This window comes from Schistocerca piceifrons, chromosome 1, assembly GCF_021461385.2.
Source record: "Schistocerca piceifrons isolate TAMUIC-IGC-003096 chromosome 1, iqSchPice1.1, whole genome shotgun sequence".
Taxonomy (NCBI): Eukaryota; Metazoa; Arthropoda; class Insecta; order Orthoptera; family Acrididae; genus Schistocerca; species Schistocerca piceifrons.
The window spans coordinates 182,028,511-182,605,226 of record NC_060138.1 but is presented as its reverse complement, the minus strand read 5'-3'; the positions used below and the strand labels follow the sequence as shown (position 1 = coordinate 182,605,226).

At 42.8% G+C, this 576,716-nt stretch overlaps 1 protein-coding gene, 1 non-coding gene and 2 pseudogenes across 2 annotated transcripts; 1 reads left to right on the top strand and 3 right to left on the bottom strand.

The window, feature by feature from the left end:
- Window positions 1–26,030: 26,030 nt before the first annotated feature.
- Window positions 26,031–26,148, bottom strand: LOC124720927 (annotated as a pseudogene).
- Window positions 26,149–165,482: 139,334 nt separating this feature from the next.
- Window positions 165,483–165,600, top strand: LOC124722618 (annotated as a pseudogene).
- A 3,213-nt stretch (window positions 165,601–168,813) lies between these two features.
- On the bottom strand, window positions 168,814–512,437 carry LOC124798119 (protein-tyrosine sulfotransferase-like). The gene is made up of 7 exons (XM_047261416.1): window positions 512,405–512,437; window positions 312,054–312,189; window positions 262,482–262,612; window positions 219,474–219,582; window positions 214,031–214,225; window positions 204,105–204,358; window positions 168,814–169,114 (listed from the first exon to the last, which is right to left on the bottom strand). The coding sequence occupies exons 2-7, from the start codon at window positions 312,165–312,167 to the stop codon at window positions 168,814–168,816; spliced, it is 1,104 nt and encodes a 367-aa protein (XP_047117372.1). The 5' UTR covers window positions 312,168–312,189; window positions 512,405–512,437.
- Trnas-gga lies at window positions 382,492–382,575 on the bottom strand. The gene is given in 2 exon segments: window positions 382,492–382,526; window positions 382,536–382,575. It is a non-coding gene; the product is annotated as a tRNA-Ser (tRNA).
- Window positions 512,438–576,716: the final 64,279 nt, after the last annotated feature.

Below are 576,716 nucleotides of genomic sequence, written 5' to 3'. Positions count from 1 at the left end.
TTTGAAGAGGTTTCTACAGGACGTCCGTGAATTTACTCCACAAATAATATGTATTGCACACTTTTGGACTCTGAAAATTTCAGTTCGACTTGAAGAGTTGCCCCAAAATATTATACCATATGACATTATGGAATGAAAGTAGGCAAAGTATGCAAGCTTTGTCGCCTATGTCAGCTAACACTCGAATTGCAAATACAGATTTGTTAAGGCGTTCCTGCATTTCTGTGATGTACTCCTCCCAACTGAATTTATTATCAAGTTGTAATCCCAGAAATTTAAGACTGTCAGCCTCTTCTATCTGCTCTTCTTCATACTTTATGCATATGCTGGGTGGAAACCTCTTACAGGTTCTGAATTGCATATAGTGAGCCTTTCGAAGTTTAATGTCAGTGAGTTGGCTTTAAACCATTTATTAATATCCATGAAAATATCATTAGCAGATCTTTCTAGAACTACACTCGACATGCTATTTATTACAATACTTGTGTCATCTGCAAACAAAACGAATTCTGTTTCTCGCAGTGTAACTGATGAGAGATCATTAATGTACACAAGAAAAAGCAATGGCCCTAAGATGGATTCTTGTGGGACACCACATGTAATTTCTTACCATTCTGATGGTGACTGATGAGTTAATTCACTAGTCCCTTGCACTGACACCCTTTGTTTCCTGTTAGCGAGGTATGACTAGAACCATTTTGCAACACTGCCCGTGACACCGTAAAAGGATGTTGTGGTCCACACAATCAAATGCCTTTGACAAATCACAGAAAATACCTGCTGCTCAAGTGGAAAATACAGGTAGTACAGCATCTGAAAATCACAAGCAACCACAACTGCCGTGTATCAAATGTAGTTAACATATCGAAATAGTTTTTGACATGGTGTAACCTCCCCACAGATAAATAATATTTATAATAACCTCCCAACAGTAAAAAATATAATTATAACATTGACATTTAGCGTAACCTCCCAATAAATAAATTCTGTAACCTACCAATAATTAAATGTGACTAACCTCTCAATAAAATTGTGACTCACTTATAACTGACTCTGAATTTAAACTGGTACATTTTGGACGTCAGCAGTGCTGCGTCATGGCCCCGAAAATTCATTCTGAATAAATTGAAAAACCTTACCTCAATGAAGTTGCCGGATAACGCACATATATCTGCTCTTATAATACATTTTTCTGGCACAGCCCAGTGCAATGCCGGCCGATAGATTTGTCATGTATAAAAAGAAACAATTGATTTTTCTTTACAATAATCGGGATGACCATGGATTGGAGAAATTGGTGAATTCTTTAAATTGAGATGAATGATTGTCAAAAGTTAATTTTTATAAGAAAGATTATTATTAAGAGATTTCTTTTTAAAAGCATTTACGTGGGACTTGATATTACAAATAGTACATATGCGCGAGGCTTCTTTTACCTTATACTACAACGCTCAGGCACCACCATCGCTCCACACGACTGGTCCAGCCAGCACGATACACCAGACTGCTCGTTACTACTTACTGCTATTGCTACAGACACTGCTCTTACTGCATACAACACTGCTCTCTGGTCTGAGATTCTCTTATAGCTTACATATCGCAGGCAGCGCGTGAGCAATCCATCAAAATTACATCTGCTCGAGTGCGCTAGCGACAAATTCCTTAGTCTTACATAACCCTCCACTGGGGGGGGGGGGGGGGGGGGCAAAAATTTGTTACCGGTGGTCAGTCTATTGGACTTTCCATGAGCAACAACTTTTTTATAATCTATTTAGTTAACTAAGTCTACAGTCACAGAGCATATATACACTATTGATAAGTGCAGAACATATTAAGAAATGAAATAGAGTGCACACGCACTGAGTTCAGAACATATTAAGAAATGATAAAATGGATACGCAATGAGTACAAAATATATTAACAAATGACATAAAGTGCACATGCGCTGTATAAGTCTTTAGCATTTTTTACAAGAACTGAATACATTAAGAAATGAGATAAAGTGCACACGCACTGTATATGTCTTTATCATTTTCAAGAACTAGGAAAGGGATGGGAAGGATAGCATCATGGCTGTAGCACAATCGGTTGCATGTAGCTGCACTGAAAGTCCATGTCTTTCAGCAGAAGCACAAGACCAAGTGAGACAATCTGATCTTCTCTTCCCTGAAGTATTTATCGTTGTATCCAGGACAGCAAAGTGTTGTATTAATATTGCATGTTATCATTTTGCTAGTACATTAGGTACACCAAACATTAGGACCATAATAACATCTCCATCGTTCAAGGAGCTGGACAGCTTGATATGTCAACACCACATTCTTGTAGAATCCATACTCTTACATCAATGTAGAATTAGTGCAAAAACTAAATATAGTGCTCCATGATCATGAGGATGGACAGGACATACGGATATTGCAGTAGTTGCTGGTAATTAGGGCAGAAGGTGAAGGATATTGTTATGCTAGTCGTCATTCAGAATTACACTAGTGTATCAACAGATTTGAATAATTATTGGCACTCATTGGCTAGTTACTAAACATTTATGTACTATGTATGGAGTATTACAGAACATTATTCATAAGTCATCTCATTACAGTAATCATTGGCGTAGCATTTATGCATAAGTCATCTCATTACAGTAATTATTGGCATAGCATTTATGGAATGTAACAGAACATTATTAATAAGTCATCTCATTGCAGTAATTATTGGCATAGCATTTATGCATAAGTCATCTCATTACAGCAATCATTGGCATTCATTGGCCAGTTACAAAGCATATTTATGCATTATTCAGAAGTCATCATTCAAAACAAGAGTTAATTATTGGCATCAAGCTGCTAGTGTTTATCTATGATATCATGTAAGTGACATAAGACGTGTTTAAAATGTAAGACTTGCAAGTATTACTCAAGGTCTGTAGTCCAATAAAACATAGATATAATGGATTCAATACATCAGCGAAATTTGGATTATATTTATGACTAGAAATATATCTTAAACTGGTAGCATTATTTAGCTGTATACTGGCAATAGTTGGGACTGGTAATAATTATTTTTGGTGCTAGTAATGCATTGGGTTGGGATCGATAGTCAGTTGCTGGGGCATGAAAATATTTGCTTTTGACTTATTGCTGGAAATAAGGATTAATAACGTCATTCATCATGAGTCAGCTGTAGCAAGGTTATGAAACAAGTAGAGTATATGTGATCACATTCATAAATGATAGACACAACTGGGTAAAAAAATACAAGTATTAGAACAGGTTTAATAACTAACTCCTTATAGCATATTAATATCATGAAAAGCTTCTCCTGGAAAAAAATACAAAGACCTGAAAGAAAAAAAAACTATATTATGCGGAAAAGTAGTAAACTTCGAATTAACATGTAATGAAACGTGTACTCAATATGTATGTACTCTAGCTGTCTTCCTCAAAACATTCAGTCATTATACTATGAGACTTAAGACATACTGTCAAAAGGAAATGCAAAAAATACATAAATAACTACATAGCATTTCTTAACTAATAGAAAATATATAAACTTCTTCATTATCATCATCTGCAAAGAAAAACTTCATTATTCATATTACCATAACTTCATCATTATCATCATCTGCAAAAAAAAAAAAAAAAAAAACATTATTCATATTACCATATTCTTCATACAACTATTCATCAGCATTTATTATCATCTGTAAAAAAATAGACACTTCATTATTCATATCACCATTTACTTCATACAACTATTCATAGTATAGAGTTTCTTACTTCTACCATATTTCATCACTAAAATTAACATGTGTAGTTCTATCTGACAGCTTGCATCAAGCGCCTCATATTCTGAAAGAAAAATAATTAGTTAAGACTGCTATCATACGATGTGTATAGTATATTCTTGTTAATGCTTGTTAATTCTGATCCATTTACTCTTCATGACAAGGTATTGCATTTTCTTTCATTCATTCCGATGGTGAAATATCCATTTCATAATAAATCACTGTGGTTTGTTTCATTTATTTCTTTTACATGGTATTGTTTTATGAAAGTGATGAATAAGGAGTAATATCTTGCATTTAAATCATATACCCATTAAATAACTTGTTTCTAGTGATATAACTAAGCATACAGCATAGCATGACAGAAATTAGGTCAAAACCATAGACAATTTTCAAGTGGAAAAATGTACACACAATATCATAATGTGGTAGCAAAAAATTTTAAATAGTCAAGATATTGAGATATCATAAGGCAAAAATGTCAAAGTCAACTTGTTTGTACATCTTAAAGATTTCATAGTGCATACAGAGAAAAATTCTACTTTCTATAGGAAAATCATACATACACAAAAAAATGGAAAATGTGTACAGTCTGATATATAACGACAGGAAAAGCGACGTGTTAACCTTACCTTGCCAGGCACTTGCCAAGAAAATTATGATGATCATCAGTAAGTGGTTATATAAATATCTCGAAATGGCATTAGTGTGATAAATCATAAAGTATGCTCATTCAATAAAGGGTTTAATATTGGAAATATGGTGATTGACCTTGCTTTTTCTGTTCTCAAAGTTTCGACATGTACTACATTGGGATGAGGGAATGCTGCGAATTCATTATGGACCTGCGTGTAGAAGCTCAAATTTACTGCATCTACTCTTCCCTCTGTTGGATAAATAATGTGTGCGTACTAATGGCGAGTAGAATGTGAAAGTCACGACGTGTACAAACCTATTTCTGCTGTCTTCTTCGGCACTCTGCGGCACGTTTGATGTTGTTGAGCGCAATGTCAATTATTTCATGGTGGCGTAGTTGACGAGATGTAGGAAAAGATACTAATTCTTTAGTTTTGTTAGGTGGTTCAACATTTTTCAGTATAACAGTCGGAGATAGCATAGTAGATTCATTTGGTATGGAGTTAATTACATCTTGGAATGAGGGTATGTGTGTATCCCAATCAATATATCGTTTATGGCAGTATATACATAGTTTACCAATTTCTTTCATCACTCGTTCACAAGGGTTCGAAGAAGCATGATACCTGGATATATAGATCGGAGAAATGTTTCTAGCTCGCAACATACGTGTCCATATCGCAGATCGAAATTGTGATCCATTGTCGGAAATTACTTTCAATATATGCCCTACATGAAATAGAAAATGTTTTACTAATGCTTTCGAAACAGATTTAGCAGTAGCTTTGCGTAACAGAGTGAAGGTATCAAATTTCGAAGTGAGTTCAACAGCGACAAAGATCTAACAAAAACCTCTATTAGATCTGGGAATAGGACTAAAAATATCAACAGCGGCCATGTGTCTCAATTTAAGGGTACAGTGGGATGTAACGGAGGAATATGTGAAGTCGTGTCTGATTTAGCTTTCTGGCAGATTTTACATGACGCTGAAACTCGTTTAATACGTTTCTCCATGTCGGCAAAATAACAGTTCTGCCTCAGTATAAGAAAACATTTCCTGATTCCATAATGTGCGTAACTTAAATGAGTATACCAAATTAATTTGTTAACAAGTTCGTCAGGAATACATAACAACCGGTTGTTGCTGTCAGGGTGAGAGCGGCGAAACAGAATGTTCTTGCATACAGTATAATGGTTTCTAAAGGAAACGTTATTCCTATCTCGCGAAAGATGTTTAATTTCTTTCCATACGTTGTCTTTGCTCTGCTCTTGTGCCATGTCTCGCAATGACGACGAAACGAAATTTTCAAATGCTACATGTAGAATACACATGACGCTAGAATTTGCTTGGCAGAAGTTGGTTGTGATGTCTTGCTGATTGTTGCTGAGAGAACGTGATAATGCGTCTGCTACAATATTTTGTGTACCGGGAATGTGAACAATATCGTAAAACTAAATTCCTGTAAATAAAGTTTCCATCTGCTTAACCAGTCATGTGTAAATTTAGCGGAAAGTAAAAACTGTATAGCTCTATGATCTGTATAAACGGTAGTATGTCTTCCATAAAGAAAATGCCTAAATCTGGTAAATGCCTATACAACACATAATGTTTCAAGTTCTGTAACAGAATAATTGCGTTCAGCAGGTGACAGAATGCGACTTGCAAAGGCGATGTTTTTAATTACTTTAGTACCGTCTTCTTCAATTTCCTGCAAAATGTGTACGCCTAAAGCGGTGTTAGAACTGTCGGTGGCAATGGAAAAATTTCTAGTAGGATCTGGGCGTGAGAAAAGTGGTGCATTCAACAAAGCTTATTTCAGATTAACAAATTCAGACTGTGCTTGGCTATCCCAGAACCAAACAGCGTTTTTACCATCGGTTGGCATAATCTAGGGGTGTCTAAAGCAGAGTAATGAATAAATTTACGGAAAAAGTTAATTAATCCCAAAAAGTGCGTAGTTCTTTTAGTCGTTGGGACACTAATGTCACGGGAAGCTTGAAGTTTTTCCGGGTCAGGCGCAATGCTTTCTACTAAAATTACTTGTCCAAGAAATTTTGTAGAAGCCTTGCCAAAGTGTGATTTGCTAAGATTAACTGTGAGTCCTTCTGCACGAAAAGTTTGCAACAGTTGTTCAAGAATCAAATTGTGTTCAGATCAGTTAGCTTCTGCAATAAGGATATCGTCTACATATATTGTGACTGTCTTTAAGGTCTAGCGGAAGTATACTATTCAAACAGCGAGTAAATGCTGCTGAAGAAATTGTTAGACCGAACGGTAATTTGCAAAATTGATAACAATCACCAAAACAGAGAAATGCTGTGTACTTTCTGCAGTTCGGATGGAGCTGAATTTACCAAAATCCCGATTTCAAATCGAATGTGAAATAAATAGCAGTGCCATGAAATTTCTGTAAAAGTTCTTCTAGTGTCTGTGGGCGATCTGTTTCATTAATAATAATGTCGCCGAGATGACGCGAATCAAGTACGAGGCGAGGTGAACCATCCTTTTTCTTAACAATATGGAGGGGGTTTATGTACGGACTAACTGCCGGTTCAATAATTTGTTGGTCAAGCATAGCTTGTAATTCTTCCTTAACTTGTTCTCTGTGGATATACGGAATAGGATAATGTTTGGCTTTAAATGTGTCATGCTGTTTAACTTGAAATTCATACATAAAACCGGACATAGTACCAGGCATGTTATCAAAAACTGGAGCTAGCTGTAAAAGAATTTTGCGTAGTTGAGTACGTTCGTCATCTGTGTTTGCGTTGCTCTGTTTTACTTTATCAGAAATCATTTCCATAACGTCATAGTCGGCTTCGTCTGGTGTACTGTAGTTGTGAACATACGTATCTGAACAACTAGGAATGACAGTCTATGTTACGCGATGTAGAAATGACCTCTGTTCGATTAATTGTCCGTTCATCTGCAGATAAAGCGTGCTGAAATTCTAATGCTAGTTGTACCTTTTCATCCCTTAACATCAAATAGGAATTTTCAAAGTCAATAATTGCGTCGTGTTGTACCAAAAAATTCGTACCTAAAATAACGTCTGTTGTCAATAAGGGAACAATCCAAAAATTTGAGTGGATCGTATAACCTGCAATGCAAAATGATAAGTGTGTCTATAATTTTACATCTACTCCTTTACCAGATACTGCTCGTCTTACTTTAGTTCTGCCTAATGGTAACGTAGGATAAGCATTCTCTTTGTTACATTCGTTGAAAGTTTCTTCATTTATAACTGACATAGGTGATCCAGAAGCGATTACTGCTGAAAATGTGGATGATCCAATCTTTACTTCAATGACAGGGTGGGAAATGGTTTTTTGAATAACTGGTTTTTCATGCAAAAGTGTGTCTCAGATGTCGTCAAAAGTAATAACATTTTCGTGAACAAGAGACTGTGTGTCAAAAGTATTGCTTACGTTGCTGGAAGATGCAACCTGTACTGTATCTAGTCAAATTCTTTCTGATGTGCTGTTATTTGCGGGAGGATGCTGTGGCATTTCGACTATTTGTACTATTCTGTTATTTCGTCCTGACGTATTAGGTTCGGGATGACACTAGGTTCGGGATGACATCGACTGTCTGGTTCATTCATAGTAATCTGTTGTTGCGCATGATTCTGCTGCTGGTAAGACCGACTGTTACGCTGAAAACTGTGCTCATTAGTTTTACGTCTGTCATGATAGCCATTGCTATACGGCGCGTTGCGATAGGATTCTAAGTCACGTACTCTCTGTAAATTACTTAAATTGTACTGGCTGTGTGAGTGTGAGAAATGTTCGGATTGTGGCGTATGCTCTGTCGTGTTAGAGACTGCAACATTTTTCATCTCTGTCACTCTAAAACGTTCGTCAATTTGGTTGTTCTGTTCAAATTTCTTATCGACTTTCGCATCCAGAGTGCGTGAAAGTTCTGCTGACATTAATTTAAACTCGTCGTATAACTGTGCTGCGTTTTCTGAACATTGTTTAGCAACTGCACTAATTTCATCTCTAAGTGATTCTGTTGTGTCTGCGTGTGTATTACGTAATTCCTGTGCAACGGATCTAATTTCCTCACTATTATTCCTACCACAAGCCTTAATTTCCTCACGTAATTTTTCTTTAGTATCATGACATTGCACGGCAACGGCTGTAATCTGTTCACTAAGTAGTTTGTTCTGTTCATTAAGGTTGTGTTTTTCATTCGACTGTTTGAAACTTTCATTAAGTTGCTTGCTCGATTCATTAAGTTGTTTATAATTGTTTTGTTTTTCATTAAGTTGTTTGTAATGGTTGTCTAGTTTTTCATTGAGTTGTAGTAATAATGCCATAACTTGATCCAAGCCAAAATTAGCGACTATTTTCTGTGCTGTGTGATGGTGTATCTGAATGTGTCACGTTTTGTGTAACCATTTGGTCATTGTCTGATTTACAAAAAGGTTTCCTAATCGTATGTGCACTGTTGGTCACTACATCGGAATCAAACAAATCTGACGTATTTTGAGTATATTTTTCACCTTCGTTAGGAACCATTATCTGTTCACTACGAAAATTTTGCAAATCAGGCGTGTCAAACTGGACAGAGTTCATTGTAACGGAACGCACCGCGTCATCAATTGTTACATTTACAGTGGACACAATTGAATTTGTTTGCTCATCATTAGGATTAAAATCATTACTAGTGATTGTCACGCACTGATTATCTGTAATTAGAGGATTATCACTATTACACTGAGTGTAGCTAGTATTATAGGTCAAATTATTCGAGTCGGCTTTTTCACTCATTGCACATCGCGATGTACTGTTAGCAGTTTTTCGCGGCATTTTCACAAATCAAAGTTAAGCACAAAATCAAACAAAGACAAAGCAAAAAGGGAACAAATACAATTACAACAAAGAGCAATAAATTGCCGATGATCTGTGAAAGAAAGAGAGACAAGTTAGTAAATGCGTTGCGCCAGATGCAAACTCCATTTAACATTAAGTAAATAAGAGCAGATATATAACTGACTAGTTCTCAGAAATTCACAAAAATACGATCCAGGCCGGTTGTCGACAAGTGTAACCTTCTCTCAGATAAATATATTTATAATAACCTCCCAAAAGTAAAAAATATAATTATAACATTGATACTTAGCGTAACCTCCCAGTAAATAAATTCCGTAACTTACCAATAATAAAATGTGACTAACCTCTCAATAAAATTGCGACTCACTTATAACTTTCAGTAATTGACTGTGAATTTAAACTGGTATATTTTGGACGTCAGCAGCGCTGCGTCATGGCCCTGAAAATTCATTCTGAATAAATTGAAAAATCTTATCTCAATGAAGTCGCCGGATAACGCCTTTTTCTCACACAGCCCAGTGCAATGCTGGCCGATAGATTTGTCATGTATAAAAAGAAACAACTGATTTTTCTTTGCAATAATCGAGATGACCATGGATTGGAGGAATTAGTGAATTCTTTAAATTGAGATGAATGATTGTCAAAAGTTAATTTTATAAGAAAGATTATTATTAAGAGATTTCTTTTTAAAAGCATTTACATGGGACTTGATATTACAAATAGTACATATGCGCGAGGCTTCTTTTACCTTACACTACATCGCTCAGGCACCGCCATCGCTCCGCACGACCGGCCCAGCCAACACGATACACCGGACTGCTCGTTACTACTTACTGCTATTGCTACAGACACTGCTCTTACTGCAGCCAACACTGCTCTCTGGTCTGAGATTCTCTTATAGCTTACATATCGCAGGCAGCGCGTGAGCAATCCATCGAAATTGCATCTGCTCGAGTGCGCTAGTGACAAATTCCTTAGCCATGGACCTCTTACAAGGGTTCGAAGAGTATTGTCTCTTTCCAGTGCGGTGTAAGGAAGTGATATATTTTGACGTTACGCCGTGACGAGCTACGATGCGCTACACTCGACGCTATGGCCACTCGGAGTTGGGGCTCATGTTACTTTTTCATATGTTGTTTACGAAGTCAGTCGCTGTCACAGTTTAATTTAACATTGCACTAAGAATTATTTTCATTATAAAATCAGAGATAGACAATTGCAGATCCATTGGCAGAGTTAGCTATGTACACTATGTTATCAAAAGTATCCAGACGTCCCTATATCATGAGGAACTGACTGCTAGATGTCACTAGATGCGCACCCGTCATCATATAATCAGGTGGGGGACTATTGCGTTGTAAGAAGAGAACCAGTAACATCGGGAGACCTCAGTGACTTCCAAAGTGGACCAGGTAGTGTATATCACCTGAATAACATGTCCAACGGGGACATTTCAACTATCTGATGCTGCCCAACACGACTGTTAGCAATGTAATCGTGAAGTGGAAACTCGCAGGAATTATCATAGCTGAACCAAGACTAGTAAGACCTCATGTACCGATGCGCAGGGACCATCGGCCATTGCTAACGGCGGTTGTAACAAATCGCATAAAATGTATGGAAGGAATCGCTCGTGAGTTCCAAAGTGCGACCAGCAGACCAGTTAGAGCAATGACATCACGCAGAGAATTAGAAAGAATGGAATACAATAATCGAACAGCCTCTCATAACCCTCTGCAGTCAGCGCTAACCGACGCTTCAAGTGATATTAAGAACAATGCCACCGAACGCTAAATGAGTGGTAACTGATTTGGTGTGATGAATCACTCTAGGCCATGTGGCAATCTGACGAAAGGTTTGGATGTGGCAAATGCCTACCAGCATCCATAGCGTCAACAGTGAAGTATGGGAGTGTTCCTCATGGTAAGAGTGTGGTCCCCTTATTACGCTTAAAAAATGCTGAATTTGGAGGGATATGAACATTTAGTACTGCGTTGTGTACTGTGTACGGTAGTTCAGAGACGATGATGATTTGTATCAGCACATCAGTGCAAGCTGTCATAAATCAGCACCTGTGAGGCAATGGTTTGTGGACAGTATCACTCCTGAAATGGTGTGGCCTGCCCAAAGTCCCTACATGAACCCAACGGAGCACTTTTGCGATCAGTTAGACCGTCGATGCTCCATACAGCAGCGTCCAACAACTACACCTTCTCTAGTTTCAGCTCTAGACGAAGAGTAGGCTGCTGTTCCTCCAGAGACATTCAGACACATCACTGGAAGTGTCCGCAACAGATTTCAAGCCATCATAATGGTGGAGAGTGGACGCACCCCGTATTTGGATCTACCAATAGGAGTCTGGATATTTTTGGTCATATACCAAACTATATGCGTCAAAGTTTCTTGAATGCACTGACAGTTACTTTCACATTTTTTAACAAACGGCATGTGTTCCAGCTAGAGATATTTGTGAAATTGGATTTTGCTATTGATATAGCTTGAAACGTCCCCTTTTTGAACAATTATACACGACTGTGCTTAAACTGACACACAATACTTTTTTTAGCGCAACGCAATCTGACTTTCAAAAATCCCTACCAAAAAAATGGCCCTTACTAACATTAACCTATGCGTTTCACAAATCGCATACCTCACAAAAATCTTGGTTACTCCCACTACTGCAATACAACGAGCGCCCCTACTGCCAGCTAAATAAAAGATTGAAACTATGGAAGGCACTAACTACTGATAGGGATAGTTAGCAAATGAAAGATATTAATAGAGAACAAACAATGTATTTACCTTAACAGTCATAATATATATAGCGGTTCATGACAAATTACAAAACTCCGCCATCTCTCTCCCCACATCCACCACTGCTGGCGGCTCACCTCCAACTGCGCAACGCTACGCGCTGTTAACAGCCCAGCTGCCCAACACTACAATGGCGAGTATTACAACAATGCAAAGCAGCCACAGACTGCATACAGCACAGCCAGTGATTTTCATACAGAGGTGGCGTTACCAATAAAAAAACCTAAACAGCCTACTTACAAGCTAAAGCATACTGTGTGCTGAAAGTCACCAACTTCAAGACAGATTTCCTGTGGAATGATCTGAATCTGCCACAAACTTGACTGAAAGAGGAAGTGTATCAACATTAAGAAATATAGACGTAATGGCTAATTATGAGGGCTATTTTTCTGAACCTCTGATCAGTCGTGAAATGGAAACTACAGTGAAAATTCAGATTATTTTGGAAACATTTAGCTACATCTTTCATCTGCATCCAACAAAGTTGCCACAATGATTTAGATATTTGTCATGTTACCAACTTTCCAGTAGTCTCGTCATAGAAGGTAGCCAGCCACTTGAGATTTCCGCCAATTCCCTACACTAGTCAGCAGCTCACTGTCTGTGCTAAAATACTGTCCCCTTATGGCCAACGGTTGATGTTAGCAAAGAGGTGGAAGTGAGAGCAAAGTCTGGGCTGTATGGTGGGTAATCAAACACATCCCACAGAAAACGTGGCAGGAGCGTTATTGTTGCACCTGCAGTGTGTGTCCGATCATTGTCATTAAGAAGAAAATGCATATCAGTTACATTATGTCGGCTGCACGAAACCAGGTGAAACATCTTAGCACGCCCTTCACACTGGTGGGAGACAATATTGTTTTTAACATCTTTACATTCTGAAAAGTGTGATATGATGGTTGCAATCTTCCTACTTTCAATTGCAATCAAGACTTTAATAAAAATGGCAAAGAGAAGGTTAATCGGAACACTGGGAGGAGTTGTGGTCTAAATAACAATAGATTACTGACCATCTTCGATTGCGTGGTAGTCGGCTATGAGTTGCCGCTGTTGAAGACGTTCCTGAGATGACCCGAGCGGCATATGGACACAGGTTTGAGGTGAATCACCTCTAGCTGTCGCCGTCTGCGTCGATACGTGTCTCCAGATACGTAAGTAACTCCATTCAGCGCTCCACAGCATGCCCCTGTGGAGCACGCTCACCCTTCCATTCAACAGTGGGTCCCTCGGGATCTTGGAGTCTGTAGCGGCAGCGAAAGTGCACGCGTACCACCAGGGCACCAGCCCTTTCCTGACAGCTCATGGCACGAAGGCTCGTGCGTACCTGCCCCCATTCACGTATTTCGATGATGTGATGTCAACCAGCTGCCCTGCAGTCACTATGTGGGGCGGTGGTCGTGCGGTTCTAGGCGCTCCAGTCCGGAGCCGCGCTGCTGCTACGGTCGCAGGTTCGAATCCTGCCTCAGGCATGGATGTGTGTGATGTCCTTAGGTTAGTTAGGTTTAATTAGTTCTAAGTTCTAGGGGACTGATGACCACAGCAGTTGAGTCCCATAGTGCTCAGAGCCATTTGAACCACTATGTGGGTCACTGCCGCCTGGAGAGAGCTGTGTTCCCTCAGTCTAACAGGTCTGGTGGGCGACCTTAACTGCCCTGTCTGCTTGGCACCCCATATGCCCAACTGCTATAGCCGCTCCGGTGTCAGCGGCCTGCCGGCCGCTGTGGCCGAGCGGTTCTAGGCGCTTCAGTCTGGAACCGCTCGACCGCTACGGTCGCAGGTTCGAATCCTGCCTCGGGCATGGATGTGCGTGATGTCTTTAGGTTAGTTAGGTTTAAGTCGTTCTAAGTTCTAGGGGACTGATGACCACAGAAGTTAAGTCCCATAGTGCTCAGAGCCATTTGAACCATTTTGAATTTTTGAACCGCTGTCGCATGAAAATCCGTGGCTTCCCGTATTTTCGTGTCGATGCGCTTCTCCACGTGATTTGGCCGCTTTTCCACGCTTTCGACCTTCTTGTTCAAATTGATCACTGCCTCTCGTTCTTGCAATCCTATGCGTTTAATCGTTTTCGATGCTTCAGCTGCTTCTAGTCTTGCGAAACTTGCTACTGTCTTGGCGCTCTCTGCCGTATTATTAGCAGCATGTGCAATTTTTAAACCTTTAATTGCTTTGGTGTTTCCTTTACGTAGGTTTTCCTGGAGTTTATTTGCCTGACAGATATTTTTCAGGTCCGTCCTTGTCTCGTTATTGTCTCGTACTAACTCATTAATTTTCTCCTTCATTCCTCTTAGTCCATTAATCTTTTCCTCCACTCCTTTTAGTCCAGCCTCCATTCACTTTAGTCTCTCAAATTTCTTCTCCATTCCCATAAAAAATGCCGCCAGATTGAAGTCCTCTTCCTTTTCCTCAGTATAGTGATCGACCGAGTTCATACTTGATTTCTGCGGCATTGTATCCGCATCATTGCGTTCTGATACCGCCCTGTCTTCTCCGTCCGGATTTCTAATAATCACCTCTGCTTCGACATGTTGTGGTACGTTCACATTGAAACGTCCCCTTAGAAAAATTATACATGACTGTGCTTAAACTGACACAAAATATTTTTAGCGCAACGCAATCTGACTTTCAATAATCCCTACAAAAGAATGGCCCTGACTAACATCAACCTATACCTTTCACAAATCACTTACCTCACAAAAATCTTCGTTACTCGAACTACTGCAATACAGCGAGCGCCACTACTGCCAGCTAAATAAAAGATTCAAACTACTGAAGGCACTAACTACTGATAGGCATAGTTATCAAATGAAAGATTTTAATACAGAACAAAAATGTATTTACCTTAATAGTCATAATATATATAGCAGTTCATGACATCCATTCTTACAAATCTACTGTTTCTGATGGACACACCTCCGGATTATCCATTCTCAAAAATCCGCCATCTCACTTCCCCACATCCACCACTGCTGGCGGCTCACCTCCAACTGCGCAACGCTACGCGCTGGTAACATCCAGCTGCCCAACACTACAATGGCAGACAACAATGCAAACTAGCCACAGACTGCACACAGCACAGCCAGTGATTTTCATACAGAGCGCTACGTGGCGTTACCAGTAAGAAAACCTAAACAGCCTACTTACAACATCTTCTATCACACGTGATCTGACACTGTCTGTCCCCTCAAGAAAAGCCATATCGCTCTCGTCTCCCTGATTTCCTAGTTGCACAACATGGTTGTTGCTAACACCGTTCAACAGCAACGCCTCCCCATGTCCAAACTGTGCCTCTGCCGTTTCATTGTGTTCTTCCTCCATGCCGTATGCTTTATTTTCCCGCTCCCAACACAGTTAGCAACGATGGGAAACGGTCGACAAATGACACAGAAGTCACTGACACAAATGCTCTATAAATAAAACAAATAAACACATGAACAACGCAATCAAAGAACTAAGTGTCAACAACACACTAAAATGGTTCAAATGGCTCTGAGCACTATGGGACTTAACATCTATGGTCATCAGTCCCCTAGAACTTAGAACTACTTAAACCTAACTAACCTAAGGACATCACACAACACCCAGCCATCACGAGGCAGAGAAAATCCCTGACCCCGCCGGGAATCGAACCCGGGAACCCGGGCGTGGGAAGCGAGAACGCTACCGCACAACCACGAGATGCGGGCCCAACAACACACTACTGAACTATATTTTTAACTAACATAATGTGGGCCTGTTTGGCAATGACTCTAAATGATATCGTCACAGAAGTGCCGAAGTCCTGTATCCTGGCAGTTGTTCGCCAATTTCAAGCTTCCCTCTTTGAATTGCAATAAAGACTTTAATAAATGGCAAAGGTAATGTTAATCAGAACACTGGAAGGAGATTTGGTCTAAATAACAATTGATTTATTCATTCTTAACATCACATGACCAAAGATGGCTAAAGAAACGCCACACAAACATTTTTTTATGTGACAAACGTGTTCAATAATATGGAGTCTATGGTGAACAAAGTGATCAGCTGGGAATAAACACACGACAATAACCAGAACTAATCGCTTGACCTAACTTCATTCATGTGAATCCGTGGTGTGGCCCAAAAACTACGTTACTGTCAAGCATCTGTACTCTGCTACTCCATTAAAGAAAATATGGTTCCAAAGAACAGGGTGCTCACAAGAATATATTGGGGTCCTACGCTGTGGCAGCGAATACTTTACACTCCTGCTGGTCAGGGCACTACATCACGATGCGCTCGGCGACTGGAGTCATGTACGGCAGCAATCTGTTATTAATGGCATGTGCCCGAGAAATACAAGTACGTGGTCTTGCGTTCGGCTAATTCGGAACGCAGATATGAGCCTCTGGAACCACGGTGGATTGCAGTGTGCAGGTGGATCCGTTTGCTGGTCTGCCAAGCCAATTTGACTCCGTGCTACAACTATGCATGACGGAATTTGTCAAATATTTAGATGGCCGACTCAAAACAAATAAGTACACACACACATCACTTGTTGTGTGCATAATTCTGGAAGCAGTACTTCTGACAGTTGAGGTGGTGACTGGCACAGGGTGCAAGTGGCGCACTAGCAAAGGACACGTCTCAACATTTAGGTAAAGACCTGCAGTACTTTAGTAGCGAAGCGTCAGTGCAAGGGAGTTCTCTCCTCTTTCTCTCAGCTTTCCTCACCTGCTTGGTAGCCTAGCACGTTTATACCTTAGACTACTCCCACTTTAGCCCAAGACAATCACGAGTGGGAGCGCAGCACTCAAAGCTGGGAGGCCGCCCCTTGATCTGCATACACAGATTCGACCAATCAGCGATTTTAAAAATTAATTGGGAGAACAGGAAAAAAGATTCAGCTTCGCAGCCTCTTTCTCAAGTGTTTACACCTTGTCTTTTGCTAATAGCATGACCTGGATGGAACCTCAGCCCTCCATAAAAAGATCGTTATCTTCCCTGTTGTGTCCATTTCGAACTTTCCAAAGGACAGCCATAAACTCTCTAAAAGCCTGGACGTCTGGGCGCCACTGACCTGTCCCACTGAAACACACAGGCGTCTTATCGGCTTCCTGCCTAACAAGGGCCCATCCTCTGCCTTATTGCCGGTCATCAACGCTCTGCCCATAGCAGCGGCGACTCCTTGGCACTAGTCGACCTACGTGGAAGCGGCCGCCGATCGACTGGCCCCATCCAACGTGTCTGCACAATGACACCGAGTGACTGGACAGTCCGCAAATGTTTTCCGTCGAAAAAACCCTCCCCTCGGCCCTCAGCAACCGTATGCTTTTACTGCAGTCATTTAAATCAGCACCCTCTTCCTTTGAATGTAGATAAAGCTTACTGCTATTCCTTTACTAGAGCACACAAGCAAGAGCGTTAACTGCTGCCAACCATTTCATCATATGAATGAAATCATGTTGAATCCAGGTATAGCAACCAAGTTATAAAGATCAACTTCCCTAAGAAGGGTAACACCACATCAGGAGTGAGAGTACCCTGCAATCTCTTACAGTATCGATGGGCACAAAGCTTCATCAGGTTTTCACTGTGGTTTTAATTCGCGACCAGTCGAATATTGAAAAAGACATAGCCTTTTTATTTTGTAAGTGAGACTGGTAAAGTGCCTTGGCGGCACAGTAAAATCTGCGGCGTCAAATAAGGCAGAATATGAGCTGTCATGTGCATTTCACTTTACTTCTACTAATTTGGTAGTTACATTATTCTGCCTTCCATCTTACAATGGAAGCTCCCCATCGCACCCCACTCAGATTTAGTCGTAAGATGTTCCAGTGGACAGCCAATCAGAAACTCAACACAGATCAAAGATGAAAACAGGAAGAAGGCGTACTGAACTGTGAAAAAAGAAGCAAAATAGAAACAGTGATCGGTCCAAGCTCAAGATGTGCAGCATATGGTGATGGTGTTGGACTACCAAGTGGGAGATCGGCGTCTTCAAACCTCCCTCATGCTCATTCTCTTTTTACAAATTTATGAACTGTCCGTCCGGCCACTGACGTGTTTGTTCTCCTTCTGTAGTCTTGGCAATTGTCCTAATATACATTGGTTGTAGAATATGAGTCATGTGGTAAGAGTATATTACCGTCGCAAGCAAATATGATGAATAGTGAGAGCAGTCGAGATGCCGTATAGACCTCTCAAAGAAATGAAAAAACAAGTAAACGGCTGTGAACAATGTTAAAACGAAGGAATTCATTAGTCAAAACTCCCAAAACGGAACACAAGAGGCATAACACGTGGTACTTGGGTGGAACAGATAGGAGGTACGTTCGTCGGTAGGTCCCTCTGTTACACGTCGCTGTTGCAAACGGACGTCACACCAAGATACAGACAAGTTCGATTACAACGAACAGACACGTCAATGACCGGATGGACGGTTCATAACATCGTGGAAAAAAGTAGGGCGACCAGGAGATTTGAACCCGCCTCTCACCCTCCGCAGACCAACACCGTGACCACATGATCACGACGCCACTCTCGTTCAAAGTGCTCGATGTTGCATATGTTGCAGTTGGACCGTTCGCTGTTTTGCTTCTTTTTTTCACAGTTCACTACAGCTTCTTCCTGTTTTCATGCTTGATCTGTGTTCAGTTTTGGCGGGCTATCCAATGGGCCATCTTACCACTAAATCTGAGTTGAGGAGACCGCGATGGGGAGTTTTCCTTGTTAGTTGTATCTGTAAATTCCTTTGAAATATAATAAAACAATCTACCACTAATGACTCTTCCTCTCTCTCTTCCAGAAATCCAGTACAAAGTAGTGCTTACTGAACGTGGTTTGTTTAATGTTCTATTTTTGATGATGTCACTGTTTCCAATAACGTAATTGTCGAAGACGATTATGCGACTTTATTTATGTGTTCCATAGGAATCGATACTATTATTACCGTTTCTTGACGAAACGAGCGTGGGAACAAGATGCTTTGTCACACCTTGTAAGACATTATAGCGCATCTGTGCTGTCTTGGTGCTTGTCGTATCACCTCGGTGGGAACACGAGAGTGTCGCACGGATAAGCGTCGAGTCGCGCGATCTTCATCGCAACCTGTCATACCGCGTATCGTATCGCAGCAGTGGGAACCACGCCTTACATTTATCTGTTGTGAAAAGGAAACCTGTATCGGATGTTAAGTGATTTTGCGTTTTGGAAGAGAATGAGATATATGTAAGGAACAGGCCATTTTCATCTTAGAATAAGAACAAGATCAGACCGATGGAAAGAATAGTAATGATGTAAATATGGTTTAAATTATGCGCGAAATCATGGATATCAACGTTAGCCTAGAAAGTTAGTGTGACTGAGGAAGTCGAGATGAGGGGTACACTTAGCATGGAAGGTCAAGGCTCCTATAATGTCACTCCTTAAACACAACTACCAAATCAATAAATTAACTATTCAGACAATATTTATGAAACAGGTAAGAGACAATCAATACACGGCCATCTTTAAGACAATATCAAAGTATCATAGATAGCTTGCTTCTCAAGCAAGGCAGCAAATTAGTGACTTAAAGAGATGAGCCACAGTGATTTCAATACTTTAAAAGGAAAAATAAATTACGATCAGAAAGTGATTTAAAGAAATGTGGCAAAGATAATTTATTTAAAGGAGTAATAATTTGCAATATGAAAGTGATTTATGAAACTCACACCAGTTCGTTAAGAACCCAAATAACACAAGCAGCACAAGTTACAATTTAATAACATTCATTCCCAAGCAAATAAATAACCTATATATATATTTTTAAATATACATGAAACACGTTAAATGTTTACCAAACGGGCACTGACGCCAGGCTGCCCTAGGCAAAAGACGACTTAAATGAAAATGCCGGAAGCAGCAGGCCAGCCATCCAAAACAGCACCTAAGCGCCGGGGCCCAACCGGGATTCACTTCCCATTAGACGGCACTTCACAGCTTCTTTGCACCGAAGCGGAACGTGGCGCCGCTCCCACACACACAAACTCGCAGAAAACTGGAACACAAACAGACTGCAGAAGACAAGGCAAACACCAACCAAACATCAATTAATATCAGTTAGGAGATCAGTAAATAACAGCAAATCGTTCAACGAAACGAAGGCACCAAAATCAATTACACCTTCGATGGAGAGCGATGTTCGAGATGGTCTCCAGGGATGGGTGTCTCCGAGAAAACAGGCACCAAAGCAATGCGACGAACAGCGCCCGGAGCTATCAGGAAGGTCCACCACAAACTCGCGACCGCCTTACGAGGTAGATCCGCCGCGCCGCTGCTGGCCGAGTACGCGGTTTTTCCTCTTTCGTCCACGCGAGGACGTCCTTGCGCCCCGTAGCGAGTCCAACACCCAACTGCCACGAGAGCCAAAAACCCACGTGATCACAACAGGGGCAAAGATCCTAGTACAGCTGGGTAATCGATAGTGCCGCGCAAAAGAGCTGGTGTACCAGAAAAGGCGCACCACGGCTCAGTTAGCGTTACATCTATAAATCTTTTGGACGACACTTATTTTGGGCAACTGACCATCAAAGCAATGTTAACCTGTACGCAGCTCGATGTGCACAGCAGTTATGGCACAGCTACACATTAAAGAGTCCCCCTGCATCTGAATCCAGCAGTGAATTACGCGCTATTGTAGCGACAGTGCTGCAGGCTTGCCGCTGGTGTTTCCAAACCACACGGCTTTCTCCACCAAATCCCTCCTGTCGCCGCCCTCGGCCTGGGAGTACCTGGCCTAGCGTAGACCTGGTTCTACCTGTACTGCTTCTGAATTAAAAGTGTGACTTGGGCAAAAAAGAGTGTTTAAAGTGTAATTTCTGTTTCCTGTTTCCCCACTGTACTTCACAGTAGGAGAGGGTCTTGTACCTTAAGGACGATGTATCTAGGAACACATAATGTTTCCTGGTTTCGTGTTTCAAATCAAAAAATCAAATCTGTGTGAAATCTTATGGGACCCAACTGCTAAGGTCATCAGTCCCTAAGCTTACACACTACTTAAACTAAATTATCCTAAGGACATACACACACAACCATGCCCGAGGGAGAACTCGAACCTCCGCCGGGACCAGCCGCACAGTCCATGACTGCAGCGCCTGAGACCGCTCGGCTAATTCCGCGCGGATTTCGTGTTTCAATCTAGTGACCGATTATAAAATCACGTGAAGGAATGTCCACTAGAGACCACCATCAACAAATTCCGGCACTTTCTACTGTTTTTGTTGTTGTGTAACATGTGGTTGTGTCCCGTGCAGCATATGTAAATTTTTTTCTATAAATTTACGTGTTGTACAACGTATTAAAGCTATCTAAAAAATATTCTTAATTCTTCAGTTACAGAATTTTAACGGAGTGAAATTCTATACGTTTTTGAAACTGTTTATATAACGTATGGATAGATAATCCATACTTTGTCGCTCGTGAATCATACTGGATGTCGAAACGGAAGAAGGTATTCGACTACGGAACATCTGATATGTGCAAATGAACTGGATATCTTTAATGCCTTTATAATTTTACTTACCTTTGGAACTTTGTGTTGGTATTCAATAGCTTATGTTTCAAAATGTATTTGTCTTCTAATGGTTTTCGAAGAAATTTCTACTTCACTTGATTTCAGGTACAGATTGTTGATGTGCAGTAGTGTAATAATGTAAGAGGCTGACTTTTAAATACTCTATTGCAGCTCTTAAATTTCAGTTGAATATCTGCTGCTAGGTAGTCGGCTGTGCTGTTGGTCCTAGCTTGGAACATTTTCCACATTTGGTAAAACTTTATTTTTCCTTAGTAGTTCTTATAATTTCAGAAAAAAATTCATCACATCAAAAGTGAATGTTATGAGTTTACAAATGAAATAAGAAAATGTAGAAAACTTCTATCACAAGGCTGACTAGAAGCGAAAGTGTGAAAAATCTGCCAAGGAGCAGTAGTCTCCCCTACCACATCTCGACTATCGTACTGCCATGCTACTTTTCTATTACAACTATTATCCTAACGAACTAATGGTGTTGCATAGTTGATTTCAAAGTCAAGCTTTGTTCTGTAAGGTCACACAATATTCATATCCAATGTAACCTGCAATGAGTAGGGATTTAAAGTTTTCCTAGCTTTCAATGTTTGGTTGGCTTAGCCATTTTCAGCTAATTTAATAAGGGACTGTGCTGTTTAGCTTGACGAGTATTACCGTGAGCCAGTTAGTTTAAACGCACAAACTTTCGCGCGTTAGGCGCTGAGTGGTTTCCTTTTTGTGCCCGTAGCTTCGCAACGTAATATGAAATATTTTCTTCGATTCTACGTCCCACAACTTGCTGTAAATTATAATGTCGTTTTCACTATTTCTTTATATGTATGTACTCCACCCAACGAGTCGACATTGTAAGTCTACCGCGCTAGGCATCCACAGCGAATATATATTAAATGTGTTTACTCATGCACGTATATGTATGTTTATGTGAAAGCTATTCAGTTGTTCTGGAATGTCAACGTATACCGTGACAGACTTGAGCATCCACAGAAATTTATGCAACAGTGGGCAAGATTCTTCAATTTCATATTATTTCATATCAGAAATCTTGCGAAATTTCTGTTGATTATTAAAAATCACCAGCAAAAATGTCACTGACTAACACTTCTCAAAGCGAAAAAATGGGAAAGAGTTTAATAGAGCTTATTTATCTTTTGCCAACACTACTTACAAAAATTACATCTGATCATGTTAATGGATTTTACTGCATTATTTTCATGCCTTCTGTTTTTGGAGGTGACTGGCACAATTGACGGTTAGTAAAATGTTTATTAGAAATCGCAGTTTTTGAAGTTAATTGCGTAAAGTGTGACCCAGAACAGCATTTGACTAGATGAAAACGGGAAACCACGAAAACGATGAAACATTGGCCACTATGGTCGACTCTTAGCAACCTAATGATGGACCAAGATGAGTCTCATTTCATTTTCTGGAATGTCTTCTGAGGATGTGGTACCGTCTGTGCAAGAACTGACGACGTGGGCCGGAATGGATGGTTTGTCCCATAGTCATCTATTACAGGTGTCAAAGTTACGCCAATTGAGAGAGGCGAAAACCTTTGTAAAAGGCACAGACGCGCTGAGGAACGCAGGGCTGTTTGAGCAGTTGAAGCACGTAGAATATGTAACTTCCTAATTTGAAATATTTTCACACAAAAAATCACAGAAGTAAGTCTTAGTCTAAGACCGAAGAAAAAATAGCTTTTATTGGCATAGATCTTACATAACTCCAGTTTGTTTACGGCGAAGTATCTGAAGTGAGTTATACATGCAATGTGATTTCTTTGAACCAGCAAGCTTGTTCGTCGACCCGTTCTCACGTTTATGTAGCTTGCATCTTCCTGGCTGCACCTAATGGCGTAATAGTTTCAGAAACTAGATATTAGGAGCATATCTTCTCGAAACGTGTGTTTTCGAATCAAATAGATCACCAATTTTGACAACTGAAGTGTCACACTATCCGTACTGACTTTGTGATACAGTCGCCCTAATCTTAAATATCAAATGAAGCGAAGAACGAGTAACTCCGGTCGAAACAGCAGCGAGGTAAGTACACGGTCGAGTCACATTGTGACTAACACCTATGTTAATCACACGGACAGCAGGTAGCAGCACTACCAGTGTGGAGTATATAAAGCGTGTCGAGAAGATGCTGAAAACAATGCAGTCGGTGTCGTAACGCGGAAATGGAACGTTTTATTTAATGTCCAAAAGGGCATGATCATTGACATTGGGGGCAACAGTGGAAGATTTCCGAAACAGTTAAGTTTGTAAACAGTTCGCGTGCCGCCTTGGTTAAAGTATACCATGGCAAAATGGTGCTATTGAAAAGTGGTGCGGAGGCAATTTGTGTTGCACCACGAGCCATAGATGACAGGGCTGAACGATAGCTGCAGAGATGTGTATGGGCGAATAGCCGTGCAAATGTTGAGTAAGTGAAAGCTGAGCAGAGTTGAAATATAAAAAGTTTGAGCTGGTTTCGTTGTCTAGGGGCTGGGATACGTAGTTGCCGCATTACAAGCCAAATACTGCTGAGTCTCCAGTATATAATATGAATATACACATGAATCGAATGGACGAAGATTCCTATCACTCGGCAATCACGAATATTGAATGAAACATAGAAATTTATAAACGAAAGATTGCAATTAAATAAAATCTTCAGGTACTATTCTTTCAATAACATCTGCAGGTACTATTCTTTAACGACTTTAAATGATGAGTACGATAGCAGAAGTATCTTTAAGAATGCCGTTTATTACTGCAAAACACTTATTGGTATCGATGGTCCAGAAATTGAATAAAATGTAAGTTGAATAACAGGGAAACCATAGATTCCTACTTTACGTAATTAGTTATGAGCAGTACCATAGCTCGCGAGATATTCATTTCTAAACACATACTACGTCGTCACTACAGAAGCCACGGAAATCTCACAAGAGCACAAGTCGGCATCCAGAAATATTTCTATCTCCCGCGACCACGCCAAACTGCTCAACACTCTCCAAGCATTTCTTGCAACTGTCCGTCACGCCTTCCCATTCAGCACCCCCCCCCTCCCCCTCCACGTGTCCTCAGCGCTTTGCGATCCTATGCTTCTCCCCCATTTCCATCCAGTCTCTCCATTGAGTTCGGTAGTCCCTTCTCGTAGTAACGAGCGCTGTAATTCGCTAGAGCACTCCCGTCATGTCTCCAAGCCAATGCCCACTCACAGACATATTGAAACACATACGAAATACTGGAATTTACATTTAAATGATTTGAAATTAAATAAATATTCCTATGGATGGACCATAAACACGCTCTAGAACACATTATTAATACATAAACAAATCAAATAAACATATATCAAAGGAATAGAAACAAAAGTAGCCCAGTAGCCTAGTGTCTCTGTGCTTTCTAAAACACAGTAAATATTTGACCAATTTCTTCATGGATAGTATATGTCCGATATAAACAAAGACATATAGGAACAAATATATTTATAAGCATGCTGCCACCGTTTTTTTTGTGTAACTGTGGAGTACTTATGGCCCGACACGATCGATAGTAATCAGCCACTTTGACCTCCAATAACTCATGTACCATTCAAGTTACATGCCTATAATTCACACCAATTTAGGTTTCCACTAGTAGCTTTCTAAAGACACGTCGATCGACAAAATCGGATGAACCGTTTAGATTCTGGAAATTCGTTGCTGGGTGTGACTTGTATAATTTACAGTCACATACTAAACTTTAAACTAATAAAGATACTGAAAATCTGATTACATCATCAGAATCGCAGTGCAAATAATGGTAATGTGCATGTTTCTTTTTAAGGTATCATGATTCCTCTGGCTGTTATTAATTTCTACATGAACTGTGAACTGTCTGCCGTTATGGTTTCACAAAATCCACCATCTTAGGCACTCCCGGCCTACAAATCTCCTTTATCGACAGAAAGCCCATTCCTTGACACAGCTCCAACATGTAATTCCCAGCCACGCTGTGGGCCTGGACGAAGCTCTGGGGCTACCCTTCTTTCTCCGGCTAATGTTCGGCACCATGTGGTTGCTGACGAGCCCCGCCTTGCCGAGCGGCCCGTGTGGCCACGCCAGCTCCGAACTTAGAATGTTTTCAGGGCGCCACAACTCGCCCGTTACGTCACAATGGCGACAGTTAAACTTTTGAGATGAATCACGTTTTGGGATCCATCGGACACACGGGCGTTGGCGTGTACGACATGGAACAGCAGTCCGTCTTCAGGCCACAAGTGGCCCATCGGGACCATCCGACCGCCGTGTCATCCTCAGCTGAGGATGCGGATAGGGAGGGCTTGTGATCAGCACACTGCTCTCCCGGTCGTTAGGATGGTTTTCTTTGACCGGAGCCGCTACTATTCCGTCAAGTAGCTACTCAGTTGGCATTACGAGGCTGAGTGCACCCAGAAAACTGGCAACAGTGCATGGCGGCCCGGATGGTCACCCATCCAAGTGCCGGCCACGCCCGACAGCGCTTCACTTCGGTGACCTGACGGGAACCGGTGTATCAACTGCGGCAAGGCCGTTGCCACGACATGGAATACCAGAAAGCAAACAAAAAGCACCATTCTTCGGAGGGGTCCAGGCTGGAGGAGAGAGCGTAACCATATGGGGCATGTTTTCGCAGCATTCCCTGGGTGATCTCGTCATTCTGGAAGGCACAAACGATCAACACAAGATCTATCCTTGGGGACCGTATTCAGACTTTGGCAGGTGGTCACATAACACTTGACATTGTATATCAGCGGGAATTGTAGATTTGGATAAGTTCAAAATGGTTCAAATGGCTCTGAGCACTATGGGACTTAACAGCTGTGGTCATCAGTCCCCTAGAACTTAGAACGACTTAAACCTAACTAACCTAAGGACATCACACACATCCATGCCCGAGGCAGGATTCGAACCTGCGACCGTAGCAGTCGCACGGTTCCGGACTGCGCGCCTAGAACCGCGAGACCACCGCGGCCGGCTTTGGATAAGTGAACGGGTCCTCGAATTATACGCCAAACACTTAAGATAGGTCGGTTTTAAGCTACTGACGGCACCGGAGGTCGCTGCCTTCGGTTGCACACGCTGCGTGTGACTGTATCCATCCCCGCATGGTCTTAATACGCTGTTCACCGAAGTCCGCATTCGGATCTCGCAACAATCGCAGTGAGATAAAACGAACAGTGGTGATGCTCCTTCCCTTCAGACTATTTTCAAAGCTATTATCATGTGATTAGTGAGTGATGGTCATTACTGGAACAGACTCAGATCTTCAAAGTTACTTTTCTGTACGTTTTGTAAATAAAAGTTATGTTTAATTTATGGACTGAATGTTTGGAGTGTTTATAGTTTGCAAGATCACGCCGTAGCAATCACTCACACAACAAAAACGGTATGTGCCGCGTATGACATCAGTGTACGAAACAGACAGACCATCACACTGTGTATTCGGCTGACAAGCGCTGGAACTTGACATCTCTTATTTTTGCAGCACATCGTTGCCAGCAGCCAATAAGGCCCTTGGAGGAACTAAATAACGAATTTAGCGCCGGGCTGCGTACCTGAAGCCGAGCTAAAGTCGTTAGAGGCAGAATTCGGACAAACTCGGCGTTAATTACTCGCCTTAATGAGAGCCGCTCCTATTTTCGGTCCAGATGCTGAGCGCGGCGTGCCGGCAGAGCAAACACACACGCCGCCCGCCTGCCTAACCGTATCAGCTGCCGCCGTGGTTCATTAGCGGAGAGCCCTGGAACGCGGGGAAGGAGCCGCGGGAATAGGCCGAATCCATAGTGCAGCGCCGTGCAGCCGGCGCAGAGCTGACCTCGGCGCCGTGACGTGTTCGTTAATAATTCAACATTGCACAAAACGTCCACGCAATATGTTTCTTTGCTTACTCACGCCTGCAGAAACCTCGTGTTGTTTCCCAGCATGGTAAAATTTCAGAATGACTGGTCTTGTTTTTGTAGAAATCCATATGTAAAACTTGTTAGTGTGTGTAATCACGCATTGTTGCGTTGCAGGATGAAATTGCTAGCGTAGTGCCTAAATTCGACAAAAAAATATATTTCACTAGACGTCGTTGATGTCAGAAAATATTACAGTGTCATAAATTTCTTTATTTCAATATCCTACAAGTTTTAAAGAAACAACAACAAAATACAAGAAACAGAAAGTAATAAGCATTTATTCACATTTTTTTCACATAAACTAGATGTTTACGGCAGGACGTTGTAAGACGTGTATATTTCTATTGTCAGGCCACAATTTATGAAAGATGTTTATATTTTATTAATAGGATAAAGTAGGAATAATTAGTATTTGGTAGCAGGGAATGTCTGCACCAAAGTATTGTTAGCAAGAGAGACCGCACATTCATATAATTTTAAAAAGGGCAGGAGAGACAGCGTATGGATACATTTTAAGAAAAGAGCGGGAAGGACCGCGCATTGATACGTTTTGTAATGGTAGCAGGGATTGTCTGCACCAGAAAGCATTGTTGGGTGGAGAGACCGCACTTTAGCGTTCGTAGGATGTTAGTAGCAAGCGAGAAGTGAAGCGAGTCGGTAGCAGGTCTGAAGCGAGAGGTTGAGAGGAGCGGTGTGCCTGCCAGCCACCAGCTATGATTTACAAGAGATTATAAACGGATGTACAGAGACATCAACTAACTATTATCATAAGAGGAACTAATATTATTGAATTATTTTCTTTGCGAAACTCAAGACTACTGAAGGTATGTTTGCGCAATGGTAGTTGTAAGATTATTGTAGAAAGTAAGTCCCATTTGAACGTTTGTGAAATCATTTCATTACCAACAGTAAATATTTGAAGCGTTTGCAGAATATAATTAACTTTTGCCAGCAATATTGCATTTCTAATTATAATCCATCCCAGAAACCATCAACGTAAAACTTTGCAAAATTTTATTGTTGTCAAGAAAAAGTTTAACTATGAATTACGTAACTTCAGTCAAATTAATTAAAGAATAACGCCAGCTTTGCTATTAAAGAATTACGTCAGCTTTGGCAATAAATACAGCCACTTATTATGAAAGCCCACCAGCAGCTAATAGAGTATAGTAAAACAGAGTAAGTATATTCATGTCGCAGTTCGATGTAGCAGTCAGATGGCGATCCAGTAACAGTAAAAAAGATAAGGAACAGTTTTGGGTTATTGCAGATAACGACTGAGGGCCACGACGACGACACATTCTATGTTTCGTCGAAATAATCAGAAAATCACTTTTAATAAGCAGCAATTAAATTTGTATGTGATGATTGAGAAAGAGAGTAAATTTCAAAGGGAAGATTTCATTTGTTATTATTAAGCAAGAGATAGAAATCCTAAGGGAAGGTTACATAGGTTATTGTAAAAGGGAAGGATATCATTAACAAAAGAGATATAGAGGAGACGGGAAGGTTTCAGAGTCATTATTTCTAGCACAACCAGCAAAACATTTGAATAGTTCCAGAAATACGACTAATATGCCAAAAAGTAAATGTAGTAAGATTTTTTAATGGTACCTGTAACGTCCTTCGGATCTTCGGTATTGGCTAACACTCAGGGGCAGAGCAATGAGATTGTTCTTTCTTATGTATCGGTATCGACGTTACGAAAAGAACTTTGATGAACTGAACTCGCGACTTGTGCGAGGTATTTAATTCACCAAATGTCGTAATTAAATCGTTTATAATCGATGGTTTATCAGTTGCTATTTAAATATTAATGAGAAGTTCAAATTAGTTCCAGCGACACAAAATTCTCTATAGACTGGTTGTAATCTCAAATCTATAATCAGTCGTAACAGTTTCCAGAATGAGATTTTCACTCTGCAGCGGAGTGTGCGCTGATATGAAACTTCCTGGCAGATTAAAACTGTGTGCCCGACCGAGACTCGAACTCGGGACCTTTGCCTTTCGCGGGCAAGTGCTCTACCAACTGAGCTACCGAAACACGACTCACGCCCGGTACTCACAGCTTTACTTCTGCCAGTACCTCGTCTCCTACCTTCCAAACTTTACAGAAGCTCTCCTGCGAACCTTGCAGAGCTAGCACTCCTGAAAGAAAGGATATTGCGGAGACATGGCTTAGCCACAGCCTGGGGGATGTTTCCAGAATGAGATTTTCACTCTGCAGCGGAGTGTGCGCTGATATGAAACTTCCTGGCAGATTAAAACTGTGTGTCCGACCGAGACTCGAACTCGGGACCTTTGCCTTTCCCGTATCGTTATTTTTCGTCACTACCTCCCCGTGCCGGGAGTGGGTAATTTGCGCGCCTGCTGCCTTCCTTGGATGTGGTAGCCGTTTCTCAGGCTCCCTCTCCGGAATCGAACCCTGATTCCCCGTTATTAGAGCGAAAGGCAAAGGTCCCGAGTTCGAGTCTCGGTCGGGCACACAGTTTTAATCTGCCAGGAAGTTTCAGTCGTAACAGTGTTATTAATTCCTAACGTCAAGGGGTTTCTATATAAGCGTCGAGCGCTGCAGGCAAATAATATCGCAGCACGTTATCTCTATAAATAATATTGTAAAACTTGAATGATAAATGCGTGAATTGACTCGATATGTTGGTTTATTACACAATATTAGTCACATCCTAACAGAGCCGTGAGGAAGAAGCTTTCCCAGGTGTTGGGGGGTATTATAAATTATATGCTTCGTAACTATCGCCAAGTTCCATAGTCCAGTAGTTATTACGAATGAAATTGTCTATCTGTGTTCACTTCCTAAATAGTGTTAACTTCAGGTTATCTAATTAAAAGTCACTTCTGTCTAATATATGAAAGTCCTCTATCTGAATTCTAAATAACGTAATATTTGAAGTCAAAGTATCGTTTCACTGCGTCATAGTAAATCGCAATAATCAAGTCCGGAAAAAAGCGATCTAATTGCGCCTACATATACCAGCATTCTAAAATGTGCCCTGCTTCGGCTAACTCTGGTAACGTAGTGACAATGGATTGAATTATCCTTAGCCATTACTCACGAATCTCAAAGAGTACTCACACGGAGTATTCTTTGGGAATTTTAATTATAATAATTTTGCGATTTACTATGATTTTGAATTTTGAGTTTGATTTTACTGGAATCCTGTCTTTCTTTCGTATGTTAATAAATTACTAGGTATTAGATTCCTGATTTAATTACCGGTTAATTTCCAAATAATAGTGTTAACTGGAAATTTGCTTGTTCATTTTTCATGGAATTTGGAACTTATTTTGGGGAAATCTTTGGGAATTCTGGAGTTAATTTTTGATTTTCATTTCTCGTCCGAGGAAGTGACATTACATACCGAATCATCATAATGCACCACCTGATCAAATGTATCCGTACAACTACAGCGTCCGGCAGGAAGACCTCCTCTGTTTGGAGAGGCCACTGTGTGAGTTGTCGTGGGGTTACTGATGTGGGTGAGGTATCGATCGATAGTGGCGTACGTGCCATTTTCAGCAGTCGCAGTGGTTTGCGCGTTTGTTGTGGAGGAGTATATTCGCAACGGTGGCCCTGTGATGAGCATTTCGCATTCCGTTCCAACTTGGCCTACATGGTTATGTTCGTGATAGAAAAACTATTCCACTTTGGGTATCAAACATTAGAGGATCCGGTTCTCTACTGAAGAGAAAATCTTCTGGCCGACCTTGTACTGTAACAAGACCGGAAGATAGGCTCCATCCACCAATCTCCGAAGCGTTCAGCACTTAAACATGTATCTGCCCTAGGGTTGCCTCATAGGACTATCTGCGTAGAGATTCTCACATGCACCTACAGAATCATAGTTACCCAAGAAAGAAGTGAGAGACTTTGAAACTAGCAAAGCAGCGTTTGACGAAATTCTTCAGAGGACTTCCGCGACGCTGTTTCGATTTATTTCCTTGGTACTACATGTCAGACACTGTAAATAAACAATTTCCGCTACTGGCAGCTGAAAACCCTCAGGAACTTCATCAGCGGCAACTTCACAGCCATCATGACAGTTTGGTGCGCCGTTGCTGAGTTAGATGTGTGGAGTCCGTTGTTTTTCGAAGGAGATATCTTAATGGTAACGATGAACTCAGATTGCTACTGTCGCATATAGAGACCTGAGTTAAATCACTTTGTGGGTCCATGAAGAGGAAGAAGACTGGTTCAAATAAGACGAAACCCCGCCTCACACCTCCGGGCGTCCTGTAGAAGTTTTGAGAAAGTTCTTTCCTGGAGTCTTCACTCTTCGTGGGGAGACATCGCTTGGTCCCCAAGTTCACGTGATTTATTACCTTGTGGGGGCACTTAAAAGCTCAAGTGTGCAAATATCGCCCCAAACCACTGGAATCACGCAAGGAGGCAATCACCCAGGAACCGACTGCCATCCTATCGGAAATGACACGAAGAACTCTGGACTACTTACAGGAAAGGCTTCCTCAATGTGTCGACAATGGAGGACACCGTTTACCGGACGTAATTTTTAAAACCAACTAACATAAAGTGACGTAGTATTTGTTGTTCATAGATAAAACAATTTTCTCCGTATCGTTTGTTTGTAACTGCCTCTTAATATGCGGGAGATCTTGTTCTCGGACGTTAATATAGTGTGTGATCACCCTTTCTGAAGACTTGAACTCTACTGGGAGCATTTTCAACGAGGTGTCTGCACATCTGTGGAGGAATGCCAGCCCATTTATCCTCAAGAGCCGATACCAGACTAGGTAGTGAAATTAGACACTGCGGCCTGGACCGAAGTCGATGTTCTAACTTATCCCAAATGTTTTCGATTGGCCTCAGGTCGGAACTCTCGGCAGGCTAGTGCATTTCAAGAGTCACATTGTCCACAAACCGTAGCCCCACAGATGCTTTATTTATGACAGGGCCAGTGTCATGCTGATATCATCGTCTTCCTAGCTGTTCCTCCACTACACGTAGTACTCAGTGCTGTAAAATAAATTCGTATCCGGCATTTAGCGTTTTCTCGACCACACTAGGGGAACATACCCTAACCAAGAAAAACACCCCCATTCCGTAAGACGACCTCCTCCATACTCCACTGTTGGCATTACACATGATGAAACAAAGACAGGAAACTTTCACCAGGTATTCACCAACCCAAAGCCCTTCCATCGGACTACCACAGGTCCGGGGTGTAGCAGTTCGCCTCTATTGTTCAGTTTATACACCGAAGAAGCAATGCAGGAATTAGAAGAAAGGTCCAAGAGTGGGATTAAAGTTCAGGGAGAAAGGATGTTGTAGCTACAGCCAATATTGCCTATGTTCGTCTGTGAAACTGGACTCGACAAGCAACCTGAGCTGTCAGTAAACGGAATCTAACCTGCATAACACTGTCTGCGTGTTGTATAAGTGTCAGTTTCACTGTCATTTAAACCCTCAACAGATCGTTACATGAAAAACTTAAAACTGACATTTGGATAAGCTATCTGACTACGTTTTTGAACAAGAATTTACAAGTGGTACAGAATCTGACTTGTACAACGGAATTTACTAGACTAGAGAACATGACATGTTGTGGTGTGTCAGTGTATTTGTTTTTACCCTAAGTTTTACACCCACCTCTTCAGATAACTGCCTTTTTCCGTGTGGTTTACAGAAATGCGCAGCAGCATGCAGCAGCAGCACCTAAAGCTTATTGTTACTAAGAATAAATTTAATAAAAAGGAGTTTGCTTCGGTTCTGTTAACTACTAAATAACTTTTGAGAAGGGATTTCTATAAGTCTATTTAAAACTTCAGAATCATAATGAACAACTATTAATAATGGCAATGACAAATGACATACGTTCAATAATGCCTAAGTGCCAGATTAACAATTTATTTCAATTTGAAAGTTACATTAACCTTTAGTAACCACAGCATATTATTTATATGTGGAGAATAATTATTATCATTTGGAGTAAAAGGAGCCCAACACTGCAATTGCTTTTGCGCTATGCTTGCGAATTTCACCTTGAATGCCATCCTCGAGCGTAGTTAAGCCACTTAAATCTCTCCTGGCTATATAAATGAAATCAGGCCTTGAATGTGGTAAGATCTGCCATCACCGACGTGAAGGCGGCGTGAAACGTCTTCTGTCTCCGAGCTCTCGACCGACACTACTCTTCCACTCTTGCAGACAGACATCGTCTCACAACAAGTGCTTAGAATCGCACTCCTATGTTTCGCTCTCAGATTGATGCTGCCAATATCTGAGAGCTTACACAATGCAAAGAATAGCGTTAAGTTGGATATACTGTTTTATGTAACAGTGTGTTCTGACACATTCCTTACATTGCCTCCCTGTCGCTTCTTTAAGAATTTGAATGGGGCTTATGTACAAACAGGACAAATGAAGCTAAAAATTCTTAATTAAAATATTTAAACAAAATACATAACTATGTATAAGTTCTATTTATGTTAGAAGGATTGTTAATTATTGGCTCGACTATCTTGAGACCGTTTTGTGAGCCTTTCAAAATAAATAATTAGGCTTATTTTAATACATGAAAACTGTAAAGTTTAGAAATATAACTAGAGGGAATGTTCACTGCGCAGGGAGTTCTGTATTGTTTTGTACTTTGCACACTTGTAGAAACGTTAGAGGAGAAGCAACGTCGTAAACTGTGTGGGGAGGTGTGTTTAGTGTCTATATCACTAACAGCCCAATGTAGAGTGTAGTAGAATCATGTAGCGGTGTGTGCACTGTCTGTCTCCCTGACACATTTACTTGGAGAAACTACATTTTTAGTGAAACAGTGGCTTGTATTGTCATTGTCCTTTCACTGAGACAGCACTGTGTGATTGTGGCTCTCGAAGGCAAAGCTCAGCATTGCTCGCTAATTGCCACTCAAGAAGAGGTATTTATTGGATGACATCATTAGTTTCAGAATCCCTTATTATGATGGACCTCCTTGGTAGCTGCCATCACTTGGAAGTGGAATCATTGTTGCAGACATCACATATGCACCCGCATTTTGTAATTTGCTTGTGTCTTGGCAGATACCAGATACCTGGTACTCTAAGGACAGAAAATACTTACGTAACAGCTTTACAAATATTTTATTACATATTCCTGTAAACATAAGTGAAGATGCAGTTTATATGAATGAAAGTTTGGAAATTGTTTCATATGAGACACAAATATATTAACAAGAATCGAAAATTATTGTGCATACAATTCATATGTGTGGCATTATGAAAACTTTTTATTTACGAATTAAGATATCTGCTCATGAAGCTTATTAAGACAAACATATAAAATATTAAGTAATTCTGCACAGGCAGTGTTTCCTTATAATATAAACATCAAACAAAGTGAGCAGCATTACGCAGCGATATACACAGAAATGACAATTTATATTGCCTAAGAAAAGCTTTGCATATCGCAGCGTCATACACAAAATAACACGGATATTATACTGCATAACAAACATTTTGTATATACAGGGCGAGTCACCTAACATTACCGCTGGATATATTTCGTAAACCACATCAAATACTGACCAATCGATTCCACAGACCGAACGTGAGGAGACGGGCTAGTGTAATTGTTTAATACAAACCATACAAAAACGCACGGAAGTATGTTGTTTAACACAAACCTACGTTTTTTTAATGGAACCCCGTTAGTTTTGTTAGCACATCTGAACATATAAACAAATACGTAATCAGTGCCGTTTGTTGCATTGTAAAATGTTAATTATATCCGGAGATATTGTAACCTAAAGTTGACGCTTGAGTACCACTCCTCCACTGTTCGATCGTGTGTATCGGAGAGCACCGAATTACGTAGGGATCCAAAGGGAACGGTGATGGACCTCAGGTACGGAAGAGACTGGAACAGCACATTACGTCCACATGCTAACACCTTTTTATTGGTCTTTTTCACTGACGCACATGTACATTACCATGAGGGGTGAGGTACACGTTCGACGGGCGTTTCATAGGACGTGGAGGACGCACAAAATTGGCCAGCCCGTTCTCCTGATCTTACACCTCTGGACTTCTTTCTGTGGGGTACGTTAAAGGAGAATGTATACTGTGATGTGCCTACAACCCCAGAGGATATGAAACAACGTATTGTGGCAGCCTGCGGCGACATTACACCAGATGTACTGCGGCGTGTACGACATTCATTACGCCAGAGATTGCAATTGTGTGCAGCAAATTATGGCCACCACATTGAACATCTATTGGCCTGACATGTCTGGACACACTCTATTCCACTCCGTAATTGAAAACGGAAACCACGTGTGTACGTGTACCTCACCCCTCATGGACATGTACATGTGCGTCAGTGAAAAAGACCAATAAAAAAGTGTTAGCATGTGGACGTAATGTGCTGTTCCAGTCTCTTCTGTACCTAAGGTCCATCACCGTTCCCTTTGGATCCCTACGTAATTCGGTGCTCTCCGATACACACGATCGAACAGTGGAGGAGTGGTACTCAAGCGTCAACTTTAGGTTACAATATCTCCGGTTAACATTTTACAATGCAACAAACGGCACTGATTACGTATTTGCTTATATGTTCAGATGTGCTAACAAAACTAACGGGGTTCCATTTAAAAAACGTAGGTTTGTGTTAAAAACATACTTTCGTGCATTTTTTATGGTTTTTATTAACGAATTACACTGTAGAATCGATTGGTCAGTATTTGATGTGGTTTACGAAATATATCCAGCGGTAACGTTACGTGACTCACCCTATATATGACACAGCATATGCTGCTTGGGGCAGCTATATGCAACAAATCTAAAAAACGTTATTGGTCTGCACAGTGAGTCTCTGGCGCATATTAATTAAAAACCTTAACGATTATTTGTATGATCAGAAGTGCACTTTTGTTGGGGAAAGGAGGTACTATCCTACCATCACTCTAACTACCACAAAACACAAAGGCATCTATACTACACATAAACTGGATACATCTTTCTGCAGGATATGGATTGTAGTAAAGGAGATTGGTATGATTAACTTTTTCATTGTTGTATTGACTAAGGAATAATGTTCAACATATGTTCTCTCTTGTCTTTTCATCTGAAAAAAAAAATTGAGTTGTTCTTATACTAACAGTAGTATAAATGTTACAAAAAAATTCTTATTTTCACATTCATAGTTTAGGGTGCAGTGGGTGCTGGCTGGTTTATTGTCGTCATTATTGTTTCTAAAGGAAGAAATTCGTTAGTGTCTAAGCTAACAAGTTATAAGCTTTCTTCTTTCTGGAGCGGCTGCCAAGTTCAATTTCCTCTGATACCTGCAAAAAGATTATTAGTACATGAAATATTTTTCTTTTTTAACTAACCCTTTGTGGTTCACTTGCTTTCATTTTAGTACGATTTACCTCCGTCTCTGGTGCTTTCCTTCCTTGTTTCGTTTCTATTATTCTCTGAAGGCGTTTCATTAGAGGCACACATATATACGGTGAAAATCCTACAGCGCTGTATTTGTCTGTGTTTACTTGTGACTGTGAAAAACTATGAGACAAACCTGAATGTTACCTTGTTCCACGATTTTAGTTTTACCTTTCTTCATAATTTGGATTATTATCATTACCCCATTTTTTTTGGAGCTATACCCTGAACTGTGAGATTCCCCTGACACCTTAGAAATGTTCGCTTAAACTAGAATAATCGTAAAAATGGCGATTTATTAATAATGGAATAATCTAAGTGTCTTCCACAGACCTTCTTAACAAAATATTTAGTATTGTAGGCGTCTACAATAGCCCCTCAACGCATCTTACCTTCATTTACTTATTTTAATATGGAAGAATTCGTTTAAATCCTCTTGTATTACTTAACACTAATCCTTTTCTGGGAGTGGTGTCATCTTGTTGTTTTAATTGTGCTCTGCATCTGTTCCTACTGGCAGCTCATACAATTGATAAGTACTAGTTTGCGTCATGTCTCGTTGTAATCTGTGAGAATAATCATTTCATCGCGTAGTAAACGCTGGATTTGTTTCTGAAGCTACTGATACATCAGTGAATATCGTTTATTATTTAAAAGTGGAAGGACAGAGGAATTTTTTCCATAGAGGCAACAGCGACCACTTCCTTTCACAAGGTAGTAAATCTGTTGTTCTCTTAAAATGAACCTTCAGCGAGAACTGTGACGTATTTACCACCCTTCGGCTGGAGTTACACGCAAAAAAAGGTGTACTGGTAAGAGTGTCCTAAGCTGGTTGAGGAACTACTGCTAATGCCTTTGGCCTAGACCTACGTTGTGGCCAGCTGCGTCAAGCTAAAGGAAAATATAAAATGCTTCACTCTCACCTCCTTGTCTTTCGAAAGATTACTGTGGCGTCGCACAGTGGGTCAGAATCACAAAATGATGGTCAACATATAGTGAGTTGTTGAAATTGTACCAAACATTGTATGTAAGTTTTAACGAAGATTCTGATTAAGAATATGATATCAAAGAGTGAAGAAAAACCAAATGGCGGATCCAAGAATGCGGGCTCTATGTACGCCACTGTCATTTTCTTCATTTAAAAGTAATTTTTATGGAATTATCGAGGTTGCTGATAGGGACTGAGTTCAAAAATTAAAAAATATGGTGGATCCAAGATTTTGGTCAAAAAATTAACAAGTCTCTTTATTTATATTTATTTATATATTTATATAAAAGTCATTATTTATGGGTTGTTGTAGTTAATGGTTAAAAATAGAAAAATTAAAAAATGTGGAAAGCTCGAAGAGAGGACCAAATAGAGAATAGAAGGTGGTGTAAAGTATTACAAAAAATGATTTCATTGCAATTAAAATTATTTATTTTGACAATTTGTCCATTTTATTTGGACTGTTGAGCTCCGTGGCCGTGGATAATGATATTTCACTATAAAAATACAGCAACCAGCCAGTTTTTAATGCGTTTTATTTATGCCAATATGCATTTCGAGTTTGCACCCATCTTCAACTGGCAAATTACATGTATCTTCAGTGGCACAATCTCGACAGCAGTTTGGATGCTGCAGCTGGCCTGTGCAAAAGCAACGATTCCAATCATTTACTTCAATTTCGCGAGTTTAAAGTTATGCACTATCTGTTGTTCATCTTACTTACATTCTCCTCTCCCTGTTTTTTCTTGGCTTTTCTTCTTTTTTGCAACAACACAAACACTTTCTGTCACGTATTTTACACAGGCGCACTGCGTTATCCGCCATGTTGTCGACTGCCAGTTTTTGTTCACATACAAGCGGTTTGTCTATGGACAGGGTTATATTTTACGAAAGTTTTGAGGTTCTATGATAAGCTACTGTTTTCTAAACATTGACTTGGGTGATAGAAGTATTCTAAGTACGATGTATACAATTTTTTTGGCAGTATTGAAGATAATAAACTAACATAACACATTTATACAAAGCAGTAATTCATACATTTACAATATAACAAAGATAGAATTAAGATTTTTATGTTGTATATTATTATATGCATTTGTTGGGTTTATATTAGATTATGTTATTTCTTGATTGTGCTTAGTAAGTGGTTTGATAAGTAGAGTGTGGAAGTTTTTCAGAAATATTCGGTTTGGTAGCTCTGTTTGGTCGTTAAGTATGTCAGAAGGGGATGCATGTTTATGTGAATAAATTTCGATTTCTTCTAGGAGGTTCATTCTTTTTCCTTTGTTGGCTAGGTGGAGAACTTGTAGGTTATGGGATATGTCTGTTACTTGATGTTCTTCTTCTGCTACATGTTGGGCGAATGTGGATTTATTTAAGTTTTTTAAACGAAGAGCATCCATGTGTTCTCGAAACCATATGTTGAAGTTTCTCCCTGTTTGGCCTATGTATGTTTTTGGACATGAGTTGCAGTTAAGTTTGTATATTCCTGATTGATTGTACAGTTTGTTATTATTTGTAATGTTATGGATAGCTTTATCCTTTATTTTGTTATTTGTGTAGTAGCTGATTTTGATATCTGTTCCTCAGAACAGGTTTGCTGTTTTATATGACAACTTTCCTACAAATGGCAAGCTTACATATTTTTCTTTTGGCTGTGTTGTGGTATTCTTTAATGCTGTTTTGTTATTGTTTTGTTATGAACATTGAAGTGCCAAGGTGTCGCCAATCAAGTACACAAGACAGCTTTCCAACAGTCGCCCTAAAAGTGTACAATCAACTGCCTCCAGAAGTGAAATCCCTGCCACCTGAATTATTTCGGAAAAAAATTGCTCAGGGCTTGAAACAACATCCACTATATTCATTGGAAGAGTTTTTCAACAGCGGTTCTACTGAATGGACAAAATAATAAATATTGTTATGTTTTATATATAATTTTGCCTAAATTTAATCTTCTTCTTATGTTAACTACACATTTAATTTTGTGTTTTACTTAAAGTACATATTTTGCCAAAATGAAACTTTGTGTGTGTGACATTTTGCTTTATGGTATTTTCATTTGCTGCTATGAAGTTTTACTTTCCTGTTTAGTTATATTTCATTCCCACTATGTTCTATGTGTTTTTGTGCACTGCATAAATATTTTCTTTTATTTGTAATATAAATCTTGTATATGGTATTGTATAAATGTTAGTTGATAAACATTGTATTTGTGACGCAGTCTGTCCAGCCATGGCTGGTAAATGACGAAGATATAGTAAAGTAAAGTAAAGTAAAGTAAAGGTTATGTGGGGATTTGTCTTAGAGTTTAGTTCATCTATTAATTTTGGATTGTAACCATTATTGTAAGCAATTGCTTTGATGGTGTTTAGTTCTTCTATTTGGTCAGCTGGTTCTAGTGGTATTTTGTGCATTCTGTTTAGCATTGCTCTGTATGAAGCCATCTTATGTTTATCCGCGTGGCAGGATGATTTATTAAATGTGTTATCTGTGTATGTTGGTTTCCTATATACTTGAAATTTGTGTCTGTTGTTGGAGCTGGTTATGCAGAGATCCAGAAAATTTAAACCTACTTCTGTCTGGTGTTCTATAGTGAAGATGATGTTCTGATACATTTTATTCATTGCTTTTGCGAAGGTTATCAATTTCTTCTGCTGTGCCGTCAAATAAGATTATTATATCATCAACTTTGGTAAAATATAACTCTGTCCATAGATAAACCGCTTGTGTGTGAACAAAAACTGTCAGTCGACAACATGGCGGATAACACAGTGCGCCTGTGTAAAATACGTGACAGAAAGTGTTGGTGTTGTTGCAAAAAAGAAGAAGAGCCAAGAAAAAATGCATATTGGCATAAATAAAACGCATTAAAAAGTGGCTGGTTGCTGTATTTTTATAGTGAAATATCATTATCCACGGCCACGGAGCTCAACAGTCCAAATAAAATGGACAAATTGTTATTGACACTACCTAGTCAGGGACTAAGAGCTTTACATGCCTTCAGAAAGTACAAAATTAAGTTAGAAAGAACAATTCTTAGTATCAAGTTCAACAAAAAGTGTTTAAGTGCGAATGCAACTCCAAAATATGTCAAAGTGAACATCAACAGTCAAAGCAAAGCAGCGAAAATAGCTAAAGAAAGAAGTGAAATTATATGGCTCCAATCTGAAATCCGAAACCATCAGAGAAAGAAGCAGTTTTTAAACCAGCAGTTATATAGATATCATTTACAGCTAGGTAAGCAACTTACTCCCACACAATTCAACCATGTATTAGATTTTGTCAGTATAATAGCTATGAAAGAACAGCATAAAGTCAGATGTGGGCATAACAATAAGTTGAAAAATCTTATGTCACAAATTCCAAAGGTGAATGACAATGTACCTTCCACTAAGCATAAATTCTCCAAACATCTAGTAAATTCAACTAACATCATCTTCAGTGATAAAGAAGTAAGTTTGCTGAATAAAGGGCTTCAACATATCATCACCCCATCTCTGACTGAAAATAATATTAAAGAATTAATAGTAGGCACCAAAATAGCCTGTGATACTGAAAAACTAACTCAGAATGATCAGGTTGCCATAGGCCACAAAGTTAACAATTTTATCACCAAACAAATAGAGAAAGCAAATAATAATAACAGTATAAAGCACCATGACAGTACAATACTTAAAAGTGTTAACAAGAAACTAAGTGATAATAAAGCTTTAGTAGGAAAAGCAGATAAAAGCAATGCTATTGTTGTATTGTATGAAAGTGAATATGTAAGCAAAACCATTGAATTTTTCAGTAACAATAATATAGTAGAAATTCAATCTGATCCCACTCTTAAGTTACAGAATAAACTTAAAAATATGATAAAAAAAGTGTTTTCCTTTTGAATGCAAAAGATATACATGAATGCACTGTTATGAATCCTTATGCACCACGTCTACGAGCACAACCTAAGACCCATAAAGTTAACTGTCCCATACGTCCAATTGTTAATTCTCGGAGCAGCCCAACTTATAAAATCAGCAAGAAACTGAATGAGATCCTTAGCAACACATTCAAATTTGAAGAGACATACTCAGTAAAGAACAGTTATGAACTTATTAATTGTCTAAAGGAAATTCAGATTCCTGATACTGTTAGGTTTGCATCACTTGACATCACAAACCTCTACACAAACATACCGGTCAAAGAAACAATAGAAATAATTAAAAATAATTTATTTAAACATAAAAATTTGGCATTACCAGAAATATATGAATTCATTGATCTATTAACACTAGTACTATCACACAACTATTTTTCTTTTAATAACAAATTGTACCAGCAGAATGAGGGCCTGGCTATGGGTAGCTGCCTTGGCAGTTTGCTTGCAGATATTTTCATCAATAACTTAGAATGCAAATTTTTTAAAGAAAACCCCGAGATAGTAAACAAGATAATTTATTACAAAAGGTATGTTGATGATATAATAATCTTATTTGATGGCACAGCAGAAGAAATTGATAACCTTGCACAAGTAATGAATAAAATGCATCAGAACATCATCTTCACTGTAGAACACCAAACAGAAGTAGGTTTAAATTTTCTGGATCTCTGCATAAGTAGCTCCAACAACAAACACAAGTTTCAAGTATACAGGAAACCAACGTACACAGATAACACATTTAATAAATCATCCTGCCACGTGGATAAACATAAGATGGCTTCATACAGAGCAATGCTAAACAGAATGCACAAAATACCACTAGAACCAGCTGACCAAATAGAAGAACTAAACACCATCAAAGCAATTGCTTACAATAATGGTTACAATCCAAAATTAATGGATGAACTAAACTCTAGGATAAATCCCCGCATAACCAAATACAATAACAAAACAGCATTAAAGAATACCACAACACAGCCAAAAGAAAAATATGTAAGCTTGCCATTTGTAGGAAAGCTGTCATATAAAATAGCAAACCTGTTCCGAGGAACAGATATCAAAATCAGCTACTATACAAATAACAAAATAATGGACAAAGCTATCCATAACATTAAAAATAATAACAAACTGTACAATCAATCAGGAATATACAAACTTAACTGCAACTCATATCCAAAAACATACATAGGCCAAACAGGGAGAAACTTGAACATATGGTTTCGAGAACACATGGATGCTCTTCGTTTAAAAAACTTAAATAAATCCACATTCGCGCAACATGTAGCAGAAGAAGAACATCAAGTAACAGACATATCCCATAACCTACAAGCTCTCCACCTAGCCAACAAAGGAAAAAGAATGACCAAACAGAGCTACCAAACCGAATATTTCTGAAAAACTTCCACTCTCTACTTATCAGACCACTTACTAAGCACAATCAAGAAATAACATAATCTAATATAAACCCAACAAATGCATATAATAATATACAATATAAAAATCTTAATTCTATCTTTGTTATATTGTAAATGTATGAATTACTGCTTTGTATAAATGTGTTATGTTAGTTTATTATCTTCAATACTGCCAAAAAAAATTGTATACATCGTACTTAGAATACTTGTATCACCCAAGTCAATGTTTAGAAAACAGTAGCTTACCTTAGATCCTCAAAACTTTCGTAAAATATAACCCTGTCCATAGACAAACCGCTTGTAAGTGAACAAAAACTGTCAGTCGACAACATGGCGGATAACGCAGTGCGCCTGTGTGAAATACGTGACAGAAAGTGTTTGTGTTGTTGCAAAAAAAGAAGAAAAGCCAAGAAAAAACAGGGAGAAGTAAGATGAACAACTGATAGTGCGTAACTTTAATCTCGTGAAATTGAAGTAAATGGTTGGAATCGTTGCTTTTGCACTGGCCAGCTGCAGCATCCAAACTGCTGTCGAGATTGTGCCACTGAAGATACATGTAATTTGCCAGTTGAAGATGGGTGCAAACTCAAAATGCATATTGGCATAAATAAAACGCATTAAAAAGTGGCTGGTTGCTGTATTTTTATAGTGAAATATTATTTATTTTGTAAATTTTTATAAATAAAAATTACAGGGTTTCGTCTTTTAATTCTTTTTCATCTTCATCTTCTTTTTCTGCTTCAGGTGAATCGTCATCATCTTCGAATACTGTTTCCTCAACATCTGCACCTGAATCTTCATAATCTTCCGTCACAGGAGCTAAGACGGCAACGGCTTGTGACGACAAACTCTCCAGTTTCTTTGGCAAGGATTTGGCTCAAATGGCTCTGAGCACTATGGGACTTAACTGCTGTGGTCATCAGTCCCCTAGAACTAAGAACTACTTAAACCTAACTAACCTAAGGACATCACACACATCCATGCCCGAGGCAGGATTAGAACCTGCGACCGTAGCGGTCACGCGCTTCCAGACTGTAGCGCCTAGAACCGCAGGGTCACTCCGGCCGGCGGCAAGGATTTATATAAGGGAGAAATGTAGGGGTCTGTTGTTGCCAACAATCTCTTCAGCACGTCTTCCATAGTTTTAACTCTTGGAAACTTTCGAGATAAACTCCGGCGATATTGCTTTATTAACTTATTAGTTGATTCCTGAGCTTCCGCCGACAGTTGACCGATGTGTAAAATGCCCGAAGAAATAATGTCTGGACCGTGGATCAACAACCTACGGATTGCTGTTGGCATGTTTTACAATGGGTATTTTTTCACGTAGTGCCTGGCTGTTGCTAAGGCATACACTCGATACTTTTCAATGTCGATCTGACGTCCGCTCGAAATCATCTGCAAAATTATATGAAGACGGTGGATTAGGTTTTCAGAAATTCCACTTATCAGCGCTGATGTTGGAGTGTTTAAAAAAAAACCTCGAGCGGTATTTCCGTCATTCGTATTGGCAAACCCTTGTTTTGACATGTCGATTAAAATTCGAGTCTGCTGTTTCAAAGCTTTTTGAATAATGAATTTCAGTATTTCTTTTTCTCTTTATCTTCTGCTTTACGTGTTTGCCACATTTTTGTTTTCATGTGGTATGCCAAATGAATACAGCATTCAAAACATCGAATCCAGGTGTGAAGAGTTGACAGTCCATGATGCAGATAATCGGTGGTAACTTGTCTTTTCAAAACGTCGTCAATGATATTAAATTGGGCAGACGTGGCCTGGCAGAGATAGCACCGTTGCACAGAACTTGTGTTGGTGATAGCATCGCACACTTTACCATCTGCCATGGTCATGCTTAAACTGTATTTAAGGGAACCGTCTTTCCCATGAATGTTTCGAATACCTGGAGTTGTTCGATCTGTTTGTCGTAATACGCCTTCTCATTTAAAGACGTTTGCTCTGTTTCCTTTATAAATGCTAACTTGAGTGGTCTGCAAAAGAGGGCTGAAGACGTCTTCGGATTAATCCATAAGATCGTTTCTTCTTTCGTTTCTTCATTTACACCCACAAGTTTTAGTGGAACAAGCGAGGGGAAAAATAAACTTGTATCTAAAATACTCGAGTCTTAAAACTTCATTTTATATATGCATTGCTCGGAAGTTCCGTTGAAGTCCCACTTACAAAAAAAGTCATATTAGACATTTCTGAATCACTCATAAGTACAATATCGTCTCGTTTCAGCAGTAGAACACGTTGAAAGATGTGATCTAACAAAGCTTGCAAGCGCAGCTCAGCTTTTTATTCGGCAAAAGCTGCCAAAACCGCTGAGTACGGTGGATAAAGTGTGTTTAAGCCTTTTCATTTAGCCCCGTTTCTCAAATGCTTATAAGATTCTTTTGACAATTTCGAGTCTAAAAGAAGTGCTAGACCTTCATTTGCGTCATACGAGGATAGCGATGATGCAGACAATCACAAGCCTACCTTGTATTTTTTCGCCTTGGATGGACTTGAGAGTGTGACGTCTTTCACAATCTTCGCAGCGTCTGGGTGCTCCGATGATCTAAAGCTCATTTGCGCAGTGAATGATAATTCGAAAGGATTGAACTTCATACGAGTCTCTTCCGTTCTCCTTCTTTTGGACCTATCAGCCAAAGTTTCAAATTTTGTAGCAGGTCGGCCTGTGGATTTAGTCACACTTACAGGTTTCGCATTAATCGGAATATATACTACTGAATGTAACCAGCTATCGTTCTTCTTGAAAAAATAATCTTGTCGCCGAGTTGCTTCCTTACATTTGCTTCTTAGCTTTGTCAACAGAATCGAAATGGTACGCCCCATATCATCAGGAATTGTAATTGTATGTTCACTTTATTGTGTCAACGAGTTCTCCAAATGTTCTATGACCGCCTCCAAATCGTTGGACAAATACTCTTTTGCTAGTAGAAAAATATCTTTTCTCGAAAATCCGATTTTGGAATACGCTGCATCAGATGAAACTGGAACTAAAACGAATCTGTACGTTACACTTTCGGTCATTTTTCTAATTATTGTATTCTTTACAATGCTTCTACACGTCGAATATAATTTAAATTGTACAAATGCAGCTCATAATAAATTAATTATATTGTAATTTTCGAAGATGTCTCAACAATGACATTTTCCAAGTGTCATTTGAAACGTGGCTCACAGCCAGAGTTGGAACTAGTAGCAGGATTTGAAGCTTAATTTACAAAGGTAATAAATATATACTTGCAGAAACAATGCAAAAGAAAGCGGAATGTCATGGAATTCATAACTTACCTCTATTTTTTATGCGCATTTTACAATTTTCTCGTCCATTTTCCTCTAGTACGTTAATTCAAAAATAAACATGCGTAATTGATGATTTAATAGTGATATAAATGTTTTTTCATTAGTACATACCTACTGGAATACCTTCCATATTGAAAGTAGTGGCTTCACTTGCACAAAACAGCCAGCACGCTAACACTGAACTGCCGTATTTGACCTAAGATATAACCGAACAAATGAACATGTGGTCGCCTGCACAGCCGGCATTCAGTTTTCCCAGCATTGCTGCAGCCAATCTCATAATCCAAAATTCCCATCTATAAACTTTTTTCTTTTTGGTCACGTTTTCAAGATTCTGGCCCACTGTGCGTCGTCATAGTTTCTTGCCTTGAGTGGACACTTGTTGTTAACATAATGAAGGAAATACATCTTAAAACTAACACATAATACAGAAAATATACATAGAAGAGTGCACTTGAAAATACACAGTTTATTCAATTAATGGCTTTATGTGTGAAATATGATGTAGGCTTTTACTCTTGTGAGTACATAAAGTTTCCAGTGAAACCGCATTGTTGTGCACAATGCGACGAATGCGATATAGGCCATTGTACATCAGGAAAAATTTCTTATCAAGACTCTTACCTTTATTGGAGAGATGGTGACTCTTAAACAATGGCTTCTGATTGACGGCAAATTCTATTACTCTGATCCTTTGAGACAGAGATTCAATTCTTCGTTCTGCCACCTCTCTTATTTTATGGAGTGCAAGATTTACAACTTGTCTGTGCCTTAACTTACTTGTTGCCAGAAAGAGTACTATTCACATGATCCTATCCGGTGACTGTTCATTTTTGAGAACTAGAATGGGAGGCAATGACGTGGAGTCATGTGGTAGTTCGTTTATTATGTCCTGAAATATCTTAATATGGGTGTCCCATGTTCTGTGTCTACTGTGACGGTACAGTCGGCACAATTTATTGATCTCTTTCACACTACATTCCGCCGGATTAGATGCTGGCCAATACAGGGAAATAAAAACAAGTTTTATATTCTGTCGATGTAGGATGCATACCCAAGCACGTGAACGGAAATGGGTGCCATTATCGGATGTAATCTTATCAACGTGGCCTACTTCTTTTAGGAATATTTTTTAAAGAAAGCTGCAGCAACTCTCCTTGCGGTAACTTTTCTCAAGGGAGGGAGAGAAACGTATTTTGATGTCAATTCAACCGCTACAAAAATGTAGGCGTACCCATTTTCTAACCTTACGAGAGGTCCTAATGAATCAACTGCTGCTAATTGCCTCAGTTTTACAGGGATAATAAAAAACAATGGGGCTTGAAGTGACACAGTGGGTGGCTTTGCTTTCCGACAAAGCTTACATCTGTTGAGGACATTTTTAATTCTCTTCGTCATACTGTTAAAATAGCATGTTGCGTGAAGATTATGAAAGCACTTGCGTGCACCATAATGTGCATAACTAAGGTGATTGTACCAGATCAGTTTGTTCACTAGCTCATCTGGTATAAATACCACCCAAAAAGAACTGTTATCAGAGCTACGTTTAAAGAGAATATTGTTCCTGACCAGGTAATAATGCTTAATTTCTGTGTTAGCTTTGTCTTCCCACTTCTTCTTAATGTCATTCCATACTGCTCTTTCCCATTGTTCTGTAATGACAAAACTAAATTCTCAGTCATGACTTTCTGTATGTAAAGAAGGCTGAAATTATTGTCATGTTGAACTTCCTTGTTGTTTCTAGATAGTCCAGTGGGTGCACGAGACTGTGTATCTGCTTTCGAGAAATGTGGATAATGGTACTTCGAAATTCTTGAAGATACCGAGCCCATCGTCTTAGGCACTCTTGTATCGGTATTGAAGACATTAGAAATTGCAATGCACGATGATCTGTGTAGACCTTCCTGTTTTTACCATATAGAAAATAACGCGTCTGTGATGGAGTAGTTTCGTTCTGTCTTTGTCAGAAAGCTTTTTACCGATGGCTGTATTTCTTTATAGTAACACTATTTTACTCTGTCACTTGAAAGAGGTGACCCCAAAGCCCAACCCTGGAAGAGTCTGTGGACAAGCAAAAATCTTGGGTAAGTCTGGATGACTTAATATTTTAGCTTCCAGCAGAGCTTTTTTCAAGCATTGGAATTCCATTTTAGCCTTCTCATCCCATTCCCATAGTGCGTTTTTCCCTGTGAGAGCATTCAATCTGGAGTTGTGATAATTTTTAAGTTCAGAAATCTACGATAAAAATTGATTAAACCGCGGAAACTACGAACTTCCTGCTTTTCAGTGGCTGAAGAGATCAACCTTAGGCATTCCAGTTTGTCTGGATACGGTTCTATGCCTGCCGATGAAATGACATGGCCAAAAAATTTTACCTTACGTTTTCAAAATGCGGATTTCTCCGGATTTACAGTAACGCCTGCGTCAAGAAAGAGTCGCAGCAGAGAGTTTAGAATTGTATTATGCTGTTGCCACAACTTTTCTGGAATAAGAATATCACCGACATAGGCTGTAATATGGGTTTTCAAATAAGCTGGGAGAATAAACGCTGCTCTAGAAATGTTGAGCCCAAAGGGTAGCTTGAAGAATTTGGAATTCCGTGTATTGTCGGCATTCTGGATGAAGTTCAACTTTCCAAAAACTTGATCGGAGGTCAGCTGAAGACAGAACCTTAGGCATTTTGGAGCAGTTCCGCGATAATTTGAGGCCTGTCAGTTTCTAGTACTATATTGGTACTAATTTGTCCCGAATCCAAGAGAAAACAGATCACCATCTTTCTTCTTAACAATGTGTAACAGACTATTGCAGGAGCGTACTGCTGGCCCAATGATTTCGTGTTGTAACATAGTTTGAATTTCAGCTTTAATCTTTTCTCTATGGTGTCCAGGTATGGTATATGGTGTCACTCTAAATTTATGATGAGGTTTAACCTGGAACTTATAATTAAAGCATTTTATAGGGCCGGGACGATAGGTGAAGACTTCAGCATGATTATACAATATGTTTGCAAAATCTTGTTTGTCATCCTCTGGGCAGTGTTGTGCGCTTTTTACTTTGTCATGGATCATACGACTTATATCTATGACCCTATTGGAAATGGAAATGCCATGTGGCTCGGGCCTCCCGTCGGGTAGACCGTTCGCCTGGTGCAAGTCTTTCGATTTGACGCCACTTCGGCGACTTGCGTGTCGATGGGGATGAAATGATGATGATAAGAATAACACAACACCCAGTCCCTGAGTGAAGAAAACCTCCGACCCAGCCGGGAATCGAACCTGGGCCGTTAGGTATGACATGCCGTCGCACGGACCACTCAGCTACCAAGGGCAGACTATGACCCTATTTGTGTTCTGCCATGAATCATATTCTAAGATTAATTCGTCACACGTACGGATTTTCTTCTCTTAGAAAACGTAGACAATCAGCGTTGAGGCAAAATACAGTCCTCAAATTGTAGACAAACAAGTTTGCCCTGTGTTTCTAGTTCTACTTCTCCTTCGTTGAAATTTAACACTGCTTTATGTGTACTTAAAAAGTCTACTCCTAAGATCATTTGAGTGGGCAGGAGGGGCTCAATCACGAAGTTTGCTGAGAGACTATCACCTGACACTTAAGGGGCTCCGGAAAGGTTCAAAATCATGAAAAGTTCAATTTTTACTTTTTTGCGTTTTCTGAATCTGCAGACTATTGCCTTTTAATAGATATATAACTTATTCAATTCCGAAGACTACAACTATTTTTCAATTTTTTTTTGAAATGTGTTCTACATGGGCGTGACCCACTGTGGCGCTGTTAAACTGCTGTCAAATGGTGTTATTATTAACGTCCGTGTTCATCAGATACATTTTAGTCTGCCTCATGCAATAATGGAGGTGACAAAACCTATTTTCAGAGACTTAGCAGCACCTGAACTGTTGAAAAAGTGTATTCACGGAAAAACTCAAAACCCCAATGAAAGTGTAAATAGTGTTATATGGTCGAGAATCCCCAAGACTGTATTTGTTGGAATAGAAACACTTCACTTTGGTGTGTATGATGCTGTTGCGACTTTCAATGATGGCAACATTGTAAGGTGCAAGGTATTTAGAAATATGGAAATGAAGATAGGTTCTAACATGGTACGAGCGATGCTTGCTTTAGACAAGGAACGCCTTCGGGCTGCAGATAGGGCTGTAAAGAGTCTAGAAATACAAGCAAGAGTAAACAGGAGGAGGAACAAGAGGAAGCTGTAGGAGGAGTTTGCAGAGGATGAAGATAATCCATCCTATGGACCTGGAATGCACTAAAAAGTTAATCCAATCTTTGTCGCTCGATTCCCAAAACTTTTATTTTCTCATACTAATTACATGTTTTCTAAGGATCTTCCAAACATATTTGTTTCAAACTTTCAGTAAATGTTACACAGTACCTTCTGCATAATTTAACACAGCCTTTTTCCAAAAAACTGTATATTTTTGAATATATAAATAAAACATTGCAAAAAAATGTTGTGAATTTTCATTACAATTGAAAAAAAAATCATCTTTAATAACTGAACTAAAATTTTGTAAAATCCCTGTGTTACGTTGTAGCCCATATTCCAATAAATAATCTGTAAAAAGTTCAACTTCCTACCTCAAATACTTTGTGAAGAAAGATGTAATTTATAAACGTTATTTTAACATTGCAAGTATAGGGCGTTCCGGAGCCCCTTAAAATCAATGTTCGTTTGTTGCCTCACATCCATACTCTTCCCGCCAATGGCACCCTTAATTCGTGTTTTTTGCAAGGCAAGTACTGGACAGTCTGCGATTTTACAACATTGGCTCAATATGACATAACTTACAACGGAAACACGACTGCCTGAGTCTAAAACTGCTGAAAACTTCGTATCCCCTACTGAAATTGATGTAATTGGATGAACAATAGTGTTCCTATTATGTTCGTTTTCCTCTGATAGAAAATCCCTTGGATGTTATAAGTGCACTGAGTTTAGTGTAGTACTGTCATTGTCGTTTCTACTATAATGTGCTTTTGCTGCTGACTGTACTAGTAACAGAGCTATTTCACAGGATTTGTTTCGAGGAATTGGTGACCTTATTTCAACGAATTCAAGCTGGTTTTGCTGCTTTACATCATCGGTGGGTTGCCAATCTGTTGCTGACGTTTGCGGTTGTCTTCTGTGAAAACTGGGAGCAGAATTATTATGACTATTACTCCGAGTAGACATTGCCCAACCTTGATTTGCGTTGCCTTGACAATTATATAGCATATCACGTTGGTTGCCGCAGCTATCTGGTGGATGATTACCACCATTGTCAAATTATACTGATTTGCATTATTAAAATGCATGTTCTGAGGAACATTGTTTCCCTAGAAACCGTCACTTATAATAATTGTTTCTTCTATTACCTTTGTTTCTAAAATTTTTCTTAACATTAAAGTGTCCATTCTGGAAATTTCCATTGCGTCTGTATCTTTGGAAAATACCACAGTTGCCTTAAATTGTTGATCATATTGTGTTTGCTGATGGTTTGGTTTGTCGTAATTGCTGCAGTTGTTAGGACTACTGTTAAAACCTTGCATAGCTTGATAGTTCTGTGCAAACTGTGCGTTCTTTGCAAAGTGTTGCGAATAGTCATATTGGTATGCATGATTTTCGTAATTATAATGGTCATTTGAGTAGCCATTTTTAGCGTTCTGTTTTACAGAAGCTTGCATATGCTTATTGTTTCTACTTTTGTCGTTATTAGAGCCTTGCCTATTGAGGTGATTGCCATCATCATCTTCTACTTCTTGCAAAAGGCCAGTGAACTTTTCAATATCGTCTTTTTATCTACTAGCTGCAATGGCGTTTTTTTATGTAAGAGTGCAGTTTTGGTATGCAAATACCGGTAAGTTCTGCTGGACCGTGCGGATTGTGTTATTTTTTCAGCGTTAAGAATTTTTCTTTCTAAAGAATTTAATCTATCTTTTTCTTTCGCTTTGATGTGACCTTCCTGTACACGTTTCATTTTTAAATACTCTTCTATTTGAGAGAAGTGTACAGGGGCAGTGACGTCAGAGCTTGCGTCTTCATTGATGGACAAGTCTGCAACGTTTGTCGTTAGGTCGTCAGTTTTCTGAGAAATGCCCTAAAATACAATGAACTGTTCCTTCGAAAGTCTGTTTTGGTGCTAATTTCTGTGATTTTACAGGCATTTTCATCGCAGTGCTTTTGAGGTCTGTGATGAAAGTGGTGGGTATTGCTGCTTTAATGGCAGTTAACGCATCCTGTTTGTGCTTTTGGAAACCTGTCTCAATCCTTGAGACTCGTTCTGTTTGTTGAGTCTGCACAGTCTCAATGGTATTAATTTTAGATTCTGAAGTCTGCACTTTATGGAATAATTGTTCATGCAATATTTTGGTCAGTTCATTCATAACAGTTCTATTTTGTTGCGACGTCGTGATTTGAGTATTGAAGCCTTCTATCATTGTTTGTGTGTACTGTTGGTATTTTGTAAGCATGATTTGTTGGGATATTGGTGTATCTTGATGGAACTTGTTAAACGTGGATTCTAACCGGGTTTTCAATGAGTCATTCGTAACGAACTGAACATTGCTGTTATGTGAAGCCGTCTCACGTGCTGCTTGCATCTCAGAACGACTTCCGGAACCTGAATTTACGGTTTGAAAAGATTTTTCGTGATGTGTCACTGTGGTGTATACTTCACTATTTGTTAATTTGGCAGTGTTTTCTGCATTGCTGCTAAGGTCATCCGTTGTATTGTTTGACGCTTCTAATGAGGCAGTAGAAACTTGTGTCTCATTATCTGTACTCATATTTTACGCTTCAGTCTCTGAAGCCTGGGAATGTTCTGGAGAGATAATCTCGTCACTAGTGGTGTCTGCATCTGGAAGTTCACTTAGGTCCCTAATGCGATTAGCGAATCTCGCGTGGTGAGCCATCGTTAGTAACAATCTGAAAAGTTCGACAGAAAATAATGCCTTACCATCGAATCTATCTCGTTATAAAATCACTTACGAAACAGAGATAATGATTTCTACTAACACAAGATAAATTGCCTGTCACTTAGCATCAGTCATGTCACACGGAAAAAAAATGATGTTCGTAACTTTTAGTCCTCGACAATGAGCCCTGAAATATGTCACACTCAATTTTTATAATTAACATGGACAAACAATAACACACAAATACTGTTGAAAAACAAAATACATTTATAATTAGTGAGAAGGCAGCGCAGCTGTAATCATTGTGTGTGTAATGTTGATCTGACTGCGTTTTTATTTCCAATGGTGTCGTCTAGCAACAGCGTTCGCCATATGTAACGTATATGCAACCAATATGTAATGTAGCTACAGCCAATGTTGCATATGTTCCTCTTTGAAACTGGACTCGGTAAGCAACCTGAGCTATCAGCAAGCTGAATCTAACCTGTATAACACTGCGTGTTGTGTGAGCGTCAGTTTCACTGTCATTTAAGCCCTCAACAGATCGTTACATGAAAAATTTATCTGACTGCGTTTTTGAAAAGGAATTTACAAGTGATACCGAATCTGACATGTGAACGGAATTTACTGGACTAGAGTACATAACATGATGTGGTGTGTCAGTGTCTCTGTTTTGGCCTAAGTTTTACACTCACCTCTTTAGATGACTGCCTTTTTCCGTGTGGTTTTCAGCAATGCGCAGGAGCAACGGCTAAAGCTTGTTGTTACTAAGAATGAATTAAATAAAAAAGAGTCTGCTTGGGTCCTGTTAACTACTAAATAACTTTTGATAAGGGTTTCATTAAGTCTATTTAAAACTTCAGAATCATCATGAACAAGTATTAATAATGGCAATGACAAATACATGTTCAATAATGGCTGAGTGCCAGATTAACAAATTATTTCAGTCTCAAAGTTACATTAACATTTGGTAACCACAGCATATTATTTAGACGTGGAGAAGAATTATTATTATTTGGAGAATAAGGAGGCTTCTTTTATTGACAAGCAAAACATGGGGTTATTGCAAACTCGGCCTAACAATCAGGAGCCTAACACAGAATTAGCTTTTGTGGTATGCTTGCAGATTTCACCTTGAATTCCATCTTCAGGCGTAGTTTAGCCATCTAAATTTCTCCTGGATATGTAAATAAAATCAGGCCTTGAATGTAGTAAGATCTGCCATTACCTACGTGAGGGCAGCGTGACACATCTTCTGTCTCCGAGCTCTCGACCGACACTACTCTTTCACTCTCGCAGACAGACTCGTCTCACAACAATGATTAGAATCGCGCTCCTAAGTTGCGCCCTCAGATTCTTACTATCGATATCTGAGTGCTTACACAATGCAAAGAACAGCGTTAAGTTGGATATATTGTTTTATGTAATGGATAGTTCTTATACACTCCTTACAATGTCAATGACAAAATTCACTATCCTAAGTGAAAGTGAAGAAGAATTACACCATCTGCTGAATGGAATGAACAATGTTATGAAGAGAATATGGATTTAGAGTAAATCGGAGAAAGACGAAAGTAGTGAGAAGTAGCAGGAAAGAGGACAGCGAAAAGCTTAATATCAGGGTTGGTGATCACGAAGTAGATGAAATTAAGCACTTCTGCTACCTAGGCAGCAAAATAATCCATGACGTGCAGAGCAACGAGGACGTAGAAACAGACTAGCACTGACAAAACGGCATTCTTGGCCAAGAGAAGTCAGCTAGTATCGAACACAGGAGTTAATCTGAGGAAGAAATTTCTGAAAATGCATGATTGAAGCACAGCATTGCATGGTAGTGAGACATAGACTGTAGGAAAACCAGAAGAGGAGGAAATCGAAGCGTTTAAAATGTGGTGCTACAAAAGGATGGTGAAAATTGTTTGGTGAGGAAAGCAACAGATGGAAAACAACGACAAGAAGAAGGGACAGCATGATAGGACATCAGGGAATAAGTTCTGCACAGGGTAGTGGGAGACAGATACTGGAATATATCCAGCCAATAAATGAGAAAGTAGGTTGCAGGTGCTACTCAGAGATGAAAAGTTGGGCAGAGAACAACAATTCGTGGCAGGCTTCATCAAACCATCCAGGAGACCGATGAAAAAAAAAAAAAACCTCTCATGCGTTGCTTATCATTTACCATGGAAACATATGGCTTATGAACAGCTGCTCAACTATTATGTCCCTTTCTTCCGAACTGTCTGCACACAAACGTTGTGCTAGCTGGACTTCTGGTAGCACTGGAACTCGTGAGTGATTCCTTCCACTGATTTTGTGTGTATTTTTTTGTAACCACCCTTTCCAATGCTCGACGATCCTTCTCCTTCACATGTGAGATCTGCCTGCTCTTGATTTAGCGGTGGCTGGGTGTTGGTTCCCGTTTACATTGCAGAATCACATCACCGATAGTCAACTAGTGCCGCTTGAGAAGGGGCTCTGATGGATCTGTTACTCAGATGACATCCAGTGCCTAACCCACGTTCGAAGTTACTCAGCTTGCCTGACCGCTGCGTGCTGCTGCTGTATGACCTCTAATGAGAATACTCTCCGCCTCTTTTTATACTGTCGGGTTCATATTTCGTGACTTATAGTGGTCAATTCCGTGTTACATAGAGGTATCCTGATAATTTTGATCTTATGTTTATATGTTCTTCAATAAATCAACTTTCTTCTGTTATTCTTTTTCTGACGTGGTATTTTCATAGAATATGCTAGACGGTTTTTCTAAGACTGTTTCTTGCATTTTAGTTTCTCCCAGACATTGTCTGGTGAGTTTACCCCTTAGCTCGATTCACATGATCGTCAACTTCATAGTTTGTAACGTTTTAACAGTATAACTGACATTAATCATGTGATTAACCCCAGGCGTACGCCTAAATTTTTTTCGTATTGTGAGGGAGATGAAGCTGTTACTATTTGCGTATGATATTGTGGTGTGGGGAACAAGCAGTAAGGAGGTACAAAAACAAATAGACGTCCTAAGTGATAAGGTCGAGAAATATGGAGTGAAATTTAATGTGGAGATGAGCGAGACCTTGGTGGTAACCGGAGAGGATAGAGAGGGCAAAGGACCAATTCATATCAAGGGACGGGATATTGAAATAGTGCATAACTTCAAATATTAGGGAAGCGTATTAATGGGGAATGCTCGTTTGGAGACAGAAAGAAGCAAAAGAATGCAACACAGTAGTATATTTTACCAGTGTGTGAGGGGCTTGGTGTGGCTAAGGGAAGTGCCTACGAGGTGCGCGCTGGTGCTATACAAGACTTACTTTACACCCATACTAATTTACAGCTCAGAGACTTGGACTATGACTAGAAGAGAGGAGAGTAGGATACAATCCAGTGAAATGATGTTTCTGAGAAGTATGCTAGGGAAGACGAGGAGAGACAGATTGAAAAATGAATATGTTAGGAAGGAAATTGGAGTGGAGAAGTTGACTGAGCAAATTGAAAAGAATAGATTAAAATGGTTCGGGCATGTGAAGAGGATGGGAGAGGGAAGAATACCAAGAAGAATGATGGAGTTCAAGATTGAGGGCAGGAGGCCAAGAGGAAGACTGAGAACAAGATGGGTTGATACAATAAAGATGAGTTTAAGGAGGAGAAACCTGCTATGGAACCTAATTGTGGAAGAAGAATGGTGGAAAGACCGAGTACAGTGGCGAAGTACCATTGATACACCATCTCGACCAGATGTTGGGTAGATGATGATGAACACTTAGGGCACATTTTAAAGTTACAAATGTCAAAAAGCGCGGGATGACTCCTCCTTGCAGTGTGAGTCTCACCAATTGAAAATGAATGGCGCTGTGCTTGTGACTGTACAGATCAGGTGTTGTAGGTCACTTGAGATTTTTGCACCTGTTAACAGATGGGACGAACTGTTCACACATCCCAAAAGATCATTTTCTCATGCGCGTACCTGTCAGTACTCACCGGCAGCGTTAACACAAGTAGGTGCATCATATCAACAATCCTTGTTCAGTAAATACATTTGCTTATAACGCCGCTTGGAAAAATAAAGTGGTCTGTGAATACACGAAGGGCTCTTCAAATAGAGACGTTACATCCGCTGAAGAATTTCAGATATTTTTTGTGGTAATAATAGATTATTCTCTCTAAATAAGCATCCTTCTGCTGAGACTTTATCTTTTGATCTGCAACCCAGTGTACATATTGTACACAACCACTCAGCTGAGCGCAGCCTGTTAGACACACACAAGCCGCTGGTCGCCTTCGTAGCAACTTATGTCCTCATAGGACTCAGTGATATCGTCTTCCCGGTGACTGTATCGAGTGCAGACAACGGCCGACACAAGCTGGCTCTTCGCCTCCTGCCAGTCTATAGGAGCAACCTGTCATCACTTTACAAACAAACCTTAACTGCTGCCTGTGACTGAAAACGAAACACCCAGAAAGGGAGGAAAAAATGAAAGGAACCTGTTGAGAGAGTATGTGATGTTACTTCAGTGATCACAAAATTGAGTCAAATTTACTAACTTGTGAGTACGAGATGCGTTCAATGGAACATGTTTTTTTTCGGCCAACTTCGGTTGAAAAGCTGCGGAATTTGTTACGGGACATTGTGGAATATCCCCGGTTCACCTCCTATAGTTTCATGAAGTTCCAATAGATAGCGGCGCTATACGTAGCATTCAAAATGGGGACTGTAACGGCGATGCGTTCCAAGCATAAATCTGTCACTGAGTTTCTTTTGGTGGAAAACCGAAGCATCACAAATATTTATAGGCGTTTGTGCAATGTCTACGGAGATCTGGCAGTGAACAAAGCACGGTACGTCGTTGGTCGAGGTGTTTGCCACCATTGCAACAAGATCGCACAAACATGTTCGATACCCAGCTTTTCGGCCAGCCGCACACGGCTGTTACTTCCGCAATGTTGAAACGTGTGACACTTTCATTCGAGGTGATCGACGGATCGCTGTTCAGAGTGGGTAGGCTTGTTTTGGGATAGGAGACCAGACAGAGAGGTCATCGGTCTCATCGGATTATGAAAGGACGGGGAAGGAAGTTGGCCGTGCCCTTTCAAAGGAACCATCCACGCATTTGCCTGGAGCGATTTAGGCAAATCACGGCAAACCTAAATCAGGATGGCCGGACGCGGGATTGAACCGTCGTCCTCCAGAATATGTCCAGTGTGCTAGCCACTGCGCCACCTCGCTCGGTGCTCGAAGTGGACATCTCTTCTGGTAGTGCTGACACACTCGTCGACTAGTTGGATACTCAAAGGTGTGGTCAGTTGGGTTCCTTTGCTTGAGACTTCCATCTGTCTGGCACAATGAAGGATAGATTTCACGAGAAGCAATATGTGGATAATATGAAGATTATTGATGCAGCGGAACATTGGCTCTGACATGGACCATTAGAGTGGTACCTTGCAGACATACACCCCTCCCCGTATGGTGGAGTAAAGCCGTCATGTTGAACGGATATTATGTTGAAAAGTAGGATTTTGTAGCCAAGAGAGTGGAGAATAATATGGGGTTTTTCAATACTGAATAAAACCAAGAATGTGTTGCATTTCTTATTGAACGCCCCTCATACTTGGGAGAATGAACTCACCAGTTAGACGTTGCATCCCTTCTGGCGTGGGTGCATGCATTGATTAGGTTGGGGAGGGTGTCATAAAGCAGTTTTATCCTTTCCTGAGCCAAGATGGTCCCCAAACATTAATATCCTGGATACTGGCGCTGGCCACACTCACGGTCTGTTAGAGACAGTTCTGGGGACCTAACTGGCACGAGAGTACCTCCGCATGACGCAGACATTTCATACAGACATGAGACTTGTTACGGACGAGCGTTTTTCTGTTACAAATGGCTCCACGACGCCGTCGTATGAGAGATAAAACATGAGGAGGCGGGATGGTCTTGATGTATGGATGTGCTGTCAGAGTACCCACAGTTACTACCAATCGCGGCCTGAAGGCATATCCAAGGTCTTCGCACACCAAGATGAGAGTATTAAAACTGCATTGACTCTCCAGAACATTGGAAAATCGGGAACTGGCACCATATCGCCGATATACAGGGCGGGCGAGAGGTCCCCATACCCCTAATATCGAGTGCTTAAGTGGCCAGTACATCGGTATGTTCATCATGCTGTAAACACGTTTCCATACGCCATCATGTTCTTGACATATTTTTCAGTATGTCCAGGGTTATAGTGCGAAATGCATCCTCAATACCACATCGCAGTTTTTCACTTGTAGCAAAACGCCGTGCAAATACATGCGACTCAATGACCCCCCTTAATGAATTGTCAGATGTGAAGTCAGGACTTCATGGTGGCCAGATTAACTGAGATGGTGTTGCTGATGACGCACGACCTATCCACCGTCCTGGAAAGTGTTAGGAACTCGTGCATTGCAAGCTGTAGTGAAGAGGCACCCCATCTTGCTGCAACTATACACGTTCTATGAGGCCCCTTCCCTCAAGGTGATGTATTAACTATGATCGTAACATGTGTAAATAATTTGCGCCATTCACAGTCGTTACAAATAAGTACGGTCCAAGTAGATGTCGTGATGTCATCGCTGTCATATCATTACCCGAGGCACATTCATTTCTAAAATGACTGTGTAGTGACGATTCTGTTTGAACCAAATGAGAATATTTGTAGCGCTTGAGCTGCAATAAATGACACACACATTTGAAAACATAACCTTAGCAAGGTTGTGTATTTGGAAACTGAGTTAACAAAGCAAGAAATGCTAAAACGCGTTCAATCCTGTCTGTACCCGATAACTCGTCTAAGCCGTCGGCACACGGACCGTGCTGTCGAACGTCAACGTCGAGCTTGCCGAGTTTAATGTGCTACTGAGCGCTCAGGAACGATGCGACTTGTGCATACGGCGCATGGGCTCCAACGTGATGTACGCGATCGCAACACCCTCCAGCGGCAGTTGTCGGCTGTATATGGCTCGTAAATGTCGCTGTGTACGAAATGGACTGGCGTAAAATTTCTAAATTATCTCTGTTAAAACATACTTTTCTCTCTTGTCCACATGCTAGTCGGGTAGTTCTTTCTGTAGTATACATAAATATAAACTTCAATATCCGTGAAAATATTGTAAGGCAAAAAGGAACTACAGTGCCCAGTCAGTAAGGACATCGGCTTATAAAAGTTCCATTACAAGTAGTGTGATACAAATTTACAATAGTTCTCCACGCAAGATAAAAATTATTTCATCATTCTCACTTTTTAGTAAAACCCTAAGGACATTCTTCCCTGATCACTGTTCCTACTCCGTAGCAGAATCTCTACATGTGAATTAAAAAAGAAAGAAAAAGAGGCCAAATATCTTACTGCAAGTAGTACAAGGTAGATTAAGCCAACCGAACAAACTCACCCCTGAAAAAGGGCGCCCCTTGTATTTACATAACATCGAATTTTATAGTATATACTTATATTAAAGTAATATAAAAGTATCAGAACCTATTAAAAAGCGAAGATTAGAATAAAAAATTCTTAGTGGGATGCTAACCATCAATATTTCAAAATGTTGCTATAAAACTACGATGTTACTCATTGTGCTATCGCAACGGCATGTGCTGAGTAATCATATCTAGCTTATTACCATCTCCTGAAAGCTTTAATTATAGCTATATGAATAACTGAAATTTAGTTATAACGAAAATAAAATGGTCATATGGCATTTAATAGCCGGTATATCCCCTTCGGGGTTCGACCGCCGTATTGAAAGTCTTTTTAGTTGACGCCACTTCGGCGACTTGCCTGTCAATGATGATGAAAAGGATAAGGACACACAACACCCAGTCCCCTTTCGGGATGCGAACCCGGGCCCCTTTGCGTGGTAGGCGGTAACGCTACCGCTGCGCTACGGAGGCGGACTTACTTGTAATAATTGTAACAAGAACATTGCGTTTTTAATGGATCTTCAACATGCTTTTATATTCAAGTTACACTAATACCACAGACTAACACAAGAATGCCTAAATGCATGTCATACCTTCCCACCGTGAGACAGACGCAGTTCCCAGGGGAGAAACGAGAACAGAAGCCGAGAGCAGAACCGTGTTAAGCTAGAAGGCCCTACGATAAGGTACGGACACCCACGTCGCCAGCTAACCGCTAGGACCCCCCCCCCCCCCCTAGCACATGTTAAAAGCTAGAGCCCTCCAGAAGAACAGTATAGATCTTACGATAACACAAAAAGGACCACACCAGCCGCAAGTTTTAGTGTGAGACTTTTTCACGTCTCTGTTACGTTGCAAACGTAAAAAACATTGCCCCACCACGAAAAGTAACCGCCAGGACTACCCCCCCAGCCCACGTTAAAAGAAAAGTATAACGTTTCTCATTGGATAGACAGAATTTTTGTAGCCGGAGCTTAAGGTTAACATTGAGACCCTGATTGGTCAGATGAAAACACAGCCAGATTTTTTTTTTTAAACCAACTTCGGTAAATTGTAGTAACGAGAAGTTAGGAGTAGAGTTGCTTCCGAGACGGCGAGCTGGATGGAGCTGTGCCGCCCGTCGCCCCCTGACGAACACCGACAAGGTAATGAACGCACGCGATGCCGCATTTTTGAGAGCATAAGGCTTCACTGAGAACTGCAGAAGTCTCATCTGTTACATCCCCTTTTTACGTAATACTAGTGTCGATCGTCAGTTAAAGCTCATGGTATTCACATTTGCTACGTAAGTTAAAATCTGAAACGCGATGATTTTTCTGTTATATAATTATTGAGAAGCCACATCAGCCACTGTAATTTACGACAAGTTAGATAAGTAATTAAAGATATTTTTTTGAGGGTCACTGTAGACCATTTTGATAGTTTTCTCTTTTGTGAAACTTAATTTAAACCTAGATTATAGATGTGATATGGCATAGGGCATCCTTCGATCCATTGTAGAACTTGGAAACCCATTCAGGGAATATTCGTTCACATTTTTGTTGAACGCAGTTGGTTTTTACCATCCTGTATTAAAACATTTCCTTTTATCAATAGTGCAATTTATAAACAATATTCTGTGAGTAGAATAAAAATTACAACGGTAAACTTAATTGCTTTCTCGACGTTATTTTACCAGCTAACTAAAAATAGGAAAGCCTTGAACCCCTTCCACTAAATTTAGTTAGTATTAAGATTCTTTTACAGGGAGTGCAGTGGAGCTGACGCTGAAATCATTAAGTATTTGGTTATATCATCGCTAGTAACACTGAACTCCTCTGAACTCTACGTGTCATGTGTGGTCTGGCGTCTCCTTACCAGCAACAGGTCCCAGGTTCAAACTAGTCAATTCCCTAAAAGACACGCTCAGAGCGTCGTTGCGCGAAAGTGGTAGGGAGACACGACTTAGAACAGACAGACACCACGCAGAATGTTAGACTTTTACCACGAACTGACTTTCTTCTGCCCAGTTTTCTGGTGCTCAGAAACGGGAAGTACACATACATTTTTTGTACGGGCTTCAACTGGAAGCCAATATAGCGCCTCACAGCTCTGCAGCGAATGGAGATGGCGTGCATGTGACGTAGGTGGCGTTGTGCATGGTACTGGTCAACGTTTAACCGCACGTTCAGGATATCTGACATGCTAGAGATAGCTCTGCTCGTTCGGAAAGACTTCCACACCATGCCAGAAACTCAGCACGCTCAACGTTCAGACGCACCGTCCGTGTGCCGACGGATTTACGAACCCCGATCGAAAGATCTGATCTTACGGTCGTTTGTCATGTGATCTTGCATTGTATGCCGAGCTCCGAAGCGGTTTTGAGTGTCAACTTGATAGCAGATCGTTCAGTCGCTGCAGAGACTCCGGAACATGTTTCTCCTCGTGTGTTCTACCCTGCACTCACACGTCTTTTCTAACCCAGATGTGTTGACTCTAGCGGTGGAGTCTTATTACATCTTCCCTGAAGTGCTCCTATAGTCTATCGCTGTGTGCCCTGTGTGTTGTCGTTCGTGCACCCACACACTTGTCACCAAACGCTCCTCAATCGTGTAACTACGACCGCCTACATCTGCCATGGCTACAAATGAAAACTCGATTGCGATTGCGACTGCGACTACGAAAACGTGAATTCCATCGAGTGATAAGAAGTAACGTAGCTACCAACCTACATAATAGAATTAACCACTAAAGAGGGGGATACAGGGGTACGGAGGTTCTCGCCAACCCTCGCCGATGCTGGTCATCCGCGATAGTACAGAAATACGATTCGTCGCTGAACATAGCGCGACGCCACTCGTGGGCAGTCCATGTTTCCCCGTCGCGGCACCAATCCAGGTGCAGCTGTTTGTGTTAGGGCGTTGATGGCACCTACATATCGGACGGTAGTCATCGACCAACGGTGACACAAAACGTTGCACGGGGACCATTACTTGTTCTGAGATGGCAAGCACAGATGTGAAAAGGTTACGCTGTGCTGGATGATCCTCTGTTGTGGTGGTCAGACGTGATCGCCCGGAACCATGACGACGGACGTATGTGCCACCACGTTCTTATGCAGTCCAACATCGGGCCACTGTCACGTACGAATGCCCTACAAATTTGGATATTAGACGATTCGACCAGCTGGCCAAAGCGAGATCCTAAATGAGGCCCATTTCAAGGTCTATCAGATGGTGATAACGCTGTGAAGGCTGCAGATGTCACAGTTAATAAAATGTTCCGGGTTATTATGTCGTAGTCGAATAGATTTCACCTTAAAACCCAACGCGTCGTTCCCATCTGGGCAATGTTCCGATTTTTCAAGATTTTTTCTATGCGAGAAAATACGAACCCATCCGGAAGCTACAATATCACCTAAAATCGGTCAAGGATGCTCGCCAGCCGCTGGAGAAAGCAACAATTTATAGGATTCCTTTTACTTGTGGGGAGGCGTTCGTGGCTACTAGAAAAAGAACGGCGAAAAAAACGACAAGAAGAGCACAAAGGCAATTGCAGAAGAGGGGAGACTGACAGATCAGCTGTTGCAGAGAATGCTTTGCAGCCAGGAAACCACCACATCCATTTTGATAGGACTTAAGTACTGGCAGCCACAAGCGATAACATTAAAGGTTACGAAGAGACACTACAGAGATTGTAAAACACCTCAGGAATTTCAGTAGGACGGAGGAGGGCGTCAAATTGAATGACATCCGGAGTCCGGAGCTAAGGAAGATTTGTACCAGTCTTCCAGCATGGAGTGACAGCAACAGTGGACGACGGCAGTTGACAACAGCCAGTTGCGCTAGCGCATTCAAAACATGTGACGTCACGCGACTGCGCGGAAGCGGAATCTTGCTACAGTCAGTAACGAGCCAGGGTGTGAATCGGACATTCAAAGAACCTACGATTCCTCTTGAATACGTCCTGCGCAGGTGGGGATGAAACATTGGGTTTTCTGGTAAAATCCGTCCGACCAGGGCACAATAGCGCGGAACATTTTACTAATTGTGATGTGAACGCTGTTTCAGACTAGTACGCAGCATGTCCGTCTCATTCTCAATGACCACTCAACATCTTACGTTGTCTGTGCCCTTTGTACGAAACACGAGCACCACTGATAGATTCTCGTGGTCGTTCTACATCAACAGCTACATGTATACTCTGCAAATCACTTTCAAGTGCTTGTTAGAGGGTTAATCGAACCACTTTCACATTAATTCTCCATAATTCCAATCTCGTACAGCGCACGGAAGAAACGAACACCCATATCTTGGCCGAGCGGTTCTAGGCGCTACAGTTTAGAACCGCGCGACCGCTACGGTCGCAGGTTCCAATCCTGCCTCGGGCATGGATGTGTGTGATGTCCTTAGGTTAGTTAGGTTTAAGTAGTTCTAAGTTCTAGGGGACTGATGCCCTCAGAAGTTAAGTCCCATAGTGCTCAGAGCCATTTGAATCATTTCTGAACCCATATCTTTCCGTGCGATCTCTGATTTCACTTATTTTATCGTGGTGATCGTTTCTCCCTATGTAGGTCGGCGTCAACAAAATATTTTCGCATCCGGATAGAAGGTTGGTGACTGAAAATTCGTGGGCACATTCTGCCGCAACAAAATACGCCTTTGTTTTAATAATGTCCACCCCAACTCCTGTATCATTTCAGTGACACTCTCTCCCCTATTTCACGATAATACGAAAAGTGCTGCCTTTCTTTGAACTTTCTCGATGTACTCTGTCAATCCTATCTGGTAAGGATCCCACACCGCGCAGCAGTATTCTAAAAGAGGACGGACAAGCGTAGTGTAGGCAGTTTCTTTAGTAGATCTGTTGCTACATTTTCTAGGTGTCCTGTCAATAAAACGCAGTCTTTTATTAGCCTTCCCCACAAAATTTTCTATGTGTTCCTTCCAATTTAAATTGTTCGTAATTGTAATTCCTAGGTATGTAGCTGAATTTACGGCCTTTAGATTTGATTGATTTATCGTGTAACCGAAGTTTAAAGGATTACTTTCAGCTCTCAAATGGATGACCTCACACTTTTAATTATTTAGGGTCACTTTCCAATTTTCGCACCATACAGATATCTTTTCTAAATCGTTTTGCAATTTGTTTTGATCTTCTGATCACTTTACTAGTCGATAAGGATAGCGTCATCTGTAAACAACCTAAGACGGCTGCTCAGATTGACTCCTAAATCGTTTGTATACACAGAAAAGGGCCTGTAACACTACCTTCGGGAACGTCAGAAATCACTTCTGTTTTACTCCATGATTTTCCATCCGTTACTACGAACTGTGACCAATTTCACTGCAAGCCTCTTGTGTGGTACGGTGCCAAAAGCCCTCTGGAAATCTAGAAATACGGGATCAATTTGAAATCCATTGCCAATAGCACTCAACACTTCGTGTGCGTAAAGAGCTAATTGTGTTTCACAAGAACGATGTTTTCTAAATCCGTGTTGACTGTGTGTTAATAGATCTTCGAATTAATTCCGAATGTTCGAACATAATATATGTTCCAAAATACTGCTGCATATCGACGATAATGATATGTGTCTATAATTTAGTGCAATTGTCCTACTACCTTTCTTGAATATTGGTGTGACCTGTGCAACTTTCCAATATTTTGGTACGGAACTTTCGTCGAGCGAACGGTTGTATATGATTAAGTATGGAGCTGTTGTTTCAGCATACTCTAAAAAAAAAAAAAAAAACTTAACTGGTACACAGTCTGGACCGGAAGACTCGCATTTGTTAAGTGAGTTAAGTTGCTTCACTACTCAGAGGATATCTATTTCTACGTTACTCATATTGGCAGCTGTTCTTGATTCGAATTCTGGAATATTTACTTCGTCTTCTTTGGTGAAGGAATTTCAAAACACTGTGTTTAGTAACTCTGCTTTGGCAGCACCTTCGTCGATAGTATTTCCAGATCTATGGCACAGAGAAGGCGCTGATTGTGTCTTTCCGCATACTTCATATACGACCAGAATCGTTTTGGATTTCTCCCAGGTTTCGAGACAAAGTTTCGTTGTGGGAACTGTTATGAGCATCTCACACTGAAGTTTGCACCAAATTTCGAGCTTCTATTAAAGATCGCCAGTCTTGGACATTATGCCTCCGTTTAAATTTGACATGTTTCTTTCGTTGTTTCTGCAACAGTGTTCTGACCAGTTTAGTGTACCAAATGTAGGTCAGCTCCATCGTTTGTTAATTTATTTGTTATAAATCACTCAAGCCGGCCGCGGTGGTCTCGTGGTTCTAGGCGCGCAGTCCGGAACCGCGCGGGTGCTACGGTCGCACGTTCGAATCCTGCCTCGGGCATGGATGTGTGTGATGTCCTTAGGTTAGTTAGGTTTAAGTAGTTCTAAGTTCTAGGGGACTGATGACCACAGCTGTTAAGTCCCATAGTGCTCTGAGCCATAAATCACTCAACTGCCGCCGATACTATTTCTCTGAATCTAAGCCACATCTCGTCTACACTTCCATTGTTAATTTGGAAGGAGTGGAGTTGGTCTCTCAAGAAGACATCCACCCAACAGGTAAAAGTACAAGGTGGATTTGAAAAGTCCATGCAAATTCCGAGAGATGGCACCACCGGCGCGTATCGAGGCCAAGTTCTTTGGAAAGACCGCACACCAAGTTTCAGCCAAATTGGTCCATTTCTCTGTGTTTGGCATTCGTGTGAATTAAGGAAGTCAAGTTATTGTCAAAAAATGGACGAAAGAGAATTTCGTGTGGTGATAAAACATTATGAAAGGCAAAACGCAACAGGAGTCATAAGAGAAGCTTGATAAACATTACAGTGACTCTGCACCTTGAATTAGAACAGTTTATAGGTGGTTTCAAAATTTTAGGTGTGACCATATGGGCACAAGTGATGCTGAACGTTCTGGACGCCCTGTGGAGGTTACTGATTAATGTATGGCAGAATAGTTAAGTTGCATGAGATTGCTAGTGCTGTGGGCAACTGGAATGAATGGGTAAATAATATTTTGGATAAACATTTGGACATGAGAAAGCTAAGCGCAAGATGGGTTCCGCGATTGCGCACGCTTGACCAAAAACGGAATCGTTTGAAGTGTTGCAAGGATGGTTTGCACCTGTTCATGAAGGATCCGCAGGACTTTAACCGTCGTTTCGTCACTGTAGATGAAACATGGATACATTTCTATACTCCTGAGACCAAACAACAATCTAAACAATGGGTTACGAAGGGAGAATCTGCACCAAAAAATGCAAAGAACATTCCTTTGGCCGGAAAGGTTATGGTGACTGTCTTTTGGGATTCGTAAGGGATAATCCTCATCGACTATCTGGAAAAGGTTAAAAATATTATAGCTGAATATGATTCATCGTTATTGGACCATCTGAAAACCGAGCTGCAAGAAAAACGCCGGCTACTGGACCGCAAAAAAGTCCTTTTCCATCACGACAATGCACCAGCAAACACCTCCGCAGGTGTAATCGCAAAGTTAATGGAAACAGGATATCAACTCGTTTCACATCCCCCCAGTTCTCCAGACTTGGCTCCCTCGGACTACTATTTGTTCCCCAATTTGAAGAAATGGCTGGCAGGACAAAGATTTTATTCAAACAAGGAGCTGATTGCAACAACTAATAGCTATTTTGCAGACTTGGACAATTCCTATTATTCGGGAAGGGATCAACAAATTAGAACAGCGTTGGATGAAGTGTGTAAGTCAAAAAGGAGGCTATGTCGAAAAATAAAAAAGGTTTACCCCAAACATGTAAGTAGTCTTCATTTTTGTACGGACTTTTCAAACACCCCTCGTACAACCGACAGACACGGTTGTTTTCATTCGGTTGCTCCCACAGACCAGTTTGACTCAAAAGAATGTATGAATAATCCAACTGATTCGTATAACTACAAGAAAGTAAGTCGATTGTTTTCATTTGGTTGTTCCCATCACCAACTAGCACCTCCCACCGTATGTCAACTTTTCGTGCTATTACGCACCTAACCGTCTTCCGTGCTGTATCTTTCCAGCCACTGCGGGGTATATGCAGAATCTCCTTTTTTTGTTACTTCAGGTTATCGTAATCGTTTGCTATCTTTCTACCTTTAATTTCTGTCATTGTTAGGTGTCCTTTCACTTGATATAGTCTGCCGGCCAAAAATTTTTTTACTAGTCAGTAACTGTGTCAGTATATTACTGTTTTAATTTAGTGTCCTCCATTCCATGGATTCCACACGGATACGCTTATCGGCTTGTTACTCAACCAGCTTTACAGTTTTGACATTTATTCATAATGGAGTGAGGTTGAATGGAGGCGGCAGGGTGTGAGAAAGAGTCGGGCGGGAGGGGGGTTGGTTGTTTAGTTCGTTGGTGGCCCTATTTTGATCTTTCCTTAGTCATGTCTTTTGTTTTCACTCATTATACTGTGCGCCCCCGGTAGCTGAGTGGTCAGCGTGACAGAATGTCAATCCTAAGGGCCCGGGTTCGATTCCCGGCTGGTTCGGAGGTTTTCTCCGCTCAGGGACTGGGTGTTGTGTTGTCCTAATCATCATCATTTCATCCCCATTGACGCACAAGTCGCCGAAGTGGCGTCAAATCGAAGGACTTGCACCAAGCGAACGGTCTACCCGACGGGGGCCCCTCGTCGCACAACATTATTATTATTATTACTCATTGTACTTATAAATGTTTTTTTTCTCATAGTGCGCCACCGTACTATTCGCTCTGATGTCTTCTTTTATTTATTTTTACGACTTCCCGTCTTCAGGAGTTTGAGCTTTGACTAAAAACGTGGCGTCTTGGTGCGCTAATGTGATGCTGTTCTAAGTACATTTTAATTTTGATTTTTCTGCCTGTTTAAATACTTTACACTGAATTTGCAAAAATATTTAAAATTTAAAGGATTCTTATATGTATTCGAGCGTATGTATTAGATGGGATACTTTCCTTCTTATGTTGTTCATCTGAGGATGCTGTTTTAACGCAACGAAATCAGTTGTCACAGTAAAGAAATCATCAATTACAGCAATCTTGCAGTTCATTTTACTTCCACTGATTATGAAGTTTAACGGTTGTGGGTGTCCTCATTACAAAGTTCTATGCGAAATAGAGGCAATGCAGGAACAGGCCTAATAGTAAATAAGAAAATAGGAATGCAGGAGAATTACTATGAACTGCATTGTGAACATATTATAGCAATCAAGATAAACAGAAAGCCAACACCAGTGATATTAGTATGAGTGTATATCACAACCAACTCCGCAGATAGCGTAGACATTGAAAGACGGTATGATGAGATAAACGAAATTAATTATTGTAGTCGCAACATCAACTTATCGGGTTGGTTTTCTGTTTCATCTAATCACTTGTGCCTTACTTACTGCTGTGTATTTCGATCTTAAAGGGGCATGGCGAATAATACAGTTGTGGTATGCTATACGCTCTGCCGCTGCACCGTTGTAATACAGGGTGATTCAAAAAGAATACCACAACTTTAAAAATGTGTATTTAATGAAAGAAACATAATATAACCTTCTGTTATACATCATTACAAAGAGTATTTAAAAAGTTTTTTTTTCACTCAAAAACAAGTTCAGAGATGCTCAATATGGCCCCCTCCAGACACTAGAGCAATATCAACCCGATACTCCAACTCATTCCACACTCTCTGTAGCATATCAGGCGTAACAGTTTGGATAGCTGCTGTTATTTCTCGTTTCAAATCATCAATGGTGGCTGGGAGAGGTGGCCGAAACACCATATCCTTAACATACCCCCATAAGAAAAAATCGCAGGGGGTAAGATCAGGGCTTCTTGGAGGCCAGTGATGAAGTGCTCTGTCACGGGCTGCCTGGCGGCCGATCCATCGCCTCGGGTAGTTGACGTTCAGGTAGTTACGGACAGATAAGTGCCAATGTGGTGGCGCTCCATCCTGCTGAAATATGACTTGTGCTTCTTGTTCGAGCTGAGGGAACAGCCAATTCTCTAACATCTCCAGAGAGTGTGGAACGAGTTGGAGTATCGGGTTGATATTGCTCGAGTGTCTGGAGGGGGCCATATTGAACATCTCTGAACTTGTTTTTGAGTGAAAAAAAAACTTTTTAAATACTCTTTGTAATGATGTATAACAGAAGGTTATATTATGTTTCTTTCATTAAATACACATTTTTAAAGTTGTGGTATTCTTTTTGAATCACCCTGTATTACCGGGAGAGACTGCAACTCCTCAGTCTGCGCTCGTGTGTCACAGCTACCCACGAGACGTTGGGGTACGGTTGCACATCTCAGCCTTCCAGCGCGACGTGTAAAGCTACATTGTGGAGGAAACAATCACAAGCGTGTACGTACGGTTTTGATTACATTTCCTTCGCAACACGAGAAGGTAATTTTCCGTGCTGGAAGCGTACAGCAGAGAACTATTAGCAGTACGCCAGCGCCGATGCGCAGCAGAGGAATCTCTACTGGAATCTCATTACACAGCCGACAATGTGTGCGCCGAACTGAGTCGAACAGAATCCAAACACTGCGTATTTGAGATACCTGTATCCCTTGCCGTCCTGTCAGCGCTGAAATTTCCTAATCGTAAAATAATGGGTCGATAGCAGTTCCGTACCCAAGTGTCAAAATCGAATGAAGCAATTTTCATATAGGGAGTCCGATAGTCAGACGTATATTTCGAAGAAACAGAAACGCGTGAAATATGTTTAACGTTGTCACCTCTCCTCGGCAGAGAGATTTGATTTGGATCGTTACCCGATACAGTTCGTCACAATTTGTCCACCCCCCCCCCCCCTCCCTTCCCGCCAGTCTCCTCGTTTTACAGTTTCAACCAACGTGCTCAATTATTTAGTGGAAATATTCTAACCTCTTTTTCCATACAGTTATTGCCTTCTACTGCTGTCTCTAAAGCATCACGCAAGTTTTTTTCTGATGCGTTAACACAAAATGGTTCAAATGGCTCTGAGCACTATGGGACTTAACATCCGAGGTCATCAGTCCCCTAGAACTTAGAACTACTTAAACCTAACTAACCTAAGGACATCACACACATCCATTCCCGAGGCAGGATTCGAACCTGCGACCGTAGCGGTCACGCGGTTCCAGACTGCAGATAGTGTATTGGTAACTTTATCAGACTACCTAATTTTCAGCATTCTTCTGTAGCAACACATCTCAAATGCTTCGATTCTCTTCTGTTCCGTACTTCCGGTACTCAGCTAGTCTTTTAATTATTCCCCATTAAACTATCCTTTTTTCCAAAATCCCTGTTTTCTAAGGTTTAAGTTTAGTTTACAGTTCTCATGCCACATTGCACATCGTTTTGCACGTTTGCACGTTTCTCTCTCTAGCCTACTCATTTTAACGATTTCTTGACAGTAATATGAATTGTAACTTATCCAGTCCACAATTTTTATCTGTTCATTAAAGGCCACATTGAAGAAAATGATATACGCTGGACTTATGATCCTTTACTGTCCGAATACGAAAAAATATGAGTCGTACAAAACGAGCTAGTCGTTGATGGAAAAAATGCAACGTTAGAGCGTAAAATTGCATTAGTGTTTGGAGAGAGGATTGTCACATTTGTGACAGTCCCATTATAGAGTTAATCCAGGTTTCCTGAAGTCGTGTATTAGAATAGCTAATTAATCTCACAGTTTATTTACGCGCATCCCATGTTACCGGAATTGCTGCATTTTTAACGTATACATTTCAGGACAGATATGTTAATTAGAGATCCACATCGCAGATTAATTATTTACGACATGAAAGCCAGGAGTTGAGTCATATCTGGAAATTGGATTAGCGGTACGAAGTTTCGCACTCTCAGCGTTCTATTATTACGCCATATAATCACACGAAACTAATGCTGCGCAGTGCATCGGTGATTATCTCCTGATCGACGCTACGGTAGTTCGTTCGTTGCTTCCAACGCTGGACCAGCTTCTCGTTTATCGATTAATCTGTCGGTATCCAAATGTTTTTTACATTTTTCTGCGAGCAATTGGATCGCTAATACGATGAAAAATGGTTCAAATGGCTCTGAGCACTATGGGACTCAACTGCTGAGGTCATTAGTCCCCTAGAACTTAGAACTAGTTAAACCTAACTAACCTAAGGACATCACAAACACCCATGCCCGAGGCAGGATTCGAACCTGCGACCGTAGCAATACGATGAATTCAGCGTGCTTTTTCTCTATATACCGCAAAGTCTGAAGGAAAGAAATGAATGTCATGGACACACAGTGAAGTATACAAGGTGATCTTCGGAATTTCTGTATGAAATAAGAGTTTACAATCGAGCTCATCCACTGAAGTATCAGTAATGAGCACTTGTGCGAAAGCTGCAGTTGATTTTCAGTTCTTCTTTATCGAGGGGGTTTCGATATAAAGTGTCGAGCACATCCACTGAATTCAATGCACATAAAAAACGTGTCACAAAAACTTAGCTTTCCCAAGATATTAATGCAGATGGTAGTAGAGTATCGGTGCCATTTCTGGCCGAGACGAGGATATTATCTCAGGCTTACAGATAAGACTTCCTGGAACCCCCCCACCCGCCCCCCCCTCCGGCATGTGGCGATGTGGTACTTCTCGAACTTACGCGAATGAAGGTTACCCATCCACTGTACTGCTCTTAGCTAAGGTAACGATATACCACGAGGTCACGCCTCCCTGAGCCAATACAAATCAGGCTCCCAGTCGTCCACTCCTCCACCCCTTTTCATTACTACAGCCTCATCACTCTTGTTACAGATTCGATAGTGATACTAAGCACCAGCATTACCCTTCATAGAACATAGCGGCATTAAATGTGAGGTAACGCAGTTTGACAACACATTGCACGAATGAACTACAATAAAATGATGATGTCATGGCATTCACTGAAAGCGTCCCCACCGGCAATTTCTATTTGATATGATTTTACTGATCCTCCCAAAAATCTGTGCCTCCATACTAAGATATACCGGGTTGTTATAACTGAAATGCGTCTACCCACGGAGGTCCAGTGTGGGCTGTAGTCTTCGTATTGCAATGGAACCTCGTAGATATGCCAATGCATTAATGTGGAACCAATCTACGCTGGAAAAAAAACAGTTACAGTTGTGGCCACCAGGTGCGTATCTGACGCTGTGCACTGTTTGAAAGACGGCATAAGTCATAACGCGACTGAATAGTGTAACTATCAAGAAGAGAGATCGTGCGCTGCATTGAGACAGCATCGCGTACTGAAAAATATGAGGAGTAAGTGATGTCATTAAATGGTTTGGAGAAGATGATAATGAAATTCTAAAACACGGGTGAGCTTGGTGTGGCACCTGAAACGGAAAGGTGTCATATACCAGTGGAAGTTATCGACGAGATTGCTGTTTCTGAAACTGAACACGCACCATGTGCGCGGGGCAGTGCCATGTGCTAGTGCTCATGCAGTGTCATGAGAACTGTCCGTCCTATGGTTAACAGTGCAGAAAGTTCTTCAGTCCTTTTTACAGTGGCATACCTATAAGATGAATTTGCTGTTTGGTTTCTGACACAGCTCGAAGTTAATGACATGTGGTCGGGCACTATTGTGTGAAGTGACGGCACATTTTACGCTACAGTGAATTCACCATTACTTTTGGTTCGCTCTTCTTTGAAGAGAATACACCCAGAGGGCCTGTCAGCTGTACTGTGATGTCAGCACGTTATTGAGACCACTTTGTACAGCAAGTGATTCTTGCTTTGGAACAGGATCACTGCGTGCAAATCACAGTTTTCAGGCAAGGTAGAGCAAAGCCTCATTTCACTCGCCTACTTTTTTTTTCATAAGGGCCTGAGAGAAGGGTCGGGGGCAAAGAGGGCAGGGGTCGTCTTCCGAGGCCTGGGCTCAGTGTCCCGTTCGCGGCCTCCCAGCGCCAAGGAAAGGAAAGGGGTTCCATAGGATCTAGAGAACTTTATTGGATGAAATTCTCTTATGTATAAGTATACATCTATATATGTTTCCCATGTACTTATTTGGTTTTATATTATATATATCCTACTATCGCCACCAGAAGCTTCCAAGTCGTCTTCGCGTAATGAATGTAAGGGGGACTCCCTCTAAACCGTTTGCTCTGAGGATCAATCGTGTGCCGTGAATCATTTTTAAGTGTGCCTTCTAGTACTCGGAACGCCCCAATGGGCAGGATGATCCTCGAATACTGCACCTAAATAGTTTGATGGTCGTGTACGGTACCATGCATGGTGGCGGAACGCCTCATGAGTCGTTGTGAGGTGGACCCACAAGTCCAGATCGTTTTCGGGAGCGGCTTGCAAAATGTAATACAGCACCATGCCCTTCAGCCAGTTGACGGCGTTCGTTCTTGTAGTGGGAAAGTAAGCGGTATCTGGGTGTAGGAGTTCGTCTGGCGTGACAGACTCTGGCTGTCGCCGCAACAGGAGCGCCAGCACACGTTGTACAAGATCCCAGCATCTGCCTGTCACAGCACATGTCAGGCGGTGCGCATCCGAATCGACGACAGCACAGCGCGGGCACAAAGAGTCATCGGTGAGATGGATGGAATGGAGGCGCTGGCGTGTGGCTAATTTACTGTTCACCACCATATACCACAGGGAACGAGCGTACGTTGGCAGGTATGGGGTCAGGACGGCTCGCCACAACACCCTGGTCCAGCGGATGGTTGGATGTTGTTGTTCGACGATGTTACGGGGTTGCCGTGGCTGATAGATGCGGTAGTGATCTCTCGTGCTCGGCGTCCTCGTCGCCGGTAGATCCTCGGTCACGTTACTCAGTTCGACCAGAAAATCGATGATGTGGGCAAGACACGGAGCTATGTGGCCCACAGCGACCGGTGGACGAAGATCTCGCGTCGCGGCGGTCTGTAGAACTTCCCCGCCAAACTGTTGTTGGTCGCAGTCCATGCGAGCCGCATCGTCCGTAGGTACAATGCGCGCGAGTGGTTGTGGACGTGAGTCAGCCCCAGGACCGCTGCCAGTGGAGGCCTCTTTAAAGTAATGTACGCCGCCTGGAAAGTGGGGGCAACGGCGGCTGTTAGCGGGAAAATGTGTGCAAAATAATTAAGTTTGGACGCTAGGTAAGTGTTGACGTAACGCGTTCGGAGAATCATATCCATATTGCGGTATCTGTTATCACAGAGCAGCGCCCGTGTCCTTTGTAGTAGCCGGCGATATGTGGCTCTCGCAGTTCGGCGAACTGTACTGAAGAACTGCAACCCCAGTGCTTTGAAAGATCTACTTAATGCAACCTGCCACGAATATGTTATTTCCAGAGGTTTTCCAGATGTTTGGCCTACAACATCACCTGATCTGAATCGGTGTCATATTTGGCTCTGGAATGTTTAAAAGAACTCGTTTAGCAGGCACACGTTTGGCCAGTACCTGACGCGAAGGCCAGTTTACAGCAATACGTAGCTCAGATTTCACCAGAACTGCTGTGGGCAACTGTTGATCACGTCGTTTTACAGATGCAGCCTTCCGTCGTCGTCTCCAGTTCTCATATTTAACAAACTGTGTAGGTGGCACTTAATAATATAATCAACACTTTGCCTATCTCACTTGTTTGACCACTTCTGCCCCTAAGCCAGTACAGATGAAAACGTTTATATATGTCCTTCTTCCATTCACCATGCTGGATTTTCACCTGGCGGCCAGAACTAGAACCAAATTTGTCCAACGTAAATCGATTCTGCATTAACGTATTAGATTATCTAGATTATCTACGAGATTTCGCTGCCATGCGCTAATTACAGCCCACGATGGATCCCTGTGAGTAGCCGCACTATAATTATTATCGATATATAAGATTTTACTGTGCCTTATTCTCACAAATATATGCTTATGTACTACAATAAACAGTTAGCAATACATGGGACGTTAACAGATGCGGATTTGTCAATTTCTGCAACGCATTGTTTGAAAACAAATGTGCACTTGTCCAGTGCATAGTCTACGTTCTCTCTGCATTAATAACGTGTGACACTGTGATAACACGTTTTGGTACACGATCACACTGTCGTGAAACATTACCCACTGCAGGGCCAATCACTGAACAAAACTCGTCACACAATCGACACCACCAGACAGCAATCCAGGGAACCCCAAGCGTCTTCCCAGCCCTGGCAGTCAACACTGCCGGATTCAACCTACCTCAAAGTACATGATGTGGACGCCATGCCTCGTGAAAGACCTGAGGAATTACCACGCTCTGAACATTCAACCCGCCATAGGACAGGATAGGAACTGGTAGAGAAATGCACTCTGTTAAAAACGTACAATAAAAATATATATGTGTAGCAGTCTGCAGCATCCACACATACTGATGGACGTTACCACTGTTAGGTGGTCTTGGTGTGATATTTTGAAAGAATCAGTAGGCTTAAAGCTGTGTTCGAGGTATCTTAAGTCAGTAATTCGCCTCGACCTCGATCCACGTGTATTTTTTAGTGTGGGTGACTTTGGAAGCTCTTTGGATGGAAGTTTATTTTTTTCTGGGCTGATTTGGTGGGGAAATCCGAACCACTGTTGACTGCTAAAGAAACTTGGTAGAGGAAGCAATAAGAGCATAAATATTGTTATACATTTACACATAGGACATGGAGCCGGCCGGAGTGGCCGAGCGGTTCTAGGCGCTACAGTCTGGAACCGCGCGACCGCTACGGTCGCAGGTTCGAATCCTGCCTCGGGCATGGATGTGTATAATGTCCTTAGGTTAGTTAGGTTTAAGTAGTTCTAAGTTCTAGGGGAGTGATGACCACAGCAGTTAAGTCCCATAGTGCTCAGAGCCATTTGAACCATTTGAACCATAGGACATGGAAAAGAAATTTGGGTAATACGGAAAATATGTAAAAATACGAAAATTTGAAAATTATAGAAAATAGGTTTAATGAGCCAATAACGAAGCTTAATGTATATAATCGCACTGTAGCCGTTTTTCTCTTAGGTCAGTATCCACTTGTGGAGAGGTAAATTATATCCATAAAGGCAGTAAAGACTAGCTGGAGGTATAGCTCACCTGGCAAAGTGCTAGACGGTCAGCGCTGAACACAGGGTGACAGTTACTGAACTATATAAAAAAAAACGTAAATTCATTACAAACTACGGCGTACACACATTTTGTTCAACATGTAAACGTCACTATAGATATTCTGATTTAGGTTATGACATGTTCGATACGCTTACCATCATTGGCGATGATGTAGCGAAGACGAAGAGCGAAATTTGGCATGACCCACTGTCGGGACATAGATGCTGTCGATGACCTCCTGAATGGCTGCTTTCCGCTCACCCATGGTTTTAGAGTTATTGCTGTACACCTTGTTTTTAATGTAGCCCCACAAAGAGGACTCACATCTGTTCATATCCGAGAACATGGCGGCAAATCGGCCCATACCAGTGGCCTCTGAGTACCCCAGAGTCAGAATGTGGTCCCAAAAGTGCTCCTCCAGGACATCAAACACTCTCCTGCTTCGATGGGGTTGTGCCCCGTCTTACATGAACTACATCTTGTCGAAATCAGGGTCACTTTGGATAACGGGTACGAAATCATGTTCCAAACCTTCAGGTACCTTTCGTTAGTCATCGTGTCATTAAGGAAAATCGCACTGTTTATTTCGTGACTGTACAGTGCACACCATACAGTCACCATTGAAGGTGAAGAGACTTCTCGATCACGAAATGTGGTTTCTCACTCCCCCAAATGCGCCAATTTTGCTTATTGACGAACCCTCCAAATGAAAGTGGGCTTCGTCGCTAAACCGAACCATGCATGCGCAGAACCAATTCCCATCATGCCCCCCGGCCAACAGTGGAGTGTGAACGCAAACCGTTCAGAAGTCATGACGATTTTATTTCATATAGAACAGTAACTGTGACCCTGTATGATCACACCACGATATTAATACTTTTTCGAAAAAAAAATGATCGTTAAGGTTTCATGGTTTTAGAGCTAAAATGTAGGATTTATGCGGAGAGGATCTAGGTAACTTACGGATTGTCTAAGAAATTTGAGAAATGAAACAATTAACGGCACTTTGGTGGCTCACTCTAGATATCTTCACATTAGCTTGAAAATTTGTAGAAGAACTGATTTCTGCACTTTAGTGCAAACTAGGAAGACATGCAGAATGAGATTTTCACTCTGCAGCGGAGTGTGCGCTGATATGAAACTTCCTGGCAGATTAAAACTGTGTGCCGGACCGAGACTCGAACTCGGGACCTTTGCCTTTCGCGGGCAAGAGCACTTACCCGCGAAAGGCAAAGGTCCCGAGTTCGAGTCTCGGTCCGGCACACAGTTTTAATCTACCAGGGAGTTTCTTAAGAAGACATGGTTAGCTCAGACGAGACAGGTGCTAAACATGAGTGCTATACACTAGCAGGGTGTGGATATGCCTTACAAAACTGAAGATTTTAGTGGAGAATCTGTTGTTGCTAGAAGAAGCAAAGTAAGTACAGTATATGACTTAAGTCTTTAATGGAACATTTGTTAATGGCAATAGGTAGTACCATACAGCAACACTCTACCGAAAAAATCAGCTGTACACGATCTCTTGGTGGAAATTTATGTTACAGACCTCCATTTTCTGCTGGGATAATTCCCTATTGGCCTATGCTTTTAACTATATATCTACAAACCAGGACAAAATTCCTTACGTGAGTTACACGGATATTACACTAAGTGCTACATTTTAGGTGTGGAAACATTTTGTTAAAGTTTAGTAACACACAGAAATTGCATATCGAGATGGAAAAAATCAAAGTTGGTTTTGGGGGTGGTGTACTCAAAAGTCGCAACACCCTTCTGTGGTCCACTGCAGAACGTGATTGGAGGTTTGAGCCTGAAAGACGTGGTTCATTGACTTACTGTTACACGTGTGCTCTGGTAGCAGCAGCATCGAGGCTCCATAGAATCTGTGCCACAACTGGAATTGATGTGCAAGGTTACGGCTTTATCTAGAATGATTTATCCAGTGATCACATCGTAGTCATTAAACAAGTAAAAGGTGTACCTCGTCCGTAAATGGCTGGCAATAGATGCTGGAAGTCATACGAGTACTTGTGACATCCTCCAAATGATACGGGTGTTCATCACCAGTCGTATGCCTGCCGGAGAGGTTTCTTTCATGATACGGTTAATTGAGCTGAAACCCAGTTTACTTTTGATCAACAGTATTAACTGTATTGCGTTAACCGGTTTTCGGCTTACAAGGCTTCTTCAGACAGCCTGAAAATGGCCCTATCCCACTTACGGCATGAGGCAGATAAGGAGGTCATCTAGAATATATGTAGAATGAGTAAATAAATATAGTGAAGTTCGGGTGAATGTGAAGAACTTCCTGACCTACGCAAGTTATTATCGACGTTTGTTCAAATGGTTCAAATGCCTCTGAGCACTATGGGACTTAACATCTGAGGTCATCAGTCCCCTAGACCTAGAACTGCTTAAACCTAACTAACCTAAGGACATCACACACATCCATGTCCGAGGTAGGCTTCGAACCTGCGACCGTACCAGCAGCGCGGTTCCGGACTGAAGCGTCTAGAACCTCTCGACCACAGCGGCCGGCTCGACGTTTCTAGTTGCCGAATTATGACATCAATTAAAAAAGTAATGGGACCTTGTACTTTTTTCTGTGGTATTGGACATAACGTGCGTTGTACTTTGACTCATATAAAGAAAATGACAGTGCAGCAAACCATTGTCATATCAGGACAGGAGATCCAACACACGTAACCTGCACAGTACCAAATGGATGCAAACACAGTTACTCAGTTGTGGTATGGAGGTTTATCTGTGCCCCTGGAGCCTATTACACTATTCCATACTATTATAGCGATCAGGCAAATTTCTCATGAAGCTATTCAGATTTTCACAGTGTATACGATAGTCGAATAAGTGGATATGGTTTTCGGATGTAGTGATTGTCGCCCGAGCAGCAACGAGGTATGCGGAAAGCTTCCACAGTATGTCTCTGCAGATATTATAATAAAGCAGAAAAATTCAAGGAACGAGAAATTAAAGGAACAAAATCCGTCAGCGTAAAAGAACACCAGCTGAGAGAGATACTACTAAAATTTGATCAGCCGTAACACTAGCAGACGACACTAAATGGTTGTCTGTGAAAGTGGACCAGCCAAAGAAATGTTTTGTGAGTAGTACAAATTTCATCCTACACTCATTTAACTCCGTAAACAGCTATAGGCAATGACTTTCATAATCGGTGACTGGTCTTCGAACGGTACCTACAAAAACTGCAAACTTATGTAGTCTTTTTTGTGCAAGAAATGAAGTATGGTTTTCAAATCCTTGGGAGATAAATGGATTTGTGATTTCCCGTCAGAGAGGTCACAGTTCGTAGTAATTGACGGAAAGTCATCAAGTAAAACACAAGTGATTTCTGGCGTTCCCCAAGGTGTTGTTACAGGCCCTTTGCTGTTCCTCATCTATATAAACGATTTGGGAGACAATCTGAGCAGCCGACTTAGGTTGTTTGCATATGACGCTGTCGTTTATCGACTAATAAAGTCATCAGAAGATCAAAACAAACTGCAAAACGATTTAGAAATGATATCTGAATGGTACGAAAATTAGCAGATGACGCTACATAACGAAAAGTGTGAGGTCATCCACATGAGTGCTAATAGGAACTCGTTAAACTTCGGTTACGCGATAAATCAGTCTAATCCAAGAGCCGTAAATTCAACTAAATACCTACGTATTACATTTACGAACAATTTAAATTGGAAGGAGCACAGAGAAAATGTTGTGGGGAAAGCAGGACGCTTAGAAAATGTAACAGACCTACACTACGCTTGTCCGTCCTCTTTTAGAATACTGCTACGGGTGTGGGATCCTTACCAGATAGGACTGACGGAGTACGTCGAAAAAGTTCGAAGAAAGGCAGCACGTTTTGTATTATCGCGAAATATGAGAGAGAGTGTCACAGAACTGATACAGCATTTGGGTTGGACTTCATTAAAAGAAAGGCGTTTTTCGTTGCGACGGAATCTTCTCACGAAACTCCAATCACCAACTTTCTCGTCCGAATGAGAAAATAGTTTGTTGACACCGACCTGCATAGGGAGAAACGATCACCACGATAAAACAAGGGAAATCAGAGCTCGTACGGAAAGATACAGGTGTTCATTCTTTCCGCGCGCTATGCGAGATTGGAGTAATAGAGAATTGTGGAGGTGGTTCGATGAACCCTCTGCCAGGCACTTAAATGTGATTTGCAGAGTATCCATGTAGATGTAGATGTAGATAAATTTCGCGGTATACACTACAGCTCAGTCGAATATTCGCGGTGGCCGAGAGAAGCTAATGAACAATGACCTTGGTCTGTCGACGTGTGGTGCAGTTTTTCAAGAATCGCATCTTTGGTTTTTGTTGTACTGTTGAATTTTAAACATCCACAATGGTGTAAAGTCCTCAACAGATACACTTCGCGCAGTTATTGGTAGACGTCCCATTGGGCGCACGCAATCCGTGTGGTGGTAACATGACGGACCCAGAACGAAATTTTCACTCTGCAGTGGTGTGTGCGCAAGTTTCGTAACTTGCTGGGAGATTAAAACTGTGTGTCGGACCGAGACATGAACGTGCAACCTTTGCCTTTCGCGGGCGACTGCTCTACCGACTGAGCTACCCAAGCACGACTCACGACCCATTTTAACATGACAGACACAGATGTTCTGCCAGTTCCGCACAGATAACGACATAATTTGTTAAGTGAAGATTCGTCCTGGGATACTGTATGTAACAACTGCTCGACCTGTTCACGTAACTCTGTAAGAGGTGTTGCTTGACGAGTCACTTCTCGTCACATCATATCCCACACGTGGTCGACTGGAGACGAGATAGTGGTGGCCAGGAAAGTCGCTGCACCTCTTGCAGAGCACGATGAGTTTCACGGGCAGATTGTGAACGAGCATTATCCTCTTGGAACAACACATCACTTTCCTGTTGCAAGAACGGCAAAAGAACGGATGTAACACCACCCTGCACGTACCAAGCGCTGGTTAGCGTCCCCGCCAGGAACACCAAAGGTGAACGATAGTCGCGGATTATCGCACCCCAGAACATAAAGCCTGGGATGGGGCCAGTGTGTGTCTGGCGAATGCACTCTACTAGACAGCGCTCACCAGGTCTACGCCGCAAGCGCCAACGTCCATCACTTGCGTTCAGGCCGAATCCGCTTTTGTTGCTGAGGACCACAGCGACACGCCATTCCACCTTTCAAGTGATAAATAATGAAGGAAAAGATAAAAATTCTAAGAGGCCGAATGTGAACCTAATCATTCAGAACATTGATGGAATAAGACTCAGTTGCACATTTTTTCCCTGTCTATCGATTGTGGTCAAATGGTTCAAATGGCTCTGAGTACTATGGGACTTAACATCTGTGGTCATCAGTGCCCTAGAACTTAGAACTACTTAAACCTAACTAAGGACATCACACACATCCATGCCCGAGGCAGGATTCGAACCTGCGCCCGTAGCAGTCGCGCGGTTTCGGACTGAGCGCCTCGAACCGCTAGACCACCGCGGCCGGCTATCTATTGTGCTGAAATGGTCATTTGAGAATTGCTATCGTGACATATTAGCTGACTGACGGTTTCAGTTGGATAAACACTTTGTATTGCAACTTCACTTCTACGTTGACAATGCACCCTGAGGTGTCGCTAACACCTGTATATTAGTATATACTGGCGTGCTACGCCCGACCAACAGTGCCAGGCTCGCATGCATATGAAGAACAACTACTGTAATGTCTACGTGTTCAAATACCGAAGCACTCATTTACTCAGCAGCACAACTACTGAAATTTTGGAGATAATTGTACAGCTGTCATAGTCTTCTCGGACTAAATACAGATCAGTGAACATACTATCTTCTATGCAGCGTAAACCCTTCTCCATGATGATGCTGTGCTTTGAGGATGAGCAGTTGATCTTACGTGGGGCTCGTCGTCGGCGAGCAACGCAATGTACCTGAGTTGTAACTGCGACTGCGGCTGGAATTGGAACAGCCGGTTAAGCCGCAGAGAGGCTTATTCAAAGTTTCCACTCTGTTAGCGACCTCTGTGCTATTCTGGAATTTTCTAGTGGACTAGTTCCGCCTGGCGTTCAGGCTGTCCCGGTTAACCTCTAATGCTGGAGAGAAGTCTGGCTTGCAGGAGTATCGACTCGCGGTTACAACATTTTGCCATAAAACGATGACGAGTCAGAGACTTTGCGAAATACCTCTAGTACTCGAATAGAGGCGTGTATTTCATCCCAGTCCTTAAGAGCATCCTAGTACCTGTTATGGAAATGGCCCCACGGGAGGGGAAAGAATTCATTGCGCCCTGTGAGTGTTTTCTGGTATGAATCGCTAGCTAGGTGGACGCCAAACTAAGAGCAATCGCAGGCATTGACTGCAACCGTGGGATTAATCGTTCGAGAAACGTAAATCGCTGTGTTATATCTAGACTATTAGGAATATTAAAACATAAAGTTAACAAGGAAACGCCGACGACTCCCGAAGACATGAAACTTCCTATGAAATGGGCTTGTGCTGTGATACGTCCAGATGCAATTTGCAGGTGCAGCACTAACTGTCTAGGATGCGTTATAGTGTATATCAAGGGCTAAAGATCAACATTTTCCACAGATGATTAAATGGTCGTAATAATTAACACACTTACCTCTCCTGAGGAAGGCGTTTCCTTAAGTTTGGAACCGGAGTGTAGATGTCTACGGGAGCTGTTGTCCTGGCTAGGTGATAGTGCTTGTTTTGGGCGCAGTTACCTTGCTACTGTTTCAGCTTGTGTTACGCCTCTTCATAGACTTACCAGTTCCACAGATACTAGTGAATAATTCGATTAAAAAAATTCGCTGTCATAATGCGGCACTTACAAACGTTAAAAAATACTTGCGTTGGTTGGAAAATTCGAGGTCTTGTCCTGAGTGGAAAACTTCACCGCGGAATATTTAGTTGTTCTAGATCTATTTGGGATGGCCTGTCTTGGCAGCACAGCCGTGTATTTAAAGCTAGTTAAAGGGGGAGGCAAACAACGATGTATAACTACGTGACAAAGCAGAAGAAACCGTTCTGGCGCTGCAATTAGTGGTCGCCAACAAGCAACGGAACCCCCTCCCCCACCTATTCTTGTGGAGGGGGGGGGGGAGGGCACAAACATCGACGTTACTCTAGTAACGCCAAACCTTGCAACAAAGATAATGGACTGGACTGTATGGGATTAGGACACAACAAGCGACCATAACTTAATAACCTTTTCCATATGGGACAGGGAGTGCCACTGTGACATGGGGTGGGGAAAAAAATATAATTACAACGAGACTGACTGGGACGGCTTAGTGAGGGTGTGCGACATACCGATATTGCCGGAGGGTGATGAGAATATAGAGGAATACGCTGAAGAACTGGTGAAAGCAGTTACCAGGGCGATGAGGGCAGCTGTACCAACCAGGAGGAGAGCCATTGCGCCATCACCTTCACCATGGTCAGCCGAACTGGGGCAGATGCGCCAGTCTGTAAGGAGGGTGAGGAGGTATTACCAGCGAAGTGTCGTCTGGGAAGAAAATCAACGGTGGCTGCAAGCGTGCAGATAAGCCAAAGAACAGTTCCAACAGGAGCTCAGGGCAGTCAGGCTGAGGAGCTGGGACAAGTACATACAAAGCCAATTCGCTACTGACCCTTGGGGTGTCCTGTAGAGGTTAGTTTGGGAAAAAAATAAGGTCGCCTATGGTGTTATCTGCCGTTAGGGATGCGGACCGGATGACTGGGACATGGCGGGAAATTGCCGAGGTCCTCCTCCGGGTCCTGTTACCTGACGATAGGAAGGAAGACAGATGAACAACAAAGGATCAGGAGAGAAAACCAACGGGTCTACGTAAATAATTCCATGGTTTATCCCTTCTCTGAAGAGGAGGTAGGTGCCCAAATAAAGGACCATAAGAAAGGCAAGTCTCCTGGCCCAGACGGATTACAGCGGAGGTGGTACAATTCCTCACCCCTGAGCTGGTAGCACTTCTCACTAAGTTATACAATGAGAAAGTTTCCATCCGTTTGGAAAAAAGCAAATGTGGTAATAATCAAAAAAGGTCCGGATAAAGACCCTAAAGAAGCGAAATCTCACAGACCTATCTGCTTACTGGATCTGCTGGGCAAACATTTTGAGAGGCTGCTAGCAGACAGACTGACAACACACCACGTGCTGTGTGGGATGAGTGACAGACAATTCGGCTTTTGGTCAGTGCGATCAGAGTATGACGCAATCGCTCTGGCTGCGGATGTCTGTGACTCTCCCTCGCACAACTACATTGTCAGTATCATGGTGGACATCAGTGGTGCCTTTGACAACCTTTCCCTGCTTGCGGATAAACAATTGCCCAGAGCCGCTATATGGCTGTCTTAGGAGCTATTGTGAAGACAGGGAGGTCTGGCTATCACCCCCTAGCTGAAGAATTAGCAAGAAGATAACAAGGGGGTTTCCTCAGGGCTCTGTCCTGGGGCCTCTCTTCTGGGATATCACCATGAACCCCTTCTGGATGAGTTAAAGAGCAGTAACGATGTGCTAGAGGTCATAGCCTACGCAGACAACCTCCTCCTGCTGGTTGGCGGCCGTAGCCGCGAGGACTTAGAACCTAAAGTTGAAAGAGCTATATCTATTTTGACAGCATTATGCCACTAAGCCAAAATACAATTGCGCCAAGCAAGTCCACATACTTGCTACTAAGAGGACAACTTATTAGGAATCCAACTGTTAGAATTAAGGGCTCACCAGTTCTTCGGCGCCGTGAGGCCCGATATCTAGGTATAGTCGTCAACGAGAGGTGGAACTATGCATCACACATTGACACCGTAACTCAAAGATCATTAGAAACGCTAGAAAACATAATTGGTATTGGCCACAAACGCTTCCATCTCCCAAACTACCTAATTAAATTACACCATAACAGCATCCTAACCTCAATCGTGGGATACGGGTCAGGCGTCTGGGCACACAGGCTCACGAGGGTTTTGCCTGCTATGGCAGTGAAACATGCTCCTGCGCTCGGTATGGGCATAGAGAACAACTCCTGGGGGGGGGGGGGGGCACTGCTCTGTCCTCTTGATATAAAAATCAGAGAAAAGGCCGCCTGGTACTGGGTGAAGAAGAAAAGAAGGAAACGAGGGAAAAGATAGTGTAAATAATGGGAGTGTACTTCGGACATAAGCCTGGAATAAAAAGAAGAGGGGAAGAATTGTGGCCAGAGCAGTGGGGTAATGATGAAACGGGCCAAAGAACGTATGAGTTGCTGCCACACATTGAGGAGCGATTACAGCTTACATATCTTAAACCAACCAGAGGACTGCTCCACTTCATTATTGGACACGGACCCTACCCGACATACCTAGGTCGGTTCGGGAAGTGGGCTACACCAACGTGTGACTGTGGCGCCGTGCAAGGCACTCCAGACCATGTGGTGTATGAGTTCCCCCTCTTCGACGATGTTGCAGATGAACATAGACAACAAATTCCTAACCATGACACGCAGCACCTGTTCATGCATGAGAACACCTTTCACTTCCTGAGCAAACTCTCAGATGCAATAACCATTAAAGTTCTTAAAGAATTTTTAAGGAACAATCGATAATATTTAACACCTGAATTAGACTACGTGCACCTATCCTGTTACGCCGGGGCTGGACTTCACGGTTGGGATCCGCCATGTCTCGGATTGGGGTGGAGGGTGTGCACTTTTCACCGATCGTGACACGCACCGACAATGGCAGTGTAGATAAGAAATAGGTTAGTTGTAGGATAAGATAGGAAAACCCCTTAGGATAGCACCATAGTGATTAACGTCTCTGGCCAGCCCAGTGCCAGGGTTACACCCACTGGGGTTAGCTCGGTGGGCAAGGCCAACAACAACATAGGTTTGTTAAACGTTGGCACACCTGTAACGCTGCAGGCAGTGTAGATTATATATATATATATATATATATATATATATATATATATATATATATATATATATATATATATATATCAGGTGATCAAAAAGTCAGTTTAGACTTGAAAACTGAATAAATCACGGAATAATGTAGATAGAGAGGTACAAATTGACACACATGCTTGGAATGACATGGGGTTTTATTAGAACCAAAAAAATACGAACAGATGGCGCTCCATCTGATCAGAATAGCAATAATTAGCATAACAAAGTAAGACAAAGCAAAGATGATGTTCTTTACAGGAAATGCTCAATATGTCCACCATCATTCGTCAACTATAGCTGTACTCGAGGAATAATGTGAACAGCACTGTAAAGCATGTCCGGAGTTATAGTGAGGCATTGGCGTCGGTGGTTGTCTTTCAGCATCCCTAGAGATGTCGGCCGATCACGATACACTTGCGACTTCAGGCAGCCCCACGGACTGACGTCTGGGGACCTGGGAGGCCAAGCATGACGAAAGTGGCGGCTGAGCACGATATCATCACCAAACGACACGCGCAACAGATCTTTCACGGGTCTAGCAATATGGGGTGGAACGCCATCCTGCATAAACATCGTACGTTCCAGCAGGTGTTTATCAGCCAGGCTGGGGATGATGCGATTCTGTAACATATCGGCGTACCTCTCACCCGTCACGGTAGCAGTTTTGCTGTCCAGCGCAATCTGTCTGACATTTTGTGATTTTTTTTTGGTTCTAATAAAACCCCATGTCATTCCAAGCATGTGTGTCAATTTTTACCTCTCTATCTACATTATTCCATGGTTTATTAACTTTTTAAATTTATACTGACTTTTTGATCACCCTATATATATATATATATATATATATATATATATATATATATATATATATATATAGTAACAACTGTAGAGAACCACTCACAATGAACTTGCAACCAAGATATATGTACAACAGAGTAATAGTCGAACAGAAATGCCTGTAGTGGTGAAATAATAGTACGACTAGAATTATCATACCTGTAGTGTTAGCAATTAAGCTGCAGTAATTGTAGTATGATTGTAATATTAGGACCCAGTAATGTAGTAAGGTAGTCCGTTGATATGTATATTAGTAGTAAATTTTGAATAAAGAATTGAAAAATCAAAAACAACGATGCATTCGTGTGACGAATGGTTTGCCGTGTGTATTTGATGTGGCCGCCCGCACCCAGCTTCACGGACTGTGTAAGTGGCTGGTGCACATATTTCGAGTGCTCGGCTTTAAAAAAGCGCTGCTCTCTGCGCAGCGGCTGGCGCCCTGTGTGGCTGAAATACGAGGCAAGGGTGAGCGGCGGCTGAATCAGGTACTGCTGTTAATGAGGTGTACTGGAACGAGCTCTGTCTCACGACAAGTGATGAATTACAAAGCACAAAGGGCAGCCTCTGAGCCCGTACAATTTACTACGGCCGTCACTTTAAATATTAAAACGCAGTCCCTATTTCTACTCATCGTGTCACTTAAGGCTTCGCAGCTGGATGTATACAACATGCTTATGAGAAACTTTGTTCGTTCTATTAACTCTGCACAAGGACGCACCAGAACTAAAAAATTGACAAAAAAATGAAAAATTTTCGTACATGAATATCTTGACGTATTTTGCATCTGTCATGAAAGGGAAGCAGTGGTTGGGAAGGGAGTGAGACAGGGTTGTAGGCTCTCCCCGATGTTATTGAATCTGTATATTGAGCAAGCAGTAAAGGAAACAAAAGAAAAATTTGGAGTAGGAATTAAAATCTACGGAGAAGAAATAAAAACTTTGAGGTTTGCCGATGACATTGTAATTCTGTCAGAGACAACAAAGGACCTGGGAGAGCAGGTGAACGGAATGGACATGGTCTTGAAAGGACGATATAAGATGAACATCAACAAAAGCAAAACGAGAATAATGGAATGTAGTCGAATTAAATCGGGTGATGCTGCGGGAATTAGATTAGTAAATGAGATTCTTAAAGTAGTAAATGAGTATTGCTATTTGGGGAGCAAAATAACTGATGATGGTCGAAGTAGAGAGGATATGAAATGTAGACTGGCAATGGCAAGGAAAGCATTTCTGAAGAAGAGAAATTTGTTAACGTCGAGTATAGATTTAAGTGTCAGGAAGTCGTTTCTGAAAGTATTTGTATGGAGTGTAGCCATGTATGGAAGTGAAACATGGACGATAAATAGTTTAGACACGAAGAAAATAGAAGCTGTCGAAATGTGGTGCTACAGAAGAATGCTGAAGATTAGATGGGTAGATCACATAACTAATGAGGAGGTATTGAATAGAATTGGAGAGAAGACAAATCTGTGGCACAACTTGACTAGAAGAAGGGATCGGTTGGTAGGGCATATTCTGAGGCATCAAGGGATCACCAATTTAGTATTGGAGGGCAGCGTGGAGGGTAAAAATCGTAGAGGGAGACCAGGAGATGAATACACTAAACAGATTCAGAAGGATGTAGGTTGCAGTAGGTACTGGGAGATGAAGAAGCTTGACCAGGATAGAGTAGCATGGAGAGCTGCATCAAACTAGTCTCTGGACTGAAGACCACAACAACAACAACAACAATCAGTCTGAAGTACAGCGTTTCGCATGCATTCCATGTTCTGATTTCAGACGCTAGATTCGTTATACCGACATGTACTTGGAGTTTTCGTAGTGTTCCGCCCGTTGTATTGCACATGGCTGACACAAGCTCCTATAATACTGAAGTACATGTGGTTGATAAGATAATGGCATACAAACAACTACGCACGAAGAAGGAAAGGAAGAAGTTTAGAGTTTTTCACAGTTGCTGATCCAAGAAAATTGTACTAAAATATTTTGTGGTTTTACACATATCAATTTTCAGAATTCTGTGCTGTTGTATATTTCCAGACCGATCAGTGCTATACTCCACTTCCGCTGCTCAGATCTACAAGAAGAAACTAGTTCGCTTTTGAGACGAACGTGCTTTCAGAGTTAGAGTGAACGACATCGCATCTCAATCTCTAGTGATGCGGTGAGGTACATACTGCTTGTTTTTGTGCAATTGGCAGACGAAAGGCAGAAATGTCCAGAGATGTATGAACTGAAGTCTTGGTAGTGTCGATAACTGTACAACACCTAATTCATGACGCAATTCTTCAGGTGGCCTTAAATCGCCGAATCAGTCAGACTACAATGCCGGGAAAAATTATACCATTTTAGATGTTTCCAATTCACTCAATATTTTTTGTTGCAATAGATCTGTGGAGTTCACGAAATGATTTCATTTAGATATCAGTAGCACAAGCGGTTATGCGGTACCAGGTATCGACCCATGCTGAAACACCCATCTTAGTACGTGGTGTAGCCTCTGCGGCGGAGTGCAGTCGCTGACTCTGGCGTCAAGTCGATCATACAGATGGTGAATACTGTCCGCAGATACGTTGTGGTAGTGCTGCTCGACTTGTTTGCGTAGTTCTGAAAGAGTTCTTGACTGACGAGTCGATTCGCGGAGTTGTAGACACTTGTGAGAAGCGGCACATGTGAGAAACTGGAATGTGGCGACACTTGTGAGAAATCCGGGATGCTAAGGGACCGCCACAGGGTGTGTCGCAAATGCTGTGCCACTACCTGCTCGGCCACTACCTGCTCCTCACGTGGAGCGAGGTAACATTATTTCAGAATTTTTTGGGCAAGGAAGAGTAGCCTTAGTCAAATTAGAAATCGGAGCTGATTTTGCCCCCACGATATCACGTCAACCATTAGTTGCAGCACAGTTATGCGTAAGACCTTTTTCATTGGAATTTTTGTTCTGATTAATCATACATAGGGCATAATTTTCACTCAACCTCATACTTCAAAAGTGGTTGAAATGGCTCTGAGCACTATGGGACTTAACATCTGAGGTCATCAGTCCCCTAGAACTTAGAACTACTTAAACCTAACTAACCTAAGGACATCACACACATCCATGCCCGAGGCAGGATTCTAACCTGCGACCGTAGCGGTCGCGCGGTTCCAGACTGAAGCGCCTTTAACCGCGTGGCCACACTGGCCGGCCAACGTCATACTTTACAGACATTATAGAAACCGAAAATGTTTTCCATCTTTCATCCCCTCACCCAGAATTTGATATGATAGGAGTGGCAACTTTTTACCATATAATAAGAGGAGCCAACTAAAGAATTTGGTTCTCGGTAGAAACTTTTTCTTTAATTATTTCGAAATAAACCTCAATTTTTCCGTACCACGCGGGGAACTGTACTGAGGTCTAATGTGAGTCCTGCTAGCAATTAGCGTTAAGGAATGCAATTTATGTATTGAAACAAGATGTATTCATCGTCCACTCAAACAGACATTATTTCTATATTTCTCTACACAAAAATGCCGATTGTGATTGTTAGAAAAGCTATGACTTTTCAGTCTTCATTAGTGAATCTTTTACAATTTGCAAGAGATATTTAGCTGACTTTGTGTCGTTTTCAGGGAACACCATGAGGAGGTAGTCTCTCTCCGTCCCGCATTATATTTATTTACAATATTTACAGGATGATTATTTATTTAGAATTTTTACAATAGGGCTATCGGCGTGAACTTAACCCCTTTTCAATATTTACAAGTGTTGCTGTAGCTTCAGGCATTTCCCTTTTATTGTAATTTCTGTGCATAAGCCACGCAAGTAAGAAATGATTTTATACTGCCGTCAACTTGAAGTCTTGTAAGGGTCTTAGAAACTATCTCATCTGTCTTAATTGTGGACTTCCTTCTTCTTTTCCCACCTACATTTAAAACTAGTCAGTGCCCATGATATTCTGCGCCTTCTAATGGTTCTAATGACTCTGAGCTATATGGGACTTAACTTCTGAGGTCATCAGTCCCCTAGAACTTAGAACTACTTAAACCTAACTAACCTAAGGACATCTCACACAGATCCATGCCCGAGGCAGGATTCGAACCTGCGACCGTAGCGGTCGCGCGGTTCCAGACTGTAGCGCCTAGAACCGCTCGGCCACTCTGGCCGGCTGCGCCTTCTCTGACGATTTTTTTACTAAGGAGTAAAAATTTGGATGAACCTTCGAAATTAATCCTCCGATTCCATACTTCTGAAACATTGTTGGTGCGGTGACGCCTTCCCGCGCAATTCCATATATCTCTTGGCATGTCTATCATTAACCAGCCATTGTTCAACAAAATAGTCGTAAATATCCTGCAGTTTTTCATTGTCTGGCCTGCTCTCCTGAATGCATAGCTACCCATCATCTAACATGTCCAGGGGAATTTGAGCCAAAACGGAACACAATCTTATGTGGAAACGAATTTCTTCGTTTTCCTTGTAGGCAGCAACAAGGCCGCAATTCTGCCTCCACAAGCACTGATTGAAATGGTAGTTGCAGCCATTAATATTTGCATCAGGAAACGAATGTGTTACTGATTGGATGATTGCAGCTTCAAAATCGATCATGACAGCTGTAGGATTCCATCCAGGTACGCCGCTCTCAGCAGCCGTGAAAAAGCGATCGTACGTTTCTCGCTTTTTATTGGGTAGCAAGGCGTACACGGTTGGAACTGTGTTTCCTCCTCAGAACTAGAAATATCGGCATGAACAATAAATAACTGTCCAAACTGCTTGCTGGAGCTTTTGAACGTTCTATCGACAAAGAACGAATTGCAGTCTGTTAAACAGGATTTTCCCCTTTCGCTGGCGAACACCAATATCCTATCATTTGGTCCTCTGTCGTCATCTGCAAGTAAAAAGTGGCTCCCATCCTTAATTAGCAAATGATGTTCTTGCAGAAATATTCCTGCTGCATCGGTCGGATCTTGTGTAGATCCCATGCTTTTTGCCTGATGCGTTGCAGCGATCGTCTTGCACTCTTGTGTGACGGCAGTGCTGTGATGATGCAGAACTGAACTGCGGTGTGCTACCAGTTCGGTGTCCCTGTAGACCGCCCGCTACCTGTTCGGTCGGGTCTCCTCGCAAATGTCGCTTCTCACAACTGTCGCTCCTCACAAGTGTCGCAACCCCGATTCGCGTCTCATTATATTCACACGTGCCCGATTGGAGACAAGGTTGTGATAGAGCTGCCCAGAAAAGTTGCTGCACGTCTTTCAGAGCACGAGGAATATCACAGACAGTGTTTGCGAGAATTATTCTGTTGGATCGACACATCACCTTCCCGTTGCAAGAACGGCAAAAGAACTGGTTAATACCATTCTGGACGTACCGAACATTGGTTAGCGTCTCCTCCAGAAACACCAAAGGTGAATAACAGTCCCAGAGCAAAAAGCCTGGGTGGGGCCAACGTGTCTCGGTCGAATGCATTCTACTGTAAGTGGGCTGGTTCTGTGTTGGCAGCGCTGTGTAGTGCTTTGCATTGGATCTCTGACTGCGCTTTCTTTGTAAGACACTCTGTGGCTGGTCGGATTCGTTGTTGGAATTTAATCGCCGGTACTGTTGGGCAGTCCCCAGCAATAATGGGAGTACTGTTGGGCAGTTGGAGGTGAACAGCCGGCAGTGATGGATGTTAGATGTGAGAAGTTAGCATTGATGGAGGCTAGAGGTCTGAAGTATTAGCGTAGGCTACGATCTGTACAAATTCGACTTGGAGATTTAGTATTATTCATGATTATATACCTTTGTACTAGATGTCAGTAACGTTTAACTGGATATCACATTATTAAGGTAAAAAATACATTATTAGGTTTGCAACAAAATCTGTCCTTTGCTAACCACATGCATATTAGTAGTTAGTGGCTTTAGTAGTTAGAGCTGGCAGTATTGACGCTCGCTGTGTTGCAGTAGTTCGCGTAATGAAGATTTTTGTGAGGTAAGTTCTTAATGAATTATATAGGTTATTGTTAAGATTTCTTTTTAGTTAGGGCCATTCTTTTGAATTAATTATTTGAAGTTAGGTTGTATTTTTTCTTGAGCAGTCAGATTGCGTTGCACTGGAGTATTGTGGGTCAGTGTTGACATGATAAGAAAAAGTAAAGAGAAAGAGAAAGTAGGCTCAGTACGTACAGATTTACTCAGCTGTTTCAGAATCAAATAATATAGAAGTTTCATCTTCTCAGTCATTCTGCAATTTAAGCATAGACACACTCATTTAAATAAACAAGTTTCGCTACGAGACAGCACTTACGGGCTCAGCGTCGTAAGCACAAATGACCATCACTAGGGTGCTGAAGACCACGGCGACGCGCCATTCCACCTTCCAAAGATGGCCGGAGTGGCCGAACGGTTCTAGGCGCTACAGTCTGGAACCGCGCGACCGCTACGGTCGCAGGTTGGAATCCTGCCTTGGGCATGGATGTGTGTGATGTCCCTAGGTTTAAGTAGTTCTAAGTTCTAGGGGACTGATGACCTCAGAAGTTAAGTCCCATAGTGCTCAGAGCCATTTTCCACCTTCCAAGTGATCCTCTGACGGCCCTAGTGGAGCCGTGCACATCGATGCATCTTATAGTCCTAGGTGGAGATTTCAATTTACCAGATATGGACTGGGACACTCAGATGTTTAGGACGGGTGGTAGGGACTGAGGATCTAGTGACATTATACTGAGTGCACTATCCGAAAATTACCTCGAGCAATTAAACAGAGAACCGACTCGTGTAGATAACATCTTGGACCTGCTGATAACAAACAGACCCGAACTTTTCGACTCTGTAAGTGCAGAACAGGGGATCAGTGATCATAAGGCCGTTGCAGCATCCCTGAATATGGAAGTTAATAGGAATATAAAAAAAAGGGGAGGAAGGTTTATCTGTTTAGCAAGAGTAATAGAAGGCAGATTTCAGACTACCTAACAGATCAAAACGAAAATTTCTGTTCCGACACTGACAATGTTGAGTGTTTATGGAAAAATTTCAAGGCAATCGTAAAATGTGTTTTAGACAGGTACGTGCCGAGTAAAACTGTGACGGACGGGAAAAACCCACCGTGGTTCAACAACAAAGTTAGGAAACTACTGCGAAAGCAAAGAGAGCTCCACTCCAAGTTTAAACGCAGCCAAAACCTCTCAGACAAACAGAAGCTAAACGATGTCAAAGTTAGCGTAAGGAGGGCTATGCGTGAAGCGTTCAGTGAATTCGAAAGTAAAATTCTATGTACCGACTTGACAGAAAATCCTAGGAAGTTCTGGTCTTACGTTAAATCAGTAAGTGGCTCGAAACAGCATATCCAGACACTCCGGGATGATGATGGCATTGAAACAGAGGATGACACGCGTAAAGCTGAAATACTAAACACCTTTTTCCAAAGCTGTTTCACAGAGGAAGACCGCACTGCAGTTCCTTCTCTAAATCCTCGCACAAACGAAAAAATGGCTGACATCAAATTAAGTGTCCAAGGAATAGAAAAGAAACTGGAATCACTCAACAGAGGAAGGTCCACTGGACCTAACGGGATACCAATTCGATTCTACACAGAGTACGCGAAAGAACTTGTCCCCCTTCTAACAGCCGTGTACCGCAAGTCTCTAGAGGAACAGAAGGTTCCAAATGACTGGAAAAGAGCACGGGTAGTCCCAGTCTTCAAGAAGGGTCGTTGAGCAGATGCGCAAAACTATAGACCTATATCTCTGACGTCGATCTGTTGTAGAATTTTAGAACATGTTTTTTGCTCGAGTATCATGTCGTTTTTGGAAACCCAGAATCTACTCTGTAGGAATCAACATGGATTCCGGAAACAGCGATCGTGTGAGACCCAACTCACTTTATTTGCTCATGAGACCCGGAAAATATTAGATACAGGCTCCCAGGTAGATGCTATTTTCCTTGACTTCCGGAAGGCGTTCGATACAGTTCCGCACTGTCGCCTGACAAACAAAGTAAGAGCCTACGGAATATCAGACCAGCTCTGTGACTGGAATGAAGAGTTTTTAGCAAACAGAACACAGCATGTTGTTGTCAATGGAGAGACGTCTACAGACGTTAAAGTGACGTCTGGCGTGCCACAGGGGAGTGTTATGGGACCATTGCTTTTCACAATATATATAAATGACCTAGTAGATAGTGTCGGAAGTTCCATGCGGATTTTCGCGGATGATGCTGTAGTATACAGAGAAGTTGCAGCATTAGAAAATTGTAGCGAAATGCAGGAAGATCTGCAGCGGATAGGCACTTGGTGCAGGGAGTGGCAACTGACCCTTAACATAGACAAGTGTAATGTATTGCAAATACATAGAAAGAAGGATCCTTTATTGTATGATTATATGATAGCGGAACAAACACTGGTAGCAGTTACTTCTGTAAAATATCTGGGAGTATGCGTGCGGAACGATTTGAAATGGAATGATCATATAAAATTAATTGTTGGTAAGGCGGGTACCAGGTTGAGATTCATTGGGAGAGTGCTTAGAAAATGTAGTCCATCAACAAAGGAGGTGGCTTACAAAACTCTCGTTCGACCTATACTTGAGTATTGCTCATCAGCGTGGGATCCGTATCAGATAGGATTGACGGAGGAGATAGAGAAGATCCAAAGAAGAGCGACGCGTTTCGTCACAGGGTTATTTGGTAACCGTGATAGCGTTGCGGAAATGTTTAGCAAACTCAAGTGGCAGACTCTGCAAGAGAGGCGCTCTGCATCGCGGTGTAGCTAGCTCGCCAGGTTTCGAGAGGGTGCGTTTCTGGATGAGGTATCGAATATATTGCTCCCCCTACTTATACCTCCCGAGGAGATCACGAATGTAAAATTAGAGAGATTCGACCGCGCACGGAGGCTTTCAGACAGTCGTTCTCCCGCGAACCATACGCGACTGGAACAGAAAAGGGAGGTAATGACAGTGGCACGTAAAGTGCCCTCCGCCACACACCGTTGGGTGGCTTGCGGAGTATAAATGTAGATGTAGCTGTAGATACCGTGGCGTGAATGGAAGACTGGCTAGAGGTATGCATGCCTGTAGTCCGACTGCTAATAACTGGTTCGCAACAGCTCGTGTTGATAAGTCTCGGTTCAGAAGACGTCTTATCTGCGCTGTGGTAGCTCTACTATCTGCCACTGCTGCCCTTACAATACGATGATCATAGCGGGGGTCTGTGGTGCGCGGCCATCCAGAATCTCATCTGTGGTGTGAGAATGTTCACGTGACCACTGATATCAGCATCGTCTTACAGCTGATTTAGCATTCCTACTTGTGTGGCAATTCTCCGAAAGGACCATCTGGCCACAATCAGTTTGACCGCTTTCAGACTCGCTCAGTTGGCTATAGGAAGCACGAGTGCGTCCCCGTGATATGGCTGCCTGGTTGCTTACACGCTGGCGCCACACTGAGCCTTCTGGCTGGGAGCGTTTGTTTGTCTAATTTTCGTGCCATGTGGAAGTTACTTTAGTTGCTAGCTAAACCTGCAGACCATGGATTACGCCTACTTGTTAAAGTATATGTTTTATTTTAGGATTTAATGGGAATCCTTATACTGCAGTCCATTTTCCTTGACATACTACGGTTATGTCGGCAAAAGCTTTTAGCAGGTGGAGTGTCGCTTAGATACCACGTGACAATCTTTCTATCAGAACAGAAAATTATTCTTCATTGTTTGTTACCCTTCTCCACACATTTCACAAGAACATTCTCCATCCTATCTTATTGCTTTCAGGACGTACGCCTCTTTGCAGATAATCTATGTATGAGACTGACTGTGAATGCTAGTTTTTTCCGTTGTATGTTATGCATGTCATGACTTGACTTCAGTGAGTACATTTTTCATTACGGTTTCATTTTAGATGTAGGATCAGACAGGGAAAGGACCTCCACTACCGAAAAATATAGCAGACATGCACTCGGAAAAGTCTGAAAAAACATTTTTGCATAACCATTGTCTGCTGATCTGTGTTCAGAATCGTATTGCTAAGTGAAATACTGATAATTACATTTTACGTAGTGTAAATTACGGCGCTGTCAATGTTGTGCGAGTTTGTTGCTGTTATAGTTGTAAAATAACTTGCGCGAGACATGCATGTCTCAAAGTTACGGGTGAATGCTTTTCAAATGATGCATTTCTTTGATATGCTAAAGCGATGTAGAGAGTACTGATATACAATTATTATTAGTTATTTTATATATTTCATTGTACTTATTACTAAAATGCTACAAGTTAGTAGCACGTTAAAATTCAGAGTGACAGTATTTTTTGGGCGGGTGGGGCAGGGAGACAGTAGCAGATTGTGACCCTTCCCAGAACTAAACGCTCGATCGGCTGCTGGTTATCGTCCTCCCGGTAGCACAAACGGAATACAAGCTCGGATTTTCTATTGATGGGAATGGAAAGCGGCCGCCATTTTTCGAAGGAATCTTCTCGGCATTCGACTTATTGCGATTTAAGAAAATTACTGAAAACATAAAAGCTAAGGGCAGGACAATGATCTGAACCCTCGACCTCCGACTACGAGTCCACTGTCTTACCACTTCACCATTCTGCTCGGCGACGACAGACCGAAAATCCGACATCCGTAGGTTGTGGAACGACATTTCAAGTTTCTAAAGCTGTGATCTATGGATATAATTTTTTAGTAGTAATGACATACTGGTTCCCGGGTCCGAACCCAGCCACTGCTTAAGTATTGAACAAAATTCATCAGCAATGGTGACCGAAGACTTCCAGTATAACGAATTACTCTAGATCTGCCAAAGGGTTTGTCAAAGAGGGCGGAGGAGTGGACAGAGGTTCAGGGCGCTTCCTTGTCTGGTGGTTGGAAACTGTCCCTAAAGACCGGGAGAATAGTTGATGATAACGACATGAAAGTGCAGGATATAACAGAAATCACTGCGCTGAGGAAACGTAATATGTATTTACTCCACTGGGCGAGAGACTGAAATACCACCGAAAGAATAACAAATATTTTGAAGAATCAGCTTCAGCTGTGCAAATTACCTGGTTTTTAGCAGGTTTCTGCTAAATTAGTCCAGCCGTCATCAGAAGCATAATATTCCTATGACATGCGATACTACGTCGAATTAAATCCTGTATATTCTAAGTTACTTATTTGATGTTGAGCCCCAACATCAATTACACTACTCTTATTTACACTTTTGTTTTTAATTACTTTGCGATATGTTACAATACAGCATCACCGAGCTATTGCGGTCTAACTGTGTCGATGAAACAATAAATTCACGCGGCTGCGACGAATTGATATTGTGGTGAACGGCATATACCGACTGCGAAAATAGGACGTTCCGTGCTACGAACGAATCTCTATGTCTTATCGCACCAAAGATTTTGTTTTAGTGACTCTTTGTGAAGAAAATAGAGAGATCGGACGTGTGAGAAGAGGAGAGAGTTTGTATTGTTGTGAGACGCCTTTATGGTATATAGTAAATGTTCAAATAGTTTTTGCACAAAATAAAATCTAATAACTAACATCAAATATTCAAGGTGTACATATCTCCATACCGAAATTAGTTAATTATCACGGTACAGATACTACGAGACGCAGATCGTTCGAAGGTGAAGTTTAGAACGATCGTGCAAACCTACATTTTCCACGGTCAGAATTCGTTGAGAGATTATCCCCGAATTAATAAACTTTGCCGGACCGAGACTCGTAACTCGGGACCTTTGCCTTTCGCGGGCGACTGCGCTACCCACGCCGGCTGAAGTGGCCGTGCGGTTCTAGGTGCTGCAGTCTGGAACCGCGAGACCGCTACGGTCGCCGGTTCGAATCCTGCCTCGGGCATGGATGTGTGTTCTGTCCTTAGGTTAGTTAGGTTTAACTACTTCTAAGTTCTAGGGGACTAATGACCTCAGAAGTTGAGTCCCATAGTGCTCAGAGCCATTTGAACCATTTTTTTTCCTCTACCCACTGAGCTACCCAAGCACGACTCACGCCCCTTCCTCACAGCTTTACTTCTGCCAGCATCTCGTCTCCTACCTTCCAAACTTTATAGAAGCTCTCCTGCGAACCTTGCAGAACTAGCACTCCTGAAAGAAAGGCTATTGCAGAGACATGGCTTAGCCACAGCCTAGGGGATGTTTCCAGAATGAGATTTTCACTCTGCAACGGAGTGTGCGCTGATATGAAACTTCCTGGCAGATTAAAACTGTGTGCCGGACCGAGACTCGAACTCAGGACCTATGCATTTCGCGGGCAGGTGCTATAACTTGGTAAATTGTTGGACCTGGCATCCTGACTCATCAAACAACATAGCACACAGCTGTGCCAAACGATCTGCGTAGCGAGCAGAAGGTTTTAGAGATTTCAGGTGGAGCTGATAACGACGCGTAATTTCCGCTAGGTCGCCGCTGCGGAATACTTCTCCTGCTCTCCTGTGGTATTTAAAACGAAATTTTTATATTTTTCAGGTTTCCGGGAGAGTAAAGATAAAAGGAAATAAGGTTCTATGCTGGACCAACTAAAACCAGTAACTAAACCAATAATTAAAATAAACGCACACCTTTATAATAATAATAAATAAAGAATATTTTTAATTAAACAACGAATAATAATATTATATTAAACCCCAAATCAGTGCTTTGAGTCTAAGTGGTATTATGTAGGAATTAAAGGTTATAGTGATTAAAATTCTTCTGGGTATTATGCCGCGTCATTTCTATAAACTAACAACAATAATAAACTAAAACCGACGTTTCGACCGAATTTCAACGGCCTTCCACTATGCTATAACTGAGTAGTTTACTCTAGTAAGTATGTGAAGTAGTGGCATAAAGAGGCGGAGTAGTTTTCTTTTTTGTGGGTGCGCAGTTTCTGATTTGGGATGTTGAAGAGCGAAAGCAACACAATGGCGGAGTCAGGGACGCAAGGCGTGTTGGAACCTGAGACGGTGCGGATTATATTGGAAAAAGTATCTCAGTTAACAGCGGATAATATGCTTTTAAGTAATCAGTCAGCAGCCCAGAGTGAGGAGTTGTGGCCTCAAACGCCACAGCAGAAGATAGATACGGCTGCAGCAGGGTTGATTGTGCCATTTTCGAGTAGCGCGTTTGAGGATGTGCGTTCTTTCGTTGAGACTCTATAAACGTCGGTTGTGACAAACGGTTGGACCGATTGCACATGCCTAAGTTGCGGCTAGTGGGAAAAGCTACTACGTATGTGAGGTGTTCTGAGGACTTGAGAAAGGCGACGGAGTTTGAAGAGCTGAAGGATATATAAGAAAGACAGTGGCGCACCCTACTTTCAGGAGAGGTTGAATACGATGGTAAAGAGGCAAGTGAAAACGGTGGAGAAATTAGTAGATAGCATAAGAGAGATGAACAGGCACATTTACGAATTGGGGAAAAGTGATGAGGCAATGAAGTTATGGTATAAGAGGTCGAACAGAGAGCACTGGATTTCTCTTTGAGGAGGTTGCCGGCGAATACATCGAGAAAGGTGTTTGGAGGGACGCCGAGGGCACAGCCTCATCAAGTACTGACACAGATTAGCGCCAGTGCGCTGGTTTCGATGGAGGTACGCGGCGAGAGTTACTCGAGCGCCGCTGAGCTATTCAAAGTGAGCAGACAGACTTAGCAATGGGGGAATATGATAAGAGGACCGTGTTTTCGACTAGGATAAGATCTAAGTGTAGTGGTAAGGGACATGGGGAGAAGCAGTGTCTCCGGCCACCAGGGAATAGCGGTCGAGGTGGTAGCTAGCAATACAGCAGATGGGGGGGGGGGGGGGGGGGGATGGGCGTGGGGTAAAGTTAAGCAGTCGTTAAATGGCAGAGGGAGCCCAAGGTCAACCCAAAGGAGCTGCCGTTTAATTTCAACGCTACAAGTATGTATGTAGAGGTGGAATGTTCAGTGGTAGAATTTATAGGAGCCAGGAAATACAAGTTTTTGTTGGACACAGCGGCACATATGTCTGTGGCTAGCAAGAACCTAGTAGGTCAAAAGGAGTTTAACCCACCATGTTATAGATCACGTGGAATACAGGATGGGGCGGTCAAACCATTGGGGTCAGTGCACGTGGATTGTCGAATGGGGAAGGTCAATGCGGGGAGGTTGTACCGCTTTTGATCGAAGGCTATGGCTTGTTCCTAGATACGGATTTCTTGTTTCAGCATCATTCCAAAATTGACCTTGAACAGCGACCTGTAGAGGGGATTGTTATGGAATGTTATTTCAGCTAGTGGAAACCATTGCCAAAGCAGAACTGTTGCGAAAGGCGTTCAACGTAATGAACAAACCCACTGAAACGCATACATTTGCATTAAAGTTCAATTCGCATGATTGTATGTCTAGTGGCACCGGGAGGTCACTATGGTTGAATGTGAAGTCTACGGAGTGTGTTATCGAACCATTAGAAAAAAATAACGTCGTGTGTCCATTAGGTTGTTTTGCGAAACGTAGTATTTTTCGTGTACAGGAAGGGAACGGCGGGTGAGTAGTAGCCGTGAATGTGCATAATTATAGAGTCATGAAAGTGGATCTGAGGAAAGGCATGGTGATAGAGATCATATTTCGAGGTATAGAGAGACGGTAGCCATGTCGAATCAGCAGGCGACGACGGAACAATTGGATTCTGAAGTTTGGTGCACCCGAAACTATTATTACCGATCAGGGAATTTATTTACGTTAGATATATTGAAGGAACTTTGTCGGTAGCTGAACTTAAAGAAGCTAAGGACGAGTGTGCTGCATCCTCAAGCAAACGGGAGAACGGAACTTGTGCACAGAATGATTGGTAAGATGTTGGGTTTGTATGCAAACATATCATCAGCATTGGGACGAATATCTGGAGTGTATCATCTGCACTTACAACTCGAAATTCCATGCGAATGCCGGGTTGCCTCCATAGGACATACTATAGGGATGGAAAATGCCATCTCCATTTGACCTGGTAAAGGTGGGAGATGGAAGAGATGAGGAATCAGTGCACGAGTCCGCGAGAGCGGTTTGGAAGATATGGAAACGTGTACGAAAGGTAAATACAAGAGGTTTGGGGAAACAGGGGGAGGCGGTGAGACGAACAATGGATGCTGTTCATACCGAATACGCCGAAAGGGAAGACCAAGAAATTCATCACTAGGTACAAATTGCCATATGAGGTAACAGAAACCACCTTACCTATTAACCTTAAACTTCAGTTACCCATCAGAACGACAATTGTGTACATTGCCTGTATGCGGCTGGTTAAGGGTTGCGCAGATGTAATTCTGGATACTTCACAACGAAAAAGAGGGAAGAAGAAAATGGTAGAGTGAAGGGTGAAACAAAAAGACATGACTGGGCCAGAACATGAGGTGCCACATGCGTTGCAATCTAGGAAGTAATAGTAAGTATGTGTAATTTTTCTATTAGTTAGTGGCGAATGACCATTCCATTATGTTGTAATTTAGTTATGATGTTTGATTTTGTGTTTACTGTAGAGGCTGACAGTATCAGCAGTATTTTGGAAAGGGAGGAAGGGGGGTGATGATGATGCGTGCCCTCAGGTTACCGAAAACGGGAATCTTGGCGGTGGTGCATCTCGCCATCCTCATCTGGTCGGACGCCTTGCAGATCCAACACTTGGACGGAGAAGTACTATACTCGAGGCAGGAGGATGAGCTGGTGACGAGTCACCAGTGGACTTTAACGGTCGTATTGAACGCGTGGGGGATATGGGATGAAGTGGGAAGATTGGAGGAGAAATTTGTTGAGGTTAAACGAGGTGCAGAAAGTAAGGAGTGCTTGGAGACATAGCAGAGGAATATGAGACATTGCATCAGGAGTGCTCCGGGAACGTATGGGACAAATGGTGGAAGCTATACCGCATATTCGGCAAGCAAGGTAATGGTTGAACGCAGGCAAAAAATTTTGAAGGCAGTGTTTGGAATGGCAGACGAAAGTGGTGTTAGGGATCTGAACAGCACGGTGGAAATCGTAAAGAAATTCGCAGAGGAAAGTAAAGCAACGAAGGCACGGCACACGAAAAAGATAGAGAATTTGGAGGGTGCGGTCCTGAGAAACACGTGGTGTCTTCGTAAGTTGGCGCAAATGTGGTAGAGTATACTGAAAGATGAGAAGACACTGTGAACCAAAATTTATGTGCCTTATAGGGACGCTTGGTACTGCTGGATCCAACGATTGAGTTGTCGAGAGCTTTGCAAGGAGTGGCGGACCTGTGTGGGATGTGCAGGGAGTAGCGACAAGCCTGCAGGATCCTTTGCGTCATCCCTTACGCCGGCAGTTGAGTAGTGATTTGTTACCGCCGGGCCGGTACTTGCTGGATTGCGTAAAGTGCAGAAAGAACTGGCTCCAGGTTTAACTTTGGTAACGGAACTTATCAAGCAGTATCTATCATAAACTCCTTTTAACTAAAGACTGATCAAACACGAGTGTACATTATGGTTCGATTTCCAGTAATGGAGAAGTATGCAAACTCCAGAGCTACACCATCCATTCGTACCCAGGAAATTGGGAGACTTCGAGGAAGTGAAGATTGAGGGGATGTTCCTAATCTCGGCAGACAGAGGCAGGTACACAGAAGGTTCAAGGGAAGAATTTCAAAAGTACAGTATAGGAATGCTAACTGTGTGTGTTCATCCAAAGTGATACACATCGATCCGACTGCATGTGCGATGCAGTTGTTGCTAGCCAGGCAGAAAGAGATAGATTGCTGGAGGGACATACTGAAACCCAAGCTGAATCCGCAGCGAGTTGGGTTGTTTGTGAATTCCTAAGGGACGAAACTGCTGAGGTCATCGGTCCCTGGAATTACACACTGCTTAAACGAACTTAGACTAACTTACGCTAAGAACAACACACACATCCATGCCAGAGGGTGGACTCGAAGCCCCGGCGGGAGTGGCCGCGCAGTCCGTGACCTGGCGCCTCAAACCGCACGGCCATTCCGTGCGACTAGAGTGGGGTTGCACTGGATTTGATTCACCTACGAAAATCTGCTGGTAGTAGCATGCTCATCTGTGGGACAAATCCCAGTGGGTTGGATACCAAGAGCGTGAGACGTGAAGGGAACTCAATAGTTCTTGGTGCCCAGTGCTGTTTAACATTAGCATCCAGTCGTGCCTGGATGAGGCAAAACGTCTGGAGTACTTCGAAATAATGTGTTATTATGAGTAATTGTGGAAGATATAGATTAGATTGTGCTTACGAGAAGCCCATGAAACTAAGGAGTTCAAAATGGTTCAAATGGCTCTAAGCACTATGGGACTTAACATCTGAGGTCATCAGTCCCTTAGACTTACAACTATTTAAACCTAACTGACCTAACGACATCACACACATCCAAGCTCGAGGCAGGATTCGAACCTGTGACCGTAGCAGCAGCACAGTTCCGGACTAAAGCGCCTAGAACCGCTTGGCCACACCGGCCGGCCAAAACTAAGGACTAAGTAATACCAATTAGAGGTCGACCCGGAGACCGGGAACTCCCACAAGGGAAAATAATTTAGCGGCTTCATCGCATAAGATACACTACTGGCCATTAAAATTGCTAGACCATGAAGATGACGTGCTACAGACGCGAAATTTAACCGGCGGGAAGAAGATCTATATCTGCATCTACATCCATACTCCGCAAGCCACCTGACGGTGTGTGGCGGAGGGTACCTTGAGTACCTCTATCGGTTCTCCTTTCTATTCCAGTCTCGTATTGTTCGTGGAAAGAAGGATTGTCGGTATGCCTCTGTGTGGGCTCTAATCTCTCTGATTTTATCCTCATGGTCTCTTCGCGAGATATAGGTAGGAGGGAGCAATATACTGCTTGACTCTTCGGTGAAGGTATGTTCTCGAAACTTTAACAAAAGCCCGTACCGAGCTACTGAGCGTCTCTCCTGCAGAGTCTTCCACTGGAGTTTATCTATCACCTCCGTAACGCTTTCGCGATTACTAAATGATCCTGCAACGAAGCGCGCTGCCCTCCGTTGGATCTCCTCTATCTCTTCTATCAACCCTATCTGGTACGGATCCCACACTGCTGAGCAGTATTCAAGCAGTGGGCTGTGATATGCAAATGATTAGCTTTTCAGAGCATTCACACAAGGTTGGCGCCGGTGGCGACACCTACAACGTGCTGACATGAGAAAAGTTTCCAACCGATTTCACATACACAAACAGCAATTGACCGGCGTTGCATGGTGAAACGTTGTTGTGATGCCTCGTGTAAGGAGGAGAAATGCGTACCATCACGTTTCCGACTTTGATAAAGGTCGGATTGTAGCCTATCGCGATTGCGGTTTATCGTATCGCGAAACTGCTGCTCGCGTTGGTCGAGATCCAATGGCTGTTAGCAGAATATGGAATCGGTGGGTTCAGGAGAGTAATACGGAACGCCGTGCTGGCTCCCAAAGGCCTCGCATCGCTGAAACGGATCGTGCAGCCACGTCTCGATCCCTGAATCAACAGATGGGGACGTTCGCAAGACAAAAACCATCTGCACGAACAGTTCGACGACGTTCGCATCAGGATAGACTATCAGCTTGGAGACCATGGGTGCGGTTACCCTAGACGCTACATCACAGACAGGAGCGTCTGCGATGGTGTACTCAACGGCGAACCTGGGTGCATGAATGGCAAAACCTAATTTTTTCGGATGAATCCAGGTTCTGTTTACAGCATCATGGTGGTCGCATCCGTGTTTGGCGACATCGCTGTGAACGCACATTGGAAGCGTGTATTCGTCATCACCATACTGGCGTATCACCCGGCGTGCTGGTATGGGGTGCCATTGGTTACACGTCTCGGTCACCTCTTGTTAGCATGGACGGCACTTTGAGCAGTGGACGTTACTTTTCAGATGTGTTACGACCCGATCATTAGATCCCTGCGAAACCCTACATTTCAGCAGGATAATGCACGACCGCATGTTGGAGGTCCTGTACGGGCCTTTCTGGCTACAGAAAATGTTCGACTGATGGCCTGGCGAGCACAGTCTCCAGATCTTTCACCAACTGAAAACGCCTGGTCAATGGCGGCCGAGCAACTGCCTCGCCACAATACGCCAGTCACTACTCTTGATGAACTGTGGTATCACGTTGAAGCTGCATGGGCAGCTTACCTTTACACGCCATCCAAGCTCTGTTTGACTCAATGCCCAGGCGTATCAAGGCTATTATTACGGCCAGAGGTGGTTGTTCTGGGTACTGATTTGTGAGGATATATGCATCCAAATTGCGAGAACGTAATCACATGTCAGTTCTAGTACGATGTATTTGTCCAATGAATACCCGTTTGTCATCTGCATTTCTTCTTGGTGTAGCAATTATAATGGCCAGTAGTGTAGTTTTAGAACGGATTTGCGGCAGTGAATTGTATCCGTATCCGAAAATCTGTTGTGGGCTTATTGATAATAAGTGTGTGCAACAAGAAGTAGCAAAATTCGTCGAGCAGTTATGGGCGGAAGAGTGCCGATACGGCGTGCTCAGAGCAAGTAACTCTTGCCACAAGCCGCCTTCGAAACCAGCGCACTGGCGCTAACCTAATGTGTGTCAGTATGAGGCTTGAAGAGGCACATTCGCAAAACATAAGTGTGATGCAGAGTATAAATAGGAGGCAGGCAAGTAATAGCAGTGCTTTAGTGCCACAGCTCTCTCGCACGAGGGTGCTATGGTACACGGGCGGCCACATGAAGCCTTCGATGGAACACCACAGTTCCAACCTGTGGCATGGCCATGGTTGGACCCTAAGAGTTCGCAAAGGACTCGGAGCCATCCAGTAGCGGGCCAGACGACACCTTCCAGCACAGCAGAGACTTGCCCGCAAGCAGCGGGAACGCTTCCCGGCTGCTGCAGACGATACCCACTTCCCAGCATCCACCTTCCCCCGTCAAGAGGAGCAGGTCGGTGTGTCGGTGTGGCACGAGTGTCACTTGTCATCGGACGCCGTCGAGGAGTTCGCTGTTGTGATAGCGTGCCTTGCCGCGCATCTGGGCCACGGACAACGTGGTTGCCTTCTCAGCAAATCAGAGCGATCAAACCGCCGACTGAGCGGAACTCGACGTGAACGGAACGTAGGATAGCTGTACCGCCTGAGACAAAGGGAAATAAAATATTTACTGGTCGCTGCGGCCTGTTTCTGCAGCAGTGAACTGCCCTGCACCCCACCCGACAACCTCCCCTCCAGCATACACGCACCTCTGGTGACTTCCGGAAAATTTCGCGCAGGATCTGGCCCCACATCGTTTTGTGCCGCGACAATGATGATAATGATGGTTGATCTTGCGGCGCGCAACTGCGCGGTCGTCAGGGTCAGTACAAAGTCCCAGTTTCTACACAGTCCAATCTGACCAATTTCACGAATGATGATGAAACGACGAGGATGACACACCCTGTCCCCGGGCAGAGAAAATCCCCACCCCGGCCGGAAATCGAACCCCAGATCCCGTGATCCGGAGGCAGCAACGCTACCCACTAGACCACGAGCTGCGGACCGCGACAGTGATGGTGGAACATACCGATGTTCTGGATCACTAAACAAGCTGGAACATAAAGTATTAACGTTCGTCACTCGTCTGCTATGACGCGTTCAAAGTAAATAAGTGCACATCATGACCAAATAAGAGGGCAGCGACAAGATTTTTTGACCAGGGTAACTGAAGAACATACGCAGTGAGACGAACAGAAATGACACTACTCAAAGACAGTAATTACACTGAAGTCACGGCGCTTTGTAATATTCCCTGGAGATCGCAATAGGAGTGGTATGGTACTTAATAGGTTGTGTGATCACCACGGATGGCAATGTATACTCTGAGATGTACTCCCATCGTGACCACAATGTTCCTGATTACATTGAGAGTTCTCACCTACCGCCATAGACGTCCAGCATTCTAACGGGCAGCTGTAAAAAAATCGGTGGAAGGACTCACTCGTGTCCATGCAACGCAAACTAGTTTGTGTATCTCCAGCATGCACCGAGTGACGAGCCGCGTCCTTATCACAGAGACAGAAGAAACGCCATAACGTTGGCACTCTAGTCATTCTCAATATAAACACAGGTCGATTGGAAGGAAGATACGGTGCAAAATAGCATGATGGTATTTAACTACTTTTATTTTGTCGTTCTGTTCTGATAATAGTAATTCACAACCATGTCTCGCACATTTTTCTCCCACAGTGATGTTAAATGAACTTGTTTAAATCGTATAGTACTACTTTATTTTCTTTTAAAACAAAATTCGAAAAAAAGAAAAAAATGTTTGCTTTCATTTATGTCAAGGTAACTATTAGTTTTTCCTCTGAAGATATACAGGGTGAGAATAAAGTCTTGCCCCGATTATAAAAAATTTATAACAGAGTAACCGTCTGACATAATAAGATACATTTGATGCCGTTACATAGATTAGTGTTACTAGTTTTTTTAAGACCACTTACGTCAGTAAACCCCAACGTGTGCTCCCTTGGTAGCTCGGAGAATGTCGTGGCGGTATTCCAGTTCCCGCCAGGTGTTTCGTAACATGTGTTCTGTCACAGTACCCACAGCAGCTTGTATCCTAGCCTTCAGTTCGCCGACGTCAGCAACTGGTGTGACGAAGACTCTGTCCTTGATATAGCCCAGAAAAAAAAGTCAAGGGGTATAATGTCTGGAGAGCGGTGTGGCCAGAGAGTTGGACCGTTCCTTCCAATCCACCGCCGGCCGGTGTGGCCGAGCGGTTCTAGGCGCTACAGTCTGGAACCGCGCGACCGCTACGGTCGCAGATTCGTCTCCTACCTCGGGCATGGATGTGTGTGATGTCCTTAGGTTAGTTAGGTTTAAGTAGTTCTAAGTTCAAGGGGACTGATGACCTCAGATGTTAAGTCCCATAGTGCTCAGAGCCATTTGAACCAATCCGCCGATCCCGACATTACGCCCCTTGACTTTTTTTTCTGGGGCTATATCAAGGACAGGGTCTTCGTCACACCATTTGCTGACGTCGACGAACTGAAGGCCAGGATACAAGCTGCTGTGGGTACTGAAACAGAACACATGTTGCGAAACACCTGGCGGGAACTGGAATACCGCCTCGACATTCTCCGAGCTACCAAGGGAGCACACGTTGAGGTTTACTGACGTAAGTGGTCTTAAAAAAACTAGTAACACTAAACAATGTAACGACATCAAATGTAAATTATTATGTCAAACGGTTATTCCGTAATGAATTTTTATAATCAGGGCAAGACTTTGTGTTCACCCTGTACTTTAATGGAAATTGATGCAGAGTACTCTAAAGTGGGCATCGATCTTTTTCAAAACATGTAAAAGCAGACTTTTCGTGCATTAATGGAATTTATCAGCATCTGATCGTAAACTCTCATGCAATGTACACTCCTGGAAATTGAAATAAGAACACCGTGAATTCATTGTCCCAGGAAGGGGAAACTTTATTGACACATTCCTGGGGTCAGATACATCACATGATCACACTGACAGAACCACAGGCACATAGACACAGGCAACAGAGCATGCACAATGTCGGCACTAGTACAGTGTATATCCACCTTTCGCAGCAATGCAGGCTGCTATTCTCCCATGGAGACGATCGTAGAGATGCTGGATGTAGTCCTGTGGAACGGCTTGCCATGCCATTTCCACCTGGCGCCTCAGGTGGACCAGCGTTCGTGCTGGACGTGCAGACCGCGTGAGACGACGCTTCATCCAGTCCCAAACATGCTCAATGGGGGACAGATCCGGAGATAATACTGGCCAGGGTAGTTGACTTACACCTTCTAGAGCACGTTGGGTGGCACGGGATACATGCGGACGTGCATTGTCCTGTTGGAACAGCAAGTTCCCTTGCCGGTCTAGGAATGGTAGAACGATGGGTTCGATGACGGTTTGGATGTACCGTGCACTATTCAGTGTCCCCTCGACGATCACCAGTGGTGTACGGCCAGTGTGGGAGATCGCTCCCCACACCATGATGCCGGGTGTTGGCCCTGTGTGCCTCGGTCGTATGCAGTCCTGATTGTGGCGCTCACCTGCACGGCGCCAAACACGCATACGACCATCATTGGCACCAAGGCAGAAGCGACTCTCATCGCTGAAGACGACACGTCTCCATTCGTCCCTCCATTCACGCCTGTCGCGACACCACTGGAGGCGGGCTGCACGATGTTGGGGCGTGAGCGGAAGACGGCCTAACGGTGTGCGGGACCGTAGCCCAGCTTCATGGAGACGGTTGCGAATGGTCCTCGCCGATACCCCAGGAGCAACAGTGTCCCTAATTTGCTGGGAAGTGGCGGTGCGGTCCCCTACGGCACTGTGTAGGATCCTACGGTCTTGGCGTGCATCCGTGCGTCGCTGCGGTCCGGTCCCAGGTCGACGGGCACGTGCACCTTCCGCCGACCACTGGCGACAACATCGATGTACTGTGGAGACCTCACGCCCCACGTGTTGAGCAATTCGGCGGTACGTCCACCCGGCCTCCCGCATGCCCACTATACGCCCTCGCTCAAAGTCCGTCAACTGCACATACGGTTCACGTCCACGCTGTCGCGGCATGCTACCAGTGTTAAAGACTGCGATGGAGCTCCGTATGCCACGGCAAACAGGCTGACACCGACGGCAGCGGTGCACAAATGCTGCGCAGCTAGCGCCATTCGACGGCCAACACCGCGGTTCCTGGTGTGTCCGCTGTGCCGTGCGTGTGATCATTGCTTGTACAGCCCTCTCGCAGTGTCCGGAGCAAGTATGGTGGGTCTGACACACCGGTGTCAATGTGTTCTTTTTTCCATTTCCAGGAGTGTATTATACTTTGCAAACAATTCTTCTTGTTTCACTAGAATACTTGGATCTTTCCTTACACTGAACAAAATGACTTCGAGAAATGTATTGCCTTGGAGAATCAGTCCGACCAGCGATGTTGTTTGTCTGTTCTACACACACGCTGAACGAAATACTGATATTTAGGGCACAACAGCGTCGGCTCGCGTTATGACGTCATCGAACTTTCTGCCCGCTCCCCGTCTCGTTGCACTTCGGACCCCAGCCTCAGGCACAGTGTAGGACTGTTGATTTTAAAAATATCGGGAATCCGGTAAATCGATATTTAAAAGATACCATTATCGGCCCACGATATACAGAAATAGACACACTAGCAAAAAAATAAAAAAAATACCGGCTGCACATTGTAAATATACTGCCAGTTTTAGAAATGTACGTTTAAGTATTGATTTATTACTAAATATTCTGTACATCCTAAAACTAAGAACCTGCATAACCCCGTTAGAGCAAGAATATATAAAAGGTGTCCAATGGGTCCGTCGTTCTGTTTCGTTATATATCTGATTCGTCTGGGACACTTCATGTCGTTCTAGGGGACTGATGACCTCAGACGTTAAGTCCCACAGTGCTCAGAGCCATTTGAACCAGTTTTGAACACTTCATATCGAATTCCTTGTCTTTTCATTTCTGCAAACGCCAGCGACATAGCAGTTGTAGCGTCAAAATTGCGTGGTAATGTTAAACGTTTCAGTTTCTGCTGGCAGCACGGAGCGCCGATTACGTCAGCATTTTCCCTCACAAGTCTCCGCCCACAGCGAAGACCAATCTTCTCATTTAGATTTTTGTTCACCAGTTTCAGCAACTGTTTTTGATGAAAGCTGATGTGAAGAAATAGCATACTAGTTGCGTTAAAATTTATTTTTCTAACGTAACTGATGTGCTGCTTCTTCACACCGGATATCCTTGTATTGCATTGCAGTCGGACTTCTTCTTTGTGCCATCTATACTTGCTTCACACAGTCAAAGAGAATAGCTGGACCTCATTAAAGATCAAAAACTAGGAAGTAAAATTACGTTCTACTGCAATTTCAAAAGAACAACTTCAAATATTTCAAAAATTGTGAAAAAATATAGTATAAAATAAAAGTATCGGCACTTGATATTGCCATTTCGATATCGATAAAAAAGTATCGCCGATATATGTCAATACGTTTGTAGCATATGCCGATATTTTATCAGCGGTTCTAGTACAGTGGCCGAGGAAGTCCTCATCAGCCATACACTTCTGTAGTGAAGCGACGCTTGAGGTGACGTAAAGAGCGAAGATACCGGGCATGGACGACTGGAAACGAATGATTTAGAGTGCCGGATCACGATATAGCCTGTGGCATTCTGGTAAAGGGTTTGTCTTTGACGAATGCCTGGGGACCGTTACTTGCCACTATATTTAACGGTAATAGTGAAGTACCAAGGAGGTGATGTTAAGATGTGGATGTGTTTTTCGTACTATCCTTATTGCGCTTAAGAAAACGCTGAATGCGTCTGCATGTGTGAGGCGATTGTTTGTGGACGGTAAGATTCCTGAAACGGTCTAGCCTGACCACAGCCCAGCCGTGAACCCGATGGAACATTTTTGGGGTGGGTTAGAATATTCACTTCACTCCATACCACTGCGTCCGACATCCCTAACTTTTCTGGTTTCGGCTATTGAGCAAGATTAGGCTGCCATTACTCCACAGACATTCAGACACGTCACTGAAATTATTCCCATAGATCTCAAGCCGTCCTAAAGGCCGAGGATGGACACACCCCATGTTAATGTCAACTAATGGGGGTCTGGATACTTTCGATGAGACAGTATACTTGATAAGTCGAACAGGGTTTTGGAAGTGCTGGCATTATCGTCTTTCAGGCTTTTACCTTTATACATGCACTACACATTCACCTGAGACAAGTCTTCCATTCGCCACCCCTGTTACGTATATTGTATGTCCCTATCCTTCAAATCGCAACTTAATACTACCGTCAGTTATTTGAACGATGTGACGTGGTCACGATCTTAATCACTAATCTTGTACTCGGATTTATATACCCTTACTGTGGAACAACTTTGATTTTACAACAATTAATGACAGCTACATTTCATCGGCCTAAGTGGAAACTCCGTGCAATTAGTACTCTGTTTCTTTCGATCGCACAGTGATGAAACCTTAGCATCATTAGCGAAGGATCTGACAGTGTTGATAACCATTCCCGAAAATCTGGTTATTTGTATTAAGAATATTTGTCATCCTGTTATGTTTCGTTAAGGAAAATTTAACGTTGACTACTTTCCGTCCACTATGATGTACTGAGCCCTGTTAGTCAGTACTACTCGTAATTATACCAGTTGGCCGAGCGGTTATAGGCGCTTCAGTACGGAACCGCGTTGCTGCTACGGTAGCAGGTTCGAATCCTGCCTCGGGCATGGATGTGCGTGATGTGCTTAGGTTAGTTAGGTTTAAGTAGTTCTAAGTCTAGGGGACTGATGACCTCAGATGATAAGTCCCATAGTGCTCAGAGTCATTTGAACCCCTTTTACAATCTTCAGAGTCACAAACACCGTCCTAAAAGGCCTTGAAGGCCCAACTGCACCGACCAGCCGCCGTGTCATCCTCAGCCCTTAGGCGTCACCGTATGCAGATAGGGAGGTGCACGTTGTCAGCACATCTCTCTCCTATCCTTTGTCAGTTTTCATGACCAGTGCCGCTATTTCTGAAGCATGTAGTTTCCCAATTGGCCTCAGAAGGGCTGAGTGCACCCCAATGGCCAACAGCACTTGGCAGACGAAAGGTGACCCAACCAAGTGTTAGGTAAACCATACAGCGCTTAACTTCGGTGATCTGACTGGAACCGGTGTTGTCACTGGAGAACAGCTGTTGCCAAGTACAATCTGTGGACAACACTAAACAATACCCTGCTAATATTTTGGCAAGCAAAGCAAAGCTCTGCGTTCTGACTCAGACAGGCCGATCAGGACTGACCGACAGCCGTCTCATCCGCTGCCAGTGGTGTCGTTTGGATATGGTATGAAGTTGTTTGGGTTCAGCGCATCACTCTCCCAGCCGTTGTCAGTTTTCGTGCCCGGTGCCGCAACTGCTCAATCAAGTAGCTCCTTAGTTTGCCTCATGAGGCTAACTGCACCCCATCTCTGTCCTCCCACTAAGGATAGATCACTGCCAATACTGGGAATCGAATATGGGTCGCCCCCATGGGAGATGGATATGCTGACTCCGCAATATTGTTTATTTGTATATCAAGTTAGTAACTCCCCAGAAGTCACTCCAGCATCACCTTTGATGGAAACGTTCAAGAGGCTAGGGGATATGACAGATTTTAAATGGAGAACGAATCACATAAACTGAAATATTAGTGATAAAGAAATAGTTATACTGTACTTGCGGTAGCGTTCAAGGAAGTTAACATTGAACCAATTGTTGTCCATAGGCCTATCTTATGCTGTCGTTGCTTTGGTCCTCAGTCCTCAGTCTGGCTTGATTGAACCATTGTGCTAGTCTATCCTCCGAAACCCTCTTCATATCTGCATAACTACTGCAGCGTCCATGCGTTTTAACATGCCTACTATAGTCGACGCTTGCCCTCCCTCTACAATCCTTCCCCCCACCCCCCCTCCCCTCAACCCATCCTGTCTTCATTATTCACTATTCCATCGTCCCGCAAAAAGCGTGCTGTCAGCCGTTGCCTTCCGGCAGTCACGTCGTAAAGATCACTTCTCCACTTCTCGATTCAGTACCTGAACATTGGTTACGTATCCGCGCACTTATTCTTGAACATTCTTCGGTAAGACAGTGTGGCCGGCCAGGGTGGCCGAGCGGTTCTAAGCGATACAGTCTGGAACCGCGCGACTACTACGGTCGCAGGTTCGAATCCTGCCTCGGGCTTGGATGTGTGTGATGTCCTTAGGTTAGTTAGGTTTAAGTAGTTCTAACTTCTAGGGGACTCATAACCTCAGCAGTTAAGTCCCATAGTGCTCAGAGCCATTTGAACCATTTTTTGTAAGACAGTGTTTGAAAAGCTTCTATAGGCCTTGCTCTTCTTGCCAGTATTGTTTGTTGTCTACCTTTCACTTCTATACAAAACTACACTCTAGGAAAATGTTTTCATTGGAGACTTCGTTTAAATTTATGGTCCAAATGGCTCTGAGCACTATGGGACTTAACTGCTGAGGCCATCAGTCCCCTAGAACTTAGAACTACTTAAACCTAACTAACCTAAGGACGTCACATACATCCATGCCCGAGGCAGGATTTGAATCTGCGACCGTAGCGGTCGCACGATTCCAGACTGTAGAGCCTAGAACCGCTCGGCCACACTATCCGGCTTAAATTTATGTTCACTTGCGTCCCACCCCGACTTCGCATGGGTAGAGATAATAAGTTATACATACAAACCACCCTCGTGAATCAGTGTACCCATTAGTGGAAACTGTATCAAAATCTCTACATTAGTTCCTGAGATACACCTTCATATACAGACAGAAAAACGCAGCAGGGGATTTCATTTATAGTATGTAGTGATGTTTATAAATTTCTTTTTCTTCAACGCTTTACTTGCTATCGTCAGTCTGCAATTTACTTAGCAACTTATTTCGTTAAGCAAATAGCAAAGCTCATCTACTGACTGCCTGACTTAAGTCAACTAAACTCCATTACCGTTGTTTTAATTTTGCTGATATCAATTATTTTAATTTTTTTCTTTACTTTCCTCTTTGCTTTTTTTTCAAGATATTATCCATTCCATTCAGCTGACCTTGCCGATTCAGCTACGATAACAGTGTCTGTCATCAGCAAATCTGAACGGTAATTCCCTTTCCATATTCTTCCAGAATGTACATTACTGATTGTTGAGTGCTCAGATTGAATAACATACAGCATACACTACAGTTTTTAGAACCTTCAACATCGCAGCGCGTCAGCAATCGTTGGTTAATATATTAAAAAACTAGACACCCGCCTCGATTGCGAAAAAAGCACCTAGTGTTAACCTATGTTTCGGCGTAGGTAACTACACCTTCTTCAGAACAACAAAACCCACAAGTGCCTAAGAAGACCTTTGTCAATGATTAAAAGAACACCATAGCTATACATTTATAAACGAAAAAAAGGAAAACACAAACAGTAAATATGTACGAATTCTAAACCGCTACTTAACTTAATGGTGTAACCTCCACCTCACACCGGCCTGTGGAGGTTACACCATTAAGTTAAGTAACGGTTTAAACTTTGTACAATAGTACTGTTTGTGTTTTCCTTTTTTTAGTTTGTAAATGTATAGCTATGGTGTTCTTTTAATCATTGACAAAGGTCTTCTTAGGCACTTGTGGGTTTTGTTGTTCTGAAGAAGGTGTAGTTATCCACGCCGAAACCTAGGTTAACACTAGGTGCTTTTTTCGCAATCGAGGCGGGTTTCTAGTTTTTTAACATACACTACAGTCATGTCTCACTTCCTTCTCAACCACAGGTTCCATTTTATGTCCATTGATTCTTATAATTAGCGTGTATGTGGGATTTCAGTCTTTCTCGTGGTATTCCACTGATGAATTCTTCTCGGGTTATCAGCCGCCAGAAGATGATGGGTACGAAACTCATTGAAACGTTGCGACAAGACGACGCCACCACTCGGCTGATAACCCGAGAAGAATTCATCACAAGTACCGTGTTGTTCCTATATAAGTTACAGACGACCTTTTCTTTTCTGAACTCTATCCCTGCTTTCTTCTGAATTCCATATAGTGTCCGCCAGTCATCATTGTCAAACTCTTATTCTGTATCTGCAAATGCTAGGTATGTGGGTTTGCCTGTCGCTAGTGTATCTATGGTCGTCTTTTGCCAGCCGTAAAAGGTGCACCCAGGGACACGACATATGTCATAATATTCGGAAGAAGGAGACGGGAGGGAACGCTGTCAGTCTGTCAGGCGGTAGAGACGTCGGCTCCACCCGTGTTCGGCGGAAGGTCGGGTTGTAGCGCTATCGCCCCTGCCGCCCTCTGACTGACCACAAAAGGAGCAGCGGCGGTGCGCGCTTGCGTCACGGCTGCTGTGTCGCGTCGCCATGGCAACCAGCGACCTGGAGTGAGTCCGCGGCGCCCACACGGAGGAGACAGCTGCGCATAGCCGAGGTGACACGTGTTTACGGCGCTCCGCAGCCCTGCCCGATGTTCACGGGATTTGGAGTTCCTCTGTGGTAGACACTAAACGTAGGACTAAAAATGAAATGAGAATGTTATATAAAATTATATTAATCTCAATTTGAATAATATAATTGGCTAAGCTTTCACATATAACACTGATGCAGAGAAGTCTGTAACCAGAAGTGATAAGAAGAGCGCCGATAATGAGTATACTGATGACTGATGTAAAACTCTCTCAAACTACCAGAGATATATGACTAACTCCAGATGGCCTCTTTATTTCCTTAGTCTTATGAAAGGTTTTATGCTGTCTACCTGTTTTTCATAGAGCAGCATCTTCACCCAAAGTCCTCTATTATACGAGTACGAGGGCAAGTCAAATGAAAACCTTAAATATTTTTTAAATATTATTTATTGTGCCGAGGTGGTACAAAGCTGTATCACTTTGCAACATAATCTCCCCCACGCTCAATGCAAGTCATCCAGTGCTTACAAAGTGCATAAATACCTTTAAAAAAATCTTTTGGTAGTCCGCGCAACCACTCATGCACCGCGTGGCGTACCTCTTCATCAGAACGGAACTTCTTCCCACCCATTGCGTCTTTGAGTGGTCCAAACATATGGAAATCACTTGGGGCTAGGTCTGGTGAGTATGGTGGATGAGGAAGACACTAAAAATGCAGGTCTGTGATTGTTGCAACTGTTGTACGGACAATGTGGGGAACTGCATTGTCATGTTGCGAAAGGACACCTGCTGACAGCAATCCACGTCGCTTTGATTTGATTGCAGGTCGCAGATAATTTTTTAGGAGATCTGTGTATGATGCACTTGTGATAGTGGTCCCTCTAGGCATGTAATGCTCCAAAGTGACGCCTTTTTCGTCCCAAGAGAGAGTCAGCATAACCTTCCCTGCTGATGGTTCTGTTCGAAACTCCTTTGGTTTTGGTGATGAGGAATGGCGCCATTCCTTGCTCGCTGTCTTCGTTTCCGGTTGGTGGAAGTTAACCCAGGTTTCGTCCCCAGTAACGATTCTTCCAAGGAAGCCATCACCTTTTCGTTCAAAGCGCCGAAGAAGTTCTTCACAAGCATCAGCACGTCGTTCTCTCATTTCAGGAGTCAGCTGCCGTGCCACCCATCTTGCAGACACTTTGTGAAACTGGAGCACATCATGCACAATGTGGGGTGCTGACCCATGACTTATCTGTAAACATGCTGCAATGTCATTCAGTTTCACTCACCGGTTTTCCTTCGCTATGGCTTCAACTGCTGCAATGTCCTGTGGAGTCACAACTCGTTGTTCCTGACCTGGACGAGGAGCACCTTCCAGTGAAGTCACACCATTTACGAACTTCCTACTCCATTCGTAGGCTTGCTACTGTGACAAACATGCATCACCGTACTGAACCTTCATTCGTCGATGAATTTCGATAGGTTTCACACATTCACTACGCAAAAGCCGAATAATAGAACGCTGTTCTTCCCTGGTGCAAGTCGCAAGTGGGGCGGGCATCTTTATACTGATACTGCGACGGTATGTGTGCATCTGCCCTATGCTGCTACCTACAGGCCATCTGTACGCTGTTTGTAGCGTGCTTACCAAATTACAGGATAACCGCTCGAAATTTCGATTTGTTATTACAGATTTAAGGTTTTCAGTTGACTCACCCTCGTACCTTGGCCGCTAAGGTTTTTGCCCTCTACGACCCCCTCTAATATCACTGAAGTCAATCCCTGATGTATAACACATGTTCTATCATTCTGTTTCTTCTTCGCCGCACACGCCTTTCCTTACGATTCTGCAGAGGATCTCGTCATTTCTTGTCTTATCAAACTACTTTTCTAACATCACATTTCAAACACTTCGACTCTTTTCTGTTCCGATTTTCCCGCAGTCCATGTTCGCCTTCGATATAATTCTTCTCTCCAAACGTACATTCTTAGAAATTACTTCCCGTGACGAAAGCTTTCTTTGGCTATGCTAGTGTGCCTCTTGAATCTTTCTTGCTTTCTCCGTCGTGCATTACTTTGGTTCCATGATATAGCATGCCTTCAGTTAGACTACTATATGCCCCACAGTTTTTGCGTTATATTTGTCAGTAATCACATTTGTGCTACTTCTCGTTATTTTCTTCTTTCTTTGGTCGACTCTCAGCCAATATTCAGTGCTTATTAAATTTTTCATTCCATTCAAAGGTCCTGTTACTCTTCCTCATTTTCTCGGAGATTAGCAATGTCATCAGCGAGTCTTATCATTGGTACCATTTCACCTTTACTTTTAATCCTGCTCGTATACCATTCTTGTATTTCCTTCATTACTTTCTTGATACGCAGTTTGAACAATAGGATAGAAAGACTAGGTCATTGCCTTACGCCTTTTTCTAACCATACCACTTCACTAAAGGTCTTCCATTTCTATAGCTTTCCCATGATTCTTGTACATACTGTTTGTTATAGGTCTTTCGCCATATTTTACACTCACCCTGAGAATTTCAAACATTTAGCAGCGTTTTACGATGTCGAACGTTTCCTGGATCGAGAATTCTTACGACTGTGTTTTGATTTTTGCAACTTCTTTCTCCATTATCAAGCGCAACGACAGACCTGCTTTTCTGCTGCTTTTTGCTTTCCTGAAGTCTCACAGATCGTCATCAAGCAAGTCCACAATTTTCTTTTTACTGCAGTTTTAAACAAGGCCGTTTCTGAGCAGCCGTATATTTGTTTCAACATAGGAATCATGCAGCCAATCAGTTGCAAATAACTGTTTGGTACATTGACCTAGGTTTCGATACCTCTAAGTATATCTTCATCAGAATGAAATTATGAGAAACCGTAAATCAACGTTGTGAGAAAGCAATGGTCAGAATTAAGAGCGCATGTACTTGAAGTGAGTAATTTCTTTTTGATAAGGACATCCTTACAGGTGTTGTAACCTAGGTCCATGTACCAAACAGTTATTTGCAACCGATTGGCTGTTTCCTTTTCGTGTTCTGTATCTTGTTACCACCACCAGCTTCGATGCGAGAGCTGTTGCGCTTATTGCGTTTGATATGTTAATGATTCTGCGGATATTTTTCTGAAAGTCCGTTGGTATATCTCCACTCACATAGAGAATGTATAATAATTTGAATCATCCTTTGATTTCCATTAACCACAATGATTTTAGAAATTTCGATGTTATCTATTTCTTCTTCTTCGTTTGATCGCAAGTATTCCAAAGCTCTTTCAGAGTCTGACTCTGAGTCCTCTATGCCTTCCGAATCGACATGCATTTCTTCAGCAGACCGTTCCTCGCCGTTGTAGAGGTTCTCACCTATCACCGATATGGCTTCTTATGTCCGTTTGAAAGTGGAACTCCTTTTGTACGCCTAATGTTGCCTTTAAATTCTTCGAAAATTATTTTGACTTCTCTGTATTTTGAATTTGTTCCCCAGACGTCTATTCCCTTTCCTATTTCTGCACTTTTTTTAGCAGCCATTTCGCTTCAATATTCCTTTGTTTCCTCTTCAGTTTGTTTCTAAGTGACTTACATTGCTATTTTCCTTTAGTTACCTGAATGTTTTCGTATTTTTTCTTTCATCGATAATATGAATTGTTTCTTGTGTCAAGCAAGTTTCTTTCGCAGTTATGTTCCTGATACCTATGTCTGCCCAAACTCGTGCTTGCCCTTTTTAGGAATGGCGACTCCTCTTCAACTCAGTTACCTACTACGGTATTCATTACAGCAGCACCTAATACCTCAGACACTTTCAAACGCACTTCGTCATTCCTCAACACTCCAGTGTTTCACTTCTTCGCACTTTCATTCATCATGTTCATTCTCATACACTGGAGAGAACTCCACATCATCGCCGCATTCAAGCCGTTGGTACAAGAAAATCATAACTCAAGGAGCATCATTTTGATTTATTGCATGGTATAGGTTGGTTAAATTCGAAGACAAATCAATGTACACTGGTATTCAACAAACAAGGATGAAAGTAGCTTGCGCATGATTTGTCCCTGCCAAGTAACATTCGATGAAAATTTTACCATACGTAGGAAGAACTGCTACAGTATAGCACCGAAAGTAACAGAAAGAAATACTCAATGAGACGAAGAGAAATGACTTCTCTATTCAAAGACAATAATTACACTGAAGCCAACGAGATTCATGATCGGTTGCTGGACGTTAAAAATGATTATTGATGGAGTGTGTGACAACCATGGACGGCAATTGTTCCTCTGCAACGTATTCCCACGTTGGCTGCAAGGCTCGTAAGTTCTCTTGGTAGAGCGTTCCATTCCTATACCTGCGATGTTGACAAGTGCTGGTTGGCCGTTGGCGCAGGTGGACGTGCTGTGATACGTCACCCCCACGAATCCCACAAGGGGCCGGAGGGATTTAAGTCGGGGGAACGGAAAGACTAGTCTATTCGCTGGATATCCTCACGTTCCAAGAGGTCTTCCACATGTTCCATATGGTAGTGCACTGTTATCCGTAAAAATGGAACCAGTCCGCATCTACCCCTGAAGAGACATCACAAAAATGTTGACCAGCGAGTGTACTGTGTTCAAAGATTTGGAGGCCAATACGCCGATGTACCGGGTTATCAAAAAGTCAGTATAAATTTGAAAACTTAATATACCACGGAATAATGTAGATAGAGAGGTAAAAATTGACACACATGTTTGAAATGACATGGGATTTTATTAGAACCAAAAAAAAAAAAATATTGCTAGACGTGTGAAAGAACTCCTGCGCGCGTCGTTTGGTGATGATCGTGTGCTCAGCCGCCATTTTAGTCATGCTTGGCCTCCCAGGTCCCCAGAGCTCAGTCCGTGCGATTATTGGCTTTGGGTTACCTGAAGTCGCAAGTGTATCGTGATCGACTGACATTTCTAGGGATGCTGAAAGACAACATACGACGCCAATGCTTCACTATAACTCCGGACATGCTTTACAGTGCTGTTCACAACATTATTCCTCGACTACAGCTATAGTTGAGGAATGCTGGTGGACACATTGAGCATTTCCTGCAAAGAACATCATCTTTGCTTTGTCTTAATTTGTCATGCAAATTATTGCTATTCTGATCAGATGAAGCGCCATGTGTCGGACAATTTTAGAACTTTTGTAGTTTTTTTGTTCTAATGAAACCTCATGTCATTCCAAGCATGTGTGTCAATTTCTACCTCTCTGTCTACATTATTCCGTGATTTATTCAGTTTTCAGATTTATACTGACTTTTTATCACACAGCATCATGAAGTCTCCCTACATCATATAACACCTGGACTACCAAAATGATCATTATCAACAATCCTGGAAGCACTCTTGCACAGTGAGAGGTGGATCACGTAATGCACGCAGGAACATTGTCGAACAAGATCCTTTTGAGGGTTCATGTGTTTTGTGTGGGGAGACAATGTTGCATGGGCGCTCTGACATCCAAATCTTTGAACACGGTACATACAACAGCCAACGTTATTGTGACACTATACTCCTTCCCCATATGCGTTCGTCCCTGACATCACTTTTGTGGATGACAGTGCCCGACCGGGTTGAATAGCGCAGGTGGGGGAGGTCTTGGAACGAGAGGATATTTGGCGAATGCACTGGCCTGCGCATTCTCACTACTAAAGTCCCATCGAGCACATGCGAGAAGCGTTAAGGAGACATATTCCGGCACTTCCACATGCGCTAATTACCACTCAACAGTTGTCAACCGCGCTGGTAGGGGAATGGATCGGCGTACCACAAGAGCTGCTTCCTAAACTCGTGGCCAGCGTGGGAACACGTTGCAGAGCGTGCTTCGCCGTTCGTGGTTCTCACACATCCAGTTAAGAACCTTGTACTGCCGTTTGTAACGCCCAGAGGATTATCATGAATCGCTCTTTTTTTAGCAATGTAATTTTTGTCTTGGAATAAAGGTGTCGTTTCTGCTCGTCCAACTGCGTACTTCCTTCTGTTCTTTTAGTTTCAGGGCGTATACGTCAACGGTCATCTGCCCGATGGAGCAAAAACCGTGATTCGTCTTGAAGGGTCGACTGTGACCACTCAGTGAACGCCCAGTTCTGGAACTGACGTGAAAATTCCAGCCTCATTCGCCAATGAATGCCAGTCAGCATGGCTGCGTGAACCAGTCCCTGCTGCAGAGTCTCATGGGCCGCAACGTTCAGTGAAGAGCCGTTGAGCGGCGCTGTTGGCAGTCCCTTGGTTCATCTGGGTGGTCAGTGGCTCAACTGTTGCCTTTCTATTTGACCGTACACATTTCCGCAGCCATTGTCCATGCCTGTCATCTATAGTTCGCTGTGTATTGCAGCTGCCTTGGTGATGGTTTTGGATAACGCCGTTTTGCTATGCAGGGTACACTTTAACCACTGCAACATGCGAACAGTTTTCAAACTTAGCGATTTCGGAAATGCTTCCACGTTTGATCTGAAAGCCAATGATCATGCCCCTGCGGACATAAAATATATCGCTGTGTTTCTGCGTTGCGACAACGACCGCACTGTTTCCGGAATGCCCCAACATGCTTCATATACCCTCCACTGCTAGTCCTGCCATCTGCCGTCTGTGAGTGGTTATTGGACTTCGACGTGAACATAGACGATGGCTACATTAACGAGACTGGACTTTATTGTTGTTGTTGTGGTCTTCAGTCCTGAGACTGGTTTGATGCAGCTCTCCATGCTACTCTATCCTGTGCAAGCTTCTTCATCTCCCAGTACCTACTGCAACCTACATCCTTCTGAATCTGCTTAATGTATTGATCTCTTGGTCTCCCCCTACGATTTTTACCCTCCACGCTGCCCTCCAATGCTAAATTTGTGATCCCTTGATGCCTCAAAACATGTCCTACCAACCGATCCCTTCTTCTAGTCAAGTTGTGCCACAAACTTCTCTTCTCCCCAATCCTATTCAATACCTCCTCATTAGTTACGTGATCTACCCATCTTATCTTCAGCATTCTTCTGTAGCACCACATTGGTATCCTATATTCATCGGACCAGAAAACCTTGTCTTATTTCCAGTTCACTTCACTCTCTTGAAATGGTTCAAATCGCTCTAATCACTATGGGACTTAACAGCTGAGGTCATCAGTCCCCTAGACTTAGAACTACTTAAAACTTGAAACGTCCCCTTAGAAAAATTATAAATGACTGCTTAAACTGACACACAATATTTTTATCACAACGCAATCTGACTTTCAATAATCCCTACAAGAGAATGGCCCTCACTAACATTAACCTATACGTTTCACAAATCACTTACCTCACAAAAATCTTCGTTACTCGAACTACTGCAATAACGCGAGCGCAACTACTGCCAGCTAAATAAAAGATTCTAACTACTGAAGACACTAACTGCTGATAGTTAGCAATTGAAAGATTTTGATAGAGAACAAACAATGTATTTACCTTAATAGTGTTCAAAAGTCATATTATATATATCAGTTCATGACATCCAGTCTTACAAATTTACTGTCTCTGATGGACACACGTCCAGATCATCCGCTCTCAAAACTCCGCCATCTCTCTCCCCACATCCACCACTGCTGGCGGCTCACCTCCAACTGCGCAACGCTACGCGCTGTTAACAGCCAACTGCCCAACACTACAATAGCAAACAACAATGAAAACCAGCCACAGACTGCACACAGCACAGCCAGTGATTTTCGTACAGAGTGCTACGTGGCGTTACCAACATAAAAACCTAAACAGCCTACTTACAAACTAACTAACCTAAGGACACCACCCACATCCATGCCCGAGGCAGGATTCGAACCTGCGACCGTAGCAGCCGCGTGGTGGCGGACTGAAGTGCCTAGAACAGCCCGGTCACCACGCTGCTCACTCTCTTCTACTATGCTTAAGATGAATTTCGCACTTCCTTTACCAAATTTTATAACTCTCCTATCTTTTACAAACTTCTGACATTCCACGCTCAGATTTGTAGAATGCGATAGTTTCTCCCTTTTGCTATCCCCTCTTGAAGGTCCAGATGGGGAGAGAGTTTCGAACCGTTTGCAAATGGAGAGATCAACATGAAAAATTTCCAGTTACAGGCCTCATGTCCTCTGCATACACATTGTGCGTCTTTTGTGAAAATCTCTAAGGGGATCTAAGGTTTCCATCCAGCCACTCCTTGACCAGTCTGGTTTGGTAGCAGAAGGTAGCAAAAGCGAGGTCGAAGTTTTCAACTGCACGTTTAAGAAATCGTTCACACAGGACAATCGTACAAACTTGCCGTCGTTTCACCATCGCACAGGGTCCCGTATGGAAGACATAATAATAAGCATCCTTGGAGTAGAGAAACAGCTTTTGAGAAGTTGAAAGTAAATAAGTTGCCAGGTCAAGAGAGAATCCCAATTCGGTTTTGCAAAGAGTACTGTACGCCATTAGCCCCTTACTTAATTTGCATTTATGACGAATCTCTCGACCAGTGCAAAGTGCTAAGCGGCTGGAAAGAAGCACAGTTGATTCCTGAGTATAAGAAGTGTAGAAGAACGAACCCGCAAAATTACAGACCAATATCCTTAACGTCGGTTTGCTGCAGAATTCTAGAGCATATTCTGAGTTCAAATGTAATAAATTTCCTGCAGACCGGAAAGCTCATGTCTACGAATCATCACGGCTTTAAAAAGCAACGCTCTTGCGAAATCCAGCTTAGTCCTTTCTCACATGATATATTGCGAACTATGGATGAAGGGCAAAAGGCAGATTCCATATTTCTAGATTTCCGAAAAGCTTTCGACACGGCACCGCACTGCAGGCAGTTAATGAAGATACCTGCATACGCAATAGGCTCCCAGCTAAGTGACGGGCTCGAAAACGTCTTAAGTACCCAGTATATTGTCCGCAATGGCGACTGTTCATGGGTGACAGGACTAACATCAGAAGTACCCCAGGGATGTGTGATAGGACCGTTGCTATTTTCTGTGTACATAAATGACCTGGCAGACAGGGTCGGCAGCAACCTGCGGTTGTTCGTTGATGATGCTGTGGCGTACTGGAAGGTGTCGAAGATAAATGACTGTAGGCTGATACAAGCTGACGTAGACAAAATTTCTAGTTGGTGTGATGAATAGCAGCTGGCTCTTAATGCAGAAAAATGTAAGTTTATGCGGATGAGTAGGAAAAACAGATCCGTAATTTTCGGATACAGCATTAGTAGTGTTCTGCTTGACACCGTTACGCCCTTTAAATACCTGGCCGTAAGGTTGCGAAGCGATACGAAATGGAACAAGCATGCGAGGATTGCGATAAGGGCGGGGAGAATTTTAGGAAAGTGTGGTTCATCGGTAAAAGAGGCCGCACATACATAGGACGCTAATGCGACCTATTCTTGAGTACTGCTCGGGTGTTATGGAACTCCACCATTTCGGATTGAAAGAAGACATCGAAGGAACTGAGTGGCGAGCTGGTAGATTTCTTACGAGTAGGTCTGATCAGCATGCAAAGGTTACGGATATGCTTCGGGAGCTCAAGTGAGAATCGTTGGAGGCAAGAAGACATTCATTCCGAATAACACTACTGACAAAGTTTAGAGAACCATCATTTGAGGCTGACTGCAGAACAATCCTACTGCCGCTAACACACATTTCGTGTAGGGACCACGAAGATAACACCCGAACAATCTGGGCTCATTTTATTCCGCTTTATTTATTTATTTATTTTGGGACAACAGTCTTCTGACTGGTTTGATTGGGTCCGCCACGAATTCCTTTGCTGTGCCAACATCTTCATCTCAGAGTAGCACTTGCAACTAAAGTCCTCAATTATTTGCTGGATGTATTCCAACCTCTAATACCACAGAAGTCATTCCCCGAAGTCTTAACAGACGTCCTATCGTCCTGCCCCTTCTCCTTGTCAGTGTTGTCCACATATTCATTTCCTTCCCCATTCTGCGCAGAGCCTCCTCATTCCATATCTTATCAGTCTACCTAATTTTCAGCATTCGTCTTTAGCACCACATCTCAAATGCTTCTATTCTCTTCTGATATGGTTCCCCATAGTCCATGTTTCTCTGCAATACAATGCTGTGCGCTCCAAACGCACATTCTCAGAAATTTCATCCTCAAATTAAGACCTGTGTTTCATCCAAGCAGACTTCTCTTGGCCAGGAACACCCTTTTCGCCAGTGTTAGCCTGCTTTTGATGCCCTCCTTGCTCCGTCTGTCATACGTTATTTTGATGCCTAGGTTGCGGAGTTCGTCAACTTTACCTTTTTTTTGATCACCAATCCTAATGTTAAGTTTCTCGTCGTTCTTATTTTTGCTACTTCTCGTCACTTTCGTCTTTCTTCGCTTTACTATCATTCCATATTCTGTTCTGATTAGATTGTTCATTCAATTCAGCACATCATGTAATTCTTCTTCACTTTCACTCAGGATAGCAATGTCATCAGCGATCGTATCATTGATATAGTTTCACCTTGAATTTTAATCCCACCCTGTACCTTTCTTTTATTTCCATCATTGCTTCTTCGATGTACAGATTGAACAGGAGGGGCGAAAGGCTACATGCGTGTCTTACATCATTTTTAAACCCAGAACTTCCTTTTTGGCCATCCACTCTTATTTTCCCATTTGGTAACTTGTACATATTGTATATTGTTCGTCTCGCCCTATAGCTGACCTCTATTTTTCTCAGAATGTCGAATATCTTGCACCATTTTACATTATCGAACTCTTTTTCCAGGTCGGTAATCCTATGAACGTGTCTTGATTTTTCTTTAGTCTTACTTCCATTAGTGACCGCAATATCAGAATTGCCTCTCTGGTGCCTTTACCTTTTCAGAAGCCAAACTGGTCGTCATCTAACAGATCATCAATTTCCTTTTCCAATCTTCTGTATATTATTCTTGCCAGCAACTTTAATGTATGAGCTGTTAAGCTGATTGTGCAGCAATTCTCACACTTGTCAGCTCTTGTAATCTTCGTAATTGTATAGATGACATTATTCCGGAAGGCAGATGGTATGTCGCCAGACTCATACATTCTACGCACCAATATGAGTATTCGTCTTGTTGTCACTTCGTCCAATGATTTTAGAAATTCTGATGGACTTTCATCCATCGCTTCTGCCTTATTTGATCCTAAGTCCTTCAAAGCTCTCTTAAATTCTGATTCTAGTACTTGATCCCCTATCTCTTCTAAATCTGTTTCTTTTTCTATCACATCAGACAAATCTCCCCCATCGTAGAGGCCTTCAGTGTACTCTTTTCACCTATCCGCTCTCTCTCCTGCATTTAACAGTGGAATTCCCGTTGCATTCTCAATGTTGCCACCCTTGCTTTTAATGTCACAGAAGGTTGTTTCGACTTTCCAGTACGTGGAGTCAGTCCTTCCGACAATCATTTCTATTTCGATACTTCACATTTTCATGCAGTCATTCCGTCCTATCTTCCCTGCACTTCCTATTTATTTCACTCCTCAGCGACTTGTATTTCTGTATTCCTGAATTTCCCTGAAAATTTTTATACTTCCTTCTTTCAGAATGTTTTTAGCACTAACTGAAATACATGCAGCTTGCTTATTGCCAATATTAAATTCATCTAAATAGTGAAAAACTGCTTGTAAAATGCACTGGGCGCTAATGCTGATGTAACTTACACCCTAAAGTGCACTTTTAATAAGCAAAGCAAATAATGGCAACATCTTGTGCTCACAAAATGCAGAATACATACATCTTGTAATTTGTAGTGACTTGGTCTGACTGCCTAAGTTCAAAACACTCATGATCACTACTGTTGCTCTAGCTTCCAGCCTAAAATGCACATGTCAGTGAAAATTAGCAAAGTATTAATCCCACATGAAAAACTCATCTGATATTAAAGTTAGCCATACTTAATGATCCCATGCTATGGTATTACCTTCATCTTACAGTTCATAAGGTTTGTCATCTTCTGTTGTCACACAGTTGAAATTACATGACACTTCGATGGGTTAGTACACTGAACAGTTGTGATATACACTTTTGTAGCTAAGAAACCGCAATTCCTATTCTTTCAAAGTCCGCTGTATGGTACAGTATTAACTTGGTCTTGCAGTGAAAAACTTTTGCCTTCCCCTGACAATAATTGTAAACATTATAGTACAGTGGTAAACACATTCGCATATGGAGGAAACAAGGGTTGCTATACTTTCAAAGTCAGACAAACGTTGTTGTTGTTGTGGTCTTCAGTCCTGAGACTGGTTTGATGCAGCTCTCCACGGTACTCTATCCTGTGCAAGCTTTTTCATCTCCCAGTATCTACTGCAACCTACATCCTTCTGAATCTGCTTAGTGTATTCATCTCTTGATCTCCTTCTACGATTTTTACCCTCCACGCTGCCCTCCAATACTAAATTGGTGATCCCTTGATGCCTCAGACATGTCCTACCAACCGATCCCTTCTTCTGGTCAAGTTGTGCCACAAACTTCTCTTCTCCCCAATCCTATTCAATACCTCCTCATTAGTTATGTGATCTACCCATCTAATCTTCAGCATTCTTCTGTAGCACCACATTTCGAAAGCTTCTATTCTCTTCTTGTCCAAACTATTTATCGTCCATGTTTCACTTCAATACACGGCCACACTCCATACAAATACATTCAGAAATGACTTCCTGACATTTAAATCTATACTCGATGTTAACAAATTTCTCTTCTTCAGAAACGCTTTCCTTGCCATTGCCAGTCTACGTTATATATTCTCTCTACTTCGTCCATCATCAGTTATTTTGCTCCCCAAATAGCAAAACTCCTTTACTACTTTAAGTGTCTCATTTCCTAATCTAATTCCCTCAGCATCACCCAACTTAATTTGATTACATTCCTTTATCCTTGTTTTGCTTTTGTTGATGTTCATCTTATATCCTCCTTTCAAGACGCTGTCCATTCCATTCAACTGCTCTTCCAAGTCCTTTGCTGCCTCTGACAGAATTACAATGTCATCGGCGAACCTCAAAGTTTTAATTTCTTCTCCATGAATTTTAATACCTACTCCAAAATTTTCTTTTGTTTCCTTTGCTGCTTGCTCAATATACAGATTGAACAACATCGGGGAGAGGCTAGAACCCTGTCTTACTCCCTTCCCAACCACTGCTTCCCTTTCATGTCCCTCGACTCTTATAACTGCCATCTGGTTTCTGTACAAATTGTAAATAGCCTTTCGCTCCCTGTATTTTACCCCTGCCACCTTTAGAATTTGAAAGAGAGTATTCCAGTCAACATTGTCAAAAGCTTTCTCTAAGTCTACAAATGCTAGAAACGTAGGTTTGCCATTCCTTAATCTTTCTTCTAAGATTAGTCGTAAGGTGAGTATTGCCTCACGTGTTCCAGTGTTTCTACGGAATCCAAACTGATCTTCCCCGAGGTCGGCTTCTACTAGTTTTTCCATTCGTCTGTAAAGAATTCGTGTTAGTATTTTGCAGCTGTGACTTATTAAACTGATAGTTCGGTAATTTTCACATCTGTCAACACCTGCTTTCTTTGGGATTGGAATTATTATATTCTTCTTGAAGTCTGAGGGTATTTCGCCTGTTTAATACATCTTGCTCACCAGATGGTAGAGTTTTGTCAGGACTGGCTCTCCCAAGACCGTCAGTAGTTCCAATGGCATGTTGTCTACTCCGGGGGCCTTGTTTCGACTCAGGTCTTTCAGTGCTCTGTCAAACTCTTCCCACAGTATCATATCTCCCATTTCATCTTCATCTACATCCTCTTCCATTTCCATAATATTGTCATCAAGTACATCGCCCTTGTATAGACCCTCTATACACTCCTTCCACCTTTCTGCTTTCCCTTCTTTGCTTAGAACTGGGTTTCCATCTGAGCTCTTGATGTTCATACAAGTCGTTCTCTTATCTCCAAAGGTCTCTCTAATTTTCCTGTAGGCAGTATCTATCTTACCCTAGTGAGATAGGCCTCTACATCCTTACATTTGTCCTCTAGCCATCCCTGCTTAGCCATTTTGCAATTCCTGTCGATCTCATTTTTGAGACGTTTGTATTCCTTTTTGCCTGCTTCATTTACTGCATTTTTATATTTTCTCCTTCCATCAATTAAATTCAATATTTCTTGTGTTACCCAAGGATTTCTACTAGCCCTCGTGTTTTTACCTACTTGATCCTCTGCTGCCTTCTCTACTTCATCCCTCAAAGCTACCCATTCTACTTCTACTGTATTTCTTTCCCCCATTCCTGTCAGGTGTTCCCTTATGCCCTCCCTGAAACTCTGTACAACCTCTGGATCTTTCAGTTTATCCAGGTCCCATCTCCTTCAATTCCCACCTTTTTGCAGTTTCTTCAGTTTTAATCTACAGGTCATAACCAATAGATTGTGGTCAGAGTCCACATCTGCCCCTGGAAATGTCTTATACCGTTATATAATCTATCTGATACCTTTTAGTATCTCCAGGGTTCTTCCATGTATACAACCTTCTTTCATGATTCTTAAACCAAGTGTTAGCTATGATTATGTTGTGCTCTGTGCAAAATTCTACCAGGCGGCTTCCTCTTTCATTTCTTAGCCCCAATCCACATTCACCTACTATGTTTCCTTCTCTCCCTTTTCCTACACTCGAATTCCAGTCACCCATGAGTATTAAATTTTCGTCTCCCTTCACAATCTGAATAATTTCTTTTATTTCATCATACATTTCTTCAATTTCTTCGTCATCTGCAGAGCTAGTTGGCATATAAACTTGTACTACTGTTTTAGGTGTGGGCTTCGTATCTATCTTCGCCACAATAATGCGTTCACTATGCTGTTTGTAGTAGCTTACCCGCATTCCTATTTTCCTATTCATTATTAAACCTACTCCTGCATTACCCCTATTTGATTTTGTGTTTATAACCCTGTAGTCACCTGATCAGAAGTCTTGTTCCTCCTGCCACCGAACTTCACTAATTCCCACTATATCCAACTTCAACCTATCCATTTCCCTTTTTAAATTTTCTAACCTACCTGCCCGATTAAGGGATCTGACATTCCACGCTCCGATCCGTAGAACGCCAGTTTTCTTTCTCCTGATAACGACATCCTCTTGAGTAGTCCCCGCCCGGAGATCCGAATGGGGGACTATTTTACCTCTGGAATATTTTACCCAAGAGGACGCCATCATCATTTAATCATACAGTAAAGCTGCATGCCCTCGGGAAAAATTACGGCTGTAGTTTCCCCTTGCTTTCAGCTGTTAGACAAACGTTATAATGACTATAAGCTACAGTCTTAACTTTATATTGCAGTAGAAACTGTTCGACATCTACTGTTGATAATGAAAAATAGTCAATATTGGAAACTGCATGACACTTCGATGGAACAGCATACTGAACAGTAGATGGTTACTGTCATTATTCCAATCATGGTGAGTACGTTACCCCAAATTCCAATGGTAACTGCAATTACCCTGAACAGTGACTACCATGTCCCAAATACTGACAATATTATCCCAAATACACGACTGACATTACCACAAACAGTGACTTTCACTACCCCAAATGATGACTGCCATTATCTCGTCAACTGACCAGCATTGTCCCAGACATTGATCCCTCAGACGTGTCTGGTTATATTTTGCAGTAAACTGTTGTGGCTTTTCACTTTTCCAGCTGTTCTCTAAAGATGGTGCTGGTAGGTATAACCTATCTGAGATGGTGCCTGAATAATTTGGATTACTGTTGCTTCATGTAAGTTTGTTAATAGTAAGATATTTTAGACTTATATGTTTTGAAGAGTTAATCGGGTTTTACATCAAGAACAAAATATTCAGATATCAACTATGATGGTCCAGCATCAATAATGTGCCATGAGAAGCTCTTCTCAATTTTATTAATTCCATCCAGCTAGTTCAAAATACTTCCAAGACATTCAGAGTCTTCCTGGTGAATCAGAAATTTCAAACTCGGCCAGAATATTTCAAACTGGTCCAAACTTGTTGAAGTCAGCAAGATAAGAATTGTTGAAACAATCAAAGTGCTCTTACATACACAATATTTTTATTCATTCTTCATTACTAGATGGGCATTCTGTTAGCAAAAAGGTGAATGGCCTTTCAGACCATAATGCTCAAATTTGTCCCTAAATTACAAACTATGTACGAACGTTAATCCAACAGCAATAGAGAGTTCTTTAAACCTAGTTAAGGAACAAGAGTGGCAGGATGTTTATAGTGCTTGTAACATAGATGACAAATATAATGCTTTCCTTAACACGTTTCTTATCCTCTTTGAGAGTTGCTCTCCATTAGAATATCCTAGACAGTGTACTAACAGTAAAAGGTAGCCTGGGTGGCTGGCTAGTGGGATAAGGATAACGTGTAGATCAAAGTGAGAATTATTTCAAAATGTTAGAAGCAGTCACAGTCAAGCTACAGTGACCCATTACAAACAGTACTGTAAGGTGCTTAAAATGTTATTAGGGAGACAAAGAGTATTTGGTGCCCAAATAGCTAATTGACAGAATAAAATTAAAAAGACATGGTCAGTTGTGAAGGAAGTATCTGGTCAGCACCACAAGGTCGACGATATAAAGTCGGTTCAAAGCAAAAATATTTCTGTTTCTGATAAGTCAGATATATGTAGAATATTGAACAATCACTTTCTGAGCGTTGCTGGTGAATTAAATAAAAACTTAGTTTCTACAGGGAACTCTCTTGCAACTCTCTTGCAAAATGCCTTTCTGAGACTGATGTCTGAAATACTCATCTGTGATAGTGACAAAGAGGGGACTGAGTCAATCATTAAATCACTTAAGACTAAGGACTCTCATGCATATGATGGAGTGCCTAGCAGAATATTACTGTGCTGCACGTGTTAGCCCCATACTTAACCATATTTATAATTTTTCCTTTAAGAATGGTCAATTTCCTGAACGATTAAAGTACTCAGTAACAAAGCCCCTTCATTAAAAGAGAAAAAGGGATAATGTAAACAATTTTAGACCTACTTCTATGCCATCAGTGTTTGCTAAAGTTATTGAAAAGGTTGCGTGTGTAAGGTTAAGCGATCATTATATCACATAATTTGCTATTAAATGCACAGTTCGGATTTAGAAGTGATTTCGCAACTGAAAATGCTATATTCTGTTTTCTCTGTGAGGTACTGGATGTATCAATCAAAATGTTTCGAACACTAGGCACGTTTTTGATTTATCTAAGTCGTTTGATTAAGTTGATCACAAAATACTACTCCAGAATTTGGACTATTACGGAATACGAGGAGTAACTTACAATTGGTGCACCTCTTACTTTAACAACAGACAGCAAAAGGTCATTGTTCACAATGTTGAGAATGGCTGTGATGTGGTGTCTGAGTGGGGTACGGTCAAGTAGGGGGTGCCCCAGGTATCAGTGTTGGGGCCACTTCTGCTCCTTATTTATATAAATGATATGTCCTATTGTATTATGGGTAATTCTAAAATATTTCTGTTTTTTGATGACGCTAGCTTGTTAATGGAGGATTTTGTGTGCAACGTTGGCTCTGTTAGAGACAGTGCAGTTCATGACATAAGTTCATGGCTTCTAGAAAATAAACTAACGCTAAACCACAGACAGTGCAGTTCATGACATAAGTTCATGGCTTGTAGAAAATATACTAACGCAAAATCATAGTAAGACTCAGTTTTTACAGTTTCTAACACACAATTCAACGAAACCAAATGTTTTAATTTCACAGAATGGACATATGTTTAGTGAAACTGAACAGTTCAGATTTATAGGTTTCAGACAGATAGTAAACTGTCACGGAAATCCCACGTTCAGGATCTTGTCCAAAGTCTTAATGCTGCCATTTTTCATTCGATTATGTCGTGTGGTATATTTTGGGATGACTGTTCTCATTCTAAAAGGATATTTTTGGCTCAGGAAGGGGCAGTTAGGGCAATAAGTGGTGTCAGGTCGCGAACCTGTTGTTGACCCCTGTTCGCTAGTCTGGGTATTTTAACACTGCTCTTTCTCTCTCATTTATATATATTCGTTTCTTGTTAACAATACCAGATTATTCCCAAGAATGAGCAGCATTCATTCAGTTAATATTCGGCAGAAATCCAATCTGCATTTGGATTGCACTTCCTTAATTCTTGTGCAGAATGGTGTGTAGTATACTGCTGCATCCATTTTCAACAAGCTACTACAAGAGTTGGAAATCGTAGCAGTAACCTACGCTATTTGAAATCGAAACTGAAGAACATCCTCATGGGACACTCATTCTATTCTATTGAGGAGTTCCTTGGGAAATTAAGCCGATTCTTATGTTATATTGTTGATTGCGTTTCTTAAATGTATAACTTCACATTTTTTGCGTTCATAAACATTTTATTTTATCTGTTATTACTTTTATGTTGTAATTTAATGTAGTGACACGTTCCATGACCTTCGAGATATGCTCCACAATTTGGTCCTTTGGTAATAAATTTGTAACTAAAAAGAATCATTTGGGATGACGACAGACACCATTTACGAAGTTACTACTTGGGGTGATGGCAGTCATCGTGCATCTTTAGGGACGTAGTAATCACTGTGACTGGAGTAATGGCACTCACCATGTACTACTCAGTACTGTATTTTATCAAAGTGTAATGCAGTTTCCAATGTCTGACGATTTAGTATGACCACTAGAAGATGACAAACGTTTTGTACTGTAAGATAAATTAATAGTCTTACATGGAGTCGTCATAGCATTTGGTTGATTTTTAAAGTATACCAGCCCTTGTTTGTTACCCATACGAATGCGTATTACAACTACGCTGTTAAGCTATTCTGTCACAATGCCATGTAGTTCCCATGTGTGACAGCAGAAGATGACAAACGTTTTGATGTGTAAGATGAATAGCCTATCATGGGGTCACTATAATGTCTAACTGACTTTTATATAAGATGTGTGTTTCGTATGTGAATAACTTCGTTTATGTTGCTAATTCTCATCGACAAATGCACCCTAGACTGTAAGATACATCTGCAAATCGTGTATGTTACGAAGATAGACATTCAGATCATAGTGTCATGCATTTCAAGATGTATGGATCCATAATGTGGTGTCATTATTTCGCTAATTGAAAGTGCACAGTAGGTTGTACGTTAGATCACCAGTAGTGCCTGTGTGTGTTTTGCAAGCGATTCTTATGTATTTAGATGAATCTAACGTTGTTAAACAGTGGGCAACATATCGTTTAATATATTATACAAACAATTTAGATATGGAAATATTGAATTTGAAGGTTTATTGTGCTTGTAAAGTGTGTTATCGATATATGTATTTAGGTTTTAGGGACGTGGGAATGACAAAATTTACTTTGGTAACATTCATCGACAAGTGCACATAGTGCTGTAAGTTACACCTGTGCTAGTGCTCATATGCGTGTTCTGCAAAAAAATTTTTTGTATTTAGATGAATTTAATGTCTGATACAGAGATCAAACTATGGTCGTCTACTAACGTATAAATCATGTAAGTAGAGGCAATAACGAAGTTCTATGTATTTATATAAGTTATAGAAACAATTTAGAGCTGAAGTTCCATACATCTTGTAAAGTGTGGTACCGCAATTCAGCTTTTGCCATCAACACATGGTGCTTAACCTAATGGTTTTATCAGCAATGCCAATATGCAAGCTGTGTGTATGTTAATAATGCACGTCATGTAGATGTGAAAATATTCAGTTTGTGGTCGAAATTGAATCATTTTCTTTTGTTCCAGTGTTTTAATTTTTATAATGCCTTATTATACTTGTATATTATGATAAGCAACGTAAATGTGTTTTTTGTACTCAATAAATGGTAAATAATTTTAGAGAGATTTTAATTTTGAGATCTCGAGTCAGTCATCTTCTTTGAAAATGTTGTCTCTCTGTCGTCATGTTTGGTCATGCTGTGTTTTAACATAGGAGAAGTTGTGATACGTTTTCCCTCTTCCCTTCCATCCTTCCAAAAATGGCGTTTGGCTATGTGGTATGTACGTAAGGTGTTTTACATCGAATGTTTTTATTACATGTTTATCTTATTTAGTAGTTGACTGTAGACAATACAGTCTGTAAACATATCAGACAGCCTGGACTCTGCAGTTCCGATTCAGTGGGGAAAGTTGAAAATTTGTGCCCGATCGGGATTCGATCCCCAGGTCTGTGCTTACTAGACAGATGCTCTGACCACTGATCCAACTGATCACAGTGATTACTTTTACTGCACAGAATACCACAGCACACCTACCGCCAGATCTATATTCTCAGCTTATCCACACACTACAAATGAAGTACCCCTTGCTCATGCTCCTCATTAATCGCGGTATTTAGTCGTTTCCTGTAAGAGTTGAGGCTGGAGTGCATTTGCACTGGAGAGATCATTGGCCGTCTCTCTTATATATACAGGGCAATTCAGAAAGAAGGAACAAATTTCAACGATTCATTGCTTCCAAACTACAAAAGATAGAAACACAATTCTAACGTTCCTGGAAAGAGAAAAGTTAAACTTTTTATGCATTCAGTGTGTGAACCATGTGTTACACGAAACGTGTCTAAACGGTGGCTCATTTCCTACCATACACAAAGCAACTGGTCTCTCGTTATTGATTTCACAGCTTTAACAGTACGATGTCGCCGACTTTCAAGAGCATCGGGCATAGGCGGGATGAAAACGCTGTCTTTTACTTAATCCCACAGATAAAAGTTACAAAGTGTGAGGATTGTAGACCTGGAAGGCAATCGTTGATGAAGTTCATCTTCTGGCCGCTCCTCTTCCAATCCAACGTCCTGGAATGGTGTCATTCAGTTAACGTCGAACGCGCTTAGAGGATAGTCCATCAGTGAGCCTGAGACCACTTCGCACTGGGCAACGGCCGCTCTTCCTCGCAAGTAAAAGATTATTAGAATTCGGTGATTTATTCTCATTGCTTAAAAGTTGTCGTTCTTCCACATCATCGTCGCTTGTTGCTCATCCAGCAGACGTCCATTGAGTCAGCTCAGCAGTTGCAATCCCCAGCGACCCTAGTGAGAGGGCGGGTTGCCAACGATGATCCTTGATGACCCATCAGTTATGTACCTGGTGACGGTAGTCGTATGATGAGTTGATCTCCTCCCTAGACCTGATAGGTTTCAGCAACCGAAGGCACATGAGTATTGAGTAAGAATGTGGACACCAAGTAGCCCTGTAGCTGACTTCCACGTTCAAGTTTTTGCTGACAGAAACCAGAGATGTGGTGTTGCCAGGAGACAGTCAGTTCTTCCATCAGTAGATGGCAGGCGGCGAGCAGCATGGAATTCATCAGGTGAAGGCCATCATCTTGAGTATATATTCGGCTAGCTCATAGACTGAGCTGGAGCATCTAGGACGTAGATTCACTACAGTATCGCAATCATGGAATCGAGTAGAATTAATGTGACTGTTATCGATCCCAATCTGTTATTTTGCTATATTCACTTAACAGACTTAATTGCTGTGTCAGTTACTCGCTATGTGCTCTTGTGAAAGAAACAAAGTTCCTTGCAGTATGTCCTACTAGCTAAGGAATATGATTGTCCCGCTTCCTCTGGGTTTCTATCACAGTCTCCTTTCTGCTGAAAGCATGTCCTCACTCGGCAGATGGTGTCAAGATGTGTTGACGACCTGACCCACTTGTGACGTACTGGCTCGCTTTCTCCTTCTGTCTTTGTCTCTAGCGTGACTTGAGTTTGCCTGTGCTAATGTGAATGTGTTTAAATAAAAAATTCTGATTTCAGCTCCCTTGCTATTCTGTGGCGTAACAAAAGGAACAACGGAGATCAAAGGGTTATGATGGAAACAGATTATGATACGATCCATCTACAGTGTAAAAATTGTTTCAAATTGTATTCCCTAAAGGATGGTCAGAATAACGGAAATTAAAGTTTGTTGTGGGCTCTTTAAGAGGTGATGCTGCCGAGTGTCTTAAAATAATTATATGATGTTTGATGAATTTCATTTAGTTTTAAAAACCGATCTTGGTGGAAGGGAACTCCGAGTACAATAAGTCTAAAATTCTGGATCCTAAAAAAAAATTTGGGCATGAATGGGTATACATATTATCCTTCAAATTCTGAACAGTTTGTACTCAATTTAATACGTCGATTGCCGCTCTCTATAAGAGTGAATGTAATTGTTGGAGACGTCTATGTTGTCAAGTATTGCTAGACTTCTTAGATCAACACACCGTATTAGGAAAAAACTACAATACTTGAAGTAAATTATGGAGGAAGAATCAATAAATGCGTGTGCTGCCTGACCAGGGCGAAAGCTGTAATCATCGGATAGAGAACATAAAGAAACTTTATATATAATTAATGCGATCTTTGTTATTTGTTTACTTACTCTGAAAAAGTTTCAATTAAGTAGTGTTTATTTGTTTTACCTGCAATAAAAATACTCAAGATCTACAGTCTGAGCCTAACTGTAAAAACTAAGCTAGTTTCTTGTTCTCACTTTCAGTGGAATTGGTTAATAATGAAGCATGAAAATATATCAGATTCGATCGACCAGAGAGAGAAGTAAAAAAAAAAAAAAAAAAAAAAAACCTGATTGGGAAAAAGAAGAATAAAATTACTAAAAAAGAATAATTTTCAACAAAGGTAGTAAACTTAATGTATGCAGCAGACTGGTTATTTCTGCTACAGGCATTAGTTGTTAAAATATTAATCGACGCTGTAGCCATTTAATACACCATTTATTATCTGAGTTAGGACCTAAACAGGAGCTAGTTCGTTCATTGACAACATCTGCAGCACACTAACAAATAAATTAACAGAGTTCGAAAGGCGTAATCAGGATAGAAGTTATTTTCATATACGAAGATATGTCTGATCTGTCACCTGTCAAGGACATTTATCTCTAAAATTCTGCGATTGTATACAAGTGATGTTTCAAGGTCAACGTTCCTAAACGGTATAGGAGTACAAACGATTAAAGAAGTTACGCAATTTAAGAGACAATTATAAGCAGCTGACTCACGAGAGTAATAAATGTGGCATCATTTAGGGGGAAAAAATGCTTGGAACAGTATATTTCAACATATGCTGTATTTATAAAGCAGTACTTGCATAATATGAGTTGCTGTGTTGTTTGTTCTTCCTGAACTCGTCAAAGTGCAAATCGAGCGTTTCACTGAAGTAATTAAAACACGGGGAAATGAACCGTATGCATTCTTGAGGAGGCTTACTAGTTGACATGCAGCGTCGTTTGCGAGTATTCCACACTGCAGTAATCCTCTATTCAATAGCAGCAGCGACCATATTATAATGTGATGCAACGGGAATACCAACTGCATAATTAGATCTCTACCACGCTTATGTTAGCATAGCACTGTTTCTCTTCCTGAAAATTGGTTGTAGATAATACAGTAAAACTGGATGACGAAATATCGATCACGCAGGATACAAAAACGAACTTCTGGCATAGAAACTGCCCTAAATAACAAAATATATATCGAGAAGTTGACACTGTATGTTGATGTTTACTAGCAGTATGTATAAGGTAATATACATGTTACGAGTATGTTCTGACCAGGACTCGCAAAGTAATAGATCTCTCTTCTCAAAATTTCCACCAAGCATGGAACGTAAAATGTTTTATATGAGCTCTTTTGTCGCTTTTACATATTTACTCGCTTCAGTATCTTCAATATGGAGGTTCAATGGGCTGCTGGTTTCTTTGCAACATGCAAACATATGTTAGGCTTGTTCGCTAATCTACCACTTATGGGAACAACCGCATCTGACTAGTAACTGTGTATGGACGAATGAGCAGAATATACCATACCAGCTATTCTGTGAAATCGAATGAATCTTTTTGAAACACCTTCTATTTTAAGGGTGTAAATAGGTTTTAGTCGCTAAGAGCTGTCATACTTACCTTTTAAGTACTGAGACTTCCAGGATATCTCTCCACATGGAATGTACAGATGCCGTGTGGGCTGCATAACTGACAGATAACGACCATTATGCTTTCTATTTGAAAAATATGATTTCTGTGGTAAGGGTCAGGTTTTATTCATAAGAAGACGACCTCCTCGGGATTATAAATTTATACAGTACGCGATGTCATGGTGGGAACACCTATGTAGCGCATTAAAGGATGTAATGTCCGTAACAACGGAATGTTTTATAACGTTTATCGTGTAAGTTTGCGTTTATGGCGATTTCGTTGCTTTATCGCAAGTTGTAACGTTTATAGCTGCCGATTTATGACACTTAAATTTTTAATGGTCTATCAAAGTGTGGTGCTTTCTTTTCAGAATCGAAACATTGGCTGCTATTTTATTGATGGGATTATAAATAGAGAACGATATCTACAGTTCATGACAGATATAGTTCTGGAGTTACTGCAGGATGGTCCACTGGAAATAGTACAGATCGTGCGGTAGCAAGTCCACAGGTTCATGCCGTTTCTGCACAGATTATTACACAATAACAAACACATGAACTGTAATGAACTCTACCTGAATTACCTGTTTACTTACATTTGACATAGTAGGACACCGTTTGTGAAATTTCTTGTTGTTTCTTTTTCTTTTTCGGAGGGGGGAGGAAGGGGGGGAGGTGTTGAGTTGCGCGGCGCTGTGATCTTGTTACTCTTTTCATCGAGTCCCACGTATTTTATGTTTGAAGGTACTACGGAGGTAGTATATAGCTTGGTTAAAAGTTGTCATCAAAATTCTGTATCTATAAACGTCAAAAGTTAATTGCATACGTCAGAAAATTCACCATATACGTGTGTGTGTGTTTTTATGGTGCTTTGGTATTATATGCTATCACATCTGAACAAAGAAATAGGGAAAGATGTTGCAAAGTATTGCGTTATTCGAAGATAAAGCAATGGAATCAGCATAAAGATAAACGTACACAATAAAGATTATAAGACTTCACTGCATTACGGAGACGACACGTCTACGTGCGTTATACATCTTTTTAGGGGTACAAGTGCAGATATTGTGATCGTTGTTACCTTAATACGTACCCAGTGCAGCGTGTGAGTTGTTTCTTCTCTGCGTCTATCAGTCTTTCCGTAAACACGTCACATAATTTACTACCTGATGTTTTCTGCACGGTCGTAACAACACCACCAAGTGGAGACTATTCCTGTCAGTATAGACTAAACGTTTTGTTCCACGAGTCTACATTTCAGCGTCTGTTCTATTGCCCAGGGGACAATAAGCGTTAACGGATTGCTCTTGCCACATGTACTTGGAGGTACTAACCAGCCTAAACATAAGACTAACAGCGATAATAATAATAATAATAATAATAATTGTTAATTATTATTTTTATAAGTAATGAAGTAAATACTGAACGATGTTGCTCAGTACATTGTTTGCAGACACAAAAAAGTACGATCTAGTTGTTATCTGCGATTGTTTGAGGTACTCGTTTTTTGGTAGTAGTTGTACGTTAGCGCTATGGACGGTGAGCGTAGGAGGGTACAAGATGACTTAGACAAAATTTCTGGTTGGTGTGAAGGATGGCAGCTAGCTCTAAATGTGGTAAAATGTAAGCTAATGCGGATGAGTAGGAAAAAAAACCTGTAACGTTCAGAGACGGCATTAGCTGTGTGCTGCTTGACTTAGTCACGTCGTCTAAACATCTGGGTGTGACGTTGCAAAGCGATTTTTTTTTCTGGGTCATCAGTCTTCTGACTGGTTTGATGCGGCCCGCCACGAATTCCTCTCCTGTGCCAAGCTCTTCATCTCAGAGTAGCACTTGCAACCTACATCCTCAATTATTTGCTGGATGAATTCCAATCTCTGTCTTCCTCTACGCTTTTTGCCCTCTACAGCTCCCTCTAGTACCATGGAAGTCATTCCCTCGTGTCTTAAAAAGTGTCCTATCATCCTGTCCCTTCTCCTTATCAATGTTATCCACATATTCCTTTCCTCTCCGATTCTGCGCAGAACCTCCTCATTCTTTACCTTATCTGTTCACCTAATTTTCAACATTCGTCTGTAGCACACACCAAAAATGCTTCGATTCTCCTGTTCCGGTTTTCTCACAGTCCATATTTCACAACCATACAATGCTGTACTCCAGACGCACATTCTCAGAAATTTCTTCCTCAAATTGACGCCTACATTTTATTTTAGTAGACTTCTATTGGCCAGGAATGCCCTTTTTGCCATTGCTAGTCTACTTTTGATGTCCTCCTTTCCGTCCGTCATTGATTATTTTACTGCGTAGCTAGCAGAATTCCTTAACTTCATCTACTTTGTGCCCAACAATCCTGAAGTTAAGTTTCTCGCTGTTCTCATTTCAACTACTTCTCATTATCTTCGTCTTTCTTCGATTTACTCTCAGTCCATACTATGTACTCATTAGACTGTTCATTCCATTCAGCAGATCATGTAACTCTTCTTGACTTTCACTCAGGACAGCAATGTCATCAGCGAATCGTATCATTGACATCCTTTCATCTTGAATTTTAATTCCACTCCTGAACCTTTCTTTTATTTCCATCATTGCTTTCACGATGTATAGATTGAACAGCAGGGGCGAAAGGCTACATCCTTGTCTTACACACTTTTAAATACGAGCACTTCGTTCCTGGTCGTCCATTCTTATTATTCCATCTCGGCTGTTGTACATATCGTATATGACCCGTCTCTCCCTATAGCTTAGCCCTACTTTTCTAGGTACTTCAGTCCGGAACCGCGTGACTGCTACGGTCGCAGGTTCGAATCCTGCCTCGGGCATGGATGTGTGTGATGTTCGTAGGTTAGTTAGGTTGAAGTAGTTCTAAGTTCTAGGGGACTGATGACCTCTGATGTTGAGTCCCATAGTGCTCAGAGCCATTTGAACCATTTTGAACCTACTTTTCTCAGAATTTCGAAATCTTGCACCATTTTACATTGTCGAAAGCTTTTTCCTGGTCGACAAATTATATGAACGTGTCTTGATTTTTCTTTAGTCTTGCTTCCATTATTAACCGCAACATCAGAATTGCCTCTCTCGTGCTTTTACCTTTCCTCTGTTAAATTGTGATTCTAGTACTGAATCCCCTATCTCTTCTAAATCGATTCCTGTTTCTTCTTCTATCACATGAGAAAAAACTTCCCCCTCATAGAAGCTCTCAATATATTCTTTCCACCTATCCGGTCTCTCCTCTGCATTTAACAGTGGAATTACCGTTGCACTCTATGCTGAATCAGTCCTTACAACAATCATTTCTTTTTCGATGCTTTCACATTTTTTCTGCTGCCATTTTGTCTTAGCTTCCCTGCACTTCCTATTTATTTCATTCCTCAGCGACTTGTATTTCTTTATTCCTGAATTTCTCGGAACATTCTGTACTTCCTCCTTTCATCGATTAATTGAAGTATTTCTTGTGTTACCCAAGGTTTCTTCGCAGTTACCTTCTTTGTACCTAAGTCTTCCTTCCCAACTTCTGTGATGGCCCTTTTCAGGGATGTCCATTCCTCTTCAACTCTACTGCCTACTGAGCTATTCCTTATTGCTGTATCTATAGCGCTAGAGAACTTCAAACGTATCTCGTCATTCCTTAGTACTTCCGTATCCCACTTGTTTGCTTATTGATTCTTCCTGACTAATGTCAAGCTTCAGCTTACTCTTCATTACTACTATATTGTGATGTCAGTCTATATCTGCTCCTGGGTACGCCTTACAATCCAATATCTGATTTAGGAGTCTCTGTTTGACCATGATGTAATCTAACTGAAATCTTCTCGTATCTCCCGGCCTTTTCCAAGTATACCTCCTCCTCTTGTGATTCTCGAACATTCTCTTTTACTAGCTGAAACTTATTACAGAACTCTTTCTCCTCTCTCATTCCTTTTCCCAAGCCCATATTCATTTGTAACCTTCCCTCTACTCCTTCCCCTACAACTGCATTCCAGTCTGCCGTAACTATTAGGTTTTCATATCCCTTTACATACTGTATTACCCTTTCAGTATCCTCATTCACCTTCTCTATCTATCTTCCGCTTGCGACGTCGGTATGTATACATGAACTATCGTTGTCGGTGTTGGTTTGCTGTCGATTCTGAAAAGAACAACACTTTCGATGAACTGTTGACAGTAACACACTCTCTGAACTGTTCATAGTAACACACTCTCTGCCCTAGATTCCCATTCATAACGAATCCTAATCCCGTTATACCATTTTCTGCTGCTGTTGATATTACCCTGTACTCATCTGACCAGAAATCCTTGTCTTCTTGCCACCTCACTCACTGACCCATACTATATGTAGGTTGAGCCTTTGCATTTCCCTTTTCTGCATTTCCCAGCAATGTTCAAGCTGCTGACTTTCCACGCCCCGTCTCGTAGAACATTATCTTCCGTTGATTATTCAATCTTTTTCTCATCGTAACTTCCCCCTTGGCAGTCCCCTCCCGTAGATCCGAATGGGAGACTGTTCCGGAATCTTTTGCCAATGGAGAGATCATGACACTTCAATTACAGGCCACATGTCCTGTGGATACACGTTACGTGTCTTTAATCAGTGTTTTCCACTGCTTCTGTCTCCTCGTGCCGTTGATTATTGCTGATTCTTCCGCCTTTAGGGGCAGATTCCCACCCCAAGATCAAGAGAGCGCCCTGAGCCTCTGTGCGTTTCTCCTCCCTCTTTGACAAGGCCGTTGCCAGAATGCGGGGTGACTTCTTATGCCGGAAATCTTCGGCCTCCAATCCTGATTGTTAATCAAAATCTAAGCAGTGGCAGGGTTGGAACCCGGGACCGAATACGTTTTGATTATGAATCAAAGACCTTACCCGTAGACAACGAGTGTAATATGAAAGAGAAAGAGCATGTGAGGATTGTGGTACGAAAGGCGAATTGTCGAGTTTGGTTTATTGGAGGAAATCTAGGAAAGTGCGGTTTATGTGTAATGGAGACCGCATATAGGACGCTAGTGAGACCTATTCTTGAGTACTGCTCGAGTGTTTGGGATCCACACTAGGTTGGATTAAAGGAAGACATGGAAGCAGTTCAGAGGCGGGATGATAGATTTTTTATTAGTAGATTCGAACAATACGAAAGTGTTATGGAGATGCTTCAGGATTTGAAGTAGGAATCATTGGAAGGAAATCAACGTTCTATTCGATGAACGCTATTGAGAAAATTTAGAGAACCAACATTTGAAGCAGAGTGTCGAATGATTCTACTGCCGCCAACATACATTACTCATAAGGACCACGAAGATGATACGAGACATTAGGGATCATACAGAAGCGTATAGGCAGTCGTTTTCCCCTGGCTGTATTTGCAAGTGGAACAGGAAAGGAAATGACTAGTGGTGGTACAGGGTACCCTCTGCTACTGTCTCCACATACGCGTACGCCATAATTACTCTACCACGCAAAGATCTGGGGCTAGAGTCGTCTGGTATGAGACTTTCCAGTGGGAGGGTTGGGGGGGGGGGGAGGGTGGAGGGGACATGGGGGGTCGAACCGCAGAATAACCCTGGGTTCGGTGTGGAGCGGCGGAAGGTTGGGTGGACGGTTATGGCCTGTTGTTGGGTTGTGAACCGCCGAGGACTACGGCGGGACGAAGCCTCTCCGTCGTTTTTAGGTCCCAGGTTCAATAATACACAGACTCACATACACGCCCTCTGCCAATTACCGTACCGTTGCTTGCGAAGTATCTATGTAGATGTAGCTGTAGATGTAAATGTATTTGTTTTTCTGGTAGAAATTGACGGGGGCCTGTCGAGTTGCGTGTCGTTTCTTATCCTTATGGAATGCGACACATATTAACAGCTCCGAGTGCGTTTTCAAAAATGGCTCTGAGCACTATGGGACTTAGCTGCTGAGGTCATCAGTCCCCTAGAACTTAGAACTACTTGAACCTAACTAACCTAAGGACATCACACACATCCATGCCCAAGGCAGGATTCGAACCTGCGACCCTAGCGGTCGCGCGGTTCCAGACTGTAGCGCCTAGAACCGCTCGGCCATTACAGCCGTCCCGAGTGCTGTGGCACACTCGCGGGAAACGAAAACGTAGTATATTGCGGCTATGAGAGTAGTGACCTTATACAAAGTTTTGTGTAGAAAATATTCTCGAAGGAAATTGAATACAGTGTTTAGAATGTTACGCAAATCAAAACTCAATGCCCTTTCCTTGACCACGAGAAAACGGAAGAATATTTTTCAAATAACGTGTTCTTGGTTTCGGTGTACTTCACGGTCTATTAAATATTAATAGGTTTCCCAAAACTTAGATCTGCTTGGAATTGAAACTTTGTAGCCTATTACTCGTAGTTAATGGATTAACTTTGCCCTGGAGCAGGGACATTCAAACTTTAAGCTAACCTGGGTCACATTGGACGAAGATGAGTATTTTTGAGCCGTGCATAATATGCTTTACACTAACAGTAACCTCTGGAAAAAGAAAAGAAAGCAAAAACGCTTGGATCATGAGAGAATAGCATCGTGTGGCAGGAGTCAAATTGATTTTGCGGATTTTTTTTAGTGGTTACTTCTTGGGTCGCACTGACATTTGCCTTGAGCCGCACGGGACCTGCGGGTCGTTGGTTGGACATCCCTCCACTAGAAGGTATCTATAGACCACTGAGAAGCTGAAGGACTGCAGAACGACAAAATAATCTCATTCGTCTAAGAGATATCTGGGCACAGTTCCGGACACATAAAATGTACGAGTTTCAGGTATCACATGCAAAAACCAATTTAGCTCTAGTACGCATCGAAATGCCCGCGCCAAAATACCGTAGCACACTGCTAGAGCAGTAGAAACGGCCGTAGAGCAGTAAAAACGAAATGGCGCAGTCCACTGATGAACTTGATTGCGATAGTTCGTTATATGAACTCGATGGAGCACAGCACTGCAACAATCCATGGTGAGCCGGTGAAAGCGTTTGGCGACAATGGATCGTCATGTGAGGCGATGGATAAATCGCGCCACTTTACCAGTGTGATAAAACAAGTGTTAATGGCCAAGAGCGAAGTGGCGGACCGTCTCCCTCTAATGAACCGAGAATTGCAAGAGAGGTGGATGCCCTGATGCTCGGAGACCCACGTACCACGACAGAGGCGACACTGATAGTCAGTTTTCAACATCTTGCAAAACATACTGAACACCACGACGATCGCCACCCACTGGGTTCCGTGACTGCTCATACATATTCAAGAAGCTCACCGAACGGTGACAGCAGTGGCAACCTTGCCTCTGTGGCATATCAATCCATGTGACGTGTTTAATAATCTGATTAGAATAGAATAGTGGTGGATGTGTTACAACAGCCCTGAGACAAGCAAAGCCAGTACTGGAAATATGTGGAATCGTTACCGCTGAAAAATTACAGACCAGTATTGTTAGTATCGGTTTGCTGCAGAATTCCTGAGTTCAAGTATCGTAAATTTCCCTGGGACCGTAAAACTTATGTCCACGAATTAGCACAATTTTAGAAAACATCGCTCGTGCGAAATTCAGCTTGCCCTTTTCTCAGGTAACATACTGCGAATTGTGGATGAAGAGCAACAGGCAGATTCCATGTTTCTAGATTTCCGAAATGCGTTTGAAACGATGCCCCACTGCAGACTGTTAACGAAGGTACGAGTATATAGAATAACTTTTTAAATGACGTCCTATTCGCTGTTGACCTGAGAATTATTTATTTCACAATTGCAAATGCATTTTCGGCCTTCGTGCCATTGTAAGATGTTACTGTAAAATATTTTGCTTCAGCGCATATCACACTTTAAAATACTCCACCATATATACTTCTCATCGTAAAAAATATGGCATGCCAAATGCCTTACATACGCTGAAGCAAAAGATTTTGCTGTCCCACCTGAAGATGGCCCAAAGGCTGAAATTGCAATAGTGAAATAAATAATTTCTACAGTTAAAGACGAAATGATGTCCTTAAAAAAAAATTCTACATGACTGTGAAGCCCTACCACAAGAAATTAATCATATGGAATATATTCTCAAAAATGTGATTGGCTCGAAGACTTCTTAAATAACAGAACACAATACATAGTTCTCGACGAAGTGTATTCATTAGAGACAACTGCATCGTCAGGAGTACCTCAGATATGTGTGATAGGATAGCTGTTATTTCCCATGTTAATAAATACTCTGGCGAACAGGGTACGCAGCAATTAACGGTTGTTTGCTGATGATGATGCGGTGTACGGGAATGCGTTAGTTTTGAGTGACTGTAAGAAGATACAAGACGCCAGACAAAATTTCTAGTCCGTGTGATGAATGGCAGCTATGTTAGTGTGTAGGAGTGGCTAAAACAAACACGTAATGCTCGTATCAGCATTAGTAGCATACTGCTTGACATAGTCATGTCGTGTAAACATCTGGCCGTGACGGTCAAAGCGGTAAGACGTGGAACGATGATGTCAGGACTGTAGTAGGGAAGGTGAATGGTAGACATCCGTTTATTGGGAGAATTTGGGAAGATGTGAATCCTCTTTAAAGGAAACCGCACATAGGACGGTAGTGCGTCTTACTTGTGAGTAACGCTCGAGTGTTTACCGTTAAAGGAAGATATCGATGCAGTTCAGAGGTAAGGCTGCTAGATTTGTTACCGGTAGGTTCGAACGACATGAAACTAAAGGCCGAAATACTAAATGTCTTTTTCCAAAGCTGTTTCACAGAGGAAGACTGCACTGTAGTTCCTTCTCTAGATTGTCGCACATATGACAAAATGGCAGATACCGAAATAGATGACAGAGGGATAGAAAAACAATTAAAATCGCTCAAAAGAGGAAAGGCCGCTGGACCTGGTGGGATACTAGTTCGATTTTACACAGAGTACGCGAAGGAACTTGGCCCCCTTCTTGCAGCGGTGTACCGTAGGTCTCTAGAAGAGCGTAGCGTTCCAAAGGATTGGAAAAGAGCACAGATCATCCCCGTTTTCAAGAAGGGACGTCGAACAGATCTGCAGAACTATAGACCTATATCTCTAACGTCGATCAGTTGTAGAATTTTGGAACACGTATTATGTTCGAGGAAAAAGACTTTTCTGGAGGCTAGAAATCTACTCTGTAGGAATCAGCATTGGTTTCGAAAAAGACGATCGTGTGAAGACCCAGTTCACGCTATTCGTCCACGAGACTCAGAGGGCCATAGACACGGGTTTCCAGGTATATGCCGTGTTTCTTGTCTTCCGCAAGGCGTTCGATACAGTTCGCCACAGACATTTAATGAACAAAGTAAGAGCATATGGACTATCAGACAAATTGTGTGTTTGGATTGAAGAGTTCCTAGATAACAGAACGCAGCATGTCATTCTGAATGAAGAGAAGTCTTCCGAAGTAAAAGTGATTTCAGGTGTGCCGCAGGGAAGTGTCGTAGGACCGTTGCTATTCAAAATATACATAAATGACCTCGTGGATAACATCGGAAGTTCACTGAGGCTTTTTGCGGGTGATGCTGTGGTATATCGAGAGGTTGTAACAATGGAAAATTGTACTGACATGCAGGAGGATCTGCAACGAATTGACGAATGGTGCAGAGAATGGCAATTGAATCTCAATGTAGACAAGTGTAATGTGCTGCGAATACATAGAAGGAAAGATCCCTTATCATTTAGCTACAATTTAGCAGGTCAGCAACTGGAAGCAGTTAATTCCATAAATTATCTGGGATGTAGGCATTAGGAGTGATTTAAAATGGAATGATCATATAAAGTTGATCGTCGGTAAAGCAGATGCCAAACTGAGATTCATTGGAAGAATCCTAAGGAAATGAAATCCGATAACAAAGGAAGTAGGTTACAGTACACTTGTTCGCCCACTGCTTCAATCTTGTTCACCAGTGTGGGATCTGTAGCGGATAGGGTTGATAGAAGATCCAACGGAGAGCAGCGCGCTTCGTTACAGGATCATTTAGTAACCGTGAAAGCGTTACGGAGATGATAGATAAATTCCAGTGGAAGACTCTGCAGGAGAGATACTCAGTAGCTCGGTACAGGCTTTTGTTGAAGTTTCGAGACCATAACTTCACCGAGGATTCAAGCCGTATATTGCTCCCTCCTACGTATATCTCGCGAAGAGACCATGAGGATAAAATCAGAGAGATTAAAGCCCACACAGAGGTATAGCGACAATCTTTCTTTCCACGAACAATACGAGACTGGAACGGAAGGGAGAACCGATAGAGGTACTCAAAGTACCCTCCGCCACACACCGTCAGGTGGCTTGCGGAGTGTGGATGTAGATGTAGATGTAGATATTACGGAGATGCTTCGGGAACTCAAATTCGAATCCATGAATGGAAGGCGACTTTCTTTTCTATTCAGAAAGTTTAGGGAACCGGCATTTAAATTTGGTTGCAGAGCAATTTTGTTGCCGCCAACATTCATTTCGGGTAAAGACCACGGACGTAAGGTACGAGAACTAGGGTTCATACGTAGGCACTTAGGGAGTCGTTTTCCCCTCGCTCTCTTTGGGAGTAGATCAGTAAAGGAAATGACTAGTAATGGTACAGGTATCCTCCGCCATGCACCGAATGGTCGCTTGCGGAGTACATAGGCAGATGTGTAGATGTAGTGCTAAACATCATCGGGCAAGGTGAAGCTGAGTGTTTTTTACGGGCTGCCATGTATGGTGGTAACAGCTTATGCTCCTAGGGGCAAACTATCATTATACTACTAAAATCTTCTATTGATATTACAGGACAGTGTAAAGACGTAAAGACAAAGCATCGTAGGAAGGTGTCCATGGAGGTGCTTTTAGTCTGTGACTCCGCCTCAGCTCATTTTGCTCAGGAGGCAGTCACACATGCTGCTTCTTTGAACTCCACAATGATTGCCTCAACTCATATTCTCGTGACACGACACCCGGTGACGCCTTTCTCTTTCCTCGGATGTAGCAACCAATGCGTGGCGGGCATTTTCAGAGTGACGAAAAGGTGATTTGCGAAGTGGTAGTTTCCTGAGCAACCCAAAATGCAGACTTGCCTAACCGTCGTTTCCACCAAGTTATTCATTGTGGGCAAAAATGTATCGCATTGAAGGGTGAACTTCTAGAGAAGAACCAACAACATCACCAATTTTGGCGTTTACTTAAACATTACATCTACCCTCCATATTTATGCATCTCATAGACAGTTGATACATGTTTGGCTTACCTTCACCAGCAGAATAGGAACGCTGTGACGTGCAGTCCAGCATTGTAATTCCATACATATCAGGAGAGACTGCGTCCAGATTCATACTGTAGTGTCACCGCCAGACACTACACTTGCTAGGTGGTAGCCTTTAAATCGGCCGCGGTCCGGTAGTATACGTCGGACCCGCGTGTCGCCACTGTCAGTGATTGCAGGCCGAGCGCCGCTACACGGCAGGTCTAGAGAAACTCCCTAGCACTCGCCCCAGTTGTACAGCCGACTTTGCTAGCGAAGGTTCACTGACAAATTACGCTCTCATTTGCCGAGACGATAGTTAGCATAGCCTTCAGCTACGTCATTTGCTACGACCTAGCAAGGTGCCATTATCATTTGCTATTTATCTTGTGATGCATGTACCGTCAGACCGATGTTCACCAATTATGGATTAAAGTTAGGTATTCCACAGCTACGTCCTGTTTTTGCTAGTTCATTTACGTGTCCTGTTCCAGACCTCACGCCAGTCTGCTTGAGCTTAAACTCGTGCCTTTCGGCTTCACCTCATAGTGACTTGGCTGTCTTGCCAAGTCACAACACATACTACAGTTCATCGACAAGAGACAACTGTAATCCCTATGATGCCATACCTTGAAATCCTGCCACTCCTTTTGAAACTGAATCTGAGGTTTCATGTGAGATCAGGAATCTAGTTTCTTCCCTGAAAGCCGGCTGCTGTGTCCGATCGGTTCTAGGCGCTTCAGTCCGGAACCGCGCTGCTGCTACGGTCGCAGGTTCGAATCCTGCCTCGGCCATGGCTGTGTGTGATGTCCTTAGGTTGGTTAGGTTTAAGTAGTTCTAAGTCTAGAAGACTGATGACCTCAGATGTTAAGTCCCATAGTGTTTAGAGCCATTTGAACCATCTTCCCTGAAATATGTGACCACACATTTAGTATGACCCATTAATTACGGAATCTGACTTCTATTATAAGTTTAATGATGGCTAAAGATTCTCAAAGGGCAACAAAGAGGGGAGTTACTTAAAAATAACATACTCGAAATTTACGTTAGAACAATGGCTGGAAAATCGAATACACTGCCTGAAACGTAATGAATTGTGCCCTTCAGCCTCAGTTTGTGCAAGACAACAGTGTTTGTGATTTGTGATCTACACGCCATTATGACATGAAATGCTGTGAGCGTATGTGGTAGAAGAAACATTTTTTGATGAGGACGTCTCTGCCGCCACCTGTTTGAAAGCATTCATTGCACGCCACCTTACCTGCACAGCTGTAAATTTCTTACGGAAGATAATTGCAAATGCTGCTTATTTACACATCGTAGAACCCTAAGCAGATTATAAAACGAGCGAATGAGTACGTTTTATGAAGAAAATTCTAGGTATTCACCTAAGGAGAAGGGTCAATTGGTGAAATTCATAAACAAAATAAGACGGGGAAGAGAAGAAATTCACCGATCAATGCAGTATAATTATTGAGTAAACAGTATACCGGGTGCTTATAATTAGACTTTCCCTATTCAAAACATTGTAACATGGAAACGAGTACCAAACGTGGTAGCATTAATGGCCAGAGTATGGGGTACTTGATTTCCTTGCGTCACAATGGCACCGTCCAGTTCCAACTATTGCCACCAGGTGCTGTGATCGGTCATCGTGATTCGTAGTGTCACACAACTGACCAGTCGTCACAGTGGCACTGTTCGGTTCCAACTATTGCCACCAGGTGCCGTGATCGGTCATCGTGATTCGTAGTCTCACACAACTGACCAGTCGTCACAGTGGCACCGTCCGGTTCCAACTATTCCCACCAGGTGCCGTGATCGGTCATCGTGATTCATAGTCTCACACAACTGACCAGTCGTCACAGTGGCACCGTCCGGTTCCAACTATTGCCACCAGGTGCCGTGATCGGTCATCGTGATTTGTAGTCTCACACAACTGACCAGTCGGCACAGTGGCACCGTCCGGTTCCAACTATTGACACCAGGTGCCGTGATCGGTCATCGTGATTCGTAGTCTCACACAACTGACCAGTCGTCACAGTGGCACCGTCCGGTTCCAACTATTGCCACCAGGGTGCCGTGATCGGTCATCGTGATTCGTAGTCTCACACAACTGACCAGTCGTCACAGTGGCACCGTCCGGTTCCAACTATTGCCACCAGGTGCCGTGATCGGTCATCGTGATTCGTAGTCTCACACAACTGACCAGTCGTCACAGTGGCACCGTCCGGTTCCAGCTATTGCCACCAGGTGCCGTGATCGGTCATCGTGATTCGTAGTCTCACACAACTGACCAGTCGTCACAGTGGCACCGTCCGGTTCCAACTATTGCCACCAGGTGACGTGATCGGTCATCGTGACTCGTAGTCTCACACAACTGACCAATCGCAGTCCAGCTGACGTTTCAACATGAACTTGGACAAAAGGAGTAGGGTTTTATTGGTGAGGCTTTGCTATCAAAAGAACAGTAATGCTGCTGAAAGGATTACCAGAGGGTTCTGTTCCTCCACCTGCTGTGCGGAGCATGAAGAAGAATTTCGAACCAACTGTAGAACTGGGAGTCGTTCCGGGAAAAGGCCGACGACCGGTTGCACCACATGTGGTCGATGAAATTACTATTGTTATGGCAGACAACGCTGCACCTCAATGCTCGAGCTGTGTCCCGACAGTTGAACATCCCGTGCACGGAAAGTGCTTCGAACCATTCTCAAATGGTATCCGTACAAGATCCGTATGGTACAGCAGCTTGCATCACAGGACGCACAAGGACGTGTTGACTTCGCTCTCGCAAGGATTGAAGTTGACGGGGGCTGGCCCTGGACCATCCTATGAGCAGGCGAAGGGTGGGGTGAACACACAGAATCGCCGAGTGTGGGGATCTTCACCTCCAGTCACTGCACCGGGCTAGCTGATTAGCACACTGAACTCGCATTCGGGAAGACGACGGTTCAAACCCGCGTCCGGTTATCCAGTTTTAGTTTGTCCGTGATGTCCCTAAATCGCTTCAGGCAAATTCCGGGATGATTCCTTTGAAAAGACACAGCCGACTCCATTCCCTATCCCTGCCTATTCCAATGGGACCGATGGCCTCGCTGTTTGGTCCCCAACCCCAAATCAACCAATCAACCAGTTACTGTGCATGACGTTCGTCTGTATACTGAACGTGTCGCCGTATGGTGTGGCTTCACAGGTACGTTTATCACTGGCCTATTCTCCTTTGAATACGTTGGCGCTCGGGGACCAAAGACGCGCACTGTGACTGGCCAGCATTACTGCGATATGCTTTGCCAGCATCTCATACCCGCCCTACAGGAGAGAGACGTATTGAGCGCAACAGTTTTCACCTGCTGCTCAGAAACACGTTTGGAAACCATCGAATTATCAGCCGATCGTTTCCAAATGCTTGGCCGGCACGATCATCTGATCTCACTCCCTCTGATTTCTGGTAGTGGGGTATTTGAAGCCGGCCGGAGTGGCCAAGCGGTCCTAGGCGCTACAGTCTGGAACCGCGCGACCGCTACGGTCGCAGGTTCGAATCTTGCCTCGGGCATGGATGTGTGTGATGTCCTTAGGTTAGTTAGATTTAAGTAGTTCTAAGTTCTAGGGGACTAATGACCACAGCAGTTAAGTCCCATAGTGCTCAGAGCCATTTGAACCATTTGAAGCTATTTGAAGGACAGGGTTCACCAGGGGAACGTTCACACATGTTCTGATCTGAACTGCAACATACGAAGAGAGGTAGCCATACCTGATATACTTAGTTCTGCTGCACAGAGTGCAATCCTGCTCTTTCAGACTCTTCTGGTCACGGATGAACGCCATATTGAACCCCCCCCTTTTTTTTAGCAGTAATAGTACCGGTATCTAATGATGTGGTGTACCGCAGCAGCACATTGAAAGTGATTCAACTGAACGGATTCTGCACTGTTTCTCTTCCCCATATCCTTGACATTAACGATACCAAGTCTGGTACTCGTACTGTAATTAGTTAACGTTTTATAACGTGTTAAATAGGGGACTTTTAGTTATAGCCACCTGGAACAAAAGGATCGTCGTCACTGATAAATACAGGCATTGTATGAAACCGTCTACCGTCCCCTCCGAGTTATCACTGCACGTGAATATTCAAGAATTAAGTTGCACACTTCCGTAAGTTTGTCACTGAAATGAGAGAAACTGAAATTCACTTAAACTTACAGGTGGTTAACTAAGAAATGTATACCGATCACCGTATGTTCTGATGAGATTAAAAGCGAGAATAAAGGCACAACGTTTTAAACTGAAAGTTCGAACGCAAATTGGAACGCAAAAAGAACACAATTTACATAATCTCGAGGCAAATGTAGTTTCTATTGAATACAATCCGAATGCTCGATGTTTGTTGCAATGTCACCATAGTGATAAAAGTTGCTGGTCAAATGCGCCAGTCAGAAAAGCATAAAATAGGTGACTAAATCACGTCTGCTCTATGTGCTTCCAGGAATCGTGGAGCATTGTGTTTCAACAGCACTAGGCATCCAACTGAAAACACAAGCACTCAGTTCCCCAATTGGTCTGCATCGGTCAAGCCTTTCGAGTTTTCCATAGAGATACCTACCTGTTCCTATTGCAAAGACGTGCTGCTCCCGCAACAGAGACGGTTACAGTCAAATCATTTTTGAGTTGACATGTAGCTTACGCGTAGCACCAGAATATGCGATTAGGAGAGAAGCTCAAGTTACATACGCATGATGTTGTAAGCTTCATATCTCTAAGCACATATTTTTTATACAAAGTGTTGCACAGATTTAGTTTATTTAGAGAACGGTAGCATGGGGCTGCAGAAAGTTATTACGGTTCTAAACATAATGTCTGGTCAAAGTCGTTTTATAATATCGAGACGACTTTTGCCAGGCGGTTTGCTTAACAGTAATAGGCTGTCTATGTGCTGTCTTTTGCGCTTAGTGACTGATTGAAAATGTGTAACAAACGCAAATATATGTGACAGATGCTGGGACTTAATAATTATACAGTGACGCCAAGAAACCTTTCTTAAACTTGATGTATTGCGAGTCCGTGATTTTTCGGTGGTCCCTTGTGCGAAGCCAGTTATCTCGAAATAAATATTCATTATGACTACTTCTGATGGTTTCATGGTGGCATTGTTTATTTTCTAAATATTTTAATGCAGTGGGAATTGGGCACAATTTTTAGGATTAGAAGAGATAACATTATTGATACGAAAGTTTTATTTCAGAGACACGTACAGCGCATAACAGGCTCGAAAGATGATGCAGGAATGCAGTACATGTAACATATTGATGAAGTTATTGCGAAAATAATTCTTCAGTTCTCTTCTGGACAGTTTACGCCCACAAAATAACAAAGCATAACAAAGGTTACAATAAATTTCAACTGCAGAGATAATAAAAAAAGATGTCGTCCATTATACAGTATTTTCTCTCAGAATCTGAAAACAAATAATTCTGTCAGCCACTTATTAACAGTATGCTACTCACAAACGCGCTGAAACAATGATTTTCATTTCCAGGTGCATTTTACTTTCCAATATTTTTAAAAACAATATATTTGTGTTCATTTCAGACATATTTCCTCTGTGTTGTTAAGTAACTTAGTTAAAAAAATGTAAATGTGAAGAGGATTAATGTGAAAATTAAGTATTTCTTCGTGAGCAGAATGTTACTTGTCTGTTGATTCGGAAGACGTACCTGCGTATCAAACGATTAAATAATTGTAGGGAAACCACATAATTCCTTTCACAGACTTCTTGGCGATGATTGTTAAATTTCTGTATCAGATTAACTCATGATGTAGTCCAGGTGAAAATTTCATTTTTGTGTAATGTAATCTCAGTAAATATTCCGCGAAGATTCACTTTTCTGACTGCGTTTAGTTTCATAAAATTTTTGTAGTGCCATGCGCTTCTACTTGTATTAATGATAAACACAGCATGGAACTTTCATTCAGGCTATGGAATAAACCATGTTGCCGAATGGAATTTAGATGTACTTGTGTATTTTAAATTGATGACATTTCGGCATGATCAACCAATGGCGATCACGAGGAGGGAACGAAACGATGGCAACTAGAATGGAAAATGTCAAAGTTATTCGTGGACTCGCAAGCAATTCTTAATATCCGTTTCCAGTTCCTAGAACGTGAAGAGACTGTTGAGTAGCTAGTATGTCCGACGCAGTGTGACTCAAAGGTCTGTATCTGCTAATTGAAAGAACAATAGTAGTTCACTACAATTGGTAATTATTGCACTTGAAACCAGTTTCTTTGAAAGACTCCTCAGTGTTAACTGGAGTTACAGTGAAGTAACAGGGGGCAAATGAAGGAAAAACTAGCGTTTATGTCGGAGACGTCGGTAGAGACAGAGCTCTAGGTCACATAGAACAAAGATGGAGATGGAAATAGAATGCTTCGTTCTCATAGGAACAATGCCGATTTGTGTGAACATAACTCTGAATTCCTGGACAGGGATTTGAAACTCGTTGCTTCTGTGTGGGAGTTCGGTATTAAGAACATTGTGCAGTTCCACTCATTGACAATGTGCCTTAGACGTATTATCATTACATGATTTCCCATTCTGAAACGTAACAAATATCACAAAGCTTCGCAGACCACAAACCCCTTCAGAACGGACTTAAAGAAGACTTAAACTTGTTGAACAGACCAAACAACACATTTAGCACAGACTGCAGCTTAAAGATAAACACAGCAAAGACGAAGATGGCAAAGGGTAGCAGAGAGTAGAATAACGACTCACTTTAACATCAGAGTTGGGAATAGCACTATAGCGAAAGAAGTGAGGGAACTCTGATACGTAGCAAGCACGATTAATTAGGGTGACCGAAGGAGGGAAGATATTAGAAGTAAACTGACAGTCAGAAGAAGATTTATTATTTTTTACTCAGTAAAATGGCCTAACCCAACAAAGGGACAGGATAGAGTCACATCCAGAATAGTTATCTTGGCGCTGGAAGCAGTAATTGAGGGGCAAGTGTACTAAAGGTAAATAAAGACTAGTATGCGCAAAACAGTTGGCTATAGTAGTTCTAAATGTGGTGCTACAGAAGAATGCTGAAGATTAGATGGGTAGATCTCATGACTAATGAGGAGGTGTTGAATAGCATTGGGGAGAAATTTGTGGCACAACTTGACTAGACGAAGGGACCGGTTGGTAGGACATGTTCTGAGGCATCAAGGGATCACCAATTTAGTATTGGAGGGCAGCGTGGAGGGTAAAAATTGTAGAGGGAGACCAAGAGATGAATACACTAAGCAGATTCAGAAGGATTTAGGTTGCAGAGGGTACTGGGAGATGAAGAAGCTTGCACAGGATAGAGTAGCATGGAGAGCTGCATAAAACCAGTCTCTGAAGACCATAACAAGAACAAGATAGTAGTTACTGAGAGATGAAAAAAATTAGCACAAGGTGGGGAGAGATGGCTGATAGCCTCAGACGAACAGATAGACTGATGACTTGAAATATTTATGAGGTCGTGTCCAGTGGCGACAATGACACGCGTAACGATGAGTGACAAGTGAGTTCTGTTTTACCGTTGTTACGAGAATAATGTACACAAATTCATTGAGAAATTGAAAGTAAACACATACTCTGAATTAGCTAGGAGGGTTCAGTTAAGTAGAATGAAACTTTTACATTAAGTGAAGTGTCCACTGACATGAAACTTACTGAGATTAAACCTGTGTGCCGGACCGAAACTCGAACTCGGGACCTTTGCCTTTCGCAGACAAGTGCTCTACCAACTTAGCTACCCAAGCACGACTCAGCTCCGGTCCTCACAGCTTTACTTACACCAGTACTCCGTCTCCTACCTTCCAAATTTAGAAGAAGTTCCCCTACGAAACTCGCAAGACTAGCACTCTGCCATGAAGTTTCTTCTGGGTGAAGTAATTTAAAACAACAAAATGGTGGAAACGGTCACACTCGCCCTGCTAATCGCCCCCACCGCCCCGTGTTATGTGAATCTATGGGAAGACTTCTGTCAGTAGGCATCGACGCAACATTACATCGATCGACCGTGCGTGCCTTACACCGTTTGACAGCAATAGATCTCTGCATGTAGACGACGTAAATGGGCAGTCTACAGTATCCACCGAGCTGCTCAGTACGGCGACACAATTGAGCGGACCTGTGTATCTCGTCGGCCTCTACCAAGCAGCCACCGCAAAAAGCTGCTGGAACTTTCCATTTCCAGTTGTACAGTGGCAGGATGCGTCTGTATTTAGGCCGGAAAATCTCGCTGTTGACCTTGGTTCGGTTGCGGAATCCGTACCGCAGTCACCGAGCTCACGATCTTGCCTGCTTATCACCTCCTCAACTGCGCCACCTCTAGAACCTGGACACACTCAGTGCTGTCTCTTAGAATGTAATCTGTGTACGCTGTCACACAGTGTTTTGACAATGGTTGTAATAAGGGTCACGCTATAAACACAGTACATCAAGAGTGTTAGAATTTTGAAGCTTAGAAGTTTCCAGTTCCTGTAAAAAATCGACTGAGCTTCCAACCAAATGTTTCGGAGTTGGATGGACGCAGAGTCTTGGACACGATTGTAATTACACCTGAAAATGAGGATCATTACTTGCAAGGCGTAAGCCTGGTAACAGTAGAGTCTACATAATTCTCTTTGATGATGCTTTAGGTGACTGACAAAGATTTGATGCAAAAATTGTCAGGTGGCACATTAAAATTCGGCTATAATTTTTCGCGGCTGGAGTCGATTTGAATAAACATGCTTCAGCTGTGTAACAGCGTCATTACGCTAATGAAGCTACCAACATTTCGGCAATTTTTACAGGCAACCCTCACGAGGATTAGTACGAGTGATATGTTGTTGTATTCGAATCCTTCTCCCCTCCCCCTCCCCCACCTTTCCCTTACCTCCTCAGCCGGTGCCAAATGACAAGAGTTTCTCGTCATTCTATGTGTTCGTTGAACGACGGGGAAGATGGGGTGGAACTCTAAGCGCTTCATAAATTACAGGATTAAAATTTATACAACATTTTATTTGAACACTCTTGCCTTATGTGTCACAATTCTTTGTACGCTCTCAAGATGAGTGCAAAGACGAAAACTGTCATCTGTTCTAGTAAATCAAAATGAGATCAAGTCTGTGAATTCCACAGTGTATCTAGCTGTCAAGGTCACTGGTTTCCTTCAAAGCTCAAAGATTATGCTTCAACTGTTCTATTGCTGGGTGTTTCCGAAGTTATTTGAAGGGGGCAAAACCGAAACATATAACATGATAAACTTCACAAAATGATTTTTATTCGTAACAAGTTTGTCTCTACTTAAACATGTTTCACTGCAGTAGTGATGTTTTCAGATTTTCTACCAATATTGTAGTTATATAGTTTTATACTGTTGTGTTTATCTTCCTATGTCCTCTAATAGCTTTCATGTTACTTCATTTACGAAATATGTAACAGTCTGAGGATGATCAGACGTTGGACGAAACCTGTCATCGTTTTTTTAAATAAAATATTTGAAGCGGTCTAGCCTGTGATACTACATTTTTTTGTAACACTGGGTTCTATCTATTAAATCTTCGAACCTGATCCTTTCTTCTAACCTTCGTCAACTGGGTTCTATTTCTTAAATCTTCGAACCTGGTCCTTTCTTCGAACCTTAGTCAACAGCCCAGGAGCCCTGGAAACTACAGATTCGACGCGAACATAAAAGTTTTCTGGGTATGGTGTCGCGTCATAATGTAGAAAACTATTGCTGCTGGAGAAAAACCAACGTTTCGGCCACGGTTGCAGCGCCCTTCTTCTGGGTCTACTGGTGCGTTCTTCCTTAAGTGACCAATGAAACGAACTATCTTCTTAAATTATGACGTAATGGCATACGCAGTGAACAGTAGCAACAAAATATAAAGGAGACTGCATAACTAGAACGCACCAGTAGACCCAGTAGAAGGCCGCTGCAATGCCGTGGCCGAAACGTTTAGTAGTTTCATAATTTATGACGCTGTACCATACCCAGAAAATCTTTATGTCGACTGACTCTGGCCGCGGAAGCCTACGCAATTATATCCTTAGGTTTCTATTATTTTTACGTGTCACGCATTCATACCCGCCCCTCACCGCAAGGTTGCTAGCTTGTGTTACAACAACAGTACTTTCTAGTATCAAAACGGGTTGCATAAATGAAACCACAACAAATTTATAGTTGAAGCGCTTGACTTCACAAAAAATTTTGTTTTTTAAATAAAAATTGGGAGTCACAAAATTATAAGTTTTTCGTTATGAAAACTTTTGAATGATTTCCTGCAAAATCGGGTGGCAGTTCCAATGTTTAGCTCAGTTGCGTTAATCCCAGGAAAACCGACGCAGTCGAAATACTTATAGTACTCCGCAATTTCGTGGTGTGCTTTTCTTGAGAGCTGTGTATTTTAAATTGACACTGTCTACAAACTTTCCACAGATAATATCCCCAAATAAGACCTCTGCTAAAGTCTGTAAACTCAAGTAAAGAGCTTTCGAGCAAAGGAGAAACTGGCCGAGTTTGTAATCAGTCAGTATGTGAAGTTGAGACGTTGTAATCTCCGCGGAAATGCAGAACGAAAATGCACAGACTCTAAATATTAGGACAACGTTTGTTTTTCAGGAGCTGTAACCAGGACTAAACACCAGACTTGCACATAGTGATACAAATAGAAACTTGAAGTTTAGTGAGTGGCAAAATTGTGATTTTTATTTATATTGTCGACAGACAGTTGCGGAAACAGCCCATTAAATTGTTTATTTCTAAATACCACTTTTTATACTTTTACCTTATTTTGTGTGGTAATGACGTGATTATCAGAAATATGCAGCAGTGTATTCCTTATTAATAACTAAACTGTATTAATGGCAGACTGTTTCGACATTTATTGTCATTGTCAAGTAGTCTTGAATGACGTGGCGCCAGTACATCGTTAGTAAATTATTTTCTAACTGTCAATGTTATGATTAAATGGTAAATGACGGAAAGATATTGATAATATAACGTCGTAAGCGGAGAACTGTCAGATTACCGTCAGATCATAGTTTACGTACTATTTTCAATATCTTTGCCAGCGGCCTTGCCGCAGTGGTAACACCGGTTCCCGCCGGATTACCGAAGTTAAGTGCTGTTGGGCTGGACTAGCACTTGGATGGGCGACAATCCTTTCCACCGAGTGCTGTTGGCAAGTGGGGTGCACTCAACCCTTGTGAAACGAAGTGATGAGCAACTTGATCGAGAAGTAGCGGCTCCGGTTTCGTGAACTGATGTACGGCCTGGAAAGGGGTGTGCTGACCACATGCCCCTCCATATCCGCTTCCAGTGATGCCTGTGGATTAAGGATGACACGGCGGCAGGTCGGTACCGTTGGGCCTCCATGGCGTGTTCGGGTGGATTTTAGTTAGTTTCCAATATTTTTACGTCATTTACCATGTAATCAAAACATTGACTGCTATAAGACAGCTCACTGACGACGTGATGTAGACGTACTTGACAAAACCACTTTTGATACTGTTACCTTATTTTGTGTGCTAATGACGCGATTATTAGAAAGATGAAGCAGTGTAATTGATTATTAATAACTAAACTGTATTAATGGCAGACTGTTTCGGTATTTATTGTCATTGTCAAGTAGTCCTGAACGACGTGGCGCCAGTACATCGTTAGTGAATTGTTTTCTAACTGTAAATGTTTTGATTAAATGGTAAGTGACAGAAAGATATTAATAATATAACGTCGTAAGCGTAGAACTGTCAGATTACCGTCAGATCATAGTTAACGTATTATTTTCAATATCTGTGCCAACGGCCTTGCCGCAGTGGTAACACCGGTTCCCGTCAGATCACCGAAGTTAAGCGCTGAGGGGCTGGGCTAGCACTTGGATGGGTGACCATTTGGTCTGCCGAGCGCTGTTGGCAAGCGAGGTGCACTCAGCTCTTGTGAGGCAAAGAGAGGAACTACTTGACTGAGAAGAAGCGGCTCCGGGTTCGTAAACTGACGTACGGCCGGGAGAGCGGTGCGCTAACCACATGCTCCTCCGTATCCGCTTTCATTAACGGCTGTGGGCTACACAGCGGCCGGTCCGTACCTTTGGGCCTCCATGGCCTGTTCGGGTGGAGTATAGTTAGTTTTTTTATTTCCAATATGTTTACGTCATTTATCATGTAATCAAAACATTGACGGTTATAAGACAGTTCAATAACGACGTAGTGTAGACGTACTTGACAACGGCCGAAACAGTGTGTCGTTAATAAAGGTTAACTATTATGGGCAGCTATTCTGATGCATTTTTCTAGTAATAATGTCATTAGCTGACATACAGGGTGCATCAAAAAATGTATGCACACTTAGAAACTGTCATAGACAATTTATTTCCCGTTCTACAAGGTTAAATATCTGTGAAAAAGTAATGTTATGTTTCTTCAACAGGTGTCAGCAGTGGCAAGGAAGTAACTGCAACATGGCGGACGTGCGTTTGAGCTTTGATGCGCGGAAGCAGATAATTAAGTGGTACTGGAAGTTTGACAATGTAGCTGCAGTTCGAAGACACTGGAGAAGTGAGTATGGTACAGAACCACCTTCAAGGTTAACAATTACACGTCTACGGGACAAATTAGAAGTTCGTGGAACAGTGTGTGATGTGCATAAAGGTCGATCAGGGCGACCTCGTACAGCTACAAGTGATGATTCGATAACTGCGGTCTTGGAACTGTTTCAGCGTTCGCCTCAAAAATCTTCAAGACAAGCGGCACGTGAGAGTAATGTAAGTGCTAGTAGTGTGCTACGCATTCTGAAGAGAGGCAAGTTTCGTGTGTACATTCCAAGGCTGGTGACGACGATGCAGATCGAAGGTTAGATTTTTGTGAATGGGTTCAGGAGATGGTGAGACGTGAACCGGGATTTATGGGTAGCATAATTTGGTCGGATGAAGCCCAATTAAAACTCAATGGAACTATCAATAGGCACAATTGTTTGTACTGGGCTGAAGATAATCCTCACATTACAGTTGAAAAGGCTGTGAATTTACCTGGTGTAAATGTGTGGTGTGGTTTGTCTGCAACGGGACTCATTGGGCCTTTCCGCTTTGAAGGTACTGTTACTGGAAAGACGTACTTAACAATTGTTGCTGACTCCATATTCCCTGCCATTCGTGCATTACACGGTATTTATGAGTTTTATTTCCAACAAGATGGTGCCCCGCCGCACTATCATAGGGACGTACGAGCATACCTGGATCACAATGAGCCAGGCCAGTGGATAGGACGCAGGGGACCAATCGAGTTTCCTGCACGCTCTCCAGACCTCACGCCGCTGGATTTCTTCTTATGGGGCACAGTAAAAGATGAGGTGTACAAACGTAAACCACGTAATCTGGACACACTTTGGAACGAAATTCAGGCGGTGTGCGCAGAAATGTCATTGGACACTTTGGTTCGATGTACGGAATTAGTGGTGACTCATACTCAGAAATGTATTCACCGAGCGAGGTGGCGCAGTGGCTAGCACACTGAACTGGCATTCGGGAGGACAACGGTTCAATCCCGCGTCCGGCCATCCTGATTTAGGTTTTCCATGGTTTCCCTAAATCGCTCCAGGCAGATGCCGGAATGGTTACTTTGAAAGGGCACAGCCGACTTCCTTCCCTGTCCTTCCCTAATCCGATGAGACCGATGACCTCGCTGTTTAGTCTCCTCCCCCAAACAATCCAAAAAAATCAGAAATGTATTGATGCTGAAGGCCACCAGTTTGAACATTAATCACATTTGCAAAGTACATTTATTTTTCAAATTAGACTTTAAGATTTCCATTTCCAGAAATTTAACATTGTAGAATGGGAAATAAATTTTCCATGACGCTTCAAAGTGTGTGTTCATTTTTTGACGCACCCTATGTATTACGGTGTTGACTGCGAAGAATGAAAAAAGTTATTTTGTTTTTTGCACAGTATGATTTTCGACACTGCAGTTGTTTTTGTGTTGCACCCTTTGTTGTGTACATAGTTCCACGTAGTCAGCACGTACACAACTTTCCCACTAGAGCGCGCCCCACTAAGCACAACAGCGCAGGTGCAGAGCTGGTCCGTCTCCGCACTACGAGATGGCGCTGCCTTAGAGACGGACCAAATTCTGCTTCTGCCGATCCGCATATTAATATGTAACGCAGCCAATGAGATCCTCGCAGATCACACTCGCGCAGTAATACATGAATGCGCGAGGTATTATAACGAGTGTACAGACCTCCGATTATCCAGTCTGCATTGGTCTGCACCAGTCTGTAACAGTCTGCATTTGTCTGTACCGTTCTATAGTCAAGTTTCAGTCTGCGCCTAATAAGATTACCATATTCCTGTACATAGCCATGAAGATAAATGAATAGACACTTTGTCAAGTGTGAGATATGTGAGAATAAGATTAATGTACCAAGACCAAAGGAACTTCAGATTGTCAATTGTAAACAGCATCGGGAATCAAGTTATGTAAGGTTTACGCTTTTTATTATTTTAATAAATGTGTGTGAAAATTAATGAAGTTCTGTTTAAAGTTGGTCACTGTCAATCTGCTGCTCTAAACGTGCAAGTGGCATTTCTATCGTCTGACCTAACAGCAGAAGATAAACACGCCACGATAAGATCACGAGACATATTGCTGACACTCGCCTACTTCGTTAGAGCGACAAGTCAAATAAACTGATGCTGTGTGTACCGAAGGTCTTACAGTACGCACATCACACCCTTCATTTTATTAGTTGGTAGCTTTATTTACATAATGACGCTGTCACTGACAAGGAACAGAATGTCACTCAAAAAACGGGAAAGGGCCCTCGAAAATCAAAATATCCACAGGTGTACTGCCGGTCTGCAGTGTCCAACGGGCACAGTCTGTCAGTTCACCCGATTATGGCGACATGTACGATCGCCGAAATATTGTGCCCGTTGGACACTGTAGACTGGCAGTACACCTGTAGATATTTTGATTATCAAATATGCCGGGAGAAACTCAAGAATCACGGCACTCGAAAAGTTTGAGTTTGGAACAGGTAGAAAAACACTGGCAAACACGCAGAGCGTCTCGAGAGAGACGCAGTGGCGCTGACGCCTCGCGCGCACAGGTAGTGGAGTAGGGCAGGCTGCGTCACGAGGCATGGGTGGTGACGGGCACCCCGGGCAGCGCCGGCCGCTGCAGGCTGAGCAGCGACAGCGCCCTCTGCTCCCATAGGCGGCGCTGGGCGCGCACGCGCTCCGTGTTGTCGGCGACGGCGGCGTCGGGCCGGCCGTACGCGGGCGGGTTGGCCGCCGGGTCGTAGCCCAGCACGGCCAGCATGGGCGCCACCGCCGCCATGTCGCGCACCACGTCCTCCGGGATCTGGCCCACCCACTTGCTCAGCGCCTCCGCGTTCACCGGCTTCATCACCTGGTCCGACGACCGCTCCACCCTGCGACACGGTACGTAGTTAGAGCTGCACTCCACCAAAACCACGGTACGGTAGTTTTTATACATAACATAAATGACGTAGTTATGGTAGGATTACCGATATTACTGCTAGAATTGGCGGGGAAAGAAAGATAAACAAATGTGTAAGAAAGAAAATGGGAGCCCACAGCTCATCTTCCTTTTCTTTCTTTCTTTTTTGTTTTTTGTTTTTTAATTTTGATCCCCCCCGAAGGGGGCGGGCTGGCAGCAGTGTAGTAGGCCGCTCTTCAGCCTACACGCTTTGTTTTAAAAAAGGAGAAGATAATATATAATAAAAATCGGAGACAAAGAGTAACATGGCGAAAAAATCGTGGAACTTAAAACATAGAAACAAAGGGATTATGATGCTAATAAAATAAATATCAAGCATACAGGTAAAATAATAGACAGACAATTAAAAAACATGGCGACAGTCTGGTTTCTGTTCACAAGAGACATAAAATTCACACCTAGCGACAGCACTGTTTCTGTTCGCAACATGGGAAAAGACGAAACAACACTGCACAGTCACTGGAACACTGCACGAAAATATGACATACCACAGCCAAGAGCAGATGGGGGAAACTGGACAGAGAATGGGAAAATATAAAAGGGGGGAAGGTGAGGGAAAGCGAAGCGGGGGAGGGGGGAAAGGACCAAATGGATGATGAGGGCCCATAAGAGGGGTGGGGGTGCTGGGCAGATGCGACAGGGAGTGGGGAAGGCAGAGGACGGGAAGACAAAAGGACTTGGGGGGGGGGAGAAAGGGAGAAGGGAGGTAGGGAGAGGTTAGGCGGGGAGAAACACAGAATGGAAAGGGGGGGAGGAGGGAGCCCAAGAAAAGGATAAAGTAGGGGGGGGGTGAGGATCAGAGTTGACAGGAGGGATAAATGGAGGGAGAGAGGGCCTCATCTGGGAGGGGAAGTTGATGGAAGCCACCTCAGGAAAGAAGATGAAGGGTGTAGAGATGGTGGGTAGGGGGGACACAACAGTGAAGGAGTGGCAGGGGTCGGGGATGGGAGAGGAGAGGAGCAAGCAGGGGATGAGGGGGATCAAGGTGGCGGGAGGTGTAGAGTATGCGGTTATGTTCCAGAAATAGGAGCAGATGGGGGAAGGGAATGAGGTCACAGAGGTTCCGCGTGGGTGGGATGCATCTTTGTCTTTCAGTTTCTTTGGTTGTTTATTTTGCACTTACACTGGAGAGGCAAAGAAACTGGTATAGGCATGCGTCTTCAAATACAGAGATATGTAAGCAGACAAAATACCGAGCTGCAGTCAGCAACACCTATACAGGGTGGTCCATTACCAGTGACCGGGCCAAATATCTCACGAAATGAGCATCAAACGAAAAAACTACAAAGACCGATACTCTTCTAGCTTGAAGGGGAAACCAGATGGCGCTATGGTTGGCCTGCTGCCTACCGGGTGATCAAAAAGTCAGTACAAATTTTAAAACTTAATAAACCACAGAATAATGTAGACAGAGAGGCAATAATTGACACACATGCTTGGAATGTAATGGGGTAATAGTAGAACCAAAAAAAAAACACCCCATATTGCTAGACCCGTGAAACATCTCTTGCGCGCGTCGTTTGGTGATGATAGTGTGCTCAGCCGCCACTTTCGACTTGCTTGGCCTGCCAGGTCCCCAGACCTCAGTCCGTGCGATTATTGGCTTTGGGGTTACGTGAAGTCGCAAGTGTATCGTAATCGACCGACATCTCTAGGGATGCTGAAACACAACATCTGACGCCAATGCCTCACCGTAACTCTGGACATGCTTTACAGTACTGTTCACAACATTATTCCTCGACTACAGCTATTGTGTAGGAATGATGGTGGACATATCGAGCATTTCCTGTAAAGACCATCATCTTTGCTTTGTCTTACTTTGTTGTGCTAATTATTGCTATTCTGATCAGATGAAGCGCCATCTGTCGGACAGTTTTTAAACGTTTGTATTTTTTTTAGTTCTAATAAAACCCCATGTCATTCGAAGCATGTCTGTCAACTTGTACCTCTCTGTCTACATTATTCCGTGTGTAAGTAGGCTGTTCAGGTTTTCATATCGGTAACGCCACGTAGCGCTCTGTATGAAAATCACTGGCTGTGCTGTGTGCAGTCTGTGGCTAGTTTACATTGTTGTCTGCCATTGTAGCGTTGGGCAGCTGGATGTGAACAGCGCGTAGCGTTGCGCAGTTGGAGGTGAGCCGCCAGCAGTGGTGGATGTGGGGAGAGAAATGGCGGAATTTTGAAATTTGTAAGACTGGATGTCATGAACTGCTATATATATTATGACTTTTGAACACTAGTAAGGTAAATACATTGTTTGTTCTCTATCAAAATCTTTCATTTGCTAACTATGCCTATCAGTAGTTAGTGCCTTCAGTAGTTTGAATCTTTTATTTAGCTGGCAGTAGTGACGCTCGCTGTATTGCAGTAGTTCGAGTAACGAAGATTTTTGGTGAAGTAAGTGATTTGTGAAAGGTATAGGTTAATGTTAGTCAGGGCCATTCTTTTGCAGGGATTTTTGAAAGTCAGATTGCGTTGCGCTAAAAATATTGTGTGTCAGTTTAAGCACAGTCATGTATAATTTTTCTAAGGGGACGTTTCATATGTCGACCCTTAGCCGAGGATACCTCACTGTAATCTTCTGATTTTTTCTTGTAGTTTGTGTAATTAGTGTAGCTTTTGTTCATTGCTAGCGCGTAATTGTAGAGAGAATCTCCTTTGTAGTTGCAGTCTTTCACTGTTGTACAGTAAAACAGTTGTGGCATGCATGTAGATTTGCACCAAGTATTTCGCAGCTGCGCTTGCAATTAACTAGATATTATTTTCAGCGCTATGTTAATGTGTTATCTTATTTTTGCTCTTCAAATTGTGCTTTTCTGTGTTATCGTGTGAAATATTGTGACAATAATGGCGTGTGAAAAACGTAACACTAGGCTCCAAAGTAAACTGAGAAATAATAGTGACGACGAGCGTAGCTTACCAGCACCACTGTGTAATGAATTAACAGACATTCAAAGTAGTAATTTGGTAATTGTGCATAGGGAAATGGAGCGGGCGTCAAATAATGGTGTAGACAGTGAAACAGGTAGTGAACAGGGAAGCATTATCGATCGATCGGTCGGCAACAGCTCGCCTCAGGAATCGGGAATGACAGAACACAATATTGCAAATACTGTAGACTCAGGTTTTGGGTTCTCACCGTTTTCTCAAATGAGTCAAGACACATTTTCTGCTTGTCAAAATGTGAATGTTGCCGGTGCAAATTCACTGCCGACAAGCACTGAGGAACATGTTTCAGACACCAGTGATTGTATTTACAATTAATGCAACAAATGGGACAAAAGCTTCAAAAGTTATACACAATGGAACAAAACCAGAGACAAACACAGCAAAAGCTTCAAAAGTTAGACACAATGGAACAAAATCTTCAAAAGTTAAACTCAATGGAACAAAATCTACCGGAAGTTAGACACCACACTTGAACAAAGTGAGCTACATAAATTGAATCGAAATGTCAAAAAGTCTGTAATGATGTAAAAACACAAATTTGTGAGCATTTTCAACCTATTTTTTCGCGGCATGAAAATGGATTACAGAATCACGAAGCAGCCATAAAAGAACTGCAAACTATTGTTCATGAAAATCATGAGACCTTGCAAGCTAAAACTGACTCAGTTGCATCTACCGATTCGGTTACGCAACTTGCAAAAACTCAGGAAAACTTAAAGGACACACTAGATACTCTGAAAATTGGTTCAGAAAGACACATGGAGGAAATTAGAAAGTAGTCGAACTTTCGGATCAGCTAAATAATTTATCTACAAAGGTAGATGATGATCTGAATGACACAAGACCTGTACCCTTCACTGACACTGAAGAGTATGAACAAATTAGAAAATTCAAACAAAATCAAAATCAAATCAATACACAGTACAAAAGAGAAATTCGGGAGGTACAAGATCAGTTGGCACAAGTAACACAAGAATTACATATTTCGGAGGACACTCGCACTCCAACACGGGAAGAGAAACATAGAAATACGGAACAACCACAAAATAATAACACAGGACACTTCGGAAATTATGAAAGAAATTGGCAAGGTGCACCGAATTTTGAGATGGAACCGCCGACACGACGTAACAATGACCGATATGCGACTCGCCGACATGATGACTTTGACTATAAGCTGTTTATTACTACACGTAAATTCAAAACATTTAAGAATTCCGGCAACGACATTCATCTACAAGCGTGGCTTCATCAATTCTCTCATTGTTTTCCTCACAATTGGTCATTAGAGCACAGATTAGAATGTATGTGTGGCTATTTAGAGAATGAACCAGATGTAAGAATGCGATCGGTCATTCACGATTGCCACAGTGAAGGAGAATTTTATCATGCCTTCCTCTCAGCATATTGGTTTCAAGCTACACAAGACCGAGTAAAACGTAGCATCATAATGATGAAACATTTCGAACAATCTGAATTTTCCAGTCTTGTGAAATATTTTGAAGACATGTTGCACAAGAATCAGTACCTGTCAAACCCATATAGCCCCTCAGAACTCATCCGCATTTGCTTAATCAAACTACCTGAATATTTACGACATAGTATTTTGGCAGGACGTTGCAAAGACGACATTGAAGCTTTTCAGGGACTCTTACAAGAATTAGAAATTGACACTGACAATCGCGGAACGCGAAAACAGGAACACAAGAATTACAGGTCACATCCGTCGCAATTCCGCGATGAAAGTAGTAATAACAGGACACGACAAGGCTATTCTCACAACACAAATCGTGACCAAAACAGACACCACCCGTATGATAACTGTTGGCAGAGTAGTAATAATTACAGGGAAAGATCACCTCTCCGCAGTAGTGACTATCACAGAGACAATCAGAGAAACAGACAATATGGGAACCAAAATAATTATTATCAAGGGAGACAGAATAACTTTAGACGTAACGGTCCAGTGCGCAGTTACGATTCCGGGAGAAATTCTCCACCACGTGACCGACAAGAAAGAAACTATAGAATCTACCGACATGACGACAGACGATATGATCGTAACGACAGACCTGAATTGAATCAGAACTGGCGAAATTCAAACAGGGCAGGGCCCTCTCGACAAGGTGAATTTGTAGAAGTTAGGTCTCCAAATCCCAAGTAGGTCTTGGTGCCTATTTACTTCAAGAAACCACAGAAAATGACACTACTGTTCAGAAAACCATTGCTTTTGCTAGCCGAATGCTAACAAAATCTGAAAAATTTATTCCGTTACTGAATTAGAAGCTTTAGCTATCGTTTGTGCATTTAACAAATTCCGTTTCTTTCTTTCTGGTAAGCACGTAAAAGTATACATTGATAATCGTGCATTGCAATTTCTGATGTATTCAAAATTAAATCATGACAGGTTAAAACGTTGGGCATTGTTTCTGCAAGAATTCCACTTCACAATAGTCTACATTCCCGGCAAGGAGAACATTGTTGCGGACGCACTGTCACGCGCACCGGTTGAGCTTGAGAAAAGTAACACAGAAGGCAACCTCGAGAAAAATTTCAGTATTCTTTGCATTCAGAAAGTCGCCTTTGAAAACTGCATCACCACATCTTTAAAGGACATTGCTCATGAGCAAGAGAAAGATCCGATTTGGAAAGACATCAAAAGTAAATGGCATGAAAAGACGCACACTCAGATTCGGCATTATTATCTGGTTTGAAACAACATACTGTTCAAACGCTGCACTGTTGATGACAAGCTATGGGTACTTTGCATTCCAGACGATTTTGTTAATAAGCTCATTTGGTACATTCATTTCAGCTACGCACATTTTGGTCCACGAAAATGTTATCATATTCTTCGAACGACTTGTTATTTTAACAATATGGAAAAGAGAATTCGAAGAGTCTTGTCTATTTGTAAACTTTGTCAAAAGGCGAAACCATCTACTATCTCACATCGTGCTCCGTTGTTTCCTATCATTCCTTCTAAATTAAAAGAATTTGCTGCAGTTGATCTCTTGGGACCCCTTGTCAGAACATCGAATGGATTTTCGTACGTTCTAGTCACTGTTGAACTTACTTCAAAATTTGTTTCTTTCACTCCGTTATGTAAAGCCACTGGACGGTCTGTATCCAACGCCTTTGTTAAAAATTTCTTATGTGAAGTTGGCCACGTTGCTAAAGTCATTTCAGATAATGGACCGCAATTCAGATCTGCTGTTTGGTCACGCATGCTTCGGAATCATAAAATCAAACCTGTTTTTATTTCATTGTACTCACCACATTGTATCCCGTCTGAACGAATTATGAAGGAAATCAATAAGCTTTGCAGACTTTATTGTCACAGAAAGCATCAGCATTGGGATAGATATTTACACTTATTTCAAAATGTGCTGAATGAAATGCCTCATGACTCCACTGCTTTACCACCTACTCTTGTACTGAAGAATGAAGAACCAACGAACAGAATCAGAGAGCTTGTACCTTTCCCGAATACACGTAAACTTCGATACAAGGACATAATTGATTTGGCTATTAAAAATATGAAATCTGCAGCAGACAAAAGGAGGAAACTACACGGTAAAGAAATGCAAAGAAATTATACATTGGTCAGAAAGTTCTCATTAAAGCTCATTCATTGTCACATAAGAAGAAACACTTGAGTCACAAATTCTTTCTAGTTTACAATGGACCTTACAGAATCCGACGTATACCACATGATAATTGCGTTGAAGTCGAAACTCTGCGTACTAGGAAGAGTAAAGGATTGCACCACATTTCACATGTAAAACCGTTTATTGAAAGATAATCTGCTTTTTAACTTAGTCTTTGCCATAAAATTTTTCACTTCACATTTCTAGTATGCTTTGTCAGACTTAAGAAACTGTTAACATGCAACAATGTTTGAAGTTAAATATCCAGTCAAGAACCAAGAGAACATATTTAAACAGAAATTACGAATGCATTGTTATGGTGAACAGACGACACAGTGTTATTGTGTGTGTACATTCTTGCTTGTTAGTTGCACAATTACGTAACGACTACAAGACTTACATACATAGAACATATACTGGTACTGCTAATGAGATTTTAATGCAACATTTTGGTTTACTTGAAAATACATTCTGGATTTAAAGTACTTTCTGAGTGATACCAGATGACACAGTGGTTAGTTTATGTGACAGCTGCACGATTTTATCACTACGCTACTAATGAGTGACAATTTACAATGTTGCTTTTGTGGTGTTTCTGTTTTATGTCTGCACAGTTTTATGTATTATTCTGGAAAGTAAAACAGGTTTTAGTAGTAACTTTGTGGTATAGCTACAATGAGACAGCGTTTTTCGTAGGACAACAATACGTTACAGTACAGTACTTTCTTGATCACAGTAATGTACATAATAACTACGATATCTATATGCATAGCATTTCGCTTTTGTTTATTGCGAGGTAAGTACATTGACTTCCACAGAACTTTGCTTACGGACGACGATAATTACGACACTTGGCACATTTTTTTTACCCTTAAGTAATGACAGAGATTATTTTACAACAAGACGCACAACTTAGCGCGGCAGTACACGTATTTGAATGATTAATTTTGTACTTTAAACATTTATTTTTAAAGATTTTTGAATTACAAAGAAAGTTTTCCGTGATACATTCCATTCCATTGCTGTAAACTGTAACACCAGAGGATATAATTACATTAATCCTCAGGGGGGTACACATCTACTTTGTGTACCATGTGCTTGGCAAGCACAAGGAGCCCTAGCTAATATGGTATTTGCTTATACAACTTTACACATCGGTACCATATTCCTCTAACACAGAATTACATAGCTATCTGATATTTAACAGAGAAACAAACATTTTTTTTACTACATCAGTGACAGATGTTTACGCAATTACACAGTTGGATAACTTCACACTTACGAAATTGTATTTTGTCTGTACTTTGTGAACTGTTCATATTTTTTTGGAACCACTGTGATACTATGAGAGCTTTGAATGATGTATTTGGTATGGGATCATGATTTTTAAAGTACGTTTGAGGTAGATGACACTATTGAAATGAGCAGAGAATTTTTTAGGTTTTGAAATTATTGCAGAAATCTACGACGTTTTTGAGATTTGACTGAGGTGTTATGATGTTATTATTACGACGATGATGTGTATTATGCTGTTGAGGTATGTTTATGAACAATAAGCTGATGCTATATGAGAAATTTGATTATGCTACGTATTTATTATGATGAAATATTGAAAAGCTGAACCAGAAAGAAATTTTAATATGTGCATTACAAGAAACAAGGTTTTTAGATGAAACTGCTTTAGATTTTGAAAACTATCGTTTATTTAAAGGAAAACCAGGTAAAATCTTAATGAAACAAATGCCATACCTGGGAACAGCATTTCTGGTACATCACTCAATTTTAGATTCAGTTACTAACTTCTACTCGAGTTCTGAGAGACTATCCATTCTTGAGATTAAATGTAAAAACAAAGGATACTCTATAATCAACTGTCATGCACCCATAAACCAGGACAACAAAAATAACCCGGAGAAAGTTGAAGAATTTTGGGAGATACTTGAAATGGAACTGGATAGATGCTCAAAGAAGAACATAAAAATGTTAGTAGGCGATTTTAACGCACAAATAGGAAGGGAGAAAAAATACCATGGAACAGTAGGCCTCTTCCCAGGTCACAAAAGAACTTCAAAAAATGGAGAAAGGCTTATAGAGGTATGTAGGCATTTCAACTTGAAAATAATGACAACACATTTCAAAAAGCTGAGCCGAAAAACTAAAACATGGAGATCACCAAATCCACTTCTCGGAGAATTCCAAATTGACCATGTGGCTATCTCACTTGATTTTCAAGAAGAAATTCAAAACACTACAGTGCTGAAAAGCCTTGATGTTGATTCAGACCACTATTTGACTACGATTAAATTCAGACCACTCCCATTTCGAAAAGAGAAGAAAACCTTTTACAAAATTCCAAAATATAACACAGAAACTTTAAAAAATGAAGAAATTAAACAACGGTTTCAAAGAGCATTGCACAAAGATAGCGATGGCATATCCACAATAAATAAGGAAGCGGGATGGGAGGAGATCAAAAACGAAATAGTTGAAATAGCAAAAGAAAATTGTCTCGTGAAAAGAGTAAGAAGACATCCATGGTGGGACAATGAATGTGATGAGAACCTGGAGAAGAGACAGAAATTGTGGCGGAAATGGAACTCCACAAAAGATCCTCAAGATCTTGACAATTTTAAAAACCAGAGAAGAGAAACAGCTAAGCTTTTCCGTAATAAAACAAGAAGACAATTTCAGGATAACCTAGAACAGATTGAGGAAGACTTTAAAAGAAATAATTCTAGAGATTTCTACAAAACTTTTAGAAAACAGCTAACCAAATACCAATCCCCAAATTTATGTTTTAAAGATGAAGAGAACAAGCTAGGTTTGACAAACAAGACTAATTGTGAAATATTAGCAAAATATTTCGAGAATCTACTAAATTGTGAACCACCCAAAGATAAAATGAGTTTTGAAAACCACCGAAATACTAATACCGAGTCAAAACCTCCAGATGCTGAAGAAATAAAACACATAATACACAGTCTAAAAAACAATAAAGCCCCAGGTGAAGACTCCATAGTACCAGAAATCCTAAAAATAATGGATACCAACCTCCCACAAGTTTTGGAACATATGTTTAAGAAGATCTGGGACGAAGAAAGAATTCCTGAAGACTGGCAGTGTGCCCTGATACACCCACTACACAAAAAGGGGGATAAGATGAATGTTAATAATTATAGAGGGATCTCGCTACTACCAGTAGGATACAAAATTTTGTCAAGGAAATTACTTCAAATCGTGGAGCCAGTTCTGGATAAAAAAATAGGTGAATATCAAGCAGGTTTTAGACAAGGTAGATCCTGTGTTGAACAAATATTTAAACTGAAAACACTAATTCGTTACAGAATCTCAAGAGGCCAGAGATTTGCAATAGTATTTGTAGATTTCAAAAAAGCATACGACTCGGTAGATAGAGAAACATTACTGAAAGTATTGGAAGAATTTGGGGTCGATAAGAAAACAATTCAAATTATCAAACAGATGCTAACAAACAGTAAGGCCAAAGTTAAATTTATGGGTGAAATTTCAAGGAAGTTCGAAATTAAAACAGGTGTTAGACAAGGTGATGGTTTATCCCCAATCCTCTTCAACTGCGTACTGGAAAAGATATTGAGAATATGGAAAGAAGAACTCAAAGGCACCAAGAATGACATCAGAATTGGAACAAAAAAAGAAAAAAAAAAAGTGGACTGTTTAGCTTTTGCAGACGATCTGGCAATAGTTACAGAAAACGAAGAAATAGCTCAGAACTACCTGGAGAAACTACAAGAAGTTTCGGCCAGAGCTGGACTGCAGATTTCATTTGAAAAAACCGTGTATATGTCTAATCATAGAAATAACAAGAAAAATCTTATTACTAAATACGGCAATATTAAGAGAGTAGAAAAATTTAAGTATTTAGGTGAAATAATTCAAGTGAATGGTTTAGACAAGAGTGCAAACCAGGCGAGAGCAAGGAAAATGGAATTTGCTTTTCAAAAAACCAAAGACATATATAACAAAAAAAACATTTCGATTCAAGCTAAATTAAGACATTATAAAACTGTCATTAGACCAGAATGCCTGTATGCATCGGAGTGCCTAACTCTTAACAAAAAGGGGGAAATAGAAAACATGGAAAAGAAAGAAAGGAAAATTTTGAGAAAAATATTAGGACCAAGAAAGACTGGAGAAGAGTACAAGCTAAAGAGTAATAAGGAAATATACAAAACTATTGAGAAAGTGAGTGAGGCAATGCGTAAACGCAGACTAATGTTTTATGGTCACCTGTCGAGGATGGATGGAAACAGACTAACAAGAAAAGTGTTTGAACATAGTAACAGGAACGAAAAAACCAACAATAAATGGATACAGATGGTGAAAAAGGATTTGGCCTATTTTAATGTCACCCGTGAGTCAATCAGGGACAGGGAAAAGTTTAGACAAATAGTGAACGAAATTAAGTGTTTTCCAGAAGAAACGAAACTAAAGAATAATAACAGGAAATGGTCGGAAGAGCGGAGGAGGAACCACTCGAAAATGATGAGGAAATACTGGGAAGAGAGAAAAAAAGATCAAAAAGCCGGGCAAGTGAATTGTTGAACGTGGTCCAAAGATGGCCAAAATCGAAAGAAGAAGAAGAAGTGTCAACGAATATGTATATGTGTAATAAGGTAAGGAATAATGAGTAGTGGGTAGGGACTCTGGCTTGTGAAAAAGGATGTTGGAAACCAGAGTTATGAAATGTGTGTAAATGCGTGAATGTATCACAATGCCGGCGAAAATTTTTTGGACACTGTTACATTTATAGAATTTTGTTTCTACACATTTGTAACGCAAATTCTCAGCCTGTGAAATTTTTTTATATGAGACTGCCACTGTAGCGGAAACTGCTGTCGTAAATATTTCGGTAAGAAAGTTAAGTGACCACCTGCACATAATGTGTCGTGGGCACCCAGCTGCATGACAGTTGACTGAAAAAAAAAAGCCATTAGTGTGTGCCTTTCAGAGGCACAGGTAGAAAAAAAAGGAGGCCATTATCCTCGCTATTGACATTTCTTTCACTGCACACATTTCTGTTGGTCATGGTAATGCACAATATGACAGCATTGCTGGTTCTAAGGGCAATTCCAAAAACATTGTGAGTGCACAAGTGGTGGTTTATGGACTTGCTATATTGTCCGCAAGACTCTTCGATGGTGATTGTGCACCTGCACAGTCGCAACAGATGGCTGCTAGCCGTCTCTACAAGGACTGAAGTGGGTCTGCACCTTCGATGACTCACCAATACAATTATTTCTACAAGGACTGCAGTGGGTCTGCTCTGTGATGATCTACCTACCAATATTCTTCAAAACTTCGACTGACTCTGCTGTGGGTTTGCTCTGTTGTGGCGCATTACCTGTCTGCATGTCAAGAGTCAGCACTGTCTTTCCGTTGGAAGGACAACACCACTTCTTCAAGACTGCATGGAAATCCACTACTTCCATGTGCATTTTCTTTTACTAATGAGACTTTGTGAAAACAAAATACACTGCAATTTTACTGTGATAAATGATCAGGACTGTCTTTATGGACTGTGAGAAAATTTTAGCTTTTGACCAACATTGTATCAATAAGTTTGTGCATTTGATTTCTTTGTTATTGTAATTATGAAAATTTTTTTCTAATCTGTATTGTCCAGTGCCCAAAACAGTTTGTAAAATTTTTTGTGGGGATCATGGGGGCTATGAAAGTAGGCTGTTCAGCTTTTTATATTGGTAACGTCACGTAGTGCTCTGTATGAAAATCACTGTCTGTGCTGTGTGCAGTCTGTGGCTAGTTTGCATTGTTGTCTGCCATTGTAGTGTTGGGCAGCTGGATGAGAACAGCGCGTAGCGTTGCGCAGTTGGAGGTGAGCCGCCAGCAGTGGTGGATCTGGGGAGAGAAATGGCGGAGTTTTGAAATTTGTAAGACTGGATGTCATGAACTGCTATATATATTATGACTTTTGAACACTAGTAAGGTAAATACATTGTTTGTTCTCTATCAAAATCTTTCATTTGCTAACTATGCCTATCAGTAGTTAGTGCCTTCAGTAGTTTGAATCTTTTATTTAGCTGGCAGTAGTGGCGCTCGCTGTATTGCAGTAGTTCGAGTAACGAAGATTTTTGGTGAGGTAAGTGATTTGTGAAAGGTATAGGTTAATGTTAGTCAGGGCCATTCTTTTGCAGGGATTTTTGAAAGATAGACCCTGTATTTTTTAAATAGGAGCCCCCATTTTTTATTACGTATTCGTGTAGTACGTAAAGATATAAGAATGTTTTAGTTGGACCACTTTTTTCGCTTTGTGATAGTGGCGCTGTAATAGTCACAAACGTGTAAGTACGTGGTATCACGTAACATTCCGCCAGTGCTGACGGTATTTGATACATTACCCGTGTTAAAATCGACCGTTTACCATTTGCGGGAAAGGTCGATATCGTGTTGATGTATGGTTATTGTGATCAAAATGCCCAACGGGCGTGTCCTATGTATGCTGCTCGGTATCCTGGACGACATCATCCAAGTGTCCGGACCGTTCGCCGCATAGTTACGTTGTTCAAGGAAACAGAAAGTGAGCAGCCACATGTGAAACGTCAACCACGACCTGCAACAAATGATGATGCCCAAGTAGTTGTTTTAGCTGCTGTCGCGGCAATCCGCACATCAGTAGCAGACAAACTGTGTGAGAGTCGGGAATCTCAAAAACGTCGGTGTTGAGAATGCTACATCAACATCGATTGCACCCGTACCATATGTCTATGCACCAGGAATTGCTTGGCGACGACTTTGAACGTCGTGTAGAGTTCTGCCACTGGGCACAAGAGAAATTACGGGACGAAGACAGATCTTTTGCACACGTTCTAATTAGCGACAGAGCGTCATTCACCAACAGCGGTAACGTAAACCGGCATAATATGCACTATTGGGCAACGGAAAATCCACGATGGCTGCGACAAGTGGAACATCAGCGACATTGGCGGGTTAATGTATGGTGCGGCATTATGGGAGGAAGGATAATGGGCACCCATTTTATCGATGGCAATCTAAATGGTGCAATGTATGCTGATTTCCTACGTAATGTTCTACCGATGTTACTACCAGATGTTTCACTGCATGACAGAATGGCGATGTACTTCCAACATGATGGATGTCCGGCAGATGGACATAGCTCGCGTGCGGTTGAAGCGGTATTGAGTAGCATATTTCATGACAGGTTGATTGGTCATCGAAACACCATACCATGGCCCGCATGTTCACCGTATCTAACGTCCCCGGATGTCTTTCTGTGGGGAAAGTTGAAGGATATTTGCTATCGTGATCCACCGACAACGCCTGACAACTTGCGTCAGCGCATTGTCAATGCATGTGCGAACATTGCGGAAGGCGAACTAGTCGCTGTTGAGAGGAAAGTCGTTACACGTATTGCCAAATGCATTGAAGCTGACGGACATCATTTTGAGCATTTATTGCATTAATGTGGTATTTACAGGTAATCATGCTGTAACATCATGCGTTCTCGGAAATAATAAGTTCACAGAGGTACGTGTATCACATTGGAACAACCGAAATAAAATTTTCAAACGTACCTACGTTCTGTATTTTAATCTGAAAGCCTACCTGTTACCAACTGTTCGTCTAAAATTGTGAGCCATATGTTTGTGACTATTACAGCGCCATCTATCACAAAGCGAAAAAAGTGGTCCAACTAAAACATTCATATTTCTTTACGTACTACACGAATATATAATAAAAAGTGATGGTTCCTGTTTAAAAAAAAACGCCGTTGATATACGTTTGACCTGTGACAGCGCCATCTGGTTTCCATCTTCAAGCTAGAGAAGTTTCGTTCTTTTAAGTTTTTTTGTTTGACGCTTATTCCGTGAGATGTTTGGCCCGATCACGATCAATGGACCACCCTGTATATGACAACGAATGTCTGGCGCAATTGTTGGATCTGTTAGTGCTGCTAAAATGGCAGGTTGTCAAGATTTAATTGAGTTGGAACCTGGTGTTATAGCCAGCGCATAAGCGATGGGGCACGGCATCATCGAAGTAGCGATGAAGTGGGGATTTTCCCGTACGACCATTTCACGACTGTACCGTGAATATCAGGAATCCAGTAAAACAGCAAATCTCCGATATCGCTGCGGCCGGAAAAAGATCCTGCAACAACGGGACCAACGACGACTGAAGAGAGTGGTTCAATGTGACAGGAGTGCAACCCTTCCGCAAATTGCTGCAGATTTCAGTGCTGTGTCATCAACAACTGTCAGCGTGGGAACCATTCAATGAAAAATCATCGATATGGACTTCCAGAGCGGAAGACCCACTTCTTTACCCTTGACGACTGCATGACACAAAGGTTTACGCCTCGCCTGGGTCCTTCAACCCCGACACTGGACTGTTGATGACTGGAAACATATGCCTGGTCGGACGAGTCTCGTTTCAAATTGTACCAAACAGATGGACGTGTACAGTTATGGAGACAACCTCAAGAATCCACTGATGCTGAATGTCAGCAGGGGACTGTTCAACCTGGTGGAGGCTCTGTAATGGTGTGGGGCGTATGCAGTTGGGTGGGTCTCCTGATACGTCTAGATACGACTCTGACAGGTGACACATACATGAGCATCCTATCTGATCACCTGAATCCATTCACGCCCATTGTGCATTCCGACGGACTTGGGCAATTCCAGCAGGACAATGCGACCACGCAGACGCCCAGAATTGCTACAGAATGGCTCCAGGAACACTCTTCTGAATTTAAACACTTCCGCTGCCGACCAAACCCCTCAAACGTGAACATTATTGAGCATATAAGGGATGCCTTGCAATGTGCTGTTCAGAAGATATCTCCACATCCTCGTACTCTTACGGATTTATGGACAGCCCTGCAGGATTAATGGTCTCAATTGCCTCCAGCACTACTTCAGACATTAGTCGAGTCCATGCCACGTGGAGCTGCGGCACTTCTGCGTGCTCGCGGCGCATCATTTAGTGTTAGTGCACATCATTTAGTGTTAGTCCTTCGTCACTGACGTGACAAACATCATTGGATACATCTTAATATCGAGTCGGACCTCCTTTTACCTGCCGTAGTGCACCAACTCGACATGCCATGGACTCAACAGATCGTTGGAAGCCCCTTACAGAGACAGTGAGCCCTGCTTCCTCTACAGCCGTCCACAATAGCGGAAGTGTGGCCAATGTATAATTTTATACACGAACTTACCTCTCTACTACGCCCAATAAATGTTCCATGGGACTCACGTTGCGTGATCTGGGTGGCCAAATAATTCGCTCGAATTGTCCAGAATGTTCGCGAACAGTTGTGGTCCAGTGGGACGGAGCATTCCTGTTTGGGAACATGAGGTCTTTGAAAGGCTGCAAATTGTCTTCAAGTAACCGAACATAACTACTTCCAGTCAATGATCAGTGCAGTGGAACCATAGGGCCCAGTCCATTACATGTAAACACAGTCCACATCATTGTGGGGCCACCAACAGCTAGCACAGTGCCTTGTTGACAACTTGGGTCCATGACTTTGTGCGGCATGTGCCACAACCGAACCCTACCGTCAGATCTTATCAACTGAAATCGGGACTCATATGACCAGACCACGGTTTTCCAGTGGTCTAGGGTCCAACCGATATAATTACGAGTTAAGGAGAGGTGCTGCAGGCGATGTCGTGCTGTCGTGCTATCTAAAGAATTGCTGTTATTAATTTTAACTCTAACATGCACCACATACCCCGTCTGCTGCCATAGCGCATTAAAGCCAAATTTCACCGCATTGTCGTGACGGATACGTGCGTCGTGCTTCACACATACGTTTCTGCGGCTATTTCACGCACTGTTGGTTGTCTATTAGCGCTGACAACTCTACGCAAACGCCGCTGTTTCTAGGTCGTTAAGTGAAGGCTGTCGGCCGCTGCGTTGTTTGTGGTGGGAGGTAATGCCTGAAATTTGGTATTCTCGGCACTGTGGGTTTCGGAATATTGAATTCCCCAACGATTTCCGAAATGGAATGTCCCATGCGTCTGTAGCTACAAGTATCATTCCACGTTCAAAGTCTATTAATTTACGTCGTACAGCTATAACCACATCAGAAAGCTTTTCACATGACTGACGTGAGTACAAATGACGGCTCCACCAATGCACTAACCTTGTGTGTGGGACAGTGCCTATGACGTCTTATGTCCCAGTTGATGACGACTAAAAATTATTAAACATTTTTCCACGATATTAAGCAATTATACAGGGTGTTTCAAAAATGACCGGTATATTTGAAACGGCAATCCAATGATGTCTTTGAAGGGCAACGAAGGTCAAAAAGGTGTCATTAACGTCCATTTACAGAAGGTGTTCGAAGTGATGACTATTGGTATCAATACACTGCTGCAATCTTCTTATCATGGATGAGTGGTATTCCTTATCATAACGGCACTAATCGAAGCACATGCTCTGACAGTTCTCTCTTCGCCGAATACGGCGTATCCATCTAACGTGCCATTGACATGTAAACACCATTTGACGGTTTCTCAAAACAATACTAATAGAAACGGTAAGACTAGTATCGTCGAATCAAATAAATGTGAATGATGTATTCCTTCAAAGAACATGTCGATATTCTTCTCATTTACGGAGAAAGCCAACGAAATTCAGTGAGAGCTAGAGACTTATACTCTGAAACATATCCTCAACGTACTCATCCTAGACGCCGTACATTTAAATATGTGTATGATAAATTGACGCATCGGAAACGTACACGGTGAAGGAAAGTTACCAACGACGAAACGGAAATTGGTACTCTTGCCACTGTGGTTCGAGATCCTTGTGTTACTTCGCGTAAAATTGCAAGGGAATCTGGCATGAGTCAGAGTAGTGTTGTTCGCCTTTTGCATCGCCATAAATATCATCCTCACCATATCAGTCTCCACCAAAAATTAACTAGTAAGGATTGTATGCGTCGCATTGAATTATGCCGATGGGCTCAACTTTAGATTCAGATGGATGACACATTCATTAATTTGATTTTATTTACGGACGAGACTACATTCACGAACCATGGTAATGTTAATTTGCATAACATGCATTACTGAGCAACTGAAAATCCACGTTGGTTGCGGAAAGTTGCACATCAAAACTGTGGTCGGTGAATGTATGGTGTGAGATTCTAGAGGACAGAATTATAGGCCCCTATTTCATCGAAGAAAATGTTAATGGTAGGGAGTACACATTCCTGCAAGAAACATTAGGTCTGTTTCTAGAATGAAATTTTCACTCTACAGCGGAGTGTGCGCTGATATGAAACTTCCTGGCAGATTGAAACTGTGTGCCGGACCGAGACTCGAACTCGGGACCTTTGCCTTTCGCGGGCAAGTGCTCTACCAACTGAGCTACCCAAGCACGACTCACACCCCATCCTCACAGCCTTACTTCTGTCAGTACCTCGTCTCCTACCTTCGCAGGAGAGCTTCTGTAAAGTTTGGAAGGTAGGAGACGAGATACTGGCAGAAGTAAAGCTGTGGGGAAGGGGCGTGAGTCGTGCTTGGGTAGCTCAGTTGGTAGAGCACTTGCCCGCGAACGGCAAAGGTCCCGAGTTCGAGTCTCGGTCCGGCACACAGTTTTATCCTTTCAGGAAGTTTCATATCAGCGCACACTCCGCTGCAGAGTGAAAATATAATTCTGGAAACATCCCCCAGGCTGTGGCTAAGCCATGTCTCCGCAATATCCTTTCTTTCAGGAGTGCTAGTTCTGCAAGGTTCGCAGAAGACCTTCTGTAAAGTTTGGAAGGTAGGAGACGAGGTACTGGCAGAAGTAAGGCTGTGAGGACGGGGCGCGAGTCGTGCTTGGGTAGCTCAGTTGATAGAGCACTTGCCCGCGAAAGGCAAAGGTCCCGAGTTCGAGTCTCGGTCTGGCACACAGTTTTAATCTGCCAGGAAGTTTCATTAGGTCTGTTATCGGAAGAAATATCTTTAGGGAGAATGAACAGACTGTGATATTAACACGATGGATGTCCGGCACATTTTTCACTGGTGGCTAGAAATGAGTTGCCGAGACAATTGGCAAATCGTTAGATTGCACACGGAGGAGATGTTTCGTGGCCGGCTCGTCCGCCAGACTTGACGCCTCTGGATTTTTTTTTTGTGGGGATTCGTAAAAGACGTTATTCATAAAGACGTTCCAACTACACCTGAAGATATGCAAGACGGAATTGTCAGAGTATGTACTTCGTTAAGTGCTGACGTGGTAAGGAATACCACTCAGTCCATAATAAGAAGATTTCAGCACTGCATTGATACCAATGGTCATCACTTCGAACACCTTCTTTAAATGGACGTTCACGTCACCTTTTTGAACTTCGTTGGCCTTCATTTGATTCGTCTCGATATCCGCTATCGGAAAATAAGAATCTAACTATAGCATAACATTTAAAAAAACGAAGTTGACCTTCATATATTGAAGCGACTCAACCTAGCAACAAAAAACCAACTTTATATTACGGCCTCCGTTGTTCCATATAACTTTTGTGCCACAAACATTTCAGCTACTGTCATACTTTCGGAGTGTTTTTTGGAGGAAATAGTTGGTGACCCATCATGTATAAAATGATTCATAATGACAATATAGAGATAAGTTTTTCTTTCAGTTTTTGATGCATTTTTGATATATATAGTAGTATAGAAGTGTTTTTCATGGTATATTTTTCTGTATCTAGGAAAGTTGCTAAGAAAGTTGGAGCTGCGTTACATCAGTTGTGCTGGCAAACCGTTTGCAGATGCTCATACGAAACTTATTATAAACGACGTTGGAGTATATGGAAAGCAAAGTGATGGGTTTACATATCGTTCTTCTAGTGTACTTCTATTGAAGCACATTTAATGTACCGCTAGTCTCTTCAGTACCACAAACATTAGTTGTACTGCACTTTGTATTCATTGGATACGAGGCTCATCCATTAATGAGGCATTTCATCAAATCTTAGAGTTGAGGATTCTAGACCCAGAGAAAGAATATTTTTAAAAAGCGCCTTTACAGAGAAGGACGAATAGCTGAATGTCGTTTTGGAATAACGAGTGCAAGTGGAGAATACTTTGGAAGCAAACAGAAACTTCACGGCAGTTTACTGACGACATTGTGAAATGTACATGTGTTCTTCACTACATTGTTATTGATACAGAAGTCTCCGTGAGACTCGGTGAGCAACATATAGTAGAAATTGAGCGAGCACATGTCAAACAGGACGAACCTTCGACAGAGCATCAAATGGAGTTGTCCAAATAAGTGACGCTACTGCAAACATTCTTTCGCAAACTAAAGTACGATATTCATATGTTTGTCAGCTACATTACTTTCAGCTTCATTGTAGTCTCTTGATTCAGGAAGATAGTACAGATATTACAGATTACTGAAACGTATTTTTTTACTTACACATAGTCTGTAATTTTGCTGAGACCTCATCCCATAATTTCTGCAAAACTAATCTATTGTAATGATTGTTGTGGTCCCATAATGGACGCCTATTAAATATAGCTGCTGTCAAGTCGTCCGATGATGCCATTTTCTCGACCGTACCGAAGCAATGGCAGTGCAGGCGGTACAATTAACGCTGCTACTGCAGCAGCAGCCGAATGCTGCTGGCGTTGCCTGAATGTATCCAAAATCATTCGAACGCTCTGACTGCCGCTGTCGAAAACAAACATGTCTAATTGCCTCCGCGCTGCTCTGCTTGTGGCGCCACTACAATAGCGTGCACTGGACAGCACTGGTTTGTCTTACCAGTGTTGTTCTGCATCCAGCGCTGGGCTGGTCGTGCAACGCCACTCCACTATAATCATAGCCTGTAGCGAAATCTGAGACCAAGCCTATGGTGTGTAATACGAGCTATACGAGAGCGCAGCGAATACACAACTGAAGGCAGAGTTGCAGCTTTATAGTGTGAGTGCGAGTACTAATTAGCCAGCAGTGTAGGTGTCGACAGCAGCGCCGCTAGGCCAGAGACGGAGAGGCGATATTAGTGCTCCAAATGCAGGAGGGCCATCTAGTGGCCGTCATCGAATTTCATCCATACCGCCTGCAAAGTATTCTGATACTACCTGCACAACACATCACTCCTGAAAGGCAGCCGCGATGTCAGGCGTTAGCTTTCCATCACTATGGGAGTTAGGTGGACCAGACAGACGAGAAAGCGAGTTAATAGGCCCTATTACATTGTTATCCAGTTCTGTGCTGCATTTAAAATTTCAAGTCTCTAGCTCATTGAGAAATTTAAAATCAATTTGCAAAAATTGTACCAAACAAACAGGCATGAAAGCGGCCTATCAGATATGTATTAATAATCCAGATGTGGGTAATGTGGACAATTGCGACAAATGTTAAGTAGTGTATACACGTGGGTGCCATGCAGCTACTGAAAGCTGATTATTCATAAATGTATATATATGATAAAAAATGGTTCAAATGGCTATGAGCACTATGGGACTTAAATCTGTGGTCATCAGTCCCCTAGAACTTAGAACCACTTAAACCTAACTAACCTAAGGACATCACACACATCCATGCCCCAGCCAGGATTCGAACCTGCGACTATAGCAGTCGCACGGTTCCGGACTGGGCGCCTAGAATCGCTCGGCCACCGCGGCTACAGTATTCAGATTTATTTTGCACTCTAATCCTGTAAATACACTCCTGGAAATTGAAATAAGAACACCGTGAATTCATTGTCCCCGGAAGGGGAAACTTTATTGACACATTCCTGGGGTCAGATACATCACATGATCACACTGACAGAACCACAGGCACATAGACACAGGCAACAGAGCATGCACAATGTCGGCACTAGTACAGTGTATATCCACCTTTAGCAGCAATGCAGGCTGCTATTCTCCCATGGAGACGGTCGTAGAGATGCTGGATGTAGTCCTGTGGAACGGCTTGCCACGCCATTTCCACCTGGCGCCTCAGTTGGACCAGCATTCGTGCTGGACGTGCAGACCGCGTGAGACGACGCTTCATCCAGTCCCAAACATGCTCAATGGGGGACAGATCCGGAGATCTTGCTGGCCAGGGTAGTTGACTTACACCTTCTAGAGCACGTTGGGTGGCACAGGATACATGCGGACGTGCATTGTCCTGTTGGAACGGCAAGTTCCCTTGCCGGTCTAGGAATGGTAGAACGATGGGTTCGATGACGGTTTGGATGTACCGTGCACTATTCAGTGTCCCCTCGACGATCACCAGTGGTGTACGGCCAGTGTAGGAGATCGCTCCCCACACCATGATGCCGGGTGTTGGCCCTGTGTGCCTCGGTCGTATGCAGTCCTGATTGTGGCGCTCACCTGCACGGCGCCAAACACGCATACGACCATCATTGGCACCAAGGCAGAAGCGACTCTCATCGCTGAAGACGACACGTCTCCATTCGTACCTCCATTGACGCCTGTCGCGACACCACTGGAGGCGGGCTGCACGATGTTGGGGCGTGAGCGGAAGACGGCCTAACGGTGTGCGGGACCGTAGCCCAGCTTCATGGAGACGGTTGCGAATGGTCCTCGCCGATACCCCAGGAGCAACAGTGTCCCTAATTTGCTGGGAAGTGGCGGTGCGGTCCCCTACGGCACTGCGTAGGATCCTACGGTCTTGGCGTGCATCCGTGCGTCGCTGCGGTCCGGTCCCAGGTCGACGGGCACGTGCACCTTCCGCCGACCACTGGCGACAACATCGATGTACTGTGGAGACCTCACGCCCCACGTGTTGAGTAATTCGGCGGTACGTCCACCCGGCCTCCCGCATGCCCACTATACGCCCTCGCTCAAAGTCCGTCAACTGCACATACGGTTCACGTCCACGCTGTCGCGGCATGCTACCAGTGTTAAAGACTGCGATGGAGCTCCGTATGCCACGGCAAACTGGCTGACACTGACGGCGGCGGTGCACAAATGCTGCGCAGCTAGCGCCATTCGACGGCCAACACCGCGGTTCCTGGTGTGTCCGCTGTGCCGTGCGTGTGATCATTGCTTGTACAGCCCTCTCGCAGTGTCCCGAGCAAGTATGGTGGGTCTGACACACCGGTGTCAATGTGTTCTTTTTTCCATTTCCAGGAGTGTATTTATCTCCACAATTATTCACCATTATGTAGACTGGCAATGGCAAGGAAAGCGTTTCTGAAGAAGAGGAATTTGTTAACATCGAGTATAGATTTAAGTGTCAGGAAGTCGTTTCTGAAAGTATTTGTATGGAGTGTAGCCATGTATGGAAGTGAGATGTGGACGATAAATAGTTTAGACAAGAAGAGAATAGAAGCTTTCGAAATGTGGTGCTACAGAAGAATGCTGAAGATTAGATGGGTAGATCACATAACTAATGAGGAGGTATTGAATATAATTGGAGAGAAGACAAATCTGTGGCACTACTTGACTAGAAGAAGTTATCGGTTGGTAAGGTATATTCTGAGGCATCAAGGGATCACCAATTTAGTATTGGAGGGCAGCGTGGAGGGTAAAAATCGTAGAAGGAGACCAAGAGATGAACACACTAAACAGATTCAGAAGGATGTAGGTTGCAGTAGGTACTGGGAGATGAAGGAGGTTGCACAGGATAGAGTAGCATGGAGAGCTGCGTCAAACCAGTCTCTGGACTGAAGACCACAACAACAACATAGATAGTGTAATACTTATCAACTGAAAGGGTGTGATCTGTTATCAAAGCAGTATAGTAAAAGGACACAATGAGTATGGCTCATGGCTGGCATTTGTTGGAATGAGACTTCTTATCGGACTCCATACACCTTGATTTAAGTTCTCTGTGGTTTCCTAAAAGCATATCAGGTGAACATCCAGATGGGTCTTTCAATAACGCCACAGTCGGTTCATCTGTTCATTTTTATTGGACTCAATTTCTCTGTTATCTGGAATGACATTTGTGTTGGTGAGATCACTAGGTCTCTTCCACTATTTTTGCGCCGTACAGTAAGATTTAATTGTGTGTAATACTGTGCATCTAGATATGTTAGTTTTATTTAGTTACTTTATAAATAGGTACTATGTATACAAATAGTTCTTTTATTTGTTGTTATAGTGCAGCCAAAATTCACTGATAGTGACTAAATGAAACAGTTGTTTTAGGAGTGTTTCAAAACAGTAGCGTCGCCATTATTAGTGCACTAGTAGGTGGAGTATTTGTGAATAACACTGCGATATCGTAACTAATCACTGTAGCCATTGCATCAAGAATAGAGTTGTTTAGCAGCAGTACAGCTGTTTTAGTTCCTAAGTTATGAACGATGTGCAACTAATAAAACATCAAATGCCATTTAATACGATTCGCTAAAAAGATTAATTACTGTATGGTAAAACTCTGGTAATACACATCACGAGGAAAACGATATGGAAAACTTAGTGTATGTGACAAAACGAACAGCTGAAAAAAACTTTCACAAACACGCAATTTTTTTTGCGTGAGGTATGTAACTGATAAAAGTGTACTGTAAATACAGCGTTATTACAAATGATTGAAGCGATTTCACAGATCTACAATAACTTTATTGTTTGAGATATTTTCACAATGCTTTGCACACACATACAAAAACTCAAAACGTTTTTTTAGGCATTCACAAATGTTCGATATGTGCCCCTTTAATGATTCGGCAGACATCAAGCCAATAATCAAGTTCCTCCCACACTCGGCGCAGAATGTCCCCATCAATGAGCTCGAAAGCGTCGTTGATGCGAGCTCGCAGTTCTGGCACGTTTCTTGGTAGAGGAGGTTTAAACACTGAATCTTTCACATAACCCCACAGAAAGAAATCGCATGGGGTTAAGTCGGGAGAGCGTGGAGGCCGTGACATGAATTGCTGATCATGATCTCCACCACGACCGATCCATCGGTTTTCCAATCTCCTGTTTAAGAAATGCCGAACATCATGATGGAAGTGCGGTGGAGCACCATCCTGATAAAAGATAAAGTCGACGCTGTCGGTCTCCAGTTGTGGCATGAGCCAATTTTCCAGCATGTCCAGATACACGTGTCCTGTAACGTTTTTTTCGCAGAAGAAAAAGGGGCCGTAAACTTTAAACCGTGAGATTGCACAAAACACGTTAATTTTTGGTGAATTGCGAATTTGCTGCACGAATGCGTGAGGATTCTCTACCGCCCAGATTCGCACATTGTGTCTGTTCACTTCACCATTAAGAAAAAATGTTGCTTCATCACTGAAAACAAGTTTCGCACTGAACGCATCCTCTTCCATGAGCTGTTGCAACCGCGCCGAAAATTCAAAGCGTTTGACTTTGTCATCGGATGTCAGGTCTTGTAGCAATTGTAAACGGTAAGGCTTCTGCTTTGGCCTTTTCCGTGAGATTTTCCAAACCGTCGACTGTGGTACGTTTAGCTCCCTGCTTGCTTTATTCGTCGACTTCCGCGGGCTACGTGTGAAACTCGCCTGCACGCGTTCAACCGTTTCTTCGCTCACTGCAGGCCGACCCGTTGATTTCCCCTTACAGAGGCATCCAGAAGCTTTAAGCTGCGCATACCATCGCCGAATGGAGTTACCAGTTGGTGGATCTTTGTTGAACTTCGTCCTGAAGTGTCGTTGCACTGTTATGAGTGACTGATGTGAGTGCATTTCAAGCACGACATACGCTTTCTCCGCTCCTGTCGCCATTTTGTCTCACTGCGCTCTCGAGCGCTCTGGCGGCAGAAACCCGAAGTGCGGCTTCAGCCGAACAAAACTTTATGAGTTTTTCTACGTATCTGTAGTGTGTCGTGACCATATGTCAATGAATGGAGCTACAGTGAATTTATGAAATCGCTTCAATCGTTTGTAATACCCCTGCATTTAAACAAAATACGAATGTCAGTTAAGGCTGTACTTGCAGTCAAGATTCGACATTTTACTTGTCTTCTGCATTTCCTTCACGTGTTTAATACCCTCTATACGGGAAGTCAGATGTTATTTCTGTAACCTGTTCATTCCTTTTTGAAGAAAAGTGTTAGTATTGTGTAACTGAAATTGAAAATCCTTCGTTACTTTATGGTGCTTCACATCACTTGTTAAGAAGTTCATATTTCGCAGCATAGGAAACCAGCGCTTCAAACAACTATCGCCACACAAAATACCTCAGTGTCGCATTTACAGCTCAGTGTAAAAGTAATTTGAAACGTCAACCGTCGTCTTGACGATGAACCTGTCGGTTCTAAACTGGTAGCGGCGCTCTTGTTTCTTAATAAATAGCATTGTTATTTGTGACTGGTTGTTGCTTTTACTTTATTCTTGAAAATTAACTTGTATTTTTACACAGCCACGGTATCAACACAGCCACAGTCTCAATCATGGGGAAGTTACACTATCGATAATTGAAAATGTCCGATATGTATTGTGGCGTGGAAGCAAACAGCATACGACTGTCATCTTGAACCATTTCCTGTCATGTCAGAAACACATGGTGTGCCAATACAAGAAGATGGCTGGTTGGAGTGTGCTATGGAAGGACACATCTTTCCATCGCATCCCAGACAAGTTCTCTGGGTGACAAATCAGCGGACCAGCCAGAGCGGTGTAGGATCCTCTTGTTTCCCAAGGCATTTTTTGTGTGAACTACAGTGTGGGATCTTGCATTAACCCTCCTGGAATATGAAATTTGGTAGTCTTGTCGTGAAGGGTACGACCAAAGGATATACCATTCTTGACACACACTGGCGAACATTCAGCCTTCCTTCAACAAACATCAAATAAGTCCTGTTGTCATGTCCAGTAGCTCCATACACCAAGATTCGAGGAGGTGAAAGGGTACGGGTTTCAAGAATCGCTGTTTCCTTTGACCTTACCTGATCGTCTATAGACACATTGGCGTCGATCTGACTGACACAAAATAACACTGAGTGCCACAGCTGACTGACTTCACGTCATGAAAGTCTCTGTTGTCTGTGGTATGGTGGCAGTGGTAAACGAAATATTGGAATTCGAAATTTCAAACCAAATTCTCCCTGTAACCTCAGTCTGGATTTCTGCTATCCTCACCTGTCTTTTCGTCTGACGAAAGTCGAAAAATCCTATGGTTTCCTCGTCGGGTAATCCTGTTGCAAGAAGGAATGCTTACTCTTCTTGCTTCCCAACTTGTTCTGTGTCTGCCACGTCACAAGTCGTTTTGCAGTCACTATAGTACAGCCACCCGGCTGTAATATGTTAGTATGATGCTGTCAGTGACTTAACCTACGAAAATCTGGCGATGAACTGGACGTGTACATCTGCTGGGCATGTGGGGTTGCGACCTCCACCTGAAAAGTTCCAGTAACATTAGACACTACCTGTAGCCAGGATATTGTCATACCACTGTTCATCTCCAGCAACTGCTTTCTCCTATACTGAAACTCGTATGAGTCTGCGATTTAATGAATATCCCCCACCGGCACGGGAATGATGGAGTAGATGTTTTGTAGTGTTTGGTCACCTTTTCATGGTGTAACATTGTACATTTCCTGAAGTATAACTTCCCCAGCTGAAAAACACAATATGCTTTGATGTTTATCGAACACTGACATGATGAGAACTTGGCTCTATGAAAATACAGGTTATCTTTTTGAGGGCCTTCGGGAGTGTGCCGAGAGGTTCTAGGTGCTACAGTCTGGAAGCGCGAGACCTCTACGGTCGCAGGTTCGAATCCTGCCTTGGGCATGGATGTGTGTGATGTCCTTAGGTTAGTTAGGTTTAAGTAGTTCTAAGTTCTAGGGGACTGATGACTTCAGAAGTTAAGTCCCATAGTGCTCAGAGCCATTTGAACCATTTTTATCTTTTTGAGGAAACTCCAGTGAGATCCCTCTCATAATGAGGGTGTTAAAAAACCATACCGACAAACTTCGATTGGTTGTAGAGACTGTTGTGGAGAAGAAATTAAGAATAGGGAAACCATATCTATAAACCTCAGCCAACGAGGCTTCAGAACATCGAAGTTATAGGCGCTGGCGCCTGCCGCTAGGCTAACCGCTCGGCAGCAACGTGACTTTATACATTGCTGGACCATGGACGAAACGTCCTGTAATGTTGTTTGTTGTTCAGTAATTGCTAGTGATTGCCGCCATCGCCAGCGCAGCTGCTACTTAGAGAGGCCTTGTGTCAATCTGACGCTCTGCTGCCTTGGTGGACAGAGGTTTCCAACGTAATTTTATTTTTCTCCCGGAACCTTCTATTATCTCAATTGCTTTTCAGTACACAGCAGAAATATAAAATGCGAATGGGAAAATGAACTGCGGGTGGAAACCCATGTCGCAAACCGTCGTCCACAAAGGCAAAAGAGCATCGCATTCGTAGGGGACAAGGCGACTATGCAGCAGCTAGCTCCATCTTCTCCACTTCCGATCGTGGCCATCAGTTGCAATGATTGAATAACAAATGACATTGCGAGACGTTCCGCCTAAGGTGCCTGAGTGTAAAAAGTCACGTGTGCTGCCGAAGGGGTGGCATGCAGGTATGCCCCGTCGCATGTAACTTCGACGCTCCGAAGCATCGTTCAGTGACGTTTCGGACACATGTCTCTGTCCTCAGTTTGTTCCTCACCACACCCTCTACAAGAATATGAAGTCTGTCGGTATCGTTCTGTAATGCGCTGTATACAGGACGATCATTAATAAAACCGATAAACTCCAGGGACAGATTCCTGACTGTAAATAGAGGAAAAACGTTGCTATGAACATGTGTCTGGAGATGCATCGCTGTCACAGTACATGACGATGACGAACGAGAGCTCATATGACCACGGGCAGTATGTTCGTTGAGTGCTGCAGGCTGTGTGATTGACGCAGCGTACTGTAACCAGCAGAATGGTCCGATATTCACATCGGGAACAAGACGAGATGGCGTCTGTGAACGAACAAGCAGATGGAAACGGTCGAGAGGCAGTATATCCCGTAGGATCCGGTCCTCCAAATCTGTTGACGCACTGGCCGTCACCTCCCTGAACATTCGTCTGTCTGATAGGATACATGATCACAAAAACGCCCAAAAAGCGCTTGCAGTGTTGTGTGACGCTGTTGGTGTATATGACAGTACTTGTTTTGGTACAGTCCTTTCCATCTGCTTGCCCGTACACAAACAAGCTCACGACTTGCTCCGGACATGAATACCGGACCATTCTGCTGCTAACAATACGCTGCATGCATCACACAGCGTGCAACACACTAGGAACACACGACATGTGGTCAGTGGAACTTTCATTCGACTTCACCATTTTCTGTAGCAATGACGCACTTCCTGACACAATCTCATAGGCCCTTTTTTCCTCCGTTTCCAGTAAGAAATCCGTCCCTGCAGTTTATCGGTTTCATTAATGTGCACCTTGTATATAGGGTGTCAGCGGTGTGAGAGCACATATTTCTAATGAAGACAGAGGACAGTGTACTGAACAATCTTGCATCAGTATTTATTTAACGTGTGGATTAACAATTATACCTATTGCAAGTAATATGTTTCTTGTTGGTTACTACATCCAAGTACGCGTGGCACAGACAAGGCATTAATGTTTATTTTACCTTGGGCAGCAGGTCAGGCAATGAAGTGTGCCACGTGTATGCAAAACGGGTTGTCTATACTGACAGGCATAGTCCAATTCGAGGTGCAGTTACGGCCGTGCAGAAAACTTCAGGTAGTAAATTATGTGACGAGTTTGCAGGGAAACTGTTAGATGCAGAGAAAAAAATAACAATTAACACACTAAAGTGGGTACATATTAAGGTACCAATGATTACAATATTTGTACATATACCCCCAACAACCTGTATGTACAAACCGAATTTTTTCTTAACAATTATTTTTAAACACAAAGTGCTCTGCAGCACCCTTATAAGGCCGTTTCTGACCATCCTGTATTTACAGATATCATTATGCTTATATTTCTTGTATCTGTTGCTTTTCAGTGCCACTAGCCGCTCGGAAGGAATTGTGTTGTTTCTTTTGTTTATTATGTTACCAATAATTATGTACCTGAATTATTCCAACGCCCTTGTTCCATCATTTTATCTGCTGGGCGTGATTAAAACGAGTGAATGTGAGTTTTGTGAGAGTAGCCAGTAGCTGTCTGTCTACTGTCGCATTTTCATCAGCTATTCCGGTTTTGTCAATAGCTGTAGTGGAAGCAGAAAGGCGGTAAAGTCGAGCTAGCTCATCAGAGCTAGCAAAGTAACAGGTAAAATAGTTAAATTCGCAGTTAACGCCACTCGCATCTTTGGTGGCTTCCCCCACCATAGAGGACCCGAAGCGGTTAGTGTTTTGTGCAAAAAGGGTTACTGTTCTGCTTGAACTTTGTGAGTACGGAGTGATATGTGGGCAGCCACAAATGGAGGCATTTGAATTATTTAGTGTGTGAATTTCACTAATTTATTTTCGTAGTCAGGGATGATCATGCTAATTATCATGGGAATAATTTCGTGTGAATATTTAATATCACTCTCAAATTTTTTAGTAAGAATGTCTGTGAGTGAGTTGGGCTCCACATGTAGGGCAGAAAAAAAAGACATTGGTTTTCATGACCGAAAGTGTAGTGGATTCTTTCTCAACGCATAGGGTACATTTATTTAACGAAATTATGGGAGACGCTAGATCGAATTGTATATAGTTTACGAGATTTCTTGGAACCTGACAGTCAATGGCTTTGTGCGTTCATAATGCCATGTGGTCAATCTAAGCCTATTCTATATTAACCTGCGGTAAATGTGTGCACCTTCAATACGTGAGAATTGTATGAAATGCAATCCAAGTTTCTATTGAATTTTCCTGTTGTAAATGGATGCTTTTCCAGTGTGGGAATCTAGGTTTCTCACCGACGTGTGAGCAGAGTAAAGTAGTGCATTTTTGTAATCAGTCAGGAGAATGACCTCAATGTAGTTTGGAATATGTTTTTGCTTAGACAATTATTTTTGTAGTTCAGGAATTGAGCATTTTAGAATGCTTTTGAGGGTTGTGGCAGTTCATCACATTTAATTAATCCTTGCATTGATTTTCCAACAAATGCTCTTGCCGTCAGCGTTCGTGGACCGTTTGTAATCTTTACAATATTTTTGTAAATTTTGTAGAAGATGCAATTGGGGCTTTTCTTTGTATGCATTGTGCCACCTGCGATCAGCCCATGTTGTATGTGATATCTCCAAACAATATACTCTCTGACGAGTAGGCATTGGGTTTTGCGATAGTTTTGGTACTAACAATACGGTGCTGACTTCGACGTGTAATGGTATGAGTGCGTGTGCGACTGCTAGATTCCTTTTACTAATTTCCCATCCATACCACATCGTTGTTTCGATCTGGTGCACTGATGTATTTCGTTGAACCTTCGTGTACAATAGAGGATCACACTAATTATTACTTTTGTATATCGTGTTGTTTAGGTTCACGTTGAAAAGCAATTAACGATATCTCTATTGGAATCCCGTGCCTTTTCCGTTACGTATTTGTGGAAGAGTGAGTTGATAACCTCAATAATAAATCAGGCGTCCTGTACTGTCTCCTTGGTTAACATGTTAAATGTAAAAGATAACTTTCTGTAGCGCGGTCTTTTTAAACGATATCATATAAAAGCAATAAATGTGCCTACAGTTAAATATTAAAGCAAAGAAGTGTATAAATGTAAGTAATTAACTTATCTATTTGCTGTATGCACTCATTATCAGTAATATATAAACAGGTACTACGTTCGGTTTTTTCTGAAGACCAATAAAGTTATTTGTTGTGAAGAAATAGCGCCGTTACCGGTTCAGAACCGATAGGTTCATCCCCTAGACTGCTTTGACCGTTTAAATTAACTTTTACACCACCATGCATATGCCATAATGCTTTTTTTGTGAAGAAACTTGGTTGGAGCGGTATGCTCTCTTCTATTAAATACGAACTTTATAAATAGTAATGTACAGTGGCTTAAAGTAACGAAGGATTTTCGATGTAACCAACACCAAGCTAACTTTGTTCTTATCCTCGATAGTTATTTACATCGCTTTACATCACTGTTAGGTTCAGTCATAATAATATTGTCTTTTATGTTGGATGGCTGAAGTATGGCACCACCATTCAGCAAGAATATTCTTCGCTGAAACAGGTTGTGTTGAATGTTTCAGTGAAATCACTAGAAAAAGAACGAGAGACTGCAGGAATAACATCTGTCAGCCGTGCGCGGCTCGTGTTCATGCCGTTTATTGCTTGTCGTCTTTTTTTTACAGTACTGCCGCCTCGTTTCTTATTCGATTTACGTACGTCACTAAGGTGCTGCCTTACCTGCCCGTGAGTGGCAGCAGCAGCGCTTATCGATAAGAGCACTGTCGTATTATCTTTGGAGCGACCGCTAGTATTTCCGGGTCGTCGTGCGTCGGGAGTTGAGTTGGGATGGAGCAGCAGTGGGGTCTGGACAGCCATGACTCGCTCGATCGTTGCTGACACACATGACTTGAGTGGGGACGAACCTGGTTGGTCGTTCGGTCGGTCGTCTCATCGGACGACGTGTATTTGGTCGCCGACAGCTTCTGGGTTCTCTGTGTGTGTTTGCTTGTGATTCGTCCTTGTTGTTCCTCAGTGACTGGTTTTAGTATTGTTTGAGTTGTTTGTGGAAGTGTTTCCGTGGAACCGTGTGTAGCTTGTGGTTTTGACTGACATGTTATTATTTTTTTTTTTAATGGCTCTGAGCACTATGGGACTGAACTTCTGAGGTAAGTAGTCCCCTAGAACTTAGAACGAGTTAAACCTAACTAACCTAAGGACATCACAAACATCCATGCCCGAGGCAGGATTCGAACCTGCGACCGTAGCGGTCTTGCGGTTCCAGACTGCAGCGCCTTTAACCGCACGGCCACTTCGGCCGGCGACTGACATGTTATTGTAACGCTCTATGCGTGTTGGTGGCAGTCGGTTGGTTGGGACACAACAGCCAGGAAGTCTCCGCGGCGTGAGGTCAGGCTGGGACCGCACGCGTGGTTGGATTCAGAGGCACTAACTGCGAGAGCTACAAAGTTCGTCGCCCACCGAACCTGGTCACTGAAGTTGAGTGATCAGTTAAGCTGTTATGAAACCTCAACTACTGTGACATGTCTTCGTTCATTGCCGGTTGTTGCTTCCTGGGAAGTTCCGGCTAGCAGCAATGTATGGTGTGTTGCAGTCGTTGAAATTTTGCAGCCGTCTTCCTGTGTGGTCTTTAACTATTACATTGGTTGTTACTGACCAGTGATGTGCACGAGCGGTATTTTCTGCTTTGTGGGCATTAACACCCCAGTTATCTGCCATGGTCGTTAGCATAGTTTTCCGGCAGTGTGTTTTTCTTCGCCGTGTTGATGCTGTCCGACACGGCATGTAGTTCGACAGCCTTTTAGTTGTTTGTTCATTTTTTTTCTTAGAGTGGTTATTGTGCCTTGGCAGTTTTTAGACGCCAATTTTGAAGACGTAGTGCTGCTGGTATCTTCGTCCTCGGCTGATACCTTCAGTTCTCGTGCCATTGGTTGGGTGGAAGGGAACGGATTAAGTTGATGATCGGTCCTTCAGCCGTCCCTGGGTCGAGGTGCCATCCATTTATTTAACCTTACTTTTGGCTGCCTGTCTCACCTCACCTTACGTTAGAGCTACCACATCAGGCCGACCCTTGGAACACTTCTGAGCACCACTGTTCTGTTGGTTTTAGCTTGTGATTTTCATTTTAGTCTGAAGTATGGTGTGAGGCCTTCATTCGTCTATTAATTTAGTTTGTTTTAATTTTAAAACATGGCCTTGAGCTGACTTAAATTAAAATTTGAAGATTGATTTGTTTAAAAACTAAATTTTGAATGTTTGTTGTATCTGAAATTCTTGTTATCAAGGCCTAAAGCCCTGAGTTCTTTAATGTTCTGTGTATGGCCTTCAGCTGAACTTTTAAGTGAAATATTTTTAAGATAAGCCCTTCAGCCATCTTTAATTAAATTTTGAAGATTAATTTGTTTAAAACGAATTTTTTAAAAAGATTTTGCTCTATCTGAAATTCTTGTTATCCGGGGCCTAAGCCCTGAGTTGTTCAATGTCTTGAGTGTGTTCTTCAGCCGAGTATTTACGTGAAATTTTTTTTTTAGTGTGGCCTTCAGCCGCATGTATTCTTTAAAGAATTTTTTATAACTTGTGCTCAGGCCTTCAGCCGTTCTTGTTTTTGCTGTGGTTTTGGGCCTTCAGCCCAGGAGGTATCTCAAGTTTTCTTAACTAGGCCTTTAGCTATATTTTTTTATTTTGATCCTTTAAGGCAATGTGTAATTAAGTGGTACTTAGGAAAATAAAAGTTTGTGTGTTTTCAGCAACTGACAGTAACTGATTAAGGCCCCCTCCACAACCATAACCTGATCCGCTCTATCTTGCGAAAGCATATTTCAATCTGAATTTCCGTGTCGAGTGTATTAAGCATGTGAGAAGAGTAGCAGAACGCAGATAAACTATCGAATACTGACTATAATACAACCCTAAGTGACTTCAGTATTTGGTTGAAATCTGCACAGTACACTTCTATCGCTCACATGCCTGATGCAGACAAAATACCTTTGTTCCTATACGAAGCGATCAAAAAGTTTCCGTTCGAAAGCCGTACAGTCCAGAATCGATACACCAATCAGGCAAAATTGCCATGAGCATGGAGGCAATCATACCACCCACGCACCAGCCTGAAGACACCCGTTCGGTAAAACACCGTGACCTGCTGCGTGAAGAAGTCTGTAACTGCCCGAGACTCGAACTCGGGACCTTTGCCTTTCGCGGGCAAGTGCTCTACCAACTTGCCTTCAATATTTGACTACCTGTAATTTGTAAGTTGCAGCGAGTTTTAAACAATTCTTAATTTATTGCCATTCCTGGCGTGTAGGGCCTTCTGTCCAGATCACAGTGGCTTGCTTTTAAAACATTATCCGCTGTATCTGTATTTAATGATGATCTGCTAAATTGTAACTCACTGAAAACACTATTACTTACAGAGTTATTTATTCCTTCATTAATAACCTGTGGTATTTTTATTTATTGTTGAGTCTGGAATTACTGGTTTAAAATAAATTGTGTGTTACTGTAAAAGACAAGCAATAGTAACTGATTATGGCCCCGTCCACATCGTAACCGAATCCTGCCTTCCCTTGACTACCAGGTTTCACGGATACTTCTAGATCGTTCCTCATCTGTTCGGTCGAGGTGGCCGTCAGGTGATACTTTGGTAGCAGCCAGCGTATAAGAACAACTTTTGTTTCGCAAACATAACTAAAAAAACAAGCAGGTGAAAAGTGAACGAGTTTCTTGAGCCGGGACGTCTGAGACGGGGCCCGCTGGCCACTGACCTGGAGAGCACGACGCCGCCCGGCTTGTTGATGAGCTGGTCGTGGTGCAGCACGGACTCGTTCCAGGGCACGTCCAGGAAGGCGAGCACGCGCGCCATCCAGAGGCGGGGGTGCAGCACCAGCTGCTCGTAGGGCACCATGAGGCAGCGCGCCGGGCCCACCTCGCGGCACTGCCCGTGCATCACCTGCACCGCCGAGTTCCACTTGCCCAGGCACTGCCGGTAGCTCGACAGGTCGAAGCCCGTTATCGTCACCTGCAACATTACACGGTCGCGCCTTAATGAGCTGTACTCAAAGCTAGGAATAGCGGTTACTGGTGAAAGAAGCAGTTTTCGGTTTTATCGGTTCCTTTTCCACGCCAGTTTGACTGCTGAAACAGCCGGCCGCGGTGGCCGTGCGGTTCTGGCGCTGCAGTCCGGAACCGCGGGGCATGGGGCATGGGGCATGGGTGTGTGTGATGCCCTTAGGTTAGTTAGGTTTAAGTAGTTGTAAGTTCTAGGGGACTTATGACCTAAGATGTTGAGTCCCATAGTGCTCAGAGCCATTTGAACTGCTGAAACCGCTTAAAACGACCGGTTTCTGAAATAATAGATTTTCGGTTTTTTGTTCGTGTTATTTCCTGTAATATGCGTAGAAATTGAAGAAACGTTGAAAAATTGCGATTCTCCCAGTTTCAAGATACATAGAATCAAAATATTAAATTAAATAAGAAAATGAAAGAAAACCTAGTCCATCCACCCTTCGCTGCTTTTCTCGAAAAATGATAAGTGGATGAATACTAAAAAAAATCACCAGTATTGTCCCATTTCTACATCTACATCTACATCTACATACATACTCAGCAATCCACCATACGGTGCGTGGCGAAGGGTACCTCGTACCACAACTAGCATCTTCTTTCCCTGTTCCACTCCCAAACAGAAGGAGGGAAAAATGACTACCTATATGCCTCTGTACGTGCCGTAATCTCTGTTATCTTATCTTTGTGGTCTTTCCGCGAAATAGAAGTTGGCGGCAGTAAAATTGTACTGCAATTAAGCCTCAAATGCCGGTTCTCTAAATTTCCTCAGTAGCGATTCACAAAAAGAACGCCTCCTTTCCTCTAGAGACTCCCTCCGGTTGTCAGCTCTGCAAGATCCATGCACTAATTTATATTTACGTGACAAACCCTAATTCTAGGGCTATATTTCATTTTTGACAAATGGATCTATGCCGACATTTGTAAAAACGGCGATGGTACATTAGTCCTTACTTATGTAAAATTGCCACCTTCTGAAGAAGACAAATTTATGTTTGTCGAAACCTAGGTAAAGAATTCTTTATCCATTGCAACTGGTCGGCTGTTTATAATTTTATTAAAGGAAATTATCGTCGAAAGGACTAACTCAGAATAAAGATAAGTCAAAATAGCCTGCGGCGAAATTAAAAGCAAGGGTGGCAACATTAAGAGTGCATTGGGAATTCTACAGTTAAACGCAGACGACACTGATCTATAATGACTTGATAGAAACTGCAGTCAAGGAGGGTGACCTAGGAGATCCAGTATTAGAATCAAAATTTAAAAAACTTCTGGAAGAGCTGAGACGAAACATTCCTTTTCAATTACTGCTCTGTCCAGTCACACTAATGTTACCAGCTTTCAAATTTCTGAATAACCACCTTGTACGGCATGGAACGCTTCTGGATTGGGTTTACATCTGAGGAGTTTGGTGGCCAGTCCTGTTGGTAGGTGCCATCGTGCTGAGGGAAAACATACTGCATGTACGTGTGGGCGTGGTCCCAAGGATAGACGCATACTTATGTTGATGCATTGCGCCTTTCAGAATGACGAGATCACCCAGGGAATGCTGCGAAAAAATACCCCAGACCATACATGTTGTAGGGTGTTTGCTTTCAGATGTTTCACACCATACACGCCAACGGCCGTCGCCCAGTGAAGCATAAAACGTGATTCATCTAAAGGGGCACCTGTTCCTACTCTGTGGACGTCTAACTGCGGTACTGGCGTGCAAATTACAGCCTTCTGCGCCTGTGAACAGCTGCACGAGTGCATGAACCAGGCCTTGGCTGCAGAGGCCCATACGCAGCGCTGTTTGCTGAACCGTCGTTGATGAAACACTATTGGTAGCCCCTTGGTTCATCTGGGCTGTCCGTTGCTCAACAGTTGCACGCCTATTTGCCGATACACTTCTCTGCAGTTGTTGTTCACCCCTGTCATCCATGGCCCGGTATTGGTTAGCGCCAATCTGTCATGCACGGCGGCATGAGATCAGTTTACTAACATAGCCGCTTCGGAAACGCTTGCACCCTGGGAATTCTTCCCAGAGAGCGAGTGATCATGCTGTTTTGGGCACCAGATAAATTGCTCAGTTCCCGCATTTCGACAACGGCTGCTCGAGGTCAATCCTTCCAAAATCCAGGCGATCATTGTAGGCAAAACCACCCTTTCCTTCAGCCTCCTTAATTTTTATCTCACCATCTATGGCCGCCTGCAGGTACCTTGGCATCATCCTTGACTGTCGCCTCTCCTTGACCCCCCATCCCCAGACGATCCAAGCCAAGGCACGCTCCCGACTCCGCCTCCTCAAGCTCCTTTCTGGCCGCAAATGGGGTCTGAATCCCTCCACAATCCTCCACACCTATAAATCTCTCGTCCACCCTATCCTCTGTTATGCCCATCCCACGTGGATCTCCATGCCTCCTTTCTTCTATAAGTCTCTTCAAATCCTGGAACACTATGCGATCCGCCTCGCCTATCGCATCTGCCTCCCTTCCCCCACATGGATCCTCTACGACTTAATCCCTTTCCCACACCTCCACCTCTTCCTTGAACGGGTACAGATCCTTTACACCTCCCATAAACTTGATCCCCACACCCGCTTGTCTCTCGCATCCTTTCCCAACCCCATCCGCTGCCGCGCCTGTGTACTTGTATCCCACCCGCTCTCCATCTTACCACACTCCATTCCCTTGCCCAAGGTGGCTTCCATCTGATCCTCCTACCAGCTTTGATCCTCCCCTTCCTCCTCCTGTTTTTCCTCCAGGGCACCCTTTCCCTTCTCTCCCTCCTCACTTCCTCCCCCCTCCTCCCTCCCATCCCTCCACCCTCCCTTCTTCTTTTCCACTGGCATCTCACCCCCCCTCCCTTCTTCCCTCACCTCTTCCCTCAGGCAGGTCCCTGGCTTTTTCGTGTGCACAGTGAGTTTTTAATGTGCCAGAGATCGTCGCCACTGTGATAGTGTTTGTCTACCCATCCATTACTCAGTGTCTCTCATTCAGTGTTCTACCGTTCACGTGTGAAACTCTGTGTCTCCGTTGTGTACTGTGCTGAACATTTTGATACAAACAGCGCATACGTGATCGCCTTCATTTATTTTAATGTCTGTCTCCTGTTTTTATCCTCCATGTATGTTTGTTTATGTGTCTTCTTGTTTTCTGTATGGTTTTTCTGTGTCCGAGGAGTGGCATAGATAGGCCGCTGCCAGCCTACCTTTTTGTAAAGGCATTAAAATTACAATCAAGTAAAAGAAAAGAAGACTGAGGGCCCGTTAAATGCTGCCTTTAAGTAAAGCAAAGGCACCAGAGAGACAGTTCTGACATTGTGCTTGACGATGGAAGCAAAACTGAAGAAAAATCAACCCACGTTCATATGATTTGTGGACCTAGAGAAAACATTCGCCAATGCAAAACCGAGCCGTTTGCGTTTACGGCGTGAGATGTCTGAAAGCCACACCCTGCAACAATCATCAGAAGTGTCTGTGACGGAGGAGAGTACTTTATGGCCTAGGGGATGTTCTCGTATTATTCTCTGGATGAACTCGTCATTCCGGAAGGCACAATCTATCAACACAAGTATGTATCTATCCTCTGGACCAATTCCAAGTCTACACGCAGTTTATTTATCCTGAACACATGGCATGTACCAGCAAGATTACGCAACGTGTCACAGAACTGGCAGTCTACATGCATGGCTCGAAGAGCACCACTACGACTTTAGCGTACTTCGCTCGCCATGAGACTTCCCGGATTTAAAGCCAACCGAGAATCTGTGGGACCGCTTCGATCGAGCTGAAAATTGTGATAAAAATATGAGTAATCTACAGGGAAAGATAGATTATATACAAAATGTACAAGGTTCAAGAGGAAACAATACGACTGGAAGACCAAGGACGAAGTTCTCGGATTAAAATGGATCTAGGACAAGGATTCCTACCGTCCGTTTTACACATCGAAGAAGCAATGACGGAAATCAAACAAATATTCCAGAATGGGATTAAAATTCTGGGTGAAAGGATGTCAACGATAAGATTTATTTAGGACATTGTTCTCCTTAGTGAAAGTGGAGAAGGATTACAGGATCTGTTGAATGGAGTAAACAGTCTAATGACTGCAGAATATGGATTGGGGGTAAACCAGAAAAAGACAAAGATAATTACAAGTAGCAGAAATGAGAATAACGAAAAATTGAGCATCTTGGTAGATGAATTTAAGGATTTCGTCTATATTGGAAGCAAGGAAGACATAAACAGCAGACTAGCATGGGGAAAGAGGGCTCTCCTGGCCAGTAGAAGTCTAGTGGGCCTTAAATTGAGGAAGGAATTTTTGGGAAAGTACTTTTGGAGCACAGTGAATCATGGACAGTGGGAAACCAGGAACTGAAGAGAATCGAAGCATTTGAGATATGGCGCTACAGGAGAATGTTGAAAATTAGGTAGAATAATGACATAACGAATGAGGAGATTCTCCATAGAATCTGCGAAGAAAGAAACAAATGACAACAGTGATAAGAAGAAGGGACCAGATGACAGGAGTGTGTTACGATCTCAGGGAACAGCCTGCGTGGTACTAGAGGTAGGCGTAGAGTTCAAAGGTGTGGGGGAAGACTGAGTTTGGAAAAGGCTTCGTCGAAAAAGAAATAGAGGCTGCAGTAGCTACTCTGTGTTGAAGAGGTTAGCGCACGAGAGGAATTAGTAGTGCGCTGCATCAAACCATTCAGAAAATTAGAAAAGCGTGTGTTTTATAAGAACTACTGCTTGAGGTGTTGGTGGTATTGACATCAATTGTGCACGTCCTCCACAGTGAACGCAACATTATGAGGGGCCACCCAGAAGAAACCGGGACTGTTTTTAAAAGCTATACAGGGTGGTCCATTGATCGTGACCAGGCCAAATATCTCACGAAATAAGCGTCAAACGAAAAAACTACAAAGAAAAAAACTTGTCTGGCTTGAAGGGGGAGACCAGATGGCGCTATGGTTGGCCCGCTAGATGGCGCTGCCATAAGTCAAACAGATATCAACTGCGTTTCTTTTAAATAGGAACCCCCATTTTTTATCACATATTCGTGTAGTACGTAAAGAAATACACTCCTGGAAATTGAAATAAGAACACCGTGAATTGATTGTCCCAGGAAGGGGAAACTTTATTGACACATTCCTGGGGTCAGATACATCACATGATCACACTGACAGAACCACAGGCACATAGACACAGGCAACAGAGCATGCACAATGTCGGCACTAGTACAGCGTATATCCACCTTTCGCACAATACAGGCTGCTATTCTCCCATGGAGACGATCGTAGAGATGCTGGATGTAGTCCTGTGGAACGGCTTGCCATGCCATTTCCACCTGGCGCCTCAGTTGGACCAGCGTTCGTGCTGGACGTGCAGACCGCGTGAGACGACGCTTCATCCAGTCCCAAACATGCTCAATGGGGGACAGATCCGGAGATCTTGCTGGCCAGGGTAGTTGACTTACACCTTCTAGAGCACGTTGGGTGGCACGGGATACATGCGGACGTGCATTGTCCTGTTGGAACAGCAAGTTCCCTTGCCGGTCTAGGAAAGGTAGAACGATGGGTTCGATGACGGTTTGGATGTGCCGTGCACTATTCAGTGTCCCCTCGACGATCACCAGTGGTGTACGGCCAGTGTAGGAGATCGCTCCCCACACGATGATGCCGGGTGTTGGCCCTGTGTGCCTCGGTCGTATGCAGTCCTGATTGTGGCGCTCACCTGCACGGCGCCAAACACGCATACGACCATCATTGGCACCAAGGCAGAAGCGACTCTCATCGCTGAAGACGACACGTCTCCATTCGTCCCTCCATTGACGCCTGTCGCGACACCACTGGAGGCGGGCTGCACGATGTTGGGGCGTGAGCGGAAGACGGCCTAACGGTGTGCGGGACCGTAGCCCAGCTTCATGGAGACGGTTGCGAATGGTCTTCGCCGATACCCCAGGAGCAACAGTGTCCCTAATTTGCTGGGAAGTGGCGGTGCGGTCCCCTACGGCACTGCGTAGGATCCTACGGTCTTGGCGTGCATCCGTGCGTCGCTGCGGTCCGGTCCCAGGTCGACGGGCACGTGCACCTTCCGCCGACCACTGGTGACAACATCGATGTACTGTGGAGACCTCACGCCCCACGTGTTGAGCAATTCGGCGGTACGTCCACCCGGCCTCCCGCATGCCCACTATACGCCCTCGCTCAAAGTCCGTCAACTGCACATACGGTTCACGTCCACGCTGTCGCGGCATGCTACCAGTGTTAAAGACTGCGATGGAGCTCCATATCCCACGGCAAACTGGCTGACACTGACGGCGGCGGTGCACAAATGCTGCGCAGCTAGCGCCATTCGACGGCCAACACCGCGGTTCCTGGTGTGCCCGCTGTGCCGTGCGTGTGATCATTGCTTGTATAGCCCTCTCGCAGTGTCCGGAGCAAGTATGGCGGGTCTGACACACCGGTGTCAATGTGTTCTTTTTTCCATTTCCAGGAGTGTATAAATGTTTTAGTTGGACCACTTTTTTCGCTTTCTGATAGATGGCGCTGTAATAGTCACAAACATGTGGCTCACAATTTTAGACGAACAGTTGGCGACTGGCAGGTTTTTTAAATTAAAATACAGAACGTTGGTAGGTTTGAACATTTTATTTCGGTTATTCTATTGTGATACATGTACCTTTGTGAACTTATCATTTATGAGAACGCATGTGATTACCTGTAAATACCACATTAATGCAATAAATGATCAAAGTGATGTCCGTCAACCTCAATGCATTTGGCAATACGTGTAACGACACTCCTCAACAGCGAGTAGTTCCCCTCCGTAATGTTCGTACATGCATTGACAGTGCGCTGACGCATGTTGTCAGGCGCTGTCGGTGGATCACGATAGCAAATATCCTTCAACTTTCCCCACAGGAAGAAATCCAGAGACGTCAGATCCGGTCAACGTGCGGGCCATAGTATGGTGCTTCGACGACCAATCCACCTGTCATCAAATATGCTATTCAATACCGCTTCAACTGCACGCAAGCTATGTGCCGGATATCCATCATATTGCAAGTACATCGCCATTCTGTCATGCAGTGAAACATCTTGTAGTTACATCGGTAGAACATTACGTAGGAAGTATGGATACATTGCACCATTTAAATTGCCCTCGATACAATGTGGGCCAATTATCCTTCCTCCCATAATGTCGCACCATACATTAAACCGCCAAGGTCGCTGACGTTCCACTTGTCGCAGCCATTGTGGATTTTCCGTTGCCCAATAGTGCATATTACGCCGGTTTATGTTAGCGCTGTTGGTGAATGACGCTTCGTCGCTAAATAGAACACGTGCAAAAAATCTGTCATCGTTCCGTAATTTCTCTTGTGCCCAGTGACAGAACTGCACACGACGTTCAAAGTAGTCGCCAAGCAATTTCTGGTGCATAGAAATATGGTACAGGTGTAATCGATGTTGATGTAGCGTTCTTAATACCGACGTTTTTGAGATTCCCGATTCTCGCTCAATTTGTCTGCTACTAATGTGCGGATTAGCCGCGACAGCATCTAAAACACCGACTTGGGCATTATCATTTGTTGCACGTCGTGGTTGACGTTTCACATGTGACTGAACACTTCCTGTTTCCTTAAATAACGTAACTATCCGGCGAACGGTCCGGACACTTTGATGATATCGTCCAGGATACTTAGTAGCATACATAGCACACTTCCGTTGGGCATTTTGATCACAAAAGCCATACATCAACATGATATCGACCTTTTCCGGAATTGGTAAACGGTCCATTTCAACACGGGTAATGTATCACGAAGCAAATACCGTCCGCACTGGCGGAATGTTACGTGATACCACGTATTTATAAGTTTGTGACTATTACAGCGCCATCTATCACAAAGCGAAAACAGTGGTCCAACTAAAACATTCATACGTACAACACGAATATGTAATAAAAATGGGGGTTCCTATTTAAAAAAAAAAAACGCTGTTGATATCCGTTTCACCTATGGCAGCGCCTTCTAGCGGGGCAACAATAGAGCCATCTGGTTTTCCCCTTCAAGCTAGACGAGTTTCGTTCTTTGTAGTTTTTTCGATTGATGCTTATTTGGTGAGATATTTGACCTGGTCACTATCAATGGACCACCCTGTATATTTTTTTTGAAATCGTTTATAAAACAACCTTATCCCCTTCAAAATACTTCTCATTACCACTGATACATTTGTCCTACCGGTGTTTCCACTGTTCGAAACACTTTTTGTAGTCATCTTTAGAGATGGCTGACAGCTGCGCGCTCGTTTTTTTCTTGGCTTCTCCATAGTTGTCAAATCGGTATCCTTTCATGCCCCTTTTCATGCATGGAAGTAAGAAAAAATCGCACGGAGCCAGGTCAGACTAGTAAGGTGCGTGGGGCAGCGAAACCATGCTATTTGTAGCCAATAACTGTCTAACAGAGATGGCTGTGTGTCCGAGTGCGTTGTCGAGCTGGAAGAATCAGTTTTCTGTCTGCCACAAATCGGGCTCAACCGAACTTCAAAATAACACAATAATCTCTGACAGTTGATCAATTGTCTGTCGATGGTCTGTGAGCACAAGCTCTCGAATATTTTCAATATTTTCGTCGATTCGTGCTGTTGATGGACGTCCAGAACGAGGTTTATCATCAATCGCCATTTTCAATTCGAGCAAACAATTCGTACACCTCGGTTTCTCCTGTGGTGTCACCGCCAGACACCACACTTGCTAGGAGGTAGCCTTTAAATCGGCCGCGGTCCGTTGGTATACGTCGGACCCGCGTGTCGCCACTATCAGTGATTGCAGACCGAGCGCCGCCACGCGGCAGGTCTAGTCTATAGAGACTCCCTAGCACTCGCCCCAGTTGTACAGCCGACTTTGCTAGCGATGGTTCACTGTCTACATACGTTCTCATTTGCAGAGACGACAGTTTAGCATAGCCTTCAGCTACGTCATTTGCTACGACCTAGCAAGGCGCCATATTCAGTTACTATAAGAACTATCTTCAAGAATGAATTCTGAACAGATAATATTGTGAATCATGTACCGTCAAGAGCGACGTTCATCATTAACGGATTAAAGTTAAGTATCAAACTAATTACGTCCGCTTTCTGAATTCTCATTCCTTGTCATGTTCCAGACCTCACGTCAGTATAGTTCTTCCCTCCTCACGCTAGCCTGCTTGAGCTAAAACGCGTGCATTTTGGCCTCCACTCGTAACACGGTGTTGGCTCTTCTGCTAACACAAAATTTCCCATAGGGTCGTCTTGGTAATCTGTTTTCAACATTAAAACAGTTTCAGCGCCGTTTTTACCGAGTAGAAAACAAAATTTCACAGCTGCACGTTGTTCAGTTAAACATGTCACCATAATAAACGAAACAAGAACAAAACGGCGCTAGCAAAAACGATCACTGCAGATGGGCAGAACAAGCCAGGTCGACAACACAGGCAGCACTGAACTGGCAATGAGCTGCGGTACACACGCCTAGCGAAGAAATGCTTACTACACAAGCTGCACCCACGCCAGTGTTAATCCGGTTGTGTATGGGTACCCCCTCGCTAAATGGAGTTTGCTAAATGAGTATCGCACAGAGTCGCAGCGCGTGGTGAGCTCGTACCTTCCTGGAGATGATGGAGTGCACGGTGGCGCGGCCGTCGCGCAGCATGAAGATGAACTTGGCGTTGGGGAAGAGCTCGGCCAGGTAGGCGGCAGACTTGAGCGTCAGCGGATCCTTGTTGCAGAGCCGCGGCGCCGGCTCGCCGTGGCGCGCGATCACCTCCAGGCAGAAGGCTGCGATCGCCGAGTCCAGCACCTGCCGGCCAAACCGGGCACCACAGGCTGCAGCGTGTACAAAATAACTTGACCGGTTGCTGTGCGGACGGCGTGGAAGGGGACCGATCAGTGTGCTGCGGAAGGGCATGTGCAGTTCGACAACTGAAGCCTGTACGCTACAGCCTAGTGAGTCTGGAAACGATCACATTAGCAGGGCAGGTCATTGCAACTAATAATCCGGCAAATATAGACGTTCAAAGTCAGTACTTTCTACATTACTGAAAAAGAAGTGGTGGCATAAAAAACTCTCAACCATAAAAAAACACATCCGCAGACGCACTGCCAGAAAAAAAAAGATACAACAAAGAAGGGGAAAAGTGGAGTGTAGCGGACGATGTTGATTACTACAGTAGTGACAAATGTAAAACACAGAATACGAGTCATGTCGAAATTCTGCATGAGTCACCTCACATTGTATTACTCTGCATTACCTAAATCTAATTATGTATGACGGTAGTATCTGTTCCCGAAAGAACAGTTACCGTTAATGACCATGCGGCCTTGCTAGAAACTAAATGATAATTGAATGGACACCCTAGCATCAAAGAGGCGTTGATATACTTCATTGGGACATGTTGAAAATGTGTGCCCCGACCGGGTCTCGAACCCGGGATCTCCTGCTTACACCGGTCGGGGCATCCAATTTCAACATGTCTCCAATCAAGTATATGAACGCCTCTTTGCAGCTAGGGTGTGCATTCAATTATCATTTCATTTCTAGCTAAGCTGCCTGGTCATCAACGGTATCTGTTCTTTCGGGAACAGATACTACCGTCATACATAGTTAAAATATGCCTTCCCGGCCATTGACCTTCTTGTCTGAACGCACACGCTATTCCCGAACTCGTATGGGACTTGGTAGATTAATCTGCCACGAGTAATGAGTATGATGGGCAAACATCTATTAGGCGCAATACGAATGTAGTGGTGTGGACATGTTGGGAATGGGAATCTCGCGGGGAGCGTGCAAGGTATAAGTCCCTGCAGGCGCACTAACCTCTGTGCCCTCGGTGGCTCAAATGGATAGAGCGTCTGCCGTCTCAGCAGGAGATTCCGGGTTCGAGACACGGTGGGGCACACATTTTCAACATGCCCCCAACGAACTCTATCAACGCCTCTTAGCAGCTAGGGTGTCCAATTATCATTTCCAAATCTAATTATTTCTCCTTCTTGTACACATTTCCAGAAGTATTAAACCTCTTTCTTTATTGTCTATATTGTGCGACTGGAATAGCTGGTGGTTCCTACAACACTCTCAAGCACACTTTTTAATGGCATTGTTGCTTCCTCGTTTGTCTCCTCTTGCATAAATTTAATGGGACTGCACATAATCAGCGTGGCTGCAAGTGCGCAGGATGGCAGGCGTCAGTCAACGGTGGCGGCCACCACTTCAGAACAGAAGGGATGCACTCGACCAGCGCTCATGACGACTGTGTGTTTCCGAGCAAAACCCCAAGCTAACAACTTTTTACTCTTCAGTATTTACATTAATGGCAGCACTTAGAAGGAGCACAGTGAATCTGTGTACACCGGAGAGTCAAAACATTATGACCACTTACGTAATACCTTGTTTGTCCGTCTTTGGAATGGAATACGAGGGGCGTTTGAAAAGCCCGTGCAAAAATAAAAACTACTTATGTGTTTGAGGTAAACATTCCCTATTTTTCGACGTATTCTCCATTTAGACTTACACACTTCGTCCAACGTTGTTCTAATTTGTTGATCCCCGCCGAATAATAGGAATTGTACAAGTCTGCAAAATAGCTATTAGTTGCTGCAATCACCTCCTCGTTTCAATAAAATCTTTGTCCCGACAGCCATTTCTTAAATTGGAGAACAAATCGTAGTCAGAGGGAGGCAAGTTTGGACAATAGGGAGGATGTGAAACGAGTTGTAATCTTATTTCCATTAATTTTGCGACCACAAATGCTGAGGTGTGTGCGGGTGCATTGTCGTGATGGAAAAGGACTTTTTTGCGGTCCAATCGCCGGCGTTTTTCTTGCAGCTCGGTTTTCAAACCGTCCAATAACGATGAATAATATGCACTTGTAATAGTCGATGAGGATTATCCCTTGCATATCCCAAAAGACAGTCGCCATAACCTTTCCGGCCGAAGGACTGGTCTTCGCCTTTTTTTGGTGCAGATTCTCACTTGGTAACCCATTGTTTAGATTGTTGTTTGGTCTCAGGGGTATAGTAATGTATCCATGTTTCATTTACAGTGACGAAACGACGGTTAAAGTCCTGCGGATTCTTCCTGAACAGCTGCAAACAATCCTTGCAACACTTTCCACGATTCCGTTTTTGGTCAAGCGTGAGCAATTGCGGAACCCATCTTGCGGATAGCTTTCTCATGTCCAAATGTTTATGCATAGTATTATGTATCCATTCATTCGAGATGTCCATAGCACTATCAATCTCACGCACTTTAACACTTCTGTCATCCATCACCATATCATGGATTTTATCAATGATTTCTGGAGTCGTTACCTCCACAGGGCGTCCAGAATGTTCAGCACTACTGGTGCCCATATGGCCACTCCGAAAATTTTGAAACCACTTATAAACCGTTCTAATCGAAGGTGCAGAGTCACTGTAAAGTTTATCAAGCTTCTCTTTACTGTCCTGAGCCGTTTTGCCTTTCATTAAGTATTCTTTAATCACCACACGAAATTCTTCTACGTCCATTTTTTGACAATCACTCGACTTCCTTCATTCACACGAATGCCAAACGCAAAGAAATAGACCAATATGGCTGAAACTTTGTGTGCGTTCTTTCCAGGGATGCTACTAATTAAACATGACCTCGATACGCGCCGGTGGTGCCATGTGTCGGACTGCACGGACTTTTCAAACGCCCCTCGTACTTAATTGATTCCGCATTTCAGGCATCCGACAATTCGTTAGATTGTTTGTGGAGGTATGTAGCATTATATGTCTACGCACAGGTCGTGTATTTCGCGTAAATAACGGGCCACTGATTTGCATATGCGGTGACAGTACCCGATAGCGATCTAGACTTGTTCCATAGGATTTACATCAGGCGAATTTGATGGCGAGACATCAACGTGAGTTCACTATAACGCTCCTCAAACCACTGCATCACTGCTGTGGCTGCGAGATATGGCCTATTATACTGCTGAAAGATGACAACACCGTCGGGGAAGACATCAAGCACGAAGGGATGCAGGTCGTTCGCAGCTGTGAACATGTCTTTGATTACTACCACAAGTCCAATGCAAGCGCAGGAGAATGTCTCCCATAGTTAACACTGCTCCGACGAACCTGCGTCCGTGGAGAACTGCACATTTCTGGCCGTCGTTCAGTTCGATGGCGTCATTCGTGGAGACGACCATCGATCTAGTGTAGTCAAATTACGATTCACTCGAAGAGCCGACACGTTTCCATTGATCAACGATCGAAACCCGATGATCCAGTGCCTACTGCAATCGCCATTGACGACGTCGTTGGATCAACATGTGAACACGCAGGGGTGGTCTGCTGCGGAGCTCCATGTTGAACAATGTACGATGAACGGTGTCCTTCGAATCACTTTTGCCTGCACCAGCATTGTGCTCTTTCGTCAGAGATGCCACAGATCACAGACAAGTCTCCGAACACTTTCTGTGGAAAGTCGTGGACGTCCAACGATTTAGCACCAAGTGATAGTTTCACTGTTCTTCTACCTCTATCTGGAGATGCTAACGACAATAGCACATAAACACTCGGCCAGCTTCGCTGTTTTCGAGATAATCAGTCACAGGCTCTGATTAATAATAATCCGCCCTTTGTCAAAGTCGCTTATCTCAATGAATTACTCTATTTGCAACGCTAGGGTGCTCCACCGTACGTGTCTACTCTGTCTACACATTTCTGTTGCCGCGTCAGTTGCCCGCAACGCCACCAGGTGGCATCCAACGTTGCAGTGGCCAATGGTCATAATGTTTTGGCTGATCAGTGTACACACTCCTCCATTTCAAACTGATTTACTCATTGTTATTTTGCGGGGTATTTAAAATAAACGTGTCACATATTCCTACAGGAGGTAGTATTAATCAAAACTAGAAGAAACATATCTACAACAATATGTCCCGAAACGAATACCTGATGAGACAACAGCCAGTCTATCCTCTCATTCCCATCTGTCGTGTTACGTAGAAAACAGTTTAGGCAGTGTTGAATGTAGGTTACCACGCTTCCCCCGTCCTTCTCCACAGTGAATCACGCACTCCTTCAAATACACCTACCTCTATTCGGAAAGTGTGACGTACATCGGTCACACGCTCCTGTATATCCGCACACTGTCGATGGTTTGGGCTTTTACCACTGAATTTGAATGTCCCCATAGCCGCAAGTACAACGGATTCAGGTCCAGTGAACAGGAAGACCAGAAATCCTTGTCTTCTCTCCATTTCACTTCACCTACTCCCGCTATATTTAGAGTGAGCCTTTGCACTTCTCTTTCCAGATTTTCTTGCTTCTCTAACACGTTCTAAATTCTGACATTCCACAGTCCGACTCGTAGGATGTTATCCTTTCGTTGGTTACGCCATGTTTCTCTCAAGATCACCTCTATCTTGGCAGTCCCGACCTGTGGGCTAGCTCAGTATCTGTATCAATGGAGAGATTATTATGACACTTTTTCAATTACAGGCCACATGTTCTGCGGATACGGATCATGTATCTTCTGCCTCCTCATGCCGTTGATCATTCCTCCGCCTTTTAGGTGCAGTTTCCCACACCAACGGCAGGAAAGTACCCTTAACTCCTCTACGCTCCTACGCCGTCTTTGACAAGGCCACTGGCAGGATGAAGGTGACTTCTTATGCCGGAAACCTTTTCCCACCATTTCTGACGATTTTCATTCAAAGTTCAATCTGTGGCGGGGATTGAACATATTTTGATTACGTGTGAGAGACACTACCACGAGTCCATACGAAAGTGATAAAGGAATTGTTTGTTCAGAAGTGTCCGCACAGGAGTATCGTTGAGACCTAATAGCAACTCCAATTTTTCTAACACTTGTGTGAGATTTATTTCCTACTTGTCAAGATAACATGCTCTCTCATCTGCACCGTACAAACTACGCGGGGCCTACCGCAGTCTATTGGAGCTCGCTGCAAATAATTCAGTGTCGGGGAACAGCCTGCAGAATAATTTGGTAGATGGCTTGGCTCACGCCTTGTGACCACTTGCCAGCCTTGCAGCAGCTGCCGCGGCGTGTTTACCTCTTTAGAGAGTCCAGCCTCCTCGAGCCTGACGCTCTCCTTCTGCGACTTGAGCCAGTGGGAGCGCATCTGCAGGATGCGGGGAATCACGCGCGTCTCCTGGCCGCACCTGCAAACAGGCAACAACTGAGTAGTTATTCAGTAAACAGACCACACACGTCATTGTACACGTTATGGAATCATCTCCTCAAGCACAAGTTTTAATAACACTGCCTGACAGAAAAAAACTGAAGCATCAAAAGGGGAGGAGAAAAAGTAACCTCACAGGCTGAGATGATATATGATGTAACTTCATTGGTTCCAAAATCGAGCAAAATTTACAAAGATTTGGGTAGTGTGACCCCACTTGTCAGAGTGACATAGCACTCGTTCTGGCATGGATGAATGCAGTGAACTATAAGAAGACGTTGGCTACACAGTGGCGCAGCAGCTGTCGTCGTAGGGAACCAAGAAAGGAGCAGAAATGTTTAGCGAACATGTGATTACAGTAAACAGAAGTTTTACAAAAGAAGTCCATCCATTATAAGGAGCTAACTAAGCGTCATGCAGTGAGAGGTTCCATCTACTAACACATGAGCGAACTATCGAAAGCTAAGACTAAAGACTGCAAGAGAGACTCGGCCGAGTAGCCACCTCTGGCCATCCTATATCGTGGCGGCAGAGGACGCTCGTAGTTGGAACTGCTGAAGGCGTGCCAGCGGCTGCGCATCATTGGAGTTAGTTAGTTGGTTGGTTGCGTGTTCCATTGATCAATCACACGGTACGGTAGCAGTTGTGATGTGGAACGTGTCAAGTGCCCAAGAAATGCACACATGAAACTAGATATATATATATATATATATATATATATATATATATATATATATATATATATATATATATTACAAAGTTAAAGATTAATATGTCTATTTTTTACCCCACAAATCCATATACTGTATTTATAGATTTATTTATTTCTATTCAAGAATTCATCTATGGTATAGAATGAGTTGTGAAGGAGATATAATTTCAATTTATTTTTGAAGCTATTACTCCTGCCTCTCAGACATTTTATTTCATTTGGTAATTTGTCGAAAATTTTTGTAGCAGCATGATTTGCCCGTTTCTGTGCCAAAGATAGGTTGAGTAAAGGATAGTGTATGTCTTTCTTTTTTCTGGTACTACAATCATGAATGTCACTATTCTTTTTAAACTGGTCCATGTTGCTGAGAACAAATTTCATTAGTGAGTAAATGCACTGTGATGCTGTTGAAAGAATTCCCAATCTTTTAAAAAGATGTCCACAAGATGTGCAACTATGAACCCCACACATTATTCTAACCACTTTCTTTTAAACAGTGAATACTTTTTGTCTAAATGTTAAGTTACCCCAAAATATTATTCCATATGACATCAGAAAATGAAAGTATGCAAAGCATGTTAGCTTACTTATTTCTATATCCTCAAAATTGGCAATTATTCTGATTACAAAAGTTGCTGAACCTAGTCGCTTTAGAAGATCCAAAATATGAATTTTCCGACTAAGATTCACATCTATGTGCACACCCAAAAACTTTGTATGCTCTACCCTGTCTACTGACTTCTGTTGATGTGTTATATTTATTGAAGGAACTGTACTTTTTGCAACAGAAAATTGGATGTACTGTGTTTTTTAAGGTTTAGAGCAACCCATTTGCAGAAAACCAATTAATGACTTTTCCAAAGGCCTTATTTGTATCATTTTCTATTGGAGTTTCTTTTCCTGTATTAATAATGATGCTTGTATCATCAGCAAACAGTGACAGTTCAGCTTCCTGTTTCAGATAGGAAGGGAGGTCGTTCACATGTATCAAGAACAGAAGGGGACCCATGATTGAACCCTGTGGAACACCTAATGTAATTTCACCCCAGTTACATGAAGTGGCAAACTTATTTAAATCACTTGACCCATATAAGGAAACTTTTTGCTTCCTGTTCTGTAGGTATGACTTAAACCAATCATGATTAACGTAATATCATGATTAACACAATCAACAGCTCCCTATGCAACCACTATCAGCATAAGTTGGATACATGATTTTCCATTACCAGCTGTGAGGTGTTGGTGGGGATGGTATCTCCTGAGGCAACCTGACCAACTTTTAAACTTCTTCTTGATATCCCAGATACTGGCACTGGCACAGCTGCTCATACACATGTTGTATCAGAAACAGATCTGGGGACCTTGTTGGCCACGGGATTGCCTCAGAAGCACACAGATAGCTCACAGAGTGATGTGGCATGTCTAGATGAACATTGTCCTGTTGAAAAATGCCATCACGATACTGTTTCATAACACATGAAGGTGCAGGATGTCCATGACATACTGTTGTGCCATTACAGTTCGCAGAAGACTGAAAACATCCACGATTTTAGATGGTTCCAGGAGAAAAATAAACTGCAGAAGGAAACCTGTGTCTAAAACCGTCATCTTCCTAGGAAACGGAGCATCACATTTATGGGTGGCAAGGTCTTTCTACCCAGCAGCTACCTCCATCTTCTCCACTGCCGATCGTTGCAGTCGGTCGCTACCACTGAATAACACTGCGAGACGTTCCGGCTATGGTCCGTCAGCGTACAAAGTCACGTTTGCTGCCGAAGCGGTTGTCTAGTATCAGGCGCTGGCCAGTATAATTTCGACGCTCTGTAGCCTCGTTGGCTGACGTTCCTGGACACGAGTTCCTATCCTCGACTTGTTCTTCAAGACACCCTCTACAAACCCTCGAAGTTTGTTGCAACAGTTCTGGGACACGCTTTAGATACCATCCACAATGCTGTCGACTACCATTAATGACAAAGGGTAATGACCTTATTATGCATTTATACAAGTAACGATAAATCAGTGCTTCTTTCATTACAATTCCTTATTGTACCCCGCACGAATGTAACACGGTTGTTACAACTTTTAGTGTCCTTCCTGAGGGAACATGATGTTTTTTTTGGAAGATAAGACAAAAATAAGTATACCCGAAAACAGCACTGGCAGACTTTCCCTATTGTGCTAACTATAGTTACGCACATAACATTTGTGCAATTTACACTGAAGTATTAACATGACAATAAAAAAACAGAAACACATAAATCTGGCACTGTATATAGGGAAGCTTTGATGATGCGAGCTGTGTTGATTTACTACTACACAAAGAAACAAGGAGTCTTTACAGATGTAACAAAACCTTGACTTTTGATGTAATGACCCCTCAGTATGTAGTACAATCGTGCGAAGATAAGCAAAATGTGTGATAAACTGAACGTATGCTTACTTTGACAGTTATGTTTTAGCTATGTACTTCTTATATGTTATAGTTATGCATATGTCTTAACAATTCCTTAGCAGTTATCAATGATTGTTGCACGATTCCCGTGTTCTTGAATTCACAATTATTTTGTAACTTTTACTATCGTTTGTGCACGTGGTTACTCATTAACATACACTGACGTTTTCTTTTCTTATCTTCACGTGTAGACAGGTTACATGAATAATTTCTGTAATTAACAATTTTTATACAGGTGGAAGGAAATTGTTCTCTCCGTGGTACATCACCTTGACGATGCACTGTCCGCGTGGGTGGGGAGGCTTGGGTATCTGCGTGAAGCTGAGGGCTACACTGAAGGTAGAGGACCAACTGCCGAAAAGGCCTCAGCTGATGGATCAGACTAGGAGTGTCCACAACGTCCCATCTTCCCTATCCACTCCTAGTCCTTACCCAATTCCCTTTTCGAACCCAATGTGTGATGCGATCTGTGCCAAGGGGAGCGTGGCACTTGGGAAGGTGTGTCACAAACGGAGCCTCTGGGATACCAGCTGACCTCCCTGAGTAAGTGGCCTTACACACAGCAGGGTATTTGTGGTGTGGACCATGTAGAGCCCCAAATCTCATGGGACCTATATGGACATGACTAAAGAAAATAAATTAAAACAAACTGAGGGGCAAACTTAGACACCCAAAAATCGGAGTCAGGACCGATGGAAGGCATTCCCACTACTGTATCAGGGTCTGGACCTGAGCCAGAAGTGGATACTGTAACCAAGAAGTTGGATCAGATCAACATTAAAGCCTTGTATGGGGCTGAGAGGAGAGAACTACTCAGGGAACAGAGAAAAAAGGCAGGGAAAGAATGGCTTCCTAAAGACAAGTGGAGGGATGTGAAGGGGCTTGAACCTAAGACCCCCAAGAAAAAACTGTCTCAGATTGAAGGGGATATGCAGACCCCCACAACGTCGAAGACTGTCAGCAAGAGGATAAGGGAGAAATCTAAAACTCCCTACTCCCTGGATAAGCGAGCCCAGAAAAAAACTGAGGAAAGAAACAGGGAAACATCTATAATACTGCAGTCTCGGTTTTAAAGGTGGCAGTTATCCAGAAAGGCTATTCACTTGTAGCCATCACCTCACAGCTGGAGGAAATTGTACAGATGTCCCTCTTTGAAACGAATGGGTGGGGGGGGGGGGGGACGCTGGTCCAGGAACCAGCTTCAGGAGGGTCCATCTAGATCATGGTACCCTCATTTTTATCTGTGAGAAGGTGCAAACGGTGGAATGGCTTACGGACAAGGTGACCTTGATAACCTCATGGGAAGATGCGAAGCTGATGGTCAAGACGGCAGTGGAGCTTCTCATGACCGCAAAGGTATGGGTACTAAAGATCCTTAAGGATGTTTCTGTTCAAGAAAATAGGGGCCCAGAACCCAAAAGTCTAAACAGAAGACTGGAGAGTGATCAACCAGAAGGTTGTACCAGAAGGACGAAATCTGGTGGCGGAGGTCGGAGAGAAGTCCCTGAAGGCGATGCGAGAGCAAGACCTGAAATTGTTTTTAGGGTTCTCACAGGCCAGCCTCAAGGTTATTAAAGACCTCAAAGGCAATGATGGCAGCAAGATGGAGACTGGAGGTGCTGCAGATTAATGTGAAGTACATTAAAGGGGTCTCTGCTGGCCTGAGCCGCTGTCCGGGGAGACAGGAAGTGGACCCGGCCCTGATAAAAGAACTCTACTTATATAAAGGGGGTATATCAGGCCTTTGTGGCACTGTTGATAAGCTGATTTATGCTAGAAATCTAAGAAAGTCCAAAACATGCACCAATGTAAGAAATGATGGATTTCTGCTCCAGGGACATAGTAACTGTTAGAATGCAGCAATTTAGGAAGGGAAATTGTTTTGGCCTTAGCATATCTTCCTTGCAAAGACAGCTCTCCTCCTCCTTTGGAGGTGACTGGTAGAAGCTTGCCATCGGCAAGGTGACCAACAGTTTATGGGATATGTCGCCAATGCCCACAACCTAGTGTGGGGCAGCAAGGACAGCAACCATAGAGGTGAGTACCTTCTTGAATTTCTTTTAGCTAACAACTTGGAGGTCCTGAATAGAGGCAATGAACCTACATTCAGGAATATCCGAAAGGAAGAAGTAATTGACATAACCTTTGATTCCATGATGATGGGCAGCTATGTGAAACAATATGTGGCATAAGAGTCATCCTCACCAGACCACATGTACATTAAATTCAAGGTTGTAATGGGAATCAGACATACCATGACCTATAAGAGGGTTGGGGTTGGGTTGGGTTGTTTAAGGAAGGAGACCGGACAGCGAGATCATCGGTCTCATCGGATTGGGGAAGGATGGGGAAGGAAGTTGGCCGTGCCCTTTCAAAGGAACCATCCCGGCATTTGCCTGGAGCGATTTAGGGAAATCATGGAAAACCTAAATCATGATGGCCAGACGTGGGATTGAACCGTCGTCCCCCCGAATGCGAGTCCAGTGTCTAACGACTGCGCCACCTCGCTCGGTGACCTATAAGAATCCCAGGAAAACAGACTGGGAGACATATAGGAGGGACCTCGACTTAGGCTTATCAGAAATTAAAACCTCGATATGTTATCCAGTAGAGTTTGAGCAAGTAGCAGAGGCTATTACCTCTGCCATAGTGACCTCATATCAAGACAACTGCACAACCACCAAGAGGTGCACAAATAGGAGTGTGCCTTGGTGGAATAATAACTTGGAAACGCAAAGAAAAGATTGTTTAACCTTGCTAAATGTAAAAGGCAATGGGCAAAATAGCGTGAGGCCTTTGTCAACTACAACCCTGCAATCAGACAACCAAAGGAGGAATCCTGGAAGGCATTCAGTGAGGAAGTGGAGAGCACAGTTGCTCAAGCCAGACTTCACAGAATCCTCACTAGAGTACCAATCAATCCAGGAGGTACGTTGAGGAAGGAGGATGGGGAATGTACGGAGACAGTACATGAGACGCTAGAGCTACTACTCAGAACACACTTTCCTCAGTATGCTCTGCCAGACAACACAGACATGAATGTGATCTCAGAGAGGCAATGGTTCTCAGGCACGCGAAGAGAGGACTGGGGTTCAGCCAGAGACTGTGTGGACTTCAGTGTAATCCAATGGGCGGTGGGAACATACCAACCGTTCAAGTCACCTGGCCAGGATGGAATCTTTCCAGTTCACCTGCAACAGGCAGGAGAGAATCTCATAAGAGTCCTATGCAGGTTATTCAGGGTTAGCCTAGCAGTAGGAATCACCCAATGCTTGGAGGGTAGGGAAGGTTGTCTTCATTCCAAAGCCAGGGAGAATTGATCATACCAAGGCCAATGATATGAGACCCATCAGTCTGTCCTCCTTCATTCTCAAAACATTGGAAAAACTGGTTAATGTATACTTTGGGAAGAGGAGACTAATTAGGGCCCCTCTACATTCAAACCAACATGCACATCAACCAGGTAAATCATGTGAGACAGCTCTCCACCAACTCGTCGGGAAGGTGGAGAAAGCACATCACTTCCAAGAAATAGCCCTCTGCATCTCCCTGGATATCGAAGGAGCCATCAGTAACATGTTCTTCGATTCCATGGTAAGGGCAGCAGAGGTGCATGACCTGGGGACCACTATATGCAGGTGGACCAGGGCCAACACCACTAGAGGCTGCCCACAAGGAGGAGTCTTGTCCCCTCTATTGTCGAATCTAGTGGTGAACGACCTCATTGAGTGAGCCGTCTGTGGCTCGTGTTCGTGCCATATCTCTTTGACACCCTGTTTTTACCGTACTGACACATCGTTATCTAAATTTTCAGTTACTGGTGTCACTGAGTTGCTGTCTTGCCTGCCCGTCAGTGGCAGCAGCAGCACTTATCCATATAGGCCCTACCATATGATCTTTTCTGGACTGCTATTACTTCCCGGTCGTCGTGTGTTGTTTGTTGGTTCGGAACTGGCAGTGTTGGAACATGCGGCGCAAGTTCAGTCGGAGCGCAGCAGCAGTGAGACCCGGACTGCCATGACTCATCTGACGGTTGCTGACACACATGATTGGAGTGGGGACGACTTTGGTTGGTCGTCGGTCGGTCGTCTTGCCAGATGACGTGTATTTGGCTGGCGATTGCTTATGGGTTGGCTGGGTGTGCCGATGCGTGTTTCGTCCCTGTTACTGAACAGTCTCTGCCGTTAGCATCGTATAGTTCTTTGTGCAAGTGTTCGTGAAAGTGTGTGTAGTTTGTGTGATTTTGACTGACAAGTTATTTTAAATGTTCTCGGCGTACTGGCTCAGGTGTAAATCGGTTGGCGTGGAGCAGTGAGGAATCTCGGCAGGGTGTAGTTTGGCTGGGGCCTGCTGGCGGTTACTACGTGATGTCGGAGAGTGTGGCGCTGTTCCCATTGCTACGACGTCCATGGCTCACCGACCTTGGACACGACAGTTGAGTTTTGATTTAACCTACCAGCAAGTCAAGACTGTTCACACTGTGTCGTTTGGAGTTCGTTGTCGGCTGTTGGGATATTCCCACGAGCAACAACGTGGTTTCCAAGTTAGAAAATTCTAACCACCCTCTGGTGGAGTCTTGGGCGCCAATATCTTCTATGTTGTTCTGTTGAACTCCCTGTTGTGCCCTGGTCGGGTGAAGTGGAAATTATCTTGTCGCTGGATCAACTAACTGTCGCCCGGTTGGGTTGTCGTCGGATCGTGAATGGTTGGCCCGGCTGCCTGTCTCACATAAGTGAGCGTTAGTGTTTGAATTACAGGCCGACCCTCGAACATCTGGGCATCCTTGTGTGTACTACCTTATTTTTGTTAACTTGTTCTTGTTGTTCGTACTTGTATGGTTTCTAGGCTGTTTTTGTGTTTTAAATGAGAGTTATTTTACTCTTAAGGCCTTCAGCCTACTTTAAAGTACTGTTTCACGTAAGCTCTTTGGCATTTTAAAATTTTTTTGAATTTTTAAGTCTTCGGCCTTCAGCCGGTTTGAGTTTCAGTTGTTTGTTCTTAAGGCCTTCAGCCTTAATTAAAGAACTGTTTTACCTAAGGAATTTGGTATTAAGAAAAAATTTGTGTTTTGGAGTTTTAAGTGTTTGGCCTACAGCCGATTTGAATTTAACTTCTTTACTTCAGCCTAACTAAAGAACTGTTTTAAGATAAGGCTTTTAAATTTCTAATTATGCTTGCGTTTTAAGTTATTGGCCTTCAGCTATTTTTAAATTAAAGTGGCTTTCAGCCAGTAATTAAGTCCCTAACATTAAAGCTGTGTGTTTAAAATATTTTTTGGGCTCTTGTAATTTTAGACAATGCTTCTGCCAAGGATAAGCAGATGACCTGGTCATAGTAATACTTGGCAAATATACTGACACAGTTAGAAATATGGGACAAGGAGGTTTGGACATTGTGCAAAATTAGTGCGTTAAATAGGATCTGAGGGTTAATCCTAAGAAGACTGTTGTGGTGCCATTTATGAAGAGACATATTCAACACTCAAGTTGGAATATAGAGCTCTTCGATGAAACTCTACCTGTGAGTGGGATAGCGAAATATCTAGGGGTAATCTTAGATGAGAAGCTAACGTGAATCCCTCACATTAAGTGTATCTGCTCCAAGGCAAAAAGTTCTCTAGTGAGTACTAGAAGGGCTGGTGGCAAAACTGGGGCCTAAGCCCCAAGGGTATGCACTGGATATACACCGCAGTGGTCAGATCTAGGATTTCCTATGGGGCCATAGTGCCGTGGAAGAAGGTAGAACAGCGGGTTGCACCTAAGGAGCATTCTAAGGTGGAGAGACTGGCATGCTTAGCCATAACAGACAAAATTAGCAGCACACCAACCGCTGGGATGGAAACCATGCTGGACTATACCTCTGGGTCAAGATGGAGGTAGCAGCTGGGGGATACAGACTTAAAACTGGTAAAAACTTGATCTCATTGACAGATCCAGTATCACACACTAAGCTAATGAGTGAGGTAAATATAGGAATGGCTGGGGAAATGCCAGTCGACTATATAATAACTCCCAACTGCTTCAACAAGCCTTACAATATAATAATTGAAAGCAGGGAGCAGTGGGAAAAAACAGTTCGACACCGTATGGGGAATATTGTTTGGTTCACTGGTGGGTCGAAATCAGACCAAGGCATTGGGGTAGCGGTGTACAGTGCTCAGCCAAGACTGGAGGGCATCATCTCTCTAGGAAAACTGGCCTTGGTATTCCAAGCTGAAATTACTGCAGTCAGGGAATGTGTGGAGGAGGATATGCGTAGGTGCTACAAGGACCGTAGCATCTATACCTATTCGGCCAGACAGCCTTGAAATCACTGGAAGCTCCTGCAACGAATCTAGGATTGTTGCAGAATGTCACAGGGCTCTGGTGGAGCTAGGGGGAAGCAATAGGGTAAACCTAGTCTGGGTCCCTGGCCACTCAGGGATCTGTCGCAATGAACAACCCGACAGATTGGCCAGGATGGGGGCAACGACTCCATTTATTGGACCGGAACTTGTCCTGACAATCACCAAGACTATGATTAAACTAGAACTACAGAACTGTCTTGGGAAACACCACATAGAGTATTGGACCAAGGTTCATAAACAATAACATGGTAAGGCAATGATGCCCAAGTCATGCTTTGAAACAAGCTCTGTAATCCTGTGATTGAACAGGAAAGAGATCAAACTCATGACTGTATTGATGACCAACCATGGGAATTTCAAACAACACCTGCACACAATGGATGTAACGGAAGAATACCCTAAATGTAGGATCTGTGATGTGGGTGAAGAAACTACATCACTCCTAATCTTCGGATGCAGGGCATTGGAGAGAAAAAGATAGAGAATCTTCGGAACAACTAGACCTGAAGAAATTGTGTCTAACAAAAAACTCCTAAAGGGACTCCTTGCACTATTTAAGGGCATTGGTTGGCTTTACTAGATATACAGGGAGCGATACCGCACAATAAACTCGATTTCAGTGCGGGCAGTGGCGGGTTAGACCTAAGCTATTTTAGATTCCCTGTCAAAACCAAATCAGATCAAACCAGAAGGTAATTGTAGTGCCATGCACGTGCAAGAAGAATTAAGGGAATAAGATTATTGACGCTTATAATAGGACGAGAAACTGAGGGAAGAAGGAGAAGAGGACGATCCAAGAGTACATGATACTAAAATGTACATTGATAAAGAAAATACTTAGTGTAGAAGAAGAGGATGTACAAGATCGAAATAAATGGAGGAAATTGTTAAAGATATAGTGCTGGATACTTGTGTACTACTACGTTAAAATTTCTAAGCCAATGTTATGTTGCAGAAAAATCTCGTTCTGTGGAAACCTCAGATAATAATAATTTCAGTATTAATTTTCTTCTTCGTTACATTAAAGCAGAAAGCTTGAGTGTGAACCAGTGCTTCCTGCTTCAATAATTAACGCCTTAGTATTACAGCACGTTTGTGAAATTTCTCATATAAAAATGCCAGTACCTATGGGAGCTATGTTATTTGTTATACTTATCATTTTGATAGCACTAATTACTACAAAGTAATGCAACAAAACACATTTTATCACTGGTATGACAAATGTCGATTTGAAAAACAGTTGTAAACGATTTCTTCACAAGCATTTAACTTTAACTCTCTCCTATCTTCGTATCAATGTGAAATGATCTTTCCTGGTGATCCCCTTATTATTCCTAATTTGTTGTAGTTAGCGTGAATACCCTATTTGTTTCTGTAGACGAGTTGACGGATGCAAAAACCAATAACTCGTGCTCTATCCACTCTAGTTGGTCAGGGAGGTAAAATCGTTCACTCAAATGCATGTTCTTATGAACGCGATTTCCTTCTTCATAGACTTGCTTCTTAATATTTTCGGGATATCGTCAACTGCCTTTGTTACGTAATACTCAAATTATTGCAGTGGGCAGATTCATATACATCGCTGTCCGGCTGTGATGATGGACTCAATCGACCACTCTAAAATTAAATGAATTTTATGAAAGCGCTTGGCAGAACATGACAACAATTTAGAAAAGGAAACACTGTCCTAAGATTCTACAAAATATATTACAGAACATTAGGAAAGAGTTTCCTATTTAATACTAAATAATATTTTGGTAGTCCAACTTTTTCAGTTGAAATTATTAATAGCGTAATGGGCACTGCTTCGTTCGGGATAGCACTACAAAATTCCATACGAATCCTCATTATATTTAACTATGGTCAACAACATTCTGATACAATACGAATAGAGTATCACTTAATTAAAGCTCATCTACGTAAATGCGAACATGTTCAATTGAGGGCAGATCCCGAATAGTCAAAATTCAGTATAGCACAAATTAATCGGTGACGTGCAAATGAAGTGGAAATGAAACGAAAATGACATACTAATTGACACGTTTATATTAGCACGTATTCAAGCATATACATTTATTACTGTTGCCACAGTATGATTGGAAAGCGCTTTCAATAATCTCTAATAAACTGGCCACACTGGTGGGATGTGGCTATATCAAACAAAGGGAATCTGTATGGAAAACTCCGTGAGCATAATGCAGCTTGAATGCATTTCGTATAAAATGTCTTCGCTAACTGACCAGTAGAGCGTTAATAATGTCAGTTATTAAACAGGAAAGCTGGAAAATTGAGGCTTAGCAGACTGGTAGTTAGAGAGAGAACACAAGCTGTAACTGGACAAGGATAAGGCAGGAAAGTGGTTCTGTGCTTCTCAGAGAAATAATCGTGGTATTCGCCTTAAGCGAGATTTAGGAAATTCACAGTAAGTGTAAGACTGGACGGGCAGACTAACATTCCAACACCAGCCCTTCTGAACATAAGTCCATTGTCTTACTCAAAGCACTTCCTCGTTCGAAGTGAATTGCTAAAACACTATTCTGTCAACAGAAGAAGCGTGACAATGTATAGGGACGATAAAAACTTAGGATGAGCCTAGATACTGAACAGGAACGCAAGGAAACTGGTAAACTAACGTTGTAGCCTCCCTGAAGTTCAGCAGAAAAAAAGGAAGCGTTTACCCGATGCTACTATCATTAGAGTAATTCAGTTTTATGTAAAGGATTAATATAGTCATATATGCTCTGCAACAACAGATTTTGTTCAGGTAAAATAATCCGAAGTAACATTTTGCCTATATGCAAAGGAGGTTGGTCTTATGTAACTACTTAGAACTACAGTCCTGGAAATGGAAAAAAGAACACATTGACAGCGGTGTGTCAGACCCGCCATACTTGCTCCGGACACTGCGAGAGGGCTGTACAAGCAATGATCACACGCACGGCACAGCGGACACACCAGGAACCGCGGTGTTGGCCGTCGAATGGCGCTAGCTGCGCAGCATTTGTGCACCGCCGCCGTCAGTGTCAGCCAGTTTGCCGTGGCATACGGAGCTCCATCGCAGTCTTTAACACTGGTAGCATGCCGCGACAGCGTGGACGTGAACCGTATGTGCAGTTGACGGACTTTGAGCGAGGGCGTATAGTGGGCATGCGGGAGGCCGGGTGGACGTACCGCCGAATTGCTCAACACGTGGGGCGTGAGGTCTCCACAGTACATCGATGTTGTCGCCAGTGGTCGGCGGAAGGTGCACGTGCCCGTCGACCTGGGACCGGACCGCAGCGACGCACGGATGCACGCCAAGACCGTAGGATCCTACGCAGTGCCGTAGGGGACCGCACCGCCACTTCCCAGCAAATTAGGGACACTGTTGCTCCTGGGGTATCGGCGAGGACCATTCGCAACCGTCTCCATGAAGCTGGGCTACGGTCCCGCACACCGTTAGGCCGTCTTCCGCTCACGCCCCAACATCGTGCAGCCCGCCTCCAGTGGTGTCGCGACAGGCGTGAATGGAGGGACGAATGGAGACGTGTCGTCTTCAGCGATGAGAGTCGCTTCTGCCTTGGTGCCAATGATGGTCGTATGCGTGTTTGGCGCCGTGCAGGTGAGCGCCACAATCAGGACGGCATACGACCGAGGCACACAGGGCCAACACCCAGCATCGTGGTGTGGGGAGCGATCTCCTACACTGGCCGTACACCACTGGTGATCGTCGAGGGGACACTGAATAGTGCACGGTACATCCAAACCGTCATCGAACCCATCGTTCTACCATTCCTAGACCGGCAAGGGAACTTGCTGTTCCAACAGGACAATGCACGTCCGCATGTATCTCGTGCCACCCAACGTGCTCTAGAAGGTGTAAGTCAACTACCCTGGCCAGCAAGATCTCCGGATCTGTCCCCCATTGAGCATGTTTGGGACTGGATGAAGCGTCGTCTCACGCGGTCTGCACGTCCAGCACGAACGCTGGTCCAACTGAGGCGCCAGGTGGAAATGGCATGGCAAGCCGTTCCACAGGACTACATCCAGCATCTCTACGATCGTCTCCATGGGAGAATAGCAGCCTGCATTGCTGCGAAAGGTGGATATACACTGTACTAGTGCCGAAATTGTGCATGCTCTGTTGCCTGTGTCTATGTGCCTGTGGTTCTGTCAGTGTGATCATGTGATGTATCTGACCCCAGGAATGTGTCAATAAAGTTTCACCTTCCTGGGACAATGAATTCACGGTGTTCTTATTTCAATTTGCGGGAGTGTATTTGTTGCATTTCTTGGGTAACTACGTGCAGTGAAAATTGCATTTTCAGTACTAGCAAAACTGTTATAAGGTGACCATATCTTAAGGAAACTCGATGTCATCCCACAGTTTACTAGTTTCCAAATAGCTGAAGCTATTGTACAGATAAACAAAACCATCGTGAACCAAACCGAATTTGTATGTAGAAGTTAGAGAAGAAGAAACCCTGTAAAAAAGGAAATTGTTTAATGGAATGTTGTACTCATCGGCGCACCATTTGTAGTCATGTGGTGCAATAATCTGAGCTCAGCATCAACTTGAATGTAACTCAGAGCAGTGTATAAACATGCGTAGAAGAGTAATTCTTACAAGATAAACACTAAGAAATTCCAGTGATTAGAATTAAAAGTTTGTTTGCAGTATCTAACGTCTCCAAAGCATATTATATGTCTGCTAGTCAGAATAGCTATTGTGTCAGTGGTTGCAGTAAGTACCGCTGCAAATGTCTTGCTATCGCTGCTACATTTCAACTGTTCCACAAATTCTTACCAAAAAAGAAAACGTTAAAAGATCACTCTGATTTTATATTTAGATAGAGATAGTCGTATTACATGAGGGGAGTCGGAATCAGCCATTTTGTTCAAACTTATTCGATGTATCTCCACGATTAATATTGACGTGACAGTATCCGATACTGATTTAAGATTACGACAGACAAATTAGTGAGACTGTTGCACGTAATTATTGGCTTTCTGAGATTAACTAACCTGTATATTAATCTCTTTCCTGATAACTGAGACGACTTGTGAGGTATAATATTAGTTGCTGGCTCATGTTCAAGCGTAACAGAACCCGCATCTTCGCCGTTTTTTTTTTTTTTTTGTTTCGTGCTAATCTATACTTCTTTACAAATGAGACGTCAGTTCTTTCTGTTACGCTTTTACGAATATACCGCTTACGCGATTTTGATAAAATCTGGAGTGGGGGAGGTTGAACGTTGACGAAGAACACAGGCTACTTTAGAAAGGGTGTAGTAAAATATATTTACTGATTTGAAGAATATAACGCGAAATATGGGACTATAATTACTCTTTGAATAAGCTATTTACTCGTTGACTTAGGAAATAAATCATATCCTTGGAAATTCTTTTTGTTTGACATGTTCTACATAATGCAACATAATGCTATTACAATCCTCTACGTGTTTAATCCATACTTCCATACTAATACCAATCACAAGCCCGTCACATTTTAGCCACTGCGCGTCATGCCTGTCTCATAACTTTCTTGATGCGGTTAAATTTTCATGCACATCTCGTTGTCAGGTGGTTAGTCTTGCTTTATCTGATCATGGATTCCTAGGTTTAGTTCCCGTTCGGTTCGCTTTTTTTCTGCTCGCGTCTGGATGTGTGCGTTGTTCTCATCATCATTTTGTCGTCACCGACGTGCAAGCCACCGAAGTGGAGTGAAGTAAATAGACATGCACCAAACTCCTGAACACCCCAATTAGGGTCTCCTGGCCAATTAAGCCACACACACGTTTCATTTTACTGATACACGAGCGCAGCCGTGTGAAACAGCTATAATACAGTGCTTATACACTCCTCAACGTGTTTAATCCATGCCAGTCCACAATTGCATACTGACATTACAAATGCGAAACTAGCACTGGGTTACGTTTTCACGACTAAACCACTGAACCACATCCACGAAATGTGGTGTGAGATAGCTGGAACCGCGATAAAGAAGATAGGCTACTTTACAGCTCTATAGTATAAGATACTTACTAATTTGAAGAATTTTACGCAAATTAAGGAAAAATATTTACTCCTTGAAAAAAACTATTTACTTTTCACTCGTGGACTTTATCATATTTGCGTAAACGCTGCTATGGTTGACATGTTCTACGTAATACGATTCAAGTACTCACGACTCTACCGCGAACTAATTCCGGTGGTATTTGGTATGGAAATAGCTTCAAACCTGAGGAAGACCATAGGCTACTTTAGAACGCTGTATCTTTTTGAGTGTTGTTGTCCAGAGACTGGTTTGATGCAGCTCTCCATGCTACTCTATCCTGTGCAAGCTTCTTCATCTCCCTGTACCTACTGCAACCTACATCCTTCTGAATCTGTTTAGTGCATCCATCCCTTGGTCTCCCTCTACGATTTTTGCCCTCCACGCTGTCCTCCAATAGTAAATTGGTGATACCTTGATGCCTCAGAATATGTCCTACCAACCGATCCCTTCTTCTAGTCAAGTTGTGCTACAAATTTCTCCTCTCTCCAATTCTATTCAATACCTCCTCATTAGTAATGCGATCTACCCATCTAATCTTCAGCATTCTTCTGCAGCACCAAATTTCGAAAGCTTCTATTCTCTTCTTGTCTAAACTATTTATCGTCCACGTCTCACTTCCATACATGGCTACACTCCATACAAATACTTTCAGAAAGCACTTCCTGACACTTAAATCTATACTCGATGTTAACAAATTTCTCTTCTTCAGAAACGCTTTCCTTGCCATTGCCAGTCTACATTTTATATCCTCTCTACTTCGGCCATCATCAGTTATTTTGCTCCCCAAATGGCAAAACTCCTTTACTACTTTAAGTGTCTCATTACCTAATCTAATCCCCGCAGCGTCACCTGACTTAATTCCATTATCCTCGTTTTGCTTTTGTTGATGTTCATCTTGTACCCTCCTTTCAAGACACTGTCCATTCTGTTCAACCGCTCTTCCAAGTCCTTTGCTGTCTGTGACAGAATTACAATGTCATCGGCGAACCTCGAAGTTTTTATTTCTTCTCCATGGTTTTTAATACCTACTCCGAACTTTTCTTTCGTTTCCTTTACTGCTTGCTCAATATACAGATCGAATAGCATCGGGGAGAGGCTATAGCCCTGTCTCACTCCCTTCCCAACCACTGCTTCCCTTTCATATCCCTCGACTCTTATAACTGCCATCTGCTTTCTGTACAAATTGTAAATAGCCTTTCGCTCCCTGTATTTACCCCTGCCACCCTCAGAATTTGAAAGAGAGTATTCCAGTCAACATTGTCAAAAGCTTTCTCTAAGTCTACAAATGTTAGAAACATAGATTTGTCTGGCCTTAATCTATTTTCTAAGAGAAGTTGTAGGGGTCAGTATTGCCCCACGTGTTCCAATATTTCTACGGAATCCAAACTGATCTTCCCCGAGGCCGGCTTCTACCAGTTTTTCCATTCGTCTGTAAAAAATTCGTGTTAGTATTTTGCAGCCATGGCTTATTAAACTGATAATTCGGTAATTTTCACATGTGTCAACACCTGCTTTCTTTGGGACTGGAATTATTATATTTTTCTTGAAGTCTGAGAGTATTTCGCCTGTCTCATACATCTTGCTCACTAGATGTTAGAGTTTTGTTAGGCCTGGCTCTCCCACGGCTATCATTAGTTCTAATGGGATGTTGTCTACTCCCGGCGCCTTGTTTCGACTTAGGTCTTTCAGTGCTCTGTCAAACTCTTCACGCAGTATCATATCTCCCATTTCATCTTCATCTACATCCTCTTCCATTTCCATAATATTGTCCTCGAGTACATCACCCTTGTATAGACCCTCTATATAGTCCTTCCACCTTTCTGCTTTCCCTTCTTTGCTTAGAACTGGGTTTCCATCTGAGCTCTTGATATTCATACAAGTGGTTCATTTTTCTCCAAAGGTCTCTTTAATTTTCCTGTAGGCAGTATCTATCTTACCGCTAGTGAGATAAGCCTCTACATCCTTACATTTGTCCTCTAGCCATCCCTGCTTAGCCATTTTGCACTTCCTGTCGATCTCATTTTTGAGACGTTTGTATTCCTTTTGGCTGCTTCATTTACTTCATTTTTGTATTTTCTCCTTTCATTAATTAAATTCAAAATCTCTTGTGTTAACCAAGGATTTATATTAGCCCTCGTCTTTTTACCTACTTGATCCTCTGCTACCTTCACTATTTCATCTGTCGAAGCTACCCATTCTTCTTCTACTGTATTTCTTTCCCCCATTCTTGTCAATCGTTCCCTAATGCTCTCCCTGAAGCTCTCTGCAACCTCTCGTTCTTTCAGTTTATCCAGGTCCTATCTCCTCAATTTCCCATCTTTTTGCAGTTTCTTCAGTTTTAATCTACAGTTCATAACCAATAGATTGTGGCCACAGTCCACATCTGCTCCTGGAAATGCCGTACAATTTAAAACGTGGTTCCTGAATCTCTGTCTTACCACTGTATAATCTATCTGAAACCTTCTAGTATCTTCAGGCTTCATCCATGTGTACAACCTTCTTTCATGATTCTTGAACCAAGTGTTAGCTATGATTAAGTTATGCTCTGTGCAAAATTCTACCAGGCGGTTTCCTCTTTCATTCCTTACTCCCATTCACATTGACCTATAACGTTTCCTTCTCTTCCTTTTCCTACTGTCGAGTTCTAGTCACCCATTACTATTAAATTTTCGTCTCTCTTCACTATCTGAATAATTTCTTTTATCTCATCATATATTTCATCTCTTCATCATCTACGGAGCTAGTTGGCATATAAACTTGTACTACTGTGGTAGGCGTGGGCTTCATATCTATCTTTGATACAATAATGCTTTCACTATACCGTTTGTAGTAGCTTACCCGCATTCCTATTTTCCTATTCATTATTAAACCTACTCCTGCATTACCCCCATTTGATTTTGTATTTATAACTCTGTATTCACCTCACCAGAGGTCTTGATCCTCCTGCCATCGAACTTCACTAATTCCCACTATATCTAACTTTAACATATCCATTTCCCTTTTTAAATTTTCTAACCTACCTGGGCGAAAAAGGGATCTGACATTCCACGCTTCGATCCGTAGAACGCGTTTTCTTTCTCCTGATAACAATGTCCTCCTGAATAGTCCCCTCCCTGAGATCCGAATGGGGGACTATTTTACCTCCGAAATATTTTACCCAAGAGGACACCATCATCATTTATCCATACAGTAAAGCTGCATGCCCTCGGGAAAAATACGGCTGTAGTTTCCCCTTGCTTTCAGCCGTTCGCAGTACCAGCACAGCAAGGCCGTTTTCGTTAGTGTTACAAGACCAGATCAATCAATCATCCAGACTGTTCCCCCTGCAACTACTGAAAAGGCTGCTGCTCCTCTTCAGGAACCAGACGTTTGTCTGGTCTCTCAACAGATACCCCTCCGTTGTGGTTGCACCTACGGTACGGCTATCTGTATCGCTGAGGCGCGCAAGCCTCCTGACCAACGGTAAGGTCTATGGTTCGTGGGAGTGTTACTAACTTTTATAAATCTGGTATATATGAGTGACATATAGACGACGCTGGCGCTATGGTCGGCGAATCTTTGTGTCGGTAGATTATTCCGTGAGAGCGCAAATCCAATGATCCAATGTTACTCTTTATGGTTTATGATAGTTAGTTGCTAGACCACCTGACATCGCTGGAGAGTTTTGGTGGAGATACAACAATGAAATCGGCCGGTGATACGTCTCGCAACGGTAAATCTGATTTAGCGCATAGTTCTAAGAGAGCTCAGCTACGTAAGGTACTCGAATCCAACAATTCTAGAAACCTCAGAGCAATCTCATGTCCTCTAGAACTTGGGTGCAGAACGTCCGGCTGCCTTCAGAGCTACAGAGATATTAGAAGAGTCACAAGCCCGTGGCATTTTACATGTTGTGCTTCACGCGTCTCTTACAGCTTCCAAGACGTTTTATGGCTCACAAAGACAGCGTCTATTAAAGGTTGTACGACAAACAGGAGTCGTACCTTTACATGTGGAACATGGCAAGCTTTCGGTGAGGGTGTATGTTAATCATAGGGAGATAGATAAAAAATGTAGGCCCTGCAATGCATTAAAATGGAAGGGACAAACGGTTGGTATGTGTTTCTCTAGTGGCAAAATCTCACAACCAGTACTAGGTGAGCCAGAGCAGGGCTTAATACTGTACTTCTGCACGAATGTAATGAATCAATGTATTTTTTAAATATAATTAGAAAATGTAATGCATGCTTTCAGATTCGATGTACAGCAAAATAATAGAGACCCAATTATTACGTACCTACATACCGGTGTTCCACACATTATTACGCATACTTTTCTACACCACTTCTATACACGGACATATTGTAAAATTACTAGCTTGCTTACCGACCATCATTCATGATAACAAAACTACTGATATGCGAGCCGAGCAGCGGGTACATCTACATCTACATCTACATTGATACTCAGCAAGCCATCGTATGGTGCGTGGCGGAGAGTACACTGTACTTGTAACAGCTAGTAACGGATAAATATCTTACTGCTGACCATCAGCAATGCGATTGTGCACGCATTGCAAAGAACGTGATACTTACCCAGCTAGAAAGCATAATAAAATACGCTCTCATATTAATAATAACAATAATTGACATTCCTATTTTGGAATTAAATGAAAAATTGGGGCAGAGATAATTAATTGTCGTCCATTGACGAAAGAGAAATTATTTAATAGGCTTCAGTTCTTCCAGGACATAGTATAAGCAGACTCTTTCAGTAACATTTTATAGCAATCAGACAGCCTCATACGAAAATATATAAAAATTAACATTAGGTCTGGATAAACAGTTTAATGAAGTAGCACCGCGTTATATCTGGCTTCGCATGATAGGACAAGAAACATTGTACTTGGCTTCACATGCAAGGATACCTCAAAGATAGTTTCAACATTGCTTCACATGTCGAGGTTTTAACAGAAAGGCGCAAAACAAACAGTTTACAAAAAACGAAAAGTTGTACCGTGTCCTAAACAAGTACTATATCTGGTATCAGAGGAACTCATTTGGTGTGTGTTTTTATGTGTGTGTGTGTGTGTGTGTGTTTTTGGGTTTGAGGGGGGGGGGGGGGGAATGTAAATTCTTGTGGTTCAAGGTGCAAATCTTATGAAGGAACTGACTACAACTAATACCGTTGAAAATGGTTTTTTCACTGAACATTTGAAGCATATACTCGTATTTCATTACAATGTGATAGTTATCTTCCGTAGGCTAGTACACAAAATTTGGATTTCCCTGCAGTGTCACTGCGCGAAACCACGATTAGTTTCAAAAATTGGCAGCGCAATGTTAACATGGTGTTGTTGTCTATTTCTACTAATGTAAAGCTTCATGGGTGCCATAAAGTATTCCCTTGTGAATTATCTGCGGCTGGCACTTGCTATCGTTAGCTATCGTTTGTCAATGTTGACTGTTGCGTGAGAGGACTCCACTTCTCGCCGTCGGGTAAGGCGGCAATGTTACCGAGTCATGGCGCTTCAGCAGGCTGAATATTCCTCGACCGCGAACGTGGTTTGTCATGCAGCGATACGGCCGTCTGTACGTCGCATAATGTGTGCACAGTGATACGTCTGGGGAAGACGTGCGCAGGCAGCAGCTCATAGAATGTGGAACCGACCCATCAGCATAGAACGGCAGATGAATTATTCGCACGACAGTAGAGGGCAGAGGACATTCGCGTCGGCTGTTGATGCGACCAACCAGCACAATTACAGGATGCCATTATATAGTACGCTTCCAGCATTGCTGAATGTCTTAGGCCAAAGTACCAAATGCCACATTCGACTTTAATTCGAGAAAAGTACGTTCACGTAACGAACATCAGCTTTCATACACTGAAGGGTCAAAGAAACTGGTACACCTGCCTAATACCGTGTAGGTCCTCCGCGAACACGAAGAAGAGCAGCAGTACGACGTGGCATGGACTCGACTAATGTGCGAGGTAGTGCTAGAGGGAACCGACACCATGAATCCTTTAAGGCTGTCCATAAATCCGTAAGAGTACGAGTGGGTGGAGATGTTGTCTGGGGAGTTTGGTGGCTAGCGGAAGTGTTTAAACTCAGAAGAGTGTTCCTGGAGCCAGTCTGTTGCAATTTTGGACGTGTGGGTGTTGGTCTGCTGGAACTGCCTACGTCCACTGAAATGTGCAACGGATATGAATTTTTGCAGGTGATCAGAAAGGGTGCTTACTTACATGTCAGTCGTATCTAGACGTATCAGGGGTCTAATATCATTCCAACTGCACATGCCCCACACCATTATAGAGTCTTTGCCAACTTGAACAGTCCCCTACTGACATGCGGGGTTTATGGATTCATGAGGTTGTTTCCATACCCGTACACGTCCATCCGCTCGATACAATTTGAAACGAGACTCGTCCGACGAGGCAATATATTTCCAGTCATCAACAGTCCAACGTAGGTGTTGAGGGGCCCACGCGAGGCGTAAAGCTTTGTGTCGTGCAGTCATCAAGGGTACGTGGATGGGCCTTCGGTTCCGAAAGCCCATACCGATGATGTTTCATTGAATGCTTCGCACGCTGACACTTGTTGATGGCATTGAAATCTGCGTAATTTGCGGAAGACTTGCACCTCTGTCACCTTGAACGATTTTCTTCAGTCGCCGTTGGTCCCGTTCTTACAGCAGCTTTTTCCGGCCGCAGCGATGTCGGAGATTTGATGTTTTACCGGATTCCTGATATTCGCGGTACACTCGTGAAATGGTCGTACGTGAAAATCCCCACTTCTTTGTTACTTCAGAGATGCTGTGTGTAGTGTCCTGCGGTTGGCGAAAAGAACTAGCGATCAAGTTTGAATATAATTTTTTACCTAAAACGCATTCTTGGCGTGCTTTAATTTCCAAACGTAAGAACAACAAGAAAACACAAAAATTCTTGTGGTTGCAAAAGCCAGATAGGAGTACAAGGCAATGAAAAGAAATAATTACCAAAATACTACGTTTACGAAGTGGCCTTACGCCCAACAAGATACTACATTCTACTGAAGTCTGTGGTGAGTGTCTACTAGGTTAGAGTCGGCGTCGGTATTAGCCGGAGACGTCCTAGCTGTAGGTACATACGGTTGGTGTACCGTGCTTATATTACCAGTTTGGCGGAGTGCTACACATAGTCACATTAGTTTCAACTGGTGAATCTCTGTCACATGGCTTTTCACGAAGTAGTGCCGTGTTTATACGGGAAGTCTTTTGATGTTTACATCCACTTAAGATGTTTTGATCTGAGCTCTTGAAGTTATGTCGGCAGCCCGCCTTGCTTGTCTGTTGTGCGGGCCCTCTAACTGTTAAGGGGCCGCTGCGACACTGTGTTTCATCGCTCATGCGCCGACTGTAACACCACGTTCGAACTCACTTAAATCTTGACAACCTACCATTGTAGCAGCAGTAACCTACTTCCGCCTTTGTCTGTACTTGAACAGAATACATCACTAATTACCATTTCTAATAGCGGATGACTACAAAATTTGGTCTTCAACAAATGGTTCAAATGGCTCTGAGCACTATGGGACTTTAACATCTGAGGTCATCAGTCCTCTAGAACTTAGAACTACTTAAACATAACTAACCTGAGGACATCACACACATCCATACCCAAGGCAAGATTCGAACCTGTGACCGTAGCAGTCGTGTGGTTCCGGACTGAAGCGCCTAGAACCAATCGGCCACCGCGGCCGGCAAAATGTGGTCTTAAAATTAGAGAACTTAGTGACGAATACAGGATGATAAGAAAAAGTATTCATGTTTTGGACTTGATAGCATGGATCGAAACATGAAAAAAGTCCAGTCAACATGGGATCTAAAACGCTTACCTTACGAGCTATGAGCACATGTTCATCTTCAATACTGTGAAACATCTCTCTTCTACTGCTAGGTGTTTACTTTTACTAACGATGTACAGATTACAGTAAACGCCTGAGGACACATTCCCATGTTACTGACCATAAAACAACACGCAATAAACATTTGTTGTTGTTTTTACCGTAAATTGTATTCACAGTTAATCATAACAGAAGGTCTCGTCTTTCATTTCCTGTGAACAGGCTTCCATTTTGATAGTAAGTGAAAATATGAGACTATAATGTAAAAGTCATTCACAAATTTGTAAAAACACAGACTGGTTCTACGAACTGAAGTTTGCGTGGGTAGACCAGTCATCTGGTCCACGGTCTTTTATATGACGCCGCTTGGGCTCACTGCGTGTCGATGAAGTAATCATTAACACAACCCAACTCCCTGTACTCGAGAGGAGAAAATTTGCAACCCGGCCAGGAATCGAACCTGGGCTTCTATTATGGTGTTCTGAAACCCTGACCACTAACCTACACAGGCGGATTACTGCTTTCATTGGAACTAGTGTACATGCTACCATTGCCATTATTGTTTACAGCAACAACACTAACCGAATTTATTTCATGCTGTACCGATGGGCAGTGTTACAGAAATGTGTCCTCATTTGTTTAATGCATTTTGTAGGTCGTTCGTAGTAGCAAAGAGCTTACAGTGGAGATGAACAAGTGCTCATAGGTCTTGAGGTATCCATTTTATAGCCCATGTTTACCATGCATTTTTCTCTCGTTTTCGTCCATATTACCGCGTCTCAAAATATGGAATAATTTTTATTTTGAACAATCTGTACGCATTGACCTACATCGCAACGAATGTACATTTTGCCACCTTAGGATATACTCAGATAATCATACAAAATGGGTTTGTGACAAATAAATAACACAGGTTAGGCAAGGCAGAGGCAGATACAGACTGGGGCAATCAACTAGTCAAAATCACTGAGGGCACCGCTGCGATTCCATCACACAAATCCTCTCTCTCTCCGCGTTATCAGTTAACAACACCGGTTCGTATGTTCCTCGCAATCTTATTGCACTTAATTTTCGAAGATATTTTAAATTCAGAAAGCATGTGTGCTGCACCTATTGGTACATAAGAAACTAGGTCGCCACCTCCCTTTGTTAGTAAATTTCTTTTCTTGCATCAGTCTTGTGACTGGTTTGATGCTGCCTGCAACGAATGCCTCACCTACGCCTAATTCTTCATCAGAGTAGCACATGTACCCCACCCCTTAAATTAATTGTTGTATATATTCCAAATTAAGACTTATCCTATAGTTTTTACCTCTACCTCAAATACCAGTGAAATTATACCCTGTTGTCTTAACATGTCCTACCATCTGGAACCTTCTTGTTGTCAACGTTTTCTTCATGTTCCTATCCTTGGCGATTCTACAGAGTAACTCCTTGTTTCATGTTTAATCAGTCCATCAAATTTTGAAGATCCTTGTCTTGTATCACATCTCAGATGCTTCGATTCTCTCTTTGAGGGTTTTCCCACAGTCAGTGACTCATTTCCATACAATATATTTCAGAAATTGATTCCTGAAAGTAAGGCCGCTGTTTCAGACTACTAGACTTTTTTGATCAGTATCATAAATACGAGGAAAACGAATGTTTATAACTGTTCCCATACTAACATAAAGCGAGTGGGGCAGCACTGGACTCGCATTCAGGAAGACTAGAATTCAAACCAGCATCCGGCCGTCCTGATTTAGGTTTTCCATGATTTCCCTGAATCGCTTAAGACAAATGCTGGGATGGTTCCTTCGAAATGGCACAACCGATTTTCTTCTTCATCCTTCCGTAATCAGAGCTTGTGCTCCGTCTCTAATGACTTCTTTGTCGACGGGTCGATAAACACTCATCTTCTCATCCTTCTTATTAATATAAAAAATAAAAGATGTCCAATAGAACTGTTCCCGGTCGCTGTTTAATTTATTTTCACAACACTTTTAAAAGGTTTAAGCCTCCTTCATTAAGTGAATTTATTTGTATTGATACGACAAGTATGTGTTGTGCTATGGCTTTTGAGGAGAACTATGGCGCTGTTTAGTAGAGAAAGTAAACACTATTTCAGAACATGGTTTTGTGCAAGTCATTGACTAAAACGCGAACGTAAATGTAAATGTACAGAAGAAACAACTAAAATACAATACCTCCAGTGGTCACAGGCTGCTTTCTCTGTCGTTACACGTCTTGTATGAAGTGTAACACTTTGTAAACAAAGGTGATGTCTTTCCACGTCAATTTCTAGATACGATTATTGTTTATAAAGTGTGACAGTTTACAAGTATTACGAGAGAGAAGCAGCATGTGACGACTGGAGGTATTCTGTTTATAGTCTTTCTTTTTTTTGCGTAATTGTATATGCACGTTTTTGGTCAGTGACTTCCACAGAGCCATGTTCTGAAACAGTATTCCCTACTAGACAAAGTTTTACAGGTTACCCATAAAGTAACACAACACACACACACACACACACACACACACACACACACACACACACACACACACACACACACACATGTCATATAATACAAAATAAATCCATCTGAAGATGGTGAGCGGTAAAAGTAGCCTTATTGTTTCATTCGATAACAATAACAGTCAAGGTAAATTATAGCTTAAAAATTCGCATTTATAATAAAAGTTATATTAATTTTACAACTATCTACATTTTAGAAGGGGCAGGTGATATCATCTATGCATATACTTCACGGGCAACATCTATAGCTCACAACCGGTATCTGTCGTTCTACAGACTCTAAATAAAAAAAAAGGAAATAAGGCTTCTAAACCCCAAATATACTGACGGCATGAGAAATGTCTTCATTTACTTAAGCATGCTGTACACAATGATCGTCAGCATTTAAAAATCAACAATGAATGGTGGGCTCCATGCGGTTCCCAAGTTGTGCAGCGACCGTAAACCATAAAATTAACAAATAAGCAGCACCCAGTCGCAAAATCATGTTCGGAGGGAAAAACAACACAGAAACTGACCAGCAGATGACTGGGGGCGTGTAGTGTGGTCTATCGTGTTTCAGATGACACAAGCAGTCGAAATTTATTCCTCAAGTAAGGCCTATGTTAGATACTAATAGATTTTTTTAGACGCGTAAACTCTCTTTTCCTGGACTATTATTCTTCTCATAAACTTCTTGCTTCGTCTATCATGAGCTATTTTGGTTCGAAGGTAGTGAAATTCATCATTTTGTCTACTTCGTATGCTTTAATTCTCATTTATGCTGTCCTTCATTACTTCCGTCTTTCTCTAGTTTATTTTCTATCCACGTTCTGTGTTCCATTCAACAGGTCCTATAATTCTTCCACACTTCCACTGAGAATAGGAATATCAGCGAATCTTATCACATCCTTTCAGCCTGAAAATCAGTCCCACTTTTTTTTTTTAATTTTGTCATTGTACCTTCATTGTAATGGCTAAAATGTAGTGGTGGTAGACTGCTTCCATGTCGTACGCCATTATTTCGAACGTTACCCTTTTGGTCTTGTATTCTCATTCTTCCCTCTTGGCTCCTGTGCACGCCATCAGTCGTGGTGCACATTGTATCGTGCTCGATCTTAAGACACTATATTGACATCCAGGAGAGTTGTATTCAAATCCAAATCCCGTCGTTTTCCTTGATGTTCCTAAATCGATATGGGGCTGAAGCTGCGATACTCGCTTCGACAAGGACATGGCTGATATTTTCCCATCTCATCTACGCTGAGAATTCCTTCATCATTAACGAACTGAACAGTTAAATAACTTCTCCCCTAGTGTAGGGTGGTTGGTCCCGAAATCCTATATCGAACTTTTCTGCCGCTAGAAATTCCTGCCACTCGACGTGGTTAGAGCGGAGCACATTCTTGGTGCAGGACGTATGTACACTCATGCTCATAAATTGCAGAACGTGGTGCCACACAATGTGGCACTACACAAAACTGGCGCTAATAGCATAGGCACATAGGGAACACACACGACACAGATCTGTAAGTCCACGGTGGTAAGTTGAGAAAAACGTCCCGATACACATCTGCTACAAAACGCCACCAGTGCCTGTCGGAGCTCCTGAAGTGTCGTAGGGGTTTGAAGATGTGCAGCGATACGTCGACTGAGAGCATCCCAGACGTGCTCGATGTGGTTTTGGTCTGGAGAATAGGCAGGACACTTGATTTTCATGATATCTTCTGTTTCAAGGTACTCCTCCACGGTGCCAGCTATGTGGGGCCGTGCGTTATCATACATCAGGAGGAAGGTGGGACCCACTGCAACCTTGAAAAGGCGCACATACTGGTGCAAAATGACGTCCCAATACACCTGACCTGTTACGGTTCCTCTGTCAAAGACATGAAGGGGTGTACGTGCACCAATCATAGTCCCACCCCACACCATCACACCACGACCTCCATACAGGTCCCTTTCAAGGACATTAAGGGGTTGTTATCTGGTTCCTGGTTGACGCCAGATGAAAACCAGGTGATAATCACTGTTCAGACTATACCTGGACTCGTCCGTGAACATAACCTGGGACCACTGTTCTAATGACCATGTACTGTGTTCTTGACACCAGGCTTTACAGGCTCTCCTGCGACCAGGGGTCAATGGAATGCACCTTGCAGGTCTCCAGGCGAATAAACCATGTCTATTCACTCGTATGTAGACTGTGTGTCTGGAGAAAACTGTTTCAGTGTCTGCGGTAAGGTCCCGAGCAAGGCTACTTGCAGTACTCCGTGGACATCTGCGGGCACTGATGGTGAGATATCGCTCTTCTTCTGGTCCCGTATTGTAGCGCCTGGACACGTTTCCTGTCTGCTGGAATCGTTGCCATAATCTTGAGATCACACTTTGTGGCACACGGAGGGCCTGTGGTACGACCTGCTGTGTTTGACCAGTCTGCAGTCGCCCTAGTGTTCTACCCCTCATAACGTCATCAATATGTGTTCTTTGAGCCATTTTCAGCACACAGTCACCATTAGCAGGTCTGAAAACGTCTGCACACTTACTCGCTGCACTAGACTCTGACATGCATCAAAAAACCTCTGTGTATGTGGACTGCTGCCAGGGCCACCGTGAGACGACTGCAGATCAAAGCGCCGCCTGGTCAAATCCCGAGATGATTTAAACCCGCAAACCGCTCACCAGAGCGTTGTTCCACCAAGTATCAGCATTATCCTTAATTTATGAGCATGAGTGTATGTCCCGCACCCAAACCCAATGTTCCTCAGATCAGCTAGTGTTCATATGGCGGTTGTGTTGTGTCCATATTGTGATGGTTTGTGCAATAATAACCCGTTACAGTTCCATTAGGAGCACATATACGAGTGTCGTTGAATAAGTAATGCAACAGTTTTGAGGCATGTTAGTTTGCTCACTCATTAGGCTACGAAACCCTGTTTCTCGAGTTACCGGAGGGGTCTGTATACCCATCTGGTACCACTCTACCGGTCGACTTCGGAGCTAATGTCTTACTGCATCAATAAATCAATAACCTCCCCACCACGCACGCCGGCCGGAGTGGCCGAGCGGTTAAAGGCGCTACAGTCTGGAACCGCGCGACCGCTACGGTCGCAGGTTCGAATCCTGCCTCGGGCGTGGATGTGAGTGATGTCCTTAGGTTAGTTAGGTTTAAGTAGTTCTAAGTTCTAGGGGACTTATGACCACAGCAGTTGAGTCCCATAGTCCTCAGAGCCATTTGAACCCATCACGCACGTACTGCTTCCCGCAGAGTGCATCCTTCATTGGGCCAAACAGATAAACAGTTGGACGTCGGAAGGTGAGAGAACCGCGCTGTTGGGTGGATGATGGACAGTCCAATAAAGTCTTGTGAGTTCCTCTCGGATGCGGAGACTTGGATAAGGCCTTGCGTTGTAATGGAGAAGGAGAAGTTCATTCGTATTTTTGTGGTAACTAATTCGCTAAGTCGTTTCTTCAGTTTCCTGGCGGTAGCACAATACACTTCAGGGTTTATCGTTGCACCATCAGGAAGGACATCAAACAGAATAACTTCTCGGAGTCCCTGAAGACCGTCACCATGACCTTATCAGCTGAGGGTGCGGCTTTTAACTTCTTCCTCCATGGAGGGGTGATGTGACGCCAGTCCGTGTTTCGTCGTTTTGTTTCCGGTTCGAAGTGATGAACCCATGATTCATCTTAACTTGCAAGCAATTCCTCACAGCTAGTCCTTCTTCGCTCTTCATGGTCTTCTGTTAGGCGTTAATTTCTTCGTGGTGCCCCTCTTTTTTTAGTGTATTTATGTTGGACATTCAACTTATTTTACCGAATATTGTTCCACACACCAACTTTGAAACCGTAACGTAAATTTGGAAGGATAGAGATAGATAGAAGTTCAGATAAATTGCAATATATCTCGGCATATTAAACTTGCAGCCAAAATACCTATTTATGATTCATAAAGTAGCGTGGAGGTTTTTTTATATTTATCGTAAATTCATATTTATCCCATGCAAAATTCAGTCAGAAAAAGAAGTTTTACTTATGTAAAGGTTTTTTTATTTTTTTATTTTTTTAAAATTACAGGTACCGGCCACAAACTTTGTCAACTATTGTATTGCTTATTTATTTAGCGACATGTTTCGAGGTAAACCTCATCTTCAGGCTAAATGGAATTACGAAAACAACTTTAAAATAAGGCCATACAGATGTTAGAAAGTCTTTTCGTGAATGCTGTGGTCATCTTTTTTCTTCTGGTGTGGCAGTCTCGTAGTGATGCGCTGGGGTTCCTCCACTTCCGTGCCTCTCTTGGTCACTGTTTACAAATTGTCACTAACATAGCAGTAACTTGGAAACACGATCACAAACAGTTCTGTAGTGCCGTTGACAAGATGGTGATCGAAATACAACTGGTTTCGATTAAACTATCGATTTGAAGATCTATGTGGTGTCAGATGTTTACATGTCTTCTGCACGTCTTGTTATCGTTGCTTGTGATCGTGTTTCCAAGTTACTGCTATGTTAGTGACAATTTGTGAACAGTGACCAGGAGAGGCACGGAAATGGAAGCACCCCAGCGCATCACTACGAGATTGCCACACCAGAAGAAAAAAAGATGACCACAGCATTCACGAAAAGACTTTGTAACATCTGTAAGGCCTTATTTTAAAGTTGTTTTTGTAATGCCAGCCGCCAGGGATTAGCCGAGCGGTCTAAGGCGCTGCAATCATGGACTGTGCGGCTGATCCCGGCAGAGGTTCGAGTCCTCCCTCGGGTATCGGTGTGTGTGTTTGTCTTTAGGATAATTTAGGTTAAGTAGTGTGTAAACTTAGGGACTGATGACCTTAGCAGTTAAGTCCCATCAGATTTCATACACATTTGAACGCATTTTGTAATGCCATTTAGCCTGAAGATGAGATTTACCTCAAAACATGTTGCTAAATAAATAAGTAATACAATAGTTGTCGAAGTTGGTGACTAGTAGTGGTAATTTAAAAAAACCGTTACATATATCTTGGGACAGTCACGGTCGAAAAATAGTCAACATGGCTTCAAAAGTTTTGCTTGCCACGTGCACTATTATGTATGACAACCAGTAAATTCTTGATAGCGTACAATCGCGATCTCACAGCATGAATAGTCCCTTGACAATTACGTGCAGGAAAAACAGTCCCAGGCAGGCTGACAATGTGGAAAATAAGGAGTGTAGTGTGTGCTGTTCTGAAACTTCCTGGCAGATTAAAACTGTGTGTCGGACCGGAACTCTGAACTGGGACCTCGGCTTGATTGGACAATGCTATTGAAATCCAGTTAGGTGACGCATTGTTTAATGCGCTAGATTTCCATAAGACAGGACGGCCAAATGCCCATTCGGCCATCCTGATTTGCGTTTTCTGTGATTTCGTTAAATCGCTTCAGTTTGTAGAGACGGTTCCTCAGACGGAGGCACGGACGATGTCCTCCCCTGTCTTTCTCCGATGCGAGCTTGTATTCCATCTCTAATGATTTCGACGTCGAAGCAACGTTAAACCATAAACGCTACTTCTTTACTAACGAGGGACCGTGCGATCGAGTGACACAGGTTCTTTTTCCAGGAAAAGCGAGACTGTTTGCTAACCTCCGGTGTCTGGAAGCTCCACAGCTTCACTACGCTAACTAGATTTCCAATTCAAAGACGACCCAGCTTGAATCGTCACTGAAATTGCGAATCATGCTGAGGTTGGGCGACTCGGTATCATTCGCCTCGCCAGAAGTGTGCCAAACATTTCTGTATATCACTTAAAAAAGCCTATAGCGGCCCCATTACTAATATAGATTAATTACTCTGCAAAATGTGTTCTCTCCCAGTGGATCTGGACTGGACGTAACTACAGAACAGTTATTTTTGTTGAGATCTTGAGTCCCCAAAACTACTTTTGATGCAGCTCTACGCTAGTTCATCGTATGCAAGCCTCTTCGTCTTTCCATAAATTCTGCAACCAGCATCCACATGAACGTACGTACTTTAGTCGAACCATGGCCTCTTTCTACCAGATCTGTGCCTTACACGTAGCAAGCTCACCCTTTGAGACGAGTCCTGTCAACAAAACTTATCTGATTCTTATGTGCTCCTTTCTTCGTCTTTGATGCGTTAGTTTACTTCCAAGCTAGCAGACTTTCTTTAATTCTCCCAATATTGACCTATTTTGATATTAACTTTATTGATATTCTGATTTTTTTGTCTTTATTTGGTTTATTCTAGACCCATATTCTGTAGTCAATAGGCTGAGCTCAACAGCTTTCTTTCACTGAGGATATTAATGTAATTAGCAAATCGTTAGCTATCCTTTCACCCTAAATACAGGAAAGATCTTTTAGGAGCATTATATACAGCTTTGATGTCCAATTTGTGTGTATCCGACATAATGTTCCACGTGATACTTGATGCTGAGAGTGTGAATCTCGATTTTGATCCCGTGAATAGTTAAAAGTACACTGACGAAAATACAACGCAACACGAAGAAGGAGATGTGTGACATAAACGAAAGCTGGTACGCACGTTTTTACATCTTAAACATGATGTCTACTCAAATTTCACGTCAGTTGCGTGAGAATGGCGCTAGTAGCACCACTATAAGTATGCAAATCAAGTTTGCTTTAAATACACTCTGTAATGGTCGTGAGCGTTAGTTGCCTTTGAGACTGGTCGTGGTGAGTTGATCTTAGTCAAGAACACCTTTGGCAATTGAATCTCAATGTAGACAAGTGTAATGTGCTGCGAATACATAGGAAGAAAGATCCCATATCATTTAGCTACAATATAGCAGGTCAGCAACTGGAAGCAGTTAATTCCATAAATTATCTGGAAGTACGCATTAGGAATGATTTAAAATTGAATGATCACATAAAGTTGATCGTTGGTAAAGCAGATGCCAGACTGAGATTCATTGGAAGAATCCTAAGGAAATGCAATCCGAAAACAAAGGAAGTAGGTTACAGTACGCTTGTTCGCCCACTGCTTGAATACTGTTCAGCAGTGTGGGATCCGTAACAGATACGGTTGATAGAAGAGATAGAGAAGATCCAACAGAGAGCAGCGCGCTTCATTACAGGATCATTTAGTAATCGCGAAAGCGTTACGGAGATGATAGATAAACTCCAGTGGAAGACTCTGCAGAAGAGACGCTAAGGAGCTCTGTACGGGCTTTTGTTGAAGTTTCGAGAACATCCCTTCACCGAGGAGTCAAGCAGTATATTGCTCCCTCCTACGTATATCTCGCGAAGAGACCATGAGGATAAAATCAGAGAGATTAGAGCCCACACAGAGGCATACCGGCAATCCTTCTTTCGACGAACAATACGAGACTGGAATAGAAGGGAGAACCGATAGGGGTACTCAAGGTACCCTCCGCCACACACCGTCAGGTGGCTTGCGGAGTATGGATGTAGATGTAGACGTAGATGTAGATGTAGATGTAGACCCTTGCCGGCCGCGGTGGCCGAGCTGTTCTAGGTGCTTCAGTCCGGAACCGCGCGACTGCTACGGTCGCTGGTTCGAATCCTGCCTTGGGCATGGATGTGTGATGTCCTTAGCTTAGTTAGGTATAAGTAGTTCTAAGTTTTAGGGGACTGACGACCTTAGATGTTAAGTCCCATAGTGCTCAGAGCCATTTGAACCATTTGAACCGAGTGCACCTTTATGCCGGCCGGAGTGGCCGAGCGGTTCTAGGCGTTGCAGTCTGGAACCGCGTGCCCGCTACAGTCGCAGGTTCGAATCCTGCCTCGGGCATGGATGTGTGTGATGTCCTTAGGTTAGTTAGGTTTAAGTAGCTCTAAGTTCTAGGGGACAGATGTCCTCAGAAGTTAAGTCCCATAGTGCTCAGAGCCATTTGAACCATTTTGAACACCTCACTGACTTTGAATGATGTCGTGTAATACGGCGATGAGAAGCTGGATGTTCCATCTTCCACTTTACATCTTCCACTTCACATGACTGCTGGCGGCGGTCAACTCGAGGATGTACGGTCCCAAGAAGACTGGTGCGGACGGACACAGGGCACTACCGAGATAAAATACCATCCTCTCGATCTACGGCTCAAGTGCATCGTACTGCATCTGCAGAAGCATTTTAAGCAGCAGTTGGCATCTCAGTGACACAAAGAACTGTTACAAATCCGTTATTTCAAGGACAGCTACGTGCCAGACGCTCTGAAGCTTGCAGCCCACCGACCCAATTCAACGCCATTTGCGACTTCAGTGGTCTCAAGCGAGAACTCACTGGAGGGCACGGTTAAGGTTGTGTTTCATGATGGAAGCTGGTTCTGCCTCGGTGTCAGTGATGGCCAAGTGTTAGTTAGAAGGAGGCCAGTTGAGGAACCGCAACCATCCTGTTTGCATGCTAGACACAATGGACCTACACGTGGAGTTACGGTCTGGAGTGCGATTTCGTAAGACAGCAGGAGCACTCACGTGTGTATCCCACGCAACCTGACTGCAAATTTGTACGTGAATCTGGTGATTCAGCTTGTTGTGCCGTCATTCATGAGCAGCATTCAAGAACGTGTTTTCCAACAGGATGACGCTCACCCACATGCCGCTGTTGTATCCCAACATGCACTACAGAGTGTTGACCTGTTGTTTTGGCCTACTCGATCGTACGGGACATCATTGGACAACTCCAGCGTCATCCACAACCAGAGTTAAACATCTCTGTACTAACCGACTAAGTGCAACAGACATGGAACTCCATCCCTCTAACTGACATCCGGCACCTGTACAAATCAACGCATTCACGGTTGCGTAATCGTATTCAACATTTTGGCGGTTACACCAGTTATTAATTAATTAATTTATTTACGTGTCAAGTTCCGTAGGACCATATTGAGGAGCAAATGTCCAAGGTCATGGAACGTGTCAGTACATGAACTTACAACATAAAAGTAATAACAGATAAAAATAAATGTTCATGAACCTGAAAGAAAATCAGTCCATAAGTTTAAGCAAACGCTATCAACAATACAATGAGAATCAGCTTAATTTTTCAAGGAGCTCCTCGACAGAATAGAAGGAGTGACCCATGAGGAAACTCTTCAATTTCGATTTGAAAACGCGTGGATTACTGATAAGATTTTTGAATTCGAGTGGCAGCTTATTGAAAATGGATGCAGCAGTATACTGCACACCTTTTTGCACAAGAGTTAAGGAAGTCCGATCCAAATGGAGGTTTGATTTCTGCCGAGTATTAGCCGAGTGAAAGCTGCTTATTGTTGGAAATAAACTAATATTGGTAACAAGAAACGACAATAAGGAATATACATATTGAGAGGCCAATGTCAAAGTACCCAGACTCGTGAACAGGGGTCGACAAGAGGTTCGTGAACTCACACCACTTATTGCCCGAACCGCCCGTTTCTGAGCCAAAAATATCCTTCTAGAATGGGAAGAACTACCCCAAAACATAATACCATATGACATAAGTGAATGAAAATAAGGAAAGTAGACTAATTTACGTGTCGAAGTATCACTCACTTTCGATACCGTTCGAATAGTGAAAATGGTAGTATTAAGTCTTTGAACAAGATCCTGAACGTGGGCTTTCCACGACAGCTTACTATCTATCTGAACACCTAGGAATTTGAACTGTTGAGTTTCACTAATCATATGCCCGTTCTGTGAGATTAAAATGTCAGGTTTTGTTGAATTGTGTGTTAGAAACTGTAAAAACTGAGTCTTACTGTGATTTAACGTTAGTTTATTTTCTACAAGCCATGAACTGAGTTCATGTACTGCACTACTTGAAACCGAGTCAATGTTGCACACAACATCCTTTACTACCAAGCTAGTGTCATCAGCAAACAGAAATATTTTAGAGTTACCCATAATACTAGAGGGAATATCATTTATATAAATAAGGAACAGGAGTGACCCCAACACTAATCCCTCGGGCACCCCCCCCCCCCCCCACTTGGCAGTACCCCACTCAGATCCCACATCACAGCCGTTATCAACATTGTGAATAATGACCTTTTGCTGCCTGTTACTTAAGTAAGAGGTGAACCAATTGTGAGCTACTCCCCTTATTCCGTAATGGTCCAACTTCTGTTCTGGAGCAATATTGTGAGATCAACACAGTCAAATGCCTTTGTTAAATCAAAAAGTACGCCAAGCGTTCGAAACTTTTTGTTTAGCCCATCCAGTACCTCACAGAGAAAAGAGAATATAGCATTTTCAGTTGTCAAACGACTTCTAAAGCCGAACTGTACATTTGATAGCAAATCGTGTGATATAAAATGATCAATTAACCTTACATACACAGCCTTTTCGATAACTTTTGCAAACACTGATGACATAGAAATAGGTCTAAAATTATCTACATTATCCCTTTCTCTCTTTTTATAAAGCGGCTTTACTACTGAGTACTTTAATCGTTCATGAAACTGACCATTCCTAAAGGAAAAATTACAAATATGGCTAAAAACAAGGCTAACATGTGCAGCACAGTACTTTAATATTCTACTAGACACTCCATCATAACCATGAGAGTCCTTAGTCTTCAGTGATTTAATTATTGCCTCAATCTCCCTCTTGTCTGTATCACAGAGGAGTATTTCAGACGTCAATCTCGGAAAGTCATTTGTTAAGAAATTTATATGATTTCCTGTTGAAACTAAATTTTTATTTAATTCACCAGCAATGCTCAGAAAATGGTTGTTAAATACTGTACATACATCTGATTTATCAGTAACAGAAATATTATTACGGCGAACTGACTTTATATCACCAACCTTGTGCTGCTGACCAGACACTTCCTTCACAACTGACCATATGGCTTTAATTTTATCCTGTGAATTAGCTATTCTATTTGCATATCATATACTTTTTGCCTTGCTAATAACGTTTTTAAGCACCTTACAATACTGTTTGTAATGGGCTACTGTAGCTTGATTGTGACTACTTCTAACATTTTGATATAATTCCCGCTTTGTTCTACATGATATCCTTATCCCACTAGTCAGCCAACCGGGCTGTCCATTACTGCTAGTACCCCGTTTAGAATGTTCTAATGGAAAGCAACTCTCAAAGAGCATGAGCAATGTGTTATGGAAAGCATTGCATTTATCATCTATATTATCGGCACTATAAACATCTTGCCACTCTTGTTCCTTGACAAGTTTTGAAAAACTCTCTATTGCTGTTGGATTAACTTTCCTACGTAGTTTGTAATTAAATACGACATTGGTTTGAGTACAAAAACCTTTTAGTGTTAAAATTTGTGCATCATGGTCTGAAAGGCCATTCACCCTTTTACTAACAGAATGCCCATCTAGTAATGAGGAATGAATAAAAATATTGTCTATGACTGTGCTACTGTTCCCCTGCACCCTAGTTGGAAAAAACACAGTTTGCATCAGATCATATGAATTTAGGAGATCTACCAACATCCTTTTTCTTACACTATCACGTACAAAATTAATATTGAAGTCACCACATATAACTACTTCCTGGTACTTCCTACAATGTGAATCAAGAACCCTCCCTAGCTTAAGCAAAAATGCTCTGAAGTCGGAGTTGGGGGACCTATAAACTACAGCAATTAGAAGTTTAGTTTCACTAAATTCAACTAATGCTGCACAACTTTCAAATATCTGTTCAGTGCAGTGTCGTGATACGTACCAGCACTTCACATTTACAATGGCTTATCTCGCGTTTACATTAACCTCTCATCTATCAATGTTAATCCCTTAGGTATTTTACCTAGAAAAGTGTCTTCGCGAAATTTCGTCACTTGCATTAACTATTTTTTGGTATTACTGTTTTTTTCCGTCACTGTCAGGTGAATAACATTAAAAGGTGTCCTATCAGTGGCTATATGCGGAACATTCATTATCATCAATGCTAGAGAGTCGCTGTATAGCCTCAGAAAGGTGAATAATCTCACGGAGTGCATATTTGCTGATCGTTGACCAGGGGAGTGTTACTTTCACCTGTCACAGGGGCTCACTTGTCTACGGACTGTCCAAAAGGGCACTAAATCGTGGTTTAAATCTCTAGAATTCTCATTTCAACCCGTGTAAAGTTGCGTAAGTTTGATAAGTGTAGTGCCAGGCCCTTGAAAGACCTCCTCACATAGCTTAATGTGCTGTGCACTAGACAGCGAAAAAGAGGTATGAGTCAGTGGCGAATCGAACCAGCCGAGCGGATGAGCGGCCATTGGTCTGTTGCACCGTACATGATGCATGCATTTTTTACGTGATTTTCGGTGGTCATTTAGGCAAATGCTGGGCTGTTCTCCAACTTCTACCTCAGAAATACAATACTGAAAGATTTAAAATTTGATAAGTAGCAGAAAAAAGTTTACGCTATTCACAGACGGATGGTGAACTTAGCTACCCTACCTTAGGTTAAATGGCGACTGTAACAGGAAGGGCATCCCTTCAAAAAGTTAAATAAAATGAGTTTGCCGAAGTAGGGAAACAGAAGATTTCGTAGGAAGAGACAGAGTGTAACAGACACCTGAAACTATTTGCAGAACTGCATTCTTGACTTTGATACTGACGTCCTGCATTAGAAATTCCAGCTGCGGTGTGTACTGTCATTGATATTGGAACCCTACTTCGGTGTCGGAACTGCGACGCACGTGAATGGCAGACTAAAGCTCATGATCAGAAACATGATCGAATTCTCAATGTCGGTGTCTAATGCATCTTCCTCTGGAAAACCCCTGACCAGTTTACTCTGCGAAGTTTGCGCGAATTGCTGACAAGAGGTGAGGCCTAAATGTAAAATGCATTCCTTCGCGTCCTACCTTCACGTTCAAGCCACGGGCCGTATACACAGATTTCATCAATTAATGATTTATACTTTCTGCTTCGAATGTCAAATGAAAGACAGAGTGAGGTTAATTTAGCCTCGGGCACATTCTTTGAAATTCTGAATATAGCAACAATAAAATAAAGGCAATAAAGTTACATCTGGTACTTGTACATAAATCATACTGCAGTTATTGATGTAGAAGGACGCTAAGGGGTAGCGGTAATTACCGGAGAGGGTGGAACGGGGATGGAGAGACAGGATTGTAGCCTATTTTTGATGATATTCAATATATATATCGAGAAATCAGCAAAGAAAAGCAAAGAGAAATTTGGACAGAGAATTGAAGTTTAGAAGGCTGAGTCGAGGTTTTCTGATACTATTTTTGTCAGAAACGAAAAAGGACAAGGAAGATCAGTATGGAAAGGATAGTAACTTCAAAAAAACGCTCTCAATACGAGACGAAAATTGAAAAAAAACCCGAGGACCATGGAATGTAGTCGATGTAAACCAGGCGATGATGAAGCTATAACAGTGGGAAGTTAGACACTAAAACTGGCCGATGAAGTTTGCTATTAAATGTTAGGCTGTTTTTCGATGTTATTCTTCTGGTGTGTAGCCTTGTACAAAAATGAAACATGGACGACAATTTTGGCAAGAATAGAAACTTTCGAATAGTGATGATATAGGAGACAGCTGAATATTTGGGGGGTGGGGGTGGGGGGGAGGGGAAGAGATTTGGGTCGGATAACCAACGAAGAGCTACTGAATCAATGTGGAGAAAAATAAATTATGGGACAGCTTGGCCAAAAGAAGCAATCGGTTGACACCATAAAGTAGTTTATTCCCAAGCTGTCCTGTAACCTGTTTAATACGCAGATCCCAATAGTCATTCAAGTCAAAGCACTAATGCTGCATGAACACTGCATACATTATTCACTACTCCCAATGACTGAAATTCTAATTATTTATGTATCACCTGTCCTCTTGGTTGAGTGAGGGACTCTTGTCATTCCGGCAGCCTTGGGACTTTTAGGGGAATTTCACTTAGGCGAACTCAATAGTCGTAAAGCTGTTTTCTACTGAAAGTCATTCTCTGCAGAGGTAGAGAGCAGAAGAGGTCAGTCTGCCGTTCCGGCCCAGCAAGAGTGTCGAGTGAGGCCAAGTAGTTTGTCATAAAATTATAAAATCGCGTCGTGAGAGAAGCTAAAAGGAATCCACTTTAGCTAAGATATGAACCTCAAAGACAGGAGTACTCACGAGCCTTCAAAGCGTGAGAGCAGCCGTTAATTCCAGACATGGCCTGCTGGAATGTTTGCTCATATTTTAGTAAGGGGTTATGTGATTGGCTCATAGTAATTATTTTGGTAACAGCGGCGAAACCTTGCGAGTGCGTATGGGTACGTTTTTTGGTTGACCATGACTGAAAATCTGTCATGTTGTGGGAGAGATTTTCTGCCTACTTACCCGCGCTATGGAATAAATAGACGTAATTGGTTAACCATGACAAAATTTGCAAGGGTAGGAGCCGGCCTCTGTGACCGAGCGGTTCTAGGCGCTTCAGTCCGGAACCGCGCGACCGCTACGGTCGCAGGATCGAATCCTGCCTCGGGCATGGATGTGTGTGATGTCCTTAGGTTAGTTAGGTTTAAGTAGTTCTAAGTTCTAGGGGACTGATGACCTCAGATGTTAAGTCCCATGGTGCTCAGAGCCATTTGAACCATTTTTTGCAAGGGTAGGAAATTGTTAAACTTGGGGTCTGCTGCGAATGACCGCAGAGTTTTCGACTCTGGCAGAAACAGCTAAGTTTCGTCGGGAAAAGTTGTAACACACTTGCATCAAGGCTCCCACAGATAACACTTGTTTTCGGGTGCGAGGCAGCAGGCTGGGTTTTAGACCTACAGAGAGGGACCTCTGGCAGAGGAGAATACAGAGGTCGAGCTGAGCTTGAAATTTTCAGCCACTACCGCAGCTGTCTTCTTAAGGGTTGTAAGCATGGGCCATCGTTACATCCACTGAGACGAAGCGAGCTTGAAGTCAGTTTATTTTTCATGAGACTTTCTTCGTCTGATTTAACTTTCAGGTCCAGCTAGTTGTACCTTCTATGTACTTAGTGAGAGTACGGGTGTTCGTTTATGCTTTTACGGAGATCTTTCTTTAAATCACAATCACTGGCCAAATTTTTCACATAGTTTTGTATCGATATTTTATGTATCACTCACCTGTGCCAAGACTACAGTCCTGATTTGCATCTTGTCCATTTGTTTAATGTTTGCACTCTGAATTCAGTCGGTAAATCTTTTTTTTGTGTGTTTCTTGCAATAAACCAGGTTCTCAGTGTTCACTTGTTTCCTTTGTAGTTCGGCTGATCCCATGATCATTATGTCCGTGTGAGGTTTGAAACATACTTTCATGCATAATTGAGCCACTCCTTGTAATTTTCATATAATAAGACGTTATTCGTTGCATTACATTGTTTCTTTTAAATTCGTATGATTTTATGGGGTGCTTACCTTTCCCACAGGTCATCCTGTATAGGATCTACAGCATCTTAGGGGAATGCAAAACAGCTCCAATGTCGCCTTACAGCATTAATGAATCGTAAATTTGATAAATGATAGAGGTGTGGGAGGTGAAAGTTGTAGAAGGAGACTACAGTTGATAGGTTTAGTAGATACTCATGCAGAGATGAAGAGGTTTGCACATGGAAGACTAGCGTGAAATGGTGCATCAAATCTTCCCATGGATAGAAGAGCACAACAACAACGACAAAATTTATGGAAGCAAGGAGTGCGCGTTAGTGATGCAGGAGCTGGGAAATATCCATAGGGGAAAGCGAAGTGGTAGGTACAATAAAGGACTTTATAGGAAGCCATGTTTTCACAAAGCAGCTGGGTGAAAACGAGTACTTTATTTGGCACTACTGGCCAGTTTCGAGCTTCTGCAGTGCTAAGCGAAGTACTTTTAACCAAAACGCCTGTCTTTATGTGGAATCTACTGTGACTTCGGTACCCCACAGAGAACAGCCGATGAGTAATGTACGAGCAGTTAGTGCGAATAGACGTCTCACATTGAAAGAATTGCATCAGATCATACCGGACGTGTCGATGACAACTCTTTATGACGTTGTCATTGTCATGTTAGGGTACAGGAAATTGTGTGCGCGCTGGGTTCCAAAACTGTTAACGGAAGAACACAAAAAGAAAAGGATGGGCTTTGCACTCGACTTCCTCACGCGCTATGCTGAAGCAGGTGATGAGCTCCTTGATCACATTGTAACAGGTGACGAGACGTGGGTTTATCACCATACACTCGAATCCAAGCAACAATCAATGTAATGGCGCCATTCGAATTCACCAAAAGCCAAGAAATGCAAAACGTCGATTTCAGCGAAGAAAATCATGGCTTCTGTTTTTTGGGACAGACAAGGCATTCTTCTGTTGGAATTTATGCCTCCTGAAATGACAATTAATGCTACTGCATGTTGGCAGACAGTGAAACGTCTTCGAACTGCAATTCAAAACAAACGCAGGGGAATGTTGACAAGTAGAAAATGGTTCAAATGGCTCTGAGCACTATGGGACTTAACTTCTGAGGTCATCAGTCCCCTAGAACTGAGAACTACTTAAACCTAACTAACCTAAGGACATCACACACATCCATGCCCGAGGCAGGATTCGAACCTGCGACCGTAGCGGTCACGCGGTTCCACACTGTAGCGCCTAGAACCGCTCGGCCGCGCTGGAGGCCTGACAAGTAGAGTCCGCTTGCTTCATGACAACACTCGGCCTCACACAGCGCTGGTAACCAAAGCACTACTCAAACAATTCAAATGGGACGTATTGGACTATCCGCCATATAGCCCGGACCTTGCGCCCACCGACTTCCATGTCTTCCGTTACCTGAAGTCACATCTTGGTGGAAAATCATTCCACGACGATGAAGAAATCAAAGATGAAGTTGAAATGTGGTTCCGACAACAGGCGGCAACCTTCTATGACTGTGGGATACAAAAGCTTGTGCACCGACTTAACAAATGTTTGGATAATGGAGGTGATTATATAAAAAAAATAACAAATGATCCAGTTAATAAGATGTAACTGACGTTTCCTAATAAATGTTCTATTTAAGGACTGCGAGCCATTGTATCTTTACTTTTCGAAATGCCCTCGTAAATCAGAGTGGGATACAGACCTGACCTCAGGGTGGGCGTCCAGCATGGCCCTCATGAGCGTGGTACCCGAGCGAGGGACGCCGCCCACGAAGATGAGCGGCATCTGGCGGTCGTACGGGAACACGCGCTGGTCGGCGCCCACCACGAACCTCTGCAACACACAGGGCACGTACTGCATGGACAAAATATCAGTTAGCGGCTATTCTCTTTATTGTCCAAGACGACTGCATCATAAACCACCAGTCAATCAGCCACCTCCTTGGAAAGAATGTTGTTTTCAGCCAACAAAACTAACATTTGCAAAGTGGAAAGAATAACAAATTGAGTGGTAGATAGGTTGCCAAATCAGACCAACACCAGACCAGGGGTTAGAGCAAGTACTTGATATCCGAACAGCAGCTCCCCTGTGCTATGTAGTCACCAAGCAATGCTACACTAGCGTCAGTGGCGTATAGGACGAAAGTGTAGGGTCAGATTCATGTCTCACCACGGAGGTAGCTCACTATGTTTCTTTCAAAGATGAGTTACGTTTTCGTAACATACTCCAATTCAATCTTAGGTAGGCGTCATTCGTTCCTATATCTGTTCATCTTAAATCGCTCCACAAAAAAACTCCCTAGATACTGCACGGTCATATCTGGTTCCAATGACCGATCGCTAACGCAGTATGTAAACAATAATGGATTTTTTCGTCTATTACTAGCTACAGGGAAAGTCGCCGTTGTCTTGCAGATAGCGTCTTTGACTGGTCATCTAAACATCCTGGGTCACTACTTAAATTATTGGTATATATTAACAGCTATGGCGGACGAAGTCTTTCGTTATGAGAAGTTACTCTTCCTACGAATGGCCTTGTTATACAGCGTGGAGAGGCTGTCAGTTTTTTGCAGCACTCTGCACAGAAAACGACACGCAGGCAGTTGGGGTACGTATATTCCGTCCCAGGGGGTAAAAGAGTGGCGACACCGAGCGAGGTGGCGCAGTGGTTAGCACACTGTACTCGTATTCGGGAGGACGACGGTTCAATCCCGCGTTCGGCCATCCTGAATTAGGTTTTCCGTGATTTCCCTAAATCGCAAATGCCGGGATGGTTCCTTTGAAGGGGCACGACCGACTTCCTTCGCCATCCTTCCCTAACCCGATTAGACCGATGATCTAGCAGTTTGTTCTCCTCCCCCAAATCAACCCAACCCAACGTAACAAGGACATCCAGCCACCCGTTAATGTAACCATACAAATCCGTTCATAACCGTGCCGACATTACTGGACGCGGGACAAAGGCACAAGAAGAAGAAGAAGAAGAAGAGGAATACACCTATTAAGTAAACTGAATATTTAAAATTTCAATTTTGTAGGGTCAGTTACGACCTTTTTCGCGGAGGGTAGACATAGCCAGATTTTTGCGTATAACAGAAGCAAGTGGGTACTAGCTAGATTTCTAAGATCCAGTGATCCACATTTACTTAAAGAAGCAGCAAAACAGCCAGCAAGTAGTGGTATTGAAACGTTTCTTTTTATGTGTAAAAAATTTTAAACCAAAAACTAAAGTAATTTATGTAAACCTACGTCAGAAACGCTGTATTTTTGTATTAATTCCGTGTATTGTCTTTGAATTGTATTTGTGTGAAATTGTAATTAATTCTTAGAAGTGAGAGAGCATACACATGTTAAAATTAGCGAAAGGGAACAATTGTATTCATCAATTGGCAAACAATGCATAAGACGCAGCGTAAGTGGCGTCAACAATCAAATCTTATGCGATCAGCAGCGCCCGAAAGGAGTGCAGCGAAGTCTCTCGAACATTTTTCCACGCAAGAGGCTTCCGGAATAGGGAGAGACTGAGGAAAAATGACAATCAAGTTGCCTTAAGTTGTCTACTTGTATAGAAACAAGTGCATCGTCCGGCTCGCTCTCTCTCGATCTCTCTGTCTCTCTCTCTTTCTCCTGAGGCCCACCCTCTATTGATTGATGTCTCCGCTCTTGTCGATCGCTCTCTTAATGGTCGCTCTCTCGAATCATTATGTAACAGGGAGCTGTACTCGAAAGATATTTTCAAGAAGTTTAAAGTATTTATCTACGTAAAAGTATCGTAAATATATCAATAATTGTTATTGTTTACCAATGTTTCATTTCAACAACATTAACCTTCCCTGCCGACATTGCTATGTTTCAGCTAGGAGAACTGCAACCGACATATCGTTTTCTCGCCGCTGCCGAACATAACTGATGTTCGAATTCGTAGCAGCCACTCGTGCGTCCCTGAGATCTGTTAAGCCGACCCGTAAACACAGTTTCCGGGCAGTACTTCGGTGCATAACGCGTGATATTAATGATGGGCATACGGCCAACAAACGATGTGTGCGGTCAGTCCACTGCGTGGTATCAAAGCAGGTTAGAAAAAATTTTATTAATTTTCTCTCTCGTAACAGTAAATTTATCAGGGCCATGTGATAATTTAAATTTATCTTTTTCTTCTTTCTTGGCTACTTATTCAAATAAACTTCAAAAAATGGTTCAAACGGCTCTGAGCACTATGGGACTTAACATCGGAGGTCACCAGTCCCCTAGAACTTAGAACTACTTAAACCTAACTAACCTAAGGAATCACACACATCCATGCCTGAGGCAGGATTCGAACCTGCGACCGTAGTGGTCACGCGGTTGCAGACTCAAGCGCCTAGAACGGCTCGGCCACTCCAGCCGGCAAATAAACTTCACTTCGATTAATTTACTCTTATCGAAATTTATTTTTTTCAATTACCACTAAAAAGCGGCACAAAAAATAGAGGAAACTCTTATAATTTCTAGGAAGTTAGAAGAAATATGAGCAGTTCTGGACTTTGATTAAGATTTTTCTCCTACCGCCCGTAATCCCAGACCTCGCAATATTTGGTAAAAGAAACGCTGAAAGGATAACACGTGCCAAACAACTTTTATCACAAAACTGTTATTTTTCAACGAGTGTTCTCTGTATTTATACAGTTAAGGATGAATGATATTGTAACTAGCTGTGTTAAAAAACTGTGACTATTGAAGAATTTAGAAACATTTATGCGTGGATAGGCAATAGAATGCAATAAAAAGTTCATTTTCCCTAAATTGTGTTTTTATAATTTTTTAAAAGACTGATTAATAGGCTATTCAACTTTATTGTAGTATTCTAAGTCGTCTGTTTGTTTCTGTATCCAAAGTGACATTAACCTTAAAAACGGAGCGAAAATCTGGAAGCGATAGTTGCTAGATTTATAAACGTCAGTAGGTGGAAAAAATGGAGCCATGTGGAAGTAAGTCAGATGCTTATCCATTTTCTGCAGTTAGGTAACCTCCGACAATGGAAAATTCTATCAGACCAAAAAACTTCAGGGTGTTTCAAAAAAATTCGTCCACTTTCACAAAGCATATCTTCCACACTAACAACGACAAAAATTGGGGTGAATATTAACTTATACACAGAACAGAAGTAATAGCCAACAGCAGCGGAATTTAATGGAATAATTATTAAAAGTAAAGTAGCGTTGTATAATTTGTTTGTGGAATGGTTCCTAGATGGTTTTATTATGGGACTCATAGTGAAGTATTGAACTTTGAACAAGTCAACTGAATATGAGTTCTCGTACAGGGCAATGGACTTCCGGGAGAAAAGTCAACTGGTGATCTGTCGTACCGATGGTCACTGTTTAACTGATCGATTGGGTCTGTTAAGAGGAATATCTTCTGAATAGGTTTAAGGAGTCATTTGGAGGATTTTGCTATGTCGAAAGTTAACACTGACTACCAGTCGTTGTTCTGTCGTTTCGTGAATTCCGATCGTCGTGCCGCGCGGAGTGGCCGCGCGGTTCGAGGCGCCACGTCACGGATTGCGCGGCCCCTCCCGCCAGAGGTTCGAGTCCTCCCTCAGGCATGGGTGTGTGTGTGTTGTTCTTAGCATTGGTTAGTTTAAGTAGTGTGTAAGTCTAGGGACCGATGACCCCAGCAGTTTGGTCCCTTAAGAATTCACACACATTTGAACACTTTTCCGATGGTTGTTATTAAGTCAAGATTAATGGAAAATTGTAGTTGATTGTAAGTTTCACGAACTTTAAGAATTGAGAGTTTATTAGGACGTGGAGTAAGTGCTATGCCTGGGCCAGTCATTGATAACTGGCACGCAGGTTGATCTATAATCAGTAGTGGTACTGACTGGTTCTGTGCACATTAAATAGTGATCTTGTTTGCGCACTCCACGGTGAGTGATTGCGACGTTAGTGACTGTATTGGCACGCGTTGAGATAATAGTATGATTGCCGTAATTGTGCATAGGTGAATTTAGGATTCTTATTGAACAGAGAACTCAGATTCATTGAGTTAATTTACAAAAACAGAGAACTCAAACTTATTGAACTAACTGAGAAACAAACACCAGTATTTGTGACAGTGGAATTTTGAAATTAATGGTCGCTCAGCGGAAGTTGCCCGAACTTGGTGAGATTTTCACAGTAATAGGTAAATGGTACTCCACTGTAAATGTTCGAACAAACACGTGACAAAGCTACTATTACTCAACTTCAAGCGTCGAGTTTCCATTTAAATTAGAGCACGAGAATGGGTCTGCATAGAGCCGACACTGGAAGGGTCTAAATTCTGGAGTGAAGTACACACTGTGCACCTCTGTAATTTATTCCTTGGACCTTCTGAAGCGACAGTTTCATTATTCTTTGTTCGTTCGATTATTCCTTCGTTTATGGAGTTTGATATTTTACCTTGAATTCTGTATTGCAATTCACAGCTTTGTGAAGGTTATAATTTCATCTATATGTGGAAGAAGATTATGCAGGATCGCTACAGAGTGTTGACACCGCAAAAAAAAAAAAAAAAAAAAAAAAAAAAAAAAAAAAAAAAAAAAAAAAAAGGAACGGAAACGTACAAAGAGATATGCGCAAACTATATTATCAGGGAAAGAGACCACATGGAAGCGCGCTATCCACATACAAATCATGTTACTACAAGTGGCAATGGAGGAGCAAAATACCTCAGCAGTGAGCCCACGTATGACGATTGACGGCCGATGTGCAACGACAGACAAGCTGCAAATGAAAGTGCGCACGGCACAGTTCCTGTCGGACAAACCAAAGCTATGATTAGCGATGCTCGAGTTAGCATTCGAGCAAAACGAGTGGATGAACGCACTAAGTTTTCCGTGGCAGTGAAAACGTTAGTCGCGAGAGCGGCTGCAGTTGACAGGCATGTCATAAACTGGCCCACGACAGGTCAGCAATATACGTGTTTAAAACTTTATTAATTAGCAGAACGCGTAAACTACTAAATCTGCGTATGTAGCAGTTGTTGAAGAGGGCAGAAATAAGAGACAGGACACTTTCCGAGCATTGGCAACACCTGCGAGATATCGTCTGCGAAATGGACTTCTCAGAGACGGTGCTGAGTCACGCACAGTAGGAACAGTTGCTGGGAGTGGCCAAGGCAGCGGTGGTGATTTGCGAACAACAGGATATCCAAGTGTTAACAACGGTGGCTGACAAACTTAACGCAAGCTAGACAATATGCGAGCAGCACGTGTAACAATGATAGCAGATAGCTGTGCGCAACAACAGACACCACACGTACCTGAAGGCCAGCAGGCGTATCTGACAAAACAACTGCAAGAGCTTACTACATTATAAAGATAAGTGTCTCAGTTGTTGGAGAGCAAGAGGAACTCTTCTGTGTGAAAGGTAAGAAAGAACGATATCAGCGAAGTTAGCCACAAGAGCAGGTGTGTTGGTATTACCGGCGGTTCGGTGATAGAGCGGCAAAACGAACATTAGCATATGTGTACCGAAATGGCAGCAGTAACTGACAATAGCCGCGGCAGTCCGCGACAAGAGGGCTTTCAGCGAGGAGATGAGCACACCATGGGACAGAGTATGGTGAGTAATTTACCCACCTTACTTACTTCACTACAGAGATTATATGCCAAGGATGTGAAAGCGGGCAGCTGTTATCTAATCGACTCAGGATCACATCTTAGTGCACTGTTTTTCAGGGACTGTGAGACCGCAGCCGCATCTGCCCGAACGCACCTGACAGCAGCAAATAAGTCACCAATAAATACTTACAGAGTTTGTAATTTGAAGGTAGATTTGATGTTTCGATATAGTTTCAATCGGATTTTCTGGTGCCAGAGCTATCAGAAACCATATTAGATGCGGTTTTCTTGTGCCACATGAATATTTAAGGTACTATTAATAAGTCACAGATAAAGAAAGGCTGCAAAGTAGTCATGGATACCCTTGGACGTAGTACATGTCCCACCACGGACTGCATGCACAATGGGTTCGCGGAGGGCGAAAAAAGCAGAATAATGGCACTTATATCGAATGTGTTGCACAAAACAGTGCAGCACATTCTTACTATGCCCCGTAAAAAAAAAAAAAATGGTTCAAATGGCTCTGAGCACTATGGGACTCAACATCTTAGGTCATAAGTCCCCTAGAACTTAGAACTACTTAAACCTAACTAACCTAAGGACATCACACACACCCATGCCCGAGGCAGGATTCGAACCTGCGACCGTAGCAGCCTCGCGGTTCCGGACTGCAGCGCCAGAACCGCACGGCCACCGCGGCTGGCTATGCCCAGTCAGACAGTATTACAACGACCTCGAAGATTAACCTTACATCGTTTTGTAGTGGACAAAACTGAATTCTTGGTTTTGCTTAAAGCAGGGATGATATGTCGATCTGACAGTTCATAAGCGTCGCTCTTGGACAGTGAAAAAGAAAGACAATGTGAGGAGGGCTTGTGGTAACTACCAGGTGCTAAATTCCCATGCAATCCCATATCGTCACCTAGTGCCCAACATCAGGGATTTCACCAAAGAACTGGAAGAAGCAACGGTATTTAGTGTCAGCCACCGCAAAAAAGCATACCTCCAGACACTAGTCGCAGAAGGAGACACACTGAAGACAGCCATTCGGGTTATTTGATTATATCCGGATGCCATTTAGCCTCAAGAACGAGACGCAGACAGAGGTTAGTAGACGAGGTGCTAAGAGCGTTGCAGTGTTGTTCTGCTTATTTGGATGACATCTTTATGTTCTCGGATTCAAAGTAACGCCATGAAGAGCACCTCAAGGGCCGTTTTTGAGCGAATTAACAAATTCAATACTGCGGACAGCGAGTCAAAATGCACACTTTGACAACAGCAAGTGACATTCTGCGGCATGTGGTGCCGGCAGATGGAGTGCCTCCTCTTAGAGGCAAGATAGCAAAGTCTGAATACATAATGTCACCAATGAATTACTGACAGCTTGGAGGGTTTATACCAGCGGTAAATTTCTACCGTTAACATCTGCCAAGAGAGGGTGATCTCCAAGCGGCGCTGAAAGCAGCACTAGCAGGAAAGAATACGAGTGGCCAACGGCACCTACAGTCGACCACAGAAATGCAGAAAGTGCTCAAGCAGGTGAAGACAGATTTACAAAATACACTTTTGCTAGCACATCCTGTATCACCCACTCCGTTGTCTATAGTGGCTGACACCAGTCAACAAGCATTAGGGGCAGCACTCAATCAATACGCAAATGATCACCGATTATTAAGAACTGGCAGCAACACAGGCCACAGACCAACAACTATGGCACTATCGGGCAGCAGCGTCGGCAGACACGGGCAGCAGGGGAAGCCGTCAGCATTTGATGCGAGGTACCAAGACGCAATCCTAGACCTTCCGTTCCTGAGGAATTACTGAATATTGTCTTTGGTAATGTTTATGGATTAGCCCTCCCCTGACGCAAAAGGCAGCGTGAAATTTATAACGGACTGCTTTGTGTAGCTAAGCGTTAAGAGGGGTTCCCGCAGGTGTGAAATGAAGTAGCTGTCGTGACAGAGATATAAGGCTGGTCGGCTTTACAGACCAGTAAGAGGCATCACGCAGTCTACGAAACGATTCATGCATGTCCACATGGACAACGTGGGACCACTGCCGCTTTCGGAAGTGTATCATTATTTATTGATGGTAGTGGACCGGTATACGGGATGGGCAGAAGCGGTGCAACTTGCAGATATATAGGTGGAAACAGTGACTTGAGCATTCTCATCTACAAGGATCGCGTGCTTCGGATGACGATTGCGTGTGGCCAACAATCAAGACCGCCAGTCTGAATCGTCGTTATTTTTGGAACTAGCCAAACTGTGCGGATTCAGATATCACTGCTTACCATCCGGCGATAAACGGCATGTCGAGAGGTCACGTAGGACTTTAAAGACTGCTCTGATGCGCTACGAAGAGACCTAGGTCTCTTCATTGGCGTTGGTGTTGTATGGTGTCTGGACCGCTTGTAAAACAGAATTCGAAGCTTTCACGGCTGATTTAGTTTATAGGGAAGCACTAAGACTGCCGACCGAGTTTTTTGCTGTACTACCGGAAGAAGCTACAAGCAACGTGCCATACGTTGTGCAGCAGGTGCGTGAACATATGGCTAAGCTCCGATCAACACAGGGTTCTGGGTATACGATAGGCAAACCGTTCGCACACAAAGAACTAGGTTATTGCTCATATGTATGGTTACGCACGTACGCAGTTGGACCACCGTTGCAATCACCGTATTCCGGTCCGCATGAAGTATTGACAAGAGGCGAGCATACAATACAGATAGAAAGCAATAGAAAACAGCAAACTGTTTCACTAGACAGAGTGAAAGCAAGAGAAATGTTGCTGCCGGAGGACGACACCGAGCATGACCAACAACATAAGGTGGTACCCGCACAGCCGCAAGGACAAGGAGGCGTGCTTGCACAAGATGACAGCCCGCCACTTCCAGCAGAGGGAGAAGACACCGACTCCGGCGAGATATTCTAGGGTGAGCTGACGAATAACTTACAAGTTCCCACACGTCCCCGGAGCTCCGCTGTACCGCGAGGGGCTGTGTAGGAGTTGCCGTCACGTGAGTAAAGCGCACACAGTGCATGTCGGCAGTTTATTCACTTCTGAGGTGACATTTCCATTATTCATTGAGAGATCGATTATTCCTTCGTTTATAGAGTTTAACGTTTGGCCTTGAATTCTATATTATAATTACAGAAACAGATGTAATGGCTTCCTGAGGCTTGTCATTTCATCTGTATGCGGAGTAAGACTAAGCAGGATCACTGTAGGCTTCTTGTTTCTTGTTTTGAATTACTGTCATTTCATGTGATGTTTACTTTTGCTGGGTCTCGTTCACTCGTATCATCGTCGTGCAACTGAAACAAAGAGCTCAATCAGGCTACGGTGATAAAAACAAATTTGAGTCCATGCAATTCGATTGGAAATAACTGCAACTTCCTGTTAACGTTAACTGCAGTCCTCAGGAGAAGAAATAGTCCGATACTCCTTTACAGGAACAAAGTATTAAACAAATATCTAAAGAAGGCAGAAATCACAGTATATAAATATGGTTGAGCTAATCCATCCAGTCAAGAGGATACTTCATCCAATATATTTCAGTGTCAGAATCAGAAGCATGTACCATAAGTAAACATCTTTCGTCCTTTTTGGACCCACACACAGTTGGTGAAACCAAGTGGTACATTTCTGGCACTTTATCCAAATAAGCTGCCTACAACACTTGTTTCTGCTTGTTTCATATCTTCCTGGGACCATGAACCACTTGAATTTTCCCCTCTTTGTATGTTCTGATCATCTGAAAACGAACCAAGAAAATGTGTTCTCTAGAATTTCCCGGTAAAAATCAATTACACTAATAATTTGATTGGGAGAAAATCGGGCCTTTGTAGGAAAAGCCAGCAACATATGTTGATACACACTATGTAACCTGTGTTCTTATACAAGTAACACGAAGAGTTTAAAATTTCATATTATTGTGCATGGTACACCTTAATTTCTTAGGTGGTATCCTTTAATTAGGGCAAATATCCATCAAGCTTGGCTTATCTATAAAGCTTCTTCTTCTGTCCTGTCAATAACGTAACAAGAAACAACCTTACTAAAATCACATGCTGTGTCAAAGAGACACTGGCACACACTGAAGGCGAAACGACCTTGACTCTGTGAGGAACTAGCGCACTGTTGCTATATTTCCTATTTCAGGTGGATTAGCCCCGTGCACGTTTTCATGTATAGTTATCAGTACGTTACTACAATTAAAAAACTGTGTTGGGATGGCATAATGTCGTGTTGTATATACAGGGTATACTATCGGAAAATACGCACTCGCCAGATAAACGAGATCACTTTGCTAAAAGTGCCTGTCCTACAGTCTCTGATTTTGGGACACAGCAGTAGGGCAACAACAGTCGCATATTATTACAGCACAATTCAAAATACTCTTATGCTGATGGTACTCCGTCCTGATAAAAAATTTCGACGTCTTGTTGAAGAATCTAGATCTACGACCCTGTAGCTTTGCTAGGACTGGTAACTAATAAAACGATGTGAATTTGATCATGTAGGATCAGTTGGTTGCTACCTAACAACCAGAGGGCTAGTACTTACATTTATATACGGCTTATTTGTACGATAGTCGTTCGGTCATTCACTCTTGTTTCAGACCCTTATAGAAGCATGGATCTTCCGTCAAGCACATTAGTCTACCTTAGACAATTAGTGAAAATTCTCATGTAGAATGTAAGTTAATGACTGGATTAATAAAATGAAGGAGATATTAGAGTAATGGTTTCTCAATATAGTGATGTGACCTAACCACAGGATTAAAGTTCACCATCACTTTATTCAAATCAATCACGATGTTACTTCAAACGGTGGCCTTACACAGGATGACATTCAAAGACGGTGGGAAATCAGTTGATTGACTTAGCAGGGCAGCGTGAGCTTTTACGAACAGTAACATATGGAAACCAATGGTATTGTGCAGTGCACCAAATCGATCAAACTGATTTAAATTCCAAAAGTTCAGTAAGTTCGTTCAATATTATGTGCCATAACAATTCCACATTGGCAGAAGTTCAGTCACTGACAGCTACACTAGGATTCATTGTTCAGAATACACTGCTCAAACGAATAAGGGAAACGTAACTTCGGGCGTCTGCTGTATTCCATTGAGCAGTAATTGTGAACTTGATAGGCCAAATTACACCTTTATCCTTGATAAATTTAGTATATAAGAAAACATCATTGCATCCTCATTCATTTACACAACAAGAACTGAAGTATAAGACAGGTGTCGGAAACAAATATGAAAAAATCATTCATTCCATCATCCCGGGTGCTTTCCATTGGACTTTGAGAGCTAAAGTAACGTGTAGGCCCTCAGTGAGCGCTTTACCACCTCCTGCTGCCTGTGTGTCATGCTCTGTATAAGTCTACGGAGCTCGCCATGTGGTATCCATTCCCTTCCTTCAATGTGAGCCCTTAAGAGTTCTTAGAGAGTCTTTGGTGAAAGACGACGAACACGAGGTCGTCTGTTAAGCATGTCCCGCACATTCACGATGTGGTTTAGGTCGGGAATCAGCGCTAGCTATTCCATTACTTCGATGTCCAGGTTACGCAAGACGTCCTGGCACTATGGGCCGTGCGAAGGAATTCAAGGCCTTCACCATATGCAGCAGCCACCACACGGTCCAACAGGATCTGTTCGATATACGTCTAGGCAGTAAGACAACCATGGACAAGATCCGTACAGCTGTCAGGACTGATGCCTCCGCACAACCATCACACAACTTCGGCAGGATCTGTCAGTTTTCCGGACAGCATTTAGGAGGTACTGCTCACCATGGCTCAGATGACCATCACCTTACGTCAGAGGAAATCTCGACTCGTCTGTGAGTAACACGTTTCGTCAACGGTGAAGTTCCCAGCTGACTTCGAAACGTCAAAACTGAAGGCGCAGTGTGAGATGATGTATTTTTAAGAGATGAGCTCGGAGAGGACGTCTAGCTAGTGAGATCTTTTCTCGTAATGTGTTGCTTACAGTGTGATCGGACCTAGCGACTCCCGTGAGTCTTCTAAGGTCATCTTACTGTGCTCTGGTAGTAGCAGTATGAAGTCGCAACACAAAGATGGCCAGATATCGGTCTCCACGTGGGGGCTGTAACATGTAGGCGACCTTGTGCAACTCGGCCTGTTTACTTATCTGTCTCCCTGTTGCGTGTCCACAGCCTGCGGATGGCAGATGGAAAGATACCGGCAGCAGCAGAACCATGGCAGAAAGTCCATCCTTTTTTAATAAAGCACAGTGCCCTTGCAACTTGCGCAGCATTAAGAAGTCGCATTACAAGAGCTCGGTTGAGTACAGCATCCACAAACGACAACTGCCATCTGTGTATCTCATCAGAAAACACTGGGCATCGGTACTCACCTCCTTAAAAGGGGTCACATGATACTGTAATGCATAACATAGTCGATAGACGGCGAATGACTTTAGTTGTTGCATACATTGTAAACGAAGACCTGAGGCAATGCAATAAGACCACAGTTACAGACTGCATCAAAATATTTTTAACGTATAGGACTTGGACACAAGCAAAATATTTCGAAGTCAGGCACTGCTACACCGGTATATCCCTAAGTCTCGAACAGGTTTTCCAACTAACACAGTCACTTGGTTCACCGGCCGCGAAAACCTTACCAAAGCCTTACCTACCAAGACACGGACATGGAAAGATCCAAAAAAGGCTCCGCCCATCCATTTAAAATCTGCATCATGTGACCAACCACTAGAGTCAAGAGAGCAACATATAGCTACACCACCATTCTTACGATTGCACATTTTACATGATTTATACGTCGAACATACATTACGTATCCAGGATGGTTATAATTAAATTTTCGCAACTTGTGATGGCCCCCAGGAAAAAAACGTCATCGTAGGATTATGAAACTTTGTGGAAACATTTGAAGGGCTTATTTCAATAGTGGCACAAGCCCATTACCTCCACTTTTCTGCCTAAAATGCTTCTAAAATTGATGATCCAAAGAAACAGAACGAAAGGTTTATATCTAGCAAGAAGCCATATGCTTGAATATTTCTGGTATCTCAACTGCAGATTTTTCAGCGCTCATTTATCTTTAGGATTCTGTATCTCACAATGAGCAAAGATGGACTTGTACCACTACTGAAATAAGCCCTTCATTTGTAAGGAGATGCGGAAGAGAAATAACGAATAAACCGTAGAAAGAAACACATTTTAATTTTGGCATAAGAGGCTGCTATTTGTTAATTGCGTAAAATGTTCCAGGTTACAAACGTTGCTCAATGCGACGACCTTCTGCATACATGACAACCTGAAACCACTCCAAAGACTGGTCTTCTGGAGTCCGAAACAACGGGGGACCATTGTATATTCAGCTGTCGTCACAGGGCTCGTGTACTGCTTGAAGATTACACGATGCTTCCTGCATTCTAAGCCATGGTAACAGTAATTTCTTTAACAATTTGTGACGTTTGGCCGACAGCCTCTCCCAGGAGTTTTCAACTTGGCAGTTAACTCTGATGCATGTCTGTCGATACGTCCCTAGTATCGACGCGTATCAGAGAAGTTTGCCCGCGGCGGCCAGGAAACTGACCGTGGTTATAGCATCAGTGAGTGGCGCGAACAATAGTTAGTTGGCGATTGGCAGTGGAAGCAGCTGCGTGTGTGAGCGACAAGCAGAAGGACACGCCGATTTGAAGTACAACACGCTGGCGATTGGGGCTTGGTGTGCGAAGCGACAGCGTGCAAGCGGCGATGGGCGTCACAGTCGCGAAGTGCTATTTTGTTGACGCGGCAGGACCCTGGCACAACCTGCTACGAGCCGAGGAAAGTGGGTGATATACTAAGCTACGCGTCTTTCACTCTCCATCTGAAAGCTGATTACAAGGTTCGGAGACCTCCCACGATTTTTCGTTGATTTGTTTCCTTGATTGTGGTTTGGTAACTCTCACAGTGTTTATTGTCCTAAAATTTTATTTGAAAAGCCAGTAAATAACCATATCGGATAGTGAGTAACAGTCACAGTGTGTTAGCGCACGTATCTGTATTTCAACATTTTTTGCAAGTTAAAGAATAGATGTCACAGGGTGAATTTCATTTGAATGGCCAGTATAAGTTTATATATATTGAGAGTAACTGCCACAGTCTGTTAATGCACTTGAACATTAATTTCAAGTTATAGTATAAATGCCACAGTTTGTCAATGGCGCCGGTCGGAGTGGCCGAGCGGTTCTAGGCGCTACAGTCTGGAACAGCGCGACCGCTACGGTCGCAGGTTCGAATTCTGCTTCGGGCATGGATGTGTGTGATGTCCTTAGGTTAGTTAGGTTTAAGTAGTTCTAAGTTCTAGGGGAGTGATGACCTCAGATGTTAAGTCCCATAGTGCTCAGAGCCATTTGAACCATTTTGAACCAGCCATCATAAACAGAACGTCAAAAAACTAGTAAGGTCGTGTCTTAATTCAGCTTGCCGATGCAGTACTATGCTCCTCAAATAGTCATCTTACAAATATACAAATTCCCATTAAATAAACATAAAATTTAGGAAAACACGACATATTATTCAAGCTTATGATAATCTGTTGTCAATATGTGGAGAAACCTTGTTCTTCACTACGGTTTAAAATAACAATAAAATTGTCTATAACAATGTGTGTGTTTGTTCAACAACAACATAAATATAGTCGTTTAACAGCTGCCTTCAATATCTAACCAACTGTTGTCGTGTATATAAGTACCATCTCTGTAATATTTGTTGTTTTATAATAATTTTACATTATATTATTAATAACTGTAACGCGAGAATGGCTCGCTACCAGCGCCTGAAACATTTCGTGTGAGCTTGGCCGTGTTACAAGGTGGATGAAGCAGAGTAGAACAGCGAACATACGTGAAAATTGCCTTTCTCGCTGGCTGAAATGCTACTCAGTGTCATGCGGAACTACGAGCAGCTGTGGGTGATAGTGTGTCGCCCACTAAGGTCACACTCATTCTGGCGCCTGACAGCCGCGGTATCCTGGAGCGTCACCATGTTAGCTAAGGCCGAACTGCCAACGCCAAATACTAATGTAACTTTCTGCTGTATCACCTGTGATGTAAATTTCGGCGAAAACGTCCGCCTCTGCTGGATAATGCAGTCATACTCCGCTACAACCCACACTGCTGGCGTCATCAATTATTGTGTACAGCAGTGGGGTTGGGAAATCTCCCCCCCCTCCCCCCCCTGTCCCTTATCCGAGACCAGACCACCGTCCATGCGATTTCGATCTCAGTATGCATCTGAAGAAACCAGCTGTGTGTATGCACTGGTAGTCTATTTTGGAGGACAGTAGATGATTCTGAATCATTTTTGTTCCATTTGTATTGTTGCACAATAAATTTACACAAAGTTCCAGTTCGTCTCTTTCATTTCAGCCTTTTCCGTGACCTCCTGTACTGAAACTCTATTTTATGTAGGCGCTCAGATATATACTGCCAAACTGCTTCAGAATACCTACGTCGTCGCGTTAAGATATGCCATAGCTGCCATGACTTAGGGAATGACCCTCGTAAATATGCACTACTGGCCATTAAAGTTGCTACACCACGAAGATGACGTGCTACAGGCGCGAAATTTAACCGATAGGAAGAAGATGCTGTGACATGTAAATGATTAGCTTTTCAGAACATTCACACAAGGTTGGCGCCTGTGGCGACAGCTACAACGTGCTGACATGACGAAAGTTTCCAACCGATTTCTCATACGCAAACAGGAGTTGACCGGCATTGCCTGGTGAAACGTTGCTGCGATGCCTCTTGAATGGAGGAGAAATGCGTACCATCACGTTTCCGACTTTGATAAAGGGCTGATTGTAGCCTATCGCGATTGCGGTTTATCGTATCGCGACATTGCTGCTCGCGTTGGTCGAGATCCAATGACTGTTAGCAGAATATGGAATCGGTGAGTTCAGGAGGATAGTACGGAACGCCGTGGATCCCAACGACCTCGTATGACTAGTAGTCGAGATGACAGGCTCTTATCCGCATGGCTGTAACGGATCGTGCAGCCACGACTCGATCCCTGAGTCAGCAGATGGGGACGTTTGCAAGAAAACAACCATCTGCACGAACAGTTCGACGACGTTTCCAGCAGCAAGGCCTATCAGCTCGGAGACCATGGCTGCGGTTACCCTTGACGCTGCATCACAGACAGGAGCGCCTGCGATGGTGTACTCAACGACAAACCTGGGTGCACGAATGGCAAAACGTCATTTTTTCGGATGAATCCAGGTTCTGTTTACAGCATCATGATGGACGCATGCATGTTTGGCGACACCGCGCTGAACGCACATTGGTAGCGTCTATTCGTCATCGCCATACTGGCGTATCACCCGGCGTGATGGTATGAGGTGCCATTGGTTACACGTCTCGGTCACCTCTTGTTCACACTGACGGCACTTTGAAGAATGGACGTTACATTTCAGATTTTTTACGACCCGTAGCTCTGCCCTTCATTCGATCCCTGCGAAACCCTACATTTCAGCAGGATAATGCACGACCGCATGTTGCAGGTCCTGTACGGGCTTTTCTGGATACATAAAATGTTCGACTGCTGCCCAGGCCAGCACATTCTCCAGATCTCTCACCAATTGAAAACGTCTGTCAATGGTGGCCGAGCAACTGGCTCGTCACAATCCAGTCACTACTCTTGATGAACTGTCGTATCGTGTTGAAGCTTCATGGGCAGCTGTACCTGTACACGCCATCGAAACTCAATGCCCAGGCGTATCAAGGTCGTTATTACGGCCAGAGGTGGTTGTTCAGGGTACTGATTTCTCAGGATCTATGCACCAAAATCGCGTGAAAATGTAATCACAAATCAATTCTAGTATAATATATTTGTCCAATGAATACCCGTTTATCATTTGCATTTCTTCATGTTTGTCTCTTTAGTCCAGTTTCAACATAGTCATTAGATTTTCTGTAGCATTTCGGAAAACGGTTTTTGAATTTTTACTGAATATTAGAAGTTTTAGTTTTCGCACAGTTAGAACAGGGACACATTGCGTGGTGTCCATAAGCATGCGTCGGTACCGTTTACTCCATCGCCACGGAGATTCCAAGTAACCAGTGCCCAGTGAACCACCTGACATATATATTCCACACACCTTTTCGCGTCTCGCGACGGTAACTCGGAACGCTGCCTACTTTACCTGACACGGCCACTTCTCGGCAACTTGCCAGCCACATGACGCCCAACCAAACCCGCCTGCCGTTGCACGGTACATTTCATAGCGGACACACTACTTGTAACGTCACAGCCCCGCCTCCAACCGTTTGAATCAGCAACTTAGAACTAAATAAAATTCTTCTTTCGACGTGGAAGTTAAAAATCACCCCACGATTGTGTCTTTATTCGTGTAGAAAACGTACTTTTGAAATCGGACGACTCTTCCTGAAACACCGTGAACTTCGCAGTCAGCACAACTCGAGTGAACGCCCATATTCCACATGCTGCAAACTAAGTTTCGCACACGATCAGCATGCTGTTACAAGAAAGCGTATACAAACAACACACATTTTGCTCTCTCCCCAGGCAGATTATCGAGTGTTAGAGTCGGACTCAATTTTGGTATTAGTAGATATTCTGGTGTTGAGTAGCAGGACCGCGGAATTCAGTTTTCGTGATTGCCAGTTAACTATTCTGTCAGAGGCCACCGACTGGTCTTCACAGAATACAGGCAAAAGTTGTATCCATCCTGACGCCCAGCGTGGTTTTTAATTAATGCGAACTGTTACAACTGTCTGACAGTGCAATAAAAATCCGATATATGTTTCCGTGGAATACCTCTACTAATTGCACCAATTTCAAAATTTCGTTATTGTTCACACAATAGTCATACTATGCTGCAAAGGTTGTGGGTGTGTCCGCGTTCATGGTGCCGTGTATCGTCTGCCACCACTTTCAGTTACGCTGCAGACGAGCATGTGTCATTATAATTTACATGGTAGAAGAAAGTTTCCAATATCCGCCTGCGTACAAGGGCAATAGAGAATTGCATTTACGATATATCAAATAAAGGGCCTTTGTCTCATGTAACCACTATGTGGACTTAGTACACTGTACAAAAAAAGAAATTGTGACAATATTTTATGTCCTTCTCTGAGTAATTTGTATATTTAATTACTGAAGGAAATTTTTTCTTGAGTGAGGGAGTAATTACTGGACTGATTTGGGGTAAGAGACCAAACAGCGAGCCCATTGGACTAGGGAAGGATGGGGAAGGATGTCGGCCGTGCCCTGTCAAAGGAACCATCCCGGCATTCGCCTGAAGCGATTTAGGGAAATCACGGAAAACCTAAATCAGGGTGGCTGGATGCGGGATTGAACCGTCGTCTTCCTGAATGCGAGTCCAGTGTGCTAACCACTGCGCCACCTCGCTCGGTGATGGTGTAATTAAATTTAACTTTGCTTCCCATCACAAATAGATACTTTTGCCATTCACATTTAACGTTATATGAAATAACATGAAAAATATAGTGAAATGCAGAGCAACGTTTTCACAATCATTATCATTAGTCGTTTTACTCATTGTTGAGTGTTGTGACCCCATTTCCTCAGTCATTCTTACCTAGTTGAAACTTCAGACAGATGTTTCCCCATCCACAGCGATGTGAAGAGGCAGGATGGTAATCTTCTTCGCCTGGTCCAACCATCTGTTTGCTGCTCTCTCACGTGGTCTTCTGTCCTCAGTTTTCCCCTGCGCTATAGTCTTCTCTAAATTATCCCCTTTTCTTCTCAAGATGTGCCCAAGGAACTGAAGGTATCTTTAGCTGACACGAGAGGATAACCTCATTGCGATTTTAAGTTCTATTTTTGAAACACCGCTCAGAAAGGCAGCGCGGTTAGAGGCGTCATGTCACGGATTTCACGGCCCCTCCGCCTGAGGCTCGAGTCCTCCCTCGGGCATGAGCATGTGTGTTGTTCTTAGCATAAGTTAGTTTAAGTTATGTGTAAGTCTAGGGACCGATGACCAGCAGTTTGGTCCCTTAGGAATTCACGCACATTTGAATATTTTAAACATATTATTGAAACATTTGTTCTTTTTTGTGTCTACGGTACACGTAGCATCCTCCGCCAACATCACATCTCGAAGGCATCAATGCGTCTCTCATCACTACCTTTCAAGGCCCAGATCTCGCATCCGTATAAGAATACAGGAAACACCAATGCTTCTACCAAGCACATCTTCGTTGTCTTGGATATTGCCCGATTAAACCATATCTTAGTGAGATTGAACATTGCGGCTCGGCCAAGAATAATTCGTCGTCTTATCTCTTTAGCACACTTTCCTGAGCAGTATATCAGAGAGCCTAGATATACATAATCAATCACAATCTCCAAACTCCTTAAGCATCCTGTAAGTTAGTTTTGATCGATGCCTTGGTAGTTTATAACCATTAATTTTTTTTTCATGTGTATCCCTAGGCCAAGGTCTATACTAATATCTTTCACTCTCTTTGAGAACAGATTACCAAGTTCTTCCTCACTTCCTGCTATGAGTGTAGTATCAACTGCGAAGCGTAAATCGTTGATTTTCCTGCCGCCAATTGAAATCCCACCGTCCCAGCCATCCTGCGCTTTCCTGATTACACACTCTGCATAGATATTGTAGAGCTGTGGTGACCGTATGCAACCTTGTCTGACGCCATTTGTCACACGGCACAATCAAAGGCCTTTTTATAATCTAGGAAGCAGATGTAGGCAGGGACACAGAACTCATTACATTTTTCAGTCATCTGCCTTAAATTCAAGACTACCTCTCGAGTACCTTTACTTGACACGAAACCCGCTCGTTCTGAGACTGCAAAAAAATTTTTAGGCACTGGTTTATTAAATGCAGAAGGACTTTACTATCATGTGATATTAATGCTATGGTCCTATAGTACGAGCAGGCCTTAACTGATCCTTTTTTGTGCAGAGGAATTAGGACATATGTAGTCCAGTGTTTAGGCAAATTCACCCGTTTTCCACACCTTATTACATATTAAATGTAGGGCATGCATGCCTTCCTCTCCCATCGCAGTCAGCATTTCTCTGGAAATACCATCAATACCTGGGGATTGGTTGTTTTTCAGATGCTTGATGGCATTTTCGATTTCATTGTACAAAATATCACGTGTTTATTTGACTCTATACAAATGTTCTTCGATCTTGTTTCCTTTGAAGTACAGTGTTTCACAGTGTTATTTCGACCTAGCTATTGCTAACTGCTTGTCACTAATAATAGTGACATGTATATCTTCTACCATCCACGTGCGCAGATTGTACTCTCGGGTGATGCTGTTTACCCTTTTGAATAGGTCATGTGTTTCATTTAGTTTTTGATGTTGTTTTATGTCATCACAAATACCAGTGAGATACTGTGTCTTGTCAATTCGGCAGCTGCGCTGTATTTTGCGACGAAGTTCTTTTCATGCTTCTTCATCTTGAGCTGTTTGTGTGCCACGTTTCTACAGTGTGCTCGTTCTTCGATGAGTTGTAGAGTATTGTTCGAAATCCAGGGATTCTTCGCTTGAGGGGCCTTAGTAACCTGTTAATGGAGAGATGAACTGATCATTTCTTTGATTTTGTCCAATATTTTGGGATATACTCCTTCCTCTGTTATTTTTTGGAGTTTGGGTCTTATTCTTTCTCCAAATTCTTTGAGACTAGTTTTATCTGTCTGACGAATCTGCCTTGCTCTTTTCTTTTTGGTCACTTTCAGTTTTATCTTCATTTTCATATACAGCATGATATGGTCACTACCACAGCCTGCTCCAGGATAGGTCTTGCAATCTAGGACCGATGTACGCCACCGTTGTCTCACCAAAATGAAATCAATCTGATTTCTGACCCTATCCCCTGGAGATATCCATGTGTATCGATGCCGTGGATGATGCTGGAAGAGGGTATTACAGACAGATACGTTGTTATTCACACAAAATTCCAGTAGCCGCTCCCCGCGTTCATTTCTCACTCCCAAACCATGAAGTCCAACCACACATCGCATGTGTCCATCATCTACAGTCTCACCTGTCTTAGCATTATAGTCACCTTGGATGACTAATATTTACTTTTTGGGTATCTTTCTGATAGTATTTTCTAACAGCTCATAGAATTCATATATTTCTATGTCTGATGAAGCTGCTATTGGAGCACAAATCTGAATGATGTTGATATTGCAGGGAGTAGCTTTCATTTTAATGGAGGTTATTCTGACGCAACGGGCTCATAGCTCACGACAGCATTACAGAGGTTCTTAGGAATCACTATAGCAACGCCATTTCTAATCGTATCATCACATCCGGAAAAATGTACTGTATTCTTTGCTTGAGTCATGAAGTGGCCACATCCTCTCCAACGTGTCTCGCTAAGTCCAAGTTTGTCTAGTTCACGAAGACAATATACTTAAATAAAGCAAACTTAAATTATTAGTCTGTTTCAAATTCAACTAAACCAAGGAAATTACCTTGTCTTTTGACGTAGAAGAGTGGAACAAATGACACCAGTTCTTTCGTGATTGGTAGTGTGGCGCAAAATTGGGTTGTACAGGTACGGTATTTCAGAAAAATAACGGAAGAATGGAGGCTTTTTAATTCTACGAAGAACGATACAGTTAAGCAAGAAGCGAGCAGAGGAGAGACAGAAAACCAGTTCCTTTCTTAACTGAACTGCAACTCAATACTACTGTCTGGAAGTTAACGTTGGTGCCAAATATTTTCTGATATGCCACATTCTTTCGCACAATTCATTAGCTTCTCTACCTTACAACGTATGTATTTTCAACGCTATTAAATTCGTAAGTAAATATGTAGTTTAACTCACTACCTCACTATGTATATTAATGCAGCCTTCCACAGTGTAATTTCATAAGCCACGAATAACGAATTTTCATATAAAGAAAGCTAATTTGCAAAGGAACTATGCGTTACGACCAAAAAAGCGTGTTCAAAAAAGACACGAATAAATGAACCACTGAATGTGGGCAATACACGTTTCATTCGAGGAAACTCAAAGCAGTTGTCGTAAGAACGTGTAATTAAACTAACGAAATGTATTATCTACTTACAATATAACTGCTGCTTGTGCTTTGTGTTTAAAAGCGAAATGCCTCTGATGAAGGCCTTTTCAGTTTTCATTACACTTAAGAGAGAGAGAAATCAAGATTACAGGAAGGGCTTTTCCAGTTTAAAAGTGGAGCGTAGTTCGTTTATGATGGTTCCACTCCGGCGAATCCTCAAGGCAATTCAGGGGTATCCCACACATTGTAAACGTAGGCTTTCACAGCGGATGTTTTCCTGAATGGAATACTGCTGCATTCTGAGCAGTTCCTTACAAGCATACTAAACTGGCGTTTCGGCGTATCTTGAAGCACCTAGTAATTGAGGTTCTCACATCAACGATTCACCTCGACATCTTATTATTACTTCGGATTCTGCTACCACTAGCTGGCAACAACATTTTTTGCAGGGAAGGCAGATAGGGCAATTATTCAATGTTATTTTTTGGTGGTGATGGGCTGTTTACGACAAATCAGACACCACAACTTCACTTACTTCACATACCACTTGATTATTTGTGCCACGCTGTTACCTTAATCTGTTGAGCGCAGGATTGGATGTTAGTGCCAGAAGCTATGAAGTCGATAGTCGCGAGCCATTTTCTCCGTTCATGTCATTAGGGTGCTTCAAATTTTCCACAGCTTCCTTAATTTATGTTTGACATTGCCCGTTTTTATGAAACTTGTGTTCTTAGGTATGTAATCTTTTGTGGGCGACGTTGTATAGTTTTTTAGCCAGCACAGATACAGGTCATTGATAGAGCTTAATAAGGAAAAATGGACAATGGCACCGAATTTCACTGTCATCATCATCATCATCATCATCATCATCATCATCATCGCCATTCTCTTCATCATCAGTTATTTATCATCCACTTCTAGACTGTTACATGCATCAAGATATTCAGCTCTATACATCCGGGTTTCTCCTGTTTGTTTCACTACGTTGAAAATCCATCTTCGATTAGGTAATTTTCAGGGTTTTACCAGAAAAGATCCAACACGAAATCTGCGTAGTGCATCTTCAACCGTTTCTGATCTTTATTTTATCAGCCAAGGTCACTATATTTTCGGAACAGCCACTATCAAGGTCTGAACCCTTGTCTTTTTTCTTATCAGTTTGTTTTTAATTCACTTCTCGTAACGACTGACATGAATTTTTAACGTGCTTGTTGGGAAATCCTTAACTTTTAAACTGTTTGTGCCTTTAGCATACATATTTCAATGGTCTTGTTCCAGAAATAACGCTGCAGCTTCCAGTCACGGTTTTCCTTCTATTTATATTTTGCACGACACGGTTCTGGAAATGATCACCATTTCAAAGTGCATTTCCTGTGCGCTGTTTCATTTATTAGTCATATTTGCGATGTGTGACGCGCTAAACTGTTCTATTGTCTTTACTGTAATGTATAAAAAGGCGGAAATTTGAATTAGTGATAGATATTATGAAGAATTAGTGGCGAAATTGTAGTTCAATTGTGCAGAAACTCATACTTATTAATCATTAAACACAATTTTCTCTGCACAATATACAAGGAGAACAGCAAATGGCTACAAAGATGTTTTTCATCTAGTCAACATGGAGGTCGTCCACGAAGTGTACACACTTTCATACAGACGATTATGTATATTAACAAGAGTACGTCTTTCTATGCGTCACAATTTTTATTTAAATATTCTGTCGAAGCACCTAAGGAAATTCACTGGTTCACTTTCCAATGTTTCATTTAATACTTTGTTCTCCATAGGTTTGTTTATAAATAACTCACCTGCTACCAGGCACGATTTTCATTATTTTATTTTTCGCACGACGCGTTTCGTGAAATGATTCCCATTTACAAGTGCGTTTCTTGTGTTTGTTATGCCATTTCTATGTAATGTCGATGTGTGACGGTCTGCTTCATTTCGTTGACTTTAAGTTTCCTTATGGTCCATTTGTGCAGAGTCTCACACTAACTAAACGTCACACACAACTTCTTGTTGTACACAACCAAATTTTTGCTTTGTGATTTTTGGAGATATTTTCAATATTTTGTGATAATTTATTAATGTATGGGATGATAGGTACACATTTGTTTTTATCATTATCTTCTGTGGCGCAGTTTATGTCCATGTCTTTCCTTATTTTACCTAGTACTGAGTCGAACACGGAACCAGTATAGTCATTGGCCACTACATTCTGTTTCACTATGTTTATTTCCTGTCGCATGTTTACTTGTTTCGTATGTATTTTAACTGTCCTGTGCAACACTGGCCTTGTTTATGATTATTTGGGTGACATGAAGTTGCAGTGATTGTAGTGTTGATCATTGTTCTTTTTCATAAATTTTGAATGAGTAAGTATTGTTGTGTCTTACGATATTTTGGTCTAGGTAATTGTTGATTTTCTCTTGTCCATGTTCTATTGTGAATTTAATCTTCTAGTACAGACTACTTAAGCAAATTAGAATGTCCACTATCTTTCGCATCTCTTTTTAGTAGCAGTCGTGTGCCATCTGCATTTGTCCTATAAATTTCAACTTTATTTAGTCAAGCTTCTCGGTTGGTAAGCAATTTTTGTTCCAAACGATTCGTGTATATGTCAGCTAGGTTATCAGACACACATACACTACGTGATCAAAAGTATCCGGACACCTGGCTGAAAATGACTTACAAGTTCGTGGCGCCCTCTATCGGTAATGCTGGATTTCGGTATGGTGTTTGCCCACCCTTACCCATGATGACAGCTTCCACTCCCGCAGGAATACGTTCAGTCAGATGCTGGAAGTTTTCTTGAGGAATGGTAGCCCATTCTTCACGGAGTGCTGCACTGAGGAGAGGTATCGATGTTGGTCAGTGAGGCCTGGCATGAAGTCGGCGTTCCAAAACATCGCTAAGGTGTTCTATAGGATTCAGGTCTGAACTCTGTGCAGGCCAGTACATTACAGTGATGTTACTGTCGTGTAACCACTCCGCCACAGGCCGTGCACTATGAACAGGTGCTCGATCGTTTTGAAAGATGCAGTCGCCATCCCCGAATTGCTCTTCAACAATAGGAAGCAAGAAGGTGCTAAAAGACCAATGTAGGCCTGTGCCACGGAAAACAACAAGGGGTGCAAGCCCCCTCCATGAAAAACACGACCACACCATAACACCACCGCCTCCGAATTCTATTGTTGGCACTACACACGTTGCCAGATGACGTTCAACGGACATTCGCCATACCGACACCCTGCCATCGGATCGTCACATTGTGTATCCTGATTCGTCACTTCACACAACGTTTTTCCACTGGTCAATCGTCCAGTGTTTACGCTCCTCACACCAAACGAGGTGTTGTATGGCTTTTACTGGCGTGATGTGTGACTTATGAGCAGCCGATCGACCATGAAATCCAAGTTTTCTCACCTCCTGCCTAACTGTCATAGTACGTGCAGTGGATCCCGATGCAGTTTGGGATTCCTCTGTGATGCTATGGATACATGTCTACTTGTTACACATTACGGCCCTCTTCAATTGTCGGCGGCCTCTGTCAGTCAACAGACGAGGTCGGCCTGTTCGCTTTTGTGCTGTACATGTCTCTTCACGTTTCCATTTCACTATCATATCGGAAACAGTGGACTTAGGGATGTTTAGGAGTGTGGACATCTCGGTACAGACGTATGACACAAATGAAACACGGTCACCCGACCACGATCGAAGTCCGTGAGTTCCACAGAGCGCCCCATTCTGCTCCCTCACGATGTCTAATGACTACTCAGGTCGCTGATTTGGAGTACCAGGCAGTAGGTGGCAGCTGCGTACAGGAGCATTGCGGAACAGCTGTTAGGAGGCGTTAAAGGGTATTTTAAAACTTGCAGTCAGATGGTTGAGAACTGATATCTTTATAATTCGTTCAGATTTCTGTTTTGTTTGTTCTCAATCAGTATACTATCATTGTCACAGACGGAACGTCACACACATATTTCCGTACAATTTTTAAAATACACTACTAGCCATTAAAATTGCTACACCAAGAAGAAATGCAGATGATAAATGGGTATTCATTGGACAAATGTATCATACTAGTGCTGACATGTGATTACATTTTCACGCAATTTGGCTGCATAGATCCTGAGAAATCAGTACCCAGAACGACCACCTCTGGCCGTAATAACGGCCTTGATACGCCTGGGCATTGAATCAAACAGAGCTTGGATGGCGTTTACAGGTACAACTGCCCATGCAGCTTCAACACGATAGCACAGTTCATCAAGAGTAGTGACTGGCGTATTGTGACGAGCCAGTTGCTCGGCAACCTGACGTTCACAGAGAGATCTGATGAATGTGCTGGCCAGGGCAGCAGTCGAACATTTTCTGTATCCAGAAAGACCCGTACAGGACCTGCAACATGCAGTCGTGCATTATCCTGCTAAAATGTTTCGCAGTGATCGAATGAAGGGTAGAGCCACGGGTCGTAACAGATCTGAAATGTAACGTCCACTGTTCAAAGTGCCGTCAATGCGAACAAGAGGTGACCGAGACGTGTAACCAATGGCACCTCATACTATCACGCCGGGTGATGCGCCAGTATGGCGATGACTAATACACGCTTTCAATGTGCGTTCACCGCGATTTCGCCAAACACGGATGCGGCCATCATGATGCTGTAAACAAAACCTGGATTCATCCGAAAAAATGACGTTTTGCCATTCGTGCACCCGGTTTCGTCGTTGAATACACCGCCGCAGGCGCTCCTGTCTGTGATGCAGCGTCAAGGGTAACCGCAGCTATGGTCTCTGAGCTGATAGTCCATACTGCTGCAAACGTCGTCGAACTGTTCGTGCAGATGGTTGTTGTCTTGCAAACGTCCCCATCTGTTCACTGAGGGATCGAGACGTGGCTTCACGATCCGTTACAGGCATGAGGATAAGATGCCTGTCATCTCGACTGCTAGTGATACGAGGCCGTTGGGATCCAGCACAGCGTTTCGTATTACCTTCCTGAACCCACCGATTCCATATTCTGCTAACAGTCATTGGATCTCGACCAACGCGAGCAGCAATGTCGCGATACGGTAAACCGCAATCGCGATAGGCTACAATCCGACCTTTATCAAATTCGGAAACGTGATGGTACGCATTTGTCTTCCTTACACGAGGCATCACAACAACGTTTCACCAGGCAACGCCGGTCAACTGCTGTTTGTGTACGAGAAATCGGTTGGAAACTTTCGTCATGTCAGCACGTTGTAGGTGTCGCCACTTGTGTGAATGCTCTGAAAAGCTAATCATTTGCGAATCACAGCATCTTCTTCTTGTCCGTTAAATTTCGCGTCTGTAGCACGTTGTTCGTGGTGTAACAATTTTAATGGCCAGTAGTGTAATTTACCCAAAAGAGTTTCAACGTTTTTGAAGTTGTATTCCATTTTGCAAGATTGACTCTAGAATTCCTTTGTTTTAACATAGTTCACACCCGCTTATTCGTTGTTTTAATTTCTGTGAGACGTCAATGTGGTATCTCGCCTGCTCTCACTATTCATCATATTTACTTACGACTTACCGTATGACTTATATTCTATAACGAATATATAGTACGATACCTGGCAAGACTACAGAAAGAGAACAGACTTTTCAAAGGTCGGACGAGAAACTTGTGAAAATAATAATAAATGGCACGAGCGGGTGTAGAAACTGGCTCAGCCGCTTCGTAGCCCAGCACTGTGATCACTTAACCACCACGCCAAGTCTCTTGGACTCTACTCAGTGTTTCAGTTGTTTTTGTTGGACCGTTCACTGTTTCTGTTTTTTTTTTAATATTTCAGTACACCTTTTTCATGCTTGATTTGTGTTCAGCTTTTTACGGTCTATCCAATGGGCCATATTACCATTAAATATGAGAGAGGGGGGAGGGCGTGTACTGGAGTTTCCCTTACTAGAAATTATTTTGTTGGGCACTTCTTATCTGCTGAACACTGTTAGCAACCAGGAATTCAATTGTTCATCTATATATGCACCTACAGTGTTACACAATTAAGCGCCTGGCGGAGGATTAGTCCAACCACCTTTAAGCTAATTCTCTCCATTTCCACTCTGGAAGAGCGCACGGGAAAAACGAAATCTCATATCTTTCCTCGTGAGCTTTGATTTCTCTTATTTTATGGTGAAGATCATTTCTTCCTATGTAGGTGGGCGCTAACAAAATATGTTCGCTTTCTGAGGAAAAAGTTGGAGATCGAAATTTCATGAGAAGATCCTGCCACAACGAAAAATGCTTGTTTTAACGACTTTCACCCGCATTCGTGTGTCATATCAGTGGCACTCTCTCGCTTATTTCGTGATATACAAAACTAGCTGCCCTTTTTTGAACTTTTGCGATGTCCTCCGACAACCCCACCTGATGCGGATACTACACCGCACAGCAATACTCCAGAAGAGTAAGCAGTCTCTTTAGTAGACCTGTTACGTTTTCGAAGCGTTCTGGCCATAATTCGCAGTGTTAGGATTTAAGCTGATCATAACTGTTATCGCTAAGTATTTAGTTGAGTTTACAGCTTTTAGATTTGTGTCATTGATCGTGAAACTGAAAGAGGATTCCTTTTAATAACTGTGTGGATGACTTCACAGTTTTCGTGATTTGGAGTCAATTGCCACTTTTTACTCCATACAGACATCTTGTCTAAATCATTTTGTAATTCATTTTGATCATCTGTTGACTGAACAAGGCAGTAAATTTAAGGTGTCTGTTGAGATTGTTTCCTTCATTATTTATGAAAATCAGGAACAAAACAGATCGCCTATAACATTTCCTTGGGGAGCGCCAGAAACTACTTTTGGTCAGTTATTACAAACTGTGACTTTACCAACAGGAAATCACGAAACCAATCTACCAACTGAGCAGGTAATTTAATTAGAAGTCGCTTGTGACGAACGGTGTCAAAAGACCTTCTGAAAATCTAAGAATATGGAATTAGTTCGACGTCCTTTGTCTTTTGCACTCATTACTTTGTAAGAAAGAGAGCCAGTTGTGTTTCCCAAGAACGATATTTTGTGAATCCGTGTTGGCTATTTGTGAATAAATCCTTTTCTTCGAGGTGAGGTAATGTTCGAGCATATTGTGTGGTCCAAAACCTTACCGGAGATTATCGAACAATAATCTTAACAGCTGATGCATACAAATTGCTGACAAGAATAATATAGAGAAGAATGGAAGCAAGATTAAAGAAAAATGAAGACACGTTCAGAGGATCTGTCGACCTGGGAAAAGCATTCCACCATGTAAAACGGTGCATGATGTTCGAAACTCTGAGAAAAACAGGGGTAAGGTATAGGGAGAGATGGGAAAAATAAAATGTGTACGAGAGCCAAAAGGGAATAATAAGGGTGGACGACCAAGAACGAAGTGCTCGGTAAAAAGGGTTTAAGACAGGGATGTAGTCCTCCACCCCTGCTGTTCAATCTGTACATCCAAGAAGCAAAGGTGGAAATAAAAGAAAGGTCCAGGAGTGGAATTAAAATTCAAGGTGCAAATACCTCAATGATATGATTCGCTGATGACACTGCATCCTGAGTGAAAGTGAAGAATATCTGCATGATATGCTGAATTGAACGAACAATCTAATGAGAAACAGAATATGGATTGAGAGTAAGTCGAAGAAAGACGAAAGTAATGAGAAGTAGCGGAAATGAGAACAGCGAGAAACATTAGGATTGAAGTTAAGAAATTCTGCTACCTAGGTTGAAAAATAACCAATGACGAACAGAGAAAGGATGATATCGAAAGCAGACTAGCATAAAAGAGGCATAAAGGGCATTCCTGGCCAAGAAAAGTCTACCAGTATCAAACGTAGTGCTCAATTTGAGGAAGAATTTTCTGACAATAAACGTCTGGAGCCCAGCATCGTGTGGTAGTGAAACATGTAGTGTGGAATAATCGCAACAGAAGAGAATCTAAGCATTTGAGATGCGGTGTTACAGACGAATATTGGAAATTAGGTGGATTGATAAGGTAAGGAATGAGGAGGTTCTGCAGAGAATCGGAGAGGAAAGGAGTATGTGGGGAACACGGACAAGGAGAAGGGACAGGATTAGGACAGCAGTTAAGACATCAGGGAATAACTTCTATGGTACTAGAGGAAAAATTGTATAGGAAGACAGAAATAGGATTACATCCAGCAAAAAATTGAGGGGGTAGGTTGCAAGTGCTACTCTGAGAGTTTGCCACAGGAGAAGAATTCGTGGTGGACTGCAGCAAAACAGTCAGAAGACTGATGACACAAAAAAAAAATAAATAAATGTGCGCCGTCCCTGTCCGTCCAGCACCCAACTCTCGGAAGCTGAACGGGTGGTGAGGACCATCAAACCGCGGATGCCGAAAATAATGACGGCAGCCAACTTCGGGGATGCACTCACCAGCTTCCTTACCACTCACCGCAAATTCGATAATTATGGACTTAGCGCAGCCGGAAGCTTACGTGGCCACAGATCCCGATCCTTTTCGACGGCTTACTGTGCCTTACTCAGCGGGGTCACAGCTCATGCACACAGCCATATAACCAAGACAGCTCCCACGTCTGGAATCGTGCTTTCTGCCAGAACCCTAGATGGACCCAAGGCTCCTCGTCCATAATAGGAGGCGGAATATGTTTAAGATTGCGACAGAGAGGAACAGCTAGTCACGCAACTATATCAACTCTGGCCACAGCGAGTCGCATTGACACACCCTTCCACTCAGCTGCCGTCTGTGCGGGATCGACGCAACCATGCCAGCGACGTGGCTGCGCATCAGCTTCCCTGTAATCACTACGACAGGGGTGCGCACGAGAGCTGCCCGCATGGTTGCCTGCGGGCACCGTGAGCCTGCAGGGCAACGCTGAGCAGCTGTGAGGGCACGTAATGCGGGTAGCAGAGCTGTGCGATGTGGCTGGCCACATGAGTATGCACACTGCACGGTGGCATCAGTGCCGCTGCGAGAGCGCTTCGCCCGCGTTGCTGAGTATGTACAAGTTAACGTACGTAGTGCAGGGCGAACACACATACGTCCGAGGTCGTTTCAGGAGTATGCGGCGTCCGTGAGCACGGCACCGGTACACGGTTATCGGGAGGCCAATCATATGTGGCACAACATGCGTGTGTGGGATGCAAATATAAAATGTGGTTACCTGAAGTTTGTGTATCCTGTGCCATCCAACGATTGGCCATGTACGGATGAAACACAGTTTCGAACCACTGTAACACTTTCGACTTTCATGGCCACAAATAGGATACAGGCATAAAGGATTAAGAAACGAACACATGTGTATTGTAAATTTACGTTATCTTTACACAGACGTGAGTACTTCAGAGGAGCGGTACTAGCTTCGATTTTGTAATGTTCATTACGGAGAAAACGCTTTCGCACAAATATGCTGTTCCAAAAAACAAAACAAAAAAAAACTATGCACGCGAGCAGCTATTTTAAATAACAATGGAAATTGTTCACGTGGGAAATATAGGTGGAAGCTTTCCAAAGTTTCTGCAGTGTGAAACTTCTCCTTCAGCATACGATCGCATTGAAAGTCAAAGTTCCATCTGAATTTCAGAAGGCACATTTTCAAAGGTTGATATCGCGTTCCATTCGATTTAAGTCCTCAGATCTACTGTCAAGAATGCCTTCGAGAGACTGTGGCACCGTTACAAACCCATCAAAATGTTCTTTGAGCCTCTCCTGTTCCAAATTCTTTTCACTAATAACTAGTGCAAGGCTCGGGAACTGTACCCATGACATTTCTGACACTTACTTTGTCCACAAAAGCAGTTTTCTCTTGAATGCCAAAATAGTGTCAAACACTTCGCTAATTACCTTATTTCTACCTTGCAAAACCTCATTCAAGCTATACAGATGCTTGGTTACGTCAGTTAAAAACGCAAGGTCTAAAATCCACTGTGGGTCGTCCAATTCTTTCACCGGTTTTCCTTTCGCATCCATGAATAACGCTATATCTTTAGCTAAATTAAAAAATCGTTCTGAAACAACATTTCGACTCAACCAGCGTACTTCACTAAAATATGGAACATCGCCGTTTTCACACTCGAGATCTGTCAGGAACGATTTGAATTGTCTGTGTCTCAAACAGTGCGATCTGAGAATGTTAACTGTTTTTACGACCAACTAGTTTGGCACATTTTGCTAGCAAATTAAGCAGTGAAGAACGCAATGTATTGCTGGTAGTTTATGCTGGACACCGACGGCTTTCAATTTTGTCGTATCAAAGCAACGCAGGGGCACCATCTTCGTCATCTCTTTATTCCATTTCCCTACAAAATCGGGACAGTATGAGCCATATCGGGCCGATGAAAGGGAGGAGGGACTTAGTATCGCATACTGATTGCGATTCTCGCCCAGCCTGAGTATTAGTGTTGAGAACAGGTCAGACATACTCCGGATTCATGCTCCAGCCACAGCTTGCTGTTACGTGACGCGCCCCGAAGTACCCCATGTGGAGCAGTCCAGTGACGCGAGGCTGTGTCCTACCTACACAGAGTTTGGTAGGAAAGATGTCTCGCAGCGGCAACGCTGGTACCTACCCACGCTATGGTGAGATGAAATTCCGTGTCTCTGTTGATTAAGTCATTTGCTACGCGTTAATGAACGAGTCCGTTAGGTTGAAGCAGCCGAGAGTCTTTGTCTGTACGTAATCCATACTGTGGCGCGTATGTTGACAGTGGCTAGCAAGAAGAGACTTCTTTGGTTAATACTGCCTTGAGTGAAGTCTACGCTCGTCCACTAATTTCCGACATTCATGCATTACCTTGCATATTAAAAAAAAAAAAAAATGGTTCCAATGGCTCTGAGCACTATGCGACGTAACTTCTGAGGTCATCAGTCGCCTAGAACTTAGAACCAATTAAACCTAACTAACCCAAGGACATCACACACATCCATGCCCGAGACAGGATTCGAACCTGCGACCGTAGCGGTCGCTCGGTTCGAGACTGTAGCGCCTAGAACCGCACGGCCACTCCGGTCGGCCCTGGCATATTCTTCGCTTCTTTAGATCGAAGGCGTCCTTTATGGAACCACGCACTATTTGCCTTTGAATACCTATTATGTAGACCTGCGGCCGCCAAGAGAGTTAAATTATGACCCGGCATTGCATTGGTGAGAGAGAATCCTTTACACAAGGCAAGGGTTAGGGAAAGTCTCCAGAAACGTTATTTCGGTTCACTGCATATCTCATCGTGCCTGTGGACGGGCAGAGCCACTTGAGTCGCTTTCACACAGGACCTGCCGGCAGGTTACAGCGCTAAAATTACAAGCCAAACATCACAAGACATCACAAGAAGGGAATCCGAGCAAACGTGGTACTTTTAACAACCAGCAAGCCATTCAGCGACGCTGCAGTATCGGTGTTCTTCATCTACGTCTACTACACTGCACGTCACTTTACAGCGTATATCAGAGGAAACATCGTACCAATATTATTGATTTTCAGTGGTATTCCAGTCTTGTACTGAGCGCAGAATAAAATACTGTCTCTTTGGCTCTGTACGCACCCCAGTCTCTTTTACAGTATATTATTCTCATGATCCGTGCGCGAAATACAGGGTGTTACAAAAAGGTACGGCCAAACTTTCAGGAAACATTCCTCACACACAAAGAAAGAAAATATGTGGACATGTATCCGGAAACGCTTACTTTCCATGTTAGAGCTCATTTTATTACTTCTCTTCAAATCACATTAATCATAGAATGGAAACACACAGCAACAGAACGTACCAGCGTGGCTTCAAACACTTTGTTACAGGAAATATTCAAAATGTCCTCCGTTAGCGAGGATACATGCATCCACCCTCCGTCGCATGGAATCCCTGATGCACTGATGCAGCCCTGGAGAATGGCGTATTGTATCACAGCCGTCCACAATACGAGCACGAAGAGTCTCTACATTTGGTACCGGGGTTGCGTAGGCAAGAGCTTTCAAATGCCCCCATCTGTTGTTGAGAAGCGTACCAACACTTCGACTGAAATGTGCAGGAGCTCCATCCTGCATGAACCACATGTTGTGTCGTACATGCAAAGGCACATGTTGTAGCAGCACAGGTAGAGTATCCCGTATGAAATCATGATAACGTGCTCCATTGAGCGTAGGTGGAAGAACATGGGGCCCAATCAAGACATCACCTACAATGCCTGCCCAAAAGTTCACAGAAAATCTGTGTTGATGACGTGATTGCACAATTGCGTGCGAATTATCGTCAGCCCACACATGCTGATTGTGAAAATTTACAATTTGATCACGTTGGAATGAAGTCTCATCCGTAAAGAGAACATATGCACTGAAATGAGGATTGACACATTGTTGGATGAACCATTCGCAGAAGTGTACCCGTGGAGGCCAATCAGCTGCTGATAGTGCCTGCACACGCTGTAAATGGTACGGAAACAACTGGTTCTCCCGTAGCACTCTCCATACAGTGACGTGGTCAACGGTACCTTGTACAGCAGCAACTTCTCTGACGCTGACATTAGGGTTATCGTCAACTGCACGAAGAATTGCCTCGTCCATTGCAGGTGTCCTCGTCGTTCTAGGTCTTCCCCAGTCGCGAGTCATTGGCTGAAATGTTCCGTGCTCCCTAAGACGCCGATCAATTGCTTCGAACGTCTTCCTGTCGGGACACCTTCGTTCTGGAAATCTGTCTCGATACAAACGTACCGCGCCACGGCTATTGCCCCGTGCTAATTCATACATCAAATGGGCATCTGTCAACTCCGCATTTGTAAACATTACACTGACTGCAAAACCACGTTCGTGATGGACACTAACCTGTTGATGCTACGTACTGATGTGCTTGATGCTAGTACTGTAGAGTAATGAGTCGGATGTCAACACAAGCACCGAAGTCAACATTACCTTCCTTCAATTCGGCCAACTGGCGGTGAATCGAGGAAGTACAGTACATACTGACGAAACTAAAATGAGCTCTAATATGGAAATTAAGCGTCTCCGGACACATGTCCACATAACATCTTTTCTTTATTTGTGTCTGAGGAATGTTTCCTGAAAGTTTGGCAGTATCTTCATGTAACACCCTGTATACAACGATGACAACGTAATGGCCGCAGAGTCTTTTACAAATACAGTTTATCTAAACTGCCTGAACAACGTTTCGCGAGAACTGCATCATCTCCATTCCAATGATTCCCAGCTAAGTTCCACAATAATTATGTTGCAGTTTTGTATGGACTGTGCCGATTTGTTAGGGTCATAGCAAAGCGTCCGTGAATGAGTTTGATGTTCGTTGCTAACAATTCCAAACACCGGAAGAATAGAGTTCGTAGCACTAGCGTGTTGTATGCGATTTTTTAAGGATGCATTACACTTCCCAGAACAATACCAGTAACATGTTGACACTGATTTCACGTGATATTGCCATTTCTTTTTGTTGATAAATCTTGTGACTAGTTTGATGGCTCCTACTACGAAATAGTCTCATGTGCCAAGCTCTTCATCTGAAATTAGTGTTTACACTGAAAGTCCTCGGTTATATTTCAACTCTGTCCTGCCCTACCGTTTTTACGTGGTACATCTTCCTTAACTAGCACGGATTTTACTTGTTGAAGTAACTTTATGGTATCAATGTCTTCCAAATTTTCCACTCTGCTGCATCTACGAACAATCTCCTCATCTTTTATCTTTTGTTGTCGCCGAGCAGTTCAAGGCGCTTCAGTCCGGAACCGTGCTGCTGCTACGATCGCATGTTCGAATCCTGTCTCGGGCATGGATGTGTGTGATGTCCTTAGGTTAGTTACGTTTAAGTAGTTCTAAGTCTGGGGGACTGATGACCTCAGATGTTAAGACTATAGTGCTTAGAGCCATTTGAACCATTTTTTTATCTTATTATACTATCTAATTTTCAATATCTTTCTATAGCACCACATCTCTAGCGTTTCGATTCCCTGCTTTTCCAGTTTTACCCCATGAGTCACTTCCGTAGAGTACTGTGCCCCAAACGAACATTTTCAGAAATGTATTCTTCAATTTGAGGCTCATGTCGATATTAGTAGAATTCTTTGCCCAGGAATGCCACCTTTACCTTTACTTGTCTCATTTATACGTCTTTGTTTCATCTGTCACGTGTTTTTTTTTGCCTAGAAGATGGCAGAATTCCATCGCTATGTCTACTCTGTGGTCCCTAATTTTGTGCTGACGTTATAAGTAGTCTCATTTCTGCTGCTGGTCGTTACCTTCGTCTTTCAACAGTTTACTCTCAGACCACAGTGCGTGCTCATTGAACTCGTCGTACTGTTTAACAGGTCCTTCAATCCTACATCGATTTCACTGAGGATACTACCTCCCCTAATGACACAGACTCCTTGTTCCACACGTATCCTCATGGCGCTCATTCGGTCTATCTGCGGGCAGGTTGGCGAGTCGCAGAGTGTAGGCATGGGATGGCTTCCTCTACACTCCACAATGCTTTCTTTTGTATAAGGTGGGTCTAAGGGAAAAGGAGGCCACAATTATATGTAAGAAAATTTAAACACAATATTATAATTACAGTTTATGTGGAACAGTACGACGATACATAATTCCACCGACATGGCTACACCGATCCCAGAGCTTAGGAAGGGAGTGTTTGGTTTCAGTGCAGAAACTCTTGGATCGCTGACGGCACTTTCTTGTCACAGGTGAACTCCTGACCTTTCAAGCATTGTTTTAAGGGCTGTAGATGTGAGAGTCTGCGTTAACTGTTGCACCTCGTGATGTCCGGTCGACGAGTAGGGATTCTTCATCGTCGAAAAAGAAACTGAGCATCATTTTTCCGGCCTTCAGACCAGAACTGGTTTATTTTACGACGAGGCGAGCCGGGATGCCTCCACTCTCCGCTGTTTGGAGGCAAGATTGAAGTGGTGACATCACATTTCATCACGTGCCACAGCCTGAACAATTAAGTCCAATCCCTGCTCAGCGTATCTCAACAGGTAGGATAGCGTTGCAATGCAGCTTATTCTCAATCTGTTACGGAAAATACTTGCTAATGTCATATGCACATCCCTATGGTCAATGTAGTCGGCTCTTTCATGCTGCATCATGTCTACAGACAATATTGAGTACTATCATTGACTGCCCAGCTAATTACTTCTTTTCCTTTATTACATTGAGGATCGTGTTATTTTCTGTTGCCTTGAGAGCTTCCTAGCTGACTCAGGTAGCGTAGCAGATTACTTAAAAGAACAAGGGGGGCGGGGGGGGGGGGGGAGTAAATGTGCTCAGATCTGAGAGCTGTTTTTCAGAGCAGATAGACAGCGCAGAATTCACTTCAGCTCATCTTTATACACTGGGCTATCGACGGCCAGGCCCATTTGTCATAGACCTGCGTTGTGTGACGCCTACTGAAATCCTATTGGACAGATAAAAAGTGTAACCAGGTGCAGACACCGGGATGCGAAGAGTGTGGATCTCGTCTTTGCTCTACAGTTTCAGTACGAAAGAATGTTACTTTAAAATCATTTTAACAGGAGACTGAAACAAAACAATTATTTCTGTAGCACGCTTACTTTCCTGTGTGTGCCTACATGTAAGCCGTTTCATATGCCAGGGTTAGAAACCAGTCATAGAGTGGAAGAGATTTTCTGCCTTTTTTCCACATCAGACCATGAAGGGTTAATCATGACCAAATCTGTTAGTGTAAGAGCGCGTTTAACTTATTTACAGCTTTATTGTTGGTCAGAAGCCAGAAGGTCTGCTGCAGTTGGCTGGCGAGGTTCCTGCACTGGTAGAAACAGGATAATTTCAGAGAGTTACGTCAGGTAAGCCTGTTGGGAGATAGCTGAGTAAATACTTGCTGCTGGTAATGAAACAGGAAAGACTTGCTACCAGATGACACATGAGACGAGACCTGCTATAATACAGAAGGCTGTCTCCATGCTAGTATTGAGTAGTCTGAGCTGGACTCAAGAGTTCCCGCCATTGCTGCCACCGTCTTCCATCTCCACGTTGGCTGAGCGGTTCTAGGCGCTACAGTCTGGAACCGCGTGACCGCAACGGTCGCAGGTTCGAATCCTGCCTCGGGCATGGATGTGTGTGATGTCCTTAGGTTAGTTAGGTTTAAGTAGTTCTAAGTTCTAGGGGACTGATGACCCCAGCAGTTAAGTCCCATAGTGCTCAGAGCCATTTGAACCATCTTCACGTTGTATAAGAGTGGTAAGCATCAGTCAACGATGCAATCACTGAGTTAACGGGCACGTGAAACCAGTTAACTTTCATCAAGTACAACTGCACAGTTTTGATGTTTACAGCCAACTAGTTGCTACCACCATCGCTTCCGTGACTCTACTGCTGTCCATACATATTTTTCCAGATCGACTAAGTATACTTGCAGTCATTGGCCATATCTGCAATTTAGTTTCATGATATGCTTACACTGAAGAGCCAGAGGAACTGGCCTGCCTAATATGGGGTATGGCCCCCGCGAGCACGCAGGAGTGCCGCAACTCGACTTGGCATGGACTCAACTGACGTTTGAAGTAGTGCTGGAGGGAACTGACACCATGAATCCTGTAAGGCTGTCCATAAATCCGTAAGAGTATGAGGGGGTGGAGATCTCTTGTGAACAGCAGGTTGCAAGACATCCCAGATATGCTCAGTAATGTTCATGTCTGGGGAGTTTGGTAGCCAGAGCAAGTGTTGAAACTCAGAAGAGAGTTCCTCGAGTCACTATGCAATAATTCTGGACGTATGGGGTAACGCACGGTCCTGCTGGAAGTGCCCACGTCCGTCGGAATGCACAATGGATATGAATGGATGCAGGTGATCCGACAGGATGCTTACACACGTGTAACTAGTCAGAGTTGTATCTAGATGCATCACTGCTTCCAGATTGAAGAGTACGCGTCTGACATGCAGGTTCCATGAATTCATGAGATTGTCTCCACTCCAGTACACGTTCATCCGCTCGATACAATTTTGAACGGAACTCGTTCGACCAGGCAGCATATTTCCAGGCGTCAACAGTCCGGCCCGTGATGACGGGCCAAGGCGAGGAGGAGAAAAGGAAAATTGTGGTAAGGTGTTATGAGACCAAACTTCTGAGGTCATCGGTCACTAAGCTTACGCACTACTTAATCTAACTTAAACTAACTTACGCTATGGACAACATACACACACCCATGGCTAAGGGAGGACTCCAACCTCCGACGGGAGGAGCCACGCGGACCGTGACAAGACCCTGTAGACCACGCGGCTACCCCTCGCGGCGACGCGGAGACCTTTGTGTCGTGCTGTCATCTAGGATACACGAGTGAGCCTTCGGCTCCGAAAGCCCATCTCGATGATGTTTCCTTGAATGGTTCGCACGCTGACAGTTATTGATGGCCCAGAATTGAAATCTGTAGCAATTTGTGGGGGGGTTGCACTTCTGTCTCACTGAACGATTCTCTTCAGTCGTCGTTGGTCCCATTGTTGTAGGAACATTTTCTGGCCGCAGCCATGTCGGAGATTTGATGTTTTACTGGATTCCTGATATTCACAGTACACTCGTGAAATGGTCGCACGGAAAAATCCCCACTGCATCACTCGGAGATGCTGTGCCCCATCGCTCGTGCGCCGACTATAACATCACGTTCAAGCTCACTTAAATCTTGATGACCTGTCATTGTAGGAGCAGTAACCCATCTAAGAACTGCGCGAGACACCTGTTTTGCCTAATACAGACGTTGCCGACCGCAGCACCGTTTTCTGCCTGTTTATACAGGGTGTTTCACAAATGTGTTTGCCTCTGTAAGTTACGAAGTAATAGGCGACGGAAATATTTTTTGTGGTAGGTCACCATAAGAAACGTTACACTGTCTGCGGAGCTATGAACATAGTTTATTGTGTTATTATCCAAAGAGTTACAGCAAAAAGATACAATTTTTTAAATGGAACAATAGTTGTTACTATCGCGCACTGGAATCAGTAACACCAGCTGTGTATACATGAATTTAAATTACATTCGTATCGTCTATAGTTTGGGAGTTACAACCCTTCAAAGTTTCAGGGGCATATACCACACAGGCTGCGCATCACGCAATGCGGCTTCTAAATGTGGTGCGGCCGAATTGTACCGTCGCCGGTGTCACGGAGCGAGAAACTTCCTCGATGCGCTGTTAGACTGCCGACTGTCGCCGCACAAGGCCATATACCCGACAGTTCGAGCCACACAAATGAACGGGGCTCAGTATACCACAGTTAGTGACATCGGATGAAGATGGCATACACGAACAACGTGTACGTTGACATATTGCTGATGCTTGGCGAGTGCCGACACGATGCCACTGAAGCAGCCATGGCGTACCCTGTGAGATATCCTAGGTGAAGAGCTACGGCAGCCATTACGTTCTTACGTGCCGAACAGCGACTTCAGGAAACAGGCAGCTTGGTAATGCCCCGCAGTAACAGACGAAGAACTGCAAGAAGTGAGGAGACGGAGGTGTTTGTTTTAGCTGCAGTACACCACGATCCTCATGTCAGCTTACGAACTGTTGCTGCAGTCGCTGGAGTCAGTCTCACATCTGTGTGGCGTATAGTACACGGCCACAGGTTTCACCCGTACCGCCTGTCACTGACCCAGGAAATGCACGGGAACGATTTCCGTGCGAGAGTTACATTCTGTGAATGGGCCATGCGTAATTTCACGATGGAGTCTTTCCAAGGTGTCATGTTCTCTGATGAGTCCATGTTCACAAATTATGGTGCAGTGAATCGCCATAACGTGCACTACTGGGCCGCAGACAATCCTCGGTGGGTACGACCTGTCGACCGTCAACTTAGGTGGTCTACTAATGTATGGTGTGGAATCCTTGGGGATGAAATCATCGGTCCACACTACTTCCCAGGTACACTGACAGGTGAGTTATATGGTGCGTTTATAGTCGACAGTTTGGGTGGTCTTCTTGAACATGTGTGTCTACACACGAGAGTCCATATGTGCATGCAGCAACGTGGTCACCCAATCCATTCTGCTATTGTGGAAGAACTAAACAACAGGTTTGCAGGAAGGTGGTTGGGACGCCATGGTCCTCATTCGTGGCCAGCAAGGTCGCCCGATTTAACACCATTAGATTTATTTTTGTAGGGATATCTGAAGGATCGTGTTTATGTCACTGAGACCACATCCCCAGATGATCTAAAACGGCGCATCGAGGACGCATGTTACTTCGTGACACTGGCGATGTTACATCTCGTCTGCAGATCCTTTAGAAGGCGCATTCCATTGTGCATTCAGGAACATGAACATCTCATTTAAATCAGCTTCCCTCCGCCACAACAACCATCACTCATCACACAGCCAAGTATTATGTACAGCGTGTGGTATCTGCCCCTGAAACTTTAAAGGATTGTAGCTCCCAAACTGAAGATGATAGGAACGTAATTTACATTGATGTATACACAGCTGGTGTTACTGATTCCAGTGCATGATAGAAGCAACTATTGTTCCATTTAAAAAGTTGTATCTTTTTGCTGTAACTCTTTGGATAATAGTACAATAAACTATGTTCATAGCTCCGCAGACAGTGTAACGGTTCTTCAGATGCCCTACCGCAATAAATATTTCCGTCGCCTATTACTTCGTAACCTACAGAGGCAAACACATTTAGTGAAACATCCTGTATATGTCTGTATTTGAATACGCATGCCTACACCACTTTCTTTGGCGCTTCAGTGTATTTTCACCCACCAGTGCCAAGGTTAGATTCCACACATACAATACCAAGCCCATTTGTCAAATATTCACATAATTATCTCAGTAGGTGATTCATATGGTTGTGCTTCACGGTGTTTTCGTTGCGGTCTTCAGTCCGAAGACTGGTTTGATGCAGCTCTCTATGCTACTCTATCCTGTGCGAGCCTCTTCATCTCCGAGTAACGGCTGCAATCTACATCCATCTGAATCTGCTTACTATATTCATGTTTGGTATCCTTGTACGAATTTTACCCCCACACTTCCGTCCATCACTAAGTGATCTCTCGATTCCTCAGAAAGTGTCCTATCAACCGATGCCTTCTTTTCGTCAAGTTGTGCCAAACATTCTTGTCTTCCCAGATCTATTCAGTACCACATCATTAGTTACGTGGCCGACCCATGTGCTCTTTGACATTCTTCTTTAGTACCACATTTTGGAAGCTTGCATTCTCTTTTTGTCTAAACCGCTTGTTGTCCATGTTTCACATCCATACATGGTTACACTCCAGGTAAATAGTTTCAGAAATAGTTAGGGATGATTCAGTTACGCTCTGTGCAAATCTCTACCAGACGGTTTCCTCTTCCATTTCTTTCCCCCAGTCCACCTGCTAGTTTTCCTTCTTTTCATTTTCTTGCTGTCGAGTTCCAGTTCTCCATCACACATTTTCGTCTCCTTTAATTATCTGAATAATTTCTTTTATCAAACGTAATAAACCAGTTTGTTACAGTGGTATTTTGTTTCTATTGCAAAGAGATGATCCCTTTCATTAATATATTCCTGTTCGGTATGGTTCCTGTGTGTTCAGGCTTGACTGGGCCAGCTCTGGTGCTTATTATTCAATGAGACATTTCCATTGCGCGACGTTGTACTTTTTTTAAATTTGCGTGATCTTTTATGGAGCGTCCTTTTTCTGTAAGTTACAAGCGGTTGGACTTACAACATCTTAGGGATATGCTAAATAACTCATCTGGCACCTCACACTAGATAAATCTCCATTATCGCCGTCTTCTGATTCTCTGACAGTTGCTTGGGCACCCATTGTGCACAAACGTTGCCGTAACGAAGTTTTTCCTGAATTATGAGACGCACAGTTCCATTGCTTATCAACACAACAACATCAATGTCACATGTGGTGATGTGAGGCGACAGTTAGTCCGTATAAGCTCCTCCACAGCTGAAATCGTGGCAAGAGCACCAGTCCAGGATGTGATACGTCCTCAACGTTTACGCGTCCTGACATATACACACACCAAAAAAAGTTTTGCATCACCTCGGTTCCGAAAGCTCCGGAATATGTGCAGAAAATTGGAATAGAGATCAACATAAACATCGTTTCCGGCCATTTTATTGCTCATGAAAACCACGCATTGCATGTCGTACCACCATACAGCGATACCTTCAGAAGTGGTGGTCCAGACTGCTGTACACACCGGTACCTCTAACACGCAGTAGCACGTCCTCTTGCATCGATGCACGCCTGTATTCGTCGTGGCATACTACCCACAAGTTCATCAAGGCACTGTTGGTCCAGATTGTTCCACTCTGCAACGGCGCTTCGGTATAGATCGTTCAGAGTGGTTGCTTGGTCACGTCGTCCATAAACAGCCCTTTTCAAAAAGTGGCTCTAAGCACTACGTAACTTAACATGTGAGGTCATCAGTCCCCTAGACTTAGAACTACTTAAACCTAACTAAACTAAGGACATCACACATATCCATGCCCATCCAGCCGCTGTGGCCGAGTGGTTCTAGGCGCTTCAGTCCGTAACCGCGCTGGTGCTGCGGTCGCAGGTTAGAATCGCGCCTCGGGCATGGATGTGTGTGATGTCTTTAGGTTAGTTAGGTTTAATTAGGTCTAAGTCTAGGAGACTGATGACGTCAGATGTTAAGTCCCATAGTGCTTAGAGCCATTTGAACGTCCGTGACGGAGGCGGGATTCGGGCCTGCGACCGTAGCAGCAGCGCGGTTCCGCACTGAAGCGCCTAGAACCGCTCGGCCAGAGCGGCCGGCCAGCCTTTTCCAATCTACCCCAATAATGTTCGATAGGGTTCACGTCTGGAGAACATGCTGACCAATCTAGTCGAGCGATGTCGTTATCCTGAAGGAAGTCATTCACGAGATGTGCACGATGGGTTCGCGAATTGTCGTCCATGAAAAATGCCTCGCCAATATGCTGCTGATATGGTTGCACTATCTGTCGAAGAATGGCATTCACGTACCGTACAGCCGTTTACAGTGCCTTCCATGACTACCCGCGGCGTGCATCGGCCCCACATAATGTCACCCGAAAACAGCAGAGAACCTCCACCTGGCTGCACTCGCTGGACAGTGTGTCTGAGGCGTTCAGCCTGACCGGGTTGCCTCCAAACACGTCCACATCGATTGCCTGGTTGAAGGAACATGCGACACCCATCGGTGAAGAGAACGTGATGACTAGCGTGAGCGGACCACTCGGCATTTTGTTGGGCCCAGCTGTACCGCGCTGCATGGTGTCGTGCTTGCAAAGATGGACCTCGCCATGGACGTCGGGAGTGAAGTTGCGCATCATGCAGCCTATTGCGCACAGTTTGAGTCGTAACGCGATGTCTTGTGGCTGCACGAAAAGCATTATTCAACATGGTGGCGGGTGTTGCTGTCAGGGTTCCTCCGAGCCATAATCCGTAGGTAGCGGTCATCCACCTTGGGCGGCCTGAGCAAGACATGTCATCGACAGTTCCTGTCTCTCTGTATCTTCTCCATGTCCGAACAATATCGCTTTGATTGACTCCAAGACGCCTGGACACTTCCCATGTTGAGAGCCCTTCCTGGCACAAAGTAACAATGCGGACGCTATCGAACCGCGGTATTGACCTTCTAAGCATGGTTGAAGCACGAGCCCGTAGCTTCTTCCTGGTGGAATGACTGGAACTGACTAGCTGTCGCATCTCCTCCGTCAAATAGGCGCTACTCATGCATGGTTGGTTACGTCTTTGGGTGGGTTTAGTGACATCTCTGAACAGTCAAAGGGACTGTGTATATCTTCCGGAGTTCTGGGAACGGGGGTGATGCAAATCGTTTTTTGATATGTGTAATTGTGACACCACCGGAATATTGTTCACTGTGCGAGATACACCTCTGCGTACTTCATTTTCATCCTGTGATACGTTTGTTGAGCATACTTCCCCTTCTGCGTGTAGAAATTGGATAATTTCTTATTGTACTGATCGGGAAGAATCTATCATGCAACGAAATGCGGAAACAGCTTTATAGAAACGAGGAAATTGTTCTGAAGCCGTTAACTCCGCTTGTGGAACTGAGAATACCACCACACCACCTCTCGACAAAAACATTCATCCACTGGGGTAACATACAACGCCGCTACAGCAAAGGCCTCCTTTTGAGTTGAGCTTACCATACAGTTAGCCACCATGTTTCCTTAGCGAAGTCTTAGGGTCACACGCAACGGCTTAGGTTTCAGATATACGGATGGCGATGGTATTGCGTATACAAAGTATAAAATGGTTCAAATGGCTCAGAGCACTATGGGACTTAACTGCTGTGGCCATCAGTCCCCTAGAACTTAGAACTACTTAAACCTAACTAACCTAAGGACATCACACACATCCATGCCCGAGACAAAGTATAAAAGGGCAGTGCACTGGCGGAGCTGTCATTCGGAATGAGGTGATTCATAGGGAAAGCTGTCGGACGTGATTATGGCCGCACGATAGGAATAAACAGACTTGCAAACGGAATGGTGGTTGGAGCTAGACGCAAGGGGCATTACATTTTGGAAATCGTTAGCAAATTCAGTATTCCGAGATCCACAGGGTTACGAGTGAACCGAGAATATCGTATTTCTCTCACCAAGATAAAAACAGTGGTCGATGGCCTTCACTTAACGACGGAGGGCAGCGGCGTTTGCGTAGGTTTCTCAGTGCTAACAAACACGCAACACTGATTGAAAAAACCACGCAAATCAATGTGAGACGTATGACGAACGTATTTGTCACGACAGAGCGGCGAAATTTGTCGTTAATGGGCTACGACAGCAGATGACTGACGTGTACGTCTTTGCTAACAGAATGACATAGTCTGCAGATCCTTTCCTGGGCTCGTGACCGTCGTTTGGGCAGCAGATGATTTGAAAACCGTGATGAGGTCAGATGATCCCCATTTCAGTTGGTAAGAGCTGGTGATAAAGTTCGGGTGTGGCGCACCCCCACGAAGCCATGGACCCAGGTTAACAATAAGGCACTTTGCAAGCTGATGGTGGCTCCATAATGGTACGGGATATATTCACATGGAATCGACTGGGTACGTTGGTACAACTCATCTGTTCATTGACAGGAAATGATCATGCTCGTCTAGTTGGAGACGAGTCACAAGCATTCACGGACGTCATGTGGAAAAACAATGTTCAGAAGATGTGTGTGAAATCTCATGGGACTTAACTGCTAAGGTCATCAGTGCCTAAGCTCACACACTACTTAACCTAAATTATCCTAAGGACAAACACACACACCCATGCCCGAGGGAGGACTCGAACCTCCACCGGGACCAGCCGCACAGTGCGAAACAATGTTTGGATGATAGTGCGCTATGTAACCGGGACACAATTGTTCGAGATTAATTTGAAGAAAATTCTGGATAGTTCGTGCGAATGATTAAGCCACCTTGGCCGCCCGTCATGAGGTCAGTTCGTGCACAAAATCCTATACTGGGATCACGTTCGCAGTTATCGACAGCTATACGCCCGCCCGTTTAGCCTTGCGGTCTAACAGACGGCTTTTCAGATTGGGAAGGAGCGACTAGTCCCCGGCACGAATCCGCCCGGCAGCCTTGTGTCGAGATCCGGTGTGCCGGCCAGTCTGTGGATGGTTTTTAGGCGGTTTTTCATCTGCCTCGGCGAATGCGGGCTGGTTCCCCTTATTCCGCCTCAGCTACAGTATGTCGGCGATTGCTGCGCAAACAAGTTCTCCACGTACGTGTACACCGCCATTAACTCTATCACGCAAACATAGGGGTTATACTCGTCTCGTGTAAGACGTTCCCTGGGGGAAGGTGGGCAGGGGGCCGAACCGCACAATAATTCTGAAAGAGAGGTTCGATGTGGGGTGGCGGATGTGTGATGTGGACTGCGGTAGTCGTCATGGGATTGTGGACCACTGCGGCTGCGGCGGGGACGGAGCCTCTCCGTCGTTTCTAGGCCCCCGGTTACCATACAATACAATACATACAATACAATGGACAGCTATAACCGGATCATGGCTCAATATTTCTGCAGGGGATTTCCAACGACTTGTTAAGTTCATGGCACGTCGAGTTGGTGCACTACTCCTGGCAAAGGGAGGTTAGACACGATATCTGGAGGTATCCCATGACTTTTGTCACCTAACTGTATAAACGACATACAATGGCCAAGGCGCCGCCATATTTGAAGGCAAGTGAAATTTAGCCATCATGTTTTGCAACTTCATGGTAGGCGATATAGAAGTCTGCTAGCACGGAATCATAGGGTTTTGTTTGTCATACAATAACATTTTCTACTGCCAGTCGCGATATTTTGTTTGTTTGGTGCCTGAACGACGTCTTTCAGGAAATAATTTGCAAACCTGAACTGCGTTTCTCGCGCACTATGGCACGCAGTTGGACCAGTGGACCCATTGCGTTCCATGTAAATACATTCCACACCATTATGGAGCGACCACCAGCTTGCACAGTGCCATGTTCACAACTTGGGTCGATGGCTCTTCGGTGTCTCAGCAACACACGAACCCTACCATCAGCTCTTAGTAACTGCAATCGGGACTAATAGTTCCTGTCCTCTATGGTCCAGTTGATATCGTCACAAGCCCAGGACAGGCACTGCAAAGGCACTCGTGTCATCTCTTGCCACGGTCCATTAACGCCAAATTTCGCCGCATTGTCCTAACAGATACGTTCGTCGTACGTTCCATATTGATTTGTGCTGTTAGTTTACGCAGTGTTGCTTGTTTTTTAGCGCTGCTCTCAGTCGTTAAGTGACGGACGTCGACCATTGCTTTGTCCGTGGTGAAAATTTGCTATTCTCGGCACACTCTTTTTCACTGTGAAAGTCCGAGTATTGAAGTCCGTAACGATTAACGAAATGTAATGTCCCATGCGTCTAGCTCCATCTACCATTCCCCGTTCCAAATCTGATAATTTCTGCCTTGCGTTCATAATCACGTTGGAAACCTTTTCACATGAATCACCTCAGTACAAACGACAGCTCCGCCAATGCACTGCCCTTTTATACACTACTGGCCATTAAAGTTGCTGCACCAAGAAGAAATGCAGATGATAAATGGGTATTCATTGGACAAATACATTATACTAGAACTGACATGTGATTACATTTTCACGCAATTTGGGTACATAGATCCAGATAAATCAGTACCCAGATCAACCACCTCTGGCCATAATAGCGGCCTTGATTCGCCTAGGCATTGAGTCAAGCAGAGCTTGGATGGCGTGTACAGGTACACCTGCCCATGCAGCTTCAACACGATACCACAGATCATCAAGAGTGGTGACTAGCGTATTGTCACGAGCCAGTTGCTCGGCCACCAATGACCAGACGTTTTCAATTGGTGAGAGATCTGGGGGATGTGCTGGCCAGGGCAGCAGTCGAACATTTTCTGTATCCAGAAAGGCTCGTGCAGGACGTGCAACATGCTGTCGTTCATTATCCTGCTGCAATGTAGGGTTTCGCAGGGATCGAATGAAGGGCAGAGCCACGGGTCGTAACACATCTGAAATGTAACGTCCAATGTTCAAAGTGCGGTCAATGCGAACAAGAGGTGAGCGAGACGTGTAACCAATGGCACCCCATACCATCACGCCGAGTGATACGGTAGTATGGCGATGACGAATATACGCTTCCAATGTGCGTTCACCGCGATGTCGCCCCACACAGATGCGACCATCATGATGCTGTAAACAGAACATGGATTCATCCGAAAAAATGACGTTTTGCCATTCGTGTACCCAGGTTCGTCGTTGAGTACACCATCGCAGGCGCTCCTGTCTGTGATGCAGTGTCAAGAGTAACCGCAGCCATGGTCTCCGAGCTGATAGTCCATGCTGCTGCAAACGTCGTCGAACTGTTCGTGCAGATGGTTGTTGTCTTGCAAACGTCCCCATCTGTTGTCTCAGGGATCGAGACGTGGCTGTACGATCCGTTGCAGCCACGCGGGTAAGATACCTGTCATCTCGACTGCTAGTGATACGAGGCCGCTGGAATCCAGCACGGCGTTCCGTATTACGCTCCTGAACCCACCGACTCAATATTCTGCTAACAGTCATTGGATCTCGACCATCACGAGCAGCAATGTCCCGATACGATAAACCGCAATCGCGATAGGCTACAATCCGACCTTTATCAAAGTCGGAAACGCGATGGTACGCATTTCTCCTCCTTACACGAGGCATCACTACAACGTTTCGCCAGGCCACGCCGGTCAACTGCTGTTTGTGTATGAGAAATCGGTTGGAAACTTTCGTCATGTCAGCACGTTGTAGGTGTCGCCACCGGCGCCAACCTTGTGTGAATGCTCTGAACAGCTAATCATTTTCATACCACAGCATCTTCTTCCTGTCGGTTATATTTCGCGTCTGTAGCACGTCATCCTCGTCGTGTAGCAATTTTAATGGCCAGTAGTGTACCTTCTGTGCGGGGTACCACCGTCGCCTGTATATGTGCATATCGCTACCCCACGGCTTTTGCCTCCTCGGTGTATACCTCTTTGGCAATACGCCTGTTGGACCGCACTTGGCGAGTGCTCGCCCGGTTAAAGGTGAGTGACGGAACTGCCGGCCGAGTGAAGGCAGGCTGCATGGAAAGCGAGTGACGGGGAACGAGATCTCAACATGCGACGCAGTAGCGGATGTCCAGTAGAACAGGTGCCATACTGTGCCCTGACAGGTGGGTGACTGACCTTGGCGGGCACCATGAGCGGTCGGTCGTCCCTGGAGCAGCCGTAGAGCAGCCAGAGCAGGGTGCAGAACGCCGCGGCGCACACCAGCCCCCTGGTCGCCCAGCCGCGGCCCATGGCTCGCCTCGGCTCCAGCGCCCTGCAACAGCCAGGAGGCAGCCGTCAGTGCGGTGGCACTCTCTCAGCTCAGCCGGAAGCTGTAGATGGCGGCGGCTTTGCTGCCAAGTGCTGTCGCGCTCTCCTCGCGGCGATCAATGCGTCACCTGGAGAACCCTGCAACAGGTGGCCGCTGCCCTCCATCTGCTCCCTGCTGCTTCCTCTGGCCCTACTCGGCTCACGTCTTGTCCGTCAGCAGGACTGCCAGGTGTCCGGCCTCCGCCGAACGTGTCCGGATTTTTACGGTCGCGTCCGGCTACACAGGGTGAAAAGTATTTAAACCGACAAACTTTGGGGGGTTGTAGGGGACATCAAAACAAATATTTTTCCCTAATGTCATTTTTTCCTATGAGGATTATTTAAACCAGTGGAGGCCATATTACTCTCTTCAGTCGTTAGAGGCCATATTACGATCTTCAGTTGTTAGAGGGTATATTACACTCTTCAGTTGTAGGCAACTGCTGTCCACCAGTGTAGTAGTGCATTGTCTCTGATTACTAATGGAGCGATACACCTGGAGTGAGTACACTGGTATGGTTGGTGCGTGCTACGTAGCGCACCACAACGGACGAGCTACACAGCGGGTTTATCGCCGTATACCGCATCATACGACCTTTGCTGCTGTGTACCAAAGTCTGAGTGCGACCAGGTCATTTAGCAGATTACCTGGACAGGGACGCCGTAGCACGGTAAGAACGCTGCAATTTGAGGAAGCTGTCTTGCAGTATGTGTAGCGGGATCCTTCGTTCAGCGCTCGTGCAGTTGCACGTAACGTGGAGACGAATCAGACGAATGTAAGAACAGTCCTTCGAGAGCAATTGTTGCGTCCATTTCACTTGGAGCGTGTCCACAACCTGGAACCAGTTGATTATCCACCCAGAGCACAGTTTTTGCAGTGGTACCTGGAACAGTGTGAAATGTATCCTACATTTCCAGCCTCTGTATTGTTTACCGATGAAGAAACGTTCGGGCCTGATGGAGTCTTCAACATGCACAATTCGCATGTTTAGAGTGAGGATAACTCATATGCCACAGTTACTAGCGCTCATCAAGTGCGGTTCTTCGTTAATGTGTGGGTCGGTGTTATTGGGGACTGTTTAATTGTGCCGTATCTGCTACCTAGGCCATTAAATGGCAGGCACTATTACAATTTTCTCGCCAGAGCATTTCCAGACTTGCTGGAAGACGTCCCGCTCCCTACAATACAACGCATGTGGTTCCAACATGACGTGGCGCCGGCACATTTCAGTCGTCGTGTGCGACGACTCCTGGACCGACGGTTCCCAGAAACATGGATTGGCAGAGGTGGTCCTGTACCATGACCTCCTCGATCCACAGATATGTCCCCTCTGGACTTTTTTGTGTGGGGAGAGACGCGCAACCTTGTTTACGCAACTCCTGTTGCATCAGAAGAGGATCTGGTTGCCCGGATAGTAGCAGCAACAGCAACAATTCAGGATACTCCTGGGGTTTTAGCCCCAGTAAGACAGAACATGATCCGACGGCGTAACCTTTGTTTACATATCAATGGAGGCATTTTTGAAAATCTACTGTAATTGAAATTGGGTTGTGTTAATGTGTTGTCTCTTGGTCATAAAAAATGGAAAAGTGTTTATTGGTTTAATTAATTTGCCGCCAGAGAAATCGTCCTCTACCAGTTTAAATACTCCTCATAGGACAAAATGACACTAGGGAAAAATATTTGTGTTGAAGTCCCCTACAACCTCCCAGAGTTTGTCGGTTTAAATACTTTTCACACTGTATATACGAGGCGTGTTTTTTAAGTAAGAAACGTTTTGAAATTAAAAAAGACGTGCTCAGATATCTCAATAATTTTATTTTTACTTGAAATCCTGTACCTTAATCTACGCACTGACGCCATTACAGTCTGGTTCTTCCTTGTTTACGTTGTTTACTGAGTGTTTAAGACGCCTCCGATAATCGTGAGTCCCGCCGACTGTGAAGTGCAAGCTGTTAAAAGATTTCTTAGTCCTAAAGGCATAAAAGCGATCGATTTGATTTGATCTGATTTACTATTGGTCCTTTAGATCATACAATTTGTACAGCAAAGCACATCATGATATAGGACAAGTCAATTTGAAAAATTATTTTAAGATAGTATATGACGAGAGATGACAGTAGTGGCACATAACTCACATAGCAGAATACATATAGGATATATAGACAAAATATAAAAGAGGTGGTGTGTGATGAGAGATGACGGTGGTGCATACTGCACATAGCAGAATACGTATAAGAAATACAGACAGAATATGAGTAACAAACAATAATTAAATTAACTTACTAAGTAGAAATATCTACAAGTGAATATACAGCTTATTACAAGTAATTAAAATATTATGGTACATAGTTCACATAGCAAAATACATATATGAGATACACACAGAATATAGATTAAATACAATAATTAAATTATCTTACTAAGTAGAAACATCTAAAACTGAATAAACAGCTTATTGCAAGTAATTAAAATTTTGTTTCAAGAAATTCATGTACAGAATAGAAACAGTGATCAGTAGCAATTCCTTTAATTTAATTCTCATTATTTTTGGGCTTTTGCTTGTTTTTATGCCTGTTGGGAGGTGGTTGTATATTTTCATGCCCATACATTTAACCCCATTCGCATATAATTTTGTGTTGTGGGCTATAATTTGTAACTGTGTTTTATTTCTGGTGTCATGTGGGTGGCGGTCTGCATTTCTGTCGAGGACGTCCAAGTGCTGTACTGTAAAACAAGCTAGTTCCAATACATAGAGGCATGGCAGTGGCAGGATTTTTAGCTGTTGAAATAGTGGTTTACAGTGTTCAGCTCTTTTTTTACATTTCGGTATTCTTACTACTTGTTTTTGTAACTTGAAAATTGTGAGAGACTCAGAGTTCTTTCCCCAGAATATTAGGCCATAGCTCAAGACAGACTCAAACAGGGCATGGTACACCAGCTTCAAGGTATCTACACTGGCTGTGTCTTTTAATGATCATAATAGGTAGCACGTTTTACTAAGCTTTTGTGACAATGCCTCAATATGTGGTTTCCAATTTAGTGTGTTACTGATGGTAAGTCCAAGAAATTTGGTGTCCTGCCTGTTCGTAATGTCATCTTTGCCAGTAACTATAACTGCATTGAAGGGGGTTAGATTTTGTCTAGTATGGAAGTTCATATGTACAATTTTTTGAGTAGTTATGAGTAGTCTATTTGCTTCAAACCACGATTGTAAATGACAAGTAGTTTCATTAACTGCATCTTGCAATGTGTCACCTCTACTGTATATCAGGATATTTGTGTCGTCCGTATACAGAAAAGATCTGGCATTTGGTACGTGTTCTGGGAAATCATTTAAGAACAATATGAAAATAACAGGGCCAAGGACAGATCCCTGAGGGACGCCATTTGTTGTATGTAGTTTATCTGACCTGCAGTGCCTGAATGTCTCATCATATTCATCGTGAGATCTGTGCAGTTTACGTAGAAAACATTATGAGTGATGGAATGGTAAGAAAGTGGGTGAGAGCGTTTAAAGATGGTCGCACAAATGTGCATGATGAACAACGGACTGGGCGTCCTTCGGTCGTTAATGAAAGTTTGGTGCAGGAAGTGGACAATAAGGTGAGAGAAAACAGACGCTTTACGATTACCTCCTTGCGGGATGACTTTCCTAGTGTTTCTCATAGTGTTTTGTATGGCATTGTGACCGAGCACTTGAATGACCGAAAATTGTACTCACGTTGGGCACCGAAAATGCTGAGGGATGTGCACAAAACCAAACGTTTAGACAGTGCATTGACTTTCCTTGAGCGGTACCACAACGTCGGTGATGATTTCTTAAGCCAAATTGTTACGGGCGATGAAACATGGGTGACCTACGTCACACCAGAATCAAAGCAACAGTCCATGGAAGTTGAGCAAGGGCATCGTTTTGCTTCAAGACAATGCCCGTCCGCATGTGGCGAAGCAGATCAAAGATATCATCACATCTTTTCGATGGGAAACTCTAGATCATCCTCCGTACAGTCCCGATCTTGCGCCCAGTGACTACCATCTGTTCCTGCACTTGAAGAAACACCTGGGCGGTCAGCGTCTTCAAGACGATGAAGAAGTCAAAACAGAGTTGATGCAGTGGTTAACAAGTCAGACGACAGACTTCTATGAGGAGTGTATTCAAAAACTGGAACAACGTTATTAAAAGTGCCTCAATATTGACGGAAATTGTGTAGAGAAGTAGATTAAGGTACAGGCTTTCATGTAAAAATAAAATTATTGAGATATTTTAGCTCGTCTTTTTTTTAATTTCAAAACGGTACTTACTTAAAAAAACACGCTTCGTACAAGGTGAGTCAGAAGAAAGGCACATGCTTTGAGGGGTGATAGTATTGGTGATTCTAAACAAAAAAACTTGAAAGAACATTTTTTCTTAATCATATCCAACATACATCTGTTTGATAAGCACGGGCGTCTGTCACCTTATCGCGAGTCTTTCGCCCAGAGGAAAGGCCAAAGCTAATGGAAAAAATCGCAGGTGAGTCCTACATATACAATCTGTGATACCACATTTTCTCTGAACATTTGTATGTGGAACTGTGTGGCGAGAATAAAAGTGGCAGCACTAAGAGAAACAAACATGGATAAATTTTATCTTTGTGTTACTGTGGAGACAGTAGTTAGAGTATTTTGGATAATATTTTCTGTTGTAATAGCTATGCGGACTCTAAAACTATTGTATAATACAGAGAAGTAACAAAAAAGTGCGCACCAAAGGAGCATATTAGGTGAGACGCAATTGTGAAAATTATTGCTGAAAGTTATTAATAATAGTAAGAACAGGTTACAGAATTTCTACGTTGACACGGCGTGGCAGAGACGCTCAGGATATTGGCAACGAACATACATCTTCGAGACGGCAGTTTACTTCGGACTCAAATTTGCCGATTAACAAAATTCTCTTCAGCTCTCTACTAACGCACATATGTCGACATTGTACCACAAAGGTTTTAGTTCATTTTATAATGATACTACGTTGCCTTACTTGAAAGTCACAAACAAACAAATTATTGTTAAATTTTCAGCGTATAACGCTAATAGGAAACATTTCAAAGGCTAAAAGAACGAACCCGCAAAATTACAGACCAATAACCCTAACACTGCTTTGCTGGAGAATCCTTGAACAAAAACTCATTTCGAATATAATTAATTTTCTTGAGATCGAGTTTATGTCCACGAATGTGCACGCTTTTAGAAATCATCACTCGTGGAAAGCTCAGTTTCTCCTTAATTCACATGTGGACGAAGGCAACAGGCACATTCTGTATTTCTAGATATCCAGAAAGCATTTGACAAGGGGTCCTCTGCAGACGGTTAAAAAAGATACCAGCATATGGAATAGGTTCCCAGACACGTGAGTGGCTCGAAGATTCCTTAAGTAATAGAATCCAGAGTGTTGTCGTGTGTTCATCACAGACAAGGGTATCATCAGGAGTGCTCCACGGAATGTGATAGGACAGCTATTATTTCCTGTATACACTGGTGTCCAAAATTAAAGCAACAAACGGAAATTTTGGAATGTTACATTTACTTCGCCAAAAACGGTTTAAACAGGTGACAGTACAGTAAAGAAAATGTAAAGAAGAACGTAATCAACTGAAACATGCATAACGATAGACAAAATTGTTATTCGTTTTTTTCCTACTTCACGGATTAGCACACACGTTCTGACAACCGGTTAATGTGCTCAGTATGGGGTGTGACCATCTCTGGCACCATTATAGGCCTGGTAACGACGGGACATGCTGTGAATGATGTCATCAATCTCATCTTTAGGCAATAACGCCCATTCTTCCAGCTGAGCTGCTAGTAAGTCTTGGAGAGCGGTTAGTCGATGCTGACGTGGTGCAACCCATCTCGCTAGTGAATTCCAGACATGCTAGGTGGGATTCAAATTGGAAGAGCGAGCAGGCCACGCCACGCGTGCAATATTTTCCGTTTCCAAAGAGACATAAACCGCCTGTCCTCTATGAGGTCGAGTATTATCGTCCATCAGTATCAAATCTAGGCCCACAGTACCTTCCAACAACTGCGCATGATATCCCGTGCGGGCATGATATCCCGTGCAGAACATGATCGTAACGACATCCGTTGACAGTTTGTATGACATAGTACTTGACACCATTTAAATCTTGCTAATTCACCTATACAATTTCATGAAGAGGCGTTCGAGTAGTCAACATAATCCCTGGACACACGATTAGGGACTCTCCTCGAAATTGGTGTCTTTCAACAATGTCTGGGTCTCTAAATCGTGTTCCACATGCCCCCCAGATGCGAATCTGTCGCGAATCACTCTCCGGACCAAATCGCGACTCATTTGTGAAAATAACATTGGCCTACTCTTCGTCCATCCAGGTGGCATGTTGATGGCTCCACTCTAGACGTTCCCTTCTGTGAAGACACGCCAGAGGTGAACGGACAGCAGGTGTCCAATTGTACACCGCTTGCCTCGACACAACAAGTGCAGAGGATGCTGTGAGGTCAGATGCCAGTTGCAGTGCAGTAGTAAGGCGGTACCGTCGTGCCCTTACAGACAAATAAAGGTCCACTCATTCTGATGTCACACGTGGTTCGCCTTGTCCTGGTCTCCGGGATACAGTTTCGGTCACTATAAACTGTCACCTCATCCGAGAAACAACAGAACGATTCATATCAAGCTACACTACTGGCCATTAAAATAGCTACACCACGAAGATGACGTGCTACAGACGCGAAATTTAACCGACAGGAAGAAGATGTTGTGATATGCAAATGATAAGATTTGCGCCGGTGACGACACCTACAACACAATAAAGGTCGGATTGTAGCCTATCACGATTGCGGCTTATCGTATCGTGACATTGCTGCTCGCGTTCCACTGAGTGTTAGGAGCATATCGAATCGGTAGGTTCAGGAGAGTAATACAGAATGCCGTGCTGGATCCCTACGGCCTGGTATCACAATCAGTCGAGACGACAGGCATCTTACCCTCATGGCTGTAACGGATGGTGCAGCCACGTCTCGGTCCCTGAGACAACAGATGGGGACGTTTGCAAGACAACCACCATCTGCACGAACAGTTCGACGACGTTTGCAGCAGCAGGGAGTATCAGCTCGGAGACCAAGGCTGCCGTTACCCTTGACGCGGCATCACAGACAGGAGAGCCTGCGATGGTGTACTCAACGACGAACCTGGGGGCAAAACGTCATTTTTTCGGATGAAGCCAGGTTCTGTTTACAGCTTCATGATGGTCGCTTCCCTGGAACATTGGAAGTGTGGAAGTGAGTGTTCGTCATCACCATATTGGCGTATCACCCGGCGTGATGGTATGGGATGCCGTTGGTTACACGTCTCGGTCACCTCTTGTTCGCATTGACGGCAGTTTGAACTGTGGACGTTACATTTCAGATGTGTTACGACCCGTGGATCTACCATTCATTCAATCCCTGCGAAACCCTACATTTCAGCAGGATAATTCACGACCGCATGTTTCAGGTCCTGTATGGGCCTTTCTTGATACAGAAAATGTTCGACTGCTGCCCTGGCCAGCACTTTCTCCAGATCTCTCACCAATTGAAAACGTCTGGTCAATGGTGGCCGAGCAACTGGCTCGTGACAATAAGCCAGTCACCACTCTTGATGAACTGTGGTATCGCGTTGAAGCTGCGTGGACAGCTGTACCTGTACACGCCATCCAAATTCTGTTTGACTCATTGCCCAGGCGTATCAAGGCTGTTCTTACGGCCAGAGGTAGTTGTTCTGGGTACTGATTTATCACGATCTATGCACTCAAATTGCGTGAAAATGTAATCACATGTCAGTTCTAGTATAATATATGTGTCCAATGAATACCCATTTATCATCTGCATTTCTTCTTGGTGTAGCAATTTTAATGGCCAGTTGTGTATCAGGTCACATCAGTTTGCGACTCTCCTGCCTCCGTTCTTCCTATGGCCCTCCACAGCAGAGAGTCTGTAGGTGTCTTCTCTGTGCCATACTGTACCGCCTGTCACTGTGTGGGAAGCGATTGTGAATGTGGGACTACCATGCAAACACTTGCTCGCTTTGATAGGTGCCTTGACGTCATTGCTGGTGTGGATGTCGTTAATCATAATGCCATCTTCTGTGCAGAACATGGTCGTAACGATATCCATTGACAATTTGTATGATTTATCGTGGTTAGCAATTTCTGGCTTTAATTTTCGATACCAGTGAACATTAATGATGTAGGGGACTGGGTGCGCAGCCATCTCCGGCTATTTCCTGATGATTCTGTGGTGTGTGGTAAGGTATCCAAGTTGCCTGACTGTAGGAACACACAGAAGACGCAGACAAATATTCTATTTGGTATCATGAATGGCAGCTAATTCTGAACGTAGAAAAATGTAAGTTGATGTGGATGAGTAGGATAAACAAACGCGTAATGTTCAGATACACCATTAGCTGCGTCCTCCTTGACACCGTCATGTCGTTTAAATACCTGTGCGTAAAGTTGCTAAACGATATGAAATGGAACGAGCCTATGAGGATTGTGGTAGGGAAGGGGAACGATTTATTGTGAGAATTTTGGAAATTGTGGTTATCTATAAAGGAGACCACATAGGATGCTACTGAGACCTATTCTTGTGACCTACTCGAGTGTCGGATTAAATGAAGACATCGAAGCACTTCAAAGGCGGGTTCCTAAATTTGTTACCGGCAGACTTGAACAACACGCGAGTGTTGCATAGATACTTTGAAAACTCAAGTGGAAATCTCTGGAAAGACGGCGACGTCCTTTGCGATGAACACTACTGAGAAAGTTTAGAGAACCAGCATTTGAAGCTGACTGCCGAACGATTCCATTAGCGCCACCATTGATTTCGCGTAAGGACTACGAGGATAAGATACGAGAAATTACGGTACGTACTGTGGCGTATAGAGAGTCGTTTTTCTGTCACTCTGTTTGCTACTGGAAGAAGAAAGAAAATGACCAGCTGTGGTACAGTGCACCTTCCGCCATGCACCGTACGGTGGCTTGCGAAGTATGTATGTGGATGTAGCTGTATGAAGGTAGTATCTGTTCCCCTGATACCATTGATGACCGTGCAGCTTCTCTCGAATGAAATGATCATTAAATCGACACCCTAACTGCAAACAGGCGTTGATATACATCATTGGAGATCCCAGGTTCGAGTACCGGTCGGGGCACACATTTTGCAACATGTCCCCAATGATGTATATCAATACCTGTTTGCAGCTAGGGTGTCGATTTAATTATGATTTTGATGTAGATGTCCTTCTTCAGCAGCACTCGCATGCGAACACAACCGAAGCGCTATTAGGCTATGTACTGTTGATCAGCGATAGCTATGCACATTTCTTTCAGAAGAGACTCACTATCAGCCTACAGTACATATTTGGATCCAGTACACAACCCTGAGGCATGCAACAAGACGTCTTATATACTCTCAGCATAACGCACATTCATGATTTACATTAGATTTCTGTTTGTGGGGTTGGCTTAAGAGCGAAGTGTAGGAGCGCAAAGTGGACACAAAGGAAGAGCTCCTCGCTCGTATTTTACACATGTGCGCCCAAACAATGGACCGAGCGAATGAGCTCCGATCAGCAGCGCAGCAACTGTCTACAACAGCTGCAAAATGCACTGCAGTTGACGGTAGACTTTTTGAACATCTTTTGTGAGAAAATGTACACAATTAAACAAAGCATTAGTTCACAATGTTTCATTTTGTATCACTCGCATTTCTTCCTTTGCCCACTGTTTTCATTAGTTTCCGAGGAATTTGTTAAGGACAGGATATATGTTCACATGACTTTTTGTTCAGAATCACTGCTACTATCACCTCTCAAAGCATGTACCTTTCTTCCTGACTCATTCTGTATAGTTGTTCAACTTTTCCTTCTTTTGTTAGGCTTTTTGGCGATAAACCAGCGAACCCGTTCCAAGCTAATGACGTAAGCGAGAGGAAGGAGTACCAGAAGGAAGGAATAAGGAGATATAAGCGTATATAGACCTACCATCCTGTGCTATTCCTATGTTAATGTCTGTTGTTTTTCTTCGAAGGATGAACGAACCTAACACAAAAAGTCACCAACACGCTGCGCACAAAGCAAGCGAGGCAATGTGGAATTTTCCAGTCAGCCGATGCCGACCGGTTCTACCCAACCATACCCGTGCTGAGACACGCAAGTACGAACAGGAGCTCCGCCTTCTCTAGGAAAGAGTGAACATCGAAATATTTGCCAAAGACTATTTCTCTGAGTGTTATCTATCTGCCTTGCACTCTTTTATGTCTGTATACCAAAGCCTGTTCAAGCATTCAGATATTTCTGTCAATGAAGTGTTTACGGCGATTTTCTGAGACAAATCGAAATATGACAGAAGAATTTAAAGCAAACACGAATACTATGTACATACTTGCCAATGACTACTGTAATCCTGGGAACGTGAATGAAGCACCCAATTAATGTGCTTTCGGTGAATGGCATTAGCTGGTGTTCCAATCTAGCACCAAGCTGCAGAAACTATAGGTATTTTGTGTGGAAAGAAACGTAACGATGGATGACAGCAAAGTCTTTGATCACTGGTAAAATTTCATGAAATTTATGCAACGTAAGTAAAAGAGGACTCAGTCTTTAAAAACCTTTTGGAAGATGAAAAGTGGAAAGGTTATTTCAAACTATAGTATAATGAAGAATTTTATTATTGAAATTGACAGAATATTACTCTGTAATTCCAGGCCATAATGCGTGGGTTTCCTCTTTCACAAACGGCCAATCGACAAAGGAACGCAATAAACTGCAAACCGACAACAAAGGCAATCACGTTGTTGTTTTATTTAAAATTATAAGAGTTCCATGAACAGTAGTCCAGGAAAAGTAAGTTCTTGATAATATGGTTTCAAATAATAGATATTAATGCTTAACTACAGATTATTATTTCTTTGTCCATTTGAAACGACCACAGTTACTTTATATTTTTTGATGTATCGTCCTAAAAAAATAGATACTTGTTTATTTTGGTGAATGAAATATTTCTGGTTTATTTTAACAGAAGGCTGAGCAATTAAGAACGATGAGTACTTAGTTGCTTTTGTAACTGCCAAATTCTCTCTCTTTCTGTCTCTCTGTCTCTCTCTCTCTCTCTCTCTCTCTCTCTCTCTCTCTCTCTCTCTCACTCTCCACCCAAACCGTACTCGGTAGGCCCAACGGAACCGACCGCCTGATGTTTCATACTCAGTCCACAGGCGTCACTGGATGCGGACGGGGAGTGGCATGTGATCAGAACACAGCTCTTCCTGCCGTTGTCAGTCTTCGTGATCGAAGTTAACTTCTCGCTTACGTAGTTCCTCAGTTGACTTCACAAGGTCTGAGTGCATCCCGCTTACCAACAGCGCTCGGCAGACACACTCGGTCACCCATTCAAGTCCTAGCCAAGCCCGACAGCGCTTAACTTCAATACCTCCTCATTAGTTATGAGATCTACCCATCCAATTTTCAGCATTCTTCTGTAGCACCGTATTACGAAAGTTTCTATTCTCTTCTTGTCTAAACTATTTATCGTCCACGTTTCACTTACATACATGGGTACACTCCATACAAATACTTTCAGAAACGACTTCCTAACACTTAAATCTATACTCGATTTTAACAAATTTCTGTTCTTCAGAAACGCTTTCTTTGCCATTGCCAGTCTACATTTTATATCCTCTCTACTTCGACCATCATCAGTTATTTTGCTCCCCATGTAGCAAAACTCGTTTACTACTTTAAGCGTCTCATTTCCCAATCTAATTCCCACAGCATCACCCGATTTATTTCGACTACATTCCATTATCCTTGTTATGCTTCTGTTGTTCATCTTATATCCTACTTTCAAGACACTGTCCATTCCGTTCAGCTGCTCTTCCAGGTCCTTTGCTGTCTCTGACAGAATTACAATGTCATCGGCGAACCTCAAAGTTTTAATTTCTTCTCCATGGATTTTAATTCCTACTCCGAATTTCTATTTTGTTTCCTTTACTGCTTGCTCAATATACAGATTGAATAAAATCAGGGATAGGCTACAACCCTGTGTCACTCCTTTCCCAAACACTGCTTCCCTTTGATGCCCCTCGACTATTATAAATGCCATCTAGTTTCTGTACAAATTGTAAATAGCCTTTCGCTCCCTGTATTTTACCCCTGCCACCTTCAGAATTTGAAATAGAATATTCTAATCAACATTGTCAAAAGCTTTGTCTAAGTCTACAAATACTAGAAACGTAGGTTTGCTTTTCCTTAATCTATTTTCTAAGATAAGACGTAGGGTCACTATTGCCCCACGTGTTCCAACATTTCTACGATATCCAAACTGATCTTCGCCAAGGTAGGCTATTACCAGTTTTTCCATTCGTCTGTAAAGAATTCGTGTTAGTATTCTGCAGCCGTGGCGTATTAAACTGTTAGTTCGGTAATTTTCACATCTGTCAACACCTGCTTTCTTTTGGATTGGAATTATTATATTCTTCTTGAAGTGTGAGGGTACTTCGCCTGTCTCATACATCTTGCTCACTAGATGGTAGAGTTTTGTTAGGCCTGGGTCTCCCAAGGTTGTTAGTAGTTCTAATGGAATGTTGTCTGCTCCCGGGGCCTTGTTTCGACTTAGGTCTTTCAGTGCTCTGTCAAACTCTTCACGCAGTATCATATCTCCTATTTCATCTTCATCTACATTCTCTTCCATTTCTATAATCCTTAAGAACATCGCCCTTGTATCGACCCTCTATACACTTCTTCCACCTTTCTGCTTTCCCTTCTTCGCTTAGTATTGGGTTTCCATCTGAGCTGTTGATATTCATGCAAGTGGTTCTCTTTTCTCCAAAGGTGTATTTAATTTTCTTGTAGGCAGTTACTATCTTACCCCTAGTGATATGCGCCTCTACATCCTTACATTTGTCCTCTGGCCATCCAATGCTTAGCCATTTTCCACTTCCTGCCGATCTCTTTGCTGAGACGTTTGTATTCCTTTTTGCCTGCTTCATTTACTGCATTTTTATATTTTATCCTTTCATCAATTAAATTCAATATTTCTTCTGTTACCCAAGGATTTCTATTAGCCCTCGTGTTTACACCTACTTGATCCTCTGCTACCTTCACTATTTCATCTCTCAAAGCTACACATTGTTCTTCTACTGCATTTCTTTCCCTCATTCTTGTCAATCGTTCCCTAATGCTCTCCCTGAAGCTCTCTACAACCTCTGGTTCTTTCAGTTTATCCAGGTCCCATCCCCTCAAATTCCCACTTTTTGCAATTTATTCTGTTTTGATCTACAGTTCATAACCAATAGATTGTGGTCAGAGTCCACATCTGCCCTAGAAATGTCTTACAATTTAAAACCTGGTTCCTGAATCTCTGTCTTACCATTATATAATCTATCTGAGGCCTTCCAGTATCTCCAGGCTTCTTCCATGTATGCAACCTTCTTTTATGATTCTTGAACCAAGTGTAAGCTATGATTAAGTTACGCTCTGTGCAAAATTCTACCAGGCGGCTTCCTCTTTCATTCCTTACTCCCATTCCATATTCACCAACTACGTCCGCTTTACTTCCTTTTCCTACTATCGAGTTCCAGTCACCCATGACTATTAAATTTTCATCTCCCTTCACTATATGAATAATTTATTTTATCTCATCATACATTTCATCAATCTCTTCGTCATCTGCGGACCTAGTTGAAATATAAACTTGTACTACTGTGGTAGGCGTGGGCTTTATATATATCTTGGCCACATTAATGCGTCCACTATGCTGTTTGTAGTAGCTTACCCGCAGTCCTATTGAGCTAAAGTCAATAAACGTGGTGCGTATTGTAATCTAAATAAATTTGTTATTGGATTATATCTTTAACAACACAAACACACGGAGCATTAACCAGTTCCGGAAACGTTACCATTGCGTCGAAGGCGTTCTCTTCAAAGAAGGCAGCAGAAGAGGATGTACCAATGATCGTATAACATTGTTGGTTTAGAATCCCGAAGAGGTTACTGGACAGGTTTTTTCTACGTGCATTGTGTCGCCTTTCCTTCGTCAAGGGTAAGACTTATGTCTAGAGTACGTGTCTTGAATATACGATGATATAGAGGGTCTATACAAGGGCGATGTACTTGAGGACAATATTATAGAAGTGGAAGAGAATGTAGATGAAGATGAAATCTGAGATACGATACTGCGGGAAGAGTTTGACAGAGCACTGAAAGACCTGAGCCGAAACAAGGCCCCGGGAGTCACAGCTTCAAAATACTAACACGAATTCTTCACAGACGAATGGAAAAACTGATAGTAGCCTACCTTGGCGAAGATCAGTTTGGATTCCGTAGAAATACTGGAACACGTGAGGCAATACTGACTTTACGACTTATCTTAGAAGAAAGATTAAGGAAAGGCAAACCTACGTTTCTAGCATTTGTAGACTTAGAGAAAGCTTTTGACAATGTTGACTGGAATACTCTCTTCCAACTTCTAAAGGTGGCAGGGGTAAAATACAGGGAGCGAAAGGCTATTTACAATTTGTACAGAAACCAGATGGCAGTTATAAGAGTCGAGGGACATGAAAGGGAAGCAGTGGTTGGGAAGGGAGTGAGACAGGGTTGTAGCTTCTCCCCAATGTTATTCAATCTGTATATTGAGCAAGCAGTAAAGGAAACAAAAGAAAAATTTGGAGTAGGTATTAGAATCCATGGAGAAGAAATAAAAACTTTGAGGTTCGCTGATGACATTGTAATTTTGTCAGAGACAGCAAAGGACTTGGAAGAGCAGTTGAACGGAATGGACACTGTCTTGAAAGGAGGATATAAGATGATCAACAACAAAAGCAAAACAAGGATAATGGAATGTAGTCGAATTAAGTCGGGTGATGCTGAGGGAATTAGATTAGGAAATGACACACTTAAAGTAGTAAAGGAGTTTTGCTATTTGGGGAGCTAAATAACTGATGATGCTCGAAGTAGAGAAGATAGAAAATGTAGACTGGCAATGGCAAGGAAAGCGTTTCTGAAGAAGAGGAATTTGTTAACATCGAGTATAGATTTAAGTGTCAGGAAGTCTTTTCTGAAAGTATTTGTATGGAGTGTGCCCACGTATGGAAGTGAAACATGGACGATAAATAGTGTGGACAAGAAGAGAATAGAAGCTTTCGAGATTTGGTGCTACAGAAGGATGCTGAAGATTAGATGGGTGGATCATATAACTAATGAGCTGGTATTGAATTGGGGAGAAGAGGAGTTTGTGGCACAACTTGACGGGAAGAAGGGACCGGTTGGTAGGTCATGTTCTGAGGCATCAAGGAATCACAAATTTAGCATTGCAGTGCAGTGTGGAGGGTAAAAGTCGTAGAGGGAGACCAAGAGATGAATACACTAAGCAGATTCAGAAGGATGTAGGTTGCAGTAGGTATTGGGAGATGAAGAAACTTGCACAGGATAGGGTAGCATGGAGATCTGCATCAAACAAGTCTCAGGACTGAAGACCACAACAACAACATCAGGAGTGTTTATAGAGTTTAGTGTAGTGTTCGTGTCCAAGAGGGCTGTCGAGCGTGATGTCGCAATCTCTCGGATAGGGATCGCCATTAAAACAGAACCATGCCCTCAAACTCAAAGTCGCTGCGGAGAGGTTTTGCAATTAAACCCAAAACACTAGCGAAAGATTTACTATTTAGCGTCTGAGTAGTCTCACCTCTCCTTGCCTGCTAAACGCTGTTGTGAAAATTTCCTTTACTACGGAGATCCGGACCTACTTTCTCCCCGAGCGGTTCTAGGTGCTTCAGTCTGGAACCGCGTGACCGCTACGGTTGCAGGTTCGAATCCTGCTTCGGCCATGGATGTGTGTGCTGTCCTTAGGTTAGTTAGGTTTAAGTAGTTCTAAGTTCTAGGGGACTGATGACCTCAGAAGTTAAGTCCCATAGTGCTCAGACCCATTTGAACCTACTCTCTCCGAGTCAAGTACTACTGGTAGTGATATCCGATACACAGTATCGTCTATTAGGCATAATGGACTTGCATCCTCCCATCACAGTGATTAAAAATGGCTCGTAAGTAATTGACTTAATGGGAATTAATTCACTTCCTACAACGCCCAATTTCCTTTCGCCAGAACTCATTTTCAATATGTTGCTTTCTTTTTGAAATGGAGATAGAGGAAAAATACGGGAACCCATTTTTTTTGCAGTGTATGCCGCGTGTACAGTTGACAACAGTATTAAAATGTTTTCCCGCTATAAATACTCTTGTGGTTTCCCAGCTTCATCATGCGTCGTTCTGTGTAATCAGAGATTTCCGATACGAGATTCTTTTTTGAAGGGCGCTGCGCGTCACATTCATTTTCATGTCACAGCGCACGCGGGCTGTTCCATACGGCGAGGCGTGCACTGCAGGAACAAGAAAAGAGGACTGCAAAACCTGCGTAACATCCGTTGTGACACTGCATATGCTGTTTTTTGTCACAGAACTGGAAGGTGGCAGAAGTTCAGTCGCATGTGGTGCGTTATAAAACGTCATTACCAATTAAGTTCTCTCTCATTTACATCATATAAGATTCCAAAAAATATACACACAATTAAGGTATAAATATTCACTCAAATTTAATAAATGTCTTTCTTTTAATAAAACCATGACTGTTTCCTGACTTACTGGCGCTCATCGATTTTGTTATGGCCTACAAGGTAGCATTCAATATTTTCGTCGCACATTCAATTTGTCACTTCACTGATAAGTAAAATTAACTGGTCTCTCTGAGATTTTGGTGATGGCATCTTCATGGAATACTGCAGCAATATTTCAACGCAGGAAGACAGCGTTGTCTACGGACGGAAAGGCCTTGAGACATGTTCTTTCTCTGAGTAAATCTCTACCGTTTCGTTTTTCAATGCAGCTAATTAGGTCACTGCAGATGTTATTTCACAAAGCGTAGTTATATCTGATAGTGCGGCATTCGATAATCACGCAGACCTGAATTTACTCCATAATGTAGGGACTATCAGATTACGGAGTCTATCTCATTTACTGGATGAATTCACTGACTCGGTGAGTTCATTTAGTAGCTGAACAAATTTGGATTATCTTTTGCGATTTCCTACAGCATTTAAAATTCCAGGGATAGCTTTCGCTATGTCCACGTTGAATTTGAAGGGATATAAGAGAAACGTAACTTGTAAATCTCTTAGCAACCAAATATTTCCTCTGTTAGTGGAATAACATTCTCAGATATCACAGTGTATACAGTTCTCCTTAAAAGCATTAATTCCTCGTCATTCCACATTATAATAAGAAGTGTCTCTAAATCGTTAAATTTCAGACTTGCTTTCCATGTTTTACCTCCAACTCCTAAAGGTTCCATATTGTCTCAATCGCTTTCTGATAGTTTCTGTGCTCAGCAAAGCTATTGAAATAAATGACCTGCAAAACACCGAAAAGTGCATCTGTGAAACAGAGGATCTTTATTGTGTGCATAGATACCTAAATTTATATCGTATGTACTGACAAGGCAGTAGTAGCACTGGTTCCCGTCAGATCACTGAAGTTAAGCGCTGTGGGGCTGGGCTAGCGCTTGGAGGGGTGACCAACCCGTCTGCTGAGCGCTTTTGGCGAGCGGGCTGCACTCAGCCCTTGTGAGGCAAACTGAGGAGCTACTTGATTGAGAAGTAGCTGCTCCCGTCTCGTAAACTGCCATACGGCTGGGAGACGGTGTGCTGACCACATGGCAGTCCCCCCTCCAAGGTCATCCACCAATCTTGGGCTATTTTATGACATAAAAATGAAGGTTACCTATTCATTACGGGGCTCCTAGTCCAGCTAATGATCTAAGATGAGGTCACCTGGCCCTAACTGATCTGAGCCAATAGGATGAAGAGACACCGCTTCCCTTCCCACCTCTTCTCTTTATGACAATAGGAATAATGTTCCCCATACCCCTCACACTTTATATTTATTCCCGTTATGTGAGTTTCGTCGTTCTAGGACTGTACGCTGCAGTGTAAGGATCATCGTGGACCATCCGCAGAGACCAGCCACCTTCCCACCAAGCAGACTAAAAGGAGTAAAGAGACACGTAAGTAATATTAACCCCTTTCTTTTGTAGTTAATTTCTATTAAAATTTTGGGGAATACGGTACAATTTTATCGGTTTTCGAAACACCTATGTTTTCATCCTATGAATATGTGTGTATGCCCCTTTAAATATTTAACGAGCCACAGCACGTTATTTTAACAAATAAAACATATATCCTTAGTTAAACCACTTCTGTCATTGCAATATTAACAACAAATTCATTCTTGCAGGGACTTCAAGCGTTAAACAAATTGCGATATTTAAACAAAGAAACTCTACCTAGATGCCAAATCTACATCATCGCTCCATCGCTATAATTTGATGATATCATGGTATTTTCTGTAAGTACTCCACAGCAATACTCTGTATCCCAAAACCATATAAGTTAGTATAAGTCACTTGAATGTTTAAGAGTCTCCACTTTTCATTATTATTTTAATAGCAAATATGTCCTTGCTAAATACCAAGTCTACATTGTCCCCATATTATTTGTGTGTGAAGTCACTATCAGAGTGCACATAGCAGACTTCTAAAATAATGACAAAAAATTCACACACATAACATCTCTAGATCTATACCGAAATAGTTACCACCACCAATATTAAAAAAAAAAATTACTACACTATAAGAGTACCCATACTGCACTCGAACATAATGTTAAAAAAATTCAAGTAACACCATTTTTACTCATACACAACATGGTGCTAAACTTTACACTGTAATCAGGAACGATATTCGGTAGGAGATGGTGGAGAAATTTAAAAACTCAAAGTAAAATACGAATGTGTAATTGTGCCACCTACCTGGTAGTTGATGCAGGAGGCTGCCACAAGCCAGGTGCCTCCTGCCCACACAATAATCTCTGGCCATGATAACATTTGGCGTGTCACAACAAGTAGCTCATCTGTGGGCTACATCGGCCAGAGGAAAGAGAGAGATAGATAATGCTCTCTATGACACGGGATAGCAACTGGGGAACACCATCAATGTCCTCATGTTGGTAACGCGTTTGACCACATATCAGTAACTATGGACAGAAGCAGAGGGCTTGATATGACATACAGGTCAAGAATTGTCGAAGTGCCCAGCAGCATAACAAAATTAAAACTGTGTTAGATACTCTAACATTTTTATTATGTCTCTCTACTTCTAGTCAATATTTATGGAAAAGAAACGTTACTAACACATTAATATCGCAAGCGATATTCTTCTGTACAATAAACATCATTTTCATATTATACTGACTGTATTAAAAACGCTATTCCACATTGACAATGATAATTATACAATGAGTTGATTCATGGTGACAGGCCAAGTACCATGAAGGAATCATTAGATCTCAGTTTCGTTTATTACACACTCTGCCGGCCGCAGTGGTCTTGCGGTTCTAGGCGCTGCAGTCCGGAACGGCGAGACTGCTACGGTCGCAGGTTCGAATCCTGCCTCGGGCATGGATGTGTGTGAAGTCTTTAGGTTAGTTAGATTTAAGTAGTTCCAAGTTATAGGGGACTGATAACCTAAGATGTTAAGTCCCATAGTGCTCAGAGCCATTTTATTACACACTGTAAACTGTGACAGCTATGTCACAAGGCATAATGTAAGCATTACTATGCGTTTGTTCCTACAAGGTAGTGTCCAATCCTGTTACTTACTCTACAAAGAAAAGCAAAACACGTAGTAAGTAATAAAATTTTTTTGTTCTCCCCCCATTAAACGTAACAATTTTAAAGCGGAATTTTATCTGCTCATTTAATACAACATTCCCAAATTTGTTTAGCGTGATTTTAATTAAATTGGTACATATATACATGTCATTAAGGAACACAAAGAACATCCAGTACCCCAACGCAACAAAGAGCCTATCTATACATGTCATCTCCAATGGGATCCACCTGATGCAGCAACCACATTTGCGTATTCCTTGTTTATAACCTCAGCGTTTTTTAGTATAACATTTTACAATTCTCCACATTAGTCTCTGTAGACCTGTTAATGATTATTGATACTGGGAGTATCCTTCAGTAAAAATTCAGCATAATTTTTTTAAAAAAGAAAAATCACCACTGACAAAGCTACAACGTGTGTGCAAGATTTGCCAGCATTTGTCTGTTTCACAATTAAGACTGAACGTTCTTCAGAAACGCGCATACGCAGTCTCTGTATTGGTTTGCTAGCTGTAGATCAAAGTAGGATTCCATGGAGTACTGAAAACATAGTTCTCATAAAAATCAGTAGTGTATTTGTCAGGGAATGTGCATTTGATGTAGGCTGCATGATAATTCTACACCAACCACTTTATATCTCAAAATGAAGCCATAGGGATAAGATAAGAGAAACAAATGGGGCGAAAAGTAGATTTAATAATTCGAAGTCCGTCTCGCTTAACAATATTACATACCGAACAGTGATATAAGTCAAGATTTAGCACACTGTTCACTTTTCACACACATGGTTCGAGAGTAAATGACATTGACACTGGATTTAAGATGGAATAGCAAATATCTCCTCTATCTCCTACAATAACCTTGAAGTAACTTCTCTATTTGTGATCTCTTTATTTTAAAAATCAGGCAGCCACAGCGAAAATTCCACATGGTGAATAAAATCTTCCTCACTGGCTATTAAAATACTTTTATTAAAAAGTCACTACCCGTTTTACAGGAATAGATATGCAGCTTTAGGTGACAGGTTTTTCAGACAGTCACAGCATGACATGGTGATTGTTTAGAGCCAAGTCCCATAGTTCATCGTAAACATAGAAGCCAATAGCACACTAAAAATGGTAGTCCATGATTAAAGTGATTTGGACCACAGTGCTCCATGTTGTAAACAATATGAAAGTGTGATTGATGCCATTTTACACTGACTATAAGGCTACTGCTGAAGACAACCAAAAGGATCCTATTATGAAATGAAATGGCGCCACAGGCCATCACTTCTGATACTAGGACCATATGACAAGTGACAGTCAGGTCATTATGGCTTGGAATCTCATTGACTGGACTATAATTGTCTTCAGTGATGAAATTCGTCTTCGGACTGAGCTCCAGTGAAGTGTCTGGAGACCAATGGTGGGATACGAACTTGACTGTCACCTGCCATACTACCTAATGACAGGAAGTGATGGTGTCTGGTGCCGCAGCAGGATCCTTTTGGTCGTCACGCAATTATATTATTGTCATCAGCAATTCTATTTCTGTTATTGTGACATCATAGTTTCCCAACTGTTCAACAGGGCATAGGGTACTTGGTATAGATTTTCTGTCAATAATATTACGAAACACCTATTTGGATAGTTTAAAGAGGATAGTTAAATGAATCTAAATGTGTTTATTATTGTTAAATAGTCTTAGTAAAATGTCACATTGTATCATTAGACTTAGACAGCTCACTATTATTGAAAGTACATCACATCACTGTAGCAGAGAAAAAAAATATTTACTACTCTAACCCAAATCCAATATCGATGGCATTGTTGAATCTCAGACAGCATGTGGGAAAAACGAAACATTTTTACTTATATCTGTGTCTTGCATATAATGTTAAGTGATACAGGCATCGAATTAGAAAATTTACTTTCTATCTTCTCTATTCCTCTTGTATTATTCCTATTGCTTCTTTGTGAGGTGTACAATAGCAGAGTTAGAATTACTGCAGAGCCTACTTCAACCACATTAACGTTAAAAATTACTAAGTGGAGATTTGTGTGAACTACTTTGTCACCCTTCAGTGGAACCCTATTTTACTGTGGAGATGAGAAAACAATCCAGGAACTGTATATGCAAATATCGAAACATCCATCAGACTAAGAAACAAACATTCGAAAATCTTGCACACATGTCCCAGCCTTGCCTGTCACCATTTTTCGTTTAAAAAAGAATACAGTTTGAGTTTTGACTATAAAACATTCCCTATATTAGTGTATAGTAGTAGGTGTCTACTATATACTAATATAGAACTTTGCAAGACGTTATACTAGGAAATGCTTGGGTTGTGAATGAGGAATACATGCACAGGGATGTTGTATAAGGAGGCTTTTCCTTTTTTAAATGGGGGTCTGTGTTTCAGCAGGTAGTCAGTCCCAATATGGATGCTAATATGGAGCGTTCTAACACATTGCACTAAAAACTGCTAAGGTTATGAACGAGAAATGTATGTTTGGTGGTGCTGTATGCAGTGGATCGAATTGGGAGCTGATATGAAAACATTAGCTCTTTGCTCTGTTGTGGGTAATGGTAATTCTCCATGTTTTCTAGTGTCCCTCTTAAGATATATCGATTAAATAAATAATGAACTAGAATAATTTGACACCTCTATATCAAATAACTACATTAAATTATGCTTTATAATAATTTTGCACATAATGAAAGAATAAAAAGTTTTACTATTTATTTTGGCTGTTATGACAATCAAAATCAAATTTAATGTACAAATGAAAACAAAGTACAATGAATTTGATTTATTAATGTTCTTCATTTAATTTGAGCAATTACTAATTTCGACATCGCAATATTTTCAAACATCTGAAGTTGGAATACGCCAAGATGAAAGGGAATTTTACTGTCTACATATATCGCTTTGTGGATATAAGACATTACATAAAGTGCATTAAAATCACTACATGAGTCACTCTTTTATATGACAATAACTTATGTACATTATGTTTTGCATTATGTTAATATCGCACTTACCTTAGGTATATTAATCCATAAATATATATGGACAGAACCCAAATAATAATGCTACACCTTTACCGGTTACGTAATAGTAGCTGTATCTGCAAATACAGTAGCCTGACAACTATGAACAGCTGTTATAATTTAGGCAAATATATGATTACAGTCAATATCACAGGACTATTGATAGCAACATGATAACTAAGATGGAGGACTATGGGAAGATATGCAATTAATCTATTAAAAATATTTTTCACACTACACTGAAAGTAATTCATAAGATAAATACAAATTTCGTAAAATATTTACACAGACACACTATTAGTTGTGGCATATCAGACTTAACTAACACATTGTATAGTAAGTAATCAGTGATGGAAGACTATGTGTATATGGACATCTTATTGAAATTTAGTGCAGTACAATAAAAGTTTTTCATAAATAAATGCGAATTTCACGAATTATTTCAAGATTAAAAGGCCCATACATTGCAATTCATGTCAGCATTATTCAATGTGTGTGTCATTTATTAAATATAGCAAATATATGCAACTAAATTTTATCTAAGGAATAACCCTCTTACACATAAAAAATGTGATGACTACACATTTAGTACCTGTCAGAAGAAATAATAAACTAGAAATCATATTGTCTGTGAAAAATAAGCAGAATATTCTTACAAAAGACGTTCTGTAACACAAATATATGTGTTTATTTTTACATTGTATTGCGAAAAAAAGATAGGTAAACAGCTATCACAGGTCACAAGTTACATGATGATGAAAGAAAAGAAGAAATAGAGATATACTTAAAAGTGTACACAATAAACATTCATTATGGAATACACTAATTAACTCACAGAGATTTCAAAACATTCCTCTCAAGATCATGTATATTGTTCTTATATGAAGTAAATTCCATAATAACACATTAATTTATTCGAATGAAAGGATGCTAACCTGGTAGAAAAGTTAGGAAACCATTAGTACAAATTATTATGTAACAAACATCGAGTGAAAGTATTAAGTATTACAAACTATTTATTAAGAGAAACAGGGTGTCAATTATTGTAGCATTCAAGGTACAGAAAAATACAAATTTATTTTTCACAGGTTTATACAAAAAATCTGTATAATATACCTTCTATCTTCAACAGACACAAAATGTGTGGCGGGGCAGCTAACAAACATCACGTGCAGTAACTAGCATTGGAGATACTACGGTTTGTAGCATGTAATCCATGACCTAAAGGACAGTATGGTTTCATAATATTATGTACACCAGGAAAACCCAAGGGGTTTGTTAATGGAAATCCAAAATACAAAGGATAGAGATGATATTGAAAAACAAGCTGTATATCAGTGAATCTGAAAGGCCAGAAGCAAACAGTATAAGACCAAATGAATTAAAATAGAGCCTTGAAGTATAAAATACATACAAAGTACTGTAACACCTTTTTAAAATTCTGCTTGAAATTTCTGTTTTTCACACCCATTTCTTCAATTAAGGCGCATTATTGATGTTTAGTGATGTGGCACAAATTTCCAGCACTTCATAAATATTTATTAAACTACGTTTATTGGTTTGATGTTAAAATTGTTGTGGTGTCACCGCCAGACACCACACTTGCTAGATGGTAGCCTTTAAATCGGCCGCGGTCCTGTAGTATACGTCGGACCCGCGTGTCGCCACTATCAGTGATTGCAGACCGAGCGCCGCCACACGGCAGGTCTAGAGAGACTTCCTAGCACTCGCCCAGTTGTACAGCCGACTTTGCTAGCGATGGTTCACTGACAAATTACGCTCTCATTTGCCGAGACGATAGTTAGCATAGCCTTCAGCTACGTCATTTGCTACGACCTAGCAAGGCGCCATTATCAATTGCTATTTATCTTGTGATGCATGTACTGTCAGACCGATATTCACCAATTATGGATTAAAGTTAAGTATTCCAGCAGCTACGTACTTTTCTTGCTAGTATACTTACTTTACCTGTTCCAGACCTCACGCCATCCTGCGTGAGCTTAAACGCGTGCCTTTCGGCTACCCGTCATTGTGGATTGGCTGTCTTGCCAGTCCTTAACAATTGTGATGCAATATGACCATTTGCACTTTACAGTATGCATATTATCTCGTAAGTGATAGCACTATTACTAGTAATACTATGTTCTCTTACAGTAATTGCAAAGTTCTCTCTGGTTGTCCGATATACTTTTCACAACAATCCCGGTTTTGTAGATACCAGATTGTTTGATTGCTTCTACCTTGTGGATGTTTGGTTTTAGGATACCTGCGGATGTGGGTGTTATGACGACTCCTTGTTAGCAGAACATCAGATGAATAAGATGAGCAGACACGTCGTACATTCTTCACGGGGCGAATTGACGTTATTCCAGTAGATCGTCGGCGAAATGGAAAGTACGTCGATACAACCGCCCCCCGTGTACATTGAGTGGCATAGTTCCTGATGGCGACGGTGCACAGAAACAGGTATGTAAGAAGATCTATATACTTCATGTTTCTGGTATTTCAAAGAAAAATATAGAGACATGGCACAGAAGAAAAGGACTCGTGATGGTGTTTTCAGAGACAAATAATGTGGAGCATTGAATGGATAATATACATATGAAGATCGACAGATTGCCTAGAGATGTGAGTCACTGCAGTAGAAAGCACACAGTGAAGGAGTACTTAAGCCGAGATTTCAATGAGAATATTCTCTTCACTGCATTCAAACTAAAATATCCCAATAGTACTGTGATGTATAAATGTTACAGAAAAAATTTCCTTGTGGATTTTCAATAAGTATCATTCAGAAAGCGATGATCAGACACATGCTGAACATGCAGTCTACTAGTTCTGGAAGGTAAGGCAAACCACAAGAATGCTGACAAAACAAAGGAAGAACTGGAATTCCACCACTGCAAAGCCGAAAGAACCACACCACAGTTAAGAATTGACGCAGTTGCTGCAACGTTACCAATCAGTGACACTTTGACACTGTCCACAGATCTCCAAGAGGTTATGTTCGTACCTTTCCATACACATTCAAACTTGTTCTGTATGAGGCGACTCTCATGTTACAGTTTCAGTGTACATATGCATGACACTGGTGATGCAACAACATGTATATGTAATGATACAGAAGGTTTCAGGGAAGCCAATGAAACTGCATCCTGTTTATTGGCATTTCTCAAACAAGTACTGGTATCACAATAAAGAAAAAACCTTTTATATGGGGTAACAGCTGCTGTGCACAAAATAAAGATGAAATTATTCTGTTCATGTATGTGTTCCTAGTGTCTTGTGTTTGAATGTGTTCAGATAAATATCTCGTTCCTGGACATAACTTCTTGGCATGCAATCGAGATTTTGCATCCACTGAAAAGAGATGGAAGACAGAGAAATGTTTTGTTCCAGGTCATCTGATGAACTTACTAACTTCATCATGTCATGCACAGCCCTCAAAATTTCAGGAGGTACATGATCCGCACATTTCGACTTTTCACAGCAAAATAAAGCTTGATCACCGACAACCAACTTTTAATATCAACAGCAATGTGGATTCGAATAACTGCCTCTGGAGAGGTCGAAATACAAAGACGCCTGAACGAGCTGGAAGAGTTGACAATGTACATGTCCAATGTCCTGAAAAGGGGAAAATGGGCAAATCAGTGTCTGGTTTCCAAAATACGTAACTTAGCAAATTCACAACCACCAGAGCTTATCGCGAGAGAAGAAGAAGAAGAAGAAGAAGAAGAAGGACCGGTTAAGTATATTACCATAGTTACCCAAACAACACAGGAAGTTCTTCCAGCATGTTTGTGGTGAAATGTGTGTAAAATGTCACAAGATGGTGCTTGATACGCTTATTCCGCGTCTTCTTACTATTGTAATCATTACAAAAGCAACACAAAAACAATGGACTTAACCCTTTTCCAAACTGTCGTTTCCTTTTTGATTCTACCGATGTACTAGTTGTTCAGTTAAGTCTCTAAATTATGTAACATGTCACAGTGGCCTATGGTGTGACTTACTAAATTATTATTTGTATCAATACATTCTGCGAGGAATCAACTGGTTTTCTTTTAATATCTCGAAATACTCATTTTGGTACTTAGCCCTTTTTTAATTCCTAGTCTTCAGTTTTTGATGTAAGTACAAGTACTTCAGCCTGAAAACTACAAACAATTGTTGTAATGCTCTCAAGGATATGCTTCCAGCCAACATCTGTTGAAACAGATAGGGCTTTCAATAACATGAACATAGAGATGCATCCCCACACAAAATCAGTAAGGTGGCTCTCTACATCATAACGCCCACAAGGCAGATGTAATGAAATAATCTTGTATCTACAAAATTAATTGTGATTATTGTAAATAATGCAATGTGAGACAGATGGGGAGAAGCTTTCCAACTAGGTTGAGAGAGCATTGGAATATTAGTAACAGTAAATAATCTTTGTTGGGCTAGCTTTTATGTGTTAGTGCCACACTGCAAATGGCACAGTGCAAAAGAAGTTTTACATGACTAAAAAAGGCAGATTAGTAAACATCTATGTTGATATGGAAATTTAAGGCACTATTAATAAATATTCAGAGTGCACCTTAAATGAAGAAACTGATGTGAGAAACAAAATTTCTCACAGAATTTTAAGAAGATGTTATGTTAATTTTTGTATATTTCATGATTCAAGGTCTTCTTTGAGTCACGTGGCCTTATGCTCTTTGCTCCTAGCCTTGCAAATTCTCTGGCATTTAACTGATTTTCCAACGACAGCTCTATGGTTGGTATTTTGGATTTGCGTAGAATTGACCACTAAGGCTTCTATACTGTATATTATATTACAGTAGCATAATATACTTCTTATTCATTGGTCACATGATGTAAACAGTATTGTTCCCTACACTTGTTATTGCAGGTGCCACTTGGTTGCTCCCTTGCCTAACGTTTTCTATCCATTAATTATTAATGATATTTTAGAGAATTTTTTATTCAGCCTTGAAGAAACAAATTCTTATCTCTATGTGCCTTGATAGCTAATTTAATTGATGAACTATTTCTCTCAATATATAATTTATAGAGGCTCATACTTTCACAGGGAGTTAGTTATGTAATAATTTTTATCAGTGGTTTCCTATCTTTCTACTTGATTAGCATTCATTGTTTTTTGAATAAACTGATGTGTTACCACGTCATTGGCTTCATATAAGATGGCCATACACGATCCTGAGAGGAGTTTATTGACATCCTTGTATGTCCATTTGCGTATTCCACAATGAACGTTTATTGCGTATACTCGTAGATGTATACCTACTTTTTGTTTTCTTTTACTAATGTGTAAGTTGTTACCTATAATAGCTGTTTACCTGCCTTTTGGTGAAATACAGCATGGACATATAGACAGATATACACTCCTGGAAATGGAAAAAAGAACACATTGACACCGGTGTGTCAGACCCACCATACTTGCTCCGGACACTGCGAGAGGGCTGTACAAGCAATGATCACACGCACGGCACAGCGGACACACCAGGAACCGCGGTGTTGGCCGTCGAATGGCGCTAGCTGCGCAGCATTTATGCACCGCCGCCGTCAGTGTCAGCCAGTTTGCCGTGGCATACGGAGCTCCATCGCAGTCTTTAACACTGGTAGCATGCCACGACAGTGTGGACGTGAACCGTATGTGCAGTTGACGGACTTTGATCGAGGGCGTATTGTGGGCATGCGGGAGGCCGGGTGGACGTACCGCCGAATTGCTCAACACGTGGGGCGTGAGGTCTCCACTGTACATCGATGTTGTCGCCAGTGGTCGGCGGAAGGTGCACGTGCCCGTCGACCTGGGACCGGACTGCAGCGACGCACGGATGCACGCCAAGACCGTAGGATCCTACGCAGTGCCGTAGGGGACCGCACCGCCATTTCCCAGCAAATTAGGGACACTGTTGCTCCTGGGGTATCGGCGAGGACCATTCGCAACCGTCTCCATGAAGCTGGGCTACGGTCCCGCACACCGTCAGGCCGTCTTCCGCTCACGCCCCAACATCGTGCAGCCCGCCTCCAGTGGTGTCGCGACAGGCGTGAATGGAGGGACGAATGGAGACGTGTCGTCTTTAGCGATGAGAGTCGCTTCTGCCTTGGTGCCAATGATGGTCGTATGCGTGTTTGGCGCAGTGCAGGTGAGCGCCACAATCGGGACTGCATACGACCGAGGCACACAGAGCCAACACCCGGCATCATGGTGTGGGGAGCGATCTCCTACACTGGCCGTACGCCACTGGTGATCGTCGAGGGGACACTGAATAGTGCACGGTACATCCAAACCGTCATCGAACCCATCGTTCTACCATTCCTAGACCGGCAAGGGAACTTGCTGTTCCAACAGGACAATGCACGTCCGCATGTATCCCGTGCCACCCAACGTGCTCTAGAAGGTGTAAGTCAACTACCCTGGCCAGCAAGATCTCCGGATCTGTCCCCCATTGAGCATGTTTGGGACTGGATGAAGCGTCGTCTCACGCGGTCTGCACGTCCAGCACGAACGCTGGTCCAACTGAGGCGCCAGGTGGAAATGGCATTGCAAGCCGTTCCACAGGACTACATCCAGCATCTCTACGATCGTCTCCATGGGAGAATAGCAGCCTGCATTGCTGTGAAAGGTGGATATACACTGTACTAGTGCCGACATTGTGCATGCTCTGTTGCCTGTGTCTATGTGCCTGTGGTTCTGTCAGTGTGATCATGTGATGTATCTGACCCCAGGAATGTGTCAATAAAGTTTCCCCTTCCTGGGACAATGAATTCACGGTGTTCTTATTTCAATTTCCAGGAGTGTATTTTGTTACAGAATGTCCATTATAAGAAGATTCTGCTTATTCTTTGTGGACTATGTAATTTCAGGTTTAGTGTAACTTCAGGTATGTACTAAATGTGAAGCCATCATATGTTTTGGTACATAAAAGAGTTTTTTCTTCAATAAAATTTAGTTTGCATGCTTTTGCTATATTTAATAAATGACAAACATGTCGCACAATGCCAACATGAATTGCAATGTATAGACCATTTTAACCACGAAATAATTTTTGAAATTTATGTTTATTTTGTGAATAACTTTTATTGTACTATAAAAGATTTCGATGTAAGTCTCGTATGCCTGTGATCAATAATGTGCCTCTTTAAATATTTTGTGAAATCTGTATTTATTTCACGAATTACTTTCAGGGAATAGTGAAAAATATTTTTAATACATTTGTTGTCATATCTTTACGTAGACTGCTTAATACACAATACAATAGGATAGTCTAATATGCCATTGATGAATGTAATATACCCCAGTCATGTTGCTATCAATGGTTCTCTGTTGTTGACTGTAATCATAGATTGGAATACATTATAAAAGCCGTTTGCAGTTGTCAGTTTACTGTACTTGCAGATACAGATACTATTATGTGACTTGCAATGGTGTATCATTATTATTTGGGGTTTCTAAACATGTGTTTATGGGTTGCAATGCCTAAGGTGAATCTAATATTAGAACAATAAAAACTGCGATGCACATAAGGTAATGTCACACATATAAGTAGGGCTATCACGCTGTAATATGGTTATTCTAGTGCAATCTGTGCATACCTTCATAATGACATATATAGACAATATCATTTCCTTCCATATTGGTATATTTCAGATGCTTGAAGATGATGCAGTTTTGGAATTAGATAATCACACAATTGATATAAAGAGCATTAACATGGAGATTTGAATGGACCATAGTTTCATTTGTACAATGTTTAGAGGTTGTTGACCTACACAGAATTGAAGTATCAATTTTAATTACTCCATCACAGTGACTAGCTTGTTACCATGAAACAACTGGTTGTAGTATTATCATTACTAATGCACTATAACTATTTTTAGTATAGTCAGTGTTATATTGTAACATATTTACTACACAAAAAATATTTGCTAGTGGTAGCAGTATGTTAATCATGTTTCATTTCTGGAAGTATCCTTGATAATCAGAAAGTCATGTAATATAAAAAATATTAGTGTGCTGAATACAGATATATTGTCCTCAGCTGTCTTATTGAGCCTTCTGTTTCTGACTTTGTGATCAATGCGCGATCACAGTTGTTGCTGACTTGAGGATGCTGCTGGTGTTCTGCAATTGTTACATCGTTTTAACAGTCATAGTGTGAGTACTTTTAGCTTTTACTCTTCTGGCCAATGTAGTTCAGATGAGAGTTGCTGTTGTAATGTGCTGAATATTATCATGGACAGGGATTCTTGTGTGGGGAGAGGCAGCTGTTGGGTGATTTTAGTTCATGGCAGTGTATCCTCAACCAGCTACCAGGTAGATCATGCGATTATGTGTAAAATTTCTTAGTATCTTTTTTAAAGTAATCTGTATTTTTCTACTGATGCAAACTGTATTACTGTGAGGAAATTCTTTTCAGTTTGATTTTTGCTTTGTACTGTGTGTGTAGCACAGTGGTCCCTGTGTTATTGTGGGGAAATTCTTTTCAGTTTGGTTTTTGCTTTGTGCTGTGTGTGTAGGACAGTGATCCTATTTGGATTTCTTTCACTGTGATTTCAAGTCTACAATTGGCAGTTTTTTAGTGATGTAATTTTTTAATATCAGTGGTGGTCATTGTTTGCAACAGTTTGCATCAAACGTTTTTACCTAAGAGCCAATACTGACATTGTGGGGTGGCTCATAAGGCCGCAGAGATATTGATCATGTTATTAATTGGTAACCTACATAAACTATTACATTATGAATCTGCGGGAGACTAGGTACACTAAGGATGTGATAAATGGTCCACTGGCCCTCAGTCAGTGATCATTAGAAGTCGGCACCATTTGGAATTCTTTGTGTTGACTGTTCTCTGTGTGATTACTGCCAACCTCAGAGATCTAACAGGTGTGAGAATATAGTTGTCTGGGGCAGTGTTGTTGCTTTTACCATATATGCAAATCAATTTGATTAATTGCATTATTGTAGTTATATTTGCATGAATTTCTGAATATGGGGGACCAACACAAAATTTCATAAATGATTTAAATGACAGCTTTAATTAAATTCAAGTTCCTTGTTACAAACAAGCACTATGCCTCAAGATGTCCATTTTGTGATGGGAATTCATGAATCCATGTTGATTCCATGTCAATGTTTAGTGTATAGCAGTTGATCGGTATGAGTCATGCATATACATGAGTTGACAGTACTGGAAGATAAATAGTGATACATTCCTCCTCTCACTTTCTCTAACTTCACAGAGGCCATGCTACTTACTATTCTGCCTCTGAATTAAGTAGCCTGCTTTAGTTAACTCATGGCCAAATTCAACAATGTGAATAAAAATTGGTAACATCTTAAAATACATGCGGTTTTTGTAAATTTATAGCTTTTACTGTGCAAGAGAACTGAACTTTAAATAAAAACTTAATTTTAGTTGTCATTTTTGGATTTTGCTGTTAGTTGCTAGACACATTATTATAAAATATTGCTCAGAATCACAGTCCATATGAATACTTGTTTGTGGCTGCATGCAGCCTGTTGACTGCATTTGACATCCACTGGCCTACAAAAACGTTTATTGATTGCACTTGTACAGATTTTTCATTACTTTAAAGGTCTACTATGGGCACTCCCATACTGATGCCATTCATTAATACTGAGGGAACACTGTAGACTTCGTACTTAGCAAGAGCGTATTCATAATTAAGTAATAAGTTGTGGGAAATTGTTTGATTTTCAAGTATCTTTACTAATGTTTCTAGTGTACTGTGTATTGTTGTGGAGTGCTTACAGAAAGTTCCATGACATTATTAAATTTTAGCAATTCTGTCAATAGAACAATGCACCCATTTTAACACACAGGCTATGGTGTCATGCACTAGTAATGTAGGAATTACATTGATTTAGCATGTAAAAATGTCACACTGTGAAATTTGTTTAACACTAGAAAACTCATCAGCAAGAGTATAGTTATTGTTAGCTATGCATGTAGAAATGTTTCAGCTCAGGATGTCTATGTAATTAGTTAAAATAATATGTTATGATATTGCTAAACATTTAAACGGACACATTTACATTTATCTTGGGATGGGAACATGGGTATTTGTAAAATCGGAAAAACTGTGACAAAAAGCCCAAAATTTTAATGGACATTAATTCCAAAAGAAAGGGGTTAATATTTATTACATGTCTTCTTATTCCATTTATTATGCTTGTTGAGGTGGCGACTGGTCTTGCAGGTGATTCATGTTGATCCTTCCACTCCAGCATACAGATCCAGGATAGCAAAACTTGCATAATCGAAATAATAATGAAATGTGGGCTGTGTTGGTGGAAATTGATTCCTATTGGAGAGTAAAGGAGGAATGGGATGGGTTTCCCTTCATCCTTTTGGCTAATCAGTGAGTGTGACTTTATATCTTAGACAATTATCTGGGCTAAAACCAGAATATTGGACGGGTGATCTCCATTTTTGTGTTGTGTAATAGCCCAAGGTAAGTGGGTAACCTTGGAAGGGATTGTCTTGAAATGTGACAGATCGCAGGTTACATCCTGACCTTCGAAGGGGATTTCCTGTGAGTGAGGGTGTGATTCTGAGATAAGATCGTTGTATGGGCTGGAACTGGCCTTGCCCATCTACTTACAGCCAATCGAAAATGTAGCGAGAAAGAGTAACTATAGTGATTCACAGTTTTTGCTAAGCAGTAACAGACAATGCCATTAATTTTTTGACACATGCAAGCACTTTGGAATGCTTGTAACTGATGAATAACGACAAGTAAGAAGGAAAACTGAACTACATGCCTTCTTCTTTGCTTAGAAAGAGCAGGTGGAAAACTTCCATGATATGCGAATCTAAGAACACAAGAGCACCGCAAACCACCCCCCTGCCGCCAAAATGAGGTCTCACGTAGGTAGTCCCTACTATATCAACCACTTTATAGCATGTATAAAGAATCAAGAGCAAAATTTTGAGTACTTGATATGAGAGTCATAATAATAAAGATATGAACCATATCTTAATTATATACACTAATGGCAAAAATTAGTACACTCTCTTAGAGGTTACCAGTTTACTCAAGACTCATTATTACAACAGTTCACATGGAGTACATGAAATGATTACATTTACAGATCAATAGCAGAAGTGGCTCTGAAGCACCAGGTACCACCTCATGCTGATGGTACGTGGTGTAGCCCCCACGAGCGGCAATGTGGACACTGACTCTGGCATCCAGACGATCGTACCCATGGAGACGTCATACCTCGCCTGCTCAACCTGTTCTCGTAGTTCTGTAGCAATTGTTGCTTGACGAGTCGCACGAGACACTTCTCGTTCTGTCATACCCGACATGCGCTCTATTGGAGTCCAGTCCGGAGATTATGTTGACCAGTGAAGGTGCTGCACGTCTTGCAGAGTTCGTCGAGTTTCACGGGCAGTATGTGGGAGAGAACTATCCTGTTGGAAGAACACACCACCTTCCTGTTGCAAGAACGGCAAGAGAACGGGTCTAACGACATTCTGTACATACCGAGCGCTCGTTGGCGTTCCCTCCAGAAACACCAAAGGCGAACGATAGTCGGGGCTAATGGCACCCCAGACCATAAGGCAGAGGGTGGAACCAGTGTGCCTACTATGAATACACTCTGTGAGACAGCACTCTCACGAGGTCTAAGTAGTACGCGTAAACGGCCATCACTAGCGTGCACGCATATTCTGCTTTCGTCACTGAAGACGACGGAGTCCCATTCCATTTTCCAAGTGATCCTCTGACGCCCCAGTCGAGCTGTGCACGTTGTTGTGGAGTGAGGTTCCAAGCTGGTGTGCGTACGTGTAGTCCCACCGCTAATAACGGGTTCACAATAGTTCGTGTTGACACGGTTGGGCTCATAAACCTTCTCATTCTATTCTGTGGGAGCTGTGCGATCTGCCACTGCTGCCCTCTCAATACGACGATCATGGCGGGCGTCTGTGCTGCACAGACATCCAGTGTATCGTCTACGGGTGTGAAACTGTTCTCGTGACCACTGATACCAACATGGTTACACAACTGACGCAACACATCCACCTTGTGTGGCAGTTCTCCCAAAAGGACCATCCCGACACTCGAAAAGTCACAGCCTGACACCTTTCAAACTCGCTCAGCTGACTGTAGAAAGCATGAGGTCGTCTCCATGGCATGACCGCCTTCTTACTTCACACGTTTGTACTACACTGAACATTCTGGCTGCGAACATTCCCTACTAACCCTTTGTTTGGCACATACAGAAATATTGTGAAGAAAAGGCACTAAGTTACTTAAATTATATGTACAGTCGTCGACAAAACGAGCGAGACCCCTCGCCTTTTCGTTATGCTGATTCGCACAGCTTTAAAGTCTGCTACACAGCATAACAGCCGAGGCGATGAAGAGCTACCAACATATTATGCACAGGCGTGAAATTGAAAATCCATCCGAATTTTGTCAGACTGTTTTCAATCATGTGTAAGACTATATTAATGCTGATTAGTGTGTTGACCACAACACCTAAATATAAGATATAAATGAAAGAAGAAACGCTAATTAGTATGAACTGAACTAATAAAAATGAATTTCAGCTTATCGAGATAACATAACTGTTTTAGTAAGACAAAGTACCCCAGATCGTTACGAATTAGCAAAATATTATGCGCATTCGGCTGCGAAATTGTCTGTATCAACGTTCAGGCCAGTCATACTGGATTAACGTTGCTGACCTACCATGAAAGTGTGCAAATTTAGCAATGCGTGAAGATTCATAACGAAATTCAGTTAAAAATCATTCAGTGCCACACTTAAGTCAATGCAATTATTGACAGAAGAAGAAAAAATAGGCAGTAACAAGTATAGAATTCTACAAGAGTTTCATATCGACATTCACAGGACGCCGGTACAGAATAAAGGTAGCATTAAAACGTATTGGGGGCGCGAGAATTTCTTAAAATTCCTTTACTGATTGTCTATCTGCCTCCATCGAGATTAGAACCGAAAACAAACCAGACCTCCCTTGCAGTAGCAAACACCTTCCACTACGCTAGCAGACAACCCAGGCAAACAGTCCTCTATTATTACCCCTCGACATGAACAAGCCGGCAATTTCGCAATGAAAATGGCAAAATGATCTGCAGTTTTTGTTACATAGAGCTTTCTGGACTCAAAAACATGAATTGCCTACCTTTATGTCACCGCTTATGTGACAATCATTCTGGATGTTTATCGAAATAACAAAATACTGTTATTATCAAGTAAATCTAGTAGGATAATTCTGCGCCACCCCAGGAAATAAACGGCAACGTAGCTGCCAAACGTATCCTACAATGTTTCGAATTCTCCATTAGAGGAGCCACAGCCAGAAAACGTTTATTAGCCTAAATGTTCCTTAAAGCAGCTAGCAATGGGAATGCTCGCATTATAAAACGCGGTGCCATTAATAGTGGGATCTGAATTACCACGTGTATAGGCAAATGGATTTTACTTGGATTTCTGTAAACGTGATTTGGATCGAAAGCGTAGCTACGATTAATATGCTGCTGTATCGACGGCAACTGGGACAATTCGAATAAATACAAGGGGAAATTGTTATGCGGCCCTCATCTTCAGTACTGTGGTAGCTATATTCGATGTTAGGATTTCGTCACGTAAATCGGTAAAAATGGAATCCTACTAGTCTCACTTTCTTGACCGTCTATCTGTCTGCCCAACCCTTAAAACTCGTCTACCTCGAGTACGGGTGGACATAATAAGCGGAAATGCATCGCACTTCCTGTGGTACGGTCACTTGGTGGTGTAAAAAAGTGAGCTGTGTCGACGCAATCTAAACATACGGCCGTTTATGTAAAGAAAATTTACCCACAAGGTTCAAATAGTTCAAATGGCTCTGAGCACTATGGGACTTAACATCTGTGGTCATCAGTCCCCTAGAACTTAGATCTACTTAAACCTAACTAACCTAAGGACATCACACACATCCACGCCCGAGGCAGGATTCGAACTTGCGACCGTAGCAGTCGCGCGGCTCCGGATTGAGCACCTAGAACCGCTCGGCCACCGAGGCCGGCACCCGCAAGCTCAAAAATGGCTCTAAGAACTATGCCACCAAACTGCTTAGGTCATCAGTCCCCTAGAACTAGAACTACTTAAACCTACCTAACCTAACACACATCCACGCCCGGGGAAGGATTAGAACTGACGGTACAAGGAGTCGCGCGGTCCGCGATATGACGCCATTGAACGCACGGCTAACCCGCGCCGGCAAGCTGTTAATATCATCTGGTGTTGCTAAAAAGTTATTCACTTCTGGTGAATGATTTTCTGCGCAGTTCGTTTAAGAAGGAATAACGAAAATATATTTGATTTTGTGGATGAGGAAGGACGACTAATTCATATCCCTTGTCTTTATTCATGATGTTAGGTTCGCAATCTGACCATACGTACTGTCCATAACCACACTTTAGATCTAAGTCACAGTCACAGATATGCGAATACAACACTTTGGCTTACACTTGAGGTATTTCGTTTCCCATGAAGTAGTGGCAGACGAAGCTGTGGCGTCTTCGAAGGGCGAGTTTCTCCAATGCTAGCTATCTCAACACATCAGCTGAGCGAACTTGCATAGTATGTTGGTAGCACTTCGTCGCCTTGCCTGTTATGCTGTGTAGCAGACTTTAAAGCTGTGCGGATCAGCATAACGAAAAGGCGAGGGGTCTCGCTCGTTTTGTCCTCGACTGTACATAGTCATATGAACACTTTTACATTAATTTTTTGAAAATACAGTATGTTACCTTTAATTATCGTTGCGCACATAAGGCGCACGTGTGCTACAATAAAAATACTACAATATTGTTCTTGTGGCTGCGAAAATGGTTTCATTTTGTTTTATTTCTTGTAGAATGCCTTAAAATAAGTTATTTATGGTACAAAGCACAGTACAATTCCACATTTTCAGGCATTCATAGCCTTTTCGGCCCATAGTGTGGCCACTGCGCGTAACTATCATGCAGTGCATAATTCACTGACACCTGAGCTACAGTTATCTCCTTCATCTGAACTTGTCCTTCAAATAGCCAAAGCCAGGTTTCCTCATCCCAGGAAAGATCAGTCCATTTGCAATGTTCCAGGTAAGCATTCGATAACATGTATGTATAATAACTCATCAAGACTTCCTCTTATCATTTGTGAGCAGTTTTCAGTACACAGGAAAAGACAGGACTACAAAATCGAAGCCCGCATCTCGTGGTCGTGCGGTAGCGTTCTCGCTTCCCACGCCCGGGTTCCCGGGTTCGATTCCCGGCGGGGTCAGGGATTTTCTCTGCCTCGTGATGGCTGGGTGTTGTGTGCCGTCCTTAGGTTAGTTAGGTTTAAGTAGTTCTAAGTTCTAGGGGACTGATGACCATAGATGTTAAGTCCCATAGTGCTCAGAGCCATTTGAACCATTTTGAACAAAATCGAAAGAAATGGCTTCACCGGTAACTGATACTCCCGTAACCTCACCCTGTGCCTGCTCATGATGCCCATTGTTCATAAGCTTTTCAACAGTCAACAAACTATCGTTGTATACGATAGTCTATATGTTGCTTGGAAGCACTAATGCCCATCCAAGGACGACACCTAAAATACGTTGCAGAAAGTAATGTACAATTTTGATGTTGCTCGAGAGTAACATTGCCAAATACAGGATTAAAGGATAGACACGCCAATACGCTATCTGTTGGCAGACGACGTTGGAACAATTATCGGTACAACTTTTATCCCCCAAGTGGCCTAGGCCGTCATCGGATATAAATCGACATCGTCTTGCAGGGTGTGCTATTTTTTTCCCACTCGGTTATAATTGTGGGTAGGAAATGGAGGCCGCGGGGTACAAGCGCTACTCTGAGATGATGAGGTTAGCGCAGGACAGGAATTAGGGGCGGGACTCATAAAACGTGTCATAAGACTCAAAGGAAAGTGAACGGCAATCGCTGTCAACAGTGCATTGTTCTCTCTGGCTATTAACTTCACCAGTTGCTCTTTGCCGAGAAACTAGATTCTCACGATACGTCCTACACCCGATGGTACAGGTATCAGAAAAAACGAATGTCTGCTCGATCTCGGAGATAAAGTGTTCCGTCGAGAGCCTTAGCGAATTGGATGCTATCTAACCTGTTGATATAGTGCTATCCTGCGTAGGTGAATCACATAGATGACGAGGCCACTCGATACCCAGCTGGATGACGCTCTGAGCTGTTCCATTCCTCATGGAGATCGGTGCAGAATCTACTGCTATGTCTCTTATCCAGCAGCTCACGAACGTATTCTCAAGTAGAGACAGTGCTCTCGTACAGTTGCTCTTAACACTTTGGAAGTGAATCACGCGGAGGTTGTGGAAGGCAGGGAAGTGAGGAAGGGAAGAGATCCGTTTACGCGGCTGTATAACTTGAATAAATTAACTATGTGATTGATAGACCGCATTATAGGCGAGCAGTACTGACATCTCGCCTCCAGTGACACTTGAAATATCTCTGCATATCACTACAAAGAAGGTAAACAGCGAGCACATGAGGCTCGACAAAGAAATGTGATTGGTCGGTGGCTGCTTCCTACCACTACACTCTCCAAAACGTCAGTTACACAGTTATTTTAATCAAAGAATAGAGATGGCCGAAGGCTCTTTCTACAGTTTCACTCCTTAAAAATGGGCGTTGCAAACCATAGTAAATGAAGTTTTATCTCTACTGTTATCTGGCTTCTACTACTCAGCGTGGAGGACATGTAATTAACGTCACACAATGTTTCTCAGGAGAAGGCGTCGTAAGGAGACAGAACCTTACTGGCTTCCGGCGATCTTTAGAGGTGGATGTGATGAACGGCTCATAACTAGGCTTTCCCTTACGTGACGCACATAATATACAGTTTAAGCAGTGGCAGAAGATCATATGTAAATGTTCATCAGCGGGCATGCCTCTTCAGCGGCGGGCGTGCCAATCGTAAACTACTTGTCTTCATGACATTCGTAGCGATTCTAAACAACTTAAGTAGATTTCTCGAGTTTGCTGTATATCCACTGTATAGCACAGCGACTGAATGGCGTCATTTCTAACGTAGGACGTGTAAATAGTGGTAAAGATAAAAGCGATCCGTCAGATAAAACTAGATATTGTGGCAGTTTAAAGAACAAGCCTGCTGCTGTGGCCGTGAGGTTCTAGGCGCTTCAGTCCGGAACCGCGCTGCTGCTACGGTCGCAGGTTCGAATCCTGCCTCGGGCATGGATGTGTGTGATGTCCTTAGGTTAGTTAGGTTTAAGTAGTTTTAAGTTCTAGGGGACTGATGACCTCAGATGTTAAGTCCCATAGTGCTCAGAGCCATTTGAACCATTTGAAGAATAAACGCCGAGAGGGGCGGCCGCGCGTTTAGAGGCGCCAAGCCACGAATGGCGCGGCCCTTCCCGCCGGAGGTTCGAGTCCTCCATCGAGAATAGGTGTGTGTGTTGCCCTTATGGTAAATTAGTTTAAGTAGTGCGTAAGTCTAGGGACTGATGACCTCAGCAGTTTGGTCATTTAAGAATTCACACACGTTTGAACACTTTGAAGGAATAAATTGTAATGTCAGAATCGATCATGTAGTTTAAATACCATCAATAATATGATTAAAAGATTATCTGCTAACGGTATATTAATTAAACACAGCTGAACATCCATAAAGACAAATCGCACCAAATGAAAAATGACAAAGATCAATTTCATGGCATGGAAGTTATTTCCTCAGTGGTTTCTTCGCTATTTCTCTGTACGAGGTGGCATGTTAAAGCGAACGTATCAAATAAAGATATGTTCTACACATACAGTTTGGACTTCTGTGGACTAGAGCTATGGCAGTTGAAGGACGATTAAGCTCAAGACCTTGTTGCAGAAACCATCCAAAATTTGCTGCATATGGTTAAGCATAACATAATTTATCTGAATCCTACGGGAATGTCCACGTCTCTTGGATCTACACAGCCGTCATTCATGACTCTTGAACAAAGACTTTCCATGACTATGTACAATGACAAGCGAAGAAAATGTTTTTTAGTTTGTAGAATAACGTTATTTTTCAATGTAATTATACATAGCCTCCGAGTATTTTCGCAAACTTAGCCCAGTGGGAAACATGTTATTTATGTAAAGATTTGTGAGTAGAAAGTTGACGAGCGATTAGTTCACAGCAGGACTCAAAGATGCTTGAAGGGCTGAACGCGAGTGTGGAGTAAATTTGTGGACATTTAATTAGATTACGGAAGAGAGAACAGTTTTATTAGTGGTGGAAGGAGAAGAAGATTGGAAGAAATCAGGAACAGTGTAAGTTGATGGAAAGCACTGAAATTTAGGAGGGACGAGTGGAACAAAGAACCTTGTGGAAAATGATTGCTTCACTATTGTTGCAAAGAATTACTAATATTTCGGGAAGAAGACTGTTCTGAAAATCGAAACAGAAGAGGAAATCAAAAGTAACGAAGGTCAAAGAGGAAAAGAAGATTTGCAAACAAGAAAAATGGTTCAAATGGCTCTGAGCACTATGGGACTCAACATCTGAGGTCATCAGTCCCCTAGAACTTAGAACTACTTATTCCTAACTAACCTAAGGACATCTCACACATCCATGCCCGAGGCAGCATTCGAACCTGCGACCGTAGCGGTCGCGCGGTTCCAGACTGAAGCGCCTAGAACCGCTCGGCCACACTGGCCGGCTACAAACAAGAAAATTTATTTCAAGGTCACCACTGAAGACGCTGGGAAGAAGAAACTGAAAATACGTCAGACTATCTATAACCAGAAGCAATCACATTTATAGAATGCAGTTTCGTCGTGATTTCTTCTAGCAGCCAATCAAATCATTTTCGTGACTCTGAGACATTAAACAGACTGTGAAATTTACTCATTCTGTGAACTGTATGATGGTGAAGACTGGCTGACGTGTTACCGTGTGTCAAATTGGGAACTGTTTCGCGAACGATTTTTAGCGGTTTAAGTGCTAGAGGCAACATCATTTTGATTTGAAATTAATAAGCAGACGATCTGCCACTTTAGTGCACCATTACACAGCTGTCCATTGTCTAACTTTAATTTGTATCTCTGAAGACTCCTAACCTGACAAGTTGCAGTGCTGCACCCTACTTGGAAAGAATTAAAAGTTTTCTACAGTGTGCAGCCTTTGACGGTATTATGTGCCAGATGGTTATAATTAAGGCACTGCCACTCACGGGAGGTCCAATATGGTCTGTAATTATCGTATGGCAACGAAAATTGGTGGAGATGCCAATCCGTTGATGCGAAACCGATTTATTCTGGAAAAAATTCCGATTTTGGCCACCTGGCGCTAATCTGGCGCTGCGAGTGAAGAAAGACTAATGTTTCCAAATGTAATCGGTTAGGAACGGGTTGTGGGTACAGAAGGTCAAACAACTGAGAAAGGCATAAACTTCATTTCATTATTAACCACTGCTTACTCAGTTCGTTTATTATGAACAACGAAGACGTCCAGGAGAAGCTGCACAGTGTTAGATTTGCAGCTGGTGGCCAAGTTGAAACCATTTTTTTTATTCCAGCGTAAATCAGTTCTGCATTAACACATTACAATATGTACCAAGTTTCGCTGCGATATTATAACTACAGCCCACACTGGACTTCCGTCAGTAGCTGCAATTAAATTATGACCACCCAGTAGTTTTCATGCAGTCCTCTTCTAAACCCGAGAGGTATTTATGAATAACCATGTATAACAAATGCAAGAAGATAAAAAGTTGTACAACGTGCACAAACACTAATCACCATATCGCGTAAAATTTTCTGCCATAACGAACAAGCAAAATCGCCCCACTGTGTCGCAGAGCGAAGTTTCCCCTGCGCTAGTGAGCCAGTCATTCCGCAGCACAGTGGAAGGTGTGGGGGACGCATGCGCGAGCTGTCAAGTCGTGCGCGCATTAGCGCGCCCCACCGCTGGCGCCTTTCTCCGGCGCCTCCCGCGCACAACTTGGCTAATGCAACACACCTCCGGCGTCGCGCCGGCTGCTCGCCGAAGCAGCTGAGCAGGAGTGGGGGCGGCTGAATTGCGGATGAGGAGAAGGCGTCAGAGCGGCACAGCTAAAGAGACCGCCGCCCAAAGCCGCCCTGCCTGTGGTCACACACCTCACTCCAACTCGGTGTATCGTGTAGTGTGCTGAAGACCGAAGAGACGCAGTGTGTCGCAGTAGTGGCTAACTGAGTCGCTGTTCTGACGAGATATTAGTGGAATTGTAGCTCATATACAAATCTCGGTTTCTGATTTGCATTTCGAATATTGTTTAATGAAATTAATTTATCCGTTATGGAAATACAGGGTGTTTATAAATGAATATTGAATATGAATGCAATATTTTATCTGCAGATTCTAAAAATAACCCCAAAAAATTTTGGTCGTATGTAAAATCTATGAACGCTACAAATAATTCAGTACCTTCTCTTGGTGACTGTACGGGTAATGTAACTGATGATGATAAACAGAAGGCCGAAATTCTAAATCTAGCTTTCAAAAACTCGTTTACGATAGAGGACTGCAGCACCATTCCCCCTTTCAATTATTGAACAAACGAAAGGGTGGCTGACATAGTGTTTAGTGTATCCGGGATTGTAAAACTGTTAAGATCCTTAGACATCAGAAAGGCATCTGGCCCAGACGGTATCCCCGCAAGATTTTGTGTTGACTATGCTACATATATAGCACCTTTCTTACCCGTCATCTATCAGAGATCATTGGAACGGCGGGAAGTTCCACGGGACTGGAAGAAGGCCCAGGTCATATCAATCTATAAAAAGGGTAGAAAATCGGATGCACATAATCACCGGACAATTTCACTGACAACGATTTGTTGTAGAATCATGGAACATGTTTTGTGTTCAGACATAATTTTGTGGCGGCGTTCATAGCGACAAGCAATTCGCTGTAGAAACGGCTTACGAAGTCACCGCCTCACTTTTAATAGGGGGCCGACCGGTCCGCTGGAACAGTGAACAGAAAGATGAAAACCCAAACACTCTGATTAAATAAAAGTCGGTACTTATCTTTATTAACGAAGATACAGAAACACAGTAGTGAACTCCGTGTCTACAGAAATCTGTCTAGTTCGAGTCGGAGCGGCTAGGTCAGCGTCGGCTGACGACAAACAACAACTCTGCTGCGATGAACACACAACTGACTAGCAAGTACACAGTTCGGTGGCGAGTATACAACTGAGCGGCGAATACAGAACTGTCCTAGCGCTCGCGACTCCAGCGCTTAAGAAACCAGAAGCCAGCGGTGGCGAGCGCAGACTTGCGGCGATTTCCTTTCTCGCTGGCGCTGCTTATGCGGACGGCGTCCGGACTTTGATGCTGCCAACCTTTTGGCAGCGGGCTCGGGTGGCACTACTGGCTAGGATATAACACTCCTCCCCCCCAAATCGCCGCACCGTCGTTGAATAATGACGTGGCGAGCGTCGACGGCGGGGGAGGGGTCTGGCCGCAGGCGTAGCAGAAGAGACCGGGGCGGAGACTGTTGTCGGTGGCAGTCCCCGGTCCGCACCCCAGCATTGGCTGCGCGGGGCCTCGGGAAACACCGACTGAAAACCGAGGTCAGGGTGCACGCCTGTGACCACGGGCGCAGCTTCTGGTACTGGACGCGACGGGGCGTCGGGACCCACGAAGAGAGGCAGCGGCTCCTGACGCTGCGTCGACGGCTGCTGAGTGGGCGCCGGACAAAGCGCTGCGGTGTCAGACTCCTTGGGGGTGCCCAAGGAAAGCGGCTGCAGGACAGGCTGCACAGCCACCGCTTGGGAAGGCGGCCCGGCTGAGGGGTCGACGTCCATCAGCTCCGAGGGCGGTGGCGACTGAAGAGGGACCGCAGGCGCCGGAGCGACCACCTGGGGCGCTCCCGGATGAAGCTGCGCGGGAGGCATCAACGGGACGGGCTGTCGGCGTGGTAGCGGCGACGGCTGCTGCTGCTGCCCTGGGGGCGGCAGCGAAGTCGGAAGGCGCGACTGGAACCCGCCGCGGACCAAATCTGTGGACAAAGAACGAGCGGCAGAATCCGGGCGGCCAGCGCGGCGCAACTGGTTCTGATGCCTCCTGTGCACCCCAGTAGCACCTTGAACAGTATAAAAACCGCGACCCTGGACACTTATCACGGTACCACGTTCCCAACGACGGCGACCGTGATAAACTCTGAAAAAAACGGCGTCGTTGCGCTGAAAACGCGTGCGATGCTCAGAAGCGGCGGGTCGATCCGGGGGGTGCAACAACCGTAGTAGGGTGCGATGACGACGGCCGTGGAGAAGCTCCGCAGGCGAAGGGCCGTCGCGTGGCGTGGTCCGGTACGACGACAGGAACGTGATGAGGGCCTGCTGACGAGAGTGCGTAGCGCGAAGGCGGTCCATATGATCCTTGAATGTGCTTACAAAACGTTCCGCTGCACCATTCGATTGAGGGTGGAACGACGGAGTAAGAACATGGCGAATGCCATTGGCAGAACAAAAACTTTCAAATTCAGCAGAGGTAAATTGTGGACCATTGTCAGACACTAAAACTTCTGGAAGACCCTCAATACAAAAATTGAAGTCAACGCCAGTATAGTTTGTGCAGACGTTGTAGACTGCATGGGCTCAACAAACGGAAAATTACTAAATGCATCTATCACGATGAGCCAACGAGAATTCCAATATGGACCAGCGAAATCAATATGTACTCGCTGCCAGGGACCGGCAGGGCGTGCCCACTCAAAATAGCGTTGAGGCGGAGCAGCTTGGTGTTCGGCACACGTCGAACAATCTGTAGACATCTGCGTAATCTGCTTATCAATGCCGATCCATGTACAATGACGGCGGGCAAGCTGCTTGGTGCGGACCACTCCCCAATGACCTTGATGCAACAAGTCGAGGACCTTGGATTGGAGCACTTGGGGAACCACTACACGAAGCTGGTCATTCTCGGTGCGTAACAGCAAAACTCCGTGCGAAACAGACAACAGATGACGTTGCGGATAATAGCGACGAACCACAGGATCCGATATGTCCTTTGCCTTGGACGGCCAACCACGTTGAACAAAACGTAATAGTAAACTCAGATGAGGATCCGTAGCTGTCTCACGTGCCACCTGACGATAATCAATCGGAAAATCCCGGAGGGATTGATGCTCATCGGCGTCAATCTGATGGCAAGAGTCGTCAGAGGAATCGAAGACATCATCCGCAGCAATCGGCAATCTAGAAAGCGCGTCAGCGTTTGCATGCTGAGCTGTAGGGCGATACAGTATCTCATACTGGTATTGTGATAACAAAAGAGCCCAACGTTGTAGTCTCTGAGCTGTCCGCTGAGGAACTGGTTTAGACGGATGAAACAGTGACGTCAGGGGGCTTGTGATCTGTTACTAAATAGAATGGTCTACCATAGAGGTAGTGATGGAATTTTGTGACACCGAACACAACAGCCAACGCTTCCTTGTCCAATTGGTTATAATTACACTGAGCTTTGTTTAGCAATTTAGATGCGAACGCAATAGGACGTTCGGTGTTACCGACTCGGTGAGACAACACAGCACCGAGGCCGAAAGAAGAGGCATCACAAGCTAACACCAGAGGCTTGTTAGGGTCATAATGGACCACACAACGATCATTCAATAAAGCCTCTTTAAGCTGCTGAAAGGCTGATTGGCAATCAGCTGACCACACAAACGGAACATTCTTACGGCGGAGACGATGCAACGGTGCAGCAATCTGTGATGCATTAGGTATAAACCTAATATAATATGTCAATTTGCCAAGAACTGCTTGCAATTCATGCAGATTGCGAGGGGCGGGCAAATCACGAATAGCTGCTAAATGTGACTGGGAGGGATGAATGCCTTGAGCATTAATAACATGTCCCAGATACTCCATCTCCGTAAGGAAAAATGAACATTTATCGATGTTGCAACGTAGGCCTGCCTGAGACAACACTGTAAACAAACACTCCAAATTACGGAAATGTTCAGCACACGTCCGACCGGACACAACAATATCGTCTAAATAGTTGCAACACGATGGCACATTAGCCAGAAGTTGTGACAAAAAACGCTGAAAAACAGCTGGAGCTGACGCACAACCAAAAGGCAAACGCAGAAAACGGAACAACCCCAACGACGTGTTGATGACAAAATACTGTTGTGATTGCTCGTCGAGGGGCAATTGCAAATATGCTTCACGGAGATCAATTTTGGAAAAGAAACGAGCTTCCCCTAACTTATCCATCAGCTCGTCCGGTCTAGGCAAAGGAAAAGAATCAATGACAGTCTGAGGATTAACTGTCGACTTAAAATCAGCACACAAACGTTAACTTGCCAGACGGTTTCTTTATAATAACTAAGGGAGAAGCCCACTGGCTCGCTGAAACGGGTTGAATAACACCGTTGTTTTGCCAACGACGAAGTTCATCTGCTACAGGTGCCCGGAGGGCGTGAGGCACTGGACGAGCACGAAAAAATCGAGGCTGAGCATTATCTTTTAACGTAATATGAGCGGCAAAGTTCGCAGCACAACCTAGTTCGTCTTTAAATATGTCACTGTATTGTTTACACAAATCGGTTATGCGGTCTTGAGGAACAACAACAGAATTAATTTGCAACACATTGTCTTGGATAGACAGGCCAAACAAGTCAAAACAGTCTAATCCGAAAATGTTTACACTGTCTGTAGCGTGGAGCACTGTGAATGAAACTGTTTTTGTATTGCCACGGAATGTGGCTGGCACGCTACATACACCTAACACAGGAATTTGTTCTCCACTATAAGTAGCCAAAGAATGTTTTGCCGCTGAAAGTTTAGGGCGGCCGATAGCCGCATACGTAGCACTATTTATGAGAGTCACAGACGCACCAGTGTCTAATTGAAAATTGATGGTCTTATCCTGGATGCGTAGCTTCACAAATAGTTTATTACACTGTCTCTGGATCGGTGCAGTGGAGGCGGAAGACACAAAATCAGCGCGTTTAGCGCGTGGTCGCTGCTTACGACAACTCGTGGGTTGGGCGGGTGGAACAACAACTCCCGCTTCACTTTCAGTCTGTACATTACGCTTTACAGCGTTTGAATTACGCTTGGGTCGCATAGCAGAGGGCTGGGTGGGTGGCTTATTGCGAACAAGTTTATTACCCACACGAACCGTGAAAGAGTCTTTAAACGCGACCTTCTGGGCAGGCTGGCTTTGAAGAACATGAATATCCATGGGCTGGGCAGCACTAGAATTGTTCTTGCGTTTACGCAAACAAACAGTCTGGATGTGTCCTTTCCTTTGACAAAAGTGACAAACCGCGTTTCTTAACGGGCAACGTTCACGAGGATGAGCAAGAACACACTTAGGGCAAGACTTAACTCTATCATTTTGCACACGCGGCTGACGAATGTGTTTAACACGACGCGGCCGGCTAGTGTTAACAGTCTGACTCTGCCGGTGGGGCCGCGGGCGTGACATAACTTGCTTAGCACAGGCAATTTGAGAAATACATGGCTGATCTAACTCACACTCAGCATAGTCAAAAGTATCTTGGGCTTCAATGATGTTCATCACAGGCTCTAATGACGGGTCAGGCAACTTTAAGATAGCATCTCGAATACGAGAATCGGCAATGTTTTGAGTAACAGCGTCTCGTAACATGACATCACTGTAGGAAGCTCCACACACACACACAATTAAATCGGCACTGACCCGTGAGGCCCCGTAAATCTGTTAACCACTGTTTATTAGATTGATGTGGCAGTTTCTTTAATCTGAAGAACTTGAATCTGGCTGCTGCCACATGAACTCGCGACTCGAAATACTCAGCAAGCTTGTTAACAACAACGTCATAGTCTAAAGCTTCCGGCTGGGATTCCGGGAACAACTTACAAAGTAGTCGATAGACTTCCACGCCTGCAGTGGAAATTAAATAAAGCTGCCGCTCAGTACCCGTCATTTTGTAAACTGTCATGTGCGCCTGCAACTGCGCGAAATATTCTCGCCATTCTTCTCTTGATGCATCAAAAGCACGGAAAGGTGGTGCTGCCTGTGCTTGTTCCTTTTGTGTTGGAGGATTAGCCGCTTGTTTGGCGATTGCTTCCACCAAACTTTGTAGTTGCTGACTCTGTAACAAGATCAACTGTTGTAATTCGGCAGACATAGTGAACACAAATTAAACCAGCCCCCAAAATTTTATCGCTATAATTAGTATAACCAGAAACAAGTTGAACCAGCCCTGCACACGAGTTCGGAAGTCCTCGTCGCCAGTTTTGTGGCGGCGTTCGTAGCGACAAGCAATTCGCTGTAGAAACGGCTTACGAAGTCACCGCCACACTTTTAATAGCGGGCCGACCGGTCCGCTGGAACAGTGAACAGAAAGATGAAAACCCAAACACTCTGATTAAATAAAAGTCGGTACTTATCTTTATTAACGAAAATACAGAAACACAGTAGTGAACTCCGTGTCTACAGAAATCTGTCTAGTTCGAGTCGGAGCGGCTAGGTCAGCGTCGGCTGACGACAAACAACAACTCTGCTGCGATGAACACACAACTGACTAGCAAGTACACAATTCGGTGGCGAGTATACAACTGAGCGGCGAATACAGTACTGTCCTAGCGCTCGCGACTCCAGCGCTTAAGATGCCAGAAGCCAGCGGTGGCGCGCGCAGACTTGCGGCGATTTGCTGTCTCGCTGGCGCTGCTTATGCGGACGGCGTCCGGACTTTGATGCTGCCAACCTTTTGGCAGCGGGCTCGGGTGGCATTACTGGCTAAGATATAACACATAATGACCTTTCTAGACTCTGAGAAACTCATCTGCAGAAATCAGCACGGCTTTAGGAAACAGCGGTCATGCGAGACACTGCTGGCCCTCTTTGTGCATGATATACAACAAGCTCTAGATACCAGCTCACAGGTTGATGCCATATTTCTCGACTTTCGAAAGGCATTCGACTCAGTTCCGCACTGTCATTTGCTACAAAAAGTGCGCGCTTACGGACTATACAATGACATTTGCGGTTGGATAGAAAGTTTTATAACAGACAGGGAGCAGTACGTCGTCCTGAACGGGGTAACTTCAACAGAAACAATAGTAACTTCAGGTGTGCCCCAGGGCAGCGTAACAGGTCCTCTGCTTTTTACGATTTACATAAACGATCTGGTTGATGGTATTGACAGCGGCTTAGACTGTTTGCTGATGATGCTGCAGTCTACAGGAAAGTAGTATCACACGAAAGTTGTGAACAAATCAATGAGGATTTGCAGAAAATAAATGCGTGGTGTAATGACTGGCAGTTATCTCTCAATATTAATAAGTGTAACCTACTGTGCATAACAAGGCGAAAATCCCCATTAGTGTATGAGTACAAAATAAATGATCAGTCTCTGGAAGTGGTAACATCAGTCAAGTATCTGGATGTGACTATTCGAAATGATCTGAAATGGAATGATCAGATTACACAAGTAACGGGTAAGGCGAACTCTAGAGTGCGGTTTATTGGTAGAATCCTGAAGCGATGCAGTCCTTCAACAAATGAAGTAGCTTACAATACGTTAATTCGTCCAGTCTTATTGTTCGTCTGTTTGGGACCCTTACCAGTTGGGTCTCATTCAAGAGGTTGAGAAGGTCCAAAGAAGAGCGGCAAGATTTGTGACTAGTACATTTAGCCATCGCGAGAGCGTTACAAATCTCATAGAAAGTTTGAAGTGGGACACACTTGCAGATAGACGACGCGCTAAACAGAAGGGACTGCTCACTAAATTCCGAAATCCAATCGCCGAGGATGTAGAGCATATATTGTTACCACCAACTTTCAATTCGCGTAATGATCATCATTCAAAGATAAGGGAAATAAGAGCTCGTACTGAGGCGTTCAGACAGTCGTTTTTCCCTCGCGCGATCCGCGAGTGGAACACAGGGGTTGGGGGGGGGGGGGGAAATTGGCGCGAATTGTGCCCTCCGTCACACACCGCTTGGTGGCTAGCGGAGTATAGATGTAGATGTAGAATATCGGTGTTTAACGCTTTATAATATTTATTGTTTTAAACTTATAGTTATAAATGATATGTCAAATGAAAGAGAAACTCAGTGTTACCAAGAACCTTATAAATGTTCAATGTGAGCACCATTTGTCACACGGCACACATCAAGTCTATAGCCGAGTTCTTCCCAAACGTTGATAAGTGTGTCTTCAGTGATTGTAGTATCAGCTGCTTCAATCTGGTTTCTTGGTTGGTAGCGGAGACACGTACACACGATCCTTGATGATGCCCCAAAGGAAAAAATCGCATGATGTTAGGTCGGATGAACGTGGAGTCCATGCAAAGCAAGCCCTGTCATTGGGCCCCTTGTGACCTATTCAGCCCTTGGGTACAGAGAAGTTCAACCAATCGCGTACTTCGCTATGCCAGTGAGGTGGCGCACTATCTGGCTGGTGCCAAACACAACTGTTTGAGTTGCTGTTTCATTTGACACATCATTTGTAACTCTAATGTAATAAGTATTATAAAGCGTTAAAACCCCGGTATTCATTTATAAACACCCTGTATAAATAAACATACCTTTTATTGATGGAATAACATCCGTAAGTCAATGATAGTGAAAAATTCTACCGTTTTAATTATCTATTTATCAACAAGAACAGGCTAATCCGTTTAATAAAATCAATTTGAAATTGCAACACCGGAAATCAGAATAACAGGTAAGGCAGTATAATTACGAGGTGAGTCAAATTGTAACAGTTGAAAAGTTAACCTCAAATATTTGTTTTAAAGGAATGAACTAAAAATTTATTGCCTTCAATCGAAAGTGCGATTACACAAAAGTTCTCTAAATTACAATAATGAGGACTATATTAATTCACTCATATCTATCCCCTTTTTGTATCAGCATTTTCAGGTGCATGCCAGAAAAGTATTAGTTCTGAGTTCTAGCTCAAATGAGCATTTGCAAGGGGGAGAGACGATATTAAAAAAAAAGTTTAAAGGGAAAATAAGAAATTTTTCACGTACCAGGAGCTGTAATGAATGTTGTGTAAACTACAGACAGTGAAGCGTAAAACGTAATACATGGCCGATAAGTACAGGATGTCCCGGGAGGAATGGTCAGAACTCAGGGATATGACAGGGAGGATCATTCGAACCAAAAAAGTGTAGTAAACATGGGTGTACCTTAAGAACTATGGGCACTTGTTCAACTACGCTAATGCAAAATAGATCTCTTCTACTGAAGAAGTGCTCATAGCTCTTAAGGTATGCATTTTAGAGCACATATTTACTAGGCATTTTCGATTCGAATGATCATTCCTGCCATATCCCTTAATAATAACCATTCCTCCTGCGACATACTGTATAATATGTACTTCGATTTCAAACATTATAATGATAACTCGATGCCGTGGATTTTTGCAAGTTTCTGGGACACAGTAGAAGAGATTTTAATGTGATGTAGAAGAAGCAACTAAATCAGACAAATACACCTGTTTAAAACCCCTGTGTTTGCTCAACATTTCATTTTACAAAGACTTAATTCGCAAACGTGGTTGTCACGTATGAGATTGTAGTTGCACGTAGTGATACGTTCATGCTGTGTCCATTTGCAGCAAATTGCAGCGAACACAAAGTACAGTGTTGTTGCTCTTACAGAGATTGCTCAATTCATTAGTTTTAGTGCTAGTTTATAAATTCTCAAATTAAACTTGAAAGGCTTCCGGCAGGTAGCACGTATGTTTTGAAATGGTACACGTTGCACAGACGGTGTCGATTCTCCGACAGATAATACGCATCCTGTTGCATTACCGCATTACTAGTAAGCATTGATATGAGAAAAGCAAATTTTTGTTTTTGGAACAAGACGACGAGGTATTTATGCATGACGATACTACTGTAGCAATGTTTCGCCGCTACGCAGACTCAAAAATCAGGTATATTAATCTTAGCACCCCTGCTACAGAAAACTTCCTAAGACTTTGCTGTTGGAGAACAATACACCAGACACTGACGAGACTGCAGTTAAATATTACCCAAAACAAACAGCGGCCTTAATTCAAAGATGTTGAGTATCCAATGCACAGTGAACATTACGGCAGGAAAATTTACAAAGAGGGTAAAGAAGTGCATACACATAATAACAGACCAATAGCCTTGACGTTTGTCTGATGCAGGATAGTAGAGAACACACTAAGTTATATTTTGACTAAAGTACAGTCTTGATCACGTCATGTATGTTTTAATGATACAGGTGACCGGTTTCGGTTCTTTCTACAAAACCATCATCAGACCTGTGGATAAATTTTAAGAAATACTAGATACCAATCTTCAAATAAGATGAAAGTGTCTAATGATGCCAAACTTTAACAAGATAAAATAATATTAATTATACCCTGGCTCCTTTATGATGGTATGTAAATATGCTGCATAAAAAAAAACCAAATCATCAATGCTGCTCAATGAACAATTAGATTTTCGCGAAAAATATTATTACGACCTTTTTGACGAAATTTTATAATAAAAGCATCTACTCTTTTGTTTTTTAAAAATATAAGACTAGTTATACCCATGGCAAAAGAAACGTATGTAAATATGCTGCATAAAAAAAATATGAAAATGACATTGATTATTATAAAAACTATTAGATCGATGCTTTTAAAAAATTTAATTAGTAGTTCAGATATACATAATGTGGAACTTACTCTTGGCTGCTACCCTACTGCTATATAGAATATTGCTATAAAAACTACAGCTAAAATAAAACGATTCTGCAGCATCCAACAAAGATGCAATTGTGATGTAGGCGACTCGGTATAATCGATATACACCACAACGCCAATGACATTCACATCTTTGATGTAACTGGCACTGTAGTAGTATTAAGGTTGCCCATAGAGGGCACAACTGTTACACATCGTAATTCCCCGTTTTTATCCAAAATATAAATAAGCTGTAGACATACTTACTATCTGTTAATCAGATATTTAAATGAATCAATTTTATGTTATTAGTGTATTTCCTACTTTTATACTTTGACGATGGCGTCATATTATGAACGCTGATTGGCAGTTGTGAAGTAGTGTGACAGGAAGTAGGCGGAGCCTCTGCATATTTAAGCTCCTGCTCAGCACTCATAACCATCAGTTGACTGCGTATCAGCGAGGAGAGCTCCGCCTACCATCATAAAGGAGCCAGGGTATAATTAATATTATTTTATCTTGTTAATGTTTGACATCATTAAACACTTTCATCTTATTTAAAGATTGGTATCTAGTATTTCTTAAAATTTATCCACAGGTCTGATGATGGTTTTGTAGAAAGAACCGAAACCGGTCACCTGTATCATTAAAACATACATGACGTGATCAAGACTGAACTTTAGTCAAAATATAACAATTTATTGATCACTGCTTTCCAAAAATGTTTACCAAAATTGTACACTAAGTTATATCATTATGACGTTTCTCGAGGAAAACAAGCTACTCCGAAGGCATCAGCTGGGTTTAACGTATTAAGCACAGCGCTTGCTTTATTCGTGCATGACATCTTGAATGTAGAAGACACCGTTGAACAGGTAGATTTCGTCACCCTAGATTTGTGAAAGACGTTCGACGACATACTAAAACTACTAAAACGTCGGCTTCTAACTAAAACAGGTTCATATACCTTCGCAAATATGTGATTGCCTCAATTCGTATTTGAGTTATACAACCCGGCTGAAGTAGAAGAAGAAGGTAATGATGATGATGACGATTTGTGAGTTAGGGTGCTAAACAGCAAGGTCATCAGCGCTCGTGCTTGAGTTAAATACAGACAAGTGTGGAAAAAATTTATTAAAAAATAAATTGGAAAATCAGATTTTATCCAAGATACAAGAATTGGCAAGATAACCCTGTTACGTTGAGAATGAATGAATTATCATCAATAAAAATACAGCAGAATAAATAGAGTTAGTTAGTTTCATCTTCTATGTATCATTTTGTACTATAGATTGTAATGATGTGGAACAAGTCGTTTTACATTCAGATCTAAAATTGATTTGTAAACGTGGCTACATGCTGCGCATTTACAAGGATCTTCCTTTTTTTAAATATTCAAGGATAAAATATAGTACAGCCACAGTTAAAAAGGGGACAGATGACCTTGCTGGGAGAATAGTGACACATTAAAACCTGACATTTTGGGAAGAATTCAGAACATCACACAAAATCTTGAAAAACGAACCACACTCTGTCCATTATCGGTCAAACTAAAAGACAGGTCCCCTATGGGACCCAAATCTGTCCTCACATCGTAATATAACACACACTCAATTAAAATATGTCTAATCGACAGCTGTATTCCACTTCTGTGACACGCTGGGGGCTCCTCGCTAGTAGGAGAAAGCCATATGTCAAAGGGCAATGTTCCACTATAAGCCATGTTCTTCACCGAGTCGCATACTTCAGTCGCATACTTCATACTTCGCATACTATGGTCGCACTGAAGGTTTCACTGAGCGCAGCTTTTTATCCCTCACTTTCAGCCACTGAGCCAACCGCCGACACACGGTCTTCTCGATTACTTTGGGCTTTGTAATTTCAGAATATCCACATATAAGCATTATTGGACCTCCGATGGTCTGAATATACATAAGCAATTTTTCAGATGGGATGGGCAGTATTATATGATTGATCGCTCATGATGATGGTGTCTATAGGGAAGTATCGTCGTCGGGCGATCGCAAGGAGATGAAGAAATAGTTGGATAAAACTTACAGTTGATGAAATGAGCAGCAGCTCTCTTCAGATGTGGATGAAAGAAAGGTAATGTCTAGGACAAAGCAAAAGGACTCAGCAGTATCCGATTGCAGGACTCGTGGGGAACATATCGGGCACATGACATGGTCTAAGGACTAGTAAGACGCGATACGAAGTTGTTCGATTACGCACATTATTAGAGAAAGCGAGTGTAGGTCTTAGACATGTTGCAAGTGGTCTGGAAAAGCAAGTGCATCAGTAAAGAAAATTGCATACAAGGCGCTAATAAAAACAATTCTAGAGTATTATTCCAGTGTTTAATGTCCTTATCGAGTAGGCATGGTAACAAACAGCGAACGAAATCAGAAACGCGCTGCTAGGTGTGAAACAGGTCGGTTTAGCCCAGAACGAATGTGTAACATGTAAGCTCGGAGAAATTAAATAGGGGTTTCTTGGTAGAAAGAAGACGCAGTTCTCGCGAAACCATGTTGGGTGGATTTAGGGAACCTGTATTCGAAGAATACTACGTGACCATTACACTGGCACCATCTATTATCTCACTCAAGGGTCATGCTAACAAGCTAAGAGAGATTACGGTGCCTATAGAGACATGCAGACGGTCATTTTTTCCTCGCCAAGTATGCGAATGGAATAAGACTAAAAATCGATAATACTGATATGAACCACCTCCACCGTATACTGTGCTGTAGAGGTAGAAGTTTATCGTTCAATGTTCCGTCGACGACGCCATCATTAGAGTTAGGGGGCATCTCGGATTTGGAAATAGTAGGTAGCAACCAGTAGCCTTAACGAAATTGGAATAAAAATAATCTATATGGCTTGCTCAGTTGTGCATGCGGAGGGAAGAAATTTGTAATGTGGACGTCATTACGGATGAAGAAAGTCTCGGATTGACAAAAATGGAAGAAGAAATCAGCCTTATCTTTTTCAAAGGAGCCACTCCAGCATTGGCAATGACCGATTTAGAGAAACTATCGAAAACCAAAATTTGGGTGCTCAGACGGAAATAAGAATTACAATCTTTCCTGATTGTCTTTTGCCACTTTTTACACATAAAGATCAGCTACATCCAACGCGTTGAAGACAACGGACTTGTAATCGGACGTAATTAGAATCAAATCAACATATGTCCATCGAATTTTACTTTTCTCGGAGTTTTCTGCGGATCATTGCAGGAAAATACGAGTACTTGGGTCGTTTCTCTGAAAAGACCATAGCCGATTTCTTGACACATTCTTATCCTATTTTAACCTGTGCTGCGTCTGTAACGACCTCTGGACGTGAAATTACACTACTACTGTTTTGTTGAGCACATCTGTTTTCGTCCGCCTGCCTAAAATACCTTTTTTTTTAATTTAAGGTTCCTTAAAGTGTTAAACATGTCCTCTCAATTCTTTTGTTCCGCAGTCTTCGTCAGTAGGAATGCTACGGGCATTCAGATCCACAGTTCAGGATGCCAGTCGGCGATGCAGTAGGAGCACCGCAGTCGAATCACTTCATGGTGGGAAATTTAAAAATCCATGATGGCGGATTGCGGGTATTTATAAATAAAAAATGGTGAATGGAAGGAAATTTAAAAATTAAACATTGCAGATAATTAAAAATCAAAGACGTTCTTGTGGGAAATTCAAAAGCGCAAGATGCCACGAAATTATAAAAAATCATATTTCTGTAATGCAAGAGTTCTCTAATTTGTGTTAAATTTGTTCTTGGCCTAAGTTTCGTACTTTTCTAATGTAAGCTATGATGTTCATTGTCCTTAGGCTACCTTCTGAAGAAGACAAATTTATATTTGTCGAAACCTAGGTAAGGAATTTCTTTATCTATTGCAACTGGTCGGCTGGTTATAATTTTATTACGTGGAACCGTTGCTGTTGTGCAGCTACGTTCAGAATACTGAAGCTATGTTCAAAATATAAAAAAAGTCATAAATCCATCATTGAGCACCTAGCCTAGTCATGTAATACCACCGTTTCCTGCCCCATCCCTCATCTCCAGTCAGAGCCTAACAATTTAGAGACCATTAAAATGCAACAGCCACTAACAATGTAACCATCTTGACCATGTCCAAAAGTGTCTGAATAACACTGTTAATGTTTATTACTTTGTTCATAGCTATAATTTTCAGCATTTGCAGTATTATTGTTTCAGGATAAATTTCTGTCATCGGCGGCAAGTAAATGTTTTATTTACTGACATTAATTTGTCATCTTAAGAAGCATAGTTCAGATTAGCAGACAGTAAATATCAATTTCATGGAAGGACAGTGCTATAGTACCCTCAGAAATTATCATATTGTATGTAATGCATCCATTCTGCTAGCTCATCAGATGCAGAAGCTGTGAATCACTGAAGAATCATTAGTCAGTTCGTTAAAAGTTAATATATATTGCAAGTTGGCGCGTTTTGACTGCGCGAGCGAAGTATGTATTCTCTGACTTAGCGTAGCTCCAAGGCGAGCGAAGAAATGTAAGAAAATTGGTTTGTGACGAGGCTTTCTTGCGAGACAGGATAACTACAGGACGTGTATGAAGTGTTTGCAATGAAACAGTCATTGTTAGCAGCCATATTGTGCAATTTATGTTTCTTGAGGTTCACAAGCTATCGCTTTAGAAACAGCCATAATGCGTCTCCTCCTCCCCATGAACCATGGACCTTGCCGTTGGTGGGGAGGCTTGCGTGCCTCAGCGATACAGATGGCCGTACCGTAGGTGCAACCACAACGGAGGGGTATCTGTTGAGAGGCCAGACAAACGTGTGGTTCCTGAAGAGGGGCAGCAGCCTTTTCAGTAGTAGCAGGGGCAACAGTCTGGATGATTGACTGATCTGGCCTTGTAACATTAACCAAAACGACTTTGCTGTGCTGGTACTGCGAACGGCTGAAAGCAAGGGGAAACTACAGCCGTAATTTTTCCCGAGGACATGCAGCTATACTGTATGATTAAATGATGATGGCGTCCTCTTGGGTAAAATATTCCGGAGGTAAATAGTTCCCCATTCGGATCTCCGGGCGGGGACTACTCAAGAGGACGTCGTTATCAGGAGAAAGAAAACTGGCGTTCTACGGATCGGAGCGTGGAATGTCAGATCCCTTAATCGGGCAGGTCGGTTAGAAAATTTAAAAAGGGAAATGGATAGGTTAAAGTTAGATATAGTGGGAATTAGTGAAGTTCAGTGGCAGGAGGAACAAGACTTTTGGTCAGGTGATTACAGGGTTATAAATACAAAGTGAAATAGGGGTAATGCAGGAGTAGGTTTAATAATGAATAAAAAAACAGGAGTGCGGGTAAGCTACTATGAACAGCATAGTAAACGCATTATTGTGGCCAAGGTAGACACAAAGCCCATGCCTACTACAGTAGTACAAGTTTATATGCCAACTAGCTCTGCAGATGATGAAGAAATTGATGAAATGTATGACGAGATAAAAGAAATTATTCAGGTAGTGAAGGGAGACGGAAATTTAATAGTCATGGGTGACTGGAATTCGCCAGTAGAAAAAGGGAGAGAAGGAAACATAGTAGGTGAATATGGATTGGGGCTAAGAAATGAAAGAGGAAGCCGCCTTGTAGAATTTTGCACAGAGCATAACTTAATCATAGCTAACACTTGGTTCAAGAACCATAGAAGAAGGTTGTATACCTGGAAGAATCCTGGAGATACTAAAAGGTATCAGATAGATTATATAATGGTAAGACAGAGATTTAGGAACCCGGTTTTAAATAGTAAGACATTTCCAGGGGCAGATGTGGATTCTGACCACAATCTATTGGTTATGAACTGCAGATTGAAACTGAAGAAACTGCAAAAAGGTGGGAATTTAAGGAGATGGGACCTGGATAAACTGAAAGAACCAGAGGTTGTAGAGAGTTTGAGGGAGAGCATAAGGGAACAATTGACAGGAATGGGGGAAAGAAATTAGAAGAAGAATGGGTAGCTCTGAGGGATGAAGTAGTGAAGGCAGCAGACGACCAAGTAGGTAAAAACACGAGGGCTAATAGAAATCCTTGGGTAACAGAAGAAATATTGAATTTAATTGATGAAAGAAGAAAATATAAAAATGCAGTAAATGAAGCAGGCAAAAAGGAATGCAAACGTCTCAAAAATGAGATCGACAGGAAGTGCAAAATGGCTAAGCAGGGATGACTAGAGGACAAATGTAAGGATGTAGAGGCTTATCTCACTAGGGGTAAGATAGATACCGCTTACAGGAAAATTAAAGAGACCTTTGGAGAGAAGAGAACCACTTGTATGAATATCAAGAGCTCAGATGGCAACCCAGTTCTAAGCGAAGAAGGGAAGGCAGAAAGGTGGAAGGAGTATATAGAGGGTTTATACAAGGGCGATGTACTGGAGGACAATATTATGGAAATGGAAGAGGATGTAGATGAAGACGTAATGGGAGATAAGATACTGCGTGAAGAGTTTGACAGAGCACTGAAAGACCTGAGTCGAAACAAGGCCCCGGGAATAGACAACATTCCATTAGAACTACTGATGGCCTTGGGAGAGCCAGTCATGACAAAACTCTACTATCTGGTGAGCAAGATGTATGAGACAGGCGAAATACCCTCAGACTTCAAGAAGAATATGATAATTCCAATCCCAAAGAAATCAGGTGTTGACAGATGTGAAAATTACCGAACTATCAGTTTAATAAGTCACAGCTGCAAAATACTAACCCGAATTCTTTACAGACGAATGGAAAAACTGGTAGAAGCGGACCTCGGGGAAGATCAGTTTGGATTCCGTAGAAATGTTGGAACACGTGAGGCAATACTAACCTTACGACTTATCTTAGAAGAAAGATTAAGAAAAGGCAAACCTACGTTTCTAGCATTTGTAGACTTAGAGAAAGCTTTTGACAATGTTGACTGGAATACTCTCTTCCAACTTCTAAAGGTGGCAGGGGTAAAATACAGGGAGCGAAAGGCTATTTACAATTTGTACAGAAACCAGATGGCAGTTATAAGAGTCGAGGGGCATGAAAGGGAAGCAGTGGTTCGGAAAGGAGTGAGACAGGGTTGTAGCCTGTCCCCGATGTTATTCAATCTGTATATTGAGCAAGCAGTAAAGGAAACAAAAGAAAAATTCGGAGTAGGTATTAAAATTCATGGAGAAGAAGTAAAAACTTTGAGGTTCGCCGATCACATTGTAATTCTGACAGAGACAGCAAAGGACTTGGAAGAGCAGTTGAATGGAATGTACAGTGTCTTGAAAGGAGGATATAAGATGATCAACAACAAAAGCAAAACAAGGATAATGGAATGTAGTCATATTAAATCGGGTGATGCTGAAGGGAATTAGATTAGGAAATGAGACACTTAAAGTAGTAAAGGAATTTTGCTATTTAGGGAGTAAAATAACTGATGATGGTCGAAGTAGAGAGGATATAAAATGTAGACTGGCAATGGCAAGGAAATCGTTTCTGAAGAAGAGAAATTTGTTAACATCGAGTATAGATTTAAGTGTCAGGAAGTCGTTTCTGAAAATATTTGTATGGAGTGTAGCCATGTATGGAAGTGAAACATAAACGATAAATAGTTTGGACAAGAAGAGAATAGAAGCTTTCGAAATGTGGTGTTACAGAAGAATGCTGAAAGTAAGATGGGTAGATCACGTAACTAATGAGGAGGTATTGAATAGGATTGGGGAGAAGAGAAGTTTGTGGCACAACTTGACTAGAAGAAGGGATCAGTTGGTAGGACATGTTTTAAGGCATCAAGGGATCACAAATTTAGCATTGGAGGGCAGAGTGGAGGGTAAAAATCGTAGAGGGAGACCAAGAGATGAATACACTAAGCAGATTCAGAAGGATGTAGGTTGCAGTAGGTACTGGGAGATGAAGAAGCTTGCGCAGGATAGAGTAGCATGGAGAGCTGCATCAAACCAGTCTTAGGACTGAAGACCACAACAACAACAACATAATGCGTCTGGTGCACTTCAAAGGTAATTTCTCGTATTTATTTTTGATCAAAAGATTCTGTGGTGAACTGTGAGCTAGTATAGGACTTCGAACATTTGATTGTCGATGTTTGCTGCAGAAGCTGCTTCAGTAACATCAGTAAAAGCATAGAGAAAGTTTTCTATGCTAAAAAGAACTCATTTCATTCGCAGACAATCATCGAATGACCAAATGCGAATGGCAGTACCCCAGTTCGGGAAGATCGTATACAAATTATCTTTCTCTTAGTTTTCAAGAATTTTACAGGTGACCGTCGGAGTCGGCAGCTGCTTCTACATACATCACTAGAGTAACTTGTCTACGTGTAGGAAATTACGTACGCTGTGGGAGTAGTCAACGCCGCTCTGGAAATTGATATTGTCCTTCACAGACATACAAACAGAGACACTACACACACTAGATCAATATCAACGAGTTTAATATTATCAGCTTACAAACATTAATTTCTTATTTTAAGCCATAATATTATACTATGAAGAAGATATTGACTGTCTGCTAAACTAAGGTTATGAAGGCAACAAATTAGTTTGTCGAAACTGGTAAAGACAATAAAAATTTATTTGAAACTGATGTCTGAAATTTAGCCTGAAAAAAAATTGTTTATGTCGGTAATGCTCGTCCACTAGTGTACTTGAAACTGTAAGTTAGATCAGCAGTAGTGTTCATGTGTCTTTTGCAACTTACAGACGCAATTTTTATGTATTTTGATGACTTTAGCGTGCGGTTAAACAATCAAATTGTGCTCATCAACAAACCTATAATATATTTCATTTGTGTCAGTAAGTGAGCCGCATATATTTTAACATTTAGAGAGAATTCAGTCATAGTTGCAATAAAAATGGATTTTTAAGTTCTTCGTTTGCAACGCATTTTGACTCTATTGAAATTCATCTTCGGAAAATGTACGAAAATTATAAAAACCAGTACAAATATAATGGCCATATAGAAAAATGCTAAAACAACAAGCCATGTAAAAATTCTTTAACTCTAAAACATGAATGTTACAGGTCCTAAACTACGTTTTTGGGGGGCTAGGATGGTAGCTAAAGAGCGTATTTTAATAACTAGTAATTACAATTTAGATGTGGAAGTACTGATTTTGAGGGTCCACTGCACTTGTGAAATGGGGTACAATGATCGAACTTCGGTCGTTAACATGGGCTGCTTAACATAAATATTTTATCAGTAGCGTCAATATGCAAACCATGTAACTTTAAAAATAAATATTATAGAATACTTAAATTTAAACAGTAGTGCCATGTGTTTGACGCTCAAAGTCTTCCATCAGCCAAGAATTAATTTTATTTTCTGCAAAATTTGAATTTTCGCTTGTGATCAGAAATCAGTAATTATCGGAACATGTAACGATCTGTTTTGTACTTAACAAACCATCTCTGTGATGTTGTACCATCATCTTTGACTATCTTTCATTTCTGTCCTACTGTCCTATTCCTACCGTGTTTATTAATGTTTTAATGTATTTAAACATTTTGTATTTCGTGGATTGTGTAGTTTCCCCTCGAGAATTACGTGTTTATTAATGTTTTAATGTATTTAAACGTTTTGTATTTCGTGGATTGTGTAGTTTCCCTCGAGAATTACGTGTTTATTAATGTTTTAATGTATTTAAACGTTTTGTATTTCGTGGATTGTGTAGTTTCCCCTCGAGAATTACGAATACATACATATATATATATATATATATATATATATATATATATATATATATATATATGTATAGGTTAAATGAAATAACATATTACTTCAGTCTCACTTAGAGTACAGTTTGTTGTGATAAAGTGTCAGAAAATGATGCTGATTTTGCTACCACAGGTATGTTTAAGATCAAATGTAATAAAAAAATTGTAAAAAGTCAATAATAGCGGGTAAATATCACTGTATTGCCTGATACATGAGTTTTATTCTGCCATAAAAATACAGCAGTGGAAATATCTTCGTAGAAAATACTTTTAGAGTCTGCAGTCATGTTTTCAGGCATTACACATTAGTTATACTCTTCCAGTGCCGTCATGTTATTTGTGTATCTGTTGAGACGTCAGAGGAACCGGTGGTTTCTGAATAGGGGCAGCAGGCTTTTCAGTAGCAGTAGGGGCAGCAATTTGGATGACTGACTGATCTAGCCATGTAACATCAGCCAAAATTCAATGCTGTGTTGGTACTGCGAACAGCTGAAAGGTAGATGGAACTATGGCTATAAGTTTTCCAAGGCATACAGCTCTAGTGTATGGTTAGAGCACATCCTCTTACATAAAAGCTTCTACAGATAAAACAGTCTCCCATTTGAATCTCATGAGCGGGACTACCCAGGAGGAAGTCGTCATCATGAGAAACAAAACTGTCGTTCTACAGGTCGTAATGTGAAATGTTAGATTTCTTAATTGGGCAGGTAGGTTATAAAATTTAAAAAGGGAAAGGGATAGGTTGAAGTTACTGTGGGAATTAGTGAAGTTCGGTTGCAGGAGAAACAGGACTTCTGGTCAGCTGAATATATAGTTAAAAATACATAATTGAATACGGTAATGCAGGTATAGGTTTCAAAACGAGTAAGAAAGTAGGAATTAGTGCAAGCTACTATGAACAGCATGCTGAACGCATTATCATAGCCACGATAGACTCTTACTCACATTGACCACAATAGAGGATTGAAAAAAATGTTTAATGAGATAAAAGAAATAACTCAGATGGTTAAGGTAGACGATAACTTGTGATGCGGAGCTTGAATTCGATAGTAGGAAAAGAAAGAGGAGGAAAAATAGTAGCTGAATCTGGAATGGCGCCAAGGAATGAAAGAGAACGCTGCCTGGTTGAATTTTGCAGAGAGCATAATTTAATCACTTAGTAAACGAAGTGTAAACAAAAGGTTGTATACGTGGAAGAGAACTAGTACCATCAGGAGGTTTCGTATTGATAATGAAATGGTAAGACAGAGATTTCAGAACGAGATTTTAAATCATAAGAAATTTGTGAGGCAGATGTAGATTGTCAATTAGAACTGAAGAAATTGGAAAATGCTGGGAAATGAATGAGATGGGACCTGGGTAAGTTGAAAGAACCACTGGTTGTTCAGAGTTTCAGGAAGAGCATTAGGCGTTGACTAGAACAGGGCAAAGGAATACCATATAAGACGAATGATTAACTTCCAGAGACGAAACAGTGAAGGCAGCAGATCAAATAGGTGAAAAGGAAAGGCCTAGTAGAAATGTATAGATATCACAGAACACACAGAATGTAATTCATGGAAGGGCAAAATATAAAAATTCAGCAAATGAAACAGGCGAAAGCGAAAACAAACGTCTAAAAATGACAGGAAATGTAAAATGGCTTAGCAGGAACGGCATGAGAACAAATGTAAGGATTTAGAAGCAGATATGATTAAGAGAAAGATAGGTACCACACACAGGAAAACTAAAAAGCTCTTTGGAGCGAAGGAGCTGTATGAATACGAAGAGCTAAGATACAGCAAGTACTAATCAAAGAAAAGTAAGCCAAAAAGTGGACGTAGTATATTCTACATATATCAGTATTAGAGAAAGGAAAGAGGGCGTAGTTGAGATGGTAGATAAGTATTTGACAGAGCACAGAAAGGTCTAATTCGCAAACAAGGCCCCTGGAGTAGATGAAATTCCGTCAGAACTACTGATAGCCTTGGGAGAGCCAGCCATGACAAAACTGTTGCATCTGGTTCAAAAATGGTTTAAATGGCTCTGAGCACTATGGGACTTAATTTCTGAGGTCATCAGTCCCCTAGAACTTAGAACTACTTGAACCTAACTACCCTAAGGACATCGCACACATCCATGCCCGAGGCAGGATTCGAACCTGCGACCGTAGCGCTCGCGCGGTTCCAGACTGTAGCGCCTAGAACCGCTCGGCCATCCCGGCCGGTTATTGCATCTGGTAGGCAAGTTGTATGACGCAGGCGAAATATGCTCAGACTTCATGAAGAAAGTAATAATTCCAGTTTCGAAGAAATCAGTTACTGACAGGCGTGAATAATGAGGCATGGTTGCCAAATACTAACACGAATTCTTTACAGAAAAATGTAGAAATCGGTAGAAGCCGACCTCGGAGATAATCAGTTTGGGTTACAGAGAAGTCTAGTAACATACGAGGCAATACTGACACTAAGCCTTGTCCTAGAAGACAGGTTAAGCAAAGACAAACCTACATTTATAGCATTTGTAGACTTGACAAAGGGAAACATGACTGACAAGAGAGCGAAGCAATGTTGTAAGCTATCCCTGATGTTATTCAATCTGACCCTTGAACAAGCAGTAAAGGAAACTAAACAAAAATTGGAAGTGTGGAAGTTCAGGGAGAACAAATAAGTACTTTGTGGTTTGGCAATGACAAAATGTGTTCTTGTGAAATGCCGATTGTGCTTGCAATTTCTCTCTGAGTGATACAAGGATCGTCCTGGATCAATCCGTCAACATTTTGGTTTTGAAACTTGGTGGTTACTGTCAGAGGACTTAAAACTCTTTGTTTCTCATACAGGTCAGATGTTCCCGCCTGAACATCTTTAAACTTACTCGCCCAACGACGTACAGTACTCACATCAACACAATCACCACAAACTGCTTTCATTCTCTGATGAATCTCCTTTGTGATGACACTTTCTTCTGTCAAGAATTCACTGACCGACCGTCTGCGAAGGGTTCCATATTTTACACTGTAACAACACAACCTTTCAATGCTAAGGCTTCCCGCGAGCTGGAGCTGTAGAGAAGAGGGTACGGAACGAGCCAGTACCTGCAGCATACCAGTGCTGGCAGCTGTTGAAGAGTTACGAAGGAGGAGGCATTACTTTTCAGTCAAAGCTCGTAGATATGGATACTGACATCGAATTTTCTCACCATCAGAGAAATTATTTTTCTTTCTGTAGCAATTTTCCGATTAAATGTAACTATGTCAGTGCGTCTATTCTACATTATTCCACGCACGTCAAGTATACAAAACAGCCTCGTGGGAGATGAAAATGATAATTTTTCCATCATCTTTATTTACTGATTGGGTCTGCCGAGCGCTGTTGGCAAGCGGTGTGCACTCAGCGTTTGTGTGGCCAGTTGACTAAGATATGGGAGCTCTGATCACGAAAGCTGACAACGGCCAGGAGACGGCGTGCTCACCACATGCCCCTCTATATCCACATCCAGCGAAGCCTGTCGCTGAGACTAACACGACGGTCGGTCGGTACCACTGGGCCTTCCGACGCTTGTTCGGACGAAGAGTATTTACTGATTCAAAAATATCTCACACGCAAAATTTTGTACATGGCTGCACGTTCAGAGACCGTGAATAGTTACAGTTAAAAGAAAACGTCCCTCGGTCACTAATTTTTAACGAATTAACCGGGTTTCGACACTGCTAGGAGTGTCTTCCTCAGAATTTAAAGCAAAGAATGGTCTATGACATGGTCACAGAATTATGAGTAAAAACGTCCGTTTACAACCTGCACCACGCAAGTAACGAGCAGCCCTTAGTGGCTCGCCGTCACAGTTTTTTTATGTTAAATATCTTTGTGACTAATGCCCTTTTGACATATTTATTATTTTATAAATGACATAAGTACTGCCAATGTTTCACGATAGTTCCACACTTATAATTTGTATCATACGTTTTTTGTCATAATTCTGTGACCATGTTATAGACCACACTCCTAGCAGTGTCGAAACCCGGTTAATTCGTTAAAAATTAGTGACCGAGGGCTGTTTTCTTTTAGTTATATCTCATGCGTTCAGTTTCGGAGTTAAGAAGCTTCATCACCGGTCACCTTTCTTTGACCCTGTTACTAATCTGGCACAGCCGTTATGTAGGAGTTTTATGAAATACAGTTCCTTTCTGATTTATAGCCCAATTCAGATTATCTGGGAGCCTATTAGTGGACTTTTATATGGGATGAGTCCACCCTCCACCTTTATGACGGCTCAGTGTCTGCTGGGGCACTTTCAATGAGGTGGCTGAATGTCTGAATCTAAATCGCATCCTATTCTCCCTCAACAGCCCAAATTAGAGAAGGTAGAAAGGTTGACGCTGGGGTGTGGACTCTGGGCAGGCCAGTCCATTTCAGGTCTGTTACCGTCGACAAACCACTGCCTCGAAGATGCTACTTTATGACAGGGTGCATTGTCATGCTGAGACAAGCAATCAGCGTCTCCGAACTATTCCTCTGTTATACACAGTTCACACTGAAGTAAAATGTGGTCATATCATTGAATATATAGCGGTTCCTTAAACGCAGTAAAGTGACCACGAAAAACAGCCCTATAAGATAACATAACCTACTCTGTATCTTACAGTTGTCACTACCCGTGATGGCATCTAACGTTCTCCAAGCATCCACCAAACCCAAACCCTTCCATCGTACAGCCACAGTGGATAGCGTAATTCATCACTCCAAATCATGTCATTCACCATACGGTGGCGTCGCTCTTTACACCACCACAAGCGTCGTTTACGGCACTACAGAAATTTGTGATTTACGAGGAGCTGGTCCACCATTGCACCCCAGTGTTTTTAGCTCCCTACGTATAGCAAAGTCTTCGTGCTAGCTACACTGATGGTAGTGCTTTGGAATTCAAAAGTGGTTTCTTTCGCTCATTTCATGCGACGTTTTACAACTACCCTCCACAGTCGCAGTAAGTAAAAACTAAATTTACATCCATATCGACAGATAAGCTATAGTCATGGCGATACATTAAAGTGTGACCCATCTTTCTGCCATAGAACCAGCACCCAGCATTATGCTACTACCAGTAATGATGTAACTTCCCGGATCCTCCCGAAATCATCTGAAGATGAACCCGAAAGGGTTCGAAAACCGTTTCATGTAATAAAGCATTATTATTGAAAAAAGTGACTGGTTGCAGCTGTGTATAACTTATTTACATTCAATATACAGTCACGGTTCTCAAATATCCGTAATGGATAAGCATAACATCACTAACAGTCGACCTGTGCAACTTTATATGGGCTTAAATGTCCCTGGTAGACTTGTTCAGATAACGCCCAATTGCTAGTCCATGTTTAATGTCACTGAACTTTTCTGTGCAACCCATTCTGCTGTTGCTGCTTCTGTACTGACAACATAATAATCCCCACCTCCTTTTGGTTAGTTAGTTACATTTTCCATACATCATTTGAACAGTACTTTTATAGAAACAATGTGAAACGAGTCAATTTAGAGAATATGTATGGATGATAAGTGTTAACATCGCTGAACACATAATTTTTTAGTCCTATTCATGCAACTGCACTTAAAAACAAAGCATCTTTCCACAGGCTATCAGTTTTTAAACTGAATTACATCCGCGGAATAGAAGGGGTTGTCCAGGAGAAATTATTTTAGAATAGATTTAAAATGTGCTCTGCTACCTGCCAGACATTTCACGTTCTTGGACAAATGGTCAAACATGATTGTCGCCGGGTATTGAGTTTCTTTCTCAGCTTTAATAATGGGAAATGAAGGTAAGGTTTTCCTCTGGTATTGGAGGTACAGACATCAATGTCCTTCTCAAATAATGATGAATTATTTACGGCGAATCTCATTACCGAATATAACTATTGTGACGGTGCAGTCATATTGCCTAAATCCTTGAAGAAATATTTACATGACGACCACAGGTGAACACTGCGTATTATTCTTACTTCTCTCGTTTGGGCAATCAATACTTTCTTTCTATGTGGTGAATTACTCAAGGAAATTACTCCATAAGGCATTATTGAGTGGAAATATGCAAAATACTCTTGAGTTTGAGTTGTCTGCTTCCAAGATGAAGAGTTATACTAAGAACAAAAACAGCTGAACTTAATTGTTAGAAGAAATCAGTAATTTGTTTCTCCCAGTTCAAGTTTTCATTAGAATGAAGAGCCAAAAACTTGGAATATTTACTAATATTACTACTTGGAATATTTACTAATTCCTGGTCATGTGCTATATCAGCTGTTGATGTGACTCCATTTGTTGTACGATGCTGAATACAAAATTTAGGGTGAATCCATATTCTGAGAACTACTTTATAATTCTTTGGAAAATATCATTTACCATCTCTTCTGTTGCTTTCTCTGTAACGGAATTTATTGTAACAGTAGCATCGTTTGCAAAAAGTACCAATTGTGCTTGTTGCATTTTTAGTGGCAGGTCATTCACACATGTAAGGAATAGGACTACACTCAAAACCGAATCCTTTGAGACTCCATTTGTGATTTTTTTCCCAAGTCACTAACATTTTCTACACTTCCAACATTGCAAGAAGCATTCAGCACAACTTTTTGCATTTTGTTCAGCATGATTCACACCTGTTGTGTGTAAAGCCATCTCTTCCACAAAATATGAGTTTGTCTAAAAGTGTAAAATGATCTACACAATCAAAAGCCTTGGAAATATCTCAAGAAATACCAGCCGGCAATATTTGGTTATTTAAGTTTGGTAATATTTCGTGGGTGAATATGTAAATAGAATTCTCAGTCGAGCAATCCTTCTGGAGCCCAAGTGGATTATTACCACGTAAATACTGTATATCTCTTGAGTACATTACTTTTTCGAACATTTTTGAAAAAATAGATGATAACTATTTAAGTCTTTCTTATCGTTTTTCTAATAAAGAGGTTTAACAAAAGGCTCTGAGCAATATGGGACTACATCTGAGGTCATCAGTCCCCTAGAACTTAGAACTACTTAAACCTAACTAACCTAAGGACATCGCACACATCCATGCCAGAGGCAGGATTCGAACCTGCGACCGCAGCGGTCGCGCGGTTCCAGACTGAAGCGCCTAGAACCGCTCGGCCACTCCGGCCGGTGAGGTTCAACAGTTGCATATTTCAATCTGTCTGTAAAAATTCCCTTTCCCAGTGACTCATTACGTGTATCACTAACACCTTATGGCCCGCCTTTCCTGACGCCTAGTGATCAACTCTGTAGTACACAGAAGAGGTTGGATAGCTTTTATTAGATAGTGTATCCCCGTATCTCTCACTTTAACACAATCTGCGCGAGTAATAATGCTCGTCACGACCTCTAATCTCCTTAACAAGGAAACAGTGATGCTAAAAATTACTTTCAGTATTAGCATTCGAACTTCTTTGGACTGGTCCGAGGTACGCGACAAAAATATACGTGAATGAGATAAGAAACGGAGATACGGAATATTAGAAGGAAAGACGAGGAGAGGACGGCAAGATGCAGTTCTACGTTTCTGTGTGCTGGAAAATACTATTTGCGCTGTAGTGCTGTGTGTTCTCAGCAGAGACATGGAAAAAAAGGCGCTTGGTATGCAAGGCATTCTGCGTAATATCGCCAGTTACAGGGAGGTCGGGTGTTGTGTAAACAGGAAACATGAGGCGTGTCGTATGGAACGATGAGGAGAACCTGAAGCAGAGTTTCTGCGTGGTCCGCAAATACCTGCAGTCGCAACGAGCCACAGGCCTGGGATTCCTCACCCAACCGTGCTGAACATTTTGTGACGCTCGTTCGAGCCAATTATGGCAACGGTTACTGCCTGAGGATCACAGCCATGGAGTGCAATTTAGCACAGAAATGTGCGTAACAGTGGAGGATAAATATTTTGCCAGCCATGCGGCTATTTGCGCCCCTTGGCATAGCTGAGGCAAGTAAATGCACTTCAATGGTCAAAGCTGGTTATTACCGTTCATGAGTAGATGATATTAACAGTTTGCTGAATGCATGATTTAAGTGCTGCTTACACCATTGCATGTGCTTTCTTAGGCTGATCGAAATGGTGGCAAACAACGTAAGAGTTCTGTAATATTTTATATCAAATCAATTAATTAATTAATTTAATCGCCACACCATGGGAGGAGATTAAATAAATAAAAGGAATATAAATTGTGCAAATAGCATAAACGTAATACAAGAATCCCAGCTGTTTTACCGTAGTTAGTACATGGTGATGTGGAAGTTCTTTGCAGTATCACTGATTACAAAACCTTAATAAAGATTTTTACATTATGACTACGATCTGGAAGTAAACTCAGTCTATGCTTTAAATTCCTATTCACTTAGGAAGCATTTGAAATTACTTGAGCGCTTCACACAAAATGTACTTAAAAAGTGATTGTATTTGAAACATTCACTAGGGCATCTGTAGCATTCAGGTCAATTCATATAAACATCAGACGAGTTGCCACAGAAATATGTTAAATGCAGCTGCACGTAGTCTTATTGTTGACCTGAGTTAGGATATAGATCTTGCTATGCACACCCAACGCCCTAATTTAAGCAGTCGAAGCCAGATGTAAACTACTGGAAAAACTGAGAGAGTCATTGAATTGTTGCACCAGAAACAAGAGCCGACACATTTTTGGAAGCAGTGATCTAGACAACAAACAATCACTACAAACCACTTTTGCAGTTGAGTGTTTATGATCATCTCTAACTACGTGATTACTCTGTTATTCACAATAAAGTGCCTGGCAAAGAGTTGAATGAACCACCTTCTAGCTGTCTCTCTAGCGTTCCACTCTCGAACGGCGCTCGGGAAAAACGAGCACTTAAAGTTTCTGCGCGAGCACTGATTTCTCTTATTTGATCGTGATGATTATTTCTCCCTATGTAGGTGGGTGCTAGCAGAATGTTTTCGCAATCGGAGGAAAAAACTGGTGACTGAAATTTCATGAGAAGATCCGTCGCAACGAAAACCGAGTTTGTTTTAACGATTGCCACTCCGATTCACATATCATGTCTGTGACACAATCTCTCCTATCTCGCGATAATACAAAATGAGCTGCCCTTCTTTGCACTTTCTCGATATCATCCGTCAGTCCCACCTGATGCGGATCCCACACCGCACAGCAATACCCCAGAATAGGGCTGACAAGCGTGGTGTGAGCAGTCTCTTTAGTAGACCTGTTGCACCTTGAAACTTTTCTTTATTCAGGGTCAATTGCCACTTTTGGCACCATACAGATATCTTATCTAAATCATTTTGCAATTAGTTTTGGTCATCTGATGACTTTAGAAGACCGTAACTGGCAGCATCATCAGGTAACAATCTAAGACGGCTGCTCAGATTGTCTCCTAATATACAGTAGATCAGGAACACTGGAGGGCCTATAACACTTCGTTGGGGAACGCCGGATAGTACTTCTGTTTTACTCGATGTCTTTCGGTCTATTACTACGAACTGTGACCTTTCTGACAGAAAATCACGAATCTAGTCTTCTGGAAATGTAAAACTATGGAATCAATTTGACATCCTCTGTCGATAGCACTCATTACTTCATGAGTATAAAGAGCTATTTGTGTTTTGCAAGAACGATATTTTCTGAATCCGTGCTGACTATGTCTCAGTATATAATTTTCTTCGAGTTACTTCATAATGTTCGAGTACAGTATATTTTGCAAAACCCTACTGCAAATATACGTTATCACGGGCTTATAATTCAGATGATTACTCCTACTTCCTTTTTTGGGTATTGGTGGGACTTGAGCAATTTTCCAGTCTTTAGGTACGGATCTTCCTGTGACAGAGCAAATGTACCTGAATAAATTATTTGAAAACGGTCTGTACAACCTGCGCATATGCTAATGAGTGGAGCTTGGATGCAACTAGAGGAGCGGGTGAAAGGAAGAGGCTTCTGAAACTAAAAGAAACCGAATTAACAACGCAATTACGTCTTGTCTGTTCGGAAGTGTACGCCTCTTTCCACGTCTCAGAAATCAAAGTCAGCTGCTGCATAACATTCGAAACCATATAGCTCCAGCCTATGCGTTGCAACATGTTTTCATCCTTCTCGGCATGCTGCCCACAAGCTGCTCGACACTTCACCTCTCAAGCCCGTGAGACCCTCGTGAGAGAATCTGGGTCATTCCACTCGGGTGACTGCTGTCTACTGGAGAAAGATGTGGGAAGGTGGAGACGAAGTCACCTAAAAAATTAATCAGTCACAGAGATGCTGACTGCAGGACTGCACGACAGACTGGAGGATTTTGCTCCTAAACGGAACAGCCCACGAATTACTTTCGATAAAGAAGAGAGGCTAGTTAACATCCGTACATGATACAGGCGCACATGTCTGAAGGAACAGACATGGTGACTATACAGAGTGCAAATTTAAAGTTGACAAACCAGAATAACTCGAAAAATAAGCTTTACACGAAAAAATGTGTATAATCCACAGCTGAATTATTTTCGGGGAGGACACCTGCTAGTGCTAATTAGCCCGCCACCCCAGTACCATGGGGGTGGGGCGGGAGGTAACTTTTAAATTTTATGTGTCAACCCCCACTTTTTTTATTGCAGAATCAGATTCTAGATAAAAAACTACGTACGTCTTAAACATTTGTTGGCACTGTAATTCAAGAAAATCCATGTTATTGTTTTTGATTGCAAAATGGTTACGGATAAATACATGACACTTTTTTTCTTCGTAAATTTTGATTCGCTAAAACTAAAACTCTCCCTCTCTCCCCATAGGGTGCGGTTTGAGAGAGAGGAAAGTTTTACAAATGTTGACCCCAATACTTGGGTTTTACAAATTAGAGTTTTACAAATGTTGACCCAAATATTTGGGTCAACAATTGTTCAACTCTAATCCCTCTCTCTCAAACCCCACCCTACGAGAGAGAGGGAGAGTTTTTAGTTTTCGCGAATCAAAATTTACGAAGTAAATAAGTACTTTTCACGCAAAAATGATAAAATGGATTTTCTTGAATTACAGTGCCAACCACCAAGAATCAAAACAAATGTTTAAGACAAAATGTACGTAGTTTTTTTATATAGAGTCTGATTCTACAATAAAAAATGGGGGTTCCCATTTGAAATTTTAAAGTTGCCTCCCGTTCGACCCCCTGGGGGCTGGAGTGGCGGACTAATTTTAGCATCAGCAGATGTCCCCCTCGAAGATAATCAACTTTGGATACTATATATTTTTTTCGTGTGAAGCTTATTTTACGAGTTATTCTGGTTTGTCAACTTAAAATTTGCACCCTTTATACAGCTGTATTAATATAACGAAATATATTCGCCAATTGTGAATTTTTTGACACCAGAATTATTAAGTACAGAAATTTTACCTGATGGTGTCACATGAGAATTTGTGCCGTACCGGGACTAGAACACGGGTTTCCTGCTTATTGCGAGCGGTCGTCTCAATTATTTCGGATATCCGTCCACACTTTCCGGACGATCTAAACCTCCATATGCGACACCGTCTACGCCCCTATTGCTCGCAACATTACTTGGACTGTCGCAAGGGGGTTAATGAGATAAATGTGTTCCACACTTTTGCTATTATCGCTATTGGGTGAGTCATGGCTTGTAATACTTATTTACAATGTCTCTTCGTTCAGTCATGCATGCATTTTCTCAGCCGACACAAGTAAGTCTGATAGCACATGAGGCGGCGCATCACTCTCGCTAATGGGACTCCGTTCAGACAAGAGGTTGCTGTATTGTGATCTGAAGGCAGCATATGCCAACAGGGGTTGGAAGATGTACTGATAATGGTCTCAACGTCGTCCGCCAACAGACAGCGTAGTCACGAAGCTACCAGAGTGCCGTCTGTGTCTAACCTGTAATAGGGAATGTTCACACAGCCAGAAGGTTCGGTGTGGTGCAACCGTGTGGTCTTCAACCATGCCGAGGAGGTGCACTTGTGCTCCCTACAACGGAGCGACTTTGAACGGGGTCACATCGTGGCTTCCGTGGGGCTGAATGGTCCTTTCGGAGAATTTCCGCACCATTTGGATGTGCTGTGCAACGATGCTGATGTCAATGGTCACATTCTCACACCCGTAGACTAGATTCTCGATGTTAACGCAGCGCAGACGCCCACCAGTATCGTCGTACACAACTGGCCGTTAAAACTGCTACACCAAGAAGAAATGCAGATAATAAACGCGTATTCATTGGACAAATATATTATACTAGAACTGATATGTGATTGCATTTTCACGCATTTTGGGTGGATAGATCCTGAGAAATCAGTACCCAGAACAACCACCTCTGGCTGTAGTAACGGCCTTGATACGCCTGGGCATTGAGCTTGGATGGCGTGTACAGGTACAGCTGCCCATGCAGCTTCAATACGATACCACAGTTCATCAAGAGTAGTGATTGGCGTATTGTGAAGAGCCAGTTGCTCGGCCACCGTTGACCAGACGTTTTCAATTGGTGAGAGATCTTGAGAATGTGCTAGCCAGGGCAGCAGTCGAACATTTTCTGTATCCAGAAAGGCCCGTACAGGACCTGCAACATGCGGTCGTGCATTATCCTGCTGAAATGTATGATTTCGCAGGGATCGAATGAAGGGTAGAGTCACGGGTCGTAACACATCTGAAATGTAACGTCCACTTTTCAAAGTGCCGTCAGTGCGAACAAGAGGTGACCGAGACGTGTAACCAATGGCACCCCATACCATCACGCCGGGTGATACGCCAGTATGACGATGACGAATACTCGCTTCCAATGTGCGTTCACCGCGATGTCGCCAACCACGGATGCGACCATCGTGATGCTGTAAACAGAATCCGGATTCATCCGAAAAAATGACGTTTTGCCATTCGTGCACCCAGGTTCGTCTTTGAGTACACCATCGCAGGCGCTCCTGTCTGTGATGCAGCGTCAAGGGTAACCGCAGCCATGGTCTCCGAGCTGATAGTCCATGCTGCTGCAAGCGTCATCGAACTGTTCGTGCAGATGATTGTTGTCTTGCAAGTGTCCCCATCTGTTGACTCAGGGATAGAGGCGTGGCTGCACGATCCGTTACAGCCATGCGGATAAGATGCCTGTCATCTCGACTGCTAGTGATACGAGGCCGTTGGGATCCAGCACGGCGTTCCGTATTAGGCTCCGGAACCCACCGATTCCACATTCTGCTAACAGTCATTGGATCTCGACCAACGCGAGCAGCAATGTCGCGATACGTTAAACCGCAATCGCGATAGGCTACAATCCGACCTTTATCAAAGTCGGAAACGTGATGGTACGCATTTCTCCTCCTTACACGAGGCATAACAACGTTTCACCAGGCAACGCCGGTCAACTGCTGTTCGTGTATGAGAAATCGGTTGGAAACGTTCCTCATGTCAGCACGTTGTAGGTGTCGCCACCGGCGCCATCCTTGTGTGAATGCTCTGAAAAGCTAATCATTTGCACATCACAGAATCTTGTTCCTGTCGGTTAAATTTTGCGTCTGTAGCACGTCATCTTCATGATGGAGCAAGTTTAATGGCCCGGACTGTATTTTAAGGGCTTCAGTGGCGGATCACACAGCTACCACAGCACAGATAAGAGGGGTTCTGAGCCCAGGTGTGTCAACTATAACTTTTGAGAACCGGTTATTAGCACTGGTATTACGGGCGCACACACCTCTAGCCCGTCCTCAACTCACAGCACAGCATCGACGTAACCGGGACGACTCGGGTGTCGTCAGAAAACCACTTGGAACATGGAATGGCGCACCGTGGTCTTCAGCGATGGAAACAAATTGTGCCTGTACGCTAGTGATGATCATCGTTTCCGAGTGAGCGATGTTTGGTGGAGTGCATTCGTCCAAGACACACTGGTCCCTCCCCCGGCCTTATGATCGGGTGTACGATAAGATGCAACGCTCTTTCAACTTTATGTTTCTGGAGAGGACGCTAACCAGCGCTTGGCACTGCAAGAGGAAGGTGGTGTGTGGTTCCAAAAGGATGATGTTCGCCCACACACTGCCCTTGAATCTCAGTGGACTCAGCAAGACGTGTGGCAACTTTCCTGGACAGCAAAATTTTCAGACTTGTCACCAATGGAGCACGTGTGGGATATGATGTGACGAGAAGTGATTCGTCGACCAACGACTCTTGCAGAACTACGTCAACAGGACGAGCAAGTGTGGCATAGCGTATTCGCCATCTGTACGATTGACTGAATGCCAGAGTCAGCGCCTGCATTGCCGCCCGTGGACACTATGCTACGTACTAATACAGGTGTTGCAGCATGGGTCGATTCTTGGTGCCTCAGAACCGCTTATGTTATTGATCTGTATATGTAATCATTTCATGTACTCCATATGCACTGTTGCGACATTACATTGTGAGTTAATCGGAAATCTCCAATAGAGTGTACTAATTAAACCCTGGTACTTGGGGAAAGGCAGGATTCGGTGTGGATGGGGCCCTAAACAGTTACCGTTGGTTGCTCAGTTTTCTTAAAAAAAAAAAATCACGTACACTTTATTTGGAAATTAACTTGACTGTTAAGACACAATGTCTAATTAACAAAATTCTTAAGCAAGTTGTACTCACGGCTGAAGGCCTTATTGACCAGAAATTCAAATTATTTGTCGGCTGAAGGTCCCAATAGTAATAACTTAAAAAACAATTTTACGGCTGAAGGCCTGGATAGCAAATTTTTGAGAACCAGTTAAACTTCTCTGGAGACACTAAAATATTTTAAAGAAACGCAATCATCAAAATTTCACTATTAAGAGATAATATCTAATTAAAAATTCTTAAGACCATTTGCGTTCACGGATGAAGGCCTTATTGACAAAAATTTCAAATTATTTGTCGGGTGAACGGCCTTATCGTAATAACTAAAAAAAAACAGTTGGACGGCTGAGACTTGGATAGAAAATTTTTGAGAAGCAATTAAACTTCTTCGAGAGATATTTAAAGAACAATCATCAACATTTCAGTGTTAAGATATTTTGTCTAATTAAAATTTCTTAAGACAAGTTACATTCACGGCTGAAGGCCTTATTAGCAAGAAAGTCAAACTATTTGTCGGCTGAAATTTTTTTTTCTAAAAAATCATCACAATCTCACCGAATCAAGAGAGAAGTGGGCCTCAGACAGTGCTCCAAGGATCGACCTGGGAAAGTCGCTCAACTTTGTAAACCAATAATTGTGTTCACTTAACCAGATGGCAACGCAAACTAGTGAGAGTTTAAACGCAGGCCAACACTCTTGCAAAATCTACCTAACGTCTGATAACCAATACAGTGATGGAATAACTCAGGCAAGGTGGAACCGGCGGACAGCACTGCGTCTTCAGAATCCGGTGTTTACAACATCCAGAAGCAGAAGGAACCACTACGACCAAAATAGTACAAAAGAAACAAAATATGCGAACCACAATCAGTCGAACTACACACCTTACTGGACAGCAGCGGCAAGGCGAGGAAAGGTACACTGCCACGAAAATACACTAACCTCCAGGGCAGGTAATTGGGGCGTTAGCGGCCACTAGGCAGAAAAATATCGCTAGTTGAACTTCACCAATAATAACAGAAGAAATTCAGTTATTAATAATAAGAAGTGGAGGACGGTTAATTAATTTCGCCTACTCCAAACACTCCACTCGTTGCTCTTCGTCTCCTCTGGTTCGTCTCTTGTTACTGAAGGCGAACCTCACATCCAACTGCAACTTCACATTATGAACTGTGATTATGTGCTGCTGTTTAACACGATTCGGGACTTGTTTATTGTCACTGATTTCGGTTTACTCTGCCTGCCGTCGAAATGTTCACTCCTTAAGCCGGAAGTCGACTTAGCGCCGGTCACAGTTACCACACGGTATGCGGTTTGTGGCACTAACTTCCCTAGTTATTGTCAGGCTACGAAATGAAATTTACGAAAAATAAAATTATGCCGCTAGTAAATCAGTAATTCCCCCTCATATTTGTGCAGTACAGAAGGTACTGTCAGATACTACCCATTCATTTCTTCATTTATGGCATTCCATGCTGTTTCTCCAGCAAGACTGTTCACCACACTTCCACTCCTGAATTGCGTCGGATGTGAGGGAGTTTGTTTACCCTCGTCACCTTGCGAACTCCTTCCGTGGTCGGTCATATAGGCGCCTTATACATTACCTATTGTCTGTGCTGACGCAGTTGTTAAACTGCTGTGATACACAAATGACGCGGAGATCTGTTGTTTGGATGTAGTACTTACATTTATTAAATCCCCAGCCGGCGCCGCTCTTGTGACGGCGATAAACGAACCACTCATTTGCCCCATCTTGTCACTTAGAGATGTACTGCTTATTGGCATACTACTTCACTTGCATGTATTAGACGATATTACTCATGGTTTGTTATGCAGTTGCCTCGGGTGATAAAACGGATGACGTTTGTTGGCCGGCTGGAGTGGCCGAGCGGTTCTAGGCGCTTCAGTCTGGAACCGCGCGACCGCTACGGTCGCAGGTTCAAATCCTGCCTCAGGCATGGATGTGTGTGATGTCCTTAGGTTAGTTAGGTTTAAGTAGTTCTAAGTTCTAGGCGAATGATGACTTCAGCTGTTAAGTCCCATAGTGCTTAGAGCCATTTTTTTGACGTTTGTTGTCATTTATCCGACGAAGGTATGTATACTGTCCTGAGAAATTTTTCATAATTTCACTCCAGATATACAAGTCACATGACTCGCGGTGTGGTATGATTTCGAAGTCCCTATACACTCAGTACAGATTATTTTAATGCCATACACAATCAAAGTGTGCAAGTAAATTCATCGTAAGGACACACGATGTGTGTCAGACCAAACTTGACCCAAGAATGATTTCCTAACATGCTCATTGTCAGTATGAGTTCGACAACAGGCTATAAAATTTTTATCTTCAGACAATAAAAAAATGTATAAAAAGCTTTGTCTTTCGATCCATAATTGTGGCCACTGCCTGGTTTGTTCGATACATTGACAAAAGTGACAAGTGTTACATCATAAATCACCAGTTCGGTGAACGTCAAACTTTGTTCAATAGCTAATTATATAACGGGTATTAAATCACTGTCATCTCATTCGAACTGCACTCTGTCACCAACATTGCCAGACACAAATACTCTTATGTGTTGTAGCATGGAGGCAAACAGAATCCTAATGTCACTTTAAAGAATTTATTGCCATGCCTGAAACACATACTACCTCAGTTCATAAAGGTTGCTGAAACTGGAATGAAAGTGTACGTCTAACCATTACATCCCAGACATTCTCTGTGAGTGACAAATCTGGCGACCACATTAGTTAATAAATAATCTAGGCGTTTTTGGCGTTAACTGGAGCGTTAACGCTTGCACTAAACTAAACTCCGCCCGAACAAGCCATGAAGGCCTAACGCTACCGACCGGCCGCCATGTCACCGTCAGCCCACAAGCGTCACTGGTTGCGGATATGGAGGGGCATGTAGTCAGCACACCGCTCTCCTGGCCGTATGTCAGTTTACGACACCAGCTAATTCTTGCATTCCTCAGCTGAAATATGCCATTTGGTATGCTTGCAAGGTTTTTATATACTATATGGAACCGTGGTGTCTATTGTTTCGGAAATGTCCGAAAGAGCTGAAACCACGCATTCGCATAATTGATTTGCCTCGATGTGAAATGAATCCATAACCTGCTACTTTCTACTCCCAGAGAGAATCTAAAGTTAGCGACCAGGAAGAACAAGGACGAAGACTGGGGGTAGGTAGCGCTAGGTGGAAGTGTGGATGAGCCGGGGAGCGTGCAGGGGTAGCGAGGCAGTCCGTGCATTTGCCATAGGCAATGCGACTGGCTGGCGCACTGGTTAACGCAACTGTCTAGTAAGCCAGAGTACCTGGGTTCGATTCCCAGTATGGCACACATTTTCACTCGTCGCTTCTGATTCCGCATAAAGTCCTGATGTAGCTAATATCATTACCTCCTTCCCTTGCCTTTCTTTTCTCCCCCTCCCCTTACTCCTTCAGTTTAAATAACAGGTTTGTATAGCATGAGAAATGGCTGTTTAGATTGAAATCTGTGCCATTTAGAGCTCTTTGGAAAAATGAACACATATCACGTCACTCTTTGGCTACCAAAGGTCATAGTAGTAAAAGACGACAGAGGGAGTGAGTAGGTTGCGGAGAGAACGTGTGTAGAGTCATTGGTAAGAGAGGAGTTTCGATGGCGGACATGCTAAACAGAGAAAGCGTTTCATTTGAGATGCTGTCTGTCGTGACTGAAGATAGAGAATGATTGTGAGATGGTTTTATAGAGATGCGGCACATCTGGAAAAACGTAACAGGGCTATAGTTCTTATTCAGTACAAGCATTAGCCGAAAAATCGGCCATATGTTCCAAATATTAATCATTATTTGTCACACTCCAACTTCTGTTAAATGTACTACGTAAGACAAGTGAAGAATAAATTTGTAACTAAAATACTGTTTGAAGGAGTTTTCATTGTGTTTGACAATACAAGGGAAGACCATGCTTTCATGTTAGTACGAGTAACTTCCGTTTTATTAAAAGGATCTCAATGTAATGTTAATTTAGCCTTTTTCAGCCATTTGCAAACATTCTTCTAGCTTGACCCTACAGTCTGAATGAAAATCGTAAAACTGGTGCACTGTCTCACCTAGCACTATTGCGTGGACAACTAGGTGCATTCGTGGAAAGATGACAAAATCCTCATTGGCAAAGCAGCCTGATGTAAATTATGCAGTTAGCGGCACAGCGATTTATTTCAGGTACATGAAGTTCTACATTTCATATTACGCAGTGCAGCATTTCATATTACCGAGCAGAGTTAAGTTATCCATTGCAGATAAGAAACAATCACTGGGCCTACACAAATTTGGTGGGATGAAGTTAGGAAACGGTATTCATTTCTAAGTTTCCACATAATTCAGTAAGTGAAATTTTTCTAACAGTACGTGACAATTAACAAGTGTGTTGTGATTGTTTGATGATGAAGTCATTATGTGTACTGTTGATAGACATTCTTTGTATTGAATCTCACTTACTGATAGTCAGATTCAGTTTACCGTAATTGTCACCACGCACATCGAAAAAAATTTCCACAGTTATTGTTCGTGTTCAAAAGTAGTGTACTAAAGGCCATTCTAGATCAGAATGCATGGATGACACTGAAACCGGAATTTAAAAGTCATACAGTTTTCAGACGATTCGTTTAATTTAAAGTAGTGAATGGTATGAAAACAGTTGTTACTATTGTTACCACATACAGCCGAACATTCAGCCTCTCTTTATCAGTTCCTAATTAGTCCCGTTGCCATATCCGTTATCTCACCACATAACAGTTGAAAACTAAACTTCAGCCATGTTAACTACAAAGAAATTCCTCGCATCTCTCTTTAGTTAGTCTGCGGCGGCAGATTAGCCATGAGTGGTCACGGATCGGGGTGGGTCCGCAGTGCCTTTGGCGTTTCATTGAATCCTTGTCTCGAAGACTCGTCGTCATCATCAGTTCGAATGCTGCGCTACTACATGCCACGAAGTAGTCATCTGTAACTCGATTACTCCTGAGTACCTTTTACAACCTGCATCATTTTGCGAGTCCATGAATAACTTATAAGGGCCCTCTACTTTTATACGTGGCAACTGAAGTTCTCTGAACTCCCGGAGAAGCATGAATTATTTATACACCTATCCTCCATGCTTTATTTTCTCACCTTGTGGTTTATTTACCGAAAGTGTGGTTTACATCTTTCCTTTTTCCGCCCCTTCTAGCTTATACTTTGGCAAACACATTGCCCACTTTCGCAACAACGAACAAAAAACCGCTTCCAAGAAAGTGCATTACCTGTTCCGTATTCAGTCCACAAATTTTGCTGAAGGTAAAGTGAGCTACGTGTGACGTGTAATTTTAACATAGTTAACAGATACAGAAAGAAATAAAAAATGCATCAAAAGTGGAGGCCACAAAAATATCTTGGAAGAAACATATTCTATAAAAATGAAGAACTTTGTGGGATGTTTCCTAGCTAGGACTCCGTCTGTAAGGACATAATCATGGACGGTACGTTAAACAATAACCATGCAAAATTTAGACAACTTTAACAGGCGTTTAAGAAGGACCTTACGGGGAAAATCATTATAGAAGTGTATGAGGACTAGGATCCGTAAAGCAGTATACTGAGCACATCGGTTGCACTTACGTTGACATGAAAATGTTAACCAGAAATACTTCTGCATGTATACTCTACAGACTATTGTGCCGTACTTGGCAGACTGTAGTTCCCACTGACCCACGTATGTAGATCTCTTCCTGGTCTATTCGCATATGGTGCGCGGGAGGGCTGATCGTTTAAATGCATTTGCGAGTGTCTCTGTAATTAATGTGACCTTGTCTTCGTGAGAGTGACATGTAGGGGGTTGTAGTGTGTTCCTAGATATCTCAATGATGATTCTGGAAATACTGTTAACAGACTTTTGCACCATAACTGGCATCCATTTGTTCAGATTTTTCATCATTTCCGTGACACTAACGTGCGAATAAATCATACCTGTGATCGTTCGTGCTGACATTCCTTGTATATATTCAATATACCCTGTTGGTTCTATTTCATCTCGACCCTGGGCACTATAGTAATATTCTGTGACCAGTCGCAGAAATCTGTGGTAAGCAACCACCTTTGTAGAGCCACTGATGTTGCTAGGATCACCAATGAACTTATGTCAACCTGCTGCTTTATCGATGACATGAGATGGTTCATTTCATAACTCTACAGACTGGTACATCTAAATTACAGTATGAGCTGACCGATTCAAGCTGTGAATCATTAACAGTGTAATCATATGATACTACGTTTTTTTGGTTTTGTGCAAAGAAAATTATATACACTCCTGGAAATTGAAATAAGAACACCGTGAATTCATTGTCCCAGGAAGGGGAAACTTTATTGACACATTCCTGGGGTCAGATACATCACATGATCACACTGACAGAACCACAGGCACATAGACACAGGCAACAGAGCATGCACAATGTCAGCTCTAGTACAGTGTATATCCACCTTTCGCAGCAATGCAGGCTGCTATTCTCCCATGGAGACGATCGTAGAGATGCTGGATGTAGTCCTGTGGAACGGCTTGCCATGCCATTTCCACCTGGCGCCTCAGTTGGACCAGCGTTCGTGCTGGACGTGCAGACCGCGTGAGACGACGCTTCATCCAGTCCCAAACATGCTCAATGGGGGACAGATCCGGAGATCTTGCTGGCCAGGGTAGTTCACTTACACCTTCTAGAGCACGTTGGGTGGCACGGGATACATGCGGACGTGCATTGTCCTGTTGGAACAGCAAGTTCCCTTGCTGGTCTAGGAATGGTAGGACGATGGGTTCGATGACGGTTTGGATGTACCGTGCACTATTCAGTGTCCCCTCGACGATCACCAGTGGTGTACGGCCAGTGTAGGAGATCGCTCCCCACACCATGATGCCGGGTGTTGGCCCTGTGTGCCTCGGTCGTATGCAGTCCTGATTGTGGCGCTCACCTGCACGGCGCCAAACACGCATACGACCATCATTGGCACCAAGGCAGAAGCGACTCTCATCGCTGAAGACGACACGTCTCCATTCGTCCCTCCATTCACGCCTGTCGCGACACCACTGGAGGCGGGCTGCACGATGTTGGGGCGTGAGCGGAAGACGGCCTAACGGTGTGCGGGACCGTAGCCCAGCTTCATGGAGACGGTTGCGAATGGTCCTCGCCGGTACCCCAGGAGCAACAGTGTCCCTAATTTGCTGGGAAGTGGCGGTGCGGTCCCCTACGGCACTGCGTAGGATCCTACGGTCTTGGCGTGCATCCGTGCGTCGCTGCGGTCCGGTCCCAGGTCGACGGGCACGTGCACCTTCCGCAGACCACTGGCGACAACATCGATGTACTGTGGAGACCTCACGCCCCACGTGTTGAGCAATTCGGCGGTACTTCCACCCGGCCTCCCGCATGCCCACTATACGCCCTCGCTCAAAGTCCGTCAACTGCACATACGGTTCACGTCCACGCTGTCGCGGCATGCTACCAGTGTTAAAGACTGCGATGGAGCTCCGTGTGCCACGGCAAACTGGCTGACACTGACGGCGGCGGTGCACAAATGCTGCGCAGCTAGCGCCATTCGACGGCCAACACCGCGGTTCCTGGTGTGTCCGCTGTGCCGTGCGTGTGATCATTGCTTGTACAGCCCTCTCGCAGTGTCCGGAGCAAGTATGGTGGGTCTGACACACCGGTGTCAATGTGTTCTTTTTTCCATTTCCAGGAGTGTATTTCTGAGTGTTTAAAGATTGTTGCCATTCTTTGCACCACTTCGAAATATTATCGATATGTCACTTTGTGCGGTTTTTTTTCAGAAACTACTTCATTATCGATAACTGCATCATCAGCAGAAAGTCTAAGGTTTACTCAAAATCGAAAGTCTGGATTTCGGTGCACTTCCATGGGCCACGCTTAAAGTCACGTCTACATCTGTCTAAGCCTTTTCATCCAAGACAACAACATGAGAGCTATTTACAAAACTTCTTCCGCTGCTTGGGAAGAAGTGGGCGGAGAAATGGGGTAGACGCCACACTGAGCCACGCAGAAGGTCAGTGAGCTTAGAGCAGCGAAACAGCGAGAGGGCCACACTGCTGCTAGTCTGCCTATAGCACCCGCTCGCAACGACCACCGCAGCCATTGAATATCCTACTAAATACGATTTCAGTTCTGTAGTACAGCCTTTAACCGAAAAAATAATCCATTTGTTGCCAAATCAATGTTTCATATGGGCTGAATGTAATGAGTGAAGGGGTTGTGCCGGCCGCGGTGGTCTAGCGGTTCTTGGCGCTCAGTTCGGAACCGCGCAACTGTTACGGTCACAGGTTCGAATCCTGCCTCGGGCATGGATGTGTGTGATGTCCTTAGGTTAGTTAGGTTTAAGTAGTTCTGAGTCTAGGGGACTGATGACCACGGATGTTGAGTCCCATAGTGCTCAGAGCCATTTGAACCATTTTTTTGAAGGGGTTGTGCGTCAGTAGTGTTGTTTAAGAGTGAAGGACGATTTTTCGTGGTAATGATAGAAACGGCCATCAGTCTCTAGTCAGCAACAAACTGCTATGGAAAACTGGTGAAATTTTTTTTTGTGAAATTTGGTTCGTATATGCAGCAAATCTTCTCGCAGATTTGTCAGAGTGTTTTACATGTGGATATCAAAATACTGTCGAAGGCTGACAGGAATTTCAGGCAGTCTTTTACCGTGAGTTTAATTTTTTGTCATTAAGAGAGACGATAGACAATTTTGCAGAGACATTTTATAACAGTTCCTAAAGGTTCAGTTACAAACGTTCTGTAGTCTCCATTAAAGTACTGATTTTATACGTGAAATGGAGTATAACGCTTAAAAACCGGTTGCTGAGTGACGAGAGAATGGCTTCCTGGCAAATCAAAACTTTGTTCTGGAACAATATTCGAACTTGGGCAGTTTAGAAGGTAAGAAATGAGGTGTTGGCGCCACAGAGTTTTAATCGGCCAATAACCCTGTTTTAATCGGACCGTAAAAATTTATTGCTTGTTACAGGTGTCAAAGAACGCTCGAGCCACCACCCAGCGTCGTATTCTGGGGAATGGGATATCCAATGGTCTGCTTTACGAGTGGACTGATAAGAAATGTGCTTATTTTGTTTTCTGTAGTTTTACGTATGGGCTGATTTCAAACGGCTGTGTCAAGCTATAAAAATAATTTCTTCCTTGTAATTGCTATTTTTCACTTAATTTTTTTGTCGCTGGCACCGAAGCAGCAGAATATTTTTGATACAGTCGGATGTCAATCTAGGGTATCAATTATGCTTTTTACCGATTAGCGTATTTTTCGCAGCCAAATTACAAAAACAAACTTACGTTTACATTATACTGCAGTGCTCGATATTCTAGGCTATCCAAATACATCCTAACAGAAACCATGTACTTTTCCAAGATAGAAACCACCAGAAATTTGCTTCACCTACCGCACAGTTTTGTTTAAAGTCATCGGAGGTTACGTTCCTGGTAGTCCCCATCGAAAAATACATAGAACTTAAGCATTTATAGCAGGGGTTTCATGGTACCGTCGCGTCCTTACAGTAGGGGCGCCGCAGTGGTTTCATACAAATAATAACTTATTTGCTGTCTGATTAAAAAATGGTTCAAATGGCTCTGAGCACTATGGGACTCAACATCTATGGTCATAAGTCCCCTAGAACTTAGAACTACTTAAACCTAACTAACCTAAGGACAGCACACAACACCCAGCCATCACGAGGCAGAGAAAATTTCTGACCCCGCCGGGAATCGAACCCGGGAACCCGGGCGTGGGAAGCGAGAACGCTACCGCACGACCACGAGATGCGGGTCTGTCTGATTAAAGAAATGACGTGTGCATAGTAGTGATATCTATTGGCCGGCAGTGTTATGAACATGACAGAGTGGTCAATGGCAGTCGAATTGTGCAACGTGATTCATTTTTTCTGTTCAGTAAATATCAGTTTGAAGTATAGTTTTGTGGAAAGGACGTCGTTTTTAATTGGTTGACTTCTGGGATTTGTGTGTCTCTGTCGCCATGGACAACTGTTTGAGTGTAAGTACAGAAGTGGTATTTCAAATGTATGACGATATTCTGCAGGCCTGAATAGATGATACTGGAGAACTACTGCGGTGTGTCAGTTTAAAGCTATAGCTACTGAAAGCGTGCTTCCTAATCAAATTAAATAATATTTGGAATCAGATTACAGCAGTTTGTTAAACGAATCACGAGAATACTTTTTCCATAATATAAAAGATGAGACAGGAAAAAACTACCATGCTTGTCTGGGGGTGCGTACCATGCGCATCTTTGAACCGCCGTTCGAAGTTCCGTCTCACCTTGTCGTTAATGCGCTGCGACCGTCTGGTACAGTTTTGAGCCACACAGAGAAGAAGTGTAATACATATGAAACGTACCCTGTACATAACAGGGTAGGCCAAATGCGCATAGAACTTAAAAAGCACGCTCCATGGTATGTTTTTGTTGGCGGCTGCCGTGCAGTTGTTTTACATGATGGCCAACCGAGGACCTGCTCGGAGTCTCGGACTGCGGGGCCTCATTCACCAGAAGGCGCCTGACGTTATGGAACACTTGCTCCCTCATGGTGGCCCTGAAAACAAGGTGCATTGGGTCGACATCTTGATGGCTGTGACAACATCATCAGAGCGCCAGAATCGGACACTGCCCTTCTCCAGGAGGTCTGTCCAGAGCCACGTTTAGAGCTTTATGGCTAAACCACCTACGGCCCACCATCTCGCGATGGCGCACGTGGAACGGCCATTCTCCCCGAGATGGCATCGAAGCGACGGACATGACGTAGTTGCATAACACGCGAGGCATCGCACTCACACTTGTCAGCCTCGTTAACGTCTAGGCACCTCCCGGTACTTCACACAGCGGTGACAGACACGTCTTGTATTTGGAGGAGGTCACCCACTTTTCCAAGGAAATACGGACCATATTACATAGTGGGTGGCGATTTTAGCAGTGTTCTGTGGCCCGAGGACAAGATACTGCATTACGTCCCGTGTCCGGCTCTACACGCACTGGTACGTGATCTCGCTCTCCATGACACATGGCTCTTAAATCCCGGGGACCAGCGCCGATATACGCACTTTACCAGCCACTCTGCCAGTCGTCTGGACCGGATTCAGGACTCGCATGGCTTCCGCACAGTGACCTGTGATTTAGAACTCTTCCCGAGGGCCTTCACAGATGATCTCGCACGTGTCTGCACTATCACCTTACCCCGACCCAACAGACGCAGCGGAGGCCCATGGACGCTAAACGTCACCCTCTTTCGGGAGGAAGAACGTCGACAAGCAGTTTCTGATACGTGACGCTGTTGTATCAGGCGCGTGCCCATGTGTGTTTCCACGTTGCTGTGGTGGCTGGGATATGTCAGATTTGCACTCCCAAACACCCTGGTGATCTACGGCGTGAGTGATCGAGCTTTCAAAGGACGACATCGGAGTTTTACTACACAGCGTTACGTGAGCTGGCGATGCAACAGCCGTCTCCCGAATGTCAGATGACCGTACAACGTACCAAAGCTCGTCTTCTGTGCATCAGGGCAGAGCAGCTAGAAGGTGCCTGCATCCGTGCGAGAGAGCAAGACTGCATCCCCAACCAAACGGCCTCAGTGCATCACATGTGAGCGAAAGGCGCCATCGCAAACGTCAGCTCATTACAGCGATAAATACGGAGGTGGACGCGCAGTGACGCAAACGGACATAGCGCACACGTTCGCCAGGCACTATGGGACCTCGTACATCGAAGATCCACGAAACTTTCGTTATTATGATGACCTGCTGCACGATTTTCCCGCCCCCCAGGGACGTGGAATCTGATAATACTCTGCTGTTGGCCGTCACATCCGACGAGCTGACGTCGGCCTCGGTACGTAAAACACCGAATAAGTCACCAGGGCCGGACGGTTTCCACCTGGAACTCTACCGCACTTTTTATGATCTTATGGGCACCAAGTGCCTCCAAATGTTCAAGAACTCGTCTCTTCTGATTTCGCCGGCCGGGGTCGCCGAGCGGTTCTAGTCGCTACAGTCTGGAATCCTGCCTCGGGCATGGGTGTGTGTGATGTCTTTGGGTTAGTTAGGTTTAAGCAGTTCTAAGTTCTAGGGGACTGATGACCTCAGAAGTTAAGTTCCATAGTGCTCAGAGCCATTTTTCTTCTGATTTCACTTTCCCCACGAAAATCACAGACGGCATCTTGATCCCAGTATCAAAACCGCGCGTCTCCACACCGCTATCCACACCGACCAGACATGTTTAAGTGGTGTCAGCAACATTCATACTGCGTTAGGTGCATACAGCGACGTAATAGCTTTGACGGCGGCGTGCAAAATACGAGGTGACCAAGCATTCAACCGCGTCGACCACAGCTTCCTACGCGCAGTTTTGTAATGCATGGGCCTCTCTTCAGAATCTGCACAGGTGGTCCTTCGACTGATCCAAAGAGCGCTTTCCCGCATGATGGTAAACGATTACCAGTCTGGTTACATTGTTGTTGGACGGTCAGTGTGACAAGGATGCCCCTAGGGGGCATATTACACTACTGGCCATTAAAATTACTACACCAAGAAGAAATGCAGATTCATTGGACAAATATATTAACTGTGGTGTCACCGCCAGACACCACACTTGCTAGGTGGTAGTTTAAATCGGCCGCGGTCCATGTAGTACATGTCGGACCCGCGTGTCGCCACTGTGATCGCAGACCTAGCGCCACCACCAAGGCAGGTCTCGTGATACGAGAGTGGACTCGACCCCAGTTGTACGAGAACCAAGCTACCGCCCAGTTGTACGCGAACCTAGCTATCGCCCAGTTGTACGAAGCCTTTCTCTCTCATTAGCCGAGAGACAGAATAGCCATCAGAAGTTAATGGCTACGAACTAACAAGGAGCCATTTGTATCAGTGCCTATAGCTTCGAGTATTCAAGAGAGATGTATTCCAAGGAATTATTAAAAGTTAAGTAAAAAGCATCTACATACTTTTCTTCTTATTCATTCATAAGTTTTTATGTTCCAGACTTCACGCCCGTATGCTTATTGCCGTTCGTGCACTATCGGCCACAGCGTTAGTTTAGCATTCCTTTTCAGCAATCCACATCACGGTGTCGGTCCAGCTACCGACACTACAATTATTGGCGACGAGATAAAGAGTTTGTATTAATTCATTTGCACCATTGGCCGATTTCAAGTGTTCTGATTGCTTACATTTAATTGTGTCATGGCTTCGCCACAATCTCCAGATGTACTGTCCGAATTTTATCGCTTGCAGAATCAGCAGACGCAGGCGTTACTGGATGCCCTTGGACAGCTCGTCCAGGGTCAACGTGCTCTGCACACCGATGCGGCCGCCGCCGCTTCTTCGCTACCGCTGCCACTGAACGCTGTTGCACCTCCCTTTCGACCATACGTGGCAGCCGATGAGACCTGGCAAGAGTGGTCTCGCCAGTTCAACTTCCACCTTGCTGCCTACAGAATTCAAGGTAATGAGCGGCAGCCGTTTTTGCTTTCTTGTGTCGGTGTGTCCACATACCGTGTGATAGTGAAATTGTTTCCCCGCCGCGACGTAGCAACTCTGTCATACGAGGAAATTTTGTCTGCCTTAGATGCCTATTTCAAAGAAACAGTTAATGTGGTTGCAAAACGGTATACGTTTTTTCGTACAAAACGTACGGCCGGTCAAACTAATAGGGAGTGGGTAGCAACATTGCAAGGACTTACTAGGGACTGTGCCTTTGAATGTGACTGTGGTCTTTCTTATTCAGATACAATGGTGCGTGATGCAATTGCACAGAACGTTTCTGATGTTCGCATACGGGAGCAAATTTTGAAACTAGTTAATCCCTCCCTTCAACAAGTGATAGACATATTGGATAGACAGGACACACTGGACTGTGCTCAGGAATCTTTTGAAACTTCGCCAGCTGTGTGTAACATTAACCGGCCCGCCGGGCGCGCTCGCGCAACGCGGCCCGGTCAACTGCCCTCGCGGCCGTCCGCACAGCTGACGCCGCGCGCTAAGCCAGGTGTGCCGAGCCAGCACACACATGTAGTGAAATCGTGCCCGCGGTGTGCTACTAGACATTCGCGTGAACATTGCCCGTCACGCCAAGCTATTTGCTTTTTCTGCAATAAGAAAGGACATGTTCAAAGTGTTTGCCAGAAAAAGCTCCGTTCAGACAATCACAACCATTCCAGGCCCTTTGCTTCGCGCCGGAATCGAACCAAGGACACTCAGGCTCGTGGACCTTCGCCTATGGACATTCATGTCGTTAATTCCGCTCCGTCCAGTGACACTTTCTCTAACAGTGACTGTGTTCGTCCCACAAAAACTGTGCGTCGACGTCGCCGGAAATCACGTCAATTAGCAAGTGATTCTGTACCAGTGTCTGTTCCAATTGCACAAAACAGTCGCTCTTGTCGTCAGCAGAACAATAAACTTTTTGTGGACTTAGACTTTGACGGCCAAGTGATACCATTCCAGCTCGATACCGGAGCTGCAGTTTCATTGCTCAATCACGACACGTACAAACAACTGGGCAAACCTCCGTTGCGTTCCGCAAATGTTAAGCTAACTACATATTCCGGACAGAAAATTCCTGTGTTAGGACAGTGCAGCCTTCTTGCAACATTCAAGGGACAAACAAAACTTGTGTCATTTTACGTTCTTCGTTCTTCTTCTGCAGTGAACTTATTTGGTCTAGATTTATTTAAGTTGTTTAACATGTCTATTGTAAATCAGGTCCTATCTGTGAATCAGACTGTGCCTACAGACAGTGTTTCTCGGCTGTGTGACGAATTTGCAGACATTTTTGCACCGGGCTTAGGTTGCGCTAAAAACTATGAAGCACATTTAGAACTGAAGGTAAACGCGCAACCGAAATTTTTCAGGGCGCGCAATGTTCCCCACGCATTGCGTGATGAGGTCGCAAGAACGTTACACGATCTCGAATCACAGGGTGTAATTGAACGTGTGCAAGCTTCTCTCTGGGCCTCACCCTTAGTCATTTTGCCAAAACCGTCCGGAAAATTGAGACTTTGCGTGGACTTCAAGGCCACAGTGAATCCACAGCTAGTGACTGCTACTTTTCCTTTGCCCCGCCCGGAAGATCTTTTTGCTAAACTGTGCCCGGGAAAATATTTTTCAAAGTTGGACCTAGCAGATGCGTACTTGCAAATACCGGCGGACGACGAATCCCAGCGCGTATTGGTGGTTAACACGCATCTTGGATTGTACCGCTTCAAAAGACTGCCATTCGGGTGTGCATCCGCCCCTGCCTTGTTTCAGCAATATTTACAAACTGTTTGTGCGTCGGTCCCTACTGCAGCAAACTATCTGGACGATATAGTGATCTCCGGACAGACAGAAGAAGATCATCTTGCGAACTTACGAACATTATTTCAGGTCTTGCGGCAAAATGGTCTTCGCTTGAGGAAGGACAAATGTGTGTTTTTTGCTCGTGACTTACCATACCTGGGACATGTCATTAATGCCCAAGGCATACATCCAAGTCCAGAGCACCTCCGTGCCATACACGATTTGCCTTCCCCTCAAAATCTGAAACAGCTACAGAGTGTGTTGGGTAAAATTAACTATTATCATAAATATGTGCGCAATGCCTCTTCCATTTCAGCTCCGCTTCATCGCTTACGCCGTAAAGGTGTTCCGTTCGTCTGGACGACGGAATGCGAACGCGCCTTTCGCCAGTTGCAATCGGCGTTGCTTTCTAATACTTGCCTTACGCCATTCGATCCCCAGAAACCCCTTTTGTTGATGGTAGATGCATCGGATTTCGGGATCGGTGCTGTGCTTGCGCACAAAGTTGGCTCCCATGATCGCCCTATTGCCTTTGCGTCCAAATTGCTCTCGTCTGCGCAAAGAAATTATTCACAGATAGAGAAAGAAGCTTTGGCTCTCGTGTTTGGTGTTACTAAGTTCCATGATTTCTTGTATGGTCGTCACTTTACCATCATCACAGACCACAAACCTTTGACGTCGCTTTTTCATCCGAACAAGCCTGTACCTCCACGTACAGCGCAGAAATTCATTCGCTGGTCTATTTTCCTCTCGCAGTACCGCTACGATATCTTGTATCGGTCCACTGCTAAGCACGGAAACGCCGATGCGTTGTCCCGTTTGCCTGTTGCTGAGGATAAAGCATTCGATTCTTCCGAACTTGCTTGCATGTTCATTGATTCGGAAACCGATGAAGTGGTCGAATCGTTTCCGATTGATTTTCGTCGTGTCGCTACAGCCACAGCTGCTGACCCTGTCCTTGCTACTGTTTTACGTTTTGTTGCTACGCAATGGCCTTTGTCAAAGTCTCGGATCGAGGATCCGTTGGTTCGCCGATTTTTTGCTCACAAGGAGAGACTTTTTGTTCGACGTGGTGTTTTGTTGTTGCGTTCTGATAATGATCAGTCCAGAGTCGTGGTCCCACGTTCGTTACAGTCCTCTGTTTTACGGCTTCTTCACCAAGGACATTGGGGTATAGTGCGAACGAAACAACTTGCTCGTCAGCACTGTACTTGGTTCGGAATCGATGCTGCGATTACGAATATGTGTTCTTCGTGCCCGGCGTGTGCCGAACAACAGTCCGCACCGCCGCGGAAAGTCTTTGCGTGGCCAAAAGCCACTTCCCCTTGGCAACGCTTGCACATTGATTTTGCTGGTCCATTCTGGAATGCTCGATGGTTGGTTCTGGTCGACGCCTTCAGTAATTTTCCTTTTGTTGTCCGGATGTCTTCCACGACGTCCTCCGCCACCATCAAAGCGTTGTCTGCTATCTTTTGCATTGAAGGTCTTCCGCAGACTATTGTTTCCGACAATGGCCCACAATTCATGTCCGCAGAATTCCAGTCTTTCTGCCAGGCCAATGGTATTCAACATCTGACATCCGCGCCGTTTTCGCCTCAGTCCAACGGTGCCGCTGAACGATTGGTCCGGACTTTCAAGTCTCAGATGTTGAAATTGAAAGAGTCGCATTCTCGGGAGGACGCATTGTTGCTCTTTTTGTCTTCGTATCGCTCTCAGCCCCGAGATGGTCGCTCGCCGGCTGAGTTGCTCCACGGTCGTCCTCATCGCACCTTGATGTCTTTGCTGCATCCGCCGCATCAGGTTCCTGTGCAGCGGCAGACTCCTGCTTTTGCTCCAGGCGACGTTGTATTTTATCGCAACTATCGAGGTTCACGGCGTTGGCTCGCAGGGCGCATTCTTCGCTGCCTCGGCCGCGCGATGTATTTGGTTTTGGGGGCCTCTGGTGAGGTGCGTCGGCATCTCAATCAGCTGCGCCTCTGTCGTCGCTCGGGTTCTGCCGCTCCCCGTCTGCTTTCAGCGACGGTGCCGTCCGGTCAGCGCCCTGGGGACCCATCTACTGGCTCGCCTCATCCCCAGGTGTTACCGACGATGCCTTCCATTTTGCCCCATGGCGACGCGCCGCCGCCGCCGCAGCAGCAGCAGCAGCAGCAGCCGCCGCCGCCGCCGACCGCATTCGACGCTTCGTTGCAGCCGCCAGGCGCCTCCCAGGGTCACGCGCCGCCGATCGCTTCCCGTGACCAGCTGTCCGCCGCCATGGAACTCCCGCCCGCTCCGGACCACGTGACGCCATCGCGCGTCGGCTACCCCGACGCAATGGAGGTCGACACTTCGGCCCCTCATGTTTCTTTACGGGCGCCTACACCGCATGTGGACGTGCACCCTGGACTAGTTTTGCAGGCGTTTCCTAGCTCCCCTCGGACCGGATGGCCGGGTGCGGGTGGCACAGCCTCGCCTGTTGTTAGGCTCCCCACCTCATCGCATACGTCAACATGTGGTCCTCCCCACGGCGGGCGGAAGCCTTATTACACGACCGTTCGCCGATTTGCGGGGGAGGAATGTGGTGTCACCGCCAGACACCACACTTGCTAGGTGGTAGTTTAAATCGGCCGCGGTCCATGTAGTACATGTCGGACCCGCGTGTCGCCACTGTGATCGCAGACCTAGCGCCACCACCAAGGCAGGTCTCGTGATACGAGAGTGGACTCGACCCCAGTTGTACGAGAACCAAGCTACCGCCCAGTTGTACGCGAACCTAGCTATCGCCCAGTTGTACGAAGCCTTTCTCTCTCATTAGCCGAGAGACAGAATAGCCATCAGAAGTTAATGGCTACGAACTAACAAGGAGCCATTTGTATCAGTGCCTATAGCTTCGAGTATTCAAGAGAGATGTATTCCAAGGAATTATTAAAAGTTAAGTAAAAAGCATCTACATACTTTTCTTCTTATTCATTCATAAGTTTTTATGTTCCAGACTTCACGCCCGTATGCTTATTGCCGTTCGTGCACTATCGGCCACAGCGTTAGTTTAGCATTCCTTTTCAGCAATCCACATCACGGTGTCGGTCCAGCTACCGACACTACATTAACTAGAACTGACATATGATTAAATTTTCACGCAATTTGAGTGCACAGATCCTGAGAAATCAGTACCCAGAACAACTCCTCTGGCCGTAATAACGGCCTTGATACGCCTGGGCATTGAGTCAAACAGAGCTTGGATGGCGTGTATAGGTACAGCTGCCCATGTAGCTTCAAGAGGAGTGACTGGCGTATTGTGACGAGCCAGTTGCTCGGCCACCATTGACGAGACGTATTCAATTGGTCAGAGATCTGGAGAATGTACTGGCCGGAACAGCAGTTGAACATTTTCTGTATCCAGAAAGGCCCGTACAGGACCTGCAACATGCGGTCGTGGATTATCCTGGTGAAATGTAGGGTTTCGCAGGGATCGAATGAAGGGTAGAGCCATGGGTCGTAACACGTCTGAAATGTAACGTCCACTGTTCAAAGTGCCGTCAATGAGAGCAAGAGGTGAACGAGACGTGTAACCAATGGCACCCCATACCATCACGCCGGGTGATACCCCAGTATGGCGATGACGAATACACGCTTCCAATGTGCCTTCACCTCGATGTCGCCAAACACGGATGCGACCATCATGATGCTGAAAACAGAACCTGAATTCGTCCGAAAAAATGACGTTTTGCCATTCGTGCTCCCAGGTTCGTCGTTAAGTGCACCATCGCAGGCGCTCCTGTCTGTGATGCAGCCACGGTCTCCGAGCTGATAGCCCATGCTGCTGCAAACGTCGTCGAACTGTTCGTGCAGATGGTGTTGTCTTGCAAACGTCCCAAACTCAGGGATCGAGGCGTGGCTACACGATCCTTTACAGCCATGCGGATAAGATGCCTGTCATCTCGACTGCTAGTGGTACGAGGTCTTTGGGATCCAGCACGGCGTTCCGTATTACCCTCCTGAACCCACCAATTCCATATTCTGCTAACAGTCATCGGATCTCGACCAACGCGAGCAGCAATGTCGCGATACGATAAACCGCAATCGTGATAGGCTACAATCCGACCTTTATCAAAGACGGAAACGTGATGGTACGCATTTCTCCTCCTTACACGAGGTATCACAACAACGTTTCACCAGGCAACGCCGGTCAACTGCTGTTTGTGTATGAGAAATCGGTTGGAAACTTTCCTCATGTCAGCACGTTGTAGGTATCGCCACCGGCGTCAACCTTGTGTGAATTCTCTGAGCTAATCATTTGCATATCACAGCATCTTCTTCCTGTTGGTTAAATTTCGCATCTGTAGCACGTCAGCTTCGTGGTGTAGCAATTATAATGGCCAGTAGTGTATTTGCAGCAGCGCTTGAAGTAGCTTTGCATGATCTACGGCGGGCAATAGCAGCCATTTGGATGTGGGACGTGACCTTTCATTGTGGCGCATTCGCCGATATGCGGTGTTCCTGTCCAGATCAGAGGATGAAATACACATGGCGCTTCAGTGGCTACGCCAGTATGGGGTGGTCGCTGGGAGCGTCATCAACATGAAGAAGACAAAATACATGGATGTCCTTGAGGGGCTTTCCCACGCAACGGCGGTGCCTTTTGACAAGGTGCCCGTACTCAAATGTTTGGGAGTGTAGTTCTGTAACAGTGTTCGCCGCACGGAGCAGCCACGTACTGCCGGCTACTACAGCAGACACGTGCACTGATACAGGACAACAAATTGCTAGGAATCGACATACTCCTACGAACACGTTATCTCAACATCTATCTTGTCTCGAAACTGAACTGTTTTGCGCATGGCCTTCCGTTGACGATTACGATGGCCCACAGACTTGAAGCAGCATATGAACATTTCTTGAGCGTCGGTCTTGCCGTTAAAGTCCGACACGCCGACATGACACTGCCACAGCGGGACGGCGGTATCGGTTTAATTCACGTCTACAATTGTGCGCGATCGCGCTATCTCAACACTGTGTGTCGCACGTGGACTTCCGCCCACGCCACTCTGACGAGCACCCCGATAGCTGAAGTGCCACCACACTGTCTGCATCCACTGGTTTCTGTTGGACACAATTCACCGGCGTTCGCCCTCAGCAGAGTTATTTATTGATCCCAGCTACTTATGATCAGACCTTCCGACGACACGGATGCCCAGCACGAAAGACTATTATCGCTTTTACCAACAGTTACAACCTGTCAATACGGTTGCACACAGACACCCACAAGTTAGATGGAACACGCTGTGGCGAGCAATACACATGCCTTTCCTGCCTACGACGGTGCGCTCATTGTGGTACGTGGTTGGGAATGGGAAGTTTGCTACTCGTCGTAGTATCAAACTGTTAGAAGTTCTCACAATCAAGCTATAGTAGCCCATGACAAACAGTATTGTAGGGTGTTTAAAATTCTTTAGGAAGGCAAATAGTATGTGGCATGGAAATACAATAGCTAATTCTCAGGATAAAATTAAAACTATATGGTTAGTTCTGAAGGAAGTGTCTGGTCAGCAGCACTAGGTCTACGATATTAAGTCAATTCGTAGTAAAAATGTTTCTGTTACTGATAAATCAGATATATGTACAGTATTTTACAGCCATTTTCTGAGCATTGCTGGTGAATTAAATAAAAATTTAGTCTCTACAGGGAATCATATAAAATTCTTGGTAAATGCATTTCCGAGATTGATGTCTGAAACACTCCTCTGTGATACCGACAAGGTGGAGATTGAGATTAAATCACGGAAAACTAAGGACTCTCATGGGTATGATGGAGTGCCTAGCAGAATATTAAAGTACTGTGCTGCACATGTTAGACCTCTACTTAGCCATATTTGTAATTTTTCCTTTAAGAATGGTCAGTTTCCTGAACGATTAAAGTACTCAGTAGTAAACCCACTTTATAAAAAGGGAGAAAAGGATAATGTAGACAATTTTAGGACTATTTCTATGCCATCAGTGTTTGCTAAAGTTATTGAAAAGGCTGTGTACGTGAGGATAATTGAATATTTTATATCACACGATTTGCTATCAAATGTACAATGTGGCTTTAGAAGTCATTTAACAACTGAAATATTTTATTTTTATCTGTTATTACTTTTATGTTGTTATTTCATGTACTGACATGTTCCATGACCTCGGAGACTTGCTCCTCAGTTTGGTCCTACGCAACTTGATGTGCAAATAAAAATTAAATACATTCCATTCATCTGACGGAGGACATAGTCAATCGTCGATTTATATGCACACCGCCTGATTTGTGCCGCGACCGGCGTGTGCTGGCTACTCACGCAGCGCAGGCTGGCATTACTCTTGCGGCGATTGCCGGAGTCTATCTCCCCTGATTATACAGGGTGGTCCATTGATCGTGACCGAGCCATATATCTCACGAAATAAGCGTCAAACTAAAAAACTACAAAGAACGAAACTTGTCTAGCTTGAAGGGGGAAACCAGATGGCGCTATGGTTGTCCTGCTAGATGGTGCTGCCATAGGTCAAACGGATATCAACTGCGTTTTTTAAAACAGGAATCCCATCTTTTATTATATATTCGTGTAGTACGTAAAGAAATATGAATGTTTTAGTTGGACCGCTTTTTTCACTTTGTGGTAGTCACAAACATATGGCTCACAATTTTAGACGAACAATTGGTAACAAGTAGGTTTTTTAAATTAAAATACAGAACGCACGTACGTTTGAACATTTTATTTCGGTTGTTCCAATGTGATACATGTACCTTTGTGAACTTATCAATTCTGAGAGCGCATGCTGTTACAGCGTGATTACCTGTAAATACTACATTAATGCAATAAATGCTCAAAATGATGTACGTCAATCTCAATGCATTTGGCAATACGTGTAACGACATTCCTCTCAACAGTTTGCCTTCCGTAATGTTCGCACATGCATTGACAATGCGCTGACGCATGTTTTCAGGCGTTTTCGGTGGATCACGATAGCAAATATCCTTCAACATTCCCCACAGAAAGAAATCCAGGGACGTCAGATCCGGTGAACGTGCGGGGCATGGTATGGTGCTTCGACGACCAATCCACCTGTCATGAAATATGCTATTCAATACTGCTTCAACTGCACGCGAGCTACGTGCCGGACATCCATCATGTTGGAAGTACATCGCCATTCTTTCATGCAGTGAAACATCTTGTTGTAACATCGGTCGAACATTACGTAGGAAATCAGCTTACATTGCACCATTTAGACTGCCATCGATAAAATGGGGGCCAATTATCCTTTCTCCCATAATGCCGCACCATACACTAACCCGCCAAGGTCGCTGATGTTCGACTTGTCGCAGCCATCGTGGATTTTCCGTTGCCCAGTAGTGCATATTATGCCGGTTAACGTTACCGCTGTTGGTGAATGACGCTGCGTCGCTAAATAGAACGCGTGCAAAAAATCCGTCATCCTCCCGTAATTTCTCTTGTGCCCAGTGGCACAACTGTACACGACGTTCAAAGTCGTCGCCATGCAATTCCTGGTGCATAGAAATATGGTACGGGTGCAATCGATGTTGATGTAGCATTCTCAACACCGACCTTTTTGAGATTAACGATTCTAGCGCAATTTGTCTTCTACTGATGTGCAGATTAGCCGCGACAGCAGCTAAAACACCTACTTGGGCATCATCATTTGTTGCAGGTCGTGGTTGACGTTTGACATGTGGCTGAACACTTCCTGTTTCCTTAAATAACTTAACTATCCGGCGAACGGTCCGGACACTTGGATGATATCGTCCAGGATACCTAACAACATACACAACACACGCCTGTTGGTCATTTTGGTCACAATAGCCATACATCAACACGATATCGACCTTTTCCGCAAATGGTAAACGGTCCATTTTAACACGGGTAATGTATCACGAAGAAAATACCGTCCACACTGGCGGAATGTTACGTGATATCACGTACTTATACGTTTGTGAATATTACAGCGTCATCTATCACAAAGAGAAAAAAGTGGTCCAACTAAAACATTCATATTCCTTTACGTACTACACGAATATGTAATAAAAATGGGGGTTCCTATTCAAAAAAACGCAGTTGATATCCGTTTGACCTATGGCAGAGCCATCTAGCGGGACAACCTTAGCGCCATCTGGTTTCCCACTTCAAGCTAGATGAGTTTTGTTCTTTATAGCTTTTTCGTTTGATGATTATTTCGTGAGATATTTGGCCCGGTGACTATCAGTGTACCACCCTGTATATTGCGCCCCGAAGGCGTATGCTTTCCACTGACCAGGACGAACTCTGTTAACTGGCTAGAAGGCATAGCCCTTTACCACATATATGCTCACTAAGGTACACTCGACTTTTGGTCCCTACTGGTGTCGACACATGCAGGCTTCAGCCGCCACTCAAAATACAGGACCCCACTTCGCTAATTATTTAGGTTCACTATTTGCAAACTCTCCTGCTCACAGGGGCGTTTCGGGTATATGACGCTGAAACTGAAGAAGAATCCTGGAGCATATTTATCCACTACGGATGGACTAGGAGTGAACCCCTACCAACAGACGAGAAGACGACTCGGACGCTCGGTTACGGCTGTTATAGGATCAATAAATACATAAAATAACAAAATTAAATAAATAAGTAAACACAGAAAAACCTGTGAAACCCTGTCCCTGATCCTTTGCTCCTAGAAAACGTTGCATGGGCATGGCGACCGGATGGCCAGGGCTCGGGTGTTGATCCCTGCACTACCCTCGTCCTGCAGCGGTTCCTTCGATTAAAAAATAAAAAGAGGGGTAACGTCTAATATAAGCAATCAAAACCTCGGTTCCGGGTTTGAACCTCACGGCTACTTCGATTCTGAGTAAAAATTATCAGTAATGGCGGCCGAAGATTCACGGCATAAGAAGTCACTCTAATTCTGCCAACAGCCTTATCAAAAAGGCCAGAGGGGCGGAAAGAGGTTCAGGGCACTATCTTGCCCTCGGGGTGGGAAACTGCCCCTAAATGCCATGCATGGTGAAAGGCAATGGAAACGTCTACATTAAAGACACATAATGTGTGACCACAGGAGCTGTGACATATAATTGAAAAATATGGTGATCTCTCCAGAATGAGATTTTCACTCTGCAGCGGAGTGTGCGCTGATATGAAACTTCGTGGCAGATTAAAACTGTGTGCCAGACACAGTTAGCTGTGAGCAGCCAGTGTTCGGTAGTGGAATTGCAGCCATAATATATCAACGTTGCTGTGTAACAAGTCGCAGTGGAGCAACATCTGTAAACGAAGTGTTCGAGACATACTTCAGAACGTTTTAATGAAGAAAAAAGTGTATGCAGCGTTTGTCCCTAAAATCTTTGGAACAAAAACAACGACGTGTCGCGCCTTGATTACTGTTTTCGAACACTATTACCTGAAAGTAAATGATCTATTGACACATAGCAAGGTTTCAGAAAATATCGCACGTGCACAACGAAACTAGCTCTTTATTCTCACGAAGTAATGAGTGCTAACGACAGGGGATCAGAAACTGATTCCATATTCCTAGATGTCCAAAAGGCTTTTGATACCAGACCTCATAAGTGACTTCTAATGAAACTGCATGCCGTGGCGTCTCATCTCAGGTATGAGCGACTTGAATCGTGATATCCTGTCAGGTAGGTCGGAGTTCGTAGCAAACGACATCGAGTTAGGCAGAAGAGACATCTGGTGCTTGCCCCTGGAATGCTACAGGCTCTCCACTGTTTCTAATGATTATAAATGATAGGATGATGGTTCAGGTAGCTCTGAGCACTATGAACTTAACATCTGAGGTCATCAGTCCCCTAGACTTAGAACTACTTAAACCTAACTAACCTAAGAACATCACACACATCCATGCCCGAGGCAGGATTCGAACCTGCGGCAGTAGCAGCAGAGCGGTTCCGGACTGAAGCGTCTAGAACCGCTCGGCAACAGAGGCCGGCTATAAACGATAGAACATAATCTGAGCAGACATGTTAGATTGTTTGCAGATGATACTGTCATTTACGATCTAGTAGAGCCATCGGAAGATCAAATTCAACTGCAAAAGTTTTACACAAGATATCAGTACTGTGAGAAAAGTGTCAGGTGCCCTAAGTAATGAAAAGTGCGAGGTCATCCTCTTGAATACTAACTGGAATCAGTTAAATTTCGGATACACAATAAATCAGACAAATATAAAGACTTTCAATTCAACAAATACCTAGGAATAACAAAAAAATGGTTCAAATGGCTCTGAGCACTATGGGACTCAACTGCTGTGGTCATAAGTCCCCTAGAACTTAGAACTACTTAAACCTAACTAACCTAAGGACAGCACACAACACACAACACCCAGCCATCACGAGGCAGAGAAAATCCCTGACCCCACCGGGAATCGAACCCGGGAACCCGGGCGTGGGAAGCGAGAACGCTACCGCACAACCACGAGATGCGGGCTAGGAATAACAATTACGATCAGATTAAAGTGATATCCTCACATACAAAATGTTGTGGGCAAGGCGAACCAAACACTGCATTGTATTGGCAGAACACTTACAAGATGATACAACTCTAGTAGATAGAGTACCTACACTACGCTTGTCCATTCTCTGCTAGAGTACTGTTATGCGTTATGGGATCATCACCAGAGTGGGCTGTCAGGACATCGAAAAAGTTAAGAGAAGAGCAGCTCGTTTTCTATTACAGTGACACAGAGAAGAGAGTTTTAAAGGGACATCCGCGGGAAGAGCGGAATTTGTATATGAAATATGTGAAACGTAACAAATAAATAAAGTATTAATTAAAAATTAAGTACTATGAACGTTTGTACTGACTGTAGGATACAACCGCAGAGACACATGTAGAATTGCGTCCCTCAGTTATTTTTGTGAACGGGACTGCACCTTTCTGTTTTAAAAGCGAGCCAAGAAGGACACTTTCCTGCGATTACGGCAGATTTATACGGCACACCGCCATTATCATTTACATGAGGCGCAATCACACTAGGAGCACCCGCATGTTGTTGTATACAGCAACTGATTTAATGTCTCATCGTAAATTTATTGTTTATGTGTGATAATTGAATACAGTGATATTACTTTATATTTGTTTCATTTTATTTTAAAAGTCATCGCACCTATACTGAGTCTTGACGTAGCGTAATGTGCGCTCATCAAATGCACATAAATGGTCCAGTACGAGCCTTGGTTCGGTGAGAAAATGTTTTCGAAGTCTGGCAAAAGAAGTTTTCATTTGAAAAGATGTCCACCGTCGAATAAAAAAACCAGAACGGATCTTACACAGAAAGTCATTGTCAAGCCCACCTAGTAGAAGTAATGTATTTAATAAATTTATTTATTTAAGAAGTTACTTAATTATTTTAGTAAGTTGAGTGACTCCCTACTTTTTATCCATACACAATCGTGACAGAATTAACAATAAAAGAAAATTTAAAAAGTGTCACGGATATGATACGCCAGTCGGGGAGGCAGTCATTAAAACAAAGGCGTTTTTCGTTGCAGAGAGATCTTTCAGGCAGCTCCATTCACCAACATGCCCGTACGAATGTGAAAATAATCTTTTGACGCCTCCTACGCAGCGAGAAATGGTCATCGTGATAAAATAATGCAAATCAGATCTCGCACGGAAAGACAGAGGTTTTTGCTTTTCCCGCGCACTGTTCGAGACTGGAGCGATACAGAAATAAGGTGAAACCGGTTCGATGATCTCTGTGCCAGGCAGTTATGTGTGACTCGCAGGATAGTCATGCAGATGTAGATGAAATGCAAAATGCAGACAGTTATTTCCTGAACAAAATCATCACAGGTGACGAGACTGTAAAAACCTACCGCAGAAATTCACATGAAGGATCAACACATTGAGGTTGGACAAAATTTCCACTTGGTATAATGAACGAAAGCGCTCTTTAGGCGTGGATAAATGAAAGACAATGCCTACAGCAAAGAGGAAGAATCCGACAGTATCAGATTAGTGGTAAAAATCTTGAGCACGACACATCGTGTAAGCCTTTAGTGGTAATACCGAGAAGTAATATGGAATGGGAGGATCACGTAAAATCAGTGTTAAGGAAGTCGAATTGAAAACTTCGTTTTGTTCAAAGAGTTCACGGAAAGTGTAATGCATCTTCAAGAAAATTACACACACAATGCGAACGTGACAAATTCCAGAATATCGCTCCAGTGTTCGAGGTCCTTATCAAGTAAGCATGGCAAAGATACCGAACGAATCCAGGACGCGCTGTTGTGTTCGATATAACGCATACGACAGTATAACAGAAACGCTCGGAAACGTAAATGGGAATCTTTGGTAGAAGTTCTCGCAAAAGCCTATTGGAGAAATTTAGAAAAACTATGTTCAACCACAACTGTATATGTCGCATAGGGATCTGAGATTTCAACAGCGGTTAGAGGACGTATAGAAGCATATACTCAGTTTTTCCTGGCTCAGTACTCAAACGGAATAGGACAAACAATCGCCTACATTGGTACAAACGGACCTCCGCCATCCTCTGCATGTGTGTTTGTGGTAACGACTGCAAAAAGGCAATAAAAACAACAATCGGTAACTTTGTTTACAGCGGGAAATATAGAGGCCGACTATCAGACGAGGAGAGAGCATCAAAGCAACGGCGAAACACGGACCCACGTCCACGCCACTGGTGACCGCATATCTTCTTCTGCTTCGGATGCACTTCTGCACCACATATAATATGCACTTTCGTTGCAATTAGAACCGAACAAAACGATTTCAGTTATTTTGTATACATCCACACAGTCTCGAAATGGAAGACTCAGTGCCTGACAACATCTCTTGTAGCTGTTATGGTGGTCACAAAGCATTTGAGTAATTGTTAAGTGATTGTGTCAGTCAAGTTTTATTAATTCCGCTACTGAAAATATCACAAAAAAATTAATGTGCTTTTTGGATAACCCGATTAGTCATTGTTGCTTTGGAAATTAATCTCCTTTACGACTACTTCAATTTCATTTTGGAAATATTTCAAGTATGCATTTCCGTTTCGCATGTATTGCATCTTCTAGTTACTCATTCTACGCCCTTATACACTACCTTCTGCTTGTCATCATCTTCCTCATGTCTCCAAAGACGGTTTTCTCGATACACATTCTTTGATACTCTTCCGTTTGTGTTCGAAACTGCCCTTTGTTGGCGTATTTGATTAGTAACCATTTTCTATTTCCTAATATTCATGCAACAACAACCTTGAATGCATGTTCCATAATAAATTAAGTATTAATTTATTATTAAGTATTGTACACTACTGGCCATTAAAATAGCTACACCACGAAGATGACGTGCTACAGACGCGAAATTTAACCGACAGGAAGAAGATGCTGTGATATGCAAATGATTAGCTTTTCAGAGCATTCACACAAGGTTTGCCTCGGGCATGGATGTGTGTGATGTCCATAGGTTAATTTGGTTTAAGTAGTTCTAAGTTCTAGGGGACTGATGACCTCAGCAGTTAAGTCCCAAAGTACTCAGAGCCATCTTTTTGTTATAAGAATCTTCTGTGGTGTAAACTCAAGAATGTCGGGCAGAGACTGTTCAAAGTAAAGAATGTACTGTTACTCAGTATACATAATCTTTTATGAATTTTGTACTCAATAATACGTCTTTCAAATCAACAGTTCACGTCACAGAATTAATACTTGGAATAAGAAAATACAGGTTACAAATCACTTACTTTTGATCTGAAATTTAACAGCTGTTCAGGAACATACATGTCGAATAACTTGACGCCATAATAAGAAATTTAGCTACTAATAAAGTTCATTCTAAGAGTTACCTAATAGATTTATTAGTGGCCAACCGCTACTTAACTGATGAATTTCTTGCCTGAACCAGTTGATTTACATGCTCGTAATAATAACGTGAATTCTATGTACGTAGTGTCTTCTGCAGCTCTTCAGCGCGCTAATACGATCTGATGGTGATGCTTGGCTTCAGTTGCCTAGGAATGACACACTGAAGAGCCAAAGAAACTGATGCACCCACCAAATATCATGAAGAGCTCCCGCAAGCACGCAGCAATGCCGCAACACGACGTGGCATGGACTCAGAAGAGTGTTCCTGGAGCTACTTTGTAGCAATTCTAGACGTGTTCAGAGCCGCACTGTCCTGCTCGAATTACTCAAGTCCGTCGGAATGCACAATGGACTTGGATAGCTGCAAGTGATGAGACAGGATGGTTATGTACGTGTCACCCGTCAGAGTCTTATCTAGATGTATCAGGGGTTCCATACCACTCCAACTGCACACGCCCCACAACATTACAGAGCCTCCACCAGCTTGAACAGTCCCCAGCTAATATGCAGGGTGATGGATTCGTGAGGCTGTCTCCAGACCCGCAAACGTCCATCCGCCCGATGGCATTTGAAACGAGACTCGTCCACCAGGCAACATGATTCCAGTTATTAACGGTCCAACGTCGGTGTTGACGGGCCCAAGCGAGGCGTAAGTCTGTGTCGTATAGTCCTCAAGAGTACGTGGATGGGCCTTCGGCTCCAAAAGCTCATATCGATGATGTTTCGTTGAATGGTTCGCACGCTGACGCTTGTTGATGGCCCAGCATTGAAATCTGCAGGAACTTGTGCTTCTGTCATGTTGAACGATTCTCTCAGTCGTCGTTGGTCCCGTTCTTGACGGGCCCAAGCGAGGCGTAAGTCTGTGTCATATAGTCCTCAAGAGTACGTGGATGGGCCTTCGGCTCCAAAAGCTCATATCGATGATGTTTCGTTGAATGGTTCGCACGCTGACGCTTGTTGATGGCCCAGCATTGAAATCTGCAGGAACTTGTGCTTCTGTCATGTTGAACGATTCTCTCAGTCGTCGTTGGTCCCGTTCTTGCATGATCTTTTTCCGACCGCAGTGATGTCGGAGATTTAATTTTACCGGATTCCTGGTATTCACGGTACACGTATGGAATGGTCGTACGGGAAAAGTCCCACTTCATCACTACCTCGCAGATGCTGTGTCCCACTGCTTGTGCGCCAACTATGAAAAAAGTGGTTCAAATGGCTCTGAGCACTCTGGGACTTAACATCTGTGGACATCAGTCCCCTAGAACTTAGAACTACTTAAACCTAACTAACCTAAGGACATCACACACATCCACGCTCGAGGCAGGATTCGAACCTGCGACCGTAGCAGTCGCGCGGTTCCGGACTGAGCTCCTAGAACCGCGAGACCACCGCGGCCGGCGCCAGCTATGACATCACGTTTAAACTCGTCTGATAATTTTGATAACCTGCCATTGTAGCAGCTGTAACCAATCTAATATCTGCGCCAGACACTTTGTGTCTTATATAGGCGTTGCGGACCGCAGCGCCGTATTCTGCCTGTTAAAGATCTCCGTATTTGAATATGTATGCCTATACCAGTTTCTCTGGCGCTTCAGTGTATTACACGCTGCAGTGTATATGATAAATTGTGTTTTAAATTGTAAATGAAAACGTGTTAAAATTTCTCTGTTATTCCAGATCCTTCAGAATCGTTCCAGTCGGGATCAGTGGAAGGACCATAAACACATTAGCTCTTTTGCATTTCTGCATTATGTACTTTTTTCCTGGCGTGGTTCCCATCTTCTCAATACAGGTCCGTAGTGGTCACCCCTTGGGTCAGGATTTTGGTTGGCGCCGAGGCTGAGCAGATGAGATGGTGAAGCTACAGGTGCAGTGTGTGCGGGAACTGGTGTGCATGAATGCATGAATAGCTTCATTGGCTGCATCCCTAGTGGAGGTTAGAACCCAACGGCGATATCGTGCTGGAACAGGAGTGTGTATGCGTGATTCATCCTTGGTTCACCAGTAACTCGTGTGGCCTGCCCCAGCGCTTTTGAAGACAGATGAGAGCTTAACCAGGTGCCAATAGTATATCAGGGCTGGCGAGTGTCATGAAGGCGGAAGCCTGGGACCAAAATCCGTAACAAACCGTAGTGCCAGAGTGGCGGTACTGAGGTGTCTCGCTCGACAGGTTGTAAAAAAAGCGGTGGTATGCAGTCATTTTGATATGCCCCTTCGTCAGGTGAAGGCCCAGGCTTGTTCACACTACTGCCAGTCACGGAGGGGACCAAACAGCAGTGGTAGCTTACAGCAGCTAAGTTCCACTACAGCCAGCTGGCTGTGGGCTCAGAGGCGAAGTCTTCTCTCGGTAGCAGGCAACACATAATGATTGGCCAACCAAGTTGTGCTGCAACTAGCGACACTGTCATTCCTTAGGAATCAGCGGTGTGGATGGGGTGACCAGACACTGAGGCTACTAAAATGGGGGTACGTAAGCTGGAATGACGACTCCATCTTCCCTCATTACCTGGAGGCTCCACCGTAGTGTCACATTTACTGTCAGTTCCCCTCGCCTTCGCACTTTCCGTCGGTGCTAGGACGCCGTGGAGCGGCTGAGCTTGGATGTCAAATGTTACGATTCCATACTGCAAAGCCCGCAGAATATCATATATACTACCACAATGAGCCGTTGTGCATGCCTTGTTTACAGCTCGGATCGGTGTACAAAAGTAATAGGAGCGGCGCCCTACCTTCTGCAACACTGCCACTCTCTGTGTGTCCCTCTACTGACTGCGAGACATGAGGTGAGCTGGATGTGATTCTGTGCTGCGTTAGGCATGAATGCCCGGGAATTGGATTTTATGTGCAACGGGACAGCAGAACGAACAGTGCATATAATCTAATGTAATATTGGTCGTAGCATCATTTAACTGACACGTTAGCACACTGAAGTGAATAGACCATTGTGATTTTAATTAGTAAACAAGTAAAGATTTGTATTTTTGCAAGAGCGTTTTCTACACACTTATTCTGAACTATACCAAGTCTCTATTTTTAAACATTCCGTATTTTTTGCAGGTTGTAATTCATTTTGGTTCTTAATCTGTCAGTGTTTCAGCTGTTTCAGTACTGTATTCTTTTTGTTCTTACCTAATGCTAATTTTTTTTTCATCTATGCTCCTATCATCCGAAATATCCTCGATAATCTACTCTATGCATTCAATTCTTGTTTGTCTTTGCAATCTATCCTCTCTGCCTCTGCTTTAATAGCTAAGTGATTTCTTGATGCCTTAGCATATTCGACATTAACTTGTCCCTCTTTCAGCTAAAATTTTACAGCACACTTCACCTGTTGCATACATGGTGTCCAAAGAGTAATGGTCAATCCAGTTTAGTAATGGTCAACGTTCAGCAACGTGTTTAGAAGGATCCTTGGAAGCAAAAATGTCCTGTAAATATGGGTTTTAAATGCATACCTTAAGAGTTATGAGCAGACGACCATCTTCGATGTTGTGAATCAAATCTCTTACGCTGCAAGCTCTTTGTTATTCATAATTTGAGAGATGGTAGTTTCGACCGAAGCAAGGAAAAAAGTTTCCAGTGAACAAGGGATCGCCGGCCAGTGTGGCCGAGCGGTTCTAGGCGCTTCAGTCTGGAACTGCGCGACCGCTACGGTCGCAGGTTCGAACCCTGCTTCGGGCATGGATGTGTGTGATGTCCTTAGGTTAGTTAGGTTTAAATAGTTCTAAGTCTAGGGGACTGATGACCTCAGATGTTAAGTCCCATAGTGCACGGAGCCATTTCTTAAAAAAAAAACAAAAAAAAAACAAAAAAAAAACAAGGGATCTAAATTGCATACCTTTGCTATGTGCTATGAGCACTTATTCTTCTTCGCTATTGTGAAACGCATCTCTTGCACTGAACAAGTGCTCACAGCTCTTAATGTATGCATTTTAGGGCCCATGTTTACTGACCGCTTCTGCTTCCAGTGATCGTACCTGTCGTTTCACTGGAACTGATCGTTCTTCCTGGGACACCTGTGTAGTGCATCTTATATTGCAATATTTTCTGTTCCCTTAACGTTTAACGCTGTATTGTGTCATCACATTCCAGACACTAATAGTTTGTTCGTTTTTTATGCTCTCGCTTTATCTATACACGTATATCCCAATGCTGCTGCAGATGCACTTCAGTAAAAGCATGTACAACTCTACGTCTACGTAGGATACCTCTAGGACACCGCAAGTCTGCTTCCGACGACAGGCTTATTTCAACCATTCTGTATTGATTCGTTGGTAGGTAACATAAATATTTGACACCTTTCACTATCTCTTTCCAATTTTCATATCTAGCAAGTGGTGATAATTCTCTCTAGTGCCCGTTGTTCCACTTGTTTCTTTTGCTTACTTTGCTCGTTTGTCTCTCATAGTGATTCTATCTTACACCGTGATTAGATGACTGAAGTGTCATTGGTGTGACCTATCTAGAACATTTCCCCCTGCTACTACGTTTCGGTAGGCTTTTCTTCAACGCACGAGGGGAGTCACTAAACTCGGCGGGGGCCGAGCTCTGCCCTGTTCAAAATATCGTGCAACATGCTGAAAACTGATCCATGACATCCATTTTTCTCTTTGTCGCCTCGATTGTGATTCACCAGTCTTCAAGTAGGAGGGCCTCCACTTCTCTTATTATTTTCGGCTACTCAAAGGGAGATGGTCTGAGACTTGGAAATTCGGCATTCAGACATAGGAAGCGTCTGGACCCCCTAACAAGGGAGGGGGGGGGGGGGGTCGGTTGTGGTCGGAGCATACCGCTAGGATATAGAAAACTAAATTGAGGAACAGCCTCAAATGATCATACAAATTAATTGGGAACAAGCATATTGTTACGAAAAGGCAAGCGTTATTTAGATGAATAATATCGATGGTCCAATTAAACATGAAACAAATGGGCACAACACCATTGACATAGACATATTAATCGGAGGATGAATGGAAACAAATGGACAATACAACAAATAGCATTATTGTCTTTGACCATGAAAGATAGATTGCCAAAATGCGCACTGGGAACAACAAGGTGGATGCATGACTTTAAAATAGCAGACTTGCCTCCAGAGGGCGGCGAGTTAGATTCGTTTCTTAACTGCTTCGGCGATTTGCATCCATACCATTTTATCATCGCGTACGTAAAGAGGCTGACGCCTCCCTTTCACGTCCTTCGTCTCTTTTAACTGCATTCTTGTTTTTTTGAAAGTTGAAGACAGCATTTTTCTCCCTTCGACATATACTTTATAAGCTCAGAATGCGAAAATTGTTCAGCTACTACCATAAAAATATGAAAAATTATTTTCTGCGGAGTTATACGTATTTTCCTTTGCTGGTTACAGAGGCACGCCTTTGTAGCACGGAACGTGCAAGTTCTGGTACGTAGGTGTTAGGTGTATAGCACACAAGGGGATGTTGTCAACTTGCGGATGCATTAGCGCGGTTGGCGTATTTCGCGCAAGGCTGGTTATATCCAACACACCCCCTGGAGTTGCGGTGGCTGTTCTCTGCAAGAGCGGTCCCGGCATCTAGCAGCTGAATACCACGGGAAGAAACGTCACAGCAGCGGCGAAACACAGGCGGCAGAATTCGCCATACCTGTCCTTTGCGATGATACTCCATCAAGGAGATGCAATTGGTGCTTATTATGAAACTGCAAATGGCAACAAATATATGTGATGAAAGGTAAAAATACGCTCGTAGGCGAAACTTTAAAGACGAAAGCAAATTTCACATGATATGTTACCGCTAAGTAACATAATTCGATTGAACTTGGACGATAGATAGAAATAACTGCTAGAGTATAGTGCAGTATAGAATGTAACTGAAGGAAATGGTTTGCAATGTGTCCCCAGGCTGGTCACAAGGTGGGTACCGAGTTGGCAGTTGTTTGGTACTGGTAGGGCTAGCGGTGAGCAGAGGGCGTGTCAACAATTTTCAGTTACTGAGACCAAGGTGTCCTGTAGGTGGTGAAAAGGAACTAAAAAATGTTGTAATTTAATCTCAAAGATACAAGAAGAAAATTTGTTCGACTGTGATACCAGAGGAATACTCTAAAAAACTTTTATATCATTGAGAGGCAAAGGACTAATTTCGAGATTCTTTTATTACTGCTAGTATTAACGACCTTTTTTGTTCTGACGTGCTGGCGTAAAGACGTACTGTATAGTTTCATGTCTATGTGTGTGTTAAATGAAGGTGTTAAATGATGAAAAATGTGTTTTATAATTTCTGTCAAGATCAAGCCTAAATCCTATACCAATGGGATACAAATTATTCTGTTAATTCGAGAAGGCGAATTTTTGATGGAGGCGACGATCTTTACGACAGCGCTGCTCAACAGTAGAGGTACGTGATTGTGCTCACTACTTTGCTTTGGTGGCCGATAAGATTAATTTCGATGTGTTTTTGCCGAGACATTCAGAACCTGCAATCTTCCTTTTCGTATAAAAATAGGAGTCCGATTTAAAAAGAAATATTCTTAAATTTAAATAATTGCAATTCTTTTACTCAGGCCGCGGGGAATTATAGAAAGTACGTGCCTCTACCCTGATTGTACGTTCGCAATCTCCGTGTGTGTTACGACGTAATTATTTTACATAAAAAAAATTAAGATAGATCTTTCTCATCAGATCGCAACCACTCGTACGCGAATGTGTCTACCCTCTGAATGTGTCTAGTCAGTCGTGCGCATTGTTATAAGCTTTTCTGTTAATATTTTGTGGATTGCATCTCCGCAATTAATTTTTGTTTATGCCGCAAATCGCACTTCACGCGAAGTATTTATTACGCAAGTTTCAGGCTCCATTTAATGTCAAAAAATTCCGAAGTGCGGCTGACTAAGCGAACCGCTACAATAATTTCATATCTCTACAACTACAAGAACTAAAAACAATAACAAAAAACAAAAACAATAACAGAGAGGGTACGTTACAGTGACAAGACAGGTGATGTTACTAATCCTCTTTTTCTCCTTAATTTGGGCTCCATAATGTGCACTTCATTTGTCATCTAAAACGCATGGCTACAATGTACGAGGGTTTGCTGAAAAATAATGCTTCAGACTTTTTATGTGAAAAATTTTAAATCTTTTTAAATAAAATAAACGTTATTAACATTCTGTATCTTTATTCTTCACGTCTACATACGATGGTGAGACAAATGAAAACCTTAAATATTTCTTTAAATCTTATTTATTGTGCAGAAGTGGTACAAAGCTTTTCAACATAATCTCCCCCACGCTCAATGAAAGTCCTCCAGCGCTTACAAGGTGCATAAATTCCTTTAGAAAAAAACTCTTTTGGTAGTCCGCGCAACCACTCATCCACCGCGTGGCTTACCTCTTGATCAGAACTGAACTTCTTTCTTACCACTACGTCTTTGAGTGGTCCAAACACATGGAAATCACTTGGGGCAAGGTCTGCTGAGTATGGTGGATGAGGAAGACACTCAAAAAGCAGGTCTGTGATTGTTGCAACTGTTGTACGGGCAGTGTGGGGCCTTGAAATGTCATGTTGCAAAAGGACACCTGCTGATAGCAATCCACGTCGCTTTGATTGATTGCAGGCCGCAGACGATTTTTTAGGAGATCTGTGTATGATAAACTGGTGACAGTGGTCCCTCTAGGCATATAATGCTCCAAAATGACGCATTTTTCGTCCCAAAAGAGAGCATGACCTTCCCTGCTGATGGTTCTGTTCGAAACTTCTTTGGTTTTGGTGATGAGGAATGGCGTCATTCCTTGCTCGCTCTCTTCGTTTCCGGTTGGTGGATGTGAACCCAGGTTTCGTCCCCAGTAACGATTCTTGCATGGAAGCCATCACCTTCTAGTTCAAAGCGCCGAAGAAGTTCTTCACAAACGTCAACACGTCGTTCTCTCATTTCAGGAGTCAGCTGCCGTGGCACCCATCTCGCAGACACTTTGTGAAACTGGAGCACATCATGCACAATGTGTTGTACTGACCCATGACTAATCTGTAAACATGCTGCAATGTCATTCAGTGTCACTCGGCGGTTTTCCTTCACTATGGCTTCAACTGCTGTTCTGTGGAGTCACAACACGTTGTGCCTGACCTGGGTGAGGAGCATCTTCCACTGAAGTCACACCATTTGCGAACTTCCTACTCCATTCGTAGACTTGCTGCTGTGACAAACATGTATCATCGTACTGAACCTTAATTCGTCGATGAATTTCAGTAGGTTTCACACCTTCACTACGCACAAACCGAACAACAGAACACTGTTTTTCCCTGGTGTCATCTTTATATTGATGCTGCGACGGTATGTGTGCATCTGCTCTATGCTGCCACCTACAGGCCATTCTGCACGTTGCTTATAGCACGCTTACCAACTTACAGAATAACGGCGCGAAATTTCGATTAGTTATTACAAATTTAAGGTTTTCATTTGATTCATCCTCTACTGCTAGAGGGCTCCGAATTGTAGCGTGTAACATGGCGGTACGTAACGTAACTATGTCATTGCGTGAGAAACAGCGTGCTATAACCGAAATTCGAATTCGAAGAGTTCGTCCACACTTGGGGAACCGTCTCCTTCAGCATTACAGTGCCAGACCACACACGAGCGGTGTGATATCTGCAATAATTCGACGCCTTGGTTTCAGTGTCATCGATCATCCTCCATACGGTCCCGCATCCGATTGTCTTCTGTTTCCAGAACTTAAAGAACACTTCTGAGGACCTCTTTGTGATAGTGATGAACCGTTGCAAGCAGAGCTGCAGTTGTGGCTCCGTCAACAAAGTCAAACATTCTACGGTGACGGCATCATCTAACTGGTCCCTCGTAGAGAGAAATCTGTCCGTCACCAGGATGACTATGTTGAGAAACAAATATACGGGCATGAAGAACGAAGATGTAGAATGTTAACAGAATTTGTTCTGTCTAAAAAAGAATTGAAAGTTTTAACATTAAACATTCGGAGGGATTACTTTTCAGCATACCCCCGTGTACTGAAGTGTATGAACAGAATACATAAGTGAATTTACAGAGAGAAGAGCTCAAGGTTTCAAAATTTGGACCACCATAAATTGTTAAGAAGTAGATTTAGAAGTGAATTCGATAGTTTTCATTTACCAGTCCACACCTTCTATGAAATTCAATCATAAGCAAGAAATGGGAGAGAAACACGCATATTGTTAAAACGTACGGTGTTTTACCAACACTCTTAAGGAAATTAAACGATCACTGTACAAAGGGAAGAAGCAGTCTGAGGGAGGTGGTATCCATTATTGAGCAATGTCTTCAAGATGTCCAGTCGTTCGCGCTCGAATTTGGGACTCGAAACGGAGATGTGGTTTAAATCGAATTCCGACTAAGAATCACACTGGTGTGGCGGACAACTGTAAACGTTAATATGATGCCGATGAAACGGGAAAGAGGCGTGGTTGAATTGGGGTCGACAGATGGTGGAAATCGTTGATCGGTCCAAATGTGTCTCGGTAAACCACATCATTATAGTAATTAGAAATTGTAACAGCGCACAATAACCGCTTAACTATTAATCTTTTCCGTGGCTCTCGACCTCATGTAAGTACGATAAGATACGATATTGCAGTGCCTGTGTTATTATGATTAGGATGCAAAGCTCCTTTGGACATGCATGCATGAATTCACAATGCCAGGTAGGGATAACCATCAGCTGTCGAATGGAATGACGACAGTGAAAATTTGTGCCGCAACTGGACTCGAACCCGGATTTCCCGCTTGCCGCAAGCAGTCACGTTAGCATTTGGCTATCCGTGCTTGGTTCACGGCTAGAGCCAAACTTCCATATGTCGTCAACTATGGGTCTATGACCCGTACTCGTACATCCATTATGCATATACCCCTACAGGTCAGACATGGTACTTGAAAGTCGCTTGCCCGGTGTCCGCAGATAAATACAACTTCGTAGTGCTTGTGTTATTCCGCTTACGATGCCAAGTTCCTTTGGACATGCATGCATGAATTCACAATGCCGGGTAAGGACAACCATCAGCTGTCTAATGGAATGACGACAGTGAAAATTTGTGCCGCAACTGGACTCGAACCCGGATTTCCCGCTTGCCGCAAGCAGTCATGTTAGCATTTGGCTATCCGTGCTTGGTTCACGGCTAGAGCCAAACTTCCATATGTCGTCAACTATGGGTCTATGACCTGTACTCGTACATCCATTATGCATATACCCCTACAGGTCAGACGTTGTACTTGAAAGTCGCTTGGCCGGTGTCTGTAGATAAATACAACTTCGTAGTGCTTGTGTTATTCCGCTTACAATGCCAAGTTCCTTTGGACATGCATGCATGAATTCACAATGCCGGGTAGGGATAACCATCAGCTGTCGAATGGAATGACGACAGTGAAAATTTGTGCCGCAACTGGACTCGAACGCGGATTTCCCGCTTGCCGCAAGCAGTCACGTTAGCATTTGGCTATCCGTGCTTGGTTCACGGCTAGAGCCAAACTTCCATATGTCGTCAACTATGGGTCTATGACCCGTACCCGTACATCCATTATGCATATACCCCTACAGGTCAGACGTTGTACTTGAAAGTCGCTTGCCCGGTGTCTGTAGATAATACAACTTCGTAGTGCTTGTGTTATTCCGCTTACGATGCCAAGTTCCTTTGGACATGCATGCATGAATTCACAATGCCAGGTAGGGATAACCATCAGCTGTCGAATGGAATGACGACAGTGAAAATTTGTGCCGCAACTGGACTCGAACCCGGATTTCCCTCTTGCCGCAAGCAGTCACGTTAGCATTTGGCTATCCGTGCTTGGTTCACGGCTAGAGCCAAACTTCCATATGTCGTCAATTATGGGTCTATGACCCATACTCGTACATCCATTATGCGTATACCCCTACAGGTCAGACGTTGTACTTGAAAGTCGCTTGCCCGGTGTCTGCAGATAAATACAACTTCGCTGTGCTTGTGTTATTCCGCTTACGATGCCAAGTTCCTTTGGACATGCATGCATGAATTCACAATGCCGGGTAGGGACAACCATCAGCTGTCGAATGGAATGACGACAGTGAAAATTTGTGCCGCAACTGGACTCGAACCCGGATTTCCCTCTTGCCGCAAGCAGTCACGTTAGCATTTGGCTATCCGTGCTTGGTTCACGGCTAGAGCCAAACTTCCATATGTCGTCAACTATGGGTCTATGACCCATACTCGTACATCCATTATGCGTATACCCCTACAGGTCAGACGTTGTACTTGAAAGTCGCTTGCCCGGTGTCTGCAGATAAATACAACTTCGTAGTGCTTGTGTTATTCCGCTTACGATGCCAAGTTCCTTTGGACATGCATGCATGAATTCACAATGCCGGGTAGGGACAACCATCAGCTGTCGAATGGAATGACGACAGTGAAAATTTGTGCCGCAACTGGACTCGAACCCGGATTTCCCGCTTGCCGGAAGCAGCCACATTAGCATTTGGCTATCCGTGCTTGGTTCACAGCTAGAGCCAAACTTCCATATGTCGTCAACTATGGGTCTATGACCCGTACTCGTACATCCATTATGCATATACCCCTACAGGTCAGACGTTGTACTTGAAAGTCGCTTGCCCGGTGTCTGCAGATAAATACAACTTCGTAGTGCTTGTGTTATTCCGCTTACGATGCCAAGTTCCTTTGGACATGCATGCATGAATTCACAATGCCGGGTAGGGATAACCATCAGCTGTCGAATGGAATGACAACAGTGAAAATTTGTGCCGCAACTGGACTCGAACCCAGATTGCCCGCTTGCCGCAAGCAGTCACGTTAGCATTCGGCTATCCGTGCTTGGTTCACGGCTAGAGCCAAACTTCCATATGTCGTCAACTATGGGTCTATGACCCATACTCGTACATCCATTAAGCATATACCCTGACAGGTCAGACATTATACTTGAAAGTCGCTTGCCCGGTGTCAGGAGATAAATACAACTTCGTAGTGCTTGTGTTATTCCGCTTACGATGCCAAGTTCCTTTGGGCATGCATGCATGAATTCACAATGCCAGGTAGGGATAACCATCAGCTGTCGAATGGAATGACGACAGTGAAAATTTGTGCCGCAACTGGACTCGAACCCGGATTTCCCGCTCGCCGCAAGCAGTCACGTTAGCATTTGGCTATCTGTGCTTGGTTCACGGCTAGAGCCAAACTTCCATATGTCGTCAACTATGGGTCTATGACCCGTACTCGTACATCCATTATGCATATACCCCTACAGGTCAGATGTTGTACTTGAAAGTCGCTTGCCCGGTGTCCGCAGATAAATACAACTTCGTAGTGCTTGTGTTATTCTGCTTACGATGCCAAGTTCCTTTGGACATGCATGCATGAATTCACAATGCCGGGTAGGGACAACCATCAGCTGTCGAATGGAATGACGACAGTGAAAATTTGTGCCGCAACTGGACTCGAACCCAGATTTCCCGCTTGCCGCAAGCAGTCACGTTAGCATTTTGCTATTCATGCTTGGTTCACGGCTAGAGCCAAACTTCCATATGTCGTCAACTATGGGTCGATGACCCGCACTCGTACATCCATTATGCATATAAACCCTACAGGTCAGACGTTGTACTTGAAAGTCGCTTGCCCGGTGTCTGCAGATAAATACAACTTCGTAGTGCTTGTGTTATTCCGCTTACGATGCCAAGTTCCTTTGGACATGCATGCATGAATTCACAATGCCGGGTAGGGATAACCATCAGCTGTCGAATGGAATGACGACAGTGAAAATTTGTGCCGCAACTGGACTCGAACCCGGATTTCCCGCTTGCCGCAAGCAGTCACGTTAGCATTTGGCTATCCGTGCTTGGTTCACGGCTAGAGCCAAACTTCCATATGTCGTCAACTATGGGTCTATGACCCGTACTCGTACATCCATTATGCATACACCCCGACAGGTCAGACATTGTACTTGAAAGTCGCTTGCCCGGTGTCTGCAGATAAATACAACTTCGTAGTGCTTGTGTTGTTCCGCTTACGATGTCAAGTTCCTTTGGACATGCATGCATGTCCATAGGAGCAGGCACTGTGGCGACTACAGCCGTTATGAAATACATGTAATGAATTCGTAATTGCGAATAAGGCCAAGTCGTACACGGATAGCCAAGACGACCGCTCGTTGTTCGAGCTCCGGTGCGGCACAGATTTTAATTGCCATCATTTCATTCTACAGCTGATGGTTGTCCTTATTCGCAATTGCAAATTCATAATTCATTTAATGCATTTCGTAACATCAGTAGTCGCCGCAGTGCCTATTCCTTTGGATATGCACTGCAATATCGTATTTATCTGCGGATCCGGGCAAGCGACTTTCAAGTACAACGTCTGACCTGTACGGGAGTATACATAATGGATGTACGAGTACGGATCGTAGACACATGGTTGACGACACGTACAGTCGGCCTTAGGCGGCCTTGGTCACCGGACCTCCGGCGTGTGCTGTGCGCTGCGGTGTGATGGGCTCCGCTCGGTAGGTCGAAGCGCCTGTTGCAGTAGTTAGCTGCGGTATTTGCGACTTTCATATTAGGTGGAGAGAGCATAATAGAAGACACACGTTGAAAAAATGGTTAAAATGGCTCTGTGCACTATGGGACTTAAGTTCTGAGGTCATCAGTTCACTAGAACTTAGAACTACTTAAACCTAACTAATCTAAGGACATCACACACATCCTTGCCCGAGGCAGGATTCGAACCAGCGACCGTAGCGGTCACCCGGTTCCAGACTGTAGTGCCTAGAACCGCTCGGCCACTCCGGCCGGCGACACGATGAAATTTGATCAGAAAGTTCATAGACCGAATTCGTCCGAAATTGAGACATAGCCAGAGGGAAGTTGCGAAAAATTCGTTTGAGACTGTCATAGGTATTCACCTTTCAACTGTATGCAGCATCGAGTATGTCAAGCTTAAAAACACAGAATTATACGACAAAATTGTAGAATCTAGTGGCGGAACGTTTAAGTACAAACATCATGATGGCAATATTAGTGAAATTTGTGTTACGCGTGATGGATTTGGGATAAGGACTGTTCGTATCTTTGAGCTACCCTTCGAAATCACCGCGTAGAAGATCAGTTCAGTGATAGCTCCCTATGGAAGATCAATCAGTAATTTTGCAGAAAAGTTGTCTGCTGCTCACAAGTTGCCCGTCTTGAATGGCATTAGGCATTTGTGAGTAGGTTTACACAAGCACGTACGCTTGTGTATAAGTGCTTGCGGTTATTGCGCTGTAGTAATATATGACGGGCAACTAATCTGCGCATCGTGCGGCGGCACGGGCCATGTTCGCTCGCAGTGTATACAACGCCGAGTGACCCGGCTACCTGCCGGCGAAGCAGTGACCCCCCCTCCCCCCCTCCCTATGTCAGCGTTGCCTTTAACGTGTGTACCGGCAACTACTGGACAAATCCATACGCGTCACGCTCCTGACGCTACCCACGATGACGTTACTCGCGACAGTGAATTGATGATGGACGTTAGCGACTCGAAGTGGCAACACAACCAGAGTCTAGAAAAAGAACCCAACATCACTGTTCAGACAAACAAACCCCGGAACCGACTGTAGTCCTTCAGAATGAGCAGACTCTAGAAAACAACAAGGAAACCGAGCCACCAGTTGCCTGGCGCAGGAAAACACGAGGGAATGGAAAGCGCTGAAATTCCCCAAGAGGCAGTCTTGCAAGGAAGCCTAAAAAGAGAAGACTGGCTCACATGTGCGCTGAACAAGTAGCACCGCCTTTGCGAGAAAAAGCAGAGCAGATTAGCAACAAACTACATGAAGAACCACTTAGTAATCCGCTTCTGAGGATGCAAGCTTCTGACCCATTGCAAGCCGCATGTCAGCGGACCATTTGTCACATGAATGATTGCAGCTGATACCCAATTTCGATACACAGTTCTCCCTGAGACTAGAAACGCAGAAAAAGACACATCGAAAGTTAATCAACATAAAAGTCGGACGAAATGAACCAAGATGAAGAAATGATAAACTGAAAGAACGGGACAGATTCCTGCCCAACAAGATCAACTGAACAAGATGGATACGACATTGTTGGAACATACATGTGGAAAAGGACATACGTCCGACAGCACTTCTTATGACGAATATTGACTTCGATAATGACTAAGACAATATGAACGCAGCACAAGCCTACAGAATCCTCTTTGCATTTACAACACCTGCAAGACTTCCTATAGACAGCTGACATTGATATACTACTGGTACAGGAAGTACCAGATACTAAATTTTCAGAATGAGAGCGCTGTGAAGTTGGAGAATTACCGCCGAAATCAGTTTGGTCAAAACAAGCAAAGTGTTTCGCAGCAAAGAGGACTCAAAAACCCAATTGTCTTTGTCTGACTTATGTAATGGAGGCTGAGTCCCAGTAAAACTGCACGAAACAGCTGACACTGCTAAGCATATTGCGTGTATTTCGGGTCGTTCCAAAGTCCCTCTCTCAGTTGAATCCAAACTGTAGTGAGACAAGAGGGCGGAGCTGCAAACTGAGCCCGCCCCACTATGTGGGGGTTATCGTCACAGCAGCGCACAGACGTCTGCGGACACGGGGAGAGGTTCAGCAGAGTTACGACTCGGGGCACGTGCGGCTTGTCGAGATGGACGGCCGCCTCACAGCTCCGGCACTCCCAAGTTCCTCTTACAGCGCTTCTGCTAGATTGCCCCGGGCGAATCCGAGATCCCCCTCTGGCGAATACCGCCGCCGATTCTGGCAATAAATTGTGCCGACTTTCAGCGAAGATTCCTTTGATTTTGGTGCTAATACGACCTGGAACGCGTTAAATGAGTTCGCTTAACTGGAATTCCTGGCATTGTTGCTACCGGGTGCCATGCTAAAGCGCTATTGGGTTTGGGGTCTAAGTAGATTCACATCTCCTTTCAGGCAAAAGCCAGACCTTTCTGTTGGTATCTTTTGCTGACAACCGCGGAAGGCTAGTGTGACGAAAACTGTTCGTTCAAGTAATTATGGTTCAGTGTATTTACTACATGTGTGGGTTGCGGGATATTATGTATCCACAAAATCGTTGTTTATCGAAGACAGATTTTTTTTATGTAAAATATGTGCTGTTGTCATGAGCATTCGTGGCAGTATGTATGTATGTAATTAAACCTGTCATCCAAATTACTTTATTTTTTAAATAAACATCTCTCAACAGCCAGCTATCAATCAGTCAATTCAAAATTATTAAAAACAAAAGACTGACGATATTACTGCCGATGCACTTCGGTGGCGTTCGGGTCACGCCTTGCTGGCTGGGCGCGCGAAGTGTCTCGGGCAGTCCGGCTCTCCAGTTCTGATGATGATGATGATGTTTGGTTTGTAGGGCGCTCAACGGCGCGGTTATCAGCGCCCGTACAATTTCCCAACCTTTGCTCAGCCCAATTTCGCCACTTTTCTGGATGATGATGAAATGATGAGGACAACACAAACACCCAGTCATCTCGAGGCAGGTGAAAATTCCTGACCCCGCCGGGAATCGAACCCGGGACCCCGGGCTCGGGAAGCGAGAACGTCCAGTTCTGACCGATCCAGTAGACAGACATGTTGTCTGTTATAGCAGTATTTGTTTCATGCAGTTTTATTTACTACAGTTCCGACCGTCGCTAGGTACAGACATGTTGTCTGTAATAGTAGTATTATGTTGTACCAGTTCTGACGGTTCCAGTAGACAGACATGTTGTCTGTGGCAGGATGTATTTCATGTTATTTGAGCGAGATATAATGACTGTGGAAATATATGTTCAATACGTTGTGATCAAGAATAGTTTCTCGTGTCTATATTAATAAAAACGTGAGTGGCATCCCAAATGAGTTACAGTTTATTCGTAGCAGCAGTTCCTTGCGGAGTTAATTTCAGCCCCAAGAAAAAGAATCCACGACCTGCACGCTGTTTTCTGCGTCGGGGACTTCGTCATCATGAGGACAGCAGGTTAGTAAAGTGTACAACTTATGTATTCCACACAGGGCAGTGAAACAACTAAGCACCTCACGTGTACTGCACGCACAGTACAAATGTGCTCAGTGACACGTCATCTGCAGTAATGTAGAGGAGGTAAAGAGGGATTTCTCATTTTTATTCCTTTTTTCCTTGCCGTAACGGTCCAGTCGCATTAACATGACCACCTCCTTTGTGTGGCATCAACGGGAGATAATCACTCACAGCGGGCTGTTGGCGGCATTAGCAAAGGAGGATAAATAAAGCGTGTCGAGCGGACGTGGAGTTGCTGTCATAATGCGGAAACAGAGCGATTTTTCTGACGCCCAAAAGGACCTGATCATTGGCTTTCGGACCAATGGAGAAGCAATTCTGAAATGGATAAATTGGTAAACCGTTGGTGTGCTGCCTTGCCTTCCGTGCATGGAAAAATAATGCTATCATAAACCGGCGCAGGAGCAACTATATTCATCTACATCTACATCTACATTTATACTCCGCAAGCCACCCAACGGTGTGTGGCGGAGGGCACTTTACGTGCCACTGTCATTACCTTCCTTTTCTGTTCCAGTCGCGTATGGTTCGCGGGAAGAACGACTGAAAGCCTCCGTGCGCGCTCGAATCTCTCTAATTTTACTTTCGTGATCTCCTCGGGAGGTATAAGTAGGGGGAAGCAATATATTCGATACCTCATCCAGAAACGCACCCTCTCGAAACCTGGCGAGCAAGCTACACCGCGATGCAGAGCGCCTCTCTTGCAGAGTCTGCCACTTGAGTTTGCTAAACATCTCCGTAACGCTATCGCGGTTACCAAATAACGCGCCGCTCTTCTTTGGATCTTCTCTATCTCCTCCGTCAACCCGATCTGGTACGGATCCCACACTGATGAGCAATACTCAAGTATAGGTCGAACGAGTGTTTTGTAAGCCCTCCTTTGTTGATGGACTACATTTTCTAAGGACTCTCTCAATGAATCTAAACCTGATACCCGCCTTACCAACAATTAATTTTATATGATCATTCCACTTCAATTCGTTCCGCATGCATACTCCCAGATATTTTACAGAAGTAACTGCTACCAGTGTTTGTTCCGCTATCATATAATAATACAATAAAGGATCCTTCTTTCTATGTATTCGCAATATATTACATTTGTCTATGTTAAGGGTCAGTTGCCACTCCCTGCACCAAGTGCCTATCCGCTGCAGATCTTCCTGCATTTCGCTACGATTTTCGAATGCTGGAACTTCTCTGTATACTACAGCATCATCCGCGAAAAGCCGCATGGAACTATCTACACTATCTACCAGGGTGATAGATGACAGGGGTGAATGACAGTTGCAGAGATGCTTACGGGCGAAGAGACATGCAATGGTTGAGCAGCTGACCGCCCAGATTAACCAAGGGGCTGCCAACAGTGTCTCCTCAGCTACCGCTCAGCATGTTTATGAGTGTAGGACTCTGCAGTAGGCACCTGGTTCATTCACCCATGCTGACTGCTGTTCATCGGCGACAAACGTTCGAATTTGCACGGCAGTTCCCCAACTTGACGTCCAGTGCGCGGCGACAGGTGGCCTTTCCAGATGAATTACACTTCATGCTCCATCAGACAGATGGTCATTGACGGATGTGTACGGCGTTACGCGCCTGCAAGCTACAATCTTTGGAAGAGTCCAGACGGAGGACGGAGCGTTATGGTTTGGGGAATGTTTTCGTGGTATTCCCTGGGTGATCTCGTCTCTCTGGAGGGCACAATGGATCAGCACAAGTTCGCATAAGTCCTTTGGAACCATGTCCACCACTATATGCACTTCGTTTTATCTCTGCACGATGGCTCCTACTAGCAGTACAATGCAACATGTCAGGAAGCTTCCAGTGTACGTTTGTGGTTCGAAGATCACCAGGACGAGTTTACCGTGCTTCCCTGGATACCAAACCCGCTAGATTCAGGTCCAGTCGAGAATCTGTGGGACTACCTCGACCGCGCTGGAGTCGACTTGGCTCCACGTCCATGTAGGTACCTTCCAGAACCTCAGTGACTCTTTTCCTGCACATCTCTCAGCGACCCACATTAAAAATATTGTTATTCAGGCTTTTGACAGGTGGGCACATTAAAGAGATTGGACAGCGTATTATCATAAGAAATACCCTGATATACTAGCTCGCCAATAGATCTAAAGTCATCGGCAGCAAATGAGTAAAATAATCTTCATGTTGTTGTTGTTATTGTTGTTGTTCATGTTATGACACCAGAGGGCATGAATGTCAATGCCGGCATAAAACCTACTCTCTAACAGCATCAAGCGGGCCACGAGCTTAGTGTCCCAGTCCGATTGACTGATCATCATCAACAGTACCACACCCGTTCACTTCATGACACTCTTCAGTTAAAACTTACGGGCTGAGAGGCAGTGGTCGATGTATAAAATTTCCACCTCACGTTTCGTTTCCATCTGCGGAGACATCTTCTGAGGTCGTCCGGCTACTGCCACTGAGCCTCCAGGAACTCTCGCATTTATAGAGCGCATAGATGGCACCACCATTCGTCACGTGATGCCGACTGTATGCTTATCTTTGGAAGGCGTCATCATTCTCGATTAAGAGTAATTGATTGTCATTTTGCTGGCGCAACGTCGACTTCCATATTTTGTCTAACTTTAAAGCTTCCTCTTGTCTATTAAAATTGTTATGGTGTTTGTGAATCTCTATTGCTTCTCTATACATGCGCGCGTGATAATGGGATGTTCGTGCTAGAATGCTTGTCTCATGAAATTTAATTTCGTGGTTTCCATCTCGAAAAACATGCTCAGCTACGGCCGATTTTTCAATATGTCCTAAACAACAGTTTCTTTTGTGTTCGGCTAAGCGGGTGTTCACAATTCTTTTTGTTTTTCCAATATATACCCGTCCACAACTGCATGGAATTTTATATACCCCAGGTGTTGCTCGTGTGTGTCGGGCGACTATTGCAGTTCTTAAATATTCCTTAATCTTCTTTGTGGGTCTGAAGATTGTTTCGATCCCATACGTGGCCAGAACTTTCCCGGTACGGTCCGTGACTTTATTAATGAACGGTAGGAAAACTTTTCTAGTAGGTGACCGTTGTTGCTCTGGACTTCTGGCTTCTTTTCTTCTTTGATGGAGGGCTCGTTCAATTTGCTTGATGGTATATCCATTTTTCATGAGGGCTGACCGTAAGTGATTTAGTTCATCTTTTAAGTAAGCCGGCTCGCAGATTTTGTTGGCTCTGTCCACCAAAGTTTTCATGACAACTCTTTTTTGCCTAGGATGGTGGTTAGATTCCTTGTGGAGGTATCGATCCGTGTGAGTGTTCTTACTATATACGTTGTGGCTCAGCGTCCCATTCACACGTTTAATTACCGACGCTGCTGAAAACTTTGTAATTTAACCCTTGAATTTAGCCAAAAACTGATAAACAGGAGCCACCAGCTCTCCTACCCTTGGCACCCAAATATTTCCGATGAAAATTTCTGACTCATGAAGTTTCAATTATCAGAGAAGAATACTCGAGCTGAAAGACTGTGAAGAATGGAAGAACCAAATCAACTGAAACCTGTAGATAATGACTCTAAAAATAAACCGTTGAATGTAGTGAACATTAAATTTAAGAATAGGGAGCTATAATATTTTCTTGGAATGTCGCGTTTGTTTATGATACGACAAACGGCGCATAAAATGATTCCAGCTGTTACTAGATGTTACTTTAAACCCATTATCGATCCCACAATGTACCACATGACGCTGTGACGGTGTAACTGCATTTTGATCACATTGATTTCAAACTGTGACAATCGCTGCGACAATATCTGCTTGTCATGACTATGTATGATGCAATATACACAGGCATCACGTGCAGGAATTTTAAAACGCGCTACAAACAACACATTCAGTGTTGGAAGTACGAAACAAATCATTCCACATTTCGAGAACACTTGATATACCATAACCACCATCATATAAACGTGAAACAAGATATGAAAATAATGAGAATAAACAACCATGACAAATAGTTTGTACAAATGCAAAGAAACTTCTACGTCCGGAAAGCCATTGCTGAAATCAAACATGTGATAAATACGCACACACACATCAGTGCAGACTCCATACTACACCACACACACACACACACACACACACACACACACACACACACACACACACACACACATGCATACATGCGTCTCAAAACAAAAACAAAAAACGAAACAAAAAAAAAGAAAAGAAAACAAGAAATAGCGCGCGAAAGTTGGCAATAGCAAAACAGAAACCCAAATGGCAGTTTTAAGAAGAAATACATTGCCAAAAACGGAACTAAAACACAATATGTAGAGAATCATCCATGAAACCTGTAAGTAATTTAAAACGTCGCTACCACAGAACTGTTTCGAATGTATTTTGGAATTGAGTTATGGTTCGATCCTAGAGCGAAATTAAACGTCTCCAATGAATTACACTAATACGGCATTGAATTGCATAATACAGTTCTTAACCTTCATTAAAACTATAGAATATGACTTCCACATGATAAAGCATTTGACAAAGCTTCAGACATGCTATGACAAGTAGTGAAAGAGTAGAGATAATAATTTGTCATAAATAGTAAGAAACGTATACACTAAACAGCCAAAGAAATTGCTATACGCATGCGTATTCAAATACAGAGATATGTAACCAGGCAGAATACACCTATATGACAACAAATATCTGGCACAGTTGTTAGATCGGTTACTGCTACTACAACTGCAGGCTATCAAGATTTAAGTGAGTTTCAATGTGGGTGGTGTTACAGTCGGCGCACGACCGATGGGACACAGCATCTCCGGCGTAGCAATGAGATGGAGAGTTTCCCGTACGACCATTTAACAAGTGAATCGTGAATATAAGGAATCCGGCAGAACATCAAATCTCCGACATCACTGCGACCGGAAATAGAACCTGGAAGAACGGGACCAATGACGAGTGAAGAGAATCGTTTAATGTGACAGAAGTGCAACCCTTCCGCAAATTGCTGCAGATTTGAATGCCGGGCCATCAACGAGTGTCAGCATGCGAACCATTCAACTAAACACCATCTATATAGGCTTTCGGAGCCGAAAGCCCAATTTTGTACACTTCATGACCGCACGACACGAAGCTTTATGCCTCGTCTGTGCCCGTCAACACGGACATTGGACTGTGGATGACTCGTCGGACGAGTCTCGTTTCAAATTGTATCGAGCGGATGGACGTGTATGAGTATTGAGAGAACCTCATGAACCCATGGACCCTGCATGTCAGCAGGGTCTGTTCAAGCTGGTGGAGGCTCTGTAATGGTGTGGGCGTGTGCAGTTGGAGAAATATAGGACCTCTGACACGTGTAGATACGACTTTGACAGGTGTAACGTACGTAAACATCCCGTCTAATCATCGGCATCCATTCGTGTCCATTGTGCATTACGACGGAGTTGGGCAATTCCGGCAGGACAATGCGACACCCACACGTCCAGAATTGCTTCAGAGTCTCTCCAGTATATCTGTGATGCCTTGCAACGTACTGTTCAGAAGAGATTTCCACCCTCTCGTACTCTTACGGATTTATCGATAGCCCTGCAGGATTGGTGGTGTGAATTCCATCCAGCACGACTTCGGACATTAGTCGAGTCCATTCCACGTCGTCTTGCGGAACTTCTGCGTGCTCGCGGGACCCCTACACGATATTAGGCAGGTGTACCAGTTTCTTGGTTCTTCAGTATATAGGTACTACGTCCTAAGTAGTTTTTACTACGGTGAAAGAAAATATCCTGATGTAGTCACGAACCAGGCTCAAATAAGAAAAACCCTTCTAACTTTTTCAATACTAAAATTAAAATCCGTCCGAACAAGTCTTGGAAGGCATACGGTACCGACCGGCCACCGTGTCATCCTCAGACCACAGGCGTCACTGGGTGCGGATACGGAGTGGCATGTGGTCAGCACAACGCTCTCCCGGCCGTTTCTTTAATACTAAGCAGCTATAAAAGACCGTCAAAGTAACTTTAAACATTTAAAAATTGTCAATATTAAATAAAATATTATTTTCTTATGATCAGAACATGTATGGATGCAACGAGATCGACTCACGACAGGCCGCGCAGCAACTATTAAACCCAGTTTTAAACAGCAACTGTGCATATCCATCAACGAATCTAATGTAAGGGCACAGAGGGCGAAACAGTCTGTTCAAAGATATCAGCTGACAAAGGAACAAAGGAATTAAAGGCATTAGTTGCCAGTGTGCACTGATTGGAATCAATGAGGCAAGTGGAAAATTGGTGCCGGACCGGGATTCGGACGTTGGTCTCCTGCTTGTTGGGCAAACGCACTGACGACTACGCCATATGGAGACAGTGGCTACCACAAGCGAACGGACTCCCCTAATACCCCTCTCGTCAGCCCCCAAATCCTCCACTTACACGTAACACTACTGACGTGCTGCCCCTGCTCGTGAGCCTCATTACTCGCGGCAAATCTCTAATTCCGGTAAGCGTTCGAGCTTGGCGTACTGTGTCTGATCTTTCGGACATGTCAAATTTCATGTCAGTCGCATAAGAGTGGCGCCACTAGCATCATTATGAGATTGCAAGTGTGCTTTGCTGCACACTATAATGGTCGCGGGCCTTACTTTACCTTCGAGACTGGACGTGGTGAGTTGATATTAGTAAAGAACGCCTTTAAGGCGACAAAGACGCCATTTTGAACACCTCACTGAGTTTGAACGAGGTCGTGTGACAGGGCTACGAACAACTGATGGTTCCTTTTGCGATACTGGAGGAAGACGTCGCAGGAATGCCGCCTCTGTACATAATTGGTGGCACCGGTGGGGCACGGGAATGCTCGCAAGAAGACGACCACGTGGCACTATTGAGAGGGGAGACCGTCGTGTTCGGCGTATGGCTCTAGCGCATCGTACTGCATCTGCAGCAGCAATCTGAGCAGCAGCTGGAACCATGGTGACACAATGAACTGTTACAAATCTGTTACTTCAAGGACATCTCCGAGCTAGGCCCCCGTAACGTGCATTCCACCGACCCCAAACCACGGCCATTTGCGAGCGCAGTGGTGTCAAGTGAGAGCTCATTGGACGACAGGGTGGGGGTCTGTTGCGTTATTTGATGTGTGGAGGGAGCTAATTGAGGACCTGCAGACGCACAGTACCAACACCTCGAGTTATGATTATTCGATTTCATGTGATGGCAAGAGCACTCTTGTGATTGTTCCATGCACCCTGACTGCAAATTTTTACGTTAATCCGGTGATTCGACATGTTGTGCTGCCATACAGGAGCAGAATTCCAGTGGGTGCTTTCCAACAGGATAACGCTCGTCCAGACACCGCTGTTTTAACCCAACATGTTCTACAGATTGTCAACATGTTGCCTTAGCCTAGTCGATCACCAGATCTGCCTCCAATCGAACATATATGGGACATCATCGGGCAACAACTCCAGCGTCATCCACAATCAACAGTAACTGTCCCTGTATTGACCGACCAACCGTAACAGTCGTGGAACACCATCCTCCAAACTGACATCCGGAATCTGTACAACACAATGCATGCAAATTTATGTGCTTGGATTCAATATTTTGCCGGCTAAATCTGTTACTAATGAACCCGCATTTCGTATTTGCAACAGCTTATCTGGTGCTTATATTACCCTGACTTCAGGGACTCACACCTAGTGAGTACGTGGCTGGCGACCACGGGGTCCCGAGCTGAGTCCTGGCATTGCTTCCACTTACTTATGCCAGGCTCCTCACTTTTATCTTTCCTATTTGGCCACCCTCGGCCAACTCTTGTTCTTTTCCGGCCCTAACGCTATTAGGTTTCGAGGGCTAGGGGTCTTCCATTTCCAACCTATACTTCTACTGAGCCGAATATCTCCCGGGATAAGGAGATTACCTTCTATCAATTGCCAACGGCCTTCTAGGAGGGCGGATGAGCGGCTAGAAGGAAGGGCACTCTCTTGCTCTTGGGGTGGGAAACTGCTCCTAAAGGCGGAGGAGCCACAAGGTGGCCAACGGCACAGAGTGGAGAAGGCAACGGGAAACCACTCCATTAAAGACCCGGGCGGGTATCCCAAGTATCAACAGCTTATGATGGAAAGCTCTTCGGTTAAATTCTCCGGAGGTAAAATAGTCCCCCATTCGGATCTCCGGGCGGGGACAACTAAAGAGATACCAAAATCCAAAAGCATTAATGTAAGAAGGATAGCAACATGGAACGTCAACTCACTTCTTAAATGTGGTAAACTGGAAAACTTGAAAATGGAAATGAAACGAATGGATATTGATGTACTGGGAGTCTCAGAAATGAGATGGCCAAACGCTGGCGACTTTTGGTCAGGGGATTACAGAATCATACGCACTGGAACAGCACAAGACAATCCCGGGATTGCAGGAGTGGGAATTATCCTCAGTAAAGAGATGGGGTTAAGAGTAAAAGGATTTGTTCAACATAGTGAGAGGATAATTTATGTCCGATTGGAAACCAAACCAAGAGACACAATTATAATCCAAGTATACATGCCAACTACGAGGCACGAGGATGATGAAATCGACATGATGTATGACCACCCTGAAGAAGTAATTGGCAGAATTAAAGGAGCTGAAAACCTTGTCATCATGGGAGATATGAATGCCGTTGTTGGGGAAGGTAAAGAAGAGGATGTGGCAGGGAATTTTGGATTAGGATTAAGAAATGAAAGAGGGGATAAACTTGTAGAATTCTGCCAAAGAAATAAACTTTTGTATTACAAATACCTTCTTTAATCATCATCCAAGAAGAAGATATACTTGGAAAATGCCTGGTGACATTAACAGATACCAAATTGACTTCATATTAGTGAAGCAAAGATTTAAAAACCAAGTTAAGGACAGCAGATCATATCCAGGCTGTGATGTGAAAAGTGACCACATATTCGTTATGATGATGACTGAACTAAAATTCAAGAACGTTAAAAAAAGAAGTACATGTAAATGGGATTTGACAAACCTGAAAAACGAAAATACACTGAATCACTATCAACTAGAAATAGACAAGAAAACAAATACAGAGGGCTGCAATGACATCCAAAGCAGCTGGGAAAAAATAAAAACTGGTATTTTAGAAGCAGCAGAAGAAGTAATAAGAAAAGAAAGGACAGAGAAAAGGAAGGAATGGATCACTAATGACCTACTAAATATGATGGAAGAAAGAAGGAAATTAAAAAAATTCTGTGAAGAAGGAAGACTAAGAGAAATACAAGAGTCTGTAAAACAGAATCAACAGAGACAAAACAAGTAAGAGAAAAATACCTTGATGATCTCTGTATTTCAGTTGAGGACAACATGAGCAAGGGAAATATCGATAAGGCCTATAAATGTGTGAGACATTGCTTTGGAGACAGAAGAAACAAGTGTAGGGCTGTGATGGATGAAAATGGCAATATGTTGGATGACGATGATGAAGTTGCAAGAAGATGGAAACAATATGTAGAAAAACTGTACAGCGGACCAGACCTGTCTGAAAACATCATGGGAGAAGAAACAGAAGTAGATGCACACAACATAGGTGAACCTATGTTAAAGGAAGAGTTTGAACTAGCTCTGAAAAAATTGAAAAACAACAAATCGCCTGGTATAGACAATATCCCAGCCGAACTTCTGAAATATGGAGGAGCAAAACCGAATCAGGAGTTGTATAATCTTGTTTTCAACATGTACGAGCAGGGTAAAATTCCTACAGACTTTGAGAAAAACATTATGATCCCCATTCCAAAGAAGGCAAATGCTACAAGATGTGAAAATTATAGGACGCTCAGCCTAGTTACGCACGCCTCTAAAATATTAACCTCAATTATCCTAAAACGCAAAGAACAAAAAGTCGAAGCTACACTCTCCGAAGACCAGTTTGCATTCCGGAAAGATAGAGGAACCAGAGTAGCAATATTTGCTCTAAAACTAATAATAGAAAAACGACTAGATAAGAACCTGAAAACATACATAGCTTTCGTAGATGTAGAGAAAGCCTTTGATAATGTTAAATGGGATAAGATGTTTGAGGTACTCAAAAAAGTACGAATAGACCATGAAGATAGAAAAATGATATGGAACCTGTACAAAAACGAGACAGCAGTTATCCGTGGACGGACAAAACAAGAAGAGGTGCAGATACGGAAAGATGTCCGACAAGGTTGCGCACTGTCCCCTGTTATCTTTAACGTATACATTGAAGAGGCGCTGAAAAAAGTAAGGGAAAATTCACAGACAGGTGTAGTAATTCATGGCCAACGAATAGATATGATAAGATACGCCGATGATATAGCTGTCATGGCTGAAAGTGAAGAAGATCTTGTAGTCCTACTGAATAGAATGGATAAAGTTATGGGTGAAGAATATAATATGAGAATTAATAAAGCAAAAACAAAAGTAATGGCATGCGACAAAGAAGATCAAGTGAAAGTCCAAGTTCATGTAGGCAATGAACTGCTTGAACAAGTTGATAAATTTACATATCTGGGCAGTAATATTACCAGGGATGGAAGGAGCAAGGCAAAAGTGAGAAGTAGAATAGCTCAAGCAAAGGCTGCTTTTAACAAGAAGAAAAACATATTAACATCTAAGAGCATCAGCCTTGAAATCAGGAAAAGATTTTTGAAATCATATGTGTGGAGTGTGGCATGCTATGGGTGTCAAACGTGGACTCTCGGGACAGAGGAAGACCAGAAGCTAAATTCTTTTGAAATGTGGTGCTATAGACGCATGCTCAAAATAAAATGTATCGACAAGGTCACAAACGAAGTGGTTCTGGATAGAGCAGGTGAGAAGAGAAGCTTCTGGAGTTTCATTGTTAAAAGAAGAGTGCAATTTACAGGCCATCTATTAAGACATAAAGGACTCCTGAACACAATCGTAGAGGGATATGTCGAGGGAAAAAGACCAAGAGGAAGACCACGACTGAGGTACATGGATCAAATCGTGAAAGATGTGGGATGTAACACCTATAAAGAAATTAAGAGAAAAGCTGAAAGACGCACAGAATGGAGACAAGCTGCCATTGTAGCTGTTGCAAACCAATCCTTGGATTGACCACTACAGAAGAAGATACTACCTTGCAATGTATCTAGAAATTCCACTAACGTACATTAAATATTTTTTGGTGATGCGACTTTTTCCGTCAGTGTATATATGTCAACAAAGGAATGGAGCAGCATAGCAACTTAGACTATTAAGGATGTTTGACATACGATGATCAAGATGATCTCATAAACAATTTCCTAATGATCTGAGGCGCTATAAACAGAACACTCATCAACAAAAGAAGAAAGTACATGAAAATGAAGTTATGATGGCTCTGGCTATGCTGATGCATGAGTATGGGATATGTCCTCTGAACATAAAGGAGACGCCAACGATGGTAACAGTGGGATTGAGATTCTCGAAAACAGCGGCTGGACATATCGTCACAGATGATACCTTATTGAGTCACCGATGCGACCCGCCACGGTTTTCCCTCCCATGCCAACGACTTCATCTCTGAGTAGCGCTTATTACGACCGTCCGTCAATTATTTGTTGGGTGTGTTCCCGTCAGTCTTCCACTATGTTTTCACCCTCTCCTGTTCCGTTTAGTACCATGGAAGCCATTTATTAATGTCTTCACACACACTCCATTTTTTTTGTCAATATTTTTCGTATGTACCTGCCTTTGCTGTCTATGCGGAGGACCTCCTCAAATCTCAGTTTTTTTCGATCTATTTTAGTTTCAACAGTTATTTATCAAACCACATCTCAAAAGCTTCGATTCTCTTCTTTTCCAGTTTTCTACAGACTATCATACAGTAATGTGCTTCAATGTGATTCTTCTATCTTTCATGTGAAATTTTTCTCCCAATGTAACAGAATATTTCACTTCCTTTGCTACGTGTACCCAGTTTTGATGTTAACATTTATCGCTGGACTCATTTCTACTACTACTCTCTGCTTTGGTCTTTCTTGGCTTTACTCTATAGCCATAGTGTGTGCTCATTAGATTGCTCATTCCTTTCAACATGTCCTGCGATACTTCCACATTTTCATTAAAGACAACTCTGTCATCACCGAATAGTATCGCTGAAATCCTTTCATTATGAATTTTAATTTCAACCCTGAAACTTTTATTTCTGCTTCTGTTTTCTCCGACGAACAGGATGAATATTATTAGAGGAACACAGAGATACAGTCTTACAACCTTTCTTATCCGTGAACTTCTATCCTGGTCTTCCATTCTTCTAGAAATCCCGTGGTCCTTGTACATGTTACATATTATCCGATTTTCCCTACAGCTTTACTGTTTCCTGCTGTAAACACCTCGGAGCGTTTTGTTTTCTGGAACGCTTTTTCTAAGTGATTTTTCTCACGTGTTGCCTTTATGATGAAGTGCAACGCGAGAGCTAAAGGAGTTGGATAAAAATATGGAAACACCAAAAACGCAACACATTTCCATGCCTAATACGGTGTAGGAAACCCTTTGACATTCAAAACAGCTTCGAGTCATCTCGTAAGGGAATCATACCGTACTTCCTGCAAAATAATGCTGAGATGCCGAGAAAAGGACGTTGTTCCCGTAATTGCCAGAATTAAACATCACGTCAGTTCCAGAGCGGCCAACAGAATTAAACATCGAGCGAGCTTAGCAGTGAAAGAGTACGTAACATGCGCCATCGACTTGACGTGACACACAAAGAATTACTGTCTCTACACCTTTTTATAGCAAATTCTCTAACCAGACAAGACTGGAACCGAGTTGACGGCACCTCCTGGTCCCTAGCGGAGTGCACGAGGAAGAAATCAGCGACCTGTCAACTAGCCAAATTTGGACGTCTTAACAACAAGAAGCAATAGAACAAGGACGTCTCACGGTCGTCAACCTAAGCGAAAAGGAACTCGTCGCGACTACCTTTAAAGTATTGAGCAGGAGTCTTAATTTTGCAGGGACCCCCAGAAGTGTTCCTGTTACGGCCTTTGTCAGTGCAGTGGAGCAGTTGGCCCTGAGACTTCCTGCCAGTGAGGCTGAAGAAATCCGACGACAGACGCGTAGAACACTCACTAAAACCAAGCTGCCCACATCAAACATCTCCGGTGACGAGAGGTTGGCACTCAAACCACTCTGGGAAGAAACCAGCAATGTGGTGTTACCGGCAGATAAGGGGAATGCTACCGCCGTTCTACAGAAGCAGATTATGACAGTAGGGTACGACAACTTCTGGACGACCCGGCATACAGACCAGTAGAAAGGGACCCCACAGACAGGGTGGATAAGAAAACCAGGGATCTTCTAAGGGAAATCGGCCTTCCATGAAAGATCGTTAAACAGCTAAGGGCTAAAGAACCAGTACCACCCAGACTTTATGGCCTGCCTAAGGTGCTCAAGGAAGGGGATCTTCCACGTCAGCAGTATTGGCGCAGCCACTTACCTCACTGTCCATCACATTCGCAACTCAGGGGATTTCCTACAACGCCTCAAGCAGTTACAGGACTCTGACATTACGGTCAGTTTCGACGTGGTCTGCCTGTTCAACAGCATTCTACTGAACAGCGTATCACTGAATGATTCACTTGAGCTGTTTGGAGAAAAGTTCTCCTGGACTTATTCAGGCATTTATTGACCTCGACGTATTTCCTATATTGGGGTCAATTCTACGAGCAATCGGAAGGGGTGGCAGTGGGCGGCCCTCTATCACCAGTGGTGGCCAATTTCTTTTTGAAAAGATTTGAAGAGGAGGCACTTACTTCGGCCCCCGATAAACCTAAATGTCTTTCAGGTACATGGGTGACACCTTTGTCCTATCGCCCCATGGAAGGGGAAAGCTCGATGTTTTCTTGGATAACCTAAACTCACGCCACCCTAACGTTAAATTCATCATAGAACTGGAGAAGGACGGGCTACTCCCTTTCCTAGGTGTACTAGTTAAGAGGGAGGCACATGGTGCCTTCAGTCACAGTGTGTACCGCAAACCCACTCACACCGACTTGTACCTGCAAGCCAGCAGTTTCTGCCACCCGGCACAGAAAAATGGTGTACTCATAACTCTGGATCACCGGGCACGAACCCTGTCCTGTTTCCCCACCAGAAGTTCCTGACGAGATACAAAAAGAAACGTAGAAGGTTGCATATTTGCCATACGTCGGGCCAATATCTGCCAAAGTCATCAAAAGCGTGTTCCTTCCACCCACCAAGCTTAAGGATCTGCCAGGGAGTGTGAAGGGTATCCTGCGTCTACAGAAATCGGGCGTTTACCTCGTACAATTTGAACGTGGTATGGCGTACATCGGCCGTACGATCAGGACCGCTACCTTCAGGTGCAAAGAGCACCGAAGGCACTCCAGAGAGACAGGCAACCAAGTCAGCGATTGCAGAGCATTGTTTAGAACTCATTCATTCTATGAGGTATAATCATGTCAAGATTTTAACACAAACGTTGAGATACTTGGACAGTGTCATGAAGATATTGAAATTAAGGTCACGGTGAATCTTATTAACCGTCACACCGGTTTCCAGCTGAGTTCGGCTTGGTGCCGGCACTCGATCTTCTGAAGACACAACGGAGGCAACAGGACACAAGTATAAAGATGGAGTTAAGGTAACAGGCAGTACATGTAACAAAGGACGCAAGCGAAATGGTACCTCAGGCAGCATACTCAATACCTGAGGACACTTTTCCGAGTCTCGAGCGGCAATTTGAACAACATCGGCAGGAAAAAAAAAAAAAAATGCAGCCGCTCCTGGTGCGCAGGGTCTTCCGACAGAACATCTAACGCGGCAGACCACGGTAACAGAACTTAAATGACGACAGTTGGAAAATCCTGAGGACATTTTTCCGAGTCTCGAGCGGCAATTTGAACAACATCGGCCGGAAAAAAACAATGCAGCCGCTCCTGGTGCGCAGGGTCTTCCGACAGAACATCTAACACGGCACACCACGGTAACAGAACTTAAATGACGACAATTGGAAAATAAAGCTTCCACCACGGCTTGGACGTCATTCAGAACTTAATACAACAAGACTGACAAAGGGTAATATCAAAAACGTATGCGCACAGCTTGCGGTTCAGCCGTGGCTAGAAAACCCTACAGTCGCTGCTATAGATCAGCGCATACCACAGACACAGCGCCTGAAGGGGCGCGGACCGCAGAGGGATTGCCTAGCACAACATAAGCATAAATACCGGACATGTTTCACACTTTAATCAGTACCAGACAGCACCTGAAGAAGACTGCGAGTCACGCTGTTGGAATATCGTGCAGGAAAGACGAGATTAACCGGTAGAAGCCAATTATTCAACTCGATAAACACTTCAGCTACTTTGGTTAAGGAAGCACGCACCATACGATACCAACAATTTGCTCACGTTCGAATTCAATTTCGAATTCATTTAACTCTGACATAACACACAACTACACAGAAGGCTATTCTAACCACGACTAACTCTTGCAACACACTTAGGACAATCTTCATCTGCGCGGTTACTCTGCTATTCACAATAAAGAGCCTGGCAGAGGGTTCAATGAACAAACTTCAAACTGTCTCCCTACCGTTCCACTCTCGAACGGCGTGAGGGAAAACATACAGTTAAATGTTTCTGTACCAGCCCTGATTTCTCTTATTTTATCGTGATGATCATTTCTCCCTATGTAGGTGGGTGCCAACAGATTGTTTTCGCAATCCGAGGAGAAAACTGGTGAACGAAATTTCATGAGAAGATCCCGTCGCAACGGAAAACGGCTTTGTTTTAATGATTGTCACTCCTGTTTACGTATCATGACTGTGGCACCATCTTCCCTATTTCGCGATAATACCAAACGAGCCGCCCTTCTTTGAACTTTTTTCGATGTCATCTGTCGGTCCCACCTGATGGGGATCCTACACCGCACAACAGTATTCCAGAATAGGGCAGACAGACGTAGTGTAAACAGTCTCTTTAGTAGACCTGTTGCACCATCTAAGAGTCTGTCAATGAACCACAGTCTTTGGTTTGCTCTACCCGCAACAATTTTTTGTGTGCTCGTTCTAGTTTAGGTTATTTGTAATTGTAATCCCTAAGTATTTAGTTGAATTTACAGCCTTCAGATTTGTGTGACTTATCGCGTAATCGAAATTTAGCGGATTTCTTTTAGTACTTTATTCAGGATCAACTGGCACTTTTCGCACCATACAAATATCTTATCTAAGTCATTTTGGAAGTCGTTTTGATTATCTGATGACTTTACAAGACGGTAAATGACAGAATCATCTGCAAACAATCTAAGACGATTACTCAGATTGTCTCCTATGTCGTTACTATGGATCAGGAACAATAGAGGGCCTATAATACATCCTCGTGGAACGCTGGATATTACTCCTGTTTTATCTATGAGTTTCCATCTATTACTACGAACTGTGACCTTCCCGACAGGAAATCACGAATCCAGCCTCACAACTGAGGCGATATTCCACAGGCACGAAGTTTGAGTAGAAGACGCTTGTGAGGAACGGTGTCGAAAGACTTCTGGAAAGCTAAAAATATGGATCCAATTTGACATCCCCTGTCGATAGCCCTCATTACCTAATGAGTATAAAGATCTACTTGTATTTCAAAATATAAAGATCTACAAGATGGATATTTTCTGAATCCGTGCTGATTATGTATCAATAAATCGTTTTCTTCGAGGTACATCATACTGTTCGAACACAGTATATGTTCCAAAATCATGCTGCAAATCTATGTTAGTGATATGGGCGTGTAATTCAGCGGATTTCTTCTACTTCCTTTTGGGTATTGATATGACATGAACAATTTGCCAGCCTTTAGGTACGGATCTTTCTGTGAGCAAGCGATTGTACATAATTGCTAAATACGGAGCTATTGTATCAGCATACTCTGAAAGGAACCTGACTGGTATACAATCTGGACCGGAGGCTTTGCCTTTATTAAGTGATTTCAGCCGCTTTCCTACGTCGAGGATATCTACTTCTATGTTTCTCATGTTCACAGTTGATCTTGACTGGAATTCAGGAATATTTACTTCGTCTTCTTTGGTGAAGGAGTTTCACAAAACCGTTCTTAATAACTCTGCTTTAGTGGTACTGTCATTAGTGACCTCATCGTTGTTATCGCGCAGTGAAGGTATTGATTGCGTCTTGTCACTAGTGTACTTTATGTATAACCATAATCTCTTTGAGTTTCCTGTCAGATTCCGAGACAGAGTTTCGCTGTGGAAATTATTAAAATCATCTCGCATTGAAGTACACACTATATTTCGAACTTCTCCAAAACGTTGCCAATCTGGAGGATTTTGCGTTCTTTTAAATGTAGCATGCTTTTTTTCGTAGCTTCTGCAACATGGGCCGTTCGTGGTCAAATACAACAGGGCATTCTGCGGGTTTGGAAAGTGTCAGAATATATGGTCAAGTATGCTTTTCTCGCGGTGTTTCCATATTTTTCGTCTAAATCTCTTCTAATTCCAAGTTGGTCGTCAGATAACAAATCTTAAGTTCTATTATTTCTATTATCCTACTCCAGTGGCAGACGTTACAATAGAAGCTCTGCACATGATGCTGTGCTCCACTCCCAAAAGTCCAAGAGCTTATGGTCGTAGAAGTATCATATTTTACTACACATTACATATATCTAGCGAAAAGGCCGTGAAGGTAACGTTAAGGGGGGGGGGGGGCGTCCTTGAAATTGACCAAAAATGTCAGTTTTAAATTTATTTTCTATTTATTATTAGAATTCGTGGACAATAATTTTCCAAAGTTGTGGTGATGAAATCGCATGCGAAGTGTCTGAAAAATAATCATCTTTGTGACGAGACCTTCCTGCGAAGCCTACTTTTTGAACCAACACTTCAGTACTAGCTCGGTGAACGACGATTCCGTGGATTACTTTCAGGCAAACTTTCAAGGGATACATCAAGAAAGCTGTGATACACACTATTTGGTTTTATAGATCATCTGAGAGACTGTTCCTTATCTAGAAGCAATAACGAACGAGCTGCTTTCTTTACGAAGAAGCAATTCTTCTTTTGCCGTATTTCATCTGCGACGGTTGTCAGAATTGAAACTTACAATGCAGTTAGTGTACTTAATGGTGGGAACGTAGAGAGGATGAAAATCAGCTTTAAGATAGCGAATTTTACTAAAGATACGTTGAGAGAAATACACTCCTGGAAATGGAAAAAAGAACACATTGACACCGGTGTGTCAGACCCACCATACTTGCTCCGGACACTGCGAGAGGGCTGTACAAGCAATGATCACACGCACGGCACAGCGGACACACCAGGAACCGAGGTGTTGGCCGTCGAATGGCGCTAGCTGCGCAGCATTTCTGCACCGCCGCCGTCAGTGTCAGCCAGTTTGCCGTGGCATACGGAGCTCCATCGCAGTCTTTAACACTGGTAGCATGCCGCGACAGCGTGGACGTGAACCGTATGTGCAGTTGACGGACTTTGAGCGAGGGCGTATAGTGGGCATGCGGGAGGCCGGGTGGACGTACCGCCGAATTGCTCAACACGTGGGGCGTGAGGTCTCCACAGTACATCGATTTTGTCGCCAGTGGTCGGCGGAAGGTGCACGTGCCCGTCGACCTGGGACCGGACCGCAGCGACGCACGGATGCACGCCAAGACCGTAGGATCCTACGCAGTGCCATAGGGGACCGCACCGCCACTTCCCAGCAAATTAGGGACACTGTTGCTCCTGGGGTATCGGCGAGGACCATTCGCAACCGTCTCCATGAAGCTGGGCTACGGTCCCGCATACCGTTAGGCCGTCTTCCGCTCACGCCCCAACATCGTGCAGACCGCCTCCAGTGGTGTCGCGACAGGCGTGAATGGAGGGACGAATGGAGACGTGTCGTCTTCAGCGATGAGAGTCGCTTCTGCCTTGGTGCCAATGATGGTCGTATGCGTGTTTGGCGCCGTGCAGGTGAGCGCCACAATCAGGACTGCATACGACCGAGGCACACAGGGCCAACATTCGGCATCATGGTGTGGGGAGCGATCTCCTACACTGGCCGTACACCACTGGTGATCGTCGAGGGGACACTGAATAGTGCACGGTACATCCAAACCGTCATCGAACCCATCGTTCTACCATTCCTAGACCGGCAAGGGAACTTGCTGTTCCAACAGGACAATGCACGTCCGCATGTATCCCGTGCCACCCAACGTGCTCTAGAAGGTGTAAGTCAACTACCCTGGCCAGCAAGATCTCCGGATCTGTCCCCCATTGAGCATGTTTGGGACTGGATGAAGCGTCGTCTCACGCGGTCTGCACGTCCAGCACGAACGCTGGTCCAACTGAGGCGCCAGGTGGAAATGGCATGGCAAGCCGTTCCACAGGACTACATCCAGCATCTCTACGATCGTCTCCATGGGAGAATAGCAGCCTGCATTGCTGTGAAAGGTGGATATACACTGTACTAGTGCCGACATTGTGCATGCTCTGTTGCCTGTGTCTATGTGCCTGTGGTTCTGTCAGTGTGATCATGTGATGTATCTGACCCAGGGAATGTGTCAATAAAGTTTCCCCTTCCTGGGACAATGAATTCACGGTGTTCTTATTTCAATTTCCAGGAGTGTAGTTTTACAGTGCGTCTCTATAGCTGAGAAGTCAGTTGAAGACCTAGCAAAGGAAAGAAGGCAAAATACAAGCAACCAGAAGAGAAGCCTTAAGGCAAAAGAGGGCCCACAGTACTAATCTTCTGAATAGGTTACATCAGAAAAAAACTTTACGTTGAACCTTAAATTGCATTTCCTGAATCTGTCGTTTCTTAAAATTTATACACCTTCTTCTCAGAATCCAGGAAGTTTAGAATTATGAGATGTTGTACATTTATTCCTATGAACCCAATAAATGTCTCACGAGTGAATTTTGAAATTGTAAGAGCAACCTGATTTTTGGGGCAAAGTGCTTGAAATTTTGTGTTAAATTCATGTCATACTCAGAGGATTATAATTAAGAAATTATTAAAAGTCTCATGTTCGATATATTCAAGAAACCTTATGAGAGAGATGAAACACAGGAAATTTTGTAGAACTCTCTCGAATAGTTTATGAGAAAAATGTATACGTATTATTTTGTGAAAATAAAATTCTTAAATTCCATAAAAAAGTTAAATATATATAACTCAAGGAACTTAACAGTAAACGTGTTAGTTTCGTGTTGAACATGGTACAAATTTCATTGCCTTATCTTCAAAACTGTGGACTTGGTGCATCTTTTAAATAGTGTGTGTTTTTCATTAACGTCCCCCCACGGAGAAATTGGCGCTCACGAAAAGACTGACAAGCAGTTTTTCTCGCGCACCTTTCGCGACTGAGATCAGGAACGGGATATGTGACAATGGTACAGTAAATACCTTTCGGCTACACAGCGGTAGACGTAGTCTTGAGGTATACATCTGAGACAAAACAAAACGATATTTGTTCTATGAAAGTAGAAGATCTCGAGTGAAAACAGATGTTAAGTATTGTGGATACACTGAAATGTTTTTGACTGTGCTGTCCAAAATTTATAAAACACGCGAAGTTGGCTGTGGTTTAGAAAATTTATAAAACACGCGACGTCGTTTCTGCCATTGAGGAAAGTACTGTGAGTTCATAAGCTAAGAATGCGCTATAGCATAAATACAAGAAATGTCGCATCACTACTTTTAGTTAGTACGCCTATGAATGACTTAGAAGACATACAGCAGAACAGCAAACGTTGAGAGTTATAGGTAATTATATGAAAAATGCAGATGGCAACTATTGAAATAAACAGTGGAACAAAATCTCAACTCATTTCTAGTATATACGAACTTGCAGAACGTCTCCCATTGTTGTTGTTATTGTTGTTGTGGTCTTGAGTCCAAAAACTGGTTTGATGCAGCTTTCCATGCTACTCTAACCTGCGCAAGTCTCTTCATCTCCGAGTAACTACTGAAACCTTCATCCTCAGCTTGCTGCATTCATCTCTTGGTCGCTCTATGATTTTTACTACTTCCCCCTCTTACCACGCTTCTCTCCAGCTCACTCAACAGGGTTTCCCCTCATGGCTTTGAATGTATCTTACCAATCGATCTGTTCTTCTCATCAGGTCGTGACATAAATTTCTCTTGTCCCCAGGTCTGTTCAGTACCTCTTCATTAGTTACGTGATCTACCCATCTAGATTTCAGCATTTTTCTATAGCACCACATTTCAAAAACTTTTACTCTCTTGTCGAAACTGTTTATCGTCCATGTTTCACTTCCGTACATGGCTACACTCCATACAAATACTTTCAGCAAAGACTTTCTGGCAAATAAATCTATACTAATGCTAACAAACTTCTCTTCTTCCATATCGCTTCAGTAACAAGATAGGAATTACGACGCTAACGAATATGAAGCGCACAGACAGGCAGGTAATTTCATGTAACTGCAGTACTGCAGAATCCTGTTTGGACTAATATGATGGGAAATCTTGAGCACACAAACTTTGGTTGACTACTAATGGGAACGGCAGAGGAAGCAGAATGAGTGATGAAGATTATGATGAACAGGAAGACGAAGAGGACGAGGAGGAGGAGCAGTAGGAGAAGGGGGAAGGTAGTAGTCGGTATAGATGAATAATGATGGTGTTTGGTTTGTGGGGCGCTCAACTGCGTAGTCATCAGCGCCTGTACCAAATCCCAATTTTTACGAAATCCAATTTTTACACAGTCCAACTAGCCACTGTCGCGAATAATGATGATGAAATGATGAGGACAACACAAACACCCAGTCCTCAGGCAGAGAACATTCCCAACCTGGCTGGGAATCGAACCTGGGACCCTATGATTCAGAGACAGCAACGCTAGCCACAGGACCACGAGCTGTGGGCTGGTACAAATGAAGATAGAACAGCTATTAAATGGCATGTAGTGATCACTTTGTGCCATGAATTACCGCATGTCATATTCCTGGCCGCCCGCTAGAGAGGCACCTCCAGCTTTGACTTGCCAGTTGGTGGCCCAGAGGTTGCTGGAAATGCGGCGGTAGTTCGTGAGCGCCGCCACGGTCCAGTGGCACGGAGCCTCAGCGGACGCGTGGGCAGAATTCAGGGAGCCAGCGAGGAAGCACGGCAACCAGAGAGTAACTGAGATGGGGAGGCAGCTAGACCAGGTGGGACCCGAACCCGCGGTGACAGTAATGGAGGCGGTTCAATGTAGTCTGGGCGTCAGCAAGCAGCGACTTGTTATCAAGACGAGGCATCGGTTACTGTACGAGTTGAACGGACTGTGCCAGGAGTCTTGACACCAGGAAAGTTCGCTCGCACGAGATGCAGACAGATTTTAGATGTGGTATGTGCTCGTTGATGGCTGTGTGCAATGTCGCGCCGTTTGTGAGCAGAGGAAAACTTCATTTGTGTAGACGACTGTGTCTCGCTGGGTTTCAGCTTAGGCTCTGCTAGTTATTATATTGCTATTTATTATTAATATTTATTATTATTAACATTATTCTGCCATGTACCATGGCTTTTAAATACACGGATGCTGTTTAAGTATACTCCCAAATCCTTAGTATTGGACTTAAAATAATTCAGAACTGTTCCGGATATTTTCATACTAATACATCATTGTGAAGATAGCAGTAGCCTCACTGTGTCAGACGTATGACCATATAACATGGAAACAAGTGGTACAACGCTCTTCCTGTGCACCGATGTACAAGACCACACGCAAGAGTAACTTCTGCTTGTGTCTCGTCGGCACGATGATCGTGTGACAACATTAACATTATTAATATTAGCATCATTAATTACTATTTTATTAAGAAAATAGTTATTATATTGCGTACCTTCTTCATGCACAGCAAATCCACGAACTTCCAACGTGCTGGAATAACCAGGAGTTACCTGTAGGCTCTGTAACTGTTCGTTTGCACATTGTTGACATGATTTTTTTCATTTTGGGAAATACCATTCGGACTATCTGTTACGGTAATTTGAAAATGGGTCCCGAACCGAAATTAGACATCGAATGAAAAAAAGTGAAATATGCAACTTGGACTGAATTTTCGTTGTACTGAAGCAAATCACCGGCCATGAATGTCTTTATCATAGCTCCAAAAATATGGAAATCGCATGGCGAGAGGTCGGGACTGTATGGAGATGTGTAAGAGCTTCCCGGCGAAACTTTTACAGCATAATCGAAAAGACCTTGGAAATATTTGGGGAGGCATTATCGTGGAACAGAATTATGCCGTCCGTGAACTTCCCAGAACGATTCAACATAGTGTCACGTGTCAGCTTTTGTAAAGCGTCCACATGGACAGCCCGTACCTCTCCCGAAGAGACTTCCAATATTTTTGAATCCCTAAAGAAAGATATTCATAGCGTCAATTAAGGCATTGAGCGTCTTGTCTCACAGTGGGAAGTTTGCTTACGTTGTTCCATCTGTCTCATTGCAATTTGATTGCAACTTATAATTTTGCTCATGCACTCTTATTTAACTGAATTGTGTTGCTAATAGAAGTGTTTAAAATTGTTAAGTATTTACATGCAGACAGTACCCCGGCACTTTCTACTCCCACGGTTCTCTGCGTCACAGTCTAGCCCAACACTTAAGTAAGGAACAGACAAAACAAAATTAAGTTATCCAACGTGAAACAATCAACTAGCTAATCATCAATTCGTTAACAGTACTACAGAGGGAGTAAAAAATGAAGTTCATCTAGGGAAGAGGCTGGTAGAAACAAAGAGGGCATAAGGGGCTAAGACTACTTCCTCAAATACAAATGTTATGAATGTGAAAGTAGTTACTGAAACTGTCAATTTAACGCATGACACTACATGGAAACTGTACACATACATTCAGTGAACCATCCTAAAAAGAAACTAATGCTGTGTGAAACAGGATACAAACGAAAATTGCTAAAAGTAAATAAAGAAACATTAAGAAATATTTGAAAAAAAGATAGGACTAAGATGCGTTTGTAACCCAGTCAAGAGAAGGAGGCAAAACTAGTCACACATGTGGTTTAACATCCTGTACTACTTAAATCAGAAACACCCGGTGATGGTTGTGCAGAATAGGTGTATCAAGTATTCATACATTAATAAATTAGACTGTGCCGTGTAAGCGTATAACCAGTCGGAAAAGTGATAGCTTGCACACAGATGTGTCTCAACATGTGCAGTTATTTGTCAATGTTACTGTGCTTCCAACACGAAACTGTGATATGTGAGAAAATAAAATAGTAGCTATTGCTATGTTATATAGTGATTTATCTGACACAGTGAGACAATGTTCACAATGATGCATTTGTATGAAGAATCCAGGAACAGTTCTGAATTATTTTAATCCCAAAACTAACTGTCAAAACGACTCGAAAATACACTTAAATAGCATATGTGTATCTAAAACTCATGGTATGTGACAGGCTCTGGCCAATTGTAAGATCATAACTTTATAATAAATTAATAGCCATTTCCTATGAATCAGAAAATTAGCAGGTAAAAAGAAGTTTAAAATATAACTACGCTTGAGAATGTTATGAATTGCTTAAATAAAACTAACCTAACATAGATAAAGTCCGCAGCTCCTGGTCTCGCAGTAGCGTTCTTGCTTCCCGAGCACGGGTTCGATTCCCGGCGGAGTTAGGGACTTACATCTGCCACGAATTGACTGGGTGTTGTTTCGTCGTCTTCATCATCATCATTCATCCCCATTACGGTCGGACGAAGGCAACGGCAAACCACCTCCATTAGGATCTTGCCTAGTACGGCGGTACGGGTCTCCCGCATCGTTGCTCTACGCTCTGTCAAAAAGCATGGGACTTCATTTCCAATATAGATAAAACATTGTTACATATTAAATGCAATGTGTTCCTCCGGACGTTTATAAGGATACTGCAAATACAGTAACTATACAAGTTCCTGAATCAGCATACAGTGAAGACAAAATTTATATGAAAATCAGACTTTAGTCTCGACAACGATGATATGATTGCAAAGAACATTCCTGACCACATGGGTAGCGAATCATTACGCCATTCGTCTGTTTTTCATAAAAACAAATCTGAGAGCTGGAAGGCGATTCGATTCACGATTGTGTCAAAAACGAAAGTGCAGCATCTAAGTAACTGTATCATCTTCCTCGGCAACAAATAATGTAACTGGTATGGTTATATTATGTACGTTAAAGATTTGTGATAACTAAGGCATGAACAGTTTTGTATAAATGACCTAAGGCAAATATTCTGCTACAAAAGAAATTTTTTCTCGGATTTTACGATAGTATCAACCATGTTAGCATGGTTATTATTATTAACAAAATCATGTGACCCTAAAGAAATGTAATGTCGAAAACATATTATCAGATTTGAGTAAGAGACTATACCAATACTAGATCAGCGCTCACAGGTTCGCTCCTGCAGACTGTATGGTCTGCACAGACCTTTTGTTTTGCTTTGATCGAATTTTTATGTTGTTCACAAGCTGCAACGTCTTCTAACCTTTCCACGCTAATTAAGGCTGTCCATAGAAGAATGGTCTTTTCCGAAAGTACTTCTGACGAAAAAGCCATTCAGGTTGCTGGAGTCGGAGGTCTTTTTCAGTGCTGCCTTTTGAGTGCTTGTGGAGATATTTCCAAAGAAACTTTCATCCCCTAACACATGTTTCTTTATTTCTAACCCAGCTTTAAAAATATTTTCTTGGAAACTTTCATTCCTTATTTCACTCTCTTAGAGGTTGAATGTCCGAAAACGTTGAAACACGTAGTTTTTTTATTTTCACCCGAGAAGCAAAGTATAATTTTGAAAGATTTACTTACGAAAATGCTTTCTTAATCAAGTATTTTCACGAAAACATTCGGCCTCTATTTCACACCCTTTGCTGTTGAGTTTCAAAGACACTGAAACATATATATATTAATTTTTAATCAAGAAGTCAAATAACTTTTTTCGTATGTGCAGCTTTGAAAATGTCATTACTACTTTAATAGTGATTTATTTTGAAAATGACCTTCACCCGCTATTTTACCCCATTACTAATTGAATTTTCACAACTGCTGAAGCACGAATTTCCTGATTTATGACCGAGAAAATATATACCAATTACCGAAATTGTAGTTGAGTACTACCTTAATACCGACGTATTTTCAAAAAACCTTTTATCGCATACTTAGCACCTTTAGGAATGGGATTTCGAAGAATAGCTTACTAAACGATATCTACAGTATAAGATCAAAGCCCTCTCCAAATTTCGGATTTCTATCCTTAATGGTTTGTGCTGTTGAATGACGAACCGTCAATTAGTCAGTCAGAACATTTCCTTTCATATACAGGCATAGAGATGAGAGGCTGATTGCTGCGTATTATGGAAAAGTCGCAAAGAGCTCAAAGGAAATATGAATAATTCATAACACAGCTATAAATTACCCGTAGTTAACTTACAGGGCGTTTTGAGTTTGTACATAACACACTGTTACAAATTTTATAATAGTACAGCAATCTAACGATTATACGTTATTAATCATATTATCATTTCCTCCCTAAAAAAGAATCTGATCCGTCTCCAACGAAAGTCGACGCACAAGATTAAATATTATGCAGTGATTCACGTACAAAGGTTATTTACCTAAATGTAGAGCGTTTTTATCCAAATGTCAGCGACATTTGTGTTACATTCCCACACATTAGTATCAGAAAGTCAGTTTCTGACATTCGCTCTTTGAGTTCTTAATGATGTTAATGTTGTTATAGGCGTCGATGATGAGGCGTGTTATTTAATAGAAGTACTGCAGTAAAAATAATGTGAAATTTGTATTTTGAACAATAATGTTTAATTTTCTTAAAGAAGTACGAATTAATCATATTCATGAGGGAACAGCGCACTGCATTAAATATGGTCGTAGAATGATACTGGAGTGAAGTGACAAATACCGACGTTAATAAGTAACCACAACGTGTTATAAAAACTGCCCCATCCGAAAAAATCTGCCGTATTATTGAAGCCGGATCTGATTACTGAGTAAGCTTTTAATACGGCTGACGTCACAAAATTAATTACGATAAACGAAACCGCAACCCATCGATTTTAAACACAATATGCCTTTAGCCGGTAAACGGTCTCCTCAGCTTTCGTCGTTCTTTGGAAAGCATGAAACGTTAACGAGGGTCTTTAGCTTCTGTGATGGCTGCTTTCTACTCAGCAGAGGTTCCTTTTATGCCGCCCCGTACCTGTTACGGGATATTCAAAATAGCCCTTTGTTTCCTTAATTCCACTTAAAGTTGTTCGACAATGGAAAATATGTAAAAGGAGGATTTAGTCTGCTACAGAACAGTTTAATCAAGGCATAATTGATTTCAACTGTCTACGAGATCTGGAACGGTCCAAGGCGGAGATACCATTAGCGTAAACCGCCTCCACATGCTCTGTACTGTGTAGGCTTCTGCTTTGTCGAAGATACCAGCCGTTGTATTTGCTCTATCTTCACTCCCTCGCTGCTGTCGCATAAACATTGGGGGGGGCGCACGTATCAATGCAGTTTGCAGTTGCCGATTTATTCATCGCTGATAATATCAGAAATGAGAAAGTCTGTCACTTCTGCACAGATAATCAGACACATCGGGGAAGATCAGTTTGGATTCCGTAGAAATGGTGGAACACGTGAGGCAATACTGACCCTACGACTAATCTTAAAAAATAGATTAAGGAAAGGCAAACCTACGTTTCTAGCATTTGTAGAGGAAGCTTTTGACAATGTTGACTGGAATACTCTCTTTCAAATTCTGAAGGTGGCAGGGCTAAAATACAGGGAGCTAAAGGCTATTTACAATTTTTACAGAAACCAAATGGCAGTTATAAGAGTCGAGGGGCATGAAAGGGAAGCAGTGGTTGGAAGGGAGTGCGAAACGGTTGTAGCCTATCCCCTAGGTTATTCAATCTGCATATTGAGCGAGCAGTAAAGGAAACAAAAGACAAATGCGGAGTAGGAATTAAAATCCACGGAGAAGAAATAAAAACTTTGAGGTTCACCGATGACATTGTAATACTGTCAGGGACAGCAAAGGACCTGGAAGAGCAGCTGAACGGAATGGGCAGTGTCTTGAAAGGAGGATATAAGATGAACGTCAACAAAAGCAAAACGAGGATAATGGAATGTAGTCGAATTAAATCGGGTGATGCTGCGGGAATTAGATTAGGAAACGAGACGCTTAAAGTAGTAAACGAGTTTTACTATTTGGGGAGCAAAATAGTTGATGATGGCCGAAGTAGAGAGAGGATATAAAATGTAGACTGGCGATGGCAAGGAAAGCGTTTGTGAAGAAGAGAAATTTGTTGACGTCGAGTATAGATTTAAGTGTCAGGAAGTATTTTCTGAATGTATTTATATGGAGTGTAGCCATGAATGGAAGTGAAACGTGGACGATAAATAGTTTAGACAAGAAGAGAATAGAAGCTTTCGAAATGTGGTGCTACAGAAGAATGCTGAAGATTAGACGGGTAGATCACATAACTAATGAGGACGTATTGAACAGAATTGAAGAGAAGAGAAATTTGTGCCACAACTTGACTAGAAGAAGGGATCGGTTTGTAGGGCATATTCTAAGGCATCAAGGGATCACCAATTTAGTACTGGAGGGCAGCGAGGAGGGTAAAAATCGTATAGGGACCCCAAGAGATGAATACACTAAACAGATTCAGAAGGATGTAGGTTGCTGTAGGTACTGGGAGATGAAGAATCTTGCACGGTTAGAGTAGCATGGAGAGCTGCATGAAACCAGTCTCTGGACTGATGACCACCACAGCAACAATCAGACACTGTTTCTCCCAGAATCATTTCCTGATCATACTATGCCGGACCTGTATACTAGGGAGACAGTGCAATGCTTGAACAGACTTCCCTCCAACATCGTGCAATCTTTTCACCAATTATCAAATTTCAAAACGTCTGGAGATTTTAAAATCGTCGCTTGAAACTTAGTAAACGTTTGATGCAGTTGCGTACTTCTCATGTACATAAGCGCGGCCACTTTCGTTTTTTATTCTTCGTTGCATCAAAATCTTGATAAGTGCGAAGAAAACTACTGTCTCCCATGGGAAAATAATACATTATGTTGTTGCAGTACCCACAGGCAGGACAAGCTGTTGTGTAGGGGAACAGTACTTCCTCGGTCCAAATTTTTGATATTTTTGGTACGCCAATTAATAAGAATGTGTTTTCGAGCTGTGGTTAAATTGATCTTTTCCCAGCTATATGTTCATAGACAATTCAGTGTGCTGCAGCTTCGATAAGCCTAAGGATGGCTACCTCAGGGTGAGCAACGAACTGATCCTCAAACCACGATGAAATTTGTCATACCAATTGTGGACAGTCTCTTCGGAAGCAGATTGATTTCCGAACGCTGATCGAGATGATTATAGGCATTGATGTTGACGTAGGAATTTGGAAAATCGTAAAGAAATATTCCAACGAACCCGTTTACAAAAAAATTTCCGTTTCTCACACAACCGTTTCTTTAAACACTCACTGTAAATGCGCTACTCGTTCAATCTCTACGTTGGCATTGTTTTAACAATAATGCTGAAAGTTGGCTGTTGCATTTGCAAATTTCAATATTTAATTATTTACTTCCACTATTTCATTATGTTTCGTGTTAGTTAATCCAAGTCCTCTACCAATATGCATTTGTGTTACTGATTATCGACTGAGGACCCTCTTGTAGATTTGTGCGTCTGTGTGAGGTGATCAGACCTACTCTTTGAGTTCCAACTTAGCCGAGCAGTCAGTCATGGCCAGCCTCGCTAGAAATTCTGGTTTATGAGTTTGAAGACGCACTTCGTATCGTGGCGTGCTTGGAGTAAGACTTTTTTTCTTGCGGTATGATGGCGCGGGCTACTGTTTGCTGTACTTTGCTGTACGGTGTGGTGGTAAGATGTAATTTTGCTATGTGGAGGAAGAACAGATTTACAATACGATTTTGTTAATCATTGCATCGAGAGTATGTTCAGGCATAATTATTTTCTTGAGCTACATCCGAAGTTATTGAAACTTCCATGATCCGAACGTGGATATCACATGTGGATGTTCGGCATTTGTGTTTTTGTGAGGAAAGTATGATTCGAGGCTCTGTACAGAAGCTGTTTGCTATTCACCTGAATGGTAGAACAGCTAATTTCATCACACTCCCTATCACTGAACATCTGTCAATTTTTGTAACTTCCATATCTCTCACCGTGATTGATTTTTCTTATATGCTGGAACACTGTGTGCCAAGTGTTTTCAAAGCATTAACGTTGGATGCACTGTTGCAATTTAATTGCTTTCGAGATTTATAGTCAAATATTCTTTCAAATCAATTTTTCCTGCCAACTACTTCCCTATTTAGACGAGTTTATGACGACTTGCATCCAGCAGTTAACCTATCACCATTATACGCGAAACGTGATGCTTGCATTTAGCAATTAGTAGAATCTTTGTGTGCCGCGCGGGATTAGCCGAGCGGTCTGGGGCGCGAAGTCATGGACTGTGCTGCTGGTCCCGGCGGAGGTTTGAGTCCTGCCTCGGACATGGGTGTGTGTGTGTGTCCTTAGGATAATTTATGTTAAGTAGTGTGTAAGGTTAGGGAGTGATGACCTTAGCAGTTCAGTCCCATAAGATTTCACACACATCTGAACATTTTTGAGAATCTTTGTGGACTGTTTACTACCATCTGCTCCAAAACTATCGTCATTTACCTTTGCATAATTTTTCAGTGAAAAATGTTAAGTGTTGGTGTTGAGTTTAAAATGGCTCTGAGCACTATGGGACTTAACATCTGAGGTCATCAGTCCCCTAGAACTTAGAACTATTTACACCTAACTAACCTAAAGACATCACACACATCCATGACCGAGGAAGGATTCGAACCTGCGACCGTAGCGGTGGCGCGGTTCCAGACTGAAGCGCCTAGAACGACTCTGTCACACCGGCCGGCTCGGTGTTGAGGCATCAGACAGAGACACATTCCTTCAGTCTATATGAAGTGAAATTTTCTGATGTTTTGTAATTATGAGCTATTATAACAGATTCGGTCAACATGCCGACAGCACCGCACGCTGCTATATCCCATGTTGTTTTACACATTTTCACACATGGTGAAATGTTTGTTACTATTGTCCGAATGCATGTAAATTCAGTTTCATTTTACTATGCCCATTATAAATAGTTGTCTAAAAAATACCTGTTCTCTGGCTGGGTAATTTTCTATAAACTTGTTGCAGTCAGATCACGTTACCAGTTTGATTCGAGGGTCTAAACATTTACATTTACAGGACGTATCCGGACTTAGTCTCAGATATAATCCACGTTCATAATCCTAGCCGGGATCTTACAACACACTGCAAATTTCAATAGCGCCATTGTTTCTTCGTAAGAACTTAGCGGGCAATCCCTTTAGAACAAAACCGACATTCGTATTAAAGCTACGGAGAGTTTGATGCATCGTAAATTGTAAACCTACGTAATCTGGTTACATTCTGAGTCAGTCTTTTTGTTACTGTAGTCCTCAGTCCGAAGAATGGTTTGATGCGAATCTAGACGCCAGTCCGACCAACGCAAACCACTTTACCTCTGCCCAACTATTGCTGCGTACATAGAGGGAGCCTGCTTGGTATTACCAAGCCTTCCCTCTCTGCGATTTTTACCCCCTGAAATTCATCCCATTGCTAAATCGAGCCTTCCTCTATGTCTCATGATGCGTTCAGTCAACCATTCCTTTCTTTTACTCTAGTTGTGGCATAGAGATCTTTTCTCGCAGACTCGGTTCAGTGCCTGTTCACTGAATATCCGTTCTACCTATTTTATCTTCAGCATTTTTTATAGCGCTACATTTCCAAAGATTCTATATTCTTATTGTCTTTTCTGTTTATCGTTCATGTAAAGCTACGCTACAGACTAATATTTGGATTATACGTTTCCTATTACTTAAATTTATATTCGTTTTTAACATAGCTCTCTTTTTCAGAAAATGTTTCCTTGGTATTGCCAGTCTCCACTTTATATTCTCTTCAGTACTGCTATTGTCAGTAATTTCGCTGCTCAAAGAGCAGAAATGAATTTTCATTTCATAGTCTACTTCCATCAGCCTTTATTAATTCGACTACACGCCGTCATCTGCTAGATGACGTTCACTTTGGCTTTAGGAAACGTGAAGCACCAGATAGGCAATCCACATTTTGTACTTGATAGTGGAAGCAAGACCGAAGAAAAATCATGAAACGTTCTTAAGATTTGTCGACTGGGAAGTCAATTTGTGCCATAAGAAATTTCTCCTCCTCATTTCTATGTAGTACTTCGATTAGATACTCGATTGCATATCCAATCATCGACACCCTTCTCTTACACCACATTTCAAAAACTTCTATTCTCCTCTCGTCTACTGTTTATCTCTTACGTTTCACTACCGCGTTAGCGTATATTCCACAGAAAAGATTGCAGAAAAGACTTCCTAAGACTAAACTTTATATTCGATATTAAATATTTCTTTTTTTTTTCAAACGAGCTTTTCTCGTTATCGTCCTTTATTTTGCTACCAAATTACGAAAAACAATAACTACTTTTTGTATCTCATTCTTAAGCAGATTCCCTGGGAATCACCTAATTTAATTTCACAACACTATGTTACTTTCGTTTGAGTTTTGTCGGTGTTCATATTATAACTTCTTTTCAAGACGCTTTTTATTCTTCTCAACTTATCTTCCAAGTCCTTTGCCTTCTCTGACACAATTACGATGTTTTTGTTCTTTCTCTCTGAATTAAAATTCTCATTCTAAATTTCTCATCGGGAGCTCCTTGTGCAGAATGAATGAAAGCAGAAATACACCGAAGAGGCAAAGAAATTGGTGTAGGAATGGGTAATAAAATACAGAGATGTGGAAACAGGCTGCGGTTGGCAACGCCTGTGTAATGTAACAAGTGTCAGGCGTACTTGTTAGATCGATTACTGCTGCTACAATGGCAGGTTATAAAGATTTAAGTGAGTTTCAATGGCGCATGACCGATGGGACATAGCATTGAGTTGCCGCGCGGGATAAGCCGAGCGGTCTGGGGCGCTGCAGTCATGGACTGTGCTGCTGATCACGGCGGAGGTTCGAGTCCTCCCTCGGGCATGGGTGTGTGTTTTTGTCCTTAGGATAGTTTAGGTTAAGTAGTGTGTAAGCTTAGGGACTGATGACCTTAGCAGTTAAGTCCCATAAGATTTCACACACATTTGAACAGCTACGAGGTAGCGATGAAATGGGGATTTTCCAGTATGACCATTTCACGAGTGTACCATTAATATCAGGAATAAGGTAAAAGATCAAATCTCCGACATCGTTGCGGCCGGAAAAAGATCCTGCAAGAACGTGACCAACGACGACTGAAGAGAAGCCTTTAATGTGATAGAAATGCAACCTTTCCGAAAATTGATGCGGTTTTCAACGCTGGGTCATCAACAAGTGTCATTGTGCTGAGCATTCAACGAAACATCAACGATATGGGCTTTCGAAGCCGAAGACCCACTCGTGTACCCTTGATGACTGCACAACACAAAGCTTTGGGCCTAGTCTGGGCCGGTCAACACCGATATTGGACTGTTGATGGGCGGAAACACGTTGCCTGGTCGGACGAGTCTCGTTTAAATTGTATCGAGCTGATGGACGTGTACAGGATACAGGAATGGAGACATTTTTCAAGCTGGAGAAGGCTCTGTAATGGTGTGGAGCGTGTGCAGTTGGAGTGGTATGGGAACACTGGTACTTCTAGGTACGACTCTGACAGGTGACACGTACGTAAGCATCCTGTCTGATCACCAGCATCCATTTATGTCCATTGTGCATTCCGACTGACTTGGGAAGCTGCAAGCAGGAAAGTGCGATACTCCACACGTCGAGAATTGCTACAGAGGGGCTCCAGGAACAATCTTCTGCTTTGAAACACGTCCGCTGGCCACCAAATTCCCGAGACATGAACATTATTGAGTATATCTGGGATGCCTTGCGACGTGCTATTTAGATCTCCGCTTGCTCGTATTCGTTATGGACAGGCCTGCGGGATCCATGGTGTCAATTCCCTCTAGCATTACTTCAGACATTAGTCGAGTACACACCACGTCGTGTTGCGATAGTCCTGCGTGCTCGCGGATGCCCTACACGGTATTAGGCAAGTGTACAAGTTTCTTTGGCTCTACAGTGCAGTTAACAACCCTGACTCTCTCCCTTCTCCAAAGCCTTTGCCTCTTGGAACTGTAACTTTTTCTGTCCTTTATTCGAGACAAACTGATTGTGAATAAATACGATGTTCAACCTGCGTAGAGTGTAACTAAAACTTATTGCATGGTGAGCTTGTTCCTTTTTCCACCAGTACAGTTAGCGGCCTATTAGCTACAGGCTTCACATGTTCCTCTGGAGCAGCCAACGAATCTCCTCCAAGGTGCCTGTTCGACAGACGTGACGCTAATTGGACGTGTCTGAGACGGAGCATCCCTGAAAGTTTCTCATTAAAGTTCCTCAGCAGAAAGTTCCCGTCAGTAAGGATTTCCACCGAAGTAGCGCGTTCCGTAACATGTGATTATCGTTCTCTGGTATAGTGTACAAGCAGCAGGAGCTTGTGCTGCAGCTCCATGTAATGTTTAAGAAGTAAAAAGGAAATTCTGACGTCGCTCTGGACAATGGTAGCAAGATTTTAAAAAGTGAAGATACTTTCATTGCATTTGTCGACCTCAGAAAAGGACAGTTTAAAGTGTTGCAGGATGTTCGAAATCGTCAGCTTATGTAGTGGAGACAAGGACACATTGGTCATTGGGGCAGGATGACTAGTTTGTACCGTTTCGTGAAACTACTGTTAGAACACGCCACCGACCATGGAGGTTGGTTGCAACAATCCCGCCGTATTTCCAAAAAGGCGTCAGTGCAGTTAGGTTGTTCTCTTGTTAGCGAAATATATTTTTGTATGTACTTAGAGACAACGCTCTTGTTAAACCAGTAAGAACAGCGGTTTGAGTCCATTGCTTTAGGATTATTTTAACACACTGTACGGGGATAAATGTGTAGACAATTTTTTAAGCAAATTAAAATAATTCCAGTATAGCGATGGTGTCCATTGGACGATTTAAACAGGTGTATGTCAGCTCACATAGCTACCTGCACCGCTGTCTTTTTGTGAGACTCTCATTAATAGGTCAAACATAGTTAAAGTATAGCTCACATCCAATGCAATTCTTACGTAATAGAATTGTTCCCCGGATTCATTTTAAACTGGCAATACCTGTCAGCAGTTTTTTTCCCTCTTCTAAAACACGTAGCTGTGTTCAGATAATCAACTACAGCGATAGTCACATAAATTTGAAATTATTGCTGTTGGGACACTGCAGGACATATATTTTCCAGTACTAAATCTGTGTATCTTTGAATATAGTCGTGTTTTTATTCTCCGTCGTTCTACTGTTTTTTTTTCTAGAACGGTTCGACATCATAGAAAGGAAATTGAAAGAGGCAGTGTTCCTGCAGCGCCTATGAGATTAGCAGTGATAGAAGCAAAACGGCATAAAGGATTGATTAGGCAAACGAGCAAAGTATTTACCATTCCTGGAAAAACTGTGGAGAGGCGCTGCAACAAATTGAAAGAAGTTGAAATTCTTGGACAGATCTGACTCAGCAAAAAGATTTTAGGTTAACATATTTCTTTTTTTTTAGTGTTGTACTTAATATTTTCACAGTTTTGTTACTAACACTAAATGTAATTAAAGTTATGTACTAAATTAAGTTCACTTAAAAATTTCTGAAAACTTTATTTATTCGAGGATAGTTTAAATAAATAGCGACGGCGAATTCATTTTTCTAGGTGTTCGACGTGAACAGGAAAAGATTCTTGAAGAGTACCTCACTAAAGCTTAGTGACATATACTTTGCACTTTCACCAAAAGAAATTAAGCAGTTTGCTTATACCTTTGCAATTGCGTGCCAACGTAAAATACTCCAATTATGGACCGACTGGAATGACACTATCCACTCGAACTCCTTGGATAACTAGTTCGGCACGAGGTACTAGCTTTAAGAAGCACAGCACAGCCTTGTTTTATGTCAACCCGAACAACATTTAGACAACACTGGAACACCCGTCGAGATGTCTGGAACGTAGCTGAAGCTGGAATCACTTCAATCCACAAGCCTGACAAAAATAACAGCATGAAGGGGATTATGTTAAATAGAGCGGGTACCATCTGCACAAAGAGGATTACTTAGCTTGACTCCGCTGGGCATTCCTAAAAAGGTCCTCCAGGAAGAGGAAGATGGGAATGAGGATCCCCTGTGTATTAGGTGTCAAACCATTTTCTTACAGCTATCCAAGTGATGGATGAATTCAATGCGCAAGTTGTAAGCGGTCGGCACATCCGCTGTGTGTTACAATGATATGAAAGGACTTTTTTATGAATGTTTGAACTATGAAGGTGCTATAGGGCATTCAGATGACTGATAAAAATTTTAACGCACTGCTCTGTGAACCTTTTATAACAATGATAATACGATTTATGATCGTAGTTTTTGTCATACAGCTGTAAGAATCTGTATTAAAATAAACTGTATTGAAGTCAATATATTTTCAGTTAAATACCCATTGTCATAACTATATTAATTGATAAATACATAACGGCCAACTTGCCCCGTCGTGGGGTAGGTTTGCCTAGTTGATTTAAATGTACTAAATATGAGCAGACAAACGGTGGGAAACCTTAATCACTTACTTGTAACGGTGCTAAAACAATGTAAAAATGTTTCCACATACAATGGTAAACGGAAACATTTAAAATACAAGCTGCAAAAAATCAAGGAAAACAAGTTGCGGTTTCAATTATATTTTAGTTTGCGAAGGTGTTGCGTTGTGGACTGGCTGAACGTATTCCGTTACAACGGATACTCACAAAATCAAAGACACCTTTTGCTTCAGTGTGTTGTGTAAGGTTCTTTACCTTATTTTCAGAAAGAAAAGCAGTAACGCATCTTATTTTTAATAAATTTAACTTCACCCTTACTTACATCTACATCTACATCTACATACATACTCCGCAATCCACAATACGGTGCATGGCGGAGGGTACCTCGTACCACAACTAGCATCTTCTCTCCCTGTTCCACTCTCAAACAGAACGAAGGAAAAATGACTGTTATATGCCTCTGTACGAGCCCTAATCTCTCTTATCTTATCTTTGTGGTCTTTCCGCGAAATATAAGTTGGCGGCAGTAAAATTGTACCGCAGTCAGCCTCAAATGCTGGTTCTCTAAATTTCCTCAGTAGCGTTTCACGAAAAGAATGCCTCTTTTCCTGTAGAGACTCCCATGCGAGTTCCTGAAGCATTTCCGTAACACTCGCGTGATGATCAAACCTACCAGTAAGAAATTTAGCAGCCTGCCTCTGAATTGCTTCTACGTCCTCCCTCAATCCGACCTGCTAGGGATCCCAAACGCTCGAGCAGTACTCAAGAATAGGTCGTATTAGTGTTTTATAAGCGGTCTCCTTTACAGATGAACCACATCTTCCCAAAATTCTACCAATGAACTGAAGACGACTATCCACCTTCCCCACAACTGCCATTACATGCTTGTCCCACTTCATATCGGTCTGCAATGTTATGCCCAAATATTTAATCGACATGACTGTGTCAAGGGCTACACTGCTAATGGAGTATTCAAACATTACAGGATTCTTTTTCCTATTCGTCTGCATTAATTTACATTTATCTATATTTAGAGTTAGCTGCGATTCTTTACACCAATCACAAATCCTGTCCAAGTCATCTTGTATCCTCCAACAGTCACTCAACGACGACACCTTCCCGTACACCACAGCATCATCAGCAAACTGCCGCACATTGCTATCCACCCTATCCAAAAGATCATTTATGTAGATAGAAAACAACAGCGGGCCTACCACACTTCCATGGGGCACTCCAGATGATACCCTCACCTCCGATAAACACTCACCATCGAGGAAAACATACTGGGTTCTAATACTTAAAAAGTCTTCGAGCCACTCACACACTTGGGAACCAATCCCATATGCTCGTACCTTAATTAGGAGTCTGCAGTGGGGCTCCGAGTCAAACGCTTTCCGGAAGTCAAGGAATATGGCATCGGTCTGATACCCTTCATCCATGGTTCGCAAGATATCGTGTGAAAACAGGGCGACTTGCGTTTCGCAGGAGCGATGCTTTCTAAAGCCGTGCTGATGCATGGACAGCAACCTCTCTGTCTCAAGGAAATTCATTATATTCAAACTCAGAATATGTTCGAGTATCCTGCAACAAACCGATGTTAAGGATATTGGTCTGTAATTCTGAGGATCCGTCCTTCTACCCTTCTTATATACAGCCGTCACCTGCGGCTTTTTCCAGTCGCTCGGGACTTTACGTTGGGCAAGAGATTCGCGATAAATGCAAGCTAAGTAAGGAGCCAATGCAGTAGAGTACTCTCTGTAAAACTGAACTGGAATCCGATCAGGACCTGGCGATTTATTTATTTTCAACCCATTCACCTGCTTCACAATCCCAGGAATGCCTATCACTATGTCCTCCATACGGGAATGTGTACGAGACTCAAACGGCAGTATGTTTGTACGATCCTCCTGCGTGAAAGATTTCTCAGATGCTAAATTTAAAATTTCAGCTTTCATTTTGCTGTCTTCCGTTGCCAAGCGAGACCAGTGAGTGGAGCCTTGGACCCGCTTACCGATTTTATGTAAGACCAGAATTTCCTTGGGTTTTCAGCAAGATCTTAGTTGGAAATTCTTCCAGCGTTGAGGAGGTTGAAGGAAATCCAGGCTTTATGGGGTTCTAAGTTCACTGTTTTATCTATTCATCTCACACAATGTGAAAATACTTTTATAGGCTGCTTATTGTAACAACCACCAACGGATTACAGCGCCTTCCAGGTGACAGATCTTTTCAGCGGTACAAACATATGAACAAATGACATATTGGAAACCCAGACTAAGATACTTAACTCATTCTTTGACGCCTAAAACTTGAGTTTGCTAGTCATCCAGAGTCCAAAAGTGCTATGTCCTTGGTTACACTGGCCGGATGAATGTCTCTAAAAAATGATAATTTTTATGGATATCTAAACCTGTTCTATGGGTGACAAATCTGGTGACCTTTGTGAAGTAAAGAGCTAGTTGTGGCGCCTTGGAAATATTCTCAGTTGGCGTGGCCGCACAAGCCGCTCGGCAAGCTGGGGCTCGTCAGCAACCGCGTGGTGCCGAACATTAGCCGGAGCAAGAGGGGTAGCTCCAGCGCGTGGTCCAGGCCGACCGTGTGGCTGGAAATTCCATGTTGATGCTGTGTCGAGGACTGTGCTTTGTGCCGATGAAGGAGAACTGTATGCCGGGAGTGCCAAAGATGACGGACTTTGTGAAACCATAGTGACAGACATTTCACAGTTCATGTAGAAATTAAAAATTGGCAGAGGAATCATGATACCTTAAAAAGGAACATGTGCATTACCATGACTTGCATGACGATTCTGATGGTGTAATCAGACTTTCAATATCCTTATTAGTTTAAAGTTTAATGTCTGACTGTAAATTATAAAAGGAACACTCAGCAACGGATTTCCAAAATCTAAACGGTTCATCCGATATTGTCCATCGACGTGTCTTTAGAAATCTATTAGTGTAAACCTAAATGGTATGAATTACAGGCATATAACTTAAATAGTACATGAGTTATTGGAGGTCAAAGTGGCCGATTACTATTGATCGCGTGAGGCCGTAAGTACTCCATAGTTACACGAAAGAAGGGTAGCAGGATGCTTGCAAACATATTTATTCGTCTATGTCTTTGTTTATATACGATATATACTATTCATAAAGAAGTTGGTCAAATATGTACTGTGTCTTAGAAAGCACAGAGATATTAGGCTACTGGCCTACTTTTGTTTCTATTCGTTTGATATATGTTTATTTGATTTGTTTATGTATTTAATAATGTGTATTAAAAAGTGTTTGTGGTCCAGCCGTAGGAATATTTATTTAATTACAAGTTATTTATATGTAAACCCAGTATTTTGTTTGTGTTTCATTATGTTTGTGAGTGTTCGTTGGCTTAGAGATATGGCAGGAGTTCAAATGGCTCTGAGCACTATGGGACTTAACTGCTGAGGTCATCAATCCCCTACAACTTACAACTACTTAAACCTAACTAACCTAAAGACATCACACACATGCATGCCTGAAGCAGGATTCGAACCTGCGACCGTAGCGGTCGCGCGGTTCCAGACTGTAGCGCCTAGAACCGCTCGGCCACCCCGGCCGGCTCATGGCGGGAGTGCTCAAGCCAATCACAGCGCTCGTTGCTACGGTAGGCGAATAGCGAAGTCAATGGAGAGACTGTATGGTAGTGGGGGAGGAGCATCGGGACAGGACAAGGAGTGCTGCACAGGGAGGCGCGGCGGCGGTCGCGGGAACTACGTGGAGAGTGGAGCAGTTTGTACGTGGTCGTGGGATATAGAAATATATTACAATGAAATGAACACCCTTAACTGCTTACAGGCGTTGACATACGTCAACGGGAACAGATGAAAATGTGTGCCCCGACCGGGACTCGAACCTGGGATCTCTTGCTTACATGGCAGACGCTCTATCCATCTGAGCCACCGAGGACACAGAGAATAACGTGACTGCAGGGATTTATCTCTGGCACCACTGTTTGTGCATTCGCACAGAAGAAGAACATGGTCAAGTGGGCGGTGAGCCTTAACTATATACACTCCTGGAAATGGAAAAAAGAACACATTGACACCGGTGTGTCAGACCCACCATACTTGCTCCGGACACTGCGAGAGGGCTGTACAAGCAATGATCACACGCACGGCACAGCGGACACACCAGGAACCGCGGTGTTGGTCGTCGAATGGCGCTAGCTGCGCAGCATTTGTGCACCGCCGCCGTCAGTGTCAGCCAGTTTGCCGTGGCATACGGAGCTCCATCGCAGCCTTTAACGCTGGTAGCATGCCGCGACAGCGTGGACGTGAACCGTATGTGCAGTTGACGGACTTTGAGCGAGGGCGTATAGTGGGCATGCGGGAGGCCGGGTGGACGTACCGCCGAATTGCTCAACACGTGGGGCGTGAGGTCTCCACAGTACATCGATGTTGTCGCCAGTGGTCGGCGGAAGGTGCACGTGCCCGTCGACCTGGGACCGGACCGCAGCGACGCACGGATGCACGCCAAGACCGTAGGATCCTACGCAGTGCCGTAGGGGACCGCACCGCCACTTCCCAGCAAATTAGGGACACTGTTGCTCCTGGGGTATCGGCGAGGACCATTCGCAACCGTCTCCATGAAGCTGGGCTACGGTCCCGCACACCGTTAGGCCGTCTTCCGCTCACGCCCCAACATCGTGCAGCCCGCCTCCAGTGGTGTCGCGACAGGCGTGAATGGAGGGACGAATGGAGACGTGTCGTCTTCAGCGATGAGAGTCACTTCTGCCTTGGTGCCAATGATGGTCGTATGCGTGTTTGGCGCCGTGCAGGTGAGCGCCACAATCAGGACTGCATACGACCGAGGCACACAGGGCCAACACCCGGCATCATGGTGTGGGGAGCGATCTCCTACACTGGCCGTACACCACTGGTGATCGTCGAGGGGACACTGAATAGTGCACGGTACATCCAAACCGTCATCGAACCCATCGTTCTACCATTCCTAGACCGGCAAGGGAACTTGCTGTTCCAACAGGACAATGCACGTCCGCATGTATCCCGTGCCACCCAACGTGCTCTAGAAGGTGTAAGTCAACTACCCTGGCCAGCAAGATCTCCGGATCTGTCCCCCATTGAGCATGTTTGGGACTGGATGAAGCGTCGTCTCACGCGGTCTGCACGTCCAGCACGAACGCTGGTCCAACTGAGGCGCCAGGTGGAAATGGCATGGCAAGCCGTTCCACAGGACTACATCCAGCATCTCTACGATCGTCTCCATGGGAGAATAGCAGCCTGCATTGCTGCGAAAGGTGGATATACACTGTACTAGTGCCGACATTGTGCATGCTCTGTTGCCTGTGTCCATGTGCCTGTGGTTCTGTCAGTGTGATCATGTGATGTATCTGACCCCAGGAATGTGTCAATAAAGTTTCCCCTTCCTGGGACAATGAATTTACGGTGTTCTTATTTCAATTTCCAGGAGTGTATATACTAAGATGGTATGTCCGAAAGAACAGAGACCATATTAGTACATATACAGAAATATATTCCGTAGTGGCGACTGGTGCACTTGTGAGATTTTCGTGGCTTCTGCAGTGAAGACGTAATATGCGTTTAGAAGTGAATATCTCGCGAGCTATGTTGTTGCTGGTAACTAATTACATGCAGTAGGAATCAATTGTTTCCCTGTTATTCAACTTATATTTTATTTAATTGCTGGACCATCGACAGCAGTAAGTGTTTTGTAGCAATAAACGGCATTCTCAAAGGTACTTCTGCTATCGTACTCATCATTTAATGTAATCAAAAATAATACCTGGAGCTTTTATTTAATTGCAATCTTTCATTTATAAATTTCTATGCTACATTCAAAATTCGCAATTCCGACTGATAGGAACCTTCGACCATTCGATTCATCTGTATATTCATATTGTATACGGTAGACTCAGCAGTATTTTGCTTGTAATGCGGCCACTATGAGTCCCAGCCCATAGGCAACGAAACCAGCCAAAACTTTTAATATTTCTACTCTGAACTTTGATTTTATCCATACTGGATGAGAGGTCGTGGTTGTGAATGTCAATGTTAAAAAATATATCGGCTCAACCAATTGTTTATAGAGTAAAATACTAAGATTGACTCGTTTCGGAAGTCAAGCTTCCATCATCAGAATAATAAAAAGTAAAAGAACCTGTTAAAACTCGCTAAAATGGAACATACACCAGGCACAATAAAATTGATAATAAAATTAAAACATCGTGGCTACTTCCCTTGTTGCAGCCGTGTCTTCCAAGGTGCATCTCCACATAGTCGTCAAAATGTAAAATACTCTAAATAGGTGTCACCTATGGTGTTCAACATCTAACCACATGGCTCTCTCCTCTATCGTCGTAAACCGCCCGTGCGGTAGCCAAACACGACACTGAAACGCGAGTGAGCTCACGCGCAAGTAAACAAAGAAGTCACAGAGATGTCTATACAAATAAATAACGTATAGATGTTCCAAAGACCTCATGAAATGACTTCAGAAACGCGTCAGTCTTAGTGTTTTACACTATAAACAAGTGGTTGAGCCGATTATTTTTTAACATTTCAACTCTGAGTCTGAGGGTACGTAGTTGAGGGCCACCATCAATTATTTTTGAAAGCCGGCACTTTGCTGAGACTTCACCCTCAACATCATGCATACAGTTCATGGGGACACGTGCCATGGGTGGACGATCATCGTTCTATTAAAAAATGGCATCACAATACTGTCAAATGGGAGATGACACTTTAGGATACACGAGTCCGTGACGCAAAGTTGTACCGTCAGACTACCCTCGATCGCTACCAGCCCTGAATGGCATCGTATCAGATTGCTCCCCACACCGTGACGCCAAGAGTAACACCGTTGTGTATCTTCAAAACATTGGAAGAATGGAACATACCTCCAAGTCACCGTCATAGGAGATGATAATTTTCATGCCTGTCAATTCAAAACCGCGATCCATCGCTGAAAGCAGTGCGACGCCATTTAGCAGCCGTGAATTTTTCCCGGTATGTGCAGCAGTTTGTGTTGTAGTAATAATAGGGAGCTTGCCCTCGGGACAATAATTCCTTACTCTGCCTAGTGTCAGTCTCCAACCCATGGTGTGGGACGGCTCCGAATGATACAGAGCGTCCAATTCTTGTTCGCGGATGGCAGGCGTGGATGAGAAGGTGTTACGTTGTGCTTGGTGCACAATTCGGCGACGCTCCCTTGTGATGGTCAGACGTGGTCGACCGGAATACTGACGACGAGTGTGTCCGATCTCAGGTTTTCCATGGGGTATGATATCGAGCCAGTATCACCTCCATCAGTCTACTGACTGGTCTGATGCGGCCCGCCACGAATTCCTTTCCTGTGCTAACCTCTTCATCTCAGAGTAGCACTTGCAACCTACGTCCTCAATTGTTTGCTTGACGTATTCCAATCTCTGTCTTTCTCTACAGTTTTTGCCCTCTACAGCTCCCTCTAGTACCATGGAAGTCATTCCCTCATGTCTTAGCAGATGTCCTATCATCCTGTCCCTTCTCCTTATCAGTGTTTTCCACATATTCCTTTCCTCTCCGATTCTGCGTAGAACCTCCTCATTCCTTACCTTATCAGTCCACCTAATTTTCAACATTCGTCTATAGCACCACATCTGAAATGCTTCGATTCTCTTCTGCTCCGGTTTTCCCACAGTCCATGTTTCACTACCATACAATGCAGTACTCCAGACGTACATCCTCAGAAACTTCTTCCTCAAATTAAGGCCGGTATTTGATATTAATAGACTTCTCTTGGCCAGAAATGCCTTTTTTGCCATAGCGAGTCTGCTTTTGATGTCCTCCTTGCTCCGTCCGTCATTGGTTATTTTACTGCCTAGGTAGCAGAATTCCTTAACTTCATTGACTTCGTGACCATCAATCCTGATGTTAAGTTTCTCGCTGTTCTCATTCTACTACTTCTCATTACCTTCGTCTTTCTCTGATTTACTCTCAAACAATACTGTGTACTCATTAGACTGTTCATTCCGTTCAGCAGATCATTTAATTCTTCTTCACTTTCACTCAGGATAGCAATGTCATCAGCGAATCGTATCATTGATATCCTTTCACCTTGCATTTTAATTCCACTGCTGAACCTTTCTTTTATTTCCATCATTGCTTCCTCGATGTACAGATTGAAGAGTAGGGGCGAGAGGCTCAGCCTTGTCTTACACCCTTCTTAATACGAGCACTGCGTTCTTGATCGTCCACTCTTATTATTCCCTCTTGGTTGTTGTACATATTGTATATGACCCGTCTCTCCCTATAGCTTACCCCTACTTTTTTCAGAATCTCGAACAGCTTGCACCATTTTATATTGTCGAACGCTTTTTGCAGGTCGACAAATCCTATGAAAGTGTCTTGATTTTTCTTTAGCCTTGCTTCCATTATTAGCCGTAACGTCAGAATTGCCTCTCTCGTCCCTTTACTTTTCCTAAAGCCAAACTGATCGTTACCTAGCACATTCTCAATTTTCTTTTCCATTCTTCTGTATATTATTCTTGTAAGCAGCTTCGATGCATGAGCTGTTAAGCTGATTGTGCGATAATTCTCGCACTTGTCAGCTCTTGCCGTCTTCGGAATTGTGTGGATGATGCTTTTCCGAAAGTCAGATGGTACATCGCCAGACTCATATTCTACACACCAACGTGAATAGTCGTTTTGTTGCCACTTCCCCCAATGATTTTAGAAATATCACCTCCGCATGCCCTCTAATTTGGAGACTACAAGATTGGAGCACCGGTCAAATAGATCCGCAGTATAGCACCCCTTTCAAACTCATGTAATAAAATGGTACACCTGCAGCCTTACTTACGATGTTACTTACTATATGGCTACCCGTTTCGGTGCTTCAGTACACCACGTTCAGGCCTTAACTGACGCCGAGGGGGTTAACTTAAATCGTACAAGCGATTTTTCATTGGCCATGATCTATGAACTGGGTTTCACAGACTACCCAAACAACGATGTTGTGTCTCCAACCATCAACTACCAACTGAGTGGACCACACCCTCAGCGTTAGTTAAGGCCTGAAGATGGCCAAAGTCCCTCAGACCTCCAAGGAAGGACATACAGAAACATTGCAAACTACGTCAGGTGCTGATAAAGCTGTCTGTGACAAGTACGCGGCATCACCACGTTGTTCAGTGATCACTCATCTGGCGCTGTTCGCGCCCCGTATACAGACCACCAGGCCTGGTAACATCGGTAAACACGAACAACACAAATGCACTATGGTGGTCGTTCTACGCGTGATAGAGAATTGTAGTTATAATCATTTATATACCCACCGATGGTTTGTACGTGTAGGAAGTTACTTGACATCCATGTCTTTCGAGAGCTTCATGGAGAGTAATATCGCCGCCACTCTTTGAGTCTCTCTAGATGTGGCATCACTGGAATTTGCAGATATCAGAGGCTGGCCAGTGGCAGGCAGCGGACTGGGGAGGGGAGGAGCGAGGGGAGAGGAGTGCACGTGGTCCATCTATGCGGTAGTCAACATTGCACATTCCGTAGAGAGCCAACGTTCCGTATTAGCAACTGAAAATGTCTGGAATTTGATCAGCGGATGATGCTTTGTATGAGCTGAAGAATCTGCCAGGAAGCCTGCCTTATGGACACATTCATTACCGGTTCTGTGAGGGTAGAGATAGTTTTCGTTGAGCAGAGTAACTTGCTTAGTAATTAATTTTATGCCTGCAGCGTTTAGAAGCCCAGTGAACAGTTTGCGTTACTACTTGTTATACCGGAGCCAAGGTAGCCCTTGAGGCCCGGCAACCCATATAAAACCACAGAAGACGAGGTTGTCTATGCCCAAGGCGTACCCAAAAGTACCATGGTAAACACCGGCTATTTACATACAAGATAATGGAAACAGACATTCCAAGCACTACTTCCTGCAGGGGGAGCTGTAGCCACGGCCTGCAGGAAGCATCACTACGCCGAAATTTGATTGGCTGGAGACAGCTATTCAGAGGCTAGAACCAGGTCCGAAGTTCAATTCACGCCGGATGCCGATCTCGTGTACTGCAACCGTCGAATATTGCGTCTTCGTCTCGGAATTGGACTGTTACTAGTGTGTGAGTGTGTTACCACGAACCGTTGTAGAAAACAAGAAGTAAACTTTTGTTTGCCTAAATTAGGAGACTTTTTTTCGTTATTGTTACCTTTCGTTTGTAGGATCAGTCATGACCCTTGTGAACTTACATGAATAAAAGTTGCGTTCTGGAAAATTGCGAATTGTCAGTCACAACAAAAGTCTGATTACATATTTATGAAATTACCCTAAGCCCTAAGCAGTTGTCTATTAAATTCAGTTCTCTGACTCTCGGTCTCTGTTCTATGTATTGTCGAGAGTAATTTGCAGTTCAGTATCAAAATGCGTAAGGGGATGGTCTAAGGAGCTAGGTAAACCTCACAATTTATAGCTGGCATAAAATTTAGACGAAAAAAAGTTCGGAACATTACAAAGCAGGGCCGAGGTTCGCCGATGCGATACTATTTATAGTCGGATATAAGGCCTGCAACACCTGTTAAGTGGACGACAAGCTGGTTAGCACAGTGTGGCTTAAGGATAAACAAACCAACGACGAAGGGAGACGTAGTGGAAACGAGATCGACTTTTCTAACAACACAATAGGGAATGGCAATAGTGGACAAAGTAAAACAACTCTATCTAAAAGTAAGATTACAAAGAATGACCGAAACAATGCAGATAGCAGAAATTGTTCGACACAGCCGGAAAAAGCATTCTTCAATGAAACAACTCTCATGGTATCAAGTATTGATATAGAAGTGAGGCAGTGTATGTCTGGTGCCTGGAACTTTATGAAAGCGAAAAGTGAACAGTTAGGAAACAGAAGAAGAAACACAGAACGTGTTTGAAGTTTGATGCCACCGAAGAATGTTAAGATTTAGTTGAAACTGAGGTATAGCGCTATAGTAAGGGGAATCGCGCACCATAGGCAATACGGTGAAGAAGAAATTTTATGCATTTCAAATGATGCGCAACCGAAGCACGTTATGAATTAAGTGGATAGACAAAACACTAAATGGTTATGTATTAAAAGCAGTAGGACGGAATGTATTAAAAGCAGAAGGACGGAAAGGTGAATGTAACATATGCTGCGGTATGAAGGCTCCAGATGGCACGTTACACGGAAAAATTAGCAAATGCAGACTAATACTAGAACATGCTAAATAATAATTACATGGAAAAGAAAAGGTTAATGCGAGATAAGAAAAGATGGACAGCATCAAAGCTGAAACTTCCTGGCAGACTAAAACTGTGTGCCGGACCGAGACTCGAGCTCGGGACTTTTGCCTTTCACGGGCAAGTGCTCTACCAACTAAGCTACCCAAGCACGACTCACGCCTCGTCCTCACAGCTTTACTTCTGCCAGTACCTCGCCTCCTACCTTCCACCTCATTCTGGAAGCATCAAAGCTGTTGAATAACAGCTGATTATAAGACAAAGATTAGAAAGAAGACACTCACGAGAAAATAAGAGATTTATGCCGAGTGTCCCTGTTTACCAAATATCTTTTTTGTTCCAGTATAAATCATCACAAAAAATCGCTTCTATAGACATAACTGCCATTGCAGTTGCATGTACAGAGAGTAAGTTTTTCAAATCATAATCGATCGTATACGAACATTGGCTAACCAGAGACGTCGGATTAATTTCAGAAACATACTTTCTTACCAGTATATCGTTCGAATGCAGCACGGGCGGCTCTCTTCCGTACTTCGTTTTGGTTCTAGAGATGAGTTTATGCACATATAAGATATTGTTTAACGGTTCAGAGGCACTCCATTTAGCTCACTAAATGAACCTAAACTGTGACAAAAAGAAGCACAGTCACTCAGGACGCACTGAATTTCTTCCATTGTTAGTTTCCGCATTTCTTCTCCTTTAAAAGAGTCTCGTCACCAGAAATATTGCAGAACTGACGATAAATTTATTTAGCAAGCAAAGAGGGCAACCTCTGGCTAGTATAAGTATTTATAAATTGTAATAAAACGTAATTACTTCTTTCTGAATAAAATTTTCGCCATTTGACTTTGTTCCTATATTCACAATATCGCGACATCATAAAGATAACTATATAGCTGACATGATGATAGTGTAAAATAGATGAATATTAAAATATGCAGTCAAATGGCGAAAATTTCATTCTGAAGTCTGCATGACTGTGCTTCGCAAAAGGAAAGAAAATATTACTTCTGCTGACATGATTACTTTTTTCTCATGAGAGAAAGTCGTTTGAGATGGTCGTTCCTCAGAATTTTCAGTCAAGCTCTCTAGACGTGATTACGCGAGAGCGATGCCTGTTGGTACTCGTTCGTTACACAATAAATATTTATTTACAAATTTCAGCTTGCACTGATTTACATGTTGTATCAAACATAAATGAGTTCTACTTTTGAAGAAAAAGGAACAAAGGAAAGATTTTGGAGGACTGACATACCGACAAGTGAGTACCTACCCAATTAACCAATGAAGTAAGTATGATATCAGGATCATAAAAAGAAAACTGCTAAACAACTATCGCACTGCAAAAAACAGATTAGCGAGATGGTACAGTTTTTAATGCTCTTGTATTTGTATTCGACTAACGATCTAGTTTAAAGTTTATGAAGTCTTAAAATACTCCAGGGGAATTATAGTGACAGCATAAACTGAACCACAGCAAATCACTTTGCCTTATTCCTGAACAACTGAGTTACTACTCCATCTCTAATGATCTTAAAGGTTGACTGAACGCTAAATTGTTATATTATTCGGAAGTATCAGCTATTCTATGCCAAAGTCGCTTGTAATCTTTTTAGTGATTACCGGTTTCGACAGATGTGTGCTGTCATCGGTGGAGCATGTACACGTTAACATAAACACGGGCTCTTTGCGGACTTCCAAATCACATCGTGATGTTGCTTCGTTTTGCTGTTAAAAGGAACATCAGCATGTCGAACATAAAATACCACAGACATAAAACAAACATCATGTTCTAATGATGTCCTAGAGCATCTTTCGTCATTGTGATGTTAAGTGAACGCGTGTGCCAGCACATCGCCACATCGTGATCTTTGTTTTATATTTGTGATGTTTTACGTTTGACATGCTAATGTTCCTCGCTACCTTTTACTGTAAAACGAAGCAACATCCTGATTTGACTTGCAAGTTTGTAAAAATCATGGACTTTTGCTATTGTATTGCAAGATCAGATGATGGCAACACAGATCTATCGAAACTGGTAATCAATAAAAATATTTAAAAACGATCTTGGCGCTGACTACTCGATATTTCAGAAAAATACAACAATTCAGATCGCCCTCGGCAGCTGACGCAATGTAAAACACATTTGTACCTTATTTTTTACATAGCTCCGAATGTATATGTTCACTATGCTACAAATATAGCACCATTCTTATCCACCATCTATGAGAGATCATTGGAACAGCGGAAAGTTCTACGGGACTGGAAGAAGGCTCAGGTCAAAGCAATCTATAAAAACGGTAGAAAATCGGATACACATAATTACCGGCCAATTTCACTGACATCAATTTGTTGTAGAATCATGGAACATATTTTGTGTTCAGACAAAATGGCCTTTCTAGACTCTGAGAAGCTCATCTGTAGAAACCAGAACGGTTTCAGGAAACAGCGGTCATACGAGACATAGATGGCCCTCTTTGTGCATGATATACAACAGGCTCTAGATACAGGCTCCCTGGTTGATGCCATATTCTCGACTTTCGAAAGGCGTTCGACTCAGTTACGCACTCGCTTGCTCCAAAACGTGGGCACTTACTGTCTGTCCGATGACCTATGGGGTTGGATAGAAAGTTTTGTAACAGACAGAGAGCAGCATGTCGTCCTGAATCGGGTGAATTCAACAGAAACAAGCGTAACTTCAGGTGTGTCCCAGGGCAGCGTAATAGGTCCACTGCTTTTTACGATTGACATAAACGATCTGATTGATGGTATTGACAACGGCATTAGACTGTTTGCCGATGGTGCTGTAGTCTACAGGAAAGTAGTATCACACGAAAGTTGTGAACAAATCAATGAGGATTTGCAGAAAATAAATGCATCATGTAATGACTGGCAGTTATCTCTCAATATTAGTCAGTGTAACCTAATGCTGAGAGGATTAGCTTAGGAAATGAGACACTTAAAGTAGTAAAGGAGTTTTGCTATTTGGGCAGCAAAATAACTGATAATGGTCGAAGTAGAGAGGATATAAAATGTAGACTGGCAACGGCAAGGAAAGCGTTTCTGAAGAAGAGAAATTTGTTAACATTGAGAATAGATTTAAGTGTCAGGAAGTCGTTCCTGAGAGTATTTGTATGGAGTGTAGCCCTGTATGGAAGTGAAACGTGGACGATAAATAGTTTGGACAAGAAGAGAACAGAAGCTTTCGAAATGTGGTGCTACAGAAGAATACCGAAGGTTGGATGGGTAGATCACATAACTAATGAGGAGGTATTGAATAGAATTCGGGAGGAGTTTGTGGCACAACTTGACTAGAAGAAGGGATCGGTTGGTAGGACATGTTCTGAGGAATCAAGGGATCACCAATTTAGTATTGGAGGGCAGCGTGGAGGGTAAAAATCGTAGAGGGAGACCTAGAGATGAATACACTAAGCAGATTCGGAAGGATGTGGGTTGAAGTAGGTACTGGGAGATGAAGAAGCTTGCACAGGATAGAGTAGCATGGAGAGCTGGATCAAACAAGTCTCCGGACTGAAGATCACAACAACAAAAATCTACTGCGTATAACAAGGCGAAAATCCCCATTAATGTACGAGTACGAAATGAATGCCCAGTCTTTGGAAGCGGTATCATCCGTCATGTATTTGGGTGTGACTATTCAAAATGATCTCAAATGGAATGATCACATTACATAAGTAACGGGCAAGGCGAACTCTAGATTGCGGTTTATTGGTAGAATCCTGAAGCGATGCAGTCCTTCAGCAAAGGAAATTGCTTACAATAGTTCGTCCAGTCTTAGAATATTGTTCTTCTGTATGGGACCCTTATCAGTTGGGTCTGATTCAAGAGATTGAGAAGGTCTAAAGAAGAGCTGCAAGATTCGTCACTGGTACATTTAGCCATCGCGAGAGCGTTACAAAGCTTATAGAAAGTTTGAATTGGGACACACTTGCAGATAGACGACGTGCTAAACGGGGCTGCTTACTAAATTCCGAAATCCGATCTTCACCGTGGATGTTGAGCACATATTATTTATACCAACTTTCAAATCGCGCAATGATCCCCATTCAAAGGTAAGGGAAGTTAGAGCTCGTACTTGGGCGCTCAGACAGTCGTTTTTCCCTTGTGCGATCCGTGAGTGGAACAGAGGGGAGAAAGTAATACTTTGGCGCGAATTGTGCCCTCCGTCACACACCGCTTGGTGGCTAGCGGAGTATATATGTTGATGTAGATGTAGATGTAACTACTAGAATAATAGTAGAGTGTGATGTGTACAGGTTATTCCATTTCGTCTCCGAAATGTTTGGGTATCTATGCCCAAAGAAGAGGGGTAGCTTCATTGGACGCGCTTTGTACCCCCACTTGAGGCCTTTTAGTGTCGATTCTGAGAAGCGGTGAGTGTCAAATGTTTTCCTCGGCCACCTATAAGGAAAGTGCGTGACTTCAACGTTTGGCGTAGTAGCTGTAGAGGCTGTGATGACCTACTCATTGCGTGACACATTCACGGTGGCGCTAGGCAGAGCTATGGTGAAATTCGGTACCAGTGTGACATCACAACCCACCTTACACGTCACATAAACTTCTGAGCTCTGGTCTTTTTCTCGCATGGTGTCGACACCTCGATGTTTGAGGCATTGTCTAGACCGAGGGTGATGTCGCAGAGCGCCGTGCTTTCGCCCCATTACAGAAGAATTCTGTAGGTACTTTTGAGCCAAATATCAAGCTCCTGCGTCGCAATGACAACTACCGGATTTCAAAAAAGTGATGCCTTGAATGTGTCCGCAGTGTAAATTCACCGCCAAGAACGAGGAAGATCTAGACTTCATCGGGCAAGATGATACTGCTTTTTTGGGACTGCCATGATTAGTGATAGCAGATTATGCTGAGACGGGGAAATCGTCACAGGAGTATTCTACCGAAATCTCCTGACGATGTTACAGAGTAGCTGTCAAGACGATGTGCCACGGGAAGCTGTGTAAGGTGGCGTTTATGATCCACAGTCATGCCGCACCTCATTCTAAACTAGACACAGTCACGGACGCTGCTTTGGCAATCAAATTTTGCATCATACCATGTATTAGCTTGACACTATTCCCAGTAACTTCATCGTGAAAAACCTTTGCGTGGCAGGCACTTCCAGAACGACGAGATGATACTGGAAGTGGAATGTTTCCTAAACTGGGAAAATGTCGACTTCAAATCATGATCACTGACAGGTCATTATCATTGAGAGCAATGAGTCATGTGGTTACCCCTGATCAGTCGGTGTTGGAGACGATCTATAAATTTGTACTTCTTATGACAATATTTATTAATTAACCAAGATCGCTATGTTGTCACATTAATGGATTACTAGATTCGGCAGTATAAATTTCTGTCTTCATATCTACAAGAAAATATGCCGAATGTACAAGCTTAAAGCAATGTAAACACATTGGAGCATACAGAAAAACTCGCTGACAAAACAATTACGTACCCATAAAACTGGGCACTGGTAGTTACATCACACAATGATTTAAACCACTCTGTTACATGAAGAACATACACTGATGTTATAACAATCATGGGCTACCTCCTAATATCTTATCAGACTTTTGCCCGATGTGATGCAGCATCTCCACGTGGCGTGGACTCAACAAGTTGTTGGAACTCTCTGCAGAAATACTGAGACATGCTGCCTATACAATCGTCCGTAACAGCGAAAGTGTTGCCGGCGCAGGGTGTTGTGCAAGAACTGAACTCTCGATTATGTCCCATAAATGCGACCTGGGCGGCCAAAACATTCGCTTGAATTGTCCAGAATGTTCTTTCAATCGCGAATAATTTTGGCCTGGAGACTTGGCGCATTGTCATGCATAAAAATTCCATCGTTGTTTGGGAACGTGAAATTCGTGGGTGGCTGAAAACGATGTCCAAGTAGCCGAACATAACCATTTCCAGCCAACGATAAGTTCAATTGGACCAGAGGATGCAGTCATTCCATATAAACACAGCCCATGCCATTATGAAGCCACGAGCAGGTTGCGCTGAACCTCGTTGACAACTTGACTCCATGGCTTTGCAGGCATTGTACCGTACTCGAACTCTGCCATCAGCTCTTAACAACTGAATTTGGGATTCATCTGACGAGGCCACGTTTTCCACTCGCCTTGGGTCCACCCGATAAGTATCTGAAAGTCATGTGTACAAACTCTGCAGTCTTTTTGGTAAGTGTTGTCATTTTCATGGTTGGAATTATTAGCGATATTATAGTTGCTATCATAACGACTTGTGCTTGTCAGTGTTAAAATGTTGTTGAAGAAAATAAAATTAACAAATTTTTGTAAAAATTGTGTGAATAGTACGTTATCAATCCCAGATAGAAGCTCCCCACCATTTCACCTATCATTCTGTTGAATACTGTTGTTCTTCAAGAACAAGTGAATAAATGTGTGGCTATACTGTGCGCAGCGGTAGGATAGCTAACACAGGAATATGTTTGTGTGGCCATCATCCGCGGCAAGCACAGACATATATTTCGTTTTGTAAATAAAACATGCCTATTTACAAAACAAATAGTTAACACACATTCGGGAGCCAGAGGGTAGATTTATACTCAGCCACCAAGATTCAGTTTTTCGTAGTTTCCCTTTTGGACTTAAAATGAGCTTGCGCTCCACCTGCAATAAACCTCGTGGTCAATAGGAGTCCTACTCTTCCTGTTTTTTCTAGAAAAGAACGTATTAGGAATTTTAGCTCTAAAGAGCTGCGTAGTGCATATCTTTTCTGTTGTAGCGTCTGCGACAGGAGTTGGATGAGAATCTGTGTGACGCTTTCGCGCATACTAAACGAATCTGTGACGAAACGCATTGTTCTTCTTTCGATATTTTACATTTCTTCTATCAAATATACCTTGGAGGAGCTCTATACTATGGACCAATACTGAAGCATTGGTGAACAGAGTGTTTTCTGGGCCGTGTCCTATGTGGTTGGACTACTTTTGGTAAGGGTTCTTCCAACGAATCTGTCTGCCATTTGCCTTTCCTACAATTAGTTTTATGTGTTTGCTCTGTACTCACACCCCCAGATTTTTAATGACTATTACTGTTTATGGTTATTTTTTGGCAACCACATAACCTAATAGTAACTGGTCTCTCCTCCTATTTATGCGCTCTATGTTACATACGTTTACGTTGGGCATCAAATGCTTATCTCCGACCCAAGCGTCGATTGCATTAAGGTATTTCTACACTTGGGTAGAGATTCGACCATTGGGACGTCTGCGACTAGCTTACGATGCTGCCCACTGTGTCACATAAACTATTTTTAAATTTGTAATTTCTCTTGTTTGATAATAGCATGCACCATTTCATTTGCAGGCTATTCTTCACTCAGACCACAAAACTGGTCTTGTATTCCATACAGCTGTATAATATCAGGCGACATCTCCGAATGGGGTTGAACGCTGTTCAAAAGTCGAGGAAGTACTTATCAAGCTGGGCTTCTATATCTGTCGTCTTCCGGGTTTCGTGTATGCACCGAGAAGGTTCAGCACACATGATTGTCGTTTGCGAAACAATGAACGATATCTCTCCAAGCGTTGCCATTTACGCACTTGAAAGTTTTCGAAGAAGAGCAGCCGTTAGTTCTGATAACCGCTCGCAAGTTTCCTGCAGAACTAACGTCATGGTACAAATGTAATTCTGCATTTAAAGCATAGTTCTATACGATATTATACTGATGAAAGCGACCCGCAGTAACAGTCGAAACTACTACAAAGCCGCACATGAAGCAGATTTTCCGATTGTAGTAGGTCTGAATTAGGAATGAACCTCCCCTGAAAGTTACCAACAGAGGTTGGTGGAGAAGAAGTAGCAACATGTTTGAAGCTTTAATTTTTTTCCATACTGTATAGTCCCAGGCACCTTATGAAAAGACTGTGTGGAATAATTCAGCCAGTTACATCAAAAGAGCAGATGAATTAACAGGCAAAACAGACATTAAATAGTCTTTCATTTCAACCATGTCGCTATTACCACTACTGGAAAATGCCTGTTGCGTTATTTTATTTAGTAGGACGTTAAACGTGACGCACAGCATAAAATACAGTTCGCCACAAATAGTGATTCGCCACAAATAGTGACGACACATGCACTTTCTGATCGACGGTATCCAGGCACCCCTATGTAATGCGAATTTGATCACTAGATGCCACTAGTGCCGTGGCCGCCTCTATAGAAGGAGCCAGAAAAGTACTGCGTTGTCAGATGAGAAGCAGTGACAGCAGAATAGGCTCTTCAGGAGAGCTCAGTGACATCGATCCTGGAGTAGTCATTGTATGTCACCTAAGAAACATATCCACCAGGAACACTTCAACCCTTCTAGAGCTCCCTAAGTCAACTGTTGGTGATTTGATTATAAAGTGGAAAGGGAAAGGAAGAATCACACGGATATGAATCCTCTACACGTCCTGCAAGCTCGATTCTCCCCACACGTTTGTCTCTCCCATCCTCTCCCACCCCATACCGCTGCCACGCCTATACTCTTGTGTCACAACTGTTCTCCATCTTCACACTCTCCTCACCCTTGCCCAAGGTGGCTTCCGCCAACTCCTCCTTCCTGAAGATGTCCTTGTTCCATCCACATACCCCTCCTATCAGCTCTAATCCTCCCCCTTTTCTTCCAGGGCTCTCTCTCTCCTTCCTCACCTTCCCATCTCCCTCCCCCCTCCTCTCTCCCTGTTCTGCCACTTCCTCCCCCCCCATCCCTGGGCTTCCACACCCAACCCTGCCCTCTCCCTTCCCCTCCCTTTCTCCCATTAGCTTCTTCTCCCCCCTCCTCCCCACCTGACCGTCTCCTGCACCCAGTGGCAGCCCCCGCCCCCCATCTCCTCAGCGTGTTCAGTGCACCGAAGCTCATCACCAGTGTGCTACAGTGTTCTCTTCGTCTAAGTTACGTCAGTGTTCTTCTTCAGTGTGCTCCTTCGTTTGCATGTGAAACTGTTTGACTACGTTTGTGTGCACTCCTGAACTTACTTGTATAACCAGTGCCTTCCATGACTGCCTTCATGCTATTTCTTATTATCTCCTGTTTATCTGTTTATTGTCCGTTTTTTCTGTGGCCGAAGACTGGCGTAGATAGGCTGCTGCCTAAGGTATTAAAATAACTATAACGAAAAAAAAGAAGAATATCAGCTGAGCCGAGACCTGGAAGACCTCTTATACTGATGGAAATGGACCGCCGATCAGTGCAGAGGATGACTAAACAAATTGCTTGGAATCAGCTACTAGCTACCAGCAGTCCCGCTAGAATAGTGACTGTGAACACGAAGAATGGGCTGCAGTGACCAGCAGCACCTCATGAGGTGCACATTTCTGTAGTCAATGTACAGTGACGCATGTGGTGGTGTAAACAGTGACGCCACTGGACAGTGCATGACTAAAAGCGAGTGATTTGGAGTGGTAATGACGCCGCACCCTGTGACAATCCGATTGCAGGGTTTGAGTTTGATGAACAGCTGGATAACGTACATGTTACCATGTGTAGTGCCGACAGTGGAGTACGGAGGTGTGGTGTTACAGTACGGGGTGCCGGCTGGTGTAGCCGTGCGGTTCTAGGCGCTTCAGCCTGGAACCGCATGACTGCTACGGCCGCAGGTTCGAATCCTGCCTCGGGCATGGATGTGTGTGATATCCTTAGGTTAGTTAAGTTTAATTAGTTCTAAGTTCTAGGCGACTGATGACCTCAGAAGTTAAGTCGCATAGTGCTCAGAGCCATTTGAACCATTTTGAACAGTATGGGGTGTTTTTCGTGTTTAGGGTGTGATACTCTTCCTGCGCTTAAGAAAACGCCAACTGCGAAAGGATATGAGTACAGTTTACAGTTTTTGGTACTACGTACAGTAAAGGAACAGTTCGTAGACGATGACAATATCAGGAAATCAATGCACCCTGTCACAGACCAGCGTTTCTGAAGCAATGGTTTGTGCACAATACCGTTGCTCAAATGGACTGGCCTGCCCAGATTCCCGACCTGAACCTTCGGTATCAATTAAATTCGATTTCGCTCCAGATCCTAGAGGTTAACATCACAACCTTCTCTGTTCCCCATTACTGAGGATGTGTGGACTGTCATTTCTCCACAGACAGATCATTGAAAGTGTCCACAGCAGAGCTCACGGCATCATAAAGGCGAAGTGTGGACACACCCTATAGCAACGTTCACTGGTAAGTGTCCGGATACTTTTGGTCACATAGTGTGTGATAACCCACTGTAAATAGAGAGGAACACTGCTAACAGCTGCGACCGCTGGTACCAAACTATACTGTGCAACACCAAACCTTTGTGCTAGTCCACAACATGTCCTCTAGAGACTTTGCACAGGGAATAGTTGGCACGTGCCCAACAAAACTGTCGAGTAAGCGCCCACGTGACTGGAGTGATTTATCAATTTTCTGAATTTTTTTTACGTAAAATGTAGCTCAGTCAACTACTTTCGGTAACGGACTCTGAAGAATTGGGTATAAATGCCGTTTCGCCAGCTCAGACTTATTTTCCACAGTTTTGCAACAGCACCATTTGGCGAACCGCAGACAATTCATTTCTTCATTTAGTTACTGATATTGTTGGAGTTATCTGCAGAAAACTGCTTAAAACATGACTTCCACCTTTTTTCTATTTATTGCCTTTGCGTTTTAAAATCGGTTTCTGAAAAACTTGAGGAAGTCCGTGTGGAAACAGTGAACCGTAAAGGTACGAGACTAGCTATCAACACAGGAAACACAATCACTCCGTTCTTTAATGCCGTTGTGGTCACACATGTTACTATTGGATAACAGCTTTTATTTTCTACTGCTGTAATTTTTCCTTCTTGTATACTCGACTGTCGCAATATTATCTCAGACGACAATGAAAGAGAATTACGTGAACTCTCTTTCCACTCTACGATTATCTGATGTCGCAGTTATAATGTTGGCAATTGCAGCAGTTTACAAAAGCGTTCGACAATGTTCGTTTTCTATCGCTAATTAGTCTGTTAGGTGCCAATGAATGACGTTTTGATGAGGATAGTTCCTCAACGATTAGCCACAAGCGATCACATGAGTTCCGACGAAATCTCGCAGACATTTAGCATGCTTAATCAGTGGGAACACCGAGTATGTCAGCGAAAGAATATGTCTTTCTGTCAATGAGAACACTCTGCTGAAAATATGTTGACTGTGACGGATGAAGAAGGCGTTTGGCCACACCAATCCTATATAACTGCTTTTAACGTGTTACAGATTCTGTAAGCATTCTTCAAAGTTCTTGATGTTGCGTTTCACAGATATCGGGTGCCACACACAACAGCAGCAGACATAGGTGCTCTTGTGCTGAAACAGACTGTTCGCCTCGTTCGTGCAGCGTAGGGCTTCTCATCAAACGTGTCCGACGAGCAGACGGTGTGCGCAAGTCTGCGGGCAGCGAGCACTGTACCTGTAGAATGGAGACTTGTGTAAAGCAGGAAATCGATCCTGAGGAAAGTACCTGGAGAAAGATATAATGACTATGTCCTCTGCCGCACTGCACATACTTCAAGGTGCACATCAACGTGATTTGGGTCCTCGATGAGTTTTCATTTTCTCATCCAGCTACGACACGAATCCAGATTTGTTTCCCAATACAACTGGCGCTCCATCTGTAGACACATAAGCTAATAAATTCCCTGGCAAACATAAATTTTCTTCACTTTCGCCGAGCGGTCTCAAGCGCTACAGCCATGGACCGTGGAGCTGGTCCCGGCGGAGGTCCGAGTCCTTCCTTGGGCATGGATGTGTGTCTTTGTCCTTCGGATAGTTTAGGTTAAGTAGTGTGTAAGCTTAGGGACTGCTGACCCATAAGATTTCACTCACATTTGAACATTCTGAACATCCCACACTAGTGGGAATGTCACAGCCATCTCCCGACTGCGATACCTAAACGTTCATAGAACGCTAAGGAATGTGCAACAAAAGATTTACAAAGATATTGCAAGGTGGCTCTGAACGTCGTCTGTCATAACATGTCAGGGGGGGGGGGGGGGGGAATGATTGTCATGCTTGATAAAGGCACCACTTGAATATTCTACAAAGGTGGACATAAATGGTCAGCTGCAGCTACTGTTATTAAGGCACCATCCGTGAGAGAGCACAAAGACCTTACTGAAAGGAGTTCATTTTTGTAGCCCATCCGAACGGCGGAATCACTTCATTTTTCTTTATATTCTCCCTACAGAGAGCTTCCTTTTAAATTTAATAGCGTCTGTACTGTGAGGAGCTCAGATAGTTCACATTTTCCGTTTCTGACCTGGAAAGACATGTAATGCCTTTGTAAATTGAACTATACACTGAACATTTTGCTAACTCATCTGTGTGTGAAATGTTAAGGTTACTCGCATTCCGGACTGAAGTGCGAAAACATTTTCGTGTTCGACAATGCTATCTCGCCATTGTTGCTATTAAATGGCTGTGCTATCAACAATGACATTTCCGATAGTATTGTTCATACCATTAAAAATACAGGAAACCGATGTATCTACATTTAAAATACCATCATTATACGTCCTCGACCGAAATTATAGCCGGCCGCGGTCACCGCGAGGTTGTAGACGCTTCAGTCCGGAACCGCGTGACTGCTACGGTCGCAGGTTCGAATCCTGCCTCGGGCATGGATGTGTGTGATGTGCTTAGGTTAGTTAGGTTTAAGTAGTTCTAAGTTCTAGGGGACTGATGGCCTAAGATGTTAAGTCCCATAGTGCTCAGAGCCATTCGAACCATTTTTGAACTGAAATTATAGTGCCGATTTTAGAGATGTATATTTAAGTATTAATTTATTATTAAATATTGTACACTACTGGCCATTAAAATTGCTGCACCACGAAGATGACGTGCTACAGACGCGATATTTAACAGATAGGTAAAAGATGCTGTGATATGCAAATGATTAGCTTTTCAGAGCATTCACACAAGGTTGGCGCCGGTGGCGATACCTGCAACGTGCTGACATGAGGAAAGTTTCCAAACGATTTCTCATACACAAACAGCAGTTGACCGGCGTTGCCTGGTGAAACGTTGTTGTGATGCCTCGTGTAAGGAAGACAAATGCGTACCATCACGCTTCCGACTTCGATAAATGTCGGATTGTAGCCTATCGCGATTGCGGTTCATCGTATCGCGACGTTGCTGCTCGTGTTGGTCGAGATCCAATGACTGTTAGCAGAATATGGAATCGGTGGGTAATACGGAACGTGCTGGATCCCAACGGCCTCGTATCATTAGCAGTCTAGATGACACGCATCTTATCCGCCTGGCTGTAAAGGAACGTGCAGCCACGTCTCGATCCCTGAGTCAACAAATGGGGACGAAAAAATGGCTCTGAGCACTGTGGGACTTAAAATCTATGGTCATCAGTCCCCTAGAACTTAGAACTACTTAAACATAAATAACCTAAGGACATCACACAACACCAAGTCGTCACGAGGCAGAGAAAATCCCTGACCCCGCCGAGAATAGAACCCGGGAACCCGGGCGCGGGAAGCGAGAACGATACCGTACGACCACGAGCTGCGGACCAGACGGTGACGTTTGCAAGACAACAACCATCTGCACGAACAGTTCGACGACATTTGCAACAGGATGGACTATCAGCTCGGAGACCATGCCTGCGGTTACCCTTGACGCTGCATCACAGGCAGGAGCGCGTGGGATGGTGTACTCAACGACGAACCTGGGTGCACGAATGGCAGAACGTCATTTTTTCGGATGAATCCAGGTTCTGTTTACAGCATCATGATGGTGGCATCCGTGTTTGGCGACATCGCGGTGAACGCACATTGGAAGCGTGTATTCGTCATCGCCATACTGGCGTATCACCCGGCGTGATGGTAGCGGTGTCATTGGTTACACGTCTCGATCATCTCTTGTTCGCATTGACGGCACTTTGAATAGTGGACGTTACATTTCAGATGTATTACGACCTGTGGCTCTACTCTTCATTCGATCCCTGCGAAACCCTACATTTCAGCAGGATAATGCACGACCGCATTTTGCAGGTCCTGTACGGGCCTTTCTGGATACAGAAAGTGTTAGACTGCTGCCCTGGACAGTGCATTCTCCAGATCTCTCACCAATTGAAAATGTCTGGTCAATGGTGGCCGAGCAACTGTCTCATCACAATACGCCAGTCACTACTCTTGATGAACTGTGGTATCGTATTGAAGCTGCATGGGCAGCTGAACCTGTACACGCCATCCAAGCTCTGAGTGACTCAATGCCCAGGCGTATCAAGGCCGTTATTACAGCCAGAGGTGGTTGTTCTGGATACTGATTCCTCAGGATCTATGACCCAAATGGCGTGAAAATGTAATCACATGTCAATTATAGTATAATGTATTTTTCCAATGAATACCCGTTTATCATCTGCATTTCTTCTTGGTGTAGCAATTTTAATGGCCAGTAGTGTATATATATCAATCTAGCAGCCTGCTTATCTCCCTTAGAGCAAGAACTGAAAGGAAAATAATGGACTTTCACGCTTGTTGATAACCAATTTCCTAATAATAGTAACTGTGTGTAAGCGGCATAGTAGAAGGTCGCACATGGGTCCGTCGCTCGGCTTCGTCACTTATAGGATTTGTCCGGAGCAGATCATACCGACTTCCCCATGTTTTTTTCTTTTTTGGTTTCTGCAAATGTCTGTGAACAGTAATTCGTCATCATAAGAATAAACCTGACGTAAACAAACACAAACATGATGATTTGTCAGAAGCCGTAGCACACGTACGCTGGTGTCGTTACGCTCTTGGAACTAGGTCCTACTCGTGTATTAGATATCTTATTACTAAGTTAAATTAAATGAAACTTTAGCATGTTTAAGTGTATTAACAGGCATCAATGTTTTTCTTAATCACGCTTCAGCTACGTAGTTCTTATTTCAAAAGCCTCTGCAGCGTTGTGCTCTGATTGTCACGCTGTTACTGCGCAGTCCAAAAATGTCTGAGTCTGCTTTCTGTTCTGTAGTGAAACACGAGCGTGGAACATGGTTAAAAAGTGCCGAGAATGTGGCTGGCTGTTCTTAATATTTTTCATAAATTTACGGAGATAACCGGTTTTTAAGTTTTCCCAGCGTTGTACATATTGCAACTATTAAGAAATCAACATTGTACGTGTTTTGTAGGCAGTAGCGTCGTGGAAAGTGAACTGCAGCCGGTTATTCGTGTTTTGGTTCAAAACTTTGCAGTATCATTTTTTTCCTCGTTTAATTTGGAACACCTACATGTCATTTTTTACGAATAATGCACGTCTTCTTGTTTTTAATTACATACTGGACGCGAAATTCCTGCTTCCATTTCAAATACAAATTCTTAATTGTCAATGTTTTATGAAAGACTGTTCATAAAAGTTGTTTAAATTAAGAAAACATAACAATTTAATTTTTAAGGCAAAAATGAAAAACCAAACCTCTAAGTTTTGGACTATGTCCATCGTTTTATACCACAGAGGTGGATAAGGATTGTAAAAACAGAAAAAAAACATTTTCACAGCTTCGAGCACATCATACAAATGCTGAATTTTTACATTTGCTTCTGTACCATTACAATATGAACCCAACAGAAGAGATCTGGAGCCAAACTGAGGGATTTGTCCAGAGAAGTAACAAGATTGTAACTCTTCAGGCTTTACATGCGAGATCTTGACATGTGCAATAATCGGGTCTACTGCCGGATGTTTGTGTCGCTCTGGCACAATATTTCGGCCGCGTAACTCGTTGCCTTCTTCGGGTGCTACCTGAGACTACCGTATTGGAGGATCTTGTCCAGTATTTATGCCCAGATGGCGCTGGGCGCTCAGTTTGCCGTCCGCGCCCGCCTGGCGCTGCTTATAAGGTGTCTCTTTCCCAGTGCTCCCTCGGTCGTTCGCTCCCGACTTGGTCACCGTCTGTGGCAGCTCTCTGAAGCCTGTCCTGTGTCGGGCGCTCCGTTCGCGGTCCGCGCCCGTCTGGCGCTGCTCCTGAGGTTTTGGCCCTTCCCTGGTGCTCCCACGGACGTCCGCGCCCGCCTCGTCCATCATCTGTGGTCGTGGCGGCTGTCAGAGGCCCGTCCCGTGTCGGGATTTGCGTTCGCGGTCCGCACCTGCCTGGCGCTGTTCCTATGGTGTTACTATTTCTTGAGGAGTTTCTTGGTTCCCTTCATTGGGCCCTGATAAGCTCCAGAGCTGGACTCCACGCCGAGCTGAGCTGGTAACCGCTGTCTCGGTTTATTAGGTTGTCTGTGACCTTGATCTTGATGGTCTCCTTTATGACACTGTCCCAAAATCTTGGCGTCTGTGTCACAATTTTGTTGTTGTTGAAGTCCTTTGAGTGACTGAGCTCCAGACAGTGCTCCGCTTTTGGAGGTTTGGTTGCCTGTCCGAGTCTGGTGTGCCTCTGGTGATATTTGCACCTGACGTCCACTGGCCTGGTTGTCTGGCTAATGTATGGCTTTCCACACTGTCACGGGATGTTGTAAATGACTGATTTATGTAGCCCCAGGGCGTCCTTCACACTCCCTAGCATTGTCCCAATTTTGGAGGGTGGACAGAAGAAACTCTTTATATCAAATTTGAAAGAATTCTTCTGATCTTTGCAGAAATAGGTCCAGCATATGGCAGCTATGCTTCTTCGCCTCCTATGGCTCCTCTTCTGTACCCTGTGGTTGGGTGGTAGCACGAAGTGCCCTTTGGATATCTGTGGAGGAGTATCCATTTCTGCTGAACACCAGCTGTAAATGTTCTATCTATGTGGCCAGACTTTCCGTATCTGACAGCCCGAGCCCTGTGAACTAATGTTTTCAAGACTCCATTCTGCTGTGCCAGGTGGTGGCAGCTACTGGCTTGAAGGTATGAGTCAGTGTGGGTGGGTTTACGATACACACTGTGCCCCAGAGTGCCATCTGCCTTCCTCTTGACCAGAACATCCAAGAACGGGAGCTGTCCATCATTCTATAGCTCCACAGTAAATTTTATACTTGGGTGGCGTGAATTTAGATGTTCCAAAAAGTCGTCTAGCTTCTCCCTGCCATGGGGCCAAATGACAAATGTGTCATCGACATACCTAAGAAAGCACTTGGGTTGGTAAGTGGCTGATGCAAGTGCCTCCTCTTCGTACCTTTCCATGAAAAGGTTGGCTACCACTGGTGATAAAGGGCTGCCCATTGCCACTCCTTCCGTTTGCCCTTTGGGCACAAATACTGGACAAGATCCTCAAACACGGCAGTCTCAGGCAGCACCTGAAGAAGGCAACGAGTTATGTGGCCGAAAGATTGTACCAGAGCGACACAAACATCCGGCAGTAGACCCGATTATTCCACATGTCAGTAAGATGACTGTTAAGCTGCCAGACGTACTGGAACTAACGCACGCAACTTTTTCACACATCACTGCCCAACGCTAGCAGGATATAGAATGGTTCGTCATAAGAGAAGAAGAAGAAATGTTGCACCTTGTTGGTTTCGTGGATTCTGTTGTTGATAGTCTCGTTACCAACGTATTACGTGACTCTGCCTGAACTTGGATTCGGATGAGGAAGGAGCTAAGAGATTACCAGACAGCTGACTGTAAGTAATTCCTTCAGTATTTAACCATACGGTGAATTCCTTCAATACTCTCTTACGTTACACACACTTTACGCAGAAAAATTACCCTGTGGTTATGTCAGGAATTTTTATCATTCTTGTTTTTAACTACAATAGTACGTTAGCTAAAAACGACAACTTTTTGCGGTTTTAGTTTAGTCGTTTAAGGAGCCTATTGTGGGAAATTTACAGTGTATTCTTTCATTTTGCTTAAAAAGTAAATGGCATTCGAAGCAGTATTGCTCCTCTAATGGTCTCTTTAATCGCGTGACCTACAGCTGTCCACGTCATTGCAGGCTAGCTGTACCCGATGAGCGGCCAGTGCTGTCCAAGCTAAATGCGCTGGTGAAGCTGTTGACCCGTACTATCGCTAAGTCGATGTGTGCGTAACGCACAACACAAAACGAACCCTTATTATCGTACTTGACAGTACTCGAGACAGCTTGGCTGCAGAACCACGTGAAACGGAAATCCAATGAGGTTCCAGCAAACACCAAAGAATATATAGTGCAATGTTTACATCAGGTTTATTTTTGTGGCGAACGGATTATAGCAGTAGTGTCAGAATTGCGAGGTGAAGTCAAACGTCACAGTTTCTGTTTGTAGCACAGAGCGCCAATGACGTCAGCATCTCTCCTTACACGTCTCCGTCACCGCAAACACCAGTCTCGTCTTTTAGATTTATGTTCATTATTTTCAGCAACTACATTTGCAGAATGCCGATGTGAAGAAATAGCACAGTAGTTGCGTAAAAAAACAGTTTTTAAAGCAGCTGGTGTGCTGCTTCATCACATCGGAGATCTTGTTAATCCAATCCCCCTCCGCTCCCCGCCCCCCCTCCCCATAGCCGCATTCGGACTTTTTCTTTGTGTCACCTATATGTTCATCACACAGTCATAAAGAGACTGGACGTGATGAAAGCTCAAAAACTAGTAAAACTCCTTCACACAGTAGAAATTGCTGCAGTCACCTCAGACGCCTACTGCACCGGCAACACAGCAGACAGACCAGTAATGCGGGTTGCCGCCTGCCGGCTGGTGAGCGGACAGTGCGGAGGAGATTGGGTGGTCCAGTGGGGTGCCACCTCGATCATCCTCTCTTCCGCAACGATTGTGCTACGTAGCTTCCGTCATGGTATGCTAACTAACAGCTGCTAACAGCCCACTTCGACGTGGAACGGTTGTACAGATACAGAGTCGAATCAGTAGTTATTTGCTTGATCCTTATTGTTTTGTTTGTTTTGAAGTGTGTTACTGTTGGTGGTTTATTGTAGAATCGATAATAAATAAGTTGGCTAAACAAGTTGGTTCTTGTTCTATAGATTTGGCACAAGTAAAATTATGTTCTACTACAGTTTCAAAAAACAATTTCAGTTATTTGCCGATATTGCGAATACAAAATAAAAATATCGGCACTGCCTATTGCCAGTCTATACGGACGTATCTTTGTAAGAAATATGACCTATAATTATCGATATTGATATCGAAAAAAGTATAGATAGGTCGGTATATCGACTTTTTACCGACAGCCCACATTTCCGTATTTCGTAGTTGGCGCTTCTCATGCGTTGTGACGACTACGCGGTGCGCTTACATTTCTCTCACTAGCTACCACGCAGCAACCCCTCTGCTCGCGAAGGAGACCCTGAGCAGGCCCGATGCTCACGCTCAAATTCGGCGAGTTAAGTGTTGCTGAGCTCGTGTTTTACCAAGCTTTGCGCAGCATGATTATTTACTATTTTAGAAAAGGCCTAAGTCAACAATACCACGTAGGAGCAGTTCCTACGGCTTTGGCAATCAGTTACCTTCAGAAAAGTTAGCCGGCCTCTGTGGCCGAGCGGTTCTAGGCGCTTCAGTCCGGAACCGCGCTGCTGCTACGGTCGCAGGTTCGAATCCTGCCTCGGGCAGGGCTGTGTGTGATGTCCTTCGGTTAGTTAGGTTTAAGTAGTTCTAAGTCTAGGGGACTGATGACCTCAGATGTTAAGTCCCATAGTACTTAGAGCCCTCTGAACCATCTGAACTATCAGAAAAGTTAGTTTGCAAATTTTTTTGCTGAATTTCGTCGTGGTTGTTCCTTCCATCAGCAATGAATTTCGCGAGAGTCGAACAAAATAGGTTGTCGATCCAGAAAACATCGATGCCGTTCTCATGATGACTGTAGAGCAGGGCAATCCAAACCATGGCCCGCCGGCCAGCACCGGCCAACGAACACCTGTAAATCCGGCACGTGGCAACGGACCACACAAGCATGGTATCGGAACAGCCGTAAGGTTTTTTTTTGCTTTTCACACCTGATCCTTACGTATCGAGCAACTTCTATAACGAGTGATATACACAACGAGTAGAAGAAAATGTGAGAAACTGACTCGCTTAACGAACAATGCTTTGCATAAGGAGTCTGTTTAGTGTTATTTTTTTCAGTTTTTAATAACCTTTACGAAAAGAGCCTACAACCTACAAATGAACACTAAGTCATGTGTTCTCCTGTAAACAACCATTCTGTAAAGTAGAAGCTCTGAAATGCTATATTCAGTCAGATGTACTGATCGTAATCTCCTCAAGCATCAACTATTGTCATCCGTACCACTGACTGGGCTTCCTTGACGATGTTGCAAATTCTCTGCAACGATGTCGCAAGATCTTTTCTTCGCCTGCACATAGTACCCCTTTCATTTGCAGTATATGTTTATGTATTCCAACTCATATTTGTCGTCATTAACAAATGCGAATTCATTAAAGATACCTGCAAGGCAGTAGCTACGCATATTAAGAATTTAATTAATGAGAATATTACGTTTCTTTCTCGACAAATTTTGAGAGTACAAGCATAAATAAATATCTTTAGATAACTGTATTCTAAAATAGAATGTACTGTTCTACATCTGAAAAATTACAATTCTGTTTTGTAACACAGTAACAGTACCTTTTTGTCGGAAGGGAACACATGGATTCATTAGGAAAGAAGTGTTTCACTTAACACGTGTTATTTCGAGTAAGATGCAGAAACGAATCATGCTCATTAAGCGAAGTACCACTTTATAGTGTAAAGTTGAAAATGCAAACAAATGATACAAAATACGTACAATAATTCCAGAATGAAATTTTCACTCTGCAGAGGAGTGTGGGCTGATATGAAACTTCCTTGTAGATTAAAACTGTGTGACGGACTTAGGCTCGAACTCGGCACCTCCGCCTTTCGCGGGCAAGAAGAGGTACAGGCGGAACCGAAGCTGTGGGGACGGGTCGTGAGTCGGGCTCAGGTAGCTCAGCGTGTTAGGTCAGACGGTTAGATGACCTCTGTAATAAAAGAACTGAGTGAACGGATCAACGATGAACTTCAACAATTGTCATGGGACGTCCGTCCCGAACAAATGCAACTAACAAAATGAGATCAGAAAAAAAGGTTGGTAGAGCACTTGTCCACCAAAGGCGAAGGTCCCGAGTCCGAGTCTCGGTCCGACACAAAGTTTTAATTTGCCAGGAAGTTATATGTATGTTTCTGTTTTATGACCATTTAAAATACACATTAACAGAAAGCTATAACGTAATTGAACATTCTAACTCTAATCAATTATACGGTATTTACTGTACGTATGAGACTTCCAAGGGCGATTCACATAATCAAATTAAGCTTTGTAGCTATGTTTGAGATTTTTGTACCTGTAACTTCCCAATTACAATTTTACTTATGAAAACTGTCAACACTGACTTAAAAAGCTAATCAGTTAGTTTAGATCCTTAAATATTTGTAGTATATTTGATTTTGGAGAATTTTTTTCTCGGAGATACGTAGTGTGTAAAACGTAAAAAAGCCACGAGCAATCTTATGCAATTGATCAAACTGTGTGACTGGGAGACTCCTATAAAATTCCAGCAATGACGAATTTAAATATTTATAGTTATTAACATCACTATATCGCAAATAAACCATTTCCATTTCAAGATCTGGAGCAAGAGTTTTCATATCAGTGTTAACATGATTTTGAAAAATGTTGATATCGTTTGCAATTGCATCAAAATCTGGAAACTATAATAAAAATTAAGTTTTAAGACACTGCCAAGTCTATGGTAAATGAACTGACTACCGACTGAATGTTTGGTGTGTTTTAAAATCTGTGAAACATTTTTTATTCAAGTGAGATTGAAACAAAACAATTTTTTGTCGGAAGTATTTAATATTAGTGTAAAAACCAGGCGCTAGCTTGTTTTCTCTTTGTAATTTTAAATTATGCCGTTCATGTGTTTAGTTAAATCTGTGTAAATATTTCGATTACTGTTCGGAGGTCAAAAAACTTTTCTACAGCTAAGCCATAGTACTGTTGTCTGGTATGATACGTCATTTTCTTCAATATCTTCAATAAACTCTCGAAACTGACGATGACAGAGCATGTAATGATCTAATATGATTAATAGCTGACGTGACAAGCTTTAGAACTTCCACACAAAGAGTGTTGATGAATGACGTAATGTAGGGTTAATGGTACTGATCCACCGGCATTTTCCACCCCCTTTGACACTGTTTTCTATACTCGTGTCTTTGCCGCCTTCAGTTGTGGTGCACCTCAAGTTTCTGCAATGAAGATTGTTTTTCTGAACAGCTTTCCCTACTCCTTTACAAATTTCTTCTCCCGTGGTTGTGCCGTGAATCCAACAAACTTGAAGAAGCTCATAACTCGTGTTTATCCCTCGAATACAGCCAAAGAGAACAGCACTATGTGTCACGTTTTCACAGACAACTGAGTTGATATATTTTCAGCAATATCATTTACTCTTCGAGCTGACAAATTCATGTTTGAAATAAATTAGCTCTTTCTGCACACATTCCTTCAACTGCTGCAATCATGCAATCATTCAATATGAATTCTCCTTCAGTAAGTCGTTTCCTATATTTTGCTATTGAGTGAACCACGCAGAAACTAGCACGAGTTGTTGCTTCATGTTCACCATTCATATTCTTAAACAACAGTTGTTGTGATTTCAAACAGCGTTGCAAAGAATCACATATATCTAACCGTTGACTAGCGATTCATTTGGAATAACTCAGAGAATGTGTTGTCTAATCAACACGTTTTCTGAGAACTCACTTTGTTTCATTGAAAATTATAAATGTTGCCTTATTACACAACTGGCCATTAAATTTGCTACACCAAGAAGAAATGCAGATGATAAACGGGTATTCATTGGACAAATATATTATACTGGAACTCACATGTGATTGCATTTTCATCCGGTTTGGGTGCATAGATCCTGAGAAATCAGTACCCAGAACAACCACCTCTGGCCTTAATAACGTCCTTGATACGCCTGGGCATTGGGTCAAACAGAGCTTGGATGGTGTGTACAGGTACAGCTGCCCATGCAGCTTCAACGAGATACCAAAGTTCATCAATAGTAGTGACAGACGTATTGTGAAGAGCCAGTTGCTCGACCACCGTTGACCAGACGTTTTCAATTGGTAAGAGATCTTGAGAATGTACTGGCCAGGGCAGCAGTCGAACATTTTCTGTATCCAGAAAGGCCCGTACAGGACCTGCAAAATGCGGTCGTGAATTGTCCTGCTGAAATGTAGGGCTTCGCAGGGATCGAATGAGGGGTATAGCCACGGGTCGTAACACATCTGAAATGTAACGTCCACTGTTCAAAGTGCCGTCAATGCGAACAAGAGGTGACCGAGACGCGTAGCCAATGGCACCCTATACCATTACGCCGGGTGCTAAGCCAGTATGGCGCTGACGAATACACGCTTCCAATGTGCGTTCACCGCGATGTCGCCAAACACGGATGCCACCTTCATGATGTTGTAAACAGAACCTGTATTCATCCCAAACAATTACGTTTTGCCATTCGTACACCCAGGTTCGTCGTTGAGTACAACATCGCAGACGCTCCTGTCTGTGATGCAGCGTCAAGGATAACCGCTGCCATGGTCTCCGAGCTGATAGTCCATGCTGCTGCAAACGTTGTCGAACTGTTCCTGCAGATGATTGTTGTCTTGCAAACGTCCCCATCTGTTGACTCAGGGATCGACACGTGGCTGCACGATCCGTTACAGCCATGCGGATAAGATGCGTGTCATCTCGACTGCTAGTGATACGAAGCCGTTGGGATCCAGCACGGCGATCCGTATTACCCTCCTGAACCCACCGATTCCATATTCTGCTAACAGTCATTGGATCTCGACCAACGCGAGCAGCAATGTCGCGATACGATAAACCGCAATCGCGATAGGCTACAATCCGACATTTATCAAAGGCGGAAACGTGATGGTACGCATTTCTCCTCCTTACACGAGGCATCACAACAACGTTTCACCAGGCAACGTCGGTCAACTGCTGTTTTTGTGTATGAGAAATCGGTTGGAAGCTTTCCTCATATCAAAACGTTGTAGGTGTCGCCACCGGCGCCAACCTTGTGTGAATGCTCTGAAAAGTTAATCATTGGCATATCACAGCATCTTCTTGCTTTCAGTTAAATTTTGCGTCTGTAGCACGTCATCTTCGTGGTGTAGCAATTTTAATGGCCAGTAGTGCACTTGACTCAGTCAAGAAATATTGATGTTCCCATTGAACTTTTAAGTTTCTGCACTCCCTATCTTCCGTTTCTTTCCCATATCCACGCAAATTCACACAAGAAGAATTTAACTGCAAATCAAAATGATGCCAGTCAATAGAATTAATATCAAAGGTCCGGAGTAAAAATTGGACTGAATTTATTTTTAAGGCAATGTTGACTGAACTCAGTACTCACTGCTTAACACAGTGTGTCTCAACTAAGAAACTTTAGCCGTAAAACACTTTAGTTCTACTATATTTTGCTTTTCAGACTGCACACGTCGCCGCTACCCACAAGAAATTGCTGTAGTACAGCACACAACTTCCCTGTTCCCTGGAACACGTCATTACTATATAAATTTAGCACTGCTGGAAGTAGTGCGCATAGTATGTAAAGCGCAGCACGCGCATCGGTTATTGCCGCGGCAGTGAAATGACCTGGACTTTGGCCCTAAGTGCGAAAAGAAATCGCAGAATGGTTCCCACCTCCACTCCTTGTGGTGTAGATACCTCAATGACCATCTAGACCTCAAACGACACCATGATATATTAGTATGATAAACGATAGTCTGACCAGCTTTTCATGAACCATATTAGCAGGGAACGGAGTGATAATCACTATTGCCACAGAGTTGTGATGAATGTTGCGGAGCTGATACGATATGCAGCTCGCATTACGTTGCGGGTACTTGCTCTTATTTAATAACGGGCGGAAGCGACAAGGTTTCGTGAAAGCGCGTTAAGCGACCTTCTCGAGTGGTAGTTATTTGTAGTAGTGTATATGAAATTAAAAAAATGGTTCAAATGGCTCTGAGCACTATGGGACTTAACTTCTGAGGTCATCAGTCCCCTAGAACTTAGAACTACTTAAACCTAAATAACCTAAGGACATCTCACACATCCATGCCCGAGGCAGGATTCGAACCTGCGACCGTAGCGGTCACGCGGTTCCAGACTGACGCGCCTAGAACCGCACGGCCACACCGGCCGGCTTTATGAAATTAAGGCGATAGCTCAAGGTCAAACAATAGGCAGTTCGCTCCGTAATGACTACTGCAGAAGGGAGACTGGCCATTTTTAGAATCCGTTGATTCTAATAACAAACGACACTTGTTATATTTGAGAGCTACGGTAATTTTTAATGTTTACTAGTTTACTGCGTGTAGTTTGTTCGACTTACTCTAATACTTTGTTAATTATCATCATTTAAGTCAGACCGAAAAAATAAGTTTGACAAGAGAACATTTCCGGGCTACGATTTTTTACTGTTTGTATCAGGTCGTTGACGCACAATCTCAAGATCGGCTTAGAAATGAATTTTGGGAAGAAGTGCCGTATAAGGCAACAATCTACAATTGATGCAGAGAATTCAAATGATATCGGTTTTCTGTTAGTGATGAATTTAGTGAAGGACGCCAAAGAACTGCTGTTAGTGGTGAAAATATCGTCGCTGTTCAATCAATCCACCAAGAAAGTCTTGTCACACAAATAACTTGATAACAGTAAAAGAACTGCAGTGACTGTTAATGGCGGGCCGGGGTGGCAGAGCGGTTCTAGGCGCTTCAGTCGGGAACCGCGTTGCTGCTACGGTCGTAGGTTCAAATCCTGCCTCGGGCATAGATGTGTGTGATTCCCTCAGGTTAGCTGGTTTAAGTAGTTCTAAGAGCTATTATGGGACTGATGACCTCAGATGTTAAGTCCCACAGTGCTAAGAGCCATTTGAACCATTTTTTTTCTTTATTACTTGGTTTCGGCTACTGTCATCAGATATCAAAATGCTTAGGACATGCAAAACAATGATCAATGCCTGTAGTAAAACGTATGCCCCAATTAGTCATAGGTTTTAATAGTGACTCTGAACATTTTTAGCGTCTTCTAAGCATTCTGATACCTGACGATGACAGTAGGCGAAACCGTGTAGTACATACAGAAATTTTAACAAGCGATTATCAAGAAGATACACGGACGTCTTACGAATTAATCTGGGTGTCAATGGGCGTTCATATGAGTCAAACACAAAAATTTTATATGAACAGTTAGACATAAACACTTTTTCGGTGATTTCTTTCCTAAAATGAACCATAGCATTACAAGATAGACATAACATTATTGCCGATTAATATACAAAATTATATTTACCGCAAATTTTTGAAAAGTACGAAAAAATTTTATCACGATAACACATTATCACATACACCACAACTAACAATTGAGTATTGCATGCCCTACATGTCAGCACCATAGACCTGAACGAACAACCGAAAACCTAGTGATTCATTTTCTTTCCAAAAACTAAAGATATTGTGCGTGGAAGCACTTTCTCATCATCAGACGAAGCAGTGGAACGATATAAAACACTTGATATCTGCAGTACCTCAGGAAGAGTGGCATCATTACTTTAATTAGTGGTTTCTTCAGATGTGTTTGTTGATGTTAAAGGGGGGCATTAAAAAGTCATTTTTAAGTTAATTTTTATTTGATTTCCTAAAAATATTCGGTGACGTCCTTGTAGTTGTGAAGATGATCTGGTCGCCAGAGATTCCACACAGTCTGACCTAACTTAGAAACAGGCGTTAGTCCTTTGGCGTAAGGAACGCTGAAACAATTCGATCGCAGAAATACCATATCCATATACGACATAGTAACGGGAGGTGAAGTTTGGATACAGACGTAAGACCCGGAAACTAAGCCTAATGAACTGTTTGGGTGTAAACCGAAACCCAGTAAACTAGTTCGATCGCTTGCTTGTTTGTTTGGTAACTGGACAGGTCGCGACGACTACTTTAAACATTCTAAAAGCAGTTAATATTGAATGGTATGCAACAATTTGTTGGTCAAAACTTATCGAAGAAATTAGGAAAAAAAAAAAAAAACGAAGACGAGGCATTACTCTTTGTCACTGCTAGCTCTCACAGAGCACGTCAAACGATTGTTTAATGGAGAAAAATATCAAATTAATCCTCCATTGTACATATGTACCTGATTTATCTTCTAACGTATTGTTTTTGCTCCCTCACATCAAACAAAAAATGTCTGGACAGAAATTTTCAAATCCTCAAGAAGTTCAGTTTTTCAAAAACCATGTTTTTTGAGACACCAAGAAAGAGAAAAAACATAAATCGTTCGATGACTGCAAAAGTTCATAAATTTTAAACGTGAATATTTTGAGAAAAATAAAACTATTTCTTGTACAAAATAAGTTAATTTATTGCTTTTATAATAACTTAAAAGAGGAAAATTTCTGAGCATTATTATTGCACAATAAAAAACTATGAAAAACATATCTGAATGATGTTTTTCAGTATTCCAGTACTTAAAGATGTAGTTTCGTGCTTCTAGTTGACTATCACGTAGGCTTTTATTGTGACCGTGACTAAAATGAAACAGTAAAGGATGAAAGCTGTCCTGTTACTCTTAGCTGAAAACCTTCTTGTTGTTAAAACTAAGCGTTGTATTGTACAGTACGAAATAGCTACACCCCCAATCGGAAGATTGATTACAATGTATTTATAGTCGCTCGGTACAATGCTTTGTTTGTACTACTGCTGTTACTGAAGTCCCCGTAAATTCTGAAATACATTTCAGCTAAATTGTGTGGTAACCAATAAAATGAACTATGGGAACATAGTACTACATACAAGCAGAACCATACGGCATACGGCACTGTAAATAATCTGTCAGTGTTGCAAGGCAGACTAGCTGCAGAGCTTATGAAACAGCTAGAAAAAAAATGCACGTATCGATAGCGAGGCGCTGGTAACTAAGCGGAAAGAAGTGATACTACAAAAAGTAAAGCATATTTAATTCAATTAGATCTGTCTGCTCTTCGCGGCATTCTGAACAACAGCACTTTCCCATCAATATTCATCAATAGTTTCGTGCAACAAAGTTATGATGGTTTCTACATAGAATGTCTTCCTACTGTTAAGCATACATTTGTGGAATTGCTATTAAAAATATGAAATATTTAAAGCGCTACATTTCTTGGTCTTAAAGTAAAAACATGCTTTATTGACAAGAAGCAGATATGCATAATCGAGGATATCGTCTTTGGTGAAAAAACGCTCTTGTATTTCACGTAGCGCTGATTTTCTAAACTCTTACCCTTATCTCATTGGATATCAGCAGACAGATAAGTTGATTTGCATCCTGCGCCAGCTGAAGAACGAACAACGCTTGATATTTACTTCAGTCAACTATCACATGATTTGGGCGCCAACAAACTCGTAGCACGTGGCGGTTCGAGGCTGTCGTGCTGCACTCGGCGCTTCCAAACGCGACCGCACGCGTCCGCAATTGGCGGACGACTGACTTCGCTTGCTGCGGTTCGTCCAGAAGCGCTGGATGCTTTGCCCGGCGCATGCGCACCCCTTCCACGCCTGGGTTCCCGGCGCGGAATGTCGTGGCGAGATTTAATTTAAGGAAAACGAAAATAGTGAGCAGAAGTCAAAAATTTGCACTTTTACAGTAAACTATCATTTGTCTTTGGCCGCAAAATTTTTTCGCAACCACTGAATTACACGGAATATTTTCCTACGTCACAAAAAGGGAGATGCAGGAAATGACAGTCAAAGAAGGAGCGATTGTTAGTTATTCCGTATCTGGCGTATATTCTGGATGAACATTTAGTGAATAATTCCTGAATTTGTTTGTGTACACCGAACAGAAATAAAAAGGTAACATCCTAGTCAAATGTGCTATTCAAAATAAATGCGGCTTCAGTTCTCCTGTAGAGCAATTTGTTAATGGACTGAGGCGTTGATTGTATTTTGGTAAATCAGATAATCCATTTCGAAAGTAACAACAGCAACGTGAAAGCAGTCGATAATAGCTGAAGGAAACGTATATTCCCACACAGGAGAAATGTCTGAGAGAACGAAATGGCAGATGATGCTACTTACAAACACAGAATAACGGTCTGCCAGCTGAGATCTATTGATTCTACATGTCGACGAGAGACTAAGTTCGTAAGAACACTGTTAAGTATGCGTATAACGTAGTGTTTACTTAGAACAGAACAAAAGACAACTGTAAATTCCGTCAGCCAAGCATGCTATACAAAGAAACAGAGAGACAAATGAACTCGCAGGAAGTGCCGCTCATAGCAAAGTGTTCTTGATCGTGGTCGGGACGTGTCTCTTTTCCACAGGAATTTGCTCTCGTTTTGTGCAATAATTGCCTCGAGGTTTCGTCATCAAGTAACACAAATATCCAAACATTGTGTTTTCTCCTTCTATTGTTCTTTACGTGCCCTTAAATAAGAAGCAACGTTGTTCTAATGTAACGTGCGTCCTCTGAGTGTCATTTGTGATACTAATCCTATCCCCTAATTGTGTTGTACTATTTAAACTAAAACTTTCTAGTCTGACATCAATAATAAAACACGGTACAGTCAGCTTCAACTGAGTCACTCTCTCTTTTCTCCGTGACAGTGCAAGGCATGCGGTGAAACCATATCCAGACGCTGTACTCAGTCAGTTCAAAATGATAACTGCAGCAAGTGACAAAAAAACTTTTAATGTACACCTGGAACGTGGAGGCGGTTAGAAGTGCTAAGCCTGATACAGGGCTGCCTTAATCTTGATGATAGCTAGCAATGTTGGCCATATTTCCAATCGCATAGTCAGGAAATACTATTCGTACCAAACACGGTTTGCCCTGTTTACATAGCACAACGAACAAATAGTAGATGCAGGTGTACAGGTTGATTCTGGTTTCCTAGATTTTCGAAGCAACATATACTACTGGCCATTAAAATTGCTACACAACGAAGATGACGTGCTACAGACGCGACATTTAAGCGACAGGAAGAAGATGCTGTGATAAGCAAATGATTAGCTTTTCAGAGCATTCGCACAAGGTTGGCGCCGGTGGCGACACCTACAACGTGCTGACATGAGCAAAGTTTCCAACCGATTCCTCATACACAAACAGCAGTTGACCGGCGTTGCCTGGTTAAACGCTGTTGTGATGCTTCGTGTAAGGAGGAGAGATGAGTACCATCACGTTTCCTACTTTGATAAAGTTTGGATTGTAGCCTATCGCGATTGCGGTTCATCGTATCGCGACGTTGCTGCTCGCGTTGGTCGAGATCCAATGACTGTTAGCAGAATATGGAATCGCAGGGTTCAGGAGGGTACTAGGGAACGCCGTGCTGGATTCCAACTGCCTCGTATCACTAGATGTCGAACAGACAGGCATCTTATCCTCATGGCTGTAACGGATCGTGCAGCTACGTCTCGATCCCTGAGTCAACAGATGAGGACGTTTGCAAGACAACAACCATCTGCACGAACAGTTCGACGACGTTTGCAACAGGATGGACTATCAGCTCGGAGACCATGGCTGCGGTTACCCTTGACGCTGCATCACAGACAGGAGCGCCTGCGATGTTGTACTAAACGACGAACCTGGGTGCACGAATGGCAAAACGTCATTTTTTCGGATGAATCCAGGTTCTGTTTACAGCATCATGATGGTGGCATCCGTGTTTGGCGACATCTCGGTGAACGCACATTGGAAGTGTGTATTCGTCATCGCCATACTGGCGTATCACCCGGCGTGATGGTATGGGGTGCCACTGGTTACACGTCTCGATCACCTCTTGTTCGCATTGACGGCGCTTTGAACAGTGGACGTTACATTTCAGATGTGTTACGACCCGTGGCTCTACCCTTCATTCGATTCCTGCGAAACGCTACATTTCAGCAGGAGAATGCACGACCGCATGTTGCCCGCCTGTGCGGGCCTTTCTGGATACAGAAAACGTTCGACTGCTGCCCTGGCCAGCATATTCTGCAGATCTCTCACCAATTGTAAACGTCTGGTCAATGGTGGTCGAGCAACTGGCTCTTCACAGTATGCCAGTCACTACTCTTGATGATCTGTGGTATGGTGTTGAAGCTGCATGGCCAGCTGTACCTGTACACGCCACCCAAGCTCTGTTTGACTCAATGCCCAGGTGCATCAAGGCCGTTATTACGGACAGATGTGGTTGTTCTGGATACCGATTTCTCGGGAGCTATGCACCCAAATTGCAGGAAAATGTAATAAAAAAATGTTCAAATGTGTGAAATCTTATGGGACTTAACTGCTAAGGTCATCAGTTCCTAAGCTTACACACTACTTAACCTAAATTATCCTAAGGACAAACACACACGCCCATGCCCGAGGGAGGACTCGAACCTCCTCCGGGATCAGCCGCACAGAAAATGTAATCACATGTCAGTTCTAGTATAAAATATTTGTCAAATGAATACCCGCTTATCATCTGAATTTCTTCTTGGTGTAGCAATTTTAGTGGCTAGTAGTTTAAAATCATAAGGTGTCACACACTGGCTCCACTGAAACTTACGTGCCACAGGAACGAAAGTAACGACACGTGTGCCCGAAAGCAGCGTAGTAGCATATTCGAAGGAGTCTCCTGGGGCCCACTTGTATGTGACACCCGAATATGGTCATGTTAATGTAAACCAAACTGAAACTATGATATTATAAACGATGTATGTCTCTGACAGGCTGCATAAAGCGGATCGCAGACTGTGCACGACCGCAGAGCCAAACATACTGTTTCTGATCAGAGTTTGTGGCGTTAAAATAAGAGACCTCTGGACCCAGAGTTGTAGGTAGGTGGTTGTGAGTGAAAGAGGATGGTGTAGGCAGTTTTTATGGTGTGCTTTGTGGTGATGAATGTAGGAATTATGCGAACATGGAAGCAGAAGTCTTCAAGCAAACAAGGTAAAGATGTTAAATAATTATGATTTTCATTTTGCTAGCGCTTTAGTATAGATGAGTTGAGTAATCCCAGAATGTATGTAAACTGACTGATAAAAAGGCTAGTTAGATATTTCACTTTTGTATTGTTTCTAAGATTTGTTAACAGAGCTAGCTGTATGTAGTTTAATAATTTACATTTATGCAGGTTTAGTGAGGTTAGATAATATTTGCTGTTGTTGTTGTTGTTGTGGTCTTCAGTCCTGAGACTGGTTTGATGCAGCTCTCCATGCTACTCTATCCTGTGCAAGCTTCTTCATCTCCCAGTACCTACTGCAACCTACATCCTTCTGAATCTGCTTAGTGTATTCATCTCTTGGTCTCCCTCTACGATTTTTACCCTCCACGCTGCCCTCCAATACTAAATTGGTGATCCCTTGAAGCCTCAGAACATGTCCTACCAACCGATCCCTTCTTCTGGTCAAGTTGTGCCACAAACTTCTCTTCTCCCCAATCCTATTCAATACTTCCTCATTAGTTATGTGATCTACCCATCTAATCTTCAGCATTCTTCTGTAGCACCACATTTCGACAGCTTCTATTCTCTTCTTGTCCAAACTATTTATCGTCCATGTTTCACTTCCATACATGGCTACACTCCATACAAATACTTTCAGAAATGAATTCCTGACACTTAAATCAATACTCGATGTTAACAAATTTCTCTTCTTCAGAAACGCTTTCCTTGCCATTGGCAGTCTACATTTTATATCCTCTCTACTTCGACCATCATCAATTATTTTGCTCCCCAAATAGCAAAACTCCTTTACTACTTTAAGTGTCTCATTTTCTAATCTAATTCCCTCAGCATCACCCGACTTAATTCGACTACATTCCATTATCCTCGTTTTGTTTTTGTTGATGTTCATCTTATATCCTCCTTTCAAGACACTGTCCATTCCATTCAACTGCTCTTCCAAGTCCTTTGCTGTCTCTGACAGTATTACAATGTCATCGGCGAACCTCAAAGTTATTATTTCTTCTCCATGGATTTCAATACCTACTGCGAATTTTTCTTTTGTTTCCTTTACTGCTTGCTCAATATACAGATTGAACAACATCGGGGAGAGGCTACAACCCTGTCTTACTCCCTTCCCAACCACTGCTTCCCTTTCATGTCCATCGACTCTCATAACTGCCATCTGGTTTCTGTACAAATTGTAAATAGCCTTTCGCTCCCTGTATTTTCCCCTCTCACCTTTAGAATTTGAAAGAGAGTATTCCAGTGAACATTGTCAAAAGCTTTCACTAAGTCTACAAATGCTAGAAACGTAGGTTTGCCTTTCCTTAATCTTTCTTCTAAGATAAGTCGTAAGGTCAGTATTGTCTCACGTGTTCCAGTGTTTCTACGGAATCCAAACTGATCTTCCCCGAGGTTGGCTTCTACTAGTTTTTCCATTCGTCTGTAAAGAATTCGTGTTAGTATTTTGCAGCTGTGACTTATTAAACTGATAGTTCGGTAATTTTCACATCTGCCAACACCTGCTTTCTTTGGGATTGGAATTATTATATTCTTCTTGAAGTCTGTATAAATATCATTGTTCGTGAATCAAATAGCAAATATGATGTATTTTTCTGACTAACTAATTTCAATCGTCAGATGTTTTTTAAAAGAGAAATTTAACTTGCAATATAATTTTGTTAAAAAAATGTCTGCGTTAGTAATTCACCACAATCAGTACCGTCTCCATGTCCAGGTCATATGTTTCTCAAAGAAGCTGGATTTTTCTTAAGTGTATTCATTTATTAGCTAAAAAATGTCATGTACATTCCAAAGTGTTATCGACACCATTGCACACTGATGAGCCTGTAGTATCGACTTTATTTTTTTGATGAAAGAACAGAATATATAGCGTTCCACCGTTGCTGCATTAGAGGTAAGACAATTCAGATTATTTATTATTTCTACAGGGAACCAAAGCTATAATTTTGAACAGGGCCAGAGGATTCAGTGCCTGAATGTATTTTGCAGTGACTGTATTTCTTTATTCGTTTTGGGAGTTGCATTGCCCAATCATTTTGTATAAAGTTTTTGATGACGATAACAGTGTAAGCACACCACTTACAGTTACAACACGCTACACGATAATTCGAGTTTTGTAGCCTTTCTACAGTTCAGACATTCATTCAAGTTTATAATGTCCATTGTTGTCAATAGACATAAACGATTTCTCAGAAGCACTATTGGACTGTTCACTAACGATGGTGTTATAGTGATTAAAATTCTTCTGGGTATTATGCCCTGTCATTGCTAAAAACTGAAAACAATAATAAACTAAAACCGACGTTTCGGCCGAATTACAACGGCCTTCCTCAGGGCACGACTGGTTTTGCATGGGGATGGGTGCTTCTACTCATTACAGACTATCGATTTCTGACGTCACTGTTGTAAAACTTTTAATTGGCCCTCTAATATGATTGGCTAGTCGTGACGTAAGGGAAGATGGAAGGAAAGCGGCTATTCGTGGATGTCCATGTCGCCAACGATTGGTAGCTGTCCGCCAATCAGCGTACGGCTTCTGGTCGGCAAGTTTTCCTCGTGGTGTGCGCGGAAGTGCACTGACAGTTGCTCTACTGCTGTTTGTGCAGATACGTCCGTGTCCCGTGTAGCTTCTACCGCGCGACCGCTCGCGGCCCGTTGGACTGGGATGGCCGGCATCCACGACGCCGGGAGTTTGTAGCCATCTTCTCCGTTGATGTTGTCAGGCTGCTTAATAATTTAGATCGCCTGCTGTACTTTGCGTTCTCGCATCCACGATTCTTTCGCCAGTACTCGGGCGTCCTGGAACCTGATAGGTTGTCCACAGTCACGGTGGTGTTCCGCTATCGCCGATTTATTATGTTGTTGTAATCGTACGTAGCGTTCGTGTTCTGCTACTCGTAAGCTGACAGGTCTCCCTGTTTCTCCTATGTAGGTAGCTCCGCGCTCACACCGTAGTTCGTAATCACTTGCAGTGTTAATATTGTTGACTACATCCTTGGTGGAACCTACCCTTTCGTGGATCCTGTGACTGCTTCGAAAAATCGGTTTGAAACCTCGTCGGCGGAGGACGTTGCCGTTCACTGACGTCTTTTACATATCGTTAGTGTACCAGTGGAAGCTTCTCTTCCTTGTCTCCTTCTCGTGTTCTGCTCCCTTTCTTTTTTTAGCATGATGTTGTCATCATAGCCGTTGGTACGAAACGTGTGTTGTAGCTCCTTTAATTCTGCATTGATGTTAATTTGATCGCTTATCCGGTAGGCTCGGGCCGTTAATGCAGAACAGAATACTTTTGAGCTGCACAAACAGCTGTATAGCTGTATAGCTGTCAGTCCACTTCCGCGCACACCAGGAGGAAAACTTGCCGACCAGAAGCCGAACGCTGATTGGCGGACAGCTGCCAATCGTTGACAACATGGACATCCACGAATAGCTTCTTTCCTTCCATCTTCCCTTACGTCATGACTAGTCAATCATATTAGAGGGTCAATTAAAAGTTTTACAACAGTGACGTCAGACATCAATAGTCTGTAATAAATAGAAACACCCATCCCCATGCAAAACCAGTCGTGCCCTGAGGAAGGCCGTTACAATTCGGCCGAAACGTCGGTTTTAGTTTATTACTGCTGTTAGTTTTTAGCAATGACGCGGCATAATACCCAGAAGAATTTTAATCAGTATGACACCGGCTGCGGAAGCCTACGTTCTTATAACGATGGTGTTGTTTACAGGAAAGTATCATCGTTGGATGATTCTGAGGAACATCGTACCATTTACACTTGGTAAAATGAATAATAGTCCATTTTAAATAACGATAAATGAAAGATAATGTCTATTGCTAACACAAATAATGTGATGGAAACGATATAAAAGATTAGCGATCTTTATCCAGAACTTGTCACTTTTTTAAAATATTTGGGATTAATAGTGAAGCTATATTGAAAACACGAACGAGAAGGCGAATGAGAGACTTACACTAAGGCGCCAAAGAAAGTTGTACGGGCATACGTATTCAAATACAGAGATACGGGCCGGCCGGAGCGACTGAGCGGTTATAGGCTCTACAAACCGCACGACCGCTACGGTTGCAGGTTCGAATCCTGCCTCGGGCATGGATGTGTGTGATGTCCTTAGGTTAGTTAGCTTTAATTAGTTCTAAGTTCTAGGCGACTGATGACCTCAGAAGTAAAGTCGCATAGTGCTCAGAGCCATTTGAACAATTCTACATTTATACTCCCCAAGCCACCCAACTGTGTGTGGCGGAGGGCCACTTAACGTGCCACTGTCATTACCTGCCTTTCCTGTTCCAGTTGCGTACGGTTCGCGGGAAGAACGACTGCCGGAAAGCCACCGTGTGCGCTCGAATCTGACTAATTTTACATTCGTGATCTCCTCGGGAGGTATAAGTAGGGGCTACAGTCTGAAATCGAGCGACCGCTACTGTCGCAGGTTCGAATCCTGCCTCGGGCATGGATGTTTGTGATGTCCTTCGGTTGGTTAGGTTTAATTACTTCTGAGTTGCAGGCGACTGATGACCTCAGAAGTTAAGTCGCATAGTGCTCGGAGCCATTTGAACCATTTATAAGTAGGGGGAAGCAATATATTCGATACCTCATCCAGAAACGCACCCTCTTGAAACCTGGACAGCAAGCTACACCGCGATGCAGACCGCCTCCCTTGCAGAGTCTGCCATTTGAGTTTGCTAAATATCTCCGTAAAGCTATCACGCTTACCAAATAACCCTGTGACGAAAAGCGCCGCTCTTCTTTGGATCTTCTCTATCTCCTCTATCAACCCGACCTGGTACGGATCCCACACTGATGAGCAATACTCAAGTATAGGTCGAACGAGTGTTTTGTAACCCACCTCCTTTGTGTATGGACTACATTTTCTAAGGACTCTCCCAATGAATCTCAATCTGGCACCTGCCTTACCAACAATTAATTTTATATGATCACTCCACTTCAAATCGTTTCGTACGCATACTCCTAGATATTTTACAGAAGTAACTGCTACCAGTGTTTGTTCTGCTATCATATAATCATACAATAAAGGATCCTTCTTTCTATGTATACGCAATATATTACATTTGTCTATGTTAAGGGTCAGTTGCCACTCCCTGCACCAAGTGCCTGTTCGCTGCAGATCTTCTTGCATTTCGCTGCAATTTTCTAATGCTGCAACTTCTCTGTATACTACAACATCATCCGCGAAAAGCCGCATGGAACTTCCGACACTATCTTCTAGGTCATTTATATATATTGTGAAAAGCAATGGTCCCGTAACACTCCCCTGTGGCACGCCAGAGGTTACTTTAAAGTCTGTAGACGTCTCTCCATTGAGAACAACATGCTGTGGTCTGTTTGCTAAAAACTCTTCAATCCAGCCAAACAGCTGGTCTGAATGCCGGGAACGTTACCGGATTGCATATATACGGGATTTTGCAAATCATGACAGCCATACATTTTCAGGTAAACTCTATGCGTTTCTTCAGTTATTTGTCGATAGTTAGAAATATGTTCGTTCTAATAATAAAATTTAATTAAATATAGTATGTATTCAAATAACATGTCATTCACGAAAACTACATGCAAATACACGTGTTTTTAATTACATTACCTCTCAAACGTGACATAAATTAAATAATGAAGAAAAAATCTATTAAGAGTTAAGTATGGGCGATAGTTGAACCGTAGTTTTATATACAGCCGTCTTACGAAGCTAGAAAGCTAACCACTTGACGATCACGACCTCTAACGTTCTGCCTCTACACAGAGATGTATGAGATACGTATAGATGTGCAAAAGTTCTCTTGCATTTTCCTCAGAAGTGCCAAAGCAGTCCATCTTACAACTTGCACAGTATGTTGTTTCAATGGCTTACTAGAGGTATACAAAACTTGAAGTAAATCTGTGATCCCAAAGTCGCGGCCTCCCCTTGTCAGTATGTAATTGAGTACAGCAGTGAATGAATCATAGAATCACTTATTTCAGGAAGAACACTTGTCCACAAATTTTCGGTTTTCAGTTAATGGTGCAGCGCTGTCCTATGAGGATAACTCTATCATTTGCTGAGAGATATAGCCCTTGTAACGATATGGGAGTTTTGGACCGACAAAATTTACGTTGGCCACAGAAAGAACACTTATTCTGGGGAAGTGTTGTTTCTATATGCAGTGTTGCCAGAAGTGAAATAAGTCGTAAACGAGCTCTCGAACTGACTCTTTTGCGCGCGAAGAGACTAAACCGCCTGTACTTCATTATCGTGTAACTTGTCTTCAGATGAATCAATTCGAGAGTGCGGGACATTTAACTAAAGAATGGAGTGAGGAATGTGGAATATAATAATAATAAGTTCATTACAGTCAAATAGCGATAAAAATTCAATGTACAGTGATAATAATAAGATAAATAAGAAATATCAGATATTTTGATTTGCATAGTCACTTATTGTTCGTGTCCTTTTGGTACAGAGCTCTATATAGTAACGTTTGCAAATTGGGTGACACAGTTTACACTCACATATTTCGTTTCGTTCATGATATGACGTGTTGTTGCAGATAAGGTGGTGGAAACCATGGACTGCCAATCTGGTGATCACATGTCTCATTTCGAAGTTTTCCTTTGTCCATGTTCGGTCAATCATGGCCCCTGTGCTGTAAAATTCTGGAGGTATGTCTTCCCTTTTTTCCTTCAATGTTTTAAGTAGACTTTCCAAGGTGCTGCTATTGGGTAGCATCAGGATTGTCCGAAGGTCTTCAATGAGGAAGGGTTCCCTCGCCAGCAGGTATTCAAGTCTCGATCGTGTTGTTTTGGACACTCCTACAGCTTTCTTTATATAGGTAGCCCTCACTTGTTCTAGTGTTAATAGGTTGTTCACTGTAAGATGTGGTCCAATAATTTCTATGCCGTACGTCAGTGTTGGGAAGATTTTGGCTCTGAATAGTGGCATTGCTGTCTGTAGGCTAAGGCATCTGATGTCTTGTATTTCATGCATTGCCATTATTGCTTGCATTGCTTTCTCTGCTACATGTTTTGTGAAACAGTTTGCAGTTGTTTGTATTGTGACCCCTAGGTACTTGTAGTCCGATACACTCTTCAGCTTTCTCTCTCGTATGAAGATCTCAGCTGATGCAGGTGTTCTTCCTCCATTTCTGAGTACCATCATTTCTGTCTTCGCCACATTTATTTCGAAGCCGTGTTCGACGCACCAATCTTCCATATCGTTTATCGCTTCTTGTAACTATCAATATTCTTTGCACCTATTACAATATGGTCTGCATATGCATATGAGACTACATCCTCCCTTTGGGATATGTGGAATATCAGCAGGAGAAGATTAAAAGACTGCGTACTAAAGAGCAGGAGTACGAAAACATCTATGGGAGAACAGTGCGGAAGAAACAAATTGGTGATGATTGCAAGTAGGTATTCTAATCATTATATGTTATTACGTACATGTTTTGCTTTAATTAGTAATAGTCAAAATGCTGGTACTGCTGGTTCACGTAGAATATTTATTTCACTTTACGAATGTTCTCGACAGTGCTTTGAGAAAATTAAAGAAAACATAGGGATAAAGATCTTCACACATTTATATGATATGGACTCAGAGGATGTATATTTGCAAGGGCTGAACACCGTCGAAGGTATTGGGAGAAGACGTTCGCGAAAAGGAGAAAATCATTCTAATAAGAAAACTAGACAGAAAAATTTCAGGTATTCTGTGAATTCTAGTTCCGGAAAAGTGGAAGTATGAAAGGAAACATTTCTAAGCGTGCATGGCGTGACGAACATGAGAGTAGGAAGGATTAGAGAACAACTCGCACTCGCAAGTAACCTACCGGCCAAAAAGGTAAAAATCTTTGAGGCAATGCGAAACGTGATAGAGAGATAAATGGCCTGTTGTTGACCATTTAACTCGTACCCGGAAAACGTAACCAACTATGGCTCTCGAGAGCGCAATTATTTACACGAACAGCTTAATGTGGAAAGTCCCAAGTTAAATAACCCAACATGGCAGTAAAATACGACTATTTTCTGAGAATATTCAGGGAGAGATTTTTCACACTGTTTTGGGAGACCACAGGTCGACATGTATGCCAAATGTGAAGAACTATCAACTAAAATGAAAAATAAAATGCCTAATGACAACAGAGAAACGGGTAGCCTCTGCAGAACTCATCGTGCACAAGAGACGTGCAGCCAAGTTTCTTTCTCGCATTATTGAAATTAAGGAGAAATGCAGTGATGATAAGGAAGTGTCAGGAATTGCTGCTGACTTCATGCAAATGGCTCTAACCACTATGCGACTTAACATCCGCCGCGCAGGATTAGTCGAGCGGTCTAATGCGCTGCAGTCATGGACTGTGTGGCTGATCCCGGCGGAGGTTCGAGTCCTCCCTCGCGCATGGGTGTGTGTGTTTGTCTTTAGGATAATTTAGGCTAAGTAGTGTGTAAGCTTTGGGACTGATGACCTTAGCACCTAAGTCCCATAAGATTTCACACACATTTGAACATTTTTGAACTTAACATCCGAGGTTATCAGTCCCCTAGACTTAGATCTACGTAAACCTAACTAACCTTGGGCGTCACACACATCCGTGCCCGAGGCAGGATTCGAACCTGCGACCGTAGCAGCCACTTGGTTCCGGACTGAAGCACCTAGAACCACTCAGCCATAGCGACCGGCTCATACAGAATCTATGTCTGTTTACTATACCAGTTCAAGCCTTCTTCTATCGTCAGCTTACTGTGAATGTTTTTAATATATACTACCTGAAGGCTGGGGAGTTAAAATTCTACCATTACCATAAAGGAACGGCAAAGAAGACGCCCCCCCAAAATGGCTTTGAGCACTATGAGCACTATGGGACTTAACTTCTGAGGTCATCAGTCCCCTAGAACTTAGAACTACTTAAACCTAACTAACCTAAGGACATCACACACATCCATGCCCGAGGCAGGATTCGAACGTGCGACCGTACCGGTCACGCGGTTCCAGACTGTAGCGCCTAGAACCGCTCGGCCACTGCGGCCGGCCCACCCACTAGGTGTGTTCATTGTTTTTAGATCTCATCACAAACAACATCCCCAAAAAGAATTTAACAGTTTCATGTATTTTCAGAAGGTTGCCCAGGACGAAATAGGAGTCATAATGTCGTAAGGTTTTCCTGGCTTTGGCACCTTCAGAGCGGTTTCTCACTATTAGTCGTTATTTCCTTGTATGTGCACATTAATTTTTGCCCTGTGATAGGGACTTCGCGGTAGTGAAGAGAGACATCCGCCAGAGGATAGGGCGTATCACATCAAGATATTTGTTGAATTGGTTTAGAAATCAAGATCAAAACTTAATAAGTTCCAAGTGAAGGTAGTTTCAACAAGCGATATTTTGCATTCAAAAACTGGTAGCCTAGATTTTGCAAAAATAAAGTGACAGTAGAAAGGTGCGCAGAGATCAGAAGCAGTAATTTGCGGTGTGCGAAATCTGAATATGAATACAAAAGTAACACTACCGATACTGTGACTGGAAAGGTACGAGTAGATATCCACATTCCTGTCATGCACACGTAACATGTTCGTTCTGCTACAACTCTTCAGATCCTTTTCCCATAGAAAAAGCATTTATCACATGCGTGCCAATAAGTTCAGAAAAAAATGCTGACATCAAGAAATTAGAAACGTTCATTCCAGATACATTCCAGGCATTTTACACCGCAGTCCACAATTGGCCAACAGTGGAACGTGGAGATGAGATCCATGAGTAGAATGAAGGAGGGTAATACAAAACAACGTAAATTCAGATTTGGCTTAACATGTAACTATGCTACTTCATAAGGTTCAGAAAGCTAAAAAATTACAGATTGAAAAAATGTACAAATGATGTTCTATTTTCCTGCTGCTGTGTATTATTCAATTATATACTCCTATACCACACCAGTATTGAAGACACATTAATAATTGATAATTTCTGTATTAAATCGTTTGAAATTACTACATATTTGAGAATCAATACTTGTCTCTCAATTTCAACATTAAAAAAAGAAATACTTCCCTTTAAGCAAGATCTCTGTAACTGCACTGAAAAATACGTACACATATACCGTTGAGATTGTGCACTATGTTTCTGCAGTTAAAGATCAATGTGTGAAATGAAAATGTTTTTTGGCTTTTTACGAAAAGCAGTCTCTGTGGAGAATTCGTTATTTCTGAAATCAGCGAATCAAATAGGTTTCCACGTATTGCTTTGGTTTCAGTAACGTACGTTCTCATTCTTGAAGAGGTCTACAGAATGCGAGCAGTAAATGCAAATAAATAAGTAAATGAATAAATAAATAAATGGGCTCGAGATCTGTCGGCTGCGGAGGGTTAGAAGGAATAACTGAGCTGTGAAAAATCTGGTATTTTGGAAGATAAGCAAGTGCCGACTGATGCCTAGCCTCAGGTGGAGCCTGCGAGCCGGCAGGTTCCAGACAGAGTCCAGGTTGAGGTACACATAAATGGCGATGGAAGTGTGTCCTGAGGACTGCTCGATGCAACCTGGACATCGGGTGGACCGGGAGGACAATTTCTCACTCAGTATCTGCGGCAAGCCCATCACCACTTGGTTCTACGTGTTTTGAACGATGAACCACTGTTATTTTTGATGTAACCCGTTCAACTTACCGCCAGGAACTTCACTGTATGAACTGTGCATTCAGGTGCAATACACCATTTCCATATCCAAGTCAGTGATTCTGCTTTTGTTTTCCCTCAACCTTTAACTTCTATTGATCACTACAGAGATTTATAAGTTCTGTATGATCACCACAGAGATTTCAAAATTTATACTTATTGCTGAAGGATTGCAATTTCCTTCCACACTGCCGGCCGGGGTGGCCAAGCGGTTAAAGGCGCTACAGTCTGGAACCGCGCGACCGCTACGGTCGCAGGTTCGAATCCTGCCTCGGACATGGATGTGTGTGATGCCCTTAGGTTAGTTAGGTTTCAGTAGTTCTAAGTTCTAGGGGACTGATGACCTTAGAAGTTAAGTCCCGTAGTTCTCAGAGCCATTTGAACCATCTGAACCTTCCACACTTCCTCTTTTTTTGCCTGAATGCGATGTGCTTCGGCCCTGGGGTCCCAAAAAATTGAAAATGCTGTTGAATAAACTGAATATTTTCCTCCTAATTCGTAGTCTCACGGGAAGCAAGTAATGATGCCTTCACTGTGTGGTACAAGAGAAGCAAGGCAATTAATGTGCGACCAAAAACCAACTGGAGTCTTCCTCGTAATGAACAGCCTCATACTTTTTGAGAGGACGGACATCTACATCAGGCGAGGGTGTCTCCTGTAACTGTTACCAGTAATGTAACCACATCAATGCATATTTAAAACTGGCAGCCTTCTCTTTAAACAGTTACTATGAGCTTAAATCATCAGAATGAGGAGTAAGTTGCTCACTTCAGTAAACGACTAAATATGTATTTCCGGAAATCCGTTTCTCAAGTCAAATACTCAACTCCGAACAGTGTAACCTCTGCATAACACTGAGTAGAGAAAGGGCAAGGGAAGGCCCTGGGTACTTCCATGCGGCCAATGAAACACGGCGGTTAGCTACGTCGCAACGCCAGGTGTAGTGGCAAGAGATAAAAGCAACTCGAGCATGCGCACACTGCAACCCCACGGCCGACTCGTGCGAGGTTCATCTGGTCATACAGAGTGAACGAGAATTTATGCACCTCTAAATTCAAAACATTCAAATTTTTATTAACGTACCTACTTATAATGTATACATTCACAATATAGAATGAAATTTTCAGTCTGCACCCGAGTGTGCACTGATATGAAAATTCCTAACAGATTAAAACTGTGTGTTGGACCGAGATTTGAACTCGGGACCTTTGGCTTTCGCAGGCAAGTGCTCTACCAACTAAACCACCAAAGCACGAGTCACGACCCGTCCACACAATTTTATTTCCTACAGTATCTCGTCTCCTACCTGCGAAGCCTCGCAGAAACTCTCCTGCGAAACTTGCAGAACTAGCACTCCTGGTAGAAAGGATATTGCGGAGCCATGGCTTTGCCACAGCCTGGAGGATGTTTCCAGAATGAAATTTTCACTCTGCAGCGGAGTGTGCGCTGATACGAAACTTCCTGGCAGATTAAAACTGTGTGCTGGACCGTGACTGGAACTCGGGACCTTTGTCTTTCGCGGGCAAGTGCTCTACCAACTAAGCCACCAAAGCACGACTCAATCCCGTCCTCACAGTTTTATTTCCTCCAGTATCTCGTCTCCTACCTGAGAAACTTCACAGAAGCTCTCCTGCGAAACTTGCAGAACTAGCACTCCTGGTAGAAAGGATATTGCGGAGCCATGGCTTTGCCACAGCCTAGGGGATGTTTCCAGAATGAAATTTTCACTCTGCAGCGGAGTGTGCGCTGATATGAAACTTCCTGGCAGATTAAAACTGCGTGCTGGACCGTGGCTCGAACTCGGGACCTTTACCTTTTGTGGACAAGTGCTCTAGAGTTTTAATCTGCCTGGAAGTTTCATTCACAATATCTATTTTCACCTAACAGATACTGAAATGTCCACCATGCTTGCACCACACACCTCAACATGATTCTTCATGTTAGCTCAAACGTTTTGGTTTGTCTCTACACTTACGCGGGTATTTGTCCTCGGCTTTGTTCTTCAGCTGGCCGATTGTGTGGGGGTCGTTTTTATAGGTATCTATTAGATGTCTCCGAAGAAAAACTTCGGGGGGAGATAAATATGGGGACCCGTGTGGCCACATGTCACGTGAAATGACTGGTCCTTCGAAGAACTCGGCAACGCTATCATTGTGCTATTCGCCTTGTGCGCCGTTGCACCATCTTGCTCCAGCCAGCAGTATCGTTCATCAGCCTCTAACGATGCTACGAACTGCGAGATGATGTCTTGGTAACGTTTGGCTGTTGTCGTTTCCAAGAAAGACATTGGGCCTACAGTTCCTTAGCGCGAAATCGCACACCAAACTTCAACCAGTTGGGAATGTGATGAGGCCTTATGAAAAACGTGAGGTTTTTCTGAACTCCAATACCTGTTGTTCTCCTTCTTTATGTAGCTGCTTAAATGAAGCCATGCTTCGTCACACATAATCCAACACCCGAACACTGTTGCGAATGCATCGCAAAAATCGTTGATAGTAACGTAACTTTTCCCTTCTGTCAGGTTCTCGTAGCTCATACATAACGTGAATGTGATACTCATGCAATTTCTGCTTCTTTGTGGATCTGCAAACACTCCCGCAAAATATAGTTTTCGTAACGATTTTTTTGGTGAACATAGCAAGAATGCGGGGATATTTTCCAGTGAGGCATAACTTAACACCGAAGATCTGCCGGAACGTTCATCTTCATTCACACTACCAGTTTTTCCGAAACGGTCGACTATACGTGAAATCGTTGATTTGTTAAGTACCCTCGCTTCAGTAAAAGCTACCGTAATGTCTTCCTGATATTTTGAGAAATAATGTAATTTGAAATAACTTTCAACAGCCGCGGGGTACGTGGTCAAGCTATGCAATGTCGGTCGTTTTCGGCGACTTCTACCGAACCACACGAAGTTTATTCGCCCTCTTCCACGGCGCAGTATCAGATCGACCATCTCATAGGAACTGACAGTCTGGAATAACTACACCATGGAAAGAAGATCTAAACACTTGTTTGTTCCCATAGGAACTGACAATCTGCATTAACTACACCATGGAAAGATGATCTAAACACTTGTTTGTTCCTCTGGAATAGCATTTTCTGATGATACAGCAAAAGTCGTCCTTTTTCATGCATTTTGCAGAGAATCACAAAATATATAGTAATGCTGTAGGGTTTGGTTTTCTTAACGCTTAGGTGAATACGTTGTTCCTCGAGTTTCTTTGAATTCGTTAAGTAAACGAGCTCACAGGGATTTCGTCGGCTACATCAGTAATCATACGAGAAGCTTAATGGCTGGCGGCTATTGTTGTGTAGCGTATTTCTATTCAGATTTGAGCCTTATTGTAAACCAATTTATATACCTGATGTCTATAATTAACCTAATGATGTTCCGAGTACTGCAGTGCGGTCTGTATACATTGCAGGACGCTGACGCATCGTATATATGTTCATTAATCGGGTGCACGTGAAGTATGCTGTAAAATATAATAGATCCACTTTCTATCATCAGACGGAAATAAACAGTTAGAACGTGAAATTTTTCATGTTTTGACGTTTGAATCTTAATGACGTATGTTAATTACTTTTGTGAAGTGACTGTTGGTGGAAAGGTTTCCACACGAAACGCGATGGCTGTTTAGAAGATAGACCGTGCCCCGCTGGTAATCTTGATTTATTTGAACGGTAGCAACAGCAGCAGTGCATTTAGGGAATATAGTCGACAGAAACAGCTGCGAAGAGCCCCCTGTCGACAGGGGGACAGCCACTCGCTAACAGCTAGTACACCCGCCACCTAGCCCCCTCCCCCCCCCCAAAAAAAACCGTCGGCTCTATCCCCCTCTCTCTCTCACTCATACACACACACACGGTATAAATACGAGGGCTATCCACAAAGTAAATTACGTTTTGGAATTAAAAATAAATAAAGTATTGGAAATTTTGTTTATTATATACAGATGAAAGCCACACTTAAATACTACTTTTCTACATAGTTGCCATTTAAATTAACGCACTTATCGTAGCGATGGACGAGTTTGGAAATACCTTCGTCGTAAAATTCGGCCGCCTGCGCCTTCAACCACGTGGTTACCTCTTCTTTTGGGACAGAAAAGGTGTGATTTTTGTGGATTTCCTGGAAAGAGGCACTACAATAATCTCTCAAAAGTATTGCCAAACTCTGCACAACCTCAGAAGAGCAATGCAAAACAAGCGCAGGCGAAAGTTGGGCTCGAAGATCTTGCTGATTCACGACAACGCCCGGGCCCCGACGGCAAATCTTTTAAGCGGGAGTTGTTTCCTCATCCGCCGTACAGTCCCGACCTGGCACCGAGCGACTTCCACTTATTCCCAGCAATGAAGAAGTGGTTGGCTATGCAGCGTTTTGATGACGACGCACAGCTTCAAGAAGAGGTAACCGCGTGGTTGAAGGCACAGGCGGCCGAATTTTACGACGAAGGAATTTCCAAGCTCGTCCACCGCTACGATAAGTGCCTTAATTTAAATGGAAACTATGTATAAAAGTAGTATTTAAGTGTGGCTTTCATCTGTATATAATAAAAAAAATTCCAATACTTTATTTATTTTTAATTCCAAAACGTAATGTACTTTGTGGATAGCCCTCGTATCATAAATAGAAGTTAGTAACGAACAAATACTTCGTTAGGTTGGCAACAAATAGGTAAACATACCAAAGAAGATGAAACACCTCATAGAGTCGCAATATTTACGCTGTGAAAAGCAGTGTACGTCGAAATAGTTGTATCGAGTGACAAAAGAACAATGGTCCACCACAAAAAAGAGTGAAAAACATGGTTAACAGTGTGTGGAAGGCGAGAACACGAAGATGTGATTATATGGCAGTGATAAAAGTGGTAGTGCGACCTTCAGACCAGATGTGAGGAAACGCAGATCAGCAAATCATAAGTAATTACTTTTTTTTACAAAAAATCGCGAAGTGAACTGTTTGATAATCTATAACTAACAAAACTGTATCGTTATAGATCCCACTGATGAAGCCTTAGAACAGGAGAAGGCGAAACGCGTATGGGATAAATAAAGCAACTAGCAGCAGGAAAAGGCAGTTATATTTACAAAACAAGTATTTATATGCTTGCTGAAGAGGATGGCCACACAAACAAACATTTTTTTTTCAGCACACTTCGCGAGCCCACCGATGCTGGAAGAAAAGGGGCTTCTCGTGACGGACCTGCAGTCGCTGAAGAAGCGGGGCGAGACGATGCTGAAAGCATTAGCTTGTTGAGATAACGTCTTACTAGCGCTGCCACCACCCTCTTTAGCATTATGGAACGCATTGGAGAATGCTTGCCGTGAATGGTGGCTAACGGAGCAGAAGTTCCCGCGACAGACGCGCAGGCGTATTCTCGCCAAAAGTTACAGGAAAGTATCTGTTTGGCTGAATCTGCAGAGGATAGGTCACAGATTGTCCTAGAAGCTTCTACTGAATGTAGCATGCGAAGAAGGTGGTTGGCTGACAACTTCATGACTCAGAAAGTGGGAGGTATTCTGTTTGTAACGAGCACGGTGACTGGCCTCAGCTCCGGTCGCAGGTTCGAATCCCGCTTCGGGCATGGATGTGCGTGATGTCCTTAGGTTAGTTAGGTTTACGTAGTTCTAAGTTCTAGGGGACTGATGAACTCAGTAGTTAGTCCCATAGTGCTTAGAGCCATTTTTTTGACTGGCCTCAACAAGGGTTCACGGGATTTGCTGATGGGCACTGGGAGGAATAAGGACTCTGGTGTCGTGTCGGCAGGGGCAAATCGCTAGGCTGCGTTTTATAAGACGCCCTGGAGAGGTGTCGCTAGCTACACTTGGCTACTTGGAGCTGCTGATTTCGCCACTAAGAGTAGCATCATTCGTTTTTCCGCTCACAGAGGAACAAAGCGGTGTTTGAAACTTCCTGGCAGATTAAAACTGTGTGCCCGACCGAGACTCGAACTCGGGACATTTGCCTTTCGCGGGCAAGTGCTCTACCATCTGAGCTACCGAAGCACGACTCAGGCCCGGTACTCACAGCTTTACTTCTGCCAGTATCTCGTCTCCTACCTTCCAAACTTTACAGAAGCTCTTCTGCGAACCATGCAGAACTAGCACTCCTGAAAGAAAGGATATAGCGGAGACATGGCTTAGCCACAGCCTGGGGGATGTTTCCAGAATGAGATTTTCACTCTGCAGCGGAGTGTGCGCTGATATGAAACTTCCTGGCAGATTAAAAGTGTGTGCCCGACCGAGACTCGAACTCGGGACATTTGCCTTTCGCGGGCAAGTGCTCTACCATCTGAGCTACCGAAGCACGACTCAGGCCCGGTACTCACAGCTTTACTTCTGCCAGTATCTCGTCTCCTACCTTCCAAACTTTACAGAAGCTCTTCTGCGAACCATGCAGAACTAGCACTCCTGAAAGAAAGTAAATAGCGGAGACATGGCTTAGCCACAGCCTAAGGGATGTTTCCAGAATGAGATTTTCACTCTGCAGCGGAGTGTGCGCTGATATGAAACTTCCTGGCAGATTAAAACTGTGTGCCCGACCTTCTGTAAAGTTTGGAAGGTAGGAGACGAGATACTGGCAGAAGTAAAGCTGTTAGTACCGGGCGTGAGTCGTGCTTCGGTAGCTCAGATGGTAGAGCACTTGCCCGCGAAAGGCAAATGTCCCGAGTTCGAGTCTCGGTCGGGCACACAGTTTTAATCTGCCAGGAAGTTTCATATCAGCGCACACTCCGCTGCAGAGTGAAAATCACATTCTGGAAACATCCCCCAGGCTGTGGCTAAGCCATGTCTCCGCTATATCCTTTCTTTCAGGAGTGCTAGTTCTGCATGGTTCGCAGAAGAGCTTCTGTAAAGTTTGGAAGGTAGGAGACGAGATACTGGCAGAAGTAAAGCTGTGAGTACCGGGCGTGAGTTGTGCTTCGGTAGCTCAGATGGTAGAGCACTTGCCCGCGAAAGGCAAATGTCCCGAGTTCGAGTCTCGGTCGGGCACACAGTTTTAATCTGCCAGGAAGTTTCATATCAGCGCACACTCCGCTGCAGAGTGAAAATCTCATTCTGAAAGCGGTGTTTGTTTGTGGAGACTGGGGCATTACGCAGTGCTTGTTTACGATCGTATACTTGGGCCAAGTCTCCGTACGTCCATCTTTATACAGATGATTGCGAGATGATAGTCGAATGAAAACACCTTTCAGCTGCCTAAATTTTCAATTATTATTTTACTGAGCATCCAGATCCGGAGATATATTACACCATCTTGAGGCCCCCTGACTGACGTACAGGAAGATTCCCACCTCTTGTACAGTCAAAATAGTGGCCAGCATTCAATGGCTTGTGTCCCAGAGGTGGGGATCTTCCTATACGTCGGTCAGGTGACCTGAAGATGATGTAATATATCGCCGAAACCTGTTGCTCAGTAAAATAAGAAATAGAAATACAGCGGCTGAAAAGTGTTTTCTTTCGACATTCTGTCTTGCAAGCCCCTGCTCTCGGTTCTGGTCCGGCATTTTACGGAGGTAGCTTCGATCCCAGCTGTTTGCCGAAGCTGTTTCACGCTTTCTGTTTAGTCAGAATTTTCAGTTACGCAAGGCATGTCGACTGCACGATTGAAGCAGTGAGCAGACAACCGCCGAAAGAACAGCATTTCACATCGCTGCCGGCCGGGGTGGCCGAGAGGTTCTAGGCGCTACAGTCTGGAACCGCGCGACCGCTACGGTCGCAGGTTCGAATCCTGCCTCGGGCATGGATGTGTGTGATGTCCTTAGGTTAGTTAAGTTTAAGTAGCTCTAAGTTCTAGGGGACTGATGACGTTAGAAATTAAGTCCCATAGTGCTCAGAGCCATTTGAACCATTTTTTTCACATCGCTGCATTCGGTGATAGAGAACTGTAACAGTAAATGTATCAAATTCCATTTGTTTGCTCCCAAGGCCTTTTACTGTCAGTGCCAGTCAGGGTAATAGATTTCTGGACTTAGATGCTAATTAGTACCACCCACTTCGTGTTTGCGTTCTATAAACGGAGATGCGATTTCGAGTCAAGTCATAAAGGCTTTGCCAACCGCAAATTCAGCATAATAAGTAGGAGTTAATGTCTCAAGGCTGTATTTGTACATTTTGCATATTTTCCTGTAGCGTTGTATTTGTAATAAATGTATTATTCAGTACATAGTTGTTCTACTTTCTCTATAATTAGACTCCAAGTACCGCTCCTGACTAAGTTAGAGCGAAATGGTCTGAAAACTTGGGGTACTAACCCACATGTTGCAGGTTGTCAGTGGTAGGGCTAATTTAAAAAAAATGGTTCAAATGGCTATGAGCACTATGGGACTTAACATCTGAGGTCATCAGTCCCCTAGAACTTATAACTACTTAAACCTAACTAACCTAAGGACAACACACACATCCATGCCCGAGGCAGGATTCGAACCTGCGACCGTAGCGGTCAGGCGATTCCAGACTGAAGCGCCTAGAACCGCTCGGCCACTCCGGCCGGCGGCTAATTTAATTCACACCTTTTTTACATAACGTTGACAGATACACACGCAATCAGAAGAAGTAGCGTCGGACTGGTACTGATACTGGGCCAAAAATATCCTTTTTTTGTACCCATATTCTACCAAGCATAGTGTCTTTTTGCGAAGTATCGATATTCCTCCGTCGATTTCTTTAGATCAATGTTTCAAATTATTGGAAAGTATAAAACTTTTGCCTCCTGTCATTTCAGTAAAAGTTCTGAAGCTTTATAAATACAAGTATGCGTTCTGCAACAATAGATAGTCTCTCCCTTTCCAGAAACTCTGTAAGCTGACTGTCAGACTGCAATACCATTACGATGGTTATGCAACCATTTTCGTACATTTTCAAAGAATGGTACCTCATCGAAATTTTAAATTAATTATCCTTTTCATAATTTGAATTCCAGCCTAATATAAAGTTTCTCATTGCCCTAGTTCGCCCGCATCTCGTGGTCGTGCGGTAGCGTTCTCGCTTCCTACGCCCGGGTTCCCGGGTTCGATTTGTAACGTCTAGAGAAACAAAAACAATATATTATGTAGTAATTAGAGAATTAGATGTATCATATTGTGTCATTGTATAAAATTATGTATTTTTTTTATTATTTATTTCTGAAAACGTCTGCGTCGGCGAGTAATAAAACCGACACAGAAGATAAATGTTAAACAGAGATTAAAAAAGGAACTAGTATATAATACGTGTTGAATATGAATGTCTTTGTCGTCTTAATTTGGAAGTTGTGCGAGTAAGATCTCCTGTTGTTGTCGTAGAGAACGCCAATGTAGCATTCTTTTGTCGAGACTAAGCAATGTACGCCATTACGTGTGAATTCACAAAGGTCTGTAATCACTGAGATATTTAAAGGTTTTAATAGAGGTGTTTAAATGAAAACTTGTATTATTTATTGTTAAGCTTGCTTGCATATTATCCCATCCTGTTGAGACATTTTTCAGTTATATAAATATTATCTGTGGTGCTGAGCTGCGTGGAGAACGAAGAGCCGCTGCCGCGGCGTATTTAAACGACTTACAATATAGTCGAGCATACCGCAAGGAAGCGGTAAAATAATAGTAAAATAATATTATTTCTTTTAGCTCCCAGACTGGCAGCGAAGATCAGCAGATTTTATGATGTGTTGCAGATTGACGCGGGCTGCTGATAGGATATAATTTACAGTGCAAATAATTTAATGTACCTTCAGAATCTGATAGGAATCTTGCTGTGCTCCGTTCTGATCTGGCAAACTTTATAGTGACAACGTATTTTTTAATGAGAGTCTCATGTTCTTGGGCTAGTTGTGGTATGAAATAGCATTTTAACGAGAAATAAAATCCACTGCGAACTTGTGTTTTTGAACGATCACACGAACTGTAACATCAGTGTTCATAACAAAGTAATTTCAACTTTTAATCACTATGAAGTAGGGAAGATATATTGATTCTTAGCATGAGTTGCAGTTACGAAAAATCGTTCCTTAAATTGTAGGCCAGATACAGAACAATAAGACTTCCATATATACATTTTATTCAGCTAAAAGGTAATGATGATAAAGAAAAGCAAAGCACAGCATTGCTAAAAGTATTTCACGTAACTCTTTTCGTAAATGTGTTGTTACAAAGAGAATAAATAAACCAAAGAGCAACAATTTTACAATCCGCGAGAGAGTTGTACGTGAAAGATTCCCGGCGGGGTCAGGGATTTTCTCTGCCTCGTGATGGCTGGGTGTTGTGTGCTGTCCTTAGGTTAGTTAGGTTTAAGTAGTTCTAAGTTCTAGGGGACTGATGACCATAGATGTTAAGTCCCATAGTGCTCAGAGCCATTTTTTTGCTCTAGTTCATTTTATAACACGTATTAAATATGTTTAACATTATTTTATCCATATTTTCAGGTAGTTTAAGGGGTAAATTACCAGCTATTTTAGTCTATAAAAATTCGGTCCTTCCGGATACAGAACGTTTTTCTTATTTGGAACTCAACGAATTCTCACTAGGGACAACTGCCGCTACTGCGGCCCCCCACCCCTCCCCCGGAGGTGCCCTTTGTAACACGTAACACATGTCAACGGATGTATTGTACGAATATTAACATTAATTATAGAACAAAATGTGTAGTAAATAACTAGGAGACAAAAGTGTCGAAGCATACTAGGCGACTGTGTAAGAGGAGAGCAATCTCCATGCAAATGTGTTCGCAAAAATTCAAAAATCACTATGTGTTGCTTACAATTACAGTCACTCTGGCTTATTAGATATCTGGTAACGTGAAAGCACATAAGCAGGATGTTCAGGAAATGGCCACTAATGTCGAAATGATGCATAGCGTGTAGGTCGTTCCTACAAATGTTGAGAACATTGAGTGTCAGTTCCTAATAGCGCATGATAGAAACACATTGGATCTGCAATTACGATGAGACTTTTCTAAAGATGGAGAAACATTTTGGGACCGCAGATTGCGTTGTTGTTTCACTTTATGTCAAAGATAACGAAATGTCCAAAATAGTGACTACAGGAGATCGGTGAGTACATTCAGTAGATGGATCGATGGGGCTTAGACAGTTTTTTGCAAAGCTATCGAATGAATCTGTAAGAAGAGAAAACAACTTTATGGAAGGAAAACCAACGACGCGTCCTAATGCTATTCAATAAGAAGGAAATTTAACGTATGGCACATAAAAAGATAGGCTCTTGAAGGTCACGTATCGGAAGTTCGTGCCTTTTAAACGACCTCATTGAGCAAGAATGTGTACAACTGCTCGCAAAGCCAATGTGATTGGATAATTATTATTTACTATTTGGAACGTTCTCTGTAGCATGATACTGAGATTAAACTAACCCATATTGGACTCAGACAACAGTTGGACGCCCATTGCTATTGTGTCGTGTTTGCAGTTGGCTACCTCAAATGTTTGTTCGCAAATCGAACCTGTGGCCTGTGCGTGAGAAGGGCAAATAGTAGATCTGCGCAGTTGATTTGTGCAGCTAGCGGCGATGATCATTCGCTAACACTCGCCGAGATGACTGTATGAACGGGGCACTTATTATTCCCGTTCGCATTATTTTTCTAGCATACAAAGAGGGCACGGTAAGAACCTTTCCCCTTGCAGGAACGCCCGTTGACATGGACGACAGCTTCGCGTGTTGCCATGTACTCCACTTAGATCCACAAACAACAGGCACCCTACAATGCGTACCGTACCGCGACCTCTGTTTTATCGCTTCCACTATCATTTCTTTGGTATGGCTATCCATGCTCCGAGCGCTATGGTATTGAGACTGCATTTCGCTGGTCCTTCTGCTGCTATTTGTATTTCTGTCTGTTTCCCCGGCAAACTGTGTGTTATTGTTGTTGAAGAGCGCTCAGCACGTCGGTTTCCAATTTATTTCAACACTATTTGCAAGTTACTCTATGGTCTTTGTTCCGAGTAATTCGATTTCATTCGTTCCCGAAAGGTTATCTGTTTTTGTTGGTTTATTCGAGCACTCGCAGCTTCCAAATTGATGTGTCCCGTGTCAAAGGCATTTCTGTTTAATTTTTCATTCATCCTCAAAGAAACGACATAAATTTTTTTCCTGTCACATTACAAATGAGACAGACGACTCTCACGGAAGCTAAGTTGATAATGAATCAAATTAATATTCTTTGGCTGAACTGCTATTTGCAGTACGACACTGTCAAGTACATGCCATTATTTATCAAGCGAGTAATGGAAATAACACTCTTCGCACACGCCGAAGTTAATAATACACACGATATGCTCACATATTTCTCATTGTCAAAATACTGTCCCATTAATAAAACAAATAGTTACTCAAATCCCTCGGTTTCGAGGGAGATATTCGTATCTAGTCCATTAATGTGGATTAATAATTAAAGCTGAAATTTGCTTCCTATACCATTCCTGTTTGAGTCTTCGATATACCATTAACGATGTTGTCTGTAAAATTTGTATGACGTATAGATCTTTGTGAAAGATCAACATTTTTTTAGAAAACGCAAAATAGTTTACCTCTCTTAGTGTCAGTCTGTGTAAAGTACACGTACACAAGTACAAAAAACGAAGACGCCTTAAGTGGAGCCATTAAGGTCTGACAGAGGGTGGAGGACACAAGTGGGGAGAGAGAGAGCGAGAGAGAGAGAGAGAGAGAGAGAGAGAGAGAGAGAGAGAAGAGAGACAGACAGACAGACAGACAGAGAGATAGAGGGAGAGAGAGAGACAGGCAGACATTTAAATAGTCTATGAACATAATCAGAGCCCTGTACACAAAATTAATATTTAGAAAGCTGAATGAAATATTTAACCTTACAAGGATTTTAAGCTATTTTCTGAATGTTGATGATTTTGAAAAGAAGACATTTTGCTAAAATTCTCCTACGGTAAACGTATTTTGGGTGTACTCGAAGACAAATATTTCCTATTATATTACGGTAACTGTTTATTCTTTGGCATACTCACGTGATAGGAGTTTATACTGTCGATTATTCCAAAACTAGGAAAATGAATTTCATGTTGCCGTTCTTTTGTGTTAGCATTGTCGTTCAGTTTCATTATTCCTGTTGTACTATAATTTCCACTGACCGTATTAGTCAAGTTTCTCGATCTTGTATAAGGTGCAGTCAAGTGAAAGGCTGTTGGCAATATGTAATGTTGTTCTGACTACACTGCAGAAGTTTCACTAGGAAACCCTTATACATCCTGCATACGGTCCCCATCTCTCAGCATGTGATTTCCATATTTTTGGTGGCCTGAAGAAAGATATTCCTAACTGTCGAATTGTTTCGGAGGAAGTGGTGCACGCCACGGTACAGGCAGGCGCAAAAATTTTACCATGAAGGCATTCAACGTCTTGTCTCAAAGTGAGATAAATCTATTAACAGTCGCAACGATTACCTTTCAAATAATAAACATTTTACTTACTTTTTTCCATCTGTCTCGTTTTTCGTTCGGCAGCCCCTTTGTCCCTTGTATGCCCTTTACGTCGATGCCAGTTTGAGTCACTTATCGATGTTCCTTAAAAGATATTCCGTATGTCTGTATTAACATATGAGATGGTTTATTATCTGCGGAATTCCTCCTCTAAAGACAGTATCTTGAGAGCATAGATTGGAAATAAATAAGGAAAATTATATATGTACTGTGCGGGACTGTACCCTACCTAGTAAACTAAGAAAACATGGAAATCATTAATAGACTCTAATGTAGCGTAATGAAACAGTTCTTCGAAACATGACTGTGAAATCGGTGATAAATTACACTAGGTTAATCAATTTCTGGAAAAATTAAAACTGTAACAGAAAACTTTGAGGTATATAAATAAAATTTATTGGAAACCTGGACGTTGTACAAAAATTAACATAAAAAAATGTTGTTAAATGTCGACGCCAATGAAGAACTGAACTTGTAAATGTTCATGTTTTGGATATAATCATAGAACATAAACCCGAGTGTATACTCTAGAGAGTTAACATAATCTGACCAAAAACGGGACCCAATCATTTCCTGTGAACATAGAGCGGATATTTTTAAATCCTCAACATCTAGACGACAATTGTCGTTAGTGACATTTCGTTATGATCGGAATTAATAGCTATCTTGGCTTGGAAAGCCTTTTCGTGTGTTGCTACAGTATTAATACAAAATGTTTTTGAACAGTTAGGAAGGACAAGATAATAGAGCACCAACTGTACTTCTTACAGTAACTTTGGATACAAATGTAAATGCCTTCCTTAATGATGGAAGAAACCAATGTCTCTGTAACAGGCGTGACATGGGAAGGTGTGAGGGAGAGAGCGGGTTTGTTAATTTTAAATAGTGACAGCAAAGTCCCTACAATGGGAAGAAACTGAATAAGAAACATTCATGTATGTTTGAAGCTGATTCTTTGTTTCTCTTTAACGTTCTTCCTGCTCTCTTCATATTTTTATCATTGTTTTGCTACTTACTGTGCATATCGCCGCTGTCTTGCCTTAATGTGTTCCCTACAAAGTGATGCAAGTTCCTCACAACACTGCTCCTCAGAAGAGAAATGTTTGTAAGCATGTCACCGCCGAAATGGAGTGAACTGCACAACTGAGTGCATAAATTAGTCAGCTTGACTGCGTTCCATGTGTTATAGTTCATTTGTGTAAATGATATATTTACATTGTGGCATTCAAAGTTTAGACGAAAAAGTGTTGAAAGTGTTAAGCAGGCAAAAAACAATGTTTAGTGTGCGTCTTTTAAACGGTTGGCAATCGCAAAAAGAGCAATGTGAGTTATCTAAGACTTTACATACGAAAAGAGTATCTGTGTGGTCGTTTTTATAACAGTGTAGTAACTTGTCTGGTTTCCAATCTGTGTCGTGTGACTCACTGTATTTCCAACTGATGCATCACAAGGTAACAAAAAAGCCCCTCAGGAGCTTATTGGCCCAGAGCTCTACAAAAATAAAAAGTAAAATAAAATAAAATCCATTTAATGGATATTTCAAGAAAACGAAGAACTTCACGATGGAAATTTGTGGTAAGATTCTGTGGAACAAAACTGCACAGGTCATCGGTCCCTAGACTTATGCACTACTTAATGTGACTTAAACTTACGCTAAGAACAACACACACACAAACACACACACACACACATACACACACACACACACACACACACACACACACACACACACATACCGCCATGCGCGAGGGAGGACTAGAAGCAATTACGGGGGGGAAGAGGAGGGGGCAGCCATGCGAACCGTGACAAGACGCCTAAGACCGCTTGACACTTCGGGATGTACAACTGCTTAAAGACAGCAGTACATTTAGCACGTGGGATATTGAAATTAGAATATTATTTAATACACAATATCTATGTGGTTTTGTGTATGGAACTAAATACTAGAAAATTGTGAAACTGTAGGAAAAAAAGAAGAAATGTAAATGGCAGCAATTCCACAGCAAGGGAAGACATTACATAATGAGAATAGTTGTTAAAAAGGTTGAAACGTCCCCTTAGAAAAATCAGTGAATTACTATGCTGATAAACCTCTTACGTTATTTGATTTTCAAACAGCTGAGCAGAACTGCACGTACTTAGACATTTCTCTGTTTACTTATTCTGATCAACACTAAACTGACACGCAATATTTTTAGCGCAACGCAACCTGAATTTCAATAATCCCTACAAAAGAATGGCCCTGATTAACAATGACCTATACCTTTCATGAATCACTTACCTCACAAAAATCTTCCTTACTCGAACTACTGCAGTACAGCGAGCGCCAATACTGCCAGCTAAATAAAAGATTCTAACTACTGAAGCCACTAACTACTGATAGACATAGTAAACAAATGAAAGATTTTGATAGAGAACAAACAATGTATATACGTTAATAGTGTTCAAAAGTCATAATATATATATCAGTTCATGATATCCAGTCTTACAAATTTACTGTCTCTCATGGACACACGTCCAGGTCATCCGCTCTCAAAACTCCGCTATCTCTCTCCCCGCATCCACCACTGCTGGCAGCTCACCTCCAACTGCGCAACACTACGCGCTGTTCACATCCAACTGCCCAACACTACAATAGCGATTATTCCAACAATGCCACCCAGCCACAGACTGCACACAGCACAGTCAGTGATTTTCACACAGAGCGCTACGCTAAGTGGCGTTACCAGTATAAAAACCTTTACAGCCTACTTACAAGGTAAAGCCATATGTACTGTGTTCTGAAGCTTCGAAGGCTGTGTATGATAGATTTACAGCAATTTAAAAAAGGGTTGCTTCTCAAAAAACTCAACAGTCGCCTCAGAAGTTTTATAGTTTCAAGGATGATAAAACTTTAGACAGCTAATAATATAAGTGCGTTGCAGAATATAGCATTTGAACTGAATCGTCTCCAGACAGAAAAGTTGAGAGCTACTATGATTGTACCCAAGATACTGTCTCTTTTGCCAGATAAATTCAAACACTTTTCTCCAGCATGAGATTCGTCGCCCAATATACTATATGCAAAAGAAGAAGAGTGCTACTTTAAAAATAAAAAAAAATAAAAACAAATTCAAGAACCAAACTCGAGAGCTTTGAAACGCTCTCCTCATTACAAAAGGACAAGCCAAAAAGAGGAAAATTGTTACTTTAAGAACAAAGACAACACAGAAACATTATTTTTTGCTTTTTAAGTCATTAAAGAAGATCTAGTCACTCAAAAAGTCAAGAAACAAGACATCAATGAAAAGACTGCATTTGTAACATATGAACGTACCAAAGAAATGATTCCACAAGAAGCCAATGAGAAAGAACATATGGTCATAGCTGTTGATAGTACATATACAGGGCATATGTCTAACGAAGTAGACAAGCTAACGAATGTGATGGTGCTGTGAGAGTTGCCAAACAAGATGGATCACTGAAAATAGTAAGAACAGGTGACCCTGTGGGTGATAACTGTGTACTCAGAGATGTGTTGTATATTCCTCAACTGAGCAGAAACATGATGTCTGTGAATGCTGTCATTTAAAAAAATTGTACAGTTGTGTTAACTAAACATTCTGTTCGACTCTACAGAGATAAAATACCCGTTTTGAAAGGATACAAAACCAGAAATGAACTGTATGAAGCAAACATTATGTCAGTAGTGCAATCACTACTGACACAAGGGAAAAAAACAACTACTGCATAACGAGCTAGGTCATCCAGGCCTAAGCTGTACTTCAAAGATCATGATGAAATGTGTACATTTGAAATATGGTTGAAATTACGTTGACTGAGAGTAGTTTGAAACACAACTGTTAGAGTGGGAATTGCATGTCAATGTGTATTCTATATCGTCATTTACGAGCTTTCCCCTGTACTAAACATTTCTGACTGCGAGAATGTAAGTTTAATTTAGCTGCGAGAATGTAAACTGTCAGTAAGTTTAAACCAAATCAAAACTGCATGAATTTATGTAACACAAAAACTGAATATAATACAACACTATTCATTTGAAATTGGCTCTGGTAATAAAACAATATTAGATCAATTTGAAAATAATGGTCCCTGTGCTTAATGAATGCTATCCCTGAAACAATAAAATTTCTTACCTTTATCTGTGCAATGGTGATGCTCGTCGCACTGCTTACTGTTAGTACTTTCAATTGTGTCGTTAGCAAACAGCTATTGTGCGCGGCTGTAGCTTAATTTTAATTACTTCGAATATGACTGACACAATAACTTCTTGGGAATAATAGTTAATCAAAAATGACATGGATTTTTGAAATTGGATACATTATTTAGAATAATCTTCTACATTCTGCTTGACTACTTCATTGCTTACAAGTGTCTAGCAACGTTGGGATAACTTTTCGTGTCCGCGACTGTAGAAATCACATGGTTTAGAGACGCTTTTCGATCCGGAAAGGAAGTTCTTTGAACGTCGTTTGATATAGAGCGGAAAAGGCGAAAATCTGAGAGTGCAATATCACGTGAATAAGGTGGGTGCGGAACGATATCCCAACCTTACACCTGTACAGGTTTTTTTGTCAGTCTATCAGAATGTAGGCATGCATTATCGTGGAAATTCACTTCACGAAATTCTCTCGGTAGCTCTTGGATTGCACCTATAGGACATCTCAGATGTTGACAATAAATTTCAGTAATGATTGTTACACTGGGGAAGCAATTCGTAGTACACCACACCGTACGGGGAGTCGTTGCATTGTTTGGACTCAACACTTCCTGTCTTTTTCTTATGTTAACATAAAAACACCATTTCTCGTCACAGTAATAGTAGAGGATAGGAATGATCTGTGTTGTTCACGAGTCAGTTGATGACGAGCAAGCAGTGATCATCAATATGTTCACCGGACGATTTTTGTAACTTTGGTTTACAGCATGCGGTACTCACACACACGATTTTTGAACTTTCCCCATTGCATGAAAATGTCGCACGGTGGTGGAACGATAGCAGTTCTTTGTGGATTGATCCCTTTAAATGATCTTCATCAAACCCCGAAGTTGTTCTACAAAGTAAACAGTCGCTAATGTCAAAAGGATACTCCTTGAAGAGAGAAAACCATTTTCTTGCCTCGCTCTGTGCAGCTGTATTATCCCCACAACACGGAGCAAATGTCTGAAGTTGCCTTCGCTGCTGTTACCCGTCTATTGAACTCAAACAAAATATGTCCGAAATGTTCCGATTTCTCCACTTGGCATTCTAATTCTAAGCGTCCACAGCTTCAATATCTCCTAATGACTAAATGAAAATATGTAAACTCAGCTAACAACGGTGAACTACAAATAAAAAATGACAATTGATAAATGAACCTATAGCAACCGGAATGCTAACACGGAAAACAAAACAGCTAGAGATTTATGCACCAGTCGGTCCAAATGCTGGGAATTGTGGCAGGACGCAAATTTCGGCTTCTCACAGCAACTTTGCCCACGTGGGAGGTGTGGAATGGAAATTAATATATTACATCGTATAGAATATGAATGAAAATGGTCTCGAAAAGTTCTTGAACGGTTTACTTCAATAATTTGATAGGAAAGTCCAGAACGTCTTATCTGCAAGCTGAATGAACGTCTTGGGGATGGGCGGGGGATTTTCCACTGTTGAGGACCATCACACAGCGGTTCTCGAATGACTTCTTGGCCAAAGAGCGGGATTTACGTCGTCGATGAAGTGAATGATTGGTACATCGGTGTTTACAGAGAAGAAAATAGTGTCTTGTGTCTGTGTCGAATAGTGCAGCGATCAATAAAAATTACTTGGCTTGCCCATAATAATGTATAGCTTGAAACTTCTTGGCAATTTATAACGGTGTGCCGGACCGAGACTCGAACTCAGACTATGCCTCCCCCAAGCAAGTGCTCCACCGACATTTTTTTTAATGAATAAGCATTTTTATAGACCAACATCAGAAAAAAACATTATCAGTAAGCTAACATACCTTTTCTGCCTTCTCATAATTTCTTGCCTTCATCTCTTGTGCTGCATAAATCTTCCAGTATCTTCTAGCACTGAGGTACGTCGTTACTAGTTTCTCAAACAGAGGACGCATTTCTCCAGTCCACTTGGTTTGAACTTCGGGTGTAAGGAGGCTCCATGCCTCTAGGACGAACAGATTTCCTTCTATCTGCTTCTGCGTGTTTTACCATTTTTCGTTTCCCTATTCCAACTCTAGTTTCCTTCTGATCCCTTGTGATTTATGGTGAGTGAAGAAGAAGAAAATAACTATAAATCATTTAATTTCTCACCAAAGAAATACATCCCCACTGCCGTATCAACGCAACCAACACACATAGCTTCCCAGTCCTCTCGTCCTCTCAGCTTTACTTACGCCAGTACCTCACCTCCTACCTTCCAAACTTCCGATCCAGCACATAGTTTTAGTCTGCCAGGAAATTTCACATCAGCACAAACTCCACTGCAAAGCGAACATTTCATTGTGGAAATGTGTAACTAACTCTCTGAAATCCATTGCACGTATATGACAAGTCAAGTTCAAGATGTTTACTACTAATCTTGTAATAGGATACCATCGGGTTCTTTCACTTCGCGCATTCTTTTTTTCTATTTTTCTTTTTCCGTTTGGGTAATATAAGAACCATGCGCCTATTTCAATGCTTCCTCCTTTGTTCTTCTTTCTTATACCTCCAGCATTCTTTCATCTTCTTACTATGTATCCTGTTTCTCTCCTCAGAACATTGTGAACCTGTCGTCTCCTCCCTCCTTCCTTGGAATCCTTTATTTTCCACACTTTCTTCTCAAAAAAATCTTTTTTGTTGCAACTTTTGTTTCTTTCCAAATCTTTACTCACTTATTGAAGCCAGTCTATTATTAACTTTTTGTTCCAGAGTTATTTAAAAATCTGCTTGGTTAACCTGTTGCGACTCATTCTGTATAAATGGCAAAAAAATAGCAGTCACCTTCTCCGTAGCGTTTCTGTTACATTTTCTTTCTTACGATATACTTCTTCATTGCATCCTAATTTCCATACCTCTGAACTTCTTAGTGGATCAAGTATTTTTCGAATGATTCTTCTTTCTAAGTCTTCAAGTTCATGTATTTTTTAATTCAGTACTAAACATTCGCTTGCCTAAAGACATTCTGGTTTTACTACTGAGTTGTAGTGTTGTATTTTCAAATTTTTAGATAAAGACCTTTTGTTGTAAATTTTCCTGGTTATACGATGTGCTCTCCCCATTTTACGTACTATTTCTTCTCTAGCGAATTTTTCTAAGCTATTTCCTTGAATCATTTCTCCCAAATATTTAAATTTGTTACCCCTCTTTGTCTGTCCAATATCTGCTAGTAGGATTTCTGGAGTATTTTTTTATGTTTGCCATAAATTTTGTATTTCCACAGAAATTCATAAATCTGGGTTTTGAGAGATTGATTAGTATTTCTGCATTTGTTAGGTTTCCAGAAAGAACGGCAAAATCATCCACAAATGCTAGACAGTAAATTTCAGTACTGTCGTCATTACTCCCCAGTCTTATGTTCTTTCAATATTTGTTTCCATTCTCTCAGCCAAGACCTTGCTGCATTGGTAACACTGGTTCCCGTCAGATCAACGGGTTGGGCTAACACTTGGATGGATGACCATCCGGTCTGCCGAGCCCTGTTGGCAAGCAGGGTGCACTCGGCCCTTGTGAGGAAAATTGAGGAGCTACTTCAATGGGCAGTAGCGGCTCCGGTCTCGTAAACTGACATACGGCCGGGAGAGCGGTGTGCTGACCACATGTCTCTCCTGCCCCCCCCCCCCCCCCCCCCCATATCCGCCTGTGGTCTGAGGATGACACGGCAGCCGGTCGGTAGCGTTGGGCCTGGAGGGCTTGTTCGAGCGGAGTTTAGTTTAGTAATTCCTTACCCTTACTATTTTGTCTAGGACGCAGCTGAAGAGGAGTGCAGATAGGCCGTAGCCTAGCAGTAGATATTTCGCCCGAAAACTTTACTTTTCAGTTAATGTCTGTGAGCATTTAACGAATCAGGTTCTCTAGTTTACAGTTAGTGCCAAATAATCTAACCACTTTCTCTAATATTTCCATTTGAACTGAATCAAATACCTTCTTACAACCTATACATGTTACACTTGTGTCTTTAGAGTTTGTAAGTCTATGACGGATTATGGACTCTAGATTGATAATCTGTTCTGAGCAAGACCTGGCCTTTCCAAATCCACTCTGATAGTCTCCCAAATGGCTGTCAATTGTGGCTTCTACCTTGTTCAGTAATATTTTGAAAATATTTTATAACCCATTGGTAAAAGAGGTATACCTCTTAGTTATTTACGTTATGCTTACCACTTTTCTAGTGAAAACGATGATTAAGAGCCACTTTCCAGTCTTGTGGAATCTTTTCAGTTTCCGATATTCCTTAAACATGATCTGAAGGTTACTTACAGTTTTTTGTTCATACCATTTTATAAGTTCAGATGTAATACAATCTTCTCAATTGGCTTTGTTGTTTTTCAGGGTATTTATTGCTTTTTTAATCTCTTCAGTGGGTAAATGATGGATCTGATTTTGTTTTTTCACGAAGATCTAGAAATTATAACTTACAGTTCGTTCCTTCACAGTTCAAGAGTTGTTCAAAGTACTTTCTTAGTATTTCATAGCTCTGGGTATTGCTTAGTCCCATTTTACCATTTTCATCTCTGAAGCAAATACTTGGACGCTGGAAGCCCTTTATATGATTTTTAAACATGTGACAGAAATTCCGCGAACTACATTTACCAAAGCTATATTGTATGTTAAGAAGTTCTGAAAAGATCGTTTAGCACCCTTTGTTATTCTTGCTGTTTCTTTCCTTTGTATTTAAAATTCATTACGGTGCTCTGTATTCCCAGAAAATTTCCATTTTTTACACTGTTTTGTTCTTTCTACAAATACTTTTTCATAGTTTTCATTCCATCAGCCTTTCTTCTTTAGTTTTGTTGATCGGAATACATTCTTTGGTGGCATGTTGATTTTCTTGGATAATTATTCCACTTTCTCTGATTTAGCTATTTTAATTTCTTCTTGAAAATGTCTAATTGCCTCTTTTGTGATGTTGAGCCTATCTGTGTTATATTTAATCAGTATTTGGTGTCTCTTTTTTGCTTTTATTAGGGAGAAGTTTCATTTAATTTTGGTTAGTTAACGATCAGAGTCCAATTCTCTGTTTCTTGTTGCTTCTACATTCATGCTTTCTTTAATATTGGTTTGAGAAATAGCGACGTGACGTAACTGAATCCCTCCTACTATTACATTCATGCTTTTGCATTTGCTAAGTTTTGAAGAAAGTTGACATTAACTTCAACTGAGATGTTTTGCAAAGATTAATTGGTTTTCTGCCATTTTTGTTCATTCCCCCAATATTTTTCGAATAGTTTTTTCCCTCAATATTTGGGCGTTAAAATACCCTAGTAGTATCACAACATTTTAATTTGGAATTTTTGATATTTCGTTGGTTGTTGTTGGTTTGATTGTTTTTGCGAAGGAGACCAGACAGCGAGGTCATCAGTCTCATCGGATTAGGGAAGGACGGGGAAGGAAGTCGGCCGTGCCCTTTGAAAGGAACCATCCCGGCATTTGCCTGAAGCGATTTAGGGAAATCACGGAAAACCTAAATCAGGATGGCCGGACGCGGGATTGAACCGTCGTCCTCCCGAATGCGAGTCCAGTGTCTAACCACTGCGCCACCTCTGGTATTTCGTCTTCCAAAAGTTCCCTCAATGCTTCTACTTTACACGGATTTTTCTGATTGTCATCATTAACTGGAGCATGACAATTAAGAAAGGCATACTGTTTATTTTGGCATTTCACTGTGAGAAAAGTCTTCCTGAACTGGATTTGAATTCTGTAACGTTATCTACTAAATTTTTATGTACATAGAAGGTGGTAGCACGTATTGGTATGCCTTTCATAATTTTTATTGATGGCTTATCCTTAGAAATTTTATGGCTTGTGGTTTCTGTAACAGTTTCGTCCAAAAAGCTTGTTCGTTGTACTGATAACATTTGTATTTCGTGCTTATCTAACAGAATATCAAGTTCTTTTTGTTTACCAATTTTTAGTAATGAGCTTATATTCAAGATGCCTGAGAAGAATTTCCGTTTGAACTCGAGTTCAGAAGGATGCCAAGGCTGCTCCGACTCATCCTTACATCATATGCTGGGACTCCGCAGCACCCTAGGTCCCGATGCACTACGTAAAGCAATGGTGGATTCGTCTTCTGAGTTACTACCTTGTGGGAGTGCTTACTTTTAGCACACTTTCCATTTTGAAACTGTACACTGTACATGGTAGGAAATAAATTCCAAGATAAGATCGGATTGTTAGTCCGAAATGATTATTTTTTATGGTTTTCTCCATTAGGTTCTTTCGCTCTTTCTGCTGTTGGGAGCTGGATTCCTCTTCACCCTTTGAGACCGTTACCCAGTTTCTTTTGCAATCATTAAAACGTAAATTCATTAAACTAAGCCAAAATTCCTCCCAAACAGGCCATGAAGGCCCAATAGTACTGACCGGCCGTCGTGTCATCCTGAGCTCATAGGCTCCGACACCAGAGCTGCTACTTCTCAATCAAGTAGCTCCTCAGTTTTGCTAAAAATAACCTAACGTCTTCAGACAATGCTTTTCTGTAGACAACAACGTCAGCAGTGAACCATCTGACTGTGTCACTGAACGGACGAGGAAGACTATCTAGGCTACAGTAAGAGTACAGAACTAAAGAGCGAAGAGACGGGAAAGACCTCTGGGAGCTAATTTCGTGTCGGAGCCGGAGTAGACATGTTGCATATTCCGTGAAGGAGAACTTGATTCAGCCAGTTAACTCTCTTTACGACGATTAAATCCGAAAAATAATCACACATCTATGAACTTCATGCAGGTTGGTTAGTTTGGTTAGTTGCCATAACTGCGGAAAGGAATGGGTCTGCAGCTCTGTTTCTCTTTCATCTATGCTATCGAAACAAATTCAAGCGTATCAAACAACAAGCCGATGATAGAAAATAAAAAAAAAAAATAATTTCATAGACTTATGGAAACAGACTAAAGGAAGATCACAGACAAGATGGAAAGCCTAATTTGGAGATCCTGTCTTAACCGACCTAATTCTTTATTGTTATTGATGATCACGCTGAAAACAACAAATCAAGGAGAGACGGAAAGTTCGTTCCAATCGTGAGGGGTGCTTGGCATAAGGTACGAACACACGAAAACGGAGCAGACATTACATGATCGGTTTTATTTATGGTGATCGGCCATTCCGGGGATTTCGTGGTAAACGGAAATGTGCGATGAGCTTGAACACTTGAAAGTTAATTACGAACAGACTGGGTATTTATTACAATATTCGGGACACCCACACATAGAACAGCAAATATTATCAGATTGATACTGAAAAAATTCTGGTCCCTTTCACATCCCAATCAAATAACTCGGTTTTTAGTACACGTGATCTAAGAACAATACACGAAAAAGACAAATGGGCCGAAGTACAATGGGGCAGCATTCAACATCAGAACCTCCTCACAAAAGTCAATAAATTCAATAACGTTCCCACCACACAAACAGCAGCAGTTCGTATGTTGGTCTATTCATTAGTGCTGCCCATGACCACAAAATACTTTCATCCCACATGACGTTCACGCGGCATTAAGACTAGAACACCAATATATGGGAAACCACTGGAAAATCGACGATAAAACTAACGGGAGCTCACATCAGACCCATAGGTAGATTGATGAAGGAAATTATCCAACTAAACAGATGCAGACTTCACTCAACACAGGTATACACTGAAATTCATCACTCACGATCGCTAACTTGCTTACAGCCTGGAAATTCAATTTAAAATACCTGAAGCAATGAAATATGATAGTCACGAGTTGAGAGATATTAATTTCTAAGAGTATATTTGGTTCGTCGTTATAACTAGGGAACAAAGATACTCTCAGAAACTATAAAGCACCTGCGGACAATATTGTCACACAAACGAAGAATTTGGGAGTTATTAATTGTTGGAGCATACGGTGATTTTCACGTTAACAGGCACAGGTGCTGATGGCACGTAGCTGCCATTATGAACAAAAGGCACTTTTAATTTTTCTCATTTCGCAGCAAATCCATAGGAATTACTCTGAAAATACAAACAAAAACGCATAGGAGTACGGGATTGAAAATGCTGAATGGTTGTCTAACAATCGTTAGGACTGACTGACTCACAAGAATTCGTACGACATCATATTCCGGGGAACAATGACGTTCTCACAAGATGGGAGGGGATCACCGAGTAATTGAAAAAAAGAGCTGGCCAACGATTTCCTTATGCCGGGACTCGTGCGGACAGACCCCTTGTAGAACCTCTACATGCTCTTTCTTAAATTCAGTTAAAATTGCGCGTATTCATGTATGGTCCTTCGACACACTGTCGCTTTACAGTATGATGTCACATTCCATTGCCCTGATTTGACGTTCGAGCTGTCTGATCAGTTCTAATCGGTTCTTGTTCGTCGTTTTGACCTTCTCAATAATACCTTCCTACCAAGTTTAATGGCTCCCAAATCAGTCCTTAAATTCGCTAACTCGCTCCAGATTTCTTCTGCAGTACTTCTGCTTTCTGCAATAATTGCACGTAATTTCTTATTCAGGCTTACGTTCTGATCGTCAGTACTCGCCTTTTGAGCTTGTAGCTGCCGTAACACGAGTGCCGAGTGCCAGGAAGGCAGTAAGTACGAAGCCGCCATGGTTCACTGAGTTTGGCTTGCTATCCGTTGTCCTTGGGGTTGGGTCTAAACGATGAAGCATCTCTCCGTGAGCCATTTCTGGGATTGCGGCCAGCATGGCACTATAATATACACATTTGGGGGGGGGGGGGGGGAGCTGAGGAAGGGCTACTCGTGTAACAGTGTAACAGTAACTGCGCTGTCTGCTTCCCTCGACGACTATGCCGAGTAAAGCTGCCCTGGTTTAGCATTCTAACTGCACTGCCTAGCGCTTATTTTTCAAAAGAATGACTTCTTGTACCGCTCATCCTGATTAAAGTTTTCGCTCTTGAGCAGTTCGTGATTCGCAATGCCAATTTCACTTGCAATGTGAATTAATGAGATCATAACAAAGAGTGACAACAATGTGTTTCTGCGGCTTGTCTCTGTGTACTTCATGTCGAAATAGTTCACCGTGAACTGCGGGATGTCAGTGTTCAGTGGCCACAATATTACGGCAAACGACCACATTGCCATCATCGTGTGCGCTGATGACGATAACGCGGTCGTTTGTCGAAGTATTATACCCGCTGGCCACTGACATCCGGCAGTTCACCGGTGCACTATCTCGACAGCAACACTAATAGCACATATCGCACCAAATAATTTTTACTTGTTGACATGCTATAAAAACACTCCATTAATTCCCTAAAAAGACAATTCATACTAAACATGAAAAATATACAGTGACGGAAAAAGTCGCAAGAGCATCAAGGAGTTGTGCGATATAAACGAAATTTGGAAGGCATGTTTCTACATTTGAAAGATGATGTCCACTCCAGTTGCGCGCGCGTCGCCTAAGAATGGTGCCAGTAGCACCCCTATTAGGATGCAAGTCATGTTTGCTTTAAATACACGCTGTTACGATCGTGGGCGTTAATTACTTTTGAGAATGGATGTGGTGAGTTCATGTTAGTCAAGAATGCCTTTCAGGCAACAAAGACATCATTACCAACGCCTTACTGAGTTTGAACGAGGTCGCGTAATTGGGTTCAAAATGGTTCAAATGGCTCTGAGCCCTATGGGACTTAACATTTGAGGTCGTCAGTCCCCTAGAACTTAGAACTTCTTAAACCTTACTAACCTAAGGACATCGCACACATCCATTCCCGAGGCAGGATTAGAACCTGCGACCGTAGCGGTCGCGTGGTTCCAGACTGAAGCGCCTAGAACCGCTCGGCCACTACCGCCGGCGCAGAGGCAGATGTCAATTTCAGTTGCTGTTGACACTTCATGGTTCTTCCACTGACTGACTGCAACTGAGAGTGCATCTGTCTGATATCCGGTAATGTCACTATCACATGACTGGATGTATTGTTCCTGCATTCCTATTGGCTCCCACCAATTTTCGGGTGAATGCTGTGTTCCCATTGGTTCGCAAAGGAACTGGTGGGAGAGAGAAAAACCCGTTTGAAGTGCCCTCTGTGGGAGCCTTGTGAACTTGCTCAGTCGAGTCCCATATATCAAGGTGAACACTTCTGGTTTGTTCTGTCTGAGGAATAGGACAAAGCTGTCTCCTGCACAGCAGGCCTCTTCCCCAACTTGCACACAAGTGAATACACGAAGTAGCCAGCACTTGTGCCCTGTGGTCAATGCAAAGATGCGATCGGAGGATTTTTAACAGTGTAATTCTATGTTGTGAGGTATATTGACATTGATTACGTGACAGTCTTCCTTGCGTGATCGGAAAAAAGTTTATCTGTTAAAAAATTACTTGTTTTGAATGAAGTTCACAAGAGCTGCCTCTTCCAAAATCAAATTAATAGCAAAGAATGATGAACTTTTTCTGCCAAATAATTTGAATTTCGAATGTCGTGAGATCCTTCCTCTCCAGCACAGACTGAGCCTTTTCTTCGCCAATTTCCAGGTTGGGGAGGGAGGAGGGGAGTGGGGAGGGGAAGGGAGGGGTGCTCTGCAGGATTCCCCAGAGGAGTAATTGGGCTCCGTGAAATTGAATCTTACTTCCTCGATATTCAAGGACGGCAGGAATGTATCCACTGCACATGATTGCTGGCAGCGGGTGTCACGACTATGGTCGCAAGAAGACCGGGCTCCGGATGCCCACTTGGCACTACCGAGAGCAAAGGCCATCGTGTTCGGAGTACGGCTCTGGGCATCGTGCTGCATATGCATCAGTGATTTTAGCAGCCCTTGGAGTCACAGTGACACAAGAAACAGTTACAAATCGGTTACTTCAAGGACAGCTACGAGCCATTTACAGTGCAATCCACTGACCGCAAACCACCGTCATTTGCGATGACAATGTTGTCAAGTAAAAGCTCATTGGAAGGCAGGGTGGAGGTCTGCTTTGTTTTCTGATGAAACCTGGCTCTGCCTCGGTGCCAATGATGGCTCTGTGTGTTGGTTAGGAGGAGATCAGTTGAGGGCCTGCAGCCAGCCTGTCTGCATCCCACACACACTGTACCTACACGTGGAGTTACGGCCTCGAGTGTGATTTCACACGACGGCAGATGCACTCCTGCGGTTACCCCACGCACCCTGACTGCATATTTGTACGTCGGTCTGGTGATTCGACCTGTTATGCTGCCATTCACGAACAGCATTCTACCAGGATGACGCTTACCGACATCTGACTGTTGTAAGCTTAATGCTGTGCAGCGTGTCGATATGTTGCCTTCGTCTGCTCGATCACAATATCTGTCTCCTATCTATCTATTCTATCGCTTGCGCCTTTTTCTCGCATTTCGCGCGGGGTTGGCGTGGTTAAATCGGATTTGGCATGTTAAGTTGAAGGGGTGACCTTCCTGCTGCTACCCCATACCCCCCGGGACGGAATCAGAGTACCCCATCTGTCTGCGTCTAGTGTAAATCATGGAAAAGTGCGGATGTGTTTCAAATGTCTGTGATTTGTGTAACTGAGGCGGGACGTGGAGACCAGCCCAGTATTCACCTAGAGGGATGTGGAAAACCGCCTAAAAACCATATCCAGGCTGACCGGCACACCGGCCCTCGTCGTTAATCCGGCGGGCGGATTCGATCCGGGGGCGGCGCGCCTACCCGCGTCCAGGAAGCAGCGCATTAGCGCTCCCTGCTAACCTGGCGGGTTATCGCAATATGTGTCTCCAATCCAGCGCATATGGCTCGTGTTGTTGTGATCTTCAGTGCAGAAACTGTTTAGATGCAGCTCCCCTTGCTACTCTATCCTGTGCGAGCCTCTTCATCTCCCAGTAACTACTGCAACCTACATCCTACTGAATCTGCTTAGTGTATTCATCTCTTGGTCTCCCTCTACGATTTTTACCCTACACGCTGCCCTCCAGTACTAAATTGGTGATCCCTTGATGCCTCAGAACATGTCCTACCAAACGATCCCTTCTTCAAGCCAAGTTGTGCCACAAATTCCTCTTCTCCCCAATTCTGTTCCATATCTCCTTATTAGTTACGAGATCTATCCATCTAATCTTCAGCATTCTTCTGTAGCACCACATTTCGAAAGCTTCTGTTCTCTTCTTGTCTAAACTGTTTATCGTCCACGTTTTACTTCCATGCATGGCTATAATCAATACAAACACTGTAAGTAGGCTGTTTAGGTTTTTATGTTGGTAACGCCACGTAGCTCTCTGTATGAAAATCACTGACTGTGCTGTGTGCAGTCTGTGGCTGGTTGACATTGTTGGAATATTCTCTATTGTAGTGTTGGGCAGTTGGATGTGAACAGCGCATAGCGATGTGCAGTTGGAGGTGAGCCGCCAGCGGTGGTGGATGTGGGAAGATGGGAAGAGAGATGATCTGGACGTGTGTCCGTCAGAGAAACGAAATGTGTAAGACATGATGTCATGAACTGCTTTTATATATATATATATATATATATAATGACTTTTGAACACTATTAAGGTAAATACATTGTTTGTTCTCTATCAAAATCTTTCATTTGCTAAGTATGACTATTAGTAGTTAGTGCCTCCAGTAGTTAGAATCTTTTATTTAGCTGGCAGTATTGGCGCTCGCTGTACTGCAGTAGTTCGAGTAACGAAGATTTTTGTGTGGTAAGTGATTCATAAAAGGTATAGGGTATTGCTAGTCACAGCAATTCTTTTGTAGGGATTATTGAAAGTCACACTGCGCTGCGCTTAAAGTATTGTGTGTCAGTAAGTAAAGAGAGAAATGTCTGAGTACGTTCAGGTTTGCTCAGCTGTTTGAAAATAAAATAACGTAGAGGTTTACCAGCACAGTAATTCATAAATTTTTCTAAGGGGATGTTTCAATACTTCCAACACGACTTCCTGACACTTAAATCTATACTCGATGTTAACAAATTTCTCTTCTTCAGAAATGCTTTCCTTGCCATTGGCAGTCTACATTTTATATCCTCTCTACTTCGACCATCATCAGTAATTCTGCTCCCCAAATAGCAAACCTCCTTTACTACTTTAAGTGTCTCATTCCCTAATCTAATTCCCTCAGCATCACCTGATTCAATGCGACTACATTCCATTATCCTCTTTTTGCTTTTGTTGATGTTCATCTTATATCCCGCTTTCAAGACACTGTCCCTTCCGTTCAACTGCTCTTCCAGGTCCTTTGCTGTCTCTGACAGAATTACAATGTCATCGGCGAACCTCAAAGTTTTTATTTCTTCTCCATGCATTTTAATTCCTACTCCGAATTTTTCTTTCGTTTCCTTTACGCTTGCTCAATATGGCTCATCATTGGACAATAACTCCACCGTCATCCACAAAAAGCATTCACCGTCCCTGTATTGACCGATAAGGTGCTACAGGCACGGAATTCCATCCAACGAACTGACGTCAGGCTCCTACACATCACAATACGTGCAAGTTTGTATGCTTGCATACAACATTCTGATGGTTACACCAGTTATTAGTATCAGGATTTCACTTTTGCAGTGGCTATCTCGGACATTCATTAACCATTGATCTTGTAAAGTTACTCACTTAAATATGTTACCAACACAATTTTTTCCCGACGTTTCATTACACTACATTAACAATTTTCTGGTAGTATTTTTTCCGTCGGTGTATTTACGCTTCAAATGAAACCACGCATTTATTAGGCAACAAAAGAAAACAAGGCTGTTGTGCAAAATTATATGCAGAAAAACGCAAGTGATTGGAAAAAAGAAATATTTTTGTGGACATAAAAGTACACTCTGCAATTAACTACCTCACCAGAAGACTACAGTAACCCATAATCATGGCTGTTGTCGCCTAGTAAAAGACGTCTACTAGTTCTGATTTCAAAGAATCCTCGTAGGCACTGGCTAGTAAAAACTCTCAGCTTCTTTAGTCAATTATGCCTTCTACCGGTTTTAATTACATACTGTTCTATTACTTTAGTAGACCGACTGTTGTGTCTGCCGACGGTGGCACAAAATACATCACGGTAGCTATAGTCGAACAAGTTCACTATTCAAAGGTAAATACAACGTCTATTTCTACGTGGATTGAAACAAAACATATCGTTTGGAAGGAAAGCAGTAATACTTCTAGTGCCTGAAGACCAGCTGTATTGCCCCTGTGTCTAAGTTCATTAGACAAACGCTTTATAAAAGTCAAAATCCCGTAGCATGTTCAGTGTAAAAACTGAATGAACAGAGTTGAAGTTCCGTAGGGAGCGAAGTTTTCTACGTCCGGCGTGTAACCATTTGAAAGTTAAACGGGAATAAATTTAGACGTCCGAAAATCTTCCAAGAGACGGAGTCCCCATTTCCTTCAGCGAGGAGGCCGTGAACATTCTCGTTCCACGGCCGGCAGCTTCTGGGGACAGACATGAATGGCAGTGCCGTCGTAGAGGCGACTTTCAAATGGGAACCATGACTGATGCAATCCTTGCACTCGGCGCCTTGCCCAAGAAACACACTCGGAGTGAACTGGTCTGGTGTGGCCTGTGTGCTGCCCTAAACACTATTTGGCATCAGGAGTTGAGAGAATGCTGTTAATTTTTAGAGTGACACAAAATGATTACAGATAACAGGCAGGCGTAGGTGTTAAAGCCATATGGCTGTTTCCGGACCAAGAGGCAAAGTTAAGTTCGCTCATTTCACAGTGAGCGCATAGGAATTATACTGCAAATAAAATCAAAAACATGTACCAGTGTGCAGCTAATTTTGCTGGAACATTCCATAACTAAGAATAACCGTTAATTCCAATGAAGTCAAATAAAATAATACAAAGCCATATTATGGAGAATGAGGACATATTATCACAGTAATGTATCTCAGAGTAACTCAACAAATGATAGCCAATGGCTTTTCGCGCGAGGACCTATTTTTTTTTTTTTTTAACAGGGTGTGTCGAAAAATACCGGGAAGCTCAGGATCGAGAGGTAACTACTCTCCCAGACGTGTTACCTTGGTGCATAAGTTTGTAGCTTTTTTGTTTTGCATTTCGGTATTTTGCAATGGGTTTATTTATCGGTTTATGATTTTTTATTTGTAGTTCGCTACTGTTATTTAGGATTACATATGGTCATTTTGTCATTTGGAAATGTGGAGCTGTGGATGCTTGAAATTGGAGGGCAAGGTGGAGAAATCCAATCATTTCCAACATATCATTTAGTTTCAGTGCATTAGAGGTATAACACCAGCGAACGCAACCTGAAATATTAGCGCAGTATATAGAGATAATGCCATTTGGCAGAGCTCAGCAAGAAAATGGATTTTCGTTTTAAGGAGGATCGTTTTGACATTAGTGACTGTGTTTTGGCTTTGATGAAGCTCGTTTAAATGCATTAATCCACGAAGATCCACGTCTATGCACTCAAGGTTAACTGTGATCGTTCCACCATCGTGCGACATTTGCATGCAATGGAGAAGTTAAAAAATATAGTGTATGGGTACCACACGTCCTAAGCTACACTCATGCTCATAAATTAAGGATAATTGCAGAATGTGGTGCCACACAATGTGGCACTACACAAAACTGCCGCTAATACCATAGGAACATAGGGAACACACACGACACAGATCTGTAAGTCCACAGTATTGGTGATAAGTTGAGAAAACCGTCCCGAAACACATGTGCTACAAAACAACACTGTTTTCGGCGCATGTACCCCGACATCAATATGGGATATGATCACCATGCACACGTACACAGGCAGCACAACGGGTTGGCATACTCTGGATCATGTGGCCGATCAGCTGCTTGAGTATAGCCCCCCATTCTTGCACCAGTGCCTGTCGGAGTTCCTGAAGTGTCGTAGGGGTTTGAAGACGTGCAGCGATACATCGACCGAGAGCATCCCAGACGTGCTCGATGGGGCTTAAGTCTGGAGAACAGGCAGGCCACTCCATTCGCCTGATATCTTCTGTTTCAAAGTACCCCTCCACGATGGCAGCTCGGTGGGGCCGTGCGTTATCATCCATCAGGAGGAACGTGGGACCCACTTCACCCCTGAAAAGGTGGACATACTGGTGCCAAATGACGTCCTGTTACACCTGACCTGTTACAGTTCGTCTGTCAAAGACATGCGGGGTGTACGTGCGCCAATCATAATCCCACCCCACTTCATCAAACCACGACCTCCTTACAGATCCCTTTCAATGACATTAAGTGGTTGGTATCTGGTCCCTGGTTCACGCCAGATGAAAACCCGGCGAGAATCACTGTTCAGACTATACCTGGACTCGTCTGTGTACATAACCTGGGAGCACTGTGCCAATGAACATGTACTGTGTTCGTTACACCAGGCTTTACGGGCCCTCCTGTGACCAGGGGTCAGTGGAATGTACCTTGCAGGTCTCCGGGCGAATAAACCATCTCTGTTCAGTCGTCTGTAGACTGTGTGTCTGGAGACAACTGTTCCAATGGCTGCGGTAAGGTCCCGAGCAGGGCTACCTGTATTACTCCGTGGCCGTCTGCGGGACTGATGGTGAGATATCGGTCTTCTTGGAGTAATGTACACTGTGGACGTCCCACACTGTAGTGCCTGGACACGTTTCCTGTATGCTGGAACCGTTGCCGTAATCTTGAGATCACACTTTGTGGCACACGGAGGGCCTGTGTTACGATTTGCTGCGTTTGACCAGACTCCAGTCACCCTAGTATTCTGCCCCTCATAACGTCATCAGTATATGTTCTTTGAGCCATTTTCAACACACGGTCACCATTAGCACGTCTGAAAACGTCTGTATACTTACTTGCTGCACCGTACTCTGACATGCACCAACACACCTCTGCGTATATGGACTGCTGCCAGCGCCAACGTGCGACGACCGCAGGCCAAATGCACCGCATGGTCATACCCCTAGGTGACTGAAACCCGCAAACCGCCCACCACAACGTTGTTTCACAGTCTACCAGCATTATCCTTAATTTATGAGCATGAGTGTAGAATAAAAAAAATCGACGGTGGCCATATGTGCATCTCTCCTTGCTCGTCATCGATAGGCTCGTGAAAAACACCGAACATTCCTATCTTGTATCGTTACTGGGGACGAGAAATGGTGTCCTCATGCTGACATAAGAAGATGGTAGTGGTTGAGTCCATACAATGTAGCAACCCGCCATACGAAGACCTGTGCACATTCGCAGAAGAAGATGTTAGGTATCTGTCGGATCAGCGACAGTCTGATGTACTACGAATTGCTTCCCCTAGGTGTAAACATCACTGTTGACATTTACTGTCAACAACTGAAACGTCTTGCGGACGCATACCAAAAACAACGACCAGGTTATTGGCTGAAGTGATGATACTGCACGATAACTGCCGCCCACATTCCCCTAGACTGACAAAAGACACTTTACAGAAGTTGGGTTAGGAAGGCGTTCCTCATCCAAGTTATTCATCTGATCTTGCGCCCTCAAATTTTCACCTTTTCCGCACTCTTTCAAACAGACTCCAAGAAACTTCCTTTCCATATGAAAATGCGCTCCGAACATGGTTCGACGAATTTTTCACCTCAAAACCACGTGACTTCTACAGTCGCCGAATCGAAAAGTTACGCCAGCGTTCACAGAGTGTTGTAAATAGCGATGACGAATGTATTATTCATGACTAAAGTGTTTATTATACACTCATCCTCATAAATTAAGGATAATGCTGATACACGGTGAGACAACGCTCTGGTAGGCGGTTTGCTGGTTTAAATCACCTCAAGGTATGACCATGCGGTGCATTTGACCTGCGGTCGTCGCACGCTGGCGCTGGCGGCAGTCCACATACGCAGAAGTGTGTTGGTGCATGTCAGAGTACGATGCAGCGAGTAAGTATGCAGATGTTTTCAGACGTGCTAATGGTGACTGTGTGTTGAAAGTGGCTCAAAAAACACATATTGATGACATTATGAGCGGTAGAATACTAGGGCGACTGGAGGCTGGTCAAACACAGCAATTCGTAGCACGGGCCCTCCGTATGCCACAAAGTGTGACCTCAAGATTATGGCAACGATTCCAGCAGACAGGAAACGTGTCCAGGCGCTACAGTACGGGACGTCCACAGTGTACAACACCACAAGACGACCGATATCTCACCATCAGTGCCCGCAGACGACCACGAAATACTGCAGGAGAATGCCGGACATTTGCTACACCGGACATTTGCCACGCCGGACATTTGCCACACTTGCCCCTACGCCAGGTAGCGATCCCTCAGGTAAGGGACGCCCTTCCTCGTACTACTTCTGTCCGCTTTCAAACCATCGTCTCCACATCTTACTCGATACAACCAGTACGTAAGGGACCTTCTTCTTCGACATCTTGGCGAAATACAGAGCTTCTTTTCCGAAATCGAAATATTTATAACTGTTGGGAAACGAAAGCAATACCGACGATTATGTGAGTATAAATATAGATTCCTCAGTCTGTACGGTAGCTTCCTTTCACGCTTACTGATTGCGATAGAAACAATCCATCGCCATGGGAGCAACAACAAAGGAACTATGTAAAGAGAATGCGAATGTACGCTAATCATTTCTTTTTTATGACTGCATTTGTGCCTACTTTAATTACTACAACTGCATGCCCAAAACACAACACGGAGAGAAGAAATGTTTATGTGAATGTTTGAAAAGAAGAACGACATACTCTATATTAATTTTCTCTCTGAAATGCGATATCCCTTGTGGTGAAACATTAGTTAATAAAGTGTAGCGAGACAATGTTCAAAACATGACTGAAAATACTCGTACGTTCACTAAATAGAAATAAGAACATCTATGATTGACATGTCATCTAAAGTCGACGTACAATTTTAAATGTAAGAAATAAGCATATGAAGTAAAACAGAGTGCTATGCTTGCAACATACTTTGTTGTTCTACATTGTTTAGCTCTGGTATTTACAGGGTCACAGAGAAAGCATCCTAGGTTTTGGAGCGAAAAGCCGTAATTGTAATGATCTGCACTACAACAGAAACAACAAGCACAACTTAAGGAAAAATAATGTAATGTGTACTCCAGCTCACAAGCAACATTGAGGCAGATAGTTCCTGGGACTTAGTACGGGCACAGGTTACATTCGACAACCGGAATAAATTAATAACTGGCTCCCTTTACTGACCCCCCAGTCTCAGATGAAACAGTTGCTGAACAGATCAAAGAAAACTCGAGTCTCACCAAAAATAGGAATCCTATTCTACAATTATAGTTGGCAGTGACTTCAATCTACCTTCCGTATGTTGACAAAAATACATTATCAGACCCTATTGTAGATAGAAAACAACTTCTGTGATTGTTCTAAATACTTTTTTAAAAATTGAACAATTAGTTCACGAGGTCATTCAAATTGTAAATGGTTACGAAACACACTTGACCTCTTAGCCACAAATAATCCTGAGCATCACGATGGATACAGGGATCAGTGAACACAGTCGTAACGAGGCTCAACTCCGTAACAAAGAAATTTACCAAAACTAAACGCGAAATATACCTATTTATAAAAGCAGCTAAAAATTCGGTTGACTTCTTTCTAAGAGACAGTCTCCAATCCTTCCAAACTATGTAAGTGACGACCATATGTGGCTTAGGTTCAAAGAAAAAGTATCAACAGCACTCGAGAGATTCATACCGAATAAATTAATAAGAGACGGAACTGATCCCCCATGGTACACAAAACACGACAGAAAGCTGCTGCAGGAGCAACGAAAAAGGCACGTATAATTTAGACGAACGCAAAATCTCCAATATTGGCGAAGTTTTACCGAGGCTCGAAATTTGGTGGGCATTTCAATGCGAGATGCATTTAATAGTTTCCACAACGAAAGTCTCTCTAGAAATGCGGCGGAAAATCCAAAGAGATTCTGGTCCTATGTTAAGTAAACCAGCGGAAAGACTCAGTAAGTACCTTTACTGCGCGACGGTAATGTTACTGTTGAAGTGGAGTTATTAAATGCACATTTCCGAAATTCCTTCACCGAAGAAGACGAAGTAAATATTACAGAATTCGAAATGAGAACAGCTGCAAACGTAATATAGAAGTAGATATGCCTGGTGTTGCGAAGCAAATCAAATTACACTAGCAAATAACTGATGTTGCAGAGGTGCCTGAACTGTCAGTGACAGAGGAAATCATCAAATATCTTTTCAAAAAGTCCCTAATGTATACGAAAAGTAGGTCTAATACGTTTCTGATGTTCTTCAATAACAATTAATTTTCTGTAGTAGCTCCTTGCCTAGTTTCAGTTGCTTTTACTGGCCTGTTTAAAGATAATCAACAATTTAGTATGGAATTTTAATTTTTAAAACACTATATATAAATGTACTTAAATAGTTTTACATCTACTATAAATGTTTGCAGCTAAACTTAAATAAAAAAATATTTGAGATGCCAAAATTGTCATCCTTAGGATCAGATCAGTTTTGGGATGTCAATTTTAGGTTCAATTCAAAGGTGCAGTTCCCATTTTCTTTTACAAACCTATACTATCAGTATAACGAAGCATGATATTTTAGGTGTTAGCTGCGACTCTGAAGCTTAAGAAAATAATTTTAGAAGTCACAATTATTTAATAGTATAGCCATAATATTAGAAGGTAGAAAAAAGTTATCTTAACGTGACAACAATAGGAGCTCTTACTTAAAAAGGAAATTACTAGTGAAAAAAATTAGACGTAACTGTAAATTCTGGTTACAGGAGGATCATTTGAGTGATGTTTAATGTTGGCTTCGTTAATTCACTGCTTCTTGATTACGCGCTAGTAAACCTAGCTGGGACCAGCTAGTTACATCGTTAAGCTATTTAGGGATACTTTTGTGAGGCTTGAAACACTCTTTAATTTTTACAATAAAGGCTGATTCCCAATACACTTTGCACAGGCTTTGGACTGTCAAAATGATAAATGACCATTTACCATTTTGGCGTCTTTAAAATCAGCTTAAACAGGCTGAACTAATGTACACTCTATTTACAATTACAATTTAATATTAGCGCTGATAATGCTGCTTCAATGTTTTAGTAATTTTAACTCAGTAATCTGCGAGGTCTCAGCGGTATTAATGGTTTTAATGCATTATTTATAACGTATTTTAGTCCAGTTTGTGACTATGGGCAATGGCCTTCAAGCTAGGCCTAATTTGCCAGTCTCTTCAAAATTCTTTACGATTCTCTCTATCCTGTCGTCCAGCTTCAAGTACTTCTTCTTCCTCTTCTTACCTTCAAGATTCATTTCCAATTTCATGTACATGCAGTTTGTGAGCTCTGCTTCCTTTTTCAAGCACTCCACCAAATAGGTGATTCTAGGGTGAGAGTTTCCAATAATACTATTTATTTTGTTGTGCCATCCTTCAACAGCCTTTTTCCATAGCAGTTCCACATTTTTATTGGGATATCTTCATTGTCTAGCCAGTTGTCCACAAAGTAGTCAAAAAATTGAGCATTCCGTTATCAGGAGCTTCTGCATGAATCTCAATCCATCCATTGCTTACGTCCTCCGGTTTTACAAATGCCAGCGCTGCACACATGCTGACGTGAAGTCTTAAATCCTCGTTCTGGCGGTACTCCTCAGTTAGACCTAGAACTTGAATTCTCCTCCATAAACTCTTCTACATGTGGAAATAGCATCCATTTATTTCAATTGTTGGAAAAACTTGACGAATGGCCGATATCGCAGCTGCCTCAAAATCGACATTCACTTCTTTAGGACACCACTCAGGGATTGCCTGTTTTATCAGACGAAGCAGACGAACATATGTGTCTTTCTTCTTATTTGGGAGCAGTGCAAATACAATAGGAAGAATGTTTGTTTCTTTATTCGGGCCTCCCAAGTCTACGTGTATGGTGTAGATTTGTGCGAACTGCTTGCTGGAGCTCTTAAATGTTCCATCCATAAAAAAATGGGAACATATTTTTAAACTTTCTTTTCCCTTGGGTCCACTAAAAATCATTATTCTCTCCTCTAATCTATCGTCTTCTAGAAGAAAACCAGTGCCATCTCCCATTTTTAATAGATCTTCATGAAGATCAATTTCATAAGAGTTCGTAGGCTCTTGTTGGTTCCCCCGCGCTTGATTCCGTCGACGACGCATGGTTCTCTTCATAGATTCTGAATTCTGCATCACTGTAACAAAATCATAACCTTTATTATGAAGATTTCCCATTTCATCCGCATAAATCTCCGATAACTGGGTAGTTTCTTCTTGAGACCTTCTCTTCGCCCTTTACACTTGCTTTCTCACTTCCAGAGCCACATCGTCAGGTGGTCCACAGAGATGTTCTGATACGTTCAATACGTCTCCGTTCTTCGAAATCAGCTTTCCCTTGCAGTGATCCGCTTTTCGGCGTAAGCACATCCACGTAACAACATCTTCTTTAGATTCCCTCTGTTCAAGATACGCGTAACCATTGTAATGAGCAGAAGGCGTGCCCTTGTTCGTTGTAATAACTTCCATACTGATGGTCACGTTAGGAACTTGGAAAGCAAACTGAGTGTAAGGACTTTTGTTACGACCAGTGTACGGGTTCGGTGACCGTCCACGGGCATTCCAGGGGTTGAGCGGCGCTTGAGGAGGAGGAGGAGGAGGCGCAAGGGACCCGACCCTTCGGAGCAGGTAAAATCGTGGCAAATGTCCGGCGTGGCAAATGTCCGGTGTGGCAAATGTCCGGACACCACTGCAGGTGGTGCTCGGGATCTTACTACAGCCACTGGAACAGTTGTCTCCAGACACACGGTTCACAGACGACTGAACAGACATGATTTAGCCGGCCGAAGTGGCCGTGCGGTTAAAGGCGCTGCAGTCTGGAACCGCAAGACCGCTACGGTCGCAGGTTCGAATCCTGCCTCGGGCATGGATGTTTGTGATGTCCTTAGGTTAGTTAGGCTTAACTAGTTCTAAGTTCTAGGGGACTAATGACCTCAGCAGTTGAGTCCCATAGTGCTCAGAGCCATTATTAGACATGATTTATTCGCCCGGAGACCTCCAAGGTGCATTCCACTGACCCCTGATCACAGGAGAGCACGTAAAGCATGGTGTCAAGAACAAAGTACATGCTCATTGGAACAGTGGTCCCAGGTTATGTTCACGAACGAGTCCACGTATAGTTTGAACAGTGTTTCTCGACGGGTTTTCATCTGGCGTGAACCAGGAACCATATACCAACCCCTTAATGTCCTTGAAAGGGACCTGTATGGAGGTCGTGGTTTGATGAAGTAGGGTGGGATTATGATTGGTCCACAGTACAACCCTGCGTGTCTTTGACAGAGGAACTGTAACATGTCAGGTGTATCGGGACGTCATTTTGCATCAGTATGTCCGCCTTTTCAGGAGTGCAGTGGGTCCCACGTTCCTCCTGATGGATGATAACGCACGTCCCCACCGAGCTGCCATCATGGAGGAGTACCTTGAAACAAAAGATATAAGGCGAATGGAGTGGCCTGCCGGTTCTCCAGACCTAAACCGCATCGAGCACGTCTGGGATGCTCTCGGTCGACGTATCGCTGCACGTCTTCAAACCCCTACGACACTTCAGGAACTCCGACAGGCACTGGTGCAAGAAAGGGAGGCTATACCCCAGCAGCTGCTCGACCACCTGATCCAGAGTATGCCAACCCGTTGTGTGGCCTGCGCACGCGTGCATGGTTATCAGATCCCATACTGATGTCGGGGTATATGCGCAGGAAACAGTGGCGTTTTGTAGCTGATGTGTTTCGGGACGGTTTTCTCCACTTATCACGGATACCGTGGATTTACAGATCTGTGTCGTGTGTGTTCCCTATGTGCCTATGCTATTCGCGCCAGTTTTGTGTAGTGCCACGTTCTGTGGCACCACATTCTTCAAATATCCTTAATTTATGAGCATGAGTGTACTTACGGAAAAACGCTCCGAACTTAAGTACCGATGTAAAATTTGGAGATACTCTAAAAAGTTGGCTCTACATTAAGCGAGTAAAAGGGAACTCCTCATCTCACTAATCGTATTTTAAAACCCATTCGCTCATACAGTGACACTTACAGATACCATTTAGGGACAAAGTGAGAATGAATCGAGGTCATTGGTTATCAAAATGAAAGAAACATACTCGCTCCATGCATATTCCCATCCAAGAACTTCAACAAGTAGACATAAAAATCTGTGTACCTCAAAAGTAATATCAGGGGAGATAAATAGAGAAAAATTAAAGATGGTGGAAGTAGACACCTTACAAAAAACCATGGAAAATATAGGAATAAGTCTCTGGATGTAATCAGCATAGGCATTTTGCCTATCCCACCGAAAAGGAGCTACTTTACTTCAACAATTTAACTTTTTTCCGATGTACGTAATTATTTGCTTCTTTGGAACTACGTGTCTTCACTTCTGGTGCACAATGCAAGTCCCAGATCAGATATCCGTAGCAAAATAGAGCTGGTTATGTGTGTGTGTGTGTGTGTGTGTGTGTGTGTGTGTGTGTGTGTGTGTGTGTGTGTGTGTGTGTGTGTGTGTGTGTGTGTGTATGTGTGTGGGCGGGGCATTAGGTGGCACAGTGTGATCAGATATGAACAAGAAAGGGGCAGACCATCCGTGAGTGAGGAAGCAGCAATCTCAAGAGACACGGACGTGTTGGTGATCTAATGTCGGCATATCACGTTCAAGGGGATACTGGATAAAGTGAAATTGGGGTCTGGGATCAGTTTTCAACATCCTTAATGACGTTTCGAATGTGAAAATGATGCTTTCCGCTGGATTCCGCGACGCTTCAGACCAATTCAGTCAGAGTGCCGAACCGAGGCAGCAGTGGCAGGAGTGTTGCTACTTTGTAACTTAATCGTGATATCTAGTGCAGTCACCTAATCACTAAGGATTAGCGCTGGATGTCTCTCTACGACCCAGAGACGGATCAACAAAACAAGCTGTGGAAACATGCCGATTCACCTCCTCCTCAAAAGGCGTATACTCACTCGCAATTTTTTTGGAATTATCAGAATGTGCTGCTGACAGAATATGTTAGTAAGGAACAAACCTTCAGAGTACATACAAGCGAAGTTTCCTAACGAAGTTAGGGGACGCTGCCAAGAAGAGGCGTCGGTCGTGGGGTTAGAGGTGGGGGAGAGTGGGGGAAAACTATCTGTGGTATCTAGTTCGTCGCAACGCCCGCCCCCCTCCCCTCCCGAAACTCTCATGACATGACACCTAGTGACGTCTTCTTCTTTCTGCGAACGAAGAAACAATTGCATGTCAGGCATTTCCAGGATGACGAAGAGGTGATTCTCGAATGGAACGTTTCCTCAATAGGCAAAACGCAAACTTCTGTAGCAAATGGTTCAAATGGCTCTGAGCACTATGGGACTCAACTGCTGAGGTCATTAGTCCTCTAGAACTTAGAACTAGTTAAACCTAACTAACCTAAGGACGTCACAAACATCCATGCCCGAGGCAGGATTCGAACCTGCGACCGTAGCGGTCTTGCGGTTCCAGACTGCAGCGCTTTTAACCGCACGGCTTCTGTAGCAAAAGTCCCTGGAGTAAAGTGCCACACTGAATAGAGAATACGTAGAGAAGGACTAACACAGCAGCAAGCAGCAGCTTTTCCTTTCCAGGAGATGGTTAAAGCTTTTACTTTGCGGCTTGCTACTAAAAGATCGTCACATAACTAACGGCCGGCCGCTGTGGCCGAGCGGTTCCAGGCGCTTCAGTCCGGAACCGCGCTGCTGCTACGGTCGCAGCTTCGAATCCTGCCTCGGGCACGGATGTGTGTGATGTCCTTAGGTTAGTTAGGTTCAATTAGTTCTAAGTATAGGGGACTGATGAAACTCAGATGTTAAGTCCCATAGTGCTTAGAGCCATTTGAACATAACTATTATCTGCATGCAGATGACTTTCCTTTGACTCGTTGCCTTCAGTGCGCGAAACCACGACTTTGCGTTGTGCGCAAGTGTCAACTGCGCAACCGTACGATGTGACTGTCCCACTTTCGGCAGGAGCCGCAGAGGCAGACACCAAAGCGAGAGCAAGTGGCTTCCTTTTTGCTTACCTGTTGCCGCCAGCCAGCATAGTTTTGTAAAATCTTGCCGGGAGACTTTGGGCACAAAGGCGGGCCGGCGGTGTTTGCCGGTATTGTGGCGCTGATTAAAGGGGCCGCAGTACCTGCCGCCCCCCCCCCCCTCCCCCCCCACAGCAAGATTAAACCCGCTGCCTTTGACGGCGCGCGGAGACAATGGCGCTTCCTGTTACACACACCGCACGTGGAGCTGCGCCAGACCCCTAAAACGCAACAGGACTGATGCGCGATCGCCGTCTCTGTGTTTAGCTGCATAAGAACACGGCCCGCAACGGGTTTGCAAGGAGGCGCTTTTATAATACAGGCAACGACGATCACAGCTGCCCACACAAAGTAATTTTCTAAGAAAAAAAATCCGATATTAGATGGGAAACGCTCTTGACGCTCTGCAGAATGCTTCGACTGGTATTTAAAGTTTAGGAAATACCTTCATCAAAATTATTACCTATTTATCTCAATTATCACATTCAAAGGAGTTCCTTGGAAGCGAATAAGCCGGTCACAAAGTTTCTGTAGTTTGAAACATTTCCTCGAAATCACTCATTGTTGTTGTTGTTGTTGTTGTTGTGGTCTTCAGTCCTGAGACTGGTTTGATGCAGCCCTCCATGTTACTCTATCCTGTGCAAAGTTCTTCATCTCCCAGTAGTTACTGCAGCCTACATCCTTCTGAATCTGATTAGTGTATTCATCTCTTGGTCTCCCTCTACGATTTTTACCCTCCACGCTACCCTCCAATGTTAAATTGGTGATCCCTTGATGCCTCTAATCTTCGGCATTCTTCTGCAGCACCACATTTCGAAAGCTTATATTCTCTTCTTGTCCGAACTATTTATCATCCATGTTTCACCTCCATATATGGATACACTCCACACAAATACTTTCAGAAATCTCAACTCGATGTTAAACAAATTTCTCTTCTTCAGAAACGCTTTCCTTGCCATTGCCAGTCTACATTTTATATCCTCTCCACTTCGACCATCTTCAGTTATTTTGCTCCCCAAATAGCAAAACTCCTTTACTACTTTAAGTGTCTCATTTCCTAATCTAATTCCCTCATCATCACCCGACTTAATTTGACAGCATTCCATTATCCTCGTTTTGCTTTTGTTGATGTTCATCTTATATCCTCCTTTCAAGACACTGTACATTCCATTCAACTGCTCTTCCAAGTCCTTTGTTGTCTCTGACAGAATTACAATGTCATCGGCGAACCTCAAAGTTTTTATTTCTTCTCCATGGATTTTAATACCTACTCCAAATTTTTCTTTTGTTTCGTTTACTGCTCGCTCAGTATACAGATTGAATAACATCGGGGAGAGGCTACAACCCTGTCTCACTCCCTTCCCAACCGCTGCTTCCCTTTCATGCCCCTCGACTCTTATAACTGCCATCTGGTTTCTGTACAAATTGTAAATAGCCTTTGGCTCCCTGTATTTTACCCCTGCCACCTTCAGAATTTGAAAGAGAGTATTCCAGTCAACATTGTCAAAAGCTTTTTCTAAGTCTACAAATGCTAAAAATGTAGGTTTGCCTTTCCTTAATCTATTTTCTAAGATAAGTCGTATGGTCAGTATTGCCTCACGTGTTCCAACATTTCTACAGAATCCAAACTGATCTTCCCCGAGGTTGTGTTCTACCAGTTTTTCCATTCGTCTGTAAAGAATTCGTGTTAGTATTTTGCAGCTGTGAATTATTAAACTGAACGTTCTGTAATTTTCACATCTGTCAATACCTGCTTTCTTTGGAATTGGAATTATTATATTCTTCTTGAAGATTGTTAGGCTGTTTAATACATACTGCGGTTCCACTTCAGTCTTCCGCACTGTATCAAATCTGCGTCCCTTCGAACTGGGTTTCATCTTACGGAACAGGAAGAAGTCACATGCAGGTATGTCTCTTGAGAAGGCGGGAGGGGAAAACCCGCCGTTTCGCCTTTATTTTTTATTTTTTTTTATTGAGTAATGTGCAGCGCCAACCAGTGCCCGTGCGGGGCCGCCCGCTTTGCCACCCGCACCGCTCCCGCCTGTCAGCCCACACGCTAGTCGTTCGTTTCTTTCAACAATCCACCCGACTGAATCGAATTATCGAGAAGTTGTATTTTCCCATGTAGCACGCGCGTCCGTGTCATCGTATTTTATACATTTCTGTCTGGCACATAGATAGTTAACACATACATACGAGAGAAGTCGAGGCCATTCTAGCGATCTCGATACGTTATTCCGTCCGGCATTTGTTCGAGAAAAGTCGCGAGATGAGTGTTCTACGTCTTACAGGCAGACAAAGACAGAGGGAAAACTGCGATCATAATGATGATGCTATGACATATTGGAAAAGAACTGTTTTCATTCCAACACTGGACGATGTTACGACTGACGTGAGAGAACGCTATCCTGTACAAAATATATTTCACTTACAATTTAACACACTTTTCCCCTCACTACTACTGAAACATGACGGTAATGATCTGGCACATAAATTGAATCAGTGCTTAACTGAACTACCGTTCTTTTAAGAACAATCACTCTTTGTGATTAAAACGAGACAATTGGGAGAGATTCTTCAGTGTAAGCAAACCAGCGTAAACGCCCTTAATGATCGTGATTCTATTATGCAAGCGTTGTCTGTTTGTCCTAGAGCTGACTGTCCTACTTTGCACACGCTGAATAAAACATTTGCTTGTCTACCTGCAACTGTTGTTACAGTAGAAAGAAGTTCTTCAACATAGCAGCGAACAAAGACATGACTGAGGTCGACAGTGGAGCAGGATCGACTCAATGGCTTAGCTCTGTTGAACACTCACCCTGAGCTGCTTGTCCTATTGACGATGTAATTTGCCAGGAATAATAGGCACATAGAATTCGTCATTTAAGGAAGAGAAACACAATTGTAATATTTTATATCATAAGATGGCATTTTCTTGTATATGTGTATAATCAGTTTAAATAAAACTTTCTTGAACTTTGTATTTTACTTAATTATTTTATATTGCGATAAAAGTAAAGGTAGCTCAAGGTATCTTTAGCGCCCCCTCCTTGATGTTTTTCTGTACCCGCCACTGGTGCCAGCTCGTGAACAATTATAGCAATGTGCTACAAGGTGGTGGCCTATAACCTGTTGACTTACAACGGTACTAATCTTAACTAGATTGAATATATTGATTTTAAGTATCTAAATTGAACTCTTAAACACATTTAGACTTTATAATTAGTAGTTTAACATTACGCGAAGTACAATAAAATTAAAATAAAAGTTACTATCGGCCGGAATCTAATCCAGGTCCACAAATTACTAATCTCTGCTTTTTTCCATTTCTTTCATTTTTTTTTCTTGGTAGATCGTTGCATTTGGTCTGAGCAGATATTACGTGACACACCTTCAAGTTCATCGTTGATTCCTTTACTCATTTCTTTTTATTGCAGTGCGAAGACAGCCTTCTGCCCAAAATCACTAAGGAGCCGAATGAGCTTTTAATATCACTTAATAACGATGATTACAATGGCGCCTTCAACATTCCTTCCTACTTTATGCTTGAAAAATGTGCTACACGTTTTCAAAGGAAAATACTGACACGTTCCTGTGGGCAACATAGCACTTGCAGCGCTGGAAGGGATGACACCACATCAGAGCAGGTACAGTAGAAAACAGACAATTGCGTTCCTTTTTTTAGTCCAGTTTTTGGATCGTATTCAACACGAAATGGAGTAATTTTAATGAGATTTCTGTCTCGTATTTGGAGTGAAATGGCATAATTTTAGTGTAATACTTACAGTGTGCTGTAGAACAGTAGCACATGACAACCAGACGCGACTGGTAATGTTGGCCAAATGAAGTTTGATGGCGCACCCAGTGGTCTCTACCCCAGGTCTGTGGATGTTTTCTCATCATACCCTGCGTGAAACATCTTCGAATATTGTAATATAATTCTTTCTTGACTTTCTCACCAAGAGGGACAAACAATTGGTGAACAAGCCTGTCAGTATAAATATAAACAGGTCAGTATTTAGTTAATGTTACTCGTGGTCATGATGACTCTTTTATTGCGACGATTGCTGATAAAGTTTCATAGTCATAGGCAAAAAGCCAGTTTTCTAAGCCAGTGATAACATTTTAATGAAAGTTTCGATCATCTTGAAGTTCTCACTGCAGACTTCCTCACAATGATGCCTCTGATCGTCTTGCAACAGATGAGGCCACAGTTCCTTTCACGTTCATTTCTTTGGAAAGAATACATTCACAAAACCGTAACATATTCTCAGGGTTGTTTGTATACGGTCGTTTCAGAAGCATGAATGTATTAAGTTTGCAAGCTGATTACATATCGGAACAATCGGGATAGTCAGTCTATGTTCGCCCATTTTTGAAACGCCTATACCAATCATAAATCTTCGTCTGATCTAGACAGTTGTCCCTAAAAGCTTGCTTCAACATTTGGTACGTTTCTGTAACACGTTTTCAGGGTTTAAAACATTACTTTATATAGGTACGCTCTTTCAGGTCAGCAAATTCACGGACACGCGACGATGGAAATATGCTCCCGAACAGCTTATCAAACCCCTCAGCCTGCAGTTGTTTGCTGATTCAAGAATGTATTCATAGACACCTAGCGTTATTTCAGTGTACTAGAAACCATGTAAAATTCAAATTACTAGAACTTTCGGACACCACCTTTCATTTATCTGATAACGAAGCACCCATCGGCTTCTTAGGCCATCAAGTGACAAGTGAACGTCGCAAACTCGGCTAAAACAACACGGGTAGGCATAATTGGTCACCTCCACATAGTATATCAAAATTATATATAAACATAGCTAAATTATATTTATTTTGAGTAGGTGATCCAGAACCTACAAGTTATGTCTACTGTCCCATCTTCTGTTTCCAGCTAACCTTCCACTTGGTGATTACTATAGACCGACCTCTGACATTCTGTATGTCAGTGCATTCTGAATTAACAAAACTGCTCCTTTAATACAGGCTGAAACATGGCACTCTTTCTTTAATGCAGGTGTCAAGCCCACCTAGGTATGACGAGTCGTTCAGGGGCGAGGATAGAAAATATTTTGTCACGTGGCCAGCTCTTTTCACATATGACGCACTTAAGATTCCATCAGCGTTTCCAAGCTGGTATATACAGTCAGTATATGAGTGATAAACTAGATTCAAACAAACATGATAACATCGATTTATTTTGTATGGAAGTACACTGTTTTATTTATATTTGTTTTAGAGGAAACGCATTGTAAACAACATGTAGATATTAATGTCAAAACATAAATTAATCTTTAAAAAAGAATATTATATGTGAATGACGAAGTATACTCCCGTACTGTTTTGAATGCAGACTGCCTCAGCACCATCTATGAGTGAAGTTATCAACTGCTGTGTGAACAGTTGAGACATACTGAGCAAGAGAGACAGAGATAAAAAGGCAGAGCAAAGCGGAAGGTGATGTTTTGTATCTATATCAGTCGCAACTAATTCCTGACTAGATCAGTAGAATCAGTTCTCTCACGCAGACGCGATCTATATAATGGAGCTGCCGTCTGCCAGCATCCAAATAAATCGATTTTTGTTTATTTCTCAACCAAATATTAACCAGTTTCAAAAATTCAGGAAGCTAGAGTAAACTACATGAAAAGGGTTATCCAGAGGAGTCCTCTACACTGCTTCATAATTTTCAATTACTTCCCTGTGCTGTGCATCATAGGTGAGATTCTTTTTACCATGCATTATTTCATAAGCAAGGATACCTGCAAGAATTTTATCATTGAAAGTTGAATGAAATTTCATCATTGTTTTTTGAGTGGCAATTGCATTCCTTGCACGAGTCATATTTATGACATAAATTGGGTAGTTTGTCATGAAATTATATGGGTTTATATCTATGAGCCGTTTCAATTGTCTAACTCATTTAAAATTCAAAAGAGAATCATAAGCCTTCACACAGTTATTTGGTGAATCGAAGTTCCATATTTCTTCCAGAAAAACTTCATTTTGTCCATTTTTAGATAAAATATGCGTATCTTAAAACGATCAAACAATGATGAAATGATCAACTAACTATTTTTTTTATTTGTATAAAATGTAACAAATACGAAGTAAGGCATACCAAATTCTGCTGAGTTGCAGTAATTCATAATATGTAACTCAAAATTCTTAGCAGCTTCCACAGTCTGTAGTTCATAAAAATATATCGAAATATTTTGATTTTCAGTGCATTTTCTGTAGATTCTACAACAATTGTACCTTATTAGGGAGAGTATCTTTTATTGCAATTCCAGCATCATTCTAATCAGACCATCTAAGTATATCATCTCCAGTACTAGAAGACCATGTAAAACTAATAGAAAGATCTGCCTCAAATATA

What these genes read in the sequence shown, in the direction of transcription:
- LOC124798119 (XM_047261416.1), bottom strand. Translation starts at nt 312,167, where the DNA reads ATGGGCCGCGGCTGGGCGACCAGGGGGCTGGTGTGCGCCGCGGCGTTC. An exon ending in CGCTCATGGTGCCCGCCAAG is followed by an intron (nt 262,613 to 312,053) that starts GTCAGTCACCCA and finishes TGTGTGTTGCAG; the next exon opens with AGGTTCGTGGTGGGCGCCGA. An exon ending in ACTCCATCATCTCCAGGAAG is followed by an intron (nt 204,359 to 214,030) that starts GTACGAGCTCAC and finishes GTAATGTTGCAG; the next exon opens with GTGACGATAACGGGCTTCGA.